Below are 544,592 nucleotides of genomic sequence, written 5' to 3'. Positions count from 1 at the left end.
TGCATGATGCCGCATACTCCTTCATGTTGTTTCTAATTTGGGCCATCCCACCGCGGCGGAATCGTCCTATTCAAGCTAATTCACCCACCACTCGCTGTGGTGTACCTTGCGATCGAGGCTCTTAGTGTAGTCCTCTTGTCACCGCTTCAAGATGGCTACCAGACTATACGGAGTAGGCGATCAACGATTTTCTGCCCTCTTTCGCCAGATAGAGCGGCGCGGTGCCTACACGCGGAAATCTTCTCAACTCATTTTGTTTTTTCATTACTCCGTGACCCTGAAAGAAAGAAGCCACTGCTTACAATATCCTGATATCATCTATCAAATACCCTCCCCAGGATACATGCGCTTCGCCTCTGCGCCGATCGCTGCCAGCCTGCCTTGCCAGTACACGTAAAGGTCCGCCCATAGTGATTAAATGCACAACATCATAACTCTCGAAATAGAATCAACAACTTAGGCTCGGACTGCACCCGCTCGTCTCGTCGCCTGGCTTCCGGCGCCAGCCCTCCTTTGGGAACCCGGCTTGTTCAATGTGTACTTGGCGAAGGCGCGTGCCAATGCCTTCTTGCAGCTGACCTTCTGGCTTCCAACGAAACTTTCGACAGTTACGGCAATGGCTCTGTCAATATCTTCCGCTTTACAGTACTCCGACAGTCTCATCTTTGCGAAGGCCTCGCTGATACGGATAATGGCTTCGAGATGACGCACCTGCAATGACATTAGTTGACTTGTTGTTGTTTCGGGTCATCATTTGGAAAGAACTTACCGTGATAGGATACGCGCCAGTTGCCAGGGATTCTCTTCTCATATCGGCGAACAGACGCGCGACCTTGTCTTCGTCCATGTTGTACAGCTTGGGACTCACGCGATCGCGCGCATATAGAATGTACTTGCGGAGAAGTTCCTGAGGGATCTCACTCTCCTTCTTCTGTGATTCTGCTTGCGTTTCCTGGTTCTCTGACTCGTGCTCAACATCCATCGAATCCTCACCGGGCTGTGATGTCGACGGATGACTGCGGCTGTGAGAGCCAACGATGAACCGCGCAAGACGCTCATCCTCTTCAGGCTCAACGGTATCCCGGACGACGCAAAGAATGTCGAAACGAGACAAGATGGGCTCCGTAAGTTCCACGTTGGCGGAGAAGGGAATCGTTGAGTTGTACCGCCCACCAATAGGGTTGGCTGCAGCAATGATACCGCAGCGCGCCTGAAGAGTCGTGACGATACCGGCCTTGGAGATGGAAATCGTCTGTTGCTCCATGGCTTCGTGGATGGACGTCCTGTCCTGGTCGTTCATCTTGTCGAATTCGTCAATCAGGCAGGTGCCCTTGTCGGCAAGCACCAAAGCGCCACCTTCGAGAGTCCACTCGCTCGTCAAAGGATCTCTCCGAACACTGGCTGTCAAACCGACTGCACTAGCTCCCTGTCCCGTTGCGAAAACGGCTCGATGGGCCGTCTTTTCCACATACTTGAGAACTTGGGACTTCGCCGTACCGGGATCACCCAGCAACAGAACGTTAATGTCTCCACGGACCTGGTGAGAGCCTCGTCCTACTTTAGCAACGCCTCCAAATAAGGACAGCGCCACAGCAGTCTTGATATCATTATGGCCATAGATGCTCGGCGCCATGGAGTTGATGATCTTCTCGATAATGCCGGGTTCGCGAGACAATTTGCGAATCTCGTTCTCATCTTCCTCCGTCATGCGGAAGCCTGCCAGCTGGTCGTGGGACTTGACAACATTGTTTGCTTCAAGGATAGTGGCGAAAACAGGGAATCCGTTCCTGTTGTTCAACTGAGCGTCGTAGTTGTTTCTGTATACGCCGGTCACTTCGATCTCTTCACCAGGCTTGGCCTTGTCGATGAGATCCCAGAGAAGGATGACATCTCGGTGGCGAGGCAAACGACCAGCGGGGACAGTGCCGGGCGACTCCTGAAGGGTAAGCTTCTGGTAGTTGCGGTAGACCGTCTTCTCGGAGTTCAGGGTAAACGGGCCTCGGGACTGGCAGGCTTGGCAGTACGAGACTTTGACCTCGGTGTTGGCTTCTTGCTGGAATGGGCCGAGTGTGACCCCGCACTTGGTGCAGTCAAATTTGACATACTTGAGCTGAGGGAAGACGCCAGTTCTCTTGGTGACGACTCCACTGACACGCACCAAACAGTTCAGGTGAGACTGACGAAGCTGTCTCAGGGTATAGTGAACGGGAAGGTCGAAAATGCGGACGTGGATCTCGGAGTGAATACGCTCGTAGTCGGGGTAGTGAAGGAGCACAACGTCCATGGCAACCTCATCAAAGAGCTTAAGCATCTCGGAGGGTGCGTTGGCCAAGAAGTAGGCAAGAATTGCTTTGGATGTTGAGAGTTCTTCGTAAGAGACTTCGAGAGACTCGGCGTTGATCTCACCAAGGGTACGAATGCGGTTTCCGTAAACAGAGGAGCCGTGGTCGTCGGTGTACTCCGTCAAGAAAGCTTTGAACTCTCTCTTTATGGTGCGTTGCACAAAAGGTTGGGACACCCATTCCGTCAGACTAGCTGCCTTGACATCCTGTAGGGCCTCGAGGGAAAGCTCTTCGTCCATGATGTCCGCATCCATGTCTTCATCAGGGTCCTCATCGTAGCGATGGCGCCTACGTCGAGGTTGGGCCGAGAGGTCAATATCGCCTTCGTCGTCTTCCCCAGGCAGGAAAGCAGCAGGCACTCGTTGGCGTCGAGCGACTTCTCGGTCTCTGCGGTTGAGCGTGGCCTCGAGCCGTCGTCTGGCAGCTAGGTCCATGTCTCCATATTCGCCTTCGTCGTCGATGTCGATACCTTCATATCCATCATCGTCCCTAGCTCTGTAGTCTACTTCGAACCCCTCTCGGAAAAGATCAACTTCATCTTCGGCCATTTCATCAAGCTCGTCCAAGTCATCCTGAATTTCCGCCTCGTCCTCGATGTCCTCGTCGTCGTCCCCACCATGCGCCATGAAAGGAGCAGGAGGCGATGATGGCATAGGACTCGAAGCTGGGCCGATCGATGATCCATCGTCGCCATTTGTGCGACCACGCTTGCGACTCGATTGTGTGGCCAGTCCTCTGTTGGCAGAGCTGGGGTTGCTTCGGAGGGGAGAACTGTACGGGCGGTTAGCGATTAAGTCTTTTTCTAGTGCACCACAGTGGAGCAACTCGTGCCTGAGCCGACTGGGACGATATCGCGAGCCTTACCTCATGATGGCGATGTGTCAAGAAGGCTTTGTGAATTGGATCGACTATCCTTCTAGACTGCGAAAGCTTGCGACAGAATCGACAGAAGCGGTTGTGAAGAAGAGGGGGGAATGCAGAAACGGGGAGAACTGGGAGTGGGATGAAATTACTAGAGGGCCCCATCCACGTCGCCAGGGGGAATCGCGTCAGGGGTCAGCGCGTAAAGTGGCACTTTGCCTAAAACAGACGACGCGTAAATGGGCAATTGTGGACAGCTGAGAGGAAAGTGCAGGGTACGTATCTGACGTACCAGCTTCCCCAAACGCGACTTCTCGATGGTACTGGACCCAGAACACTTACCTCAATGTTCAGGTCTGCTTTCATACTTATCTTACACTGCCTCAATCAATCACTCTATCGCATTCGACGCCCATTTCCTCTACCATTCTTCAACGATCACCTCAAACCCCTCGAATCAATTCAATCATCTGAAATTGGAATTGCGCACCTTTAACAATGTCAATGGACCCCCCTCCGCCACCAGCTTCGGCCGGCGACACCGATGCCCCAGTTGTCGCGCCGAAGACTACACGCAGCGAAAGTTTCTCGTCACAGAAATCCACCGACTCTCAAACTGCTGCTGAGTGAACTATCCCTTAGTATTCGCCAGTGTTGAGCTTGGACTGACCGCTGTCTTTCGCACAGATTCATAAGGGACCAGATGCAATTGGAAGCCGACGCGCGCGAGGCTCTTCCCTATGTTCGTCTTCTCGCATCTCCCTCCTATCTACAAGATCAGCTATCCTGACTTTTCACAGAGCATCGAAAGCTGCACCAATATTCTCGGATCCCTTCGCCAGAGTGTCTTCGCCTGCCTGACCTGCAATCCTCCCCCCGCCGAACCCAAGGACCCATATGATGGTGCAGGAGTCTGCTATGCTTGCTCTATCCAGTGCCACGGCGAACACACTCTTGTCGAGATATTCACCAAGAGAAACTTCACATGCGACTGCGGTACTAAGAGATATCCGCCTACCACTCCCTGCAGTCTGCGCCTCAACTCTACTACTAATACCAAGGGCGGCGTGCATTCGGAGGAGCCGGACGCGAACAACAAGTACAACCAGAATTTTAGAAATAGATTCTGTGCGTGCGAGTGTGATTATGACCCCTTCCAGCAGAAAGGCACCATGTTTCAGTGTTTGGGACTGGGTACGTCCGAGACAGGCGGCTGCGGCGAAGACTGGTACCACCCTGGCTGCTTGGTTGGAATGGGGCCCAACTGGTTTGAGAGCATGAAGAAGGAGAAGCCCGCAACTGTTAAGGAACCCACAGAGGCCACAGCTATGCCCACAATCTCGGAAGATTCGGAAGCGCGCCCTGGGGACGAAGCAACGGCCGCCAAGAAACAGGACGGTGATGAGGATGTGGAGGATGAGGACGAAGACCCACCGATGCCACCCGGCTTTCCAGGCGAGGACGACTTTGAAGCATTCCTATGCTACAAGTGCGTTAATGCCAACCCGTGGATCAAAAAGTATGCGGGCGCCAAGGGATTCCTACCAGCAGTCTTCTCGACTCAGAAGAACGCAGAGGTAATAGGCACGGAGGAGGTGGCCAAGAAACGAAAGGCAGAAGACGACGCCGACGTATCAGAGGCTAAGCGACTGAAAGGTACATCTGGGCCAGCCGAGGGTCAACCCACCAGCAGTGCTCCTGCTGTTAAGCAGGAGACTCAGGAGGCTTCGTCCGTTACATGTCGGTGGGCTTTACTTCCATCTCCACCGGCCGGAGAGTTCTCGCTCTTTATGACAGAAGACTTCCGCAACAACATATGTCGATGTTCGTCATGCTACCCTAATCTAGACCCGCACCCACAGCTTCTGGAAGAGGAAGAAACGTACGAGCCGCCAATGTCTGATGGCGGGAACTCGGAGCACGGAGGCTCCACAAATGGCAGCGGCAGCCTCCTGGAGCGCGGAGAGAGTGCCTTGCGCAATGTAGACCGTGTTCGTGCCATCGAAGGTGTCATGGCGTACAACCATCTGAAAGACCAGTTGAAGCCGTTCTTCCAGCAATTTGCAGAGAGCGGCAAAGCAATTGGCGCAGAGGACATCAAGTCTTATTTTGCCAAGCTCAGAGGCGACGACCAGGCCATCAAGGACGCGGGAGGTTCAGCCAATGGGTCAAAGGACGATAAGGACGATTCGCGTCGGGAGCAAAGTGGCTACTGATCTACTTGAGTATTATGGTTTCTCTTCTACTTAAGGTTCTGCTTGTATGATAGCGTGTATGCCGGTTTCGATTGGATGTCGACCAGCAAGTGGTTTGCCACAAGGATATGGCTCATGAGGATATATGGCCTTCTTCAAACGATGTTGCCTGGTTTGAGCCCACAACTCCGAATAGTAACTACATTTCTCCGGCAGAGAGCGTGCCGTGTGAGGCTCATCTCGCGCCTCCTTGAGGAGTAAGTGATATTTGAACCTCATCTGGCGAGTTCAATGCTTCTGTATCCCCGGCCAAGGACAAGAATGGGTGGTAGTGATGTACCTTGGACATAAGACGTGCCCAATGCGGTACCAGCCCTCCAGGTTGCGAGGCTACGAGTAAGACGCCAGCAACCACTCATGTTCTGTGGCGCAACGATCGTATGCGGACAAGCTTCAGGCCTAACTAAATGTCAAAATCACACAGCTGCACGTAAGAAAGCATGTTCCCGTCACGGGACAACGAGCATGAGGGCTTGTTCGAGACAAGCCCCCGTACTATACATCGTGACTAGTCAGAGCAAATGTGTAACAGCCATGATGGCATGTAAGGCTGGTCTGAGTTTCACATCGGGGAACACAATGTTGACGTGATTCTTCTTCCAAATAGCATCGTCGATGTTTCTTCTGAAAAATCAGGGGAACTTAAGATGGATTGATCCCGTTGATGAAGCCGAAACTTATGGATCAATTTCAAAACTTCTGTGCTTGCTCCCCGAGAAGTGACAACTCACGAAATACTACTGCGCATATTTGACTTTCTGGACCACAAACCATTCCTGACTCACTTCTCGGCTTCACCTGGTGGGGTTCCGTAAATCATTGCCATGCTACATGCGTGGCGCCAGAATCATTGCCGGCCAGGCTGGCGTGAGGACCTTGGTCGACACATCTCGATATGGAGCTGACCTAGCGACTCGGGGCTCTTAGGACTGCGAAGAGAATTGTCTTTTGGCGCTCTTCTGGTCTTATGCTCGAGGCATTTCGTTGTTGACGAACGAGTGCTTCCCCCGTAATGGTTGAATGTGTGATATTTAGTAGAGAATAAGAAGATAGCTGGCAGAGATGAGCACAATGTCTGCAGACCGCGAGACAGCCCCGGCCAGGAGCAACTGCCACTCGCGTGGCCGTAGAGGCCCGGAACGCCCTTTCCAAACCTTGTGAAGGCTCGACCGTCCGGGATCTCTGCCCTCTCTTATCTTTACATGAGCCGTTCAAAGTCATGTGCCGTGGTATTGTCGTCCCGCCCCTGCTCACTTCCATCGGGATGCCCGCCCTTCGAAGCTGCTACGTTTCCTTTATATAGACCGAGTTCCGTTCTCTGCTTCCATCACGGCTTCCATCATGCCGTCACCTCTTTCCCCCACATTCGCTCCCTAATCTTGCCATCTTCATCCTCATTCTTTATATCTATCTCCCTTGCAAATTTTCCATGATGGCTCCTAACAAAGAGGCAACGATGTTGAAGATGAGGGCCACGAGGTCACCAAGCGACCAAGGCATGTCCGATCCCATCGACGCCGCCGAAGGCGCTAAGCTCGAGCGAAACATCTCCATACGGCATATGGTATTCATGGCTTTGGGTGGCTCCATTGGTGCCGGCCTCTTCGTCGGTTCTGGTGCTGCTCTCGGCTCTGGCGGACCCCTATCTCTCGTCCTCAACTTCGCTCTCGTCGGCTTCGGCGTAACATGTACCATGGGCTGCCTGGGTGAACTGGCCGGTAAGTGTTCTTCCGCATCTCTGTCCCGAACTCCCCCCTTGTATCGATATGTCAGACCGCAATAGCAGTGCCCAACTAATATATTATTGCAGCCGCGTATCCTGTAGCAGGCGCCTTTTACGAGTATTCGAGACGCATGATATCAGAACCCTGGGGATTCGCAATGGGCTGGAACTTCGTGTTTAACTGGCTCATTGTCTTTCCTTTCGAGCTCACGGTGATCGCAGCTCAAATCAAGTACTGGGCCCCAGACTTACAGCCGGCCTTTGTGATAACGCCAATACTGATCGTTCTGACCGCGACCTCGTTCCTCGGCTCCAAGTGGTTCGGCGAAATTGAACATGCCCTCGGCATCGGCAAGGCCCTCGCTATCACCGTCTTCATCTTTGTTGCGATCTTCATTATCACTGGCGCCGTTCCATCAGATCCACGGTACTTATCTTCTGCTTGAATCGCACTTTGTCATAAAGCAATCTAACCGTTCGTTAGACACGGAACAGGAGCTAAGTTCTGGCATGACCCCGGTGCGGTGAAGAATGGCATATCGGGCTTTTTTCTCGTATTCCGAACCGCCGGCATGTCCTACGGTGGCACGGAGCTCCTGGGCCTGACGGCGGCTGAGTGCAAGAATCCCCAGAAAGCCCTACCTTTGGCGACCAAGATCGTATTTGGCCGCATCTTCTTCTTCTATATCATATCGCTCCTCTTGCTCGGTTTCGTCGTCCCGTCCGATGACCCTGGCTTGGCCTCAACCGGCCACGGTGCCAAGTATAGCCCCTTCACACTCGCAGCACAACTCGCCAACATCCAGCATCTCCCGAGCTTCTTCAACGCCCTTATCGTTTTGGCAATCATTTCAATGGCCAACACCAGCATCTTCGCTGCCAGCCGAGCCTTCCAAGCTATCTGCGAAAGGGGCATGGGCCCTCGGTGGGGAGCCACCGTGAAATGGGGCGTGCCTGTATATGCCTTCGCCATCACGTCCGTTTTTGGCCTCCTTGCCTTTATCAACCTGGCGCCCGGCGGCGGCGCCATCTTTGACTGGCTATTGAGCCTTTCGGGAGCTAGCAACTACTACACGTGGGCGTCCATCTGCGTCAGTCATATTCGTTTCCGCAAGGCATGGGCTGCGCAGGGAAATGATACCAGTCAGCTTCTCTGGAGGAGCCCCTTTGGCGTCTGGGGAGGCTGGGTTGGACTCGCCATTTGCTTTATAGGGCTCGCTGCAAATGTCCTGACGGCAATTTGGCCCATCGGTGGTCATGATGCGCAGGCCGTCATCCGCGACAACATTGGAACGATTATCCCGATTGTGTTGTATATCGGCTATCGGGTTTGGCAGTCGATAATCATGAAGGTGAAGCAGCCTATGCTCGTCCCATTGGATGACATGGATGTGCAGACGGGTATCCGTCTGCTTGAGGATGTTCCCATCTCGGACGACGGGGGAGTCACTTTAGTCCGTGGTGAAAAGTGATTTATGCCGTTGATGTACAGCGATACCGCTGAGTTGACTAACTGTGGCGGTCAGGGCTTTGTGCGGCGAGAACCAGTCGGAGTTGGGTGTCTTTTGCTTTCCTTAGTAATTGAATAGCAACAGTAACAGTAGTAACAGTACACAACGAACAGTCTCAGTAGGAGTTTCGTTTCATTTCAACAAACCATTCATTAATGTATTCGTGAAAAGAGACCAAGGCTAAGGTGCTTGGCCAGTATCACAAGAGGTATAATGCGATCGCCCATTTGCTTTGCAAGCGATTCTCCTTTCCAGCAACCCCCAACGCCAGCAAGCTTTTTTACCCAGAATGCTCCTTACGCCACCACAATCCCGATGGCATGCTTCATAAAACAGGTACTAAATGCATTGTGTACTGCCTTCACTGGCCAGAGGAGCCAGTGCTCGAATTCGCACTCGAGGGTCTTGGTGGCGGAACGGGCATACCCATGGGGATTCCTAGATCTCTCTGCATCGGGACGCCACCCATCATGCTGGATTCCGGCGACTGCGGACGCGAGTACTCGTCTCCCATTTGCTGGCTCCCAGAAAGCTGTTCTTGAGCGGCTCTCTTCTCCAGCTCCTTCAACCGCTCCTTCTCCGCCGGGTCGATGAGGTCGTCGTCGTCGCTCCAGCAAGGGTCCTCGTCGCTGACCTCGGGCATGGCCATGCGCTTCCAGAACCGAAGTTCCTGGCGCGCGGCCACGTCCTCCACGCGCCGATCCCACCGCGTCTCGTCCTCGTCGTACTTGCGGCGGAAGTTGCGGAGCACCTCGTTCGCCTTACCCGCGCGTTCCTGCATTTCCCAAATCTGTTCTCGGAGTCTGCTATTCTCGGCGCGGGCTTCGGCGAGCTGGGATCGGTACGAGCGGTGCCATGCGGCGACATCGGTGACGTGCTTTGCCTTGTATTCGTGGAATTGCTTCAGCATTGCGGCGAAGACTGTCGCGTACTGGCTAAGGAGTGTCGCGTTGGCGTCGCGGCTGTATTTGGCTTTTTCAAGGGACTCGGAGAGGATGGAGATGAGGGTGTCGAGATTCTGTTCTTGAGCTGAAGAGAAGGTGCCATGTGTCAGTGACTACGGTAAAAAGCAATTGGGACATGTGCGCGTGGGCGGGTGTGCGAGCAGCAAGGGCGTACCAAGAATGTCGTCTGCAGCGTTGTGGATGAGGTCGTCATTGCCCATTCCCTGCGTCCTCGCGCGACTGCGCACCCTTCCAAGACCAGAGACAATATCCTCGGTGACGCGACGGTTTTCCGTAAGCTGCCTACTCAGCTCCTCGACCATGCCATAGATGTAGTTGAGCTCGGCCTGCTGACCGGCAGGGGTGGGCACGCCGCCCATGCCGTTGGGCACATTGCCGCCGTTCATTCCGTTCATGAGGACGAACTGCTGGTACTGCGCGTGGGCAAGGGCTTGCTGGGCGGCCGAGAGGGATTGCGCGTTGGCGGACGGCGCAGGCGAAGGAAGTTGCGGCGGCGGGAGGGAATGTTGTAGCTGTAGCTGTTGTTGTTGCTGCTGGTGGAGCTGCTGCTGCCGCTGCTGTTGAGTCTGATGCTGTTGTTGCTGTTGCTGCAGCTGGAGCTGGCGGGAAGAGAATTGGACCTGTTGCTGCTGGGACTGCTGTTGCGACTGGTTGTTGGAGCTGAGGATGGGGTTGAAGGCGAAGTCGTTGGAGGTTGAGGCAGGAAAGTTCATGGCCCTTGGTGTTTCTGCCCGCTTTCGAGTGGGAGGGGTGTGGGTTGGGTTGCACAACTGGCGGGCAGCTGTCGTGAGTGAGATGGTTGCTCTGCTCTCGTGCTCGCTTCGCTTCTCTGTTTTACCCGGAGGTGAACCGGGGGGACGGGGTGACAGCGCCGGCACCGCTGCTGCCACAAAAGAAGAAAAAGGCAACCTTGATTGACAAGACGCTTCTGAGGGGTGGAGCTTATCTGGCGCGCGTGTGTCTAGGTGCGGGTGCGACGGGTCTCCTTCGTGGGATGTATCTGCTCTCCGTACCGTTTTGGGTTTGGAGTGGTAGGAGAGGGTGGAAGGGGCAGAAGGGGGTGTGAATGCTGCGAGACGCCCATGGTGGATGAGATATTGACTTAAGCGGATCAAGTTTGCAAGTGAACTGAGGATTGAGCTGCTAACGTAAGCGATACTATCTTGGGTGGGTTATGCACAAAACGGCTATCAGCCAACTAACGGCCAACGACGGGCCCTCGGTCTTTCCTCCTATCCAGTTCTTCCTTCCTTCTCTGGATAGAACCTTAAGGAACACGATGCCCAAGTGGAAATTAAAACAAGAGCAATCCGAATGAGACCAATTGAGACCACTTTTCCTCTCAGACCATTCGGTACCCAGACTAATCCTCGTCAATGTCCATGTGGCTGTTGAGGATAGAGGCCTTGGGCGTGAGCTCGTCACCCTCGCCATCCTCACTGACCGCATCGTCAGCCTTCTCGCCGTTTGCAAGAGCGTAATTGGCCATGATCTCTTTCATGTTCGCAGTGTCTTGTCCAGCGAGTGTAAGAGTCTTCTCATAGTGATCGCGGCTTCGCTTACGATGGGCCTTGGTCGGGGTGGTTGGGACACCAGCGTTAATGGGCTCGTAGTACGCAGGCTCGAGGCCAAGGGGTCGAGGGCCAGCGGGCTGGATCGAGGGACGCTCAAGCGAGGCAGACTTCGAGGCCGACGCGATACGGACGCGGTTCTTCTGACGACGAGTGGACGGCGAGTTATCCTCAACGTCGGTGTCGGCGAACATGACTGTGGGAGCTGTCTTGACGCTGCGAGGGCGACTAGGAGGCGGGCGGCCGTGGCCCTCCTCGTCGTAGCGGAAGCCAGGAGGCGGGGTAGAGGGGCCGCACTCGACGTCGTGCTTGCCGATGGCCGTAGCAGAGTCGGCCTCGGGGCTAGCATCACCTTTCATCTTCTTGCCGAGACCAAGGTAGTGCTTGGGGCTGGGATCGAAATCAAGGGCCTTGGCAATACCGGGGCCGGACTTCTTCACACCAGTGCCCTTTCCATCATGGGCTCCGTCAGAGATACGGGGAGCCTTGGCCGTACGCGGAGTCTTCACAGCATGATGGGCCGGCTTGGTCGGGGTCGCAGCCGGGTCATGAGAGCTGTCCGAGGGCTCCATGTCGTAAGCGCCATCCAAACCTTGGACTGACTTCATGATGGGCTTGTCATCAGTGCCCTGGGCAACCTTCTTGCTGGCACGATAACGGTCGTGCTCGCGAGCCAAGCGGGCAGGCAGAGGCTCCTGGTACTCGCGAATGGGTTGGACTTCAGCGTCGTCCTCAGGATAGTCAGACAGGTCCACTTCGGTATCCTCAGGCGACTCGGTGAGTTCGCCTTCGTCATCGGCGCTCTCTGGGTGGCCAAAGAGGTCCTCTTCAGTGTCTTTGGGCAACTCATCAAGCTCGTCCGACGGAGATCCAAAGCCAAAGAGGTCCTCCTCTTCTTCATCACTGGGCAACTCGCCGAGCTCAGAGTCAGAATCAGGGTCACCGAAGGGATCCTGGGGCATAGGATCAGTCGCAGGTGAATGAGTGCGGCGGACATCGCCAAGGCCCTCGTTCTCATCAGTGCCACGAGATGCCATTTTGCTCTGTATTCTTTGGGGAACCCGTAGTCAAATTTGACTTTGAGGATGGGCTCTAGCTAAATAACTGTTAGCTGAAGGTAAATGGGTAAGTCGAACTGAAACTTACCGGCTAGAGTGTCGGCTTGATCGATCTTCAGAGTCGGGAAGCTCGGTAAGTCGATGGTGGACACAGACGAGGGAGGGCTAGAAGAAGATCCTTCGATGAAAGCGAAGCAACTTGATGGGACTTCGGTCGAGAGAGAAAAAAAAAGCTCAATCCTCAAGCAAAGCGTTGCTGAGAATCGCGTTCGACACCAGGATAGAGAGGCAAGGAAGGGGGAAAAGAAAGATAACTGCTGGTAGGTAATGATACCTAGCTAGACGCGAAAGAAGCCGTTCGCTCGGGGTAAATAAAGGTCTGATGAGCTCGCGTACTGGCACAAATAGTCGAAAAGACTCGAGCAATCGCCAGTAGAAGTTCTGCTGCTCGGGAATGTATCGTCAGAATGGCAAAGACTTGTTGATGGAGATAGATGTATCTCAAACTTACTCGAAGGATGGATTTCCCTTGACGACAGAGGTTGATGATGTTTTGACCCAGCTTCTTTGAGGTGAGGAAGAAGGGAAAGAGAGGTTTGGGTATGCTTGAGCAAGATTTGTTGTTGTTTACCTTTGTGGAAGCTGGTGCCCTCGTCGTGGGGCCTAGTCAGATATGCCCCGGGGGAACTTCATTCTGTTTATCTTTATGGAGACGGGTGCTCCTTTCGTAGGGTCCATTTGAAGGGGATTGGACTTGCTGCGGGAGCATCTGTTATTGTTCATTTTGATAGAGGCGGGGTGCCTTCATCTTTGAGCCTGGTTGTGTATTCTCCGGGAAGAGTTATTACAGTCTGTCATCATGGAGGCGGGTGCTCTCGCCATGAAGCTCAGCGTGAGATACTTAGGCTTGCCCCGGGGGAATTCAGCGTCGTTTATGATTGTGGAAGCTGGTCGTCTCTTTATGGAGCTTAATTGCAATGGGAATTCAGGAGGCATATATCGATTCAAGTTCCTTTGCTGCCTTGGAGGACCATATCACCAGAGTACTTGAACACCAAGATAGCATCGGGGCGTCAAGACTGGCTCTCGAACAGTTGCCTGTCGTGATTCGGGACCACACGGCATGAGTATAGTGGTCTGTAGACCACCTCAGCCACCATGTATGAGATGATCTTGAGAATCTGTAATACTGATGATATGTCATGTCCGACGAAGTCGAAGAATTCTATCCAAGCATGTGGCCGAAGGAAACCCGAGTCCCTCGCAGGTTATTACATCACTAGGATATTTCATGCCTTCTCAAAGGCACATAGAAGCACTGCCAGTCTTGGGGGGAGGTAGCTTTAGAAGAAAGTGATGGTGGCTTTATTGGGAAGAGATAGGAGAAGCTTTGGTACTGCGTATGGCATCTCAAGCTGGTTTTCACATCAAACAGAAGATTCTTTGAGAGGTTCAATGAATGATTATTAGCGAGATGCCAAGTAAGCGTACAGATCAATGGTGCAATATGAAACCATCGTCTACCAAGACTGACAAAAAGCTAGAGGTTACAGTTTCCGGTTCACTGTTATGGACAGGCAGAAGAGGGTACTTTACGGGACTCTTGAGACTACAGGGCGGCCCAAACACCTTTTAAGGGCGTGGTACTACTTACTTTTGTAACATGAAAAAGGTATTAATGAAGAACCAGGTTCCCCAGCAAGCGTTAATTTCTACGACTCGCGACTTCTTTTGACCAGTCTCATCAGGCAGCTGGCGATCCTTAGTTTCTCATACTACATTATAGAAATTCTCATTTCAAGGCATCCAGGGATGTTTCTGGCAGAAGTAGTCAGAGAAAGATGAGGGAGCCAACTGCCTCCGATAGAGCATGACGAAGTTATCCAATGTTGAGACTAGAGAAAAGTAGTTGAAATTCGCGATGAACATGGATTCTATTCTACCTTGGGTTGCTTCTTCGTCCTAACCCATGGGAGTTACATCCGCTTGGCACATCAGATCCTCCCGACAATATGGCCGAGGCCATGCTCATCTCGGCCGATTGCAATTTTGAGTGCTGCCAACTCCAAGCCTTGGACCTGGAGAGAAGCAAGGTCGAAGCGAGCAGTTGAGGCAACGCCAGACACTACAGGCGGAGAAGAACGGGGAAGAAGTCAAGAAAGAGAGACATCAGATGGTGAGCTTGCGGAGACTCCGCCGCCGGACCAAGTTTACCGGGGGCTACCGATTATTTAGCGGGTGCGGGGTGATGCGGGGCCTCCAGCTTCCCCGCCATCCGGTCAAGCCACCCATTCGGGCCGTTGGGCACCCCATCCCGCCGGGCTTGTCCTATCCCATGCTAAAAAGCCGGAGGCCACTGCAAGGTAAGGTATCCGTACGGAGTACTGTATGTAGAAACAAACGAAACATGAACAGAAAAGATTGGACCAGTTCTCTCGCTTTCATAGTGTCGTTTCAACACTCCTTCATCCCTACCTCAGACACCACCAATGACAGCTCATCCATGCAGACAGCTACCCTTGCACCGGGCAAGCAGCAAGCTTTAGTACACTAGCGCCGCTCTAGCATGATGCGTTTTCTCCATCTCGCTCTTGTCCCCCCGCTGCAGTTGGCGCAGATGCACATCATCATCCCCCCCCCAAAGTCCCGTAGCTCCCAACTGTAAAGCCGGTAGACTGCGGGGAAGTCGATTCCAAGAACGAGGAATGAACAGCGTGACCTTCCCATACCGCATATTTCCTGCATTGTTCTTTTTTGTTCTGCTGTTCATCTAGGTAGACACGGCCTTACCTCGCTCCATTACTCGCTCGCGCCATTCAATTAAATAGACTTCTAGCCGCAAATGAGCGGTCCCGAACCTTGGCGAGCTACGCGCCAGGAGAATACGACATGGACCAGGCATCCCCAGGGACCTCCGGACACTGCAGATGAAAGACTGGATGACGTTCATGCTCTGGCCCTGCACCTATCACGGGCCGTCCGCAAAAGTCGCCTAAAAACATTTTGCGTGAAAGCCCAATTAGGTAACGGGGACCCAGGAGCTTTCGGGATGAACGGTTGGAGAGCAGGAGACGTCCGTTGCCGCCTTCTAGCGGGGTCGCGTATTCCAACTTACACTCTCAGCCAATGTAACGATGCATAACCAGGTCCTTTGATCTGCAAAGCGACACCAGGTATAAAGTCCGCCACTGGGCCATGTCGTGGACTGTTGTCCAAGCTTCTCTTGCCCTGTTTGCCCATACTCTGCCAAGCTTGTCAACATGGCGAGAAAGCTTTCTGTCCTCGGACTACTCAGCGCAGTAGCTTCAGCTGCTGTGATCCGCAGAGACTATCCTAGCGACGACGCGCTTTCAAAATGCCCGGGCTACAAGGCTTCCAACGTCCAGCTGTCCTCGACTGGATTGACAGCAGACTTGTCGCTGGCCGGTGAAGCATGCAATGCGTACGGAACCGATCTGACAGACTTGACTCTGACTGTCGAATATCAAACTGGTGAGTTCCTCGATTTCTTCATAGCCATCCCGTGTCATTTCTGTGCCTTGTGAACCAATACTCAGACATACTGCAGATACCCGTCTCCACGTCAAGATCCAGGATGCCGCGAACCAGGTGTACCAGATCCCCAACTCTGTGTTTCCCCGCCCCGAGGCCACCAGCTTGACCATCGCAGAATCCAAGCTGCAATTCAACTACACCGAGAACCCCTTTTCCTTCAGCGTGAGCCGTTCCGACACAGGCGAGGTTCTCTTCGACACTTCCGGAGCCAACATCGTCTTTGAAAGCCAGTACCTCCGCCTCCGGACCAAGCTGCCCGAGAACCCCAACCTGTACGGTCTGGGCGAGCATTCGGATCCCTTCCGTCTGAACACGACTGACTACATCCGCACGTTGTGGTCCCAGGATTCGTACGGCATTCCCTCTGGTGCCAATTTGTATGGTAACCACCCCGTCTACTACGAGCACCGCAAGAATGGCACCCACGGAGTCTTCTTCTTGAACTCCAACGGCATGGACGTCTTCATCAACAAGACGGAGGAGTCTGGGCAATATCTTCAGTACAACACCCTCGGCGGAGTCCTCGACTTCTACTTTGTTTCCGGTCCTTCTCCCATCGAGGTGGCCCAGCAATACGCTCAGATTACCGGCCTGCCAGCCATGATGCCATACTGGGGTCTAGGTTTCCACCAATGCCGTTACGGATACCGCGATGTCTTTGACGTTGCTGAGGTTGTCTACAACTACAGCATCGCCGAGATCCCCCTCGAGACTATGTGGACCGACATTGATTACATGGACAGGCGAAGGTAAGCGATAATTAACATGCTATGTACTCCTTCAACTAGACTAACAACCCGCAGAGTATTCTCTCTCGACCCTGAGCGTTACCCCCTGGCCAAGGTCCGCCAGCTTGTCGACAAGCTTCACGAAAATGATCAGCACTATATCGTCATGGTAGACCCTGCAGTGGCCTACGTCGAATCACCCACCCTGCAACGCGGCATTGACGACAACATCTGGCTTCTCCGTAGCAACGGTTCCGTCTGGATCGGCGTCGTCTGGCCTGGTGTTACTGTGTTCCCTGATTTCTTCGCAGAGAACATCACTTCCTTCTGGAACAACGAGTTTGCTCAATTCTTCTCGGCCGATAAGGGAGTCGACATTGATGCCCTTTGGATCGACATGAACGAGCCGTCAAACTTCCCCTGCTACTTCCCCTGCGACGATCCTTACGGTTCCGCTGTTGGGTTCCCTCCCGAGCCACCAGCCGTCCGCGAGAACCCCAGACCTCTCCCCGGCTGGCCTTGCGATTTCCAACCTCCTGGAACCGACTGCGGTAACAACCAGACCAAGCGATCTGATGTCCTCGTTCGAAAGCAGATGTCGCCTAGAATGGTGCCCGCCGGACAGACGTTTGACAATTTGGTGCTCGCCGAGAGACAATCATCCGGTGATCAGAAGGGTCTGCCAGACCGCGATCTTCTCTTCCCCAAGTACGCCATCCACAACAAGGCCGCTTGGGACACTGAGTCGAACGCAGCCCGTGGTGGGATTTCTAACAAGACCGTGAACACGGACGTGATCCACCAAAACGGCCTGGCCATGTACGATACCCATAATCTTTACGGCTCCATGATGTCCTCAGCCTCCCGAGTTGCCATGGAAGCCCGCCGTCCGGGTCTTCGCCCCCTCATCATCACCCGCTCCACATTCGCCGGCGTCGGAAAGCATGTAGGCCACTGGCTCGGCGACAACCTTTCCAACTGGCAACAGTACCGCGTCTCCATCTCCCAGCTGATGCAGTTTGCTGCTGTGTATCAGGTGCCTATGGTCGGCTCCGATGCTTGCGGTTTCGGCGACAACACCAACGAACAGCTCTGCGCGCGCTGGGCCGCCCTCGCCGCCTTCTCCTCATTCTACCGTAACCATAACTCCATCGACAGTATTTCGCAGGAGTTTTATCGCTGGGACACGGTGGCTGACAGCGCTCGCAAGGCCATCGCCATCCGCTACCGCCTGCTTGACTACATCTACACTGCCCTGTACCAGCAGACCAAGGACGGCACTCCGCTCATCAACCCGCTCTTCTACCTCTACCCCGAGGACGAGAAGACGTTCGGTCTGGACCTTCAGTACTTCTACGGTGACGCCATTCTCGTCGCGCCCGTGACGGAAGAGAACTCAACTTCAGTTGATGTCTACCTCCCTGACGACGTCTTCTATGACTGGTACACCCATGAGGCTATCCAGGGCACCGGTGCCACAATTTCCCTGACAGACAAGGACTACACCACGATCCCGCTCTTCATCCGCGGCGGCACCGTGCTGCCTCTGCGCGCGAACAGCACCATGACGACGAAGCAGCTGCGCGAGGAGAACTTTGAGCTCTTGATCGCGGCTGGCAGGGATGGCACTGCAAAGGGCCAGCTATATCTCGACGATGGTGTCAGTGAGGAACAGGCAGGTATCACGCTCGTCACCTTTGATTACAAGGACGGCAAGGTTTCCGTGGATGGCGAGTTCAAGTACTCGACGCCGCTCAAGGTCTCCAAGGTTACGCTTCTCAGTGGAGGTACTCCTGCGAAGAGACAGGAGACCATCAAGACGGTTGCTGTCGAGTACGCCTTGACTGGACCTTTCGTGATCGAGCTCAACTGAGATGGATGATGGGTCACCTGGATGTAGCGGGGTGTCTTTACTTTTCTTCATGTATATATTTATTGTGTGAATATCACTAACTTCACTTGCCTATACCATCCTCATGATGTCTTCCACAACCTCTTCAACTTTTCGTGACACTCTACCCCTAATTGACCGGCACGAAAATGCGGTCAATGTCAGCAACCCATGACGAATCCGAGCTGGCAATCTTGATAGTGTTTGCAGACCCAGCAGTAAGGCTACAGAACACGGAGCTGCTCCCGGGCGTGTTCCCATCAGAAGTCGGCAGGAAGCCAACAGTCTGCGAGACGCCGTTGCACGTCACCGTGCCCCACCGCTGGCTCGTGTCGCCATTCAAATGCTTCACGCGCACCGTCGTCTTGCCGGAAGCCTGCACGCTCACCCCGGAGAACGTCACGCTCCCGCCGGCTGACCCTCCGACGTAGCCCGCCGCCGCGGACCTGCTGCACCCCGTGCACGCGACGCTCTTGGCGCCGCCCGCGAGCGTCGCGGACTCGCCCTCGTACGACGTCTCGCTGGGCCCCGCGGCCCAGGTGCCGGCGGCGGCGTTGGGCGTCCAGTTGACGCGGTCGGCGAGGGTGATTGTGGTGCCCGAGATGGCGAGGGGTAGCCAGACGTAGGTGCTCCGCATGAGGTTCGTGCTGACCCAGCGGTCGCCCATGTAGATTGCCGTGTCGCCCAGCGGGAGGATGTAGGTCGTCTGGCTGGTGTACGTCTTTGAGCCGACGGTGGCGAAGGTTGCCCAGGAAGACCAGGGGCCTGCGAGGGAGGTTGCGTAGGAGTAGACCTTGAAGGAGAGTATGTCAGTCTTTGTTTGGAAGTGGGGAGCGAAGGGAGAACGTTACGTTGTCGTTCGGGTCCCAGCCGGTAAGCTTGCTTCCAAACATGAAGTAGTATCCGTTCTTCTTCCAGATGGCGGGGGCCTCGATGTGATCGGGCCAGAGGTAGACGTTGCGCGTGACGTTGAGATAATCCGAGCTCAGGGCATTGATTCGGAGACCATTGGGTCGCTGTTGGGTTTAACTCTGTCAGTCTCCAGCTTATCTTTCACATTCATCCCCCGTCGTCAAGACAGCAAGTTAAAGGGGATCCAATAGGTAATCTCAGAACTCACATCCTCAGTCAACAAATACGCAGACCCATCATCATCCTGAAACAACCCAATATCACGACTTTGAAACCCCAAAGGCTGCCAACTACTAAGATACGTGTACTTGCCGCACACCGTATCGCTCGTCGCGACTCCGATTTTGGCCTCGCCGTAGTTGCTGCTGTCAATGTGCATGTACATGACGTACTTCTTCGTCGCGCTGTTGTAAATCACCTTGGGACGCTCGACGACCCGGGAGGGCCCCAGGTCGCCCGCCGCCGTGGTGCGCGAGAGTAAGGCACCGACATAGGTCCACTCGACGAGGTTGGTCGAGGAGTAGCAGTTGATGTTCTGGAAAGCCGACCCTTCGGTCTTGTCTTCACCTATGAGGTAGTACGTCGAGCCTACTTTTGTCACGCCGGCGCCGTGGGCTTGGATGTGGCGGCCTGTGTTGGTCTGGATTGTATCATGACAGAAATTAACTGGGTGATCGCCTCTCTATGGAACTGGATTTGAAGGAAGAAGGATGCTGGAGGGGGAGAGGGGGAGTGTCTGTTTCTTACCGCTGACCATGTCCCGCCGGAAACGACTTGAAGCGTGGCTTGCGCGAGGCCCGCGCCCGCGAGCAGGGAGGCGAGGCCGTTGAACAGACGCATCGTGAAGTCACTCAATGCTCTTGTCAAGCCAAAGTGCGTGTAAGTGTGGGTGAACCAATTCAATGGCTTGAAGATTCGCCAACAGACACAAGGAGCCAAGAAACAGAAACGCCCTGAGATCATGGTCCTCCCCCGGTCTTCATATACTTTGCCCTCTTCCTCCATATCGTCCGTTCGTCCCGGAACACATCAATCGCCAGCCCCATCCGTGAACCATCGCAACGCCGTTGTCCATTCCCAAATTATCCATAGTATCGAATACAACCCACCCAATCTCGTTCCCACCCCCGCCGGCTCCGGGATCCCCATGTCAATCAAATACCGTGTATTCAAGCGCATCTCAGAGGAGCCCTGTCAGTTAAGCTTTCCTAAGCTTTCACAAGCTTTCCTCCAGCCTACTCCGGCCTAGTTTCTCCTCGTGTCCCGGTCCCCGTTTTCTCCACGCCGCCGGGGGGCAGGCGCCGTCACGATCAAGTGAACGATACTAGAAGCGGCTAACTCGGCCGGACAATTAAGAAATCCTTCCAATCGTCCCTCAGCGCTTCCAAAATTCCAAGCCCCAGTTCAGACCGAGAGAGGGAAGAGAAGAGGGGGAGGGGAGGGGGGCGAAAGAAGTGGTTCATGTCACTAATCAATATCGTTGTCATGTGCACAACCATCAGCGTCTCCATCGGGAAGCCATACCCTTTCAACAAGCCTCCGTGCCCGACGTCGACGGTGCCTGGTGTATAATTACGTAGGGGCACCGGTAAGCAAGACGATTCAAGGCCAGGGGCAAAGCTAGTTTCCCCGCATTTTGACTGCGACGCCAAACCAGGCGCGCTGATGCGCATCGGGCATCGGCGGATCTACAGGAATCGGGTTCAGGTGAAGCACCGAGGGCTTCGAACTACCGGGCAAGTACCGGGCCCGCTCCGGGTGGCTCTCAAAAGCTTGGTTTGGTGATTTGCAACACCACCACGCGGACTAGTCATCATTGATTAGCAGAACTCTCTTCCCCGGACTCCTCTCGGCTGGCCCGCTCTACAAAGCCGGGCTGAAGAAGATCAGACGAACTGCATAGGATTGATACGGTTGAAGAGAAAACGGGGACCGGGGGATCGTACAGGCACGGTGCATTGATCTTCAAGATGGTTTCTTTTCTCTTGGCTAATGTCTTTTCTGCCATTTTGTTCTCTTGATTCCTTATTCTTTTCCCACACTTGGTGCTAGCAACACGAACTCAACGAGACTGGCTACTCCATCATCGCTAAGCAGGCGAGCTATGAGCCAGTGAGAGGCAAAGTATGGTCAAAGAGAATGAAAGTCGTTCATGTGTCTCATGTCAGTCGTATCCGATTAAACTCCTTCCAATCGTTGATGACGCCGTAGCATATAAGGTCGAAGAAAAGAATCCGCAACGCCCACGTCAGTTTCCGTTTTCACACGCTAGCCGTCCACTTCCATCTTGTCCTCGGCAGTGTCCTTGGTCTCAGTTGTTTCTTCAACATCCAATTTCGGTTCAGGGTATGCCACCGATATCGAGTCTTTCGAGTCTCCACCGATAGGGCCACCACCGTTGCCAGGGCCATTTCCGGCACAAAGACGATACTCGCCGTCGTCTTTCCGCTCGATGATACCTTCTTCAAAAGCCCACTTTGCCAGCAGCCGATCAACACCGAGTCGCTGGCCCTCACCCTTCTCCATATGTCTGCCAACATGTTCTGTCCATTCGTCCCAAGAACCAGGCCCTTCAAAGACGACTTGGCAATCTGACTTGGGACATGCCGACCTCTGAGGTGGCGACCGGCGTGTGACGAGGCAAGTTGTCTGCATCTCCTTGACGTGACCTTCCCACTCAACTTGCAATTTACTGTCTCCTTTGGCAATGGCTTTCTTGATCGCGAAAGGTGCATGCATGCGACGAAGATGTTGGGTGAAGAGATCTTTCCGGTTGAACTCGTTGCCCTTGCCCTCGACTGTGCTCTGTGGACAGGACGAGCACCGATAGTATTGCAAACAGAGATGTTGGGAAGCAATGTGACGCTTCCACTCATTCTTGGAGCCAAAGGTGCTCGTACAGCCTGCGAACGAGAAGGCACAAGGGAACGGCCTTGTATGCGCGGCCGCAATATGTTTGCGCAGTGACGAAGAATCCTTAAAGGGAGCATGAGTACATAACGTGCACCTCGTCTCTTGCTTCGGTGTCGCTTTCTGCAAGGATCGTCGATGCTTGGCCTTCGCATTGGGTGTACTCATGTCAATCGAATGCAACGTGTCGTCTGCACCAGACTCATTCGCATCGTGGGATGAACCGGTATCCTCGTGGTTTGCAGGCATCGCCCCATCTGGCAGAGTCGTACGTTGCCGCTCCACGGCTGGCGGTGCCTCATCGCTCAAGTGGCGAACATGGCTGAGAGCTTTCAGCTGCTCTGCCGCTTCCTGCATCTCGGCCGAATCCTCAACATCGTCCTTGCCATCAACAACTGCGGCAGCAGCGGCAGCCGCTGCAAACGGCACGCTGGCCGGCGTGGTTTCGACGCGGTTCGCCGTTTCGTGGAAAGATGCGTCTTTGCTGTCTAATGAGCGCTGGTGCATAGATGGTGTACTTGCCGCCAGCTCTCGCGCTTCCAACAAGATGCGTCCGTCCTCGACTTCCTTTGCTGTAACTTTAGGGATCCCGGCAGAGCCTTTGAGCTTCTGGTACAGGTGAATCATGTTATGTGATGTGATGTATCCCAGGAAACAGCAGACCTTATCGTGCTGTACGACGTTCCATATTGAATGGGGCATTGATATTAGAAGCATGGTGGGCGGACCGAGAAACATTCCCTCAACCTCGATCTTGGCAGCCAAGGGTGGCGTGTTGTGAAGCCAGCCATTGAAGAAAGACATGTCTGGACTGGCATCTCCCACGAATGTGGTGCACACAAGCACTCGTGGCTCATCGAAACGTAAATCAGCAACAGATTCAGGGTCAATGAGCTGGTCTTCGCGCACATCCCTCGACAGTGATTCCCCATCAGACCCATTGCGCGGCGATTGCTGTTGACCCGCCCGAGCAGGCAAGGGAGCTAAGCTCAGACTTTGACCTTTTCCAGGTGTAAGGGTGAAGCAAATGGGAAGTTGCGGTGATGGTGGCGGAGTTTTGGTGGCACCGTTTGTGAGTTTAGCTGCTTGTGCGGTTTCCTGCTGCCTCAACTGGACAATCTCCTCGTGTAGCCTCGGTACACTGAATGGTCTGCCCGCGATGCTCAGCTTGTGCAAAGCTTCAATCAAGTGATATGTGAAAGATTTGCCCGCAGCCTCTCTGGGATTCTGCTCAGGACCGCCAGCTGCAATGGCTTGCTTGATGCCATGGCTTCCAGACACGGGTATATCACGAACGGAGCAGGCGTCGAGCAACAACAGAATATCGGACTGAGCATCTTCAAACAGGCAGCGTACACCATCCCACTTGAGCTTTGCGGCATCTTCTCGGATATTGCTATGGAAGGGCGGTCAGAACGGTGCGGAGACGTGTTTTGCAGCAGATTCTCGACTCACCAAGCCCAGTAGAGCTGGTTATCTGATCCAACATATGCATAACCGGCGTAGTAGATGATCAGCAAGTGATTTGGTCGGGCATGTTCGAGAAAAGAAGCCATCTGAACCCCAAGCTTGATGCTGGGGTTGGGTACGGTCGGGATGGCCCATCGATTCGTCTGGTAGTTGTATCGGTCTCGTAGTATGTTTTCCAAAGCCGTCAAATCAGCCTCGACCGAGGTATCCTCCTCCCAGCGCAGTAGAAGCACAGAAACGCTATCGTAGGGTGCGCGCTCGGTTTGGCGCTGGATCAGCATGGCAGCATCTTGAAGATGCCTCGCGAAGGATTCGAAGTCATGGCGTTCGGCTGGAGGGGCCTCCTGGGTTGGGTGCTGCTGAGGCTGAATGGGTTCAAGAGACGGTTAATTCCAGCAGCTCAAATCAAGCTACGGGAGCGCAGAACAGAATCCTCACCGATTCATGGGGGAAAGGAGCCGGTTGTGTGGTGTGATTTGACGGCGACTCCTTTGGCATAAGCCGCCGCTTCTTGGATGGCTGGGGTTGTTCCATCTACAGTTGTCAATGGGAAGACAATTTGTACAAACGCGGTTTGGAATTGAGTTGCGTTATGATCATGGAGGCGCTCAATGGAGGGGGAAAGTTTTGGAAGGCAAGCACTGGAGGAATTGGGCGATGGCTGAATTGTCGTGGGCAGTGATAATTGGGGGGGTCAGAAGAGGTACCGAGGAAGTCTACATACAGCCTCGTTGCGGGAGAAAGGCAGGAAAGAGGTGGAAAGGCTCTGGGCCGATCCTGCCTCTTCTGCGACGGGCCAATCAAGGCTCACCAGGTACTCGCTGGTGGTCCGTGCAGCAAGGCGGGCAGAAGTGAGAGTGGAGCACACTGGAGCTTCCTTCCTTCACCTCGCGCTGGCGGTGACTTCTCTCCGACATTGAGATGCACCTCGCTCAACCAGTCACTCACTCCCCATCGTGTCATGAAGCGCTGTTCTTTCTCCCTGCTTACAGAGGCTTCATCATCTGTTCCTGGCTGAATCATTTTCTGTCTTGTCCAATCTCGGCTCACTCCAATCTGGTAATTCCGCCAAGCTCAAAACCATGGCGGCCACTTTTCTCACCTTGCGCAGACATCAAACATCCCCGTCACTCGTCCTCCATGTATGTTCTTGGGCAACCTGTAAGGTATTAGGTATACAACTCATGCAGATTGACTGGGCTGAGTATACCACCTCGCGTGTGTGAGGTGTGAGTGTGTGTGGTGTCTGCCCGGTGAGTGTAGTGTACTAAGGTATGTAATGTGTGTGTGCCCCTCATTCCGCCGCCGCCGCTGCCTCGACTGCCCCTCCCTCCTCACGCCTTTGCCGTGCTGCTAGGCGTCCAAAAAGACCTGATAACTGGTCTCTCTCATGCACCCTGCCTGAATCACTGCCATTTACTGGTGCCACCTGTACAACCTTGTGCTGCAAGGCAGCTCCGTTGGGCATGCCTCGGACGTCACGTCCAAGGCCACGCCAGTCCGCTCCCTCACATCTCACTCCCACCACTCACCTACTCACTCACGCCCATCTCCCGCAGTTCCTCAAGGTCATTCTGAGCTTTGGTTGTGTGCTCTCAAGGTCATGAAGCCCAGTAAGAAAATGATGGCGTTTAGCACGGATACAGCTTCGACACAATTGACTTTTAACGTCGGGTGTGTTTATGGACCTGAGCTGGCCTGGTCACGGTCCCTGCCACCTGTCATCCGTTACACATCTCATCCCCCATCATCATTGGATTCATGCCCATCCAAATCTGTCTGTCTGTGTCTTGTCGACCACTGCAGCACGATACCAATCGGTGCTACCGCCGCCACACACGAGGCGTGGCAGCCCAGTCAGGTCGGCTAATGTAGTCTGACGGTCGACTGGCGAATAGCGCCGCAGCGCCGCGAGGTCCGCCAGAGAGAATATGTCAAGTCCAGGCTTGGGTTGACCGACAGACTGGGCAGCGTGGCAGCATGGCAGCATAACAATGGCGAAAGAGGGAACACCTTCTGCTTGGCTGATTCCCAAGTTACACTTTCTACCCGCGTCGGAAGGCATGGCTGCAGGCCTCTAGTCCCACCACATCAGACCCTTTTCACCTTCCTCACTCCATCCCCCTTTGCTGCTGGCCAATTGAGCTTGCACGATCGAGTCTCAGCAGCTTCCATTGCATCCGCCTCCTATCGGCTGTTTTGCTCCGTCAGCTACACTTTCCAGCCCACGCGTTGCGCTATTGGGCCTCGTCGTCCGCCTCCGCGTTGTGGAGGACATCCACACCGTGTAACACATTGCCCCGCGTCCAAAAGCCCAGGCAGGCTACCTACCTTATATATACGGATGCTCTACTATCTATGAACTTCAATACTCCATCGCGCTCTAAGGACTGCGTCTAGGTACTGCAGCACATACACCAAAAAAGCCCCAGCAGCTTCGCCTTGTGCCATCAAGTGCATCTCAGGCCTCGGTAATTGATGATCTGAAGGGAGGACCCTCCCTGGTAGCAAGGAATACAGCTGTCGGGGGCTGGGAGCTTATACATGCGCGGGATCATGCAATATTGACATTCGCTTGTAGCGAAGTCCAGGCCGTGAAGCAATGCCAGTAGCGTGAAGAAGTCGCAAAGGGCATGGTGGAAATAGGATTTATCTCGTCATCCGCGCCTGAGACCATCGCAATTGCGGCGGCAAGGCTGAGACGAATTGTCGCAAATCTAAATTGCCTTCTTACGCATGCTATCTTAACTTTTAGGGCCCGTTACCTAGTCAGGTACTATATGGACGTATTTGTTCCAGGCATGAGGAATGGTTTCCCAAGACGAAGCAGGCCGGGCATGGACTTGGCTACAGACTCGATAGAGGGGATCTTTACAACTTGATGACCTGTTGAAGGTTCAATAATTCTCCAGTATGACTCTGTCTGTTCTCTTTGCTACCGACCTGGGTCCATTGAAAACATTGCTGAGGTCAGCAGTTATGGGAGCTCCGGGCGCGGCTTGCCCCGGGCCGATAAGTGGACCCCGAGCAAGGAGGCACCCGGTGTTTGTTGATCCGTTCTCTCCGGGTTCTCCCAGCCTCTTGTTCATTGCTGGTCGAGAACGCCGAATGTGATGAACAGCACGCCGGCCCCGAGGACCTCATGGGATGATGGGATCTTCTGCTCCACCATGATTTGGCCGCTGGCATGCCTAGGTTGCAGTAAATAACCGGTTGACGACATTGCCCCAAGGAAGGAGCTTGGAGACACGGAAGACGCCCGCAGTCGAAGTAGTCAGTCGCCATGGGCCCGCATCCTCCGTTGCCAAGTCGGATGAAAAGTACCATGTTCTCAACACGATGACCGAAGCAAGAGTCTGCGTCTGAGACGATACACGTTGGCGGACACAAGTGACGAGAGGAGAAAGCGAACCCTTGATACGGGACGGAGGGCCCGGTCAAGGATCACGGCATTCGGTGTGCGGGCCGCCTGGAGTGGACTTTACCAGTCCACAAATCCTAGAGACTCTAGGAGTCGGGCATGAATGGGCCTCCGAAGAGGCGTTGACCAACTTTTCATCGAGCTGGTGAAGCCTTTTCTCTCGTGCCTCTGAAATAAACCCAGCAAATGAGCGGGTTGGGATTCTATTGCCAAGAAGCACTATCAAAAACCGTCCCAGGAATCGACAACCAGGAGAATCGTGTTTTGTCACGCGAGCGCTTCCAAGTGGCGACAAAGGCTCTGAACACTGAAGTCCGAAAGCTCCAAAAGCAAGACTGACGAGTGAGAGAGTTGGGAACTCGCCCAAGCCTTGCACAGCCACGCGGGAATGAGGCTTCGAGCTTCTAGTTCGGCAAGAAGAACACACCATAACCAATCAACATCTTGGGTCGGTGGGCTACCTCAACGCTCGAGATGGGAGCTAGCGCAGCCAGGCGGCACATGCAAAGCTGAAAGCTGATGGCACTGCTGACGTATGGGTGTGGTCATCCGAAGGGGTCCCCTGTCCGCATCAGTAGTAGCGAGTGTGGGAATACCTACTGTACGGAGTGCGCAGTAGTCACTAGGATACCTACTGCTGGCAAGTTCTCGTGCGTGGTGACAGGCTGACAGCTGCTTCGCTGCAAGTGAGAAACGCATGTTATCGTTTGTTTTGCAGCCAAGTCAAATGGTAAAAATCCAAAAGACAATTTCCATCGACAAAGGGGCTTCGAATGAACATACACCGGACATGGCGAATAAGCAGTTGCTTAGACGCGGGGAAGACTGGGCTGCTGCTCTTCTGTGGTCAGAAACAAGCCAAGGCCGTGGCAGCACGAGCATGTCATCGGGGCCCAAAGTAGCCGAAGATCTGGTGGGGCACTTCCGCACCTCGAACCATGGGTAATGGTAATATGTAGAAGATTGTTGAGTGTTTCTCGGCCTCGGTCTCCGCTCGGAACCTGTGACTTTGAGGTCTTTTGGTTCTTTTGAAGGGACCATCTCGAGAGAGCGGGGCGTCTGTCAGGGCAGACGGTAGTGCGGCAGAGGTAGAGGCACTATCCGCACCCGTGAACTGCTGCGGCGCTGTTGCGTGGGTACTCGCAGTGTAGGTTTGACGGCCTCGATTGGAGTTGTCGCGAAAAGAGAGGTTCGAGAATGGTTCTGGCTCTAGTGCAGGTTCCCGGGATCCTCCAGCAAGGAACATGGCCTCAAAGCCTAATGGAAGGCCCCCAAAGTTGCACGTCCCGGGAGAGTCGTGGGTGGACGGTCGGTTTCAAAGGCCGAGATTGGGCGGGGTTCGCAAGTATACGGGATTGCGTGGAGTGGGAAACATTCTGCGTCCCTGCGGTTTTGTTTCGGCTACGGTATAGACAGGCAAGGTACTGGCTGCGAGACTGCTGTGCTGCTGTAACTTGCTAGCCTATTGAGCCGTGTATCTGCCTCGCGACCTGCCTCGGGGTATCTGTCGCGTTTGCAGGAGTCTTGATTTGTCTGGTTCGTCCTGGGATGTCATCTTTGGAATGTACCGGGAGGCCTGGGCCGACTGACTATCCGTGAAGACTTGGATAGGATACTCGTAAGTTGCGATAGGCGAGAAATAGGAACAATAGGCGATGTCATCTTTTGTATACTTGGGCTTACCTTACTAACCTTACCCTCGAGGTACAGCAGTTACGCTTGCGTTTGTGGTCAGAACATGAGTTTGGCTGTTCGCTCTCTCTGATAAATGAGAAAGAATGATGCAGAAATGGTAGAGGGAAGAAGGACCAAACTTCCATCCGACCATCCCATCCCGCCGTCCCGAGGCAGGTACACTACCTTAGAGGGGTATCTTGGACCTTCCATCCCACCACCCAGTCTCTCTTTCCATCTCCCACTTTTATTATTTGCCTCTCACCACATTCTCTTGCCGGTGCTCCCGATTCCCTTTTTCACTTCGCGTCGGCGCCCTCACAAACTCGAACAGATATTGAGAGCAAGAAAGATATCACCTTCCCATTATCTCGCCTTCGCCGTGTTGCGAAAACGCACCCACGTCGGAGCTCTACGGTCCAGGCACCCCTCAGTGCCTCGTCAAAGAGAAGATCCTAACCTAGTTGGATCTCACTCCCGCCTCCCACTCGCTGACACCACAAGGGGAGGGAGCCAGGACAATGGGCCTAGGAGCAACGGCGGCCTTCCATTCGTGCCCATCCTTAAGTCGCTAAAATACCCTGGGCGATTTCTAAATTAGCTACTGTGGCGTCACACCCAGTCGCGGACTCTGAGGTCGAATACAGGTTCCCGCTGGGGTGTTTTGCTCCCCGTAGCCATCGCCATCCCAATCGCTACCAGCCGACCATCTTCAGACTTTCGCCCATCTTCCGGCCCAAGCTGCGAATGCGACTACATTCTGCTAATCATCGGTAGAGTGACCACAAGTGGTGAGTCCATCCTCCACAAAGTGGGCAAGTGACAGGGTTGGCCAAGACCCCATCCGAGTGGATGGTGCAGGGCGCAAGCCGTTTCTTTGCGTCACCCTCCCACTCGTGATCAGGCCTTGTACTTGTATTCGTGGGTGGGCGGTGGATTATTACCATCTGCACTTTGCCTTACCCGCCTTGCCTTGCTTTGCCTAAACTAATTACCTACTTACACACTTGCACCTACAGTACTAGTCCATCTTCTCCGAAATTCCTAATTTTCGCATCTCGCAGAAAACAACAAACCCTCTGCGAAAAACCAACCACTTTGCGACCGCCAATAGACATTTCTCAACGACAACCGATACCCCACACCAATATCAAGAAGCCCGGTGGATCGCGACCAAGCCAGCTTACCCACGAGAGCTTGCCCAAATCATGGACTCCAATGGGGTCAGGAGGAGGGACACCACAAAGGGCCCTCCCCTACGCATTCTGTCTCTAGGTAAGCAAAGTGAAGCAGACCGGCCACTTTCGCGACACCCAAATCGCGCGCAAAACCCGCGAAACTGGCCCGGAAGCGCTCATGCTAACATGTCTATGACAGATGGCGGAGGAGTCCGTGGTTACTCCATGTTTATCATTCTCCAAGAACTCATGCACCGTACCTTTGTCGAGATCGAGGGGAAAGCCCCGCGGCGAAACGAAATCCCTCGGCCTTGCGATCATTTCGACCTCATCGTAGGAACCGGTACCGGCGGTCTTATAGCCCTGATGCTCGGTCGACTGCGCCTTGATCTAGAGCAGTGCAAGGAACTTTACGTTAGGTTGACGCGCATGGTCTTCGAAACCGACAAAACTATCGCCGGCATTCCCTACCGCTCGACCCTCTTCAAGGCCTCCAAGCTTGAAGAGGCTATCAAGGAGGCTGTGAGGGAGCACACAGTGTATCAAAAAGAGGGCAATGACGGCACCGAGAACGATGTTCTCAGCCCTCTCAGCGGCTACAACACCTCAAATCCCCGGAGGCATGCAAGCAACGCCAGCACTGTCAGCTTCAGCGCACGTAGCCCCCAGGCTCAGATGGCACGCCCTGCCTTCAACTCGCGGTACGGTGACCCAAACGCGAGACTTTACGACGCAAGGGAGAACAGGACTAAAACGTACGTCTTTACCTACTGACTGCCGGTACTCTGCCAGGCACGTAGCAACGCGCTTTGAACTGACATTTCCCTTCAGCGCCGTCTTGGCAATGTACAAAGGTTCCCGCAAGGGCAACCCCGCCGCCGTACTACGATCCTACGATTCGAGAAGAGAGCCTCCGCCAGAGTTCGACTGCAAGATCTGGCAGGCTGGACGAGCGACATGTGCGATCGGCCTAGCTTTCAAGCCCATTCAAATCGGGCAGTCCGTTTTTCACGATGACGGTGGCGGCACCTTCAACCCTTCTCCCGAGGCTCTTGACGAAGCCGTAGTCAACGAATGGCCGGGTCGCGAAGTCGGCGTGTTTCTCAGCGTTGGTACCGGCAGACGGCCCAAAGGAAGTGATGCAAACTCCCAGATGTGGTACGAAGGTTTCCTGGGAGAGTTTGCGGAAGCTCGCCGGAAGCTTATCTCCAAGATTGAGGGATGTGAGGCTATCCACGAGCAAATGAGGAAAGAGCACTTATTGAAGCGGAACGTCAACGTCGAAAACTACTACCGTCTTAATGTGGAGGTTGGCGTCGGCGAGTTTGGTATGAACGAATGGCATCGCCTGGCCGAAATCAGCACGAGCACACGGCAATACCTGAGGCGGGAGGTCGAGCAGAAAATGATTCAAGGTGCTTCTGCGAAGATGGCCAAGATTCACAAAGCGAACATCAGGTTCTCACGCCTACCAGAAGTCCCTGAACTGGTCAAGTCAAATTCGGAGACGACTGAGCCAATGTCGTTTGCGGTAGAATTGCCAGCCGAGATTCCTACATCGTGGCCGCCACACAACACACCGCCCAGCCGTCAGTCTTACGAATCTGGCTCTGAGCACTTGCACATTCCCTCACCAATGAGTCCTTCACCAAGAAGTTCCGGCGAACGGCTGCAACCATCGTCGTCACCACGGCCCGAGCAACGGCCCGTACCCCCGGCGAAGGACGATGAGATTGATAGACTTGTTGTCACTGCGCCCACCCCAGCGCAGTATCGCTACGCAGCAGGCGCTGATAAGATTGCTATCATGAGCCCGGATGAACATCCACGATGGCAGAACCAGCCTTACAGTAATGGTCCGGTCCAGCAGTCACAACAGCCACAGCGTATTCCACCACCGCTGCCTCCCAAGACACCACTCCCGGAACATCAGGCAGCCGGAGGCCGTCGTCCTGTTGGCTCGTCGCCCCTACCCTATCCAGTGGATGACGAGCCTCCACCAGTGAATATGGCTAGAAAACCGGATTACCGCGGGAGGTAAAGGAAGGAAAGATCGATTGGATACCCCATTTCTCCACATGAGAGCACTCGGAGCGCAGTCATACCATCAGGGAAGTGGATATCATGCTGGTTTGTGAGGCTCTGTTTCTTCAAGAGCACACAGCAAAAGGGAGTTCTCTTCGGAAAACGAATCAGGTTTTGGGGGGTTTTAGGTCAGATACCATTCCAACGCATGCGATTCTACTGGCCATGTGCAGTGGTGGAATAGCACGCGGCCATTTTAATGAAATAATGACATTTCCTCGCGCTTAGACATCTCACTCAAAGTGCCTACTAATTTCTCAGTGCAGCAAAGGAGCGACTACTTCCAAGCCCGGGACCTTCCCGCTTTCCGGGCGGTGGCGAGAACCCGAGAACTCGGTCGGCTAGTGGGTCACTACGTCACGGCGGAGTAGGCCCTGCTGATCGCGAACCGGCCTTAAGCTTAAAAGGCACGTTCCCCTGAGCTTGCCAAAACGTCCTTACTCCCATTGTATTTCCGCCTGATTTAGTCACCTCGATTCGTTTTTGGTATATTGGAACTTCAATTCTGTTGGAAATTTCGCTGCGGACTCTGACAGACCAAAAGCTCAATATTTGGGCTCGAGAATGAAGCTACAGCCGTCGACACAGCTTCGAATCTACTACCTACCTTATTCCACCTCATCTAAGTATAATGGCGTACGCACCACATTCAGCTAGCCAACGAGGCTTTTTCCAGGCTCGCCGCCCGTGGCGCCGTACCGACATTGTCAAAGCAAATGTGAACAGCCACGAGGGGCATGCCAATGTCTCATTGATGTTCGTCTCGTTCCTCCCTGCCCCCCTAACCCACGGTTCGCATTACAGACCAAAGTAAGAACCGACACGAGATGGAGTTTTTCGAAGCATTGGGAAGCCTTCAGGAATGCTACCTCAACTAGCCCAACCGAGACATTTGGGGGCCGGCAGCGGGCTTCTATAGGCACGTTTTACGAAGCCATGTCTCTATGAACACGTTTTACAGAAAATCATCCCTCACTTCTTGCTTTTTCGGTGCGCCACGGACAGGGCTGACGAATTCCACAGGGCACCTCGCTGAATAACGGAGGTTCCCAAGGGCGCTAGCTCTGCCTTAGTGGGAAGCCTGGCCTAGCCCTTCTTGGCTCCTGCTGTAGCTGAGCAGTTCGTTCCTTTGGCGACGTCGATTAAGTTTGAGGTCTCTCAATCCATGAGATTGGGCAGAAGCTACGCATCGTGGGCTCACTTCAGCTGTCCGAATTAGGACACACATGTTTTGTGCTAGCGCACTTGCTTGATTGCGGCTGCATCGTTTCGTCACAATGTGGGCGTCACATTCCCCAGCATGGAGAAGGCTTCCGCGTGTGTTTGTCAAAAAGTCCGGCACGTCGAACTTACTCAACCGTTTTTCGCACACTGGCGAACCATCGGCTGCTCTTTGGGTCCGCATTCTCGAACATGAGAGTCCAACTCGGGCTTCGCCGAAAGCGGGCCGTTGGAAAGACTGTCTGAGCCTATCGCTCTGTTTCGCCGGCTAATTCCATCCTCGATCTTGACGTCACAATGCCGCATCGACTCCATCTCCCAAGTGGTATGGTATTACAGGGACAAGTGTCCAGCCTCTTTTTGACAAGGCTCGAGCACGACAAGCCGCCAGCGATGGGGCTTGTGCTTCATGATTTACGCCGTTTCTGAAGTCAGCGTATGGCTGATAGGATAACTGCTGCCCTGTGGTTTGATTATCCGGTAGCATCTATCGCAATCATTGAACGCGGTCAAGAGATATTCGCGGCAGCGATGGGAAGTGTTGAGCGGGGCATATCTTTTTGCACAACAACTACTCACAGTCTCCATGTGTCCAGACCGGATCTCACCAGGCTCGATCCGATGTGTCGACATCGATACATCAGCTGTCTCCCACGGAAATTCCATGGAACCGACTGGCCCATGTACGCCCCCCCCTTCCCTCTCTCTCTCTCTCTCCAGCGAGCACAACCTCGAACCATCAAGATACCGCTTCCTGGGTTTGGGCTCTCGCACTAGCGAGGAAGCTAGTGCACATCAACCAAACCCCAAGAAAGAAACAGAGGGCTGGTTTGTGGCTTTTCCTCAGCCCAGCTCGATCCACGGAAGCTATCCTCATGACGCTAGACCAAATGTGTCAAAACCCGACGAGCTGCAGCTCAGACAAAGCCTCCTTTCTCACTTGATCTGGCTTCGACAATGTCCTATTGCTCTTTTCTCCGATTTGTTTATAAGTCAGCCTTACCAGAAACATTTCAACCAGATTCTCGGGTCCAAAGTCACGTCATGTTCGATACCGCGTCACCGCCGCCGATCTGCAGGAAAGGTGGAACAAAAAAATAGGTATCTCAGAAACGGATGCTCTGCGGAAGACGAAAGGGGGGAGCAGTAGCAGCAGAAGCAGCCGCCGCCTCCGCCGCCTTCGTGCCATTTTCAGACGATGTCCGAAGGCTCGCAGCAGCAGCGGGCGTCACGGAACGCAGCACGCGCCGAGAGGACGACAACGTCCTGCGGGGAGTGCAGACGGAGGAAGCAGAAGGCACGTACACCTACTACTTCAGCCTTCTTTCCTTTCGCTGTGTACACTGAATGTCGGTATCAAGTGTTGGCTGATCGCTCACGAGATATGCAAAGAAGCGTCTTTGCTTCGTCTCGGGCCCTCATATCCAAGGACCCTAAGACTAATTCTGATACAGTGTGACCAAGGTCAGCCATGTAGCAATTGCCTCCGTCGTTTTCCTCAACCAATATGCGAGTACCGCGTGGGCAAGTAAGTCTGAAGTTCCGCCCTCGTCCCCGTTCCCTCCTGCCAGATTTACGGCTGCTATCACAATCTTGTACATGATCTAATCCCACAGCAGTCGCATACCGGGAACTTCTACCTTCTTGACACCAGCAAGGGCGGGAGGTCGTGGTCCCCTTCTTTCAACACTACCAGGAGTAAGCTCTCCCCTGATACAAGCGTCTCAGTCAACAAGACCGCTCGGGAGTCCTTCTATCGCTGGTTGGGCTGTACCAGGTATTTCGACGTCACATCCAAGCCCAGGCTCAGAACCGGCAACATACCAATCTACGCTTAGAGTACAACGATCAGAGGCAGAGCTCCTCAACAGCGATACAGAATGTCTTCCACCGTCAGTCTCGTGGCTTCCATTAGCCAACCCCGATCGTAGTATACTAGATGTCGATATCTTCCAAGCATCGCAGCAAGTCTTGTCACATCGACTAGCAGTCCCAAAGTTGATTTTCGACAACTTTGAAACAGCCCATAACGACGACGACACTCCGCAGCATGGACAGAGTCCTGGATCTTGGTCACATCCAGCAGAGTCTAGGGTACAATTCCCGGAGCGACCAGCCAGCGGTATAGACGAGCAAATAGCACTTTTACCTGTGGACCAGAGCCCCTTGAACACGAAGTTACTTAGACTGTGTAAGTGGACACAGCCCCTGATCTGCCAAAGACATGATACTGATATGCGAGTACAGACATCGCAGTTCTCTCCCGTTTCAAAGCCTCTATCAACGGCGACCCGAGCCCCAACAATCCTTTTATACGTCATTACTCCCCCTTCTGCCTTCAAGATCCCCTAGTGATGCGGATCATTCTCTATACCTCAGCCTGCTTCCTCCACGAGACTGGGGATGTACGGACAGATGTCCTGCGGACTTACAAAGGCCAAGCCATCGCTATGCTCAACGAAAACCTGACCACGGACAGCAGTAAGAGCATGGTGCCAAACACCACCGCGCTGACCGCAACAGACGCAAACAGTTTAACCACACCGGTAATTCAAAAGCCCGGAGATGCGGCCATCGCCGGCGTCATTCAGCTCACCGTGGCTGAATGGTACTGGGGCGAATCGGAACAGGACCTAAGGTACCACCTCATGGGCTTGCGAGATATGATCAGAGTGCGCGGCGGCTTCAATCAGCTCGGCATGGACGGCCTCTTGGCGAAAAATGCTATCGTGTGCGTAAACCTTTTCTGTTGTTCTGATTTCTACATGTTCTCTGGATTGACCTTGTTGAGTCTTTTGATTATACCTTTGACGGTTGATATCTGCCTTTGTCGTGTACTCATGATTGCTACTCATTTATTCGCGTGTCTGGACGTTTTGTATATTTTACTTCCCGCATTGTTATTGCGTCCTTTATTTTGCTTTTCCGACATTTTTCTCGTACGCAGTATCTTCCGCCTTATTTACCATGTTTCCATTTGTCCGTCCGACCCTCTCTGGTCTTATTTTCGCTCTAGGCCTTGACTCTTGACTCGTTTGACTCGCGAACGGATCCTCTTCCAACAAACGATATGCACGCCTGGCTCGTCTTTACCTTCCCGATGAACTGACTCATATGCACAGTCACGATGTCTCCATATCCCTCGCCCACGAAAACAGCCCACTGCTACTGACTCTGTCGCCTTCGGACGACGACCGTAAAGGCGGAGGAAGCGGATGCAAAGGGTCGACGGGTCCAGCGACATCAGGAGGAGCGGCAAATTCAGCACGTCGGGTCTTGGCGAAGCCGTACGCCTTCGTCGACCCTATAAAGGACGTCCCCCTCCGCATGGCGAATCTATCGCCCATGGTGACACATCTACCGTGCAGCGGATCACTCCCGTCTTTCTCCGATTGCGCCACGAGTCTGCGCATCCACCCGGCGACGGCCTCGATACTCGACAATGTGAAGTACCTTCTAAGCGTCGTCGACGCGATATATGATGAATCGACGACATCAGCAACGACAAACCCAGCCTCGCTGAAGGCCCGAGCGATGGGGAAGTACATGTATGAACATATCAGCAGTCTTCACTCAACCATACCTGGACATCGCCAAAGTCTGTCCTCAGATCCCCCGACTCGAACGAATTCGCCACCAACAAGCAATTATTCCGCCGCGTTCGATAGAGAATCCATACGGAGTGAGAGTATGCCCAGCACAGGTACGGCCGCCGGACCTGGCTCCGATGGGCCGGGCCGATCACCTTCGGGCCCGAATTCCGACTCCACGACATCCGAATGGTCGTCAACCAAGTCACATACCCGAGACGCTAGCGATTCTCCGACGAGTCCTCGATCCGCATACCACCACCAGCAGAGTCCGGACTTCATGTACCAGGTTATCCGAATGACAGCGTTACTCTACACGCGGGCCGTCATGACCCGGACGCCGCTGAGCGGGACATGCACGGAATCAGAATTTCTGCAGATCTGGACGACGACATGGCGTGTACCCCTGTCGACATGGAACGACACGGTGGGCATATTTCACTGGATAATGCTGGCTATCGCGCCGGCATGCCACCGGACGCCGCATGCGCGCTTTGTGAAAAATATGTTGACGATTAGCACCCTCACGCTCGGAGTGGAAAACTGGGCAATGGCTATGGGTGCCGCGTCGACCGGCATGCGGCTGCAGCATTGGCTCGAGGGCCAAGACATGGGAGAGCAGGAGGAGAGGGAGGAGAGGGAGGAGAGGGAGGAGGAGAGGAGGAGAGGGATGGAGCGGCATCCAGCAAGAGGAGGACGGCGCTCCGGGCGCGAAGAGCGGTGAGTGGGTGTGTGGCCAAGAAACACTCGACGATTGCTGAAGAGACTCCTCCTCTGTAGTGGAGAGTCCCCGTTCCCGCAAAGTCATGGATATTGCTGGACACGTCGGTCCACGGCCGCATATTGCAGGTCACGAAACCCGACAACGAGGGAAAATATTTTCCTCCATCATGGATCCATCATGGAGGTGTGAAGGACGGGGCCACTGGCAAAAGCAGATTACTGCGTTCTGCGTCGAGAATGACGTCCCTTGAGCGTAACGTCTGCGACAACAACAACAACAACAGCAAGCCTGCAATTCTCGGGCCATCCATTTCTGGGATTTGCAAGACTTCAACTTGCCACGAGGTGATGAAGAAGGCGACGCTGCCGGCGGCAACACCGTAGCGCAGCGGTCTCTTCTCAGGGGTCAGCTTGCTGCTGGGAGCTACTGCATCACTGCATAAAGGTAGCATTGGGAGAGGAAAAAAGAATAGACAGGGGGGGAAAAGGCTTATGGACAGGGCAACTGCCCGGGGGTGGCCTTGATATATGGCAGGGTACATGGGAGGTGATTTTTGGCATCACGACAATTGTGCAAGAAACAGCAACTTCGTCCCCGGGCCATAACGTCGTCATTTCCAAATGCCCATCAATAATCCCTACGATCCGACTTCCGAAATTACTCCTGGGGAAAGCGCTTGCACCTTCCGCTGGCAGAGTTCGACGAAAGACCAGGATTAAGACGCGCGAGCATCGAGAGGGTGGGAACGAGGGAGGGTACTGGGGGAGAGGCTGGCCTGCTGTAATGCTGCGGCCTCGAACTCTAAAGAGTGGGTGACGATGCAAAGTCCCCTCCTCCTGCTGCTCCTCTCCCCCATAGCAGGGTGTGTATTGTGTTCCAGTTTGCGGAACCGTCCCAGCAGCGGGCGCCCAGCAGACTATTTCTTTCCTGACACTCTTGTGGTTGATACAACGCTGCCCACGTTTTTGACGGCAACATGTAACTCGCCACGGCCGGGATGGCCAGCGTTCGAGGCCCCCATGAAACGGGCGACCATGCTGAAAGAGAGAAGTCACAGAGAAGTGCGATGCCGGGCGGTTGTCCGTTCACTTTGCCGGAAGCCACGTGGACGTGCCAGAAGCTGCACTGAAGAACCCTAAACCGTTTGTACGCCCTATTTCCCGTTCGACCGCTTCCCCGGGAAACGATATGCTCGTACGGATACGCTATCTGTCGAAGCGAGGTTGCCTACCTGCGTCTGAAGTGGTATCGGTACTGCAAAGGGCCGGTTCTGGCTGACCGACAAACGGTAGAACGGAAGAATGGATGGCAAACTCCAGTTCAACCACGGATATCACAAGCCCCGTATGCGGAAGTGAGACACGCATCCTCCGTCTGACTGGCGGATTCGGGACGGTGGTTGGCAAGTGGAGAGGAAGCACTCCCGAACCCGTCCATACGTAGCATCCGCACCTTGTGCCGGGGCAGCGGCTGGGCTGGGCTGGGTCCTTCTGACGGTTGGATGCTGAAGTGTAACCGTTCTAGCGGAATTACCGCACCCGCAGTTCTGTTTCCTCTTCCGTCGTCCGGAGGTGACGTCAAAACTCTGAAGCCGAAAAAGAGTTCAGGAGATATCCGCAGGAGACAGCCTAGAGGCATTGGCGGTGTCGATCCCGAACGTCCGCCAAAATGATTCTCTGCCAGGAGAGCCCGAGTTCGATTTGACGCATATGGGAGCTTCAACAACGGGAAAACAGCAAGAGGAGGTGAGGAGGAGGGTGTATGATGGGATATACTATGCAGATCGTAGGAACAGCGAAGGGTAAATATCAAGGATGCAAAGGCAAAAAGAGCGAAAGAGAGCGAGAAAAACATGTGGTGTGGAACTCTGGAAGCAATCGTGCCATGTAGCTGTACTGCGTCAGGTGGTGTATGCAATGCGATGTCCCACGAGCAAGGAAGAGCAAAGTGAAGGAAGTGGTTCCTCATGGATATGGTGCGTAGGGGTGACTATACGACGTCTGCTCACCAAGGTGGTGCGGGAGAGACTGAGAAAGAAGAGTTGTCGCAATGTATCCGTACACTGGAGAACACAGGTACAGACATTGCATCCGGTACCTTGCAATGTCCAACGTTGGTCGAAGGGGAACAGGCCGTGTTCACTTTGTTCGAAGCCCAGTCCCGGACGTAGGCAGCAGTAGAAGGGGGGCGGGCGAAAGGGTTCCCCGACGAAAGGTTTAGAGTTTAGAGCCACGTTCCACGGCGTGTTTCGAACGAATTCCTTTCCCAATCAAAGAATGGATGAAGGTACTCGAAGAAGGCTGCCACGTCCTGTGTCAGATCAGACTCCGTTTTTCTTTGGCGTGCTGAACTTCTGATCTGTACCTTGCGGCCACCGCGGTGGCAGGGAATCTTCCTCGTGTGATTGCCGTCCAAGATGCGATGAGAAAATGGCACCCTCTCAATGTCGCTCAGTGGGCGGGCGGGCTGACTTGACGGGCTTCGCGCGCGCTGACCGGGCAGGGGACGGGGTTCGTATATTTAGACTTTAACTTTGGCCCTGCAGAATGCGTTGGTTCTCACCCGTAACCATGAGATCTTTATGACGCCGTTATGCGTTCTGTGAAAAGAGGACTCGACCTTGCACCAAGTAAGGCATTCGAATGTATCCCGTACGAAGTATCCGGCCTGTCCATCGCTGAACCTGAGTCCGTTGCCGCATTCGCCATTTGCTCGACTCAATTAATGCAGTAGTGACGATATGAAATCAGGTTGGCTCAAATCTAAAGTTGAAGTCAACTCAAGTCGCCTCGTGTTGCATGAGATTAAGCCGTTGTTCCTGGCCAGTTCGACTCATGAAAAGCACATGGCATCGAGTCCCGTTAGTCGTGCGCGTGCCGTCCATTGGCCGCAACCGTCGTTACAGCTATGCTGGATAGCTTCTATTTCAGTAGCTAAGACTATTCCGGCTGTTTTCAAGAAGGTTCCGTGTCTAAAGCTTGATCGTCGTTGATACTCTGTGCGAGAATGTCAATGTTAGTCCAAGATGGTGGCGCCCATCAATCCTTGACCATTGACCCTGGTGCTCTCGTGCCTTTACCCAAGTTTGTCGAACTCGCCTGGCGGTTGACCATTGCGCTTTGATATTCTGAAGATGGTCTCGATTTTTCCCTCTTTTGGACCAAGGTTCTTCTAGAGTGTCTTCTGGGGCTGCTCCATTTGTTCCATGTCCACTCTCGTATTGTACCAATGCAAGTTGAAGATTTGTTTTCCCCCTTACTCCTCTCATGCCCACAGTCTCGTCGGTCATGAGGTCGGCCGCCGGTCTTTCGCTGCGGCGAAGATATTGAGATGGGCGTGAATTGAGATGGCTCCAATGGGTACTTGCACGCTCTGACCTCGACAAGTCCTCCAGCACAGCAAAGTGCCTAGGGAACCAGTCAGTGCTGGCGTGAAGCGATGATATCCCGTACGACATACTCGTGGATTGGAAGCAATGCGACTTGCCGATAAGACAACGCCCCCCCCCCCCCCTCTTCCCGTCAGCCCTTTTTTATCATTCTTTTTTTTTTTCATCTGCCCCCCCTACCTCCACTCGGCCGGCAAAGCTGGACCCGATACCGGTGTCGGCCGTTTCCCGCTACATGTTCACCGAAGCCTTTGCCAACCTTGCCCGTCGTTGCCAGGGCCGGTGCCGGTACCAGACTGCCAAACTAACTACCAGTGCCTTAAGCCATTGTTCCTTAGGTAAGCCGTTGCTGTCCTCGGTCCACGGATAAGATGCGAGATAAGAGAATCTGCATTGGTTGAGCTTCGGCTCCTCTTCTTGGCTTAGCGCGCTGAAGAATGCAGTGTATGCACGATTCGCATTTCTGGCAGATTGGGCTACCGAATCTCTTGGTATCTCATCAAGGTGGCCGCCGCGTTCCCAGACAATAAGTAGGGCAGAGTCGCAGCAACTGCGCACCATGTAAGCCGCTTGCTCCTTCGAGAAATCCGACCTCATCCATTGCGTCAGTTCGGATGGGCCAGTTGCCGTGCGATAATCGATGCAGCCACTCAGAGTCAACGGTCCGCTGTCTAACGTCCTTCTCGCCCACGTAGACCCTCGCAAGCGTGGAAAGAAATTCATGTCGGCCGAAATGCAGACTAATCGCTGTCCAATCTTTGCCCATCGATTGAGGGGTTCTCCCCGCGCGATGAGAACCAGGCATGCCTCGCGAGAGGTGAGCAAAGTCAATTGTCCGTCGTTGGAGTTACAAACTTGGCCCAATTGCGCGTGGCAAATAGCTCTTGTCAGCTATCTTGTGTCTGAACTTTCGATACCAGCGTGGGATGGGGAGGGGTCGCAAGATGGAGTTTTGAAAAATGCCGTATACAATGCTGAGCCGTTTCCCGCTGTCCTTTTCGTTTTATTGTTTGACATCTGATCGTCTGAACCTTCGCTCCCTCCCTTAAATTTTTCGAAATTCGCCAGCAAACACGTTGGTGCATGGGTGCACAACTAGCCTCGGATTGTCTCATCTGCTTCGTCCCTTGACTCGCGTTTGCAGTCACTCCTATCGACATCCGGAAATCGGTTTGGACAGTCGGGTGGACTTTCCACAACCACCGCTTCCGGAGTGACATCGAGCTTGATAGAAAGCGGTCGCAATCCGAGTAAGAACCACAATGTCGGACACGTCCTCGGCCGACACACTGGGCCCGCCCTCCATGTCTTCCCGGTCCGAGACTACGGCATTGCTACCGAAGCCCCCGGCGGTCAAGTCGGAAGAACCCCACGCAGTCCGGCTATGGCTGGCCGAAATACTCTTGCTGGCCAAAGCCGCTGTCCCGGTTATCCTGGCGTACACGCTGCAGAACAGCCTGCAAACCATCAGCGTTCTTATTGTTGGCAGACTGAGCCCGGAAGCACTCGCCACCGCAGCCTTCAGCTACATGTTCGCCATGGCGACAGCTTGGCTCATTGCCCTCGGTGGTACGACAGCGCTCGACACTCTTGCGTCGAGTAGCTTCACGGGATCTTCGAACAAGCACGACTTGGGCATCCTTTTGCAGAGAGGCATCCTTGTCTTGTCGGCATTTTATGCTGTGGTGGCAGTGCTCTGGTGGTTTTCCGAACCGGTGTTCCGGGCGCTGGGCCAAGAAGAGTTCATCTGCGTGCAAAGCTCGGCGTTTTTGCGATGCCTGATCCCGGGCGGGTTGGGATACGTGTGGTTCGAGGCCATGAAGAAGTATTTGCAGGCCCAAGGTAAGTCAGGGCCCCTCAGTGTCACCTCGAGAAAGTCAAGGACGGAGGGAAATAGACGACGGCACTGACGTAAATGTGACAGCGATTTACCGCCCAGGCACGTATGTGCTGTTAATTACATCTCCGATGAACGCCGGGCTCAACTATTTGTTCATCCACACTTTCGGCCTCGGCTTGTACGGTGCTCCCTTGGCCACAGGCATCTCGTACTGGGTATCGTTTCTCCTTCTAGTTGCCTATGCAGTCTTCGTCCGCGGCAAGGAATGCTGGGGTGGTCTGGAGCTTCGGAGAGCCATCAGAAATATTGGGCCCTTTTCCAAGCTTGCACTTCTTGGAGTCGTTCATGTTGGCACTGAGTGGTGGGCCTTCGAGATTGTGGCCCTGGCTGCCGGGAGACTTGGCACTATTCCGTTGGCGGCCCAGTCTGTCATCATGACGGCGGACCAAATTATCAACACCATTCCCTTCGGTCTTGGGGTAGCAGCATCGGCAAGACTAGGAAATTTGCTGGGAGCGCAGCGGCCTCGGGACGCGGCGATAGCAGCACACTCGGCAGCAATCTTGTCCGTGATACTCGGAAGTGTGGTTCTTACTATGCTTATGGCGACGAAGGATGTGTTTGGCAAGATCTTTAATGACGACGAGCGGGTGGTGCAGCTCGTTGGCGAAGTGATGCCGTACGTCGCACTCTTCCAGATAGCAGACGGCCTGAACGGATCGTGTGGTGGTGCCCTTCGAGGCATGGGCCGTCAGTGGGTCGGGGCTGTGGTGAACCTCGTCAGCTACTACGGTGGAGCTCTCCCCGCCGGCATCTACCTCGCCTTTCATGGCTGGGGTCTCGCCGGCTTGTGGATCGGACAATGTGTTGCATTGTATCTGGTCGGGGCGTTGGAATGGGTCATTGTTGGATTGAGTAAGTGGGAGAAGGAGTGCCAACGAGCCATCGACCGACTGGACGACAGTAGCAGCGACGACGAGGCTGAATCAGAAAGCACCGCCTCCGGTACGGTATGAAAAGAACGGTAGTTAAGCGGAGCCGAAAACCGGGGATGCAGATCCGGAATGCGGCAGGAAGGAAGCAAATCAGGAGATGAGTTATATGAGCAAACATGCGTAGCCAAGTTGTATGAGATGATTTATGTATCTATGATCACGAGCAGTTCTTTGAGTACCTAGCCAGTAGACTCTTTCCTCGCAAAAATCACACCTACCGCACATGATACTTGGAAACACCCAAACTGTAGCATCATCTGTATTGGGTGCCTGCCTTCCATTGGATTCATCCGACCTCATCAAAAGATCATTCCCGTCTGTACCTTCCGGTGCAGGGCGTTTGGCAGGAACTCAGGTCCCCAACTACTCAACTGCTATACTTTCCCAAAAGAGTAAGGCTCTTACTCCCGAGCGGGGTGTTGTGATTAATATGCTAACAGAACCGGCTGTGTTCTCCTCGAGCCTTAGATAGTGTCTCATCATCTCCATCAATTTGCTGAGAGACGGTTGTGCCACAGGGCTCTCCGACCCCGCCAACAAAACCCCACTACCATCACGAAGCTCCCCAGGTATTGGAGGAGAAAGCTGATGATGGCATTGCTTGCGTGCCTGGCTACTGCACAACACGCCTTCATGGACAAATAACGAATTGTCTGGAAGACCGTCCAACTCAATTGGAACAAATAAATCATTTGGATCCTTATCCCTCTCTCTCTCTCTCTCTCTCTCTATACCTCTTCCCTTCACCTCAGTTCGGAAAGTTATCTTGTACTTTTCTATTTATATACACCTTGCCTTACAGTTGCTTGACTCAGGCCTTCCGCACGGCTCGCATCCAATCTTGAACGATATATCTGAGAAACCATGGCCCCCATCGGAGTAGCCATTGTTGGAGGAGGCATCTTTGCCAAGGAAGAGCATTTGGTAAGGCGACTACCTAGCTGATATTGCCCGTCCGCGGAAGCCGCGGGTCTCGTGGTCACTGACTGTCCAAACAGCCTGCTGTGGAAGCAAACGACAACCTCACCCTGAAGGCCATCTTCTCTCGCTCTCTCAAGTCCGCCCAGGACACGGCTAAGCTCGTCACCAAGTCAGCTTCACCTGACCTGTACTCTGACGACGCGGGCGAGGGCAAGTCCTTCAAAGATCTCTTGGCCCGTGATGATATCCAGGCTCTCATCTTAGCCCTGCCCATCCTGAACCAGCCCGATTACATTAAGCAAGCTCTCGCTGCAGGAAAGCACGTCTTAGCCGAGAAGCCTATCGCCGCAGACATTGCCCGTGCGCAGGAGCTGATTAAGTACTATGAAAAGGTGTCCGCTGAAAAGGGCGTGACCTTCGCCGTGGCCGAGAACTACCGCTTCCAGCCCCGGTACACTACGGCAAGAGACGAGGTGCGGAAGCTGGGCAAAGTTATCGGCTTCAACGTGAGGGTCTTCTTCTTCGTGAAACTGGGCGGCAAATACATTGAGACTGCGTGGCGCAAGAAGCCCGACTACCAGGGTGGATTCCTCCTCGACGGCGGCGTCCACTTCGCCGCCGCCCTTCGCCTTCTGCTCGGCAAGGACGCGGCGCCGGCCTCGGTTGCCGCCTTCTCGGACTTGACCCGGGAGCACCTGCCGCCCATTGACACCATTAATGCCGTCGTCAAGACCAAGCAGGGCGCCACTGGTTCCTTCGCCGTCAGTGTTGGCTCAACCCTGAGTGCCTTCGACTTCCACGTGGCGGGCGAGAACGGCAGTGTGACCTTGTCGAGTCACGATCTCACCGTCAGGCCCTTTGACGGCGAGGCAACAACAACTCATTTTGAACAGACGAGTGGTGTAAAGGAGGAGGTCAAGGCCTGGGCTGAAGGTTTGGCTGCTGGGACACCCAACCCCCTGCAATCAGCTGAGGAGGCGCTGGCGGACTTGGAGTTCCTCGAGAAGATCTTCACGAGTGGTGAGCAGGATGGCGCAATCCAAAAGCTGAGCTTGCAGCTGTAAACTGGTAGAGGAATTTGTTAGGAGATAAGCTCCACGGTACAAGTGGGTGGGTGATAGAGTTCAATTTAGAGCTTGTTTCCCCTACCATCCACCATCAGAAGTCGCTGTAGACCCCTCCGCATTTCGTCCTCCATTCCGGATGCGGTTGGACGACCGGTAGATCTCTCGACAAAGACGTGGGTAAACTCCCCGACTGCTCTCACCTCGTCCACTCCCTTTTCAAACAAGGCAATTTCGTAGGTGACGCTTGACTTCCCCAACTTGTTCACTCGCAGCGCTAATTGAGCGACTGCGGGGTACGCAATCGAAGCAAAGTAGTCGCTGTGTGAGTGTACGACAAGGCCGTACTGATCAGAACGTAAGGGAGATAGGCCGCAGTGCTCGATCAGGTAGGCGTTGACCACGGAGTCGTATCTGCAGTTTCTTAGCTGGACGCCGCGCGGACATTAGCTTGATCGACAGAAGCATACAGGAAGTTGTAGACGCTATTGTTCATGTGCTGATACATATCATTATCGGCCCTAAGAAACCTTGTCAATCTCTGCCCAAGCAGCAAAAGCGCAGACGAATGAAAGCGAAGTGTGAGGGGATGATAATGATGAGAAGATGGACGGCTGCTGATACGCTGCGAAGAGCGCCCTCGCCTTTGCACCATAGGCGTGAGAGGTTGGCGAAAGAAAGGATAGGAGGGAGGGCGTCCGCTTGCAGCACGGACAAGCCCCCCCTTGAAGCTTTGCGAGGAATGGGCTCGGTCCCTCCGTTTTGAGGTATAGCAGGGAGGATGAAAGGCACCGAGGAGTAGGTAGAAAGGGAAGCCGCAATGACAGCTTGTGATAACCATGGCGGGATGGAGGTAAACTCACCATCGTGTCCGGTAGTCTAGGATGTACCCGTAGTCCCCCCTTCGACGCTGCTTTAACTGCTTGTTGCTGGCCATGGCGGTGCTTTGTGAGATGATGGAGAGAGATCGGATATTTGGAGCACGTTGTAGGCGGTGATGCCGAAGGTACTGGCCCTTGCTGGGGTAGTATTGGCTCAGAAACACAAGGGAGGGACAAGAGATGGAGGATGCTCAGTCAGACGTCACTGGTAAACGCGCATTGCCTTATCGGCACTTTTCTCGATTGAGTTGTGGTTCAGCTCGTGACTTTAAACCTTTCGATGAAGAAGCCTTCGTAGCTTCCCACTAAGAGTTGTGGAGAAATTGTTGAGACTTTTGATTGCCGCAGTTGACTTGCAGCACAGTAGAGTTCCTAGCTGAGCCGAGGCAGAATGTCATGTTGCCGCCAACTTAACAGGAGCCAATCACCAATGTCGGCAGACCTATCTGGTTCAGAGCCGGAATACCTGCCCAGGGGTGCTGATTACCTGAGCCGGAAAATGGTAGGCTCTAGCTGAGATTATGTAACTACACAAGGTCTTTCCAGTGACCAATCACGCTTCTGCTGATCCACCTTTCCCGATCTCGCCCGCCAAAATCCAACTCCAGCAAAGTTCTGCCATGCCTGACCGCCAAGAATTTGTGACTCTTTCGAGATACCTTTCACTACACATGCAAAGTTTGTTAGCAGTAGTTGATATCCAGGCTCCTCGAGGCAAGTAGCAAGCGACTTTCTCAAACACTACTTACTTACGACTAGTCGAAGTTTCGCACAGTTCCACAATACGCCACTTATTGTTACACCATCGCACACCACGCCTCACAACTTGACTACCTGATCAATCCTGGCTACCCTCTTGCGTTCAGTTTGGTCCTTGGCAAGGCTGCCATTCCGACGGGAATCTCTTATGCCTGCCATGGCTTCTGATCAAATGGCACCGACGTCGGCTGCGGCCCCGCCGTCGGCTGCTGCTCCCGCTGCTGAACCAGCCAAGCTACCGGATGCCCAACCGTCTGAAGCTTCCAATGAGCTGCCTGAAGTCTTGACAACGCCTACCGGCGACATGTGGCCTCGGCCTTACTTCTTCGAGGACGGTCTCCGTAGAGTTGCTCCTTATCACTTTACCTACCACACCTGGGCCAAGCAACGCTGGCGCGGTCGGAAGCTGATCGACATTTTTGAGGATGAATTCAGGGACCGCACCCTAGAGTACTACCGGTATGCCATGGAAACCGGAGCCATCGTTGTCAACGGAAAGGCAGTCGGCCCGGATCATCTGGTCAAGAATGGAGACCTTGTGAATCACACAATTCATCGCCATGAGCCCCCTGTCACAGGCGAGCCGATTCGTGTCATTCATGAAGATGACGAGATGATCGTTGTCAATAAGCCATCCGGCGTACCGGTACACCCTGCTGGTAGATACAAGTACAACACACTTATCGAGATCATGAAGTCTGAGCGAGGCGAGCATTTCCTGCCCTACCCGTGCCATCGCCTGGACCGCCTCACCAGTGGAATTCTTTTCGTCGCCAAGACACCACAGGCAGCAGTGAAGCTCACTGCTCAAATTAGAGCTCATACGGTCCGCAAAGAATATTTGGCGCGCGTTGCTGGAAAGTTTCCTGATGGCGAAATTGTCTGCGATCAGCCTATCCTCCAAATATCCCCGCGACTAGGCCTCAACCGCGTGCGAGCCAACGGAAAGTCGGCCCGTACCGTCTTCAAACGTCTGGCCTACTACCCGCCGGACACTCTGAATGACTCGGAGGCAGCTGAGCCAAAGAGTGCGGAACGACTTGCGGACGAGGAACGCCGGCCTTGGATCAAGAAAGAGGGCTACTCAATCGTTCGCTGCCTGCCCTTGACTGGCAGAACACATCAGATCCGCGTGCATCTGCAATTTGTTGGGCATCCCATTGAGAACGACCCCTTGTATGCGAACCAAAGAGTTTGGGGAATTAACTTGGGATGCAACGACTCGGATGCAGTCGAGAACACGGACGAAGACATCATGTCACGCCTAGAAAGGATGGGCAAACAAGATATCGCCGACGCTGTGGCCTATCACGACGAACTGGTGGACCTGTACCAGAAGAGAAGGGCTGAAAAGCTGTCAGGAGAGCTTTGCGACGTTTGCGATACGCCGCTCTACACAGACCCCGGCGAGCACGAGCTTTCGCTCTGGCTTCACAGCCTCCGTTACGAAGATGCCGGAGGGGCTTGGAGCTACACCAGTCCGATGCCCGCGTGGGCCCTTCCTCCGGACGGCATTAACGGACCAACGGAGGTCGGAGGACTCGAAGAGCTGGTGGGGGCAGTACCAGACGCAGACCCAGCGGCAGAGGCAGACCCTGAAAGTGTCGCCTGAGAATATGTACGGCGAGAACAAACATAACAGCATTTACCACGGTCCCGGACGGGCCGATTGATTGACTCCACTGATCGAGTTCTCTGTTGGATTTGGGACGATTCGATACCCCGGGTCGAGGCATTTACGACCAGTTTTTTCTTTCTTTCGCAACAACCGATACAGCTACGAATAGAGAGCTCTGCTTGAGCATACGTGCACTCCTACTGCATTGTACAGGAACGTCGCCAAACATGGCTCAATATCAATTTTCTTTCGTCAGAGACATACAAGGTTCTAGATGCGCGATGATGTACATGATGTCCATTGCTGGGAGTTGTACGGAAATTCTGTACGGAAATTCCGTACGCGACGGAATGACCGCTGACAGTCCCAGTCTGAAGGATTCGCACTTGTCCAGGGTCTCTGGAGTCTCACTGTCTCTCCCGCAGCCGACACCACACTCAGACCATAAGCCCGGAAATGCCAAGTCACTGGCCCTGGCACTTGTACTGTGGTGCACTACGGAGCGAGATCCGCAAAGCACCGGTTGAGCCAGTGATTCGTTGATTCGGAAGAAAAAGCGGTCGTCATTAGGCTGCTAGCGCATGTATCGCCTGGATTTGGGTCAAGGAGGCGCTGGAGTACTGGACCTGGTCGAGGTACCTCAGCAGTTCCGGTACCTCGTTCTCAGAATCCGGAGAGATTTCCGCCGTTTCCCACCGCCTGACCGCTCTCCCCCTCCCCTTCCCCCCCCTCCTCCTCACTCTCACTCCTCCCCCCCCATTGCTCTCAGCTGGCCCGCCCTGCCCTAACACCCCGACACCCTAACCAGCTGGAGCTTCGAGGCTTTCGAGGATGAGGGAAGGGTGCCCGGCGCATGCCAGGCACAGCGCCGGGTCTTACAAGCAGGGTCTGCTGCAGGCCCTGTTTTTTCTTCTTCTGGGGATTCCGGCCTCATTGGTCTATTAGGTATCCTCCCGAAGGAACTCACAGAGGAAACGAAACATACAACGGCTGGCTTTCTGAGTCAGAATTGACATAACAGAGGTCCGAACTGGATATTGCGCCGACGAGACGGCATTCATCAGGGGTTCATCACCCCCGGGCCGGCATTGCTAAGCCCACCCCGAAATAACTCATAAAATCGCTGATTCCGGATACCCTCTTTGCTTTGTTGACGTTCTCGACGCCTTTCGCCGTGTCCGAACCCCCTCATCAACCAACAACCGAACGCCTATGACATAACTCGCAAGCAACCACATCTCATGAACAAAAATGCGAACAGCTTCGGGAGGCCGGCACGAGACGCCTTGTACGACCAAACTGCTGGAATTCACGACGCCGGACGATCAGGCTGGGGAAGAATGAGAAGCAAATGTGGCAGGGCCACCTCAGGGAGAAGAAGGAACAACGAGGGAGGGCCGCCAGAGCCAGACGGGTCTTTTGCCCCGCGATTGGGGGAACACAAGAACTAATTGACAGCTGGAAACATCTACAAAGTACTCATCACTGAACCCAGTAGGCAGGTAGAGTGAGACTTTTTGGGCGCGGGGAGATGAGAACCAACAGATCAACCTCAGACACATCAGCAGACTTCCCATTCTCGAAAAAGGGGAAGGAGCCCCCCCCCCCCCCCCCCCCCCCCCCCCCCCCCCCCCCCCCCCCCCCCCCCCCCCCCCCCCCCACCCCCCCCCCCACCCCCCCACCCCCCCCCCCCCCCCCCCCCCCCCCCCCCCCCCCCCCCCCCACCCAAAAAAGGGGGGGCCCCCCCCCCCCCCCCCCCCCCCCGAAACGCCACAATCCCGCCAGCCTGGAAACCCTGTGAATCGCAATCCAGCTCGGCGACAGCCCATGCTTCGTTTTCCCTTCTCGCCTCTTCGACGATGCGCCAGACTCATCGCGATGGTGGTGTCCTCGGACATGACCCTGGAACGACGAGAGGCTAGAAAAAAAATGCGAACGCCCGATGCAATGCAGAACCCAGACAGAAGAGTTCCATGGACCTTCGAGAAGCCCGCCACGCATGTCAGAGAGAATGCCGGCGCATTGCCCTTCAGTACCTGTGCGCATCTCAAGTTCTCACACCGCAACCCGAGAGTTCTCCTACACACCGAAGCAGGAGGAGGCGCACCACGGAATAAGAAAAGACCAGGGGAAAAAAGCAAAGAAGAAACAATGGACGAGAAGCAACATAGACACGCATACACACACACACACACACACACACACACACACACACACACACACACACACACACACACACACCTACGCAAACTTGCAGACACCTGCGAAATCCGGTACAGGACGCGTTGACAGCGGCGATCTCGGGTTCGCTGGGCAGGCAGCCAAGGACAGGCATTCGGTCGATTGTGCATACCGTACCTATCTGGCGGAGGTCAACACGCCGCACCGAGAGAGCGAATGTTTCTGCGAATAAGACGCTGACCGCGCTGAATCAAAGTTGGCTCGGTCAGAAGGGCGTGCCGCGAAGCTGAAAAAGTGAGACAGGATGCCGACATAAGACTCGGCAACCAGGGAGAAGACAAACACCCCCAAATTTTTGGCCTTGTACGGTCGGTCGGCCGGCCGTGGTGCTGTTGCTGGGCTCACATCTACTAACGTTCAATGGCAAGAGACTGCGACTTGTAGACAAATTGTGACCAGGGGTGCCGTATGCGCCAACCTTCATGAGCCTGCATTCCGAAAGGCGGAATATAGCAATCGGGGAAAAAGATTGACAACGGCAGTTCAGTAGCGGCATCCTGTGGGATTGGGCGACCGGAACCAGGTCCGATGATTGGAACGACCATGATGGACGCCGCCATTCAGTCGCAACATGGAGGTGTATGTACCCGCGTGTGTGCGTGTGTGTGCGCGCGCCGTCGCCGCTCTCTTTCTCATGCCCAATTCCATCTCTCCAAGCCAGCCAATTCGAAAGCGGTGAAAAGACAAGAATATCTCAATTTCGCGTGGCCTACCCACGACGGAATCCGAGGAAGCCGTTCGATAGTGGGCATGTGTCCAACGGAACCGATCGGGGCTCAAATGGGAGGCCCTGGGGACCTTTGGGCGACAAGGCTGGAGAGCCGTCGTGAAATCTAGGCCAGGTACAGTTTGGATCCGATCTTCGGACGTGCTAGCTGCAAAGACCGTCTTGGCCGTTGGATGAATTGTCATCGCGGCGTGGCTCACCGAAAGCTAGAAATGTCGCCAGACAAGACGGACGACGAATGTGAAGCGGGTGAGCCGATAAGTTCCTGACAATGGATCCGGCACTGATGGCACAGGGCGGTTGGTATTCAATGTTTCTGGTCGGCGAGCTAGAATGTCTCTGTCTCTCTTGCTCGTTAGGCCCGAACACGCCATTCGAAACCGCCGCCGCCGCCGTCAGGTCGCAATTCTCGTCTTAGGTATGGATTCCAATGGCTATGCAATGGAGGTGCTAGAAGGCCTCAGAAGATAGACCCAAGGCTCCCTCTTTTTGGGGTTTTCCTCTCCAAATGGGCGACGCAATGCACTAGCGATCGATACGCCAGTGGCTCCAACCTCTCTACTGTGTAGGTAGTGTGTACTGCGTACGTCTGGACGGAGGATGTTGTGCCAGTGGAGGTGGACTAGGTGAGATTAGGTAGGGTTTCCGCACCGGAATACTCCATTTGGCAAACGGTTTCTGCTACAGTTACTGGGTAGGAGACCCCTCGAGGTTCTATGACACCACTTTGTATCGCGCCCTTTGAGTGAGAAGGGCCGACGGCGGCGGGTATTTGTGTTTTTTCTTTACTCTGGAGCCTCTTGTCCACATGGTGCCAAATCTTGCGAACTGCCCAAATTGGCTATTGCTGCTCGTCGCTTCGAATGCGAAAATAGAGAGATGGCTAGTTACTCCGTAGAGTTTCTCGGTTCTTTTCGCAAGCTAAGTGCGGTCTGCCTATCGGTACGGATACGCCAATCTTACTGCCCGCACACCACGCAGCTCTTCCCCCCATCCCCCCCAAAGTCGGCCGACGACACAAGCCATGGCCTATGGCCCCATGGCAGGCCGCAAGAAGACCCTCTCTTAAAAGAGACAAGCGTGTTACGGTTGGATGTAGTGGAGGGGACAAGGTACCGGTCGGGCTGGCCGCCGCCGGAGCAGCGAAGTGGGAGCAGGTTTCCGTGCAACTTGCATGGTGCTTGGCCCAGGCATTGTAAGGTAAGGTAGGTAGAGATGGTTCATGGTAGCCGGGTACGTACCGACGACGAAGTTTCCCCAGTACCATGATTTGGAGCACGAGATGAAAGCAGCAGCAGCAGCAGCAGCCTGCTGGTCGCAGTCTCTCACAGAGTGCCAGAAACAGAGCAAGAGGAAGAGGAAGAGAGAGAAAGAGGGGCCTCAAGTTCGAGGGTGAGGTGCTGTTCAGCGCTGTTCAGTGCTCTTGCTCTCCCCGGTCGATAATGGTGTACCTTAGGACTTAGGTATCCAGTAACAGACCACTTTTCTACGCTGTCTCTCCCTCGATGCTGACCTTCTAACTGGGCTGTTGCGGTCGCTGCTGGGCCGCGTATCGGCGCCCACCAAGCTACGACAGATCTGGCTTTAGCGTAAAGTTTATTTCTCGCGTAGTGGATACGTACCACCCCCTTCACCTATCGTAAGGTATCTCTCCACCTTTTCCCACAGTTTACCTCTGGGCCCCGACTGACCTCACCGGCGGCGGGCCCCTGATCCTCACACACTCACCTCACACTTCACCTCTCGTTCCTCACTCACTTCCCGGTTAACTCATAATGGAACTTGACATGCCTCTCCTCATCTATTGCGCGCGCGCGTGTTTGTGTGTGTGTGTCTATATGAGCGAGAGTGAGTATAGTAGGTAGCATACGAATGTTCGACCAGCGTGTGTGTGTGCCCACAATCAATTCGATACCCAGAGAGAGCGAGTCCATCCTCCTCCATTCCCTTCTCGGATACACACACTTCTTCGTACCTACTTCATCGACCACTCACACCCTCACATCACATATGGGCAGTGTATGCGATTGTGTTTTGCTAAACCATCCCTGAGCGCGCACTTCCCGCCCACGGCCGCACCTCTGCGCTCTGCTGCCCATTGGTGCTTTCCGGGTCCGAGAGATACAGAAGTACTCTCGCTCTCTCTGTCTCTCTCTTTCCCTGTACGGATCGGATACGCCTTGGCCCTTGAGTGCTTCCTAGCATCCGTATGTAGGTGATAACCCTTACGGAGAAGTCCAAGATGACAAGGCCTGTCGGCGCGGCAAGAGAGGATAAAAAAACATCATTTCGTCATTATATCGCAAACCCCCCGGTCATCGGAGGCTGGCCGAAGGTTTCCATGGGCTGCTGGGCATGCGTTAGCAAATGCAGCGGTGCAGCAGTGCTGAGCCTCGAGCAGAATTGAGGCTTATGCCGTGTGGCCCTACTGGCTCAGCCTGGCCTGGCACTGGCACGCCTGGCTGGCTCTTCGTCTTCTTCAACCTAAGCCTTTCGTAGAATGGGACGACATTGCGCGCGGATGGTGGTGTTCGGGCTGGGATTGAGGTCAACCACAGGTCAAACCAAACACGCATCATGATCACCCCAAACTCCAGCCTCTGAGGATCTGGACATGTCTTTTTCCGCCCCTCAATTCTACGAATGCACACGGAGTACACAATACGGATTTGAACGAGATAGGTATTGGAGATTAACTCACCTTTCTTGGTCTGGGCGTTCCATGGGCTGGCCACACACAGGCCATGCCGCCATGGACATGCCATGGGTGTGGCTATTCCGAGCATCAGCCGGACGGGACTGTTGCTTTTCAGAGTTCCTCGTTCGTCCTCGTAGATGCTGGTATTCAACAGGACTCGTCACCCGCTTTGCAAGGCCCCCCCGTTCCGAGCCGTCAGGTCAACGCAATATGTAAGCCCAGACGGGATTATCTCGTCTTTCTTCAGCGAGCCCACCTCCTCATACGCATTTATGGATAAGGCGGACAGGACAGGGCCATGGCCCATGGGAGGGTATAGCAGCGTTTATGGGCCATGGCAGGGCAAGGCAATCCGCAAGACCATACAAGGTCAAGTGCGGGAGGAGGAGTCGGAGTTTGATTTGGTTGTCAACTTCAACGGATCCGACAAGGCACCTGGGTACCTTTTCCTTTCCCGTAACCCTGGCTTTGCCTTGCCTTGCTTTGCCCATTCCTTGCCGGCTTTGCCCTTCGTCACCTCACCCAGCCCAGCAGCTAACCTTTTCCCAACTCTATGCTTGCCTTACTTACCTTTGACCCCGTTTACGTTTCCCTACCTGCGGTACGGATAAGCAACCCCACCGGGAACCCGTTCGCTGAGATCGAGAGTCGGACTCGAGCCAGCAAGAGCCACAATCACGGGGCAGGAGGTTGCCCACCCACATCGACTGCTACTGCTTGAGGATCTCCCCCTGCAGATACAGTATCCGTGAGAGAGAGCACTTCCTTCCCGTTACCCTGCCCCAACTCTCGCTCGCTCTCACACCTACTCTCTCTCTCTCTCTCCAGTCTCCAGACAGACACAACGAGGACCAGAGGAAAGACAAACCCAAAACCTAACCGAACGAATGTTCTTTGGTTTGGGGGAAGAATGCTGCCCAGCCTGGATACCGGCACAGCGGCGGAATCTGGCTCGCAGCAATTCCTCGCTCGATTTCCGCGGCGACTAGTTACACCTTCAAAGTAACTTGAAGAAGCTTGTTGCCTCCGCGTCAAAACACGTAGTTTCCCACTATGAGGCACACGCAGCAAAAAAAAAAAAAAAAAAAAAAAAAAAAAAAAAAAAAAAAAAAAAAAAAAAAAAAAAAAAAAACAACAAAAAAAAAAAAAAAAAAAAAAAAAAAATCAAAAAGAAAAAAAAAAAAAAAAAAAAAAAAAAAAAAAAAAAAAAAAAAAAAAAAAAGGCACCCGTATCCCAGGCATGCGAATGTGGTGGCCCATCCATCACATTACCTAAGGTAAAGAGGCATCTCACAGTTCTCACTTCTGTTGTTCTCCTAGATTCACCTCACACAAGGTTGTCCCTCACGCCTCCCCTGGTTTCATCTCACGCCCCCTCTTACCATCACGCACCCCCTCTTCTCCCACACCCCCTCCTTCTTCACACCCCTGCCCCGTCGAGGCCGATGGGTAACTGGCAGTCGGAAGGTACATGTCTACATCGCTGCAGTCGAGTGAATCTGTGCAACTTCCACCCCCCCCCGGTCCCGTCCTGCTCGCTGCCTTGCCTCACCCGCTTCTCTCGTCCTCTTCTTCGCCTTCTCCCATGTTCCCTGCCGCTGTCTTGTCCCTCTCCTCTGATCAGACCCCTGCCACTCCCCTCTATCCCCCAGCCCATCCTTGGGAGATCTGTAAGTTGTTCTCAAGTGAGTTAGTAATTTGCGCCATGTCTGTGCCCAACATCGACTGTCATGTGCCAAGTTACGTCTCTTCACCGATACTCTCAACCCTTCCTCTGTCTTCGAAGCACTCAGGGCCCGTTGTACCTACGGCTCCTTGGATACTTTCTACGCGGCGTGATCTCTCTGCTCTGCCATCCTTTCCATTCTCACCCTACACCTACGAATACACTCCCCTACCTACCACCTCACTTACGGTACAGTCCCACGTCCTTGCCCTCGAGACTGGGCTGCTTTAGCCCGGATGCTTGCATCTCCATCGAACCCCTGCTCCAGACTTCCCTACCTTATGTGCTGCTACTTCTAGTGCCCTTCATGGACCTAGGAGGTAGCGGTACGGTACAGTACGTACCTTTTCCTCTTCTTGCTTGTCTTGTCTCTCTTCATCCTCAACCTTTACCAAAAGTCACTGGCCCTGTCTCCTTCTCTAACCCCTAGATCCATGCTCATCCAGTACGTACCTTCGTACTGAGGTACTCGTCTCTCCTAGCTGCCCTGAAACTACTTTGCCGCCGGCATTCGAAGGGCCTGTTCTTGTGTCTGCTCCTGTCGTCAATAGATCTTATAACTCCAAGATGCGCTCCTCTCGATCTTCTTGATTTGATCCCTGCCTTGACAACTCGAACAACAAACAACTTCACCTCGTCGCCAGACCCGTCTCTCTCTTCCTACATTCAGTCTTCTGCCTTAGAGCATGGCCCATACTGCCGTTGCCAACACTCGATCCAGACCTGTTACCATTACCGTTGTTGCACACCACGACGAGAAGTACGCCGCCGACAACATGACACGATCAGCTTCTGCAGAGCCTACGAAGCCCACCAAGCGCAAGGGTACGCATCACCAGCACCCCTCATGAGATGTCGACGACGGCGGCGGCGGTTATGCGATTCTACCCTTCTGCCGTCTTCGCCTCGATCATCCCCCACCTCCCTCCTTAGCTCCTACTCTACCACCATCGTCCCCTTCCACGTTCTCATGTACGAATGATATATTGACTTGGACGCCTTCCTCAACAGGCACCAGAAGCGTCTCAACCCTGACGCCCTCCCAGCTTGCGCGTAAGCGTGCCAATGACAGAGAAGCACAGCGCGCCATCAGAGCTAGAACGAAAGAGCACATTGAGCGTCTTGAGCGCGAGCTTGAGGAGCTCAAGAGCGAGCGCGGCCGCGATCAGAGCCAGACCGTCCAGGAGCTTTTGCGCAAGAACAAGGCACTTGAAGAGGAATTGTTCAAGCTCAGAGAGAGCATGGGCGTTCCCAACGGGCAGTCCTACCCAAACTCAGGTACGGCTGCTTCCATTGCCTCGTCTTCTGCCTGGCTGCCTCTGGTTCGTGCTGACTCGGCTCCAGTGTACGACGACAATCTGAGCTCTATTAGCGGCGCAGTCCCCAGTCCTCGATCCTCGCCATTTCCATCAAACGGTGACTACAACGTCATGCAAGAACTCGGTCCCTCTTACGTGCCCATGCCGGATGCGTCAGAGTCATGGGGCCCAGGCATTCCCGTCTCCGTTCCTTCGACCGTTTCAAGCCCGTCATCATCCGCCAACACCGATGAGTACGGCGCAGGCTACATCCCCACGAGCGTCCCCGCGCCGATGATGGATGCCCGAAGCATTCCGGCAAAGATGAGTGAATATGATGATGTCGACTCTGGTAAGTTGTCTTCCCTATGTCCGGTGGTTGGGTTGCAACGCAATTCTGAGACGCTAACCACTCAGCTTCTAGACGCTGGATACCCTCACAGTCACCACTCAATGCCTCATCAGTCGCAGGTTCCCATCTCTCATCATCATCAGCCGTATCTTCATCACCAGCAGTCGTGGAATTCGTATCCAACTCCGGTGTACTACCAACAACCGTCAGCTCATTGATTCGCCAGCCTGGCACCACCCTTTGGGAGATTCCGACCCTCATCGTCCCGCCGACTTGTCGAATCGACCAGTTGATTGTCGGCTTCATACAGGACTGCCGCCGACTGTCACAACTGAAGTCTCTCGACAACCTCCTCCGACCTGCTAGGGTCAATGTGAAGAATTTCCTCGAGTATCATCCGGCTTCGCCTACAACAGAACCTCCACGATGCCAGCTAGCCGACCTTGATCGAGCTGCTTCCACAACAGTCACGGGTCCCGGCGTCAAGCACCCCATGGCTGAGCTCATCACCGCTCTCGTCAACAAGGCAGGTGTCACCAACGTCATTGAACGCTTAGCGGTCTTCGCCGTCATCCAACGAGCCATCGCCTGGCTGGTGCACCCAACGCGTGAGGCCTACCAGGCCATTGTGCCTGAACTCACACCGAAACCGTGCCAGACTAGAATCCCGCATCCTCAGTGGGTTGATCTCATCCTGTGGGCACCTCTGCGCATTGCCATTATCGAACGCCAGGAGTTGTACGCGAACGAAGAATTTCAAGGCGTATACTCGTCTAGCTTGAGACTGATCAATTGGCCATGCCGGCCAATTGACGCCTTGGTGGTCGACCCGCAATCTGGAGAGATGTGGCTTAGCGACACGTTTACTACACACGCAATGCGCCTCGAAAACTGGCGCCTCAATGAGAACTTTGTTCGCCGTTACCCCGAACTTCGTGGCTGTGTTGCAGTCGAAGGTTCCTGAGACGCATACGATACTTGGCGCCAAATTCTTCACCTATCTACTTGTCCATACTTCACAACTCGGAGCTATTAGTTTCCAATTTTCTTTCACGTCCTCCTTCCTCCTTTGTTATGAGAATGGAGTTTCATTCTAGCTGGAATGGGATGGGACCTCTCAAGGGGGAAACACATCAAACACACACACACGCGCGCGCACACACACACTTTGCCTGATTGGGTCTGTTGTAGTAGATAAAAACAAAAACGGGTTGGCTTCGTCATGGCATTCGAATGCGGGCCAGGAGAGCATGGTGGCTGGGATTGCTTCTATTCTTTTCACTCACGACTTTTTTTCCTTCTTCTTTTTACCCGCGATACCGGTACATCAGAAATAGGGTGGAGGACTTCTGCGACCAACCCCAAATTATCACTGCTTTTTTATTGTTGTTCAAACTGCCGAGAGACTTGGAGAAAGGAAGGCGCTTTACAGGATTTTTGGAGGTTTTCTTATTTCCTCGTCTTTTGTTTATCATCATTTTGGGTACCAAACCATTGGGCGGTTTTAGACTTTCTTGGGGAAACGGGGGATGATACACACACATTCTGGGATGGAATTAAAAGAATGTGAATATGGACTTTTTGATGTTTAACCATAGTTAAGCGGGCTGGAGAGGATAAATCTCATCCAGACCTCGCCAGAAACAAACCACAAAATTTGATGAACAGATTTTACACAAACACATGCTTTGGAGAGAGAAAGTGGTCCTATCGACTCGTGATCTTTAACTCCAAGGACTTGGTTGCAACATCATGTGCCCACGATGCTTTCATGAGTTCAGTCGAGCGCGCGCGGGAGACGTGTGGGCAGGAGGGAAAGGGCATGAGATTCGACAGAGATGGGGTCGCTAGTTGATTTTGGGTAGTTTCGGGATGGAACTCTGTCGTCTAGAAAGGCAGATGATGACAACATAGGGACCGCCGATCATCAACTCCCTCGAGTCGCGTTTTGCCTGTCACACAACACTACGGGAGTATAGACTATAGTACACCCCCGGCTACCACAATGCCGCAACGAGATGCCGCAGTGAGAAAAGGGACAGAGACTCCGACGAGAGACAGAGAGAGAGAGAGAGAGACTTCGAACCGAGAGAGAGGGTCAACTTCGGTTGCGTGTTTGGGAGTCTGGACTAATCCGAGGAACCGAACCAGAATACCTAATAGTAATACCAAGTATACCAAGACCAAATCTTGGAAAGAACGGCAACAGTCGAAAACTCTATGTTGGCTACCCCTGCTCCTCGCCTGCGGGAGCGTTTTCTGCATGGCTGGGCTGTAGACGAAAGGAGAGAGAGAGAGAGGGAGAGATGGGAGATGGGATAGATACCTCAGACAAACCACCCACCACCCATCCATCCAGTGACCACCCCCATTACCCCATTACGCATCATGGCATGGTCATACTACGGAAACTCCGTCCTGCAGCTCCTTCACACAAGTGATGAGACTTGATCCAACCGAAAGGGGGGGGGGGGTCAAGGTCTATCTCTTTTTGGCTCATTGAGATGGAGAGAGAGAGAGGGTCTCCAACCTGCAAAGTCCAAGACTTTTCTTTTGCTCCTCGCTATGCAGTATGCAAATGAGCTGTAAAAGACCTTGCAAGAGCTGTCGACGGAAAGTGCCTTTTTTTGTGTCTGTCTCCTCAGATGAGCATGGTCCAATCAAGGAAAGCCGTCTTAACCGTTTTACACTTTCTCTGCTTCTGCCTGTCCCTCTCTCTGTCTCTCGCTTTGGTCATTAGGTTGGCTTAATGCTGTCCGATAGGATGCGTTCCATCTCCTCTGACCATACTGAGCCGAGCCGGGCCGGGCGCTGGCTGCTGCTGTGTTGTCTTTCGCCCTGCTGACATCACAAGGACCCATGTTCCCATTGAACTGTTGACAGGGCTTAGCTAGGGGACCGGTAACCGCACCACCAAAGACTCGACCAGGTCAGCTCTCTCTCGGCCGGAGACAAGAAGGAGATCGAGACAGGATGACAAGGTAAAGAAAAAGTCTATGTCCGGATCGCCGCGCCCATCAGACAAGAAAGAGCCCACATTTGCCATAGTAGATGGTGGTACCAACGAGTTGCAATTGGCAATAAGAGACAGAGGGGCAGGGAACCGTAGACGGTTAACATGGGGGGTCCCTCAGACAAGGGGAGGCGCCCTTGCCGAATGGATAGACGCACAAACCGCGCGAGTGCCCGCTCTGCCCGTCCTCCTTCTGCAACGCCCTGCTGTAGTGGTGGTTTGTAAATGAAATTCAATCTATCGCTCGAACGCTTCCCACCTCATATTTCTGCCTTCAATCTCTCTGTTGCAAAGAGGCCAATCTCTCTCGTCTCCTGATGTGAGCAGAAAAAGATCCATAGATTCAGAGTAAGGTAGAATCGAGCTGGGCGTATCCACTCACACTCCTACACCGGTGAACTCTGTGTTCAATTTTCCTCGATCCGAGCGGAAACGAGCAAGGCCAAGCCTGAATGGGCGCATCGAAAACCCTGGGAAGAGAAGGTCGCAGTATCGTCAACGTTGCTTGGACCCTCTCCCTCTTCTCTTCATCCGGTATGGTTAGCAGTTCGTGTCTATCGGGGTGACAAGCAACTCGGCCAGTCCCATGCAACACCTTGAAAAGATGATGAGCAGAGACCCCCAATGGACCTGTGAAGACTCGCCAAAAAAAGACAAGAAAAACAAACAGAAACATCAGAAAGCGGTCGACCTGACGGTCGGTCAATCATTACAGCCCGTCATCCACAAATGCAATCAATACATGATTACTTAGTTCCACCGGGTTCCCGAAGTGAACAGCCGGCCCTGGTCCTTGATCGCTGTTCGTGGCATGTATCAAAAATGATAGAAGCCCAGAGCCTCACAGCTCAACTGTCTCGTCGAGGAAGGGATCTTCTAAGCGCATGCTGCTATCTTAAGCGATGTGATAAATTAGCCGATGGGAGAGGGAAGCGACAGGAATCCCCCCGACTTGGCAAAACCATCACAACGGCCAACCAAACGCACATGCTGTTGATCTGAAAGGTGCGATGGGGACGGACGGGGGTGAAGGGTATCGGCCTGGTCGGCGGGTGTCTGCTACACTAGCAGTATTCTTATTCTAATTTGAGAGCAACATGGGACCATCTAATGATCCAAGGACGGCAGCAGGCCGTGTGTACAATACCAGAGACCTGGGAAGCAGCGATATTGCGCCAGCCGTGTCGTGCCTCGTAGACGCCGATCTGGATATGGACCATCCCACTGACGCCCCATTATCCTCCCTTGCCCCTCTCGACATGTCTTCCTTTCCCCATTCCCGGTGGGGGTGCAAGAAGATGAGAATGAGTGTGTTTTGGGCTCGGGTGTTGAGGGGAGGAATGGCATGGATATGCTGTGACGTGGAGTGGGTTCTCCTGCAAGATGTCACCTCCACTTGGGAGTCTTGGACGAGTTAAGCCTCGCTCTCTCTCTTTCCTGTGCCGCACCCGGGCCCCTCCATATCTCTGGGCGTGCTCCAGTGCTCCTGTGCTCCATTTCGTTGAATACTACGTATGTTGCAACTTGTACAATGTGGGTTGTCCAAGGAGATGGTCGACACGATGCGGAGCCCGAGATAATCAATTCATTCAAGGTGGTACTGGCGACAAATTGACCGCCCTTCCTAGACTTGCTTCGGTCTGAGCCCTGTCAAGAAATGCTCTACGCCTTACCTATCTTCCGAGAGGCTGCTGTGTATGAGCCACAACCACTGCCACCATCTTTGTCTAGCCAGCAATGCATACGACGAACGCGCGTGCGCTCAGGGTCAGCCGCTAGAGCCAGACGCGCATGAATGTTCGTGGGCGACCGGCGGAGGTACGGAGTAATCAACATAGGCACGCCGGAGGAGGGGCGATGGTAGGTAGCGAACGTGGCGGGCCCATAGAGAGAGGAGCCAGACCCAAGTACCAGTTCGTCGGAGGTCTTGAGTCTTGGTTCTGGGTTTCGTAGTGTCCGCTATGCAGAGGTCCGGACTCCGAGAATCAAGACAGAATTGATCGAGGGAGATATTGGCGATGTCTGCGGACTGCAGTCTGCCTCCACAACTTGTTCTGCCTTGGAACGATCGTGTTGCCGTCGCCGTCTTGGCCGATCTTGTCTCACAGCGGGCGCTGACAGATGCAGAATAGCGTCACTTGTAAAGTCGAGATCTGGTGTTCAAGAGGTCTTACATCTCAACTCAACTGGACCTCGTCAACGGGCTAGGCGCATACCACGAACGCTCCAGTAGCTTTCGCTTCGCGCAAGCCGACATGATATTATGGGTCGACGTGTAATACATCTGCCCCCTCTCTCTATCGCGTATGCAAGTTGCTGTCTCCGCAAGTGTCGAGATGCATCAGACGATCGAAAACCTGACGACAGGAAGCGCTTTAGAGTTTGGCGCCTTCCAAGGCAAACTCCTGAGAATACGTAAGTGATGTAGACCACCGCGCTAGCGATAGATTAAAAGGCAGTGAACTATCAGCGATCAGAGGAGTCGCGGAGTCGCGGAGTCACTGTGACTGAATGGCAGGGGATGGGCTGGGAGAGATGGGATACGTACCCAGTCCCAGCCAGGGGCCATCATCCTGAATCGAGGCTTGGCTTGCGGGTTTCGTCCGCTCTGCAGGGTGGTGTCTGGCATTTCGTCGACGAAGACGACCAACTCCAAGTCAGACTGCTCTCAGAAATGGCAAGAAACCAAGTTCTGGGTAAACACTTTGGCGCCAAGCAACTTTGGATGAAAGGCAGTGCGAGCGTGTGTATTCGTACCCTACGTATCCGCAAGCAGACAGTATTGACGCATGCAAAAGCACTCTATCAAGGGCAGTAATGACCCGGCCGGGCCAGGTCCGACAGTACCAGGTTGGCCATGTTCGAACCGGGGATGCACCGATACATCAGAATTCAACGGCATCAGAACGCCCCGTGGGCTCGGGACGAGTGGGCGGCGCTGATGCGGGCGGACCATTCGCCCGCTTGCCAGGTGCTGTGTACATACAAGCAGGACTAGGTTCATTTGGCCGTCTCGTTTGGTTTTTTATTTGACAGCTGGCTGACTTGGGTTATTTTTCTCCTCATCCCGTTCCAGGGCCCCTGAAGGTGACGGGGAAGAGGATATGAGGATATTGCCGGAGGGTTGGTGCGTCGCCCACTCCGTCCCGCAACAGGATATGGATGAAAATGCGACGCTGAAAACCGGGGGAAAGGTTGAGCTGACCCGTCAATAATTGTCCAAGGTTGTCATGGGTCTTACAATGAACCCTTTTGGTGATGGTCGATGCGGCAGGGTGGATTATGGAGTTTCTGTATCTGTATCCGTATTCGTAGTGTAGGCCAGAACGGGGACTAAAGCAAGGTATCCGTAACGGTCAGGTAGGCTGGAAATTCGCAGGGCAGATTGTGTGAGGTGGGTGAAGAAGTAAAGGCGGCCGCACATCTCCAGGTAAGCTTTTCCACTTTGGACCGAAGCTCTGGTGGTCTTTGAATTCTCCCCTGCCTTAGAACCTGCAACCCCCCGACTTGAGGTGAATTCTCGCGGAAACACCTGCCTTAGCTGAGCTTCGACATAAGGTAGTAGCAGTCATCTGTTTGGTCAAAATTTTGACCCTTTGAGGCGTAGCGCTTTCCAGCTATGAACCTAGGGAGAGATGAGCGCCCGAGCGTTAATCAAGGCCATGGGCAACCGCATTACATAGATAGCGAGGGCATCAGAGTTGATGCTATCGTGTCTGCGCCTTACGCCTGCGCCTTCTGGTGTGCTGTGCCCTTCACTTTGGTGGACGATATCTGGGTCGAGGGTTGTCAGGTGGTGACGCGAGGTTAAACCAGCGAGGAATTCATCCAATCCAATCGAGTCCCAGCGCAGCGTTCTTGCTACCCCGCCGGCCGGGGCTGGGGTTCGAGCTGGAGCTGGTGCTGGTGGTAGACACAGCTGTGAGCTGGGAGCTGGGTCGTGAGGGGTTTCCACTAGCCAGTAACTGTGCCCGCTCTCGAGTGTTGCCAGGTCCAGGACTAGGGTTTCGAGAGTCTTGGACGGGGGTTGAAGCACCACCGGAGCCTTTCAGCATCCGGCGTTTTGGCGATGATGTAAAAATCGCCGGATTTCACTGCCCCGAAAAGCAGGGAGCCGAATCCTGGACCGGAAAGTGCCGAGCAACTACCAGTGGTCGAGGATCAGTGTTCCACACACACCGCTCAGCTTTGGGGGGCCCTAGGGGATTGGGTTGAGGGTTCCTCTGTCCTGGTTCTGGTTCGGGTCGGTCTGGGTCTGGCTCATTGTCTGCCCACTCGACCTAGTCGTAAAACCTAACCTACCGGCCGGTTAACTCTCCTTACCCGTACCTTACCGTGCCAAGCACCATCTTTCCGCTTATGGTATAAAATGGCCTTGTCGAGGTTTTTGGAATTGGCATTGAGTTTACCAGGGGCCTCGAGCAGACAGCAGGGTTTCGTGCGCGCTCACAGGCGTCTGTAACGGATTTCGATCCCCCTTGAACGAGGGTAGCGGCCTTGTAAGGCAAAGTACTCTGCAGAGGGCTCCTTTTTGGACGCTAAGCTGCTGTGTATAGCATCTCTAAGACGCCTTGCCCTGGTTCATCGTCGGTCAAGTGCGAAGTTAAGCCGAGCTGGATCGGAGAGGACTGGGGCGGGGGTAATGAAAGATGCTTGCTTGCTGGAGCTAGGAGAGGGCGGTTCAAGAGTATGTGTATTCCGCACCCACACGTCGGGTATCCCGCACCCATACTAGGCTCGATTTAATAGAAACTAGGCCAGCACAGCCCTAATATTTACTTTACTAGTAACACTACTACAGAAATTACTACGTTAATAATTACGAGTTTATAATAGCTTAATATATAATTATCTACCGAATTAACTATTATAATATTAGAATTCCTACTCCCGCTTACCTAGGCTCGGGCTTAGCTAATTTAGCTAGTTACCCCCCTATTATTTATTATATTACTAGCTTAATTACGGCTATAGCTATAGTAAAAGTATCGATAAGCTTACGAAGTAATAGTATTATTATTAATTTAATAAAAAAAATACGCCGTAAGGGTAATAAGATTACTAAATATAATACTATAGTAGTAGTTAAGGGTACTATAATCTCCTTATTTTAGTAATTAACTTACTAAGCCGTACGTTAAATTAAGTATTAATAATAAATATAATAATATTTCGTAACGTACTAACTAACTACTTATTAATAACCTTAGTAGTAGTTTTTTACTTTTTTCTTAGCTTTATAAGTACTAATATAAAAATAGGGGTAATACTTTACTATAGTAATAAGTCGTATTTAAAAATAAAAAGCTCTTATAAAATAGAATTATTATATAAGCTAAGGGCAATATTCTAGCCCTAAAAAAGTATAATTAGCCTATTATAGAGGGTATTATTATTAATAATAATCGGGGTAGCTTATTAATAGTTAATACGTAACCTAATTATATCTAAGTTAAGCTTACGAGTTACTTTTTATAGAGTAATAATTTTAAACTAAAATAAGATAAAAAACGTTAGTTAAGGTTTTTTTAATAAAAATTCTAATACTAACGTACTAAATCATAATCTAATTACTAATAATAATTAATATCGTCTCTCGTAAGTAACTAAGCTAAGTTACTTAACTTAAAATAGTTAAAGAGGTCGTAATAATAAAATAGGCCCTATTAGCTTAAAAAAGTACTACTATAGGGTAATAGCCGCTTCGTATAAAACTAGTTATAAAAGACCTCGTTAATAATATAAAATTACTCCTAGATTTTATTAAATACCTAAAAAGAGATTATTAATAAAAGCTTTTATATTATTAATATATAAAAATAGATAGCCTTAATATAATACTTTTATTTACCCACTTCTTTTTTAAATTATAATTACTTTATATAAACTATTTTAATTATAATAAATTAAAAACCGTAAAAACTAGCGAGCTAATTACGTAAGTACGACTTTAACTCGTAATAAATAGACTCTATATATAACATAACTTTAATACTATAATTCTATATATAATTAACGTAATAAGTATAAAATTGCCTATAAAAAGGTACGTAAACCTCCTTAAAATAAAAAACGATTTATAATTACGTAAAGTTAAAAATTTTATAAAATATAGCTTAGCGGTAATTAAAATCCTTTTCGGTCCTAACGTAAACGTACGTATACTAAGCCTCGAGAATTTTATTAAGTATTTACTTATATAAATTTAATAATAAAATTAATATAATTAAAAGCTGTGGAAATAGTAAAATTAATAAATTAATTAAGGGTATTAAATTGTTATTAACGGGTTATATTAATTAAAATAATTCGTAAGTTAAAAATTAACCTAGCGGGCTAGCTATAAGATCCTTACTTTCTATAATTCTTACTTAGTTAATTTATTCCTAAAGATTTACTAAAACTACGCTAGTAAAATTAAGCTAACTAGAGCCCTTTATTTATTCTAGTAACCCACTTTTAGTACTAAGTAAGAGATTTTCTAGCTCTATTAAGCGAGGCTCGGAAGTAGCCTCGTAAAGATTTTAAATAGTTACGGATCCTTTCTTATATACCCTATCCTACTTCTACTTAATATTTAATATTACATTTTTAAAAATATACTATAAGTAGATTTATTATAGTATATTTAAAAATACTGCCCTTACTACCTTTTTTAGTACATTATTAAAGTCTATAATAATTACTCTTAGTTATAGAATTTCTCTTTCTTTATATACTAATTTTAACTAACTTAGTACTTATTTAAAAGTTTTCGTATCTTTACTTAATATAAAGCAAAAAGCCGCATTAAATATAATATAAATAGAAGTTATATTATTAACTTAAAAAAGCGGTATATTAAAGTAGTTAATTTATATAATTAGTAAGTTTTAATAACTTCTAACTATATAATTACTTACCTTATAAATATTATCTATTATAAATAATTTAGGATTCCTTTTCTATATTTTAACGTACTATACGTACGACTAAAACACACTATTAATCTTACCTATTACGGGGCTATAATAAATTATTAAAAATACTATATTATTATTCGTATTAAGCTCTTATAAAAAGATCTACGTAAAAGAAAGTAGGCCGTACTTTTCTTACTAAAGCTTTTTTTAAATATTTATAACGTCCTATTGTTAAATAAGTATACTTATATTATTACGTATTTAAATAGTAATATAAGTAAAAGTAAGTCTTTTAGTTAATAATAATAACTCTACCCTTATACTAACCGCCTCTTTACTAAAGTCTTACTAGCTAAGCTCGTAAAAGACCCGGCTTAATAAATATAATTTTACTACTAATAATTCGTAATTATACTTATTATATATTATACTTATTTTATACTTATTAAATAAGTTAGGGTATTAGTATATATAAGCCCTCTAGGGGTAGCCCGTTTTTAACGTTATTATTTACCGCTACTTTGTTACTAATAGTTAAGGCTTACCGCTACGCTTATATATAAAATCTAAGTATAATAAAGAGCCGTCTTATCGCTTCCTTAACTTTAGCTTATTTACCCTATACTTAAGGTTTTTTTAATATAGCTATACTTTTATAAAAAGGCTATTAATTAAATTATTTATTAAATTTATTAAAAAGAGCTTAAGGGAAATATAAAAAAATAAAAATTAAGTAGCTAAATCTATATAAAAGCATAGATATATAGTTAATAAAAAAGTAATATAATAATTATATAATCGCATTACCTAGGCTAATATTAAGTCTACCTAATTAATAGAGTTAGCTAGAGCTACTTAGTATAGCGGCTACCCACTTCTTCTACTAATTCCTCGAACGAGCCTAGTATAAGTACGGGATACCCGACGTGTGGGTGCGGAACACACATACTCCGGTTCAAGGCTGACGGAGTGGGCGAGGATGAGGAGAAGAGGAAGAAGAAGAAGAAGCACGGACTGTAGGCTGTCCCTTGACGCGCCTTATCCGTCTGCTCGATCCTGGTGTTGTGTGTTGGGCTGTGTGAAGCACGGATATGTCCTCCGTGTGGTGCCATGGTGCTCCTTTCTTAGAATGGAGGGAATCGAGTGAAGTGAAGCGGAAAGGCGGAGAATTGCTGCTCACCCTCGCCTTGCACTCAGTTCTATGCATATCGACGGCGAAGAGCAAGATGGAAGATGGCGTATGGATGGTGTATCAAGACGGTATGAAACCAACATTTCTCGAACCTAAGATGCAGTTGAAAGACGCCAGTCATGTGGAATGCCGTACTGAGGAGGTAGGTGTTTCTGTTGTACGTAGTAGTGTAGGTCTCCGTCCCTACTAAGCTATTCTGCGCTCCGTAGCGTAGATGATTTGTGGCGCAGAAATACTTTGACCAAAGTACCTTACGCTAGGTACGTTGGAAACTTAGCAGAAAGCAAGGAAGGCTGTAGCGTGACGGCGGGCTGTTTAGACGCTGCAGAAGCGGTGCAGGACCGATGCAGGAGATTTGTTCTAGCGCCGAAGATGGAATTTTCCAAGAGGTGAGGCGATCCCTCCCGTCCGGTGTTGGTGCTGCCATAGGTGGCAGGCGGGAATGGCAGTGTGTCGGGAGGATGAGGGGGTAAGACCGTACGGTCCCGTGAGAGACAGGGTACGTACTCCATATCATGTCCTCGTTCCCATGCTTTACCGACACCTGATATCCAAGGCACTCAACAGCCTCTAACCTCGACCCCAGGTGAAGTAGGAGCGTGTGTGCACCTCAGTTGCCTTAGGTAAGGAAAACCACGGACCTCAAGTCCGGCCCCCGGTGCCCCCCGATGACGGGCGGAAAGCACTGGCATTGGCAGGGTGCTTTGACACTTTCCCGCTCGCACCCACCAAGAGACCGAGGGGGACCGCAGAGACCGAGCCTCGAGGGGAGTGGGGGGTCCAGCCAATTCCCGGCGCTGTATCCCATTTCCAGTACGATTGCCCCGAAGAGCCCCAGCCAACCCCGAACATATCTTTAATAACCTGGTCGTCGCTCTTCTCTTTGATCGCGGACTGGGAGCACATCACTGGCCCCTCCGGCGGTAGTTCAAAACAAAAGAAATACAAGCTCAGGGGATGGACAAAACAAAGATAAGCTACATACTGACCTTACCTATCCGCACCACCCAATGTTAGTATGTATGTATCCGTACGTCCTCCGTACGTCCACCTTCAGGGAGGGAAAAGACCCGGCACCTTGCTGGGCCCTCTGCAAATCCCGCCTTCCGTCATCCACACAGATACCTTTCCTCTGGTTCCATCCGCCCACACCTGCTCAACTTCTCCCCTCCCTTGACCGCTCCGATGCCGATCCGGGCCAACATGCCTGTTCCCGGCTTTCACTTCTTCAATGGAAGCCATGAACGGGTCATCCATAGATAAACCTTTAATTGTCAGTAGTCTACGGTATGGCCTAGGCACGGTCCAAAAGAGTCCTACACGGGACATTGGCAAGACGCCAAGTTACATGCTGTCTGGATGACCAGCCTCACAATTGGTTACATGGAGACGAAACGAACCAAGCTATTTGCTATCCACCTGATGTAATCCAGGGACTGGAGAGTATTCGGTCTGGCGTTACGGATACTTGGCAATCGTAACAAAAGCAAAAAAGACTGGCAAAACGACGCCGTCTAAACAAGCAGTGGTGGGGCTCGGGGGGATTCTGCAACGTGCAACGTCCAACCTCCTCCCACACACAGTCCACCTTCAAATTCTTGTTCTATGGGATGCTCCGGGCCCGTGTCATTGGTTCTCACTTTGCTACCGGTTCAGTCTTGCCTCGTCTAACCCGGACTTATCTGAACCGGAATGTGGCTTCAAGTCTCATTTCTCATACTTCTCAGAGAACAGCAGAGTTGACGATCTCGCCTGAACTATCCATACCGAGTCTCGGTCAGGCCGTCGTCCAACGATAGCGTTCATTCAAGTTTTTGTTCGGTAGATGGGCTTAGTTTGTGGCAAGACAACACGAAGTGGAGGGCGGGCTTCTTTGGAAGCTTCGAAAGCCCTTGATGGAAGCTTGTCAAAGTTGAGGCTGGAGAGTGTTTGACAAAAGGTGTCAGACCATGGCAATCACATGATATGCAGGTTGCTGACAGGAAGGGGGGGCTGAAAGAGAGCTCACTCGTTCGTCGCTTGGGACAGGATGGCTTCATAACCATGGACGGAAAGGGTCCGAGTCACGACCCAAGTCAATGAAGGACAGACCATTCCAGATGACTTGAGTTTATGGTTTCCCACGCTTTTTGGTCTAGATATGTATGGTTGGTTTACGTATGGGTGACGGGTCTGGTGCGATTATTGCATGTCAATGTTTGGATACCTCAGGTTTTGAAGATGAAAATTGAAGGGTCGACGGCGACTGGCTAGGTTGATTCAAAGTGACGTTCCCTGTCCTTGTAGGTCGTTGGCTCGGCGTGTCAGCGAGCCGTTGTCATCCAAACACTCTGCACACTCGGAAACGACCCATTTTGGGCATAGTTGGGAAAGCTGGGAGACACGTGTGACTTCGGGATGCCGAAAGGAAGAGTAGAGTAGAGGGGAGTGAAGAGGGGCCGAAAAGATCGCCATGAGCTACGCAATACTAAGGTGACGTCCGCATGCATAGATAGTCAACGCGGAGCTTCAAGCTGAGCTTCCGGTGTGTACATACTTCATGTAGAAATACTTGGGTATGGCGAAGTACATTGGATGTGATGAGTTTCTTCCAAAGATTGTAGTATTTTTTGGGCATTGTGAGGGCGAGAGTGAATGCAATAGTGGGCAAAACCGGGCTCGAGGTGCCCGGGTGTTTTTTTTTTTTTTTAACCCTCTTGAAACAAGGCAGAAAGAAGTTGCCTTACACCAGAGACACCCGTCGAAGCTTTTGTTGCCAGCGGGATGATACTCACTGACAACAATGTATGGTATGCCTGTCGGAGGCCAATTCATCGCTGTTTCCCTCTCTCGTTCCCCCTCTCTTGTCCTTGCCTCTTCTCTGCCTTTCTCCTCTTCTGTACTTCCTTCCATTTCCCGTTACCCCGTATTAACGCACGGAATCACGGATCACGGATCACAGACTTTGAGGAGAAATGGGAGGATACCTTGGAGTATGAGAAGGTGGGAGCATGAACGGGCGCATTGGGCTCAATCCAATCGCCAGGCGCGCATGGCCAAAACGGGGGGGTACGATGTAGTGTAGGCAGTGGGAGGGAAGGAGGAGGGGGGATTGCAGTCTGGTGCAGATGGGAACGCGGAGGGGGGAGGGGCACACGAGCGGGCAAACCGACAGGGGTCTAGGGAAAGACATTGGAAAGTGGAAACCCCATCTTGTGGGTATCCTGCCGTTTTCTGGGAGAGCTTCGAAAAGGGAAAGAAGAGGGATCTCCCCTGTCCCGTAGTCCCTGCACGGTCGATCACCACATGCTGACAGGGATCAGGCAAGGCAGGGTCTTGGCTGACGGTTTCTATCAGCCCGTCCAGTTGACACGCCAGTCCTCATTTGGCTGCATCGAGCAGATGGGTGTGTTTCTAGTGGCTTCGGTGGGACTAAGTACCTTTTTTCGAGGAGTACAAACCTCTAAGCAAGTACTCTGCAGCTCGAGGGTACTTCAGTCGAAAGTGGGGTCATAGAGAGCTGATTGCTGGTGCCAGGCGAAAGCCGGAGTGACCCACCCAACCGCGCTCTATGATCCATGGCAATGAGGTAAGGTACCTCTCTCACTTCACGCTAAGGAAAAGAGGAGGGTTGAGGATTGAGGATTTGAGGGTTTGATGGACTTTGCCTTTTCACGAGACACGCTCGGTTCTGAGCCATTTGCTAGCAACCTAAACATCCAGTCAGCCCTCTCAGCCGTGCCAAAAAAAAAAAAAAAACATAGACAGAAATGCACAATGCGTCTGCAGACACTCATGCAGCCATGGATTCGTTGAACATTGTACGAAGTGCCGTGGCCAGGCCTGGACTGTCTATCCAAGCTGAACGACTGACTGATTGACTTCTTGACTGACTTCACCCCGCAGCGCAGCGCAGCATCACATCGTACCTAGATGAGTAAGTAGCCAAGTACTTTCCAGATACTCAACCACGGTATAATCTACAGCCTGTATCTGTATTACTTGCGGGAAATGACATTGCTGATGCAAATGCAAGTGCATTCCGTCTTGATTGGGCTTCCTTGGCATGGCATGGCATACAAAGTGGATTGCGCCATTACTCTCATTGGAGAGCCTCTTTCTGAAATAGCAGATACCTATGGAGTGCAGGGAAGTGGCATCAAACCCAACCTTCAATTCAGTCACGGATACCTGTACTGCAGAGGTCCTTGACTTTTAAGGTACAGCTTGCTGCTCATGTGTACAAAGTAGTGCGCTTTCGTAATCTGGAACCGTGCCCATTGCTGTTACTGCTGTTCGATACGTTTTCAACGCTTTACCCCGGTCTCAAAAACATCCAGAGTGCGGTATTTTTTTTTTCGTTGCGACTTTTCAAGTCTATCAGACAGCGATGCGATGCGAGGGCCTGTTTGGCACGCCCTCTTTTTGCTTTGAAAATACCGCCATCTCGCCTCAGGTTTCGACACGCAGCATACTTCTTCAACATCGATTCGTCAAACTGACCCCGGTACGAGGCGCCACTCTTTCAAAGTAGCTCATCTCTCATTACCAAACATGAGATTCCCAGAAAAGTAAATGCCCACCATCTCACCTCCCACCGTCGTGCAGGTGGGGAGAAGAATCTCCCTTATCCATCCCATATGCCCTTGCCGCAATATGGATACCTTCTTTACAATTTGTCTGTGTGTCAAAGAGGAGAAGCCATGCCATCATCTCATTCTCGCAAAGCAAACAAACTGGGGGTCCCGGGTGTACGTATGCAGCACATGTTACCTGCCCAACCATGGTCATTCACCGGATCGCTCCTGCTAATATGCTGCTCATCTCATCGCCGTGATCCAGACCAGGGAGGAGGTAATTTGTAGATACACTGCAGAGACGCACATTGATAGGTGCTTGCTTCTCTCCCATGAATACTGGAGGCTTCCACTCTCTATCCATAATACTACTACGAATACTTGGCAAGCATGGGAAGGTCCAACTCTAGCCCACATGTTCCGCTTGAACCCGGCTCTCCCCAGTTTCCCATCTGAACGGAGCTGGGAAGAGTCCGGCTCCAGCTTCCCCTTGCTCTTTTCTTCTCTGTCTGCCCGGTCACCTTCCGGTCGCCAAACTGCAGTGTCTTTCATACTAACGCAACGCAGTATCCTCAATGGTCAGATTTGGTATTCACTTCGCACTCTCAAAGGTGCTCTTTACATGTTAAATGATTACTAGGTGCTATCCCACGCGGTCTGGTTTGAGGTTGTATCGGATAAGAAGACGGATGTTGCTGCCATGCTCGCCCGCAAATGCGCTACGCCCTGCCCTACGGATTTCCATCCACGGTCATGCCTGTCCTGCATTGCCATTCTTCAATACCCCCGCCTTGCCTCTTTACGGTTTACCGGCACTGCCTTGCTCCCGATCCTTTGCCTGCCCGTAACCCTGGGACAAGTCTTCATTTCTCCGCCTTCTTCAGCAATCTTCCGGCCTGGATACTCCCTGCGCGAGAGCTCCCAAATCAGCTCACATTACCTCATGTCAACTCACTTTTGTGCAATCACTTGGCCAGTCAGCTCAAGGCAGAGCCTCCGCTGCGACTCCCGAGTTTCCAGGGACGGAAGCTTCGCCTTCCACCGGATGCGAACCCGGGTCATTCCTCGCTGCGATTCTCCCGCCTTTCCCGTCCCGTGTTGTGCACCAAGTACTCCGGTTACGCCCCAGTCCAGCCCACACGGGGAGAGAGGTTGACTTGTCTTGGCATCCGTCCCAATTACACCATCACTACATCTCTGCTCAAAGTTTAAATAAAGAAAAGAAGAAGAAAAGGGGAACAAACGTCAAAGCATCAACCTTTCCATGAGTCTATGCCAGGGCAACTCAGGTAGTCCCTTGAATACTACGTCGTTGAGCACTATACCCATCACTTAGTAGCGGACCCCAGGGGCTCAAGGGTTAAAGGACATACTCGTACGTGATATGCCAAGGCCAATCGCAACTTCCCATCGGTCGTGCTCGGGATCTGTTTTCCCTCCGACCCTGGCTGGGGTCACGGCCACGGCCACGGCTACGGTCACTCTGCGGTCACGGTCACGGTGCTAACACTGCTGCGGCCGTGTTATCGGACGGGCGGCGTGGGCGTTCAGCGGTGGAGACTGAGGTGCGTATGGGCGTGAACGGGGAACGTTTCGTCGGAGCGCCTCATCCTATCACCGTTTGATCTCTTGCCGGCCGCCTCGCCGGATCCCTACCCAGCCACCGTCAACACGTGCTACAGCCTACCAACGCCTAATTGTTCGTAACTTCGTGCTCTTTCTTCTGCCGGGTCTTGCCTGCCTTAGCTACTAGGCAGGCACGATACCCTAAGGTGCGGATACATCGTAGTTGCGTTACCTTACAAGTACGCAGTCAGAGTACGAAGTAAGGTACCTTACCTCGCTCGACCAGCTTTACCTAATACGGACCGTTTTAGCGTTAACTATCCAGGTCCCCACTCATTGCCCGACCCCTCCATCGCTTCCCATCCTTCCCTCCGTGCCTTCCCATCGTCGCGCTCCCAGGGGACCGCGCCTGAGCTATTCGTATGAATGCTCCATGCCCGTAGTACGTACGGAGTACATCTCCTACTACGTAGGCATGTAGAGAAGTGAGGTGCTCACCTTGCCGCGCTTCCCCTTGCCCTGCCCCGCTCCTTCACCTCACCTCTCCTCACCTTGAGGTATTCCGTTCCGCACCCAACGCTCACCTTCCTTTCACTCCAAACCGTTCGCCCGACTTCTTCCCTCCATTCTAGCGCCATCTCCGGCTCTGTTCTACGGTTCTGCTACGGAAGCAGCCAGCCAGCCAACCATTCGTTCACCGTGCTCAACAAATCCGCCCCTTACCACTACTAGCACCACTACTAGCACCACTACTAGCACCACCACCATCACCACAGACACTCACCCCAAGAAGGAAAAGAATCGCAAAGAGATGCCGTCTACAGTCAAGAAAGCCCCCGAAACTTGCCCGTCCCAGCCGCACGGTCCTCGACCCCGAATCGAATTGGACCCTTTCTGGAAGCTTAACCAAAGCGCCATCTGCCAATCGAAATCATCAACGACGACCGCAGCGGTCATGCTTCATACTTAATCTCGCAAGCAGCCCGTGAGACGCCATGCTCCTCTCCCCCCTTGGTCGTTTCTCCGGTGCTTCACAAGACCATTCTGCTCTGTACTCCCGCTGGTCAGAGCGCAATGGCAGTCTACAGAAGTCCCCTCGCGACCATCCATCCGTCCCAACACGGGTCCATGGCTGAGGCCTGAAATGGTCAACCCATGGTCATCTTCATGCGGTTTGGAGCCTTCGCTGCAGTCCACGTGCTGGCTTGGCAATAGACAAGGTGTGATGGCTGTGTTGCAGCACTACTTGATGCCCGACAACACTTGCTATACAGTAGTACGTGCCAGCATCGTCAATGCAGCATCACGATACAACGACGGAACCGTAGGCACTGGTATCCGTCCGTACTCCGACCAGATTCCTTCTAACCGCCGCTCTCATTTTCTACAAGCCCAAGATATCACCGAGAAATCTTGGATGGCATCGGTGTGTGCGCCCGTATTCGATTGCTTGGTTCATGCGCGCAACACCACTCCCACATGTTATGGTGTGTACACAAACACACACATATGCATACGGATATACACACACGCTCACCCACTCACACATAGCGAAGCAGGAAAGGCACAAGAGAGGTCGAATGTCCCCTCCCTGCGAGTCAGCCCCGTGCAGAATCTGATGCATGGAAACATCTGAGACAGGCGGCTCGGGTTCGTGTGATGGCATCAAATGTATAGCTTTTTTTTTTCTTGACAGATAGCGCTGCCCGTGACACGTGGCTGCAATGCACGTCTCATGTCATGGGGAAAAGGCTATCTGGAGCCCTACCACGCTGCCACGCGTTATGATCTCGACCCTTCGCACGCCTCGCCTGCTTTCGTGCAGAAGGCTAATACTGGCAAAATGAACAAGGAGGGTATCTAACGAGCCGTTATAGCCCCCTTACCCCCCCCCCCCCCCCCCCCCCCCCCCCCCCCGCCGTGCTACCCTCCCCCCCCCCCCCCCCCCCGCTGATTTGTGGCAGAAGGGTAAAACTCGAAAAAAAAACAAGGGGGGGATCTAACCGGCCGTTATAGCCCCCCTCCCCCCCCCCCCCCCCCCTTTCCGCGGCCATGCTAAGTTGCTTGAGTTTGGTTCGTGTTTTGGCGGCTCGTTTCTTCGGGCAGGCAACGTTGATCGCCTCGAGGGCTTTCGTCGTGGCCGTGGTCAGTGCTACCTCATGCACATGGCAAGCCGCAAGCCGCACGATGCACGTTGTACACCGCTTCCAAAGTTCAGCAACAGAGTTGTTCTGGAAAGGCGAGACGAAGCAGGTCTCTGCTTGATTCATGAACCAGCGCAAGTTAATGTCACGCTGCAAGTACTAAAAGTGTAGGTACAGTCGGCTACAGCCACTCAGCTGCTATGTTCAGCCAACACCCATCCCGCCGCCGCCGCCATCCAACGCCATCACCACGTACCATTATCGTCATCAAAGTTACCTTTCGCCATGGCATCTTTGCCATGTGCTTGTGCAGCACAACCCATCCGACGCCACGGAGATGGTGTGCAGAGATGGGAGGGAAACGTGGCAACCCTAAGGCTTCCCCTCCGCTCCGTGGCGCTTGGAACTGCTGTTGCGGGCATTCGATGCGACGTGGCGTCGTGTTTCCATTCTTGTGCATCCGAAGAAGAGAGGAAAATGAGACTGTGAGACTGTAGGTGTGATGTGGGTGGCTGTGGAAGCACCTATGGAAGCATTTTGGAAGCTTCGAAGAAGGCGAAGAAGGAATTTACACTTTTACGCCGTTGCTCCAAGTTCGAGGTCTGTTCGTCTTTCGCGAACCAAAACTCACGAAAGTTCTCACCCCCACCGGGAATTCAGAGACAAGTCCCAGCCCAGCCCGGCCTAAGGCAAGGCAAGACCCGTGTGTCACGACATAGGGGAAAAGGAATGATGTGCCTTGGTGTGCTTGGCTACCGGTACCTGCGATGTGTGATACACCGCTCTCTCCTGGACGCCCGCGGACCCTTCTTGTTTCCCGATGGCGGACACGAGCAAGATGGATGGGGGGAACCTAAGGGTACTGGTATGCCACGCCCATATGGATTCCAAACCACCCTAAAGTACGGATAGTCTACCTACTCTGCTACTCACAAGCTTGCATCCCGTCTCAACGCCCGGCCGTCGCCCGCGTCCCCGATGGCGATGGCGATGTGTCCGTACGGGGAGTGGATATACGGCAGCGGCTAGTGCTGCGCCGGTCCCCTTGTCTGCTGCTACGCAATCCTGCGGCCCCCCATTAGAAGAACCACAGCACTCGGCCGGGTGGATTGTTGGATCGAGATGGCGTCCTGTAAGCTGTAGGACGGGCCTAACTCTGTCTGGCTTAGTCTAGCTTCTACACACCCTTCTAGAAGGACTTTCAGAAAAAGAAGGGACAAAGAAAAAGTTTAAAAAAATCAAAAAATAAAATAAAATCGGAAAGCCGTGCGAAGGTATCGGTACATTGCCAGGCTCTCTAAATTTTGCCCATGATGCCCTGCGTGTGGCATATTGCGCATATGCGTATGCGTACGGAAAGTGTGGGAGACTAGCCTTGAGACTTGGAAGAAGCGGAAAACAGAAAAACAACGCCATATGCAATCGCTTCCAACTAATTGGCCAATTGGCAACTTAGGTACCGTCTCTCTTCTACGTATCACTTCTAAAACTTTCCCGGCTTGCGGTTCCGCACTCTCATCCCCCCCTGCCTCCCAATCCCATCCATGATCTGGTAGGTATGCCATCCTTTCCATCCCATCCCATCTCCTCCCCCCTCCCTCCTATGATGAGAGCGTACGTAGTTACTCCGTAGTGTAAGCGGGCTTGCAGTTGCAGACACCGGGGGATTCAAGTCACCGCCGCTCTTGCCGCACCGTACTTTTCGGCGGTCGGGAAACGACGCCCACCCACAAAGCCCCCAACACGAACAGGCTTACAAGTTACAGCCCACACCGCTCGGCATTCTCCCCTTCCGGTTCGTAGCTGCGTTCACTTCGGGCATCTGCCCGGGCCAGCATTTACCCACTCGCAACATCAACGAAAGGTCCCGTCTCCCCGCCCCCTGGGCCATCCTTTGAACGTATTGGCGCCATCTTCGTAGCATACATCGTTGGTCATGGAAAAAGAAGGAGTGGAAATCCGATACTAGCTAAAACGGCTCTATGCCGAATGGGCATGTTGTGGCCGGAATAGTTAGCACAGCAATGGCATGGCGTCTTGTTCGCGTTGAAGATGAATGGGGCCGCCGTTGCTGTTTTCTCGTTCCGCCGGGCGTGATAGTAGTACAGCGGAATAGAAAGACACACGCCCCTTGTCGGAGCGTCCGATTTCCTTTCTTTTCCCTTGATGAACTAGGTCCGCATCGGACTTGTGCTCCGATCCTCCCCCAACGGTGCCCCGCGCGGCGATGGGAAGGGGGATGATGGCATCGTTTCCCGGGGGTCCTGGGGAGGGGCTGGGCGGAGTGCGATGGGCTTGAAACCTGTTTTTTTCGTATCCTTGGGCTAGTGATGATGTTCAACAAAGAACAAAATCGTATGATCAGGCTACGGGGTTGTTGTCTGCAATCTGTAGATATCCCCTACCCTGACAGACCAGGGCTGCGAAAATCGCGATCGAGTGCAGCCTCATCGTGATGTAGAGCCTGGTTGTCGACCATGATGCGTTCCTAATTCGCGGTATTTTGTGCCTTGATGTAGAAAGGGGAGGAAACGACATGAAAGGGCAGACTGCAAGAGAGTGCTTCTGTTTGACTGTTTGCGCCATCAAAGGTCCATACATCATTCTCCATGGAGCATCGTCAATGAGCCTCTCCATATGTACAGTCTTACGATAAACTGAGTCTACCCTGTCCAAGAAAGCAGACGGGAATCGTTGCGCGTCGGACAATCCTACTTCTTGTGATACTTCTCACTGCCTTGGCTGACACAATGTATATGAACCTCCTTTCATGAACTGTCGTCAAATGATATTCAAGACTACATGAATGTGTTTCCGAGAACTTGTGGCCTGCAGAGTATGCAGTCATCTCGTTGGTGGCGCACTGCGTCCAGGCAATACGATGCTAATTGAGCATGGGGTTGGTTGACTGTACCCCCTTTCAACCCCCCCCCCCCCCCTGTGGTGTATCGTGACCTCCCCAGAGACGAAGATCAAGCTAATCAGCCAGCCTCTCCGACGCAGCTAGGGGGAGAGAGGTCGGTATAGGATTCAGCTGACTGCCTCTGATCCCCTGAAGGAGCTTCACAAGAGGTGGTTTGTGGCTGGTAGAGCATGCCCGCCGTCAGCAAGGCAATCTCCCCTCATGCGAGTGTTGCCCAGGGGTAGCTAGGAGCTTCGAGATGCTTAACTTTGGTGCTTGGGGGTGTGATTCTACTTCTAGGGGTGAATTGTCTAGTACTGTCTCGAGAGAATCATCGCGTGGACCAATCTGGCAGTGCCCGTGATGTCGGCTGTCAAGGTAATCGACTCTCTGTAGTGACCGTAAGACGGTCGTACTGTGTTCGCGATAGTGATCTATCTGGATGGTCTCTTGAAACTCGTAACATAGCCTGAACATTGTCTTTCCCTTTGGGTTGAACTAAGTCCTCTCTCTGAGAAACGTATCGTAGATGGGGTTTGACTCTCTGTAGGCATTAAGATACATGCACACTTGGCATTGATAAACTGGTTCTTCGTCCTCCCGAGCGACAGGAACCCCCCATATCCAATGGCTCGTCATCTCTTCACTTCTGAAGCTTGAGACCTCGGTCACGATCTTAGGTCGGATCGTGAGGGGGGCCAGGGCAGTTGCTATGCAGCGAGTTTGGCATACATTCGGGAAAGAGCTCACGCCATGAGATACTTCATATCACCAACAAGGAGACAGACAGACGGGATCTTCTGGATGATTGCTGTCAACGGGCAAAGGTATCGACATAGACCAGCCAACCGCAGTTCTGGCCCACTTGCTTGGTAGAGGTAGAATTTGTACAATGTGAGATGGAGACCACTTTCGGGAACCCAGGCTGACGTCCGTACTATCGGTACCGTCCATGTCTCTCCAATGTCTCGCGAGCTACAGGCAGGAACCGCAGATGGTTGTCGCATGCCTAAAGTATGTGTGTAGTAGATGAACATGCATGGATCGCCCTCACATGTATGTCCCGACGATGCGGGTGGTATGCCTCGAAACCAATAGTGATCATCAGGAACCATCACGAAAGCAGGGAGAGATCGATGGAGCATGTGAGTTGTGGTGGTTGTCTCAAGTATCGGGACATTCTTTTTACGCAACGTGGTGGTCTGGCCTATATCCGTAAACCCGTCACACCATACAGCGGCAGAGGAGATCTCCATCCCTCCCCGCCTTACGGGTACAAACGAGTCGATCATTCACCAGGGGGAGTGAATCTGGGAATAGTATCCGTACACTCCTTGCCCTGGGTCTCGACAAATGAGCAACCGACAAGATGTCACGGCTGCCGAGAAGACCCCATCTCGCGAGCATGTGGTCCGTTCCCACACTCCCGCCTTCAGTGGTGGATCTTGATGAGGAAACATGATTGTGGACATAGATATTTCCAAAAGGAACGAATCAGCCACCGTGGTGGATTGTCTTACGCGAGTTTGTGGTGTATTCGGACCACCCCGCCTCGGGAACCAAGCCGGATGAGCGGGTGACTGCATGGCCTCGCGCTGCTGTCTCGGCAAGAGAGAGACCCCTACATGGGTGCCAACACAGTCCCTATCCTTCTCAGAGTCTTGTTAGTGTGACTTAGCTATACCATGTAGAGGACGAACTGAAAGAGGTGGCTGAAAAGAGTAGTGATAGCGAAAGTGGGAGAAATAGTGACAAAGGTAGCGGTAGAAACAGAAACTCAGGATGTGCTGAGCGGCAGATCATTGTCGCCCACTTGGCAGACTCGGGAAAGAGGCGAATGGTCATTGGATCCTTGTTTTTGGCTACTTATTTCAAGTTATGCCCAGTTTACAGCCGCTCACCGAGATGGAGATGATGGATACTCGGGAAAGATTCGGCATTGTGGTATGGAGATATAGCGGAGCTTGCCGATGAAGATAGACATCTGGGGAAGCTGGGGGAAATGATCACCCGCTTGATGATCATCAGGGCAGGGCCGTAGCGCCAGTGCAGCTTGATCGGATGTGGTGGCTCGGCCCGTTGATATGACCTCTGAACCACGGCATGACTCCGTGGACCGGCTCTCCGGGGTATATCAGTAATGGAGTCCCATCCCGACGATGCAGCACAGACGTCCGGGCCGTATTCTCATCGGATTCAGGCAAATGCGGGGCATGCTGTCGACTCAGCAATCCCGTGGTTCCCCTGGCTCGGCTGTCACGCGCGGGAACACGGCAGCTCGGAGGCGAGAAAGAAAGAGATGACAAATGTGATTTCTTTTGCAGGTACGTGCAGCTCCAGGGAGTCATTCAGGTCTAGTAAGGGTAGAGACAGCCCGAATATTCTGTCTCCATTGCTGAGAAGACGGCATACACCATCCTCCTACTGTGCCCTGAGTCCCACGATCATCAGCCTCCATCTCACAAGCAGTTACCCAGTTACCCGATGACGAGACTGTGGCACTAATATGAAACCTACAGATGAGGCCTTGCGAGCTTGCGTTCACCTAAATGCGGCATATCTGCGGCTCGGGGAGTATCGGCATCGTGTCATGGCTGGTTGGGTCCGCTTCCCTTAGCCGGGTCCGATTCGATGCATCGTTTTCACAGGAGAAGTTGTCACTGTCTGTAATACGAAGTTTGCACTGTTCAGCGACACGGCAGAAGCCCGCGATAATATCGCCAAAAGGCCGGGTAGTCTCCGGCAAAACTGAGACACCCGCACGCCGTCTCCGCGCCAAAGTTGTCTGACGGGATTTCGGGACGATGTTCAGCTTCGCCTCCAATGCCAATGAGCCAATCCAGAGCTTTTGGGTGGGCACACAACTGGAGAAATGACGCTAAAAGGGGGAAGCCACCCGAGCTTCTCCCGGTGAATGAGGGGCAACAAGCTCCCACAACGTGATAACGTGGGGTAGAAATGCGCTACCGACCAGACGGGCGGTCGCCATTGACGCACCTGACCGCGTCTTTCAAGGTCTTGGGGTTTCTAACATCTCTGGGCATCCGTTCCTTCATTCTGTGTATTGGTAATTGGGAGGAACAGCTCTCCACCTTTCTTTCTCCCCGGCTGAACTGCATGGAGGGGCGCATAGCAGCATGACGGGAGAGACAGAGAAACAGCCGCTGCTAACCTGGTTGCTAACGGATACTGCATGCAAACATGGCCTTCTGATTGCTTGCTTGCTTGCCGTTCCCCCCGCCGCCTTCCCGGCATCGGTGTATCTTCCTCCATCTACCTAGCTCGTCACCCAGAAACACGCGGGACCTCAAAGTGGGTTGCTGGTCTCTCTTCCCGAGCTAAGGTATCTTTAAGCCAAGTAAGAAGAGGGAATCCTGTCCCGCATCGTCCGGAGTTGTTCCGTTGTCCACAAGCTCGTCAATCTTCTATTTAACAGCGCGATCCTGCTGCGAAGATGTTCCGGTCCTCCCTCTCGATCTTGCTTCCCGGCGCTTTCTATCACCAACTTTTCTTGTCTGTTCCTCTTTACCCCCTTTACTACCTCTCCAAGTTTGAAACCGGCCAGTCGTAGAATTGTAGTTGTTCCAAAGATACCCCTATCCATTCTTACAGTCCAACGTTTGACGAGCCCACAATGGCCGACTTTGACGTCGAAGACGTGCTCAAGAAGCTCACCGTCTCTGAGAAGGTCGACCTTCTCGCCGGTAAGACTGCTCCCGTCTCTTTTGGGGGGTCACTTTTCACCCCAATTGCGGACTCTTCATTACAGCCCTCGACGAGACCTAATGACAAGCTAACATTCGATTCTCCCCAGGTATCGACTTCTGGCACACCAAGGCTCTGCCCAAGCACAACATTCCCTCCATCAGACTCTCCGACGGACCCAATGGCGTGCGCGGCACCAAATTCTTCAATGGCATCAAGGCAGCTTGCTTTCCCTGCGGAACGGCTCTCGGTGCCACCTTCAACCTCGAGCTCCTCGAGGAGGCCGGCAGGAAGATGGGAGAGGAGGCCAAGCTCAAGGGGGCTCACTGCATTCTAGGCCCTACCATCAACATGCAGCGGTCCCCTCTCGGTGGCCGAGGATTCGAGTCTATCGGCGAAGACCCTGTGTTGGCTGGTCTCGGCTCCGCCGCCATTGTGAGAGGTATCGAGAGCACTGGTATCCAGGCGACGCCCAAGCACTTTGTGTGTAACGACCAGGAGCACAGGCGCAACGCCGTCCAGAGCATCGTGACGGAGCGCGCCCTTCGCGAGATCTACGCGCTTCCTTTCCAGCTTACCTTCCGTGACGCCTCACCGGGTGCGCTCATGACTGCCTACAATGGAGTCAACGGCACATTCTGCAGTGAGAACCACGATCTGCTAGAGAAGCTAGTCCGCAAGGAGTGGGGCTGGGACGGCATGATCATGAGCGATTGGTACGGAACCTACAGCACCACGGAAGCGGCTAATGCCGGTCTCGATCTCGAGATGCCTGGACCTCCTCGCTTCCGTGGAGAGCCTCTTAAGTTCAATGTGTCGACGGATAAGGTCCGCCAGCACATTCTCGACGAGAGAGCTCGCGCCATGCTCAAGTTCATCAAGAAGGCTGTGGCGACCGGCATTCCCGAGGGTGCCCCTGAGAAGACGGGCGACACCCCAGAGACCGCCGAGTTGTTGAGGCGCATCGGTGGCGAGAGTATCGTCCTGCTCAAGAACGATGACAACGTGCTGCCCCTGAAGAAGGACAAGAAGGTGAGCATGTTCTCCGAGTATACACGTCTTTCACGAAAGTACACACACTTACTTTGAGACTCACAGACAGTTGTCATTGGCCCTAACGCCAAGATCGCCACCTATCACGGAGGTGGTTCCGCCTCTTTGGCTGCCTACTACTCCGTCACCCCCTTCGACGGCATCAGCAAGAAGCTCACCTCACCCCCGGAGTACACAGAGGGCGCCTACTCCCACAAGCTCCTGCCCCTCCTCGGCAATGTCTGTACGTCAGTTGACGGCAAGCCCGGCATGACCATGCGCGCCTACAACGAACCCCCCACGGACCACAGCCGCGAGGCCATCGACGAGCTTGTCCTCACCAAGACGGAGCTTCTCCTTGTCGACTACTACAACCCCAAGCTCAAGGGCGACCTCTGGTACGCCGACTTTGAGGGCTCCTTCGTCGCTGAGGAGGATTGCACCTATGAGCTCGGCCTCATCGTTTGCGGCACGGCCAACCTCTTTGTCAATGACAAGCTCGTCATTGACAACTCCACCAAGCAGCGCCAGGGCGATGCCTTCTTCGGCGCCGCCACCGTTGAGGAAAAGGGGCGTGTCGAGCTCAAGAAGGGCCAAAAGTACACCTTTAAGGTCGAGTTTGGCTCGGCCCCGTCGTCCAAGTTGCAGGGCGACAACGTTGTCTTTGGCAGCGGCGCCCTCCGCATGGGAGGATGCAAGGTCATTGATGACAAGGCCGAGATCGAAAAGGCCGCCGCCCTCGCCAAGGACGCCGACCAGGTCATCATCTGCTCCGGTCTCAACGCTGACTGGGAGACGGAGGGCAACGATCGTGCCGACATGGACCTTCCGGGCTACCTCAACAAGCTCATCTCCGCCGTTGCCCAGGCGAACCCCAACACGGTCGTCGTCAACCAGTCCGGCACCCCGGTGCGCATGCCGTGGGTCAAGGACGTCAAGGCCCTTGTCCAAGCGTGGTACGGCGGCAACGAGACGGGCAACGCCATCGCCGACGTGCTCTTTGGCGACGTCAACCCCTCGGCCAAGCTCTCGCTCAGCTTCCCCGAGCGCGTCCAGGATAACCCGGCCTACCTCAACTACCGTGCCGAGGCCAGTCGCACGTTGTACGGCGAGGATGTCTACATTGGCTACCGCTACTACGAGTTCCTCGACCGCCCCGTGCTCTTCCCCTTTGGCCACGGCCTGTCGTACACGACCTTTGGCTTCGGGGACCTCCAGGTCCGCGAGGCTGACGGCAAGCTCGTCGTGGACGTGACGGTCAAAAACACGGGCAAGGTGGCCGGCGCTGACGTCGTCCAGGTGTACGTTGCACCCAAGCAAAAGGCAAAGATTAACCGCCCGCTCAAGGAGCTCAAGGGCTTCGCCAAGGTGTCGCTTGCGCCTGGCGAGAGCAAGCAGGTTACGGTCAACATTGAGACCAAGTACGCCGCCAGTTACTTTGACGAGGAGCGGCACCAGTGGTGCGCCGAGGAGGGCGAGTACGAGGTAATTGTCAGTGACAGCAGTGTCATCACAGACAAGGCCCTCAAGGGCAGCTTCAAGGTCAGCGAGACCTTCTGGTGGTCTGGTCTGTAGAGACGTCTATGCGTCACGATGTAAAAAGCAGGGAGCACCGGTTGGGAGAAAATGTTCAGGATACACAAGATTGAATGAATGAATGATTGATATTTATGCATGATAATTTGCTTCGTAGTCCAGCCAGAAACGTCCCTTTGATAAAGATATTAATGTTTAGATGTATCCGTCGCAATGTCATGCTGCGTCATATCTTTCGTGTATTCGTAATCGTCACACGCCAATTTCAGGCGATATGTCCGAGAAACTTTGGAATCACAAACAAACTCCCTGCCGATGATCAAATGCAAACCTCATACTGCGACCTACGCCGCGCTTTCGCTCTTCCGCCTTACATCCTCATCCGAGCTCGGTCTTATACTAGACTCGCTTGGTTGTGAATCAGTTGGGGGTAGCCAAGGCTCGGCGTCACCCAGTCTTTGAACAGTCATGCCTGCGTTCCCGGCATTCTTCATCCCGGATTCGAGCTGACGCTGATAAGAGATGCGACGAAGGCGCTCAGCTTCTGCGGGTGTCAAATGAAGCTGTTTTATCTCGTTAGTCTTCATCCCTTGCAGACTTCAGAATAGCGACACGCAAACCACCAGAAAGTGAGGAACCATGAAACGAGGGAAGAGAGGAGTGGGGGGGGGGGGGGGGGGGGGGAAAAAAAAAAAATTAAAAAAAGGAGGGGGGGGACCACAAGGGGCGCCAAACACCCAAAAAAAGGAGGGGGGGGAGGAGGGGGGGGGGGGGGGGGGGGGGGGGGGGGGGGGGGGGGGGGGGGGGGGGGAGACATACGTAAATTTCAACAAGGATAGCGTGGATCACCAAGGCGAGCCATGATCCCGAATCAAAGACGGCTGTGAACCCGGCTGAAATCTCGGCAGGCTGGTGAGCGGTGATGCTGGCGTGGACAAGGACGCTGAGGCCGGGGTTCTCCCCCGAGTAGTAGCCGTCGCAGCCAGGATAGAAGCCGAGGACTTTGTTCTGGTCGTGACGGAAGATAAAGTCCACCATAGCGCACTGCTTTACTTGATAGTAGTTCGACTCAGCCGTGATCATGGCAGCGAGGTACCCAATGATGCGCATCGTGATGATGAAACCGGCCTGTGGGAAAGAACAGCTTCGTTAGCCCACGTGCAGCGGAAGAGTACGTGTCTTTCTTTCTGTTGGAACAAGTGATATCTTACGTATACCCAGGCTCTGAGCATCCATGCCCGGTGCTGCTCGATCTGGAGTTTCTTGATGTTGTAGATGGCAAGGGCAAGGGCTCCGAGGAACATGAGGCTGGCGGTGCCAGAAACAGTCTGCATGCTCACGCCACCGCCAAACGTCCGCCGTGCAATGAGAAAGACACCAATGATTCCCACTATACTTAGGAGAACGATGAGATACCCATTAAGGCGATGAAACAGGATAGCCTTGCGACGTATGACAGGGACGAATTGTAGACAGGCAAGAAAGCCTGCCGGTATGACACCCGCGAGGTGCATGATGATTCCGATCCGTGCCGTGCCCTTTTGAAAATAGTAGCACTCTCCCGGGAGCGCCCTCGAGTCGTGCGCCGGATTACAGAAGACGCCGTTGAAGTTGAAGTACATCATGCGGGCGAGTGTGAACCCCATCATACCCCCCGCGGTGATGACAAAGAGGGTGAAGTTGTACCCCTTCTTGAACCCGATGGGATTATAGACCTTGCGCGCCAGGGCAACGAAGCCGTTGGCTGGAGGTTTTGAGCATGGAGAAGAAGCTGTCGACATGATGGGAGGTGATTCTCGTGAGATCACGCGAGATCGGGGTGAGCTGAAGTGAGACAGCGCCGCCACTTTTCTCGCTTCCTTCTGTCTGTTGAAGAACGGGGGAAATGAGCTGCTCAGTCACAGATGAGCCTGAGCTAGGTTTAGGAGAGGGGATGGCCCTCATCATATATGCTCAAAAGGAAAGTTCTGGCCCTGAACAGTTGCCGGGGTCTTGAGCCAAGAACCCAAAGGATGAGAGGCGTTGCCTTTCTTTGTCAAAAGCAGGGGTTAAGGGCAAACAGCAAGTAAGAGCGGGCGAATGGCTGTACGCGATTGTCCACAACGCAGCAAACAAGGCAGGGTATGGCAGCATCAACCACCGGTTCTCCCGTAAAAGACGCATCATGGGGGCTGAGAACGTAGGATTGGTCGTCTTGACAGCACACCGAAGCCATGTCTCACGTGTTGCATGGCACCATGAAATGCTGGACAGGCTTAGCTTGGAGAGTGCTTCCACCGGAGGACGTTGCAACTTTGCCCGACGTATTTCCCTCGGCCGAGTAGGTGGGAACAAATGGCCCTTCCGAGGACTGGAGCATACTTCTAGACATGCGAAGGGGGCTGCTCCAGCCTCCTCGGTGTCGGGCGGCTAGATGTCAGAAGCTCGAAGCATGGGGCCCCCCTAGAAGCAGGTTACAGGTGGCGTCCGGGAAGGCATTACGGGACCTGAACTAAGAAGCCTACCGGTACAGCCCAAGCAGCCAGCGGCAAAGAGGATCAATGGCGGCAAGGGGACGGACTAGGCTCGACCTCGCGAAGCCTCTCGCAGTCGTAAGCAGTGCTCGGCCATCTTTGATTGCCTTTTGACGGGTGGGAAAAGGCCTGACGTGCATGTTGGTGTGTGTTGTACGGCATGCGGCCGTACGGACGAGATCGAATGCAAGCGGGCCGCATTAGTGCCGATACGGAGGGCGGGGCCGGGTCAGGAAGAGGCGAGATGGTTTAATGCGCCCCGTAGCGGTGTGCATGTGCCTCATCGAGGTTCGTCACATTTATGATCCATCGTAGGACCGTATAGGCGGAATCCGGGCCTTCGAAACGTTGCAGGATGGTCTGCGAGCAACGAACCGCGCTGCAGACGGCTGTTCGCCTCGCATTTCGCCGCTGCCGGATGCGTGCCCCCAACTGCGATGCGACTGCCGCAGTCTTCCCGCGCAGATTAGACATATACGATTAGGTAGCTAGGCGACGAATAGTGAGCGACTTGGTAAACCGTTGGTAGGAAACATGCCCCGGTTGACCAAACTACATACCTCGTCTTTCAATATCCTTGAGAGCCGGGGATACAATGAATAAATTGTCCCAAATCTCAAAGAAGCGAGATTCACCTTCCACTGGTCTGCTGGGCCACATTGGCCTAGCAGCTAGGCAGTCAGACGGCGGTTTGAAGTTGGCAAACAGGCAAGCAAGGGGTCTCTATTCGGTCATTTGCCCACTTGTTTTGGGTGGACGGTGACCGACCTAGACCGTTGATGGGCGTTGAGAATTGGAGCTTTGACGTGGAGTGAGGAGGTTAGCAAGCATGGCGAGGAGGGGAAACCGATTTTTGGGCAGAAAAAGGAAGCATAAAGTGGCCCATCGCCGAGGCTTCTTCTCCTTCTCCTTTTCATCGCGCCATCGAATTTTTCCACACTAGTGTCTGGTTGACTGAGGTAGGAGGTAGGAGTCCGTATAGGCAGCTGCGCAGGCGTGATCGAATATGGAAGATATCCGTACTTATGCAACTGAAATCAACGTGAAAGACAGGAATAGGTAGAGGGAGAAGAAGACGGGGGATAGACGCCGGAGAGAGGCACAGAGGTTAGAAGGTGCTAAGGTACGTACCCATTCGAGTGTCCACCACCTCACCTTCCATCCTGGTTCGCTAATATGGAAGGTGAGGTGGGTCGTTCGGTATCCACTCCCTCCGCCAACTCTCGACTCACGCGTTGCCGTCCTGCCGCATCCGCACCCGCGCCCCGGCCGCGCCTCCGTCCTCAATCGGCCCACGTCTCATCTCATCTCACCTGAGATCCAAGCATCCAAGTAAGCTCCTGCCAAACACGCATTCCACGCAACACTCACACAATTCAAGACAAGTTGTCAACCTGTCAATCTCTTTCTTTCGCCGAGTTTATTGTTTTTCTTTCCATCTCTCCCCTGCTTGCCTCTCAAGATGGCCCAAGCCCCCCTTCCACCCACCGTCATCGCCCAAAAACAATCTTTCCTCGCTACCCAGGCTCGTCTGCTCTCCCGACCCCTGCAACCCTCTCGTGCATGGCTCGCCGCCAACGAGGCCGCCGAGTCCTCCATCCCGGACCCCGTCGTCGAGCACGTCGCCGCCCGCCTCAACACGACCTTGCTGCAGCACTCGCGACGCGCCTACTCTCACCAAGCGAGCCGTCACGTCGCCGAGCAGATTGACGCGTTGTACCTATCTCAACTGTCGGCCGCGCGAAGTGACTCCTCCGAGGGTCTATCCCTTTCTTTGGACCTGTGTATGTTCTGTGTATTCCGCTCCGTGTAGCGCCAAAGACTAATGGGAAAAACCACCAAAGCCGAAGAGACTGCCGTAAGGTCGCTTCCCTTGGCATGGCCAGCCGGGCGTGATGCAACTAGCTTTCCTATGGAAGCCAAAAGGTACACTGAAGTCGCTGGCCGCTTGAAAGAACTCGCCGAGAAGAGGCAGCACACCAGAGCTCGTGTTGAACGGCTACGGCGCATGAAGGCACTACTTGATCCCTTCCGCACCGGAGATGCCGGCGCGGGTGTGCAAGAGAATCTCGTCACCCGCGATGGCGAGATTGAAAAGGAGATGGAAAAGATGCGTGCCCTGCTGGCTCGTGTAGGTGGTCGTGTAGGACTTCTACCCAAGTCCACCGAGTCTGCAGACCTGCTCAAAGAGGGCAACTCCTTGATTGTAGAGCCTGTAGCTACAGGAGAGAAGCGCAAACTTGACGACCTTCTCGGCAGCTTCTGACTGGCCACACAAAGAGGCCCAAATTGAATTTCAAAGAGCACCTGTGGGAAAGCAACGGTAGGGTAGCTCAGGCAAAAGGATTTTGTGTTCAAGTTGTATAGTGGCGTTAGGTTCTAGGCTTAAAGGATACCCCCGGATTTATGAAAACTACTTTTTTTCCCTGTAATCCCGGCACGTTCATTCTGGGACGTATATCAAGCTTGAAAGTCGAACGTGTACCCCAGGGAATCAACGCCAGGAGTCGCTCTTCGTTTCTTGCTAGCATCAGAGCGAGACAGCTTTGAAGCATCGCTGAGGTCCTCACTGGTAGGCCGGATGCTCTTCTTTCTCTGTTTGATTTCTCCTTCCAGCGTGGCATCTTTGGCACTGTCATCCACGTCCAGACCTTTTGACTTCTTGTCACCTGGCTCTGCGGTTTTTGGAACTGCCTCCTCTTGGGGATATAAGCTTGGCCGCACAACCCGAAGGTTGCTAATAACCTCTTCTTGATCTTCATCCGTTACCTTGGAGTACACTCGAAGTCCCACTACAGCCACAGCATTCCATGGATCTCTCTCAAACTCGTCTTGTTCCTCGGCAGGCGCACCAGGGGGTGGCTGCGGGGGCAGACGGTCTGTACTGGGCTCCCGCTTTTCAACAGCGTCAATTTCAAGCTCCAGTTCCCGCTCAGAAAGTTCCGACATGGATGATACACTTGCAATGCCATCGTCGTCTGACTCGCATGGGTAAGGTGCGGAATACTCCGATGGGGGTGCTTCTTCACTCATCACCTCTTCGACATCTTGAAGGGTAGCCTCCTGCACCTCACTTCTGACTTTGACTACCTCGCGCCTATCGCCTCTGGAACGCTTGTTTGTAGGTTTCGGAGGTGTCAAAGATCCCGGGCTTCTCTCGGTGATTTGTTCCAGCATTTCAGCCGACTTAAAGACTTGAGGTATCGCTCTGTCTTTGTGGCGGGGGGAAATCGGCACGTCCTCACCTGCCATGGTACCTGAATTGGTTTGGCTGCCCGCTCCTCGCGAATCGTTTGACAAAGACAAGTTTTTGGTTGCAATCTCAAGAGTTTCATGTTCGGCTTCCTGGATTGTGACTTTGGCCACAGGGCTTGGTGGGTTTGGAATCGGCTCAGATTGCTTCGGCGGAAGGGGATTAGCTAGCCTTATATGTGCACGTAGCTTCTCTTTCGCTGCCTGGTGTTGTGCGATGCGTTTCGCCTGCTGTTTCTGAGCCTTTCTCTTGGCTTTGATCCTGAGGTAATGCTCCTGTTCTCTCTCTTCGAGGATCTTGCGCTTGATCTCGGCACGTCGCTTTTCCCGATGTCTCTTCTCATGTGCCTCTTTAGCCGCCTTTTCCGCGGCCGACTCGACAAGTTTTCCCTTGCTATGAGCAAGGTCATAGGCCAACCCTATCCGGATCAGCTTCTCTCGGCGGTTTTTGGCATTGTTGCGAATCACTTGGTCGATGGGAAGTACGCCATCGTTCCGCACCGCATCTAATTTGACAAGAACCTCGTAGCTACCAGCTTGAAGGTCGAGTTCAACATTCACAGATCGGTTCATGCGGTAGGATGCTTGACTCCGAACGACATAGTCCTCTTGGCCGGCTTTGTGCAGACGGAATTGCAAATCAAACCGGTATTGACCTTCCAAACCACGGAAGTATCGATCGTCTAGTTGCGCTAGTACGATCACAACCGGGCCCGACTTGGAGATTGTAAACGCGAAATACGTTTCGTGGTAGTCCAGGGTCCATGGCACTGATAGTGTTGTCCAAATGGATGTAACCTTCCACTCGGGACCGAATAACCGGGTAACATCAAATATGTTGTATTTTTTGAGGAGATCGTGGTACGAAATCCAGAAGGCGCCGTCGTCGCCAAACGTATGTTTGAGTTTCTGCAACCACTCAGGGGTCCATTCTTTGGAGCCATCGCCTGCTAATGGTCAGCGCGAGAACGGTAAGACATTATATCTCGAAGACGGAACTCACTCCAAGCTCCTTTCCATTCACCCTTTCCCCAGGGATTCTTCAGTAGAACCAGCCTTTGGCCATCCATTTCGACAGCCTTCATGACGCTGTAGGCGTGCATCTCGATAATGCCTTTACGTTCCCCTAGACCCCTTGATGCAAACCCAGTGGAGCACCCCAGAAGCCAGTCTTCGTTGACCTTTAGGAGTTTCTCTTTCCAGAAGTACTCCTTGTCAAGGATGTCTGTTGTGTAGACCTCTGAGGTTACGCCACCCGTAAGGTCCTCGATGGCCTCGCCCGTGAAACCACCTTCGATGGAGGCATAGTCTCCGTGCGCCTTTGCGTACGCCTTTTCGAGAAGCGGCAGCCATGTCTCGTTGGGATTCTCACACTGAGCAAAGTAAAGCGCGCCACTGTTTGACTGATAAATACGCCTATAGGCTTCTTCTGAATTGATGCGCTCGCGATCTTCCCAGAGAATTCGCTCCAAGTAGGGCTCGTCATAGTCGGGCTTGGTAAGGTACAGCTATGTAGCCGGTTAGAAAGGGCCTCAAGACTTTGTGGGGTCTTCTCGGACTTCTCGTCCAAGGTTTCCCCAACTAGACTGTCAGAGGGGCAATGGAGCATACCTTGTCATCGATGATCTCGCTGAACCACTCTCCATCGCGATGGAAGACAAAACCATACACGCCGACTTCAAGATTATGTGCAACGCAGACTTTCTCGATCAGGCCAGGCTTGTTACTCAGATTGCACAGCGCAGCCATGAGCCAACAGTCTCCATCTCGACCTTGGCGCACATCGTCCGCCGTAGGCCCGTCAATGTAGAATTGCGGGTTGTCGAAGATATCGACCACTCGCTTGACGGCTTTGGGCTGGAAAGCGGACTGCGGAGGTTTCGCGTCCTTGGTATTCCATAAGGTTTCGAGGCAGTCTCTGCGCCCAAACTTGAGATCAAACTCGATATCATAGTGAGGATCTCTGTAACGTTGATTGACTCGGCGACACTCGTGAACAATCTTGTCGACCTTGGCTTTGCAGACAGTCGCAGCCTCATCGTACGACGTCTGAGTGAAGATCCCAGTGGCTTTGGAAGAACGCTTCGCGACCCTCTCAGCGTATGCATTCTGAGGAATGACGGTGGTAGCTATTGGCATCAAACACAATCAAGTCAGTCTCACGTTGATGTCCAAGGCGATTCTCCATATCAAGGATGCGACCGACCTTTTCCTGGAGTCTTGGTCGTAAACTTTGTCCAGAATTCGTCAATGATCTCCTGAGGAGGCTGTTGCTTCGTCTTTCGGGGTTTCGTGACGGTTACAGGCATGGTGGCTAAGTATGCTCGGCGGCGCGGGTGGGGGATCACAGACGACGGTACAATCTCGTCGGAGCTCGAGCTGGAGCTCGATAATACAGTGGATGCCATTACGTCTTCGGGGTCGATCTCTTTGGCAGTTGCCTTGGAGTCAAAGTAGATGATTGCAACGTTTTTGCGCTTGCCGACACTTGTTCAGCTGGTCAGAGGTAGCAGTCTCAGCTGAGGTGCTCGGCTTATGCTTTCCTGTAAAGTGCGGCTTCAACTCACGGAAGTTTCGAACGTGAGCAAGTTTACCTGCCCAGCTCCAATGGGGTTGAGGTAGGAGAGAAACAACCCACGAAGACCGTCTACGTGGGTCAAGGTCAGGCCGAGGGTGGCGGAGAGGAACAGCATACGGTGGCTAACTTTCAGCAGCAGGCCCATGCCGCGAGCGGTGACTTATTTATCCAGCTTAGGCTGTTCCCGACGTTTAGCTTGTGGAATGAGGCTCTGCAGCCTGCTGCATCGACGTTGGGAGAAGTTCTGAGTTGGGCGATGTTGACCATCGGATGACCCAGCCGTACGGAAAGCATCTATAGTCTTACAACATGTTTGTGTGCGACCCTCGTGACATAGTCCCCCAGGCAGAATGAGGCGGATGGAAGATGGACAGGCCAAGATAGGTAGACGTGGATACCTATCAGGCTGCAACTCGAGCATGACGGCAGTTTTCTTACTTGAGATGGCGTGGTAATGCAGACTGCAGCATGCAAGTCCACCCCTCTCATACGTTGGCTGCATTGCAAAAGTCAGCGCTTGGGAGGCAGGCTGGGGCTAGCCGTTATTCTACCCCGCTTGGACACCACGGCCGTGCCCTGGTATTCAGCATCGTACTTATTGATGACATTAAGGCTGGCCGACTTTCGACACCGGCATCCGCAGTGTGCACAATTAAGCGTAGCCTGTTGCGGTACAGGTGATCCGGTAGCCTCACTCAGTCAGACACATGGATGGTGGAATACGCACGTCTACGCGTAGAATAGCCTGCCGACTCTACCGGCATGACGAAGAAGACGAGACGAACACCGACGTCCGGTTACACTTTCCTCGAAAGGATTCCGGGACCGATGGCCATAGCTTTCGGCGTGCCGTTCGTACCCACTCAACTCCGTGTGCACTGGTGCCTACTCATGACCTCACGCAGTCGCATTACGGTGTATCATCACCTCATCCATCACATGGTCAAGCCTGACTGCATGTGATTAGGTGCTCTGCGAAACGCTGACTTGCCTGGTGTTCTTCAGCTGGACCACAGCTCCGCATCTTCTCATACAGGTGCCGTCTATGCCAGGCCTAATCCTTGGCCTTGGAGTATCCCCAGAGTCGTTCTACGATTCTGCTGTATCTACTGAAAGCCGAGTATTTGTAAACTCCGCAATAAAATCATTCGTCGTTAGTCGTAGCAGAGCTGGCGTATCCTGTTCCTGTAGTCCTGGAGCCTCAAAGTCGTTCCTGTAGGCAGCCCAATGCCCACTGTCCTACAGAATCCCCTGTATAGCATCACCCGGTTCAGATCACCCATCACAACTGCGGCACGCCCTACCCCAGAAGAGACTCGGACAACTCAGACAACAACAGCTTCTTTTTTTTGTGCGTCACGCCACAACAGCTTTGCCGGGGTGCTCACCATTCCTCCCTTCAAAGGGATCTTCTACTCAACAACCACTTCCACCGCCCCAAAACTCTTCTTCTTCATAAGATACTTGGATATCTCTCATCCCCTTCCCCGAGCCCCATCTTCCATCCTACGGATCTTCCCGACCCCGGTATGCTGGGTCAACAGTGCAGCCCATGGCCAGCTTTAGCTGTCCACTTATGCCCACTGCCGAGCACAGGGGTAGTGAAGATTCTGGGCCGCGAACGACCCTGAAACCGTCGTTCTGTAGAATGCTCCCCTTGCTGCCGTATGCCTGAGTCCAGTTGCGAGTTAAGGAACAGACACCGGAAACAGAGTCGCCTCGTTGTTGGAATATTGAACCAGAAGCAGCATTGTCGAGCCAAGATCCTCCATAAGATGGCTATATGGGTCGTGAACTTTTGTTTCCAACTGCGCTGGATAAGATGCATTCAAACGTGCTTGAGACCATCCGTCGTGAGAGTCGTTTGCTATGAAGAAAGGAAGCCTTTCCCGTTTTGTTCCAGAAAATGAATCGTGTTGATGAAGGGGAATCCGTGTAGACGCCATGTAAAAGCAAAGTATGCCATTTGGCGGCATGCCCATTTTATGCATAGATTGAAATAATAACCAGAATGAAAGGTGGAAGTTGTAGTTGCGGTGATGTTCAAAAGGCGTAATGATTGGTCGTATTGCAGATAAATGAAAGCGACATCGCTGAAGGAATGCCACAAAGGTTTTTTTGAGGGAAGCTGCATCAAGGCAAGCCTGCCTCTATCCTCAGGCCTAGCCCAAGAAGTCGCAACGTCCTCAAGAGAACATGTCCAGAGATCGCCGTCTAAGCAACGGGGGCAATGGGCGCAACAGCGGGCTGAGGGATGCCAGGGGCAGCCGACAGATCAACGTCGTTGGGGATTTCGCCGTTGGTGTTCTTCTGGGGGCAATCGCGGGAGATGTGACCGGCCTCGCCGCACTGGTAGCAAGTCTTGCCAGCAGTGTTGAGGGGACCACCGTTGGGAGCGGTGCAGTCACGAGAGATGTGGCCAAGCTTGCCGCAAGCATAGCACTTCATGGCCTGAGCCTGGCAGTCTCTCGCAAAGTGGTTGGGACCACCGCACTTGTAGCAGGTAGCAGGACGAGGACCACCGGTGAAGGCACCACGGCCGTAGCCGCCGTATCCGCCACGGGGAACCGGGGGGCCACCTCGGCCCATGTTGACGCCGGCGGGGTTGGGGCACGCGCGCTGCTCAAACATTAATAACCTGGGCATTGGTCTCTAAAAGCTGGAGTTTCTTACCGCAAGATGACCGGGCTGTCCGCAGTTGTAGCAGCGGCCACTGGTGCCAGCGCCGCTCAGACGCAGGGTTGGGCAGTCAGCCTGAACATGGCCGAGTCCCTGGCAGTGATAGCACTGCTTAGCCTCGGTGGTGCGGGGCAAAGGGCAACCGTTGGACTCGTGGCCGGGTTGCTTGCCTACAACCTGGCGTTAATGATATGCCTAGCAAAAAATTGAGGAGTAAGTGACTCACAGTTGTAGCAGAGGCGCTCGGCGGAAGAGCAAACCTCGGCATAGTGGCCAACATTGCCACACTTATAGCAGGCACGACGAGAGAGGGAAGACATTTTTGATATTGTGTGACTGAGACTTAGTGTTAGCAACAGTCTATAGGTCAGTGCTTCGCAATGTTCATCGGAGCCTCTCTGACGCAGCACAGCAGAAGCTCCAATGCTCCAAGTCGCAATCCAAAAAAAAATAATATCGCAAGCAGCAGCAGCAAGCAGCAGCTTTCAGATCGCAGTGTAGTCCGAATTATCGCCTGTCCAATTTGCGAGGATCAGACGCGTCCAAGGCGGAGGTGCAAGCGCCGTGCTCCAGCTCAACACCGGCGCGGAACTTTGTGCGCATATTGCAATTTTTGATGATCTTCTCCTCGGCAGAAAGATATTTCAGGAGCCGCCAAGTATCGGATCCATCTATTAGCGTGGTGGCGAGTAGCTGAAGTTGAGTTGAGGGATTATCCAAGCCGATCCACCGAGGGCTTTCTGGGAGAGCAGCGCATCGACTCGAGCGCAAGCGCGGGGCCGGGGTAGCGGGGATGATAGCAAGCGAGACGGCGCAATTGTGCGACTCCGGATTCAACACTGACGGAGAGCCGAGAATCGATTACCGGGTCGATGTGGCATGCGGCAGGCCGACGCGGCTGCGGTTGGATTTGGGAATGGTGGGCTAAATTGGATCGCTGCATTGTGTTCGCGGTAGGGCACACGACTGCGACGCGCGAAACTCGGCGCATATGTGCGGAATTGCGACCAGGCCAACAATAGGCGGGGTTGGCGCATCATCGAAGCCGGTCGCGTTGCGCAAACGAGTCCGACTACAGAGCAATGACGATCTGGATTCCATATCTGAATCGAAGTAGATGGGAAGCCGGATGTTGTAGTTTGCGCTCGCCGAATTAATTGTGTTGCGTTGCGATGCGATGCGATGCAAGTCGAGAAGTGTGGGCCGAATGCTGATGCCGATGCCGACGCTGATACTGGTGCTGATACTGATGCAAATATTGATGCTGACGGTGCGGATAGACTAGAGAAACGGCGGCCGCCGTCGCTGCTGCTGCTTGCTACTTGTTCCTCTTACTCGCTACCGTGATGGGCTGGGCTTTCGGGTGCGTCGTCGCATGCACTTGATGCGACGGCAAGGCGAAGAAACGTCACGGCACCACCACATGGCAGCAGGGAGCAGAGGACGAGGGGGGAGGGCCGGGTAGAAGGACAGAGGGGTAAAGGTAAGGTAAGGTATGGTAAAGTACCGGTAGGCGGGCGAGAGCGAATGGGAATTGTGCGGACAAGACGCAAAATGCAGGAACGAAGGGTCGAGGGCGAAACTCACCTTTTCGCGAAAAATTGCCTTTGAGAAAATCGGGGACGTCGAGTTTGTTTCGAAGAGAAAATGCGGTTGACTATGCGGGAAGGGGGGAAATAATAATTTGTGAAGGAGGAGGAGGGGTCTAGTAGTTGGGAGGAAGAGGTAAGCGCAAGTGGCCAGGTGAGAATGGAGTGAGGTAAGGCACTCGCGGTAAGGTACGGAGTAGGAGTAGGAGGAGTATTAGCGGGGATGGGTTCAGGTTGAATGGAACCGGGGACTGGGACCTGACTGAGGTGGGACTGGGACTGGAACGAATAGGTTGGATGGACCTGGAACTTGGAAGTGAGGTAAGGTAAGGTGGGAAACGGAGGACGGAGGCGAGGAAACGTGCTTCCGAATTATATTTCTCTTGCAACCGCTTAGGTTCTACTTGGTAGGGTACAGATACTAAGTTAGGTAGGTACGGATACAGATACGGTATTACTTCCTTCCTCCCCATGATGGTACCTTCCATCACCCTTCAACACCTTACCTTCCCTCAGGTAAGGTACCTACATAAGGTAGAATCGAATGGAATGTCCTTAAGCAAGGCAGGTGGCACCTCAGTTGACGACCTGCCTTACCTGAAGGTAGACTTTGGCTCACAAGATCATCGGACTTGACGCTGGCGAAAAATTTTCAAAACACCACACAGAATGAGGGCGAGTCGGAACAAGGTTCTTTTGGTGCCAGTGCGTGAGAAATGGCATCTACACAAGACCGGGAGGCTACCTTAGAAGGAAGGGGGTACATGACAAGGAAACAAGACATCCAAAAGAGGATGGCCACATCCATCACACCTTGTTTGGTGAAGTCTACCTACTTCCTCCGCCTTCTCCGCCTCTTTCCCTGCTTCTCGCCCACGGCCTCTTCCTGCTACTTCAACTGCTCTCCAACTGCCCTCGGTACCTGGCACTTTCTTCTCCTTCTTCTTTTTCTTTCCGAGGGACTTGACGCCAACAGTCAGTGACTGCTTTTCTAACCCCTTCCCCTCATGGGAAGGTTAGGTAGCGTTGAGAGGGGGAACCTCCATGTACACCACAACCAAGCAAACCCCTTCCTGAACTTGACGAGAAAGGAAAGGACGGGACTGGGCTGGCTGGATTGAGGTGCTCTGAGCGTGATGGGCTGGGTTTGACTGGGTTGGAGAAGCGCGTGTGGCAGGAGACAAGGAAAGGTGCGTGTGGGACGTCTACCTCGAATCGGCGTAGCGCGTTTGCACCAATCCAACCAAATCACTCAGCTCTGTCTCCTGGCTCTTGTTGGAGGCCATGACATTCTCAACGTGGGCTGGGACTCTGAGAGCCATCACGACTTCCCTTTGCCCACTACCTTCCCGCTGGCCGATAGCCACAGAGCGCACACCTGAAAAGTGGAACTCGATCTGAGATGGTATCAACTGGTCAATTGGACTTCCGAGTCCGGTTCTCTCGTTGCGGACATTTGGAAACCTTGTACCTCACGATGCCATACCTACCTACCTAGCCCATGGAACTTGGAAGAGTTGCACTTGCGCTTGATACGCACCCGCTTAAAACTGCATCCCTTGCATTTGCGGCTTGCCCTGCACCTGCAGATTCAGTCACCCGCTGCTCCTCCCACATCCCACATCCGCCAATGACGGATGCTTTCCTGTCCATGATTCGATACCTACATTCCCTTCCCAAGAACCAAAAGCAAAGAAGGCCCAAACCCCTTTTTGATACTCACCCCAAGCTTTCAAGCTCATGTGGGTGGAAGTTCTTCCATGGGTATCAACTCACATTTGAGAGCAGGAGACAAGAGAAACATGTACACAAACGACGGAATTGATGAAAGAGTTCGAAGCCCATACGATCAGGATTCTGTCAGTCTGCCTCACATTCGGCACAGACCTTGAGAGGACGGGCGCGGACCACGAGGGCAGTTGCTTATCACCATGTCTAGACTCAACACTCAAGTGTCAAGACTACCTATGTAAAGCCATCGACCAAGAATCGTCAAAAGTGGAGGGCGGGGACAAACAAGTTCCCCTCGCCGCTCGGGCCAGGTATCACAACGATGCCCCGACAAGTCACTCTTTAGCCAAGGCCCCTACTCCTGGTAAGTAGTCATCTGTTGGCGAGACTCTCTTGACGCGAGTCTCGACTCTTCACCCCGTCCAAGCTCCAACTCACCTCGTTCTCACTCTACCGAGCGACGGATTCTCCTCATCCTCACTGTCCATCGTTCACCAGGGTCAACTTGATACGCCACATCCAGTCCAATAAAGACAGCCTGTATTATCAAACAAAGTTCAAACTTGTCCTACTCAGCTCGTCTTCCGCTGCGCCAGACCTTGCCAAAATTGGAAGCGCGAGGTAAGTTTCATGTTGTCCTTCTCACAAACCTTGCCCTCACCCTGAACAACCTCACCACGTGCTCACCCAACTCTGCGTTACATCTCTCGTCTAGCGACGAAGTTGACCAGCCAGTCTCACGTAACCACTCGGTAGTTACGGAGTGCGGACACTCGACTCCTGACGAACTAGAGGTCCATGTTCGCAACCTCTGGATCAAAGCACAGAACAAACACGAGCGCACAAACATCCTCTTCTACAGTATCCGTACAACAGCGCCTATCTCACTATCAACTTCACCATGTAGGAGGACCTTAGCCACCTCTCCACGTGCTAGTCCTCTTCTGTTGGCACTTGCCTCTCAGTCCAGGCCTCGTAAATCCGCGCGCTAAGAGAAGACACTTGAGCAAACTTGGAACAGTCATCCGGCCAACGGGGTCAAAAGCCCTCACAGTGCATGCCCACCTGAATGTGCCGCCCAAGCAAAGAGAACCAGACTGAAAAAGATATGTATCAACCCCAGTCCTCATGGCGTCCATGTGGCGGTTCCTGACCCGGTCATTGTCCGTGTGTCGTGACACTTGGACATGTCTCAACATCAATTCCCCGCCCTAATCCCCCTGGCCACAGGTCCGAGGCTCACTTGCAAGTGGCTTGCAGGGTCGAAAGGCAGGAATTTGCAATGGGAATAGCTCTGTGGACACCTGCATTCTCGAGATTCTGAGCTTGCGCAACGCAGCCCGGTAGGTGACCACGGACAGCTATTTCCGCTTGCTCACAGACAGGTTTTCAGGTATCTGATTCTTCCGCCTGGGAAGCCAGAAGCTGCGATGAGCATGCAGCACATAGGTAGAATGCAGCTTTACGTATGGGCTACCGCGACGAATTTGCTACTGCCTCGTTGATTCTGCAGGACGGGATGCAGAACTTGGTCTGACACAGTTCGTGCAGCCGCAGAATACCACCCGTACTAAGCGCACTGCTGTATTTCCGCACCGAAAGGCCGTAATACCCTTTTCCCGCTTGGGAGTTGAGATCAATCATCTTCTGCAGAGCCGCCAGGCCAGATCGTCCGGGGTAAACGTAAGCCCAGCCATGCTGTGGAACCACTCTCGCAGAACACCCCGCAGCTACCAGTCGTCATGCTGAACAACATGCAAGAAAGTGTACTGTGCAGTCATCAGTCTTTTTATACCCTTCTCGTAGATGTATTCTACGTGGTTCTCCATCCGAAATCGCTCGTGTCATGTCTTTTCTCTTATATTACACTTTCGTACTTACCTCTTGAATTGCCAAACATGATATTGTGGCCCCCAGTACGAACATCACCATACCGCGGCAATTCCAAAGTACCGCACGTCATGGCTTCTGCTTCTGCTTGTGCTGCCTTCTGTGCCAGATCCTCAAGTTGGAAAATAGTACTTCGACTTCTCAATGCTCTCACAAATACCGCCAGCGCCTACGCCGCCAAAATCATATAATATAATAAACAAGCCCCTTCTCTGTGCTCAAGGAGTGCGAGCCCTTTTCTTTTCCTTTCTTCTCTCTTGTCATGACCGTGGCAGGTCGATCCCCGTTTACATGTTTACCATGCACTCCTGTGTTCACCCATTCGCCCCCGTTCGGAAGGATGTGTAGGTAGTGGGGTAAGTACGTCAGTCATTGCTGCCGGGGCCATGGATCGGGGTCGAGCTTCCACGACATAGCTCACCCCGTCCTCTGATGCGTATGATGGGGGCCGAGGGCCAGTGCTGCTTTCTCCGCGACTGGATGTTCCCTCGTTCGGCGCGGCGTTCGGGTTGCGCTGCCAGTAGATGCGGTTGGGGTCAACTCTCTGAATGCAACTTGTCAGTCCAAAAAACTTCCTCACGTGTAGTACCACACTTATAAGTATTACATACCACACTCTCTCGCCAGAGGCCGTAGGCTGGGGGCTTGGCCAGGACCGCCTCGCTGACCTCTCCTTGCTCCTCTTCATCGCGCGCCAGCACAACTCGGATTGGTTCTCGTGGTACAGCGTAGCCACCGGGTGCCAAAAGTTGCGGCATTGGCGGCCTGGTCTCATCGTCGACCCGCGGTCGGATGACAAGCATGCATAACCGGATCAAGCCGTGACAGAAGAATATCGTGACGAACAAAATAATGAGAATCAACAACACAGTGAACTCGCTACTGCGAATATTTTGTGTGAGGGAGAGTGCTAAATCTATTCAAGTGGTTAGTCTCTGATAATATTACGCCAAACAATTCCCATAAGCTGGGCTTGGGCACCACTTACAGACGGCGAGAAGGAGCGTCAGGAACCCGCCTGAAATGAAGCAGCGGAGGATCTGAGATCGCATACGCCGTGATTTTGGCCATGGAATACAGAGAAGAAATCGTTTAGGATGGCCCTCGTTGTTGCTGTCCTGTTGCTGTCGACGATGTGCCCGTCGTCTGCGCCGCCGACCTTCTTGTGCCATGTTCGCCAAATGCATCTCTGCAGGATCTGGCCCTGTGAACCTCCTCGTCCCGCTGGAGGTTTCGGTTTCGGGGCGCCGTGCGACAGGCGCTGGCATTGTCACGCGAGTCGTAGCTGATGGTTGTCCGACTCTGCTTGTCGTGGGCGGTTCGGGGGAAGAAGACTCGTCGACTCGGTTTAGGGGTTGTTGCGATGTCGAATTGGGCCACGAATCGGCGCCATTGGAATCGCTGGTCCATGTTCTTGCGAGGTGTGGCAGGTTCAGACGGGTTCCTGGCAGTGTCGGGAGGCCAATGTTAAACCGTGGTGTTTTCGGGCTGTCGGATTCCTCATCTCCTAGCCTTTGCATCCCGTTGCCGGGACGCCTCCGTGAAGAGAGGGAAGGCCTTGTGCCAGGCAAGCGCCGCGACCGAGGCCGTGAGCCCTCTTCCATTTCTGGTTGTGTAGATGGCCCTGCCAGAGCCTGCTGCTCGATATCCTCCCCCTGCGAGGAACGTCCTCGCCTAAGAAAATCCATGGCGAGTAAGTTGAGTTGTATGCCAGACGCTTTGCCGTTGAGAGTTGGCAGATGAGCTGGAGTTATCACCGTTCAAGTTCCTCGCATTCTTCGGTGTATATGTTGGCTTAGTCAAGGTGAGCAGTCGTCGAGTGTTTCGTCGTCGTCCAGCGGCAGTCGTCAATGGCGTTGGAGGCGCAGAACGCAACGGCGAGGTTCCCCTGTTGGCCAGTTGCACAAAGGAATCGAGTCAGCCGCGACAGGAAGAACAAAGGCTATCTTGTCTCCTAGTGCGGCAGTGGCGAGCTGAAAGTAACGGGTGGAAAACGGCCGCAAAACACCAATGATGGTAGTCGATGAGTTAACGGCGCCTTGTTGATAAAAGAAGTCCCAAGGGATGAAAAGGGGCGCCTTGCGTGGTCGACGGAAGGCTGATACTCGCGTTCGCAGGAGCACAGTTTGGGGAAGAGGGTATCAAGAAGGGTAACGTTGGCTAGGTAATGTAGCTCCCGGAGCTAAGAGAACAAGCGACGGTCTACAGACAGCGTGACTTAAGGAGGAGGAAGAATAAGGAGAATGAACTAATCTGACAATGAGGGCGAAGACGCCAGGCGGGCTAGCAAGAAGCAGAAGATGAGGACAATGCCAAAAAGGCAGCTGGCGCCAACATGACGCTGGGCGCGATGTGGTATGGTGAAGAAAGAGGAACAGATCACAGAGGGACTGATAAAAGAAGGGAGCAAGTTACGATGGGCCAACAGGAACCAAGGTACAGGGTGGCAGGCGTTGTTTCCGAGCGTCCTCTTCGTGGTCCGCCGGCGACCTCAGCCAGCAGTTCGGTCCAAGGCAGGGCTAGGCAATGCGAGGGATGGTGTATGCAATGTCAAGCCAAATATGAGAGGTAAGGAGGCGTCGATGGGCTAACGAGTCTGGCGTCTGCAACATGCGGTTGGTCTAGATGTGTGTCGTTTGGGGATCAGTGTACGGCGGCATTGGACAGGACAAGAAAAGAAAGCGGCGAAGTTGGTCAAGCAGACGCCACGCCAGTCTCATCCCAGCATACGAGGGATTCTGCGACTTGCGACTCTGGAGAACCTGGAAGGGGGAGCAAGCGGACGGGATAGGGGTGTTTGAGAGGGCAGGACGAGAGTAGGATCTGACGAGGGAGAGGGGGGATTGGGGGAGGAAACGCGCAGGATCTGCAGCATCGAGGATGTGAACAGGTCGTAACGCCTACACAATATCTGCATTTAGACCCTTGCATCCTACCTACATACGACAGCCGCAAGGTAGTCTTGGCTTGGCCCAGACTTTGTTGTGGGCGATTCATTAGTGAGTGTACTTGGTACCTCCATACACACGGAGTATGGATACAGAGAGATGAGATGGGATGGATGAGAGTGTACTCGTAAGGTGAGGAAAGGAAGGCACTTCGTATGCAATGAAACTGAATCGAGGACGGCAAGGATAATGCAGGAAAACCTCTCTCCGTCTTCCTCTCTCTCCAGACACTCGCAGACCTACGGATGCTCGCAGTCTGAGCTCTTGAAGACTCGGCGCAGATGTAGCAGTGCTGGACGGGTCGGGTTCACCCATCGATTATTGACTTCTCTGACAATTGGAGTGTTGCACAGCAGTCGAGGGGGTTGCTTCTGGAAACTTGGGAACCAATCGTATGAGGCGAAAGAGTTGACCTCCTCGGACACCGTCACAACTTCACAACCCTCCGCACAGCGCGTGGGACCTGCCCTGGGCACTCCGTAGAGTACGTACCGAATCAGGAAGGGCTCAGGGGGCCCGGCTGGAGATAGAAACGTGTTTCGGATTCTTGTGTCGACGCGCGCCAACCCTTAATTGGACTAGGCCCATCAGGGCGCGCGGAAAGGGGTTCTCTCATTGGAGTCTCTGCTTGTCTTGAAGAAGGGGACGCCAACCCAGGCCCCCCCATGGTTTGGGCCGGCGTTTGGCGTTTGGCGGTTGGCGTTTTGAGTCTCCCCCCAACTTCACTTCACGTCTGCCATTTTGTCTTTCCAACTGCTTTGCCTCCAAAGATCCGTACCTCCGTGTGCACGAATATCTGTGAATGGCAACTGTAGGTGACATTGGCGGCAAGAATAGCAGTCTTTCGCGCCTCAGCTTAGCGTCCTTTGCGGATCATTCGTCTCGTTTGGATTTAGATGGTTCCCGTGGTCAAACTCCTGTGATGAACCCTGGTATCTACGTAGCACGGAGTACTCCTACGCAGTAATGAAAACCCATGCCTCTTGCGCTAATGTGGGGGTTATATCGCCTCGAACCTCCACTTGTAATCAGATATCTTCTAATAGAAAACATCCATGGTTCAAATGGGAGAGCAGCAGCCTTCCATTTGATTGTGTACGGTTACTACGCGGACATAGGTCTTGACAACAAGATTGCATCCATCACACATTGTCACGGTGAGCCGTTGTTGGCGTCTTTCTCGTGTGCCATTACCTCAGCGTACGGTTTTGCCTCTATGGATATTAGCTGCCGTGAGTACACGTGTGACAGCTAGAGAAGGTTTCGCGGTGTGCCGCCCAATTGAATCGAGACACACAAGCTGGGACACTTGACCATTCGGAGCCGACGCCCCTCCGCGTCACCGTCCAAAGTCACTGCATTCAACAGCTGTACTCTTTCTCTTTTCTACTGCTTGATTCGCACTCGGTCCGTCAGATTGCGCAATGTTCCGACCTCCGAGCTGCGTTTCTAATCTCTCTAGAAGCCGATAGAGTTCAACGTCCCAGAAACTTCCGCATCACGGCCGCGCACCACACGATCCAAGGAGGAAACACGGGGCCCATGGCCCTTGCTGGACATATGGCTGTGGGCAGCCTAGCTAGCTGGACATGCCCGTGACATCATCTCATTACAAGAGTCATTCAATTGGGGACCATGCCTCTGCAAGCCGAATTACTCCTTATTGAAGCTACGGTGCTAACTTGGTATTTCCTGTGAATCGAACCACGCGATCTTGTCTCAAGGTTGCCCTTATGAGACAAAACGAAGACACATCGGATGAGCATTTCTAGGCCGTGTTACTCGCGAACAAACACGCCTCGCCCAAACTCCCTGCGTAAGCCATATGCAGCTGGCAGCCGCCGGTATCGGCATTTTCCTACAATTCCAACCGGCAGTTCCCGAATATGTCTGCCCGCGTTTGCGTTATCTGATCTAATCCAGTGTTCACGAGATTCTGCCATGATCAACACCGGAAACTCATGCTCGTGTCCCGTTTATGCCCCCCTGCTGCCATACTGGGATGATGTGCCTTCGCAGATGGCACTTACCAGGGCTTGGTATGAGTTGCTAGGACCAAACGTTCCTGGCTTGCTTGTGATGCGATAATACATGGATTGTATATCCGTAGAGCGTCTCTGCGCCGCATATGCACCGCACAGTCCGCACCGAGAGCATGCAGGCAGAATATTGAGTTGGTGCAACATCAGAAGACGCGGACTAGGCGTTGACGATGTGGCTAGCATGGAGAAAGCCCACTGGTGGTGGTTTATTTCACCGCAGCTCCCCCAGTAGCATATTCCGATCAGACGACGCGGAAAGTACTATCACAATTTGTTAGCCCAACGTCAATTGTATCGCGAAAAGAGATAATGCTCACCGATGGGCTCCGTTCCGGGCGCGAACTCGACACAGTTGACGGTTCCCTTATGACCCGGAAGCTTGTACAGGAGCTTTCCAGTCTCACTAGACCAGATAGTCGCAGTACCGTCTCCGGACCCGACAGCCACCTTCTTGCCTTCGGAATCCCAGCTAGCCTTGATGAGGTTCTTCTCCAGGCCCATGGACGCGCCGTCGAACGTTCTGATGGCTCTATCGGTCGGGGCAAATGGCCGAATGTCCCATGTCCTCACTGTGGAGTCCATGGCATATGAAAGCAAAGATTGCGAGTCCGGAGAGACTCTGAGGGAGGTGATCGTATCTTGGTGTCCCAGCATCGAGTACACGACCGATTTTTTGCGCAAGTCCCAGACTTTGATGTCATTGTCGATGCCTCCCGTGTAGACCTCGTTTCCAGCCTCTGACATGGCAATGGCCGTAATGGGAAATTCCGTCTGGATGTAGTCTGCTGCGTTCTTTGATCTCGGATCCCACAAGCCGATAGAGCCGTCGTCACTTCCACTAACTAGCATATCCTCGCCTCGTTTGCTGAGGTCCACTGTATTGACGATCTCTTCGTGGCCGATGTATCTTCGTATTCTTGTTCCGTTCTCGAGGTCCCAACTTGCCAGGTGCATGTCTGCCGAAGCCGAGAAGACTATTTTGGAGTCTCTCGACCATTGGAGATCTAGAATTGCGCCTCGATGGCCGTTAAGAATGCCGTAGTTTTCGCAGTCCCCATACGTTCGCCACAACACTACTCGCGAATTAGTTTCACCTCGCCAGCGATAAGAAGATATTTAAACTGACAAATGCTTCTGTCCATAGATCCTGAGGCAATGAAATTGCCCGTTGGGTCGAATTTCGCAGCAAAGATCTCGCCCGAGTGACCAGATAGTTCCATGACCGGTGCCTGCAGGTTACTTGTGCGCGGTGTCTGTCGGCCAGGCCGTCAGTAAATTTCCAATTGGCAATGAAGAGTAGTCGCATACCGCCTGCACTAACGCACTGCTCTTTCCCGAGGCGTTCAGCCTTGCTAAAGCTCCTGTTGAAGATCCCACATTCTGACGCTTGACGATCATCTGGCTTGCGCCGAGCTCGTCATCCGCCGGTCTCTTCTCAGCAGACATGGCTGCAGTCGTCGAACGTGTTTCTCGAGGCTCGTGGGTGTTCTACTCGAAGCAGGATCGTCGTATGGCGTGGATCGTGCTGATTCGCGTCGATTTGAATGTCAATTGAATCGGGCAAGCGGTTGTTGACTAGAGAAAATGTGTTGGCTGAGGTCATTGGCCCATGCGAGGTTGGGATGTGGACGGAGCTTGCTTCTGCCGATCCCCGAGCTAAAGGTGGGACCTCGATTCAGAGGACCCGGAGAGTCCACCTCGGTGCATCTCCATACCTTGCTTCGAGGTACACTACCATACCTAGCAGTGCGTAAATTACCTCTTGGGTAGGTATCCGTGCCCAGCTTTCATTGCACTTCCCACAAGCTTATCTTATCTTCAACCTCATCGATGTCCACCAACACCAGCTGGCACCTCACGGTTCATTCGAGCCTCTCGTCCAACTCCGATCAGTGCGACAACCGACGACGGCAATAGCCCTTGCGACCGCCGTATCCACCGATATCGAAGACTTGCGACTGCACTTCACTGTACGACGTGAACGGCTCCAGACAACCCACGTGAACGACGCAACGTGCTTGCGATCCGAGGCGGCAGCCACTTCCGCGACACAGCCCGGTACCAGGCGTCCGACGCCAGCGATACTTCCCTCCCTTACTATTTGGCAGGCGTCTGCGAGGAATCATGGCCGCAAGCAAGGCAACCCGCTTGGGAGAGGAGTGCGTTTTCTAGCCAGACCCGGGCGTGGGTAGACAGAAGCTAACAATGCAGCAGAATCTGGAAGTACGTTGCGTGGCACCTGAATGCCCAAGAACGAACAAGTCTGACGTGCTTGATTGTAGAACCCGCATAGACAAAGTCAACGCCGAGCTCGTCACCCTCACCTACGGAACAATTGTTGCGCAGTTGTGCAAAGATTACGATAGCGACTATGTCGAGGTCAACAAGCAGCTGGACAAGATGGGATACAACATCGGCCTTCGTCTCATTGAGGATTATTTGGCAAAGTCGAATACAATGAAGAGATGCGCAAACTTTCGCGAGACCGCAGACGTCATTGCAAGAGTACAGTTTCCCTGACTCATAAAGTATTGAGCCTGCATGCTGACCATTGCGCACTAGGTCGGCTTCAAGATATTTCTAAACATCACGCCACAGGTGACCAACTGGACGACGGACAACAAACAGTTCTCGCTTGTGTTTGACGAAAACCCTCTCGCAGACTTTGTCGAGCTGCCCGATGACGAGCGAGCGCAGGATGAGCTCTGGTACTCCAATATCTTTTGTGGAGTCTTGCGGGGAGCTCTTGAGATGGTGCAGATGCAGGTCGAAGCGCACTTCATCAGTGACGTTCTGCGAGGCCATGACACGACCGAGATGAGGGTGTCATTAGTGCGGTACATTGACGACGAGCTTCCCCCCGAAGATGACTAGATGTGATTGCATCTTGCCACGCAACATTGTTCTTTACCATAACCAGACGTGCTACAATGGGTTGCCCCGCATCGACACAAATTTACTATCTGTCGATGGAAGTCTGGAAAATAGCGCGCAGCCTCAATTCCCTGTTCGCTGGTGGAGATGGAGGGCGAGGCCAGCTTCATCGCTCATGATGATGCGCCAAATGCACCTCCATGGAATCATGAAGTAGGTGAATAACGCGGCCAGGCGTATATCACATATAACAAGATGGAGACAACTGGTGAAGCACCTAAGCCGCAGACATGACCTACACGATATCAAAGAGACTTGTTCATACGAAAGCCACCACTGCCAACGTGAAATCCCGAAGTTGAAGGCGATTGTTGATATGATATTGCTATAATTGGGTACAAGGGTGTGTCAGACTAGTTAGGGAGAAGATCATCTACTGAACTGGGCGTCTTCAAGCACATGATTATACGTAGATGTGGTTCTTTTCAAAGTTCCTTCGGGCAAGCTGTGTTTGCGGCGATTCAGCCTCTATTCCCGCATGCCTTGAAATGAGTTTCGAGACAAGTTGACTTTCATGGAATTGCCCAATAGACCGACGGTAAGCATTGAACTTCATTCAGTGAGCGCTTAAGAAAAAGAGATTTCACCACCGGTGTGGCTACGTCTCTTGGTGCTCATGCTTGGAGTCGAACTCGAGTACTCGTAGCCTGTCGCCGAGTAGGCTGTGGGCGAATTGATTGTTGACCTTGAACAATCCCACCATCCAGCCGGTTTTTCCTGAACCACCGACCTAGAGGGCGGCCTGCTGTTTCTGGTGACAGCAACTGACTTGAGGGAATATATGAGGGCTTCTTGTAGCATGTGCGGAAGGTAAGGAAGGTATGATCAACACCTGCCTTCAGGACGGCCGGTCGATCTTCGGGAAATGTGGGGCATTACGGGACCCGTCATGGGGCACTTAGGACGGCAATGGAAAGTGCCCGGATCCTTCTGACAAAATGGTTACAGTACGGAGAAGCCGTGTGCAGCAGCAGCAAAGCCGGGCAGTTCGCAAAAAGAGTATAAGCAGCAAATTTACACACATGGCAACCAAGTATGCAATCTAAGCAGGATTGCCAGGCGACACCAATTTGCGAGTCTTTAATGTTCATTTGCTCTTGCTTCAGTTTATTGGATCAAATGTTTTCAAGTTTACTCCTGTCGAGATGATTATACGGAACCTTAAGCTTGCTCGAGAGGTCCGTGCCACGGCCCATGGCTTGCCTTTCATTTCCCGACTGAAGCTGTTAGTTAATTATGGATACTTAGGCTCAGAGAACCTGCGAATGATCACAATTACTCTTTGGCTCAATGCCGGATGGAGAGAACAAGCCCCTTTCGATTCCCAGGCCTCAATGCGTCATATCGGTGTTGCAGAAGCCAACGTGCAACGGACTTGCCGGTACATAGGTAGACATCTGAGCGTGAGGGAGCATGGAACGAACCACCTCGGTTCTCTATTCACAAGCAGGTGAGCGCATTGATTGGAACAAGGCTATATAGGAAATACAACAATCGCATCCCAGGCGACGTTGGAGTCATTGGTCGTACTCGTGTCGCGCGGCGTGTTCAAGATGCGTTTGACATTGTGCCTCACGTAACAGACAGGTCAAAGAAGCTTATACACCTGAGGCGATGCTTCTAGATGTGCATGGAGCCTCCAGTCAGCTTCAGAGCAAGAAACCGGTAAAAGGGAGCGGGAGGCGGGATGTCGGATACCAAGTGCCTTGGGCGGATCGTGAATGGTAGTCTCTGTCAGAGCTCTCCACCTCACGCCACGAGAAGCTGGAGGGCAGACGCGTTTATGCCGGACAGGATCTCATTTTGACTGAGACGTTTGATGGAGCGCGTTTTTTGGTGCGGCCCATTCAAGATGCGACGTCAGCAGAAGTGTGAAGATTGGGTATGCTGGTGGAAGCGGCGCGCAGCTAACACCCGGTACCGGGTCATAAGCTCGACGTGCCACAACGCGACTTCCAGCATGGCACCCCGGGCTCCCATGCCGATGAGATAAGGTACTTAAGATCACTACCTTAGCTCCAGGGAAGGTAAAGGACCTTAACGTGGGTTGGTGGGAGCCCAAGGTTAGATAGCTAAGGTAGTCCAGAGCCCTCTGAAGCTTCAAGCCCAAGCACGTACCTTAACGGGTACCTACCGCCCTAAAGCTTGAGGGCTCCTTCGGAGTCTTTCAGTTCGCCTAGGTATGATAGTAGTACCCGGAGAGCTGGAAAGCAAGCACGCAAGTTGGAGGTGATTGTCGATTTTTTGCCTTTGACGATTTGGCATGTGGCCTCAGGCAACAAGCGGTCTCAGATATTCGCAGCTCATTCTGAGATATGCGACATGCCCGGCGCGGGTGCGCGCCTCACCTCGTGCCGGGCACCTCACCTTTCTTACAGGACTGGCTACCTTCTGGCACCCATAGCGGCCTACGGGCGTACTTCGTTCAGTGCTCGTGAGGTCTCTAGAATCTGAAGTTTGAGGTGAATAGGTAGAGATGCCGCCTCCTGCCCAAGCGTCGCATGCCCCGAAAATTGGGAAAATCCCAACCCCATCCTTTCCACTCTCCTACTCCCGCCCGTCCTGGTCTTCCCGTCCTCCTTTCCACCCCGACTGTGTTTTTCTGCATTCAAGCATTGTCGACTAACACTTAAACACCCTAAGGTACGGAGTAGGTGCTTTGCCCTCTAACCCAAGGCGCCCCTCTCTTTTCTCCCTCGTCCTCTCGCTTCCTCCGATCTCTACTTCCGCCTTTCCCTTTCCTCCTCAAATCACCTATCCACTTCCACCCCTTGGACATTGGATGGCCTCGCATGCCGATCACATCTTCAATGCCAACGTGGTCTCGATAACGTGTTTGTTACTCTAACGAGTCCTGATTCATGGTCACTGCCCTCGCGCCCCGCGAGACACTCGTCCATCTTCAAACCGACCTTGCCTGATCGGCCTAGCGACCGCGGCTTTAGGGACCGGTCAGTCGACCCTCGCTACGGAATAACATCCCGCCATTCCCCACAGCTGGTAACACCGACGAAGCCAGACCTTACAGACCGACCATCTCACTCACCTCACCCATTATTAGCAGTAACACCACCGCCCAGAACCACGGTGGTCCACATCCACCTTCACTTCGACGCTGCTTCCCCCCCGGAGAGCGAGGAACCCTCCTTCCCCCTCCCCCCCCCCCCCAAAAGCCAAACCCAAATCCAAATCAAATACCTAGCCACCCAGAAGGGGCCACACTGCCATACCCTGAGCCACAGCAAGAGCCAGAGCAAGAGCCAGAAACACCAGGTCTTCCTACCCCCGACCCCCGAGTCGCGCTGCTTTCCCTCCTCCTGTCTTTCATCTTTCCACTCTTCCCATTTCCTTTCAAAGTCCCACTCCCTCACCTGCAACTGCCTTTGGTGGCCCATCCCGTCGCCCTTCCGCCTTCTTCAACATCTCGCCCTCGCATCAATCCTCCTACCCCCTCCAACCCAAATCCGCCACAGCTTCTGTCGCTGCCACGTCTTTCGACTCTTTTTTTTCTTCCTCTGTACCAAACCATATCTCACCACCGCCATCGTCACTGGTCGCGCATCCCGCCATCTGTCGCGCGCCTCTGTCTGCACTCCCCAGCCTTTCTCTTATCCGTCCAACTGAAGGCTCCTTGTACCCTTGCGCCCGACCGCTGAATCCGACACGACTTTGCCGCCAGCCGGCTTTTTAGCGCACCGCGTAACCACGTACACGCTCTGCGACACTCCCACCTCCAACCACAAGGTGGCTGACCGACAAACTTTTGACGACATCGACACTCTTTCTTCGCTTCCGAACAACCACCATCCTTCAATCAGCTTCTCCTTTATCCATCGCATCGACCTCACCCCATCTCGTCGGGCAGACGCTTGTCTGCAGCCCGGCTCACAATCATGAACGCCAACGTCAACCCCAACCTGGCCAACATGAACGTCATGGGCGGTGGCCCTGTCGGCGCGCCCGTGCCTATGATGAATAATGGCGCAGTCGCTCCCCAAGTCGCCGGTGGTCCACGACAGATGACCATGCCCACCGAGAGCCAGCGCACTCTGCTCAACACCTACATCTATGAGTACTTCCTCCGCCATCAAATGTTTGATTGCGCTAGATCCCTCCTTAATGGAGACCACCAAGTGAATGTCATGAAGGACGGTGCCAATCGCCGAAGGGACGAGAACGGTAATCTCATCGGCAATGGTCTCGGTGACGACCCCATGGATACCGACTCCAAAGACGACATTGACGCGAAGCTCCCTGATGACCTTCCGGCCCCCAAGCTGCCCATGCCTGCCTCAGAATCATCCTTCTTGTACGAATGGTTCTGCCTCTTCTGGGACATCTTCCACGCGCAACGGACAAAGGGTGGCAACGGTCCCGTCAATCAATATGTCAGCCATACTCAGGTATGTCGTTATTCGTCGGCGATTCTCTGTCTATGTCTGGATCATCACTAACCGAGCTGAATAGCAGCAATCTCGCATGCGACAGAACCAACAGCAAGAACTTCTCCGCCAGATGCGCCCAGACGGCATGGCCGCCCAGCAGCAATATCACTCCCAGATGATGCGCAACATGCAAAATGGCGGTATGGCCATGAACATGCAAAAGGGCAACTTGGCACGGGCCGCCATGGCGAATAATCAGAACAAGTGAGGCTTTACAGATTCGTGCCTCCCTTCATCATGTGTATGGTTTGCTAACCCAAATTCCCCCTACAGCCCCCAGGCCATGCAAATGCTTCAGCAGCATGCGAAGCAAACCCAGATGCAGCGAGACCCTTCGGACATGGATGGCAACCGCCAACGCCCCTCGTCGCCTGGCTCTGGTGAAAACGCCCCTTCCCCCTCCAAGAGACCACGCCTGGACGGTGCGCCCAACTTCCCGAACCAGCCTGGAATGATGCCGAACGGAAGACCTCAGCAGGGCATGCCGGGCCAGCAGGTGGGGACCACCCCGAACGTAGCTCAAGCCCAGCAGATGCTCATCACCAACGGAATCAACCCGGCGTCGCTGACCCAGCAGCAGTTTACGACATTCTCAAACCAACCACCTGCTGTCCAAGCTAAGTCCATTGCTACATATGCGGCAAACCTCCAACAGCATCAGGCTAGCCAGATGCCTAACAAAACCATGCCTAACGCGCCCGGCCCCCAGGGCCAGGGCTCACCCATGATGGCTCAAGGCCAAGAAGGTGCCGGGCTAGCTGCGTACTACAACGCTGGAGAAATGGGTCCAGGAGGAATTCGGCCTGGCCCTGGCGGTGCCCAAGCCGGTGGTGGAAGTAACCACGCTCTGCAGGACTATCAAATGCAGCTAATGCTTCTGGAGCAGCAGAATAAGAAAAGGCTCATGATGGCCCGCCAGGAACAAGATAACATGGGCGGAGGTGCCATGCCCAGAGACGGTCCCGCCGGGCCTGGCGGCCCTGGCGCACCTCCTGGTCCCAATGGCCAGCCTTTCCCGGAGACATCTCCCCAAGGCGCCAGAACCGGAGCTTCACCAAACCCAACGGAGCAGATGAAGAGAGGCACCCCGCAGATGAACAACGCTGGCATTCCTTCGCCGCTGCCCGAGGGCGCTCAATCTCGTGGCTCTCCCAACCCTATGAACTTCATGGGCAACCAAATGGACCCGAACATGGCGCCACACTTCTTCAAGGGCATGGGCAATCAAATGGATGGGAACATGGCCGGCAATCCTCAGATGAATGGCGGCATGCGCCCACCCAGCTCGCACCCTGGTCAGCAGTTCAACGGTCAGATGAACCCGCAGCAGATGATGGTCGCCCGGCAACAGCAGCAACAGGCGCAACAGGCGCAGCAAGCCCAGCAGCAACAGCAGCAGCAGCAGCAGCCACCTCAGCAGCAGGGACAGCCTCAGCAGGCCGGCCAAGGTGGTCAGCCGGTGCAGTGGCAGCAAGGCGGGCCGAATGGTCAGATGGTGCCTCAGGGTCCTCAGGGATCTGTTCAGGGTACACCGCAGCAACGGTCGATGCCCCCGCCATCTGCACCAGCTGGCGCCAACTCCAACCGGACGAGCACTTCCTCGCCTCAACAGGCCGCAGCGGCTCCCCCGACTCCGTCACAATCAAACAAGGCGGCGCCAAAGAAGAAGGATACCAAGAACACAAAGGCAAAGGTAAGCACATGGCAAGACACGTATTGCCCAAACAAAACTAACACATGCGCAGGCTGCGGCGGGAAAGAAGTCAGGCAACAACAACCTGAACAGTGGCACTACACCAGCCGCCGACGGTGCAGATGCGGAGGCTGCAACACCTGCAACTCCCATCACTCCTGTCACCACTGCCAACTTCACCAAGAACGGACAAAATGCCGCCGTGCCAGCCGTGCCCAACGGCCAGGCTGCTGCTCCAGCACCTGCCCCTCAGCCTCAGGTAGCCCCCCAGGCACAACACGATGCCAACCAGAACGGAGGGTTTATGGACAACACGAACCCAATGGTGGACTTCGGTGCTATGGCATTCGCCGACCCGTTGGTCTCGGACAATGTTCTTAACGACTTCGACTTTGACTCATTTCTACACGAAGACGGCGACAATCAGGCCTTTGATTTCAACACGGGTTCATTTGGCATGGAAGGCGCCAACGAAATTGGCGCAGACTAGACGGTTCCCAAGCCTGACTTTTAGGTGTACGATTCCCTCTCGTCTGTGTCATGCCTCAGTTGTGCGTTAGGCGTTGTGTCGATTCCCCAGCCTGATTTCTCCATGCCTCGCCGTTGTACGGTCGAGCGGCATGGTATTTGCGAAGCATGGCTATCTCCATTTGATTTATGGATGCGCTCAGAATACCAAAAAAAAAGTGGTTTTTACAGTCTAGAATACATCAAATCGGACTGAGCCCACATCGATTTGTTGGCATGTTGCCAACTGTAACTTTCAGGAGGATTTGCTCGACAATTGCAGTCAAGATAAAGCAGTCGGGCTTAACTCTCGCCGCCTCATCGAGCCTGTCACTTTCCTATTTCATATGCTTTGATTTACCAATCGCCTTTGGACGACGTTTATGTGTGGCAAACACTTGACGGATTGCCCCATTGGCGGCATATTCCAATGAGTCGTTTCGCTGTTCAGCACAGCCTCGTTTTCGACGGCGATTTAATTCCCTTGCGTGCATGTGCCTGGGGTAACACGCATACAAACTTCACGTTACTTTTCTCCTTGTCGGTCGTTGGTGGACGGACCGCTTGCGAGAATTCTTGATCATTGGTTCTGGAGTTCTACTGGCAGGGTTCGCAAAGTTTCGTCGGGTGCCTTTCCTATCGAACCAGTGGGCGTAATCATTGATTGTACGTGGCATACGATGTGCGAATGCAGAGCCCGGTTTCGTTTGGTGGACCCATCAGTGTTGATTTGCAAAAGAGGTGACAAGAGAGATCAAAAGGGGGCAGTTGTACCGGTTGTGGATTGAGTTGAGAGCATTGTATTTACTAGAAGGGCGGGGACACGTTCGATCACCAGCGTCGTCCTGCTATCGTCGTTTACCCTGGGTCCTGTCAGATTATACTGTGGCGCGGTGCGATATTGGTTTGCGAGGATCAATCCATCTTTTTTCATATCCTGGATGCCATCAAATATTAAAGTTCTCTCTGGCATCCCTGTCAATTATTCGTAAAAACATCACCAGCACTACTGCATTGATCATGGCGATCACGATCATGTCTTCTTCTCAGAATGTTTCCGAAGCATGATCGAAGGAGGGAAGGCAAGCCTCAATGTGCAGAAACCCTTCCATCTTTGGGGGCGTTTGATACCGCCCACAATAATCGGAGCCTTCTGACTGTGAACGCCAACGTATCTGTGGTCGTGGGGCTTTCACATGTGGTCGCACGGCTCAGAGAGGCCGGTCCAACATCTTCTGGTCTACCCTGAGCTCTAAGTTCCTCACTGGGCAAGGGAGATCCCCGCACCGCACCGGGCCCGGGTCGAGCACCGAGGCCGCAGGCGTGGCCGTGATCTACATACAAGTCGGACATTTTGCCAATGGTAATCTCGGGGAATTAGACGCGGGGCGGGGGCCTTTTTGTTTTTCATTAATAATCATAGTAGTAATACGTGCCGGTGGCCGGATGCGGCGGCGGACGCAACGGTTGTCGATCTGCAATCTGGGGTCGGCCATGCGACGGGTCATCAGCGGGGACATCCAGAGGCTAGCACCGAGCTTCTTGTTCCTCTTGAACTCTGATCGAGGGTCTAAGATCTAAGATCTAAGATCTAGAATCTAAGATCCAAGATCCAAGATCCAAGGGTGTGTTCTCGGCAGTATGGATGCGCAGCAGCCTTGTGGAAGAGGTGGATTGCTGGCTGTGCCATCGTATATTTGCTGCTTTGATGAGATGGTGTATAATATTCTCGATCTTAAGAAGACGTTGATTAGTATCTGCGTTGGCTACGTATATCTATAATCTACACAACAAACCGGCTGTGTAGGAAATGTTGCAGAATTCGAGTCTACCTAGGCACGTCACAGTGAGTTATACGAGCAAATGGTCTGCATCCGCTCTCATAATTGTCATCAAATGTAGCGATACTTGTGTTCTGGAGGTTTAGATAACGGGGAAGGATTCCCGTGTTGGATTTCAACATTGACTACTATATAGGCGGTAAAACCTAAGAAGTCGCTCCTCCTCTACGCCTGTTCAGGTCCGCAGGCTTGAAAAACAGACGCAGATGGGGGAGCAGAACGTATGAGTGTAAAGACAGCCGCTATATATCGCTTTCCAAAAAGGGGTATATACCAAAGGGGCAAGAATTATCCTGTCTTGAGAAAAGGAGGAGTGTGCCAAAGGAGCCATGTGCGACTCGAATGTACGAGATCGGACGTTGGGGCACTATGTGATGGCCGGAGTTCATGATATGACGGAGATATGTGAGGGCGGTGTCTGCGAGGCCAAGCTCATTACGAATACAGCCATTAGAGGCAGCTGCACTCAAGGCGACTGGTATACCGTGAGGTATCCGATCTCCATCATGCTTCCATAGCCATCCTGAGTAGCGTCGGTAGGAGAACCCGGCAACGTGCCGCCTGAAACTGGTTAGCATTCTCATGTACGGCAAACGGTCAACCGAGGCGAAAGGAGCGAGAAACATACCAACTGCTACATTCATAAGCACATAGTAAGGCATGTGACAAAGGGTCGCCCAGATGCCTTCGTCACCAATATCGCTGCCCTTGAGCTGGTTGAAGACAACACCGTCACGGTACCATGTGATGGTCTCGGTGACCCAGTTGTTCGACGTGCGGTCCCACTCCAGTGCCCAAGTGTGCCAACCGTTGTCGGGCATCGAAGTAGCCACGCCACGGCCGCTGGGCTCGTTGCAGATGCCGCCGGATTCTTGTTGGCAGTGAACGGTACCCGTGGCGGTGGCCTGGCCGTTGATCTGTTCAAAGATGTCGAGCTCGCCGCAGAGGGGCCACTGAACCCCGTTGCGAACGGCATCGCCCAGCATCCAAAAGGCAGGCCACATGCCCTGCTTATTTGCGTTGTCGCCCATCCTGAACATTGACTGAACCCGCATCTTCCCTCCCGGCTGAGGTGTCCACGCTGCCTTTGTCTCGATACGCGCAGATGTCCATACGCCGCTTGCCGACTTTCGGGGAATGAGCTGGATGGTTTCACCACCCGATATTTGGACGTTCCAGGACGATTCGGTGTAAGTCTGGACCTCGTTGTTCGTGTCGATGGCCAAGGCGACGTTCCATGTGTCACTTCGAGGGGGTGCGCCGGCGTTTCCTTGGAAGGTCTCGGACCAGATGATTCTCATGCCATCTTGTGCTGGGGGCACAAGAGCACCGACGAACGGCGTGAGAGAAAAGAGAAGTTGGGCGTATGTGGAAAGCATTTTTGTCCCGTGTATTTGCTGTTACTGACTGACTCTTTTCTCTGTTCGTATAGTATACTGAATGAATGGATTGGTATTGAAGTCCGTGGGTTCAATCTCGTCTATTTGCGAGCGTTCAGGGGATGAAAGTGAATGGACGATGAGATTCAAATGAATGTGATCACCAAGAAAAGAATGTAACGGCACTGGGCCTAGTAAGTGAAAGTGGGTGCGGTAGAGAACGAGAGAGGCGGCAAAAGCACATAGTTGCCAACGGGCAGCGAGGCTGGGTCGCCTCTATATATATACGGCCAGGAGAAGTTCCTACATGGGAATGGTCCAGACAACGCACATTGGGAGGAACAACCTTGCATTGGGACAACTTGACTAGGGAGCAGGACGACAAGGATGCTATGCCGGGAGCAGGCGATGAGTGACAACGGGTAAGGAGGAGCTTGTGCCATGCCCTTGCTATAGCAAATGGTTGGATTAGGGTAGTTGTCCAGAGGCGGCAAGGCAGAGAAAGAGATTGACGTGGGGAGTCAGGATGAAACGCCCAGAAGCGGCCAGGAATACCCAGTGTGGCGGTGACGATGGCCTGCCTACTTCGCAACTCGGCGCAGTCTTCTTGGTCGACTCTGGCTCAGCCGCTCGGGTTACAGTACGCAGTATCCGCACAGCAGGAGAGCCAAAAATGGGCGAGCAAGGGCATAAACTGCGGTTTGCCAGATAGATCGCGGACGGTAGTGATTGGTACATTAGGGCACTGAGGTGAATATGGATACATGGCAGGGAAAGCAGGGGTTATTTCCAGCATACAAAGTGAAGGTAACTGCAGAGAGGAGTTCCTCACGGGTAGTGGGCGTGGCCAGCAGGCAAGGCCAGGGAGTCCTGATCTGCGTCGGACAAGACGACAGAGAGATAGGGGCCGGCCCAAGATCGAGACCAAGATGTGGACAAAGAAGTTGACGGTGGCCATGGATAAGCCAGCAGGTACTCCGTACTTGGTTTGTGTAGTGAACCGTGAGAGCGAGCCAGAGCAGGAAGAGCTAACTAGGGAATGGAGCAGGAGGGTTGGCTCTTAGAGAATTGACTCGTCAACGATCTCCATCGGTCCATCCATATCCGTACATACACATGGAATGCTGTGGAGACAAGAAAAGAGGCTGAGGTGCGATCACGGACTCATATGCAGACGTGATATTGGTACTCCGTAGGCATGGTGGTATGGGAGAGAACGGGGCTTTGAGAGCAGTCACAAAAAAGAAAAAAAAAAAAGGGACGGGGCCCGTTGGCGGCGCATCCGAGCCAAGGATCGACGACGGATACCGCCTGCACTGGCCAACGGGTGTCATTGGCGGTTCATCTGTACTCGGTACTGCGAGCGTCAATTGCATAACCTTCAATTTGGGCACCGCGGCACTACTTGGTAGATCCACACTGCGGCCAGAAAGAAGAAGAAAACGCAGTCAATTGTCCAGTCGGGAAGGACCAAAACTTTGAAAAGGAGGTGGACTCGGGGCATTTGTCTAGAGCCTAGAGGTGTCAGGGTCAATCAGAAAAGAGCCTCGAAAGGGGAGGACAGTACGAAGTACTCCGTACACTAGGACTACCTAGGGGTTTCGGACGTGGGGGTAACAGGAGCCGTGATTTCCGTCCATTGGGTGGGCTCAACTCTCACCTTACAGTAGACTTAGTCTTAGACTTAGTCTTGGTATTTTGCTGTGCACACTCAATGTGTACAGAGCATCCGTCGATATCTGGTGTGAGGAAGGCGATATGTATTCGTACGAATCTGAACAAGAAGGCTGCTGGCAAAAAGCTTTGCTTCCTGCAATTCTTCAAGCTATCACCAATGGCCATGGCTGCCCCCCTTCCTTCTTTTCAATTTCCTATCAAGTTGTGCAACTGCGTGTGGCTGCACTCAATGGTGTGGCAAGCGGGCCATTCTCGCCAAGATGGGATCGTCAAGTGCCCCTGAATATTCAAAAGCTGTACATACATGAAGAGTGCAGGCACCAGGATGGCACAGGCAGCGCTGCCCAGGTGCTGAACCGGCAATGCATGCCCTGAGACAACAAATGGCAGGGTATCTTAACAGGGAGACGTCGGCCCAAATCCACAAATGGGTCCAGCGCCGCTTGGAAGTTGGACCACGTCCACCTGGGACAACGGAGATTTCTCCCCCCTCAGGAGTCCCGGCTCGATTGAGTTGGCACTTCAACAGAACTCTACGCAGTACGGGGTATTCTGTAGGAGGCCTCGAGATGGGCCCTTGACTACCTTGGCCGCTCACAGACGAATACTGTGTACGGAGTACCTAGGTATGCGTATCCGTACTCATGGATAAGAGATGCAGCTCTAGTGTACGATAAGCGAATGCCTTCCATCGCACGCTCGCCTCGTCGCCCAAAAAGAATTTCCACAATGCTTCAGCGCCGTTGAGTGCCACCTCCGCCACTGCAACTTTTGTGCCCCCATTCATGAAACTGAAGACTCCCGCAATGGAAACGAACTGCGTTATCGTTCTCGGATGAACCACTACAGCTATCACGTGTTTCAAGCACGGGGGTTGATTGTGGCTGTCATTGTCCAGTCATCGCATCACCCCATTACGCATAGCCATGCCTTATGTCAGAATGCGTGACTGTATCATTCATGTGCTACCTTCTTCCATGAAACTGTTGTCGACCTCTCTCCCGAAGTAAAAATGAGACGTTTTGTTACGGTGCAGCGAACCCACGCCGTGTAAACCAACAGAGCATCAATCGCAGTACTATTTATCCTGCAATGCTGTCATGTGCTTGAAAAACTGGCAAACCATGGTTGCTGGTACTTCAACGCGATAATTTCATCTGCTTGTGAGTCGCATTGCCGGGTCCTGGCAGGACCAGCTCCATGAACTGTTCCGTGGCGTAGTGGGCTAGATTCCTCGCTGACCAAAATCAGGCAGCCCGCAATATGCAGTTTCTGGGTAGAAGGTATCTATGTTCTTACTGCGGCCTGCTCGCCGTAGTTGGATAGATTTGTAAGTCGAGGCCCGCGTAAGGACTTGCTGGGCCGTGTAGGCCGTATTCAACCTGCAGAGCAGATGGTATTACCGCTCGCGCCCGGAACCGCGGGTCCAAATACATCTCCCAGCTTCTCACCTAGCCGCACGATGGTGTGCTCATAGACTCGCGCTGCGTCCATGTAGAGACTGTCCTCGTCTTCGCTCCACGTCGTGTCCGTCGCATCTTCCAGTTCAGTGTCGCTATTCATGGAATTTGCTTCTGTCTCGTCACCTTTTGTGCCGTCGTCTCCGTCGGACTCCTTGCTAAGGACCTCCACAATGACCAGTCTTGTCTGCTCCACAGAGCTACGGCATCGCACCATATCTGTCGTAGACATGCCAGCTCTCATGCCGTTCTCAAAGCCAGGCAAGGTGTCTTTGGTCTCGATATCGCGGCCGATTAAGAGGCTTGCGAAGCAATGGTCCAGCTTTTTCAAGACGGAGAAGGTAGCTCTCGGGGAAGGAGTAAAGGCGTCAATCCATTGCGTGAAGTCGCTGGCAATATTCAAGAGGAAGGGAATCTGTATGCTCGCTACAAGACAGAGTCAGCAATAGTACCGGCGTTTAACTCAAAGCAACGCCGATTTTCGAGGGAGACGGGCTAGTTCCTCACGTGTTCCGGACAGCCATAGGACGTCGATGACGTTATGTAGGTCCTTGCAAAGCTCCGTAAAGCTCTTGTAGCCTATGACATCGTCGCCGGGCTCGGCACTGCCATGCTTCTTGACATAACGACGATTGACAATGGCGAGACGTTCCTCAATGTACCGGCGTACCGTCTCTTCCTTGTTGGAACCTGGTCGGAGCGATCTGGCGCGGGGATGCGGCAAAGCCGCACTTGAGCGCGCGGAGGCACTGCTAGGAGCAGGTGAAGGGAGAGATTGCAATGGAAAGAAGCCGCCAGGACCCACAGGCTGCGGAGTGTCAGTCATTATGTCTAAGTACTGTCGCCGGTTACTCCAGAGTCGATGCTGCTTTGCGCATTGCCCACGCAGAAATGCCCTGAGTCTTAAACAGAGTCCAGCCCCTTCAAGGTTCTCGCGACGTGGGGTAGTGATGTATAAGTTGTTGAGCAGACTGGCAAGGCGATTGGGACGTCTGTACGTAGTACGGATACGTAGAAACATTACCTAAGCCGAGTGAAAGGGTAGTGGAGATCAAGGTAGGTAGAGGTACTAATTACCTTAGGTACTCTATCAAGCGCTTTATCTGATCTCCGATAAGAGCTATCATCTCCACCTCAGCCACAACAAGGCCTTGCCATATGTGGCTTGCGCGTAGTTGACGACGCCCAGTCAAAAAATTTCGGCCCTGTACGCTTTCCGCGTGAAGTCGAGCCGACCGATCGCGTTTACGACCTCACATCCCGCCCCTTGCTACCATCACATCACCGTACACCACATCTCCGAGCTCAACTCGTAAATCGTTCTTCCTTTGCGTCTTCAAATCCAATTATTCGTCATGCCTGCCAAGAGAATCGTCGTCCAGAGAGACAACCAGCGCTCTCGTCAGCCCAAGGGTTACTTCAGATCAACATACGATGCGTTGACTTCCTCTGAGAATGCACCCATCGTGCGCAGCGTCGCCATCTTCGGCGTAAGTCACCATGCGCTTCCAGACCCCTGATCTGTGAGCCCTGCTAACGTCCGGTGCAGGCAGCTGTGACTTTCCTCTCCAGCTCCTGGGGCGAGTTCCTTCTTCCTCCGTAAGTTGCTCATCACCTTGAGCCCCAATTCAAGGTCGCTGACGCTTCGATTTCGCAGTCAATAAAGATCTTTCTACAATCGAATGACGGCTCATGTATAATTACGTCCTTTTTGCCGCAATAGAAGCTGGCTGTACAATACTCGAAGAAAGGTAGCCTCGAGGCTATGGGGAATGGCATCTGAGGTCTGGTGTTGACCTCAACGCCACGGCCTGCACCGGCTGGCTTTAATGAATCTCTCTCTGACGCAATAATCGTTTATTTGGATGCACTTGTGCCGTGAATATGTTCAACCAACAGGGAGTCTGTACGGCGGTTGCTCCAACAGTGTCGCAAGTCTACCTCGTGTGCCTAGCTCGCCCTCTATCGATTAGGACACCAGCAGTTTAAGCAAGCAGTGCGATGATGGCAATCAATTAGGCGGTACGCAACCGTGTTAACTAAATCTGTTGTACGCGATAAAACTTCCTCGGCTCTACCGATTATCTTTGATCACATCAACTCCGCGTTCGTGCAAGTCCCGTTGCACTTCTGATAGAGAGACATCGCAGCCCAGCCGCCGCACATCTCCGTCTTGCTACCCCCACAGGGCATATCGCAAGCTCCCCAGAGCCCCTTTTTGGGCTTCCGATCATCAGCTACCGAGTTCCCGCACCAGCATTCTTTCGCATATTCAAGGCCGGCATACTGAAAGCCCTTTCCGTCACAGTACTTGATACATGTATCAACCGTCATGCTATCGCCGGACGTCTTGGCGCCCTGGAGCGTCCTAGTCTGTCCAGCCGGATCACGGCCACAGCCCAGATATTTGTACTTGAGAGTACTTGTCACGTCCTTGTAACCCCACTTGGGTGCCGAGATCTGGGTCGCTGCACCGCAGCCTGATTCTGCCACAGCGTTGCCTGGGCCTCGTTGAACGCTGTTGCAACCAGGCAACTTATCAAACTGGCCCTGAACTTGCTCGTCAACCTTGACGGGGACTTGGCAGTTCCTTCGGGTCTCGTCGTCAAAAAACTGGAAAACAGGGCATTTCTCGATGCTACCACCGTTGTCGGTGCATTGTGTGATAGCCGATTGGAGTACATTGACGTCCCATCCATTGATGAAATCGCCGTGCAAGCCATATCCAGTCGGATCACTAGGTAGTGTAAGCAGATTTTTTTTTGTACGAAAGTGAAGGTGAGATGCTGACCCATTAGACAACACAAACGGTTGCTTATCTCCGTACCATTTGTCCTTGAAATCATTGACGCTAAATATCACTTCGTAGAATAGACTGGCAGACAAATCAGCACCTTGTGGTCATGAGTTCCCTGGTGTAATCTCACGTAACGAATCTCTTGGGGTGAGTTGTAGGACATTTTCCGTTATCAAGGCGATCCGGGTACGCCATGTGGCTTTTGTGGTCAGGTGAATCGAGGTTGACACCGTCCCAGCATGCAGGGAATATTATTTGAAGACGGAGGCCATTCGGACAGTTACGATTGGGAAGCTCGCTCGTTGCAGGGCCGCTGTTGCCCAAGCACACGTAGGAGATGGCCCGCTGCTCGAGGGTATTGTTGTAGCTTCGAAGCTTTGGGTCGCCCGCTAGCATTCGAAAGCCCTTGGGATAAGCGATGAGCCCTTTGCTGTATTCCGGATCCTTGGCGTCCTGGCGGAACCTGGAATAATGGTCAGTTCTCTGGCTTCTCTCGTTGTGCTACATCGTTACTCACAAATAGTAGGCAAGCATGCCTCCGGACTGGGAAACACTAGTGAATTTGCCGTCTTGGCCTTGATAGTAGAGGGTTGGAGTCCAGTAGTTGCTTAAATCGGCAGTCACCTTGCACGTTGAGCAAGTGGCAGCACGAGCCTGCTCATAAGTCATACTGAAGTCGAAGCCATTACCACCCATGATGGTATGAACATGCCCTGAGAGAGCTCCCGGGTTGACAATGGGATCGGCGCGCTCAATAACCACTGGTTTTGAACAGGGCATGATGAAGAAAGCAGCCGCTTTGCCGCCTGCCCAGAGCCCAACGAGAAGTTGCTTGCTTACTTTCATGATGGGCAATGATAGGAGTTGTGGCGAAAACGATAAACCGGCGTGTAAAAAAATGAGATTTCAAATAGAATTAAAAGAGGGAGCGATACTGGTTACCCAAAATTTGATAAAACCGGCTAATGATGTCGTGGAATTCTGGTCAAAAATCAAAGTTCACCCAGCGAAAGCTGGAGTGGGGGCTAGGAAATAGGCCGAAAGCTAATAGCTCTAAAGGAAGAGCAGAAAAGCCAGGTATGCAGGCGTACATGAGAAGAAGTAATGACGGCAAGTCTAGGAGAAGAGGGCAAGGTGAAGCAGGCTATGGCGATCTTTTATCATTCACTCTGAATGCCTACTGTCAAAACCCCACCCATATCATAGGATCTAGTTAAGGATCTAGACCGGGAGGCGCAGGAGGCTTTCCGTCAATGCGGCCGTGACAATAGACACAGACAAGCCATTATCTAGACCTTGAGCTACAGAGGGAACAAGGAGGGTGCCCATGAGTGGAGGAACATGACGAGTTGGCTGAGCCTAATCTAGATGCGTGCTTGATTTCGCCAAAGAGCTGTAATGGCGTCGACAATTGGCGAAGCTCTGCTCAGCTCTTTGGCGTTGATCGGAGATGGCTCCGCGCTTTAGTCAGAATGGAGAGGTGGTCGCAAGTAACGCTTGCCGGTGAAGGTTGTGGTCCAGAAAAGAAGGGTATTTCGCTCAATCGTTCAACTCGAGCTTAGCCTACATGTCAGACGTTGCGGCAGTTGTCTCTGATTCACCCATTGAGCTGGTTGAGCCAAGAGGCAAGATTTCAAAGACAAGGCGTCGCGAATCTGACGCAGGTCGAGATCTTACACGGACGAGGTCGCTGCTTTAGTCGTGATGAATGGGAAAACCCCGAGAGGAGGCATCAAGGAGACAAGGTCGAAGCTTTGGGGTGGATTGTCTTAGACACGTGGAATTCGGTCATGACAGGGTCCATCTCGTCAGAAAAATGCCCCTCACTGGCTATGCAAGCATCCGCCGTCTGGCGAGCTTTCGGGCGGAAGGCGGATCGTGTGTGCAAGCCACTGCATCGTGAGCTACCGGATTGGTCTTAGAACCGGCTTTTCAAGACTCAAACGGAGCGCGGACGAAATGCGGTTACAGAAAAGGCGGATTAGTGTCGGCTAATAGGGAATTGGAAAGTAAGGGATGTTGGACGGCCGAGTGCCAAGCTGGAAAGACGCTAAAACGTCAACGAGAGACATTAAGAGGGCTAGGCTCTCACAATCTTCGCATTGAGAGATTGGTCATACGGGCCTCAATATGTTGTCTTCTTGTCTCAGTCCAGACCAGGTTGACCCGCTCCGCCTGTCAGGTTGTCACCTGTTCCCGGAATGACAGACGGCTGAGGAATGTTTTCGGATTTATCGTTTCCTATTTCATGGCGTGAAGTCCTGACGAGGACCAACCACCCGACCAAGTTGGAAATTCCTGAGACAGCAATGTGCCAAAATAACGATCGTGCATTTACCCTGGTGAGCACAGTCTCTGATCTCATTATGCTGCCCGATAACCCGACGATTGGGTAGAGACCCGTTGCGTCGGGGTGCAGAAGCTATGTCCCCGCACCGGAAGTGGGGAATCGGGGCCAGCGGCCGGGTCGGATGTGTGAGTGGGTCTCACGGGACGGAGGCAGACGTCAAGTGCGTCAGGCGTTTGACGACTCTCAACTGCCTTGCGACATCCGGGCAACTATTTTGACTCATGGACCTGACGGTGAGGCTTGAGCTTCAGGATTCTTGCCTCCCCCTTACGCCTCATCCGTCAACATCGCACCATCCTACCCGACTAGCCAAAGTATAGCCTCTGGTGAACGGCAAACGCTTAAGTAGACTACATGACTGCATAGACCTCGTGGCTCTTCAAGCCTAATAACTAGGAGAACCCATTGCGGCTTTGGGTATTTTCACCTGTTCGTTTGCTGTAAGTGAAACAGTATGTTCAAGCCAATCTGCGAGCTTGGTCAGAGGCAGGAGTGCCAGCCTGCTGAGCCGCCACAGGGTTGGTGAGGGGGGGGGGGGGGGGGTGCGCTCACCAATTGCGTCAGCAGCGGCTGATAATGTCAGGTCGATCTCCTGGTTCCAGCCCCCACCAAGAAATTATGATGGAAGGCAGATTGACTCTGGCATACAGCTGCTTTGAGACTGCCACACCTGCTCTGGCCAGACGTCAAGCCAACAACCAAGTTACGGTCAACACGGACGCGCCCATTTCTGATTTGGATGGGAGGTACATGGGAGCATTATACGTCGCTCTGTCGATCCCATGGGCAGTCCCTTCTACCCGAATAGTGAACAACAGCCCGGGCCGGCCATGTCTCGCGGTCTAGCTGGTTTGTCTAGCCAGGACACGGGCCGTCAGAGTTCGAATGGACAGAATAAGTGAGCCAAGCTAAGTTGGGCTGCCACAAGCTAGGCATGTGGCTCTTAGCTGCTGTATTATGGCCCGACTTATTTTCTAATCTGACTATCTCAGGCATTGTGACATGTGACATGCGACAGAGCAATGTATCTGGCGTCATTTGCAATAACAATTGATCCCTGGCAGTGCAGTCTGACCGATTTTTTAACGAGACCATATGCCGTTGTCTTGAACCATCTGACCTGTGAACAGTGTATTCAACACCTTGCTGCCATACGGTTTGTTTGTGACTATCTTACTTGCATCTTTCGTCTTACGCCCTCGGTACTTTACGGCTAAGGTCTTCCAATAGAGCTGCTTTATCATCAATTTCAGCCTACTCACTTACTATACGTGAGATCACAGGTTGAGAATTGCATGTAGCAATGTGAGCAAATACTCGTATTTACAAGAATACCGAATCTCATTGCAGGAGCGAGAGTAACGCGCAAGGAAGTCTTGCTTCACTTTCAGTAATATTGCCATCAGTCCTGAAAGAGCCGACTATTAACTTTCTTGAATGGCACTGCAGGTATGCCTGATATCAACTTCTTGGTCAAATTCTCGTACTGGAGACATTTTTGATACGGACAAGAATAATATACGTCTGGTCAAGAACCGAGACATTCTCCCAATGAGGTAATGACCAAATGTGATGGAAGTATCAACCATTACACAGGGATTCTGATGATCATATCCGGTGTGTGGACTCGCGCGACACTTTATGCTCGGAGTCATGTTGATTTTATTCGATTCCCTTATAGTCATCGTTGCTTTCTTGAAATTGAGGCTCCTAGCTAGGCCTCGAGTCGGGCTCATCAACCTATACGTTGGTCGTCGTCTTTCTACCTCCAGGCAGCCTGTTAGCTTTCTTCTCGCGCCTCGATCAGTACCTCGCGAGGAGAGTCGCAGCCGGTTTTCTGTGCGGCATGTTAGTTGCTCCTCCTTAGACACCTCTAACCACTGGGGCACGACCTCGAATATACAGGAATGGGGGCGGTGCCGTTATATGGCCGTTATCTGGCACATGAAGTCCAGCCATCACCGCCAACACTATCAGACTAGCGGCAGTGACTTGATCGACGTCGAGTGGCAACGAATCGAAGGTGACAATCTCGAGAAGGGATCCGTCAGAAAGAATCGAGAGGCGAGATTTTATGAAGAGCGAGTCTCAGCCAATCGTTGATTTCATGTGTTGTCTGCCTTGGCCAGAACAGACGCAGATGATCGTGTACTGAAATTCGTGAGCTTGCCTCACCACGGCTATTCATGGTCATGTTTCGCTACCTAAATGATTAATCCACAGTTGCTTCATTCACTTGTGGAATAGCAAATTCATCGATAGTTGCTTCATCGCAGAGATTCAAGTCATTCCCAGCTATATGATAGGCATGTTCTTGTGCTTCCCTACCTTGGCCCCAAAAGACGTAATCTGAAATTAACAGAGTGTCTTCGACTTATGAAATTGCTTGTATGTCACTTCTGTATTGTGATATAGGTTTATTTCAAGCGTCGAATCGGTTGTTTCTGTCTGCGTCATGTATGACTGAAACCTCGAGGACCAATGACAATCTTCGAGTAGGTACCTTCCGATCTGATCCGCACTACCCGAGTTGAACGGAAAGCGCGGCTCCATCAACCAAGGACGAAAGTAGAGGCTGTAGGACATATCCAAGGGTCTCCTGCCTCGTACTAGACTTGGTTACCGTGTATGAAGAAGAAGGAGTCTACCAATGCGTATGGCTGGAGAGCTTTTGCTCGGCCAGGGCAAGTGCATGGTCTAATGACGCTACCTGGCGACCGAACACTGTCACTCCAGCATTCATTTTCATCACGACCTGATTCGTACGTCAATACATAACTTGTTGGTCCTTATACGGTGAGAATTCTATTGCCTTGTTGTTCCTTGCCACACGACTTGCCAGTACTCTCTTCCAAAACGCGTTCCCATGGAGAGCCACCTGCCGGGATCACCTACACAGGCAAGATGCTCGTCGCCAAAGGACTTTGTACGGGGAGACATGAAGCCCGCACCTCTTCGACTCTCTCCCAAGAGCAAAGAAACAGACGAAGCATCAGGTGTTTCACAACAACAACCAGGTGCAAGCTTCATCGAGAACGCAACATCTACCGATGAGTTCACTACGACTGAACAATTCAACGACAAATTGCCTAGACATCCAACACAGCTGAAAACCCCGCCCTTGGCTGCTGTCGTATCAAAGTTCGAGATACTTGACATAATGACTGATCTCGAGACACAAGCTACTGCCAGCCATGGTGCGTCGAGCGTAGAAGTGCCTCGTTCGCCAGCCGAGAACCGCGCTGTCCGTAAGGAGATAGGTTTCTCGGTCAAATCTGGTCCTGCAAAGGAACCTCCACCTGGGCCAGGCTATGAAGAAGTGGTGGAGTTACAGTCAATCCCAAGCCCGAGCCAGATCTCACCTCGTCGGAGTCCGTCATGCGAGCCCCAGAACAGCCTACAGACTGGAATTCGAGCAGCTGTAGAACAAACAACCTACACTTTTGATCCATTTACTGGAGAGAGGCGGCCTAACAAAGCTGGAAGGTCAGCTGATGGAAGACAGAGAAGTCTTGTAGCTGAAAGACGACAACTTTTTGAAGCTCCGATGGGTAAGTATGACACCCTAAGTAATGCTGGTCTGCACGGAATGCTGATGGTCTGCGTAGGCGGCGTCAGGACAAACCTACCGCTGCCAACTTTCAGCAACTACGGTATCACGCCACAGACACAGACACCTTGCTGTACACTTCCCCGGACTAAGACTTGGAAACTGAGGTCGAACGATATCGAAGCTCCTGAAGATAGCCCTCAAGGTAGAGCAGAGCCACCTTTGGACCCAAGGCTTGTCAATGCCGGTGACCAAACAAAAACGGCAGTGGAAGGAAGTTGGACCCGTAGCATTTCGAAGAGCCTTGGGTATAGCTTTGGCCAGAGAAGTCGTCCGACTCGCGAAAAAACGCAAACGGAGCAGATCACCGTTTTTAGAGGACACAGAGACAGAGGGAAGCTCTTCGGGCTTTGGCCCCGAGCCATGGATGCCCTCCATTCACGGGATGCTTCGACCTCAAATCTGGAGCATGGAATTGCCCAAGCACCAGACCGGCCAACGGATCAGGTGGATCTTGAGATCTCCCAGTCCATAAGCAGGGATAGTACAAGGTCATCGGTCCCGCAATCAGAATACTACGAATCCAAAGAGAAGCTACAAACAGAACACGCAACTTCCATGACGGGGTTACTGGAGTCTTCCGGAAATGCAGCTATCGTAACAGCGCAAAGCAAAGTGGCGAGTCTGAGGACGCTGTTTGATGAAAGCGCCAACGATACTGGTCCAAACAGCGGCTCGCGACTGAGGCGCAGTCACACTGGGCCAGCAAATAGGTGGTCTGCTAACGGCAACTCACAGATGGCCTTTCAGCCTGGCCACGGACAACAGTTGCAATATGAAGCATCCACGAATGGTGCTATACGTTGTTCCTTCCAATCAACGGTGGGCGCCCGTATATCTAAAGGATCAACTTCTTCTTCTTTGAAGGATCGAATTAATACTCTGGAAGCCATCTGCCGGATGGATGCGGAGACGAGGCCCTCAGCCAATAAAACGATCTTGGTGCCAACATCGAGAATCGCTGGGCCTGGGCGCGAGGCAGACGGTTTGAAAACCCACTCCGAGAATCGATTCGAAAGCCTGGGGTTCAAGCGTGGTCGCGAAGTCTGGCGGAAGATTTCCGCATCATGGGAGAAAGGCAGGCTAGAAAAGGGCAAGAGAGATGAAAATGACCACACAAAGCGCAATGTGACCAAGTCACCAGAGCCCCCTACCTGGCAAGGGTCCTACCTCACTATCGCTCGATCAGATGACAAACAGCTGGCCAACTGTTCGCCAGAGAAGCCCAAAACCCGACACCCAGCTGCGTCTGCGTCTGCATCGTCGAGAGACAGGCCCTCCCGAAAGAGCACGTCGGCCATTCCCCGGGAGTGTCTGAGCACCGGTCATAGTCTTGACGGCTGTTTATCAGAACAAAAGAGAGTCCTGCCGCTCAGTACCACTGGTCCAGTCGTCACTTCTACTTGGTGGCAACTTGGATCATCATCCTCGTACGCACCTTGGAGGACGAGGTGGGACGCTCTGTCAGGAGATGCTCATGGGACTAGCTGGGCTCGATGGCGCGCACCACGAGACAGAAGAATCGTGGCGGCCGGTGCCGAATGTCGAATGTACCATTCTCGGCCAATGTCTACTGTACAGCTGAGTAAAATGCGCAAAGCTGCCAATCGGCAAAGTGAAACAAGCATCAGTAATGGTAACTGATTCAATGTCGGACGGGCTAGCTAGCAGTGTTCTTCAGTGATGCCTTAGCATAGAGCAGGATATCATTTGTAGTGTACCGGCGTAAGAGACCTGGAGGGTGAAGGCTGCAAGGCTATGAAGCATAGTACTGGGAAATGGCCAGCAAAGGAACTGCCGGGCACAAAGAGAATAGTCTCAATGGAATCTTGGTCTGCCAAAGTACTCAGCGTACTGAAATGTCATGATATTGGAGCGCAACGTCACTGCTCGACTAGGCTGTCAGCCCCATCCCCTTTCCTATTTTGCGAACTAAAGCTTTCTTCAGATACCACTCCCTAGCAAGGGATCGTGTCGTCTTAGCAAATACCGCTGGTGATACCCTTCCGCGTTCCACGGCGCGGCCTAAGACAAAAATAGTATCCCCGATAGCTTTCTCTTCGGCGACCAATGCGTATAACTGGTTAGCTACGACTGTGGGCGCAACCAGAAGCTCGTCGATATCAGGCGCAGTTTGACGTTTTGATCCCTCGATAACAGAATCGGCTTTTCGCAGCGCGTCGATCAGGATATTAGCGTTGGACTGAAGTAGCCCCGATGTTTGATTTAAGGTCCCCATCTCCGACTGAAGTGTCGAGAAGGCAGACATCATAGCTGTGCGTTGCGCCTGCAAGCCTGCCATGCTGGAGTCGTTCTGCTGTCTGCTACGTTGCCGAAGGGAGTGAAGTGTTTGCGCTAGTTGGTGGAGCAATGCGTCCTTTTCCGGGTTCGGCGGAATCGGTGGCGCGGGAACCGACGACGGCGAAGGTATGCTCAGGGTGAGGGGCGCGTCGAGCAAATCTGGCGGTGGCGGTGGTTTTGCAATCTGCTGTTGTGGCGGCGGATGCTGCTGCAGTTGCTGCGGCAGCGGTGGTGCCTGATACTGCCCGTCCGGTTGCCAGCCTGGAGGTGGTCCTCTGTAATGCTGAGACGTTTGCTGGTAAGACATAGGGACGGCTGAGTGACGAGGGGCAACGGATTGAGCAGGATGTCCAGAACGGAATTGCGGTTGCTGTGCAGTGTCTTCAGTTTGATGCGGAGATGAGACGACTGGCGGCGGCGGTGGGTGAGACGACGGTACTGGTGGTAGTGGCGGTGCTGAGTCGTACCGAGAATGCGCTTGACTCTGTGGACGACTTGACTCTTGGAGATTGAGGCCTCCATGGATGCCTTGACGAGTGGCACCAGGGGGTAGAGGTGGGAGAGGAGGGCCGTATCTAGCATCTAGAGGAGGTGGTGGGCTTCTGTACGGTTCAGTACTTGTCGTTTTGGGCGGCGGAGGCGGAGGCCGCGATCCGTCTGTAGGGGTTTGAGGAGGCGGGCGACTCGACGGACGAGCTGCCAACTCATGTGGAGGAGGCGAAAAAGGGGGAGGCGTTTGGGTGTGTGATTGCGGTGGACGCGATGCCACGGGCGGCAGTGGTTGCTGTGGGCCTTGTGGTCGGGCAATGACTGGTGGCTCTTTGGCGAAGATATCTCTCAAGATGGCCAGGAAGTCAAGAATCGTGGATTTCTAACACGCTAGCCGTCAGAATGGGAGAACAACCCTCAAAGCCCAGGGTTGGGAAGATAAGCATGAAGACATACATCCCAGAAGGCGGCCCAGCCTACGAGATATGGGTGATAGACTTGGCCTTGAGGATCTACATGCTGGCCGGGGCGTACCATCATGGACTCTGTTGGAGTGACGTAAACCAATGGAGCCTCTCGTGGGTAGGCATGAGGCACCCAGACAGATATGGGAAAGCGATATGTGGTGCCTCTAAATATAACGGGTATGGTACCAGAGAGGCGGAGAAGTAGGGCTGACGAGCCATTATCGTAAGCTATGGACGGTATCAGCACGCATTCATCAAGGATTTGTGGTCGCGATCGATGGCCGTACTGTGAACGTCGGTGCGCGGCGATAGAGATGGGTGGTGGGATAGCGCTTGGGCTACATCGTTGTAGGTGCGATTCACATCGTGGTATTCCTGGGGACAGGGCCACGCATTAGTCGAGGACAACGGAGCCAAGAGTTGAAGACACAACATACACTTGTCAAAACACTGTAAAGCCAGTTCAGGACATGTTGCGGCACGGGCATCGCAGAGACGCAGCGAGAGCTCCGGTACGGGGGAGCCGATACGGAGCTCGGTCAGGAGGCGAGTAGAGGTGAAGGCGGATGCGCGAGTAACGGAGAGCGAGCGGCGAGAGGGGGAAGGTGAGATGCGGATTCAACTCATAGGTGCATGCCAGGGGCCCTAGGACTAGAGCCGGTTTGTGATGCTGCAGCGGTGTCTAACACTAAGGTCTGCTATGAGAATCGGCACAATCGGGTGGGTGTTCGGTAACGGGAGACGTCGGACAGCGGAATGGGACGGCGCCGGTGATAGATTTCTCAGAGAGCTTGCGACGGTGGAAGCGTTCCATGTACCCAGTGGAGGGAGGTAGGTAAGTAGCTAAGGTAGTTCGGACATCGGTGATTGGGTGCCGGTGGTGGATGGCAGTTCGCACTGCGGATGACGCACCTCAGCTTGGGCGGGAAAAGGTGGGGCCGCCGTGAAGGTCTCCCCGCGTCACAGTCAAATTCCGTTACCTTAAACCACCTGTGACCTGAGGCGGGCTCCATCGACTTTGAAGAGGCCCTTCATACTGGTGTTCGATCCTAAATTAGACGTAAGAAATGTAGGTTAAGGTTGGACGGAAATCGCCATTCATCTATCAGCACCGATAGTTAAAGCAAAACACTCATGGTACATCATCCTCATCACTTTGCACCATTTACATCGCAGCCATGCAGTTTGAAATGCTTCCCATGGGATATTGGCCATCCTGCATGTTTGCTTCCTTTGTGATGGGTTAGAAAATAGGTATATAACTGCACCAAGCGCGCCTCGAAATGCAAGCGCATGGTATCAGAGCTTGCGCAAGAGATCTGCTCAGGATAGCAAATTAGGTTGATGATTGCAACAAGCAATCAAGTGGATTTAGGTAGATACTGTTTTTCCACGTTGCAGCGTAACCCAATGATCGATGATGGCCGGCATCGGACCCACACGGCCGCTGAGATTCTCAATTGATCTCATGGTGTGAAGTTGGCTGGATGAAAGGCCGAGCACGGAGCGGGCCCATTCTAATCCAATGCTGGCAGCTTGCTTGCCTGGCATGTTTCGGGTTGGTCAGGTCCAGCTCCAGTTCCTTTTTTGCAGTTGCTTTGACACGCTTTGTAATCTTGCATTGTTCTCCGTCTTGCTTACATTTTCAGCACTTTGCAAGCCATGTATTCTAGGTACATAACCGTAGACCTTGGTAGCTACTACGCATACTTTGCACGCCTTCTGGTACGGGGCATAATCGTGTTGTTACGGTAAATCCCGAGAGTTGTCTTCGCTCTGCAAGATGCTTTACTTCATCGATACATTGGCTTGGTGGTACCACAATCATTCTGAAGGTATCGAATCATTGGATGTCATGTTCACTCATATGGTTCCACCCGCTCGAGGTACGTGCCCCGCTAGTCCATTATATGTACCGTCCATGTTTCGAATTGGGCGCTTTAACCGCTCCAAGGAGGCGGCACAAACACTCGACTCTACTGCCTACCTTACCTAGCAGAGTTACCTAGTAGCCTAGTCACCTAGTCTGGCATCCGTACTCTCCGCCATTACATTTCTTCACCTGCAAAGAAGAAAAATGGTTTCGGGGGAGACCCTGGAACACATTGCGCCTGTCCAATCCCACATAGCCGACGGGGACCGCTGCGCGCATTATTAAATAAAACATCCGGCACACGCACACCCCTTCCGCTGCAGTTACCTACAACTCTTGTTTCTTTTCACGGTCGACATTGGTTTTTCCTGGAAACTAACAACATTTTGGAACTGTTTCCGCTCAGCTCTCACATTACGTTGAATGCTTGCTGTTCCAAGGATCTTTCGCACGGCTGAGGAGTATTCCAGCAAATTCTGGATACTCCTTGCGTCAGGACCTTTTTGAACACTGTCTACTACCTCACTGAACCGCATTCACAACCAACTTCCGTAATCGCAATCATCCATTGGAGCGTTGATAATCTCTCGGCACTTCTAAAGTCTCAACCACTCGATCGACTACACTCGGAAACTCGTTCTGCTCGCAACAGAGGCAAAACCAAGATATTGACAACACTCAACTATGCTACCCCCCATCCCCGAACTCTCCGACTATGGAATCTCTGCAACCCATGGATTCCTACCGGACGTTCTCCCGTTGACGCGGCTGCCGGACCCCTACTATAACAAGTGGGAGGCTATTGTCGCCAACTTACAGGCTCTCGTTCTCAGCCGCCGCCTTCGTCCGGTTGTCGACCGCTTGCCTGTTCTCTCCACCATCGGTCTGGAACACGACGCAGAATGGCGGAGAGCCTACTCTTTGTTATCCTTCATGGCTCATGCCTACATCTGGGGTGGCGATGAGCCTTGCGATCAACTTCCGCCCTCCATCACCGTTCCCTTCTTGAAGGTCTCGAATCATCTTGAGCTGCCTCCGGTTGCTACCTACGCCGCATTGTGCCTTTGGAACTTCAAGCCTCTTTTTGTCGACGAGGACATTGACAATCTCGAGAACCTAGCCACCCTCAACACCTTCACTGGTTCTCTCGACGAGTCGTGGTTCTACCTCGTCTCTGTCGCTATTGAGGCCCGTGGCGGTCCCATCATCCCCCTCATGCTGGGTGCCGTGGAAGCTGCTCGCCGAGGAGATGTCTCGACCGTCACCCGGAGCTTGCGCACCTTTGCCGAGCGGCTGACCGACCTGACCATCATCTTGCAACGCATGCACGAGAGTTGCGATCCCAACATATTTTACAATCGCATCCGCACCTTTCTTGCTGGGAGCAAGAACATGGCCGAAGCCGGTCTTCCTGACGGCGTCAATTATGACGATGGCTCTGGAAAGGAGGACTACCGTCAGTACAGCGGTGGTAGCAATGCTCAGAGCAGTCTGATACAATTCTTCGATGTCATCCTTGGCATTGATCATCGCCCAACGGGCGAAAAGCGGGATCCCTCAACCGAGTCGGAACGCGAGTCTAGGGCTCCGGTTCCAAAGCACAACTTTATTATGGAGATGCGCCGGTACATGCCCGGGCCCCATGCTCGCTTCCTCAAGGATGTCTCTGGCATTGCCAACATCCGCGAGTTTGTCGAGAACCACAAGCACGAACGCGACTTGTGTCTCGCCTATGATGCATGTCTCGCCATGCTCAGTGCATTCCGCGACAAGCATATAGCCATCGTCACCCGCTACATCATCCTTCCTTCACGCGAGGTGCGGGCTCGCAGCAGGTCGAGAAGTCCTGAGGCGACGCGCTTGCGTGTTAACCTAGCCACGGCCTCACGCCAACGTCAGTCGAACGCCCAGGGTAATAACTTGCCGGCTGCCGACGGCAAGAAGAACCTCAAGGGTACAGGAGGTACTGCTCTCATCCCGTTCTTGAAACAGGCGCGCGATGAGACCGGTGAGCCGGCGATCGAAGAGTGGACCCGTCGCTTCATGCGTAGAACTGTTAAGTCTGAGGGCAGCGGCGATTTTTTCTTGGGTAAACCAGACCAGCCTAGCCACAGCAGCATCGAAGCCGGGGTCGGAGGCTTAGCAGGGACGTGGACCATCGATGATGACTTTGGTGGCATCTGCCATTACTGATGCAGACATCAGTGCTGCTGGATAGACGTAGATGTATGCGCTACTGGCGTGAAACCCAACGCGCAATACATTGCTCGAAGCGTGTCTAGAAACGTTTGGGAAATCAGTTCATAATTACTAGTTGAACAGAGTTGACTCCTTCCGTTGAGACTTTGGCTCACGTGCTTGACGGCCTGTTGGCCCATACGTACAGGAAGGTTGGTTTTATGTTTGCTATTTGGTTGCTTCACTGCCAATGGGCCGCTAGCGGATAAGTATACGTTAGCTTTCACCAAGACGACCCTACCACGATTGTCAATTGGAGGTATTCTGTGGTATAAGGCGAAGCTCGTTACCACTCGGTACGGCTGAGACATCCTATACGTTACAGTGAGTAAAGTATCCAGGAAAACAAATATGACTTCTTCAAAACAGCCGTCACGTACGCCTGTTGCATACCAAACGAGATTTCTGCGAAAAGTGAACTGGAATCGCAGTCTGAATCAGATGCGGGATAGTGGGAAGAGCTGGAAAACCCCCGTCGTTCATCAAAGTCGGGGGAACGTTGAGTGACAACCTGATGGATGTTGAACTAGCTGTTTTTTGGCCTTAGATCATCTACAAGAATGGACAGGTATTGGCCACCATGCTGAACGATGGCAATGAGGTTTGTGGACTCGCTCCTTCCATATTAGGTACCTTAAGGTAGTTGAAGATGTGTCTCATCTGGTGCCTCCAAGTTCCGTGGGAGGGAAACAACCTCTGCCACGTGATCCGCCCAGAAGGAGCTGTTGTGGGGCTCCTACCTGAGGTGGTAAACCGTACGTTAAGGTAGGTAGGTACCTACGAATACAAATAAGTAGCGACGGATGGATACCTTAAGGCACAAGCATGCAAATATGCACTATTTCAAAAAGGGTTAGCCTGTCTCCCCTTGCCGCGCTCTGGCTTGAGCCTCTCAAACCCGTCTCTCGCGCCTCCTGCCTCTGGGACTGTATTTTCGAGAGAGGAAAAAACCACCACCTACCCTAGGTAACGAGGCTGGTCATCTGCATCGGGCGTACACCATTGCATTACCCGTCCGTTACAAATCGAACCGGCATCGCTTTGCGCAGTCGGTCTTCCAATCTCGCGCCTGGCCTTGTTTCTCTTTTCATGCCCCAACCGAGCTGAAGAGGCAAACTCGCCTGTGCCCTGCGTCGTGATTGTTAATCATCATCATTGTGGGAACCCGACTCCTACCGCGACTCGCCGCTTCTTGCCCGTCGAACACTGCCTCGGAACTCGATCGCTCGCAGACTTGAGTACCAGACGCACCACTGCAGATAACCACAAGGCCGACTGCTGCTCACTCAACCTGTTTCTTGTCTGGCATCCGTCATCGCACACGCAGGTGCCAACGTCTCCGAGATGGCCGACTACGATGACTACGACTACGACGGGTACGTCGAAGAAGACGATACCAGCATCACGCCCGAAGACTGCTGGACCGTCATCTCTTCCTTCTTCGAGTCGAAGGGTTTGGTTTCTCAGCAAGTCGACTCCTTCGACGAATTCACCTCTTCAACCGTCCAAGAGCTCATCGACGAGTACTCCCAAATCACCCTAGACCAGCCGAATCCTATGTCAGACAGCGACAAGGTCATCGCCCTCCGTCGGTACGAAGTCAAATTTGGCACTGTCATGGTATCTCGTCCATCCATCACCGAAGCTGATGGTAAAGTTACGACATTACTTCCCTACGAATGCCGCGACCGCAACCTCACTTACGCCAGTCCCCTCTATGTTAAGATCACCAAGAAGGTCTCGATTGCGGTAGAGAAACCGGTTCCGCTGAATGAGCTCGATGAGGAACAGCAGGACGAACTTGCAAATACTGGCGAGCACCCTACCAAGTTGGAGTGGGAAGAGGAGGAGAGCGGCGAGGATTATGGCGCCGACAAAAACAAGTCAGACGACATGAAGGACATGATTTTCATCGGTCGCATGCCCATTATGGTCAAGTCTAAGATTTGCCACTTGAGTAGCGAGCAGGAGGATGACTTGTTCATGCTAAACGAGTGTCCTTACGATCAGGGAGGCTACTTCATCATCAACGGTAGTGAAAAGGTCCTCATTGCTCAAGAGCGATCGGCCGCCAACATTGTCCAAGTCTTCAAGAAGGCCCAGCCGAGTCCATACTCTTACACAGCTGAAATCCGCAGCGCTCTCGAGAAGGGCTCTCGACTCATTTCATCTATGATGCTGAAGCTGTACAGCAAGGGCGACGCGGCAAAGGGCGGGTACGGTCAGACTATCCACTGCAGTCTGCCCTATGTCAAGGCTGATCTGCCAATCGCCATCGTTTTCCGAGCTCTGGGTGTGGTATCCGACGAGGATATCCTCAATCATATTTGCTATGATCGAAATGATAGCCAGATGCTCGAGATGTTGCGGCCATGCATCGAGGAAGCTTTCTGTATCCAGGACAGAGAGGTTGCCCTTGACTTTATCGGCAAGCGTGGCAGCAACCACAACATTCCCAGAGAGAAGCGTGTGAGAACTGCTAAAGACATTCTTCAAAAAGAAACTCTGCCGCATATCTCCCAGAGCGAAGGCAGTGAGACAAGAAAGGCGTTCTTTTTGGGATACATGGTTCACAAGCTGCTCCAATGCGCCTTAGGTCGGCGCGATACCGACGATCGTGATCACTTTGGCAAAAAGCGCCTTGATCTCGCCGGCCCCCTTCTCGCCAAGCTGTTCCGCAACATCGTCCGCCGCATGAACCAGGAGTTATCTGGCCATCTCAAGCGCTGTGTCGAGTCTAACAGGCAATTCAGTCTCACTCTCGGTGTGAAGCCGCAGACTCTTTCAAATGGATTGAAGTACTCGTTGGCGACTGGCAATTGGGGAGATCAGAAGAAGGCCGCGAGCTCGACGGCTGGCGTGTCTCAGGTATTGAACCGCTATACTTTTGCGTCTACGCTATCCCATCTTCGTCGCACAAATACGCCCATTGGTCGTGACGGCAAGCTGGCAAAGCCCCGGCAACTTCACAACACGCACTGGGGTTTGGTTTGCCCGGCTGAGACGCCGGAAGGCCAAGCATGTGGTCTCGTCAAGAACTTGTCTCTCATGTGTTATGTCAGTGTCGGTACACCCGCCGAACCCATTATCGACTACATGATCCAGCGAGGCATGGAGGTTCTTGAGGAGTACGAGCCACTGAGGTATCCCAACGCCACCAAGGTCTTCCTGAATGGTGTCTGGGTTGGCGTGCACCAAGACCCAAGAATTTTGGTTCCTGATGTTCAGGGCACTCGTCGGCGAAACGTTATTTCCCACGAAGTGTCGCTCGTCCGTGATATCCGAGACCGCGAGTTCAAGATCTTTTCCGACGCCGGCAGAGTCATGAGACCTGTTTTCGTTGTAGAGCAAGGTACCAACGGCATAGTAGCTCAGGGATCCCTCGTGCTGCAAAAGGCAACGGTCAACGAAATGCGCGAGCAACAGGAGAACCCTCCAGATAACCCGGCTGACAAGATTACTTGGGAGTCCCTTGCCCACAGCGGTGTTATAGAATATCTCGATGCTGAGGAAGAAGAGACAGCCATGATTTGCATGACGCCCGAGGATCTGGAAATCTACAGATTGCAGAAGCAAGGTCAAGTGGTTGAGGACAATACCGATGGCCCCAATAGCCGTCTGAAGACCAAGATTAATCCCACAACACACATGTACACTCACTGCGAAATCCACCCCAGCATGCTGTTAGGAATTTGCGCCAGCATCATTCCCTTCCCCGATCACAACCAGGTATGCCATTCCCCGTTTTCGTTTGACAAGCAAGCACTGATTGAATGCCTTTCATAGTCACCTCGTAATACCTACCAGTCCGCCATGGGCAAGCAAGCCATGGGCTTCTTCTTGACAAACTACTCACGCAGAATGGACACGATGGCCAATATTCTCTACTACCCTCAAAAACCGCTTGCCACCACGCGGTCCATGGAATTCCTCAAGTTCAGAGAGCTTCCAGCCGGACAGAACGCCGTCGTCGCTATTGCCTGTTACTCTGGTTACAATCAGGAAGATTCCGTGATCATGAATCAGAGCAGCATCGATCGTGGCCTGTTCAGGAGTCTATTCTTCAGGTCGTACACTGACTGCGAGAAGCGCGTGGGTATCAATCTTGTTGAGCAGTTTGAGAAACCGTTCAGAAGCGATACCTTACGTTTGAAGCATGGCACCTACGACAAGCTCGATGATGATGGCATCGTAGCACCGGGAGTTCGTGTCTCGGGTGAAGATATCATTATCGGAAAGACGTCGCCTATAAGCCCGGACAACGCTGAGATGGGCCAGCGAACGGTGCAGCATGTCAAGCGCGACGCCTCCACCCCACTCAGAAGTACGGAAAACGGTATTGTAGACCAGGTCATCGTGACGACCAACCAAGACGGCCTCCGTTACGTCAAGGTCCGCGTCAGAACAACCAAGATTCCACAGATTGGTGATAAATTTGCCTCACGTCACGGCCAGAAGGGTACCATTGGTGTCACTTATCGGCAAGAAGATATGCCCTTTACGGGCGAGGGCATCACACCAGACATCATCATCAATCCTCACGCAATTCCGTCTCGTATGACCATTGCCCACTTGATCGAGTGTTTACTCAGCAAAGTCTCGACGTTAAAGGGAATGGAGGGCGACGCCACCCCTTTCACAGATGTGACAGTCGACTCAGTCTCGCAGCTCCTCCGAGATCAAGGATATCAATCGAGAGGATTCGAGATCATGTACAATGGCCACACTGGCAGGAAGCTGCGAGCCCAGGTCTTCTTTGGACCGACTTACTACCAGCGTCTGCGCCACATGGTGGACGACAAGATTCACGCTCGTGCGCGTGGACCTGTTCAGATCATGACCAGGCAACCTGTGGAGGGTCGTGCTCGTGATGGAGGTCTTCGTTTCGGAGAGATGGAGCGTGATTGCATGATTGCTCATGGCGCCGCATCTTTCCTCAAGGAGAGACTTTTCGAGGTCTCGGATGCTTTCCGAGTTCATGTTTGCGAAATTTGTGGCCTGATGACGCCTATCGCGTAAGTTTCTCCTAGTCTACTATTTCACGCGGAGCAGTACTAACTTGATACCAGAAACCTCTCGAAGCAATCGTTCGAGTGTCGGCCGTGCAAAAACAAGACGAAGATTGCACAAATCCACATTCCTTACGCAGCTAAGCTTCTGTTCCAGGAGCTGCAGTCAATGAACATCGCCGCCCGCATGTTTACCAACAGGTCCGGAGTCTCCATCCGATAAAGAGACTAGCTGCGGAATGGGATGTTTGGAAAATAGGTTGCTGAGCCTTGGGTCATGGAGGTGGCCTGCAAGATGAGAACGGCTGAGCAGGCAGGCAGGCAGGCAGGGAGTATTGGGAGGTGATTGGTTGTATTTGGCGTCTTCGAGGCTGGGGAACTATATTCTGGCCACCCTATCCACTCGCATCTTGGGGCGAGCCATAGAAAAATTGGCAGATGTTGCCTCCATGTGTCTTGTATCAATGACATGTACCATTAAATCAATGATTAAGAAACAAGCCCAAAGCCTTGGGCGTTGTGCAGTAATGTTTCCTCCGTCTCAGTTCGGGTAGACTATTCGGCTTCGTACCCAAGTGAAGGTGAGGTAGCATCTGCTTCTTCTGCCCCTTCCTTCCTTCCTGGGTATTATTCACGCGAATCTTGCTAATATGTATGCGCGAGCGATGCCGCAGTAGTAGCCTTTCCTACGTGACATTGCAACATTTTGGCGATTACTTTCCCTTAATCGCGATGCAATGCCCCTGTTTAGTGTCATGCCATCTCTTCAGCTGTTTCTATCCTCGACAGTGAGAGGAACCCGCGCGTACTATTCATCGTTTCCCACGCCCTCCTCTCATCCTCATATTATACAAATGCACCGTGATTTCTTATTTCCGTCGATCCGGCCCTGTCTTCATGTTGCCTAGTTGCTGGGTACAGACGAGACAGACCATTGGCTACAGATTATGTTTGTATGCCACTTGCGCTGGGTTGTGAGGGCGCCGTTGCATCTCTGACGGTCTGCTCACGCTTGTAGTCCTCCTCGAGGGCGCGCTGCATGTCGAAGTCGAGTTGGCGTTCTCGTTTGATACGCTGCTGTTCGATGTCGCGTACCACTCCCTGATGCATGGCCTAGGCACTCTCATTTAGATACAGATTCCTATGGGAGCATCGGTAATCCAAGGTGGTACATGCCTCTTTTTCAAACTTTTGTTGGAAATGGACAATGATAATGGTGCTGGCGGCGAACAGCGATGTCGCGGCCAGCGTAAGCTTCGATGCCCTGGACATGGTTGGAAGACGATGTTTGAACGTGCGGGTGACGTGTGGAAGCGAACGCTTGAACAGAGGGTTATCAAAACTCCGGTGATGTTGGTGGTTCGATTTCGGTGTTTGAATCTCTCCCCGTGAGCGACAGCATCCGCCGCGTTGGTGTCGGTTAACTCGGTTCTCGATTCGACAGCGGGTATCCTTTAAATAGGGGCCAATAAACGTCGTTGCGTACCTGCTAGTCTCAATATATCTACCGCAAGTTAGGTTCACGCAATTGTCGTCTTCAACAACTGTATTGCAGAGCACCCTCAACGCCTCAAGTCCCAGGAGCAGATGTCTAGTTACACTTTACGTAGCATCTTAAGGTAGTGCATATATGCCTGATGTGGGTGCCTCACCTATGTCTGTCAGCGCCCCGCTAGCTCCTTTACCCCACTAAGGTACCTTACCAGGTAGAGAGACATGGGAGCTTGAGTTGGAGGGTTGAGGTTGGAGGTACAGTGCTAGAGACGGCGCGGTTGTGCACTGTGACCTTCCTTGGCACCTACCTGGGTAGGTACCTCGCCTTACGTTCGCTCCGTAACCAGCGCACCCCAGCTTTCCTCGTCGCCTCCTGTTACTTGTGATTGTTGACAACTACCTTACTTACGGCTATCAACACATCTCCTGCATTCGCTCCTTGTGATATCAATCGGCCAGCAGTCTCAAATCGCGCAATCACCCTACGTTGCTTTCCCCGCTAGCTACACCTGCAACAATACTACACAATGGTGAGGACGTGCGACGCGGACAGCAACGTCATCCATCAACTTGCAGCAAGCTGATTTGGCATTCTACAGTCGGCTCAGAACTCAGCTGGTATCCAGACGCTCCTGGACGTATGTGCCCTCCGTCGCGACACTCCTTGTCAAATTGTCACTCACCTAAGCGATGCAGGCAGAGAGGGAAGCTTCCAAGATTGTCCAAAAAGGTATGCCCAGGGGTACATGTTGAAGTAACTGGTTGACTAATGAATGAACCCTACCTAGCCCGCGAGTGTAGGTTTCGAGGCCGATCAATACTGCTGCGACTATGACATACTCACGCAATACCGAAATAGTCCGTACGAAGCGGGTGAAGGAAGCCCGAGACGAGGCCAAGAAGGAAATCGAGGCGTACCGCAACTCTAAGGAGGACGAGTTCAAGAAGTTCGAATCTGAGGTATATCTGTCGTGGATTCCGACACCGCTCCGACACCATCTCGGTGCTGACAATCCTCTAGCACTCCCAAGGAAATAAAGCAGCCGAGGATGAGGCGAACAAGGAGGCAGAAGGAAAGATCAAGGAGATCCAGGGGGCCGGAAAGAAGAGCCAGGACAAGGTCGTAGCTGATCTCCTGAAGGCCGTGTTCGAGGTGAAGCCTGTCGCGCCGACTGCCGCATGAGCCATTATCAGCATTCTTCATAGCATCAAAGCACACTGGTAACGAGTGCATCGGACACGCTATGCGCAGCATACGAATAGAAATGAAGCCAGCACTTTTGTCCCGGGTGAGAAGAGGATGACGAGGACGCCTTCACAAATTGCCGATGATGCGCGAAGCCAGGACAACAGACTGAAGCGCGAGTTGTTTGCGCGGTATGACCGGAACTTTGGAGAATCGCACCTACATAGATCGGGTAGCTGTGGTAAAATTGTACTTTGCTAGCCAGTCCTCCCCTTCTACTTCTCCCTCTCCTCCTCCTTCTTCTTCTTCTTCTTCTTCTTTGTCTTCTTATGTCTAAACTAAAAAGTCCATGAGAGTGGTGAGCATATCGGAGAGATCTTTGTGCTCGGGCTTTTCCAGGGTGAGGTCAGATCGGTATTCTTCCAACGTCGCTTTGATGGCTGATAGACCCTTCCCATCAGCGGCCAGGAGCTTCTGCGCCTTCCTCCTAGCCCCAGAATCTTCAGCTATGAGCCAGGCCAAGACAACATCGATATTCCAGAAGCTGTGGAGACCTTCCTCAATCCTCTTCATGAACCACTCGCCTTCCGAGAGCTCAATCTCCTCAGCGCTCATGCCAATTTGCTCTTGACGAATCTTTTCCTGTTGCGCATCCAACATGGAACTATACCTCTTCCGACACTCGTAGAGCCGACCCAGCTTTTCGTAGTCCTTCTCCACGAATTTGGCCAATGTCCTGATTCGCTCGGCAGAGTCAGCAGGCAAGAATCGTAGCAAGGACCTGAATACATCAAATAGGCTTTCTGTCATCTGCCTCTGAGTTTTGCTCGTCTTCTTGAAAATGGAGAAGAGCACTTTCAGCCCGCCAGCGTCTACTAATTTTCGGCATAGCTGCCCGCTCATATCCTCGTCAACGCTGTGTACAAGTAGACGCATTGCCGGCTGCTTGCTCATCTTGGCCTCCTTGAGCATGATCAGGCATAATTCGACGCCCTCGGCTTCGAGGAACTTGGCCTTGCCTTCTGGCTCATCCACAATGCAGATGAGAGCGTTGAAGAGGTTCTCCATATACTCTTCCTCCTCGCCCCCCTTCTCAGGGTCACGTTTGCGATACGCAGAGACCAGCTGGAGTAAAACCTCGACCGCATCCATCTCGGCGAGTGTCCGTCTTGTTGCTGGCGATGCGTTCGCAATAATGTCGAGAATTTCCGTAGCATATTGCTTGTTTTGGGACACGGGTGTTTCTTGGCGCTGTGCCCTGTCAAGTAGCCATTTGACCAGCGTTGTGTTCTGTCCCACCTTTTCAGCATTCGCCGTTTTGGAGAGCAGGCTTTCAACGACTCCAAGAGCATGATATATACCACCACGGTCAGACTCGTCCTCTTCGTTCAGACGCGAGAAGTTGGACACTAGCAAGCCAATGAGGTCTGCAGTCAATAAGCCATCCACTAGAGTATCCCAATCCTGATCCGCTGCATTGACGTCTTCGTCAATAAGCTCGCCAATAATTTCCACCGCATCAATCGCAATATCTGTGTTGTCATGGGCCAACAAGCCGACGAGGCTCTCGACGCATCCCAACTTTGCGAATTGGGGATATAACTCGGGGTGCTCGGACAGGATCGAGAGGTCTTTGATGGCAGCGTCGAGATCGGCCTCGCTCTCAATAAACTTGTGTGGCTCGTCGGCAAACCTTGCGCGCAGCTCAGCATTTCGCGTGATGCGCTTCTCAAAGTTTAGTGCCGTTTTTCGTACCCAGCCAGCATCGATCTTTTCAGGGGCGGATGATTCCTCGCCATGGCCGTCTACGAAGTCGAGGATCTCAGACTCCTGCTTTGTAATACCTCCGCCAAAGAATCGACCCTCGTCGTCATCGTCTGGCGGCATTTCTGGGCCACAGTCTTCGTCTTCGCCATCTTCAGGTGGGTTTTGCGGACCGGCAGTGAAATCGCTATCGTCTCCTTCCGCGTCTACTGTGCTGGCATGTCGACTGATGGCGTCAGCTGCGCTCAGTTTGGCTGACTTGTATATTTCATCTGTATATCTATTACTTCGCGTTCGCTGTTGGGCAGCAATGGAGGCAGATACTAACTGGGATCTCGCACAACATCAAGCTTCCTTTTCGCAGTACTGCCGGACTTTAGAGTGCCTAGTAAGTAAGGCTGTGATCGGGAGACTTATGGTGCGACTCACCTTGAACAACTCGTTCACATCCGCCATTTCCTTTGAGTGATTCCGGAAAGACTCTGGGTGACTAGTAGGTAAGTTGCGTTGTGCCGTAGGTGAATTTGCAGCAACGGTAAAAGGCTTGTGCTTGGGATGGTCAAGGAGCTTTTAGACGCGATGCTGCCCGGTATCGTCGCGCCAGGCCCAGCGTGCTAAGGTACCTAGCTTAATCCGAGGTACCTTCAAAGTACGTATGTCCATCAAGGTACGTATGTAAGTAAGTTGGCACGTTGGGTGGCACGGGGTGGATTGAGCCAAGGCCACTTGGGGGGAAGTACCTACCTTACCTATGTATGTACACTGTAGCTGTAGCCCGATAGGTATCCGTAAGCTAGCTCAAAGCACCTATGCAAATATGCACACATAGAAGCTCAAGTGAAGCGTGCCTACCCTGTGTGTCACGGCGGCTGATTTGCTGTTTCCAGTATTGTCGCTACGCTTAGACTTGCCTACTCCGGTCATAGAGTTGGTTGCTTTTGTTACTGTGAATCAGTCATTTGCGTCGACTGTCCAGCATAGAGCTTCTAGAATCTAGGGAACACAATTGCGCATCTGCAGCAAACCTTCCAAATATCGCCATGCCGCCGACACTCGTGCTCATCCGCCATGCCCAGGCGCTGCACAATGTTGATGATGAGTCTTCCAGCCAACTTCATAGTCGCGAGTCAATCTAACACCATACTACAGGACTGGAACATTCATGACCCTGATCTATCTTCTCTTGGCTTGAGCCAATGTCAGGAACTAAAGGAAAATCTCTCCGAGCGTTTCGCCGACGAGACTGAGGCAATCATTATCGTCAGCCCCATGAGACGCACAATCCAGACAGCCCTTCTCTCCTTAGATTGGCTGATTAAGAAAGGGGTGCCAATTCAAGCCGACGCTCGATGGCAAGGTAATAAGCCGTACCACCTCCTGCAATTCGGGGTGACCCTCCGAGACTTTCTGAGGCCATATCACTGACTTTAGTGTAGAAAACTCTGCGAAGCCATGCGACACGGGCAGCACTATCGCAGATTTGAAGGTCGAATTTCCAGGTGTTGACTTTTCCACTGTAGATCCCATCTACCCCAACAAAACACCCCCTGCTGGTGCCCAGTATGCTTTCAACAGAGAAGCCATACTCGGCCGAGGTCAATCAGGCCTGCAGAGCATTTTTGAGCGCAAAGAGAAGCTTGTCTTTGTTGTCTCCCACTCTGGGTTCCTTCGCGCCGGCGTGACGGGTTATTGGTTCTTCAACGCCGACTATAGAATTTTCGAGTTTGAAAGGAGCGGAGCGCCAGGCAAGCCTTTCCAACTTCAACAAGCTGATTCAACCCTAAGTGGCGGTCTCGGCAAGTCGAGGACGGAACCCGTAGTCATCGGCTCGGAATTGGCGCCAGCCTCGGAGACCACCCCATAAGCCTAGCATTTGAAGCACGAGAAGTCAAATGGCGATTATGGCATCTGCCAAAAGATCCGAGTAAAGGGAGCACTCCAGGTATGCATTGCAGCGGTCTCAATCACACGACATGAATAGGAGAACTGGGGCTCTTCGCGGGTTGACACCGTCATGGATCAGAGCGGACACTGTTCATGCCTGAGGTGACCATAGGGGCTGGGATATGGCAATAGTCTCGACATCTTCTCCCAGTGGCCTAGCTTTTCTAGATCAAAGGGTCCAATTAAGCTTGGATATGGTTGTTATTATGCCAAGTTTCCCTGTCTTCATACACATACACGGGCCCCGTGGGGTCCTTTTTTTCTCTTCAACTTTTGTACAAACATATGCCATATTCGACAAGCCGGCCGAGCCCAACTCAACCTATTAATGGCGCGCTCACCTGGAGAGGAAGCTCTGGAAAGCAGACTGATCAATGACAACGTTGCCGACGGCGCGAAGTCGCTTACGGCCGGCCTTTTGCTTCTCCAACAATTTCTTCCGGCGCGTAATATCGGAAGCATGAAGCTTTGCGAGCACATCTTTTCGGAACGGCTTAATAGTCTCGCGTGCAACAATCTTCCTGCCCGCCACCGCTTGGATAACGACCTCTGCAAAGCGTCATGTCAGAAGATGCTGCCGTAATGCCTGTGCGTCATATAGAGAACTCACCAAACATCTGCCGATCAACGTGGTTCTTGAATTTAGTGACCCACTGCCTGCCGAGGCGCTCTGCCTGTGAGTTATGGATGACACGACAAATGGCATCCACAGGCTGTTTATTGACAAGGAGCTGCAGCTTCGTGAGCTGGCTCGCTCGCCAGCCAGAGTCTTCATAATCAAGTGTTGCGTATCCCTTTCTGCTCTGACCGTTAGAACAAAAGTCCAAAACGATGGAAGGAAGACAAACCTACGTTGCTCCTTTAAGTTTACCAAACAGATCATCGACGAGTTGAGCTGCAGGGATATCGTATTTGAGGATAACCTGCGTGGCATGAAAGAATTCAAAGCTCTTTTGCTCGCCACGTACGCTCTCGCAGAGCTCGATGACACGGCCGAGGTACTCCTCTGGAAGAGTCATAGTAGCAGTAACGAATCTAACAAAGGTAAGGTTAGTCGCAGGGCAGACAGAAATCAGACAAGACTTCAGCTTACGGTTCTAAGACAGTTGCACCACGCATCCGGTGCTCCTCCTGGCTGGGGAAGTCAGCCGGGTTCTGATAGATCGTCTCGGTCCCATCAGCCCATTCCACTTTAGTCGGCACAGTCGGGTCCGTGATGATGATGCTGGCGCCATGTTCCTGTTTCAACCTATCCTGGAATACAGAGCAGTGTAAGCTGCCTAGAAAGCCTAGTCGCCAGCCTGCCCCTAATGCCTCGGAATAGTCCTTCTGCAGGGTCACGCTCCTGTCATTCAGAACAAGCTGGCTAATGCTGTCTGCCAGGCGTGTATAGTCGCCCTGATCGGTGGGAAAGGCCGCGACGAAGACCATTGGCTTTGGTTCCTCAAAACCCGGGTATGCCTGGACAATGTCCTCCGATCCGACGGTGGTGAAGGTGTCACCGAGTTTGGCGTCCTGAATGCGCTTCATACCAGGATTGAAGTAGATGTAGCCTACCTGTCCAGCACGAAGGACACTTTGTGGGACAGCATTGGGGTACTGTATCCCGACCTCGCCGACGGTGTATTTGTGGCCAGTGGCGAATGAGATGAGATTGTCGCCAGCCTTGACCTGGCCATCAAAGACGCGTACAAGCAGGATCACGCCCCTGAAATTATCGTACCACGAATCTACCAACAGGATGCGCAGAGGTTTCGAAACATCGCCGACAGGATGCGGGATCTTCTCTACAACGGCGGGAAGGATGTTGGCCACATGCTTGCCAGTCTTGGCTGATACAAGGACAGCCGTGGAAGGCTCCAACTCGAAAGACGTATGCATCTGCTCGAGGACCCTCGGTACATCGGCGGAGGGCATATCGATTTTATTGACAACAGGAATCAGAGCAAGGTCCTGGGCGAATGCAAGATGAAAATTCGAGACAGTTTGGGCCTGAATGCCCTGACTAGCATCGACTAGCAGCAGAGCACCACCGCAACTGGCGTACGATCGCGTAACTTCGGCTCGAAAGTCGACATGACCAGGAGTGTCAACGAGATGCAGTAGGTAGTCGTCGCCTTTGTAATTGTATATCATGGTGCAAGTTTGTGCCTTGACAGTAATGCCCCGTTCACGTTCGACATCTAATTTATCCTGCGAAATGACAGGAAGCCATTAGCTTTACACCCTCCTCAATGTGCAGCTATACGGTCAGACACGAACTCACGAGAATCTGCTTATTGGCGTCACTGGCAGATATCGTACCGGTGATCTCCAGAAGGCGGTCGCTGAGCGTACTCTTGCCGTGGTCGATATGGGCCACGATACAAAAGTTACGGTATCGTTCAATCGGAATCGAAAGTATTCGCTCCTCGAGTGCAGAGCGTGACGGAGCCGCAGGCTTAGCAAAGGTCGATGTCCCGCAGTGAAAGAATCTCCTATGATCGAAGCCACTCCATCTCATCGTCTTCCACTGCCATGACCGTTGCGCAGGAATGTTGCCTTGCAAGGAGATACGCGCCGTCTTGCTTGACGGGGGAAATCGTGGCAATCGGCGTGGAATACCGACCAATTGGTCCCGCGTACAGCGCACGCTCGTCGCTAAGGGGCCGCGCATCAAGGTGTGTTCCTCTGCATCGAGCAGATCCAAGCTCGGGGTTCGAATGTTCCAAGGGCGAGGGTGTGATGGATGTCTTCAGTAGTTGGCTTGGGGCGTTCAACACACTGAACTATGGCTACCTTATTTTCTCACCAGGTACCAGGACAGCTGACAGGGACTACCTAAGCAAGACAAGCCTAAGCACGCTAGGCACACGGTCTTTGGAGCACTCGTGGATACCTAGGGAACCTTACGGTGCCCCAGTACGTTAACTTCCGTCTATCACCAGGTCTGATGTATTTCGTAGGTACCTAGGAATCAGCCGCTGGGACTCTCTTAGCGGCCTGTGAACCTCAGGTAGGTAGGTATCTTAAAATTAGCTCGTGCGGGTCTATACGGGCATGACAGACACCACAGGCAGCCCTTGGTTTGGGTATGGTATACCGTAATGCTGAACCGGCAAATCGGTACTTAGTTGGTTCCTGACGAGCGGTGGCTCGGCCGCCCGCCTCTGGTACCACACCCGTAGGCGACGGAGCCAGCTCCCGGAGCCGGCTAACATTATCATGCCCATGCCTGACGATAACTGAAATTAGAAGCTCACCTTGCGACGACAACAAAATTTCACGTGAAAGTCGAGTACATCCCGTTAATGTTGAAAACATTGAGGTATCTCTTGGAATCTGGAAACTTCGATCCCAGCACCAGCAAGCAGGCTCCGCAAAGGCAATCATTCGCTAGCCCATCCCGCTTCAGCTTCTATCATAATATCAGACCTTCTTAACCCAGTTGTCGCTCTTGATTGAAAACGAATCCCTTGGCAGCCCGTTCAGCTGCCCTTTAGTACTCTAGCATCATGCCTCCGTAGCTTTCTTGCCATTCCACACGAACACTTCGTACCTCTTGGCTCATGCTTCGTTACCTCACTTAGTTGAGAACCCACTCGCTTCCCCTCTTGATGAATTTATCCAAGAGGAGGCTCAGGTCAGACAACACAAAACGACAGATGAAGAAGCCAAAAAATTCTGCCGCATGTCTTGTGCACAGCTCTAGGCCAACCTGTGTCTTGTCGGCATGCCGAAGGCCTGGATCTTCAACCTGGCGCGCGATTTGGTCTGCATCAGAATGTCAGTCAGAGGGAACACCTGGCAACAGCTATTGGTCACTTTACCAATCGTTTGAGCAGCGTCAAACAATCGAGCCAGCGACCCCATATAGTTCGCATTCGGCCCTGAAAATTGTGCGTTGCTCGGATCCCTTCTAGAGGGGCGACTTGTTGGGTGTTCCGTCATGGGCAACGTTTCTAGGCCTGGAGATTCCTTGCCGCTCTCTACCCCATTTCCCTTGGCGTTAAAAGAGTTGTTTAAACCCGCTGCCGAATTCTTGGACCGCAGTCTCCGCCATGAGAAGGATGAGGACTTTCCCGACACACTGGCTGAACGTGGCACGCTAATTGCGGCTTCAAGCTCTGCTGAGTTCGAAGCATCTCGAAACAACATGCTGGAGTTCTGCACACCCACATCTGTGCCCAATTTCCGTGTCAGCCCGACTTGCACTTGTTCGAGAATGCCCTCCAAAGCCTGCATCTCTTCGAGAACGGCATCCGCATCACATGTGTCGACTCGCGCAAGCTTTAATAGCGCAGCTGTCAGGTAGTCGCATGTTGCCACTTTATCCTCCAGGTTTCGAATTTTGACGCCTTTCACCTTCCATACGTCGCGTGGAACAAACAACTTATTGCTGAGATATCCTCCGCGAGGGTGTGCAAGCGTCTGATAAAGACAGCGCATTAACCAAAATGGCCTCAACATGTAGTCTGTTGGGCACGGCTCTAGGGGAATTGGGGCATCTGGCTGAAGTGTGTTTGGAGACCCCGGGCTCTGTGGTGAATGTAGGCTATCGTCAAACAAGTAAAGACCCCCAACAGAGCTTGGTGTGAATTTCTCTTTGAAAGCAGCAGCCAACGGTGTCGGTAAGGTCGGCATCGCCGGATGCCTGCCGTTAATGCCAAAAGCAGTACTTAATGGGGTGCCAGGAGACATGTCAGACGTATCGTCCAGGTTCGATAGAGACATGTTCCGGTTCTTCATGCTTCTTAAGCTTGAGGAAGAGAAGTTCTTTCTTAACGTAGGTCGGAATGAAGGCGACCCAGAGTGGCTGCCCGTAAAGTCTTCACTGTCCCGACTTCTTGAGTGGCCAAGGGGAGGTGTAGGAGGCACTGGTTGGGTCGGACTGATGCCTTCAGGCGGCGAATATGGCCGAGCCATTGAGCCATCCGCATCGGTATCAGGAGGCCCGTTGATATCAAGGTGTTCGAAATCTACCCCCTGTATTTCACTTGACGCTTGGGCAACACTGTATCGTCGACCAGCATCGGTATACTTTGCAAGCTTCGTAGTTTCAATCTTCAGTTGCTTGGGATTTTGTCCTGACATCCGCCTGCTTCGTACACTTTGCCCAGGGCCTGGCGATGGCGTTGCCCCTGATAAAGGCTTTTTACCAGGCAATTCTGGCAAAGCTTGTGCTGGTGGCGGAACTGCAGGGCCTCCGACACTTGGAAAGTTATTTGTGGTGATGGGCTCGATAAGAGAGGAGAAAACATCACCACCTACGGCATCGGTTGGAGTAACGGATGCCTGCCAGGACGACTGGACCAAATCACTTGAGCCCGAAGTCCTAGCTGCAGCCTGATGAGAGGCTAAGTTAAAGGCGAAGTCGTCAACCGAGTAGTCTCGAGTGATCTCGTCGAGAATGCGCTCCTCTTCGTCTGATGATCCGTCATCGAAAAAGCCTTCACGGACGACATCTTCGTCGGACTGCTGGTCCATTTGACTTCGCGCAAGCCGCTCTCTCTCATTGGCTTGTGCAATAGCTTCTCTCTCCGTTTGGCGGACCCGCTCTTTGGCCAGCTCAACCTTTCTCAAGGCTTTCGCTACAATCGGATCATCCGATCCTTGAGTTTCTAGATCAGAAAAGCCCATCGGCTCATACCCATCGTCGTAGGCTGCTTCGACTGCAGCGTCTAACGCCGCGTCAAACTCTGCTTCCGTAGCGCCACTCGGAGCCCGTATGTGCTTGCGCCTTATAACTGCAGATGACGACCTGGAATGAACAGAGGACGCTGTGGAGCCTCCAGACTCATCAATGGGGTCCAACCATGAATTGGACTCTCTGCTTGAGTCCCTGACATGTCGAGAACTCTGGCTAGTCCGTCTTGCTGATAGGGAGAAATCGGATCTGATGGGTCCATCGGGACTACCTTGGCCGTCAGGCTTGGGTGACGGGATGCGTCTAGGTGAGAGTGGCGGTGGCATGTAGGCGTCGTCTGTGGGTATTTGGAAGATGAGTTGATCGTCTGATGCACGATCCCGAAGCGGAGATCGTGAGAAGGAGGACTGTAAGGGATACTGCTCCGGCAACCTTGCAGAAGTACTCCTTTGTCGATCCCCCAGACCATGCATTCGTGAAATGGCCAGACTAGAACCACTGTAGCTGGCTGCTTGTTGATTTCCCTCCCTCAATATCCTGGCCAGTGTCGCAGTCTCTAACCCATCCGTATCCTCCAAATCTTCATCGTCGTCGTCGAACTGTAAGGTAGGATTCAAGCGCAGGCCGAGGCTTTCAGGTCTAGCCGGCAGTGCTTTGCCTTCCGTAACTTGCCGCACCGGAACCATCTGATCCAATTCTTCAATGCGACTGGTGTATGTTCGACGCTTGATCTGGTTAGCTTTGGTTTCGGCCGGTTAGAACATGACACCGTGAAACTCACGATCGCCTCCAACTTTCGTCTGTCCTCCTCGGTGGATGTCCTAGCAAGCACTTGGTGTAGCAGCTCACATGCCTCCGCATATGAATGCCTCGCACCCTCAAAGTTCTGCGCGTTGTCTAGCTGAACTGCCGTATTCGCCTTTTGTAAAGCTCGTGAGAGCATGGCCTTTTGCGATGGCGGCCGATTTCCCCTTTCCTTGCCCCGCGAGGACCCAGTGGTGTCGGTACTCCCCTTGGCGGCCTGCGACCAATTCCGGGAGTGACCCTTCGTCTCGTAGGCCTCCCCATTGCGTTCGGATGGCATTGCTGCGCGAGAAGACTGCTGTCGACGCTGTTCAATTGATCCTCTCCGCCCCGGGCCGGAGAATGCATCCCAGGTTCGGTTTTGGTCGGTAAGGAGGTCAGTCTCGAGCGCACGGGAGGCTCCCGTTGGCGCTCGCAAGCCGTTTCCTTGTGTTGCAAGCTTGTTGGTTGCGGACGAGTTGTGGTTATGGGATGTGAATAGGGCGAAATGACCTTCGTTGTGCGTCAATCCAGATGGTGAATAGGCGCGCAACTTGCTTCCACCGTTACTTTCCCAAAGGCCGTCGCTAGAGTTGGATCGTCGTCGGTGTCTCGGGAGCCTTTGACTTGGCTGACTAGGCGCCGATATGCTGTTAGTTGCGGATAGTGCAGACGCATCAATGCTCACGCGGCGTGCATGAGAGTTGACGGCGCGATTGTCCTGGGTCGACGCTTGGCTTGATGTTGTCGAGGCAGACCAGCGATTGAGGTTTCTCGCACCGTCACTCGAAAGGCCTGCGCTGCTCGCACGCGAGTGGGCGGTGGAGGGCCGGAGATGCGAAGACACTTCGTAGTGCAACGGCGAGTTTGAGTCAGAATCTTCAGGGATCACGGCATCAGGCTTTCTTGACGGACAGTGAGTTGTAGGCTGTTGCGGGGGCGGTAGAAGAGACGATGTTCGTGGAAGTGGTGACGGCGTTTTGCGCGAAAAGGTCGTGCTTGTGTCAAGACGAGAACCAAGCGAAGATGAGACTGGAGCCTGCGGTCGGTCGGAGCGTGTGCCGATCGGGTAGCGGGGGGCAGCCAGGTGATTTGAAGACGGCGACGAGGGGAAGGACCTGGAGAGTCTGTGCTGCTTCTGATAAGACGGCTGTTGTTGTTGTCGATGGTGGTCTTGCTGGTATTGCGGTGAATCCGATTGATGTAATTGATGGGTCTGGAGGGTCTGCTCGCGGTGGTATAGCGATGCTGACAGCGACTGCGACAATCCTGAGTTCGAAAAGGTAGCCGAGCTGATGGTTTTGGGTGAGGGCATCCTGTGCACCTGCAGGTGTGTGTAGTGAGGACCTACTCGATACGCTTGGAGTCTGGTAAGAGGACTTCGAGTTGGTCGACCGGAGCGCGCCCTCTACCGCACCCACGGCATTGAATGTGTTACGGCTACACGTAGTACCGCTTCATTCCAGGAGGGTGGGTGCTCGGTCGTTTGTCGTCGCCGACAGCCTGGTTGAGCATGGGTATCTCCAGTGGAAGGTATGAGAGAATGGGGTAAATGCCTCGAGGAGAGAATGATTGGTACGGACTACCTCACAAAAAGCACGGATATCCGTACCAAGGGACAAGGTTCCAGGAAAAGGGGTAAGTGATGGTCACTCGCTCCATGTAATGCACGCTTCTTGGCTTATCTCTCACTGGTACTAGATTAGTGGCTTCGCCTATATTGCAGGGTAGCCCTTTCAGGGAGTGATTAGTGCGGCGCCACTGCCAAAACGGGCGCGCCAGCTATTAATTATTATTTATTCTAATTACTCGGCCTTTACTAGCTACTCGGGCAATTTTCAATCTCTTTTAAATAATATTAGTATTTATTTTTATATTCTACTTTTACTAATTACTTAGGTACTTCTTAATTTGTTTTTTATTTCTACTTTTACTAGCTACTCGGGCAATTCTTAATATTAACTATATAGTATTAATATATAGTATTAGTAAATATTCCTATTATCTCGTTAGACTATTTTTTTAAAAAAATTTTACTTTTTTAAACTTTCCTTTTTATAAAGTTTATAATTATAGATTAACGGCGATATTAGGCACTTTATTATATATATATATTTATTTTAGTATTTTACTTTTATTAGCTATTCGGGTAATTCTTAATATTAGTTATTTATTTTAGTATTCTGCCTTTACTAGCTGCTTAGGCGATTCTCGATGTCGTTTATATAGTATTAATATACGGTATTAGTAAATACTCATACTATCTTACTAAACTATTTTTTTAGATTTTTTTAACTTTTTAACTTTTTTTTTTATAAAGTTTATAATTATAAATTATAAATAATAATAAGTACTTAATATTATTATTTTATAAGCCCGCGTACTTAGTTAAGTTAGCTACTTTTTTAAGTATAATAGTTTATAATAGTAGTATTAAAGATACCCTCGTTACTATTATTAAATAATATTAACCTTACGATATCTGCCCTAGTACTTTTAACTTTACTTATATATATATATATATATATATTTATTACCTCGTTTTTTTTATTAAAGTCGAAAAACGCTTCCCTTACTGTCTATTGCTATTGCGCTATTACTATCTTATATATATATATATATATATATATTCGTTACCTCGTTTCTTTTATTAAAATCGAAAATACTTCTTCTCTTATTATTTATCATTATTATATTATTATTATTATTATTACGCTATTATTATTATTATTATTATTATTATTATTATTATTATTATTATTATTATTATTATTATTATTATTATTATTATTATTATTATTATTATTATTATTATTATTATTATTAAATATTTATTTTAAATATATATTATTAAAATACTAAGACGCTAACTTATTAATTTATAAGGATATTTTAAAAGCTAAAAGTTTAATTTTATAATTATTATACTCCCCCTGACAGAGTAATCCGCCGGGGCCGTACTATATATTACGTATTAAAAAAAAGCTAAGTATAATATACTCTATACCTAATTACGAACTAAAATAGTAATTAATTAACTCGACTATTATCTCCTTTTTATTAACTCCTAACCTTTTATTACTCGCTTATAAAATAAGCTTTATTTATTTTAAAATATATAAAACTTCTTAATACTAGCCTATATAAGTAGCTAGGTTTAATATAATTTATTTTTTTATATAAGTATTATTATTACCTAGGGGGTCTTATAAGAGCTATTTAAAGTACTAGCTTATTATTTTAATTTTATATACCTCTAGCCTATTTATTATAATTATTATAACTAAGTTAATATTAATATATTAAATCTTAATATTTATATTAGCCTAGCTATTTATAATATTTATATTATTACTTAGCTAAATTCTATATTATTAAAAAGTACTTTACTAATTTTTAGGTATACTTATATTAGTTATAATAATTATAACGTCGAGCTAGCTAAGGGCGCTTAGCTTAAGAGGAGTAGACTTATTAACGAGTATTTTTGAAATAGGTTCTCGTTAAAGTAGTATTTTAACTAACTAACTTCTTAACTAGTTATTTAACTAGCTATTTAAATAGTAGTTTATATATTAATAAGTTTATTTAGTAGATTTATTAAATAATTCATTTAGTAAATTTATTTAGTAAATTTATTTAGTAAATTTATTTAGTAAATTTATTTAGTAAATTTATTTAGTTTAAATAGAATAGCTTTAGGTAATATTAAAAGCGATGAGGATAGAAAAAATCTTTATAAGCTCTAGTATAATAAAAAAGTAATAAATATTAGCCTATTTAGCCTTTTTTTAAAAAACCTCTACATTATTATTAAAGTTTAGAACCTTTATAATTAAGGGCCGCTTTTAATTATTATAACTAACTATTATAACTAATTATTATAGCTAACTTTTATTATTAACCTTTTTAATTAGCGCCACTACGTAAAAAATAGCTTACTTATTTTAAATTAAATAGCGGTTTTTATATTAAAATTATTATATTACGTTAAGTACGTACTTAGGATATATTATGCGTATTATATAGTTAAAAAGTATATTATATTATATAATTTCTTTTAAAAGCGTAATCTTATTAAGGTTGATCTTTTATATTTATAAAGCCGGAAAAAAGCTACTATATAAGTATTATACTATTTAGCCCTTTTTTTTAAAAACCTCTACGTTATTATTAAAGTTTAGAACCTCTATAGTTAAGGGCCGCCTTTAACTATTACGGCTAACTATTATAACTAATTATTACGGCCGACTTTTATTATTAACTTTTTTAGCTAGCGCTACTACGTAAGTATATTACTTAGTTTATTATTAATAAGTAGTAAGGTAGTTTATTTATACTAAATTAAATAGTAGTTTTTATATTAAAATTAGTATATTACGTTAAGCGCGTACTTAAGATATATTATATATATTATATAATTAAAAAGTATATTCTATTATATAATCTTTTTTAAAAACGTCATCCTATTAAGGTCGATCTTTTATACTTATAAAGCCGGAAAAAAAACTATTATATAAGTATTATACTAAAGAACCCCGAACTATAGTACGATTATTTTAAAGAATATAAATTAAATATTATTAATTTAAAAATCGGAAATATTAATATAGCTATTACTATAATTAGTATCTAGCTAATATAATATAATAGCCTTTAAATACTTAATTAATTCCTAAGTATTATTAATACTTTAAAATCGCTACGTAAGAGTAAATTAAAAAGGATTAAGAAAAAGAATTTAGTACTATTAAAAACGGCAAAAAGTAGGGGGTAGTTTTTAGCTATTTAAAAAATAATTAATATATTATAGCGGGGTTATTTTACTTAGTAACGGCTATAGCTAGTCATAATTAGTTATAAAGTTTTATTAAAATATATAATAAAGATATTTAATACTAACCCTAATCATCCCGATAGAGCAATCCGCCGAGGCCGTATTATATACTACGTATTAAAGAAAACTAAGTATAATACGCTCTATACCTAATTATTAACTAAAATAGCTCCCGACCTTCCCTTATATAATTCTAACTATTTAAAAAGCGAGCTATATTTATTTTAATATATATAAAACCTCTTAATACTAGCCTATATAAGTAAACAAATCTTATATTATATACTCCTTTTTATTAAAAGTTAAAGAGCCCCCTTATATATTCCCTTATATTTATAATATAGCTTATATTAAAAAGATTTTTAGTTTTATAAAATATAATTCCTAAACTAACGTTAATATACTAAATCTTAATATTTATATTAGCCTAGTTATTTATAATATTTATATTATTATTTAGTTAGATTTTATATTATTAAAAAGTACTTTATTACTTTTTAAGTATATTTATGTTAGTTATAATAGCTATAGTATTAAGCTAGTAAAAGAGGGTACTTAGCCCGAGAGGAGTAGACTTATTAATAGGCATTTTTAGCTTATTAATTACTAATTATATACTAAGAGGTTCTTATTAGAAAAGTAATAGTTTATATATTAATAAGTTTATTTAGTAAATTTATTTAGTAGATTTATTTAGTTTAAATAGAGAATAGCTTTAAGTAATATTAAAAGCAATAAGGATAAAAAGAATTTTTATAAGCTTTAAAAAGTAGTAAATATTAGCTAATTTAGCCTTTTTTTTGAAGAATATCTACGTTATTATTAAAGTTTAGAACTTTTATAATTAAAAAAGACCGCTTCTAACTATTATAGCTAACTATTATAGCTAATTATTATAACTAACCTCTATTATTAACTTTTTTAATTAGCACTACTACGTAATAAAAAGGGTAGCTTACTTATTCTAAATTATATAGCGGCTTTTATATTAAAATTACTATATTACATTAAGCACGTACTTAGGGTATATTACGTATATTATATAATTAAAAAATATACTATACTATATAATTTCTTTTAAAAATATAATCCCGTTACCCTTTAGGGTCCGGTCCGCCTTATTAAGGGCTATCTTCGCCTTTATAAGTAAGCTAGTTTATTAAGGTTAATATCGAGTGTTTTTATTACGTAATAAAACTTTATAACTAACTATAGCCGGCCATAGCTATTATTAAATCTTAATAATCCCGCCGTAATATATTAATTACTCTCTAAATAATCAAAACCTACTTCTTATTTTTAATTTATTTAATAACTTTAAAATATCCTTTTTAATTTCTCTAAACCTCTTATTTTATTATTATAATACTAAAATACTAATTATACTTTATAATTAATTAAGTATTTTATTAAGGCTATATTATATTAGTTAAGTATTAATAAAAGTAATACTTATATTAATATATATATTTCGGATCTTTAAGTTAATAATATCTAATCCGTATTCCTTAAAACGACCTTATTATAGTTCGGGGGTTTTTAATATAATATTAATAAAATCGAATTACTAAGTATATTCCTTAAGGTATTTTTATAAGTTAACGAGTTATTAGCGTCTTAGTATTTTAATAATATATATTTAAAAATAAGTAGACGATTTAATAATAATAGTAATAATAATAGTAATAGTAATAGTATAATAATAATAAATAGTAAGGGAAGTAGCGTTTTTCGATTTTAATAAAGGAAACGAAGTAACGAATATATATATATATACGAGTAAAGTTAAAATAGGGTAGATATACTTATAAAGGTCGGCCCTAGCTATTTTTAATAATATTAATAATAGTATTTTTAATACTACTATTATAAGCTATTATTACCTAAAGGGCTATGGACTTAGCTAAGTAGATAGCTTATAAAGTAATAATATCGCGCTTAATATTATTATTAATTTATATAGTGGTTTTTTTTTTTAATTCTATAAGCGTAAAAGATCGACCTTAACGGGATTACGTATTTAAAAAAAATTATATAATACGGTATATTTTTTAATTATATAATACGCATAATATACCCTAAATACGCACTTAACGTAATATAATAATTTTAATATAAAAACTACTATATAATTTAAAATAAATAAGCTACCCTATAATAGCGCTAGCTAGAAAGGTTAATAATAAAGGTCGGCCGTAATAATTAACTATAATAATTAGTTATAATAATTAAAAGCGGCCCTTAACTATAGAGGTTCTAAACTTTAATAGTAACGTAGAGGTTTTTTAAAAAAGGGCTAAATAGGCTAATATTTATTACTTAGAGCTCGTAAAGATTTTTTTTATCCTTATCGCTTCTAATATCGCCTAATATTATTAATCTATAATTATAAACTTTATAAGGGGGAAAGTTTAAAAAAGTAAAAAATCTAAAAAGAATAGTTTAATAAGATAGTAGGAGTATTTACTAATACTATATATTAATACTATATAGCTAATATTAAGAATCGCCCGAGTAGCTAGTAAAGGTAAAAATAAAAAACAAATAAAATAGGCTATATATCTAATAAGTACTAAAAAGAATTAATTAAAAAGTAGGGGTAATAATAAACTAACGTACCCCTAATTGAAACTAATATTAATAACTATTTAATAAGTTATTACTAAGCTAAGAATTATAAAAGTCGACTCGTTAAAAATTAAATAAGTATAAGTAATATACTCCCTTTAGGGTCCGGTCCGCCTTATTAAGGGCCATCTTTACCTTTATAAGTAAGCTAGTTTATTAGAGTTAATATCGAGTTTTTATTACGTACTTTAATAAGACTTTATAACTAACTATAGCCGGCCGTAGCTATTACTAAGTAAATATTAATAACCCCGCTACTATAGTATATTAATCGCCTTTTTAATAGCTAAATACTACCCCTTACTTTCTCTTTTTATCTTATTTAATAATAACCTCTTTTTATTAATATTCTTATTTAATATACTTATTTATACTCTTTTTAAGCTCTTAATTTTATTATTAAGTCTAAGCTTATTTATATTACTTTTTTATATTAAAAAGGCGCTAATAAGGGCGACGCTTATTATAATATATTTATTTATTTTTTATAAGTTAATATTATAAATATAGTATTTATTAAAGCGGTCTCTTTATAACTCGGGGTTATATAGTATAATACTTATAAAATCGAACTTTTAGTTATTAAAGAAGCCCTAGGGGTTAATAAGTTAGCGTCTTAGTATTTTAATAAAGTATACTTAAAGTAAATAGTTAAATAGTAATAATAATAATAATAATAAGGTAAGTAGCGTCTTCGACTTTAATAAAAAAAAACGAGGTAATAAATATATATATATATATACGAATTAAAGTTAAAAATACTAAGGAAGATATCGTAAGGTTAATATTATTAGATAATAGTAATAAAAGTATCTCCGATTCTATACTATTATAAGCTACTATTATTTAAAAAAGTAGCTAACTTAGCTAAGTACGTAGGCTTATAAAGTAGTAGCGTTAAGCGCTTAATATTATTATTAATAATCTATAGTTATAAACTTAATAAAAGGGAAAGTTAAAAAGTTAGAAAATCTAAAAAAATAGTCTATTAAAATAGTAGGAGTATTTATTAATACTATATATTAATACTATATAATTAATATTAAGAATCGCCCGAGTAGCTAGTAAAAGTAGAAATAAAAAATAAATAAGTAATATATTTAATATGCTTATACTAAGTATTAAGAAGGTATTAATAAGAATAATTATAAAAAGTAGGGTAATAGTTTTATAAAAAGACGCTAAAAAGCTAATAAAAGTTAATATAAATATATACTCCGAAATAAATATTATTAATATTAAGCTCGTAACTTACTTAAGGTTAACCCTAGCTACTACTATAGCTCCCTTATTAAAGAACTTTTAAAATAAAACTATAAACTAAAAAACGGCTTATTAATTAACGCCCTTCCTTATTAACTATTATAAATAGCTAAAGAAGATTTAGTAATTATTTATTATAATTAATAGAAATAAAAAAATAGTAAACCTCTTATTATTATAATTATTAATAAGCTAAAAAGATATTTATATTAATATTATAATAAATATATAGTTATACGAGCCTATCTTTATTACTAAGCTATAAATAATAGCTTATAATATTATTAAGAATAATAAGAGGGCTTATATATTATATATTATTATTATAAAAAGTATTATAGGGATAATTAAAACTAAACTATAAGGGGGTTTATTATTAAAACTTTAATTAAAAATAGAGATATTTAATAAGTAATTAGTAAAAAGACCGTAGTTATATAACGGGGTAAAATATTTAATTAACCTAGTTCTAAATACTAAACCGCTATATAGCCCTATTTATTTATTAAATAAAAAATAACTTAATAAGCTTCGTATGTATATTACTAAGAACCTAGTAAATAGTCGTATTATACTTTTAGTTAATAAGGCTAGGGTACCGATCTTTTTTATATTAAAAAAAGATAGTATATTATATTTTTATATAAACTATTATAAGCTAAATAAAGTAATTATAAAAGATTAATACTTATCACTACTTATTAACGAGCTCCTAAATAAGCTTTATAAAATAAAATAGATTTTAAAAATAAATATTAAAAATACTTATTACTATATTTAAATTAAAAAAAAACTAATTAAAAATAACGTTTTAAAGCTAATATAATTACTTTAAGTATCTTATTATACTTTTTAAGTTAATGAACGTATTTATAACGTTCTAAGTATATATTTACTAAGCGCTCGCTAACTTATTAAATACTTACTATATAGTATATATAAACGATTTAATAATCTATTTAATAATAAAGGAGTAATATATAGAGGATATTAAAAAAGTTCTTTAATATTTATAGTTATATAGGCTTTTTATTAAACTATTAAAATATTTATTCTATTAAAAAAGGGTCGAATTCCTAAGTTATATTAATGTATTACCCCCCGACAGAGCAATCTACCGGGGCCGTACTATATATTACGTATTAAAGAAAATCAGGTATATTGCGCTCTATACTTAATTATTAATTAAAATAGTAGTTAACTAACTCGACCGTTATCTTCTTTTTATTAATAGCTCCCGACCTTCCCTTATAATTTTCTAAGTTCTAATTATTTAGAGGGCGAGCTATACTTATTTTAATATATATAAAACCTCTTAGTTAATAATCCGTGGTTGTGAACTTTGCAGGAGGGAAAGATAAAAAGGAGGAAGGAAATTTAAAAAAAACAATAGTCTACCGAGACAGTGTGAGTATCCACTAATACCGTGTATTAATACCGTATAAAGGATATTAAGAATCGCCCGAGTAGCTAGTAAAGGCAGAATACTAAAACAAATAAAATAAGATAATAAACGTTAAGTTCGTAATAAAAAGTTATTAAAAATAAATTAATTAATAATACTTTATAAAACCCTTTTTATCTAGCCTAGCGTAATTTTTTAAAAAAATATATAGTATTATAACCCTTAGTAATACGTTACTAAAAAATCGCTAAGATCTAATTATATAAAGAGAGTAACTTACGTAATATAAATAATAATAGTAATAGCTTTAATATATACTTTTAAAGCGTAATAATTAATAATAATATTCTATTTAATAAGTAAGAAACGGGGAGACTTTATATATAGACTTAGCTAATTATTTAGAATAAAGCCGTTAACTTTATTAATATTATAATAAATAAAAAAGAGGTAGTTAAAGTCGTATAGAGTATTATATATATTAATAATAATAGTTTATAAAGTATTCGCTACTTAATTATTACTAAAGGCTATGATAAAAAATATAATAAGAGCTATAATAAGAAGTAAAATAAGAAATAAAATAAGGAATATAACGCTATTATTATTAATAATAAGTTAAAAATAGGGGACGTTATTTAAAATAATACTATTATAATCCTAGTTAATAATCCGTAGTTATGAACTTTATAAGAGGGAAAGTTAAAAAGTTAGAAAATCTAAAAAAAATAGTCTAGCGAGACAGTGTGAGTATCTACTAATACGGTGTATTAATACTATATAATCGATATTGAGAATTGCCCGAGTAGCTAGCAAAGGCAGAATATTAAAATAAATAATCCTAGTTAAGCTAAGGGACCTTAGTAACGTTAATATTTATAAAGAACTTATTAATATTAAATTACTTATTATAACTTATAGCTTTAGCCTTAGTCTAAGTAATAGCTTTATTAAACTATTATAAAGCTTTTAGTTAAAGTAAAAAGAGCGTAATACTAGCCTTATTAAGATCTAAAATAATATAACTAAGGGCTAAGGAACCTTCGTTTATATTAAAAAAAGCTCGCCGTTAATCCGTAATTATAAACTTTATAAAAGGGAAAGTTTAAAAAGGTAGAAAATCTAAAGAAAATAGTCTAACGAGATAATAAGAGTATTTATTAATATTATATATTAATACTATATAGCTAATATCGAGAATCGCCCGAGTAGCTAGTAAAGGTAGAAATAAAAAACAAATATTAAAAAAAGCGGTATAAGTAGGGGTTAGTAAGTTATTAATATTAAAATAATAGCGCTTATTATAATACTAAGAAAAATAATTCTCTAGATCGCTATTAAACTCCTTAAATTTAATATCCTCGTACTAAGACTTATTAAATTTAAACTTAAAATCGTCCTACTTATTTTTATTATTAAAAATATAATTATAATAAAAGCACGCTTTTTAATAAAAGTCTAAGTATCGGGACCGTAGGAAATAGGGGTAGCGCTATATATAATAATAATATAAATAAGTACTTTATTTACTAAGTACTTAATAACACGCTTATTTGTTTTTTTATTTTTACCTTTACTAGCTACTTAGGGGATTTTCGATATTGGTTATATAGTATTAATACATAGTATTAGTAGATACTCCTACTATCTCGTTAGACTATTCATAACACGCATATAAAAAATAAAAAAATTAAGAAACTCCTAATTATATATAATAATAACGCTCTAGGGGGTGTCTTTATAGTACTAAGCTAGAATATTAAAATTACTTCGTAAAGCGGTTATATAGCTATTATTATAAAAATAAGCTAATTAAAAATAACTAAGGCGGGAAATAATATTAGCCTTATTATTAATATTAAGGATACTAGCTTAAAACAAAATCTAAGTTAATTTAAAAAAGATTTACTAAACAATCGCTAATAACTTATTATAATCGAGATTAATAAGTTTAAATACTCGTAATTAATAATAAGCTCTTAAAGAGTAGCCTATTTAAAAGAGACCTTCTTTTTCTTATTACTTATTAATAAGTTAGTAATATATAGTGGTTTTTTTCCGGCTTTATAGGCGCAAAAGATCGACCTTAACGGGATTACGCTTTTAAAAGAAATTATATAATATAGTACCCTTTTTAACTATATAATATACGTAATATACCCTAAGTACGTACTTAATGAAATATAATAATTTTAATCCCTTTGGGGTCCGGTCCGCCTCATTAGGGGCTATCTTCGCCTTTATAGGTAAGCTAGTTTATTAAGGTTAATATCGAATATTTTTATATTACGTAATAAACTTTATAATTAATAATAGCTAGCCGTAGTTATTACTAAATACTAACGATCCTAGCGTAATATATTAATCGCTCTTTAAATAATTAAAAACTACCCCCTACTTTCTACTTTATTTAATAACTTTAAAATATCCCTTTTAGTTTTTTTTAACCTACTCCTATACTACGTTTTTAAAATATTAATAATACTTTAAAATTAGTTAAGTATTTTAAAATTACTATATTATATAAACTAAGTACTTATTAAAATAATAATTATATTAATATATATTTTTCCGATTTTTAAATTAATAATATTTAATTTATATTCTTTAAAATAGCTGTATTATAGTTCGGGGTCCTTTAGTATAATATTTATAAAATTAAACTTCTAGTTATTAAGGAAGCCCTAGGGATCGATAATAACTACGTATCTTAGTATTTTAATAGTATATATTTAAAATAGATAATTTAATAGTAATAGTAATAGTAATAATAATAGGGCGATAATAATAGGGCGATAGTAATAGGGTAATAATAATAGGGTAATAGTAATAAGGTAATAGTAATAAATAGTAAGGGAAGCGTTTTTCGATTTTAATAAAAAAAACGAGGTAATAAATATATATATATATATACGAGTCGAAGTTAAAAGCGTATATTAATAAGGTCGGTATTATTCTTAACGATAGTAACGAGGGTATTTCTAATACTATACTATTATAAGCTACTATTATTTAGAAAGTAATAAACTTAGCTAAGTAAGTATAGGTTTATAAAGTAGTAGCGTCGGGTACCTAATATTGCCGTTAATAATCCGTAATTATAAACTTTATAAAAAGGAAAGTTAAAAAGTTAAAAAATCTAAAACAAATAGTCTATCGAAATAGTAGGAGTATTTATTAATACTATATATTAATATTATATAATCGATATTAAGAACCGCCCGAGTAACTAGTAAAGGTAGAATAAAAAAAACAAATAATGATTTTAATATAGAAACCACTATATAATTCGGGATAAGTAAGCTACTTTATAATAGCACTAATTAAAAAGGTTAATAATAGAAGTTAATTATAATAATTAGCTATAATAATCGGCTATAATAATTAAAAGCGGTCCTTAACTATAGAGGTTCTAAACTTTAATAATAATATAGAGGTTTTTAAAAAAAGGGCTAAATAAGCTAATATTTACTACTTAAAGCTCGTAAAGATTCTTTTTATCTTTATTATTTTTAATATTACCTAAAGCTCTATTTAAACTAAATAAATTTACTAAATAAATTTACTAAATAAATTTACTAAATAAACTTATTAATATATAAACTACTACTTTAATAAGAACTTCTTAATATATAATAAGTAATTAGTAAGTTAAAAATACTTATTAATAAGTTTACTCCTCTCGCACTAGGCGTCCTCTTTAGCTAATTTAATATTATAACTATTATAACTAATATAAGTATGCCCGAGGATTAGTAAAGTACTCTTTAATTATATAAAATTTGGCTAAGTAATAATATAAATACTATAAATAACTAGGCTAATATGGATATTAAGATTTAATATATTAATATTAGCTTAGAAATTATACTTTATAAAGTTAGAAATCTTTTTAATATAAATTATATTATAAATATAAGGGAACATATAAGGGGCCCCTTAACTTTTAATAAAAAAGAGTATATAATATAAAATATAGCTACTTATACGGGCTAGTATTAAGAGGTCTTATATATATTAAAATAAGTATAGCTCGCCCTCTAAATAGTTAGAACTTAGAGGACTTTACGCGGGGGAAGGTTAGGAGTTATTAATAAAAAAAAAGATAATAGTTAAGTTAGTTAATTATTATTTTAATTAGTAGTTAAGTATAGAGCGTAATATACCTAGTTTTTCTTAATACGTAATATATAGTACGGCCCTAGCGGATTGCTCCGTCGGGGGGATAAGTTAGTAATATAAATAGTAACTTTCTCTTATATATTAATAATATAATTAAAAATATTAAAAACGCGGCCATATTTATAAAAGTTAAAACTACTCTACTCCTTCGTATTATAGAACTCTATAAAAGTATTTTTAATAAACTAAGCGGCGCTATATAGCTCTTTAGATACTTAAAAAATATCGTTAGCCTAATACTTTAGTAATAAATTAGCAAGGACTTAATAACTTATAATAAAATACTTCTTCTTATTAACTTAATAAATAATATACTTAGTAATAGTATAATAAAAAAATCGTAATTAAGAGACGATATAAAATTAAAATATTATAGAAAGAAAAGGTATAGTTATATAAAAAAGAATTTATAAAACGGTTACTAAATAAAAAGGAGAAAGAAAAAATAAATACATAATTAATAATAAAAAAATCTTTTATTTTAATCAATAGCTTAGTAATAATAATAACTACGAGGTTAAGTAGGCTCTTATATATTATAATAATAATTAAAATACTTTATTATAAATATATATTACTAACTTAGTAACCGGTCGGCGCGCTATTACTAAATAATAATAATAAAATATCCATTAAATAATAAAATAAAAATAATACCTTATTCCTAAGTAAAAAAGGATATTATTAACGCCTTAAGGAATCTATTATAAATAATAACGTTAATAACTTTATTATTAATATTAAAAAAAGATATTATATAATAACTTTAGGGACTAAAGTTATATAAAAGGGGAGTAATTATAATAAATTTAGAATATAATTAATAATAAAATATTAATAATTTAGTAATTAGTATACGGATCGTATTATAAAAGAACTTTTTAAGAAGTAAAACTTATATAAAGAACTTTATAAGCTTTAGGCTTATAATATACTTATATTTATATTATAGCCTTATTACTTAAGTACTTATAGCCTAATCTCTTATAAGTTTCTAAGTAGTTAAATTATAAGTATAATATAGTAAGTTATAGTACTAGGTTAATTGAAAAGGGTATAATAAAGACCCTATATAATATAATATAGAGAGCTTTTATAATATACTAGTAGCCCTATAAGCGTTTTATAAGTAATACTTAATAGCTACGGGACTATTAAAGAACCTTTTATTATAAATAAAAATAATGATTTATAATAGCCTAGCCTTTTTATAAACTAATAAGAATATAATAGTTACCCTTAGTATAGGCTTATAAAAGGTAATTATAAAAGATTTAAATAGGGAATTAAGTACTATAAATAGCCCTTTTAATAGGTACCTAACGGACCCCTTAGGAGTTACGTAACTACTAGACCGCTAGGCCTAAAGGCTTAGCGCCCTAGATTCTACTTATTAGTTTACTTTTTTCTTTCTTATATTAAGTTACGTTTATTAACTTAATATAGTAGCGTTCTAACCTACCTCGAGTTCCCTTATATAATAAAAGGAAACGAAGTAATAAATATATATATATATATATATATATAAGTAAAGTTAAAAGTATAGTAAATATTAATAAGGTCGGTATTATTTTTAATAACGGTAACGAGGGTATTTTTAATACTATACGATTATAAACTATTCTTATTTAGAAAGTAATAAACTTAGCTAAGTAAGCGGCTTATAAAATAGTAATATTAAGTACCTAATATTATTATTAATAATCTATAGTTATTTATTTTTATATTCTGCCTTTACTAGCTACTCGGGCGGTTCTTAATATTAATTATATAGTATTAATATATAGTATTAATAAATACTCCTACTATCTTAATAGACTATTTTTTATAAATTTTTTTCCCTTTCTAACTTTCCTTTTAATAAAGTTTATAACTACGGATTATTAATAATAATATTAAGTACCCGACGCTATTATTTTATAAGCCTATTACGTACTTAACTAAGTTAGCTACTCTTCTAAATAATAATAGCTTATAATAATAATATTAAAGATGCCCTCGTTACCGTCGTTAAGAATAATACTAACCTTATAATATTTACCCTAATATTTTTAACTTTAACTCGTATATATATATATATTTATTACCTTATTTCCTTTATTAAAGTTAAAAACGCTTCCCTCGCCGTTATTATTACTATTACTATCTAACTATTTACCTATTCTTAAGTATACTTTATTAAGATACTAAGATACTAATAGCTTATTAACCCTTTAGGCTTCCTTAATAACTAAAAGTTCGATTTTATAAGTATTATATTAAACGACCCCGAGCTATAAAAAGACCGCCTTAATAAATACTATATTAATAATATTAACTTATATAGAATAAATAAATATATTATTATAAACGTTACCTTTATTAACGTCTTTTTAATATAATAAAGTATAAATAAGCCTAGACTTAATAATATAATTAAGAACTTATCTATGATTATAAACTTTGCAGGAGGGAATGTTTAAAAAGGTAGAAGAATATCTAAATAAAGATAGTTTAACGAGCTAGTAGGAGTATTCACTGATACTGTGTGTTAATACTGTGTAACCGATATCGAAAATCGCCCGAGTAGCTAGCAGAAGTAGAAATAAAAAACAAATAATTAAGAACTTAGAAAAAGCGTATCTAAGTATATTAAATAGGAATATTAAAGAGAGGTTATTATTAAATAAGATAAAGGGAGAAAGTAAGGGGTAGTATTTAGCTATTTAGAGAGCGATTAATATATTACGGCGGGATCGTTAGTATCTTAAGTTTAGTTAGTATTAATAGTTAATAGCGGCTATGCTAGCTATAGCTAGCTATTATTAGCTATAAAGTCTTATTGGAGTACGTAATAGAAACTCGATATTAACCCTAATAAACTAGCTTATTTATAAAGGCGAAGATAGCCCCTAATAAGGCGGACCGGCCCCTAAAGGTATAATCTATAATTATAAACTTTATAAAAAAGAAAGTTAAAAAAATAGGAAATATAAAAAGAAATAGTCTATTAAGATAGTAGGAGTATTTATTAATATTATATATTAATACTATATGATCCGTGGTTATAAACTTTATAAAAGGGAAAGTTAAAAAGGTAGAAAATCTAAAAAAAAATAGTCTACTGAGGTAGTATGAGTATTTACTAATACCGTATATTAATACTATATAAACGATATCGAGAATCGCCCGAGCAACTAGTAAAGGCAGAATATAAAAATAAATATTAATACTATATAATTAATATTAAGAACTGCCCGAGTAGTTAGTAAAGGTAGAAAAAAGAGTTAATATTTAGAACTACCTAAGTAGTTAGTAAAGGTAGAATATAAGAATAAATATATATATATATATATATATTAATTTATTTCTCTTATTAAAGTTGAAAAACGCTTCTTTATTATCTATTATTATTACCTTATTATTATTATTATTAAATCGTCTACTTACTTATTAAAATACCGAGATACGTAGTTATTATCGACCCCTAGGGCTTCCTTAATAAGTTCTGCTAGGGGGGCTATGTTAGTTAGCTAGGCAGGCTATGTCCTACTATTCCTAAACTAATCCGACTGATAAGAGGCTAGGGATTATTCTGACTAATTTCTACTACTACTAATTACCCACTTCTACATTAACTTACTTACTTTAACCTCGCTATTACTACTTATAAAAAATAAAGTTATTACGACTTTTTAATAGAAGTATTACTAATTAACCTAATTACCCCTACGCAATTAGAGGAGTACGATATACCTAATCCGCTATATCTTATACTAATTATAACGATTAAAGAGCTTTAGTAATACCTCTAGCTTTAACGGCTTTCTAACCCTTAATAAAAAGGAGTATATAATATAGGATCTAGTTACTTATATAAGCTAGTACTAAGAGGTTTTATATATATTAAAATAAGTATAGCTCGCCCTTTAAATAATTAAAATTATATAGCAGAAGGTCGGGAGCTATTTTAATTAGTAGTTAGGTATAGAGCGCAATATACTTAGTTTTCCCCAATGCGTAATATATAGTACGGCCACGGCGGATTACTCCGTTAGGGGGCTATTATTATTTTATATTTAAAAGCTTTTATAATTAATAAATAATAAGTTATTATTCTTTATCAAATTATTATAACAAGATTATTATAATAATTTTAATTAAAGCGTCGGTTTTTATTTATATAATACGTTATAGGTTTTAATATATAAATATAATTACCCCCCTAATAAAGCAATCCGCTAGGGCCGTACTATATATTACGTATTAAAGAAAACTAGGTATATTACGCTCTATACTTAACTATTAATTAAAATAGCTCCTAACCTTCTACTACTTATTTAAAAAGTAAGCTATACTTATTTTAATATATATAAAACCTCCTAGTACTAGCTTATATAAGTAACTAAATCTTATATTATATACTCCTTTTTTTAAAAAATTAAAGGACCTTTTATATATTCCGTTATATTTATAATATAGCCTATATTAAGAAATTTTCTAGCTCTATAAAAGAAAGTTTTTAAATTAATATTAATATAATAAATCTTAACGTCCGTATTAACATAGTTATTTATAGTATTTATATTATTATTTAGCTAGATTTCGTATTACTAAAAGGTATTATATTACTTTTTAAATATATTTATATTAGTTATAATAACTAGGGTATCGAGGGGGCCTAAGAATTTATTAAGCCCTAGAGGGGGGGACTTATTAAGGGGCATTTTTAGAGTAAGTTCTTAATAAGTAGTAGTTTATATATATATATATATAAGTTTATTTAATAAGTTTATTTAGTAAATTTATTTAGTTTAAATAGAGCTTTAGGTAATATTAAAAGTAATAAGGATAAAAAAAGTCTTTATGAGCTCTAGTATAAGTAGCTAAATATTAGCCTTTTTAGCCCTTTTTTAAAAATCCTCTATATTACTATTAAAGTTTAAAACCTTTATAGTTAAGGGCCGCCTCTAACTTTTATAACTAACCTCTATTATTAAACTTTTTAACTAGCGCTACTATATAAATATATTACTTAGCCTATTATTAATAAATAATAAGGTAGCTTACTTATCCTAAATTATATAGCGGTTTTTATATTAAAATTACTATATTATATTAAGCGTATACTTAGGGTATATTATATATATTATATAGTTAAAAAGTATACTATATTATATAATTTATTTAAAAAACGTAATCCCGTTAAGGTCGATCTTTTATACTTATAAAGCCGGAAAAAAACCACTATTTGTTTTTTTATTTCTACCTTTGCTAGCTGCTCGGGCGATTCTCAATATCGATTACACGGTATTAATACACAGTATCAATAAATACTCCCACTGTCTCGATAGACTATATAAAGTATTATATATATCAATAACCGTATAATTAATATCGAGAACCGCCCGAGCAGTAAGCAAAGGCAGAATACAAAAATAAATATATATTAATAATAGTAGTTTATAAAGAGTTCGCTACTTAATTACTATTAAAAACCGTAATAAGAGCTATAATAAGAGCTATAACGAGAGCTATAATAATAACTATAATAAAAACTATAATAAGAAATAAAATAAGAAATAAAATAAGGAGTAGAACGTTATTATTATTATTAATAGGTCGGGGATTAGGAACGTCCTCTAAAATAATATTATTCTAATTTTAATTAAGCTAAGGGGCCTTAGTAATGTTAATTCGATTTTATATTCTACCTTTACTAGTTACTCGGGCGGTTCTTAATATTAATTATATAGTATTATTATATAATATTAGTATATACTCTTACTATTTCAATAGACTATTTTTTTAGATTTTCTACTTTTTTAACTTTCCTTTTTATAAAGTTAAAAATTATTAATAATAATACTAAGCGCCCGACGCTACTACTTTATAAGCTTACGACGTACTTAGCTAAGTTTACTATCCCTTTACGTAATAGTAGCTTATAATAGTATAGTATTAGAGATACCCTCGTTACTATTACTAAAAATAATACCGATTTTCTTATTACTAATATCTATACTAACGCTTTTAACTTCGACTCGTATATATATATATATATTCGTTACTTCGTTTCTTTTATTAAAGTTAAAAAACGCTTATTTTACTATTTATTATTATTACCCTATTACTATTACTTTATTACTATTACTCTATTACTATTACTATTAAATCGTTTACTTATTTTTAAATATATATTATTAAAATACTAAGACGTTAACTTATTAATCTATAAAGATACTTTAAAGGCTAGAAGTTTAATTTTATAAGTATTATACTAGAAGACCCCGAACTATAATACGATTATCTTAAGGAATACGGATTAGATATTATTAACTTAAAAATTAAAAATATTAATATAATTATTATTATAATTAGTACTTAGCTTATATAATATAATAGCCTCGAAATACCTAACCGACTCTTAAGTATTATTAATACTTTAGAATTATGACGTAGGAATAAATTAAAAAGGATTAAAAAGAAAATCTAGCGTTATTAAAAAAAGCAAAAAGTAGGGGGTAGTTTTTAGCTATTAAAAGGGTGATTAATATATTATAATAGGGTTATTAATATCTTAAGTTCGGTTAGTATTAATAGTTAGTAACGGCTATAGCTAGCTATAGTTAGTTATGAAGTCTTATTAAAGTACGTAATAAAGATATTTAATATTAACCCTAATAGACTAGCTTGCCTATAAAGGCGAAGATGGCCCCCAATAAGGCAGGCCGGACCCCAAGGGGTTAGTAATATTAATATTTATAATAAACTTATTAATATCGGACTACTTATTATAACTTATAGCTTTAGTCTTAGTTTAAATAATAGTTTTATTAAGTTATTATAAAGCTTTTATTTAAAGCGGGAGAAGTATAATATTAGCTTTATTAAGATCTTAAATAATCTAACTAAGGGCTAAAAAAAGCTTATTTGTATTAAAAAAAAATAGTATAAATAAGGGTTAGCGAGTTATTAATATTAAAATAGTAATATTTATTATAAAGTTACTTAAGAAAATTCTCTAAATTATTCCTAAACTTTTTAAAATTAATATTTTTATTTTAAGACTTATTAAACTTAAACTTAAAATCGTTCCTCTTATTTTTATTATTAAAACTATAGTTAATAATAAAAGTACGCTTTTTAATAAAAGTTTAAGTCTTAGGACCGTAAAAAATAGAGTAAGTATTATAAATAGTAATAGTATAAGTGAATATATCGTTTACTAAGTACTTAGTAACGCGCTTATAAAAAAAGAGAAAACTAAAAAACTCCTAAATATAGATAATAATAACGCCCTAAAAAGTCTTTTTATAATACTAAGCTAAAGTATTAAAATTACTTTATAAAGTAATTATTTAGCTATTATTATAAAGATAAGCTAGCTAAAAATAACTAAAATAAGAAATAATTTTAACTTTATTATTAATATTAAAATTACTAACTTAAGAAGAGAAATCTAAGTTAGTAAAAACATTTCACTAAACGATCGCTAATAACTTACTATAATTAAGATTAATAAGTTTAAATACTCGTAATTAGTAACGAGCTCTTGAAAAGTAGCTTACTTAAAATAAACCTTCTTTTTATTACTTATTAATAAGTAAATAATATAAGTAATAACCTTTTTTATATATTAATAATATAACTTAAAGCATAGAGAACGTAGCTATGCTTATAATAGTTAAGGTTACCCTATTCCTTAATATTATAGAACTTTATAAAAGTATTTTAAATAAATTAAGTAATACTATATAGCTCCTCCTTAAGAACTTAAAACGATATTATTAGCTTAATATTTTAATAACGGATTAATAAGGATTCGATAACTTATAATAAAACACTTTTTCTTATTAACTTAATAAATAATATACTTAATAACGTAAGCGCTAGTAATATAAATAAGCTCGTTAATATTGTAATATATATTAAATAAGTAACGTATATGAGGAGTACTATTATAAAGACTATAAAAGCCCTTCTTAATATTAAATATATTTTAAATATATAAAATAGTAAATCCCCCCGACGGAGCAATCTGCCGGGGCCGTACTATATATTACGTATTAAAAAGAACTAGGTATATTACGCTCTATACTTAATTACTAATTAAAACTCCCGACCTTTTATTACGTAAAGTCCTCTAAGTTCTAGCTATTTAGAGAGTAAGCTATACTTACTTTAATATATATAAAACCTCTTAGTACTAGCCTATATAAATAGCTAGATCTTATATTATATATTCTTTTTTATTAAAAATTAAAAAACCCTTTATATATTCTTTTATATCCCCCCGACGGAGCAATCCGCCGGGGCCGTATTATATATTACGTATTAGGATCTAGGAAAACTAGGTATATTACGCTCTATACTTAACTACTAATTAAAACAGCTCCCAACCTTCTGCTACGTAACCGTCTAGAGGGCGAGCTATACCTACTTTAATATATATAAAACCTCTTAGTACTAGCCTACGTAAGTAGCTAAATCCTATATTATATACTCCTTTTTATTAAGAGTTAAAAGACCCCTTATATATTCCTTTATATTTATAATATAGCTAGTATTAAAAAGATTTTTAGTTTTATAAAATATAATTTCTAAACTAGTGTTAATATACTAAATTTTAATATCTATACTAGCCTAACTATTTATAACGTTTATATTATTACTTAGCTAGATTTTATATTATTAAAAAGTACTATACTACTCTTTAAGTATACTTATATTAGTTATAATAGCTAGGGCGTCGAGGGGGCTTAATTTATTAAGCCCTAGAGGGGGGGACCTATCGAGGGGCATCTTTAGGTTCTTAATAAGGTAGTAGTTTATATATTAATAGGTTTATTTAATAGATTTATTTAGTAAATTTATTTAATTTAAATAGAGAGTAGGTTTAAGTAATATTAAAAGCGATAAGGATAAAAAGAATCTTTATAAGCTCTATAAATATTAGCCTATTTAGCCCTTTCTTTAGAAACCTCTACGTCGCTATTAAAGTTTAGAACTTCTATAATTAAAAAAGGCCGCCTTTAACTATTACGGCCAATTATTATAACTAACTATTATAGCTAACCTCTATTATTAACCTTTTTAGCTAGCGCTGTTATTAAAAAAGGTAACTTACTTATCCTAAATTATATAGCGGTTTTCGTATTAAAATTATTATATTATATTAAGCGCATACTTAGGGTATATTATATATATTATATAATTAAAAAGTATATTATATTATATAATTTTCTTTAAAAGCATAATCCCGTTAAGGTCGATTTTTTACGCTTATAAAGCCGGAAAAAAACCACTATATATTCTTTTATATTTATAATATAGCCTATATAAAACGGATTTTTAACTTTATAAAATATAATTCTTAAGTTATTATTAATATATTAAATCTTAACGTTTATATTAGCCTAGCTATTTATAATATTTATATTATTATTTAGTTAGATTTTATATTTTTAAAAAGTATTATACTACTCTTTAAGTATATTTATATTAGTTATAATAGCTAGGGCGTTAAGTAAGCTTAAGAGTTTATTAAGCCTTAGAGGGGGGGACTTATTAAGGGGTATTTTTAAAGAGTACTAGCTTATTAATTACTAACTATATACTAAGACGTTCTTACTAAGTAATAGTTTATATAGTAGTTTTTTTTTAACTTTATAAGCGCAAAAGATCGACCTTAACGGGATTACGCTTTTAAAAGAAATTATATAATATAATATACTTTTTAACTATATAATATACACAATATACCCTAAGTACGCGCTTAATATAATATAATAATTTTAATACGAAAACCGCTATATAATTTAAGATAAGTAAGCTACTTTTTATATAATAGTACTAGTTAAAAAGGTTAATAATAAAAGTTAGCTGTAATAATTAGCTATAGTAATTAGTTATAATAATTAGAGGCGGCCCTTAACCGTAGAAGTTCTAAACTTTAATAATAATATAAAGGTTTTTAAAAAAAGGGCTAAATAAATTAATATTTATTACTTTTTAAAGCTCGTAAAGATTCTTTTTATCTTTATTACTTTTAATATTACTTAAAGCTACTCTCTATTTAATATAAATAAATTTATGAAATAAATTTATTAAATAAACTTATTAATATATAAACTATTACTTAAATAGCTAGTTAAATAACTAGTTAAGAAGTTAGTTAGTTAAAATACTATTTTAATAAGAACCTAAAAATACTTATTAATAAGTCTATCCCTCTTAAGCTAAGTACCCTCTTTAGTTAGCTCGACGCTATAGTTATTATAACTAATATAAGTATATTTAAAAATTAATAAAGTACTTTTTAATAATACGGAATTTAGTTAAGTAATAATATAAACGCTATAAATAACTAGGCTAATACGGACGTTAAGATTTAATATATTAATATTAGTTAAAAAATTATATTTTATAAAATTAGAAATCCTTTTAATACGAGCTATATTATAAATATAAGGGAATATATAAGGGGCCCCCTAACTCTTAATAAGAAGGAGTATATAATACGGGATCTAGCTACTTACGTAGGCTAGTACTAAGAGGTTATAATAGATTTAGGATACGGCTAGTAATAAGATACTAATAACTTAGTAACTAATATACGGATCGTATTATAAAAGAACTTTTTAAGAAGTAGAGCCCTTATAAAGGACTTTATAAGCTTTAGTTTTATAATATATTTATACTTATATTATAACCTTATTAATTAAGTATTTATAACCTAATTTTTTATAATTTTAAAGCTTTTATTTTTATAAAATAATTAGTATAAGTAATAATAAATTATAGAAATAAACGGAACGTTAATAAAACGATACTTAGTTATTAATAAAAAGTTATTAATATTAATAAGCTATAGCTATTTAAAGTTAACTATTTAACTCTATTCTATATAAGGGAACGAGCTTATTATAAGGTAAGTCTTATTTAAATATTAGCGTTTATAAAGAGCTAAATAAAGAAAATAATTAAAGTAAATTACTATTATAAATTAGTTACTTTATTAATACCCCGAGGACCCTATTTATTATAAATAGGGCGTTTATTAATAACTAATTACTAAATATACGAGGTTAAAGTACGTATAAAGGTATAAATAGTACTAAAATAGCTAGTTTAATAAACCCTATTTGTTTTTTATTTCTACCTTTGCTGGCTGCTCGGGCGATTCTCGATGTCGTTTACACGGTATTAATACACGGTATCAGTGGATACTCACACTGTCTCGCTAGACTAATTTTTATTATTATAAATATAATAATATAATTATAAAAAAAGCCTCTAGGATCCCCTTTTTTAAAGTAACTTCTTAGCGTTCGTTTATTAATAATATATAGACCCCGAGACTTAAAAATAAGAATATTATAAATAACTAAGGATAAAAAAGCTAAAAAAGGGCTAGACCCTTACTTAGTTCTTTACTAAGTAGTTAGTAATTTATTATAACTTAAATATAAAAAATATAGAGAATTTAAAAATAGAAGTATATTAGTTCTTTTTTAGACTACTATTTTAATTATAGGACGATTTAATTTCTTATAAGGTTTTAATTAAAAAAGTACGTAATATAGCTTATAAAGTTAATAAACTATAGTTATTAAATTAATAAAAGAGTAATAACTAGTTATAAAAAAATAATAAAGAGAGGTTATATTTATTATTAAAATAACCGCGTTAAATATCCCCTTTTTATAAAAAAAGAGTAAGGAGAGCTTTAAGGGGCTAGGCTCTAGGTATTTATTAAAAATAATATTATAAAAGCTATATAATAAGAGTACTTATACCGAGCTATTATAAAAGCGTTATAATAATAATATTAAGTACTTTATATATAATAAAATAGGCTATATATTTAATAAGTACTAAAAAATAAGTTAGGAAATAGGGGTAATAATAAATTAACGTACTCCTAATTAAAGCTAACGTTAATAACTATTTAATAAATTATTACTAAGCTAAGAGTTATAAAAATTAACTTATTATAAAATAAGTAAGTATAAGTAATATACTTAATATATTTATATTAAGTATTAAAAGGGTATTAATAAGAATAATTACGAAAGATAAGGTAATAGTTCTATAAGGGATTACTAAAAAGCTAGTAAAAGTTAATATAAATATATATTTTAGAATAGATATTATTAATACTAAGTTTATAACTTATTTAAAGTTAACCCTAATTATTATTATAGCTCTCTTATTAAGGGATTTTTAAAATAAAGCCGTAAACTAAGGAAAAGCTTATTAATTAATACTCTTTTTATTAATTATTATAAGTAGTTAAAGAAGATTTAGTAACTATTTATTATAGTTAATATAAATAAAAGAATAATAAACCTCTTATTATTATAATTATTAATAAAATAAGAGGGTATTTATATTAATATAATAATAAATATATAGTTATATAAGCCTATTTTAGTTACTAAACTAAAAATAATAGCTTATAATATTATTAAGAATTACGAGAGGGCTTATATATTATATCTTATTACTATAAGAAGTATTATAAGAGTAATAGAGATTAAACTATAAGGGGGTTTATTATTAGAACTTTAATTAAAAATAAAAACGTTTAATAAGTAATTAGTAAAAGGACCGTAGTTATATAATAAGGTAGAATATTTAATTAACTTAGTTCTAAGTACTAAACTATTATATAATCCTATTTATTTATTAAATAAGAAATAATTTAATAAGCTTTATATATATATATTATTAAGAACTTAGTAAATAGTTATTTGTTTTTATTTCTACCTTTGCTAGCTACTCGGGCAATTCTCGATATTAGCTACACAGTATTAACACACAGTATCAGTAGATACTCCCACTATCTCGTTAGACTATTTTTTTTTAGATTTTCCACTTTTTTTTTTTTAAACTTTCCCTCCTTAGTAAATAGTTATATTATATTTTTAGTTAATAAGGCTAGGGTACTAATCCTTTTTATATTAAAAAAGGATAGTACGCTATACCTTTATATAAACTACTATAAGCTAAATAAAATAATTATAAAAAATCGATACTTATTACTACTTATTAATAAGCTCTTAAATAAGCTTTATAAAATAAAATAGATTTTAAAAATAGATATTAAGAATACTTATTACTATATCTAAATGAAAAAAGAAGATTAATAAAAAATAGCGTTCCGGAGCTAATATGATTATTTTAAATATATTATTATACTTTTTAAACTAATAAACGTACTTATAACGTTCTAAGCGTATATTTACTAAGCGCTTATTAACTTATTAAATACTTATTATATAATATATATAAACGATTTAATAATCTATTTAATGATTAAGGAGTAGTATATAGAGGATATTAAGAAGGTCCTTTAATATTTATAGTTATATAGGCTTTTTATTAAACTATTAAAGTACTTATTTTATTAAAAAAGGTTCGAGTTCTTAGGTTATATTATTATATTAAAAAAAATTAAGATTACTTTATTATAAATACGAATAATTATTAATTAAAAAGTACTAAAGTTTATTAAGGATATTTAAGTATTCTTAAGGTTTTATAACTTTTATTAGAAGTTTATTATTAAATACTCGGGTATTATTATATTAATAATAATATTATTAAAAATAGAAAAGGGGTAAATAAAGGATTTTTAGTAGATTAAGGAAGTAAACGAGGCATTTAATTAGCTAAAAGTTATTTTTATTTTAATAACCGTATTTATATATTAGAACTTATAACGTATTATATAGGTAAAAACCGACGCTTTAATTCAAATTATTAGAATATTTTTATTATAATAGGTTAATAAAGAATAGTAACTTATTATTTATTAGTTATAAAAGTTTTTAAATATAAAGTAGTAATAAGCTATAGGTTAATAAGAACTACTTATTATAATAAAAGGGTTAGAGTACTAAGCTTATTATTTCTAGGGCTTTTTATAAAAATTTATAGTTTTAATAAATTACTAAGTATTTAAAAAAGTAATTAGTATATTAGTACGGGACCTTTAGAGAAGGCTTACGAAGTAGGTATATAAACTATTAATATTTAACTTTAACTTAAAATACTAACTAAGAAAAACGAACCTAGCGGACGGTTTATTTAAGAAGCTAAATTATATAAAACAGGAAGTATTTTATAAAAACGTCCTCTTTATACTAGCTTAGAAACTATATTTTATTAATAAACTATTACTTAACGTTTAGTAAAGAATAATTAATTTAAAAAGAGAAAATAATATTATTAAGGTATATATTTAAGTAATTAAGGCTTTTTTTTATAATCCTAGCTAGATATTAGTTAGCTCTAAGGATAAAAAATCCTCTTTTTTATATTAATAGCGTATTATAGGGTATATTAATAAAATAATAATAATTACTATTATAACGACTTAAGGTAAGAAAATAAAGGAGTTATTAATAAACGCTTATTAATAGTTTAATAAGAATAAAGAGGAGTTAAATAGAGCTAGGGTTATTATATTAAAATAATATATCTTATATTTTATTATAAAAAAGTTTATAAAAAATAAAACGGTATTTACTTCTTATTTTTTATTAAAAACTAAGGAGCTTATTAAAAAATTATAAACTAAAGACGAGTTTTATATATTATAATTAATAAGAGTTCGTACTATAATTAATAAGCTAAGAGTATATTTATTTAATAAATAGGGTATACTATTTTTTTAAAAAAAACTCGTTATTCCTTAAATAAAGTCTTTTTAAATAAAGATCTTTTATTAATATTATAATAATTATAGAGTAAGTTATATAAGAACTACGAAAACTCTCGAGTTAATTTAAAAAAAGTTTTATTAAAAAATATTTAATAAGATATTTAAGAATATATAAAGAATTATAAGTATTATTTAGGAGTTATAACCCTAAGATATAAGCTATACGGGTAGCTATAGTTATTATTATTACTCTTATATTTATTTTAAAAAATATCTATAGATTTTATTACGGGGCTATTACTAAGTATTCGTAGTAATAGTATAGAATATAATAATATTTTAGTTATTATTTATTATATAATAAAGTTTCCGAAGTTTTTATTTATTATTAAGATATTTAATATAATATATATAATAAGAATCCTATATTAAGAGGTTAAATATAAGTTTAGTATATTAAAAAGTATTATTATAAATAAAAATAAGCTTTTTATAAGCGTATTTTAAAAAGAGTTTACTAAGGAACGGGTAATATATTATTAATTATTTATTATATATTATTTATAAACAGATAGCTAAATAGAGCGGACTTATTAAATATTAAAAAAGTATTTAAGGATCTATACCGAGGGCTTATTAAATAAGTAAGTAGTATAACTAAAAGAGGCTAAGTTTATATATAATAATAACTAATACTTTATTATAAAAGTATCTTTATATATAATACTATATAGTTATTATTCTAAGTACGTTAAATATATACTTAATTATAAAGCTATAGTTTAGGGGGTTTAAAAAAGGGTTTATAAAATTAAAAAAATTAGGGCCTAAGCTATGTAAGTATAAATATAAGCTTTTAAGAGCTAAATAGCTTATTATAATAAAAAATATACCCTAAAAGAGTTTAATTATAAAAAGGTCGTCGGCTTATTAATAAAGAATATATAATTTAAAAATAATAAATTAATATTAAAATATATTAAAATAATAATAGCTAAAAGGGTAAGGAAATAGGCTTATTAAGTATATTTACTAAAATAGTATTAGAAAATATATAATATTTTCTTAGTTTCTTAGCTTAAGTTATAAGGAAATTACTAAATAATTAATAACTAAATAGTAAATCTCCTAGAGTTAGAGGATAAATAAGATATTTAAGAAGTTAAAGAAATTATTATAAAATAAAATAAGGGAGAAAACTTATAATATTTTATTAAATAAACTAAGTAGTTTATTAAGTATAATACGTAAAAGTTTATTAAGTATTTTAAAGGGGTAGTAAAAATAATTAAAAAATTCAAACGCTATAAATAAAGGGTATATATAAAATAAAATAATAAACGTTAAGTTCGTAATAAAAAGTTATTAAAAATAAGTTAATTAATAATACTTTTTAAAACCCTTTTTATTTAACTTAATATAATTTTTAAAAAAATATATAATATTATAACCCTTAGTAATATTTGTTTTTTATTTCTACCTTTACTGGCTGCTCGGGCGATTCTCGATGTCGTTTACACGGTATTAATACACGGTATCAGTAGATACTCACACTATCTCGCTAGACTAACCCTTAGTAATATATTATTAAGAAATTACTAAAATTTAGTTATATAGGGGGAGTAACTTATATAATATTAATAATAATAATAGTAGCTCTAGTATATATTTTTAAAATATAATAGTTAATAATAATAATTTATTTATTAAATAAGAAGCGGGGAGGCTTTATATACGTACTTAGCTAATTATTTAGAATAAAGTTATTAATTTTATTAATATTATAATAAGTAAAAAAGAGGTAATTAAAGTTATATAAAGTATTATATATATTAATAATAATAGTTTATAAAACGTTCGTTACTTAGTTATTATTAAAGGCTATAATAAAAAGTATAATAAGAGCTATAATAAGAAGTATAACGGGAGCTATAATAAGAGGTATAATAAGAACTATAATAAGAAATAGAGTAAGAAGTAAAGTAGGGGGCGTAATGTTATTATTATTAATAATAAGTTAAAAATAAGGGACGTTATTTAAGGTAATATTATCGTAGTCCTAGTTAAGCTAAGGGACCTTAGTAATATTAATATTTATAAAGAACTTATTAATATTAAATTACTAATTATAACCTATAGCTTTAATTTTAATATAAATAATAGCTTTATTAAGCTATTATAAAGCCTTTATTTAGAGCGGGAGGAGCGTAATACTACTTTTATTAAAATTTAGAATAATATAACTAAGGGCTAAGAAACCCTTATTTATATTAAAAAGAGTATTATTAATAGGGGTTAGTAAGTTATTAATATTAAAATAATAGTACTTATTATAATATTAAAAAAGAGAATTTTATAAGTTATTATTAAGTTTTTTAAATTTAATATCCTTATATTAAGACTTATTAAACTTAAACTTAAAATTATCCTACTTATTATTATTATTAAGAATATAATTAGTAATAAAAGTACGTTTTTTAATAAGAGTCCGAGTCTTAGGACCGTAAGAAATAAGGGTAGCGTTATATATAATAATAATATAAGTAGGTACTTTATTTATTAAGAACTTAGTAATATATTTATAAAAAGTAAGGAAAATAAGAAACTCTTAAATATATATAATAATAATACCTTAAAAAGTCTTTTTATAATACTAAGTTAGAGTATTAAAGTTATTTTATTAAGCGGTTATATAGTTATTATTATAAAAATAAGCCGGCTAAAAGTAACTAAGGTAAAAAATAATCTTAGCCTTATTATTAATATTAAAGATATTAATTTAAAAAAAGAAATCTAAGTTAACAAAAAAACTTTACTAAACAATTACTAACGACTTATTATAATTAAGATTAATAAGTTTAAATATTCGTAATTAATAATGAGTTCTTAAAAAGTAGCCTATTTAAAATAGACCTTTTTTTTATTACTTATTAACGGGTTAATAATATAAATAGCGACCTTTTTTTATATATTAATAATATAATTAAAAATATAGAGAATCTAGCTACGCTTATAAAAATTAAGGCTACCTTACTCCTTAATATTATAGAACTTTATAAGGGTATTTTAAATAAACTAAGTAGTACTATATAGCTCCTTAAAAACTTAAGAAATATTATTAACTTAATATTTTAATAATAAATTAATAAGGACTTAATAACTTATAATAAAATACTTCTTTTTATTAATTTAATAAATAATATACTTAGCGACGTAAGCGCTAGTAATATAAACGAGCTTATTAATATTATAATATATACTAGCTAAGTAGTATATATAAAGAGTACTACTACGGAGACTATAAAAGCCCTTTTTAGGATTATACTTTATATTAAATATATCTTAAATATATAAAATAATAAATATTTTAATAAATACTTAGTAATAGTATAATAAGAGAGTTATAATTAAGAAACGATATAGAATTAGAATATTATAAAAAAAAAGTATAGTTATATAAGACAGAATTCGTAAAATACTTACTAAATAAAAGGGGAAAAAAAAAAGTAAATATATAACTAGTAACAGGAGAAAATCTTTTATTATATTTAATAGCTTAATAATAATAATAACCGCGAGGTTAAGCGGGCTCTTATATATTATAACGATTAGAATACTTTATTATAAATACGTATTACTAACTTAGTAACTAGTTAGTACGCTATTACTAAATAATAATAATAAGGTATTTATTAAATTAAAAAATAAGAGTAATACTTTATTCTTAAATAAGAAAGGATATTATTAACGCTTTAAAAAAGTTATTATGAATAATAACGTTAATAGTTTTATTATTAATACTAAGAAGAATATTATTTGTTTTAGTATTCTGCCTTTGCTAGCTGCTCGGGCGATTCTCGATGTCGTTTACACGGTATTAATATACGGTATTAGTAGATACTCATACTGTCTCGCTAGACTATTTCTTTTAGATTTTCTAACTTTTTAACTTTCCCTCCTGCAAAGTTTATAATCACGATATATATATATATAAGTCGAAGTTAAAAGCGTAGTAAATATTAATAATAAAAAGGTCGGCGCTAGTTATTCTTAATAATAGTAACGATAGTATTTTTAATATTACTATTATAAGTTATTATTACCTAGAGGGCCGTAAACTTAGCTAAGTAAACGGCTCATAAGGTAATAATATTGCGCCTAATATTATTATTAATCCGTAATTATAAACTTTATAAAAGAGAAAGTTTAAAAAAGTAAAAGAATATTTAAAAAAAAATAGTTTAACGAGATAGTAAGAGTATTTACTAATACTATATATTAATACTATATAATCGATATTAAGAATCGCCCGAGCAGCTAGTAAAGGTAGAAATAAAAAATAAATAATTATTTTTATTAGGACTTTTTTAATACTTAATATAAGTATATTAAGTATATTTCTTATACTTATTTATTTCTTAACGAGTTAACTTTTATAACTTTTAGTTTAATAATAACTTATTAAATAGTTACTAACGTTAGCTTTAATTAGGAGTAGGTTGGCTTATTATTATTTCGGTTTTTTAACCTATGTTTATAGTACTTACTAAATATATAACCCGTTTTATTATATATAAAGTACTTAATATTATTATTATACCACTTGTATAATAGCTCGTTATAAGTATTTTTATTATATAGCTTTTATAATATTATTTTAATAAGGTTTTAAAACCTAGCCCTTAAGAGCTCTCTTTACTTTTTTTTTATATAGTAGTTTTTTTCCGGCTTTATAGGCGCAAAAGATCCACCTTAACGGGATTACGCTTTTAAAAGAATTATATAATACGGTATACTTTTTAATTATATAATATATATAATATACCCTAAGTACGCGCTTAACGTAATATAATAATTTTAATATAAAAACCGCTATATAATTTAGGATAGGTAAGCTACTCTTAATAATAGGCTAAGTAATATACTTACGTAATAATACTAGCTAAAAAGGTTAACGGTAGAGGTCGGTTATCAAAGTTAAAAGCGGCCCTGAACTACAGAGGTTTAAACTTTAATAATAATATAGAAGTTTTTTAAAAAAGGGCCAAAAGGGCTAATATTTAGCTATTCTTTATATTAAAGCTTATAAAGATTTTTTTTATCCTTAATATTTCTAATATTACTTAAAGCTCTATTTAAACTATATAAACTTACTAAATAAACTTATTAAATAAACTTATTAATATATAAATTACTACTTAAAAAACTAGTTAGATAACTAGTTAAGAAATTAGCTAGTTAAAATACTACCTCGTTAAGAACCTCTTAGTATATAATTAATAACTAGCGGGCTAAGACTTTTTAAAAATGCCTTTTAATAGGTCCCCCCCTCTAGGGCTTAATAATATCTTAGGCCCCCTCGACGCCCTAGCTATCGTAATTAATATAAATATACTTAAAGAGTAATATAATACTTTTTAATAATACGGGATTTAGCTAAGTAATAGTATAAATATTATAAATAACTAGGCTAATATAGACGTTAAGATTTAATATATTAATATTAGTTTAAAAATTATACTTTATAAAGCTAGAAATCCCTTTAATATAAACTATATTATAAATATGAAAGAATATATAGCGCCTAATATCGCCGTTAATAATCCGTAGTTATAAACTTTATAGGAGGGAAAGTTAAAAAGTTAGAAAATCTAAAAAAACAGTCTATTGAGATAGTAAAAGTATTTATTAATACTATATATTAATACCTTATAAACGATATAAAGAACCGCCCGAGTAGCTAGTAAAAGTAGAATATTAAAATAAATAAATAAAAGAATATACAAGGGGTCCTTTAACCTTTAATAAAAAGGAGTATATAATATAAGATCTAGTTATTTATATAAGTTAGTACTAAGACGTCTTATATATATTAAAATAAGTATAGCTCGCCCTCTAGATAGTTAGAACTTAGAGGACTATAGTAAAGAGTCGGGAGTTTTAATTAGTAGTTAGGTATAGAGCGTAATATACTTAGTTTTCCTTAATACGTAATATATAGTACGGCCCCGGCGGATTGCTCCGTTGGGGGGATAAAACTAATATATATAGCGGTTTAATAACGCTTAAAATACTTAGAAAATAAACTACGCGCTCGTTAGTATACTATTACCCCCTTTAATAAAACCTAACCCCGCGTAGACCTCTAATTAGTATAAGGGAGCTAATACTACCCTTAATATTACTTTTATTAGCCCCCCGACGGAGCAATCCGCCGGGGCCGTACTATGTATTACGTATTAGGGAAAACTAGGTATAATGCGCTCTATACCTAATTACTAACTAAAACTCCTAACTTTTTACTATATAAAGTCCTCCTAAGTTCTAGCTACTTATAGGGTAAGCTTTACTTATTTTAATATATAAAAAACCTCTTAGTACTAACTTACGTAAGTAACTAGGTTTAGTATAATCTCTTTTTTTATATAAGTATTATCGTCGCCCGGGGGGTCTTATAAGAGCTATTTAAAGTACTAGCTTATTACCCTAACCTTATATACCTCTAGCCCGTTTATTATTTATTATTTATTTCTACCTTTACTAGCTACTCGGGCGATTCTTAATATCGATTATACGGTATTAATATATAGTATTAATAAATACTCCCACTATCTTAATAAACTATTTTTTTTAAATTTTTTACCTTTTTAACTTTCCCTCTTATAAAGTTTATAACTACGCTAATTATTAACTATATATTAAGAGTAGAGTAAGTTCTTATCGAGGTAGTGGTTTATATATTAATAAGTTTATTTAATAGATTTATTTAGTAAATTTATTTAATAAATTTATTTAGTTTAATTAGAGAGTAGCTTTAAGTAATATTAAAAATAATAAGGATAAAAAGAATCTTTACGAGCTCTAGTATATAGATATTACCCTATTTAGCCCTTTTTTAAAAAACCTCTATATTATTATTAAAGTTTAGAACCTTTATAGTTAAAGAAGGCCGCTTTTAATTATTATAGCTAACTATTATAACTAACTATTATAGCTAACCTTTATTATTAACCTTTTTAACCGGCGCTACTATGTAAAGGGTAGCTTACTTATCCCGAATTAAATAGCGGTTTTCGTATCGAAATTATTATATTATATTAAGTATATACTTAGGATATATTATATATATTATATAGTTAAAAAGTATACTATATTATATAATTTTTTTTAAAAGTATAATCCCGTTAAGGTCGATTCTTTATACTTATAAAGCCGGAAAAAAACCACTATATTACTTTTATTAGTACCTTAGTATTTAAAACTAACCTAAAGTATAAGGACGTCGAGCTAGGCTCTATATTACTATATAAGCTAAATTATATAATTAAAAATAAGTAAGTAGGATAGGAGGACCCCTTTAAAAGTAATAATTAAGAGACCTGAGACCTTATTATTATAAAGCTTTTAAAAGTACTAAAACCTTAGACTAACGTTTTTAATAAAAATAGTAAGTAATATACTAGCGCTATATTATAATTATAATTATAAAATAGAGCTTATAAAGGGAAGCTGAGAGAAGCTTATCTATTACCCCCTCTATAAATAATTAATACCTAAGCTAGAAATAACTAGAGCTTACTCTTTAAAGTATTTTTATAAAAGATTTATCGAGCTTAGTAATACACCCTTTATATTATTTATATAATTTATTAAAAAATATAATAATAACTTATAATTTTATATTAACTTTTAAAAACTAAATAAGATTATAAAAACGCATTAGTACCCTCTATTTTTAATTAATAAAATATTAATATAGCTAAGCTAAGTAAAAATATTTACTAAACTCAATATTAAATAAGCTTTTTATTATATTTACCTCGACCATATTTTAAAAAACTTTATAACTTTTTATACTTATTATAGAGTATATAAATATAAAGTACTACCCTTTGGCTTTTATAATAAACGAGCTACGTATTAATAATAAGCTTTGCTATCTAGGTAGTACTATTTAGCTATTTAGGTAGTAATCTACTTTTATATAGTTTATATAACTAACCAGAGCCTAGTAATTTTTAATATACCTTTTACAACTTACCTCCGCACTTTTTATATAAGCCCGAGCTCGTAATTCTTACTTTTTAAATACGTACTTCTACCTATTACTAATTAACTACTTCTACTTTAACCTACCTACTTTAACCTACTTATTTTAACTACTACGTTATTACCGTCGCGTAGTTACTTAGTAATAGATTTATTATAACTTTTAAAATTAAAAGTTAATTTAATAAAATCTCGCAATAATATTACTATTTTTCTATATATTAAAAACCCTCTTATAAATAGCGCGCCTACTAACTTAATTAAAACCTTTATAGCTACCCTATAAGTATTTACCTATAACTATAGCTTTATAATTGTTTATTATAATAGTTCTAACTATATTAATAGCTAGGCTACGTATTATACTCTATAATATAACTAAGACTTAGTCCGTTAAACTAAAGGTATTAGTCTTTATTAATTAAGAATATAAAAAATCGGCTACCCTTAGTAAAATATAATTACTAGTTGCGCTTAAAATAAAAAGAAGTAGACGTTTAGAATTAAAATAAGAGCTTATAATTAGGGCCTATCCCTCTACTTATTTATATACCCTACTTATTACTAGCTTTTTTTTAATTAAACTGCCCTTATTAATAACTTATTTAAGTATAATATTATTAAGCCTTGCGAAATCTTTATAATAATCCGTAATTATATATTTAATATAATATTATACTTTAAATAAAAAGACGTTTATAATAAGTAGTAACCCTTTAGGGTCCGGTCTGCCTTATTAGGGGCTATCTTCGCTTTTATAGGCGAGCTAGTTTATTAAGGTTAATACTAAGTATCTTTATAGCGTAACAAAACTTTATAACTAACTATAGCTAGCCGTAGCCGTTACTAAGTAGTATATTAATTACCTTCTTAATAACTAAATACTACCCCTTACTTTCTCCTTTTATCTTATTTAATAATGTAATAGATTCGGGATACGGCCGGTAACAAAATACTAATAACTTAGCGACCGGTACATAGTTCGTATTACGAAAGAACTTTTTAAGAAGTAGAGCCCTTACGAAGGACTTTATAAGCTTTAGTTTTATAATATACCTATACTTATATTATAGCCTCGCTAATTAAGTACTTATAGCCTAATCTTTTATAATTTTAAAGCTTCTATTTTTATAGAGTAACTAATATAAATAATAATAAATTATAAAAATAAATAAAACGTTAATAAAACGACGCTTAGTTATTAATAAAAAGCCGTTAGTATTAATAAGCTATAGCTATTTAAAATTAACTACTTAACCCTATTTTATTTAAAAAAACGAGCTTATTATAGGGTAAGTCCTACTTAAATACTAGCGTTTATAAAAGAGCTAAATAAAAAAAATAATTGGGATAGATTACTCTTATAAATTAGTTACCTCGTTAATACCCTAAGGACCCTATTTATTATAAATAGGGCATTTATTAATAACTAATTGCTAAACGTACGAGGTTAAGGTACGTATAAAGGCATAAATAGTACTAAGATAGCTAGTTTAATAAACCCTATAAGCTTAATAATAACTTATTTTTATAAAATAATAAAAATAATAATTAAAAATCGAAACTAAGAACGGTATTAATACGAGGAGCTTGTTTAATAGCTTATTAAATAGCTAATAATATATCTAAATTAACGAGAATATAAAAAGCCTCTTTTTTATAATTATAAACCGATTGGAGAAGAGTTTATAAGTACCTAAATAATAAACTAGATTATTATTATAAAAATAAATAATAAGCTTTATATAAAAAGTACTATAAAATAGTATATTAAATAAGCCCTATTTAAAATATTCTTATTATTATAAACGTAATAATATAATTATAAAAAGAGCCTTTAGGATCCCCTCTCTTAGGGTAACTTCTTAGTATTTATTTATTAATAGTATATAGACCCCGAGATTTAAAAATAAGAATATTATAAAAAGCTAAGGATAAAAAAGCTAAAAAAAGGCTAGACCCCTACTTAGTTCCTCGCTAAGTAATTAGCGATCTATTATAACCTAAGTATAAAAAATATAAAGAATTCAAAAATAAAAGTATATTAGTTCTTTTTTAAACTACTATCTTAACTATAAAACGATCTAATTTATTATAGGGTTTTAATTAAAAGAGTACGTAATATAGCTTATAAAGCTAATAAATTATAATTATTAAATTAATAAAAGGGTAGTAACTAGTTATAAAAGGATAGTAAAAAGAGGCTATATCTGTTATTAGAATAATTATGTTAAATATCCCCCTTTTATAAAAAAAAGAGTAAAAAGAGCTTTAAGGGGCTAGGCTCTAGGAATTTACTAAGAGTAATATTATAAAAGCTATATAATAAAAGTACTTATACTAAGCTATTATAAAAGCGTTATAGTAATAATATTAAGTATTTTATATATAATAAGATAGGCTATATATTTAGTAAGTACTAAAAAAATAAATTAGGAAGTAGGGGTAATAATAAGCCGATATACCCTTAATTAAAGCTAACGTTAATAACTATTTAACGGGTTATTACTAAGCCGAGAGTTATAGAGGTCGACTCGTTAAAAAACGAGTAAGCGTAAGTAATATACCCTATATACTTATACTAAATATTAAGAGGGTATTAATAAAAATAATTACGAAGGGTAAGGTAATAGTTCTACGAAGTATTACTAAAAAACTAATAGAAATTAATATAGATATATACTCCGAGATAGATATTATTAATACTAAGCTCGTAACTTACTTAGGGTTAACCCCGGCTACTACTATAGCTCCCTTATTAAAAAACTTTTAAAATAAAGCTATAAACTAAAAAAAAGCTTATTAATTAACGCTCTTTTTTATTAACTACTATAAATAACTAAAGAAAATTCGGTAACTATTCGCTATAATTAATAAAAATAAAAAAATAATAAACCTCTTATTATTATAACTATTAATAAACTAAGAAGGTATTCGTATTAATATAGTAACGAATATATAGTTATATAAGCCTATTTTAGTTATTAAATTAGAAGCGATAGCTCGTAATATTATTAAAAATCGTAAAAGGGCGTACGTATTATATATCGCTATTATAAAAAATATTACGGAGGTAATAAAGACTAAACTATAAGAGGGTCTACTGCTAGAACTTTAATTAAAAATAAAGACGTTTAATAAGTAGTTAATAAAAGGACTATAGCTATATAGTAGAGTAAAATACTTAATTAACCTAGTTCTAAGTACTAAACTACTATATAATCCTATCTATCCGTTAAATAAAAAATAACTTAATAAGTTTTGCGCGTATATTATTAAGAACTTAGCGAACGGTTATATTATACTTTTAGTTAATAAGGTGGGGGTATTAATCTTTTTTATATTAAAAAAGGACGGTACGCTACGCTTCTATATAAACTACTACGGGCTAAATAAAGTAATTATAAAGAATCGATACTTATTATTACTTATTAATAAGCTCTTAAATAGGCTTCGTAAAGTAAAATAGATCTTAAAAATAGATATTAAAAATACCTATTACCGTATCTAAATTAAAAAAAAAGACTAATAGAAAATAACATTCTAAAGCTAATACGGTTACTTTAAGTATATTATTATACCTTTCGGACTAACGAACGTACCCGTAACATTCTAGGTATATATTTACTAAGCGCTCGCTAATCTACTAAATACTTATTATATAATATATATAAACGATTTAATAATCTACTTAATAATAAAAGAGTAGTATACGGAAGATATTAAAAAGGTCCTCTAATATTTATAATTATATAGGCTTTTTATTAAACTATCGAAGTACTCGTTTTATTAAAAAAGGGTCGAGTTCTTAAATTATATTATTATATTAAAAAGAATTAAAATTAACTTATTACGAATATAAACAATCGCTAATTAAAAAGCGCTAAAGTTTATTAGGGATATCTAAGTATTCCTAGGGTTCTATAACTTCTATTAGAAGTTTATTACTAAATACTCGGGTATTATTATATTAATAATAGTATTATTAAAAATAAAAAAGGGGTAAATAAAGGATTTTTAATAAACTAAGGAAGTAAACGAGGTATTTAATTAGCTAAAAGTTACTTTTATTTTAATAACCGTACTTACGTATTAAAACTTATAACGTATTATATAAATAAAAACCGACGCTTTAGTTAAAGTTATTACGGTAATCTTATTATAATAAGCTAATAAAAAATAATAACCTATTGCTTATTAATTATAAAAGCTCTTAAATACGGAGTAGTAATAGGCTATAGGTTAATAAGAACTACTTATTATAATAAAAGAGCTAGAGTACTAAGCTTATTATTTCTAGAGCTTTTTATAAAAGTTTATAGTTTTAATAAACTACTAGGTACTTAAAAGAGTAATCGGTATACTAATACGGGACCTTTAAAAAAAGCTTATAAAATAAGTATATAAACTATTAATATTTAATTTTAACTTAGAATACTAGCTAAAAAAAACGAACCTAGCGGACGGTCTATTTAAAAAGCTAAACTATATAAAAGGGGAAGTATTTTATAAAAACGTCCTCCCTATACTAATTTAAAAACTATATTTTATTAACGAACTACTACCCGACGTTTAATAAAAGATAATTAGTCTAAAAAAATAAAATAATACTATTAAAATATACGTTTAAATAATTAAGGCCTCCTTTTATAATCCTAGCTAAATATTAACTAATTTTAAAAATAAAGAACCCTTTCCCTTATATTAATAGCGTACTATAGGGCGTACTAATAAAATAATAATAATTATTATTATAATAACTCGAAATAAGAAAGTAAAAGAGTTATTAACGAACGCTCGTTAACGGTCTTATAAAAATAAAAAGGAGTTAGATAGAGCTAGGGTTATTATATTAAAATAGTATATCCTACGTCCCGTTATAAAAGAGTTTATAAAGGGTAAAACGGTATTCGTTTTTTATTTTTTATTAAAAACTAAAGAGCTCGTTAAAAAACTATAAGCTAAAAACGAGTTCTATATATTATAATTAGTAAGAGTTTGCGCTATAGTTAATAAGCTAAGAATATATTTATTTAATAAATAAAATATACTATTTTTTAAAAAAAGACTCGTTATTCCTTAAGTAAAGTCTCTTTAAATAGAGATCTTTTACTAATACTATAACGATTATAAAATAAGTTATATAAGAGCTATAAAAACTCTTAAACTAATTTAAAAAAAGTTTTATTAAGAAGATATTTAATAAAATATCTAAAAATACGTTAAGAACTATAAATATTATTTAGGAGTTATAACCCTAAAATATAAGCCGTACGGGTAGCTATAGTTATTACTACTACCCTTATATTTATTTTAAAAAATATTTATAGACTTTATTATAAGGCTATTACTAAGTACTCGTAATAATAACGTAGAGTATAATAATATCTTAGTTATTATCTATTATATAATAAAGTTCGTAAAGTTCTTACTTATTATTAAGATACTTAACGTAATATAAATAATAAATATCCTATATTAAAAAGTTAAATATAAGTTCGGTATACTAAAAAATATTATTATAAATAGAGATAAGCTCTTTATAAGCGCATTTTAAAAAGAGTTTACTAAAAAACGGGCGATACGTTACTAATTATTTACTACGTATTATTTATAAATAAACGGCTAAATAGAGCGGACTTATTAAATATTAAAAAAGTATTTAAAGATTTATACTAAGAGCTCGCTAAATAAGTAAGTAGCGTAACTAAAAAAGGCTAAGTTTATATATAATAATAACTAATACTTTATTATAAAAGTATCCTCGTATATAGTACTATATAGTTACTATTCTAAGTACGTTAAATATATACTTAATTATAAGGCTATAGTTTAGGGGGTTCGGAAAAAGGTTTAGAAAATTAAGGAGATTAGGGCCTAGGCTACGCGAGCGTAAGTATAAACTTTTAAAAGCTAAGTAGCTTATTATAATAAAAGATATACCCTAAAGGAGTTTAATTATAAAAAAGTTATCGGCCTATTAATAAAAAATATATAATTTAAAAATAATAAACTAATACCGAGATATATTAAAATAATAATAGTTAAAAGGATAAGAAAATAGGCTTATTAAGTATATTTATTAAAATAGTATTAAAAAATATATAATATTTTCTTAGTTTCCTAGCTTAAGCTATAAAGAAATTACTAAATAGTTAGTAACTAAATAGCGAATCTCCTAGAGTTAGAGAATAAATAAGATATTTAGGAAGTTAAAAAAATCGTTATAATATAAAACGAGGGGGAAAACTTATAATATCTTGTTAAATAGGCTAGGTAGCTTACTAAATATAATATATAAGAGCTTATTAAATATTTTAAAGGGGTAGTGGAAATAATTAAAAAATTTAAATACTATAAAAAAAGGGTATATATAAAATAGGATAATAAACGTTAAGTTCGTAACAAAAGGTCGCTAAAAATAAGTTAATTAATAATATTTTATAAAACCCTTTTTATTTAGCCTAGCGCAATTTTTTAAAAAAAAATATAGTATTATAACCCTTAATAATACGTTATTAAGAGATCGCTAAAATTTAGCTATATAAGGGGAGTAACTTACGTAATATTAATAATAATAGTAATAGCTCTAATATATATTTCTAAAGCTTAATAATTAGTAATAGTAATCCGCTTAGTAAGTAAAAAGTAAAAAAGCTTCGTACGCGTACTTAGTTAATTACTTAGAGTAAGGCTATTAACTTTATTAATATTATAATAAGTAAAAGGGAGGTAGTCGAAGTTATATAGAGTATTATATATATTAGTAATAGCGGTTTATAAAGCGTTCGCTACCTAGTTACTATTAGAGGCTATAATAAGAGGTATAATAAGAGCTATAATAAGAGGTATAATAAGAGCTATAATAAAAAGTATAATAAGAGCTATAATAAGAGGTATAATAGGAGTTATAATAAGAAGTATAACGGGAATAAAAAGTAAAATAAGGGGCGTAACGCTATTATTATTAGTAACGAGTTAGGGAAGGGGGACGTTATTTAAGGTAACGCTCTTATAGTCCTAATCGAGCTAAGGGGCCTTAATAATATTAATATTCGTAAAGAATATATTAACGTTAAATTACTTATTATAACCCGCGGCTTTAACCTTAGTATAAGTAATAGCCTCGTTAAGCTATTATAAAGCTTTTATTTAGAGCAAGAGGAGTATAATACTAGCCTTATTAAAATCTAAAATAATATAACTAAGGACTAGGGTACCCTTATTTATATTAAAAAGAGCGTCGTAAATAGGTATTAGTAAGTTATTAATATTAAAATAGTAGTACTTATTATAATATTAAAAAAAAGAATTTTTTAAGTTATTACCGAGCTCTTTAAACTTAATATCCTCGTATTAAGGCTTATTAAATTTAAACCTAAAGTCGTCCTACTCGTTATTATTATTAAGAATATAGTTAGTAATAAGAGTACGCTTCTTAATAAAAATCCGAGTCTTAGGACCGTGGGAAATAAGAATAGCGCTATATATAATAATAATATAAATAGGTACCTTATTTATTAAGAACTTAGTAACGCGTTTATAAAAAGTAAGGAAAGTAAGAAACTCCTAAATATATATAATAATAACGCCCTTAAAAATCTCTTTATAATACTAAGCTAGAGTATTAAAGTTACTTCGTAAAATAATCGTACGGCTATTATTACGAAAATAAGCTAGCTAGAAGTAATTAAAATAGGAAATAATCTTAGTCTTATTATTAGTATTAAAGATACTAACTTAAAAAAAGAAATCTAAGTTAATAAAAAGAAAATTCGCTAAACGATTATTAATAACTTACTATAATTAAAATTAATAGGTTTAAATACTCGTAATTAGTAGCGAGCTCTTAGAGAGTAGCCTATTTAAAATAGACCTTTTTTATTTTATTACTTATTAACGGGTTAGTAATATAAGTAATAACCTTTTCTTATATATTAATAATATAACTAAAAGTATAAAGAACGCGGCTATGCTTATAGGAATTAAAACTACCCTATTTTTTAATATTATAAAACTTTATAAGGGTATTCTAAATAAACTAAGTAGCGCTATATAGCTCCTCGGGAACTTAAGAAATATCGTTAGCTAATATTTTAGTAACGAATTAGTAAGGACTTAATAACTTATAATAAAATACTTCTTCTTATTAATTTAATAAATAATATACTTAGCGATATAAGTACTAATAATATAGATAAGCTTGTTAATATTATAATATATACTAACTAAGTAGCGTATATAGAGAGTACTACTACGGAGACTATAGAAGCTTTTTTTAAAATTATACTCTATATTAAGTATATCTTAAATACGTAAAATAGTAAATATTTTAGCAAATACTTAGTAATAATATAGTAAGAGAGTCGTAATTAGGAAACGATACGGAATTAAAATATTATAAAAAAAAAAGTATAGTTATATAAAAAAAAATTTATAGAACGGTTATTAAATAAAAGGGGGGAAGAAAAAGTAAATACGTAATTAGTAATAGGAGAAAAATCTTTTATTATATTTAATAGCTTAGTAATAATAATAACCGCGAGGTTAAGCAGGCTCTTATATATTATAACGGTTAGAATACTTTATTATAAATATATATTACTAACTTAGTAACTAGTTAGCGCGCTATTATTAAATAATAATAATAAGGTATTTATTAAATAAAAAAATAGGAGTAATACTTTATTCTTAAATAAAAAAGGATATTATTAACGCCTTATGGAATTTATTACGAATAACGACGTTAATAGCTTTATTATTAATATTAAAAAAAGATATTACGTAATAACTTTAGGGACTAAAGTTACGTAAGGGGGGAGTAATTATAATAAATTCGGGATACGGCTAGTAATAGAACGCTAATAACTTAGTAATTAGTATATAGTTCGTATTATAAAAGAACTTTTTAAGAAGTAAAGCCCTTATAAAGGACTTTATAAGCTTTAGTCTTATAATATACTTATACTTATATTATAACCTTACTAGTTAAGTGCTCATAGCCTAATCTCTTATAAATAATAACTTCTTTTTAATATTCTTATTTAATATACTTAACTACGCTCTTTAAAAGCTCTTAATTATATTATTAAGTTTAAGTTTATTTATATTATTTTATTATATTAAAAGGGTATTAATAAAAATAATACTTATTATAATATATTTATCTATTTTTTAGAAGTTAAAATTATTAATATAGTTTTTATTAAAGTAGTCTCTTTATAGCTCGAGGTTATTTAGTATAATACTTATAAGATCGAACTTCTAGTTATTAAAAAAGCCCTAAGGGTTAACGAGTTAACGTCTTAGTATTTTAATAAAGTATACTTAAGGTAAATAGTTAAATAGTAATAATAATAGTAATAGGGTAATAGTAATAAATAATAAGGAAAGCGTCTTTAACTTTAATAAAAAAAACGAAGTAACGAATATATATATATATATATATATATAATTTAAAATTAAAAATATTAAGGTAAATATTAACTTAGTATTATTCTTAACGACGGTAACGAGGGTATTTCTAATACTATTATTATAAACTACTATTACCTAGCGGGCTATAAACTTAGCTTAGTAAGTAGCTTATGAAGTAGTAATATTAAGTACTTAATATTATTATTAATAATCTATAGTTATAAATTTTATAAAAGGAAAAGTTAAAAAAGTAAGAAATCTAAAAAGAATAGTCTATTAAAATAGTAGGAGTATTTATTAATACTATATATTAATACTATATAATCGATATTAAGAATTACCTAAGTAGTTAGTAAAGGCAGAATATAAAAATAAATATAGTATAAAAATCGTTTATATACTTTATTAATACGTCGTTTATATATTATTAAGAGTTTTACTATCCGGGTAGTATTATTTAGCTATCTAAGTAGTAATTTACTTTTTAGACTAATCGTAGCGTCTAGATTGTTTAAGTTTTTTTTTAGCCCGCGCGTTTCGTATTAGTTATATAGTAGTTTTTTTCTAACTTTATAAGTATAAAAGATCGACCTTAACGGGATTACGCTTTTAAAAGAAATTATAAAATACGGTATATTTTTTAATTATAAAATATATATAATATACCCTAAGTACGCGCTTAACGTAATATAATAATTTTAATATATAGTGGTTTTTTTCCGGCTTTATAGGCGCAAAAGATCGACCTTAACGGGATTATACTTTTAAAAGAAATTATATAATATAGTATACTTTTTAACTATATAATATATATAATATACCCTAAGTATGCGCTTAATATAATATAGTAATTTTAATATAAAAACCGCTATATAATTTAGGATAAGTAAGCTACTTTACGGCGGCGCTAATTAAAAAGGTCGATAGTAGAAGTTAGTTATAAAAGTCGGAGGCGGCCCTTAATTATAGAGGTTCTAAACTTTAATAATAATATAGAAGTTTTTAAAAAAAGGTTAAAAAGGCTAATATTTAGTTACTCTTTATACTAAAGCTTATAAAGATTTTTTTTATCCTTATTACTTCTAATATTACCTAAAGCTACTCTCTATTTAAACTAAATAAATTTATTAAATAACTTATTAAACGAACTTATTAAACGAACTTATTAATATATAAACTATTACCTCGTTAAGAACCTACTCTCTTAATATATAGTTAGTAACTAGCGGGCTAGGACTTTAAAAATACCCCTTAATAGGTCCCCCCCTTTAGGACTTAATAAATTAGGCCCCCTCGATACCCTAGTTATCGTAACTAATATAAGTATACTTAAGGAGTAGTATAATACTTTTTAATAATATAGAATTTAGTTAAGTAATAGTACGAATACTATAAATAGCTAGGTTAATATAAATATTAAGATTTAATATATTAATATTAGTTTAAAAATTATACTTTATAAAGCTAAAAATCCTTTTAATACGGGCTATATTATAAATATAAAAAAATATATAAGGGGCCCCTTAATTTTTAATAAAAAGGAGTATATAATATAAAATCTAGCTACTTACGTAAACTAGTACTAAGAGGTTTTATATATATTAAAGTAAGTATAGCTCGCCCTTTAGATAGGTAGGGGAAGGTCGGGAGTTATTTTAATTAGTAATTAGGTATAGAGCGTAATATACTTAGTTTTCCTTAATACGTAATATATAGTACGGCCCCGGCGGATTGCTCCGTTAGGGGGCTCGTATTAGTTATAATTAATATAATTACCCTATATTTTACTTAAGTAGTTAGACTACTTTTAACTACTTATATAAAGGAATATAACCCCCCGACAGAGCAATCTACCGGGGCCGTACCGTGTATTATGTATTAGGGAAAACTGGGTATATTGCGCTCTATACCTAACTACTAATTAAAACTCCCGACCTTCCCCCGTAGTCCTCTAAGTTCTAACTATCTAAAGAGCGAGCTATACTTATTCTAATATATATAAAACCTCTTAGTACTAGTCCGCGTAAGTAGCTAGATCCCGTATTATATACTCCTTTTTATTAAGGGTTAAGGGGCCCCTTATATATTCCTTTATATTTATAATATAGCCCGTATTAAAAGGATTTTTAGCTTTATAAAGTATAATTTCTAAGTTAGTATTAATATACTAAATCTTAACGTCCGTACTAACCTAACTATTTATAGCATTTATACTATTACCTAGCTAGATTCTGTATTATTAAAAAGTACTTTATTACTTTTTAAGTATACTTACGTTAGTTACGATAGTTATAGCGTCGAGCTAGCTAAAGAGGGCGCCTAGCCCGAGAGGGGTAGACTTATCGACGGGTATCTTTAGCCTACTAATTACTAACTATATACTAAGAGTAGAATAGTAGTTTATATATTAATAAGTTTATTTAGTAGATTTGTTTAGTTTAAATAGAAAGTAGCTTTAAGTAATATTAGAAGCGATAAGGATAAAAAAAATCTTTACGAGCTTTAGTATAAAGAGTAGTAAATATTAGCCTATTTAGCCCTTTCTTTAAAAACCTCTACGTTATTATTAAAGTTCAGAACCTCTGCGGTTAAGGGCCGCCTCTAACTATTATAACTAACTATTATAGCTAATTATTACGGCTAACCTCTATTATTAACCTTTTTAACTGGCGCTACTATTAAAAAGGGTAGCTTACTTATCCCGAATTATATAGCGGTTTTCGTATCGAAATTATTATATTATATTAAGCGCGTACTTAGGGTATATTATATATATTATATAGTTAAAAAGTATACCGTATTATATAATTTCTTTTAAAAGCGTAATCCTATTAAGGTCGATCTTTTGTGCTTATAAAGCCGGAAAAAAACCACTATATAAAGGAATATAATTTAAAAATTATTTTAGTTTTTATTATACTAATTAAGAGATCTTATTAAATCTTAATTTTATTAAAATTATTTAGACTATTTTTAATTATAACCTCTTATTAATTAATTAACCGGATTAGAGATTCCTTAGTACTATTTTTTTTTTTTTTTTTTTTGTATTCTGCCTTTGCTGGCTGCTCGGGCGATTCTCGATGTCGATTACACGGTATTAATACACAGTATCAATGGATACTCCCACTGTCTCGATAGACTATTCCTTAGTACTATAAACGTTAATAACTACTTAGTATAACGTTTACTATCCCTTTAGGGTCCGGTCCGCCTTATTAGGGGCTATCTTCGCCTCTATAGGTAAGCTAGTTTATTAGGGTTAATATTAAGTATCTTTATTACGTATTTTAATAAAACTTTATAACTAACTATAGCCGGCCGTAGCTATTAATACTAACTAAACTTAAGATATTAATAATCTTATTATAATATATTAATCACCCTCTAAATAGCCAAATACTACCCCTTACTTTCTCCTTTTATCTTATTTAATAATAACCTCTCCCTAATATTCTTATTTAATATACTTAATTACGCTCGTTTTAAGCTCCTAATTATATTATTAAGTTAAGGCTTATTTATACTACTCCGTTATATTAAAAAGGTATTACTAAAAGTAACGCTTATTATAATATATTTATCCGTTTTTTATAAGTTAATATTAAAAATATAATATTTATTAAAATAGTTTTTTTTATAGCTCGGGGTTATTTAGTATAATATTCGTAGGATCGAACTTCTAATTATTAAAAAAGCCCTAAGGGTTAACGAGTTATTAATAACGTCTTATTATTTTAATAAAGCGTATATAAAATAAATAGTTAAATAGTAATAATAATAACATGATAGTAATAAATAGTAAGGGAAGTAGCGTTTTTAATTTAAATAAAAGAAACGAGGTAACGAATATATATATATATATATAAGTAAAGTTAAAATAGGGTAAATATCGTAAGGTCGATATTATTTAATAATAATAATGAGGGCATCTCTAATATTACTATTATAAGCTACTATAACCTAGCGGGCTATAAACTTAGCTAAGTAAGTAGCTTATAAAGTAGTAATATTAAGTACTTAATATTATTATTAATAATCCGTAGTTATAAACTTTATAAGAGGGAAAATTAAAAGGGTAGAAAATTTTTAAAAAAAATAGTTTATTAAAATAGTAAGAGTATTTATTAATATTATATATTAATATTATATAAACGATATTAAGAACCGCCTGAGTAGCTAGTGAAAGTAGAAATAAAAAAATAAATATATATAAATACTTAAAGTAAATAGTTAAATAGTAATAATAATAATAATAATAATAACGGTAAAAAAAGTAGCGTTTTCGATTTTGATAAAAGAAACGAAGTAACGTATATATATATATATATTTACTTTTATTTAATTTTATATTCTACTTTTACTAAATACTCGGGCGGTTCTTAATATCGTTTTTATAGTATTAATATATAGTATTAATAAATACACCTACTATCTTAGTAAACTATTTCTTTAGATTTTCCTTAACGTTCCCTCTTATAAAGTTTATAACTACGGATTATTAATAGCGATATTAGGTACTTAACGCTACTACTTTATAAGCTCGTATACTTAGCTAAGTTAGCTACCCTTTTAAATAATAATAGTTTATAATAGTATAGTACTAGAGATGCCCTCGTTACTATTATTAAGAATAATACTAACCTTATAATATTTACTTTTTAACTTAACTCGTATATATATATATATTTATTACTTTATTTTCTTTATTAAAGTTAAAAAACGCTATTTCCCTTATTATTTATTATTATTATACTATTATTATTACTATCACTATCTAACTATTTATTTTAGGTATATTTTATTAAAATACTAAGACGTTATTAATAACTTATTAACCCTTAGGGCTTCTTTAATAATTAAAAGTTATTTAATCCTATAAGTATTATACTAAATAACCCCGAGTTATAAAAAAACTACTTTAATAACTTTTTTATTTTTTTTTTATTTTTATATTCTACCTTTACTGGCTGCTTGGGCGATTCTTAGTATCGTTTATATAGTATTAATATATAGTATGAGTACATACTCTTACTATCTTAAAAGACTATTTCTTTTAAATTTCCTACCTTTCTAACTTTCCCTCTTATAAAGTTTAAGATTATTAACGGCGATACTAAGCGCCCGACGACTTTAATAAATATTATATTAATTATATTAACTTATAGAAAATAAATAATTATCTTATACTAAGCGTCGCTCTTATTAATACCTATTTAATATAATAAAATATTAATAAGCTTAATTTTAATAATATAATTAAGAATTTAAAAAGAGTATAAGCGAGTATATTAAATAAGAATATTAGGAAGAGGTTATTATTAAATAAGATAAAAGGAAAAAGTAAGAGGTAGTGTTTAGTTATTAAAAGGGCGATTAATATATTTGTTCTTATATTCTACCTTTACTAGCTGCTCGGGCGGTTCTCGATATCGATTATACGGTATTAATATATAGTATTAATAAGTACTCTTACTATCTTAATAGACTATATATATATATATAATAAATATTACTAAAGTTAGTATTATCCCTAATAGTAATAACGAGGGTATATCTAATACTATAGTATTTATTTTTTTATTTCTACCTTTACTAACTACTCGGGCAATTCTTAATATTAGCTATATAGTATTAATATATAGTATTAGTAAATACTCTTACTATCTTATTAAACTATTTCTTTTTAAATTTTCTACCTTTTTAAACTTTCTCTCTTATAAAGTTTATAATTACGAATTAATAATAATATTAATCGTAATACTACTACTTTATAAGCCTATATTTACTTAGCTAAGTTTATAACCCTCTAGGTAATAGTAGTTTATAATAATAATATTAGAGATACTATCGTTGTTATTATTAAAAATAGCTAGCGCCGACCTTATATTTACCCTAATACTTTTAACTTTACTTATATATATATATATATATTCGTTACTTTATTTCCTTTATTAAAATCAAAAAACGCTACTTCCCTCGCTATTTATTATTATCGCGCTATTATTATTATTATTATTATTATTATCGAATCGTCTACTTATTTTTATATATATACTATTAAAATACTAAAACATTAATAACTTATCGACCTATAAGAATACCTTAGGGGATATACCTAATAATTCGATCCCTCTAATATTATATTAAAAGACCCTAAACTATAATAAGGTCGTCTTAAAGAATACGGATTAGATACTATTAATTTAAAAATCTAGAATATGTATATTAATATAAATATTACCCTTATTAATACTTAACTAATATAATATAACCTTAACGAAATACTTAATTAATTATAAAATATAATTAATATTTTAGTATTATAATAATAAAATAAGAAGTTTAAAAAGATTAAAAAAGATATTTTAAAGTTATTAAATAAGTTAGAAAATAGGAAGTAGGCTTTAGCTATTTAGAGGGCGATTAATATATTATAATAAGATCGTTAGTATTTAATAATAACTACGGCTAGTTATAGTTAGTTCTAAAGTCTTATTAAAGTACGTAATAAAAACTCGATATTAATTTTAATAAACTAACTTATTTATAAAGGCGAAAATAGCCCCTAATAAGGCAGACCGGACCCTAAAGGGAATACTATAGTGTTATAAGCTATTATTATTTAAAAAAGTAACTAACTTATTTAAGTATATAATAAGCTTAAAAAATAGTAGCGTCGGGCACTTCATATTGCTATTAATAATCCGTAATTATAAACTTTATAAAAGGAAAAGTTAAAAAAGTAGAAATTCTAAAAAAAAAGATTATTTATTAAAATAGTAGGAGTATTTATTAATAATATATATTAATATTATATAAACGATATTAATCCTTTAGGGTCCGGTCTGCCTTATTAGGGGCTATTTTTGCCTTTATGGGTAAGCTAATTTATTAAGATTAATCCTAAGCTTTTATTACGTACTTAATAAGACTTTATAATTAACTATAACTAGCCGTAGCTATTACTAACTATTAATACTAACTAAACTTAAAATATTATTAATAACCCTACTACTATCATATATTAATTACTCTTTAAATAGCTTAAAACTACCCCTTATTTTTTATTTTCTTTAATAGCTTTATATTTTTCTTTTTAATCTCTCCGAACTTTTTATTCTATTATAATAATACTAAAATATTAATAATACTTAGAAATTAATTGAGTATTTTAAAGTTATTATATTATATAAGCTAAGCGTTAATAATAGTAATAATTATAAAAATATATATATATTTCTTAATTTCTTAAATTAATAATAGCTAGTTTATATTCTTTTAAACTTCTTTAGGGTCCGGTCCGCCTTATTAGGGGCTATTTCCGCCTTTATAAGTAAGCTAGTCTATTAGGGTTAATATTAAGTATTTTTATTATATACTTTAATATAACTTTATAACTAATTATAGCCGGCCATAGCTAGTATTAACTATTAATACTAACTAAACTTAGGATATTAACAACCCCGCTATCGTAGTATATTAATTACCCTCTAAATAGCTAAAAACTAGCCCCTATTTTTTATTTTTTGTAATAATACTAGATTTTTTTTTAATCCTTTTTAATTTATTCTTATATAGTAATTCTAAAGTATTAATAATACTTAGGAGTTAGTTAGGTATTTCGAAGCTATTATATTATATTTATTAAGTATTAATAAGGGTAATACTTATATTAATATACGTATTTTAGATTCTTAAGTTAATAGTATTTATTTTTATTTTTACTTTTATTAGTTACTCGGGCAATTCTCAATATTAGCTATATAGTATTAATATATAGTATTAGTAAATACTCCTATTATCTTATTAAACTTTTTTTTTTTTTTTTTAGATTTTCTTTTTAAAACTTTTTTTTTTATTTTTTTTATTTTTATATTTTGCCTTTACTCGTTACTCGGGCGATTCTTAATATCCTTTATATAATATTAATATATAGTATTAGTAGATATTTATACTATCTCGCTAGACTATTGTTTTAGATTTTCCTTAACTTTCCCTTTTATAAAGTTTATAACTACGGATTATTAACGGTAATAATAGGCGCTATTATTTTATAAGCCTACGTACCTAGCTAAGTTAGCTACCCTTCTAAGTATAGTAATTTATAATAATAGTATTAGAGATGCCCTCGTTACCGTTATTAAATAATATTAACCTTATAATATTTACTCTAATACTTTTAACTTTAACTTATATATATATATATATATTTATTACTTTATTTCTTTTATTAAAGTTAAAAAAACGCTACTTCCCTTATTATTTATTATTATTACGCTATTACGCTATTATTATTACTATTTAACTATTTATTTTAAGTATATTTTATTAAAATACTAAGATATTAATAGCTCGTCGACCCTTAGGGCTTTTTTAATAACTAAAAGTTTAATTTTATAAGTATTATACTACCCCCCGACGGAGCAATCTGCCGGGGCCGTATTGTATATTACGTATTAGGGAAAACTAAGTATATTGCGCTCTATACCTAATTACTAATTAAAACTCTTAACCTTCTGCCGCTTCTAGCTACTTATAGGGCGAGCTTTACCCACTTTAATACGCATAGGACTTCTTAGTACTAGCCTATATAAGTAGCTAGGTCTAGTATAATCTATTCTTTTATATAAGTATTATTATTACCCAGGGGGTCCTATAAAAGCTATTTAAAGTACTAGTTTATTATTTTAATTTTATATACCTCTAGCCCGTTTATTATAGCTATTATAACTAGGCTAGTGTTAATATATTAAATCTTAATATCCGTATTAGCCCGGCTATTTATAGTATTTATAATATTACTTAGCTAAATTCTATATTATTAAAAGATACTTTACTACTTTTTAAGCGTACTTACGTTAACTATAATAGCTATAGCGTCGAGCTAGCTAAGGGCGCCTAGCCTAAGAGGGGTAGACTTATTAACGAGCATCTTTAGGTTCTTATCGAGGTAGTATTTTAACTAGCTAACCTCTTAACTAGTTATCTAACTAGCTATTTAGGTAATAGTTTATATATTAATAAGTTTATTTAGTAAATTTATTTAATAGATTTATTTAGTTTAAATAGAAAGTAGCTTTAGGTAATATTAAAAATAATAAAGATAAAAAAAATCTTTACGAGCTTTAGTACGTAAATATTAGCCTATTTAGCCCTTTTTTTAAAAACCTCTACGTTGCTATTAAAGTTTAAAACCTCTATAGTTAAAAAAGGCCACTTTTAACTATTGAAGCTAACTATAGTAGCCGACTATTATAATTAACTATTACGGCCGACCTCTATTATTAACCTTTCTAATTAGCGCTACCGCAGGGCAGCTTATTTATCCTAAATTAAATAGTAGTTTTCGTATTAAAATTACTATATTACGTTAAATATATACTTAGGATATATTAAATATATTATATAATTAAAAAGTATACTATATTATATAATTTCCTTTAAAAGCGTAATCCCGTTAAGGTCGATTTTTTATACTTATAAAGCTAGAAAAAAAACCACTATATAAGTATTATACTAAACAACCCCGAGCTATAGAGAGACTATTTTAATAAATATTATATTAATAATATTAATTTATAAAAAACGGATAAATATATTATAATAAGTATTACTTTTATTAATACCTTTTTAATATAATAGAATATAAATAAGCTTAAACTGAATAATATAATTAAGAACTTAAAAAGAGCGTAGGTAAGCGTATTAAATAAGAATATTAAAGAGAGGTTATTATTAAATAAGATAAAGGGAGAAAGGAAGGGGTAGTATTTAGTTATTAAAAGGGCGATTAATATATTACGGCAGTAAGGTCGTTTTAGTAACGGCTATAGCCGGCTATAGTTAGTTATAAAGTCTTATTAAAATACGTAATAAAAACTTAATATTAACCCTAATAGACTAGCTTGTTTATAAAGGCGAAGATGGCCCCTAATGAGGCGGACCGGACCCTAAAGGGACTTTCTTTTTTATAAAGTTTATAATTACGGATTAACGGTAATATTAAGTACCTAACGCTACTATTTTATAAGCCTGCGTACTTAGCTAAGTTCCCTACTTTTTTAAGTAACTATAGCTTATAATAGTAGTATTAGAAATACCCTCGTCGCCGTTATTAAAAATTATATTAACTTTATAATATTTACCCTAGTACTCTTAACTTAACTTATATATATATATATATATTTATTACCTCGTTTTTTTTATTAAAGTTAAAAAACGCTACTTCCCTCGCTATTTATTACTATTACTTTATTATTATTATTATTAAATCGTTTATTTTAAATATTTATTTTAATATTTTACCTTTACTAACTACTCGGGCAGTTCTCGATATCCTTTATATAGTATTAATATACGGTATTAGTAAATACTTATACTATCTCGGTAGACTATTTTTTTTTTAAAAATTTCCTTCTTCCTTTTTATCTTTCCCTCTTATAAAGTTTATAACTACGGATCCTTAACGGCGATATTAGGTACTTAATACTACTACTTTATAAGCCTACTATATACTTAGCTAAGTTAACTACTTTTCTAAATAATAATAGCTTATAATAGTATAGTATTAAAAATACCCTCGTTATTACCGTTAAGAATAATACTAACTTTATAATATTTACTTTAATACTTTTAATTTTAACTCGTATATATATATATATTTATTACTTCGTTTCCTTTATTAAAGTTAAAAACGCTATTTCCCTTACTATTACTATTAATATTACTATTATTATTTAACCGTTTACTTTAAATATATTTTATTAAAATACCAAGATACTAACTCGTTAACCCTTAGGGCTTTTTTAATAGCTAGAAGTTATTTAATCTTATAAATATTATACTAAATAACCCCAAGCTATAAAAAGACCGCTTTAATAAATACTATATTTATAATATTAACTTATAAAAAACGAATAAATATATTATAATAAGTATTACCCTTATTAATACCTTTTTAATATAATAAAATAATATAAATAAGCTTAGACTTAATAATATAATTAAAAGCTTAAAAAGAGTATAAATAAGCGTATTAAATAGGAATAGTAGTAGGGAGAGGTTATTATTAAATAAGATAAAAGGAGAAAGTAAGGGGTAATATTCGGCTATTAGAAGGGTAATTAATATATTATAATAGGATCGTTAATATCTACTTAATAACGGCTGCGGCTAGTTATAGTTAGTTATAGAGTCTTATTAAAATACGTAATAAAAACTTAATATTAACCTTAATAAACTAGCTTATTTATAAAGGCGAAGATAGCCCCTAATGAGGTGGACCGGACCCTAAAGGGTTATTTTAAATATATACTATTAAAATACTAAGATACCTAGTTATCGTCGACCCCTAGGACTTCTTTAATAACTAGAAGTTTAATCTTATAAATATTATATTAGAAGACCCCGAACTATAATATAATTATTTAAAAAAATACGGATTAAATATTATTAATTTAAAAATTAAAAAGAGGTATATTAATATAATTATTATTTTAATTAGTACTTAGCTTATATAATATAATAACCTTAAAATACTTAATTAATTTTAAAGTATTATTAATATTTTATAAACGTAGTATAGGAGTAGAGTAAGAAGGACTAAAAGGAATATTTTAGAATTATTAAATAGGGTAAAAAGTAAGGGGTAGTTTTCGGCTATTTAGAGGGTAATTAATATACTATAGTAGCGGGGTTATTAATATTTTAAGTTTAGTTAGTATTAATAATCGATAATAGCTATACTAACTATACTAGCTATAGCTAACTATAGCTAGCTATTATTAGTTAATATAAAGTCTTATTAAAGTACGTAATAAAAACTCGATATTGACCCTAATAGACTAGCTTGCCCGTAAAGGCGAAGATGGCCCCTAATAAGGCGGGCCGGACCCTAAAGGGTAAGTTAATAGTATTTAATCCGTATTCCTTAAGACAACTTTATTATAATTCGGGGTCCTTTGCTATAATATTTATAAGATTAAACTTCTAGGCCTTAAGATATTTTTATAAATTAATAAGTTAGTATCTTAGTATTTTAATAGTATATATTTAAAAATAAGTAAATAATTCGATAGTAATAATAATAGTAATAATAATAATAAAAGCGCGATAATAATAAATAGCGAGAGAAGCGTTTTTTAATTTTAATAAAAGAAACGAAGTAATAAATATATATATATATACAAGTCGAAGTTAAAAGCATAGTAAATATTAGTAATAAGAAAGTTAGTATTATATTTAATAATAATAACGAGGGTATTTCGAATACTATATAATTATAAGCTATTATTATTTAGAGGGTAATAAATTTAGCTAAGTAAGCGGCTTATAAAGTAGTAGCGTTAAGTACTTAATATTGCCGTTAATTTATAATTATAAACTTTATAAAAAGAAAAGTTTAAGAAGGTAGAAAATTTTAAAAAATAGTTTAACAAGATAGTATAAGTATTTACTAATACTATATATTAATACTATATAACTAATATTAAGAATTACTTAAGTAGCTAATAAAGGTAAAAATAAAAAATAAATACTTTTTTAAACGTTTTTTTTATAAATTAGGATTATTAAGTATAATATTAATAAGATCGAACTACTAGCCCTTAAAGTACTTTTATAGATTAACAAGTTAGCGTTTTAGTATTCTAAATATTTCGAAAATAAACGGTTTAATAATAATAATAATAAATAGCGAGGGAAGTAGCGTTTTTTAATTTTAATTAAAACCCGAAATAATAAATATATATATATATATATATATAGTAGTTTTTTTCCGACTTTATAAGCGTAAAAAATCGACCTTAACGGGATTACGCTTTTAAAAAAAATTATATAATATAATATACTTTTTAACTATATAATACGTATAATATACCCTAAGTACGCGCTTAATATAATATAATAATTTTAATACTAAAACTACTATATAATTCGGGATAGGTAAGCTACTTTTTATATAATAGCGCTAGTTAGAAAGGTTAATAATAAAGGTTAGCTATAATAATTAGCTATAATAATCGGCTATAATAGTTAAAAGCGGCCTTTTTTAATTATAAAGGTTCTAAACTTTAATAATAACGTAGAGGTTTCTAGAGAAAGGGCTAAATAGGCTAATATTTATATACTAGAGCTTATAAAGATTCTTTCCCTTTGGGGTCCGGTCCGCCTTATTAGGGGCCATCTTCGCCTTTATAAGTAAACTAGTTTATTAGGGTTAATCTTAAGTATCTTTATTATATAATAAACTTTATAATTAATAATAGCCGGCCGTAACTATTACTAAGTAAATACTAACGATCCTATTATAATATATTAATCACCTTCTAAATAACTAAAAACTACCCCCTATTTTCTACCTTATTAAATAACTCTAAAAGATCCTTTTTAATCTTTTTTAACTTACTTTTATACTACGTTTCTAAAATATTAATAATATTCTAAAATTAATTAAGTATTTTAAAGCTATTATATTATATAAACTAAGTACTTATTAAAGTAATAACTATATTAATATATATTTTTTTAATTTTAAATTGATAATATCTAATTTATATTTTTTAAAACGGCCGTATTATAATTTAAGGTCTTTTAATATAATATTTATAAAATCGAACTTCTAGCTATTAAAGAAGCCCTAGGGGTCGATAATAACTACGTATCTTAGTATTTTAATAATATATATTTAAAATAAATAATTCGATAGTAATAATAATAGTAATAGTAATAGGGTAATAATAATAGGGCGATAGTAATAGGGTAATAGTAATAGGGTAATAGTAATAGGGTAATAGTAATAAATAGCGAGGGAAGTAACGTTTTTTAATTTTAATAAAAGAAACGAGGTAACGAATATATATATATATATATATATATATATATATATACGAGTTAAAGTTAAAAGCGTATATTAATAATAGGATTTATAAAGGTTAGTATTATTCTTAACGACGGTAACGAGGGCATTTCTAATATTATATTATTATAAGCTATTATTACCTAGAGGGCAGTAAACTTAGCTAAGTAGGCGGCTCATAAGGTAGTAGTATTAAGTACTTAATATTATTATTAATAATCCGTAGTTATAAACTTTATAAGAGGGAAAGTTAAAAAATTAGAAAATTTTAAAAAAATAGTTTATTAAAATAGTAAGAATATCTATTAATACTATGTATTAATACTATATAATCAATATTAAGAATCGCCCGAGTAACTAATAAAGGCAGAATAAAATAAAAAAAAAGGTTTTTTTATTTTTATCGGTTTTAATATTACCTAAAGCTGCTCTTTATTTAAACTAAACAAATTTACTAAATAAATCTATTAAATAAACCTATTAATATATAAACTACTACTTAAATAGCTAGTTAAATAACTAATTAAGAAGTTAACTAGTTAAAATACTACCTTAACGAGAACCTATTTTACTAAAGATATTTATTAAAAAGTCTACCTCTCTTAGGCTAGGCACCCTCTTTAGCTAGTTCGACGCTATAACTATTATAACTAATATAAGTACGCCCGAAGATTAGTAAACTATTTTTTAATAATATTTAATTTAGCTAAGTAATAATATAAATATTATACATAGCCGGGCTAATATAAATATTAAGATCTAATATATTAATATTAGCTTAGGAATTATATTTTATAAAATTAGAAATCTTTTTAATATAGGTTATATTATAAATATAAAGGAATATATAAAGGGCTCTGTCTATTGAGATAGTAGGAGTATCTATTAATACTATATATTAATACTATATAATCGATATTGAGAACCGCCCGAGCAACTAGTAAAGGCAAAATAAAAAAAAACAAATATAAAGGGCTCCCTAATTTTTAATAAAAAAGAGTATATAATATAAGATCTAGCCGCTTATATAGGCTAATATTAAGAGGTTTTATATATATTAGAGTCCCTTTGGGGTCCGGTCCGCCTTATTAGGGGCCATTTTCACCTTTACAGGTAAGCTAGTTTATTAGGGTTAATATTAAGTATCTTTATTACGTAATAAACTTTATAACTAATAATAGCCGGCTATAGCTATTACTAAATACTAATAATCCTATTATAATATATTAATTACCCTCTAAATAGCTAAAAACTACCCCCTACTTTCTACCTTATTTAATAACTCTAAAATATCCCTTTTAGTCTTTCCTAACCTACTCTTATACTACGTTTTTAAAATATTAATAATACTTTAGAATTAGTTAGGTATTTCGAGGCTATTATATTATATAAACTAGGTACTTATTAAAGTAATAGCTATATTAATATATATCTTTTCGATCTTTAAGTTAATAATATCTAATTCGTATTTTTTAAAACGGCCGTATTATAATCCGGGGTCCTTTAGTATAATACTTATAAAATCGAACTTCTAGTTATTAAAGAAGCCCTAGGGGTTAATAATAACTACGTATTTTAGTATTTTAATAGTATATATTTAAAATAAATAATTCGATAATAATAGTAATAACAATAGTAATAGGGTAATAGTAATAGGGTAATAATAATAGGGTAATAGTGATAAACGGCGAGGGAAGCGTTTTTTAACTTTAATAAAGGAAATAAAATAACGAAAATATATATATACGAGTAAAATTAAAAGTACTAGGGCAGATATTATAAGGTCGGTATTATTCTTAATAACAATAATAAGGGTATCTTTAATACTACCGTTATAAGCTACTATTACTTAGAAAGGTAGCTAACTTAGCTAAGTACGTAATAAGCTTATAAAATAATAGCACCTATTATTACTATTAATAATCCATAGTTATAAACTTTATAAGAGGGAAAGTTAAAAAGTTAAAAAATTTAAAAAAATAGTTTAGCGAGATAGTATAAGTATTTACTAATACTATATATTAATACTATATAAACGATATTAAGAATCGCCCGAGTAGCTAATAAAAGTAGAAATAAAAAATAAAAAAATAAATATATATTAAAGTAAGTATAGCTCGCTTTTTAAATAGTTAGAACTTAGAGGACTATAGGAGAAGGTCAGGAGCTATTTTAATTAATAGTTAGGTATAGAGCGTAATATACCTAGTTTTCTTTAATACGTAATATATAATACGGCCCCGGCGGATTGCTCTATCGGGGGGATTGCGCTCTATACTTAATTACTAATTAAAATAGCTCCCGACCTTCTACTACCCGTCTAGAGGGCGAGCTATACTTATTTTAATATATATAAAACCTCTTAGTACTAGTTTATATAAATAGCTAGATCCCGTATTATATATTTTTTTATATTAAGGGTTAAAAAACTCCTTATATATTCCTTTATATTTATAATATAGCCTATATTAAAAAGATTTTTAGTTTTATAAAATATAATTTTTAAATTAATATTAATATACCGGATTTTAATATCCGTATTAGCTTAGTTATTTATAGTATTTATATTATTACTTAATTAAATTCCGTATTATTAGAAGGTATTATATTATTTTTTAAGTATACTTATATTAGTTACGATAATTAGGGTATTAAGGGGGCCTAAGAATTTATTAAGCCCTAGAAGGGGGGACTTATTAAGGGGTATTTTTAAAGAGTCCTAGCTTATTAATTACTAACTATATACTAAAAATAGGGTAGTAGTTTATATATTAATAAGTTCGTTTAATAAGTTTATTTAAGAAATTTATTTAGTTTAAATAGAGAGTAGTTTTAGGTAATATTAAAAATAATAAAAATAAAAAGAAGTTTTATAAGCTCTAGTATAAAGAGTAGCTAAATATTAGCCCTTTTTTAAAAAACCTCTATATTATTATTAAAGTTTAGAACCTCTATAGTTAAGGAAGGCCGCTTTTAACTTTTATAGCCGACTTTTATTATTAACCTTTCTAGCCGGCGCTACTATATAAGTATATTACTTAGCTTATTATTAATAAATAGCGTACCCCTCCCTTATTTTCTTAAGAATAGAGATATAGAGCTAATACGAGTTTAGGTAAAAAGGGTAGCTTACTTATCCCGAATTATATAGTAGTTTTCGTATTAAAATTACTATATTACGTTAAGTACGTACTTAGGGTATATTATACGTATTATATAGTTAAAAAGTATACTATATTATATAATTTTTTTTAAAAGTATAATCCCGTTAAGGTCGATCTTTTGCGCTTATAAAGTTAGAAAAAAACTACTATATACTATATATTAATACTATTTATTTTGTTTTTATATTTTAACTTTATTAGCTACTCGGGCAGTTCTTAATATTAATTATACGGTATTAATATACGGTATTAATAAATACTTATACTATTTTAGTAAATTATTTTCTTTTTTTTATTTCCTTTCTCTTTTTGATCTTTCTCTCTTATAAAGTTTATAACTATAAATTATTAATAATAATATTAAGCACCCAATACTATTACTTTATAAGCCTACGTCTACTTAACTAAGTTTATAGCTTGCTAAGTAATAATAAGTTATAATAATAGTATTAGAAATACCCTCGTTACTATTATTAAATAATACCGACCTTTATAAATACTAATATCTACTATATATATATATATATATATATATATATATATTCGTTATCTTATTTTTTTTTATTAAAGTTTAAGACGCTTCCCTTACTATTTATTATTATTATACTATTATTATTATCGTCTAACGAGACAGTGGGAGTATACACTAATACTGTATATTAATACTATGTAGCTAATATCGAGAATCGCCCGAGCAGCCAGTAAAAGTAGAAATAAAAAAAACAAATACTATTACTATTACTATTACTATTTAACTATCTACCTTAAGTATATTTTATTAAAATACTAAAATATTATCAATAACTCGTCGACCCTTAGGGCTTTTTTAGTAACTAGAAGTTATTTAATTTTATAAATATTATACTAAACGACCCCGAGCTATAAAAACCTATTTTAATAAATACTATATTAATAATATTATTTTATAAAAAAAACGGATAAATATATTATTATAAACGTCGCCCTTATTAGCGCTTTTTTAATATAATAAAATATAAATAAGCTTAGATTTAATAATATAATTAAGAACTTAAAAAGAATATAACTAAGTATGTGAAATAAAAATAATAAGGAAAGGTTATTATTAAATATAATAAAAAGAGAAAGTAAGAGATAATATTTAGTTATTTAGAGAGTAATTAATATATTATAATAGGATCGTTAGTATTTTATAATAGCTATAGCTAGCTATAATTAATTATAAAGTCTTATTAAAATACGTAATAAAAACTTAATATTAACTTTAATAAACTAGCTTATTATTATAGCTAGCTAGTCGTAGTAAGTATATTAGTAAAAGTTAAGGCTACGAGTACTAAGTAAATAGTATCGTAGTTATAAATAGCTTTTCTAAAGCTATATTTATAAATTATAAAAAGAATAAGGCTTTAGTAATTAATTATAATCTTATTAAAAGGGGTTCTTAGTAAAAATAGTTAAAAATAATTATAAGATCTAATATTAAGTTAATTATTAAAGAAGTTATGAGAAGTTTATCCTTAAGCTTAGTTTAAATTTATATTATATATAAATCTTATTTTTAAATATATCCTTTATAATATTATTATTTATTATTATTTAATTATTTATTAAATAGTTATTTATTTTATTTATTTATAACTATCTATTCCTTATTTTATTATATAATTATAATTACGTAACTTATTTATAGTTTTTTTATCCTAAGAGGAGTTACCCTAAGTCCGTACTTTTAGATATATAATATAATAGCTACTATAGGTCCTATAAGGCAAGGCCTTAGCCTTATTATACGTATTAAGTTATAATATTAGCCTCTCTTTTTAAAAGTCTAGTCCTCTAGGCCTATAAATAGGTCGTTTATTCCTAGGTTAGGGAATTATTAAGTATTTTCTTAAAATATACTAATGCGATATTAAGTTAAATTAAAAAATCAAAATCTTTGATAGCTACGTCTTGTTATAAATTATTATATATTATTTACTTTTTTAATAAAGGTATAAAAATAATACTTTATTTAAATTATCGCTCGCGAGGGGTCCGTTATTTAGTTCTTTTTAATTCCGAGGTTTATAAAATATATTATATAGTGGTTTTTTTCTAGCTTTATAAGTATAAAAGATCGACTTTAATAAGATCACGGTTTTAAAAGAAATTATATAATACGGTATACTTTTTAACTATATAATACGTATAATATACCCTAAGTACGCGCTTAACGTAATATAATAATTTTAATATAAAAACCGCTATATAATTTAGGATAAGTAAGCTACCTTATTATTTATTAATAATAGGCTAAGTAATATACTTACGTAGTAGCGCTGGTTAAAAAGGTCGATAGTAAAAGTTAGTTATAATAATTAGCTATAATAATTAGCTATAATAGTTAGAAGTGGCCTTTTTTAATTATAGAGGTTCTAAACTTTAATAGCGACGTAGAGGTTTTTAAAGAAAGGGCTAAATAAGTTAATATTTATTACTCTTTATATTAGAGCTTATAAAGATTTTTTTTATCCTCGCTTTTAATATTACCTAAAGCTACTCTCTATTTAAATTAAATAAATCTATTAAATAAATCTACTAAATAAATTTACTAAATAAACTTATTAATATATAAACTACTACTCTCTTAGTATATAGTTAGTAATTAGTAAGCTAAAGATACTCATTAATAAGTCTACCCCTCTTAAACTAAGCGCCCTCTTTAACTAGCTCGATACTATAGCTATTATAATTAATATAAATACGTCTAAGGATTAATAAAATATTTTTTAATAATATAAAATTTAACTAAGTAATAGTACGAACGCTATAAATAGCTAAGTTAATATAAATATTAAAATTTAGTATATTAATATTAATTTAGAAATTATACTTTATAAAGCTAGAAATCTTTTTAATACGGGCTATATTATAAATATAAAAGAATATATAAAGGGCCCTTTAACCCTTAATAAAAAGGAGTATATAATACGGGATCTAGCTACCTATGCGGGCTAGTATTAAGAGGTCTTATATATATTAAAATAAGTATAGCTCGCCCTCTAGATAGGTAGTAAAAGGTCGGGAGCTATTAATAAAAAGAAAATAACGGTCGAGTTAGTTAATTATTTTAATTAGTAATTAGGTATAGAGCGTAATATACCTAGTTTTCTTTAATACGTAATATATAGTACGGCCCCGGCGGATTGCTCTGTTAGGGAGATAAAATATATTATTACTTAAGTATTTTATATAACGCATTTATTAATACTATTTATATTTATAAGTATTACGTTTTTATTTATAAGTTTTAGCTAACTAAGTATAGTTAATTAGTTAGTAATAAAGTTTAATCGTTTTAATTATAAAAAAGAAATAAAAGAGTCGTAGTTTTAAAAGAGGGCTATAGAGTTATAAAAAAAGGCTAAGGCTTATTAATAAGCTTAGGCTAAGTTAAATAAGTCGTTATTTAAGTTAGAGCGTCTTCGTTCTTAAAAATAAATAGTATTTAAAAAGAGTTATATTATATTAAAAAAGTTTTTTAAAAATTTCGAAAATACTTTTTTAGCGGCCCGTAAAGTATAAGCTAATAATACTTTTAAGATTATTAATTAGGATACTATAATAATTAAGAATTTTAAATTTAATTTTAATTTTAATACTCCTTAAGAAGTTATTAAGAGTTCTAAAAGTTTATAATAAGTTCTTATATATTTTTTTATATTTATAGTTTTTCTATTTAATAAGGAATTCTTATGTTTTATTTTTAATTTTATAGTTAATAATTTATTTAACTTTATATTTTAATTAGTTTAGTTTAATAATAATATAATTTTTTATATAGTGGTTTTTTTCGGGCTTTATAAGTATAAAAAATCGACCTTAATAGGATTACGCTTTTAAAAGAAATTATATAATACGGTATACTTTTTAACTATATAATACGTATAATATACCTTAAGTACGCGCTTAATAAAATATAGTAATTTCGATATAAAAACTACTATATAATTCGGGATAAGTAAGCTACCCTATAGTAGCGCTAATTAGAAAAGTTAATAATAGAAGTTAGCCGTAATAATTAGCTATAATAATTAACTATAATAGTTAGAGGCGGCCCTTAATTATAGAGGTTTTAAATTTTAATAATAATATAGAGGTTTTTAAAAAAAGGGCTAAATAGGCTAATATCTATTACTCTTCGTATTAGAGCTTATAAAAATTCTTTTTATCCTTATTATTTTTAATATTACTTAAAACTACTCTTTATTTAAACTAAATAAATTTACTAAATAAATTTACTAAATAAACTTATTAATATATAAACTATTACTTGTTAAGAACTTACTCTACTCTTAGTATATAGTTAATAACTAGCGGACTAGGACTCTCTAAAAATACCCCTTAATAAGTCCCCCCCTCTAGGGCTTAATAAATTAGGCCCCCTCGATACCCTAGCTATTATAACTAATATAAATATACTTAAAAAGTAGCGTAGTATTTTTTAATAATATAAAATCTAGCTAAATAATAATATAAATATTATAAATAGCTAAGCTAATATGGATATTAAGATTTAGTATATTAATATTAACTTAAAAATTATATTTTATAAAGCTAGAAATCTTTTTAATATAAGCTATATTATAAATATAAAAGAATATATAAAGGGTCCCTTAATTTTTAATAAAAAGGAGTATATAATATAGGATCTAGCTACTTATATAAGTTAGTACTAAGAGGTCTTATATACGTTAAAGTAAGTATAGCTCGCCCTTTAAACGGCTAGAACTTAGAGGATTATAATAAAAAGTCGGGAGTTTTAATTAGTAATTAGGTATAGAGCGTAATATACCTAGTTTTCCTTAATACGTAGTATATAATACGGCCCCGGCGGATTACTCCGTTAGGGGGATATAATTTTCTTTATATAAGCTTTTTAATATAAGTTTAAATAATAAAAAATAAAAAACGGGATAGTATCGTATTATATTTAGTAATCTTAATTCGTAATTAATTAATGAGATTTTTTTAATAATTTTAAAAGGTCTAAGTTTTTATACTTTAGTTTATTATTTAGTCGTTTTATTTTAATATTATAATAAAAAAAATAAGTACTATTCCCCTTTTTTAAAAATAGTCCTCTAATCCTTAATCTATCCGCATTTTTTTTTATATATTATTATATAAACTTAAAGTTTAAAAAAGCTTATTTATAGATTTTTTTAAGTTTACTTATATTTATTATAGTTTTTACGGCTTATAGTCCTTATTATACCTCTTTATATACTATTAATTAGAATCCGTAATTAAAATAAAACGGAGATTCTTTTATACTTTTATTAATTATATTATTATATACGAACTAAGTTATTAATAAAAGTACTACTTAATTATCCTAGTTATAATTTATATAATAATAAAAGTATATTTTAAAGATTTAGTTAATCCTTTTTATTCATTTATTTATTTATAAATAAATAAATATTAATAGTTTATAATTTATATTAAGTTACGAAATTAGAGATTTTTAAAACTTTAAAATAAATAGCTTATTTTTATCTAAGATAATTTCTTTTAGTAAACCGTAGTTTAAAAATATAATCTTAGTAAATATATATACTAGGTTTTTTATAATACTTAATTCTTTATAAAAAATAAAGTATACGAACTTAGTAAGTCGATCGATTATAACTAAAATACTATTATACTATATTTTAATAAATAGTTCTTTAGATTTTAGTAATTAAATAATAAAGTCCTATATAATTAATTACTATGTTTTTATTAGTAATTATAATAGTTATAGCTCGCTATAAGGCTTATATAAGCTATTCTTATTTTTTTTATAAATTATATAGTTTTTAATTATTTTTATAATTTTAGTATATATAGCGGATTTATCGTAGTACTAATAAATCCGTTTTTAAGTTTTAATAACTTTTTAGTAACTATATACTAATATATTATAAATTTTTATAATAAGTTTAGGGGTTATTTTTTTAATTAAACTAGTATTAATCTTTTTAATTATTATAAAGAGCTTCGTAATTAATATAAAACTACCGTCCTTTTCTTACTTAAGAATTACTTATATTCTTTTAAAAACTACGACTTTATAATCAGGTTTTTTATTAAGAGCGTTTACTCTACTATTCTCTAAACTTTTTTAATAAATAATTTAGAAATTATATTTAGATAAGAATTTGCTCTATTTAACTTATTATTTATTAAAGCTTTTATTTATTATAAAGTTTATAAAGTTCTTATAATTTATATAAACTATAACTTCGTATTTAGTTCTAAATAACTATAGTTTCTATTCTTAAAATACTTTAATAATTATTATTAGTTCTTTATTATAGATTTATTAATTTAATTTTATTTTATAAAATACTTTAGAATAGAAGTAATATAAATAAAGCTTCTCATTCTTAACGACGGCAACGAGGGCATCTCCGATGCCACCGTTATGAGCTACTATTACCTAGAAGGGTAGCTAACTTAGCTAGGTACGCGGGCTTATAAAGTAGTAGCGCCTATTATCGCCGTTAATAATCCGTAGTTATAAACTTTATAAGAGAGAAAGTTAAAAAGTTAGAAAATCTAAAAAAATAGTCTAGCGAAATAGTATAAATATATACTAATACCGTATATTAATACCGTATAAACGACATTGAGAATTGCCCGAGTAGCTAGTAAAAGTAAAAATAAAAAACAAATATATTCGTTACTTCGTTTTTTTTATTAAAGTTAAAAACGCTTCCCTCGCCGTTATTATTACTATTATTATTACTATTTAATTATTTACTTACTTAAATATATTTTATTAAAATACTAAGATACTAATAGCTTATTAACTCTTAGGCCTTCTTTAGAAGAGTTTTGCTATCCGGGCAGTACTGTTTGGCTATCCGGGCAGTAATCCACTTTTTGTACCAATAAGGGCTTACAGCTGCAGAGCTCGGGCCACAACCCCACACCCGTACCCGCTGCACCTGCCCACGGGCCACCCGGCGCAGTTACGTAAGGCAGCCGCAGGCACGTTCGGTCGCAATTGCCCACGGTCGCAATTACCCACGGTTACAATTGCCTATTGAAATAGGTCATTAAGTAAGTAATTAAGCAGGCAATTGCTACTGTAGGTAATTGCGACCGTAGGCAATTCCGACTATACGTACTTCCGGCTACCTTACGTAATTGCGGCGCATATACGCTAGGTAGCCCGTGGGCAGGTACAGCGGGATAAAATATTTAGAGATTAGACGGCGGGCTCTGATTGGTCCAAAAAGTGGATTCCTGCCCGGATAGCCAAACAGTACTGCCCGGATAGCAAAACTCCTTTAAAAACTAGAAGTTCGATCTTATAAATATTATATTAAATAACCCCGGGCTATAGAGAGACTACTTTAATAAATACTATATTAATAATATTAACTTATAAAAAATAAATAGATATATTATAATAAATATTACTCTTATTAACGCCTTTTTAATATAATAAAATAATATAAATAAGCTTAGATTTAATAATATAATTAGGAGCTTAAAAAGAGTATAAGCGAGCGTATTAAATAGGAATATTAATAAAAAGAGGTTATTATTAAATAAAATAAAGGGAGAAAGTAAGGGGTAGTATTTAGTTATTAAAAAGGTAATTAATATATTATAATAGCGGGGTTATTAATATCTTAAGTTTAGTTAGTATTAATAGTTATAGTAGGCTATTATTAATTATAAAGCTTATTACGTAATGAAAACTTAATATTAACTTTAATAAACTAGTTTACTTATAAAGGCGAAGATGGCCCCTAATAAGGCGGACCGGACCCTAAAGGGGAATATATATATATATATAAGTTAAAATTAAAAGTATTAGGGTAAATATCGTAAGGTTAGTATTATTCTTAATAACGGTAATAAGGGTATTTTTAATACTATTATTATAAGCTATTATACTTAGAAAGGTAACTAACTTAGCTAAGTACGTAGTAGGCTTATAAAGTAGTAGCGTCGGGTACTTAATATCGCCGTTAATAATCCGTAGTTATAAACTTTATAAGAGGGAAAGTTAAAGAAAATTAAAAAAAATAGTTTATTAAGATAGTAGGAGTATATATTAATACTATATATTAATACTATATAATTAATATCGAGAATCGCCCGAGTAGCTAGTAAAGGTAGAATATTAAAATAAATAAATTATACTTTTGTAATTACGAAATTCCTAAGATAATGTTAATATTTTTAATCTTTATAATATTATATTATAGTTATTTTTATTAATTATTAATATATATTAAAAGATATACGGTTTTTTAATTAACGTATTTATAATTATAATTAACTCGTTCTTCTTTTATTATTTATAATTAATATAAGTTATCTTTTTATACTTATAATAAATTAAGTTTATTTACTATTTTTAATAAATATAAGTTTTTTATACGCTACTATTAATAATAGCGTTTAGTCCTCGTCCGTAAATATTAAAATTAATTCGTAAGTATATATCGTTATATTATTTAGTTATATATAAGAACTTTTTTTTTATTTTTACTTTTTGTCGTTCTTTTATAATTAGCTTTTTTAGTTTTTTATTATTTATCTTTTTAAATAGTTCTTTTATTTATATCTCTCTTAATATTTCTTCTATACCTTAGTTTTTTTAATATAATAAATTTAGTATTAGTTATATCTATAGTTTTTTTAATTTATATATTCGCTATTAAGGTATTTTATAAGGAAGTTAGGGTCTAGGTTAAATGTTATTTTATTACTATTATCAAAGCTTAGTAATATCTAACTAGGTAATTAGTTTTTTATATAAATATCCCTAATAAGTTTACTATTACGTTTTTATAAATAAAAACGACTATTTTATTTATATACGAGGTACTAAAGATATTTATTATCTAAATATTTTATTTAAAATGATTCCTTATAAAAAGGGTCTTCGGGGTTAAGTAGAGAGTAATTCTTATTTATATAGGGGGTTATTATAACCTTTTTATGTTTTTTTAATTTTATAGAACTAAATAGTTTAGTTATTTTTAAATAAATAAATATATTTATACTATAGTTTATTATTATTCTCTTTAAAGTTAGTATCGTTAATACTAAGTAGTACTTTATAATTAATCTCTATTTAAATACGTCGTTAAGTAACGTTACGAAGTTTATTTAAATTATAAAGTAATTTTATTTTATTAAAATAGAAGGAGCTAGTTTTTATTTTAATATTTTTTTTTTAAAGTTAAAGTTAAATTTTTTTTTATAATTCTAAAGTTAAGAGTTAATTTTTTAATTATTTTAATTTTATCTTTATTTATTTTAGTATTCTACCTTTGCTAGCTACTTAGGCAATTCTTAATGTCGTTTATATAATATTAATATATAGTATTAGTAAATACTTATACTATTTTAATAAATTATTGTTTTTTTTAAATTTCCTTCCTCCTTTTTATCTTTTCCTCTTATAAAGTTCATAACTACGGATTATTAATAATAATATTAAGTACCCGACGCTACTACTTTATAAGCCCGCGTACTTAGCTAAGTTAGTTACCTTTTTAAGTATAGTAACTTATAATAGTAGTATTAGAAATGCCCTCGTTATTATTATTAAATAATATTAACTTTATAATATCTACCTTAATACTTTTAACTTTAACTTATATATATATATATATTCGTTATTTCGTTTTTTTTATTAAAATTAAAAACGCTACTTCCCTTATTATTTATTATTATTATACTATTACTATTACTATTACTATCTAACCGTTTACCTTAAGTATATTTTATTAAAATACCGAAATACTATTAATAACTCGTTAATCCTTAGGGCTTCTTTAATAACTAGAAGTTCGATCCTATAAGTATTATACTAAACGACCCCGAGCTATAAAAAGACCGCTTTAATAAATACTATATTAGTAATATTAATTTATAAAAGATAGATAAATATATTATAATAAGCGTTACTCTTATTAACGCCCTTTTAATATAATAAAATAATATAAATAAGCTTAGACTTAATAATATAATTAATAATTTAAAAAGAGTATAAGCTAGCGTATTAAATAAGAATATTAAAGAAAGGTTATTATTAAATAAGATAAAAAGAGAAAGTAAGGGGTAGTATTTAGTTATTAAGAAGGTAATTAATATATTATAGCGGGGTCGTTAGTATTTTAAGTTTAGTTAATATTAATAGCTATAGCCGGTTATTATTAGTTATAGAGTTTATTATATAATAAAAACTCGATATTAACCCTAATAGACTAGCTTGCCCATAAGGGCAAAGATAGCCCCTAATAAGGCGGACCGGACCCTAAAGGGAATTTTATTTTTATATAAGAGATCTTTAAGCTACTCCTTAATTTTATAAATAAATTTTTTATTACCGTCTATTTTTCGTATTATATAAATAGACTTAGCTACCGAGATAGTGTAAGTATCCACTAATACCGTATATTAATACCGTATAAAAGATATCGAGAATCGCCCGAGCAACTAGTAAAGGCAGAATACTAAAACAAATAAATAGACTTAGTTAGGATTTTTTTAAATTAAATCCTTTTTTAAACTTAGTAAATTATTTTTAATTTATATAATTTTATTATATTATATAAACGAGGCTATTTATAATTTCTTTAGTATTAGGTCCTCTTTTTTTAAATTTAAAGAGCTACTCTTTTATATTAACTAAGTATCTTTATTTAATTCGTTTTTTAAAAAAATAAAATATGTTTTTTATAACGGGGTCTATCTTAGCTTTTTTTTTATATTCTTATAAATTTAAGAGAGCGTAATAATATATTTAATATTTTTTTTTTAAAAAAATATAGGGTTAGTTAGTAAATATTTTTTCTTTTTTTATTATTACTACTAGGGTCCTAACGGATAGTATAATATTATATCCGGATCGTCCCTTATCCTTAGATTATTTTAGGTATTATCTTATTTATTTTTTACTATTTTAGTAACTAAGATAATTATTATTATAATAAGCTATTTATAAGAGTTATTTATAGGGGACTTCTTTATTTGTAATATTAGCCCGTTTTTTAAAAATAAGTTAGTATTAAATATACTTAAGTTATTAATAATTTTTAGTTATATATCTTAGTTTATTATAGTTATAGTATTTAAAATCCTTTTTTTAATAAGGTTATTCTCTTTTAATAATACTAAAATCTATAGGTCCGTTATAGTACCTAGTTATAGTAATTATTAGTTTATACTTACGTTTATTATTAAGTTTAGATCGGTTATTCTAAGCGTTTTATCCTTTTTATTTAAGGCGTCGTTTATAAAGTCGATTATTAATTTTAATAATTATATTAATATAATTATAAAGTTTATTAGGCCGGTCTTATTAAAAAAGGTTATCTTTAACTTTTTTTTAAATTATAATAAAAAGCCGCTATAAGTACTTTATTACCTTAATCGAGCTTAGAAATAATTTATTTAAATTTAAATATATACTTATTAACTAATCCCTTTTATATAAGAGTTATAAGCCTTTATTTAATAATTCGTTTTTTATTAAGGTTCTTAAAAATTTCTTTAAGTCTTTTTTTAAACTTATTATATAGTGGTTTTTTTCCGGCTTTATAAGTATAAAAAATCGACCTTAACGGGATTACGTTTTTAAAAAAAATTATATAATACGGTATATTTTTTAATTATATAATACGTATAATATACCCTAAGTACGCGCTTAACGTAATATAATAATTTTAATACGAAAACCGCTATATAATTTAGGATAAATAAGCTATCTTATAGTAGCGCTAGCTAGAAAGGTTAATAGTAGAGGTTAGCTATAATAATTAGCTATAATAGTTAGCTATAATAGTTAGAAATAGCCCTTAATTATAAAGGTTCTAAACTTTAATAATAATATAGAGGTTTTTAAAAAAAGGGCTAAATAAGCTAATATTTATTATTCTTCGTACTAAAGCTCGTAAAAATTCTTTCTATCTTTATCGCTTTTAATATTACCTAAAGCTACTCTCTATTTAAACTAAATAAATTTATTAAATAAATTTACTAAATAAACTTATTAATATATAAACTACTACCTCGTTAAGAACCTACTCTATTAAAAATACCCCTTAATAAGTCCCCCCCTCTAGGGCTTAATAAATTCTTAAGCCCCCTTAACGCCCTAGTTATTATAGTTAATATAAATATACTTAAAAAGTAGCGTAATACTTTTTAATAATATAGAATCTAACTAAATAATAGTACGAATATTATAAATAACTAGGTTAATATAAACGTTAAGATTTAATATATTAATACTAACTTAGAAATTATATTTTATAAAACTAGAAATCCTTTTAATATAAGCTATTTATTTTTGTATTCTGCCTTTGCTGGCTGCTCGGGCGATTCTCGATGTCGTTTACACGGTATTAATACACAGTATCAGTGTATACTCACACTGTCTCGCTAGACTATTTTTTTAGATTTTCCAACTTTTTAACTTTCCCTCCTGCAAAGTTCACAACCACGGATCATTTAATATAAGCTATATTATAAATATAAGGGAATATATAAGGGGTCCTTTAACTTTTAATAAAAAAGAGTATATAATATAAGATCTAGTTACTTATACGGGCTAGTATTAAGAGGTCTTATATATATTAAAATAAGTATAGTTCGCCCTTTAAATGGGTAATAAAAAGTTAAGAACTATTAATAAAAAGAAAATAACGGTCGAGTTAGTTAACTATTATTTTAATTAGTAATTAAGTATAGAGCGTAATATACCTAGTTTTCTTTAATACGTAATATATAATACGGCCCTAGCGGATTACTCCGTTAAGGGGATTTAAACTTATTATAGTTATTAAAGATTTTTTTAGTATTTTTGTCTTAGATATTATATTCGTTTTTAAAATAGTTTTTTATAAAGGGTTTAAACTAAATAAGAGTATTTTTTTTTTAAAAAATAAAGCTACGTGGTAAACTTTATTAGCTTTAATAATAAAAAAGGTCTTATAATAATATAAATAAGCCCTAGTTTAAGTAAAAAATCTTTAGAAAGTATTTAAGGACTTATTATAAAGTTTTAGTTTAGAGTACTTAGCTCTAAATATTAAGAGAGGTCGGGGTACTATAAGCTAAGTATAAAACTACTTATTTTTATTTTTAAGTTTAAATATTATATTATATAGTTATTAAATAATAAGTATAGTTATTTTAATAGGCTATGCTATACTATTATTATTAATAATTAATATATTTATATTATTTAGTTAGTTTTTTATAAGATAAACTTACTAAATAGGAGTAATTAAAGTATTATAACTAGCTAGTTATAGTAAGTATATTAATAAAAATTAAGGCTATAAATACTAAGTAAATAGTATTATAATTATAAATAGCTTTTTTAAAGTTATATTTATAAATCGTAAAAAAAGTAAAGCTTTAGTAATTAATTATAGTTTTATTAAAAAGGGTTTTTAATAAAAATAGTTAAAAATAATTATAAAATTTAATATTAAGTTAATTATTAAAAAAGTTATAAAAAGTTTATTTTTAAACTTAGCTTAAATTTATATTATATATAAGTCTCGTTTTTAAATATATTTTTTATAATATTCTTATTTATTATTATTTAATTATTTATTAAACGGTTATTTATTTTACTTATTTATAATTATTCGTTCTATTTATTTATAAATATCCGTTCCTTATTTTATTATATAATCGTAGTTATGTAACTTATTTATAGTTCTTTTATTTTAAGAGGAGTTATTTTAAGTTTATATTTTTATATATATAGTATAGTAGCTACTATAGGTCCTATAGGGCGAGGCCCTAGCCTTATTATATATATTAAGTTATAATACTTATTTATAAAAGTAAAAATAGCCCTTAATAAGGCGGACCGGACCCTAAAGGGATATTAATATTATATAATCGATATTAAGAACTGCCTAAGTAACTAATAAAAATAGAATATAAAATTAAATAAATAATATCAAGAACCGCCTAAGTAGCTAATAAAAATAAAATATTAAAATAAATACCTTATTAAAATATATTACTTAGTTTTAAAATATAAAAATTAATATATTTAATTTAATAAGACTCTTAATTTTTTAAATTACATAAGCTCTATACTCGCTAGGTATAGATTAGTATACTATAATGCTTCGCTATACCTCTATAGCCGTCCTGGCTATATACCCTTGCGGTGCACCTCTTTATACGTAGCCGCAGCCCCGCGCTAGAGATCAATGGATCTAGTACTAGTAGGTCACTGGCAGGTACCTTGGTAGCCCCACTACAGCTTGTTCCTGCCACATTGCCTCCGCCGGTAGGCCACAGCTCAAAGCCGCCGTTGTTTGTTAACTGTGCCGTGGCCATACCAAGCTACCTTCTCCGTCCTATCCTCTATTTAACGCAGCAACCCTCGCGGCACTCGCAAACCATCTGCTGGCAATCTAAGTATGAACTGAATGTACCGCTATTCCTGGTCAAATATCCGCCACTGACCACATTTTACAGGATTCACGCCGAAGCCGCACCACCTGAATATCGACCGTAGCAGAGCATTTGAACAACGATGGACTACGAAGCTCTTAAGGAGCAATGGAGCGAGGTCGAGGACCGTGATGGAGTTCGCCTGAGTTGGAACGTGTTTCCTAGCTCTCGTATGGTCAGTTGTTCTTGGAAAAGTGTCTTTCTACGTCTTCTGACCTGTGCTCATACAGGAAGCATCGCGCTTGGTCGTGCCGATTGGGGCCAACTACACTCCTCTCAAAGAAAAGCCCGACACACCACTCCTCCAATTCGAACCGGTGACTTGCAAGCAACCTTGTCGCTCCGTCCTCAATCCTTTCTGGTGAGTTAAGCGATTTGAGTCATTGGAATCTTCAAGCCTGACCTGGGCTAGCTCTGTGGACGTAAGAGCCCGTCTTTGGATTTGTCCGTTCTGCCTATCGCGGAACCCTCTTCCGCCCCATTACAAAGATATCACCGCCAATGCCATCCCCCCCGAACTTCATCCCTCCAACACTACGATCGAGTATCGGCTCTCGCGGCCGGCGCCAAGCCCTCCCATCTTCCTCTATGTTGTCGACACCTGCCAAGAGGATGATAGCCTGGCTGCGCTCAAGGAGTCATTGGTCATGAGCCTGAGCCTGCTGCCCGAAAATGCACTCGTTGGCTTAATCACATATGGCACGATGGTAGGTGGCGTATTCATTGGGAACCCCATGACCCTCCTTGCTGACCACTTCTCAAGGCACAAGTTCACGAAATCGGCTACACTGAATGCGCGAAATCCTATGTGTTCCGCGGGAGCAAAGACTACTCCGCGAAGCAGGTGCAGGAGATGCTCGGCTTGCTCTCCCCAGCAATGCGACCCGGCATGCCCCAGCAGCAGCCTGGAAGGCCTATGCCCGCAGGCCCTGCGTCGAGATTTCTGCTACCCGTTCAGCAGGCCGAGTTTCAGCTGACGAAAGCTTTGGAGCAGCTTCAGAAAGACCCATGGCCCGTAGCCAACGACCGCAGGAGTCTGCGCTGCTCCGGCGTTGCTCTCAGTGTCGCAGTAGGACTCCTTGAGTCTTCATTCCAACACGCCGGTGGCCGCATCATGCTCTTCGCTGGTGGACCGGCGACAGAGGGACCCGGCATGGTAGTTGGCCCGGAACTGAGAGAGCCCATCCGATCGCACCACGACATTGACCGTGACAACATCAAGTACTACAAGAAGGCACTCAAGGTCGGTACTTAGATGAGGTTTCCTCTGTATAGGAAAAGCTGACGCTAGCCCCTAGTTCTATGACATCCTGGCCAAGAGGACCGCTCATAATGGCCACATCATTGACATATTCGCGGGTTGTCTTGATCAAGTCGGTCTCTTAGAGATGAAGGGCCTCTGCAATTCCACCGGTGGCCACATGATTTTGACCGACAGTTTTACTTCCTCTATGTTCAGGCAGTCGTTCATTCGCGTGTTCGAAAAGGATGGTGACGACAACTTGCTCATGGGCTTCAATGCTACGCTCGAAGTACTCACCACTAAAGAGTTAAAGGTTACTGGACTGATAGGCCACGCCATTTCTCTTAACAAGAAATCGACATCAGTTGGAGAGACGGAATGTGGCATAGGCAACACATGCTCATGGAAGATGTGCGGCATCGACCCCAACGCAAGTTACGGCGTATACTTTGAGATTGCAAGTCAGGGAGGCCCTACGCAGCATCAGCAAACGCCACAGAAGGGCATGATCCAATTCCTCACCTACTACCAACACTCGTCCGGTCAATTCCATCTGAGGGTTACGACAATTGCCAGAAACCTCAGTGGACCAGCTGGCGATCCGGCTATTGCACAATCGTTCGACCAGGAAGCTGCTGCTGTCCTGATGTCTCGCATTGCAGTGTTCAAGGCCGAAGTTGATGACGGTCCGGATGTCTTGCGCTGGGTTGACAGGATGCTTATCAGACTCTGCTCCCGCTTTGCAGACTACCGGAAAGATGATCCATCTTCCTTCCGGCTCGAGAAGAACTTTACATTGTACCCGCAGTTCATGTTCCATCTCCGGAGGAGTCAATTCCTACAGGTCTTCAACAACTCCCCCGACGAGACGGCCTTCTATCGCCATGTCCTTAACCACGAGGACGTAAGCAACTCGCTCATCATGATACAGCCCACGTTAGACTCGTACACGTTTGATCAGGAGGGTGGCCAACCTGTGTTGCTGGACTCGACTTCTATTCAACCCACCCATATCCTTCTTCTCGATACCTTCTTCCACATTCTCATTTTCCACGGGGAGACGGTCGCCGAGTGGCGCAAGGCGGGATATCAGGACCAAGAGGGCTATGAAAACTTTGCATCTCTGCTCGAGCAGCCCAAGGAAGACGCAAGAGTAAGCTCTCTCCCTCCGTCAGGCTCCCAGTATGTCAGCTAACATTATGTAGGATCTCATCACCGATAGATTCCCACTTCCTCGATTCATTGTTTGTGATGCTGGAGGTTCTCAAGCCAGATTCCTTCTGTCGAAGCTCAACCCGTCGACCACCCACACTACCGGAGCTTATGGCGGTGTGGGTGCGCAAAACGCCCAGACTATCTTCACTGATGATGTGTCTCTGCAAACCTTCATGGACCATCTCATGAAGTAAGGAATTACTCAATATTTATCCTATCCTATTGGACTTGCTAACTCTGGGTATTAGGCTGGCCGTAAGTGGCACAAACTAAATCAGTTGCGTATCGTCATGGGCTGAAGGAGGATATCGGTGCCAGCAAAGACGGGGTGGTCGTCTTCGTCGTACCAAGAGACGACAAATCCACAAGATGGGGGATGTAGAGCACAATCGCAACTCGGAGTCTGAAGGTCTCTAGCATATAAGGCTTCAGACTTTGCCGTAGTTATGAAGACAAATGCCAATGAACACTGAAGAATTCCGTGTAAGATTTCACTTACGCGGCCAATGCGGCCAATGCACCTTGCGGTCCGTGAAATTTATCACATTGAATCATGAGAGCAAGGCAAATGAGACAATAAGTTGAACGATGTTGAGACTCTACCCGAGCCAAGGTATTTCAGGAGACCTATGTACCCGACTCAACTTTGTTTGACCTGGTACATGTGAATCGTGACAGAGTGGGGATGTATGGTAGCTGAAGAACCCCGCCCCCACCAAGACGATTGATTCCCTACTAAGGTAGGTACGGAGTGGGAGCGTACCTAGGTAGGGAGGCAAGGTAATCCACGGAGTACATCAGGTGGGCACCTGTACCCGTACCCAAATACTTCTAGGGCAGTACCGCAATCGCTGAGGCGCACTCCGCATGGACTTCGCCAAAGTTGCGTTTCCGACGTGTGGCTAGAGTTGAGGTAGTCGTGGGCAGGTAGCGAATGTGGCTTAGTCTATCCGTAGCGAGAGCTGATAAGAAGATCAGATAGGTACCTAGGCAGGTAATATTATCAATCAAGGGCACTTTGGGTAGGTGCGAACAAACCACGTGATAGTTGCGGCTTTCTTTGGCGAAAAGACCCTCCGTGGATAGTGGAGTGCGAAAAAGGTTATTGGCCAGGCTTTTGTGCACCGATTTTCTCCGCTCAGCCACATGAATTGTGGCGTAGTATCTTAGTCTTTTTTGCCTAGGGCTGCGAGAAGGCGCACAGAACTAATCAACATTTTCCCCCGTCCAACTCGACCTCAACTCCATCTTTCGACACCAACTTTCCCATCAGACCCAGATCCGAGAGCAGACACGATGCGTAAGTGACCCTCTCGACTGCCATGAGGCCGAACAAGCGACGACAAGAAAACTAACAGTATACCACAGCTCCCAAATTCGATCCCAACGAAGTCAAGGTCATGTACGTCGCGCCTTCCCTATAACTAAGAATATTTGCGGCGACGAGGAAGGAGGTTTTTTTTATGTTTTTCTAACACAATTCGCGAATACAGCCACCTCCTGGCCACCGGAGGTGAGGTTGGTGCCTCCTCTGCCTTGGCCCCCAAGATCGGTCCTCTCGGTCTGTCTCCCAAGAAAGTTGGTGAAGATATCGCGAAGGCCACTGGCGACTGGGTATGACAATTCCTCCACCCTTAACTTTTAACACCCCCGCAAGCGAGCTAGAACAGGACTGACATGATTGGAATTATAGAAGGGCCTCCGCGTGACGGTTAAGCTCACCATCCAGAACCGTCAAGCCGCTGTCTCCGTTGTCCCTACTGCCTCTTCCCTCATTATCCGCGCCCTCAAGGAGCCCCCTCGCGACCGCAAGAAGGAGAAGAACATCAAGCACAACAAGTCTGTTCCCCTGGAGGAGATCATTGAGATTGCGAGAACCATGCGCCACAAGTCTTTCTCCAAGACATTGGAGGGAGGTGTTAAGGAGATTCTTGGAACGGCAAACAGTGTTGGATGCCAGGTTGACGGCAAGAGCCCCAAGGCCATCACCGATGCCATCGACGCTGGTGAGATTGACAGTAAGTACCAAACATCCGACCATTTACGTTCCAAACTTGGAGAATGATCACAGTCATATGTTGGAGTAGCTGGCTAACAAGATGAACAGTCCCCGAGGAATAAAGGAGGTCAATAGCTGGACGGACACTCTCGCATGACTTCTGGAGTTTAGGAATGGTTCTGCATTAAGGGAACTACCCAAAAGGGAGAACCTTGGGCAAAGAAAAAAAGAATTGCCAAATGACCAAATGACAAAGTTTCCAAAGATGGTTGTCGCTATTTTGCTCGCCGCGAATTACCTCATTGCGCTGTGATGTCAGGGTCTGCGAATTGGTGTGGGCATTTCTGCTCAGAGTTCCGGATGTGCCATGGCATATCTAGTTTCTGGTCTCAAGACAGGTTGGAGCCTCTCAGCAGCAGGGTCATGTCCATAACAATGTATTGCACTCCGCACGCCGACTGGCATGGTTAACAATGATGTAATTGCAGCATTTGGCAATGGTTCGGGAGAGTACGCGACCTCGAAGAACCGGTCACATGTGTGGTCTGACACCTGTAAGGTAGATACAAATGACGTTCGGTGGCTTGCAGGCTTCGGTGGTGGACCTGAATGTCTGTGTGCTTAGTTGTGTCCTGTGACTATATCCTAAATACGTGACCTGATGCTTAAATGATTCAGACTGTGCAATTAGGTCATGGTATCACGGACGAGGGGACCTTTGGTTCTTGCGCAAGATGCGTAGAGGAAGTTGAGTGAGGAAGGAGGATTATTTTATCCGGTATTGTGAATTTGTTACGTATGGTTGGTAAAATTAGCATTGTCTTGGGCAGTGCGGCGAAACCAACGTGTTTGGCACTAATGCATGGATCCAGGCTTGTCACCTCACCGGCCGGCGTTTAAGATTGATAAAAGGTCGGGTTGCTTCCGTTGTTGGATTTACTAGGTGTTGTTGCCCGCCGTTTCTCATTACTTTACGTCTAATAGATAATGAGCGCGGCTGACGGCACCCGTATGAGAAGGCATATCTTGCTCATTTGTTCGAGGAATTTCACTCCCACCGCGCCCTCGGCCAAGAGCATTTTCAAGTCGGGGGAGGGCCTGGTGTCACCTTGTGAACTTCTCTGCTTAAGCAACCCTCCCCAAGCGGCCGCGCGCTTTACTGCCAAGTTTTGTTACGGCATTCCCGTTTTGTGCTTTAACAGGTAATTGCGAAACATACTTTTGTATCCGCACCTGTACCGTGAGGTGTATAATCGCCTTTCTCGACTACGGCTGGGGATTACAATACCGCCGTCCCCCGAGACATTTACCATCCCCTCCATCTTTGCATCCCGTTGTTCCAAATCCCTATGAGATGCTGCCAGCCGCTGCCTGCTGTCTTGTATCCGTAGCTCCTTCGTTGCTCACCTCGTCTGACCGCTTTTGAGAAGTACGGAGCACGCCCCAGTTGTGACCCCCCACCCCGCCCGCCCCGTCACCTATCATGCGTCAAGCCTCAAGGTACCTTTCCTCACCTCATCACACCCACCCCAGTCACGACATCCGACTTTGAGCAGCCAAACCCCCAATACTAGGCACCCCATGCCCATGGTCTGCGCATACACAATACTTTGCAGATTAGTGTCTAGTACTCGTACGGGATAGTGCGCTGACCTTTCCCTGACGCTGTAAGGTATGCTCTGCTCTCGGATACGTACCTCCGCGTCAGGCTGGAGGCCATAAGCTGGGAGGGATACTGGAGACTTCTTGACAGATCCTCGAGACGAATCGATTAAATCTAGGCCACAGGGCAGCCTCCAGCTTAACTCGCTATATCGGGCTGATACCCATTCCAATAGTCTGGCCTCCAACTTCTGACTTCTTATCACACTGCTGTGACTGCTGTGACTGCCTGAGTGGTCCGCCTGGATGATCGCCATACCTATTTGACCTGCGCTTCTTTCTTCTCCCAACGGCTGCCGTGCTACGGCTACCACTACCACCACCACCACCACCACCACCACCACCACCACCCAACTGGGGCTAAACCGGGCTGAATCGCATTGCATCTTCCGACCACAACCAAACCTGTAGCCACGGCCACGGCTGCAAGCTATAGCTGTCATTCCTGCTCCCGTCGCGGCTACCGCCACAGTTATCGTTACTGCTACTACTATTACTGCCGCTGCAGACCTCGCAATAGTCGCATTGTATCTCGCTCCACGTTGCTTTCGTATTCTTCTCGCCAATAGAGGATCCCTCGATCGACCGCTTCAACCCCTCCTCCTGCGATCTTTGTCGCTGAACTTGCCGGTCAGGCCGAACGTCTCTAACGTTACCATTCCTCTATTAGGCCCCCCAGCCTCGCATTGCCCCGACCGACGAACCCGGCGCTAACTTTACGACGTAACGACGAACCTCTGTCGGAGGGGGAAAGACGATACTTTCTCGACATTGCCCTCCGTCGCGCTTCATCGAACTTGAACCACAAGAGAGCCAGGTCCCTAGGCTTGGAAAGGCCGCAGGGCAGGTGGCATTGCTATCGGGCATTGGCACAGCCGTTCGCTCGAGGCGTCCCGGAGGCCATGCCCGTCAGCCGGCCTGTCAGCCATGCTTTAGCCAGCAGGCAATGACAACTGGTTCCCGGATCGATATATCCAGCCTGGAACTCGCAGCACTCTCCTTCGTGCTGAGCTCGCTCGTTCCGTGCTCCGCTCCATGATACCCAGAAGCGCCTCGTCGTCTTCATCACATAACCCATGTTGCCTCTAGTTCAGATGCACCATACGGTGCCACAGGCGCCAAACTTCGATCCCCTCCCGCCCTTCCAGCAGCCACAACAACAGCAGCACCACCTCCAGCACCGCCAGCCAGAAGACTACCCACCGCAACAACATAACTACCATCTGCTTCCTCACTTCAGCACGTATACGTTCAATCAGAACTTACGCTGCCCGCCAGCCGGCTCGGCGAATGCTCTTTTCCCTGACGGCAAGACGCCACGATCCTTTCCAATTCGGACTTCTTCACACCCAAATCAACCGATACAGCGCCGCACGACGGCCGCAGGCCAGTCGCATTTTCTTGACGGACCGGAACATCAGTTGCGACGTAAAACGCCGAATGGCACTATTGAAGCTGGCTACGATGGTTCTCAATACGCCTCGAGGCCTCCGCCCCTGAAGCAGATGGCGCTCCCGGCGGTTCAAATGGCGTATAATACGAACCGCCCTCATCAGACCACCGACCAGATCCGCAATTCTTTACCTGTCCGTGATCAGGCAGGCGGTAGTTTGAACATAACGCCTCCATCATATCAACTATGGCCACTTGCACAGGACTTGACCCACCAGTCGATGCACTCTACCGTCTCTCTGGCCTCTTCGCAATACGGGTTCAACACTCCGGACACGGCTGCGCTGTTTGGCTCTACTCCTCAGCTTCATTCGCGGCCTTCGCTGTTCAATACCAACTCATACTTCCCCGGGACCCTCCCTTCTGGGAACACCGGAGCCAGTATCCCGGGACTACTACATGTAGCCAACTCGTGGTTTCCGACGCATCAGCAAGAGCAGAGTTATGTCGGCCCGCCGATGCACCATACCCCGTCTCCGTCACCATCGATTTACGACCATCGTTACTCCAAGGTGCAGAATCAGATTATAGGACCGTCTGCCCACTTCACTCCACAGGATCCTTACGCTCACCTCTCAGCATACGGGTCTGGCTTTTTGCAACCTGCGCAAACTCATTTAGAGGCTCTTACGCTAGAACCGCACCAAGCTATCAGCACTGTTGATTCTATGAACAAGACACATTCTTCCGCATTCAGAGAAAAGGCGCTGGCTCAAGCGCACCGAAGTTATGTCGACTTACTCGCACTCTTGCATCACGGGCGCAAAACTCAGCAGTTGAGGCCTGGCTCAGCTCTGAGCACTACCTCGAGAATGGTGGTATATCCCAAGCCACCTAAACAGCCCATCGTCACCTTGGCCCCGGACCTCTTTTTCCCGGGAGATGCCGCTATGATGGCCAACGCAAGCCACAGAAACAACCAAGACAGCATGCTATTCGGTCCCTTGGGAGTCAAATCGCCACTCACAACGCAGCATGCTGGCTGGGACGGGGTTACGGATTTCCGGCATGGCAATTTCCCGGTCACGAACTCCAGCGGATCTTCGTATCCGAATCAGATCTCGAGAGGCTCACCTCTTGCGAATGCCAAAAGTTCCCTAGAGCTTCTCACCCGTCTATGTGAGCATTCCGAGTGGAAATGGATCGATGGTGTTCTACTGGGAGGCTGCTTGCACTACGGCCTGGAACACTTCGAGGAAGCCTTAGAATGGTTTACCCGAATCACTTCACTAGAGCCGAAGTAAGTCTTCATCCCACCATCTTTGTCTTGCGTCTGGCTTTCATTGTTATGGGATTACGAACTTACCCTTACTAACTCTTCATATAGTCATGTTGAAGCAGTGTCGAATCAGGCGGCGACTTTGTACTGCCTGAACAGACAAGATGAGGCGGAGAAATGCTGGTTGAAGGCGATCAAAACTCGACCGCAATACCTTGAAGCCGTAGAACATTTGGTCGGTCTGCTGTATAAAAAGAAAAGCGTCGCCGCGGTTGATGTCATCGATTTTGTTCAAAAGTCTCTCAGGCTACCAAAGGGATCAACAGGAGAGACTGGCTATGACACTACCGCCGCCCAAAGAGATGCCGCTTCCAGCTTGGCGGCTAGCCTTTTCGACGAAAGCCGAACCCAGCCTGGCTTTGGTTCGAGCGGTTATGCTATTCCAGGTACCGAAAATGGCCGCATCCTCGCATTAGTCCATGCCAAAGGGACAATGCTGTACAGTCTGAAGGATATCGCAGGGGCGTCTGAAGCCTTTGAGGAAGCTGTCTTGATCAGCGCAGGAAGAAGAACATCATCTGTTCAGACGTTGGTCCGACAGATCCAGCAGGTTCTGGCACCAAACGGCAGCAATCACCACGTCATCGACAAGGCGACGCCGTCTCGCCCCTTGTTACTGCCACCTGAACAGGCGAGGCGCACGGCAAAGCTGGTATTTTCTAACAACGGCGATCTCCCTGGACTACGTTTCGTGCCTGAAGGCGGCCCAAGGCGAGCGGCAATTCAAACTACTAGCAACTCGCTACTTTCTCTCGCCAAGATATTCCAGGATGCCATGTCCTCTAGCTCGCAGGCTGCGGGACTAGTGAGGAAGTCAGCCGGGGTTGGTGACATTCTGTCTCTTTACTATCTTTCATTGTCACTTCAAGAGAGCCCATCAACTGCAAACAATGTAGGCATTCTACTTGCCAGTGTACAGCAGCCTATGGCGGCGACGTCGAGTCGGACTTTGTCATCATTGCCCAGTATTCCTGGCATTACCCCTGGCAGTGGACTCGCTTTGGCTCTTGCGTACTACAACTACGGGCTTACACTGGATCCAAAGCACGTTCACCTGCACACCAATCTCGGCAGCCTTCTCAAGGACATTGGTCAGCTGGATCTTGCGATCCAGATGTATGAGCAGGCTGTCCAGTGCGATGGAAATTTTGATATCGCCCTAACAAATCTTGCAAATGCCGTCAAGGATCGAGGGCGTATCAGTGATGCGATAACATACTACAAAAGGGCTGTTCATTCCAATCCAGAATTTGCAGAAGCAGTATGCGGGTTGTCTACAGCCTTGAACTCGGTTTGCGACTGGAGAGGCAGGGGCGGCGCACTCCTACAGGGGGGCACGTATGATCGCTGGCATGTCGACAACGATGGCATGTTTTTCGATGCCAGGAAGGAAGACCAAGGATCCGGCCTCACGAAGAAGGTTATCGACATCGTGTCTCGCCAACTCGCTGACGCGTCAACCTGGGGCGTTGGCGTTCTACAGAATACCGATATTGCAGCATTGATTGCACAGCTTTATTCGGCCGACGGGGAGTCGAATGACGCCCACACCGACTTCTCGACAAAGCTACTTAGCTGGTCCAAGAGCCCGTGGGAGGGATCGCGTCTGCTGAGGCTCGTTGAGCGTGGAGCACGGGCAGCGATGCGGCGATGGTATTGCGACAAGTTTGTTCAGGGTTCAATGAAGTCGACCTCGGAGTACATGCGCCCTCAACTGCCGTCTACCCTCGCTGTACCGTCCGCTCCAACAGTCCTCCCATTCCATACCTTCACCTGTCCCTTGACTGCGAAGGACATTCGCATGATATCACAACGCAACGCGTTCAGGATCTCCTGTTCTACACTTCGCTCCCCTTGGCTTCCAAAGACCGTCTACCCCCCGCCTGCGCCTCCATCGCCTCATCTGAATGTCGGCTATGTTTCTTCAGACTTCAATAATCATCCCTTGGCTCACCTGTAGGACGGCACGATTTGATTCAATACTACCTTGCCGCAGTTTATACTGACATCTTAATAGTATGCAATCCGTTTTCGGTTTTCACGATCCCACCCGCGTAAAAGCATTCTGCTATGCCACGACAGCAAGTGATAAATCTGTTCATCGGCTGCAGATTGAACGTGAAGCGCCTGTGTTCCGAGATGCCAGCACATGGACTTCGGACAAGCTAGTTGAGCAAATCGTTCAAGACAATATTCACATCCTTGTCAACCTGAATGGCTATACTAGAGGCGCCCGCAACGAAATTTATGCGGCGAGACCTGTTCCGATCCAAATGTCCTTCATGGGCTTCGCCGGCAGCTTGGGTGCCGAGTGGTGTGACTATCTGCTTGCAGACGCCACAGCAATTCCGCCGGAGACACTACGCCCTTGGCGTGGTAACCTCTCTGTCACAGACATTTTTGAGGACAAAACTGAAGAAGGCGAGGGAGACTGGATCTACTCGGAGAACATCGTGTTCTGCAGAGACACTTTCTTTTGCTGTGACCATGCGCAGTCGAGCGACCCCGATGAACATAAGGTTTCATGGGAAGATGAGCAGCGCCGACGGTGGAGCATGCGGAAAGAGTTGTTTCCCAACCTGCCCGATGATACCGTTATCATGGGAAACTTCAATCAACTATACAAGGTTCGTCATATTCCGCGTATTCATGCATCAATACCGAGACCAGTAGCTAACTCCTTTTCAAGATCGACCCTACAACATTTCGGACGTGGCTACGCATCCTAGCACAGGCTCCCAAGGCCATCCTATGGCTCTTGCGATTCCCCGAACTGGGAGAAACAAATCTTAGGAGGACGGCGAAGGATTGGGCCGGGGAAGAAGTTGCTAGCCGAATCATCTTCACGGACGTGGCACCGAAGAACCAGCATATATCCCGAGCTCGCGTCTGCGATTTGTTCCTCGACACTCCCGAGTGTAACGCGCACACCACGGCCGCAGATGTATTGTGGTCTAGTACACCTCTTCTCACACTACCACGATACCCCTACAAGATGTGTTCGCGTATGGCGGCATCAATTTTGAAGGGCGCGCTGCCTAGAGGTCCCGTGGGTGTTGAGGCAGCAAAAGACCTCATCGCCGGCAGTGAAGAAGACTACGAGCTCTTTGCCATCAGACTAGCTAATGGCCTGTCCTATCGAGTCGGTCGTGGTGGCTATGGTGAAGGCAGGGGTCGGTTGGCAACCTTGCGCAAAACACTGTGGGACAGCAAATGGACCTGTGCGCTTTTCGATACCAGACGATGGGTAGTTGATCTAGAGAAGGCCTACGACGAGGCGTGGCGACGATGGGTGGCAGGAGAGGATGGAGACATCTACTTGTAGAGGCTCCAGCATTTCTTTCAGGGGCATGGCAACTTTGATTACGCATTCATGTGCTGGGACGAAGAGCTCGCGCCCAGTACTTATACTTGCCGAAATCATGTTCGTTTTGGGGCAATCTTCTTTGACTTTTATTCTGGATGCACCACTAGGGACTTGCAGGCTGGCCAAGGTGCTGGCCAGGTTTAGACATCAGGGGCGGGAGTTTCAGGCGGAGGATATGCTATTGATTTGCATAGACACCAGTCCAGAGCAATACTGCTCGATGAACTGAGCATATCTTTCACTGCTTTGACGTTACTGAGGCAAGCTCAGTGTTGGTTGCGGGATGGAGCCGGCGTTTGGAGGAGGGTTTACCTCGGAGCAGGCTATGATGTACATAATAATACCCTGGGCCTCTTTCCTCGTCCACGTGAGATGTGAGGCCCCCGCGATCCATGTTTTGATTGGAATTCATTGCTTTTACATTACAAGCTCCAGCCGGCCATCAGACCATCCGAATCAAGGTCAAAACTTTGATGCTATTTTATCACCGACATCCTTATACCTACCTCCACGGGCTGCGTCTGCAGGGACTTAAAGCAACGTCCAATAGAGACGGCGACATGGGAGGGCCAGGCTGGTTTGGAATAACGGAGGTCAAGACTGGGATTCAGCATAGAGTCAGCGCCACTTATTCTTTCTCGGATCGGATATCAAGAGAATGTGGAAACTTTCACCAAGCAGGTGTAGCCAACGCACCCATTGTGGACTTGTGGTAACATTTGTGCCATGGGAACACCGGTGGACAGGGAAGCTAAGTAGGCGGCAAGAACACCGTTGACTCGCTTCGTCAACCATGAGAATGCCCAGCGTTCCGTAAAGCAACCAATGGCAAGCCGAGGACGACAATGTTTCTCTCTCCATATACGAAATATGAGAGGCTTTAGAATGGAGATGGGGCGTCAGCATGGAACCAGTAATGACTCTCGACCTAGGCTTAACTGAAGTAGCTTCCCCATGAGCTGGGTGTGTGCGTGTCCGGAGACAATTGTCGCACCGCTATCGAACCATGCCCATTCCTACTTAGGGGCACCGGGGAGGAGGACGAACGCCACAAACGTGGAAACTAGGATTGCAGCAAGGGACCTGTGGTTTTGGAGCCAGATCTTTTCCCCCAACAACATGGCGATAAGGATCATAGCCTGATAGCCATCCAGTCGACAACATTTGAGGCGAGGAGAGAAAGGGACAGCCGTATTGAGAAAAAGGTCATACTCCTTGTAGAAACAGTGAGCGTGGGGAAGTGGTCCAAAGACTCGATGAATAAAACCATGTGCGTTTTCATCTCCCATCAGCCAAGACCATGAGGTGTCGGTAATTCGAGCAAGCAAGATTAGTCTGAAATAATGTGCGAGAAAAGATCTACATCCTTCCATCAGCCCACTGGCCCTCCCATTTGATTACCCCGTCTTATCCCTGAAGATAGTGACGCGTGAATTCTCACGACATATTCGGCCAATGAATTCCCATCTAATGGAGAACAAAACCGTTAAGTGGTTCTGGACGATGGTGCCAATCGACGAGTAGGATGGGCTTGTGCGAGACAGGAGTCATGGGCCTGGAGGATATACACGACCGCTCGAACCCACCTAGCTAGATCTACGTGGTACGCCGTGACATCTCGAAGCCGCTACGGTACCAAGAGCCACGTTCGACTGACGTTGATGTGATCCCTGTCTGTGTGAACATGGTCGAAAATTCTATATCTTCCTTCCTCAGGTACTCTTGGCCTTCGGACATCACGACGGCACTCTTTGATAATAATCACCATAACAACGAAATCAACAGCAGAAGCAGCAGAAACAGTAACAAGCGCAACAGAAAGCATCATTTCCGGAGGAAAGTTGGCACATGGGATTCACCGTGGTCGAGGTAAACTAGCACAGGGTACCAGCGAGTCCTTCCCGTCCACGATTCGCAGTTGTCGACCGTCTTCAATGTCTCATCAAAACGGAAGACGGCATGAGAGCAAGTCAATCAAGCATGATGGTAGATCACCTAGAAGTCTGCATTCCAGTTCCACGAAAGAGCTAGGATATGGGACCACTGGTTCACATCTTGTGGCTGGCTTGAGGCCAGGGCAAAGGGGGCATGAGGCGTTGGACAAATTATGGCCACGTTATTCGCGACGGTAACAAATTCAGTGGCACGCCGGTTACCCGTCGCTTGTCAATAGTCCGACGCAGGTTGCTGGCCAAAGGGCGGCCTAGGTATCCGTGGATTTGGCTAGAATTGCCATCGTTGGTCAAGCCATTACGACAGAGATGTGGCTGGCTGGCTAATCCTCCAGACGTAACGGACCGTTGCCAGGAACCGTTGTGCTGGTACCGCTGCCGTGGAACTAAATAACAAGACCTCGCTCGGACATTCGTCTGTTAACACTTGCACCGAGTAGCAGTGCTACTGGCGCCGGACCCATGAAAGCTTGGTCCTGATCACGCCAACAACATTGAAGCCATGGTGAAGATGCATTTTTGGTTCATCTAGTGGGCCGTCGCCGAGTCAGAGAGGTGGGATGTGTCAAGGACCTCAGGAAAATGGTCAGTGATATAGTGATTATCTTGTGCAGTAGAAGTTCGTGCGAGAGGGTATACTGAGGTAGATACGGAGATGATGGGCCATTTCGACTTTTCGAATCCTTACTATAGCTCTCGTGGTTGTCCATGGGGAGTCAATCGAACAGTGAAAACCTCGATGTGGTCTTTCGCCAAAGGGCTGCTCACCACGGAGAGAATCGCTCTCATGCTATACGAGGTAGTAGATGTTGGCCCGCCGTGTAAACAACACCGCACGGATGATTCTGCTATGGCCATGAGCTGTAGCCGGAATCTGCTCTGCACAAGGTCACTCCGACGACTGAGACTCCTCTATGAGAGCTTACCTCGCGACGGGGAAGATGGCTGACTGTGCAGTCCGCATAGGTAGTCGGAAGAAGTAGGCTGTCAGGCATTGTCTTCACCTGAGCGGAAAGAGCTCCAGCCCCTGCCATTGGCTACCCAAATCCCTGCTGGAGTGGAATGACGAGCGGACTGTGAGTAAACGTAAGTATACGATTTGATGCTCGAGCTTCAATATCGTTGCGTGGGGTGGAAAGGGGGGATGGATGCATGTTAAGCACTAAACATTCTCGCTCTGAAAATGCAACAAGGGCTGGGAACACTGATTGGATGGCTGGATAAATGGCACTGGGCAGAAGCTGGAGTTTGGGAGATGGGGTTAGAAGCGCAGATACGGGGACGGGGATCAAGGAAACAAGTGAGAAGCTGAGGCGAGGACGAGAAGGACAATGGACAGGCGGCAGGGAGCCGGTCGGGACGCGAGTGACGGTGACATGGTCAGGGTACGGGGAGAGCGATGAGGAATCAAATGCACAAGTTCAGACAGAGCTGATGGGAAACCGGCCGGAGCTTCTTTACATGTCGGCGCTGATATGCCCTGCATGACAATGGTGAGTTCCATTGTTGTATTCTTGCGGATACCTTACCTACCTTAGACTGAGGTGTATCCGTACGGTCGGCCTGTGGCCTCTCACCCTGCGATGGTCAAGAATCGACGACGAGCCGGGGTCAGCTGGGAATAGATGCAGGTGAGGTGCAGCTGGAGGTGGGGATGCTTGTTTCATGAAACCGACGGGTCGGTTAAGAGCCAATGATTCTTTCCTGCTTTTGCTGTGAGATTACCGTGTCTACGGAGTAGCTATGTACTCGGCATGTCCTGGCTGGAGATCATTGAGAGGCCCCAGGGATGGGGGGGGGGGGAGAGGGCCAGGGATGAAATTGTAGAGGTGGGTCTGCTGTGAAGGGGGAATTTGGAGGAAAAAAGAAAAAGGATAGGGATACCTACAGCAGAAGGGAAGGGGTAGCATATGAGGAAAATGCCAAATCGCCAAAAATTCGCTTGTGATGTCCATTTGTGGCCTAGTCTGGCTAGCATGGGGGGTTGCTAGCCTGTATCCGTACGGAGTTTTTGTTTTCTTTCCTCACCAAGCACACCTCACCAATTACACGATCCATACCAAAGGCCCCCGGGAGAGGAGAAGGAGAGGGAACCTAGTTGTTGGAGAGGATGTGGAGCTACCAAATGTACACCATTGCAGGGCATGCTAGTATCATCCCAGAACAGCGAGTTGACTACAACTATTGAATCGACGACACCATGCTACCGCCGTATGCATGGCATATGTATGAGACGATGGTCTCTACAGCTGAATGCTGAATGTTGGAGCTGGAGTTAAAGCTGCCGAGTCCGAGAAGGCCAGAGAGTAGGGGGCTGATAGTTCTGCGAGAGAGAGGAATACGAATGCCTGACGTGGATCAGCATGCGTCTCCTCCATGCCTTGCGGATACCCTCACTCGTCAAAGGCTTCTTCTATCCATCGTCCCAAAGCCGCGTTTGCCAAATTCTTGCCTTCTTCGTCCGTGCCAGAACATGCCATCCTGAAATGTCGTGGCGGTTAGCGTCGTGGATGGGTTGGCGGAGGTGCTGACGGCCAAAGGGATATGGGCAAATTATCCCGCATGCGTGACAAACGACAGCCAACCGTTGGCATCATCTTCAACACCTGCAGCATGCGTATCCGGGCAGAGAACGCACTTGCTGTTCATTTGTATGCCACTTGCGCCTCCGGTCCCGTAGTGTCGGTCCGTCCGCTCGCCAGTCCATTGCCGTCAGCACGCTACAGCACACCTAACGTCGAGAACCGTACAGCTGGAAAGGATGCCAACGGTCTTTGCTTGCAGGTTTCAACGTAGCCTACTCCTTGGTGCAGCGGCTGCCACCGCCCCAGGACACCTAGTCGCCGGTGTCCCAAGCCCTCGGGCGCAGCTAACACGGACGAGGTACGCAAGCCACAATCAGCGCCTACGGCATAGGGCTTGTCAAAGAATATGCTGCTGGCTCCGGCCGGGCCCAGCGCCGCCGATTATGGCGTCGGACGAGATACCACTTTGGGCACAATTGTCCCGGAGCACCCTCCAGCATCGGCGGGGGCAGAGTTGTTCATCCTTCCAATGCAGCGAGCCAGTCGGCAGTTGAAGCGATCTGGCTAATCCGTCCCGATGCTTCGTTTTGCCGTGGCCATGGGCGTGAAAGCTGCCATCCCATGCTAGGTAACTCAGACATCCGATATCCCAAGGGCTCGTTCTGTTGTAAATCTCGCCGACACGTATCCTGCATGATCGGGCTATCAACCTCGCAAGTGCAATAGTTTCTCATCATCTGACCCCTCCTCACGCAGCAGTGTCAGTCATTCGACAGAAGAACGGTATTCGATCCGTCAATTTGCCAATATGCGACAGATACGATGCGGCTGGATAATCGCAGGAGCCAGAAGCCAGGGATTATATCCAAGCAAAGTTGATAGGATCCGACAATATTGATATGATGGGAGGAGGTGGTGGATGACGGCTCCATCATCCCTTCGCCGTTGAACACCCCTCGAACTAAACAGACCTAGGTCCCAGAGGAATGGGAACGAGGAGTTGGGCAGACAGCCACGGCGTCCAGCCCAAGCATGCCGGCAAGCAACTTCACTACCTGTACCAGAGTTAGCGGCGACCCAGTAGCGGGGTCACACCGTCGGGTACCATGGTATGACAATTTCTCGTGGAATGGGGGTGTGCTGTTTGTCGCCAGTGTGGGTCTGGATTCATAGTTACGGACGCAAGCCATGCCACCCCCTAGCATCCCGTTGCGGAGACCAGACCTGTCGACGGACGTAACCGCGAGTGCGGTGAGGTAGCCATAGGTCCGTCGCAATGCCATAGGGGTGCACCCATAAATGCGGACAAACAAGCTATGTATCGCTCGTTTGTCAAGCACTACCTTGTAATGGTTTCCATTTCTTTTTGTCTGCCGCGATTTACGATTTGACGCTTGTATTTCCTTCTTCTTCTCTGTCATCTGCGATCGGGTTCCCTCGTCAGTTGGTCTGGTTCACACCGGCCCTGGTTCAGAAGGAAGACACAAAGAGTACTCAAGTACGAGACGCCATTCATGCACGTCTCACCCAAGGTGCCTAAAGTGGGCTCTCTCTGGCGATGGCGTGTATTCGCGTCAATATCCGTCTTCGTAGAGACCGTGCAAAGAATGCGAATAGCTGCATGCTATGTGAATCATGGACCATCCCGCGGCCCCAAGACCCATGCCAGCCGTGGTCCCAATCCTTTGGTTAGGATTGAACTGGGGCTTGAATGATTTGGACTGGGGTCTGGCTACCCTACAGCCGCCTTGCGGTAGGACTAGGCGTTGTGGCAGAGGAGGAGCTCGGTGCCTCGTGGTCTGGAGAATCCTTTGTAGGCCGTTGCTGGGGGCCGGCTAGACCGCGCCGGGCGAAGTCCCAAGTGTTGATATTCGTCGGGGTGTCCCCAGTGCTTCCGCATGCGTCGAGGTCTCAATGATGTGGATGACTGTCTACAGTACGCCTGGCAGTTACCAACAACGGGCGCAGACCAGAAGGGGGGACCATGGCAGCGTTTCGAAGGCTTGGAGATGTTGTGTCCGGATGCGGCAGCTTTCCTAGCAGTCTAGTAGTGGCCCGACAAGATGGGAGGAGCCGTAACCAGACGCGTCGTGAAGTACGCCCGTAGGGTGACGGGCTGTCGTCTTTGGGATCTTTCTCATCGGCAGCAAGCAGTGATCCTCGGGTCCAGGCTGGGCTTGGATATTTGGTCTCGGCCGGGCCTAGTAAAGTCGTTGACGAGGACAATGAAAAGTAAAAAAGTAAAGGTAGAGACATAACCTAGTGTGGGCATCTTGACCCCACAGCATCGACGATGAGGGTAAGGTGGTGAATGGGCGAGTGACGCTATCTCCGGATGGCATATTGCCGCGCCAGGAAAGAAACATTGACGGAATGGGATTTCGTATCTCGTCGGCACCCCTGCTCCTCTATATCTGGTACCACCGCCCTTGGGCACGTGACACTATCGAGGAAGCTGCATGCTCAGTGAGGCGTCCAGAGGTGGCATGGGTGGAACCGACGATCCATACTTGGGCGAAATAATGGCAGGCTCGATTACCATGTATAGACGTGATGTTACTTCCTCATCCTTGGCCCTTGATCGGGAAGATGGCGAAGGGAACGGGTGACGAGTGAAGTGGTATCAGAAAGCTGGATAAGCACTGTAGAGTGCCTCATTACTCGTTGTTTGTGACGCGATACGTTTATGGTGGTGCAGTCCCCAAATTCTGGTTCAACGCTCCGGACGGCGCTGTCCTGCAGATGCTGTATTACCTCACTAGGCAGATATGCGTACATTACCGTATGGCCCCTGCCCCAGGTTACCTCACTACTTTGGATAAGCCGAGAGAGTTCACGAGGTAAGGTATGCCTGGTGCCAGTGATTATACCTGCCTTACGTTAGGTAAGATAAGGTGAGGTAAGGTAGGCACTCCGAACTGTACGTATATTTGTACCTTACGTACCTACCTAGGTAAGGTACCTAGTATGCTCAGGAAGGCAATGATGGCACCTTACCTAATGTGCCCTGGGCGCCTGAATTGGCGGGGGAAGAAGCCGCCGTTGGTTCTTTCCGGGCGGTCCCAGCAGGATGGCTCTGACTTTTGGTTGGTCCCAACAGGAAGGAAGGTGTGTAAGCCTCCCGGCGATCCGCACAAGGACCTTCTTGTCTTTCTTTCCTTGGACGCCAACCAAAACGCTCGAGGCACCATGGCACCTGCCACCCACACGCCAACCCCTGGTCAATAAGATCAGAGGTGCTATGAGGAAGGAATGACCGTTGCTGCACTACTCTACTATGTACGCAGTACGGAGCGAGGTACTTACTTTTGCATCGGCAACTCAGAAACAGTGTCTTTTCTTCACCAACTTCTGGTGTTGGCACCTTGAGCCCGACACGGCGAGTTCGCATTTGTACCCGGACCGAGTAAGAGGGGACGAAATGAAGTGACGGAGAGTTCCGGTGCTTACTGACGCCCAAACTCTGCCAGGTACTCGTCAATACCTTGGTTACTTTGGGAGTGCCCGAAGCATCGTCCCTGTTCCGTAGACTCTACGGACAGTCACCCAACTAAGGTAGAATGGAGAAATAAGATTCTGCAGACCATGTACAGAGAGTACTAGTATCATCTGCCTCCGTTTCCGCATCCGCGTCCGCACCCGCTCTACCGTATCCTGGCCTGAGCGGAGAGCCGCAAGATCAAGGATAGATAGGTAGGTAGGTCTTGAATTTGGCAGTGTTCTTCTGCAAGGCACCTGTGATAAACCCGGCAGAGGAGGAAATAGGACGGACCCAGCCCAGGACCCAGGGCTGCAGACCCCGGTGCCGACCTCCTTTCGTTGCGAAGGCCAGCCGTCTTGCTCTGTATCTAATCCCTGCTCCGCCTGTGGAGAGAATGGAAGGCAAAGAAAGGCAAGGGATCCCCCGGTTGCTTAGGTACCAAGTATCTCACCTTGGCTGTTGCGGCGTGCCGTTGATGTTGGCGCACGTTCCCAAGGCAGGGTACCTGACCATATGTCTACTTGTCGCCTGGGTAGCCAATCAGACCCTTGGGTCTCTCCAGATCTCGCATTGCCGGCCACATTCGGCAGGTGGTTCTTGCAGCTGGATGGGGTCGGGGGATACGTACTCGCCCACCTTACACTACCTTGCCTTACCTAGGTACCTAGCAAACTCATCCTCCACTGCCTTCGTGACTTTCTACTTACCCACCCAACATCACCAGGCTTGTTGACAACCGTCACCTCAGCACTGACGTGTGTATTTTTACTTAGCATCCACCATGCCGAAACGACGCCAAAGATTCTCAGATGTCGGTCGGCGATGGAAAAAGAAAGCTGCTCCTTTCAATCCCACTCGTTGCTGCCTTACTTTTGGTCCAGATTGGGCCCATGAACATGCGTACGGATACCTACTGCATGCACTGCCATACGAGTATCCATACAGGCAGAGTGCAGCTTGGAGGTTGGGCTCTAGCACTCTGCGCAGTACTCCGTACGCAGTATACCTTACTCCGTAATTACCCCGGTTTGATTTCGTCAACAAGACAAGATGCTACTCTCGCCAAGTATGGACAGAATAGGAAAACGCAACGATCACGGCTGCAAGACACTCACTCGTCCCCTCCCTGGCACTCTCACGTGCCTCACAGGCTAACCCTTACCCCGTTCTGTTCTGACTTTGCCTTGCAGATGATCCCACAGTCCGTACGAACACACCTTGTATACTGAAAACGAGAATTCAGAACGAGGCAGGGCGCGGTGTAGGAGAAACATGCAGTCCTTGGCTTTCTTGGCTACCTTCTCCCACTTTGGCTTGCTGGATACCTATCCCACTGCTTTGCGCTATCAGACGTTGCGCAAATAAGACAACAAGCTACCTAACCTTGCCTTACCTTACCTTACCTTACGCAACGGAGCATGAACGGTCATACAGGTACCGGTAGACTCTGCAGCGCCGTACCTTATGCCGGGTAATGTCCGTGTCTGCAATTGCAGTTGCGCCTTGCATATGTACCTCGATTTCAAATCCTATTTGCATTCTTCATTTCCTTTTCTTCGTCTCTCGTTGCTTTTCTTGCTTCTTGTGTTTGCATTCGATTTCCTCTTGAGCCTCGGCAGCTTGGGGCACAGCCTGGGCTGCCAGCAATGAGCATCCCATCTCCGCATCGTCCGTAACTCTTCGGCCCTATCGCTCCCTGGACCCCGGAAACGCAGCAGAGCTTTAGGGTTTGCTGATACCTCAAGCTCAGCGTATCTTGCCATGGAAAACGGGCGTGTGCATTCTTGTATGGGCAGGTATGCATTTGCTTGTGCTGCTTTTCGCTCCATCCAAACCATCATGTGGGCGTTGTGAGTCCGTGACGTTTTGTGGTAGAAGCGCCAGGGCGGCTATTGGAAGCTTGCGGCGAATGCGAATGCGCGCCCCAGCACCGTCCATCGGTGAGGCACTGTCATCTGTGTAATCGGCCGTCGTGCCTAAGGCCAAATGTATCTCTCCACCCGTTTCTGCTGGCAATGAACATCCCTGTCTGATTCCAGGTTTCACGACCTGGACCTCAGGTCAGGGCTAAGGAGCCAAACAGACGGCAGACGCGTCCATTTCTTCCCTCTTTTACGGTTTACCCCTCGTCTCGACCCCTCCGGAAGCTTGTCATGATTTGACATGGCTCATCCCATCATCAACGGAACATCACCGTTGCTACATGCCTTGGCGTTATACCTCGCATGTGGATGAAGCACGACCGATGGCCTGAGCCTCAGCCTTGTTCTCTGGAATGAAGCCAACAGCAACACATGGGCGCAAAATGACAGATACAGCCATCCTACCCATTTCAGAACCAAGTCAAAGGTGACTGACTGGTTGCCTGTGCCTAATAGTCCGTTCACACTCTGACCAGTGACGCGGACAATACGCTCCGCCCCTGACAGCCGCTGGTCCCCTTGCCTAGGCAAAGCTTGGCTTAAAGGACAAGGGTCTGGTGTTTGGTTCGAAGCCTATGTGCTACGGTCGATGGCTAGCACACGTTGTGAGGATCTCCCGTATATCTCGTCTCTTGTTCGTTCTATTGACCTGGTCGAGCCCTCGCGGCCCATTCACTTTGAATAAGGGCTGGATATCTGCCGTAGCAAGCGTGGCTGAGAGTGAGCGGGGTCCTCTCGCGCGCTGAAGCCGGGGCATTGAAGCTACTATTCCCGGAGACAGAGCAATGAACTGTGCGTAGTCATCGCCTTCGCCGTCTGGAGTCTAGTACACAAGGTACTTCATGATGCAGGCAACATCGGTCCACGGGCAATGCGGGTGGGGTCAGAAACTGTCCTTTCCACTTTCAACCTTGGTTCTCTCAGCGTCTTTCTGATGGGAGTTCCTAAGCTAAGGCATTACCTACCTACTCCACGGTCTAGGTGCGACCTGCGGATAGGGATACTTTAGCTTAGTAACCGTCTTGCCCCAAGACGTTTACCTACCTCAGGTTACTGCCACCACCACTTTGCAGTTCTGGGCCGTCTTTGAGTGCCGGTTTGCGTTGGTCTGGCTGTCCAGTAGATCGTGTCCCGTGCCTTTGTTGACCACAAGTAGTAGTCATGACACAGAGGTGCAAAGCCTGCTGCAGAAGCAGAGACTGGAGATGGTCGAGATCCCATGATCCGTATATCAAATCCTGCCGTGCCACCGTGTCTGATCATGGAGACGATTCATCGACTGCTGTGCTGTGGCTCTGCTCTGGGAACAGCGATACGCAGCTGGGCCATGAGGTCAATCTCCGACAAGACGACGCGATGATGCATCCGTGACCGCCGCCTGAAAACAGCGTTGCAATTGCCGTGCACACTAAGTGCCATCTCGATGCTCCGAGGGACTCTGATGGACACAATATTCGACGATGCTCTTTCCGGCGCGATAGGCAAACAAGGCAAATCCAGTCCGGCGCACTATTACTAGCGCTGAATCCGTACGGATACGCCCGTTTTGAAGAGATATGTAGCGCAGTGTTCGAAACAGGGGTACGTGCCCATCTCGACTCGGGACAAGTTGAACACTGGCGGATGCGGGGGAAGGAAGGGTTCTGGGGTCCTGGGTCTTGACTCCCGACTCTCGACTCCCGACTCTCGAGGCGGGCACAAAGTGAGTCGCAACGTACATTTCACAACCTATGGGAAGGTAGGTAAAGTACCTATCTCCTGATACCCTAAGGTCGGTACGAGTCGAAACGTAATGTACCTTAAGGTAGGTGCACAATTCCTGTGCGGACACGGATACGTATCGTACATTTACACATCATTATGAGCTTACTTACCTAAGCCGCGGCATCAGAGGTCAGGTCAGGACAGGCCAGGCACGCAGGCCTAGGGACGGACGGGAGACCAAGACGTAATTCAAAGAGTCTCAGAGCTAGAGACCGATACCTGCCCTATCCGCTCTCCTTGACAAGTACCTACCTCGTAGGTTCGTAGCACAAACCGTGAAGCTTGGCTCACTTGGCGACCCTGAAGTGCCTGGCCGGTTGATGTTGACGTTGACGTCTGGCCGAACGCTTTGGTGTCCCTTTGGTCGGACCGTTTTCCTCAACCTAGGTATCTCTGTTTCTGTCTCTATGTCTCTCTGTGTCTCTTACACACACTCACATACGCACACCCTCACCCTCACCCTCACCCCTATCAATAACTCGTGCTCTACCACCCGGAAAGGCTCCCCTGCGGTGTCGTCCGAGAAGAGCAGAGAATCATTTGCAATTGTGCAACGGCGCCATGCCCATTGTAGCGGCACGCCATCCCTATTCGCGCTCCTGACAAAAACTACCAGGCCAATAAGGTGCCGGATGAGACCTGCCAGCCCGCGACAGACCAAAACCCGCCCCGACGTCTGATTCATGCACTCCCGTCACTCCTCTCCATCCACGCACGACTGGCCCAGACATGGAACTCAACCACGACTTTTCGTACCCGTAGTTTACTTTACGTACGGATACCTACCTACCGGTATACGACGCCGATAACCCACCTGGACGTCAACCTTTGCAACAGTACCTGGCCCGCTTTCGCCTCTTTTTGGGGCCCATCTTCGGGGCATACAGCGGCACCGCCCCCCGATTTTTCTATCTTGTTCTTCTGATACTGTATTTGCGGTATTATTTTCGCTACGGTGCCTGTCCACAGACTTCAAGTAGGTAAATAGATGCCAAAGTTGACGCTTGATGGGCAGAGCATGGCAGCAACCCTTACAGGGCACCAGAGAGCTATTAGAGATCGGATTGTTTCGATCAACCACCCAGCCCCACCAAAACCGGTCTTTCGTCCCGAGGTATCCATTCCATCCCTCCACCGACGTTCCTCGTCACGGTCAGACCCGTCCTTTGGCCTCCCTGAATTGCAAATCTGCTTACGCTTGATTCTAGAAAGTTGTTGATGCATTCAAACGCACACTGGCCAGCGTACGGCACGCCAGTCAACGGCCATGATGCAGACCGAGAGACAGATTGACGACGTGAATATCGGGTGTGTCCTACCATACCTCTTCTCCTTAGGCTTACGCATCCCCCACCAATAGGGTTGGCCCCTCATCGTTGCCACCTCTTACACCATACCCGGCCTGATCGCCGGTCCGCCCACCAACTGGTCGCATTCCACAGATTACCCATCCCGGCCAGCTGAACACAGGCAAGACGGGCCTCCCGAGACGATGAATGGGCAGACGATGAGTGTATTAATGGCATGGCTGTTGTTTCCGTCAAAATTTACACTCATGAGTACGATCTTGTGTGGGCAGCGTAATGCAGCCGTTTCCAGCGAGGCCGGGCCTGATACACTCCGATCTCATCTCGGCCAGTCCATCCGTCTATCGTTCCTTGGTAAGACCGAAGGCGGACTGGGTCAGGAACGTGAACGGGAGCGGCAAAAGTCCATAGGGGTACCGAGCAGGGTTCGCCGAAGAACGTCTGCGGCGTCGGCGTGGGACAGGTATGCTTCATACTGCGCAGAGTACCGTGTCGACTCGCATCCGCATCGCACAACGCAAGCAAGCTGGGTACAGACATTGCAACTCCAGAAAGCTCACAGATTCTGCACCAGTGCGCGCCGCCGCAACCTTGACCAACCGTACATGCAGAGTCTGTGCATCGTGCGACTCGCACTCGGTCGGCTTGTTGAGCTGGATCATTGTGAGATATGCAGCTCGACAACCAAGTCAATCGAATCCATCAGTTGAAAGCAAGTCGAGTCCGACGATTCCACAATTTGAGAAAATTAAGACTGAGGGGAAAAAAAGAGAGGACACTCTTGCAGGGAAAAGTCTAATCATGAATCAAAGGATCAGTTCAAGATGAACAGATGTCAGCCTCCTGGACGTATCGCTCGTGCTTCCGTCGTCTGTGCCCACCTCAAGAGCAGTGTCAAGGTGCGTTGACCTTCGTCTCTCCAACGAAGGCAAGTGAACAGTGTCAGACACATACGTGACATTCCGTCAGATGAATGAAGCAGGACCACCGAGCCGACGACGATCCCTGAGCAGTTGAGGTTATCCGAATGCGCCTGGCAAAGTTCGTCGGACACCAATCTCTCAACTCGGACCCGCCCAGATTGCCCCTCAATGGTCAGTCTTAGTCCAAGCACATACAGGCGAGATGGTGTAAGGTAAGGTGAGGGCAGGTGAGGGCAGGTGAGGGCAGATGAGGACCTCTGAGATTACGGTATGAGCAACCATGATTATCCGTTGACCAGATGCCACCAATGCTAGAGCTAGAAGCCAGGAACGAGTCGGGGAGACGAATCAGCTGTGCCTAGCCCGCTCCGAATGCGCCTGCATGTGCCGTTTCTTGGGTACCTCTTGGATAGGCAAGAAACAGTTGGACCTCCACGATCGGGAACCCTCGTCGTTCTTACTATGCCTCATCCGTCCATTCAGCAGCGGCCGGTTCCAACAGCGGGCCACAGCCTGGTCATATCCTAGCATCATCCTGGCATCAGATCACAGAGCATCCTGTCCCGCTGGGTCCATGGCGTTGGCTTAGTTCTGGACTGTGGCTTGAGCCGGGGCCGCTTCGAGAGCCAGGGACAGGCCCCAATCCCACAAGAAGAACAAGGGTTATCACCAGCAGCGAAGCTGGAGCCGGGATAGGGATGGTCGACAGGGACTAGGGCGGTACGACAAGCAGTACAAGGGCTAAGGGCGTGTGTCTCGAAAGGAGATAGCCGCAAGTCAGGCTTGTCAATTGAAAGAAGTCTTTCCCGTCGCCTGGGTCTGGTCGTGGCACCAGCTTCGGCCGTGGTTCATAGGTTCCCTCCCGCGGTCACACTCTGTCATCCATGTGCAGTAAACAGATAGTGTCGAGTGACCCTTGGACCAATAATAGGTCAAGTTCATACCACGATTGTGAAGTGATGCGGAATGATAGCTTGGGCTCGAGAAGACACCACTTGAAGTTATCTCGAGCCGGGGAGGAAAGTAAACAGAAAGAAAGGCAAGAGGGAAAGAGGAGGAAACGGGCAGTTGAGGCTCGTTGGTGATACCTACCTTCCTAGTGATGGTGGTGGTGGTGTGAGGTACCTCCGAATCCTACCTATACTGAGTGCGTAGGTAAGGTATGTCGAGGACGGATGGCTCACCCTGTTGGATGAGTACGAAGCAAGTGACAAGCGGCCCCGTTCCGTACCGCGATTTGAGGTGATCTCCCACGCTACCAGTTTTTCTTCCCACTCACCTCACTGGCTGGAGAGAGCGACTCGGGCCTGGATCTAGGCCTTTCTCCTACCAAGGCTTCCACACTCCGTACCAGACCTCGAGGTACCGCAAGAAATGTACTTGTCTCTTCCATTGCTCAAAGGCGACGACAGCGACAACGATAACTACACTACGACGACGGATACAGCTAATGTCGACCTGAGCATTGGCACTGGCTCTGGCACTCTCCGTCTCTTTCCTTCTTCTCCTTCTCTTTCTCTTCGTTCTCACATCTCTTGCGGTTGCCAGCCCACGCCCACGCCCACGCCCACGCCCACGCCCATGCCCTCACCCATCCCCGCACCTCCAGTTCCCGATCTTAGAGGAAGATGTACTTTGCACGAGAACCTCGCATGCCTTTTCTAGCTTTGTAGCTCCCTTTTGTTAGGTTCACCCCAAAAGTCCGTCCTCTGACTCCCAAGCTTAGACAGGGAAGGCGGCTCGCCCTTTCCCAGCTTCTTCTGGTCGTGCTCTTCTACATTCTGGACCTCTGCCTCCCGGAGCTGTCCCATGGGCCACCGAGTACCGCTTGCTGCCGCTACCGCTGCCGCTGCCGCTGCCGCTGCCGGTGATGTTGGCACTTGCCCATGGTACGAAGTACCTTCTCTCGCGGACATGGGCTGGCTTCCAATCCGGACTAGGTGGGCGTGGGCTAAGTAAGGTAGGCGTGGGTGTAGGCGTGGGCGTGCAATGAGTGTGAGCGTGGGACATGGGGCGTGTGCCGGGGGATTTTCACGAACCGTCGCTCCACTTACCATCATCACCCATCACCCGTCTCTTCTGCTTCTGCGTCTGCGTCTGCTCTGATCCTGATCCTGATTTTGATCTACTCGTCTGGACTGGGGCAAGTTCCTTTCATCTACGACACCCCCGTTCTTATTCTCCCACCCTCTAACCAGGTTCGACCCAAACCTTATCCTTTCTTATTCTTTCGTCGTCGTCCCCCAGGCCCTCCAATTTTATTCTTGTAGTCGGTCACATACGCAGTATTCGTGCCTACCTACCTACACACCTCCTTCTGAACGCACAGCCTTTCCAACCTGAACGCTTCTGCTTTTGGCTCGGTTTCTCCACCACGCTGCTTCCACCTGCTCAACAACATATATACGCAGACATCCCACGCTCATCCAAGACCTCATTCAGCCTCTTCACTTCCAGCATCAACTTGCCATTAGCCTTCAACTACCACTTTACAACTGTACTTCTTCTCCTCCCATATCCATACACATACACACACACGCACACTGATACATTATCGTCGGACTCCCTTGTGCTCTGTTGATACCGATACTCACAAATCAACACTTCAGCCACTACCTCGCAAACTTTCCCACAGCCAAAAATGTCTCTCGCTTCTCAAAGGAGAGGGCCTTGGTCCCAACAGGAAGACGCCTATCTCATGCAACTTGTCAACGACCAGGGCCCATTGAACTGGGTGCGCATTGCTCAAGCCCTGGGAACAAGGACACCGAAGCAATGCAGAGAACGATTCCATCAAAACCTGAAGCCCACCTTGAATCACGAGCCCATCACTCCCGAGGAGGGTGCCCAAATCGAGGTTCTCGTCAACGAGATCGGCAAGAGGTGGGCAGAGATTGCAAGACGGCTCCACGGCCGCAGTGACAATGCCGTCAAGAACTGGTGGAATGGAAGCCAGAACCGCAGAAAGCGTCACGATCGTCGCAGGGCCAACCAAGGCAGCACCTCCGGCTACGACGACCGCAGATATGGTCACTCTGGGTTCCGACCCACTCTCACCATTAATTCTCATGCCGCCTCCTACCCTCACACGAGACACGGCATGTCGTCGCCTGTCTCTCCCGCCTTTTACACCCACAGCCACCCTTACTACCAATTCGAGTCGCCGCTTCCGTCGCCCAACTCTACCTCTTCGCCTGGCACAGACGGCCTTGACGGAGAGACGTCCACCATGTCCGATGCTGCCTCAAGCTACACCACTTCCCCCCAATGCCTCTCGCGGGGTACATCGCCATCTGTCCAACTGGCTCCGCTCCGCATGGACGAGAACTCGGCCCCTCGCTCGCTGCCTTCCTTTGGTAGCCTCATCAATGCTCCAACTGATAGAAAAGAAGCTGGCCACATGCGCCTGCCTTCTCTCCCATCCCACCTCCTCACAGCACCCAACTCGCCTGTGAGGAGTACGGTTCAGCAAGCCCTGCCGCCGCCATCTCCTTCATCTGCGGACAAGGACTCCAGAATGGATGTTTCCGCGCTTCTGGGCTGAGGAAACAACGAATTCGACTGTTTTTTTGTACCCCAAGGGATACAATCCTCATGTATGCCATAATGTATCACTAAAGAGTACATGGGTTCTGGAATCGCGAACCACGTCTAATGGGCGGTACGTCTGGGAATGGGACGTAAAACTTGTGCCCTGGTTTTTTGGTTTTTTTTTTATAGCTTTGATACCTGATATTCAAACCCTAGCGAGGGGATGGCGCAATTGGGAGACCTGAGAAATCAAAAAGGTCTGGCATGGGACGGCGGAAGGACGGTAGAGATTCAGGAATAGAATCTCACGCCCATTGAATTTAGCTATACTGTCGTAAAAGGTGTATACATCACCAATAATCAAAAAGTCACGAAAACACATCTACAGCTACAAAATGCATCGTGACATGAGGGAATAGCAACATGGTTACAACTTTCAATTTTTGTCTAGCCCAGGTACACCAACTGGGTATGGATACCTACCGAAGCACTCAAGCGGTCCTGATCAAGTCGGCAGTGCCTGGGCGAAACGAGAGGGGTCTCCCACGTTGGTTGGCAGCCACGTCAGCGACGATGAGTGGGAACCTCAAACGTCCAGGGCCAGACTTTCCATCGGTTTTTTTTAAACAATTATTCCCCGCCACCGCTCGTTCGGCTGATATGGGCCCTTGATCAAAGTTTGTGCAACGTGGGTGCATATACATATATGGCTCAATCATAGTGACTGTATGGCGCGAGGCGCAAGGAAAACCGCAGGACCCAGGCACACAGGGTAAACATACCAAGGTAGACAGGCTTACGGGTTAATGAAAGAGTTGGTGGGTGATTAGTGAGCGTGCAAACTCACATCTGGGTTCAGCAGACATCGGATGGCTGAGATGCTCCAATTGCGGACAGGTAAGGATGGCAGAGGCTCAGGTAGCTATCAAGGGCGCTAGACAGGGACAAGAGGTACAGGTGAGGCGGAGGACAGAGCGTTCGGTCAGGGTCAACGCTCGCAGCCAAACACGAGATCGGGGATGTTCTGCTGCAGATGAGCGGGTGGGCTTTACCAGTGTCGATCATGACGAGGATTATGGCAGCAGAACGGGGCAGATGGGAAGAGCGATGAGCGGCGGGGACAAAGAAAAGCGAGGGAGAAGGCGGAAGACGGACGGCGCGACATGGTGCGCCCGTCGTACATTGCATCGCATGGTGGATAAGGAATCTTTCGTGTACCTTCATGCATTCACACAAATAAGTCTCGAGTGTCGAATGAGTTGAGAAAGTATTGTCTACTTAACAGACAGGTACACGTCCGTTGCATATTCGTGGGCAGATGGGCGTTTGTGCTCCAATCTCATGATGGCTTCGTTCCTCAGCAAAACCTTGTATGGAGTAGACGCACGCGTTTATCTACCGCAGTAGGTACGGAGTTTGTAGGACATTTTCGGGCAACGGAACATGTGCCAAGACAGGATGATTCGGTCAATCAATCTGATGCAATACCAGATGCGGAATCGACGTGAAGATTTAGCCGCATGTAATTGGAGGGTAAGCCAGTGGGGGGTAGAGGGGGATACCTACATAGTAAGAACACGGCCGAGAACCCTCCCTCATTCTCAATCCCTTGCTCACTGAAAAGTCAAATAAACATGTCGGCCAATCTCACCACAGTTCCCCAAGTATTCGTCCAGAAGAGGAGGAGAAAAGTCCAAGACGTAACGAAAACATGAGCTCGGTATCCCCTGTTTGCAAGTTAGAGTATGAAAATATACGAATCTTGAAACTTTGTTCCCGTCATCGGTCCATACGTAAGGTAGGCAGCCAAGACCCATGGACAATGCGAATTCGTACGGAGTGCCTTGCTCACAAATGTTTCCCCGAGATGCCCTGCACCTACCTTCCTACCTACCTGATGTATCTATCTTGGCTGTACAGGGAAGGCGAGACTCGACGAAGACGGCGTTAGGAAGGCAGGAGAGAAAAAGAGAAGGAGACGGAGACGGAGAGTAGACGGGAGGAATGGAAAGTAACAAAGTGACCTCGGCCAATGTATCTTTCCCATCTTTCCCTTCCATTTCCGTCTAGCCCCCACCACCGCCTCTCTTCCTCGAGGCCGATCCCTAAATCCGGACACCAGACGACGTCAAAGACACAGACTCGACTCGAGATGGTTAACTCAACCCGACCCAACTTACCATTGCTCTTGTGGCTTTGCCATGACAATTCTTCAAACGACGCAAGGACGAGGTGAAGAGACCCCTCTTCCCGCTTCCCGCGACCATATCCCGTACATCATCTTGAGGAATGACGAATTGTAACCGAAAATATCCAGAGGAGAAGGAGCACAGACGTGGCCAAGGCAGCGCGACAGCGACGTCTATCAAATCAATCAAAAAGCACTCTGACAGATAGTTCGCACATCTTCACATCTGCTGCCGAGGCCCAAGGAGTATTTTCGTCTAATGTCTATTGCCTTCTGCATCGCCACCGGTCGTCGTTATCATTGTCGTCGTCTACCCACGCATTCGCATCGCACGCACGCACCCGCGCGCGCTCCCACCAACTGTTGAGGAATTGGCGAGGCATTCGGTTGTCCATCAATAGGGGCGAGCGACAAGCACAGGAGAAGAGGGGAGGGCGGAAAACGAGGTGCCACGGTGCACCGTGATCTTCGCTGGACCCTGGTCGCCCGCCCTCGGAATGTTTGTGTCCCGTTGGCGATCCCTGGTACGGAGTACCACCAGCGGATGGCAGCAACCTGGCAGCGAATTGGCACCAAGGCCGTGCTGATGGGATCAAATAGGATCTGCGGCTCTTTTGACCCAGAAAAGTTCAACATAGCGGGGACAGCCACCCAGCCAGCCTCGCACACTCGCCCTATTCAACCCTGGGGCCTGTCACTTTATTGCGTCTCTTAAGATCTACGTAATATGTATCAGAATCTCAGCTCGCCTCGCGACCAAGCGAATCATGGCCATGTGTACGGACTGCGTGGTAAAAAAAAAAAAAAAAAAAAAAAAAAAAAAAAGGAAGAGAACCTGAAGCCAAAAGAAGGAAGCCGGCCGGTACACGACGGACCAGTCGTCTTCAAACCTGGTTGATCAAGGCACCAGCAGGCGCGTACCAGATCTACGGATACCTAGGGCGAACGATCGAAGCAAACTTGGCCAACAACAACAAGCAGGGAAAACCAGCCAGTCGTTCTCCAAGCGCAGTATCCGAAAGTATTCCGGTGTCTTGCCTCAGTGACACCCACTTCGTGATTAACCACACGGGGTGTGTGAGCACGCATGGACGATGCCGAGTCCTCCATCTCAGCTCGACCAATCGTGAGCCTAGGGAAGGTGAGAGGCGTTGTCGTCCGAAGCGCCGGCGCAGCTACCAAGTCACCGTTGACCGTTTCAGACTACCGCCCAGAGAGAACCACGACGGTCACCAGTAGGGTGAGGGCCTGGTCCGCGGCGACCCATATCCAGAACGTACCAGGAAGACTAGACCCAGCCATACGGGCCGTTTGCAACCACAAGAAAAAGACGTTGGATCGTTCGGCTAAGTCGACACCCGTAGCCCGACACAGCGTGCATTTGAATGGAACAAAAAAAAATGGCGGCCGTTCCTCTTCGTTCTACGACTGCAGATCTCGCATCGCTTCTCCTCCTTGACGTTGTCGTCATTGATTACATTCTCGGCATGCATCATCACCAGTGTCATCAAAAGTGCAGCCCGGTCTGTTTACTTCATTTGAACCACAGCGATATGATTAAGAAAGATTTGGTCAAGGGGAGATGTTTTCAGGGCCTTGACCAAGAGAAAATAAAATGAGAAGATTGAAAGTACGTGCGTATCATACGGGCGAAAGAGACCGTTGCTGTCTCCACATGACGAGAGGAAAAAATGATTGTGTTCATACACTACGGACGGATGTTGGAAACCAAGCATACTAACCCCAGGGACATGGCAATTCTTCGCTCTCCCGAGTCCCCTGCAGGTTATGAACATTTGCGGTCCAGGGGTTCAGCAGCTGAGAGACTTCCTTGGCGAAATGATTCCACATCACATCGGAAGCCCGGCGATCATCTGCGTTACTAGGATCCAATCTAAACATGACTTCAGTGGAGGGTGTACTGGGGGGAGGGGCAGCGGGGGGGACCTAGGCGGTTCTTGGGTGCCACTGCGACGCTGTGGGAATACGGCTGCCGTTGTAGTTGGTGATCATGCCCGGAGGGGTTAGACAGGTTTTGGTCGTCCATGAGGAAACGGCCACGAAAGAGAAAGGGGGGAGGTGTGAGATCAAGTGGAACTGGTCTGGCGTATACTGTGCAGTAGAGTACAGAAAAAAAAAAAAAAGAGACATGGGGGGGGGGGGGCACGCCTAATTTCTTGGGAAGCCTCTGGGCCAGCAGCTGGAAAAACGATGTGAGGTTGAATCTGAGATGCGATTGCATCTGGGCTGAGTTGTGGTTCTCAATGGAATAGTCCCTACGGAGTGCTCAGTATCCGTAGGAGTTGGGTTGGATCCGAACGGATACAAATGATATAGAGTAGTATTCGTAAGATAGACGACTCTGGGTCGGGACGGCTATGGAACATGTTCACCCCATGCTCTGCGCGCCGGGCCAATGGGCTCCCGTCGATCAACGGTCGGCCAGCGGCATAAGCGCAGGCGAACGGGGACAAGGGGACACAGGAGACTGGGAGCTGGGAGGTGACAAGGATGGAGCCAGCTCTCATAGCGGGAAGCCTCGCGAGCAGGGGTGAGCGAGGCCGTCGCCATTTAGAGAGCGTAAGCAGAATGCATGCGGTATATGGGGATGTGCCCCGCTCTCCAGTGCGGGTACGTAAGTACGGATATTCGTAGTGTATGTACGAAGATTCGATCCCCGGACAATCGAAGTCGACAAGAGACGGAGAGTGGGATTTGCAGAAGCTCTCTGTAGCATTCCCGGGTCCCCACCAACGTAGCTATCAAATATTCGCACACACTGGACACGGGAACAGACTAGGTAATAGTGAAGACCACGCGACAGGGGAGGAGGCGTGGGAGGAAGCAAGCAAGCAAGCATGGGCAAGCTTCAATTCCAATCTCAGCCCGACAACAGGGGAGGGGGGAGGACAGACAGGGTGGATGGGAAACAAAACCTGGCCTGTTCATCATCCATGATGCACCAACCAGGCCGTTACCAACGTACAGGCCACGAATATCTACGGAGTACGGATACCTTACACTATAGACTACTCGGTACGTACCCACCGCCTCTTTGGGTACCTACATTGCACACCTGGCACACAGGCACTCTCTCTCTCCCGGTCGGTGCTCCGCATGCGCAGCATCATATCGAGATTGCAACGTGCCAGCCCACCGGCCAGCCATTCAGCCCTTCAGCCGTTATACGGGTGCCTGCTGTCTCTCGCCCCTGGACTGGGTCTCTTGTGTGTCTGAGACAAGAGGCTAGACCAGGGCCAGGCGGGTAAGGTATTTGCAATTGAGTACCCGTACGTAAGGTAAGGTGCGGTGCGCGGGTAAGGCCCTGTGAGAGTGAGCGAGTCCTGAGTCCTGACACGTCAAGCGAGATTCCCGTTGGCGTAGCTGCTGTGCGCGTTGTTTCCGTCTTGACACAACAGGACAAGCCAACCGAACACAGTCTGTCTCTTTCTCTCTCTCTCTCTCTCTCTCTCTCTCACCCACTCTCCCGCCACTCTCTCACATCAGACTCGTCATATCTGACGGACTCTTGACTGTGGAGTGTGTGGACAGCTTTTGCTCCCCGTTGCAGGGCCTCTCGCCTGTACTGGACACGACAGGGGGATTACTGTAGAATCCATCATGCCCACAATGCCCCATCCATTGTCCGCACGTCATATCCGCTCTTGACTTGCTTTACCTAACTAGACCTTTCCTTCCTTGGATAGCTGTGCGAACAGACGGGTCTCCCGATCTTGCAGCTGCCGTCTGCCGCCTGTCTGTCTGCCTGCCCGTTGGTGCTCTGCGAGGTAACCGCACGTCCGGTGCGGACGTGCATACTGCCATACCATACTCCGTACCTTCCTTCCAATGGTGTTCGTACTCCATACTCCATACTTAACACTAACACTGAACGATATGTTCGCCAGAGAAGACCGTTATTTCCTTCTTTTTTTTTAAAGCCCCTGCCGAACAATGTTGATGACTGGCGATACGTCCTTGCGCCCACGCATCGTTTCATACCTTTCAACTTTTCGTAGGGCAGCAACAGATCACCCGTTCACGCTGTTGTCTCTCCTCAAGCACGTATGCCGGACATGCGTCCAACCTAAATGCGAGTACATCCTAAGGACATTGAGGCTGCGAGGGCGGGATGTCAATGATTGGCAAAACATACCCCCCTGCCCTTCCCTGGCTTAGACACACGATACCCAGCCTGTATGTTTGTTTGTTTGTTGTGCAAAGACTGAGATGGACAAACAGGCCGGCCCCCATCCCCATCTCATCTCATCTCATGGTAAAGGAAACACGATTCCCCATCGAACCCCAAGTTCCAGATCAAATGCCAATGGGAATGGGAATGCAACCTCAACTGCATCGGTAAACCAACGCCCCCCCCCCCCCCCCCCCCCCCCCCCCCCCCTCCCCCCCCCCCCACCCCCCCCCAAAAAAAAAAAACCAAATCTCCCCCCTCCCCCCCATACTACAACAAAAACCCAAACGAGAGGGGGAGACCCCCCCCCCCGCCCGGAAAACACCCCCCCCCCCCCCCCCCCCCCCGACCCGATGGTTTCACAACAGGGATGACAAAAACAGTCTCTTCAAAATTTGGTCCCTCACCGGTTCCCAGACCTGCAGAACGGATATCACTACTCATATCCGCGGCTGTGGTTCACCCCGATTCGATCTCGGCGTGCAACAGACAACAGGAAAAAGGAACAACAATCGTCACAGCCAAATAATCTCAGCCAAATTCTTCCTCAATCAGGACGGGGAGCCCCGCAGCCCAGACATTATGGAGATCCATCCACGATCCACCTCCCACTCTCCTATCCCACCCCGCTCGCTCGCTCTACGGAGTACTCGCCGCCCTCCCCTCATGCCGCACGACGTTTACGAACACTTTATCGGCGGATGAGGCACCTTGCCATGCCCTGGCACTTGCTTATGGTTCTCTGTTCTGTGCATGCGGTATACTCCGTACGGATTCCCATGTTTCGAAGAAGCCTCACAGCCTCAGCCTCACTTCCCAGCTTCTTCCCTGGTTCTCTCTCTTCCCTACCAAATTCCTGGATGTATGCTAGTCCTTTACCTGATAGTGCGTCCGTGATGTGACGTCTTGCTCAAACCCGTATACGAACAGAAATCTCAGCTAGAATAGCCCCTGATCATCGCCGGACGTAATGCATCTCGATAATTAGATGCCGCCAGATTTCCTCACGAATACAATCTCCCAAGACCCTTGCCAGCTAAGTAGAACAGCGTCAAGACGTAGTTTGTCCCTGTTTTACTACAGCTGGTTAAAGCCACACGCCTCTAGTAACGCCACATTTCACGGAGCTTGGCTCCGGTGCAAGATTGAAGAGAGACCCTAGCCACTAGTCCTGTATTGACGTGCGAATGCTGTGTAGTCATTGCGGGTAGAAAAGCCGGTAGAGTGAACAGAGCGAGACATGCTTGGTGGTGAACCTATCTTGGGCGCAAATTTCCATCATGACAAATATCGCCCCACCCTGGTCCCTCCAGTCTTTAATCTTTAGGCCCGTCGCGCGGCGTGCCTGTGTGTTGACTCTCGAGTCAAACAGTCAGTGCCAAGAGTGCCCCTTCCGGGTGAGCTAAAATCACCTACTGCCGCCTGCACATTCGCAGTACGTACCTTTTCTGTAGGGCAAAATGACAGAAAGTCGATGGTCAGTGCCCCAACACCGACGACAGCATCACATCTCATTTTGACACTGCCATCGACGCAACACTCTCTCACACGTACACAGCCAGCCACATCGTCAATGCAGGTCCATACTGCGAAGACCACCATCAGTCCACTCTCCTGCCGCCGCCTACCTACTTGCATTCAAGCTGAACCTCGTGCTATCGAAAAACATGGCAAACTATCACCTTGAGCTGACGATGAGATAGAGAGACAGAGGTAGGTAGGGAGTGAAGAAAGGAGAAAAGTGGCTGCATAACGACGCAATTACAGTGAAACTACACGATGCCACCAGACGATGGTACGCGTCGGCCGCAGCTCGTGTCTAGGCCATTAGTGCGCCAACACCTCACAAGCGTCGCACTCTTTACTTCGCGGTATCGTTCGTCGCCAAAGACGCTAGAGGACTTTTAGCATGACTTCATGCCGTGTGCACAGATATAACAAAATACCATTGGTACCTCACCCCTCTCAACATTGCGGTACAAAGTCCTAGTCACGTCTCCTTGTTATGCGACGAGACAGAATTGAAGTAAACTGAACTATGCGTCTGAAGGGAACGGGGCAAAATATCAGGGAGCCGGTTCAAGCTACCATTTGGTCCGATTCATAATAGTGGCGCTCGGTCAGCCGCACAATACATGACAGCATTTGTTTGACTTTTGTCTGGTTTATCAGATTTTCTAACATTTGTCATCTTTGGGTTTTTATTTCATTTTTTTTTACTTTCCAACGTCGGGAGGCGAAGATGTTTTTTTATGGGTTACAGGTCCAACGAACCGTTGGGGCTTGAGCTATCCAACAGACGCGTGTCTTACCTTTTCACATGGACTTCAACTGCATTGACATTCAGGGTTTGTACGACCCGGGTTCCGATGGCACAGACTGGAAAACAGACGGCATCGAATGTTGAGGATGATGAGGACGAGGATAACCTCCTTCAGAAGAGGGATCTTGGACTCACAAAATGGGTTACAGAGATCCGATGCCATACACGGCAACACGCAATAGACGTCTAGGTTACGTCAACCAAAATAGGTAGGTAGACAATGCCATTGTTCTCGGTGCGGTGACTCGCGGCTTGGCAACTTGAATCAGCTAACTAACTACCTTGTGTAGCAAATCCGTCCATGTTCACGGCCGCCCTTAACGCCTCCATTAGCACCCATCAGTCCACAGGGTCCTCTAGCCGCAGACTATCAGCAGCCGTTCCACGCGGCCGTCACAACGCTTCTGAAACCTTTTCTGCTGGAAAATATTCCTCTTGTATCGGACCCTGAGGTGCCACGGTGCCGCGGGAGAACGTTATACTTCACCCGCCGCGCGAGGTTCTTGTCTTCACTTGGCCCGCTCGCATATTCAGAGGACGCAAACGGTGTCCCTCTGATTGTGCCATACACGGCGGCTGTATGGCAGCCAATGCGCGAGAAGCAAAGAAGAATGGCTTGAAGTCTACAACAGTTATGACTCCCTGCTTCAGATTTTTGGGTTGGACAGAGAACGCTTTCCACGGCGACCATGCCATCCTGGTTCGCGTCGTGATGTCTCTGCTCTCTTCTTCCCTGGTCCTCATTAAGTGATGATGATGCGGCTGATGATGATGAAGATCTCGGGATGTAGTTGCAATCCGTGGTTGACATCAGCTCTCGCTATGAACAAGCATCATTTCCCAAGACACCATTCAGTCATCAAAGACGATAGCTCTGTGGAGTCACTTCAACAGTCAAGTCGAGGCGGGGAAAGGAGTGGAAGCTTTTCTCCCTCTCCCCTAGTCGTTCATCCGATACCCTTCTTCCCAGATGTCAGAAGCTTTCCGCACATGACAATGTTGAAGAGGCCCTTCACAGTGATGTCTCAGCCAGACGCTATTCGAGGCCACTCTGGCGATGTGTTCAAGAGTCTCGTTGCGCGAATAAAATGGCGATTCACGACCCCTGGACGCGGTCATCCCCGGGCCCGTCAAGCCGCCGCGCAATACAATATGCACCTAGAAGGATGCGGACGCCGGAGGCTTGGAACCGCAACGGTCGAGTCGTCGAATGACACGACACTATTGCCATCATAGTCCTACCCGTACTTCAAAGTAGTCATGGCTCAAAGTCAGATTCGTGGGGAGGGGGGGACTGTGGACGGCCTAGGATTGGACTAGGATTGTACTAGGAAAACCCAACAGAATGACCCAGGAATCTGGTAACGAAACGCCTTCGCTAATCAACCGCCGGCGTTCAAGGTTACAAGACCGTTTTCGTTTTCCCTTCTTGCCTTCATCCGTCACACACCCTCTTTATTACCCTTCCCGCGTCCGGCCGTATCCGTGTCCGACCATCTCCGTGGTGCGCGCAGAATGGCTTCAGCTTGGAAAGGCGGGCCTCCGGAGCAAGTGACCGCATCGGTGCAAGTTTGTTTGCAGCATCTCCCTCGCTCTCTCTCTCTCTGCCACTCGGTCTTCCGCTAATAGAATTGCATTCCTCCTCCGTCCGGCCCCCAACAAACGGGGCCTAGACGCCGGTCCCCCCCTCCAAAGTCTAGAAGTCTAGACTCTTTGGGATTTTTTTCTATACATAATGTTGAGCCTGACCTGGCAAAGCCTGGGCACTAGCGGGAGCTTTTTTGGTAGTAGCGTTCCGCTGGCTTTTCTCCGTCCGCCGAGGGGGGCGTGAAGAAGCCCCCGCTCTCCCGACTGTTTATGGCTTCGTTGGGTTCTGACGCCTTTCACTAGTCTGTTGCTTGGTAGTGGCTTTTCTTCCCATACCCAATTCTGTGTCACTGGCCGTGCCGGATATTGCTACTGATCTGGGTTGGCGAGAAGTTTGTCTCGATGCCTACTCATCTACCCAGTGTTTTCATCACTTCCAACTCTGATATATTTGGAATCGACACTATCGATCACAAGACTTCAAGTATTGTATCGTGTGACTACCAGGCTGTTAGTCGTTATTCTGGTCACATATGAAATCTGATCAAGTGTGTTCAGGGCGGAGGATGTTGTGAATATATGATATATGGTAAGTGACACAAGATACCACCTCGTACTCGAGCCGTGAGCTTGTACACATCCATCCGCGTTCGGCCCGTTGCACACGGCCCGCAGTCGTATCCTCTCTCTTCCACGGCCTCGCCTGATGATCTGTTCCAGGGGTTGGTTTAATTCTCCCCTTTCGCTTCGCGAGCTTCTCTCCGGAACCCTGGTGGTTGTTCAGGCTAGGGTCATGGGCCTCTCGGAGGACAGGAGAAAAGGAAAAAAGTAGTCTCCGGCGGGGGGCCCAGGAGCTCACGTGGCATATCCATTTTCCCTTTTCCCAAGCCAAGTTTGGAGCTTTTGCGGAACTTAGTCTCCTATTTTGGCATGGCACATACATACGCCAGCTCACCGACAGAAACGGCTTCATGCAAGCGCGAGTAAGGATCGAGGAGTCCGATGATGGGGGGCGTAAGCTCACCAAGCATCCGATGGAACACGTCATGTCCACACGATGGCTCGATCTGGACTGTATTTTATGGGCTTTGGACGCGGTTGACACACATGGAGTGACGATGTTCCAGCCAGGCGACGCAAGGAGGGAGGAAAGGAGAGAGAGATATGTTGACATGACCCTGAAACCGCAGCAAGCGTAGTCTACCGTAACTCCTGGAGCAAGTACATTCTGCTAGAAACCCCGCTCCTTCGGAGCAAAATACCGCAACCATCACAACCACGCGATACCTGCTTCTAGCCTCTGGACCAACCTGGGACCGGCCTTGATCCTGTTCCTCGTTGCCCAACCGCTTCAAGGCCTCCCTTGCTGCCATGTGTGCTTGGTTTGCGTGTGTGGTACTTCCGTCCGTTAGGATAGCCATGCTGCGTCCTCAGGCTTCATCGCTGAAGGCTCTCTAGCCGTTGCCTAAGGACTCGCACGACGACTTGTGTGAGCGGGAGCTTCGCCGTCTATCCAGGAGACTAGGTCTCGTGGCCTGTCTGCCACCTTCTGCGCCGATTTGCTCAACCCCAGAGCGTGTTTCGAGTGTATTGCCTTCGTCTTTGTCCAGCGACTCCTGTGCATGACTGTGAAGTGTTTGGTCCTGCTGGTTGGAAGGTCCTGCAGTAAATGATGCCATTGGAGCTACTTTATCTGACGAACGGGGGCGCTGAGGAGGGAAAGCCGCTGGCCGGCCCACGGAAACATCGTTTCCGTAAGGAATACCAGCTTTTCCAGACAGGGCCTGCAGCTGAACGCTATCTTCTACGGCGTCGAAGGAGAAGTCTCTCATATGGCGGCGGGTCCCTGAGGTTCTTCGGCCAGTCGTAGCCGTCATGACATCCGGGTCGGTACCTGGCGGCCGCTCCTGCTTCGGCATGCCCGTTGCGGCCGATCCGTTTTCGGCCAATTCTACGCCGGTATGTGGTGCGTCGTCAGGCCGGTAATGTGTATCGGCATGCTCACAGGTTCCAGGAACGGCGGTTTTCTTTGCGGACGATTCTGGAGTGGCGATCTGCGCGGATGGTGCCGCTCGTCGTAATGGTTGAGGCTTCATAGACTCCAAGCCAGGTAACCTGGTTGTCTTCTGAATCGATGTTGATTTATTTGCTTCTTCTTCCGATGAGCTATCCCATGCTATGTTGAACGACGGAAAGAGGGCCTCCTTCTTCCTTCGTCTCGAGGCCCGCTGTTGTCGTCGTTCGGCCTTTCTCAGACCCTTGCTCAGTTCAACATCGGCATTGTCATCTACTTTAGGTTTCATGGACACTGGTCTGTTAGTATGTACACGGTACAAATGAGAAGGCAGGCGTTTCTAGGTACTTACAGAAGGTTCGATGGTTCAGGAGGGGAGTCCCAGAGCCCATAGAGATCCGTGGGTTATCTAGGCTGTCGACTTTGCTGGTGCTGTCATCACCTACGCGCATCCGGTCAGCAAACGGGATAGGAGTGCTTCCCACTATTGAAGGAATAAGTACCTTTCTGGGGACTTTCTTTAGCCTTCTCGACCCTGGCCTTGAAAAGTCTCGAGGATTTTGCGCTTCTGTCGACGAGACTGCCAGACCTCGCCAGAACCACTGCACCAACACCTGCAGGAGTTACATCGACAAGAACTAGTTCCATACGTTTGATCTCAGCGCGGAAGTCGGCCTCTTTCGACTCCCATTCCTCAGACATCTTGGTGAACTCTTCAAGGCTCTTCAACTTTGTCTCCTTCTCCTCTGCGAGCTCCTGCTCTGTCTTTCTCAGCCGCTCCTGGAGATCCCAGTAACCCTCTAATAAGTGCAAGATGTAGGAGTTGTACTCTCTGGGAACCGGATCGAGGACATTCTTGGTCATCATCGTGTAGTGTAACGCATTAATCATCTGCTCCAGTGAGAGAGCACGTTCCGTCTCGTCTCGCTCTTGGTACCAGGCTGTATCGGCTGGCTCAGTTGGCTCTGCCGGGGATGGCGACAGCCGATGACAGGATGACTGCGAGCCGTCTGATTTAATGCTTGGGCTGTTGCTTGTGCCCAATCTAGCTGCACTCAGAACATCGAGACTCGCAATGCGGGGAATGGGCTTCCACTGGCGCGATCGAACAGAGGGAACGCCGAGGTGCGCAACAGATTCTTCTTCATCCGGAGGTGGATTGCTCAGCGTGAGCTCTGATCTTCTTCGTCGGGGAGGCAACGGTTTTGTCCATGAGAAGTCCGCCATGTTGGCTGGCTGATGGCAGATATCCGTTGGCAACTGGATTGTGCTAGTGAAGAGTGTGTCAACCAAACCGGCATCGAGTACTTTGGTATAAGATTAACGAACGCGGTGAAGTCTTGTGAGTCTTCCAGTGGTGAATTTTGAGATTGATCGTAAGAGACGTAGAAAAGGTGATGTTTTTCAACGGCCTTTTGACGCGTACCTCGACTGTTAGTGACGGCCCAAATTTGACTTATTCGGAAGGCGAATGGCACATTGATATGAAAGAGCAGGAGAGAGGTCGGATTCTGTGCGGGAATCACCGTGGGTGATTGATTGAGGTAAAGGGCGAGTCGGACATGAAGGTGAAGCTTGAATGAGATATCGCCATGTACGCGGATAGGAGGAAGAAACGAGCAAGGGCAGGCGAGGGATCGAAGTCAGGCGCGTTCGACCGATTGGAAGTGGCGAGTACATCAGACTAGGCGTGCCTTCCTCAGCCGCTACATGATACGGGTACTTCGAGCAAGACCAGCAGCTGCTTCCGCCCCGGTATTCTGTTCTCCGGGATGAATGAATGCACAAGAGTGGCTGTCCAACGAGACCTCAGTGGCCTGGAAGTTTACCGACACAGCTCTTGCCTCCCTACCCAGCCGTAAGAGTATTCTAGTTGGATGGTTATCCCAGAATCCTTTCAACTCCCTCTGGAAACTACGAAGAATGTGACGAAGGACGATATACGCGGCTATAGAGCAATCATTCAACACACAATGCCCAGCCTGGACACATCGGTTGCTATAAAGAAGTTCGCCGTCTATCGCGCTAGCCATGGCGAAAGTTCAGGTTTCTATGGCATTGAAATGAACAGCGTGCGCTGTCGGCTGTGTTCCCAAACTCGTCGTAAAGATAGTCTCCTTCATCTTGCCAACTACCAAGATGATTGCATACGCGCTCCAGGTATCGACGCGCTAAGAAAACAGGTCCTCTGCTTTCTGCCGCCGACGGCCACGGCCCTCTAACTTGTCAGCGAATAGCTCTTTTCCCGTATTGCCACCACCTCCAAAGCGGCTCGGGAACAGCTCCTTGACGTTCGCGGCCGCCGCGCCCTTGATGGAGAATCCAGCACTTGAACCTGCATTATCGACTCTGTCCCGATCGAATAGGTCCTTCCTGCCGTGGCGGTCGTTGCTCACGCTCATCTTTTGCTGCATGATTCGCGTGGCTTCGTCCGCGCCGTCCATGACCCTGTCCATATGCGTCTTGCCCATCGATGAGCCCTTTATGGGAAACAGTTCCTTGGATTTGTTGTCTTCAGCTAGACGATCCCTGATGCCCGATGCCCTTTCTCTATTGTTTCGGTTGCTGGCCCTCGGCGCGCGTGCTGCCTCAACGTCCATGGCTGCGTCACCATCCAGATCCCGCATAGGTGAAGCGGAACGATTTCGTTGCCGGTTTCCTGCTCGTGATGACCGCCCAGGGAACAGCTCCTTTTCCTGATTGCGAGACGCATAGGATCGCTCGTCACGCGGCGTCGAATCTCTTGAGCGAGATCTCGGGTGACGTGCGGGTCTTCGGTCTGCCAGTGTGTCCTCATCGTCATCATACATGCTCGCATGGAACACCTCAGGGCTCGAGTCTCGGTCGCGTTGATTTCTTCCACGGCCATTGCGGTGACGATCATCTCCGTCCCGATTGCGATATCTGTTTCTGTTTCCCTCACGTCGTCTTCTCTCCTCCGGGTCAAATTCGGGGTGGAGAAGGTAGAACCGGCTTCGCTCAGCAGCACCTCGTATCTTCTTGTCGGAAATAACGGCAAATCGAATTTGAAGATTGACGTCTGGGTGGGATGCGACGGCCTTGGCTGGAATCGTCTCCTTAGGAGGCAACTGAGTTACGTCGGCAATTTCAATGGCGCTCAATGCTGCCAGAGCCTCTTGTGCCGTACTTTCCGACCCAAAAAGCAGGTTTGCGGATTCGTCATCGATCCACTCAACTCTCTCTGGAGTACCAAAATGACTCTTCACGTAGATTTTGATGTCGTCCGTGGTCAATGTGTCCAGACCTCGGATGTGTACCTTGTTACGTACTATGGTAGAATCTTCGAGGTCGCGTTCATTCGAGGGAGACGGCGCTGTGGCGGGTTGTGCGATGTTCTGTTGACGTTAAAGGTTAGCAAGCAAGCAAGTAGAAGTCGCACCACCAGGTGCGCTACGTACTGTGCCGTCGCCAATCGTCGCTGTCGGAGGTGCAAAGCCGTCGGCTACATCGTCCATGTTAATGTCGTAGTCCATGGCGCTTCCGTTCTGAACTTGATCTGCGACGGCGTGCGCTCGTATGGTGGAGGGGTGAGGATGAGGAAGCAGATCGCGCGAGATGCTGGACGCGCTCCCGCGAATTCAAGCTTGTTTGATTTGTAGTAATTGAGTACTCCGAAGGAAGGCTGAGCTGCGCGGCGACGTTCCCCGGATTTTAAAGGTGGCGGGTTTGTAGAGGGAAGGGTTGGCCAAGATTGTAGAGAAAGAGAGAGAGAAACTACGTGATAAAAGGGCCATTGATCAACCCGACGTCTACTAGTCGGAGCTTACAGGCCGAAAGAGCTTCGGCCGCTTAGCGTCGTGGAGAATGAGGCTGACTGTGCTCAGCGGCACCATTTCCACTTTTGGTTTAGTGGATACGGAGAACCTACGCCAGGTGGGAGGCACTGTGTTCCGGCACCTGCCGGGTCTCACCGGCTCCGAGTCCTGTTCTCCCCGCTAATTTTACTTCCGTCTAGTCCAAAGGTCCTCCGATTCGGGCTCTACCGGCATGCCAACTTGATTTCACAGGCGGGAGCCATCGACGTGGAGAAAAATAACAAGTCTGCCACGCCGAAAATTTGCAGTCCCATTACACCTCGAATTAGGCACAGCATTGTGACAGGTGACTTTTTGTTCAAAAGACCAAGACTACCTTATCCTACCTTAGACTATCACTAAACTATCTCAAGGACTTTTTGTCTCTTTCCGAAGCTCCAATTCCGCTGTACATGTGTAGGAAAGTGACCAAGACAGTGCTTCTTTGTGCCCTTGGGCGTGAATAAATGAAATGGGTATAAATGTCCTCTATCAGGTGGATCAACCTTCTATCGTCTCGGAAGACCTCATTCGTGAAACATTCGCCACTGCTGCTTCAAATCAACGGGTCCTGGACGCCAACCACGCGTCTAAAATGCAGTCAAAACAGATCCTACAGGCCAAAGCTAGACGGGGAAAATAACGGAAAAGGAAAGAGACCACGTGTCTCACACAGTCTCTACACGCCTCCGCGATTCAACTAGACTTGGCAGGCAAGAGGTCCGGGGTGTCTTGGTTCGAGAGCCGTCAGAATCGCTGCCTGTCGCGGCAGCTGTTAAGCCAGCTGTTCGCGACATCTCGGATGCTGCTCGTTTCAGGTTTGGAAGACTCGGGACAATGTCTCCGGCGGAGGGTCGATCATGCTCTTCCATGCGATCATCTTCAACTGGGTCGTTTGGATCTAAGAAGTGATCGTAAATCCAGCAATTCTCGAGACCCTCTATAAATATCGGAGAGTTACGTAGAAAGTGCCATGAAAACTTGTCCTGGCGCATGGCTATATATAGAGAATCGATCTTGCCGTTGGCCTCGCAGACGCCGCAAAATTTCTTGAGAAAGTTGAGATCATAGTCGCTGTCAACAAGTCTGGAGTCCAGTGGCCTGAGCATGGGAAGCCCTTGGAGCCTTTCTGCGTCGCAAAGCTTGGCCTGTAGAGGCATCCAGGATCTTCCTCTGAGTAGGCTACCGAAGGATTTTGTAACAGCCTCAACAAAAGAGTCACTATCTGGACCGCCAACTACTACAGTCCGGTGGAGCCCTCGGGACAAGCAGCGCTTGTAGGCGTTGGTGTCCCTTTCGAATGGGAAAGGCTGAGAGGCTGTCGGAAGAAGCGAAATATGAACTGTCCAAGCTCCACAGTTGCTTGAACTTGTGTTGGAATCGGCGGTGCTGAGGGTTGGTGAGGTACGGATGGTTTCTCCTGGAATGACCTCGGCCTCGGGCTGTGAATACAGAGTGACACCCAGCGACTGTTGCCGGTTGGAGGCCGTCACAGCGTCTGGCCGGGACAAGATTGCTTCCTCTGTCATGTTCGGGACCTGGCCACCTCGACTGGCCAAAGAATCATGGTCCGACTCTAGCTGATCCAGTCTCTCTTCGATGCTTTCGTCGGCGTCGAAAAGCTCCAATTGTCGATTGCTGACGCTCTCCAACTCCCCGTTGACACGTTCCATGTGTTCTGACTGGGAGCGTAGGGCTTCCCGAAGGTGGGAGGTTTGACGCTCAAGCTGCTCTACAGACTGCCATACTCTGTTGATGTTGCGATAAGAGCCCTTGATCTCCTGGCCTATCTCTTCACGACTTTTGTCGACAAGGTCTTCCAGTTCGCTCACTCTGGCAACGACGGTTCCAAGGCCGCCTTGTCTCTGCTGGTCAAGTTGTTCTTCGAGGGCTTGAAGTCGCTGCTTCAGAAGTTCGACCTCCTCTCTGGTCGATGACGGCTCTGGGGTCTTGACATGATAGCAGGCCATGTGCCCACAGTCGCAACTAGCGCCGGGCGTAGATCGATTGAGAGAAAAGTGAACACAAGCGCATCGTTGGCCTTTGATGCCAGGTACGAGCAATATGTAGCGGCACTGACCCTGGGGTAGAGATTTCTCATCGACACGGCCAGTCGGGCCTTGCAACGGCGAGGGAGATGAAGTCGTCGACATGAAGGGTGAGTTGGTGTTGATGTTCTTCGTGATGAGCTTTCTTCAAATGAGACCAGCGGCTGCTAAAACAGCATAGGTTGAGTAAAGTGTGACTACAGTCGATAGTGCTAGTCACCGTCGGGGCGATTGCCAGTGCTTCAGAGAGGGCGCGCAGGAGACACTGAATACGATGCAGCGAGGATGAATGGTTGAGCCATGGAATGGATGTCGAAGATTGACGGTTAAAGGTCAGTGGTGGTGGTCGGAAATGCAGAAGGCCAACCAAGAAGCACGGGCTTGATCAGGTAGCAAAGGGCGAGTAAACAGAAGGGAAAGTCAGATGTTGTGAGGGTTGGCGGGGACGGCTCTTTAGATAGCAGGCCAACAACCGGGAGGTGGACCGGGACCGGGAAGATCAAGGCGTGGGTCTGGGCGAGGTGCCTAGATTCGGGGTTCGATGTCTGGGGTAAGGTAGAATACCAGGAACCGAGCTGGGAGTTGCGATACGCGACGAGATGGGTATCTCGTCGTACAGCAGAAGAAGCACGGGATGATGATGGGGCCAGCGGGGCGGAGGAGTGAGAATGAGATACGGTACGGTGATAGCGGTGGCAGGACTTGTGCGGGCAACGTGTGTCGTAGACGCGGATGTGGACGTGGCTGTTTGTTGGTGCTAGAAGACAATGACTGTACTGCACACTCCGTATGCGTACTCGGTCAGGTACTCAGTTTGAGCGGCGAGCAGGATGGATGGGAATGACTGGGGTTGCGATTAGGGAGAATAAGGTCGGGAGAGTCATGGTATCGTAAGGTAGACAAGGCGATTGTAATACATGAGATGCGGCGATTCAGGTTGGGAAAAGGAAGGGCGAGGGTGAAGGTAGTGGGCCTCGAGAGACGGACGGGCAAAAGTTGCAGACGTGGGCGGAGCGGAAAGGAAGTGGCATTGGATGGAGATAAAAAGGCGTGTCGTGTCGAAGGGGCAAGGGGGAAGGGGGGGGGGGGGGTGGGCAGGCCGCAGGGTGACAGGGGGGAGTCTAGGGGAGAGAAGCCGAGAAGGGGAGCGGTTTGTCAAGTTTTGCAGCGCAGCACCTACGGATATTCCTCTGAATGTCCAACCGTTCACTCCCACAGCACACACTACGCAGTATGGATCGGGGGGGTGTAGAATATCCCGACGTGCAGAGGAGGCTTTGGGCAGAGAGTAAATACAAAAGACGTGACGAAAAAAGAGAAACAATCAGGGTCGCTTACGTGGTGAGGATGGCGAGGTGAGGTCTAATTCCATCGAAAGGGCTGTGAGCGATGCAGCGCGCATTGCAGTGCAGACGGGGGCCATGGTAGATGTCTGTCAATGATTCGAGGGCCAGATTCGTCAGGGCCGGGAAGAATGAGGGAATTGGAGTTCGTCGCAAAGTGCGAAAGGGCGAGGCTGGCCTGATTAAGGTACCTTAGCTAGGTTCCGGCTGCCCGTACGGCCTACCTGAGATGGATGGCTGCTGCGAAGGTAACTATTTACCTTGGCCAACAAGGCACTGGTAACACTAGGTTCGTAAAGTAGTTCCCGTCTTCTCACAAGTTTCTCTCTTGTTGTCCCTTCCTCTCCTTCTCTTTTGACGGTCATTGCCCATCCGCCTACCTCAGTATGAGACTATGGTGTGCGGATGAATACGCTACACTACTCCATCATACGGGGAAGCGGGAAGCGGCAGGCGGGACAGTGGATTATTCGCGCGACATTGGGGGTGAGGGGGACCACTGGGGGGGACGGGGGGGAAGGGGGAGGGGCCGAGGGTATGATTTCATTCGTAGGGGAAACATGAAGGTTGGGGGCTTCCTTACCTAACCTACCTAGGTCTACGGGTACCTTTATTCCAATCGCACTGGCCGTTCCCCTGGAAAGCCAAATAGGGATACCTAGCATTTGGCTGCCACACACTCCAAACTCCATGTATTTCCTACCAGGAGAGGTACTTACGGAAGCTAGGTCAGATAATAGGCAGGAATCCCACACTAGCCGGGGCATGCCCGCCGCGCCGTTTTTCGACATGACAGTTCAGGTTATCAATCAGCTCAACCAAATGGAACCCCCAAACACCTCACGGCCAAACCATCAACACCAGCAACACGGTGGCGCTTTGTTGCGCACATCTTGGAATACCGTACCAACATGCTTGTCTAGGGGAGTAACTAGTTTGGAGGAAAACTAACAGGAAAAAAGCAGGCAAGCAAGATATCGAGGTTGGCCTTGACCTCACCCGACGCCCGCAGCCCGCACGCAATTCGCCGCCACGGTGCCGACATCTTCACTCGCGCCAGACGGTTGCCATGTGGTGCAAGACGGTTATTCCTGGTTTCGTCAAGGTACCAAAGGCAAGCATCCAAGGAGAAGCAAGAGCCCTCCCACGCTCTCCCGTCGGCGCCCACCCATGTGCGCCCGTCAGATGCTCGAGAGACAGCCTCTGAGTGGTCCATGTGGGGGACCAACCAGATAAGACGCACTGCAACCATCAAAGTCTTACCAACCCAATGGAAGACGCAGATATCCTCCATGTGTGCGGCGTGCCTGCTCGCTAGTCTATACCTCACCTCACATTCTCTGCCCATGAGTTGCTGCTGCCGTTGGGTACGGACCGTACGGAGTACAGTACCGGTATCCGTGGGTATCAATCATTCACATGTGCAATCATGTCTAGTGCCTCCCGTGAGAGCATGGAACGAACGGCTGCGGGCGCTGTTGAGCAGGGGTCCGATTGCAGTCGGCCGGTTCGGACGTGGAATTTTTGCACTCGACACCTGATGGATCAGAACTTCTCAGTACATACCTACTAGCTACCACGCACCTCATGACGCTGCATGGCGGGTGCTTGTTAGGTAATTGTTTGGATCAGGAACCCGCGCACGAGATGCCTTTGGTGAGAGAAAAAAAAAAAAAAAAGAGCCGCGTGGGTCGCGCTTGCCAACTGCCAGATCCCAGTGCCCGCACTCGTCAAGATGGTATTGCCGCCGACTTTCGGCCATGCAGGTTTACGCCACCTCAGATAGAGATCCTACAATACTTTGTTACCTAGATCGCAGCCTCACATGCGCAGATTGAGATGACTCTTTCCCTTGGTACGGAGTACGGATACCCATGTCTCTGCTGCTTTCGAAATATCTTTCCCTTCGTCTGGGCTCACTAACAACATTCCCACCTATGGCTACCTAGGCCATTGGACAATGAGACATCAGTATTGCGACGATGCATCGCCCCGCCATCCGTGCTGTGCACTTATACTTCCGTACATACATAGCAAGGCGATTGGCGGCATCTGTGCAGCTAAATCAGGGTGCACAGCAGACCGGAACATGAATGTGTACATCGGTGAGGTAGGCCGCTATCTGCATCTCTACCTTACAAGTAGTATCGTGCAGATCAACGAGACCGACCGCCTCGAGCTGCCGACGTCACCTCCTGCCACACCTGCTTGCTGCTTTCACAAAGTCAAAGAACGATGAATCTAAACCCGACTTGACCTTGTTCGTCAACGTACAATGTGTTTCGCCGAACCTTGTACACAATCGCGACACTCGGTGAGATCTCCCGAGCATGCCATTGGCCTGCCGTCTACTATGGCGACTGGCTTCCTTGCGGAAACGCCATCCGATCCCGACCTTTATTCGAACCCAAAGTGCCAACTCCCTTATCCTTATGGCCATTCTCTCCCAGACTGACCCTTGTCGGCTCTGGCAACCCTGGATTTGGAAAGCCCTGCTTTGGTCCCTGACCCCATGTGCCTTATCAACGATCCAACGCCTCTACCGGCGGATAACGGATGACAACCCGATATGCTCGATTAACTCACCGCCGCGACGCTGAGCGAGGCCGCCCATCCATTTCGTCGAGGCAAGGATGCCGAGCGTGGCACGCGTGGCAAGCTCTAATCACATGCATCTGACATATGCCAACTCGAAGCAGACGTTTGACAATTTGCGAACGAGCTGGCTTTCTACGATAACAAGTAGCTCGAGGTCTCGAGCAGAGCACGCTATGCCTCCTTCCCCGGCAACTAAGACCTGCGGCAGGCTGCTGAATTCCACCATACACACACCTCAAAATGGGTCGACGCCATCTCCTTTACAGGTCAATATGCTCGTTGAACCTGTTGCCGTTCAATAGTTGTGTTCTTTACGAAACTCCGAGCTGAGGTTCTGTCATGGAATCGACAGGGCTGGCTGCATATTGCCGTCCACGATGGGCTACTCCTCATAGTATTCATCTTTGACAGAGAGGCATTTCCCCTCTCTTTCTCTATCAAACTCTCTCTCTCACACACATCACAGGTTCCCGTCAACTGCAGTGACTTGTGTGCCTACAGGCAGCTGGGAACCTTGTGCATGTCAGCAATATCGTGATGATAGTGTCGGTGGGATCCAAGCCCGTGGCATTCTTTGGTCTCCTTCTATTATCTCCACTCTTGGAACCACATGAATTCTCTCCCATGTGCCGTCAACGCTTTACCATAGTTGAGAAAAGGAATGTGAGTATTCCTCCAGGCAATCCCTCAGCATTACCGGCCAATCAGCCGATGATGTATCAGGATTGCTTGGTACAGCGGTTACAGGACCAACCAAAATGCTTCGTTTTCCGTGGCTCCGAACAGCGCGCCCTCCACCAATAGTCCAGCCTCGTTCGTTGACACAAATGCCTGCACTCCCCTCGTCAACATCCTGAGGAGATGAATTTGATGTAGAAACATCCGACATGCAGCGCTCATCCTCGTCTGCAGATTGAACACTGAATAAGACCGACTTGGTCAAAAATCGCGAGCTCAAAATGGCCGGCTTTGGCGACACCATCGCCTCACTTCTGGAAACATATTCCAAGTGTCTGTGTCTCCTGAAGGGCCTAAAGGGGGCTCGTGGGAACAAGCAGCCTCGACAACTTCGAAGAAGCATTCGCTCCGACAGGTCCAGGGTTCGAAGTGTATACTCTTCAAAGCTGTCCGTGGCCGGGACTCATCTTGAAAAGGGCGACGGTGCGTGTTTCTGCGTGCAGCGGCTTTTTAAGCTCATGTACTAATGTATCACAACAGCCGTGGCTCGATCTTCTGTGCGAAGAGTGATTAAGCGTCTTACATCGGCCACGACCAACTTGCTTCATCTCATGACCAGAGGCCAGAACCCGGTCATTGACTACCAGTCACTCAAGACTCTGTCCAACTCATCGCGTGTCGACGCTGTCAAAGCGATCAATGACCTGTCACGGAGACTTAGCACTCCGTCCTTGAAGTCTAGCTCGTCCGGGTCAAGTAAGAAGCAGAAGCATCCGAAGAGGATGCTTGCGGCAGACAGCAAGTCCAAGTCGAAGGACAGGGAAGCCTCGGAGCGCAAACTTCTCAAGTCTGCGGCGGAGGCGAACGAAACAGAGACCAAACCTGGAAACCCTACCTATACACAGCACCTCAAAGCCGAGAAACGTATGTCCATGGCAACGATGTCATCAGGCAGCACCAAGCTTGGCGAGATTGCCCCCAACAAGTTGCGACGAAGGCCATCGGAAAAGCCGGCATCGACAGATCAGTTCAGCGTGGCGCCAACATACCCGTTGAGACCTTACCATCAACCGGAGGTCAAACGCAAGAGGCTGTGGGGGCTTTTCGGGTGACGATGAACTCACATCTTGATGAAGGGCGTTTACTCTGCCTATTGATACTGGAAGCCACAGAAAGCAGTCTGCACAACGCATAGGAACATATGATGAAGGAACGCATAATCCAACCCAAATAGCTATAGCGGGGAATAATTGGATGGGATATGATTCACGAGAACAACGATATACGCAAACTACGACGCTGATATAGGCGGATAGGAAGGCCAGATATGAGTATCTATAATAACACACAGGTTTTTAGGCGAGGAGCTCTGCATTGCGATGCAACCGCGGGGTAAAAGCAACAATTTACAGATTGATGATGAAGGAAGCCCTCGATCGAAGCCGCACAAACTCGGGGTATCATAGATAGATACACGAATCAGAGACGGCAAGCTTGTGTGACCTTAATCCTGCAATACCTTATTGATTGTTTAACCTCACCAAGACTCATATCGCTGTCGGGAGTGGTTCATACTCCCCACGCTGTTGGGGGGAAAAACCACCATTGGAAAAATAAAACGCAAATAAAGTAAAGAAAGCCGGCTGCCTTGAGGGCACTCCAAACCCAGAAGTAGTCTCGAGTACCACTGCACGCAATCTGTGTGGAGGACTACAAGTGGGACACCTGAGCTGACAGCGCTGGACGTCACTGGCTCTGCCCCACCATCCACATCGACGTCGATTCCCTATCCACCTCGAATGGGCCCAAGCGTGTCTTCAACTCGATATCGCCTTTCGCAACGTGCTCACACGACGACGACGACGACGCCTAGATCGACGGCCGACCAACCTCAACTCAATCGCTGACTGTCGCCTCGAGTCTACCACCATTGGACTGTCGATAGAAGCTACAGAGGAGCGGCAGAACATGCAGCACCGCCCCTACTGAATCATCACGACTCATTCTTCGCTGCCGACGCCGCCCCTCACCTCACGATGCCTTCAGATCCCGCCGCAAACCTTAGCGCCCTGCTGCGCGCAGCTTCTATCGAAGACCATGAAGAGGTCCTAAAGGCTGCCAATGCTTCTCTGAAAGCCTCCAAGACTGACATCGTTGCCCAACGCACCCGCGTTGTCGCCCTTCTCAAGCTCGACCGCTTCGACGACGCCCTCCGTGCGATTGCTGACGGCGGCGACAAGCTCGAGGTCGCTAGCCTTTTGGAAAAGGCCTATGCGCTTTACAAGACGGGGAAGCTACAAGAGGCCCGCGAGGTTGCCAATTCCAAGCCCCAGCGAAGCTTTCGCCACCTGGTTGCTCAGGTGGCCTATCGAGCCGAAGACTTCAAGGACGCGCTCGACGTCTACAGCAGCCTGTTGGAGGATGAGCAAGGAGAGGAGAGCGATCTAAAGATCAACCAGCTGGCGTCCGCCGCCCAGCTGGAATGGAAGGTTTCCAACAGCCTTGACGGAGAAGACACCCTGATTCCCGCCGCCGAAGATGCCGACACCTTCGAGCTTGCCTACAACATTGCCTGTGGTATGATTGCCCGCGGAGAGCTCTCCGAAGCTACGAAGCTGCTCCAGAGAGCACTGCGCCTCTGTGACGACTCTGAAGAGCTCTCGGAAGACGACAAGAAGGCTGAGATGACCCCCATCATGGTTCAGCAGGTGTATGTCTATACTAGGTTAGGCAAGACCGAGGAAGCTCTCGCGATCCAGAAGCAACTATCCATTTCAGAGTAGGTTGGCCCAAAATTCTTTCTAAAGGAGGTTTTTGCTTACCTCTGTTACTCAGGGACTCTGACGCCGAGTCTCGACTGATTGCGCTGAACAACACCTCAGCTCTTGCGACCGAGGTCGACAACCCATATTTGGCCCAGCGCAAGTTCGACACCGCAGCAGCCCTCAGCAAACAGGCGAAGCTCTTCAAGTATCAAGAAAGCCAGCTGGAGCAGAATAAGTACATTCTTGGCCTGCAAGCTCAAAAGTTTGATGGCGTGTATGAAAAGTCGTCAAAGGCACTCGCAAAGGCTTCGCCAACAGTGTCCGTCGACACAAACGGTCTTTCGGCCATCAATGCCACAGCCTTTGCTTTGCGTCGCTCCAAGGTGGTTGAAGTGAAAGAGGTTCTCCCTTTGATTGAGAAGCGCCCCACAGATGTCGGTCTGCTCCTCACCATAATACAGCTCTACCTCACAGCAAACAACCCCGGTGCTGCGTTGTCCGTCCTTGAGCGCTTCCTGCAGAACCTGGAGAAGCAAGGCCCATCAGAAGTGCGCTTCTCTCCCGGCCTGGTTGCCTTGACTGTCTCTCTTTATAGACAGCAGGGCCGCCATAGCAACATACGATCAGAGCTAGCGAAGGCATCGTCCTTCTGGGAGAAGCACGATGGTCGCCACGTCGACTCTCTCCTCCGTGGCGCCGGTTCGGAGCTCCTCAAGTCATCTGAGCCCACGGATCTTGCAGCTGCTGGCGCTGCGTTTGAGAAGCTTTGCCAGAAGCCCGTTGCGGACCCCGTTGCCGCCGCTGGCCTTGTGGCATCCTTCGCCACATCAGACAGAGCAAAGGTGACGCCTCACCTCGCTGGCCTGCCTCCCATTGACGACCTCCTCCGGGGGGTCAACGTCGACGAGCTCGTCAGCAATGGCGTCGTCACCACTGCGCCGGCAGCCAGCCAGGCCAAGAAACGCCGCCTCGATCAGCCCACTGACGCAGGCAACAAAAAGAAGAGAAGAAGAAAGCTGCCAAAGGACTATGTTGAGGGCAAGAAGATGGATCCTGAGCGCTGGCTGCCCCTCCGCGACCGATCCTCGTACCGCCCCAAGGGTAAGAAGGGCAAGAAGAAGGCCCAGGAAGCGACGCAAGGTGGCTTCGTCAAGGAGGAGGAGACATTGGAGTTGGCCGGTGGCGCAGGATCTGTCAAAGTCGAAAAGGCGCCGACGACGTCGTCGAACAAGAAGAAGAAGAAGGGCAAGAAATGAGGAAAGGTGCTGTAGGACTTACTAGCCCCTCTGTCAAGAACATGCTGAAGGTCATGCTTGTCCTACCATGGCTGCATTACCAAAAGAAAAAAGTTCATTACTGTTTCTCCCATGACCGCGAATCCATGAACATGAGCTGAGTTTGGGAGACTAGTAACAATATGTCGTGAAAGAGGTATTGTTTGATTGAGTACGCGCTCTATCTACTCTTGCCATGTACCTCTCTTTCCGAGTCTGGCCCCCTAATCGACCGTCATAACGTTGGCCTCAAAGTCCAGACTCCTTTCACCCATCAGCCATCCACCCACAGTACACACCTATTGTTCTGGATCGACTACACTTTGCCATTTCACCGGATCATGGTTGTTGACGGTAGAAAGAAGTAATTTTGAATCACAGCCAAGGAGCGCTGTCCGGCCCTACCTGCGCATCCTTTAATGATGCTGCTGTCTGTCAAATGGCCCCTTCCCGCTCATCCCTCTCTATCAAATCACTAGCTACCCTTTTTCTCGCTCGCTGGTATCTTCCGTTTTCTCCTGACTCATCCCCAGATCCGCATCATCCGATATCAACTAGTTCTACAATGTCGGCATGGTTTTTTACAAGATGAATAATCGCCACGAAAAGTTTCGCCTCTCCATTTGTGTTATGAGACCTAGCTAGGCCTTGACTGCTTGCACAGGGGGGCTAGGCAGCCTTTGCATCTCAGCACCCCTCTCGTCTTCCTCCTTCTCCTCCATCTGGGTTTCCAAGGGCGTCGAAGGCTCAGACGCGGTTGCCAGTGGAGTTGCCAGAGCAGAAGAGATGGGTTGTGGACTTATGATCAGCTGAGGGCTGGGTATAGGCCGTGGGCTGACGATTTGCGGACTGCTCACAGCTGCCTCGCTCTCTTCTTCATCTCCAGACTCATTCTCGATTGGAGGAAGCGGTGTCCTTCTTCCCTCAGAGAAACTAACTGCTGCCTCGCTCTCGCCATCGGATGGCACCAAGAGGTGCCCGCCAAAGGCGGGTGCTTTGGACGCATGTGCTGAAGAATACTTGCGATGGAGTTCACGGAAGCTCCTGGCCGTGGCAGTGCTGGCGCTGGCAGCTGATTCTCTTCTTTCTGTGGGTTCCAGCGAATCATTCAAAGCGTCGTGGTAGTCTTCTGCGACACTGACTGGGGATGCAGGCTCGTCTTGCTTACGCTGCTTCATGCGCTCCTCCGGAGTAAGTTGCTGTAACTCGGAGCCGAAATTGATAACGGACGCCTTCTTTCCATGTACCACAAAACTGCCGGAACCCCTGGTGAGCACGTCCTCACGGCTAGTGTCATCTGCGCCGCTGCCGGAGATGATTTCCTTGCCCTTTCTGCTGCGGTGGTGTGAAAGATGGCCAGCACTTTCTCTGAGTGTGCGTTGGAGGCTTCGCCGGATCTTGGTCTTGTCTTGTTTGTCGATTGAGCCAGGCGTATCTCGCGACTCCGAGGCATCTCCTGGTTCAGAGAACGACCCCGTTCGCTTCCGTTCCGGGGGAATTCGCCCGCGAGAGCCCGACTCTAGCAGGCCGGCTTGCTGTAGTAGCGCCCGTTCATTTGCATCAACGTCTTCATGTCGGTCATTGTCTGTGGACTGTTCGCCCCTCTTCTGCGTCGAATGCTGTTGCGGGCTGTAGAAAGTCGGCTCGCCAGATGACTGGCTGGAGCTGGAACCAGGTCTCTGAGGCTGAACACGCTCTGCCGACTTGGAAACTTTCGAGTCCCATGAGTTTTGATGCTTGTGTGGGCTGAAAGTAGCACTGGTAGGCGGGGTTTGATAAGCTTCAGTGACGGGAGAGTCGGGCTCTGTTTGCGGAGTTTTCGAAGGCTGGATTGTTGAGACAGCGGCAGATGATCGCCTGCGCCTGCGTGCCACACTATTTGCCGATACGGCGTCGAGAATAGAAGGCCTTTCTTTGGCAGAGGGTGATGTCTCACGAGGCTCTCGGCCGTTTTGAGTTGTAGTAGGAGTAAGACCCCGAAGACTCTGCTCCTCAGCTAGATCCTTCAGTAGAACATCCCGATGACACATTGATTTCCACATGTCCATGCGAGTCCACTTGATCTTGACATCCATGTGAGCTGCAGCTGACAAGATCTGATCTCTGGTTTTGCCTTGAATAGGCGATAGGATTTGAAGGTGCCGGGCGTTCCTCAAGTGTCCTTCTAATTCTTGCTCCTTCAGAGCAATTTCTTCATCAGCTTTGGCGACTGCGTCCATCATAGTCTGCCGTCGTTGTGCCTGGATGGACTCGGCCTCTTTGTGGTCAATCTTGCCTCTAACAATGCTAACATCGCCTGTTGGAGTCTGGATGACCTGAGCAGAGGCCGAACTGCCGAGTCTCCTAATGCCGCGCCGGCTTTGGCCCTCGTAATTACCTCCCACGACGCCTCTCATGCGAACGCCTGACGTCGTAAAAGCCGCTGCATAGTTCAGCTTGGCTAGCCAATCATTCATCTCTTCCTCGTTATCGGCCAGGAGAACTTCCTCCACATAACCGCTGGGCTGAGAATATTTGAAGGCGTTCTTATGCTTCTTATAGGTGGAATCGACGAGCGCAACAGCTTCCTTAGTTGGCAGATACCCGTCTGGTTTGAATTCCGGAAGAGGCGGCTTGAAGGTTATTGGCTCGCCATCGAAACCCTGCTTAACATGCGACTCGTACTGGTGCATTAGGTTTTTTATCCAAGTGGTGTTGCGGAAAAAGTAGAGTTGAGCGCCTGTGAGAATGGCTCCCCATTCCTGCCACGGTGACCTCGTCTTCTTCTTCTTGACATCTTTGCGCCACAGAAGCCCGACCTTGGTGATCTTGATGTCAACAACGCCCTGTGCCGCCTCGGCCGGGTTGCTGGAGCCCTTGTCATCGCGGAAAGCATCAGGCCGGGATCTGGCCGACACGATCTGCAACACTCCGGTTCTGAAGAAAGTTCTTTGAAGCTCCTTTACGTTGAGATCTTTTGCCGTCCCTAAGTAGTTGTAATGGTCTTCGAGTTCCATTACGTCTTTGAGACTCGGTCGCAAGATATCCAGCTTGCCGTCTATTATAAGTGTGTAAGGATCAAGAGGCTCCCGGTTTGAACGCTTGGCCGTAGTTTCCGGTGTGCCTCCTGGGAAAATCGTCTTCCGCTTGGCCCTGTTTGCCAAAAGTCGATCGCTGTTGAGGTCTAGGTCATCCTCGACATGAATGAAAGGAGTATACGTAATGTTGTCGTAAAAACAGCTCAAGACTGAGTCCGAAACACCCTCCCCTTTGGTGTTCTTCAAGTAATCGGGCTGCTGCATCTTGTGCTTGTTGTTCTTATTGAAGACATCAGTGTGTAAAATAAGTAGTGAGAATGCGACGAAGTACGCCTGATCTGGAGAGGCGTAAATGCCAGGGTTGCATTCGTGGTAACGGTTCGCAAAAGCCTGTAGACACCTGTCTATCTGCTGCGTCTCCTTCGGTAGTTCGGCCTCCATGAGCAGCTTTCGGATAGCCATATCCATTGGGTACTCAAAGAAGCTGAAGCGGCGCATATAGCTCCGTAAGACTGCTATTGAGAACGGATCACTCCCCTTGGACAACGCACTGGCAATTACTCCGCGACTCAATATTTCCTCTATTCGAGCGAGGTACTTGACGGGAGTCTCGTCCTCAAGCCTCTCGGGTAGAGGAATGGCTTCGCGGGCAATCTGCAACGAGTTGTTCTTTGAAGTGTTGGATCCAGGCGTTGCTGGTGTCAGGCTGCCTTGTCGACCCTGGCCAAGATCGGAGTTTTGGCGTAGTCGATTCAGCCCGAGTAGGTCACCGAAGCTTTTGCGCCCAACTGACGTCGATGCTCGACCATTTCCAGGGTCAAGATGACCATCCGTGGAATCCCTTCCTAGAGAACTCATAGTTGACGATCTGCCACGGCGCTGTAAGCGGGCACGCGTAGGGGAGGACTGTCCCGAGTTTGTTGATCCTGGTCTGAACAGAGCAGTAGCAGGTGAAGCATTGGGCTTCGCAGACTGCTCATGCGCAGAGGACGCCACAGAGTTGGCCCTTGTGCTGTGACTGGAATGAGGTCGCGAGCCTTGCTGAGGACGAGGGGTTCCCTCTCTAGAAGTAGAAGCAGCGGCTGGCTGGGGACCGCCGAGAGATGAAGATGACGTGGCGGGGTTGTCAATCGAAGGCTTGCCCTTCTGTGGTAAATGAGACAAGTCAAACATTGGCGCTGCAGTCTTGGGTTTCCTTCGGGGTAGGCGAAAAAAGCTGGAGCTTGACGGTACCGGAGGCGAGTTGCCTAGGGTGTTTGTAGCAAATAAGTGTTCTCCTGAGCTGGCGTCGGAGCGCGACGATTCTGATGCTCGATTATTGGGAAGAGATAGGTTGGGAACGTCATGATGCTCTCCGTTCGTCGGCGATCTCGAAGATGCTGGGCGGCCAGGCTCCTCAAAAGTCACGAGGGTTGGCCGGTTTCTCGATGCCATGTCTTCCAACCCCGTCTTTCTTCTCGTTGACTTCCACGTCATGGCCCTTCCGCCTCCATCCTCGCTATGTCTTGGCAATTCGCCTGAGCGTCGAAAGCGATCCGCGAGTCGCATGCGCGACTGCTTCTTCTGGGGAACCTGGAGGTCGGCGGTGGGAGCTGTCGTGATAATCTCAGGGGCTAATGTAGCTGGTCAGCAAAGTGATCTTAGGAAGACTCGGTTCTTGCCTTGGCGAGAGCCGTTTGGGGGGAGAGTGGTTAGCAGAAACATACGGCGAGGTACAGGAGGGGGCTTTTCAGCCTGTTGTTTAGCCCTGACCGACAATTGCGAGTCGGATGCGTTGCGAAACCTCAATATGGAGAAACGACGGTGCTTTGGTGTCTCTTCCTGGATAGGAGGGGTATCCGGTCGCGCATCAGGGTCATTGGGATTCGGTGGATTGAGAGCGCCATCATCGTCGTCGGATGGCCTAGGCAAGGCCAGAGACGTAGACAGAGGTTCTTGTACCGAAATGGACACAGAAGGTCGCGGTTGACCCCCTTGAGTTTCCTGTTCCTGCTTCTGTTCCTGTTCCGGATGCGAGGTGGGCGGCGGTGGCGGCGGCGATGATGGCAGTTTGAGCTCGGGTATCGGATTTGAGTGGTCGCTGAGTTGTTGCTTCTTGTGCTGTTGTGATTGGGGTCGAGAGAGAGACTGCAGCGGCGGCGGGGGCGGCAGCTGGTCGGGCTGTTGGTGGTGGGATTGAGGTCGCTGGGGAGGGAAATGTTGAGGGAGCGGCGGTAGCTGAGGCGCAGTCTCGGACTCAAGAATGGTATGGCGCCTCATATCGGTCTCGCTGACCATGTTGCCGCGACGGCGTAGGAAAGGCATGACGGCGATGGGTCATGGTTTGCCAGGGATATATCGTCGGAAGTGGGAGGATGACGACCGCGGCCGAGGTCACGTCTGGGTGGTGCGGTGGGATGCCGTATGATCCGGACGTTAAGCCATCAGCACAAGGTGGAATTGTTGAGTACGGAGGCGGGAGACATTGGCGAGTCTATCAGATGAGGGATGCGCGGTGGAAGTTGAACACAAAGGAGGAGAATTGGACGGTAGGGAGGCCGAGTAAGCAGTGTCAAGGTGAGGTCAGGTTTGGTAAGGCCAGGCGAGACGGGGCGAGGTGAGTTAAGGTGAAGTGAGGCAAGGGTGTTGTTTATGTTAGGCTAAGCGCATTGCAACGCAAGAGACAGGACGACCGGGTTTGGGGGTAGGGGTCCTTAGGTTGGTTGCTGGATACGGTAGGTGTAGGTAATTATCCGTAGGCTGGTCCTCTGCTGGCGTTGGCGTACCTGGCCGCGCAAGGTGAGGCAAGGTACCTCTTCGTACCTTTAGGGGAAGGAGGACGAAGGGAGGGAGACCGAGTAATATTGTGGACAGCTGAATGTGGGGGGAGGAGAGCGAGAAAAGGCGTGGAGAAGTGTTTTCGAGACGTGAGCCCGAGGCGAGGGAATCTAAGTGAAGCACCAGAAGTCGAAAGTAAGGCAAAGAAAGAAAACGTCCTGTAGGTACAGTTGAGGCTGGATGCGAAAGAAAAAAGAGATCAACAGGGAAAAAGCACACATACGACCCAATTGGCATCAGGTTGGCGTTTGCGTGCGCTGTCGTGGGCAGGCACGCAGCGGCGTCCCAGTCTCATAGGTAAGGTAAGGTACGGAGTAGGCACCGGGGGAAAGGGGGGGGGGGGGGGGCGGAAGGGGAAAAGAAGACTTTTAGAAGCCATAATGCGACAGACCACAAACGGCAGATACGTTGAATAACGGAAACAGTGCACATTGTTAGGTACTCATCACTTCAGTTTTTCATACGGAACAGGACACGACTTTGATGCAAGGTCATGCCATATAACGGGCATTCGACGGACAGCGGCGAGAGTTAGGAAGCTACGGATAGAGAGGGAGAATCGCTGGGCTGGACTATTCAGAATACGCTACTTTACCTTAGCTGCGAGTTTACGACTAATAACATCCTTGGACTGACGCAGCAAACTGGAGTGGGCCGGTTCCAGGCTGCCCGAGGTGCCACGCATTTTTGCACACGTACCCAGCAGCCGGGGGGCTGGGCTGAGGTTCCTAGCCTCCAGGTCAGCAACGTGGTAGAGAACCTAGCACGGGGCTTAGGTAACTTGGGCAAGATGTTATTAGTAGGTAGTCATGTGTATCTATCCCCATCTACTAATACCTCAGGTAATGTGCTAGGTCGACATACAGGTACGTTGGCTTGAGTGTCTTGCACCGAACTGAGGTTACCATGGGCAGGAATACACGCACTGGATATGGGACGACAAATGACGAGTCCGTAGACAGCCATGGAGGAATGAGAAACCGACGAAGATACGGAGTATAAGGTAGGGAAAGGAGGACAAGCAGGGTCAAGCCTGGCGATCCTCAGACTGCCAATTTGGTGAGCAAAGGGCAATGTTGAGATGAAGCGCCAGGGCAGACACGACCAGTCTGAAATGAAGAATACGCTGGCCGGGCTGCGGTCCGGGCACCATATGAAGCCCACCTCGCTACTCAGTGCTCAGTGGAGGACTCTCGTCAGGACTCAAGTGCAACTTGCTAGGGGTTCAAAGATTGACCTCCTAAGGTAAGCTAGGTAAAGAGGATCAGGGATAGTCCAATCTCTGAACTTTGGCACAATTGATTGACCCGACGGGAGTGCCGGTCCAGCCAAGGGGCACCTCCCATTACTTAAGAGACCATGCCTCATGCGTACCTTTACCCATATCAGGTGCCTTAGCTAAGCATGCAATGTCTCCAAAAAAGGTACAAGCACCAATTGCGCTGTTCTGGTGCCTCGATTGTTGCCTCCCGCTTTCCAGCGTTCCTCACATACCTCAAATAATGGAAGACATGGGGCCGCGATGACATCTTTACACATTCGCTGCGATAGTCGCATCTACAATGCCAAAAGACATCATATGTTGGCTACCAAATACCAGCATTGCTTCCTCGTCCCTTGGAGTCAATGACATGTGCAGTGATCCCGTCACCGACAAGGATCGTGTTGCGACGGCCAAACCCAGTCACCCAACCTACAAGTAAGCGGCTGCCTGAGCCTGCTCCCTGCCAACTCCGAGGTGAGGCAAGGCCAGCCGTGCTGTTGCATTCCTTATCGCTCGCTCACCTGCATTTTCCTCAACTTCGCTCCAAGTCTCCATCCTCCGGGTCCCCGAGAGTGTGTCGCGATTCTATCGCTACAACAACCCCCATCATCGCAATTGACCCTCGGTCGCATCGCCCGCATCCATCACTCCCTGACGCCGGGCTGAATTGACGTCAGTAATCTTCCACACCCGACTATCACAATAGGCTTTGCTCGTCGCCATGCGGCCTCACGTCGTCTTGTCTTCGCTGGCCAGCGTCGCCATTCTTGTCCCCGCCGCCTCCGCTGCACGTTTCGACGCATACCCCGAATATCGCCACGACGCCTCCGCTACTGCCGTGAGAGCCAAGTCTGACCTCTTTCCCTTCCTGAAAAGACTTCGGAATGGCGTCGTTGAATTCGTCTTCGGACCCCATCCTGCCAAAGCTAGCCACCTGACATCTCACGTCCGAACAAGCCTGCGAGACGATCACATCAATGAGGTCGTCTTGCGCTTCAATCTCACCACCGCGGAAGAAGAGTCTGCCTTTGCCGCCGCCGCCGCCCGTACCTTTCTAGACATTTGGGCCTTCAACCATGAATTCGTCGATGTTCGAATTCGCCAAGACAATGTTCGATCGCTGCTTGGGCTTCTGCCCGACTCTCTGAAATCAGCTTACTCGACGTTGATATCGGATGTAGCAGCCGCTGTGTACGACACATATCCTGCCGTCGATGTCCCGGCTCAGACTTACCGCATCCCCGATGGTCGCGCAAACCTCAAGAATGCGCAAAACGGGAATGAGAACTATTTTTTCCAGGATTACCAGAGGCTTGATGTTTGTGACCTCACGCCCGTGCAAGCACTGCGGAGCTCAAGCTAATACGTTCTAGACAATCGTCCAATGGATGCGCTTAACCGAAGCTATGTTCCCAGCCATCACCGAAGTTATAACCATTGGGCAATCCTCTGAACAACGAGATATTCTCGGTCTCAAGGTTGGCATGAAGACCCAGGCGCCAGGCAGCGAAAAGCGGAAGACAGTCGTTGTTGCGGGAGGGATGCATGCAAGAGAGTGGATTTCCACGACAACTACCAACTATGTCGCTTGGTCATTCATTACGGCCTTCGGCAGGGAGCCCATGATCACCAAGCTGCTGGAGCACTTCGATTTCATCTTCATCCCGGCTGTCAACCCCGACGGTATCGAGTACACCTGGACTACAGATCGACTGTGGCGCAAGTCCCGGCAGGAGACGGGTATGTCTTGGTGCCACGGTTTCGACCTCGACCACGCCTTTGGCTATGAATGGGGCGACTACTCCGAAAACGACCCTTGCTCTGAGAGCTATGGCGGTAAACAGCCATGGCAGGCTGCCGAAGCCAGAGCTGTAGCACTCTGGGCGAGGAATGCATCCTTGGAGGATACCGAGTTTATTGGTCTCATTGACCTGCACTCCTATTCTCAACAGGTGCTATTTCCCTTCGCATACTCCTGCGACGTCGACCCGCCCAATGTCGAGAACCTCGAAGAGCTCGCTGCTGGGCTTGCCAAGGCCATCCGTCTGTCCAACGGAGAGCTGTACTCGGTCACATCGGCGTGCGAAGGAGCTGTCGCAGGACGAGGCTCTGCTCCAGGTGCTAAGCGTCTTGAGACAGGCGGTGGATCGGCCATTGACTGGTTCTATCATGAACTGCACGCGCATTATAGTTACCAGATCAAGTTGAGGGATACCGGCAGCTACGGCTTCCTTCTTCCCAGGGAAAACATCATTCCCGTCGGCGAAGAAATATTCAGCGCGATGAAGTACTTTGGAGACTATCTCCTTGGCAACAACGGAATCGAGAAGTCCGTAGGAGCCTTGACACCAACATCCGACGAACCGGATCGTAGTCTGGAGCTTCGACGACTCAGAAAGCGCAAATAGTTAAGCAGTCAAAAGGATGGGCTTTGAATCTTTATTTTCAAGCTTCATCTACTCCGTGGCTCTTTCTGGGGGAAACAAGCCAGAAAGCAGCAGGAGAGCAAGAGAAGTCAGTGGTGGGACACAGCAACCAGGGTGTACGACATGGAGTTATGGCGATGGTGGGAATTTGGTCAGGTATTATAGTCACGGTTGTACGCAGCGGTTATTAAAGCAATGGGTCGGTTCACTGGGACATTACTGTGGGATACCATAGTCGTCTATTCCCAATATTCTTTGTATGATTTTACAGCGGCTAGTAAAGCAAGAGATTGGATCGTATTCCATAGACAGCGTACCAAGGTGCAAAGTCTCCTTTACCAATTCATAATCATGGCGAGAGCGGTGTAGGTGGACGTGAACTTGAGTGCGGTGTCGAAGAGGAAAGAACCAATGGAGCCACTGCGCATTCACATGGGAGTTAGCAAAGAGTTTCTCTGGGCTGGAGAGACCAATTTCAAGAAGGCGGAGAGGAGAGAGGTCTTGGGGGCAAAAACGCACCGAGTCCGGCCCTTGGGGCCAGCGCCGCTTGTGTAGCCAAAGGCGTAAAGGATACGGGACAGGGTCCAGCCGGCGCCGAGGACGGCGCTGGCGACGGGGAAGCGGAGGCCGGAGATGAGAAGGGCGCCGAGGAAAGAGGGCTGGTTCTCGGTGAAGTTTGCGTGGGCGCGTTGTGCTGTGATTATGCGTTACCGTTAGTGATTCCGGCTTCTCTATTCCTTCCCTGTCTGCTTCAATGGGAAGGGAACAGAGGGGCAGAAGAGGCAGGAGGAAAACCGTACCGCAGTTGAACTGGTATGCCTTGGGGTCCTTGTCGGCCTGCTCGTTGGAGGCGTAGGGGGCCGGGTAGACGAGGCCGCTGGCCTTGCGGTACTTGCTTGTCAAGAGAACGTGGGTGGTGTTGATGAAGAAGGTTGAGGCGGCGACGAGGAGGACGTAGCTGTTGGATGGGATTTGGTTAGCTACCCTGAGCTTCAAAGGTATCTGCTTCTGTCTGTGGAGAGGGAAGACAGGGAAAAAGAGAGGTAGAGAGAGTCCGCAATACGTACCCGTACTCGTCGGGGACCTGGAGAGTGAGAGGCATGATGGCAATAGGGTGATTGAATGGAGAGGTGGTTAGAATGAGCTTGCTGGATTACTGATCTGGGTGTTCATGCAATTGATCAAAGTAAGTTTTGGCGGGATGCGACTTGGTTGTGTGTACAGGATTGACAGGCAAACGGCTACGCAATGACCATAGTCTTTATATTTACTAGTATGCGACCTTAAAGCTACGTCAGGAACGTGTCCTTGCCTGGGGGGTCGTGTCCGTTTAGCTCGAGACGCCAGACGTTTTGGTCCGGGCTTTCTTTCTCCATGGGACCATGTTCAGGTCCAAAAGAATTGAGGTGGTCCTCCGCTCCGCTCTCTATCCCGGGCTACCTAATCGTACCCTGAGCCCCCTTGTGTTCTAGGCTGGGCAGACTGTCGTGCCGTGGCACCGAGCCTGCCATGTTTTCCGTGTAGGCGGATACAAATGCGTGTACCTCGTGGTTGGGCGTAGCCCTTGGAAGATGAAAGAATAGGATTGTCGGGGCATCTCAGGGGTGGAGGACGGCCACATTTTGAGCCCGATTGCCGATGATGGCTGCGATTGACCAATCACTGTCTGTCCGGCGAGCTGTGAGCGGGGCTGTTTTGACGTCCCGTTGTGCGGACTTTGATGCGGACTTTGGACTCACCTTAGTAATTGCTTGCTTGAGGAAGAAAGTGCATGAGATTCTTCCGCAGCGTACGGAATCATTGTGCTGCCTTGGAGATTCCAACGACAAATGTGTGAAAAGGAAAGTGAAGTTATTCCCATAATGACACTACCTTACATTGAACCCTGCGCTGTTGCCCAGACGTACGTTTCTTATAAGTGATTAAGGTTGGTAGCGTTTCGGGACTTTTGCCCGTTTGGCAGCTCTTCTCTCCCAATAAGATGCTGACGGGGAGTTAGCACGCAATTTTAGTACCGGCTTCGCCTTGTGATCGGCCCCTAGGATCTCTGGGGTCGACGATATCTATCCGTACCCAGGACTATTACCACGAGCTTGACAAGGACTCGGGAGGCAGATAATCTGCAGCCACTTCCGAAGGCGCCGGTGACGGTAGGCGAGGTTCCAGAGTGTCGGGTCAACCGGTGCTAGGTCCATTCAATGTTTCTCAGGCTCTGTAACGATTCAGCCGGTGCACCTGTCCTCGGGAGGAACCCAATCGAGGCCCAGACCCTGGAAAACCCTTCTCTCGGCTGTCAACATGTCCGGGGCCGGCCCGAGATCGCTGGTCTCTAGGTCGACCCAACTACCGTCGAGCCGGCTTCGAATTCCACTGCTGTCAAACTTGTAGCTCTTCCGCTGCTTGCAATACCGGCGCAGGTCTCGTTGAAAAGTCGTCTCTCCGCTCCAGCCCAGGACAGCGCATCCAACCGTCTTCCAAGGACTGATGATGATGTCTACCCGCCGGTGCGGCCTCTCTTGCGGCCCTTTTCCACTCGTACCCGGTTCCTGCCAAACTACGAGTGCTTTGTCGAGTGAATCGAAGCCGCTTCCCCTAAACTCGTTCCCCTTCCAGCTGACGGGCTGCTGACCCCTCTCGCTATTATGTTTACTCAACACGAGGGTGTGCGTTATATGCCCAGTCTTTTCCAGGCTCATGACCAATTTGTCGACAAAGTTAAAAGTGACAGACTCATCCGGGTGACTTATCACCACGTCGACGTCCCCACTACCTTGCTTGCCACGCCGGTAGCCGCCAACAATGACAAGCTGAAAGTCCGGGTGAAAACTGCGGGCGTGAGCCAGGATCGTGTCAGTGATGGACTCGACTTCAGTTCGAGGTATCTTAAGCTTGAACTCGTCGTAGTACTTGACGCCAATTTGCTGCACGCGACTTAGACTTGCCCAGCCATGTTCGACAACGTCGTCCAAGTCTCGCCATCCTGTAAATGCTGGTCAGCAGCATGTTCTGGCTCAAGGAGGCAGCAACACAAACCTCTGCTGTAGAAATCACGAGCCGTAGCATCACCGACCCCCCAAATATCGTAGAATACCTGTATAACGGCAAACTTGGGGTTCGCCTGGGCTTCATCCGCCTCGGGAAGCCTACCAGTTTCTTTCCACTCATGCCACAGCTCGGCGATCTTAGCGCCGCAGCCGGGTAGCCTCGCAACTTCTATATGGAACATTAAAATATGCCAGGCATTGATCGAAGTTCCTCTCAGCAATTGTGTGCTCACCTTGCGAACTGGCTATCTTGTGAGGATATGCCGATATTGTAGCTATCGAGGTTGAGTACGCCCTCACTCCTATTTGGTCGCCTCCTAGTTTCCGTATGGTTCTGATTGTCTTGAGTCCATCAATGAATGCTGCATTTGGAGGATCAACGGGCGTAGATCTTTGGCAAGCATACGTCGTTCTGAGATACTGGGGAACAGGTGGCAACTTCAGTGTTGAGGCGTTCTCCGAAGTTGTCTGTCTGATCAACGAAGGCACTGACCGGTGCATCCCGGTAGGAGATTGCGCCTTCTTCTTCTGCGGTAAAAGACCGCCCTGTGTTTGAGACGCACTGTCGGCGGCAGCGCGGGACAATATGTCACTTCCCATAATAGTGAGAGGCGCGCGGTCTTCCTCCTTCTTAATGCCCATATAGAGAACATAGTCATGAAGCGGGAGTACCTTGTTCTGCGCAAACGAATCTTGGAGCCAGGCCAGCTTCACGACTGTGACAGTGTTCGTATTGCCGGCGGCCTCCTCAGGAGCTGACGATGTTCCGACGAACTGCGATGTGCCGCATCCAAACCTCTGTCCATCTTCCGTGTACACGGTAGAGTCGCTGTCACTTTTAGAAGATGCCCTCTTGCGCTTCCTAGGCGTGACGAGATGCGCATCTGCGACAGCCGCTGCATCCACCGGATCTGTCAGTACCTTCTTTCGCCTGAGTTCAAAAAGTGCCCTCTTTCGTTTGAAGATGTTGCCGACAATGATCTCGGCCTCGCTAATGTCGTATGTCAGACTCGGGATTCTTCCTTCGAGCTCATGTAGCTGATCCGCCTCTAGGTGAGTGGGAAGGAGATAGATCGAGGGAAAATCGAGATCTGTCATAGCCCCTAGCCAGAGTTGGCGCGTGAGTTGCTGCAAAGAACGACTATGGTAATGCGAGAAGGCCGGCCTTTTGTTCGGTCATGAGTGATATGAATGCATTGTAAGTCGTTCAGTGGCTGTCGTTCAGTGGCTGTCATTCGTGCGATGTGGATGTCGTTGGCAGAGTGTGAATGAGAGTACTTCCCCACTGCCCTTGACTGGTTCTCCTGCTGAAACGGCTGGAGGGTTTGCTCTGCACTTGCAATGCGACTGAAGCTTGTCGCGGGGTTGATGTGGAGGGAAGAGCAAATGATTTTTCGGACGCTGCGCGCTGTCGGCGATTCGTTCAAGTCAAGGCGCTGACATCATCGTCCCTGTACCATATGATTTAGCACGCATCACGTACTTCTGCCATCAAATCTCTCCTCAGATATGTTTCTGAATTAGCCTTTCTGGTCCAAGGAAGAATTTCTCATTCGTGCTCCATTTGCCAGGCACTCTACGTATTTCCCGTTTGTGTATCCCATTCTTACAACAACGAGATGCTTCCGCGAGCCTGAGAGAAGAAAACTTGAGATGCAAAGGGCGGCGGGCAATACCACCAACCTTCATCAAACCCTCGGCCACTCCTCCGTCGTCGTGCGGAGTCTCTTCAGGCCATTTCTTCGTCAAGGCACTTTGATGCTTCAATGTCTTCCTCGTAACTCTAGACATCCTCAAACTCCATGTCTTCGTCACTCTCGCCGTCATCCCCATCCGCTGGTGCTTCCACCTTGACCTTCTTGACTGCTCTTCCTTCAGACTCTGGCGAGGGCTCAGCTTTGATAGCCGGCGCCGGAGTTGCGATGCTCGGTGTGACATCTTCAAAGGCGTCTTCATCCTCATCATCGTCGTCATCTTCCTCCTCCTCCATTGCTCGTGCTGCCTCAGCCTCTTGCTCGGCTTTGAGGCGGGCGAAGTAGTCATCCAGCTCTGCATGTTCCGGATTATCTGCTGACTTTGACAAAGCCCCCTTGTCATCCACCTCCTCAACCTTGGTGGCGGGCATTGGATTGGCCTCGGCAGAGAAGGACTCGCCCGTGACCGTACTGTTAGACATCCACGAAGGAAGTGCATTTTGCTGTGCGACCTTCTCCTTGCGGGCCTTCTCCGCTGCCTTCTCAGCCTCTGAGGGTCCGTCCGCCGTTGAGATGCTGACTGACATAGACTTGGGCCCAACATTATCGAGACCCTTGACTGATGTTGGCTGCAAGGATGAAACAGGGATGGTGGTTACGCTCTGGTAACTGGCGTCGCGGACAACTGGTAAGGCTTTACTGATTGCGATATCGAAGGTATTATCTGGGACAATCATCTCGTCTATGCGCGGCAACAGTTCGGTGATGAACTTGAACTGGTTATTTAGTCGTGTCGACTGCTCGTGGCCTGTGGAGTTGCGCTCGAGATCGTGCGTAAGCGGACCATTGCACCGGTGACAGACAAAGCCAGTAGGGCCAACGTTGTCTAGCACCTCCATTTGCGTCCATTCTGATTTACACCGTCCGCAGAAGTATTCCTTGCGTTCGCTGGCCGGCACCGTGGTGCCTTGGATTTGCTTGTCGACTGTGTATACACGCCATTTGATGGCGTCAATCGTTTGGCGGTAGTCAATGTAGTAGTAGGTTCGATTGACAGGACGTGGCTTCGCCTCGGGATTCTTGGGATCTTCTCGATATTCTAGTCTCGTGTACCTAAGTAGTCGCCGTTGTCAGTCTCTGGAATCGCAGGAGAGAACTCAGGCGCAAGGCTTACACAGCTAGAAATCGGTCTTCTCTAAGCTTTCCACACGCCTTGTGGAGATCCTTTGTGTTCGTTGCCATCAGATACGCCAAGTCATCGTCTCGGAGGCTGTCGCAAGTTAGCAAATGTCGTGCTGGAAAGCAAGAGCGGCAGACGCACGCAGAGTGAATGATCAAAGCATCAATGATCAAAATGAAGCGCGTTTCGTAGAAGGCGCGCATAACAGACTTGACGAGAGTTTTTGCGAGATCCAAAGGCTGCGCCATATTGTTGAATGATTGTCCAATTTCGCAGGGAAATATTGAGTGATGATGCTTTCTTTGAGGTGTGGTGAGGCCGAGAGAACGTTTGCTTGGCGAGCTTAGGAAGTGAAGTCCATGGCAGGTGGGCTTTCAGCAGCAGCGGCTTGCACTTGCGCATGCGCTTGCCACCGGCAGAAGGAGGCCTGTCTTTACTTCGATTCGGTCGAAGGCAGAAGTCTCGAAGTGGTCAGCCTAAGGACATTGTCTTGCGGAAAGCAGAGGTGGGATTGCGCCGTCTTTCACAACTGCGTAGTCGAATTGCACTTTGTCTTTGGAGAAAAGATCTAGGCGACACGCTGATACTCTGGGGCGGGCCTAAGGTAGCCGCAGGTTGTAAGGCAAGGTACCTAGCTCTTGTCTACCCAGCTTCTTCTAGGTATCGGTAGCGTACGGGGTATTCGTAAGTACCTTACCCCGTACCTTGCAGGTCTTACAGGCATCCACTTTGAGCACAGCGCACTTTCGCGGAACAGTACCGCAGTGCCTCACAGAGTTAGTTACGGAGTACGAAATACGCAACAGCACTGCAAACGTAATATCTCGAGTCTGAAGTAGGACCTTCGTAGATTTGCCTCAAACAACGATTCGCTCTCATACGATAGGCGTGCCGGACCAGTTGACAATAAGGATGCCGTCTATCATTCACTCAGAAAGGCAGGCCATGGAGAAGAGATCACTCGGAACACGGCAATGCAGACCCTTTGATTTCCAGCCAAATCAGCAGGAAGAATAGACGCTAGAATAAGAGAAACCATCCATTGACATGAAGTTCAACGTTCCACCGGCCGTGTGACAGTCCAAACTCCATTTACGGCCCTGCCGGTTCTGAGCGTGGCCGCGAAGCTACCCTTGAACCGCCTGAGCAAGCTGGGATTCAGGATATGAGGCAGCTGTAGAGAGCTGACTTACACTCTCCTCCTCCAAATCAAAATTACCGAAAAGCCCCAAGAACGCAGAGCTGGTATCGTAACTCGTTCCTCTACTTCCCGCGCCGGGAGCCCCAGAGAACCCACACTGCATCGCCCAAATGTACTAGGTTCATCCTCTCCTTTGTATATGCCTCAAAAAATCTCGCCGTCTCCTGTCTTACGCATACTTTCGAAGCTGTTTGATAGTCAGTGATGGACTCGCAATTGGTTGTGGTGGAGGACTTACATCAAGAGTCAGCGCTCTAGAACTGTTGACTTCTTGATCGCGATAAACACCGACCAAGCTCTCACTGTCTTGGAACAAACCGGTCTTGAGACTGATGACAATGAACTGCATGCCGGGTCCAGCATGCTCGCGGATGTACTTCTTGATCTTGTCGACATTGGCGTTGTCTAGCGCAGCGTCGACCTCATCTAATACGAAGAACGGACTTGGCTGGTAGCTGTGGATCGCAAACAACAGAGCGAGAGCAGCCATTGTCTTTTCACCTCCGGAGAGATGCTCCATGTCTCTGAACCGCTTCAGCGGCGGCATGGCGTGATACTTGATACCTGAAAGGTAGGGCGTGTCTGTGTCTTCCTCAATATCGAGGTACGCTTGGCCACCGAGAGGGTACGCCTCTGATCGAGTCAGGTCCTTGTAAACGTGCGATATTTGTTCTTGGATGTGCGTAAAGGCCTTGTTGAACAGCTCATAGCGCTGAGCCTTGACGTGATTGAACGCATCGCGGGCCGCCTTAAGCGCCGCTCTGGAGTCTTCGAATTCCTTCTCCGTGTTCTTCAGCCTCGACTCGACGCTCTCGAGCCTCTCAATCGCCCTCATGTTGGGGTTGAGCTTCTCAAGTTCTGAGGCCAGAGATGCAATCTTATCCTGCAACTTCTCCTCGACACTGGCATCATCAGACTGCATTGAGTGTCAGCAAATATTCACTAGGCTTCGTTAGAAAGGATTTGCTTACCGTCTTCATCTCCTCGTCTAGGGCATCGTAGTCGATCTCGATGCCATGGTTCTCGAGAGCAGCCGTCATCATGTCTTCGTCGTCCACCTCCTCATCGACGTCCATGGCATCGGCATCTTGCCGCAGCATATTGTCCTCATTTGGCAAGTTGTCAAGCGAGCCCTCGAGTAAAGGCACCTGGATCTGGTCAAGTTTGCATCGCCTGAGCAAAGCAAACTTGCCCGCGCTGTTCTTCTGCACCACAGTCTCGAGAGCATTGATTTCTTTTTGCCTGGCGTCGATTTCCTTGCTTCGCTTGTGTACTTCAGCCTTGGCTTGGGAGACCTTTTGGCTCTTCTCTTCCAATTTGCCACGGTACTCCTCGAGCGTTTCGCTAAGCGCATCGAGCTCGTCAGAAATTTCGTGACTGGAATCCTCAATGTCTGACTTCTCCCGTTGATAACTCTGTAGGTCGCGCTCAGCCCCCTTAAGAGTCTCTTGCAGCTTCCTAAGACGTTTTTCCAGGTTGCTATGCATGTCACGTGCCAAAGTGAGTTGACTTTGGAACCTAGACTTTTGCACCTCGAACTTGGTCCGCTCTTCGTCGGCTTCCCGTTGCATATCGCGGTGTTCTGTCTCGTAAGCCCGGATGTCGCTGAAACCGAGCCTCCTACAGAAGTCCGAGAAAACCTCATCCTCCACTTGTGCAATGGCATCCGAGAATTCTTTGACCGTTCGTTTTGTGGCTTCGAGTTCCGCCTTCTTCTCCTCGTACTTGGGGTCGAGCTCGTCAAGCTGCCTCTCCTCGTTGTCCCTCTCTCTCTTCTTCGAGTTGTAGTTCTTTTCCAAGTGCGCCAGCTCAGCCTTGGCAGCGGCCAGACGGGGTTCGAGGCCGTGGATCTCAATCTGGAGAGACTCCTCGGCAGCGCTACGCCGACCAGACTTGGGAAGTTTCTCGATTTCCTCCTTGTATTTGGCTGCCATCTTCTTCAGAGGCTCCAAGTCAGTGTTCTCGAAACGCCTCTTTCCACCCTTGTCCTGAGGACCACGACCACCAGTCATCATACCCGTCTTGTGGATGACCAAGCCGTCCAGAGTGACCGTTTTGACAGGGATACGCTTCTCGTACGAGATGACCTTTGCGATCTTCTCATTATCACACACCACAGAGCTGCCACAGGCGTATGCCATGGCACGTTCGTAGGCAGCATCAAAGTCGATGGTGTCAATGGTCAACCGGGCTCCCGAGATGCCCTTAATGGCCGAGTTCACCGCGTTGACCTTGATGTTGTCGAGAGGAATGAAGGTCATGGGCGGGAAGCGCTGGTCCTTCAGGTACTGAACACACTCGTGGCCAGTCTTCTCCGTGTCGACAATGACTGAATCGAAGTCGCGGCCCAGTGCAATACCAACAGCCTCATCGAATTTCTTCTGTTTGGGCTTGCAGAGATCACCGATCCTTCCCTTGACGCCAGGATAGAGTCGCTTCAGGTTGTTGACCATTTCTTTCATCCTGGCTTCCCTGTCATTCTGTCTGCGCCCATCATCGGCCTCCCGCAGTTGCTTGGCCACAGTTTCAAGCTTTTCCTCTAATTCTGTGCGTCTTTGGCTGGTTCTAACACGCTCAGACTGGATTTGATGGTACTGCTTCTTTTTCGTGTCGATTTCCTGAGACAGTGCCTTGATGTTCCCCTCGGTTGATGACTTGCGCTCACCGAGAGTCTCCAATTCACCCTCGTATTTCTCTAGGGCGGCCGAAAGGGTGTCAACCTTGCCCTTGAGGGTATTAACGGTGACCTCATCAGTCTTTTGTTGGCGGATCAGATTGTCAAGTTTGCCTTGGTTGCCAGCGACCTTTTGGACAACCTGTGAGCGAAGTGAGTTGTACTCTTTGCGGTCGTCGTCACTGAGCTCCTTGCCCAGCTTCTTCATTCGTTCTTTGAGTTGCTTCTCGAAATGTTGCTGGGCTTTCTCGGTTGTCTTGAGTCGGGCCTCGTCTTCCTTGATGACCTCGGCCTGCTTGTCGCGCTCTTTACGCACCGGCTCCATTCGCGAGCGACCCTGTTCAATGTTGCGGGTCTTTTCCTCAATCTTTGCGTCAATGGGGATGAGCCGGTGCTCCAATTCGTCGAACTCGCGCTTCTTGGCGTTGATGGCTTTTTCCACTCCATTGACATCCTTTGCCGCCGCTTGCTGCTCTTTCTGGGCGACTTCGAGTTTCCGTCTGAAGGATTCGACGTTGCGCTGAAACTCCTGCAAGTTCTGTTGGTGGTCGTGAATTTGCTCAGTAGACTCATCCATGCCACGTTGAAAGTGATAGAGCTTCCACAGAGCATGTTTGACGATGGCTTCGTCTCTCTCGTCCGTCTTCTTCTGGAAGTTGTCTGCCTCCTTCTTCTGTTCCTGATATTGCTTGATCTCGGAGTTGATGCCGCGTCTTCGGTGAAGCTGAAAGCTTTGGTTCTCAGCAGCTTGCTCAGCTTCAGTCTGCAATCGTTCGTATTCAGCCTTATACTCGAGACTTCCGGAGATTTGTTCGATCAGTCTCGTGAGGTCTTGCGGTGATTGCGCGGCAATAGCCTCAACATCTCCTTGGAAGACAAGGAAATTTCTAGCCTTAATCAGGATGTTCTCGGATTCGAGCGCTTCGTTGTACTGCTGGGCTGTGACAACACGATCGTTGATGCGGTACTCGCTAGATCCCTGGTTCGTGATGGAGCGCTTCCACTTTTGCTCGTCACCGGCATCGTCTTCGTATACAGCCATGACCCATGCAGTCTTTGGATCGGTCCTGGAGGCTTTTTGCGACAACTCGTCTCCGTCGCCGTTCGAGTGACCATTACTGCCATTCGCTTCAGCAGAGCCGTCGTCGTTTATTTTCGAGGTTTTCAGCACGCGGCCACGGTAGACCAGGTCCTTCAAATGGGCTGATCGAAGATGCGACGACTTGATACCAAGCACGAAGGATATCGCGTCCATGCTGTCGAAATATGCACATTAATTGCAAGTCAAGGCAGCGTATGCGATGGGGAGGACTCACGAGTTTGACTTGCCGGATCCATTAGGCCCAATGATGGAAGTGAAGTAGGAATCACCGAACAAGAGGATATGATGGCCCTTGTAGGACTTGAAGTCTATGGGGTGACATGGTCAACGCGAGAAAGACATGGAAAACGATGCTGGACTTGGACATACTGAAAAGCTCTAGGCGGATGAGCTTTCCCATCTTGTCGACGGGTTGTCGCTAGGCACGCGACGAGGATTGATACTGGGTGTACGGTTGTGGTGGGCTTGGGTCGCGGCTCGTCGCAAACGCAATGCGGCGCGCAAGACGAGGGGGGAAAAGGTCGAGGCGGATGGCCAAGGCCTGGAAAGCGGTACTAGATTGGTCGAGGTGTAGGCAGGGACTACGTTATACAGCAGTAGTCAAGTCGAGTGTTGAGGGCCTCGAGCTGGCCTGGCGCATCGCGAAGAAGCACTCGGAAGGGATGGTATCTTGTCTGTCGACAGTGAGGTCGCGGTGGTTGAGTCTACTTGGATTTCCCCACGCGCGTCTGAGTGCTGCTGCACCTTGACGCGACAGGCAAATAATTACGGGCCACACACTTGAGGCTGCTACGCGCTGGTGGGAGCGCAAGCCACTCTTAGCAGCAGATAGTGGCTCGACATCTCACGTGACCCAGCGGAGACTGCAACTAAGTGCTACCTTAGCTACCTACCTTACCTTAGGTATTCGTGGGTACCTCTCTTGGTACCCTACTAGCCGGAAGTGTACGGATGCCAGGTATCTAGGTAGATAGCAGTACCCAATACCCAGGAGATGTCAGCTGCAGCCACTGGGAGTTTTTTTTTGTTCTAACCAACCAGAGAAGCAGCCAGCAACACCTGCACATTTCATGGGCAGCCCAGCCACTGAAGTACGGAGTAGGTATGGAGTGCAGACTTCACAAGACTTTACTACGTAGCAAAAGCCTGGTAAGGAAGGTACTTTGAAGTCGCGTCCACCTGTCTGTCTTTCCCGTCTCCACTTGTCCTCGAATCCAAGTGCCGTTGTGTTCAGTGCATACCTGGTCAAAGACACATATGGAGTACACTGGATAGGTACCTATAGCTTTGCCTCCCTTCAGCAGTGTAACCTGACTTCTCGAGTTTTAGTTACGGCCATGAAAGCAACAGGAAAGCTAACGTAAAGATAGAAGTCAGGGACAGATCCAGCTTCAACGCGTGAAACTGCCTGGTGCTAGACCGTCCCGTTCTTGACACTGGAGAGCGCGATGCGGATCACCCGATAAGCTTTAGATGGCGGAGCTCTTATGCCCTGTGACGTATCACGGAGCGACCCCTGTTGGAAATGTTGGTCCAGCTCCCCGTCGCCAGGCAAGAAATACATCTGCAGCTGCAGCCAGTCAAAGTCTTGCGACATCAACAGTGGCGGTCAATCAGTCAACACGTGTAATTCATCGCCAGCATCCTCAACGTGTTCCAGACCTACCTTACTCTTTTCCACCCTCCTCAACCCCCCTACTTCTTGTCATTTGTGCCCACCCCGCCCTCCCATCTCCGAGTCACGCTGCCAAACTACCGTGCAGCTTGTCACCATCGACAACCTAGTACCTACTAGTCGAAGCCTGCGCTACCTTATCCCGTGCCCTTGCTGCTTTCGACACCTTTCTTCTACAAGACATCTTCCGTCAGCACCAAACTCGTTCCTGCATTTGCCTCATCCAAGCTGTGTCTATCAGGCGCATTGTCGAAAACCTACTCCCAGCCTCGGGGATCTTGAAATTCATGGCCTGGCCTTGGTGAACTTCTCAAATAGGTGAGCTCTCCCTTCAACTCCTGTATCCCTCACGTTTCGTTTCTGCAAATGCGTATATCTCCATCATGGACCGACGAATTCACCCACAAAGACTAACATGTGGCTCAACGTTACCTTAGACGACCGACAGAGAACTAAGACAATCAAACCGAGACTTCATCCGGACCGTCTCAGGTCCTGTCAAAGATGGAAGAATCAAAACCAGTGGATGTACCTGGCGCCAAAGGCGAGGATGCCCAAACGGACAGCGAGGCTGCTTTCACTCCCGACCACACCGAGACACAATCCGCCCTCAGCGGTTCTCCTCCCGACCACGATGGTCTCCATACCCCGACCCTTGGTCCTGTGAACTCGGGGAGCCCCAAGCTTTCGAGACACGGGTCCTTCTCCGGCAGCAGTTCCTACCAGGAGGACTGGGACGTTTTCCCGCCCCTCGACCGCATCTCTGTACTCGATCTTCTCGACAACTTTGCTCTCCCACAGCAGCTGGAGAAGTTGCAAAAAGGCTTCTCTGCCCAGACGCAAAAGGTCCGCAAGTCCAGGGATGCATTTAAGAACAAGAGCCAGCACGCGCGTGAGCGCATGGTCGACGAGTGGCGGAGACGCGTCCCTACCGCCGACGAGCAGTTAGAAAGATACAGGAAGCGGATGCGCACCAGCGTCGACAAGCTGGGAAAGCAATGGAACGACACCAGGGTGGTCACGATGCGTGAGAAGGTCTCATTCATCTTTGGCGTCATGAATATCTTCGTCAGTGGTCTTCTCATGGGCGGATGGCCCGAGTACTTTCACTTGTGGTACACCGTCCAAGTGCTGTACTTCATGCCTATTCGATACTTCACCTACCATCGCCGGGGATACCACTACTTCCTCGCCGATCTTTGCTACTTCGTCAACCTGCTCCTCGTTCTCAGCATTTGGATCTTCCCTGGCTCGAGACGACTTTTCCTAGCCACCTACTGTCTCGCATTCGGCAATAACGCTGTAGCGATCATCATGTGGAGGAATTCGCTCGTCTTCCACAGTTTCGACAAGGTCACTTCATTATTTATACATATCATGCCTTGCGCAACGCTCCACTGCATAGTCCACCTGTGGCCAGCAGATCTCCAGGCCAGTCGTCTACCTGCCATCTGGGCTCTGAAACACTCCCCTGCTGGCTCAAGTGGAGGCTACGGAAATATCGTCTCTATGCTTGCCTGGAGCTCTGTTCCCTACGCTATCTGGCAGCTTTCCTACTACTTCTTCATTACTGTTCGTCGGCGTGACAAGATTGCTGCCGGTCGGCCGACATCCTTCACTTGGCTGCGCAAGTCATACTCCAAGACTTGGATCGGGAAAGTCGTTCTCTCTTTGCCAGACGCCCTGCAAGAATCTGCCTTCATGCTGATCCAGTACTCGTACGCGGTACTCACCATGCTTCCCTGCCCCCTGTGGTTTATGAGCAGGTATGCCTCGGCGGCATTCCTCTCCATCGTCTTCACCTGGAGCGTGTACAATGGAGCAACCTACTACATCGACGTCTTTGGTACACGTTTTCAAAAGGAGCTCGAAGCACTGAGGGCCGAGGTCAAACAGTGGCAGAACACACCCGAAATGGGCGGCCAGTCGCCCCTGATGACGCCGAATCCCGAAGGGTCCGCGCCGAGCGAGCTGCACCTCACAAACAGCCAAGACGGAGCAAGTGGCAACCTCAACTCGGCTTACAAGCACGAGAACACGGTCATGGAAGAAAGCATAAAGGCCGGTGCGCAGTCCGATCGGATTCCGCTGCTGAGCGAAGAGCTCTCGGCCCAGGGGGTAGCCAGTGGGATTGATGGGGGTGCTAGAGACGTGGCCAAGGAGAGAAAGGCAGCAGGGGCATCTTGAGCTGTCACGTTGTGGAGGAAGCCTTCCTAAGAGCTGGGTGCTACTACCTGTTATGACCCCCTTGAATTATGGTTTAAGCGCGAAGCGATCATCATGTCACTACGAGGAGTACATGGTCTGCCTGTTTTGTCTCATCAAAACGATATCATTGAATATCCGTAAACTCTTTCTCGTCAAGTACTTCTCGCCATGCTACTTGGTTTGACCCCGAAACAGCGGGGCCGAGCTATGGTCTCTCCGTCTGTGTATGAACAAACCTCCCCCAACCTTTTAGCCGGGATCGTGATATTACATTCTGGTGGGCCTTGCACCTCGGAGCTTATCGCCATATCGAGAACATGAGGTGAGCAAGATTTGTCTTGTCCATTTACGCTTGGCCGAGGAGGGGTTGCCCATATCACCCACCCCTCGACCAATACTGTGTGATAGATGCTATTTGAGCGCTTGAGCCTATGGATGGATAAAGATGACTTCGGCACCTCCTCTTCGTTGAGCAAAACCCCAACCTTCCACGTGTCCCATGCTCTCAAGCCGTTTGGGCTGAGCTGTGTTGTTCGTTTGGCCGTTTCCTCTCATAAACCACCCGCTGTAAAGCCAGATGATAAAAAGGCTTTGTTAAATCATATTCCCCCCAAAAACATGAAAACCCGAGAAACAACAATGTCCTGTAAGCCCCAACCCCCAATCTGAATGACGCCCATTCCATGCACATGATGCAACCGGTAACTGGGTATTTACGTTTCCTCTTGCCCATCAACATTTCCCAAGAAACAGAATTCGAGTGCTCGCTCCATATTCCCGCCTGCCACTAGTCCTGTCCGAAGCCGTTATTAACCTCCCCTCGAGCCAAATGGAAAGGGAGATGTTGGTATAATGTCGTATGCGGAGCCTGCTGCTCCAATCTTCTACCGGATGACGCCCCAGTCAGATAGTCGCCCTCCATCACTATCCTCTCTCGCCCCAGGTCGTCGTCCAAATGCGTTCCAGAATCGTAATGTCTCATCTCCGGCGCCGGTCACAACGGTTCTGCCGTCCGGGCTCATAGCCAGGTAAAGCACACGATACGTGTGTCCAGTGAGACTGACCACCTGCGTCATGGAAGGGTATTTCCATACCACAATCTGGTTTTGACTATAACCGTGCGTCGAGACAATCTCATTGGAGTTCTTGGACCAGGCGATATTGCAGACCTGGCTGCCAGTATCGATCTCGTTGATGACAGATCCGCGGACTGTGTCGTGGAAGATGATGCGTCGATCAGCCGTACCTCCACCCGAAGCCAACAGTCCCCGTTGATGCGGTGACCATGCAATGGCCTTGACAGCTGCCGTGTGATCTGAAAACTTCCACAGCGGTGTCTCGGAAAGCTTATCCCACACCATGAGCTTGTTGTCATTGCCACCGCTGGCAAGCTGGCCGTCTTCGCAGTTCCACTTAAGACCGCAAACCTCCTGCTTATGGCCGACGAGCTTTCGGAGCCACTGGTCGGGGGCCCGCACGTCGCGGTGGTAGATCAGGCGATCGCGAGAGCCAGATGTCAGTATGTGAGTGTTCCAAGCCAGGGAGCCCACTCGTGCCGTGTGGCCTGTCATTGTTCGCAGTCGCCTTGTCTTTTCAGCGTCCCAGATTTGGACGAGGCCCTTGCCGGTCCCGATAGCGATATGGGTTCCTTTCTGAATCCATGACACGCTCGTTACTGTATCGTCCTCGAGCGTACACAGCTTGTTGACGCGACTTGTCTGAGCATTCCACATGTAAACACTGGACCCGAGCCCGACCCCAAGCACATTGGCACTGCCCCAATCTACCAAGTTGAGGTAGAAATCATCTGCCAAATCAGGCGCGTCGAGAACTTTGTAAGGCACTTTACTGACCGCCCTCGGTTGCCTCCGCGGGCTAAGCAGCATCTGTTGACTGTTGAAGCGAACTGGCGAAAGGCTATAGATCTCGGAGCGAGTGTCGAGATTGGGACCATGCCGGCTCTGCGGTGTCCTTGACGGCGTTAGATGACCCGCATTGCCCAGGTTCCGCGGAGACATGTAGGAGAACAGATTCTTGTGGGGAGTCGATGGCGTTAGAGAGGATGGAAGAGAGTTGGTAGAAGCGTTGTTTGGCGGGGTGCGAGACCTCGTTGAATCTCGAAGATTGGCAGAGTGCGATGCAGTGGATAAAGTATGCTCAGGAGACATAGTGGGCGGTGTTGCCTGTGGTATTGAGCCTTCAAAGAGCTCTGCGCGGAGCAACGTCGAGAATGTCCGGTTTGCTTCCTCAGCTAAGAACGGTCAGATTTGTCTCCTTCGGGTGAAGGGGCGTAGATGGCTCACTCTTCTGAAAGTGTAGCTCTCCGTGAGGAGTACGCTTCTTTTGTTTGGACGGTGTCGCTGGAGAGCCATCTTCGTGTAGCAAGTTGAAGCTGGCTTGGAGGTCCTGGCCAGTTCGTGTCGGAATAAATCTGGCAGAAAAGACTTAGTAAATAGTGGTTGAAGTTGATCACGGTGATGTAAACCTACCTGTCGCCATTGATTCTCTGGCGCTTCCGATGTGGGCTTGCACCAGGTGTGCTTTCCCTCTGTGATCGGTGGTGCATCTCACGTAGCAAAGCACTGTCGACGGCGTCGGGGTCGAAGGCACTGGATCGAGCTGATTCACTAGGTCTTCTGCTGTGTTGAATCTTGCGCTGGTTTGTATTTTCCAAATATTGGCGGTTCTCGACGAGACCTCTGTCGGAAGGAGGGGGTGTTGCGAAGCGAGTGGGTGTCGCGGTTGCTGAATTGCTTGCATCAGCTACTGGTCTTTTGATGGAACCAGAAGCGCTGAGGGCAGCCGAAGAATCGGTTGGGAGAGTCATCTTGACTTTTTTGCAACAAGCAACGGAGATCGTCCGTGAGAGTTGCGCGAAGAGGCTGAAGTCTAGCGAAGGCGGCTGGGACGAGCGTCGTCGGGGGATGTGGCGGGGAATGATAAAGCACACCAAGCACCGACACCAGTGCGGGCCTCAGAGAGCGGTGGTCGTGTCGTCGCAGTTGAGAAACTGGGGCGACAAAAGCTATTCAAATGATGCGCTCGCAGTGTTCGGAGAACGAAGTCGTTGCTCGAATTATCGGCGAGTCGTCTTGGCCGGTCGGCGCGGCATACGAATCACCACCTTATCCCTGACGGCGGTATTCAAATCGTTGTCATTCGCATGCTTTTCCCTCAGGCGGTCGCAAGAACTCGGGCGCCGGCGACAAGCTTCTGGGATTAATGGCGCAAAACGGGTCGAAAAAAATAATTAGTCGAGAGAGAGAGAAGAAAGAGAAGACAGCAATATGGGCGTCGACGGGTGGTGAAAGGCTGTCGAACGTTGGATTGAGTGCAGATTCGAGATGTCTGAGGCCACGGGGTGCAGGCTGGAGTCGCAGGAAGCGGCAAGAGCCAGCGGCGGAGGAAGGCACGATGATGAGTGGTTGGGCGGGTAGGAAGGTGCAAGGTAATGGAGGTACCATGTGAGGTAGGTAGGTGCGGCAAGGTCAGTATGTACCTCAAGGCGACAAGCACCGCGGTGGTGAGGTGCAGCGGTTCTAATCGTGACGGGAAGGGGTCCAACAGCCAGTAAGGTGTAACCCGTCCAATACTGGTCACAGTCTAGTATCACCCAACCTCACTCGGGCAAGCATGCCAGGGCAGAACGGGCTGTTGTCGGGGCGGGGGGAGGGGACTCCCACTTAGAGGATGGAAACCACGAAACTCAAGGGCGTCGAGGAGGTTGAACTGGGGGAGTCGCGGCAAAGGGAGAGACGCTATTCTTGTTATGGCTTTAGCGTAGACGGCAGAGCAACAAGAACAACAGCAGCGGTCCCTTCGGCCGCTGTCTGGGTAAGGTACGCGGGCACGCATCACGCACTTCCATTCAGGTACTTTGACTACTATGCACCTTAGGGACTGTTTGGTGGTTTCCAGAGGTACCTTGGTGGTGCACGTTGGCCTTTGGACGCGACTGGCGAGGGAAGAGAAAGGGCGTCTGGCGTGACTGGCGTCAGTAGGTCCCGCACGGCAGGGTGGGGAGGGAGGGGGACAATAACATTGACCGACAACCCAAGGGGGAGGGAACCGGGACGGGGAGACGAGACTGGGGATGGCGAACAACAACAACAAACATCCTGTTCCGTCGCCTGTCGTTCAAGGGTCAGCGCGATCGAATGTTAGAACTGAGCACAGAGTTGATGTTTCTTTTCTCTCCTCTTGCAAAGCCCGTGCAAGCAACATGAGGTAGAACAAACAATCGAGAAAACATATAGAGTAGGTACCTGGACTTTGGCTGTTGACTTTTAATTTTAAGTACTTCGTCCAGGAAACTATATCAATAGTTGCTCCTGCCCTGGCTTGCTTGCACATTATAGTTCTATTACGTGTAGATCTCATAACAACACTTCGCCATCACAATATTATGTTGTTTCGACTCGTGCGTGTTTCTTGCCTCTCACTTGTCAAAGGCACCCCTCACTATCAGCCAAGGACTACCTCCTTGTTGAGGGAAAGCCACAATAAGTTTGACAGTAGTGTCAAGCTTGTCAACTATGAGAGATTGAAGCAATTGCTCTGAAAGTATGCACGCAATCTACGTTTTCGAACTCCCTACGGTATTAATCATCATCCGATGCGGTTTCAACTACGCTAGCCACGCTACGTTATCGAGACCTAAGTAGGCTTTGGCATGAGTGTTAATGAGATTGGGAAACGTCCTCGCACCCACCCACAGTCAGAGACAAGAGAAGCTATGCACAGATGGGACGGTACGGGACGAGACAAGACCAAAAATGGGATGGCAGTCGCGATGAAACGCACCTTGTTATCCACGTAAACGTGAGTTGGCGTCAGTTTTGGATGTTTGTGTGTATGGACAAAAGTATGTCTTCACGCTTTCCCCTCTTCCATCGCGCTTCCATGGTACTTGGGATTCGGGAAGAACATTGTCGCGTCGCCAGTCTCGTCAAAAGAAAAATAAAGGCCGTGTTGCATTCCAGCTAATACGATTCCCGCCTCCCTTGCGCAAAGAGGGGGCTGGGAGAATTGTTTTTGTTTGTGTTTTTTTTTTCTTTCTGGTCAACCTAAGCTAAGTTTCAATGGTCCAAATTCGGGCCATTGGGCACCTGCCGCACCTTGCCATTTAGCACCCTCGGGAACTCACAGCCAGTCGACACGTGCTGGGCGCTCTTGTTTTGGCCCCTTGAGTGGGGACCTACGGATACACCAGGCCAAAAACTAAAAGAAAACCAGCCTCCGCGGTGTCGCAGAAGCCAACCGATGGAATCTCGTAAACAATAGCGGTAGCCGTCAACTATTCATCCTCCAAAAGCCCACAGCAGGATTATCGTCGGCCGTGTCTTGCTAACATGATGAGGAATTGAGCGCAGGATTCAGGAGACTCATCCTCGATGCTGGTTGATTTTAGTTCCGGGTATGGAGCCCGAACGCTCGAGCAAAGGTCCCTTGCCTTACGTCATTGAACGCTGAACAAACGGACGAAGATAAACAATGGTGGCCAGCTATAGCTACGCGATGCGACGCGTTTCTTCGCGTAAAGCACTCTCGCGCTTCCAAAAAGGGGTTACACGACCTGTTGCTGGACAGTTTCGATATGCGAATGCGCACTGTCACTTCCCACTGTAAGATAGGTATGTATTAGATAAGCAAGCACGTGCTGCTCTGGACTAGTCTCAAATGCTTACATAAGGTCGAAGCTGCACTGGAGCTTTCGTAGACTGACAGGCAGTGACGCTCCAAATCCCGACCTAAATGCAGGAACCTTGAGCTGATCTATGGATACGGATAGCTGGCTAGGTTATCATGTCGTCTAAACCCTTCCAGCGTTCCTTCATGCACAACACTCAATAGCCCAGCACCCAAACCTTTCGCTACTTGACGATCCATACGCCGCAGCACGCACGGCGCACTCTCAACCCCCACTCCCCTGCAGAAGAGCTGATCAGGAAATAGCCTGATATTATCCTCAGACTGTTACACAGGATACATGGCCTTTTCGGGACAGAGGCTCCTCGAGTGCCTGCCGCCAATCTTCCCAAATTGACATGCGGCTTTTGACTCGTTGGCCACATGCAATGATCCAATCCTAACAAGCAGATCCCTCTCAATCCCCGGTTCCTACGGGGTAACCTGACATACCTGCTCGACCGAACTCTCGGAACCCCGCCAGCCGTTCACAGCTTGTGTGAAGCTACCTGCTATTTGCTCCATCGAACAAGGCAGCTCCCCGGCGGAAATCATCTCTCCCCGCTTACACGAGCTGTCAGGGCCAAAAGCGAGACGACAAGTACAGACGACGGCATACAGAGTACGGATACAGATAGAGTTTGCTTGAGGCTCTTGGATCAACGGCTCTCGCCTTGTTTACAAAGCTATTCCCGGGATACTTACACTGACGGAAGGGGTCCAAAGGAACGTGGGAAACTAAGCAATCTCCGGGTCCTGTCTTTTTTCGCATCCTTGTCCGAGAAACTAACAGCGCTTTAGCCATGACTTCCGGGAACCCTTGAGCCCCTTCGTCAGGAGGCAATGATACGTATTGCTGGCTGTATCCATCCACAACCAGAGAGGGCGTGTAACCTTCGCCCACCATGCGCTAGAACAGACTCGGCTCTCATTTTGGCTGTGGCTTTGCGCTGACAGTGACAGACAGCGTCATCCCTGATTGCAATGATGACTAGGTACACCCGCCACTCAACACTAATCCGTACTGCAGTAGGTAATATTTCGTGCCGTCCACAATACTGGTACTCCTCCTTCCGAGGTTCGCAAGGCCACGAGTCGGCAACGCTTGGTTCCGGACGCATTTTGGTGGGACGTTGACGATGACATACTGGCACTGCTGAGAAAATGCCTTTCCGTCACGGTTTTATCTCCTCCAGGCTCCATTACTCATTCAGCCCAGTCTCCGAAGCTCCGGGAGCTGATCTGCTCTTCTGCCATGCCGCTGGCAACATGAGCTTTGTTCCGCTTTGCCGCGTGGGTGTCTTACTTCGGGACCTTGGCGATCTATCTCGCCGCGTGCTCTTTCTATGCAATTCAATTGAGCTATCCGCAGATCGTCGACGAAATATGACCTGTTGTGTTGGAAGTCGATTGCTCGATGCGAGAAGTGATAGCCCTACGGATGCCGAGGAGTCAACCCTCGTGATACCGAAACCCCACGTCCCCCAGCAGCTCAGTGGCGGGACCTCAGAGGCTCGAACAGCATTGATTGACAGAGACGCGGACAAACTCGCGGTACAATATCAGGGAGCCCATCCATCTGTTCCCGATCAGCAAGAGATCGTAATACCGGCAATACATATTCACGACTCAGGTAACGCATTCTGGTTGTTCTCGACCGTTTGTAATTACTCTGTGGTAGCGAATTAATCGTATAGGGAATTCGAAATCATCTCCAGGCCATCTTCGAAAATGATATAGTCCGACCGCCGATTCAGGCTTCAGATCGCAGCTCCGAGGATCGAGGGGATCGAAGAAAGCACGGGCATCGAAGAAATACAGTCTGGCTCCTTTCCGACGGTAAGCTCTGCCATGCTCCATGGTATCGGTCCCAAACATTGGAGCGAGCGATATGACGCGAAGGTTGATTAGGAGATAGTCCCATTTGCTAGCTCGACTGTCAAATGGCACTCGCCAGGCCGTGAGCGCCGCCCTTTTGCCCGATTAGGACACTGGTTGAGGTCCGGGTCCTGGGCCGCAGTGGGGCCGGAGCCGAATTGGTCCAAGTCTCGAAGCGTGGGATTCATGGGGGTCCTGAACTCCTGGACGTTTCTCGGCAAATCCTTGCTGGAGCAGCCTCGAGACTGGAGAAAGCCAAGAGAGTCCGAGTCTGCAACTACCCACGGTTCGCTGAAGAAATCTCGATTCTCAACCCCCAGCATCCCCGTCTTTGCCAATTGAGGTAGCACAGACAGTATTGCTCTCTCCCATCTTCACGCCCAATCCTACATTACCTGGCTATGTACTGTGGCATGGTGCCAGGTGGTCAACAAGACTGCCATAGTCAACCTGCAGTGTATCCGTACACGGCAACCTGAATTCTACAGAGGACCCCAGGCAACTCTCTTGCCGAAGTTTCGTCTTGCCCTTTTCTCGACCATTGCTGTTGCGGCGGGCATGGTGAAATCCCACCACTGGGAGGTCACAACTTGCAGCAAGAGGTACACATACCTTAGCATCTTTCACGGCCAGTGCCTGAGTCAAGATGGCAGCAGAAGATGCAAGCGTAGCAGGGGAGTAAACGGACACGGAGACAGAGAATGGTGTGTACTGGTACATTGTCGAAAGAAGGTAACTATATTGCATATGCACTCTGGTCACTCTACCACCTCCCGAAACTAACCTAATGCTAGGAAGCTGCTCGTGCTTCCCCGTCAAAGCCCGTCTATGATCTATCTCCTGGCTTGACATCGCCGTCTGTTATTTTCTTATTTAGCATGGCTAACACCAGGCCTGACGTCTTGATTGGTAACACTGCAGAGCGCGCGAAACAGTTTTGCAAGTGCCGATTTGGGTCGGAGCATTCATGTCGCCCCCCTTTAGCCTTTTCTTGACATATCAGGATGGCCCTGGCATCGCCGAACCGTTGACAAGAACATTATGGATGACGACGGCTTGGTTCACCCGAACCAAAAAGCCCCCAAAGGCCGTGCAGTGTCCGTGGCTCAGATGAGCAATGGGGCTAACCCCAACCCGTCAGCAAGTGTCTAGGTTCTGCCAGAAAACCGAACAAAGACTGCCCGGCGTCCAGGTTCTGGCCTCTTCAGCCTTCAGAAATCTCTTTTGCAAGGTCAGGAGCTATACTCAGCTCTGCTAGTGGGCGATCATTCTCCGCTCGGCCGTCGAATGGCATTCTTCCATAACCACACATCGTGGGAACCTCCTTCTCGCGCAGACTACTGCAACGCAACGCTGTGGGTTTTCGCCCATTCTTGTTTGATTGCCGCCCATGTTGGCGCCTTGCTGGGGACCCAGCCTTGAAAGAGGGCAGGGGACGGGTTCACGGGTACCTGACGAAAAGTATGTTGGCTCTATCCATATGTAGGCAAATGTGCCTGACATGCCCGCTTGCGCTTCTTCCGCCTCGCCCGTCAATAGTTTAGTATCGGCGTCCGTCGATCTTTGGTCTCGCACACCCTCCTAGCTTGCTATCTGCTTCGTCTCTGCAGAGCCCCTCTCCTTTGATCGCCTCCCCGCTGTTCTATACGGCGCCGTCCTGCTCTCTGGCTGGATGACGTTGTGGGATGCCCATGGCTGGTGCGCCCCACGGCTATCTTCCTTTGACATTTGATGCTCATCCTCTTCTCCTACGATCAGCCTTCGTCCAAACCCAATATAAATCCTTCTTCATTCCCCCAACGCCCGTGATAATGCCCCAATCAACAGATACATCTGCGGCCCGTGATCATTCTGGACCACGTTCTGTATTAGCACTATTCCGGCGAAAGAAGCACATGGCTCAGGTCGCTGCCGCTCACAGCACAAACCACCGCCGACACAGGCACGGTGAACTCACCCAACCTCAAATGAACGGCTACAGCTCTCTCAGTGTCACGTCTCTGCAAAGCCAGAAGCAGCAACAAGTAGACTTTGACGAAGGCGGCGCCGATATTCCTGACATTCCACTGAAGCGTCCAGTCACCAAGATGCATCAGGACCGCCCCTTGAACCCGTCGAGGTTCCAAGAGGCTTGGGAGGATGACGAGGATAGGAACTGGACCGCACATCATGGACATGGGCCCATCAATCCCAATACCATAGCCCCTCGGCCAGATAGAAGGTAAGAGGAGAGATGTATCTATTGTATAAGTCGAGAGCAATGTCGGCTAACACCTCACCAAAGTGCTGTTCGTTCTCCTGACATTCCCCCAAGAGAAAGAGGCAGAGTAAAGTCTCCCGAACCTCTCCACGCTCAGCAGCGGCAAATGTCCTCAAGCCCACCAAGGAGCCCTAGAACACGTTCTTCAAGGTCCAGGGCCAACTCGACATCGTCCTCATATCAAACAAACAATACATCACTCCCAGCTCTGCAGACGAAAGGCGCTGGCGATGACGAGATTCTCGAGCCCTTGGCCGAAGAGGAAGTTGAGCCTGGCTCGTTTGACCTAGTAGTCCCATCTCATGGCGACAACGGACAGTACTCGCTGGAAACCCGCTCCGAGCTTCTCTTCTCAAAAGACCATTTGCAGGCCATTTTTGATGATCACTTACTCCTCCAACGTTTTACCGACTTCCTTCACCATGCCCGACCCGAATCGCTCCCCCTACTGACCTACTTCTTGGACTGCTTAAAAGCACTCCGGGCCATTGCGTATGCCAACGCGATCGCGGGTGGCCTCGACACTCTGCCCGGACACGAATTCTCAATGGCAAACACCGATAGCACAATCAACAGCTCCTTGAGAAAGAAGGCCGAAGCTGCTTTCGACGTGCTTGTTCAGCAAGACCTTCCCGCCTACATAACCCATACTTGGATCCAGACCGTCAGCGTGTCAATCAAGAGGCGTATCACAGGCACTCTTCCGGTTCAGCTCAGAGAAATGTCCGAGGGTTTGGCAGAAGTGTTCTGCTTGACGGATCCTTCGAGAAACGACAACCCCATTGTCTTTGCTTCCGAGGGTATGTATATACATCCTTCTCCTTATCCAGGTTCCACAGCAGCTGACTGTCATTTACAGAATTCCACCGCACGACTCAATACGGCATGAACTATGTCATTGGCCGCAACTGCCGTTTCCTACAAGGTCCAAAGACCAACCCCTTTAGTGTACGACGTATCCGCGACAAGATCCTGGCTGGAAAGGAGCACTACGAAACCTTCCTCAACTACCGCAGAGACGGCTCCCCGTTCATGAACCTCCTCATGGTGGCGCCGCTATACGATAGTCGCGGCACAGTCCGCTATTTCATCGGCGCTCAAGTCGACGTCTCCGGTCTCGCGAAAGAAAGCTCGGGTCTGGATGCTCTGCAGAACCTAGTCGTCGAGAAGGAGGCCGTCGGCACCATCAACGGCCAAAACCAGCAGCAGCGACACGACAACGAGGAAGAAAAGGACGAGTTTGAGGAGCTCAGCGAAATGTTCAACATGAACGAACTCGAAACCGTACGCAGACGCGGCGGAAACATGCACCGCGTCCCGCAAGATGAAGGCCAGGCCGCATCCTCGACAAACTGGCAAAAGCCACGCATCCTAATCCAGGACGAGTCCTCCTCCGTCCATCAGTCCAACCCAGCTGTGCCTCTGACGAGCGGCAAGCTTTCCGGCGTCTATGAGCACTACCTCCTCGTCCGGCCCTACCCCAGCCTCCGCATCCTTTTCGCCTCCCCCTCCCTCCGCCTCCCGGGCATCCTTCAGTCCAACTTCATGGACAGGATAGGCGGCTCCAACCGTGTCCGCGACGGCCTCTCCCAAGCCTTCGCCGACGGCCACGGCGTCACCGCCAAAGTCCGCTGGCTCACCAAGTCCAACAGCGAAGGCCGCGTCCGCTGGATCCACTGCACGCCCCTGCTGGGCAGCAACTGCGCCGTAGGTGTCTGGATGGTCGTCCTCGTCGACGACGAGTCCGAGGCCGGCATGAAGCGAGGTAATCAAGCCCCGCCCGTAGACGGCCGGCTCCGGAGAGCCCCCGGCATCGCGCAGCAGTTCCAGCAGCAGCAGCAAGCCGGGTCGCAACACCGTCCCTCCGTCGACGACAAAATGTCCCTCTCGAGCTTCGCCGCCATGAACCGCGCCCGCGACGAGGTCCAGGTCGACGCCCCCGCCGACTTTGACGTTGACGTCCCCTCCGACCGCCCTGGCAGCCGCGCCAGCCGCGCGAGCAAGTCGAGTCGGCTCAGCCGGGGTCCCGTCAGTGCGCAGCGTCGACCTCTAATCCCGGGCGGTTTCGATGACCCCGACGGAGGGCCATCCCGGCCTGCGTATACTGTAAGGCTGGAGGAGGATTAGTCAGTCATAAGCCTTGTGCTCAATCTTTCTGTTTGTTCCTTGCAAAGTTCTTTGCTTTTCCCTGGAGGGGCGGTGTTTCGGAGGTGCCGTTGGTGTTGATCTACTTGATACCATTACAATTCTGTGCATTAATTTTAGCCTTGTTAAATTGGAAATCCTCGCTACAGCGCTGATATAAATCTCCTATATACCTGACGGAATTGGAGGAAAAGAGAGAGCAGAATGATAATAAATTAATCTTACGTCACAAAGGAGCAGCCGCTGAACTGCATTTCTGACTCAAACTAGGTGTGATCAAGCTGTAAAGCGAAACTTCTCGTTTTTGACAGCAACCAGCTGATTATATGTAAGCAAAAAGTAGCCACATTCGCCATGTAAGCAACCCTAGACTGGACATTGCGCCCTTTTCGATCATCTGTTTACCCGCCCCGGCCCTGCGTAATAATGCGACGTGACCTAGCTTTCCGTAGGGGTTTCTGAAGTTCTTGCAGTATCACGTAGCATGATTTTCAACCGTCTTGACTTTGAATCTTGTGTCCTGCCATCTGGTCATTGACTTTGCGTCGCAACAGAGTAGAGGCTGAATAGAGTGAAAGTTCTGTCTTCAAAATAAGAACTCTACTGTCTGCTCTTAGCATTTCCTTCCCTTCGTAGGTGCAATGATACCTGCTCAGCCATGGCTCTTCGTGTTTCATCGACTCGTAAAATTCATGTAGTCTAACAAGTTTGCGAGCGCTGGGAATTCCGCCAAAGATCCCGGATCTACCCAAAAGCACGCCGTTGATTTCTATCGCCCGCCTGACCAAGACCTCAAAATCCAGTATTAGCCAAACTCTGGGAACGTGAGAAATCCGCCTCTCGAACCCGCAATGGCAGTAACCACAGTCACCCCTATCAGACCTTCCATCCCGTAGGGCACGTATAAGCGTACTCAAGCCTGTGCAGCGCCGGCTTGCTCCAGCAGGCGTGCCCGCCAGCTGTTGCACACTTCCTCGAACCCTCCGACGACATCTCCGCATACGCCCGCGCACTCGCGATTGGCCAACCTCTCGCTCCAGTTACCTCGGTTGATCCACCTCTCACCCTCCTCCCGGAGCTCTTCTTCCCTCTTGATCTCGGCCACCAGCTCTTTGGCGCTCTTCAACCGACGCGTGGCCGTTGTGGTCGTTTGCCTGGACATGTGAAGTGTGTCTGAGAGGTAGTTGAGGCTCTGGACGAGGTCCGAGGTGAGGGTGTGGAGGGCTGTGAGGGAGTCGTAGGCTTTCGTTGTTGGTCGCGGCATCGATTCGGATAGCTCAATCAAAAGGGGTAGCAGCTCATCGATGGTCTCCGAGTCCGGCGGTGGCACGAGTGGAGAAAGGAGCGGGAAGGTCAAGTTGTGTAGTTGCCGGGTCTGATGAGTTAAGTGGGTAGTAAGGGCCGAATGAGCGGTGATAAGTCTACTTTGGTTAGTCAATGGCCGCAACTGCGGGTGAACCGTCTTGAACTTGCCTTGTCGCACTGCCCTCGACGCCGGCTTGCGAGCCCAAGTCTCTCAAGCCCTCCGTTACCCGGCTGAAGACACCATCCGTAGGTCCTCCATTACTCTCAGTACCCCTCCTCGCCAAAGACTCGACGGCATCCATCTTGGCAACGAGACTGGGCAGCATGCCGGGGGAGTCAAGGTCAGACTCGGATCCATATTCGCTTCCGTCATATTCACTCCCGCTCCGTCGATGACCGCGTTGAGCGGCTGGTGGTGGCCCCAGATTGAAGTTCTTTCCCTTGCCGCCGGCTTCGCCGAGACTTGCAACGTCGACCCCGCTGTCCCTTATTCCTTCAAAGGTGGCTTCTTCAACATTAATGTTTGGTGTCCCACTTCCGTTGTTCTCGTCGTTGTTTGTCTCTTCCTCGTAGTACTCTCCTTCGTCTCCAGAGTCGGAGAAGGCGTCGGCCAGTTCATCTGCAAGATTGCCTAGCCCGTTGCCTCCGTCCATGCCTCCGCTCGCATATGAGATATCCAGGGCGTCTTGGTTGTTGAAGCTGCTGCGCAAGGGCGTTGCGGGATCGGCGGAGGACCTGGATGTTCGTCTATTCTGAGGGGAGGAGTTGACGCTGTTGTACTGGTACGAGCCGTCAACGCCCGAATGGTTGCGCGAGTGTCCCGGAGTTTGAGGCATCTTGACGGTGTGACGAGGGAAAGTTGCGATCGGTCGGTCGGCGAGAACAGCGGCGGACGTGTTCGGTGAAGCCGTCCAAGCAGCACTTTATGATGGGAAAAGACCGAGTCGATGACGCTCCGCAACGTACGTGTGCTGGCAGCCCAAATAGTCGAGTATGAATGCAATGTTGTTGCTTGTCTGTCCCGGGGTTGCTGGTGCAGTGATAAACAACAGGGGTTGTCGCATCAAATACACGGCAAGGAAGATCCAGGTGGAGATGGGTGCGGGAAGCGTGTAGAGACGGCCTGGCACCAGGAAAACAGCAGTCGTGCAAAAAATGGGCTACCTAAACAACAGTCTAGGCGGAGCAGAAATCAGTGTTGGCGGCCCATCCCATGCACACAAGTCAGGGAGTGCTGTGTATTGGCCTGGTGGCCGTGGGCGAGGTTGAGATTATCACTGGTTTTATTAATTTCAGAGGCGGGCTGGCATCGATTCGGCGCCAGCGGTCCAATTACTGCAATCCGGCGGGCTCTGCTTTGTTGTTTGGTTTATCGGAAGAGGGATGGATAGAGACTATGTTGTAATGAGAGAGAGCCCTTGCGCCTGTGCGTTACTCACTGGGCCTTTGGCTTCTGGTGGTAGAAGTGGGCTCAAAGAAAACTCCGGGAAAAATGTTGTCGAAGAAATGAAGATCATACTCGTCTTCCTGTGGCGCCTCGAGGCTCCTCAGGTAATACTGCCGACGGACCCCTACCTAGTGCTGTGTCTCAGAACTTTGACCGCTGACACTGAATCTGAATCTATCCGGAAGGGGGAAGTTGTCACTCCTGCTGATACAGGCAGTGGCAGACGTGGTCCCTGCATCTGGCCGATGTATCTTTCACCTGCTTCAACTGGGAAAATATACTTGGCAGAGATGCACGCGCCGGAGCCTCAGTCGGCACAAGAAAATTAAAAACACGCTCCCGTCTTTCGTGCTTCCCCTCCATTCGCTTCCAGCCAGACATGGAATGTGGTGGAGTCAGGCCCTTTATCGTCCCTTATCTGGTGCCACCGAACACAACCTGGACGCCGCAAGACGGCTCCGAAAAGCTCCTTCCCCGTTCCACGGCAGCTATTGATGAGGCAGTAACAACGATTTCGACTCCACTTCCTGCCTTGAAGCTTTGTTTGAGTACGTTGTTCTCTTGAACCGTCTTACACTCTTTGCCGCTTGGTGTAGCTCCTTTACGATTGCCATCTCCCGACATCAACCCCTCCCTTGCCGCCTGGAGCCCCCCTCCATTCTTGAACTGATCGCCGGCCGCGCATTCACTTCGGCGGCCATGGCAACCTTTCGCCGCTTCCGTCCTGACGATGTCAACAAGTTCTCTAAATGCAACCTCGATCCTTTGACCGAGACGTATGAGCTGGCCTTTTACCTCCAGTACCATGCCAAATGGCCAGCCATGTTCCAGGTGTGCGAGGACATGAACGGCAATATCATCGGCTACAGTATGTTTGAGAACACAGCTACGCTTTGCTCGACTTGTCTGACTTGATGCTTTAGTCATGGGCAAGCTGGAGTCATCGCCCGACGTCTACAAATATTCCGAACACTACCTTCCCTGGCATGCCCACATCACCGCTCTGACCGTTGCGCCAGAAGCGCGAAGACTGGGTATCGGCAAGATTCTCTCCGAACAGCTAGAAGCCGCAGCCGACGCCAACGATGCCTGGTTCGTTGACCTCTTTGTTCGCACGAGCAATCACAAGGCAATTACATTCTACAAGAGCATGGGCTACAGCGTCTTCCGCGTGGTGAAAGATTACTATGGCGACCATGCTACAGACCCTACCCGAGACGGCGAGGATGCTTATGACATGAGGAAGCCAATGAAGAGGGACGTCAAGCTCGAGCATATTAGAGACGATGGGGAGAAGCACGAGGTTGACCCATCTGATGTCTGGTGAAGAGCAAACAGCCCCAATCCTAGCAAAAAACCCCGACTATCATTTCCTCGCAAGCCTCGCCGAGCCGTCTGTGGCTCATAACCACGCTCCATCGACTTGATAGACGCTCCCGCTCACGAACGAGCTCTCTGGGCCGAGCAGGAAAGCAATGACGTTTCCGCACTCGTCAGCAGTGCCCTGACGTTGAAAAGACGTTGGCTCGTCAAAGGCGGCGTCGGCTGCGCGATCATGAAATTTCCAAGCCTTCTCCATCAATGGTGTGTAGATGGCGCCGGGAGCAACAGCGTTGACTCGAACCTCTCGGGCACCGTTCTCGTTGGCTGCCGCTCGAGTGAGCCCTATCACGCCGTGCTTACTAGCATCATATGCGCCGTGTTTGGCGAAACCTATCAAGAGCTAGTCAGACGAGGGAAGCTTCACGAGTTTGAGCAGTAGGAAGATGCAGCGTACCCTTGATGCCATGAATCGAGGCCACGTTGACAATGGAACCGCCGTCCGCTATGTTTCTGAGTTCCGCCCTGAGACAGTACATGCAGCCTGTCAAGTTGACAGCAATGATCTTATGCCACTCGTCGTCTTCAAGATCCGCGACGGCTCGAATGCCGTGGTGTTTGCCAATGACGCCGGCCACGTTTGCAGCGCCGTCCAACCGCCCAAACTGCTTGAGTATGCCATCTATCCAGGTCTCCACCTCGTTCTTCACGGACACATCGACTTTTGTCACCGAAAAAGGCGTCTGTTGCTCCGTGAAGTAGGCATTGGCTTGTTCAAGAGCTTCGGGGTCGATGTCTGCAAGGCACACAGTGGCACCCCGCTTTGCGATGATCTTAGCCGTTGCAAGGCCAATACCGCTGGCCCCCCCAGTGAAGGCGTATACTTTTCCGTCAAGCGATGCCATTTTATCAGCAGTACGGTGTCGTATCAGAAAGATAGTGTAGGCGAAGACTGTCTGCGAAGTTTGAGGAAGTTCACGAGCGCATGTCGAGAAATGGCTCTTGGTTGTAGAACAATGCAAGATGTCCCGCGTTTTCTACGCAGATCCGCGCCCAATCATGTCTTGTCAACCTAACTAGATCATCTGTGTTCGCATGAAGTTGACCCGGCCCGACGCGGGTGAGATTTTTGGGCAACTCCCCATAACAAGATGAATGATGGCCAGCAGGAGATGGCCAAGTCTTTGAGGAGTCCAGCAACTAATACCACATTTGTTCTAGAGAGGTAGAATATGCAAGGCGCGCTATTGCAATGGAATCACACTTGCTATTTTGGCTCGATTTCATGCGGATGCCATCCCTGTAGTTGGTAGCGTAGTGTGTGTACATTGTAGGGAGATTGTCGTTTAATCTCATCAACTTTTGCTGAGGCTTCCATCCAAACTTCGCCTAAATTGGAAAACGTGCAAACATAAGATGGCGTTGGGGGCTCCCTTAACTTGTGCTTCCAGAAAGTTTACAAGAAACAGGTGACAGATCTAGAAAGGAAGGTGCTACACTACATGACTACCTATATGTCTACCCAGAAGTGGTGATAGTTGGTAGCTAACAATGGACACAGGTGCCTTCCTTCATAAGTTGAGAGCTCTCAACCCCGCACAAAGCAACCCCGCCGTCTCCGCAAAACAGGGGGCTCGTGGCGCGGCACTTGACGTTTGATTGGAGCCGGTCGAGTCGCAACTGCTGCGTTCATTGGCCATACCTAACCTGGGCGGATCACGATGGGGCCCAAATAACCTGTGTACGATGCGGCGATGCAGCCTTGCAAGCACCTGACCCGCTCTCCTGACGTACATCCGGCCCTCTCCTGCAACCGCACTGCTGATCCGGTGCTTTACCTGTGACCCCCAGGCGTTACCTTCAGCTACGACCCCAGATTTCTCCAACTGTTCCCGTGTCGGCTTGGAGCTCCTAGACGTAGCCCAAGTCCAGGTACCTCTCGTGGTTGGTTGTGTGCCACAGCTGTCAGCCGGTGCTTGGAGCTACTTGTAAAACAAAGCCGAGGAAGAAGAAGACGAAGCCGTTTCTTGCTTGAGTCGTTCTCTCCTGACCTCTCCTCAACTTCTTCACCTGCTCCCCCTGTGTGTCAAATACTGTCGCCATCCTCCCTCTTTGCGAAGTTCACAGCCTGCATCGCAAGGAGGCGCAACCTTTCCTGCCTACTTCACTTTGGTACTCTCGCTGCCTTCCTTGACCGCATCCTCCTCTACTGCTTGACCCCGCCAAGAATCCGTTTGTTCTCGGAGCTGGTTCTCGGGAAGCTCATTCCATCATGCGTTTATCCTCGTTACTAGTGGTCGCCGCGACGGCCAGCGCTTCCACATTGACTCCTCCTGTACTTCCTCTAATTGTTCGCAACCCGTACCTGAGTACCTGGCTCGGCAATGCTCGCGATGCGCCGTGGGAACATTGGCCCTACTTCTGGACCGGCTCTAGCGTAAGCTCTCTTGACTTGCCGTCCACTCCAGGCGCGTGGTCTGGCTAACTGGGGATAATCCCATCAGGTCGGGTTCTCGGTAATGGCCTCGGTGCCCGACTCCAATACCATTTACCCATTGCTGGGACGGCCCCAGGATTCATTGCCCCCATCTTCCAAGTGGGTTTGGCTGCTACCTATCTTCGTGATTGTAAATTGACATGCCTTCAGATACTACAACGTATCTGTCCCGTCCTACCTAGGCGCAACCTTTGACGCCTCGACGACGAACTTGACCTACTCGATCCCCCCTCCACCCGGATCTGCCGCGCCGGTCAAGGTTGTGCTCTCCTTTCTCTCGCCCATTACGCCCACCTCGACCTTCCGACAATCGATCCCTGCTGCGTATCTGACTGTCCACGCCGAAGGGTCTTTCGACATCAACATCTACACCGATGTCAATGGCGAGTGGGTCAGCGGCAACAGGGACAACAGCATAGTCTGGGAACTGAGCAAGGCAAAGGCCTCGAACAAGCAGAGCGCTGCTGCTCTAAAGACCTGGCAAGTTGGTAGACAGTATCCGCAACTGCTCACCGAGTTCGCCGACCACGCGGAATGGGGTACTCTGCACTTTACCGGCCCCGCCGACGTCTACCACCAAGCCGGCACGTCCGCGAAGCTTCGCCAACAGTTTGCGACGAAGGGCTCTCTGACGAACGAGATCGATACCTCGTACAGGAAGATCATGGACGAGGAACCCGTCTTTGCTTTCTCCAAGACCTTTCACCTGAGTGGCAAGACGGGCATCGAGTCGACGTCTGATGATAGTGTACTATTCACGTTTGCTCTTGTCCAAGACCCCGTGGTCCAGTTCGCCGCTGCAAGAGGACTGACGCAGATGCGCCCGTTGTGGTCCTTTTACTTTGCCACCCCGGCCGAGCTGATCCAGTACCACTACGATGATTTTTCGGCGGCTAGCCTACTGGCTGGGAACTACTCGAATCAGCTTGCCATTGATGCGTTTGCTTCTGGGTCATCAGATTACCAGGACATTGCCGCCCTGTCAGCTCGCCAGGTCCTCGGCGCAACACAATTCTCTGGAACCCCCGATGACCCGATCCTCTTCCTCAAGGAGATCTCTTCCAACGGAAACTTCCAGACCGTCGATGTGATCTTCCCTGCGTTCCCGTTCTTCCTGTACACGAACCCTCGTTGGCTGGCATACCTGTTGGAGCCTCTGCTTGAACATCAGCTTAGCGGACAGTATCCGAATGATTACAGCATGCATGACCTGGGTGCTCATTTCCCGAATGCGACTGGACACCCTGACGGGAATGATGAGTACATGCCTGTTGAGGAGTGCGGAAACATGCTCATCATGGCACTGGCACTTGTCAACGCCTTCAAGTACGACACGCAGCCAGCGTTCCTGCAAACTATCAACGAACATGCGCACTCCCATGTCTCTCTCGAGGCAGAGACCAGCAGTGCTCGCCCATGGGGACTTTCCATGGACTCCTTTGGCATCGACCGTCGCTCGGAGGTCGCTGCTATGAGGGGCACAAAGGAGGCCGAGAAATGGGCGTCCAGATCCTACGAGTTGTGGACGAAGTGGACGGGTTATCTCGTTCGCGAATCACTGATCCCGGCCAACCAACTCTGCACGGACGACTTTGCTGGATGGCTATCGAACCAGACGAACCTGGCCCTCAAGGGTATCATTGGAATCAAGGCGATGGCCGAGATCTCCAATATTCTTGGCAAGACGGACGATTCAAAGTACTACGCGGACATTGCAGCCGACTATATTGACCAGTGGCAAGGCTTTGGCATCTCCAGAGACGGCACCCATGCCAAGCTGGCGTACACCTGGTACGGTTCTTGGACGACCATCTATAATCTCTTTGCGGACTCGCTGCTCTGCTTCCACTTGCCCGAGGAGAAGAAGTCGACCCTCGGAGGACGAGTGACGCAGTGGATCCAAAAGGCCATTGGCGTCGAGAAGCAGGCGACGTTTGTTCCGGATAAGGTGTACAGTATGCAGAGCAACTGGTACCATGCCGTATTGCAGCACTACGGGCTCCCGCTCGACAGTCGCCACCTCTACACGAAGAGTGACTGGCAGTTCTTCGCCGCTGCGGTGTCGAGCAAGAAGACCCGGATGGAGATTCTCCAGAGCGTCGCGACATGGGTCAATGAGACCACAACAGGTAAGTCGGAGACTTGAACCTGTCACTTTTTCCTACCTTGGACGACATGTTGTTTGCTGACCATGATGTGACAAAAGACCGACCCTTCACCGATCTCTACGAAACAGAAGGAACTGGTGGCTGGCCCGGCCCTCACTTCATGGCTAGACCGGTCGTTGGAGGCCATTTCGCCTTTCTGGCACTGGAGAGAGCTTGCGGGGGCAAGGCTGTCGAGGGACTGAGCTTCTTGGACGAGCCTGCATCGTTTGCGGAGGTGAATGTCGGAAAGGCGCTGGAGGCTGAGATGGTGAGCGGAGGTGTTCTGGGCGCAGAGCAGCAGGTAGTCATGGAGGATCTGTAAGACGTGAGCCTTTTGGCATGAATGCTCTAGATGCCGTTCTCCATATTTCAACATGGCATTTGATCAAGACTATCGATCAAGACTATCTAGCAAGGTGGTCGTACCATCATAGTCGTAGTATACTGTATACTGACGACTAAACGCATCTACCCAAGTCTCGATTATTCGATATGCTGCAACATGCTCCGTCATTGCAGTCGAGATGAAAAACATTTTCGAATAGACGACAGACACTACATTGCGCCGGTCAGGGGATCGTCTTGTCTTTGTTCTTTGATTCAGAATGTTTGAGAGTCTCTGGACCTCCCTCTCATGTTGTGGCCATGGCAAAATGCCCCTTTGTGGATTCAAGATATTGTTCATTGGCACCTATCCCCATATTGAGACTTTTGGACCTCAGCTAGGCGAGGGACCTGCAGTGTAGCGAGGTAGTTTGGTAAACAGCACGGCAGTCAAGTATTAACTTTCTTGGCCAAATATAGCTTCTCGATGGGTGGATGAAAGAAAATACCAGACCATGGGCCCGGAAAATCTGAATGTGATAAAGTAACATGCATGTCAATATCCAATTCAAGAAATGCCCATTGTGCATGGGGTCGGTATGGTCATCGCTCGCGCGGGAAGTCTCATTGGATTGAAAATTCAGAAAAGGTCCGCGCTTTGGCCAACTGGCGACAGGGAGATGTAACCGTACCTATTGCAGTCAACTGGCTGTGTTTTTTTCCTTGCTGCTGGTGCTCACCCACGGTCCAGGAAGTGCCTGTCACCGAACATCCACAATTCCTGCCCCAGCACAGGCACTGGCAGGCAGGTAGTCAATCAATCAATCAACTCATGGAATCGATTCACGGATGGTAAAGGTGCGTGCCTTGTTTGTAGGTAGGTATCCCACCACCCATCACCACCCACCATCCTGGTGTCCAGCAGTAGGCATTGGGTGCGGTTTCCTTCTGGCCCATTCCTTCGTTCGCCCTGCCTTCTCACCGACAGCGAAGAGATGGTCGAGCCATTGAGAGTACCATACATAGGTTGCATAACGTTGGTAGCCTGCTGCAAAAGCTGCATTTTGTCCGCCTTGCTCATGTTCCAGTCTTGAATTCGCCCAGAAAGCTGACCATTCAGGTGCTGGCTGCACCAACCCTGCGCCTTCCACTTCCGTCACAAGCTAGGTAAGGTAGGTACATTCACCGGTCCTGGGGTGTACCTGCCGCTGCTGCTGTGAAAAGTGGTATCACGGTCTTAAGGTAAGTACCTTTAGGTAAGACAGGCGATGCTTAGTGCTTTGACTACCTAGCTGCAAAGACAGGCAAGGCAGGCGCGCCCATACACCCGACACACGCACACCTCACCCATTGACCCCGTGGACCATCTTTCTCTCCCTCTCTACCTCTCTCTGCGCCTCGACCACAAACGTCCCTTCCTTCACCTCGCTTTCTTCACCTTTCCCTCCCTCCCACAATCGGCATCTCAAGGCCTCGTCGCTTCCTCAATTGATGTCTTTCGTCGTATAATTACTACATCGACGATTGTACCAAAAAAATTCCTATCTTCGTCCAGTCTCTTTTTTCTCTCTCCCACGTACGCATCCCCTTCCTTACTTCCCCAAGGTTCCCCTTCTTGTTGGGTCCGATCCGCTTCGCATCCTCCCTTCTGACCAATCGCCGCAACAGAAGAGTCTGCGTCACCGGCTTTCGCGTCGTTGGCCAATTCTACCCACAACCAACATCAAACACTGTCAACGAACAACAACTCGTTTGTTCACTAGATCATTATGGCTTCCACCGCTATGGATTACGAGGCCGCCAACGGCGACCGCTACGATGGTTCGTTCTTTCTCGATACAGACCGCCCCCCAAAGCACGACGAGGCGCTGACAGACAAACGCGACACAGACGAGGCTCCTCGTTACGAGCGCGACAACCGCAGCGCCTCCCCTCGCCCTGCGCGTGATGACGGAGACTCTGGACGTCGTCGCTCTGCTTCGCCCTCTGGCAACGGTGACCGCGACCGCGACCGGTAAGCAAACACAAAATTTCGATGAATCCGCTTTTGTCCAAACAATGTTCGATTGCTGACACGTACTGTTTTCCTTTCCAGTGGCGCCAAGGATGAGACTGGCTCCCGCGGTGGCGACCGTGACGATGACGGCGCTATCAACCCTGGCTCCAACCTCTTCGTCACTGGCATCCACCCCCGTTTGACCGAGCAGGAGGTCACTCGCATGTTCGAGAAGTACGGTGATGTTGAGAAGTGCCAGATCATGCGCGACCCCCACACCAAGGAGTCTCGTGGATTTGGCTTCGTCAAGATGGTCACTTCTGACCAGGCCGACGCCGCTAAGGAGGGTCTGCAGGGAGAGCAGATTGAGGGACGCACCTTGAGCATCGAGAAGGCTCGTCGTGCTCGCCCTCGCACTCCCACCCCTGGCAAATACTTCGGCCCCCCCAAGCGTGGTAAGCATCTGCTCTGTCAACACGATCACTTTAGGATGAGTCACTAATGCGACGTTCAACAGAGGGCGGTGGCGGCGGAGGTGGCCGTGGAGGCCGATTCAACGACCGTTACGACGACCGTCGTCGCGGAGGTTACGGCGGTGGCGGCTATGGAGGTGGTGGCTACGGAGGTGGCCGTGATGACCCCTACCGCTACCGCGGATACGAGCGCCGTGGAGGCTACGAAGACCGCGGCGGTGGCGGTGGCTACGACCGTGGCTACCGTGAGGACCGTGGCTACGACCGCAGCTACCGTGAGGATCGGGGCGGCGCTGGTGGCTCCGGCGGCTACGAGAGACGCGAGCGTGGTGGTGACGATACTTACAGCAGCAGTGGCCGTGTCGATCGCTACGGCGGCGGCGGTGGCGGACGTGAGGACCGTGGCGACCGCTATGCTCGTGGTGGCGATGACCGCCGCGGCGGTGGTGCTGCCGGCTACGAGAGACGCGAGCGCGGTGGTGATGATACCTACAGCAGCAGCCGTGACCGTCCTCCTCGCGATGCTCCCGCCGGAGGTGCGGCTTACGCTGACGCCCCTGCCCGCTCCGAGGGTCGTGAGGCCTATGGAGGTTGGAAATCCCAACCCCAGTGAATTCGCTGTGGTCTCAACGCTAACGTGTCTAGGCTCTCGCTAATTTCTTAACGCTCTCTTCCGGAGTCGTCAATACGCCCGGTTTGATGGCGACTGACGGATCATCCCTTTCCTCTTTCCTAGTTCGATCGATTACGGCGGATATCCCAAAATTTGCGTCTCATGAAGTTCTTGTGCACTACAACTAGTATGGGATGGATCACAAAATGGGGATTTTTCGGCCTGCGTGGTTCACGGCTTCTTAACCTCGGTTTCTCGGTAACAATGACTGTAGGCGAGAACCAGCTGCCTTTTATTTGGGTGCTGTTTCTTAACTCGGTCTCTGCAGTCGACGAATGTTTGGCGGTCTCTATGGTAGCTATGGCAAACAATCAACACGGCAAAAAAACGGCAGGCATCGACAGGCTTTGGCCAGAGTGACAGTCACTTCCCCCTCGTGGACCAGCACTTTCGTTACACCACATCGTGGGCCTGCGGCGGTCCACGATTGTTTCTACGCAGCACTTTCCACCTTGTACCATTATCTATCGCGTCCCACATCGGGGTTCAGTCGAGTTTGAGACGGCTTCGCAAATCCGACATGGCTCTTTCGATGCAATTTTCAGCATGATAAGATGTTGACCAGCAATGCAACATGAATGACAACCACGTCCCTTAATTCAACTAAAACGTAACTGTGCCGCCTGAACGCCACTATTCAAATTCAACCCTCATATCGTAAATGAAACGCCTCTTTTCCCGCCATCCACACCCTCTATTGTTCATTTCATCGTCATGTCAGCACAAATCAGTGGTACGGGATTCAACGAAGTCGTGGCCCTTGCTTCGCCGCGTTATTCTGATCACCCACCTCCAGCGCTTCTTGGCCGTGTTTAGAGCGTCACATGGCATATGTGATAACAAAGCACAAAACTTGTTTCAAAGGTATCTCCCCCCAAATGCACTGAACTAAACTGACGCTTTAGCAAACACATCGCTTTCACAGTGAAAATTCGTTCCGCTTGGAATGTGGATGCCTGACATAGCCTTGGCGTCCATCTCCCACGTTTGCTTCGCCACTTACTCTACTTCCTTTTTCCGCCAGCTTTTCCGATTTTTCGCGGGCGACCAGCCTAAGTCCCAACGCGCGGTGCAGCCCAACTTTTAGGCCTACCCCATCTAGTTGTCTGCTGTCTCAGTCACGGCGCGGGGTTTGCCTTTCGCGTGTTGGTTTGGAAATATTTTCTCCATTTCCCACACGGCTTCTGACAGGGCTTTCCCTACTGCCGCAAAGAAGTTGCTCAAACGCATCGTGGCTCAACCTTTGATGAGGTCTGCTGTATCTGACAGCCTGCGGCGAACAGAGATCCGAGGCCTTCGTCATCTGCGTCAAAATAGCGTTCAACGTCGAACGTAAGAGGCACGAGCATAATTTACTTGGACCAGGCAAATCGTTGAGAGTCTCTCACCTCTCTATTAATATGGAACTCCCAAGGGGTTGCCCGGTCTTTCACGTCATCCCGCTGGGAAGAATAATTGCTACACAACTTGCACCCGAATGGTAATTAACAGCACAAACCAGATAGGCAATATCATAGCTTGGTACATAATATAACACAAAGTCATCAAAAGGAACTGTACAGTCCATGGCGCTCCACCAGTCGTCCAGAAGTTTGGGGAATCATTCATCATTTAGTCGTGACTACTGCTGCGAACACATGATCTTCAACTCGGGTACTCAGCCTCAGTCGTTTCTTGGTGCCTGTGACTGGTTGGGCGCAGGCGCAGGCGCACCAATAAGCCAGCCAACGCCTGACGTTAACGTGCCCATGGCCGCCTCGCGTAACTGATCGCGCTTCCTCGCCCTGGGGTGGTCATCATGCCCATCCCATTCGCCGTCAGGCGCCGAGCCTGATGAACCCGGCGCAGGAGCCGCAGCGGCGGCAGCAGCGGCGCCACCACCGGCAGATTGCTGTAGAGTCGAGAGCGCAGTGAAGTTGCGAGTCGCCGCGCGGGCCGTTGCACGCGAGAGGTCGAACAGCGACATGGGGGCGTCATCTCCGGCCTTGCTCGCAACCGCGGCTGATGGGTGGGCCTGCCGTTCGCCTGACGACCGGTGAGATCGCACCGCCGCGGGGGCTGCGTCGAAGCCGCCGGGCATGACAGAGTGCTCGGCAGTGCCCAGGTCCTCTTCGCGAGCAGCGTCTTCCTTGATGGCTGAGTCAAGCTGCTCCTCGCAGCGGCGGAAGGTTTTGAGGATCTCCTGTAGCTGCGAGGGAGGCGCAATCCTCAGGGCCGTGGCGAGGCAGTCGATGCGCTGTTCTAGGTGCCTGATGTCGGGATTCCCGCTGGCGTTGCCCAGGTGTGTCGGGCGTACTGTTCGGGCACTCCTGATGTACTGCCCGGCCTGCAGAGCAGCCCTCCAGGACCAGTCGTCGTCGACTTTTACCGTGGAACCCATTGATGCGTCCACTCCGCCGCTGAGCCGGTTGACGATATATGAGTACGCCGTCTCAAAGTCGTCTTCTTTCAAGGCTGCTTCGATACACATGGCTGTGATGCGTTGTGTCGCAGCATCGATTTGCTGCCCATTCTCTTCGGCTTGAGCTGTAGCTGCGGCGACCTTGTTATTGCGGTCCACGAGTCCGGCGCGAACCATGTTGGTGCCCACGTCCAAGAGGTCATGAATGCGAGTGTAGCTCTTCGGGTTCTGCTCTAGAACCTTACCAATGATGGAAACGGGATCTGAGTGAACACGCAACACGATGGGACTGAAGGGTTCGCCTTGCCTCAGGACCAGCCGGTATTCGCTGAGGGCATGCGTTGCTTTCAGCAAGGAGTCGATACGGCGCCGCTCAGGGACGGACTTGTGAATCGTTTGAGGGAAGGCATTGATACTGTGAAATTATTAGCGGGAGTCCGTCGTGATATGGGTTTTCCTACTCACATCTCGTCACATTTCTTGAGGCCGCCCCTCGCGCGGCTTGGGTTCGACGCATTGTCGTACGCGTTGAGCGCAGCAGCTACGACGGTCTCCTGCACTATTTGCGGCGACAGCGGCTTGTCGGTGGCGTCCTCGTATAGGGACCTTGCGAGCGAATATCCTGGCCATGGTTAGTAAAGTAGAGTCATGGATTGTGTATGGTACACATACGTGTACTGGACAGGAGTGCTCTCAAGATCTCAGTCTCGATAACTTCCGGCTTGACCTTGGCGAATATTCCCATCACCTTGCCCTCTGGCGTGGGGGCAATGCCCCAGTCTCGGAGCCAGAGAACTTCCTTTCGTCTCTTGACCCAATATGTTTCGTCGTTCTTAGGAGCGTTCTCTGCTAATGTATGTATCAGCTGAATCACCTCGGCCTTCTGGTCTCTTTCATCTTGGATGAACGCCAAGTCTCCAGCTCTCTTAATAGTGCAAGGTAGTCCACATTGCGTCAGTATGAATGCGCTGAGGATCAGGCCATGGAGAAGGTGTGTTGACTTTCGAGACGGCTTGGTGAGAGGGTTCGAATCCTTGAGCAGGTCGTCTCGCATAAAGGCAGTGTTCTTGTGGTTCAGGATCCCATCACCTTCCAGATACGCAACAGCAGATAACGTATCTGTACCCTCGCGAAGTGACATCATATCATCCTGACCTAGCAGGTCCATGACCTTCCTCAACATTTGGTGTGCTCCTTCGAGCGCTTCTACGCTGGCCTCTGGTACCAGATAAGCGCACGCCATGATTCCTCGTGCATAGCGGCGATCGAGATGCTGCTGTTGCTGCTCACTGAGCCACACAACATCATGCTCTCCCAGATCTACGTCTACAGCACCTCCCCATTGCTCAACGGCAGCAACAGCCACTCTCCAGGAGCTCGAGCTCTTGGAAAGAAGCCATTCGAGGAAACGTTCCCATCCCGCACTGTAAATGCCCTCCTCTGTCGATTCAGTCTTGTCTAAGGGTTTCCACCGCGCGTCGTCATGCAACCAGGGCACAAGCATGCCTCTGAGATCTCTCCCGATCAAATTATAATCCTTTGGCTGCGCGCCCGTCTGGGACAAAAGAGCATCAACGGCGGCGCCATCTGGGAGACTCTGAAACTCGGCCAACGTATAGGGCACGCTTTCCGTCGGGTAGTATTCGTAATTCCTCCTTAGCAGTGGCAACAAGGTTGAGACCATCCAGACCCGGATACCTGGAGCATATTGTATAAAAGGGCCAAGTAATTCGGGAAGCTGGTTGAGCAGGCCGGCCTCTTCGTCGACACGGTGTGCTCGGTGGAGGAGGAATAAAGTCAATGGATCGTCGTCGGTTTCGACCGTGATATCCTTCCTAGCTAACGGTAGCAAGTGGAGTTTGCGAACCTTTCTCGCAGCGTCTTCGTCCGACAAGTTCTCGACGATAGAGTGGTCGATGTTCTCAGCTTCGCGGTCGATGAATTCGCCAGTCGAAAGCTCCTCCAAAAAGGAAAGGTAATCGCTAGAACTAACTGTCTCGGGCAGATAGGTCAAGAGGACGCGCAGAACGAGGTCCTTGCGTAGGACAGTAGCATGTCGAGAGGCAAGAAAGGCCAGGCTTTCAATATCGGCGTGGATGGCTAAGTGGACAGCCAAAAGCACAAGCTTCGGCGGGGACAGGACGAGGCTCATTCTGCAAGGGTCCGAGGCATATCCAGTCTAGTGTGTTGTCGGGAACTTTTACTGCGAGCTGACCATGAAGCGCTGGACTCAGCTGGTCAGAGGAGCTATCGCGAACCGATGTCGGTATATCGGAGCGCTGGACAAGTCGACAGGTGCAAGCACAAGTGCAAGTGGGCACAGGCACGGGCATCAAGGTCCAACTCCCCGAAGCGTGTTCAGTTGGGGACTTGGGGTGCATGCACTTAGCTTTCGTCATCAGATACCAAAGAAGGTACCTTGCCTGAGGTGCTGAGTGGATTGAGTGCCAGGTGCTCTGATTGGCAAGCAAGCGGGTCAATCCAGGGAGGAATAGACGCGCGCTAGCCCCGAGAACTCACAGTCCCGGCGGAAGTGCTATTGGAATCAAGTACCTTCTGATAGGACAATATTTGCCAGACAGCCGCGGACTCTTCCATTGGCACAACCACCTTCCAGACTTTCGACTTCGCGATTGCGTCTCCACGACAGTACCCGACGACTTGAAGCTTCACCAACCCACCAATCGGCGCTTGTATATCCACAATGGCCTCTGGATACGGACTTCACGGAGGTAATTGCCCATTCCCGTCGCCATTGATGCCGTACTGATTCTGTGACGCCGGCTAGGCCCATCGCGGTGCTTCCCCTACTGGCAGGAGCTTCTTGGCTGCTATGTCGTCAACACCAACGGCGAGGATCACTCAGAGAAGAAGAAGTGCGGATTGGCTCTGGAGGACTACTACGAGTGCCTGCACCACAAGAAGGAGGTCTGTCAGACCCCTCGATCCCTCAATCCCTCGAACCCTCAACCCCGGCATACCTATCACCAGAGGACCGATCACTAACCAGTGACACGAACACATATAGGCTGCGAGAACGAGAGCGCTCCAGGCTGCCTACCGAAAGGCTGAGTCTGCCAGTGCACGAGACAACGCACCGAGCGCGGGGCAAATACGCAACCTAGGGCTACTCGGCAAGGAGGACGACACGAAGGTCGTAACGGGGTCGAGTTGAACGAGATAAAGTTAGAGCCGGGCTCGAGAGGGGCGAGACAAACATGTACATGGCGCGAACCGAATAGGTAGCTTTTGCAAGCACCAAATGATCAACACTAGTTTTCTTTTCAGTGCATGGAGGTGGATCGCTTGCGTGCTGTTCGGGGATCTAAAGAGGTGCCAGTCTCACCTGAGACGAGACACATCTCCTGCATTAGAAGATTTGAATGCGTTGAGGAGTCACCGAACATATGTATGGTTGTGGTGGTTGTGGCGGTGTTATGTTGTTACTAACCTCAAAGCGGTGGGCTTCCCATACGCCATCTGAGAAGTCTGCGTATGTAGGTAAACGAAAGGGAAGCAATCGCCAACGTACCTAAGTATGGAGCTTAACCTTATCGGCAAAATTTGCGAAGAACGGCGGCAGGAGCAGGCGGCCAGAGCAAGGTAGCTTGTATACGTACTGAGGGAAGGTGCAGACTACAATTCACCAGGAGCCGCACCTGCCCTGAAGAAAAACCGACGCAGTCGACGATTCGCACTCAGTCCAAACTTTCAATACGCTTCACTCCTACCTCACCTACCAGTTTCCAGGCGTATATTCCCAAAATACCAACCCGATCAAACTACTGCTTCCACGTCCCCTCGACTACCCTCATAGCTACCACTAATCACCATTCCCTTCCTTTCCCTCAAGTGTTGTTCTGCAAACTTGGCTAGTTCCATGGGAGACCTCGTCGAACTCGTTCGCCCAAGCATAACCAATCGTCAGCAACACAGACACAATGCCTAGCTTCAGGGGCATCGACGTCTCGATCGTGCCCGGTCCCAACATGGAGGGGTTGCCCGAGCTCCCTCACCCCGAGTCCTCCTCTGTCCGACTTCGGGGTCATCATGCAGCAAGCCCGATGTCGACCACGGCTTCCAGCTTCACGTCAACGCCAGAGAAGTGCAGACCGACGACATCCGTCTACATTCCCTCGTCGCCAGGTCTGTCACCACTTTAGCTTGCTTCCTCAGCGCATTACACCAATTGGCCAGAATTGACGTAGGTTATACAGGATCCCAGTTCCACTTGAGATACTCAATCAACAAACCTCACACGGATAGCAAATTCCTGTACTTCAGAATGACCATGAACGGTCGTCAAGTAGTTTCTTGGGGTATCAAGTCGCAAGCCACCCAGAGCCAGATCGTTAGTCATGCTCTGTACGAGCCCGATACCAAGTGGCATTATCGAGAGTGCGGCGTCACTTATAAGCGTGAAGGCATTGAGAAACGTTTCTTTCACTTCACACCGCGCTCCGAGACCTCCGCTGCCATGGATGGCGGCCTCATCGACCTTCAGATTTTCCGATCCTACGGACGAAGGAGGAGGGCGCCTCAACTTGATGACTTTCGCAGTCAAGATCAATACGGGATCACGTAAGATTTCCTTTTCATAATCCACTCCAACACTTCGACTAAATTGATCCATGACATAGATCACCAACCGGCGGCCTCGTGGAGTTACCTCAAGATCTCACATTCTACGACTGGGCCCTTATCGACCCTGTTGACTCTCCATTCGCCGCTTTCCGCTTCTTCTACCGCACTTGGGGAAACTTGAAGGCGCTGAACTTGGTCTCAGAAGCGCATTATGAGGAACTGATGGCCTCGGATGCACAGAGTGGACATTTGCCTGACAGACCAAAGACGCCAAACCACAATGAGACTGGAAGCTATATTCGAACCCACCCGAGACCATTTGGCCTCGAATCCCTTGACGGTCTAGTCTTTGAGGACAGTAACAAAGGTCGGAACAAGATTAGAGAGAGGCAGAATTCGCCTGCCGAGAGAGACTTCTACCTTGAAACACCACCCAAGCTCGCTCCTCCGGCCCTGAAAACGACCAGGATGCCTCAACCCAGCAAGCTAGCGCGAGAGATTCGGAAGGTGTCAGACCCTCTTCGACCTCTGCCAATGCTTCCTGACTTTGAACCATCGATCAGCAGGCAGTCACTAGAATCGACGAGGGCACCTTCAGTCACACCATCGCTCTTACCGTACATTGACGAGTCGAGTGGTTGTGACGAGATTGAGCTTGGAGTTGCCAGACAGGTGACGCTGCCCTCTCTATCTCAAGAGCTCCCTAAGATACATCCTCGCCGTCCTCTCCCATCTCCGCCCCTAGGACTTCCAGCGTCTTCATCCGACTATGACATGAGCCCTCCTTCTACGGGTGGCTTGGAGGTATTTAACAGGGTTGGGAGGCAAGATTATATTGCAGCAGCGCGTGCGAGCGCCATGAGGCTGCGAGGTTCGTCTATCGGCAGTCTGAGTTTCTCAGACTATTCCATTCGAGATCCCAGGCGCCTCGGTTCTAACCCCGGCATGGCGTCAACTGTCGATAACTTTGACAACGTGAGCGTCTCGGAAGGAGAATGGCTCAAGCGGAGTCCATCGCCTTTGCGTCGCAGGCATGGCAGATTGAATCTCAACAAGTGAAGTGTTCGAGGGAGGAATGAAGACCAATGAGACTTCCGGGTTCAAGAAGACAAATTCGGGTTATCTGTAGGACTATTTTGATCATAGGCACGAGTTTGCTGAAAGGAACGGAGCACTTCAGTGGCCAATTCACTGATCATATTCAGAAGAGGCCTGTATGTTTCTAAGACATGTTGGAAGCTCCTAGCCATGAAAACTGAGAGGCTCACATCACTATGTTCAGTAGACGGAAATTCACAGCTTTGCTGAACAAGGAACCGAAACGGAAGTGAACCGTTATTGGTGCATTGGAAAATGCGATAACTCACCGGAAAACAAGCTCTAAGGATCGATGTAATGGTGATATTATTTTGTTCTATATAGTTTAGGGGCTTCTTGATGCTGACTTGATGAGACAGATATACATAGACATTGAATAGTCTTATCCTAGCTACTATGCGTCTGTCACAAGGTAAACATTATTGAATACGTTGCCACTAACGCAGAAGTGTTTAAACAGGATTATTGCGTTATAAATCTTCAATTGAGGTAGAATGCTGCTTCTGATTTTAATAGATGTCGACGAGCCTGGCCGGAGGAAAGACCATGCGACCTTATCAGTGGCGTTGACGAAGACGGAAACCAGCGACTTCCTTCGTGAAATCTAAACACGCTCAAATCAAACACTGCAGAAAGTCGTTGTCACTTTCCCCTCTGCTTATCAGTTACTCCAAGGTCCTCTATGAGCAGTGTATTTGCACTGGTTTGCCCAAAACATTTGCACAAGAATTCCGATTTCACACATCACAAGTAGAACCTGTACACTCCTCAGAGCTATACCTTATCATTTAGGCCTGAGGAGGAACAAACCAATCTCGTAAGGTGTCGACAACTCTCGAAGGCTCTACATCACCACCACTTCTCACACAGAACCCGTTCAGGTCTGAGATTCAACCCGCTCTTCGATGTGAGGCTCTCGACCAACTCATCAGTCATGGACGGGATCCCGCAGACGTACACCAATGCATCACCGCGTTCCGCTTCGGGCCCCAAGGCTTCCGCCACGTCTTCGAGGCCCATACGGCGCCTCTTGAACGGGACGTCCATCTCGTTGCAATGTAGAACGGGCTCACCGGATGCGATCCCGGGACCGAGGCCGGTGAGGAACAACCTCATCTGGCCACGGACTTTTTCCCGGCCGAAAATAGCCGCCAGCCGCTCCATGAAGAGGATCTTTTCGGAATCGAGGAGGTTGTCCTCGCCAGACTCTTCTGGCGGCGACGCCGACGACGGCACCTTTGTCGAGTACATGAACTGGACATCGTACGGGCAGCCGCCCTTCCCTTCAACCCCTTCAGCCAGGTGACTCACGATACTCATCAGCGGATTCACACCGACGCCGCCTGCAATGAAGACGATTCGCCGCAGGGAGGCCAAGTCAGCAATTCCCGGGGGCGGCCAGACAAAGGACCCGCCGACGCGGACCTGAATCTCTGGTTTCTTCTCTACCTGGGAGAGGTCTTCATTCTCGTCGTCGACAGGTTGTTCCCAGAGCCAAGCGGCGGCCGGGTTCGTCGGCGACTTTTGCACCGCGAGCTCGAGGTACGCGGATCTTGGTAGGACGGCCTTGGACGGCGGACTGGTGAGGGTGAAGCCCCCTGCCTTGGGCACGCCGGGGACGTAGGTGTCCAGCCATTGGCCTGGGAGGAACTGTTTTCCCGCAATGAGTAAGTCACATCGGATCAAGAGCCTGGCCAAGTGAGAGGTAAACCGGGAGCCACGGCCAGAGGCGGGGACATTTCCGCGCAATGTAAGTCGCGTATGTAAACCTCATCCTTTGAAGGCGGCAGGAAATTGTGGATGCCGAACGTACCTCAATCCTCGATCCCTCCTTTACCCCAAGCCGGAAGAGACGGATTTCTTCGTTTACGGCATTGACTCTGACAAGTGTAACGCTGTGCAATGTCTGTCTTTCTTCATGAGCACATAAGTACTGCTGACAGCATGACAGCTTGGAGGTGGGCGGCTTCCTACAGAATCCCGGGGTTGAGCCGCCGTGCGCTCGGTATGCGACGTCGACGTTTCCCCCACCTCCTTGCCCATATTTTGAAAAGTGTAGGTATATGCACGAGCTTGAGGAGGGCGAATGAGGAAACGACTATGTTTGATGGCGAGGAAGCTTGTACGCGGTTGATACATCTGATTTCTGGAATTGATGTTGGCCCCGCTATCAGAGGTAGGTGGGATGGATGGATGGATGGGTGGATGCCTGCACCGAGGTCGGTGAGCTTGGTGAAGTGTGTACATTCCATTGTCCCGCACTTGGCCAAGCACTACAACACAACGACAACGACGCATAGGTAGAAATTGCTACGTCAACACCAGAGCTATATATGTTATGTCATCACGGGTCAAATTCAGTAAGAAGCAGGTGGTTTCAACGACGGTGTGCTTTTAATTGCCCCCAATCTTTCATCCTCGCAGATCTTTCTATTTTTCAATACGCTTGCCTTGTCATCGTAAGCATACAAGTCCACGCCACCGCCCGAAGAGAACATGCGCCAAATCAGGACGGCTCGGTCCAGTTCACCTGGTCCATCACTTCTCCGGCAGACGAATGCCCGTACCCAATCCTCAGACGCAGTCGCAGCGGCTGCGAGAAAGTTAGCAATCTGATAAAAAAGTACAAAAGCAAAGAGGGGGAAGAAACATACTCCCTTGGCTCCAGACACAATCATTCTCTGGGTGGCTTCGGCGCCAGGACCAACATCCGTGCTCGAAATGGCCATGAGCTGCAGCTTCTGCGTCTTGGGAACAGCTGCTTGTAATCCCACGTTCGACAAAGGACCGGGGCCTGAGTTTCTGAAGCGACCGATAACCTGAACAAGACCCTCGGCATTGCGCTGGATCTGGAAGCTAACGTTGAGACCATTGTTGTCGTAGACAGGAAGGCCTGCGGGTGCCTGCGGGGCGGCCTGCGCCTGGGGCGGAGGGGTTGCCACGGCGGACATGGAAGACATCAGGTCCATGTTCGAGCCACCCATAACTGGTACAGGAGAGCCCACGGGCTGGGCAGGACCTTGGGAGAAGAGGTCCATGATAGAGGCTGCCTGGGATTGTTGCGGGCCAGGAGATGTCGATGTAGGGGGCGATGAGGTACCGCCCAGAATGTCGGCGAGAAGGTCGGTGTTAGAGGCGCCACCGGCGGCAGGAGTAGTTGTTGGAGGGGTGTCCATAAGGTCGAATAGGAGATCCTGCTCGGTTGGCTTGACGACCCTCGATTTCCTGTTGGCGGCCTTGGCCTTCTTTGTGGTGGTCGCCGCGCCCAGTACGCGGGATTCCTCCTTGATTTGAGGAGGCGGCATCTTCTCAAGAACGCCAGAGCGGATTTGGTCGTACGAGAACAAGTTGGTGTACTCAACAGCTCTTTGCTGAACCTCAACATCCAAACTTGTCTGGTGGACTTCAAGCAGCCGGCGGATGCGATCCAGTTGCGCAGGATCCGACAATCTCGTCGTGAGCTTAACGAGCGCCGTCACGATGTACTCGGTCGAAACTTGGGTTGCGTGGTTGCTGTTGAGGATAGTCGTGAACAAGTCGATGAGTTCGTGCTGCTTAACCTCACGAACCAGTTCTTCCTCTTCATATTGCCCACCTCTCAATAGGGCATCGCCGTACTCGCCGATACACCACGCTCCAGCTTGTGTAAGACTCTCCTGCGTAATATCCTTCTTCAAGTTGATATAAAGCTTCTGAACGGCGTAGGTCTGCAGTTCAGGGGTAGTGGCCACCAGTCGGATAAATGATGACATGATAGGCTCCTTAACATAATTGCCGGCGAGCGTCAACACTCGCAACATTGTGTCGACGTGCCAGCGCTTGTTCGGTGCAAATTTGTCGGCAGCAATGCCTATTTGACTGGTCATGGTAGGCTTGAACTCATTGTCGGCGACCTCCAAGAATGCAAGCAACTCCCGAATGAGGACCCGCACGTTGCTCTCGTTGATGAGCGTAAAGCTGAGTTCGAGCGCTCGCCTCCTGATGCTGATATCCGGGTCTCTCAAGCACTCCAAAATGGTGTTGCGATGTCTCTGGACAGCGTTTGGCTCGATGGCGACCACCTTGATAAGAGTGTTGAGCGCAACGTAACGGATGTTGTTATCACGGTTGGACAGGAACTTGCCCAGAATATTGACACCGAGTACGCGAAGACCAGAATCCGCCTCGATATCGAGGATCGTGAGGACGGCCTCATACAAGATGGAGTTTCCGACGTTCTTGGAGGAGTCCGTATTTGTCGCAACCTGTGCCAGAATATCGTTGATCTGCTCACTGACATGTGCGTCGCCCGTAGCCAAGGCCCTCAAGAAGCGGAGGATCTTGACTTGCACAAACGGATCGCTGATACCTGTGACGTCATGCTCGGGAGCATATCCAGAGGTTGCGAGAGCCTTCAGTGTCTTGACCAGGTTCGGTACAAAGATTTTGAACTTCTCGACAATGTCCTCATCACCATCCGCATCTTCTTCTTCGTCGGCCTCGCAGAAGCTGGTTGCCAGGGTCAAGCCACACAGCTGGACGCCGTGGTTTCGGTCGGCCAGCAGGTTGCTGACCTTGTCGACGAAGTGCTCTTTCAAGTCTGGGACCTTGCGACATATCCGCATGGCACAGAGCGCCGTCTTCCTTCGAATATACGGGTTCGATGTGTTGACGCAGGCTTCGACTTGCTGGAACAGGTCTCGCGACATCTCAATGGAGGCGATGTTACCCAGGGTGCAAAGGGCCAGACCGACGACATACTGATTCGAGTGGGCGAGATCACTATTCCATATCAGCTATGGTGTCAATGGCCAAGATGTGTTGCCGGGCCTTACTTCTGTAGTGAGTTTGTCACAAGCGTCAAGACCTCCTGGTTTTCGTCAAGCAGCAAGCTGGTAGCGAGATGTCCCAGTCGCTTGTCGGCAAATCGTGGAGAGGCCAGCAGCTTCAGACATTCGATCTGACCAAAATGTGTTCTCTCACCGAGGGTAAAAAGGTATAGGAGCTTGGCGACATTGTTCCGCCTAGTGATTAAACGTCAGCCCCGATCCGTGGTGGGTTTTCTTTCGGGGTCATAATCCATTGCGCACCTCACGCTGTGGTCGCCGCTCTCTTCTCTGAAGCTTGCTCGGATGGAGGCGCTCTCTTTCTGAATAACGGCTCGTTCGTCGGCGATGGTCTTGGCGGCGCGAACGTTGCGGATGAACTGCTTCACTGGAGTGTCACCTAGGTCAGCTCCAGGCCACCGTCACAGGTACAGAGGGGCTTCATCATACAAGAACTCATGTTGGGCGACCGGGGGAATGGGCCCGCGGAGGGCCTTGGACAGGTAGTTGGGTCCTGGAGGAGAGAAATGCACGGAGGGGGTTGCAAGCTCGTCGAGAGCTCTCGAAAGGGCGAGTCGCGATTATCGAGGAGGTCTTTGAGGGTCGTGTTCCGGTAGACTTGCTAAGGACCGACGAATAGACCAGATAGACGGGGCCAAGGATGTCAGGCCCGGCGGGTTGAGCGACATGCATCCGTGGCCTGGCATTGGAGGTGCACCGTGCAGCGCCGTCACAGGTGTGGGGCCGACGTGTGGACTTGGCCCTACATTTCAGGCGCAAACGAATTATGTGGTACTTCAAAGGCCATTGACCTTTGATAGGGGGCTTTAGGGGTCCTTCAGCGTGTCGTGTAGTACCTTACCTTACGGATACTGTACCTTAAGGTGCTTAGCTGGCATCCGTGTTTCTAAGCTAATGGGATCTTGGCTTGTGTGCCTGGGCTTCACCACCAAGATAACACCTCATGTTCCCGAGTCTTGTAAGACCTGAAGAGCTTCCAACCCGGTCTTTCCCTTGCTACATCCGGTTCACATTTTATTCAGTCCATAGTCCCAACTTAGACTCTGAATATCAATTCCCTAGAAGCAGCATTGACGATGCGTCGTGCAGCTTGTTGTCAACCTCACGTGCACTATACCAAGATAGTCCAGACCATCTAAGCAGCAGATAGTCACGACAACGGATGGCAGTTCAAGGTTTGCTTCACTATACGATACGCACACTTGGAACATCTAGAGGGGCGGATCGGGGCGGTGCCTGCAGCCCTGCCAAGCTAGATTGCTCTGCCGGCCTAGCTCTCTGGCTCAGCATGTACCAGGTCATGGATAATACGTGTGGCACAACGTGATCGTCTATCCATCTTCATGACTCCGTCCTTTGATGAACAAGCTTACACAGTGCCTCTGTTGCCCGCTGTCATTATCAGCCTGGGTGCAACAGACTACTTTGCCCACCCAGCGAGTGCTCAACGCGGTCATTGGCGTCATATTTCAGCATGTGATGCTCGCCGCGGAGAAGCCATGGCAGCATTCACGCGCCTGGTACCAAATCATAAGCATCGTCAAGCTTCGCAATTGCACTTGATGAAATCGCCGGGTTGATTGACTTTTGCATTCGCCGCCCTGGAGGAGACCCCCTTCTAAGCGTAACTCCCGTGTCATTCAGAATGTGTCTTGTGTCTGTGTCGGTGTAGGTGTAGGAGAGTGTGTTCGTTAAATAAGCATCGTGATAGAACGGGAATGAAACAGGCAAGCGTGCTGGCAGCGAGACGAATGCATAGAGCCCCCCTCAACCGTCCGAATATCAAACTCGTCCTTTCGCTGGTTATTCTCGTATGCCAACTCCCACGGTCTAAAAGAATACCTTCTGACCAGCCTGGCCCTTTGAAGACCGTTCGTGTCGTTTCTCGCAAGGAACAAATGCTGCGCGGCCAATGTCACCGTGAATAGGTTCGACCTACAGCCGCTCGACCAACTTGACGCCTTACTTCTGCATCATGAGTTGGACGAACTCGTTGTCTGGGAACGTGTGTTAGCAACGTGAGCAATGAGCAGCGTGAACACGGATGTCGCGTTCTTACAGTCAATGCGTCCATCGCCGTCCTGGTCAGCCTCGCGAATCATCTCATCAACCTCATCGTCGGTGAGCTTCTCGCCGATTGAAGTCATGACGTGGCGAAGCTCGGCGGCGGATATGAAGCCGTTGTTATCGCGGTCAAAGACCTTTCTCTTGTCAGCGTTGTCTACGTGCGGGTTGCACTAGCTCGTCTCACCTTGAAGGCTTCACGAATCTCCTCCTCGGAGTCGGTGTCCTTCATCTTGCGGGCCATCATGGTGAGGAACTCTGCCAGATTATTCGTCAGCGAGTCGCTTTCGTGTGCGTGATTGCCAGTGGTTATTGTGTAGACCTACCAGGGAAGTCGATCGTTCCGTTGTTGTCGGCGTCAACCTCGTTGATCATGTCCTGAAGCTCAGACTCGGAGGGGTTCTGTCCCAGGGAGCGCATGACGGTGCCGAGCTCCTTGGTTGTAATTTGTCCTGTCCGTATTCTTTAGCTCCGTGCCCTGAAATCCACATGATCAAATCTCGACAATGTCCCAATGCTGATCTCGTATCGAAGCGGTCGCGGGAGTCGAAATTGTACTGGCGCGGGGTCGAGAGAAAGGGAAAGGGGGGGACCAGGTACTGACCATCGCCGTCCTTGTCCTGTATGAATGGGTCAGCTCACATCCGAAAATACCTTTTGAGGAAAAGGAACTTCGTCCGGGACGAACTCGGAGTGACTTACAAAGAGGGAGAAGGCCTCCTTGAACTCGGAAACTTGCTCTTCGGTGAGGGAGTCAGCCTAGATTGAGGGTAGCCGTGTCAGTTCAGCTCGCCGAAAATAGCGTCGGTAGCCCCTCAGTCGCGGGGTCACCTCACGAGAGGTAGCATAAAGGCGGCATAGAGGACGGAGCTCGGAGTTTGGACAACTGACCATGGCGAATGTTGACGATGGTTTGTTGTGAGAATACGGGACTGGTTCTGGAAGCGGTCTACGTCGAATGGGGCCGTATGTTATGGAGTTGGAAGATGTTCACGAAAGTATTCGGAAGCCTTGGCCAGATTAGATGCTACTGGATGCCTTTGGGGGGTCGAGCTTTTCTGTAGTGTGCAGCTCGTGGGGAGAGATGGGGCAGACCGGGGGAGAACGTCGGGCGATAGGGGGGCCGCGGGCGTCGAAGGGTCGAAGCTGACGGGCCGCCTGCTCAGTCTGTGGCTGACCGGGACAGCCATAGGTTGCCTCGACCATTGGGCAGCGGGCGTCTTTCCAGGACGGTAGCTTCATCTCTCAGCGTGTCAAGTCACCGCGTCTCCCAGCCTGATGGGCCAATCTATGGTGCCAGGGGTCGCTGTGCACTTGGCGGTGTCACCGAACCTAAGCTACGGAGTACCTACCTACATAGTAGAGAAAGGCCCCTGAATGAAAGGATGACGGTTTGGACGGACGGTCTGGAAGGTGCCAGGTGTCCAGGCGTCCCATTACGCCCACTGTCTGGCCCACTTGTACTCCGTACCTACCTATTGCTCATCCATTGCATTCCATCTTCACCTAAATTGAGTACAGAGTGGTAGAAAAAGCTGACATAAGACACCCTGAAGCGGCGGATGCATAAAGAACAGCACACCAATTGACGTCGAGCAGTGCCGCGTCGCCAACCTAAGGTAGGTAAGGTACCTAAGGCAAGGTACCTAGCTGGGTAGGTACCTGAAGGTTCCTTACAGAGTCCCTCTTAGAGGCAGGTTGCCTCGACGGTACGGAGCCATTGGGATTTGGCCCGGCCCACACGCGGCTCAATCCGCAGACAACTGAATAAGACCCGTGGACCTGACGCAATCCGTCCCCATTGCCAAAGGCTCCCATCCTGGCATGCGATACCTGTCCATTTCATCAGCGAGTTAATGCAAGCTAGTCGGCGCATCTCTACACAGGGTGGCATAATCAACCAACACCACCACTACCACCACATACTTCAACTCACTTTACCTTTTCATCCTATCACCTTGACTTGTGATCCAAGAGCTTCCCTACGTATCCGTGCTTGTCTTTTGTTGAGGGCTTGACTTGGCTATCTTCCAAATTAACCACAAATCAATCGCTTTCTGCTAATTAATAATTGCGACCCGAAGCTGAAAGCCGGCCAGACCTGGGATCTTTACCGGTATTAGAGAGCTGAACCAATTCCGCCCTTGGCACAACTAAATCATCTAATCTAACGTACATTTCCCAAAAGACTCCCTCGACCACACAACATCCACGTCGCCGCAACCTTGTGCTCGACCAACGCCAATGGTGTCCTGTTCCGTAATTGCGACCTCTCGTTCATGACGGCGACCCTGAGCGGCCCGCGCAGCGAGCGACAAAGGACACCAGGCTGAGCAGCGCCATTGCGGCCTACTCTGGCGTCCGCTATGTGGCGAGACCGCACGAATCTGTACGTTTAGTCGCCCTTGTTCGCTCTCACAATGCCCGCATCGTCTTCACCTGGGCTACTCTGCCTTCAGTTTGCTGGACGGGAACCAAGATCGATTACTGATTTGCTAACAACGCATTCCGACCTCCAGCTACATTTCCTATCGGCAGTCGTACGCGCACCACCCGACAAAACGGACAAAGTACAGCGGTAGCGCGGCCGGTGGGAATGGCTTCGGCGATAGCTTCCCGGGGAACACCAGCTATGCCAGCGGCAACGACGACACGCGCGGCCTTCTCTCGGCCGGCGCCTTCGAAGATGATGGCGACGCCGTCATAGAGATGGACCTCCTACCCCCACGCTGGGCCGACATATCCGACGAGATCACCGACCTCCTCGCCGATATTGCTACCAGGAGCCAGGCCCTCGAGCGCCTGCACCAGAAACACGTACTGCCGGGGTTCAACGATGAGGATGCGAAAAAGGCCGAGGAGCGGGAAATTGAGAGGCTCACGCAGCAGATCACAAAGGGGTTTCACGACTGCCATGGTTGCATTCAACGGGTTGAGCAGATGGTGAGGGACTCGAAGCATTCTGGAACGATTACCAGCGCGGAGGAGACCATGGCAAAGAACATCCAGATATCCCTGGCTTCGCGGGTGCAGGAAGCCAGCGCGCTCTTCAGAAAGAAGCAAAGCGCATACTTGAAAAGTCAGTACCGCGGGATATAAAAGGAGAAAATGGTACGCTAACAATATGCGTAGAACTACGCGGGATGAGCGGTCTCAGCACAGGCGGCGTAGGCGTGCCAGGCGAAAGGGGATCAACACCTCAGCCCTTCAACTCGTACCTCGACCCGTCCATGGTCGAGTCGGACGCCGACAGGTCCTTCTCACAATCGACGCTCCAAGCAACGCAGCAAAAGCTCCTGCAGTCCAACGACGCGGCCATCATCCAACGCGAGCGCGAAATCGAGGACATTGCACAGGGCATTATCGAGCTCGCCGACATATTCCGCGACCTGCAGAACATGGTCATTGACCAGGGCACCATGCTGGACAGGATAGACTACAACGTGGAACGGATGACTACCGACGTAAAGGGGGCCGAGAAGGAGCTCGTCATCGCCGACACGTACCAGAAGAAGACGACCAAGCGCAAGATTATCCTGCTTCTCCTCCTCATTATCGCGGGTATGATCATCCTGTTGGTCATCAAACCCAAGAAACGCGGAGGCGGTGACGACGAGTGAAGAAATCCAAATGGGCACTTCAATGAAGAGACGAAGAAGTTGGTGTAAGCTAAATGTATGAATTTTCTTATTTTAGAACAAATGTCTAGCGATTATGGAATCCATCATCGACCTGCAATGATAATTAAGATCATCCAGCGTCGCTGTGTCTTGGGCATGGGTGTTATTTATTACATGGTGTTACAACAGGCGAACTGCTCTCGCGGCAGCAGTCAGTGTCCTCTCCTTTGCTTCCCCCGTGCATCCATCATAAGGTCTTGTAATTCTGCAACGTCTGGCAAAAGCCTACGTCCAGCCGCCTTGTTAAAAAGCTCCCGAATGCTGTTCAACGGGGGCAATCGCGCCTGCACCCTGGGCGCGCCGTTGGCTTGGGCTAGGTACGTCCGAGCCAGGCACTTGACGACCTCCTCCTGGACAACAGACGTTCGGAACGGAATGCCTCGATCATTCAGTGCCGCGAGCAATCGCACGCCCCGAGCGAGGGAGAACCCACCGCCTGGTACCTCCTTATTCGCGGGGAAATCCCCCGCAGGATCGAGGCATCGCAACCCGCCGGCCTTGAATCCCCAACGGGCAATGGCGGCGTGTAGAGCAGGGTTATCAAAGATTCGGCGCATCGGGTGCTGCTCATGGGATATGGGCAAGTCTGTCGGGACAAAAACGTTTCTAGTCGAGCTCTCTACACACAGAGGCGGTGCATCCAGCGGATGGACCGGAAGCAGTCCGGCATTAGAGATGCAAAGATGCCGGTGCGTGTCCAATATGCCAAGGCTGATGTCCTCCAACACATCGAAGCGACCAAATTTGCCGAGTCCGAAGAGTACCTTCTGCCAGTAGCGCGAATGTAGAGGCTTTTGCAACAGCGTCAGGCGTGTAAGGAAGGCGATGGCCGTGGAAAACGCCTCCTGGTTGGATGTCGTCGTTTTTGGATTCCACGGCAAGGGATCGAGAAGACTCGCGCAGATGTGTTGTATCGTTGATGCGTGGACCCCGATGTCCATCGTTCGCATTTCATCCAGCAAAGCCAAAGCTTGTTTGAACCTCCCTTCGTCGACGAGATGGTGCAACAAGACGTTCGACGTGGAGTCGACCGAATCTTCCACCATTGCGGGCTGGACGGACAGCAAGAGCCGGTGTGTCTTCCAGTCTCCCTCATCAAAGGCCTTGTCACGGATGCTGGCAAGCATCGCAGGGTCGTCGAAGACGTCTGGGTGTATGTCGGTATGCAGCAATTCCGCGAGCAGCTCGTCCTCGTTATTCTCGGCGAATCGTTTCAGCACCCACGCGTAAGCTGAGTGTCCAATGCCAATATTCACTGCTCGTAGCTGTTCGATCCGGGCCAAGACCCCTTTGGCTGTCGGTTCGCGCAAGGCAATCGACTGGAGTGACAGAGGGCCGATGTGGTGCACCCCGAGGGCATGAACAGCATGAATTGCAAAGTCAAGAGGCACCCAAGAACTTGCAAACCACCGCGCTCCAAGTTTATCACTGTGCTGTCTTCCCGGAGGCCCACTCTCATCGCCATGTGTGTCATGAATGGCATCCCACAATGAGTCGTCCTGGGCGTCCCAGTAGGCCTTGGAGTTCAAGCCAATGACGACCTGTTCCTCTAGTTCAAGGGTGATGGTTGGGTAGTAACGGGCAAGAAACCTCAAATACGGCTGTGACTCGATATTCGGTGGGGGTAGATCGTCGTGGTGTATGAACGCATGACGCCATCCGGCGCATTGTTGAGAAAGGCCGCGTTCGTAGAGGAGGGGGATGATCTCATTGTATAACCCGCGGTGTATGGCTGTCAGATACAGAGCTTGTAATACCTGTTGCATGTCGGGGTCGCTGGTAGCCGCGAATTCTCGTAATAAGGCACCGAAGGCTTCCTGTCCGGGGTCAAAGTTCGGCATCAGACGCATGTGCCACTGCAGTGCTCGCCGGTACTGGCCCTTCCGAAGACAGTACGAGACTGTGGTCAGGTATAACGACGGCCATTGGGCAGAGTTATCATGAAGGAGACGCTCTGCGAATAACGCAACGTCCTTGAGCCTGTCCTCGTCGTGGAGGACGTTTTCCAGAATGATGCCCCATAATGATTTTGCTTCTTCGCTCGTCACGTCCCTCCATGACCTGCGCCGTTTCACAGCCTCCCAAACAGCAAGGACGCCGCCTCTCCCCTGTTTTTGCTTTGCGGCAACAAGTACGCTGAGCCAGAGCGAAGGATCATCTTCGTTCTCCGGTATTCCGCCGAGTTCAATATCGGATTTATCGGAAAGCCAGATGCCTCCTTCTGGGTCGATGTTGGTGCCGGAATCGGGTTCTCGTTGTATGAGACGACCTCGAGTGGTTCGAGGTTGAAGAATGCCTGGTCTCGATCCCAAACGCAGACTATCTGAAGGTTTCGGCGGACTGTCCGTTTTGGTGGTCGTGCTGCTCAAGTCGCGGGCATTGACGACTGGGTGCAGTGAAGTTGGGCTACATCTTGGAAGACTAGATGCGCGCGGGTCAAGGTTGGGAGCGCGTAACGAGTGTTTCGAGGTAGCGAAGCTTCTGCGTGAATTTCTCAGTAACGCTGGGACTGTTTGTCGAATCGCGCCGAGTCCTTGATGTGATTGCCGCCGGCCGAGGCATGCTGCTCTATTCAAGTGACAGAGGCATTGCGAGGCCAATTGCATTGCCCCGCGTGAAGAACCAGCAAAGCACAATTGCGTCGAGACGGGGCATTAAGCATAGCAGCTGGCACATTGAACGAAAGCTAAGGTTCGGTGGCGGGCTGCATCGCGAGGCTGAATCTGCAGGAGGGATCTAACAATTGCAAGCTTGGAGGAAATTCAGATCTGGGCCAAAAAGTTCCCAAGCAATATCCATCCGTCAACCGAATTGAGCTCCGCGCCATTCGTCGGTGTGTACCTAGAAAGCGGGCCCTGCTGAGTCAGTCGGGAGCCTTTCGGCCCACGCAAGGCATGAGCCCATCTTCCTGATTGCTCCGTCCGTCCTTCAAAGCCGACATACGAGAAAGCCTTCGAAGCTGTAAACCACCACAAATCCGAAGTCAATCGCAATTGAATCGATCAAAATGGGGTACGTGCCTTTTAAGTAGACGAGAGACCGACCGGCGGTCGACGGAACGCTGTCGCCGTCAATCGCCGTCCATGTCGAAGTCGAGAACAATTATCATACGAGGGCATTTCTGACGTCCACACAGTATCGTCGACGCGAAGAACAAGGTCCCCGACCTCCAGAAGTTCTACCAGGCCGCCTACAAGGACCACACCCGTGTCTGGAAGATTGTATGTCGAATTGACTCTGGATATGCGCAATTGGCGCCTGCACCGACGGACGGACGCTGACTCGATAACCGCAGAACCCTCGCTCCCGCTGGTACATGATCCCCTACGTTACCCTTCTGTGGGGATCTCTTGGTGGTATGTTTGTTACTTGCTCGAAAACTCATAAGGACGAATACTCACATCCAGCAGTCTCCTTCTACGGCATGGGCCGCAAGGTCCTCGGCTACAATACTTACTTCGGCAAGGAATAGACGCTGCTCGCGATGGATACCACCCCGTAGCGAGAGGCTCGGGAAAGGACTGTATGATTCGTAGGGCGACCAATAGACCAAATGGGCTTCACTAGGCCATTCTTCCTTAGTGACATGTTGACAAAAACCGAGAAACGTAATGACGTCGATCGTGGGAGTTCTCCTTTTTGACTATGCCTGTCAAAATAATCAAATGGCCAACCTTTTCCCGCTCCGTTCATTAGGCAGAAAAGGTCATCTAGAATACACATGCGCATCGGCACCGTAAGTAACGTCAAAATCTAGTGCTTGAGCGTCACCCAACCCTCTTGGACAGCTACAGCCGCTCCTCTCATTCATCTTTCATTCGCAGCATCTAGTAGCCGCTGGCTCCAGGTGCCTTCTCGTCCTTCTTCAGACTGATGAGGAGCTCGCGGAAGCGCTCCTTGCCGGAGCCGGAGGCGCCACCCTTAGAGCCCTTTCCGCTGACATCGACCAGCTTCGCGATTCTCTCCCAGCTCGTGCCGCCAGAGACAGTATCCTCACGGCTGGCGAGGAACTTCTCAGCATCCTTTTGCGTCTGGGCAATGCCCTTCTCCTTCTTGGCGTTGTAGTTGTTATAGAAATCGTCAATGTTCTCTCTGGCTTCCTTAATCGTCTCCTCACGCTGCTGGGCGAATTGCTGTGCCCGCTTCTCGTTCTGCGCATCTCTCTTCTCGCGCCACTCACGGATGACCGCGGGCTCCTCTTCCTCCTCGACGAAGGCATTGTAGCCAGAGTTGTAGTTTACGCTAGGAGCAGCGGTGATGCCAGCGCCGGGAATCTCGCCAGTGATGGCCTATATATTCATCTGTTAGATGGTTCGTGGGGCGAAACTGTGGAATGACGAACCTCGTTCTGGGCAAGGTCTGGGAATTGCGACTCGAATGTCGACTCCTCGCTGATGACGTTTCCGCTACCTCCACCTCCAAGGAGATCATCGTCACCCGCTCCAAAGGCGATGGCATCATCACCGGTAGCAAACTGATCGGCATCGTCACCAAGAAGCGCCTTCTCGCGGGCAAGGAAGTCGTCGGTAGATGGTTCGGCGCCGGTATCCTTGATGTCGGTTTGGGCTGAATGCAATCTGTCAGCCTGAGGAAGCACATTTGCGCTAAGACTACCTACCACCCGAATCGAAATCCTCTAGCGAAGGGAATCTGTCGGCCATTTTGATGTCTGGATTGTGGGTTGTTGAAGAATAGGAAAGATGGGCAGGTTGTCGACGTGGCTGCTGGGGATCAGATGCCAAGGAGCCGATTGGGATAGAATTCCACCCAGAAATAAAGCTGTACAGCCTGGTTGTCAATAACGGAGTTTTCTTCCTGGAGACACTTGAATGCAATCGCGGCTGTAGGCTTGCAGAAATAAGTTGAGGTGAAGTATGGAATGTAAGGTACCTTTGATATGTGATAGGGACAACGGGAGGTTACCTTGAATGGGATGTCTCGTGGTGCTTGCCGTGTGCAGTGTGTAGTAACAGGTATCCACTTTGAAGCTGTTCCCATCGGTTAGTTGAATGCGCCTCTTCTGAAGTGTCACCCATGTGGTCCGAGCAGCCCCCTATGGCTAGGGATTCCAGGGTGAGGGAAATCTGTGGATATATGCATATACTGGATACTGCGAGGCGAATCTCTACTTAATGCATTACTATAGAGAGAGCAGGAGCGACCACGTCTGAGCCATCAGCGTTGTTTTGATTCTGGTTGACCTCCGTTAACTGACTTCCATATCGCCATCTCTCTCGTCACCAGCAAAGTCCACCATTTCATCTCACTGACCAGAAGTGTCGTGATTCTGGGTCTCCAATCCATCTGTCTTACTGGTTGGCCATCGGTGCAGGAGGGCTGCTAGATGCATTGATCTGGACGCTTTGCGGAAGCAGCTTTGGGAGGTCAGGTGTTTGCTACTAGGATTTCAAGCCTAGAGATTCCATTGACTGACTGATTGAATACCTTCCATCCTTCTTTCCCTCACTCTGTCCCACTCATTCTTTCACTGCCTTGCTTCCTTTCGCTCTCTCGCCTACCTAGCCTACCTCACCACCTCGCTGGTCTAATATCGTTTGAAACTTTTTCAAGCACTACATTTCGGAGAGGGTTCTTTTTTTCAACTTCGACAGAAGTTCTTTAAGCCATCTTCACATCAACCTTAGCTACCCAAAATTCAATTTCGGCTCGGGTTTGCTTTTTTTATCAAAGGAAAGGGCAAGAAAACACATCCGTCCTCAGATCGTGTTTACTTCAAGTAAAGCAATTGGGTGCCTTCCCACTACCGACACCGTCGCAGAGACCACTTCCTACATATCTACAGCACCCATACTAAAATGGCGTACAACGACGATGCTGTGCTGGCAAAGCTATCGGCCCTCAATGAGAGCCATGACAGCATTGCGACTGCTGCGCAATGGATCATGTTCCATAAGTAAGCTAAGCCGATGAGTCCCGATACTCATACCGTTCTCACTTCAGTGCAAACTGACTTTGGCCTCTTCACAGGAGACATGCAGATCGCACAGTTGCCCTATGGATGCAGCGTCTTCGAGACTCATCAAGCACCAAGAGACTAAGCTTGGTCTATCTTGCAAATGGTAAGAGCCTTCAAGCATTGCAAAACCCCTGTCTTCCTGATGAGGACTCATGTATATATAAAAAGAATGATTCTTACACATTCACAGAGGTCACCCAGCAATCAAAGGCTCGGCACAAGGACGACTTCCTTGTTGCCTTTTCTCCAGTCATCGCTGAGGCGACAGCTTTGGCCTACAAGGGAGCGCCGGCTGAGATCCAGAACAAGCTCAGAAGGGTCATCGACGTCTGGAAAGACCGCTTCATTTTCGAGCCACCGGTTCAACAGGCCATCGAACGTGGCATTGATGGTAGACGTTTTCCCCAAATACGACAGCAACATATACTGATGATGCTTTAGAACTCGATAAGGCTCGCGGAACTGCCAAGGCAAACTTCGCTAGTCCCGGAATTGGCGGTGGTGGTCCTTCCGTTCCCGCAGAGCTTACTCCGCTCGTCACCTCCTATACCAATGTCTCGAAGCTCAACCTGCCCACTAAGACGGCTGTGAGCACCGCCAACCAGGATTTTGAAAAGGTTACCGACCCCTCGACACCTGTCCCATCGGCTCCCGTCTACGCGGCAAGACTTAATGGTCTCTTGAAGAGTTTGGCGAGTGCTGAGGGCGCTGTGGCAGAGTGCGTTAAGGCCCGAAAGGGCCTCATTGGCGAGTTGGAGAAGATGCTCAGCGCAAGTCAGGAGGCACTCGCGAACGACGAGAGGCAGCATGCCGACCTGATGTCACGTAAGGCAGAGACGGAGGAGAAGAGACGTGAGATTGAGCAAGCCATTATGCGGGGACTGCCGACTCACGAGGCTTCGCAATCCCCTGGCAACGGAGCATCCAAGACCCCTGAACCTGAGAGACCAGAAGTCGAGGCGCTTACACCTCCCCCCGTGGAGGCCTTCACACCGCCGTCTGTAGAGGCGCTCACCCCTCCCCCTGTCCATGATGAGCCGCCTGTTCCTCACCATGCAGAAGAGGATCGTGCCCGCTCAGCATCGAGCCAGGGTTTCCAGCCTCCAGCAGCTTCGGGCATTGAGATGCTGTCAGCCCTTGCCTCGCAATACCAATCTATCCCTGTCTCAGCAAACGGCGCGAAGAAGAGACGCCGAATCGACGGAGACGAGTTCCCTGACCTCGGAGGTGACGATGGAATTGATGCCGATGTAGCAGAAATGCTGCGTAAGGAAAGCAATGGCAGCGCGTGAATAACCAGTGTGTTAGAGACTGCGCCGCTCCGACTACTCGTTATGCCACAGATACGGCATTGAGAGGTTTTGGGCAGACATGGGCAGACATGGGCATGTAGTATTATACTAGAGAGCACACAGCAGGCGTCATTAGTTTTCGCGACCAGCTACGAAGATTAGTCGAACACCCGAGGGATCTCTGTGAGACGGAACCTCGACAGTTGTACTCTGAGTCCTAATTCGAAGCAGGAAACAACCTTCTAGGAACTGGCCATCCTTGGGGACATGGTTTGAGGTGGAAATCAGAAGAGTTGAAGCCAATCGCCGGCTCATGTTTTTATAGTATGTAAGAAACCAAGAAGCTAGGAATCACAACAAAACAGGACAAGCAATTAGTTGAGCCGATTCGGTTTCTTGATGATGGAGAAGCAATGCAAGGATTTGCATCTGGACCAGAAGGAATGGCGAACCGCATCTAAATCACTTTTTTGCCGCAAGTAGCTTATTTGCTTATTAGTGCTGTTCCTTTAGATCCTCGGCTGCTGCGGAGTGACGGCAGCATCCAGGTCGGCGAAAAGACATGCCCGGGCCGACTATCACCGAGGGGCCCTGCTCAGGTCAGGTAAGTAGCGGGCAGCAGCGACCCGTCAGCTGTCAGCATTCCTCCGGGTAAGGTACGGGCCATGCATCGAGCGCTGTAAATTTCGAGTGCGAACCGATGACGGAATCTCTCCGGTCCTTTCGTTAAACTACCTAGGTCGTGGCTGTATTCATGCGCAACCCGTCGTCGAGCTTCTTCGTATAATGGTGCACCCTCCTTCATCGCTTTCTGACTATGCGCCTCCCATGAGATAAATTCTTCTTCGATTCCACCATGGCTATGGGAGTAGTGCGATCCGCGGTGTTGCTCCCGCACCGCGCCGGGAGCTGCCCGACGACATTGGCATCGCTGATGACAACCCTCCCCAGCCTGCGCAATACCTCGACACCGCCAGTACTACAACATCCTCTCCTCTCACAGATTAGAAGCTTCAGCTCGAAGCCCGTTCAATCGTTACCTGCAGTGCGCTCTGCTGCCATCCACCGATCTTCGCTACAGCGACCCGTTCCCCTCTCCCAAAAGCCTCAACTGCCCGGTCCGATCACGATCTTGCGCTATTTCTCGAATGGATTTTCCAAGCAACGAGACTCCCAGGCTACAACGCAAACACCGGCTACGCGAGACGGTGGCAGGGACGCGAACCAGACCGAACCCACGTCACAAGATCCCGAACAACCTGATGACTTCCAAAAGAGCGAGCGGGCTGCTAAGGCTGCTCAGGTCAACCTCAGTGCCAAGTTGTCAAAGGAGGGCAAGTCGCAAGGCGGCAAGGCCGGATTTTCCGAGATTTGGCGATTGATCAAGATTGCGCGGCCGGAGCTGCGGTGGCTGGGAATCGCCATGATCTTCCTCGTCATCTCATCCGGAGTCACCATGTCCATCCCATTTTCCGTCGGCAGAATCCTCGACATGGCTACCAAAGACCCTGCTGAGGACGCGCGCCTGTTTGGCCTGACCATGCCGCAGTTTTTCACAGCCTTGGGTGTCATCTTGACCGTCGGAGCCATGGCCAACTTTGGACGCGTAATTCTCCTGCGTATCGTTGGCGAACGGGTCGTCGCCCGTCTGCGATCGTCCCTCTATCGGCGAACGTATGTACAGGATGCCGAGTTTTTCGATGCAAACCGAGTTGGAGACCTCATTTCGCGACTCAGTTCCGATACCGTCATTGTCGGCAAGTCAATCACCCAGAACATCAGCGATGGTCTGCGGGCTCTCTTCAGCGGAGGAGCCGGTTTCTGTGTCATGGTCTGGCTTAGTCCCAAGTTGACTGGACTTCTCCTAATCATGTTGCCGCCCGTCGCAGTCGGAGCCTTCTTCTACGGACGCGCAATCAGAAACGTGAGCAAGGGAATCCAGAAGAATCTCGGTACCTTGACGAAGATCGCTGAAGAACGCCTCGGCAACGTGAAAACGAGCCAGGCATTTGTTGGAGAGGTCCAAGAAGTTGGCCGCTACAACCGCCAGGTCAAGAAGATCTTTGCCTTGGGCAAGAAGGAATCTACAATCGCTGCCACTTTCTTCGCCTCGACGGGCTGGGCTGGTAACATGACCATCCTTGCCATGCTCGTTGTTGGCGGTAACTTTGTCCGCGACGGCGCCATGACGCTGGGAGATCTGACATCTTTCATGATGTACACGGCTTTTGCAGGATCTAGTCTGTTTGGCCTTTCGTCTTTCTATTCAGAGCTGATGAAAGGAGTGGGTGCTGCCAGCCGCCTCTTCGAGCTGCAAGACCGAAAGCCGGGCATCTCGCAGACAGTCGGGCTCAAGGTGAAGTCGGCACAGGGCCCGATTCGGTTCTCAAACGTTTCATTTGCCTACCCTACACGACCTGCCGTCAATATTTTCAACGATCTCAACTTTGAAATTCCTTCGGGCAGCAATGTCTGTGTTGTGGGGCCTTCCGGTGGTGGTAAATCGACCGTTGCCGGCCTGCTGCTGCGATTCTACAATCCTATCTCTGGCTCTATTACTATCAATGGCGTTGACATTTCCAAGATGAATGTTAAGTCACTGCGACGCCGCATTGGCATGGTTGCGCAGGAACCTGTCTTGTTCTCTGGCTCGATTGCCGACAACATCTCCTATGGCAAGCCCAACGCCACCCGAGCTGAAATTATCGCAGCTGCGCGGAAGGCGAACTGCAACTTTATCAGCGATCTTCCCTCTGGATTGGACACGCAGGTGGGAGCCAGAGGCTCACAATTGTCGGGAGGTCAGAAGCAGCGCATCGCCATTGCGCGAGCGTTGATCAAGGACCCCGATATTCTTATCCTCGACGAGGCTACCTCTGCCTTGGACGCCGAGTCTGAAACGCTTGTCAACGCCGCCCTTACCTCGCTTCTCAGAGGCAGAAACACGACCATTTCTATTGCTCACCGACTGTCAACTATTAAGCGGTCTGACCTGATCATTGTCCTTTCCAACAACGGCGGAGTTGCCGAAATTGGCAAGTACACGGAGCTTTCTGCCGACAAGGACAGCGCCTTTAGCAAGCTCATGGAGTGGCAGATGAGCGGCGGCGACGTTCCCGACCCTCGCTCTAGTGATAGAGCTCATATTACAGAAGAGGAAGAAATCGAATCCGACCTAGAGCGGGAGGAGGGTGAAGAGGAGGTTGAGGAGCAGTTGCAGGAGCAGACGAGGGAGAAGGAGGCACGGCGCTGAAAAAAGCATATTCCACTTGATCTCTGGACAAGAGTAGGATTGCTTTGAAGGGGGTAAATGTGTGGTTTTCTTGTGTTTCATATCAAAAAACGGCTGCTCAAATATAAAGCAGCCGTTCGGCAGCAACGGCGAATCACTTCCTACTATGGCGCAGCTCACACCGTGCTGCCGTCTTGTGTACTACAAACTATTCATCGGTTACACAGCATCATAGAATAACTCCGCTCGATCTTGATGGAGTGCTCCAAATTCAATACTTTGAATGCGTTTGATCGCTTGTTGTCAGAATATGAATATGATGTGTGAGGTACTCTTGGGGTTGCGAGGATTAAGGTATGAGATCCTCTAGTTGTCTATCTTGGAGTAGCATGGCTCCTGACACCTTGCCAACTAGGAAAGTCTAGTTCAGAATTCTTCATTGTTCAACCTGACGCCGTTCCAAACGGCAGGTCGGCGTGCGAGTACCTGTGTCGCTGAGCCAGAAACGGACGGTGATCGGAAGGTTTCATTGGAGAAGTTGGAGTTTGCAGTAAGCTCCAAGCTCCCCATGTCTGCAAGCGGAGCTCAGCTCTTTGAGTGCCATGGCCCATGGCCACAGCGCCACCACCACTACACCTTGGATGTCTTGAATCCGAACCCCAACAATAACACGTGAATTTCATCTCACCTCATCACTTCTAATAACCCGTGGTTCATCGTGATAATTCCGCTATATACTTATATCTGCAATCATAGAGTCTTGCGTGCAACCCGTCAACCAATCTCACAGCATCATCGTCGTCATTATGGCCACGCAGACTGAGGGCACCTTTGAGGTGGACGGCCACAAGCTTCACAGCACAACTTGGACGGTAAGTGTAGACTCATTCACCCACTCACTCGATCCCTGGGGTTATCCCATGATGAACAAACACCCGGGCATAGCTGACGCTGCACCATCAGCCCGAGGGCCCCATCAAGGCCAAGCTCGTCTTCGTACACGGCTTCAGCGACCACGTGGGACGGTACGATGAGCTCTTCCCCAACCTCGCCGGCCGCGGCATCCAGGTCTTTAGCTGGGACCAACGCGGATGGGGCCGCAGCGCTGCGTCCAAGTCCGATCGGGGCCTCACGGGCCCGACGTCGCGCGTCCTCGCCGACGTGGCCGCCTTTATCAAATCCAAGATCCCGTCGCCCCCTACGGACGCGCCGCTCTTTGTCATGGGCCACTCCATGGGCGGCGGTCAGGTCCTCGCGCTGGCCAGCGACCCGCAGTATCACGACCTCGTCGGTCAGGTGCGCGGCTGGCTCCTCGAGAGCCCCTTTATCGCCTTCACGCCCGGCGAGGAGCCGAGCTTCCTCAAGGTCTTCTTCGGCAAGCTCGCGAGTAAGGTTCTACCTAAGCAGCAGCTCGTCAACGAGATCCCCGCCGAACACCTCACGCGCGATAAAGCGGCGCAGCAGAGCATCCGCGACGACGACCTCATGCACAACACGGGCACGCTCGAGGGGCTGGCGGGCATGCTGGAGCGGACGGACCAGCTGGCGCAGAACAAGCTGACGCTGAGCGGCAACGTCAAGAGTCTCTGGCTGGGCCACGGCACCGAGGACAAGACGACATGCTTCAACGCCAGCAAGAAGTGGTTCGGTGCGCAGACGACGATTGAGGACGGGCACCACAAGCCATACGAGGGGGCGTATCACCAGCTGCACGCGGACCTGTGCAAGGACGAGTTCTTCAAAGATGTTGGGGATTGGATCCTCGAGAGGGCTGGAGAGCCTGCGGCAGCGAAGCCTGAGTCGAAGTTGTAGGAGACTGGACGGGCCCGCGGGATCTCTGCCTCTGCCTCTCATCCATGGAACCGGTATTTGTGTCTTGACATGTGGATTGTGATACATGGCTGTGCTTGGAAAGGTGCAGGTTATACCGGCTCCCACGCCAGTCTCTATGAAGTACCAGAGCTGAGAGGATACCGTTGGCATGCACGTTGCCGCTATTTCGCAGGATCAATATATGAGTTCCTTTTGAGCAGTATATCAATATGATCCAAGTTATTTGATTTTTCTACTCTCATTCAGCAGCATCTCCCACCCATGGGCCGAATACATATCAAATCATCCTTTTGGTGTTCTTCTTTACAAGCCTATTGAGATAAGGTGTACTCGTGTACATCGATGCCAAGGTTGCCGAGCGGGTGGGATGTGACCCGGTTCCGGTTGTGCCCGAAGCACATGAGAAACGGGGGACCCGAATCCAATGGCGCCCCAGTCCCGGCAGGTCTCGGTCCCCGGGGGAGCCTTCCAGGTAACGGCTTGTTTCGAAACATAAAATCGACCCGCATCCCCGGGATTTTCAACTTCATCTCATTCATTTCTGTACCCTATTCAGCTGCGGATCGTGGATGGGGTTGTTTGGGCTCCTGCTTCCGGAGTGTGTGAGACAATGCTGCATTTCTCCACCTCTCTACTGAGTGCTGACCGTCAAAGTCCGCTCTCACTTTCTATCTCTAGCGATTGGAAGAACCAGAAAGCAAGTTGCTTCTACTATCTGCTTTCAAATCTCTTCATTTGTCTCACAAGTCGGCTCGAAAGCCTCAGAAAGGGGACGAGTCTGATCGATGAAGTCATCGAGATCGCCAGCCCACGTACAGAACACAGGCATTGGACTGTCTGGCGTGGCATCCAACACTAGATTATGTACCACATTTCCCAGCGCTCAAACAGTGCCCTGTCTAGATGGGCGTCACATACGGAGTACTCTGTCTCCTATGCTTTCCCTTCAACATTGGTCACTAACAACGTTAGGACGAAGCGAAGGCAGTTCCCCACCTATGTCGAGGGAAAGTTCGCCGACCTTTTCTTTCGTTATGCAATATCATTCTTACCATTTCGAGCCTACAATATGCTGATGCAACTAAGTCTAGACCTGTCCGCCATCTCAATTGTGTCGCTCGAGGCGATAGTCTTCCTCCTCCCCGTGGGCAAATGATTGGCCCACAATCATTTTCCCTCATGAACATGTTCTCTCTTTCCCTATCTAACCTCCACCTCCCCGGCACTTTTGGCCAGCTAATCAACGACACGGCAGAATAAGCAAGAGACGCCAGCGCCAGCGGGGAAGAAGCGCGCCTCACACGGCAGCAGCTCGACGACAACGCATCCCGTTGCACCCGCTATCCCCGCACATCCTGCAGCGATCCTGCCCCAGGAGCTTGCAATTCTCCGTACCAAACAAGATGCCTTTCCCATAAGCCCGCTTTGAGAGGGGCGAGAAGGTGTAGGCTTTGTTTGTCGGGTAACAACACAGGTTTCGAAGCTCTTTGAAATACCATAGGCGACATGGCCCAGACACCGAACCTCCATTTTGCATCACCCTCCACACGTCTCCTTCGCCACCCTTCTTCTTATCTCACAGCCCGTTAGCCTGGCTTATATCGATTCACTGGAAACAAGGCATTTGGCAAACGTCGTATTATCAACTTGTATCCTTTACTGCGCATAACTTACGGTTCATAAATCTGACGCCTGCCGCCACCATGGAGCCCGATCTCTCCATGAGCATCACCATGCATCCGCACCCCTTCCGGCTGCACACGCCATCCCATCTAGCAAACACCTCCCGCAGAGGCTCGATGCAACTCTCCAGCGAGGATGCCGCAGCCAACGCCTCTAGTACGGCCATAGAGGCCGCAACTCATCATCCCGCTTCGCGCGATGAGAAACACGAGCCCATCGCCCGACACTCTTCTGCCGCTACCGATGTCGAAGGTCAGCCCCATTTGCGATCCGATTCGGATCCTTACGGTCTCTCCGCGGCCTTCAAGACGCCGGAGGACCTCGCCCAGATCAGAGCCAACACCTCGCGCAAACGGGACCGTCAACCCGCCACCGACAAACCCAGCGGTAGAACTTCGCCAAACGGCTCCTGGCGCCAGGGCCACAAGGTCCAAAAGTTCTACGAAACGCAGAACGCTGCTATCGAGCGCATGCTGAAGTCCGTCGACGAGCATGTTGCTGAGGCTCGCCAGGAAGCCGGCGACGACCAGCTGCAGTTCCGGATCGCCGTCTGGGGCTCCTTCGCCGCAAACATCCTCCTCACAGCTCTACAGCTGTACGCGGCCATCAGCACTGGCTCTCTGTCGCTCATCACCACAATGGCCGACGCCATCTTTGACCCCATGAGCAATCTGACCCTTATCCTGGCCGGCCGCGCCATCAAAAGGGTGAACCCGCGCCGCTTCCCCGCTGGCAAGGCCCGCCTTGAGACTGTCGGAAACATCGTCTTCTGCTTCCTCATGATCTCAGTTTCGCTCATCATCATCGCCTTCGCTGCGCGCGAGCTAGCTACCGAGAGGGAGTCGGCCAACGAGACGAAGGCTTTCCGCATTGAGCCAATCGTTGCCGTCTGTTGCGCCTTTGCAACCAAGTTTGTACTCTTCCTGTACTGCTTTTCCCTGCGAAACCGATATTCCCAGGTTCGCATCCTCTGGTCCGACCACCGCAACGACTTGCTGGTGAACGGCTTCGGTATCCTCACATCTGTTGGCGGTTCAAAACTTAAGTGGTATATCGACCCAACTGGCGCCATAATATTGTCACTGATCGTATCCGGCATCTGGTTGCGAACCGCCATCGCCGAGTTTTTGCTACTCGTTGGTGTAACCGCCTCGATCGAGACCCAGCAGCTCATCACCTACGTCTGCTTGACGCACTCCCCTGCCATTCAGGGCATCGACACGGTGCGTGTCTATCACTCGGGCCCACGGCTCATCGCCGAGGTGGACATCGTCATGGACCCCGCCAATACACTAGCCCAGACGCACGATGTGGCAGAGGCGCTGCAAGTCAAGTTGGAGAGTCTACCGGATGTGGAGCGGGCCTACGTACATATCGACTATGAGACTACACACAAGCCGGAGCATGCGTTCAAGAAGGACCTGTAAAGATGTGTAATAGTATACGCCAAATAGTTGATAGCAAAGCTTTCACAAGAAACATTGAAGAGCATTATTATGACAGTTACACCGCAACAGAACACTGATGGCTCCCAATGTTCCTTCTGGGGCCGACTCGAGTGACAAGAGCTTTTCATGATCATATAACAACCCCTTTTCGGCTCATTAAGGTTTTGACACCAGTATGATGTGAGGGCCAGCCTCTGTGGACATACTCTGTACGGTTTATATGAACATCCGCTCCCCAGTAGTGGTATGGCAAAAGGCACAGACTCTGCTCTTGCCCACAACATCTGGATTCACTTGACGTTAGCATCCCAAGGTTGTCCTAAGCAAATGGGGGATACGCACTCTGCCACAGGGCTGTCTCGATGTCCCAAAATACTTGCTGGTGATCTCTCTGCTCAATGAGCTGCATACGGCTTATCATGCTTGCGACATTCTGGCCGCTACCAAGAGACTTGAGCCACTGATCACAACAACAGCCCGGCCGAAATGTGACTGAGCGGAGCTGAAGCAGTGTCGATGAACGCAGATATTGGATAAAGGGGTCCATCCGGTGGCTCTGCGTCGCCCGTAGCCTCAATCCGACAACGAAGTCATTGCGGCCATAGAGTATCGGGGTGGCTTCTTGTTCGATCTGCCTGCATGTCCGTAGGACCTCGACGTGAGGTTTCCTATGGGTCAGCGATACGACGCGAGGTCTCGGGCGGGGAGCCCGTAGGTAGGCGACTTGGTGCTCCGGCGGCTCAACTTTGACGTGGAGCTGGCGGCGGCTGCTCGACACGATAATGGGCTCCGGGTTGAGGAGTAGGAGTTCGTAGATGTCTAGGCGGAGCTCGTAAGGGAGACTGAAAAAGTCTAGGCGGCGCGGGCGAGGCTCCACGGTGATTGGCTGTAATGGCTATAAGAAGTGAGTGTGCTTAAACATTATAATTGAGATTGGTTCCACCAAGGATCGCTTCAACGAGAAGACGGACAGGGCTTTGAACATGCAAAATGCTGTGAGGTCCTATTGTGGTAGGCAGGTAAATAGGGAACAGGCTCTGAGTCTGTACACAGTAAGACGACCGGTCCAGTGACTGCAGGATTGAAAGTGCCGTGCCGGGTAGACCCTTGATGCAGATCATCAGCTTGAGCTGCGAGAGCTGTTGGATCCCCGCACCGAGATGCGGAGGTGGTCCACAGGGTCCTTCTTGCTTTGCCCACCTCAATGCATCCCTCAGCTCATGTGACGTTTGTGTAAAGTGTTGGGGCGAGTGAGTAGGCATGGGTAGTGCCATGCTACTCCATAGTGTAGAGGATGGATATCTCCAGATGGTCCACACTCGTGTCCAACGTCTTCCGGCATCCTGCCGCAACCATGGTGGAATCCAGATACGGAACTCGGTGATGGACAGAAGATCAGATGCAGACTCACAATGACGGCTTGCGTCTGTAGTTCTGGCTCCGACATTGACCAACCAGGACTGGGCGGGTAGGTGACCTCGTCAATAGCGTATTGGTGGTGGTCATGAGCACCGGGACCTTCCATTGCGGATGACGAGTATGATGCAGCAGTCTGTCTGCAGCATACCTAGAACTGACGGGGAATTAGGCGAGCTGGGGAGGGACGTCAGGCATGCAGTGGTATGCAGTAGTAAGGCGGGGCAAAGATTGAGAGGAAAAGGTGCCGGTGGACGGATGAGGTGAGAGAGGGCCCGACGAGAGGTGATGGAGAGTTTGTGTAAATTAATCCGGCGCATGGCTCGGTTCGCCTTTCCAAGGGTCCTTTGTCTTTTTCCTGATGGGAAGCATCTTTCTCCGATCGAGGAAGCCCCCATGTCCCGGATCACTAGATTGGACAGCACGATAGGTCCAGGAGCCGTGGGCAAGACATGCGGGAGGGGAGGTGTAATGAGCTTCCCGAGTTCACCTCACGTCATTTCCTTCTCCTGGTAATCCTTTTTTTTCCAACCTCGCAGCTTCCCAACGGCAGGCGATGCGAGTCTGGGTCTCGGAGGGGGGTAAAGGAAGGCAGCCGGTAGATGCGGGGAAGCTGCGTTCATATCATGAAACTACCCGCCCTCCATTCAACAACTACCTTAGACCACTACCTATGAGATGGAGGAACTACGGACATGGTACGCAGACTTTCCCAGCTTCAGGCTGACAGCTTCGATAGCTTGAAGGGTGGGGAAGGAGGGGTTGGTGACCTCTGCCCACGGGCAGTTTTCCGCCTCCGAAAACCTTTGTACACTACCTGAGCGTGCTGGGTGGGATCGCCGTCATGAGATGGTCAAAGTGTAATGCCCATTATCGGAGCAAGAAAAGGATTGAGTGATGAACCAGGATGACTGTGGCGGCTAGCAATGGTTATGCACGTAAGAACCTAGATCATCTCACGAGGGGCTCCATGGTAAGGATGTCCGAGGAAATACATCAGACGGTTTGATACTTGGCCTCTGTGAGCATGAGGATGAAATTGCTCAACTGAAATGCCCATTGAAGGCCCAGTAATGGAGGGAAATTGCTGTTGAGACGAGCAAGAAGTTGAGAGGCATATCCCTTGAGAAATAGCAAGAAGCTCCGAGACGTCTAGAAAATGCGTCACGAAAGCTGAAGAGAAATATCGAGTGATTTGGGGGCTTGAAGGCACCAGAAATGGACAGGGAGGTCCAAAGTCTGGGAGAAGAAAGGGGTCTGCGTGCCAGCCTTGCCAATCTTTTTCTTCTACGGAGTACTCTGCCCATGTTTCAATTTCAAGGAGTTTCACTCTCTAGTAATTTTCAACAGCTCTCAGTCCTCTTACCTACTCTGATAGTCTTCTGCTTTGCCTCATTGTTACCCTCAAGTAAGCTTCTTCATCATAGGAGCTGGACTGTTTTTTTCTTCCTTGAGAAACCTTGTGCCGGGCTAGCAGAAGCTGCAGCAATGTCTCGTGCCTCCAGTTCCGCTACCGTGCTGCAAGTTGTGGGACCCAAGGGCGAGTGACATATTTATATGGGACGTTCCTGAAGAACCTACGCAGTAATAAGACAAGGTTGAAGGAACGAGTGTCGAGCCTCGGCAAGAATGGCCTGAAATATCTGAGTCGCGTGTGGCCGTTGAGCCTTCATTTCTACCTCTGGAATTCTCATATAGTAGGGGAATGGATTGAGGAACACGAACAAACACAGGAAAGAAGGCCTTTGTGATGAGGAAAATTTCACGCCCGCGACAAGTGAGGTGAGGTATGACCAGGCCGGGGCACAGTCCGAAGAGGTGCACAAGCTCTGACCTTCCTTGGCAGCCGTTCGAGTCCATTGCTTTTCAGCGCGCGAACCTTCAGGGTGGGTTGCTCCCAAACACGCCGGGACTAGGTAAAGGTACCTCAGCATGCAAAGACCCGCTGGAACGGCGCAGTTCAAGTGTTCAAGTACCTCAGAAGCTTGCGCATTAAGGTATCTTCACAGACGTCAGATGCTCCTTACGTTACCTAGGTACCTACGGTAGGTACCTCAGGTACGTAGATACTTTGGGTATCTTAGGTACCTAGTCGAAGCTCCTGCTTCCGCTTCCTTCTTTTCAATGTGCCCATCCTGCCATCTGCCAAAAAGAATACACGCGTGCCTACTCCGTACCTTGGAATATTTTGCTTCGAACAGCTTACCTGGAACAAAAAGGTTCTTTCTTCCTTTGGCCCTCGTTTATTCGCAGCTAGAATGGCAGTTACCTTATAATATCCTAGCTGTATTTGCTCAGTTGCAATTTCCGTAGCTGCAACGGCCTTGCTTGTGCAGCTTCCCAACGACCCACGCCGCCCTTTCTGTCCTGTCCTAGGCCGCGAAGCTCTACCTGGGTCCCCAGTCACGCATCATCGACCTCGCTACGGAGTACGATACCAATACTCCGTAGCTCTGCTCTTTCCACTCAGGTAGAGGTAGAGATACCTGAAGCGTTGAACTAAAGCTGCTGCTAGCCCGTCTTCGTTTCTTACCGGTACGTCCCCATCAGGTTGTGCGACTCCAGCTTTGCTGCACAATGACCCGAAGCTCTTGGTCTTCGTACAGGACGGAAAATGACAGGCATCGCGACTAACAACGATTTCCCGCTAATGACATGATTACGAGCCACAGACCAACCGCTTGGCTGTCTAGACCCTCTACGTCCCATTTTGCGCATGCCTCTTCGCGACAGGCGTTGACATTGATTCACTCTCCTCACTCTGATAAACCAGTGCCGGTGACGTCCCTTTCCGGGTTTGCTCTCCTTCCTCCCGTTTTCCCACCTTTCGTCTACCTCTTCTCTCCCGCAACGTCGTCTCCCAGGTAGGTCCGGATACATGGCGGAATACGAAGGAGAACCACATCATATTGTCAGGCTCCTCCGCGGATACTTACTTACTTCTCGCATAGTCAAGGTACCCTGGCCGACATCTGCAGCGAACCCACTTCAGAGCTGCCCTCCACCTCCACGCCTCCCTCTCTCTCCGCACCAGCTTGCACCTGGACTGAACCTGGACCGGGCCTCGACTTGAACGTGGACGCACGGCTCCTCATCCCCGCCACACCCATCCGCTGTCCGTCACTTCGCAAACAACTTTTGTCGTGCCACTCAACACTTCCAACCTCCTACGAGAACACCTGTAATATACTGTTCATGGCCACTCGCTGAAAAACAGATCCTGTGTCGTTGTATCGTTGATCCTGCTCTTTAGTTTTGTGTCTCGCAACGCCATACACACACAATGGCGCCGCTTCGTGGAGGAGAACAGGTCTATGCGACGGTTCGTATCCCCAACCGCCATCGCAAAGCCCAGCGAGCACAGGAAAAAAAAAGTAAACAAAGAGCTAACAGCCACTTTCGCATAGCTTCTGTTGAACGACACATACCTTCCAGGTTAGTTTCTGGCCCTCGATCTACTTTTCAAAGCTTTGCTGACCAAATTGTAACCAGGCGCATTGGTTCTTGCTCATTCTCTCCGCGATGCCGGCACTTCGAAACAGCTGGTCGTGCTCGTCACGCTCGATACCGTATCTGCCGAGGTTATCACAGAACTCAAGGTGAGCTCGCGACAACCTTGGCGCCAATTGATCTCTCCGTACAATGTACTGATGCCTCCGCGGTGCAGGCTGTCTACGATCATGTCATCCCCGTGCCGCGCATTCGGAATGCTCGACCAGCGAACTTGTACCTCATGAACCGGCCTGATCTCCACTCAGCCTTCACCAAAGTCAACCTCTGGCGCCAGACTCAATTTTCCAAAATTGTCTACATCGATGCCGATGTCGTCGCCTATCGAGCTCCTGACGAACTATTCGACATTGCCGCGCCCTTCTCTGCCGCACCCGATATCGGATGGCCGGATCTTTTCAATACTGGTGTAATGGTTCTGAGCCCCAACATGGGAGACTACTATGCTCTCATGGCGATGGCGGAGAGGGGCATTTCTTTCGATGGTGCCGACCAAGGTCTCCTCAACATGCACTTCAAGAATACGTACAATCGCATCAGCTTCACCTACAATGTCACACCCTCGGCACATTACCAGTACGTGCCTGCGTACCGACACTTCCAGTCCAGCATCAACATGGTGCATTTTATTGGCCCCGACAAGCCGTGGTTCCAAGGTCGACAAGCGAGCAAAGGAGATTCACCATTCGAAGACATGATTGGAAGATGGTGGGCCGTTTACGACCGGCATTACAGAGTTGCCGTATGTCTCCCAACGTCGTTTTCTTTCGGGCAGAACAAGAGCTTACGTCTCCATAGGAAACAGCATCTGCTCCGCCACAAGAGCAGCAGCCACAGGTTCAGGAGGAGCATACTCCTGTCCAGCAGCAGCAGACACATCAGGAACAGCAGGTTCCTGAGATTGTACAGTATTTTACTAAAGGAGAATTCCAGCCGCAAGCTGCGCAAGCAGCATCAACGGGTGAGCATTTCCACGGGGCGGAAACGCCCCGTAGCCACGGTGGCACACACTACCAGACGGTGCCCTCTTCCTCGGGTCATCCGGCTCATGGCCCTTCCCACCATGATGCTCACGATGCTGGCTCTTCCCAGTCATGTGTTCATCACGAACAGCCCCATCATGGTCAAGGATCCCAGCCTGAGATCGCGTATCAGGCTGGCCATTCGTTACCCCCTTTGAGCGATTCATTTGGTGCTTTTGCTGGAACGCAAGCTGAGGCTCGATCAGAGCAGATTTCAGCACATGAGGGGCGGGGTGAATCAGTACCAGTGGAGCAACCAAGAGAGCCAACTCCTCCGCCAGCATGGGACGCTCAGAGGTTCGTCAATGATATGGCCCACTAGCTCTTTCTTCTGATACTAACTTTATACCAGACAACCCCCACCGGCAGATTCAAGACCAGAGGCACTCAACTTCCCTTCACAGACGTATGAGATGTCTCAGGACCCCGCTCCATTTGTGCCCCCCCAACGATACCCGAGTCCCCCAAGAAACATGTGGTATGAGGTTCCGAAGGACAAGCCAACGCAGAAGCCTCGTCACCTCTTCCCATGGGAGATCAACCAACCCAAGCCGACCAGAGTCTTCACTGCGGATTTGGCCGAGCCGGAAGCCGAAGAATCTTCGAGCACGCCGACTGGTGAGCACGCGGCGTCTTTCACGGCGTCTTCCACATCCCAGGCTCCCGCTGAGCCGTCTCTTTTAGGATCATCGACGACTGGTCAAAAGAGCGAGCCCAGCACCCCAGCCACTCCAACTATCAAAGTCAGCCCGTCGGACCCTTGGACCGCTTTTACACGTACGAATGCCTGGGACGAAGTACCCGAAATCGAACGTTACGTCGAGGGTCTCCAGAAGCATCGTCGTGGGAAGAGCCAGGGCTCGGTGGGAACCTCTGATGGAAAGACAGCAAAGGAGCATGGGCTCAAGCTCACAGACTTCCCTAGCGTAGTCGACAGACCTAGTCTTCCAGTCACTCCTGCACCTATCCGTCGGCCAAAGTTCTGGGGCGGTGGCCCCAAACCTGGCGACGGAGAGGATGATGAGGAACTGCCGGTCGCCCAGGGCGTGCCGCCGCAGACTGACTGGGTATGTGTGCATGGAATTCGGTGGACTCCCGCAGACTGTCTTTGCGAATATACTAACCTGCCCTTGCGCCCCAAGGACCCTTCTGCACAGCTTCAGGAATTGGCTAAGCAGCAGTCAGAGGCTTTGTTGAAGAAGCTCGGTGGTGGTGAAGGTGGACCTGAGGGTGTGAGTCGAGAGATCCCGAAACGTTCCTTGCCGTTCGGCTCGGAGAGAGTGTTTCCACCTACTTATGTTGCGCAGTCGTCTAAAGGAGTGGTACTCAGTCCGCAGCCGGTGAAAGGCAGCGCGACTACGAGTGTTTTGCGCAATCTGGGTGGTGAGCAGGCACAGATCCAAGAGCCGGCGTATCAAGGTCCGGGTACCGCCTGGGAGAGGGGAGAGGGTGCCCCGTTGTGGGAGACGCCTGCACTTCCTATGGAGGAGCAGCGCGATGTGCTCGACACATAATGGGTAATGAAGTATGGGACTCGTGTCTAATAATTACATCATACAGCAGCAATATTTTAGGCTCACGAAGGATGGAATTGGTGGCATATGGCAAGGAAATGGGGAGCTTCATTGTATCATATTGGTGGCGATGTTTCCGAGGTGCCGTCCAGTGCGGATGGGGGGCGTGAAGGTCATAATGCGGGACGAAGAATGGCGAGTCGGATTCAATGAATTGGTATATATACATATCTTGTCAATAACCCTGCTTGTGTAGGCAATATGGTTTATCATCTCACCAATTCAAGGATTGCATCTAGACATGTTGTTTCCCCCATGTCCATTATTTCGGTCTTCGAGGGAAAAGCTTCGGGAAATTCTATCAGATTCCAAACATCAATCATGTAGTGGTCTCATGTCGATTCGTGGTCGTCAGGTGTACGCATTACCTTGGACAAATGGGCATCTTCATTATCAAGTTGTTTGAAGCCAGCACACGCGTGACATACTCAGTCATTATGCCTGATACGATGGATAGAAGACGGTTCCTTGAAGAGCGCTTATCTCGCGTACTTAATATTCGCTAGTAATCCTACAGAAAATTGGTATGATTTTTACACTTCAACCAAAAGAATACCGCCCCAAACGCCACGTAATGCCTGCTCCTTGGCCGTATTTATTCGTCGTCGTCAACGGCTTCCTCGACCGTGACGGCCTTGGCCTTGGCTTTGCCCTTGCTACTACTACCGCCTTCCTCCTCGGCACTTCCCTCGGCCACCGCGGGGGCCGTGGCGGACGTCTTCTCTGGCGAACTTCTAGGCGCGTCCTCATCGTATCTCGGGGGTTCATCGATAGACGTCTCCGATGGGGCGTTGTTGCCCAATCCCGGCAAACCACGTCCGTTGCCGAAAAGCTGGTTCGCACCGCCCCAGTTAGGTAGCACCGGGTTCGGGGCAAGGACCGGCGGCGGGTCCGTCTGATTCGTGGAGACATCATGACCAGAGCCAACGGGCTCCTGTCTTTGCTCGTGGACGGTAGAGCGCGTTGAGAAGTCATTCGTAGCAGGGTGAGTTGAGTCGGCATCCTGGGTCACGCCAACGACTGGAGCTTGCGGGACAGGTGCCTCCGAAGGCTGAGCTGTCTCGCCCGACGCCGACAACGGCCTTTCGGGGAAGGGCTGAGATCCGGGGGCGCCTTCTATCCGCTGAAGAGGAAGAAGTGACCATCCAGGTGGGATCACTACGCCTTCTGGGAGCTCAGAGCTGCCGGCCGGAATTGCGTTGGAGTGGTTTGCGGCTCCATGCCGTGTCACTACTGGGCCGTTCACACGCAGGGTATGATGGATGGGCACTTGCGATAACGACATTGCCGGAAGTGGCATCTGCTGTGGCTGGCCCAGGTTGAACACCGGCGGGGTCGGTCCAGGATTCTGGGGTACATTTTGGGCCTGTTCTGTAAGCTGCTGCAGCTGGCGAATACGGCTCAGCTCTGCTGTAAGAAGATGTAGTGTCTGCAGTTCCTGGTGCATGCTCTGGAGGGTTGACACCTCACGCTGTATCATCTGCTCGAGCTGTTGAATCTGCTGCCGGATAGCTGGCATGTTGTTACCGCCTGGCGTTTGTGCAGCGGGCGTAAAAGGGCCAGCGGGACCGCCCTGAGCGAAGGGTGCAGGGATGGCCTCCTGGGGAACACCCATTTGCTGTGCCAACTGCTGCATGTTCTCGCCCTGGGCGAAACCGAGGCGGAGAGGGCCAAGCTGGAAGACTCGCGCTGCACCGTTTCGGGGCGGTTGCTGAGCTGGCTGGCCGCCGGGAGCGGCGCCTGGTGCATGGTTCGCAGGCGGTTGCTGGCCAGGTGGGACAGCAGGCGCAGCTCCGAGCCCGCCGAGACCAATTCTAGCGAACATTGCGTCCCGATTCTGCGGTACGGCGCCATTATTGTTGTTGTTCGTAATGACAACAGGGCTTCGGCAGGTAGGACAGACTTGTTGACGCTCAAGCCAACTCTTGAGGCATCCAAAGTGTAGAATATGTCCACACGGAAGCTTTTTAGGTCGCACACGTTCGACGGCCCCGTTGGTTGGGTCCCAGGGACGCATCTCCTCTCGGCAGATGATACATGTATCCTCTCGTCCCAAATCCTCCTCGGTAGCGTCAGGATACTTGTTCATGTCTTCGACAGCCTTGCGGTAGCGCCACAGTGCTGAACCCCTCTTAATGACAGATCTGGCTGTCATGAAAAGGTCACGCATGATGTGAATCGGCAAGCCGTAGAATGTGAGCAAGATGCCGAAGAACACCAGGTAGATGGCCAGTTTCACACAATCTGGATATTGTCAAAGCATGGCCACGGCCGCAGAGTTTCGGTGTAACTTACCAGCGAAAAGGTCCAGGATCAGTATCCACTGACCCTTTGCCTCCCATCCAGGAACCTCAATGTCCATTTCATCAATGTCCTCCTCACGAGGCAATTCGGGCTGATCATCACCCGCACCGTTTTGTTCGCGCTGTCGGATGAGTTCCTCGCGCTCCTCGCGAACTTGTCTTCGTCGCTCCTCCAGGCGCAATCTCGTTTGCGTCTTGACAATGTTCTGCTCCATCACTGACACCAAGTACCGAATTCCGGTTCGTGCTGAGCATGTTGCCAAAACAGCGAATTCGAAGAGGAACATGACCATCATGTTAGGACGTGCTTGTTGGATAACTGTAGAGACAGTGTATCGAAGGAGCCAAGTGTCGTACACCAAGCTTAAGAGGAGTGACAAGCTGAGCCTAGTGTGGAAGAGACCCGGGTTCGCAGGAGGCTGTTGCTCGAGAACCTCAACGCGGCCATCGCCAATCCAGCCCCAGACCTTGCCTGTCACCAGTGCGGTAAACATGACGAGGAACCACGCGCCAATCTCCTCCCGGAATATCGTCATCGCGAGGCATGTTTCGGTAATAGCGAACCAGGCTTTTTCGGAAAGTTGCTCGACTTCAACTTGTCGCAGCGGGCCATACAGGAGTCGTTGCAGGCCGTATATCAGGGTACCGTAGATGAGGTAAATGAAGTTGACCAGGACCTGGAAGCACTAATCAGCTTCGGTTGCAACGGAACCACGAGGAAGGCCAGATAACGCACCAATAAGCAGAAGTTGCTCTGCGCGAGGTAGACCATGGCCGAGTAAAAGTTGGCTCGTTGGTGGAAGGCTGATACGACGACCGAGGCCGCCAGGGCCGTGGAAACCTATGTCTCTGGGTCAGCAAGTTACAGCTCCGAGATGGCCAGGCGTGTCTGGCGGAGACGGAGCTATGCGAACGGAGCTTGTTCGATAGCTCCAACAGCGTCACTTACCCCTGCGTACCACGCGAGCCTCATCTTGACTTTTGATGGGCTGTTAGCACGGGAATTGGTGATGTGGAGTGAGGGAAGCCCTCAGGTGCCCATGTTGTTGATGCAGGCCAAAGAAAGTCCGGATGCGCGGTGTTGGCGTGGTAGTACGTCTCTTTCGGAGGCCGTAGTTGATGCCACGTTAATGACAAGCATCCACTTGCTGCGGTGGATTACCTGAGCAGAGCAGTGACGCCACAGTATCCAACTACCTCAACGCGGTAGCGCGGGAAGGTTGGAGGTGGAGCACGTGATGGTTCGTTACACAAGGTGACTAAATCGGGGCTACATTAAGCCGACTCCGGCCACGATTCAAACGACAGGCCGGCCCTGCCGTTCCTTATCTTGGTCACCGAGCCCCCGATAAGGATGACAGCGTTCGTCTTCCGCGATGAGTTGGACGGCGCTCTTCTCATGTCCGCTTGAGAACGGATAGCTTTTGCCAAAGGAGACGCCGTAGTCGTTTCCCATCTCCCTGCTGAGGAAGTTGAAGTGGTATTTTGGAAAGTCATCTGTCTGCCTCGGTAAATGCGACAATGATAACTTGGTCGTAAAACCTCACTTTTCTACCTCCCTCGTGCTTCATCCATGGCCACGATGACAGCTGGATTGATGCCCATTGCTACTCCAGCGCTCCTCACATCGCTGAAGAATCAACCACATGTTCCCAAGCATGCTTGGTATTTCATTGCTGCCACGACTTTGACCATACTGAATCGGCCAGATGAGATACCGCAAGTCTACAATCATGTCATGAAACACGGCCTCGGTCCTGATGATGTGAAGCCGGGCCCGGAGGAACACCTCACAATCTTGAGGAAGCTACGTGAAGCACTCGTCAAGGCTTCTGCAGTTGGAGGCCTGCCCAAGGTACCAGTTTCATACTGTACTTCTCTACTTGGAAACAGTCACTGACATGAAGTAGACCATCAATTCTCTCATGGAGTTGAAGAAAGTGACACCGGAGCACCTACTAGATGAGCCGCAAGGTGCGAATGATACGCTTTCTTCATCGCCGACTGCACGGCATGTGGACATACACCACACTCCCTCTTCCAAGATCTTGCAGCGCGGCCAGGGCTTCTGGGATAACATCTACGGCAAGATATCGAGACGGGTAATGAGTCAGATGGACCGCTCGGGCACGGAAGACCTCGGTTTAACCGCCCGGCTGATGTATGGGTACATACTCAGCAATACCAACGTTCTGTCTCCAGTAGAGACATCCTACGTTCTCATTGCGGGGTTGATACCGCAGGATGTGAATCCTCAGCTGAAGGGTCATCTCAAAGGCGCTCTCAACGGTGGCGCATCTGCCGAGGAGGTGAGGGCTGTGAGAGGCATCGTCATGGACATATGCAAAGCTTCAGGCATGAACCAACTCGGTGACGGTGTACCTGGTGGATGGGGCTGGCGAAGCGAGGTTGCAACTGTATGATGGCTATGTATGCTACAGGGCGAGATAGACGGGGCGACGGTATGGTAGTGAAGACTATCTCGATATGGAGACTTTGGAGTGGCTAAGTCGCATCAAGTGACAGCGTGTGACGGTAAGAAAGCCCTCACGAGGCTTCTCAGCACCGAGGAAAGCCTCGTGGTAGGCAGAATGATATGCTTCCTGCAATACAGCACACATCACGATACTGGGGATGAGGCTCGGCGGGCAATCCAGAGGTTCCGCCGCGGTCACAATTCCGCAATAGACGAGGCCGGAAGCGATACACTTAGCGACGAGAGCACGGCGAAGGTTGACTGGCCCACAAACGCTGGCACCCAAGTGTCCGAGTTGAGTTATGATATTTGTGTTCCCGTGATATGATAGACCGTGGTACGAACGGAGCCAGCTGCCGCGCTGCAGGGCATGGGGGTAAGTCGTGGACGGTGGCCCTGCCCGCATTACATACGTACATCACCCATATGTACATACTCACATACGGCCGTAGGCAAGCTTCTTGGGTACGGACTGGGGGGGTTCTCATGGATATTGAAACCCGTTGTATAGAGCCTTGTCCCTCCTCAAGCGAACCAGCTGTCAGCATGGGGAAGAGATACCTGTCTGCTACGGGCTCCCTATGTCGTGCAACCCTCCCCCATCCCCAAAGATTGGCGCTGGGTTTCCGGGCCACACAATGGGTTCGCGCCGTGGAGATCAGTACATCGCGTACAGCAGCATACTCTGTAGGGAAGGTCGTAGCTTGACCAGGATGGTGGGCAGTCAAGCTAACTCTACCCATGAACACCAACCACACGCATAGTGTACACACACCCATGAGAGGAGTTGAGGGCATCACCAGCAGCTCCGACGCCGAAGTCCGAGGAGTGCGATTGATACACACACCAAGATTCGCGCCCCAAGCCGGATACGGCCACTGGATGCAACAGCACCATCATCCCAGGCATTTTCCCTCTTGAGAATGGCACCCCTAGAGCCCCTGCATTTCTGTCTGTCCGTGGCTTCTGCTTGGCTACCACTCGGGTGGAGAGTTGCGAGGAAGGCAGGGCTACTCAGGCAAGCCAAAGGCGACGGGGGGGACCTGGTTCTCTTGAGTCTGCATTTGCGGCTTGCCAGGCACCGTGGCACTGGCACCCCCCCGCGGTTAAGGGAAGAAGAAACAATGACAGAATTGGCGTGTCGATCTTTTCAGTCTTTTCCCTGCCCAGGGAACACCCCTCCGCGCGAGGTTCAAGGATCGACATTGTATCCGTACGAATACCAACTTACCGACCTCTCTTTCTCTAGGTATTTCCCATTTCCCTGCTGTCACGCCTCTGTCAGTTATTTCAACCACACCTTTGGAGTCTCGACGACAAAGGGGGCAGCGATTCGCTCGGGAAAAGATGTGCAAGAGTGGTCGGCGACCATCTTCCACCTCACCTTGCAGCGACTAATCTCGGATGGCTTTTCGTCCGAGAACGTGAACATCATCTCCATGCCTGCTCCCCTGTCACCCATGCCCTTGTCTGTCTTGGACTCCGACTCCGATTCCGATCTTTAGCTACCAAGTCTCTCAACGACAACAAGTCATCTGTAGCGCCGGATTTAATGCGATTTTGATCATTCAAGGGAGCCGCGAAATGATGCTCATCGCCGGTGAAACGTGACAATGTCAAAATACTTGGCCGCCCCGGTTCGCCGCCGGCTGCTCGCTGGTAATCTACCCGCCACCTACTCATTCATGATGCTGTTCTTCGGCAGTGGAGCGCGAAGGATTGAGACTATCGATTTGGTCTGGTCACGACTGCCCAGGACTCCAGGTTTCCTCCTCCATCTACCGGCCATGTCAACCCGTCACACTTCCAACCCAAGTTCCCACCTCTCACGTGCCTCTCCGCTTCCGCCTCCGACCCCGACTCCTGCATAATCGCCCGTACCAGCCTCGGCCTGCCTCGCCTCGCCGTCGGTGTAGTCTTTGCAGAACATCCCACGCCGCACCTTTCCCATCCCCGCAGCAGCGAGGGTATCGCGAGCGAAGGAGGGTCCGGGGGACGGACAGACTCGTCTAGATTCACAACTGATTCAATGACCACGCCGGGCTTTCCTCTCAGAGCTAACAAGCTAGACCCGAATACTCTACGCGAAGCCCGCCATCGTGTGCTCCAAGCTTCTTCCCGTGCTCGCCTACAAAGGCGACCCCTGCGCAATCATCCACACGTGGTTTTGGACGAGCCTAGGGCCTTTGAGGCAACTTTGATCCGTCTCGTGTGGCATTTCGTCGTCTAGCCTCGCGGCCACGGCAGCAGACCCCCTTCGGAGAGTGAAAAAAAGCCTTATCCCGCCCGCAAGTTGCAACCCTTCGAAATCGTCGGGAGGCGGGCGTGGCGCCGGTCAGAACCCGTTGCTTCGGGTCCTACACACTTGGGGGGTTGTGAGACTCGTTTGCGAATTTTGCGTTGATTGGTTTTCCAACGCCCGTTCATTGCCTCTTCACACTGCGGCTTCTTTGTTTTTGATCTCTGCACAGAGGGGCGGGCAGAATAAACCCAGCCCCATCTCCCAAGGTTCCAACTCAATCTCTCCTGGCGTTTTTTGCCTCAAGTGTCTAGAATCTAGATGCCGTATAGCCACGATGCGTTCCTTTTCTTCATCTAAACTCTACTGGCCCCCTCTAGCCCACAGACTAGCCTAGCACAGGCACAGATGGCAAAGGGAAAGCAAGGGGACGGGGGAGGCAGAAGAAGACTTCGACGTTTTGCTCATTGTCACTGTGCTGACCCGACCTCTCGGGCGTGTGTGCGTCCAAGGACTAGTCAAAGCCCGCGTCTCCCCTCGGATCTAGACCTATTTCCCTCCACCCCTTTCAACGGTATCGTGCCTAAGCCCATTGTTCGAGGGATTAGTGAGAGGGAGAGGAGAGGCGACTCGCGTTTGGGGGGACTACCCTTACGCTGGCTTAGTGGCCTTTTTTCGTCCCCTTAGCAGAAGCCGGCGTGACGCCTCTTTTTGCTGGGATGCATGTGTTAGTCCCGAGAGTCTGGGTGCTTCCGGACCCAAGACTGCGGTAATGGCAGATGGATACCATCACGGGTAGCTTTGCCTTATTTCGCCTTCGCTCAAACGCTGGGGGCGGACAAGACCTCCCGGCACTGTTGCTGTTTGTGGTCACTTTTCATCTCGCACGTACGATCTACTGCGTAGTCCCCGAAGTTACACGCGGCGAGCAAGGACGGCAGTCTCATCTGAAGCCAGGGTCCACCCGTGCTCTCGGTCGACGGTCGAGTAATCCTGTATTCTCTAGAAGTGCCGAGAGATACTTTGATGTTTTCTTCGGTTTTTCCCGCCGTTGCTATGCATCGCAGAGAAGAGGGGGTGGTGCGATATGGGACGACGCCACGAGGAACCACCTCATAAAGAAGCAAAGTCCGACAACGCCGGTATCTCAAAGGCGTTTGTTGGACACTAGTAAAAACTCCTCGTTTGTTACCCTGTCACAAGCCATTGTGCTTCGTCCCTACTGCAAGGAGAGATCCCCGATGTTACCATCAAGGCGCCCACTTGCCAGTCTATCCCATCACACTTCACCAAACCGCTATCATATTCTGCAACGTTTAGCACGGCGCCAAAAACAACCCAGCCAAGTGGCCGGCCACTCTTTCTTTGGTTCAAGGACCGCGGAAAAGTTGGGGCGGTATAGAGCGCTCGAGCGGAGTGAGACACCTGCAAGGCCGGGGCGTTTGCAAAGTTGACGGCAGAGACCACGCGCCACGTCGTGTAGAGAAACCTGGCCGGTCAAAGACCTCAACTTCCAATCCCTCGTGGCAAGGCATTGATGGTCTGGAATACTGGTGCGGTTTTATCACAAGGTGGAAAGGCCAGGCCAGACTTTGTTTTTGGCATGTAAACAGTGTTGTACCAAACGACTGTTCCGCTACCCCTCTCTCACTCCGAGATAAGCTGTCCTTCGTGTGACGCTGTCGTCAAGCGTGAAGATTCTTTTTCTGAAGCTCAAGCCCAGTGGGCTACCAAAAAAGAAAGAGCACATTTTCAAGCCGGTCTTATATCTCGATAGTCTCATACCATCTTATGCCAGTCTTCGGACTCTCCCTCATGGCCGAAGACGGAAAGAATAGCAATACCTAGCCGTGCAAGACCGCAACTCCGGGCTGGACCAATTGTGGCACCCAGGAAGAAAAGAAGATGGTTGTCTCTAAAGACTTAGGCTCATCGTCCATCTTTCCTCCCCGGCCCGTTGGAGGGGAACCAAGGCACGGCAGGATCTGGTGGTGGTGTGTGTGTGCGCGTGTGAGTGCGAGCCTTTTGGTGTCGTCGATGGTGGTTTACTTTGTTAGTGATTTCTCGCCTTGTTAAGCTAGGATGGTTGGGCTGCGTTGGTTCCGACCAGCAAGGATTTTCCTCTCGCGGGAAGCGCCTCTCGAACCGGACTGTTGGGAAAACTTCAGTCGTTGAGTGTGAGACTCAACGTACGGCAGCAACATCACCATGAAGGGGGCTTTTTCGCGTGTTCCTGTTTCTGTGATAAGGGTATTACGGCAGATATGGATTACAGTCCGATATTGTGTAACAGCGGACTCTATATGCAGACAAAAACAAACACAACCAATAACCCAAGATATCACTATGGTCACCGCGAGGTCCCGGCTACCTGCCCGCGGCGCCTCCATCTCACTCTTGCAGGCGCTACGGAGATATTATTCCCTTCCTCATCTGCGAAAACCGGAGAGAGGAAAGAAACTCCCCGAAATAGGGGTCCGGGCGGGTTGATCCATCACCAACACTCGCCCGCTGCCGGCAGACAGTAGACGCAGGTATCACGGCGTCTGGGCTGGCCTGGACTGGGCTGGGACTGGGCTTGCTTCCCGCCTTACACACACACACATCTCATTTTCGTGGCACGGGGACGGCGTCTGGACGGCCTGGGAGGGGAGAGTGAGTGTGTATATGATGTGGTGACCCTTGGACGCCCCCTCCCATCCTCCCATCGGGGAATAACGCATATACGTACATACATTAAACTCAAGGGACGAACGATAGTAGGCGCGATATCATGGAGGAGTAGGTAGGGGGAGGGGGTGTCCACGCTTGAGAATCTGGAGCGCCTCTATGGGAGAGAGTATTGGACGGAAAACCAGCTCAACAGGGACAAGAACTACGTAGCCACGGTAGTCAAAGATTGGGCTGCCTCCCGAGGGAAACTCTTTCCCACAAAAAAAAGACTCGCATCACGACTACTTGGTGGTTGTCGAAAAGGCTTCAGTCATTCTGCGGCCCCCGGCTCATCGTGAAGCATGGAACCCCCGGCCCGCGGACAAGACCGAACAGAAAAAGATTCTGCCTCCAGCCAGACAAGCCTCCATGTGGTTGCGGTAGTGTACTGTGTAATACGGATACCACTGGAGAATCAAACCTTCTTTCTCGTCTCCGATGTAACGGTGAAAAAAAAAACACCTGGGCCCAGCTGCTGCTGGTGCTGGTGGACCCAGAGTGCCTGAGCACGACTTCGCATTCAAGCGGCGGTCTGGGAAACGAAGAAAAGAAAGAATAAGGAGAGCAGCCCTGGGGTTCCTGGGACTGGCGCAGGATCTACGCTGCAGGGAGACCCGGAGAGCGAAGGAAGAACGAATGCGCGAGAATCCAAGAGAGAGGAACCTTGGAAAATAGAGTAAGAGTAGCGAATACAGAAAGGTGAGGCTTGTGTCATTGCGTAATTCCGTCTGTCCTGGCAGATCGTGACATCGTTTCGTTCCCGTCGAGAGACCTATGTAGTTGCCTACGGATTACCTACGGAGTTACCAGGTATCATTGCCTATCCCTTCTGCATTTTCTCAGTGAGATCATGGCACGCATGGATGATGGAAGCACTGGATCTCGTGGATCACTCTCTGTCATCTATCTTCCGGACCCCCCAAGCCCCTCCCCTTCCCCCCTCGCAGGCACGCAGACTGAGAGAAGAGACCGGGATTTGGCACATCATGTTTGATATGTCGATCATTATTGACCTCCCAGAGAAGTCCCACGGGTGACGGCTCACCTTTGACGTAGCATCGGATCTACAAGACGGGTAGCCATAATTCCTCATCAGTGGATAGGACAGGGGGAAACCTGCCGCAGACCGCAGGCCGCCGACCGTACGTACGGACGTGACGGAGTACGGAGTAGACGATGGCGACGGGGATTGGGGAGGGGATTCAGTATCCGTACTGCGAAAAATTCGGTATAATACTTCCAGGGCCAGGGGAGTGACTGATGAGCCCATGGGCCTGTCTTGTCCCCCCGTCCTCAGCTCTCCACACGTCGATACGCCAAACCCATTTTGGAAAGCCTGCATACTGGTACTAGGACAATCTCCCGCCGGCCAACCTATCACGATGAGCAAAAAAAAAGGGCAGACGAAAGTCGGGAGTCGGAAAGGGTTGTTTTTGCAAACGGGGGTAGCGCCGATTGGTAAGAGATGCGAATTTCTTCCCCTTTGGTTTCTTTCCACATCTCCCATCCCTTACCTGATACTGCTGGCTCTCCGAGATAGTGGTCCGAAAGAGGAGCAGCGGACGACTGAATGCAGTTCCCTTTGCGCGATTGTGATGCGCTCTCCATTCATCCTGAGTGATGGGACGATAACGAATCGTCTAATGTCGAGTAAGTAGGTACATGTTTGGATGAATTTGCGGGGGGTGCTTGCGAGCGTGGACGTTTTGGCCGAACGTATCCCAATTACATGCTTTTTCACAACGGGTGAGACCTGATGGAGGAGCCAATCGCAGGTAGCGCGTAATTGTCTTCAACGACACTCCATCATCTTTTTGCTTCCCCTGTCTGTCAGGGCATAAAATCGTCAGGTAGCCATTTGACGTCCATTCGACGGTCCAGGCCAGGCCCTCTCCCCGCTGTGTCCCCCCCCGCCCCAAGAGATTGAGGTCACAGAAGCCGTGGGCACCGATCTTATTTCTTTTCTTTTTCCTCCACGGAGACTGGAGTATCCGTACTGTATGTGCATGCTCGCGCGCCCACTTTCGTCAAGCTATGCATGCCCATGATCTCGTACTCCAAGTACTGCGGAATAATGAAGATGGGCGAGACTTTGCAATGGCCAAGGCACGCTTGGCAGGGAACTGGGGGCATTCCGCGGAAGGTTTGGAACGGGGTTGAAGCCTGTACGACAGTGCCGTAGGTTCGTCCATTTGGGAGTGTAGTCGTAGTAAGGCCGAGGGGAAGGAGAAAAAAGGGATCCGCTCTCCATGTGAACGAAGCCCAAGCCAAGAGGTTCAGTGAATTTCAGGCCAAACCGGATTCGGTATACGACGGTTAGTGGGAGGGGTCCTTTACTGCGTAGATGCCGCACCTGGTAGTGGAGTGTGAAGGGCCAAGGGACTGACAACCTTACCTTGGTTTTCAGAACTCTGGGCGGGCAAGGCATAGGCATGCATGGTCTGTCCGGGTCTCGTTAGCAAGCGGCTCCAAGTGCCATAGCGCCTAGGGGTATATCCAGATCCATTGTATGTAGAGGACAACCTGGCTTGCCTGGATCACCACTGTCCGCTGTCGTAGTGTAGTGTGGTACTGTGATGGAGGTCGGTCAAGATGCAATGTATGTGGTGCAGTAGGCGAGGCTTTCTCTGGGAGAGCATGAAGCAGCGGGGGAATGTGTGCCTTGCGGTCCCCGCTCTTTTCTTGCGTAGTGAACTGTGTAAGGCATCTGTGGACGGCAGGGAAGACGCTTGTGCTGCGTGTGTTCGGAGTTTATCTCATTTGGGGTTAAAGATAGAAACCTTGATTTGACGCGTGGTGGGGACGTTTCTTTCATTCTTTCTTGCTGCCTCATCCAAGTCAGTACGTACCGAGTCACAATCTCGCAGTCTTGTTCCATCTCCACTTGCCCGCGAAGCAGTACGTACCGCTGTCTCTCACGTGTTCCGCACCGCTTCTTCGTCTTCCACACCCCCCCCTTTCTCTCTCCCCGCCCCGACCATGATCCACAACTTGCACTCTCACAAGCCCCACTCCTTTCATTTCTATGTCTTTTCTCCTCTTGCTCTTGTTAGTGGCACCGAACAAGTGGGCACTAGATTGTTAACTTGTTATGGAAGGGAGTATGGGCAGAGATGCCGTGCCTGTCTTACCAAATACTGCTAATTACTCCTCTCCATCTCTCTGCAAGGGCCATGAAACATCAAGGACATGATCGGTCTGGGAACGGCTTCGGTCCTGAGCTAGACGTCTATGGCTTGATATCCTGGCAGTTCTTCATAGATTAGCCAGACACATTCATAACAGGGTCTCCCAGCTCTCCCCTCATATCCATGGCCTTGGGCCCTCTAGCGAAGCTTTGAGGCGAAAGCCTCCGCGTGTGGTCTGGTCCTGGCCCCCAAATGGAAGAAACAACGGCCAACTCACAGCGAGTTGGTGGTGGCAAGCGCATCGTGCTTCAAAGGAATGCCTACAGGACACGGCTCTGCACGCAGGTACTGTTGTCTGTAGTCTGTCAACAACCGACTCTCACACCCCAGAGTTGAATCGTCGTCCCAGGAGTCTGGTCCATCACGCTACAGGCTATGCCAACCTGGTGCCCGTCTACTCTGGCAGGCCTGGCAAACCGTAAGCCTGGAGGCAGATGCCGCCAGTCCGCCACAAGCCATTGCGGCACGGGCAAAACCGTTGATTTTGCCATACACTAGCAAACCCCCCAGACCATCACGCAGTATCGCGCCGTCGTCGCCCTAGCCCAGTATAGGCCCAGACTAGACTTGGCCGACGTCGCAACCTGCTCAGGCGTGGTGATGGTCTGTGTAACAGTCTTGGGCCCTTGGGGGCAGAAGACAAGGCCCACGGGTCGATGCTTGGCTCGAGTCTTCAAATCGCTAGCATCCTCCCGCCCCGCCGTGCCCGCTTCCCTTCCCACACTTCCCCGACGCACCAAGACAGCCCGCCCCAAGCCGTTTTGGGCCTGGGCTCCCTTGTCATTCTCGTTTACTATTACTGTATTCGTCGCAAGCGTCCTCAGCATCGATTTGGTAAGGCCAAACCCTGCAATATGAGATCTGCGGAATCCAGAGAAACGGGTCCTGCAAACACACGGCTCGATTTGCTGCCCAAAGCCCTGGTGTTCATCTTCCCCCCTCTTGTCTCGCACGTCTGGCTGGGTGCAGCGTGTGTGGAAAAGAAAACAGGGGTAAAAATGATCCCCAGGGCAGGCAACTTGGGCCCCTGGCTAGCGTAATTTTGCTGTACAAAGCCTGCATCTCGTCTATTCGACACAGAAAAGCAACCACGGTCGAAATGCTGCTGCCTTGAGAGACATCAAGGCCGGCTCTGGGCCCTGGCAGCTCGTGACCCCGCCCGCGTTTATGACATCCGCATGACCCGTGTGGATCATGACAGTGACAAGAGACTGAAAGTCGACGAGGAGTCGAGAATCGAGACATGCCTGCAATCGTCTTTTCTTCAGTCATGAGGTGCCGCGACGGCAGTTCATAGTTCGTATACGGATAGACAGGCATGAGGGATGCGTCCAACCCTGCGGTAGGTATCAGTATGGAGTATGGAGTACGGAGTTACTTTTGTTTGATTTTGTCGGGAAACGAGACACCCAACCTTTCTTTGTCTGCCAATGCTTCTGCTCGAAGAATGCGAACCCGCCAATCCGAGTCGATATCCCATCGGATGCGAGCCATTGGCCGGCAGCGGCCAGGTATGCAGTGTTGCCCCGGGCCGTGGACAATGTTGGAGCTTCTGACTTGGGTGTAACGACTCGACGTGACGACGACAACGACAACTGACTCAATAGAAACGCCTCAGTTCCTAGAAAAGGTCGGGTTTAGCAAGTGAAAGATGGGTATTTGAAACGTTGGCATGGATATCTGAAATGGCAACCAACGACCGAATCTCTGCGGGCCCAAGTCTCAGCCATCCGATGAGGCAGTCGCCAGTCTAGCCAACGTCGTCGACATTCGAGAACCACACAAGCTTCAACGGTTGTCGGTGGCATCGTGGATCGTGGAGTTCCACCCTATGACCCTAGGAGAGCACTGTTGGGCTAGGTACTTCATAGTGTATGGTGACTGATTATTGACTGAGCAGTGAACAGGTTGAGGCTTGAGGATGAGGAATGTGACTCCGTAGGACACGGAATGACGGTGGATGGGTCTCTCGTTCCGCGGTATTGAGGAAACGGAACTACATTGGCGTCTTCTGATTCGTTCGTCTCCATTCATAATGGAGACAGACAGTACGTATCCGAGATATTTCCCTGTGTGAGGTCTGTGAGAGGTCTATGAGGTATAGGCCCCACCTGCTGCTATTCTGTTCGGCGACGCCGATCCCAGGAACCTTAATCATCGATCGTCGCTTCATCAACCAATGAAAACTGTCCATTGCAAGGTCCAATAAAAAACGCTGTTCTCTTCCCGCGTTCCGCCGTCACCGCCAGGTGAGTGACGCTGCAATGGAAATCACGACAGGGAATCCACCGTACTGCCGCCCCGCAGAATGCGAGATGTAACCCAGAACCATTGAAGAATGCTGGCAACAATGACGATGCTTCTGAGAAGGTCTTGGAGTCTTGTGTGAGGGCCATGGAGCACTTCTTCCGTCTGCGTAGACTCGGTACTCAGGTGTGCGCAAATTCTCACAGTCGACCGACGTTTAGGGTCTTGTGTCTTTTGGCATAAGACAACCTACCTTACCTTGGGCCGGGGAAGGGGTTCAGTCTGATAATCGAAAGGTTGGGGCTCAGGCCGTCCTAACTTCTGAGCAGGTATCAAACTGACTGAACCCGCATTCCCGTCATGTTTGGTCTCGACTCCCATGGGCCATGGGTGTTCAGTCAATTTCCAACTACTATGTCCACGGCAGACTGGAGAGACTCTGGTAATTGCGTACGGAGTTCTGTGTTGCATGGCAAAGTAAAGCCCGTACGGACGGAGTAAGGTAGCATTGTGGACATCACCAGTCGGATCTCCAATCTGTACACCTCAGTTCATGGTGAAGTTGTCCGTACCTGCCGTACCTACGGCCTGCCAGTCAGTGGAGGAAAGTCGAGGGTGAGGCTATCGCACAGCTTGCCGAATTAGGAAATGCTCTGGTCCGTGCGAAGCACCCCTCCCTTCCAATGTCTCCACCGTGGTACCGACGACCCTTGCGCTGTTCGTCCCTGCACCTGCCTGCCTGTCGTCCCGTCCGTCTCGTCCCAAGCATTCGGATGATGGGTGTCGGTGTCTCGAGCATATGCATGCTGTGGCCCAACCCTGTGCTTCCGTTTGTGCCTCACCTCCGCATCTTGGCTAGTCGGCCCGTGATTCGAGCAAACAACTGCAACGACATGGAAGATGATGCAGGATCGCCCCGTGTCCACATCTGACGCTCGCGACACTTGTCTCTACCATAGACTGCGCAGTGGCAGTAAAATCTACCACCCCCCGTGCTCCGGCAGGACAAGCGGTTTCGTGGAGAAGCCAATCGCGACGAGAGCAGGAGCTAATTACGGATACTCCTCCCCTCTTCGCTGAGTGGTTGAGAACTTCCATGTCCAAGTAGACATTCGTATGCGTTTAAATACCAGGTATGACAATATCTGAGGCGAGGAAAGAAAGACACACGCCAGATACCGGGACCTTCCCGCGATGATCACAAATGGAAGGCAAGGTATCTAGGTAGGTACGTTCCGTGCCTAAGGTACCTAGGTACTCCGCAGTTCCTTCCATTACCTCAGCAATTGCACAACGGAAGGCATTGACTGCGGAGGGAGTACGGTACCTTGGGAACGACGCAGACGGCGCCTTCCCCCTGATCTCATCCTCCCTGCAATTGCAACCCGACCGTAACTGCAACTGCAACTGCAACTGCGACTGCGACTGCCTGCTGCACTTGAGAGTTTGCCAGCCCGGCGGTGGCTGGCAGACTCAGCCCTATGGATGCTCCCACCTCGCACCTCCCAAGTCCATCCCGATACCCAGTCTTGCGGCTTGCCAGTCTCCCAGATTCCCTAGTGTCATCAGCCACACATGTGCATTCATCAATGCTACTGTGTTACATTGTAGCCTGCTCCTGGGGAGGCCACAACGACAAAATCAGAAAAACGAAGCATCCCAAGAGTCGCAATGGCGCTGGCGTACACGGCAAGGGACCCGGCGGTTCGGATACACAAAAGCATCCATAGTTGGGCTTCAACGCCGACATGGGCATGGCACTACGAGGCCATCTTCATGGTCGTGATCCATCATCCATAATCCAAATCCTACTGCCGATGCAACATTCTGGGGTCAGCCAGAAACATACGACAAAAGATGCGATGCCATGCCGCCCTTGACGCCAATCTCCCATGTGCTCTGCCCCTTCGCGGCTCGCCTTCGTCTACCTTTGCCAGAAGAAGAATGAAACTTCATTTTACAATCCACTGTTCGTTCATGGCCTCGAACCCACCGCCAACATGATGGATTTTCGGCACCATGTACCCTGTCCCAGACAAGCATTGTCCCGGCTCGCCTGAATCGCCATCTGCGCGTACCAAACTTCGACTCGGATGCAGCCCAATCTCTTGGGTCAGTGGACCATCGTCGTCGTCTTGTGTGGGATCGCTCACTTTACGGACTGGTCTAGACTCTAGAGTTTATCGCCAGCCATTGCCAAAGTCGTATTATCGATCCCGCCGACAGTCGCTTTGCTCCAAAGTACCATACCACGGCACCTGCCATTGCATTGTACGTCTGGTCAAAGTCACTATGATCGTCTCATCCCTTCGGCCCATTCCACCCTGCAGCATTTCTTGCACCCTCGCCAAGCTTGCCGTCTTGCCTTGCCTTGCACGTTGTCGGTCAGTCATGAGATCACTTCTGAACCTGATTTTCAATAGAATACGACCCCCCGCATAGCCATGGTTATGCACCGACCAGGCGGCACAGTCGGATGTGGCCAATGCCATTGCAGACGAGGCCACGATTCCGCACACCTACATGCGCAAATCTCACCCACTGATTTCGACGTCTCTCTCTGGTTGCCGCAATCGTCACTATCCCGACCCATGCTTCACTGCTGCGCATCCCTCGGGAGCCCACGCCTATGCCTCCCATTCGCTCTTTCCTCACCCCTTGGTCCTAGCTTACCCGGTCAGCACGATCCAAGCGACGGTCCTCGTTGTCTTCGCACGTACTCCACATCACCAACGACCAGTTGAGCAAGAGACCCCTATTTACTACAGATTCAGATTCTACCTTAGACACAACCAATGATATGACCGGCCCGCGGCGGCATGGATGGCCGCAATCATCCAACATTGAGCCAGTGCAACGGACGCTAAAGTCTCCGGCGAGGGGACACATCGAGTCGGTTGAACCAATGAAAGCACCAAGTTGGTGCCCGGCGCCATCACCCTCTAACGTGCCATCTCCCTGCGTTCGACTGCAAATTTAAGCGTCTACGTAAAGATTTTGCGACAAACTTTCCGCACGATGAATGCATAACAGCCCCCTGACTACGAGCAGGAGGAGCGTAAACGGAGACTTTGCGAGTTGCAATGATCATTGGGACATCCGACGAAGCCTTGATCGATGTTTTGTTTTTCTTCTTCTTTAGGGCGTGCTGTTGATTCGGTAAGGCTGACCGTCGTCGACTTCTCTAGGCGCAGGCTCGGTTTCCTTGACAAGATGCATGGCGGCGTCGAAAGAACCCGACGCGCGGATTACAGGAAAGGACTGGGCGGCACAGGAGCGGCTTGCGTGCTGCATGCCTCTTTACCCAACGCCGGCCGGCTGGTTATACCTCGAAATGGCGGGATCGCTCCCGTCCGCTGGCTCCACACGAAGACCCTTGAGCTTCAGCAAGCCACCAAACGAAAGCATGCAATGTGTGCGCTCGTAGAACAAGGGGCTTGGGGACTTCTCTGCCCCGTGCTATTAACCACCTTGGTCGAGTCTCACTTACGGACTGCTTCATTTGAAGCAATGGCACGCGGGTCCAAAGACGAGATGACGCTTGCAACCCGCATCAGCACAGGTGCGCCAAGGAGAAGGAGAGCATGGCAGATTCCGTTTGGCTGGTTCTTGGAGCATTGCAAGTCCCGGCCGGCATACAAGCCCTTCTGACCAAACGTTTTTCGAAATCAGAGACACCAGGCTAACACCATAAGCTCCGGCGAGAATCTTCGAGTCTCGGCGAGCACCACATCCAAGTCGACACGACATCCCTACCTGCGTTGCTCGGAACGAACCTACGCATCCTCGGTGACCAAGAGAGCCGACCGTCAAAGTCAGAATTCCGTAGATACATTTGATCAACCGATAGCGTTGTACGGGTCGCAAGGAGCACACATGACGTCGCCATAAACACGAGATGACGGAAGGAATACGCCGTGCAAAGGATGCCACCTACAGCCTACAGATATTCGTACATGCATCATCCTCTGTCCCGCGAGCCAGGCAATATTAGATGCCAATTATCGACATGCTTCCACGTTTGATGACTGCAGGGTTTCTGAGGGACAACAAATCCGGGTCGGTAAGGCGCATCCATGTTCCCAGGAAAACGGGATGGAATCAAGCCGGCCAGTGCAAGGTACCACTACGTGCCACGAGCATGAAACATTGGTGGATGCTCAAGTCACTGAACACTGCCCACACCCGTCCTAGCATCTGGGTGGCAGCCCTTGGCAAGGTTGGGGTTCATCGGGGCTGGTGAACGACGGCAAGGTTGCACCGCCTCCTGGATTTCTTTTTAAAGATTTTGACTATCTACACGGCAAGGATAGCGGGAGCCGTAAAAGCGCCAATCAGAGGCTTCCAACCAGGGTCTCGGGCAGATGAGCCACCGCTACACCTAATCGGGCGACATGTCTCGATGGACGATGTTATCCCACGTTGGCTCTCTACCACAGTACGGTTTTTTTCGCAGTGCGGAGACAATTCGAGTTCCCCATGGCTTCCATGGGTGCCTCGTGTGAGCTGCCCCGGCCGGCGACCCATGATGCGGAATGCTTTGGTCAGTAGCGCATCGAATCTCGCCAAGCGAAACCACCCTATGCGTGTACGTCTGAATGCGACTGCTATTGCGAACTATGCTTTGGTCAATGTTACTCTCCAGGGCATTAGCGACAACTCAAGAAGCAACATCGTCAAGATTTAGCGAACTCTACGGATACAAGATTGGGAGAGCGTGAGATTGCCCTTGCTCAGCCCGTGCGGCAACGGCCGTAATCCCACGCAGACTAGCGAATTACTTCAATTTCCATCACACTCCTGCGCGCTAGCAAGAAGGCATTGTTTGGTACGCCGGCGGACGATGATGTTCCAATGGTCCGGCTTCACGTCTCGAATTCACCAACCCGATGCGACGCACATAGTTATCCAGGAGCTCGACGTGTCGTACTCTGTGCAGAGGCTTGAGACCGCCGTGGCAAGTCGTCGCGAGGCAACGCCAAAGCAACGAAGCGTGAAAGGCTATCTAGGAACACTGGCTTGCCTGCCACAATGGAGACGAGGCGTTGAATGGCAACAACGTGAATCTTTCCAGAGGTCGGCACTAGTCTTTTGTCTCATCGTGGCCCGGTGCTTGGTGGCATGAGGACTGAGGACGAAAAGAGGCATCTAACCACCAGAACTTTGGTCTCCACCTGCCGCACATACATTTCCCAAGGGGCCGGTTGCACCAAGATCAAGTCTCGGGCTGGGCCATTTCGAACTCTGGCCATCGACTGGATGGAATACGCCTCTAGAGAGCGGTGCCGCGACGTGGTGCCTCTAGCGTGCGATGACTATGACCGAACGGCTCTGGAACCCTTCCAACGTCTGAACCCTTGGACCAGCCAACAAACCCGCCAGCCCGGATTGGCATGGCATCACAGACAAGAGACTCAGTCACGCCGCTTGGGTCGTGGAACTCTATTTGGGCCGTCCCGATTCTTCGAAACTCGATGTTTTTGCCGCGTGTCGTGGCCGGTGGTCGGACGGCTGTTCTCAACGAAGACTTTGAACCACCAGCCCACCTTGTTGTCTCTGCCAGTCGAACATGTACGATGCAAGCTGTCCCGCACACTGGAACTTGGAGGCTTGACAAGATTGAGCTGCCCCGATGCCGTTTTGGGACACGATGCCGCGAACAAGATGCTGACACGCATCGTCGTCCCAAGGAAGGGCGGGAGGAATAGCAACATTAGTGGCCGTCACGAAGACATGGATCGGTACAGATTCTCTCTCCGGCCCGTACATGATCCCATTACCTTTGAGGAGGCACAGGCGCCGTCGTATGGTTCGAGGTCGCTATATCCAGTCAACAGTGCTACCCACACTCCAGGCACCGCCTGGAACAGCGCGATATGGGGTGACTGCAGGACATCCAATGTCATGTCCAACCTCTAAAGGTTTCGACTAATAACTTAGAGGGACGGATAAGGCCGGGCTGTGCACACCAACAAGTCGAAGGCGGGCCCGGCTTGCACACCAAAGTGCTGCCACGGGCTGCAAGCGTGGAGAGAGGCGCGACGCCGTTCATTGGGCCAACTCCCACACTCATGTACAAAATCGCAATGAGAGAGATCCCTGGGCCTGGGATGAAGGAGGCTTGTTCAGCACAGCACGAGCACCCGCAGTGTGCAGTGAGTAAAAATATCCCGCCCCTCAACCACGTCGACACCTTACCTACAGTAAGCAACGCAACACCATATGTGTACCGGCGCGACCTACAGACACAGAGCACAAATACAGACAGACACGTAGAGTGTGGGAGAAAGTACACCGCAGCAGCACCTCCCGCCAGTGCCTCCACAATAACCCGCTCCCCCCTCACTGACGATGAAGCCCGTTTTGGAGTCAAGTTATGCCATTTTGAGGCCAACATGCGGAGTGCCCAAGCTGTTACTGACGCATCTGACGCACACTGGCGAGTTGTTGTCGCCTCAAGATACAACTTTGGCTATTGCTATCCACATTTGGCTCTGAGGTTGGCGAAAGGGGGCTGTGGCTGTTGGACGTGCTTCATGCACACTATTTCCAAGTCAACTTTCTTTTTTTCGAACCCTCACGTTGCTTTACGTCCGTCAGCATATGCAGGACCTTGCATATACCGCTTGCTGTTTCCAGGTCCTTGAATTTACAGCACGGTCGAAAGTTGCGACGCCATTTTCGATGTGAGAGTTGATGGGAGAGTGGTACAGGAAGAAGAAAGTTTTGCATAGACCCAGAGACCTACGAATACTTTTGTCATTGTGCAGACCGGGCTCGCGACATGAGCTGCATGTACACTGGCGATCCAATATATCTCCTTGTTCATGGAGGACGAACCAAGGGACGCTGGACGCATGGTCGGCAGCAGAGCGGAAACGGATGATTGAGCCCTACGGAGTAGGCACTTGGTGCAGTGCTTTGCAACCCGGTTGCGGCGACGTCGACACCTCCCACAGCAGACGGGTCAATAGATCCAAATCATACCGACGGCATCCCGCGGCGGCGGAGAGCGACGCCCCCAGCACCACACCTGACTGGCGGGGGAACGGCTCTGCTTTTTCGTACGCTGCCAACAGGCTACCAGACTACGAAGTGAGATACTTACAGCTGCAGACGGAGACTCCCAACTAGGCTCTTGGGCCTGACAAGTTACTATCTGGGAATGCTTCGTACAGCTTCTGCACCTTCGCTGCCTGTCTCATTTGGGGCCCCTGTCAGGCCCCTCGCGTCTACCTACTGGGACAGGACCCGAGAGCACTCGAACGCTCAAGGGGGGTTTGGCCAGATACCAGGGTCTGCACCAGTGGACACAACTTGACCGACTGTACATGCGAGAAGTATTGTCTACCGTACTTCTCGATGCCAGGGATGTACCAAGGCCCAAGCTGTTGAGAGTCTGGCGGCCCTGGTCAGCACTGGCCCAAGGGGGTGCTGGCTGCCATTCTGTAGCGCGGCAGTGGGTGTGAGGTCTGGTTGTCGGAGGCCACCAGCTTAGCCAGCAAAGTACTGAATACCAGAGCTATCAAGTACCCATTGCGACTACCTACGCAGTATGGCTGGCCGTCACCATCTCGTTCCCAGATACCCGTCTCCATCAACACATACGGCGTACAGAAGTTGTCGAGGTGTGTTGTAGACGACGATAGATGGTTCCTTTTCGCTCCAAAGCTAATGAATGTCTGTCTCTGTGGCACACCACCGCGGCAGACGGCTCAGAGAGCACAACGGATGGAAATGAGAGACCATTTCAGAGACAGATCTTGGCATCCCGCATCGGTGGGCAGAGACAACGAAGAAGGACTCACACCCCCCTCTCTCTGAGTCTCTTGAAAGTGTCGAGAAGGCTCGCAGTCGAAGGTCGAAAAACCGAGTCTGGAATGGGCGCTGTTTCGTGGCTCTACTACCCGGCGCCCTCAGGCCGAGCCCCTCCAGCCAGGTCAAGCAAGGCTAGTTCGTTTGGGTGCGTATCTTGCGCTAAATGAGGTATCCACGGAAGCAGAGGGGACAAGAGGGGATGGTGCAGACAGGCGAGGAGGAGGAGGAGGAGGAGCAACAAGAACGAGGGAAGAAGAAGAAGCCGCCTCTCGTCTGGTCTATGCACGCACACCACCCACACACCCCATGAACAAGGCTCACGCCCACCACACACCCAAGTCGAGGTCTCCAGCAACCACCCTCCTCCCCACCACGCCCCCTTTCCGCTCGACGCACCCCTGACCCCTGCCGCAAGGTCGGCGTACGGTACGGTACCGCCTCTCACTCTGGCGTTGCTGCTGCCGCTGCCGCTTGCTCGCTCTCGTCGCTTTTGCTTGTTGCTCTGCCCTACGACCTCCGCCCCCTGGGCGTTTGGTCCCCTGTCATCTTTGGGGGTTCACCATCTGGAGGAGACTGATCCGCGTCGTCCACCGGGTCCCCAAGTGCCAACAGCAAGCAAGCCACGGCCGCCGAACCCATGTGCCCCCGGTCTGCAAGATGTGGTGGTCTCTTGTCTCTGCGTCTGTCTCTCTCTCTCTCTCTCTCTCGACAAGAGCGTAGCTCGCAGCCGGTCTATATCAGTCGTGAAGCCCCCAAGGCTCTTGGTGATTTGTTTCTCGCCCCCATCAGTCTCTACATCTATCTATCAGACCCAGATCTCCGGATACCCACGACACCAAGACGACGGTCCATCACCTAGTAGTCTTTCACACGTTTTCAAGAAAGACATCCTCCACCCACCGTCTCTTACTTCACTCTCGCCAGCAACAACTCTCTTCTTACTACACTTGGTTCCTTGACGCGGCAAATATTCAGGAACCATATCCTCAGAGGCATACTACCGCGCGCAAAGTAAAGCTCAGAGAAAGACGGAGAGAGAGAAAGCATTCGCCAATCATTTAACGGCCCGGTACCTCACAACGCGGAAACGCCGCGGGCATGAACATCGCTGCAGGTGCGCTTCACCAGCCCCACATCCAAAGCAGGCGCAGCACAGCGCAGCAGCTTTTAGCAGGTCAAATAGTACAGACGACTGACAGCAGTGGGAAGAATAGCAGTGACGGCATAATACAAGGCAACTGTGTGGCTTTGCTTCGGACTGAGCGACAGCTACAGCAAACCAACCAACCAACCATATAACATCAACTCTGCGACTTCGCAACTCGGATTTGACCGAGAGGCCTTCCACAGATCATCACCCTTTACCTCTCTCTTCACCACATTACCATAAACATACACACACACACGTCTATCTCCTACAAAATGGCTTCGATAGACCAGTCATATACCATGCTCCCCAGGCACTTGAGCCCCCAGCACCACGACGACTACATTCTTTACCCTGAGCCACCACAGGGAGTCTTCAGCACAGCACCCATGGAGATGAGCATCCCTGCCGACGCCTCTTACTTGTTCCCAACCTCCATGGCAATGGATCACCAGCCTGCCCTCTACGACAACAACTTTATGTACCAAGGACGCACATCACCTGGCCTCTACGAGGACGCCGAGTTCCAACTGCCTTCTTCCAACCTTTCTACCGCATCAGCACCATCGGCGGCCTCCTCCAACGTAGGCTCGCCCCAATCACACAACGACCAGCCGGCGCCAATCCTCGACTGGGCGCACCCCGGCATCGCTGTGACCCCGGGCATCGTGCCCCACGACTACTACAACACCGCCGGTACAGAGTACTCGACCTACGCCGGCCCAGGTATGGAAGACTTTGCAACGTTCGAATTTGCAAACACCAAGCCCCCGGGTTTCGTGGGTGAGTTGCCAAACGCTTCTAGAACCACTCTTGCGCCCTCATCTCGCGCGCTTTCTTCTTTTCCTTCTCCTTCACACGAGTCAATTGGCTCTCATTCTTCCAACACCGCTATAGCTTCAGCTGTGCGCGTGCGCGACTCGGGCCCGGTGCTGGATACTCACTCGTCCTCCTCATCCCCTGTCACGCCCGCATCGCGCAAGTCAAGCTTGTCCTTTGTCTCTCCTAGCTCTACTTCCTTCTCTTCTCCTCCGGCGCCCGTCTGGGGCCACTCGCCAAAGACTCCTCGAGTCTCTACTTTCTTTTCTCAGAGCAGCGGCCATTTCGTCGCTCCTCTTGGTTCTTCTTGTTGGTTTTCCTCTGTCGAGCAGCAGCATCATCCTCCTTATCGCACATTGCCCGCTGACCACCTCTCCGCTCCAGACCCTTCTTTGATCCACCCCGACATCAGCCGCCCCATGATGGCCAACTTCCAGAACCCCAACCAGTATCCCACCTCGCCTGCCCTCTCGCCCTCATCACAGTCAATGTCAATGGTTCGTAACGGCAGTCAATCGCCCTTCCTCCACAGCGGTTTCCAACAGCAGCAGCAGCAATTCAGCCCTTACGCTACTCCCGGTGACGCCCGCCGCCCCAGCCTTCACTCATTCCCCTCAACCTACTCTGATGGCAACAACTACAGCGGCGATGAGGGCAAGGAGAAGCAGAGATGCCCCCATCCCGAATGCGGCAAGGTCTTCAAAGACCTCAAGGCCCACATGCTCACTCACCAGACTGAGCGGCCGGAAAAGTGCCCGATTGTGACTTGCGACTACCACGTCAAGGGATTCGCTCGCAAGTACGACAAGAACCGCCACACCCTGACGCACTACAAGGGAACCATGGTGTGCGGTTTCTGCCCCGGCTCCGGTTCAGCGGCTGAGAAGTCGTTCAACCGCGCCGATGTCTTCAAGCGTCACTTGACAGCCGTCCACGGCGTCGAGCAGACACCACCCAACAGTCGCAAGAAGAGCAGCAGCGCCAACAGCGGCAAGAAGCTCGCGGGATACCCTCCCGATGCCACTGGCAAGTGTTCCACTTGCTCGCAGACCTTCTCCAACGCTCAGGACTTTTACGAGCACTTGGACGACTGTGTGCTGCGCATTGTGCAGCAGGAGGATCCTTCTGAGGCCATCAACGCTCAGCGCCTGGCCGAGGTTGAGAACGACAAGGAGGTGCACCAGACATTGGAGAAGAACCATCTGCCCACGCAGACGCAGATGCCCTCGAACGAGGAGGAGGACGACGAGGAGATGATGGAGGACGATGACGAGGAAGACAGCAAGCAGCGCGTCAGCGCGTCGCCCAAGAGGAAGGGCAACCCGGTCAACGGTGTTCAAAAGTCGCGCGGCCTCACGCACTCCCGTGGAGGCGGCCCTATGCCTGTCAAGGCCAAGGGTCGCAAGAACAGACGCGACTACCCTTCTTCCTGGGGCTTCGACAAGGGCCAGATGACGATGAAGAAGCGGGTGATGGCAGTGTTTGATGGTCCTCGGCGACTGGCCAAGGACGACATGATGCTGTCGACGGATCACGAGGTGCGCATCAAGCTCACGGACGGCAACAGCTACGTGACAGACCTGGACGTGCAGACGCTGAAGCGTGCCGAGGGCTTCCTTGGTGCGACGGATGAGGAGAAGGGACCCTGGATCTCTGACGATCCGACTGAGGAGCAGCTGCGGGAGATGCAGGCGATGCTTGAGAGCTGCCAGGCGGCTCAGTAATGGAAGGCGGCGGAGGACAATATCATCGGGATGCTTCATTCGTTTCTTTTTCATTCTTTTTTTTTTTTTTTTTTTTTTGGGCGGGAGCGATTTTGACGAGCGGAAAAAAAATCTCTACACTACATTTTGGTGTTGCATGGTTTGGCGCAGACTTGTACGGGACTACAACGACTGGCTTACGAGGACGGGATGGACATGAGGTTCATGATTGGACGGAATAAGTTCCATGTTGTTTGCCCCTTGAAGAAAAAGGAGCATTTGATTGATACCCTATACTATATGATAGCCTAAGGCTCGATGGTATAAAACAAGAGACACTTGTCAACTCTCACTTTCACTGTCACTATTCCCGCTCTTCTCACTCGCCGTGATGAGTTACAACCGTGATGCCTCGGGTATAGATGGGGAATGATGCGATTTGGATAACGAATCCCGATCTGATTACTCGTCGGAAACAAGGGATGACGGAACAGGAACAGGACTGACGGTTTTGACAGCGCGACAGGGTCAGCGATTGGCAGCAAAGATCGGCAGCAATAGTGTCAAGCAAGGGAGTGTGGACGGGCTGTAGTTGTATGGGATGGATAGTCGTGCCGAAGACTCGCAGCGGTATTACCGGATCGGGGATGGTGATGGGGGGGGGGGGGTTTGTTCTTTGGCCCTAAGATCCCCTATCAAGCGTGTCAGACTGCCAGATTTATCACGAATCACGATGGGGGTGGGTGCCTTGGTTCTTGTGCGACCTCATCAGCTAGTCTAACTAGCTGCTTTTTTTTTCCCCAAGCCCCTAAGATCCTAGAGTGCCAGGCAGCAAGAATAAACGGTTACTGGTGAGTGGTTGGTGGTTCCGAGTTCCGCGCTCTGCCGCGAGCGACGGAGGATGAGCCGATGGAGGATGAGGATACTGGTGGCCGGTGGCCGGTGGTCGGCCTGTTTGGGTAGCCCGTACCCGTACCTGTGGCTGGCCAGAGAAGGGGGGGGGGGCATGCTGACGGGATTCGGGATCGAGGGTGGTGGATGGACGGATGGTTGATGACGATGGGACGAAAATGTAAGGTACGGATTACGTTTGTTCGTGTTTGGGTACCTACGTAAGTAAGCATGATATGCTGTGGTGGGGAGGTATGATGAAGGAGGATGAGGATGACCCGAGGGAGGATCAAAATAGCCATGCATGAGTGGCATGCGCATGTTGTGGCCGCAGTCTACCTACCTATTGTCGGTGTGTGTGTGTGTGTGTGTGTGTGGTTGTACTACTAATTACAAGCATTTTGCACATTGGAGAGAGTAACTTTGGAAAACTCAATGGACGAAAGAGAGTGTGTGTGTATGGTTGGATCTGGGGCAGAGAAGGGATCTGGTTTGCGGATGCGGGTGCGAGTGGACGGCACAGGGCGGCACAGCCACTGCACTGCACTACCTCTATCTTTTTTTTTTTTGGTCTCCTCTGTTAGTGGGAGGTTCCCTGGCGGTAGTGGTGGTGGTGGTCATGACGGAGAGGGAGAGGGAGCCCAGAGGAGGGGTGGAGCGGAAACCTGTTGTCGGGATGCGGGTTCCTGCGAGCCCACTAGCAGTGCTAAGCTTCGGCTACGGGGGGGGGGGGGGGGGGGGGGGGGGTGGGGGGGGGGGGGGGGGGGGGGGGGGGGGGGGGGGGGGGGGGGGGGGGGGGGGGGGGGGGGGGGGGGGGGGGGGGGGGGGGGGGGGGGGGGGGGGGGGGGGGGGGGGGGGGGGGGGGACCACTCCGCAGTCTGCAGCGATTTGTTTGCACAGCCACCTGCGCTTAGGTTCCCTCCACTGATAACCTACGGTCCGCTGGAAGAAAGGACGGAGACGCAGAAAAAGGGACCCCGCTGACGACGATTTTCTCCGGCACTGTGGTCCCTGAAGAGGCCCCCGACGCACCGACCGAGGGACAGCCCAGGCGGGAAAGCTACCACAGTACATGGAGGAAAAAACATCGTGGCCAGTGTGGCTGTGTCGCGGCAGCATCCGCGCCGTGGTAATTGTTTTCCTCTGCCCCGGGGGCCAAGTCCCCGGGGATTCCAGGCTCCAAGCTCCAGGTTCGTACCTTGCAGAGCATCCCAGAGATGAGGTTTGAAGTAAAGTAGCGTACCATGCCACGTACACGCTTACTGCGTAAGGATACCACTATACGGGTACGGAGTAGTAGTGTATAGGTGCACTATTATCACCGACCTGGATGATCCTGATGGTTCTCTCCAGGGAAGCTCCCACTCTCACGATCAACCCTGCCATCCGACTATTAACACATTTACCTTACCTTACAAACTTACATAAGAAACCACCTCATGGGCAGGTTATGTCAACTCCTAATGGGCAGCGGTGCCCCTGTGCCGTGGTGCGCGTCCACGTCCTCTACGCCTCCCCCCGTCCCATCTCTTGCAGTATTTCATGCCGTGGCGTCGTGAGGCTCAACATCTTTTTTTTTTTTTCATCCCACATCACTGATATCAGACGCGGACGCGGACGCGGACGCAGACGCGAGTGCGGTTCCTTGCGGCTCTGATGGCTGTGCGTCCTGTGTAGTGTATGCGTACCCCTTCTTCTTCTTCTTCCTCCTCCTGTCGGTGCCACCGCGAGGACATCTTTTCGGCATTGACAGACGCCACATCTCTTTCGTCCCATCTTTCGAAAATCGACGTGTTCCCTGTTTCATGGCGGTGTCGTTCCCGGTCTTTTTTTGTTTTTTCTGTCGTTGGGGTTGTTCGCTGATTCGGACTCGCTGTGCACGATGCCGCCTGACCAGTGACTGAGGGAAGGTGTACGTTGTTAGGTAGGTGTCCGTAGCGCAACTCGGTGGATGGCGGGGCAATTCGACTACCCCGCCATGCGCCGTTTGACCTCCTCCTGACCTTGCGCGCGCGCACACACCGAAAAAGACGACAATTTTTCCCCGTTTACCCAAGTCTTTTTTTTTTGCATTACGCATACCCTAACGCCACTGCGCTTCGACGACAGCACTCTACTCGCGGCAGGTACCTCGTTGTCAAACTCGTCCTCGTCGTCGTCGTCGTACTCGCTTTCGTTCGCTTCGGTGTCTCGCCGTCCTTGGATCCCCGGCATCTCGACTGCCCACCCTCCTCCTCCTCCTCCTCCTTCGACATCCCGGCCCCCCGGCGCTCTTTCTCCGTTCCTATCCGTCAATAATGGCGCTCACATCCCGCATCTCCCTGACTGGCCCGCCCGCCGAGTCCCCCGAGGACTACCTCATGTCCTCCCTCGGCGTAATCTTCCCCGACGACGTCACAAACCAACACGGCGACGCCGTAAACGGCATCGAATACACCTCCCCGCACCTCCGCCGTCCCCTGACCTTTGAGCTCGCCGAGCCCGACGCCGCCGACGACCGCAAGCTCTTCAGCCACTACCTCTGGAACTCGAGCCTCCAGCTCGGCGAGTTCGTCGAGGCCGGCACCCTGGGTATCGACACCGCCGTGCCCCTCCGTCTCGGGCCCCCACTATCGCACTTTGACGTCCGCGGCAAGACAACCCTCGAGTTGGGCGCCGGCACCGCCCTGCCGAGCATCATGTCCGCCCTCCTCGGCGCGGAACGCACCGTGCTGACGGATTACCCCGCCCCGGCCGTCATGAAGTCCCTCCGCCTCAACGCCACGCGCAACATCGTCCCCGCCGTCTCCCCCACGGGCGCCCTCACGGCCCGCGAGGTCCTGGTCGAGGGACACTCGTGGGGCGAGCTCGACGATCCGTTCTCCATCGCCAACAAGCACGCCTTCGATCGGCTGTTCGTCGCAGACTGCCTCTGGATGCCCTGGCAGCACGCCAACTTGCAAAAGTCCATTGCCTGGTTCATGCGAGAAGGCTCCGAGTCCCGGTGCTGGGTCGTGGCCGGATTTCACACGGGACGGCCCAAGATGCGCGGCTTCTTCGAGGAGGCGGGCCTGGCGGACGCCGGGCTCGAGGTCGAGTCCATTTGGGAGCGGGACTGCGACGGCGAGGAGCGGGAGTGGGCTTGGGACCGCGGTATCGAGGACGTGACGATCCGAAAGAGGTGGTTGACTATTGCGGTGCTTAAACGCAAGGCTGCCGCGTGAGAGGAAAGAAGAACAAAAAGAATAAAATATACATACTATGGTGGCCACAGACAAGCGGTCACGGTCAGTGGACAACAAGAACCACGACATGGGTGGGGTTTTGACTTATAAGGACCATTGGTGCGGACCTTGACACTCCGCTCCGTCTCTCTCGATGCTGAGACATTCAACGACATCATTTCTCGATTCAGCTCTAGGCTCTTGGGCTCTAGGCTCTAGGCCCCATCCGAGGTCCCGCTCCATTCTCCGGGGGAACTTTTGCCTTTTTGCTTTCCCTCGACAGCTCACTTGAGTACTCTCATCTCCCCTGGGAAAGGTGGCGGAAGGGGGTAAAGTTAGCGTCCGGGAGGAAGATGATGGCGATGAATCTGTTTCGCCCGCAATCAGCTGTTTACGTGCCCATGGCATGAACAACAGAGGAGCAGGAGCAGGAGCAGAAAGCAGGGAAACAGGAGGAAGAAGAAGAAGAAGAGGAGTACCTTTGCTATGCCCGGGTACCAGGCCCGGTGCGGCTGAAAACTCAAGCCCTCGAAGCTCAGAGGTGCGCCTACGGCCCCTACGGGTACGGGTTCTCTCCTATTCCAGCTGAGCTGAGCCTGATCTACGACTCTTGATTGGTTCGATCTTAGACATTGTGGCTGGGCCCTAGATCTTTGCTGGGGGGGGAACTTTTGGTTTCGAGGCACGGCGCTTTGGAATCATTGAAACCGTCGTCGTCGTCGCCGTTCTCCTGCTGAGTTTTCCTTCCCTAGACAGCCAGACTTCTGTTGATGGGGTAAACTCCTTCGGGCGTTGGCCGACCTGGCCAGATGCAGTATTTGAGTTTGCTGTCCACAGTCAATGGCCGGGAGAAGGGTTATGAGTGGGAGAATCGTAGGACGAGGACCCGGAGGGGAATCCTGCTAGAACTAGAACCAGAGCTAGGGACGGAGTTTGGTCCGAAAGGGGGGGCCCGGCCTGTCAATAGAACTTGAGCCCCCTTTGAAGCTATCCACGCGCCGGCATCGAATCTACCTACATCAATTATTGAATTCTTGTCCCATCATTTTGTCCTACGGAGCATCCGTACTTCCTCACCTATTCGCAGCATCGTAATCAACTCTTCCACCACAACCAGCTTTCCCTTTCCAAGACCCAGCCCGTCGAAGCGTCCGTCCATTGTGCGTTCTTCTCTCCCGCCCTTCACATCAACCCCCCGTCTTTTACCTAGGTCTAGCTGAGTATGTTTCCGTGTTTTCTCATTCCCAAGGCTTTTTCATATGAGACAAAAACACCCAGGTTTTGATCGGCAATCTTTTATTCGACACCACGTGCAGTCATCGGTTACGATCATCTGTTCATATTGGTTTTTGTCCATGGGAAAGAATGAAAACTCAGCTGGGTGGCTGGATAGAGATACCTCACATGCCTCCGACCAGACGCATTCGCATTCGGATTCGCGAGAGCCACCCCCCAGGAGCTGAGGAGCTGAGTGAGCAGGCTGAGGTAGATACGTAAGTGGCAGGCAGGCAGGCGGGTAGGTACCACTCCAACAGCAACAGCAGCGAAATCTCCCGTCTCTTTGCGTCAATCTTGGCACTTTCCGTAATTCCAACCGGCCGTAAGGAGTGGTAAACGACGGGTGAGATCCTGCTTCCCGTGACCGGATGCAGCGGCTTCGTGATAGGAAAAGGAAACAAGAGCTGCTCTCCGTTTCCTATTCGTCGACACCTCCACTTACTCGAACCTTGTTCCCCCCCGTCTGCGATGGCTGGGGACGCTGAATGGCTTTTCTTGAAATGCACAGGCAGCCAGCGGCTTATTCAGGGAGACTTGATGGTTTGTGAGGCACGTCCCGGTTTACGACAGCAATGGTTGATCGTCAGAGTGTTACAATCCCTAGTGCCTATATTGTCAAGAAATCCAGCAGCTCCTCTCACCTCACCTGCATTGGTACCACGTACCACCGGATATAAGGAACAAAGTCTATGAGGGCATCATCATCATCGTGCTTTCTCCCGCCTTGCTATGTTTGTCCTCTACGGACCAAATCTACTCTACATCAAAACATGACCCTTCCTCCAATCTCCAAGACACCAATCACGGCTACACAGCCGACTAATTAGGCGCCTCAATCGACGGTCCCTTCTCATCCACCTTGAGAATCAAGTCGTGGTTCACTCTCAAATTCTCCGCCGAGCTGAGAGCCTTGGTGACCGTCGTCTCGTGCCTCTCCTGCGTGATACGCCGCAGCGCCGTCATCAAGAACCCAGCCACGACCTCGACGGACCACTGGTCGGGAATCAGCGCCAGCACATCCTCGACGTCGAACCAGCCCCCGAAACGCTCCAGCAGCGCGCCCGTCTGCTCAATCTGGTCGCTGACGTCCTGTATGGCGAGGAACTCGCCGAGGACAGCCCGGAACAGCCGCGCTTGCATGTCGTGCGTCGGCGTGCTCTCCCGCCTGCCGTCCGGGCGCGTGTAGATGCTCGAACCGCCGCGCAGGCAGTACGAGACAGCCGTGTCGTAGTCGCCCAGCTTGTGTACGAGAAGCCGGATGGCATCCTCGTGACGTCTTTCGCGGCCGTCGAGGATGATGGTCTCGGGGACGAGAAGCTCGTCCGGCAGCGAGGATATGCGCTCCCTGATGGCGGCGGCGTCGTACTGGTGTGCACCACCCAGCAACTGCAATAGCCGCAGCCGGCTCTGCCAGACCTCGTCATCTTCGGGAGCGTTATCCGTGAGGAACTGTCGATATGTCGGTTTCGGAGCCTGTAATGCTCTGTATGATGTGTATGTGCCGGCAAACGCGTCTCGGCTCTCTTGCGACGTCTCTAGATCGCTGAGAACAACGTCCAAGTAGTAGGCGATGAGGTCGTTGACATAACCAGTGTGCCCCTTGCCAAAAACAAGATGCTCCAGGTAGTACTTGACTGCGTCGGGAGCCTCTTCACGAAGGATGGCCACAACTTCCGCTGGCTCGAAGCCGGGCGCCTTGCCCTTATCTTCTGCAAAGATTTGTACGCCGAGCTTCGGATTGCGACTCGCGAGCCAGACACCATATTCCCTCACGAGGGCCTGGCTGCTAATCTTCGTGAGATACTCACGGACGCGCTGCTCTCCATCCTGCAGCTCGCCTCCATAGTCGGCCTCACCCTCGACGATACGCCGCCAGGTCGCAAGAACGTCGCCCGCCATCTTGCGGCTTTGGTATAGTCGACTGAGTACGAAGAGGCGGTGGTATGACTCCAAAAGGGAGGCAGCTCGATCGAAGCAATCTACGCCCTTGTCGACAACGTCATATAACTCTGATCGGACCGACGAGCTCTTCCTCGCCAGGCCTGCGGGCGAAGTCTGGTCGAGCTCGAGGAGGACCAGCAACAACGCGGCATCGACAGTCCGGAACACCTCGCTCTCGTCTGCAACGCTGCCGAATCCCTTCTTCTTTCTCCACGCGGCTAGGAACCGCCGCAGAAACTGCACGACTTTGCCGTCGAGGTCCCCTATTGAGTGACTGTCTTTATGAAAATGCTCGCTTTCCAAGTAGTTCTCTGTTGTTCTCTTGACGCCGCCAAAGATCCAGATGCCTCTTCGGCTCTCCACAATCTCATTCCGTAGGCCGGGTATCAAAGACAAAACAACGCGAGGATCCAGACTACTCTCCACCAAAACTTCCTCCAAGGCTTTCAACTCAGCATCTGTGAAAGGCGTCTCTGTCGCATGTAATAAGTTGGTAAGAAGAAGGACACCAGCACGCTGGCGCAGGTAACTGAATGTCACAAACTCCAGCTCTGATTTGGCATCCTGCCCTCTAAACGAGTTGAGTACCGTGAAAATTGCACGTCGGTTGAGTTTGGATGGGTCTGAGGTCCCGTCTTGCTCGCATGCAGCTTCTAGTCGGGCTTCCAGCCGCAGCAACGCCGGGTTCCGAATTGCCCACCAAATATGATCCTTTGCCCATACTGCTATCCTGGAGTTGGCATTTGCCAGTCGCCTTGCAAACTCACTCTCTTCAGCGTTTCTGTTTTCTTCCCACCCTTCGGGTAATGCGTCTTCTTCCTGGGAGTCTACATCACGCTCGAACAGTTCTCGCTCTTTCGTCATCTGCTCTAGAGATGATGCGGTGCGAGAGTCTGCGCTTCTCGGTGAGAATATCGGGTTTTCGGCAAGGCCTCCAGGAAACGGGGAAAACTTCCTCTGACAAAGTCTTTCGACAATCTCTTCGAAATGGGTCTCGTCGGTACCCATTAGCGAGCGAATCCCCAAAGGTGTCGTTTCATCTCCTCCTGATGTTTCCGTCTCCAACCACCATTTAGAAGTTTCTGGGTCCGTCCCGTCCGAATCCCATCTTTGAATCTCCAGTCCGTGACGCAGCCCTGCTTCCGAGTCCTTCGTCATGGATGCAATGACGTATCCCTCCTCATCCTGCTCCAGTGCCATCCTGGACGATGCCTGGTTAGAGGCCCCACCGTCAACCACCACTTCCCGCGGGTATCTGTCAAACTCGACAGTCGGTCTCGTTGGGTCTCCGTCAAGGTTCACAAACATCCCGATGCCCGGGTCCAAGGGTCCAGTGCCAGTGACAAGTAGGAATTCTTCAGCTGTTGGCGAAACAATGTGGGGTTTGAGGAAGACGGGAGCCGACTTTGTTGGAGACGTCTCCGCGCGAGCAGTTGCAGGCGCCGCTGGCAAGGGCTTGTCTGTTAATGGCGGCGGCAAGGGGCCTTCGCCCGAAGGTCTTGGACTGGCAGATGGAGTCGGTGGTGAAGATCCTTGCCGTGCGCTTTCGTCGGCTCCTCGAGGGCTGAGGTCCCTCCGTCCACCGCTGAGCAGACCGCCCAGGCTCGTGCTTCTAGCATGGCCGTGAGGGTCACCAGCGGAGAGGAGCGGTCGGTTATGGGCGGCCGATGCACTTCTCAAGATACCTCCATCTACACTGCCTGCGATATCTTGAGCCTGACCTATTTCACCCGCAGGTTGTGAGTCGTCCAAGGAGGATATGGTCATGAGCGGAATTCTAAGCTGCCTGCCAACATCGAGCAAGGAGTAACTTCGTGAATCAGCAACACACGCAATGGAGTCGCGACGAATCGATATTGTAGTCCCGGGTACGTCAATATTCTAAACAGCCGTTAGTAATTCATTGCTTATAGGACGAGGCATTGCGTACCTTGACTGCTCTTGCAACCTCCCCGATCCTCACAACCTGAATCCTTCGCATCAGCGATAGGAGGATGAATACCCCTGCAGCGGATTCGTCAACATCATCTTGGGGATCGTTCAAGTCCACTCCGCCAACCCAGTTGCAGTTCTTCACCTGCGTGGTTCCGAATACGGGGCTGAATTCAGGCAGAGAGTAGAAGGTGACGGTCTGGTTGCAAAGCACACAAGCCTTTCCGACCTTGGGCAGAAGGAGAATCTGTTGAATGCCTGGGAGGGCGTTGCTGTTCTCGGCAAAGGCCGGCCGCAGACGGGAGGCAAGTATAAAAGATGGTCGTCCGGCCGGGTCGGCGGGGTCGGCTGGGATCTGGACAAAATGAAGCAATTCGGATGCGCTCGTGCCGATGTATAGGTTGTGGTCTGGTGGGAAGATGATCAGCACCGTGATGAGCCATCGGAGAGGTCACATCTACCTACCTAGGTATTCAACACAATTGATCTTGGTCCCCTCGTCAGCGCCATCTGCCGACAACGGCACATCCTCCAACAATGTGCGCAGGATAAAGGGCCCGTCATTGCGGGCGATCGCATTGGAGCTCCCGGACGCAGAGGAGGTCTGGTCGTCTGGATCCTCGGATGCCATGTTAAATCAGTCGTACTATCATGAGTGCCGTAATGCCATTGTCGAGCTCATGCGACGGTCGTCTCGAGGCGTGAAAGGGTCGTTCTGCTGGGAATATGATGCAGCTGGGAAGCTCCGAAGCTGGGCTGGTAATCTGATGACATGGTCCAGAGGTAGTGTAGGTACATCCATCACCTTGGTACCTACAGCTAACCTAACCGTAGGCGGATTACGTAGCCCACCTGTCCTGGATAACCGGGTCGCTGTGCTAAAGGTACTGGCGCAGGCATGTGCCTGGGGCGGCCCCGTAGGGACGGAAACGACGAGCTGTTGCTGCCTCTGAACCCCTGCATGCCGTGCGCAGCCAATCAACTTGCTGCCCGGAAAGGGAACACGTTCCCCGAACCAGCGAGCTCAGTCGAAACACTTTCGATCTGTACCGAACGACAACAGCTACAACGGACACCGGCGGATTGAAACAACTCTTCAACCCCGCCGTCAACCTCGACTTCTTGGAGTTCCATGGTCTCCCGGTGATGAAGTGATCATTATTCAAATTGCGACCGAGAAAACCGACTCAACATGGCAGACGTAGAATCCGTCCTGGCGGCCAATGCCAACGCGCCGCAGCCAGAGGCACCTTCGGACACTCCCAACCTGCCCGAGGGCGGCAACAAATTCCAGCATGCCATCTCGGCCTGGAGAAGTGAGGGAACCCCTTGGCTATAACTTTGAAAACATAGTCTGACCGAGCTAGCTATCGACTACACGAACCTCGTCGCAAACCTCGACAACACTGCCTCCGAGATCGTCACATACCAGCGAGACTCGACCGTCCAGAGAAAGGAACTAGCCCAAAAAACAAAGGACTTCAGGAAGCTCGATGATGCAACGAAGCTGGGCGAGATCAAAGGCCTGTTGAAAGGTATGGCGTCTTCATTGCCGAAGTGTTGCTCTTACTAAACGAAAAGCGTACCAAACCTTCATCGATCTCCTTACGAACCATTCAAAGTCAATCAACTCGGCCTTCCTCCAGACTTACACATCCTTATCCGATGCGCCTGATCCATACCCGCTTCTTGAAGCGTCGGTCGACTCCATGCTCGTGTCTGAAGACACTCTTCCGAAGCTGACTGAGGAAAATCAGCACCTGCAAAAGTCCGTCGCTAAGCTGACGACCCAGCTGGAGGATACCGAGAGCAAGCTGCAGACAGAATCTGCCGCGAAGAGGGAGCTCGAAAACAATCTGGATAGCAAGGTAAAGGAGGTGGAGGCTTCGTGGGTGGCAGTGCTCGACGAAAAGAAGGACAACTGGGCCGCGAAGGAGAAGACGTTGGAAGAAAAGGTTGAGAACCAGGAGCGTCTGCTCACCGAGATCAAGGCGAGCTACGAAGTCAACCAGCGCCTCGGAAAGACAGACGATGGGGATGCGGAAGGCCAGGCAGGCCACGTCACCAGTGCCGAAATCGAGATGCTTCACTCAGACCTTGACCGGACCAGTCAGCGGCTGGCCGAGATCGAGGCCCGGAACGAGCAACTGCGACTGGAACTGGCACAGGCAAAGTCATCCGCCACCACTCAGACGCCCACATCCTTGGAAGACGACCCTGCTTACATGCGCATGCGGTCGGAAAACTCATCACTCATCCGGAAACTCGATGCTAGCAGGGTTGAGAAGGAGGGGCTGAAGCGTGATCTGGATTCCAGGCTGCGCAGCTTGGAGAGAGAGGTTGGCCTGCTAAAGGAAGAAAGGGACAACCTCAAGTCCAAGGTGCAGAAGTGGAGTGACTACGACGATGTGAAGCAGGAGCTTGAGGTACTCAAGAGCATCGAGTTTTCCACAGGCGACGATGATGATTTGAAGGATGTGGTCGAAAGTGCCACAGAGTCCAAGGGCCAAAGTGACACTTTGGAGAAGCTCCTCTTGGCACGGAACAAGAAGCTCGGTGACGAGCTGACGATCCTGCGCGTTTCCCACCAAGACTTACAGACTAAGCTCTCTGACCTCCAGGAAGAAATGTCGCGAACGAATATGGACCTCGAAAAGTCGCAGAAACTAAACGAGCGACTCGAGAACGACCTCGCGACGCTGCAGTCAGAGTCGTCCAACGCGTTCCCTTCCGGCGCGTCGGTGGCAGGAACATTCAACCGCTACGCCCCATCAATTGCACCGGGACGAAGGGGAGGAGGAGGTGGTGGTGGAAGAGTTTCGCCAACATCGTCCATCATCAGCGGAATTGACCCACGTATGGGTGGTGGAGGAGAGCCCATGGGCGGCGGCTCTGGCATTCTGCCAATGATCACAGCCCAACGTGACCGTTTCAAAAAGCGAATTGCCGAACTGGAAAGCGAGTTGTCGGACACGCATCGCACCGTCTCCCAGCTGAGACAAGAAGTATCAGCTCTTCAAAAGGACAATCTCAGTCTTTACGAGAAGACGAGGTACGTCTCGACATACAATCGGGCCGGACCTTCAGCAACGTCGTCTTCAGCGGCATTCTCATCTAACCCGAACCCTTCCACGGTCTCCATTGGAGGCAGCGGCAACCCGGGCATTACAATGGACAGATACAAAAAGGCATACGAATCGAATATTTCGCCATTTGCCGCTTTCCGAGGGCGGGAGTCTGCTAGGGCCTACAAGCGAATGAGCTTCCCCGAACGAGTGGTATACTCAGTGACGCGGATGGTGCTGGCCTCTCGGACTAGTAGAAATCTATTTGCGGCATACTGTGTCGCGTTGCATTTACTCGTCTTCTGCTCGCTATACTGGCTCGGCACGGTGGACGTGGAGCAGCACGCCAGCAACCTTGGCAAGTCGGTAGCAGGAGCCGCCGCCGCGGGCGCCGGGGGCCTCAAGGGAGGGGCCGGAAACGGCCACGGCGACTGGCAAGAGGAGGGGTTCAGTGGGCACTAGACGGTAGTCAGTAAGGTGTCTACTTAAAGTGACGCCGAGAGGGAGGGAAACGTGATGGATGTCGATTAAGCCAGCGACGAACGACTCTATGTGGGCGAAAACTGTATGCATAAAACTTGTTTTCACCGACAACTGTACGATTGGGCGTTAGGACATGTGGTATGAACCGCGGCAGTACTTTATCTTGGCTTAGTGAGGAATCTTGTCAGAACACAGATTCCAGATCACTTTGAATATTAGCTACCGGGGATGAACGGGAACTTTGTTGCATTATCCGAGATCATGTGGTCGAGATCATACCTTACCTTAGATGGCGTCAAGCAGCGTGGGAAAGCGTGGCTCCCCACCGGTCCACCACGATGTTCTATTCTAGGTTTTCCTTCCCGCTTCAACCTAAGGTAGGGTGGAAGGCTTTCTCATATCCCGAGCTGCCACCCAAATGTCCCAAAAGACCAGCAACGATTCCCATTCGACGAGAGATTCCCGTTTGACGCTGGCCCGTCTGCGCGGCCCGGGTGGGGACATGGACTTTGCAACCAATGAGAGGTCGTCGCGACCCTGGTTGGGAGCGCGGCAAAAGAAAGCAAACCTGGCCTTGGGAAATGTACAAGAGCGGGTACATGCAACGTGGGCGCGTCGCCGGGCCAGAGACGGGTACAACTTTTTTTGTTTTTGGCAAGGTGCACGAAGGTGGTACCGTCCCTGGGTAATCTCAGGTGGTTTGGCCTATCAGATGTGAGGGTTGACGCGATCTCTCTTGTTGCTATTTCAGGTTTCTAGCCGCTGTGGTTCGTTATTTCGAAGGACACCCACATGGGTATGCACACAGAGAGAGATACATACTCGGTCAAAGTCCAGATGAGGCAGGCCTCGTCTTTCATCGATACTCACCATTCTGATGCAAATGAACAGACGGATCAAGAAGGACAAAGGCGGACTGAAAGGTGCTATGTAATACCTAGGTAGGGTATACAGCGGCCAGAAGATGACACGTCAAGTCGTCTTCACTAAGGTACCTTTACTCGCATAGATAGTCCTCTTGTCCAAAACGATATCGCCGTAGTATCTCAAATACCTTAGGTAAGTAACCCAATCTCAACTCGAGTCCATAGAAACAGACAGAACTACACGGCCGCGACCTCGAATCCTCGAGTCCTGAGCAGCGAGCAGCACGACACCACCTTCAAAAACGTGGAGCGCGTCGCTACTTGTCACCACACAACGAGGCCGTTTGAAGCGGGCCGGGCGCTTGCACCTCCCCTGACCCCGGCGAAGATCGCCTGGCATCCACACACCCCGCTGGTATTACTTGCATCTCTGCCATTCCACTCATTCGTCCTCGCTCCCATCCTCGTCCCTCATGCCCTCTTCCCGCCCGTCGTACGGTTGCATGGCATGGCGGCTGCCAGTCTTGAACCATGGCAGCCGCTGCGAATACCGAGCCGTTGCCTCGCACACCACGGCGGCAGACTCTTCCCCCCCCCCCCGCCATCTTTTTTTGTAACCCTCCATTGATACCATGCCATTCTGGGCAGGTCAGGAACCTAGGGCCCTAATGAGATGCATTGGTGGCCGTTTCTTTGCCGCCGGGGTGGGAGGAGGTAAGCGATTTGAGGATGTCGTGGTATATTAGAAACGGCTGCCCGCTTGCACAACGGAACTTGTGTAGCCCACCCCTTCCATCTACCACGGTTCATCTCATATATCGAGCGACGAATCTGCTTCGGTTTTTCTTGAGTTTTTTCATTATTTCCTAGTCTCGTATTTCATTGGTTTCGTTTGGGTTTTTACTTGCTTGAAATTCTGGTTCGATATTTCCACTCTTCTGGGGAACGAAGCATAATCACCAACACCAACAACCAACAACCGAACATCATCGAATACCTTGACATCCGCCCTATTCTACTCCACACTATCACCCCCACTCAATTCACGCAATCACATATAACCAATATGCGTTGCTCAACACTGTTGGTGCCGGCTCTGGCATCCCTTGCCCTTGCTGCGCCAACCTACCCCACGCTTAACCTCCAGGCCGCGTTGCCGGGTAGCATCGAGCAAATCTCCGAGTACTTCAACATGCTGGCGACCAAGGTTCAGGCCACCAAGTATCTGTCAACCGCACCGGTCTGCGACCTCTCCACGGCTAAGCTACCTGAAGGTGAGTTGAGAGATCCCGCGGCCTGGTAAGAACCAGAAAGATCTGCATACACTAACACCACATGCCCAGCCGCAACCCAGACTCTCGGCAAGCCTAGAGACGGCCTCACTCTCATGCACATCGCCATCGGCCGTGGCACCCAGAACTACACCTGCGACACCAGCAACTCGACAGCCGTCCCCGTCGCCACCGGCGCCGTCGCGACCCTCTTCAACGCCAGCTGCGTCGGCTCCCTGTACCCGGACCTGCTCGACAAGCTGCCCGTCGTAGCCATGGACTTCAACCTCACCGAGGAGGAGACGAACCGCCGCCTGGGGCCGAGCAACCTCGCCATTTCGGGCCACCACCTCTTCACCGGAAAGGGCGTCCCGCTCTTCATGCTCGAGAACGACGGCGCGTCTGTCGGCGACTCGTACTGCGCCAAAAACGCGTCCATGCCCGCGCCCCTCACGGCTCAGTCCGGCCAGCACGGCGAGGCGGCGGTTCCCTGGCTCCGGCTGCGTACCGTCGAGCCCAGCACCGGAGACGTCCAGGAGGTGTACAGGATACACACCGTCGGCGGCAGCGCGCCGGCTTCGTGCCAGGGCCAGGCTGCTAATATTGAGGTCCAGTACGCTACACAGTATGTCGAAATCATCCCTGGTCGAGATTGTATGGATCAATTTGACTTACAAGAAATTTTAGATATTGGTTCTTTTCTGGGCCCGCCCAATGAGACCGTACCCGCTTGATTAGCACCAGTTCTACGACAGAGAAACAATTGTTCTGATTCGAAAGGCGTTGGGGGTGTTTTTTGGGTTCCGCAGAAATATGTCATAGTTTGTTCTTATTCGATATACCATCATGTATTCCCACGGCAATTATATGGGTCATCATCCTATTGATGAACTGTTGTGCTGTGGCTGGGAATTAGGTCGGCCAGTAGACTGAAGCCGCTAGATAACACTCGTAATGGAATGGTCGTCTGTTGAGTCTTGTGGAGCCCATCGAGTGGTTTGTGTTAATGCAGGAGTGAGTGTTTGTTCTGATGTTCACAGGCAGGGAGACCAACAGGGTGAAGATGTTCGAATCCGTAAACGGCGTGAACTCAACAAGCCTCCCTTTCGTCATACTTTGTCAATTTAGAGGCCAAACTCATGAGAAGTGCCTGCCGCATTCGTAGGATAAGCAAACTGCAATGTAACGAATCAGTCAAGGCCCCCAAGGGAATGAAAACAATCGATCAATGAGGTGGATGAGATAAGTAGAAGGAAGAATCAGTGTCACTCGGAGCAAGTCTAGACTCAGCCTCAGGTAGACCCTGACTGGGTCCACCACCTCGGTAGCCCCGCCCCGGTCCTTGCCAGAAGCACCCCGCCAAAAGCACAGCGGATCGCGACTGCCAAACAATCCCATGTTGAACACCTGAAAGGGCTGAGGTAAGGTACTCGCTGATCCCTAGGAAAGCGTCCCACCTTAGGGCCACATGCTGATCCGAACAGCCAATGATTTAGCTTCTTTTGTCTGAGGTGACGCTAAAAAGTGGTCTCACAAACCTCCGACCTGGGCACCTGCCACCAGTGACTTCACTTTTCTCGGCTCCTGCTGGCTGCGCTTTGCAAAGAACTTTCGTGGACTGTCACCTCTCCACTGTGATTTTTTTGTCCAATTCATTGCTTCAACATCCCGCTTCAACCAAATATCTCTTTGAGCCGATTGCTCACATTATTTGTTGCGCATCGTCAATAGCCAGGTACGCAAACAGCAAATGAATCTTTCATCATAATGCATTATTGCTAACTTCCTAGCCAAGACGATTGTGAACCTTTTGACAATTGCTCGATCGCCCGCAACTCGTTCTTTGATCGATTTTTGCATCCGACCAAGCGCTCCTGCAGCCACGAAGCACAATTATCTAGCGAACCACTCATTGGTATTAATAGCCAATATTCCCTCGACTTTGGGATAGGCCACTGTCAAGCATAATATTCTTACAGTCTCCCCTTCCCATTGTCCGAATCGTCCGACCCGACAGCCCACTGCCGAGCGACCGATGAATACCGAGCTCCTCCGACTCCCTCACTAAGCCTCGACAACCGACCCCGAGTCCAGCCAGCCAAGCTCACCCATGCTTGGTTAATTCATGGTCGAAATGAACAGAAGGGCACCTGCTTCTTCGGAAATGCCCCGCAAACGCCGGCGGATACGAGGACAGAGTGCCATGGCTTCAGACCCTCCCCAGCTCACCTGGCCCATTGGCCGGGTCCCAGTTGAGATCTTTGACGAAATCACCACCTACCTTTCGCGACCGGATGTTAAGAACCTCCGCTTGGTCAACCACGAGTTTGACAAGATGATTTCATCAAAGTACTTCCGCAACGTTGTGGTTCCTTTCCGATCCGAGATGTACAAGGCGAGAAAGCAGAAGTACCTGGACGATGGAGGTCAAGGCCAGCCTCAACTTGGAAAGGACACCCTCTTCTCCAGTGGCATGCGCATTTTCCAGTCTTTCGGCGAACATATTCTTCGATTTGCCTTGTCGCTTGAGCTGGATGAGGAGAGCCTCGCCTACCCTCCCATCAAGCCGACCCAGCAAGCCGTTACCTCGTACTGGGGTATCTACCGCTGGCCTCATGAGTCGTATAACCGATATGCGGAGCTTGAGGGGCTTGAGCAGACTGCCGATGAGACAGCGTCCATGACAGAGGCCTTGAAGTGCCTGGTTCAGGTTCAGGAGCTTGGGCTGTGTTGCGATGCCGGGCTGGGCTACCTTCTCGGACCCGACCAACAGTTGGAGAGCCCTCCTCTGCCTCACCCGGTCTTTGGCCTTCGCAATCTGCGATACCGAAACCTGCAGCGACGCCTAGCGCGAGCCGACTCGGACTCTATGAACGCCCGAAAGCTCGCCTTCGAGAGTCCTCGAGATTTCAAGTACACGGTGCTGGAGGCCATGGTCACGAATGCCGGGTACACGCAGGCGCAGGCTAAGGACGCGATTGCTATACTCTTGCACACCGAGAACGTGTCACTCACTAACATTGACTTTGACGAACGTACCGCCGCTGCTGCTGCCGCCGCTGCCCATGCGGCCGCCCAAGCAGCCCAGACCACCGCAGATGCTCGCGCCAACGTAGCTGCTCACGCCAACCAGCACAACCTTGCCAACATTGCCCAACTCATCGCCCAGGGTCAACCTGCTCCGTTCTTCAATGCGGCTGATTTCGATCCTCCCGACCATGATGATGAGATTGCCGAGGCAAACGCTGAGGCGAGAGCGGCGGCCACTGTGCTTAATGAGCTCACGGCCGGCCATCCACTGCAGCCCAGGAATCTGACTAGAGCTCAGAAGGAGATGCTGCTGGAGCTGGAATGGGCCCACAGGGCTCTCATTCAATCTTATGTCCTCGCCCTCATCGACAACGCCCGAATGAATAGCTTTAATGCTTTGACGACCCTCACGATCGCCAAGATTCCAAGTAGCCACGTCTACATGTTCCAGAGGTCGGATTTCTGGCAGAGTCTGCTCAACCTAACCAACGTTGCCCTTGCTGTTGTAGCCGATTGGCGCCAGGTTTCTAAAGTCGCCCCTGGTTGCGTCGAGGACGACTTCGTCTCGCCTGTCAAGGCGGTGACCAAAGTCCACCGTTTGATTCAAGACCACATCGCAGCACAGTTCAACATCAAATTCCTCCATTTTGAGTGGATTTGCGGTGGCGAGTTCGCACCCGGCATCACCCAGCGGAATCAATACGTGCTTCCCGCTCCGTTCTGCGACCCGATGCAGATGGTTCATCCTGAAGGTGCCAAGTCGCCAGACGCCTTGCTCACTCTACCGCACATCAGACACCTGTCGCTCAAGAACTGCTACTCGGCGCCTCACGTCTTTCTACAGGTTCTACGAACAATGGGATCGCAGTCTCTGGAGAAGTTGGAACTCGAAAGTGTCTCTCTCACGGGCGCGCCTACGAGAAATCCTGGTGCCGAGAATGCCTTTGGACCTGCACTCGTTATTGGCCCGGCACATGGTCCAGGCATTGTACTTCACGGACATGGCCAGGCTCAAGGTGCGCAAGCCGCGGGTCAGAATCAGGCGCCTCCGTTGCCGCCGGCACCTCTTCAACCGCAAGCCAACCCGGGCTTCGGGGGTGCGCCAGGGGTTCCGGCCGGAGTGGTGATCCCTCAGGGCCCGCTGCATGCTCCTGGCATCTTGCCGGCGCATCTGGCTGGCATGATGATGCAGCAACCTCTTCCGCAAATCGCCAATGTGGCGAACAACGCGGTGCCGCCTCCGCCTCCACCTGATCCAATGGCCGGCTGGGGTAGGATGCGACTAAGACAGCCTCGACTGCTGTCTTGGGCTGGCATCATTGAACGTCTCGCACCGACTCCACCGATTCAAGAGATCATGGTCGGCCAAGGTTTCCAGGATGACGAAGAGGATTGGGTGGACGATTTTGTACGGAAAGATGACGGATTCTCGCTCTTGCCGCGGCCGCACAGTCTCGTCAGGGAGAAGGAGCTGCTCAGTATCCACCACATCTCGCTCAAGTCCTGCGGCTACGTGGTCCTGGACATCCCGATGGTTGACAATCATAGCATCATGCCAACCACCTCCCCGTGGCAAGAGCCTGCGGAAGTGACTGCGCGTCGGCGGGAGCTCATGCCCTTCATGCAGTCTTGCGGCGACAGGCTAGCGGCTAAGATCACCAATTACATCAGCAACCAGGAGCACTTCAACCTCTCGACCGCCTTTGGTATGGACACGGAGTGGACCGGTGTGTACGACGAGGAGGTTATTGAAGCTGCAAAGAGGGATGGCATCGTTCACCCTGGAAGAGGACGAATCACGGGCATGATTACCAAGATGGCTGAGCAGGTTTGAGCTGCACCGCTTGATTACGATGAAAACTGTATAATGATTGGGATTTGGGTGGGCTGCGGGAGTCTTTTGATTTTTCGGCGTTTTTGGCAAAAGATACCACGGGCTCAAAATTGGGACGGAAAGGCGGGCGGGATAATGACTGGATGAGGGACCCATAACTCCGTAGTCACCTTACCTTATAGTAGGAAGACATCAAAAGTTGATAACACAATCATCGTCAACATTACCTGTAAGCCGGGCTGAAATGCGTCTCTTACGTTGCATTCAGACAACATGACTGTTCTTCAGGCCGACCATAGTAGGGATTACAACCCCAAGACTCGAAGAGTTGGGCAGCGTAATACTCCATACTGATCACAGAGGGCACGACATTGTAGTAATTTGATGCAGAAGCAAGCCAAAATTGAATGCATTTCCTCGTAACCGTTTGACGCCGATGCCGATGCCGATCATGGTAAACTAGGGACCGCCATGGGGGAATCATTGTTGCATGTTTGTTTATTGGTGGCCCATGCAGACCGTTGCGCGTGTGAATTCGCATGCCAATCCCTAAATGCCATGAGACCATGGCCTTCCTGTACACCAGCATATGAAAAGCCGCAAAGTTCTTTTTTGTATTTGAATCCACGCATCCATCCACGACCCAAAGACCAAATCCATCCCAGGGGGGTTGTTGTGGTGTACCGCGCTTGTCCACACTTCGCGCCGACCCTTTTTGCTCACGTCATGAACCGCACACACGCCACAAAAATCGAAGATCCGTTTCTTAAAAGATTAAAGAGTTGGAAAGTTCGTTTATGCGGCGGTGATGGCCTGGCGGGTGCGGGCACCGCGCTGGCGGGAGTTGAGGCGGACGTCCTCGCGACCGGCGACAGCCTCGGACTTCTGGACGACCTCCTCGCCCTCGGTGAGGATGAGCTCGATGTGGCAGGGGTTGGACATGTAGGGGTTAATCTGTGGCATGGGTTAGTTCGTCCACTTTCTGCTGCTGGTCTCTATCTTTCTCCTTCTCAGAGGATAGACTCGGGTGGTAAAACGTACGCGACCGTGGGCACGGTATGTGCGTCTCCGTTGCTTGGGGGCCTGGTTGACCTGGATGTGCTTGACGACGAGGTTGCCGGTGTCGAGGCCCTTGGCGTCGGCGTTGGACTCGGCGTTCTTGAGGAGGCCGAGGAGGAACTCGGCGGACTTGACGGGCCAGCGGGCCTTGGTGACGCCGAAGGCCTTGCCCTGGGCGGTGCGGCCGATGGAGCCGGCGTAGCGGCGGAAGGGGACGGCCTCCTTCTTCTCGGAGACGTTCTCGAGGAAGGTAACGGCGCGCTGGAGCTTCCAGCCGTTGATGGCCTGGGCGGTCTCACGGGTGTTCTTGAAGGACACACGGAGGTAGGCACCGCGCGCGCGAGCCGACTTCGCGGGGGCGATCTCTTGAGCGGCGTAGCGAACCTGAATTTGTGACGATAAGGGTCAGTCTTTTGGGTTCTGGGATATAACGAGCATTGTATGTCGCCATGTGTTCCGCATGTTCCTCATTCCTCCTCTTGGTCGACCATCATGAGTGACATAATTGAGTCACAAGTCCAGTTTTTTCTCTTCCTTTGACATCGTGAAATTTCGACCCTCTTTCGACGAGGGGCAAGGGAATCGTCTCGGCGGCTGCAAACAGGGTCGAAATTTCGTCGATTGCACAGATTTCCTCCTCTTCCTCGTCGACGCGGAACACAGGCAAAGCGAGCGGCGGTGCGACTTACCATCTTAATCGTTGGGTGTGGTGATGGTTTCGGTGGTCGGTCGGTGGTCGGTCGTGGGCTGGCTGTCAGAGTGAGGTTAGAAGAAATTCACAACTTTCGTTGACCCTAGCCCTCCTGCGCCGGGTTGGCTCGCTTGCGGATCGGGAAACGGCAGGGGGGTCGGCCTTAGGGTTCCGCAACCCTATGGGGTAAATGGGCGATTTCTTCCAGCTTTGGCCGGGGAAAAAATCGCAATGGGAAATCTGATGAGACTCACGATTATTCCGATGAACTGATGAACAGTCTGGTGTTTCGTTTGGTTTTTCTGGAATGAGATTGCGGCTTGGGGAGTTGGGACAAATGGAAAGGATGATATTTTGAGGTGTTCTTCAATTCCGTTGCAAGCCAGGTACTGGACACCACCACCTGGTTTCTGACGCTCCTGCCTCTCCCCGAATCTGAGACCCCACTTTGCAGGTGGACCCTGTGTCCCTCCTTATCTAATCGTAAAAAAAAAAACTTGCCGGAAGGCGGCTCCTCTGAAATTCCGCATTGTCCAATCACCTTGATGACCCCACAATCTTTCTGTCAGTTTGGCCCGTGCGTACTCTTGAAGCTCTCAGAAAAAAAGTCCGACGAAAAATTTCAAACACCCAGCCCAGTATCCAGTTGTCCCAACCCGCCACCAAGAGGATTAGCATTATCTGCGCCTCTCACCCCCAATTCGACTCTTCTTTCGCAACTTGGGATCTGCCAGTCTTGTGCTCTTTCTTTTTGCAACAACTAGTCTTTTCCGACTACCCGACACACATTTAAAAGACAATGGCTCCCTTCACTCCTCGTGGCGGCGGTCGTGGTGGTTTCGGCGGTGGACGTGGTGGTGGTGACCGCGGTGGCTTCGGCGGCCGTGGTGGTGGCCGTGGAGGCTTCGGTGGTGACCGTGGCCGCGGCGGTTTCGGTGGACGCGGCGGTGGTCGTGGTAAGTCTTGAGAGAATCTGCTTTTCGCGATGTTGAGTGCGAAAGAATGAGTATGCTAACATGATCCTGCAGGCGGTGGTCGCGGTGGTCCTGGCGGTGGCCGTGGCCGTGGAGGTGTCTCCAAGGGCGGCAGAGGCGGCCGTGGTGGTGCTGCTGGCGGTCAGAAGGGAGGTCAGAAGGTCATCGTGGTATGTCACAACTCAAGGGTTTTCTTCTCGTGGTAAGGATTTGTCCATTAACAAAAGATCGCAGGAGCCCCACCGTCACGAGGGTGTCTTCGTTGTCCGTGGCAAGGAGGACGCCATCGCAACCCGCAACATTGTCCCCGGCGAGTCTGTCTATGGCGAGAAGCGCGTCTCTGTCGACAACCAAACCCAGAACGAGGACGGCACCACCACAACCACCAAGATCGAGTACCGCGTGTGGAACCCCTTCCGCTCCAAGTTGGCCGCCGCCGTCATTGGTGGTCTCGAGAAGCTCTACTTCGGCCCCGGCTCCAAGGTTCTCTACCTCGGTGGTGCCTCCGGTACCTCAGTCTCCCACGTCGCCGATATTGTCGGTCCTACCGGCTTCGTCTACGCTGTCGAGTTCTCCCCCCGTTCCGGCCGTGATCTGATCGGCATGGCCGCCAAGCGCACCAACGTCGTCCCCATTGTCGAGGACGCCCGTCAACCCCTCAAGTACCGCATGCTCATGCCCATGGTCGACTGCATCTTCGCCGATGTTGCCCAGCCCGACCAGGCCCGTATCGTCGCCATGAACGCCCACCAGTTCCTCAAGGTCGGCGGTGGTATCCTCATCTCTATCAAGGCCAACTGTATCGACAGTACCGCCCCCGCTCACAAGGTCTTCGCCATGGAGGTCGAGAAGCTGAGAGGAGAGCGCATCACTCCCAAGGAGCAGCTTACGCTAGGTTCGTAACCCCCTTTTTCCTCTCTGGAAGTGGAAACCCTCCCATGACTAACACACTATCACAGAGCCCTTCGAGCGTGATCACTGCCTCGTCGCTGCCGAGTACTCGCGCTACGCGAAATAAATGTGAAAAAGAAATGGGAGAAAAAAGTATTGTATGCGTTGCGTAAAGAAGAGTGGTGGGTGAGCGGTTGAATCTGTACATTTGCGAGATTCCCACGAGATTTGACTTTTGCTTCAATGGGTACGGTCGGTCGGACTTCATCTGGACAGGCGTTAGGAATTTAGGACTGGTCTAGTTCAAAACTTGCATGTTAACCCATATAGGTATTCAAAAAGTCCCTCGCGGTGAAAATGACATGTTTAATGGGCTTATAGACTTGAATAGGAGTAGTAGTTCGTTGCGCTTTTTGCTGCCTCATATTGTTCCCCCTCGTGGTGACTGGCTCTCGCAGTGACTAGCATCCATCCTGATATGCGATCATTCACACTCCGTCTGGCTCCGATTACCTTCATTATCGAATGTCAGTAGAAGCTCAGGAACCCCTATCCCCATCATGTACGTCTAGACTTCATGCAGCCCAACCCCCGCTTCACTCAATCACATCCACAAGACTTAAGCCAAGTACCGGCGCCCCACACATGTCCGACCCATCCTCTACCTGATCGGCCCACGACACTAATTCCGACGAGAGCTGGGCCGTCGGCCTGCCCTCCAGCTGCTGCCGCGGTTGCTCCTCCTGCCCACCCCCGATTCTCCACCGGTCCTCGTAGCACCCGTACTCCACGAGGTCGCGGGCAATGTACACGACCCGCTCCTGCTCCGGCTGCCAGTCCATCGGCTCAGCCGGGCCTCCCGCGCCGACGCTGCGGGCCCACGACTCGACCGATGAGCGTTGCTCGTCCAGGAGGGACAGGATGCGAGTACGGAAGCGGTAGTTGTCGACGACGAGGTCGCTGCACTGTTGCTGCTCATGTATCTCGCGTCCGGTATCGTCTATGATGCTGCGGCGACGTTTCGAGGCTCTGTGGATCACCGGCTCGAGATTCAGCTCGAGGCCGGGCTTATGCTTAGGTTTTCGGCGGCGTCTCACGATGTCCAGGTAGCTGTCGTCGTCGTTCTTTCGGTTGTCTTTCTTATGGCCCGGTGTTCTTGATGTCCTGAGAACGAGGGCTGTCGAGGGCGAATCTGGTGGCATGGGGATCATCTTCAGATCGCCATCTGTGTTCGACTTGGCTTCGATGTGGTGATTGTGTCGGTGGCGTTTGGGGGAACGAGGGGGAGGATGGTGTTCATACAACGACCGGTGTCTTCCTGTTACGTGATATTCGACGTCTTTTCGCGGGGGGTATCGACGGGCCTTGATGATGGGGATCCCTTCTGTGAGACTCAAGTCCGGTTCTGGGCTTGCGTGTCTGCGTTTGGACGCGCGTTTCGACATTCTGTGGCCTCGTGGCATTGTGCCGTTCCTCGTGGAGAGTTCAGATATTATCTGGGAGGGGTGTGACGAGGATACTAAGATGCGTGATTATCCGCCATTTGACAGGATTCAAGATCAAGATTGCTCATGCTCTGAATACTTGGAAATCATGGGTTTCATTTGAGGCTGTCTGTTGATGAAGTCTTCTTATTTTCAACTTGGTTGTACCTACAAAGCTTGCTCGCGCATCTTCTGGCCCTCCACATACGTGAAGTTTCAACAAAGCTGGAATGGCCCAGATCTTATTCTCCATCGATGGAAGGGTAGGTTTCTAGAAGCCAACAAGCAAAGACTCCCTGGTGCGACGAACAAGCAACTAGAAGGTGTCCATGGAAGCCGCCCTCGTTCAACCTCGAAACCGAACAATGAGACGATGCCGAATCCCACAAAGACTCAACAGCGATGAAGCAGGCTCCTCTGCCGTTGTGACTTCTCGAGATGACATGTCGTTTCTGTCCTCTTCCAGGAGAATGCTCCAAAGAAGCGGTACCTGCCGCTTCGATGGCCTTGGATGAGACATGGGACAAAGCCTACTTCAGTATTTCGAATCGCGAAAGCCACAAGTTTAGCCAAAACCTTGAACAGCTATTGCTTTCTAATGAACTCTGGCAGGCATAAGTCGACCTTGGATTCCAGATGAGGGCTAAAGACTGACGATGTCAGTCAAAAGGATGATCGGCAATACTATCCATCTCGTACCTCAATTGTGAGCTTGAAAATGTTCGATCCCAACTTACCTTACTTTACTGCATGATACGGAAAATCAATAGATCATTTTGCTTCTGGCAAGCCATCTCCCGTTCGACTTTCCTTCGATAGAAAGACTGACCTCAAGATTGAACAACGATCGCAATACTACGACTAAGGCATAATCCGACTATCGCGACGCCACTGCTTCGACCATACTGAACCTGGCTTAGATTCGCCGAAAGAGAGACCGACCTTCACCGAGCGCTAGAATTCACTTAGAAGTTGGCTTGCGGCTGGTCCAGACTCCAGGAGACCCAGATAGTGCTAGGGTAGAGTGTAGATCAACGGTCAACCGACCGACGACGAGTATGTCTCGAGTGGAAAGTCAGACTGCTTGCTTGGCCTCGGCGATTGACATCTTTACAAATCGACTGGAGTAGTCCGCCTCGTCCTCCTGCCCAGAACAGTTTAAACAACCCAGCCGTGCCTCTCTACCTTGACCACAGATCAGTGGTTTCTGTTCGAACGCCAAGTTGCGTTCCCCTGGCAGCTGGGCATGACGGGACGACAAGCCGAAGAGACTTACAGAAAAACAGGCCTGGATACAAGAGTATGTTGGAAGCTTCGGACTCGCCATGGCCAAATACACCTAGGAAGTAGATGTCCTTCGCCGCAATGTGAAATGTGACGACAGCTCTGCCCACCCGGGCTTCTCTCGGCTTCCTTTGGATCCCTTCAAGCAAGCCCATGCTACCTCTAGCCTCCTTCAGTAACTAACTATGGTCTTCCTGTCTACCCCGCGTGGCTGGACCAGACAGAGGGGAACATTGAATTGCAACCCCCAGAGAATATCACCGATTCAGCTTACATCCGTCAAAGCGTCCTCGGAAGAAATGCTCAAATTTCGCGAATGTCGCCGTGGTGGCGTACGCACCCCTGATAGGAGCCATCGCCCTCCTTTCCCGAAAAGAACCGTTCGGGTCTATGTATTACCCCAGACGCTAGCGCTGTCAAGAAAGCGGCACGTTGATTAGACAAGCCACCCAATGAGGCAGTTGGCTCGTATGTGTCCCATCTTCTCGTGGTGGCTGAATTACAAGACAAGAGACTGCATAGATGAAAGTTGAGCGAGGGGGGTTCTCCGTTGCCTATATCTGTTTCCTGCCACCAAAGTGGCTCTGGTCACTCTCAAACTTGGACGAGGCTTTTCTTGGCCTAGAAACCAGGATACGGAGCGATGACTTCTCCTTCTCGCTCTTCATCAACCTTTGTCTGGGTCTGTAGTGATTTGTGGACAAGGACGTGAAGGCGGCTGCGACGAGCGGAAGCTACCTAGGTAGGTGCGCCCCTATGGGTCATGATCTTGAGCATTTACCATCCAGGCCTCGCTCAGCCGTTCCTTCCCACCTCTACGTCCCTCTTTCCTCAATCTACGTTACCAAGTGGGGCCAGGAGTATATACCCCCCCTCAATCCCATTCCCGTCACCAGCACAGCAGCGCCCGTCTAGGTCGGCGAGGTCAGGTCAAGCTGTGTGCGAGGTGGTCGAATGGTCAAATAAACAAATACTCCCATGAAGTCAGAGTTCGGGTTGACTGAGGGGCGCGCTGTTCGAGTCCGGACAGGGGCGTGAATTACAAGGTCAGTATTCCCCTCCTTCCTTTCGTTCATATTTTTTGTATGATGCCCAGGCCGCCAGTCGACGAGACCACCAGAGCAGGCAAAGCCAGCCACAAGGAGGTCGGACAAAGTCGTCACCACCCAGCTGGCCAGCAGAGAGGACTATATCAGAGTGCGTAAGGTATCTGCTCGAATTTTATGGCTGAAAAGGGCATCGACACCACCGCCCTGGCCGAGTCGACAGGGGAAAGTTCTCCTCCGCGGCGTTGTGGCGGCTCATGTTAATTCTGACAGGAACGCACGGACGAGAACCCCGAATGGACGGCCAGGTTCAGCTCCTTCGATCACGCATATTGCGCATCAAGGGCAGACCCTTGAAGCAGGCAAGTCTGGGGTAAGAGAGCAGGTGTGGTTGACTGTCGACATTTTGTGACTAGTGTGTTCTGAAACTGCTGTAGTTGTCTGTATCCGTAGACTATATGGAAAAGTGAGGGGTTTTGATAAAGGCATTAGTGAAAAAAGTTGGGATAGGACTCTCTCCATGTCACCAATTCGCTAGGCCTCTTTGTGTTTCTCCGCAATCTGCCCACCTTTACTTTGTTGAGTCATCCAGATCCATAGATCCGTCGCTTTGTGGCGGAGGGTCGTATACCAACAATATGTTAGAGTTCGACCGTATAGTACCTGCCCACGAGAAGCCAAGACGAGAGACCTGGTCGAGGAACCTCTGGGTATTTAGGGGGAAGAGCCACTCCCGAGGCCATGGTCAGCCGGGAAAACGCCCTCAAGTCCGTCCAAGGTAGCAGTCTGGGAGCGCTGCGATCGATGAAACATAATTTGACCCCCTTCAGAGGCAATGGACCGCCGGCACCAAGACCTCGGATCTGTTGGAGGCAAAGGTAACATGATTCGATGCCGTCAGTGGCAACCAGCCTCGGAGGCAACCCTCTTGTCCGGATTCCATACCAAGCTTCTTCACCGCTGGAATATGATAACAGAATGATCGAGGTTATGATCCGCCGCGACACAAAGAAGAAAAAAAGAAAAAAAAAAAAGGTCAGCACCGAGGATCGAGGCTGGCCAACGACAACGAAGAGCTCAAAGAAAGGTGAAGTAGGCAGCCAGAGTCGCGGAGGCACGGCATAAGCCGGTAAATTAAGCTGGTGAATGAAGACAAACAGTCCATCCGTTTTCCAGCTTGGGCTAGGCCCTATGGATGGGACCCGCGTGTTGGCTTTGCCATGGTTGAACTCTTGGAAGGCCGGCGTGTTTGACTCGAAAAGCTTGGTGGTTGCCGATTCCCAGAAGAGATACGGATATCTGTGCGGTACGTACCGATGCTCGGAAGAGAGCCCCACTTCCCCCGCTTGGGATAGGCAGGAACAGGCACCTGGGTCCTGGGGAATGAGTGGTGCAGTTTTGGGGTAAATGTGGGTAAATTCTCCATTTCCAATGTCACCCTTCGTGCCTTCGTTGTCACCACCAGAAACCTCCCGCCCTGTGGCCTCCTTTTCTTTAGGTCCCGACCTCCTATTCGTAGGCTCCTGGCACCTGCTGCTTCGCTCCGGTCGACCGCACCCAACCAAGTTCATCTCGGAGCATGCACCGCAGCACTGCAGATTCACGAGTCTCCTCCCCCAGACTATGCCTTCATAATGCATTTTAACCCTTCTAGGCTTCTACACCTCCCATCCTCCGGGCTTTGGCAGGCCTGGTAGCTAATCAGCGTTCATCCAGATCCTCCAACAGACACCTCGGTACGGCCGTACTATCCCGTCTGGGTCTTCAAACGACGGCACAGCTTGTGCCTAATTGTAAGGTGGCTGTCTAAAACTGGGGTCGGTCAAAATCGATCTGAGCTTCGTCGCCGAGGTTTAGCTAGGTCTCTCATCACCGCGTGATCTCGTCCAGTCCAACAATTCATTCCAACAGCCATCTTCCATAGATTCGTCTCTGGCGTGTGGCTTGGCACCGAGCAGTCGGAACCACGAATTTCGCAGACGGCGCGGCGCTGGAAAGTATCGCCCCGTCCCATCTCAAACCCATAGGAGACCACACTCCAGACGACATCACGCCGCCGTCGACTTCGTCTCAGTTTTGATTCCATCCTACGAGCACCCGTTCACCACCAGCTCGGAGACATCGTCGATCGTGGCGCTCTCCACGTGGGCGAAGCTACCACCGTGCCGTCAGCCGGTCTGAGAGATGTTGGGACAAAGCAGCAGCTAGCCAGCAAAATCGACGGCATTTCGAGTCATTGTGGCTGGCCGTCAAGCTAGGTACCTATTTCCATCTCAATGACGAATTCTTCGTAAGGCCCTGCGCGAACCAACGACTGCACACTGACCGTTGCGTCCCCAAACGGAAAGGCTCCCTATCTTGAGAGGTCAGAGATCAGTCTTTGTTCATACCTGATTCACCATGGCTTTGTCACCAGCACACCGGATGATACGGTGAAAGCAATGCGGACGTCAGTCTTCGCTAGCTGCCGCCTTCTACAGCGTGGCAATGCCCTATTAGATTGGATGGTGCTGTACGGAACTTTGCAGCAGAACGTCAGCGCCCACGGCCCGTTTCCAACAGCACCATCAGAGGGTTGCAGAATGAGACCCTTCTATGGCTTAAGCATTTCGTTGAAAGCAAGGCCAACTAGCCCTACAGTCTATGGAAAACTCCCAATTTCCTCGAGTCGTGATCCCGATCTTTTTTATCGCAACTACCCTGCTAGTCTTCTTCATGGGGTCAGCAAACACGAGCTCCCTTTGGTCCAACAACGACACATCCAAATTACAGCCCTCGATCCCTGGTTTGCGGTGGCTTGACAAGGGTTTCACTAGGAGGATGGAAGTCGAGAAAGGCATCGGCCAGGAGGCGCCTGAGTGCCAGACAGTTTGGGGTTTGGAACCGTGGTACCCTTCCGCTGACCATCCCGCCGCCTTGACCAAGGTTTGCACGTCCAAGCTCCGCGAGAAAACATGATATTTCCGCCTGAAGTAAGTACAGGGTTGGCTTGGGTAGGATGACAAGCTCCCATCATAATGCCAGCTCAGGGGTATCCGATCACCATGAGGAGGCCACGCGGTGGGGGAGGATGGCGACGGCCATCACTCAGGAAGTTCAGAAACTGAAGGCAATTTTGTTCAACGAATACGGGCACTGCAGAATACCTACGGATATGCAGCTCGACAGCTCACCCACCTAACGAAGAACTTTGGCCCAGGGCCAGGGGGGCCTTGTAACGGTGCTGCTGGAGGGAATCAACCAGGGGTCCCTGGCGTCCCCAGGTTCGTCCGACCCCGCGCCAAGCTGGTTCCAGTGGGTCCGGATGCGGCGAGCTAAGTCCTTCACTTGGCCTGTTCCAGCTTCCACAACATCCATCCTCTAACTCCCTAGTGCCCTCACACTTCTCTTCACGCGGACATGGCGACCACACCAAATCTCCAGCAATTGCCAGGTATCTGTAGTGTCTTCTCTCCCGTGGTTCTCTGCCCAAGAGGGTGTCCAGGAGGGTACTCACGTACTTACTTACACGCCCCGTCCCAACATGGAACATGGTCTCGACAGCATCCTGGCCAATCCGGCCCTACACAGCCCCTGCTACACGCCATGCGAAGGCCCAGGGCCTGCGGCGCCTCGATGAGTTGATGACTGGCTCCTTTCCTCTTTTCTTACATTTTACCGTCGTTGCCATCATCTTTGATCCCGTCTTCTACGCCTTTTCCGGACCATGTTGGTTCTCGTTTCTCGACAATTCGGTTCCTGGATTCTGGCTCAGCACATCCGCTTGTGCTCTCCTGCAGACCATCCTGGTCAGGAGTTCGCATAGAATCTTGATAGGAAGTTGACATATTGGACTGCCCCTATTGGGTTGGGCAACACCTTTACAACCCGTTGCTCGTCGGAGTCGTCGCTACTTTCGTTGGCTGGGACCTTTCAGTGAGGGAGGTCAGCGTACTTGAACGGTTGGCCATCCACCATTTCACGAAACCGATTTACAACATTTCGAGCAAGGCCCACGACCAAAGCCGTCGACAATCACTACCACTTGTTCAAAACATCACTGGTTGCCGTCAACGCAGACACCAGTCTGACGCTGTTTCGTACCGTGTAAATCGACCCGGCCACACAAAAGGGCCTTTGCCGGTTCCGTATACTACCATCGACAAAATGGACACACCCCAAGAGAAGGCCAACTTGGACAAAGGAGACCTCGACCTTCTCAGTATCATAGAACGAACCTGCTCGGTCTTCTCGCTGCTGGGATGTGTATTCATCATTGTCACATTTTGCTCGTCTAGAGCGTTCCACAAACCCATCAACCGGCTTGTATTCTTCGCTTCCTTTGGAAATATGATGACGAACGTTGGAACGCTCATGGCAAGGTCCTACATTGGTTCTCCGGACTCGCCAGGCTGCCAGCTTCAGGCGTTCCTGGTTCAAATGTTGGTATATCGGCCCCGCTACTGGTTCGCGACTAACACACTGCAGGTTCATGCCGGCTGATGCATTTTGGACGCTTACTATGGCTATCAACGTCTACTTGACATTCTACTACAAGTTCGACGCCGAAAGACTACGGAGAATGGAGATACCGTATCTCGTTTGCTGTTATGGAATTCCCTTTATCCCAGCCCTGGTCTATGTCTTTGTCAGGAACGGCGATGGATTGAGGGTCTATGGCAACGCGACATTATGGTGCTGGATTCGACCTGAGTGGGAGATCTGGCGCATTCTCACATTCTACGGACCCGTTTGGTAGGTTTATTTGTCGCTTCAATTGGGCTTTGCTAATTGTTCCAGGATTGCAATTTTGATCACTTTCTTCATCTACATCCGCGCGGGCCGAGAAATCTACCAAAAGCGAAAGCAGCTTCACAATTTTAGCTCCTCGGACCACGACCAAATGAACTCGTTCCACGACGTTCTAACCTCGATGAAGACGACCGAAGTCTACGTCACCTCGGAAGCGATGGATCAGCCTCAGGGTTCTATTGGTCTTGCCACAGTGGGAAGACGTGGCTCGGAAGCCGGGCCAGTCCCACGACTACCCAACGCTGCTTACTCTGTCAGCATTTCTGCCAATCGCTATAGCCGCAATGAATCACAAGCCGAAGCGGCTATCCCGCCTACCGAAAGTAACACGGCGGATACTTCCGCCCAGCGGCCGATGAACTCTGCTCGTCGACGCAACTACGAGCTCAACAACGCGGCTTGGTCTTACACCAAGTGTTCGATCCTATTCTTTACAGTCATTTTGATCACTTGGGTCCCGTCGAGCGCCAACCGCGTCTACTCGGTCATACACACCAAGGAGTCTTCGACGCCGCTAGAGTTTATGAGTGCCTTTGTTCTCCCGCTTCAGGGCTTCTGGAATGCGCTCATCTATGTGGTGACTTCATGGAAAGCCTGCAAGACGCTATGGACCGATATTAAATATTCGTCTCGACGGCCAGATGTGACGGAAATTGTGGGTAGTTTCAGGCACAGCGACCAGTTCAAGATCCCGAGCCAGAACCGCAGGACAAAAAACTACGAGAGTGAAAGCATAACGGAGCTTACGAATAGTCGACCGGCTTCGAATGAGCAGCCATCGCGGTCGTAGTGTGTGAAGGAGATGTGCCCTTGTCACGATAGCGAAACAATTTCTTGTGGATGATACCCCGAAGCCATGTTGTTGTTTTGGGAGGCCCTGCCGCGGAAGCAGGTTTCAGTTTTTTGCTTTTGGGGGGCATTCGTTGCGTTGGCATGCCCCAGCTGGATATTTATAACGATCTTGTCTGTAAAATCTGTTGGTTGTAGAAAACACATCATTTATTATTCATTTGTCACTCTGCAGAACTTCAACATTTCCGCCTTGTGAAGTCTCCTTGATGTAACGTCTCTTGACGAACTCGTTGTCTCTAGTAAATGTATTTTGCCCACAACGCCACGAAAAAGACGCCGTTGAGACTGGCGCTCACGACCAGACGGACTAACTTGAGAAGAGAGAAAGCGCATTCAGCTTCCACGTGCCGTCGGTCCCGAAGACTAAGATGGATTCCTGCATTTTTCCAACGGCGCGCTCCTCCTCCTCGGGTAGTCTAAGTCTGGACTTGGGTTTTTCGTCTCGTCTTGGTGTCGTCTGGTCTCGTCTCAGGGCACTACGCGCGCGCAGGAGCCGTGCCGTATAAGCAGAGCACGTAAGTATGTATGTTGCGGGTAGTGCTTGGACTCTTTTTTCTCTCTTTCTAATTGCAGAGAACGTAATGGATCGACACTCCCAACGGTCCGTGAGCTCAGAAATTGTTCCAAACGCACGTTTCTCGGGGCGGTGCGTGTTCTGCGAAGACAGCTGCACGAGCAAAGCTGAGCAAACGAACTCGTGGTCCCTTTCCAGGGTGCCAAGCTGCCGGCACCTCGCGTTTGTCTTTTGGTTATGCAGACGGCTGCTGGGACGCGGGGGTTGTCTGTGTCATTTTTTCCCCTCTTCCTGCCTTGCTTCGCTGCCCTCCATTCCTTTCGTCTCTTGAGTGTCGGGCTTCGTGTTACAGCCTCCCGTCTTGACTTGCTGTCGGTGTTTCTGCGGCTGGCTGATCTCTTCTCAGGGGACACTCGTCTCAGTCCTAGCTGGGAGCCATGTCACTGAGCAGGTACGCAGTGTACTAGGAAAGAAGTCTTTAGTCAGGACTGACGAAAATTTGTGCAGACCAAATTTTTTAAGTTTTACATTGCTTGACGCTGATGAAGATTTTAGTCAATCTTTACTCGAGAGAAAGAGAGAGAGAAAGAATTACGGATACACCGCCCCTCTATCCTCTGGGACGAGGTCTGCGCTGGACTTGGGGGTTGCAGAGAAGATGGAGCAAATTGCCCGAGTACCATTCCATTCCCTATTCCCACGCAAACCCACTTTCCCAGCCCAGTGGGTTTCTGGAGAAAAAAGATCCCACGCAATCCCACAAAGCCAAGTTGGAGGGGAACCTTGGCGGCGCGCATGCAGGGGCATACAGGGGTGTTCATTACCGCATGTACTTTTGAAAGTCGACCTGATTGACAATCGCGCACCTCGTCCTCAGAGAATGGCTGCGGAAATAACAGAGAACGATGGAAGAGCGCGGGGGAAGTTGGTAACCTGGCGATGCCTTCTCGGGCGGATTTGCTTCCCCGAATCTTGGCTTCGATGCAAGGGATCACCTCGAGCTCGCCGTGCTCTTCCGTTGCATCTGCCCTGGTTTGTTTGCCTGCGTTGGCTAGAATGATGCTGTATTAATCACCATGGTCTCGAAGCTAGAGGTGATGTTGGTTTTGGAGTGTTGAACTGGGCGGGTTGCTTCATCTCGCCGATTCGCAATATTCCCGCCAACATAGTTTAGAAGTGACTGCTCTTGCTATTGGAACCCCTCCTTCACCTGCTCTTCTCTGCTCTGCTCTGACGGTTTGACAAGCATTTCAATCCTTGTCGCCCTATACCCCCAACATGACACTATTACTCTATACGTACATGATAGACACCGCGGGCTCAGGGCGGTTCCTGGCCCGTGGAGGAACCATCAAGACAAATGGCAGCTTCAACCAATGTAGTGTACCAAACGACAAGAAATGCCGCGGTCGAAGATCTGATCCTCATCGAGAAACGGGACTATTGATATCCATTCTCTAGTGTAAGAAGTCGCATGCAAGACGATGCAGGCATGCAGACAGTAGCACTGTAGCAGTCAAAATTCCCCGAGTCCCGACGAAGCAACATTTGACGATACCACGGTACCACGGCACTTGCTCTCTCGAATGGTAAACCGCTCCCGACGATCCCGTTTCATCTGCCGTCACGGTTGCTTTCTGGGGGGTCTGGATTACACGATTTCCGAAATGCATGTCTAAGCTACGGTGGGGCGGGCGCAGCTTTGGAGATTTTCGTTTTTACGTGGCTGATTTTTCTTCCCGCGCGCTGGTGGAGGCCGAGGATCCGGACGTGAAGTGAACCCCCGCGCGCTCTCATTCATCGTGATAACTTGTGTGGGCGCGCAGGATGATGGTGCCCTTGCATCTCCTGTGGCCGTCATATGGCCGTACCTCATTTGACATCCGTCGTTTCTTCTTTTTCGTCGATGACGATGTGACTCGAGCGTTCAACGAGTTGACGAGCCACCAGACCCGAGACACAAACTCAGATAAAGCAATGACGGTTCCCTGGTGGCCCGATGCAATATGTATGGATATGTTCGCCCTGCAGCGTACCTGCAGCAAAAGCATCGCGCGGGCCGCGGATCACTACATAATAATAATTACAATCACAAGATCAACATCCCCCCAACTTCAGAGATAACGAAGTAGTGGCGGGATGAATACCGTCTGCCCGAGTCCCGAGGCAAAAAAAACAACAACAACAATGCCAGATACACCCACATGCCAATGAATGCCGATACGGTCGAGTCCAAGTCAGCCCCACCCCTGCCCGCCGACTTTTTCTCAGTCTCTCTCAACGGTGATGAAGATCTAGGGCGTTCTTCAACGGCAGTGGCTGCTCCTAGCAAGCCCTGTTTTTTGGGGACTTTCTTACCAGAGGGACGTCAAAGCGCAAGAAGTACCGCAGTTTTGGGGACGCAACACGTGTATGTGCCTTACAAATCGTATGACTGCTCTTTTTTTTTTCATTTTTTTTTTTTCATTTTTTTTTTTTCATTTTTTCTTTTCATCTCTCTGTGGCTATCCGTAATCACTGTATTGACCTGGTGCGGTTTGGCTATACAACGGAAGAATCGGGCTGTACACTCGCCCTTCTCGTAGGTAGATACGTTTGCTAATGTCCTTTGAGGAGATGGCACGAGTGCGACGGAGCGAGGTCGGATTTGAGAAGATGCTGATGTCCTGCAAACCGATATTCTTGCCCAAGGCCGACTCTAGTACTACATTTCGCTCTAATGCTCATCTTCCCTCTGTCGGAGTGAGGTGTAGATAGCTTAGCTTCATATCTTCCATCCAGACTTCCACGCGATGTAGTCTTCATAGAAGCATTATAAGTCGAGGAACTCGATAGCCTTGTTCAATGTGAATATCATCGTGGAAAACTATATCGTCAACTCCGTTTTCGAAACCTTTGCATGTGTATTAATGGGTAATATCTGCCCCTAAATGACACCATGTGCCGCGAATAGTAACTCAAGGTTGGCAAACCGCTTCAGCCCGCAAAGGTTGAGCAGCTGTCGCTGTTCACGATGGGGTATGGTTATTACAGACAGAAACCTTGAGGAGATGCAAACTTTTCCTTCCATATCTTTGATATACTCGTGACAAGAAGAGAAACCACCAAACCCGACACATACACATCACATTTACAAAATATCAGACAGCATCGACTTCCTCTTCCAATATCAACTACGACAGACATCATCCCACCAGCTTTCATTCCACCCCAACTTCGAATACACCAACCCTCTTCAAAAGTATACCTCCACAACTTCCCTCCATGATGCCGCTCTTCGCAACTTTCCTAGCCGTCTCCCTAGTCAGCCTCTACACAGCGGGTTTCGCCACAATAATCATCTGCGATAACAACGATATGCAAACCTCCAAACAGGAGGAGAAAATGGAGGAACTGCTCGAGAAGAGAGAAGATGAGAACGAGGTACTTGACGAGAAGAGAAGAGAAGATTTCAGCCCTGAGGTACTACGAACCCCCGACCCCTTTCTTGTGTTACTCAAGCTTGATAAGAGCCCTTTGCGCTAACATCAAAGAGAAAAGACTACGACCATGAGACGGGATGAATACTATTCTGAGGATACCTACGAGTATAGAGATTATCAACACTCACTTTCGGAAGGAGAGTAGAGATATTGAGCGGGCAGGAAATGACGAGAAGAAATGCGTTGAATCCGAAATAAGTCGGCCAGCAATAAGCATGTTGTTCATCATTAAACCTCTTCGCGTCAGTCAATATCTCTCATCTTTTCGTTGATAAGAAAGCAGGGTGGGATGGATAGAAGACGAGCAGATCACGGTGCCTTCAGAACTAGGCAAACTTACGTTCATTTCTTTCGTGTTTCAAGTGTGTCGACTGTCCTTCCTCCGGCCCCATGAGCCACTACCACCTACGCGCACCTCCAAATTCTCATCTTGGCATCATTCAGCCGGCAGAGTACGGCCTCCGACGCCTAGCATGAGACACCAACTCTGTGGTCCCGGCCCTACACTATATGCCAGAATCAAACTCTCCAAAAGTTTCCCGCGATGTAAGAAACGAAGTGGATAATGCGGGGAAGACGGGGCCAGGATGAGCCCTCAAGCGATAGTTCGTCTTAACACCAGGGTCCCATCATCGTGGAGCCCTCTAAAGATGAAGGTCGGTTCCTGAACTTGATGTGCGGGGGGGATGCTGGGAAACTCTCTGCCCGGTAAATCCGAACTCATCTGGGGTTGCCTTCATAGCCGAAATGAAAACCAAACAAATCTGCCTGCTGCTCTTCTTTTTCGACCTGTCAAATTCAGACACATCATTAAATATTCGAGTCATACGGTCAAATGTCAAGCACAAGCTTCGGGAACCTCGCCGGATACGTTTCACACTCAAAGGTTGGCAAGTCTGTTCCACGAGCGACATCCACCGACTGACATAGACTTCACCGCAACGATACGTGATTCAAGTCTGTATAATTCTGCTGCCGACATTGGGTACTCTTGCAAAGTAATAAATACAGCTGATTCCAACGTATAGTGGCAGCGCCTTCTTCCGTAATGCTGCGGGCCCACCCGGCCTCTCAGAAGTTCCCAAGAAGCCTGATAAATGAGAGCACAGTGGCATACATAGAAAATCACACCGTGTCCCGTTGGATCCGTTTCCCAAGCCGATATGTAAAGCAAGTGGCTCTGTCGGCCATCCAGGGGGGGTATTGTGAAAGAAATCTGGCCTCCAACGCCGTACCGAGGGAAACACCTCTGCTCCCTCAAAGTGACAAAAACATTCCATCCGTTCGTTTTTGGTTCGCGAGAGAACCAACCAGTTTGAGACAGAGCGACTATCATCACGCTTCTTTGACCGCCTCGATGATGCTGTACTCCCACGCTGTTTTGAGCTGCTCACACTCTTCCACAATTCTGGGGTTCTCCCACCACCACTGATCTGCAGTAATGTACTGTCCCCATACTTCCCTCCACAGCATGCGGCCGACGATACTGCGGAGCTCCTGCTTGACAGCCTTATCTGCAAGCACCTCGGCATCGGTCGTGGCCGTGTCTGGTCTGTCTGTTGGTGGTATGGCGGAAAACCTCACAGTGGTGATGGTACTGCCTTCAGCACGGAGGGAAGCATCTGCTAACCACAGAGGGAAGAGTTTGCTTGGATTCATGCAGCGGAAGTTCTTCTCTAGGTTGAAGATGAGGTTTTCCTCAATCCACGAACGCATCAGAGGACCCAACGTACTCGTGACGGGAAGGGGGTCGATCAACGTAAGGTGAAAGGCACCACCGGCAGCGAGGCACCGGTGAACATTTTTGAGAAGACTGGGAACTTCAGGCGATGGCAGAAGCGCCGGTAGTGCCAACGAGTAGACTATGCCGAACAGAGACGGGGCCACTGGGAAGGCCGATGGCGAAATGGCAGGTACATTAACCGGGTGGATATTTGGAAAGAGTGTGTGAGACAGCGGCGATGAAGCCAGATGGTACACTTGCTTATTGAAGTGGATGGCGGCCAGGTATGAGGTTGTTGCTGTGCAAGTTAGTCAGAGTGACGAAAAGTTGAGTTTTGCCTCTACTTACCCTGAGTCTCGTAAAGCGCGAGGACCTTCTTCGCCTTGGCAGGAGTAATTTTGTTGGGATGAGCCTTCGCTTGGTCCACCTCCACTGGCTTGTCCATGTTGTGCAAAGAAGAAAGCATCCATCTCTTCTTTTCCATCTCAAGCTCCTTGTAGAGGCTAGCATCGGTGGTCTCGCCCCAAACCTCTTTCAACCGCAAGAGGCGAATGCTATGGCTTGCAGCGGCCATTCGCCTGATCTCACGCTGCATCCCATTAAGATCCATGGACATGGCACATGCGGCATCGAGCTCTGGTGTCTCTTCAATGACCGCCTCAATCATTGGCGTTCGCACTTCCGGAGGTGGACCACAGTCCCAGGCATCTGGTGGTCTCCAGGAGTCTGGGTTGTTGGGCTTGAAGGCCATGGACCATGAAGGAACTCGCCGCAATGAACGCTGCGGACTAGAATGTCCAGGAAAAAGGTTGACAGGCGAGTCGAGCATGGCCGGTGATATCATGGCTGTTACCGCCGGCCTATATCTTGTCAGTGACGATGCTGTAAGGGGATTGCGAGGCACTTACTGCGCCGCTGGAGAACGTGGAGGTGTTGGGGGCTCCTCCTTGACTGGCTCAGCTGTGATGGTTATATGAGAGATCATGCCTGAGATATCGTTTTCTATCGTACGAGGCAGGATGGTGACCTCTGTGCTTTTGGTGATAAATGAGGTTGGGCCGAGGGTCTGCACGTAATGTTCCCTCTTTGCCGACGTCGACTCGGCGACCGATGTATTGCATGGGGATGTCGGACCGCCCATAGAGGTGTCTGTCCACTTAGAGAAAACAGAGTCTAGGAATCCTGAATATCAGTGAGCTGTGGCAAGCTTGTGGAATTGGGCTTGTCTACCTCTGTTGGATGAGATTGGTGAGCTCTGCTGTGACTCGACAGAATGCTGCTCTAGCGGCATGTAAGTGCGGTCGACCGTGGTGACGGGGCTACATGGGAGCTCCGTGGGTAGTGGCGGTGGCTCCGAGACAGCTGACAATAGCGAGCCTCTGAATGTGCTATCGATGCTCGGGGCTTTGAGAGCGTGTGTGGTGGATGTTTTGGTGCTCGATGGTGTCAGTGTCCTCTTAAGACTCCTAGATCCGAAGAAGCTGAACGGTTTGTTGTCGGACGATGAAGAGCTGCGAGTGGACATGGAACTCCTAGATACTCTGGTCTTATCCTTGTGCTCCCGCTCAACTGCTTTCCTCTCGCGGTGCTCCTTCCTAGACTCCCTGTCGGGGTCCGTCCACACGACTTCCCACATTGCGAGTCGTTTCTCGTCGGTCCAAACGAGAGACGTGTGTTGCAATAACGATCCGAGTGGCCAGGTGAGGTGTTAGGGATGCTGTGAATACACGGCCAGGCGGCTTTGATGCTGATTGAGACGCAAAATTGTGAGCTTGAACCGGCCAATCAATCGCATGCCCGAAGTTCGGAAAACGGCGTGTTGCTGAACGTTTGGGCCCTGTGGAGGCTGAGGTCGTAATCCGTCCGATGATTCGCGTCGTAGAAGTGAGTGAGGATGAAGTTAAGATACACTTGCGGTCGGCAGTAGGAAGTCGCAGGGGTGAAAGGTTGAAAAGCTGCGATGACCGACAGCCTGGACCATGGAGGAGAGCCGGCGAAGGTTGAATAGGGGGGAGATGCAAGAAATCGGATTGACGAGAGTGCCGTCTCGAAGGGAGGGAAGATTCGACAAAGTGAAAATGGGAAGCCGACGTCGGCAGGTGGTGTACGGAGGAAGTTGAATGTGTTGGTTGGCCAATTCCGAGAAAAGATGGCAGGAGAAGAAAGGGCAGTCACGATGTGGCAGAGGCAGGTGCAGTTCTGATTGAGAAGGGCGCTAGTGTATCAGGAGGACCACGCGAAACCTGTATCAATCGGGAAGGCAGGAGACGTCAGGTATAGAATGGAAGCCGGGGGAAGGAAGGACCGAGGGAAGACGAGGATGAGGGCGAGGACGCGGACGCGGACGCGGATGCAAAGATGCGGTATGCGAAACTGCAGATAGATGGCAGTTGACAGTTGACGTGCACGAGCGTCGCTTCCGGTTGTCGTCGTGCTTGTGCGGCAGCTGCAGGAGATTCGACACGCGCCGCAGATGCGAAATGCAACGTGAGGGATGATAACTCCAGGTCGAGATCCGGTGCGGCCGACGACAACAACCTGTGGAATCGGGAGTATGAAGTGCGCAACCTACAAACGGGCCAGCCTCTCGGTACTTGATGAAGAATAGAAACAAATGACACAAGAGCGGGAAGAGTGCGTCAGAAGAGAGTGAGTGGCCCGTTCCGAGAGATTTGTATTTGTACAAATAGGTAATTACTTTCTCTCTTCCAACAGGAACCAGGTTCGACAGTGTGTGATCGTACGTGTCCGTCTGATTATGTACCGTGCTATGGATAGGACCAGGACACCAGTTGATACTGTTGGGCAAGCAGGTTGGTTCGCAAGCCGAGTCGGCGGTCGATCAAGCTCCAGTATGAATTTGTGCTCCCCGGCTTGTCCATATATCGAATTGGGACTAACACAACCGGCTTTCCTTGAACCCCCTTGGTCTTGGCTCCCCTCTCAATCTCGCCGATAGCCCATGCAGTCATCTGAGATTTTGTGGCGTCCTGCCGGTCATGGCCCTTGGGCCCCCCATCCATCTGGTCGTGCTGGTTTAGAATCATTGGACATTGATCGGCAAGTGTTTTTCATTGTCTCAATCCGTCCTCCTCCCGCGTTGCTTATTCCACCACCACCAGACAAGGGCGTCCCAGCCGGCATCGTCAACTTTGCCCTCGCTCACAGACAAGAAGTGACTGTACGCCCGAACTGCCAGTTGCACCAGGCACAACAGCGGCGACTTGTGGCAGCCAACGTCAACGGGACGCATCGCGCCGTGCCACATTGGTTGAGGAAATATTGAGATGAATGCTCTTCTTCACGAACCGTTCCGAACCGTCAACGGGTTTCGCATTGTCAAACAGCAGAATTCCATTGCCCGGCCTCCCTTGACTCCAGGCACGTTGCGACCCTCATTCTTGGCCAGAATGGAACGCAAAAGGGCAGGCAAACCAGGACATGCTCATTGTGTCCTGCTTTACTGCCCCTGCCCCGAACACTCCAAGACGGCGCCCATGGAAGCTTTCAGCGAAAGGGACGGTGCGAAGCTTACGTTGCCGACCACATGGCAAAACCCATTGCTATCTTTGGGGGCTGTGGACTATCGACAAGTTCGCGCGTCGAGCTGCGTCTTTGTGGAAACTAGCCGCATCTTTGGAATCCAAATTGCCTGGTGCACACCATTCGTGCTGGACGAAAGTGAGCTAGACATGCGATGGGGAAGCATCGGGGCCGTGTTTGCTTCCGTTTTTGCAAAGTGCCCTCGCACCATTGAAGACAGCTGCAAGCTGCCTTCTCGACTCAAGGCGGTGCTCCTCTCGATCCGCAGCGAAGCGGCAAGACCGGCGGGGAAGCCGTCGTACAGAATCTCTCCATGAGTCCATGACAGACGCGGTCGTGTCGTCTTCAGCTGTCAACTCTGCAGTCTGGTGGCTCTGTAGGTCCCGGCAGACCGTCTTGCGGAAGGCATCCGGTCAAGTCGTCCGGGGATGTCCATGACCCCGGCGAGAAAGTGACGATCCGGGCGATATGGTGGCATTGCAGCCTACACAGTACCCGCTCGAAGCGGATTCCAGAGACTCGGACCGGCAGACCGCTTGTTGGGAGCAGAGAGCAGACGATGAGACGTCGTGGATGTGTTTGTGAAGGGGTCCAGGGGGCCACTGGTCTGGGCAAACGTCAACACTTGAGCAGGGGCTGATAAGTGGCTAGCTGCGAAGCCACGGCGGTGGCATCGTAGTCCGATGTTTGGTGTTGGCGTTGGAAGACTCGCAAGACTCAACCCAAAGGCTAAGGTAAGAGTGAGATGGAGTGCAAGGCAGGGAAAGAGGGCCACTGGGATGTCGTCTGCAAGGTGGAAGAGTCGGGATCACAGATTGGATTCAGGGCGCGGGTGGATCTGCAGGGAGACGGCAATCCGGGGCAGGGCCACCCCTGAGGTCTGCCAGATCTAAACCGTCTTGGGGGACAAGGTGGTTCGTGAGTGGTCAGGTTCCAGCTTCCCACTGCAGCGGCGCCGCTAGGGGGCCCGTGTCAGGGGACTTTGCAGTCTGCGGGGCACGTCCTGGCGGCCGTAACTGCTGGCAAGCCTACTCTAAAGCACCTTAGTGGCCCAGGGACCACTCACGACTCAGCGATGGCATCGTCCGGCCAAGCCCAACACGCCCAGGTGCGCCGCGGAGCGATCCATGCCACCCTCCACTATCCTTTTGGCGGCTCACTTGGCCACTTTAAGCGAGTTTGCCAACCAACGACAATGGAGAGCACACTGTTTAACTCCATCGTTTTGCATTACTAGAGGATTGCCGCAGTACATATAGACGCTACCCTGCCCTCGAATTCCGCACTATTCAACCTCAACCCTTTTCTCACCCATCCTTTCCTCCATTCCACCCTCTCCCTCGTTAAGGGATTGCTAGAATCGCAGTTTCGATAGCTTATTAATAAGCTAGTATTACTATTTAGAAGTAAGTAACCTACTCTTATATATAAGCGCCGGGAGTCTTACTATTATAGAAATAGTAATAAATATACCGGAGTACTTAAAAGAGCTTTTTAATAAACTTCTAATACTATTTAAAGCGATTATCCTCGAGCTATAAGAAGAAGCCGAGGCGCTATATTAATACGGCCCTATCCGTCTCGTTAGTACTAATAATACTCTTTTTAATATAGGATATATTAATAATACTTTACGGCCGCGTTATTATACTTTATAAATTATACTTAACGTCGGTAAGGATTTTAACGTTATTTACTAAGTATTTTATTAAGGTCGTTATTATAAGGTTAGTTTAGTTATTAATATCTTAGTAAGCATTTTAACTTAACTCAGAGGCTCTTATAGCTCTTAATAAGAGGCTTTTAAGGGACTTATAATTAGATTTTTTGCTTATTACGAATAAAATTATTATAGTTAAAGCTATAGCGATTAAAGCTATAGCGCTACTTACGGACCTCGATAATAAGTAATTAGTAATATAGTTATCTTTCTCTTATAGCAAGCTTAAAAAAGTATCTTAATTTAAGTACTAGGTAGGTACTATACTATTTTATTAAAACTATATTCTTATACTTATAACTTAGAAAGAATTAACTTTCTTCGATAACAAGGTACTCAGACAATGGAGAGCAAACATTCTTTCCCTTTGCTTATTCCAACAAAGACCCAATCCAACGAGGTCTCAAGCAAGTCCCAGCTCAATTCCAGCCAGAGTCAGAGGGCCTTTGTGGTCTTTCCACTTCCCGTTCGTGCCATCCAGAAGAGTGTCTTGACTCTTGAGCCCTTTCTAGATGCGGCATACCTTACCCCCAAAGGGCCCAGTTTGCCAACCATCACCTGCGACCAACTCGAAATTGCCAACGGGCCTGGCCACAAACATGTTCCAACATCTCCTAACGGCCTACCGCTGAATACCGGAGGAAGATCGGATCACGATAGCTCCATCCCAACAAGCACGGAGCACCTCTCCCTTTGACATTTTGGCCACGACGCATCGGGCGTGGTCTAGGACCGACGTTAAACTCTCCGTAGTGCTGGACGATAAAGAAGCGAGCGAGCAAGGAAAATAGCGGCCTTTTGTAGCAGTGCATAATGCGTAGGCAAGGTACGACGTGCGTATGTCTGAGTCCTCCGGAGAACTGGCCAGTGAGGAGGGCTTCAAGTCAGACTGATGACGGCTGTAGCACACGCAAGGTCAGCCGCAAAAGAGCAAACAGGTGATAGCTAGGCAATGGTCAGCAGGGGCTGATGCGAGAGCAGAACATTGTCACAAGCTCAATCTCGGTACAAGGACGAATTTCCCGCATATGATGCAAAGCACCGGTCACCGACCTTGGTGGTCCTATCAAGGAGCTTCGAGACATGTCTCGCTTGCCAAGGTATACACTGCAGCGGCCGCCTGCAGGCAAGAAATTGCCTCATGGCTGGATTTCCCGTTGTAATTGGTTTATCATCTGGAAAGACGGCAAAGCTGAGCGGCCAGATGAAGAAAGGGATAGTCAAGTAGGCCATTGGCTGCGGCTTGATCGATTATAGGGGACAGAGTCACGATGGCGAACGTTTTTGGATAGGCCTGGGCGATGGAGGGCTTGAGTTCAAGGCCGATTGGGCGGTCTCCGATGTTGAAGCTATCGCGACGGGGTCCGACATCGACGATAAGGCCAGAAAGCAGGCGACTCCAATGCCTCGTTCGGACAATGGCGTAGTTCTTCGGCAATCCGAGCGGTTGAAGAGCAAGACTAAGACGCGCCTAACCTGACAGCTGGGTCGTAGGTTCGTGAGGCGTTGCGCACAGATGGAGTTCGTTTCTTGGGATATTCGAGCTAACGTGATGGATGGTATCGTTGCTCTCCCGAAAGTCTATCAGCTCGTACGAGAGCGTGGACTCGATATCAGTCGTGGCTTGAAAGTCTGGTGCGTAGGCATTGATGATGAGGGCCGGCTCGAAGCCCGTCGGCGAGGCCTTGTGGTGAATCAATGGATATGGCGTTTATCGTTGAAAAAAAAAAAAAGGCGTCGTCGTCCGGCTTTGGGGGCTCAAGCTTTTTGAACATTCGTGGCGTCGAGAAATGGCCGGTTTAGGAGGAGCTCTCTCGCAATGTCCTTTGATGGCAGATTAGCACGAGCACCTCCACGTCCCGGTTGGCGAGTGTAGATCTCCCATGAGGCTAGCGCCTCGCGTCAACGTGGGAAGAGACAAGCCGCGGCTGATAGTGGCGGCCTGGAACTTCTCTCCTCCTCAGGCCTGGAGGCTAAACCCGCGATGTGGACTTCCCGCAAGACGTTCCCCACCTCCACGCGGCATTGGCGCAGTATAGGTTTTGCTGAGGAAAAGAAAGACTGGTACACCCTCTTTCACTGGCGTACCTCAGAAAGTGGCAGACTAAAGCAGGGTCAACTCGGCGAGGAAAGGTATCCTTCTCGGAAGAGGGGGGAAGAAGAGACATTGGATGTCGCCCAGGAGATGCAGGAGATGCATGTACAAGCTTGAGGTAGGTAGGCAAGTCTGGTAAGGTATCGGTATGTAGGTACCTACGATGGGGTCGTTTGCAGGTGTGCAGGTGTGCAGTAGACATGGGCAGGAGCGAGCAAGGATATAATTCATCCTGCCACTTTCGCCCCTTCCACTTCCAGGTTCTTCCCTTCTCTAGGCATTCCATTGACCATTAACGCACCTTCACTTTCTTCTCCAACGGTGCATCTGCCTTCCCTTTCTTCTCCTTTTCCAAGACAGCTCTTTTATCGATCCTTCCCGCAGGATTCGGTCTCGTTGCCAGGCCGTTCTGGGTACCACCTCTTCCAAGTTCCGAATATTGGACTTGCCTCAGGTTCTCGTCACCTCACTGTACATTCCTTTCTTCCACTCAATCCTTCCCATCTCGGTTCCAACACCCGCCGGACCTCACTTCCAGGTTCTCCTGCGGCTTTCCTCATTCTTTTCCCTCCTGCCTCCTCGCCGATTGTGTGCCAACCACCTCCCGCCTCGCCTCGTACAGGACTCTGAGACATCTCAACCTTCTTCCTTTGTACTGAGTCCTGTACCACAACCTCCTCACCACTCGGGCCTCCCTACCACTCACTACCACCTACCTCTCCGAGTCGCCTGGACGCTCGTCCACCGACTCTCCTTCCTCCATCGCTCGCTATGAGCAACATGTCGACTCACTCCAACATGGAGCGTTTGGAGCCCGTCGAGTCGCCCGTTCGTCGATCCGCCATCGGCCACAGATTCCATGCTATGTGGAAAGCTGTCGATCGCTGCGACAAGCGAATCTCCACGTCCACCTTTGGACGAATCTTCAGACTCGAGGGAAGCGGCCATGTATGTTTTCTCCCCCTGCCTCTGTTGCCAAATTCTCTAACCCCGGACAGCCTAAGGAGATTCCCGATACATCATTCTTTAGGGAGATTCGCGCGGGAGTGACCACCTTTGCGACCATGGCGTACATCATCGCTGTCAATGTGAGTGTATATCCTTGACTGACTGTGAGGGTTATGTGCTGATCAGCCTAGGCAATCATTCTCTCGCAGACAGGCGGAACTTGTGAGTGCGACTTGGTAAACAGAGCCGACTGCGACAACATCGACAGCTACAAGGCTTGCAAAGAGAGTTAGTCGGCCGAGATCACGCAATGAGCCCGGCTAACCTTGCTAGATGTTCGTCTTGACCTGATCACTGCGACTGCTGCCATCGCCGGCCTCGCTAGCTTCATCTTTGGTTTCTTCACCAATCTGCCAGTGGCCCTTGCGTAAGTGTTTGTCTCGTATCCAAATCTGGCATTCACTGACAGACAGAACAGTCCAGGCATGGGCCTCAACGCATACTTCGCTTTCCAGGTCGTCGGCCCCAACGGCTCAGGCAACATTCCCTACCGTGTCGCCTTGACAGCAGTCTTCGTGGAGGGGCTCATCTTCATCGTCCTTGCTCTTACCGGAATGCGCCAGTGGCTTGTCAAGCTCATCCCCGCCACTATCAAGACGGCAACCGGCGTCGGTATCGGCTTCTTCTTGACGGAGATTGGACTTTCTTATTCGGCCGGAATCGGTGCCATTACTGGAGGCTGGAAGTCTACCCCGCTCGCCATCGCCGGATGCCCTGTTGAGATGATCGACCCGGACACCCAGATGTGTGCTGGAGGTATCATGTCGAGCCCCAAGATGTGGACGGCAATCTTCGCTGGCGGGCTTGTCACGGCCTATCTGATGTCATTCCGGGTCAAGTATGCTCTCATCATGGGTATTGCCCTGGTGTCCATCTTATCCTGGCCGTAAGTCATCCGCACTCCATGACGCGAATATCGCTGACTGTTTCAGACGCAACACATCCATCACCTACTTCCCTTATAACGAGGAAGGCGAGAATCGCTTCAACTTCTTCAAAAACGTCGTCACGTTCCATCCAATCCAGCACACCCTCAACGCCCTGGACTGGGATGTCACAAAGAATGGATCGCAATTCGCCCTGGCTCTCTTCACCTTCCTCTACGTCGACATCATTGACGCCACAGCCACGCTGTACTCCATGGTCCGTTTCTGTGGCGTTGTCGACCCCAAGGACGGCGATTTCCCTCGTTCTACCATTGCCTATTGCTGCGACGCGGCATGCATCTCCATCGGCTCACTGTTCGGTTGTTCTCCAGTCACGGCCTTCATCGAGAGCGGTGCGGGTATTGCAGAAGGTGGCCGCACCGGACTGACATCCATGACCACCGGCCTTTGCTTCCTCGTCTCCATCTTCTTTGCTCCCATCTTTGCGTCTATCCCGCCTTGGGCAACTGGTTGCACGCTCGTTCTGGTAAGTTCCAAAAGGCCCCAAAGGTCTCGAGAGGTGTTCCGGTCTAACTGTCGCAGGTCGGCTGCATGATGATTCGTCAAATTACCCAGATCAACTGGCGCTATATTGGCGATGTTCTTCCATCCTTTGTCGTAATGACTTTCATTCCCTTCTCGTACAGCGTCGCTTACGGCCTTATCGCGTAAGTTGTTCTCATGACATCTCTCTAACCATGGCTGACCATCCTAGGGGCGTTTTCGTGTACACTGTTCTTAACGGTCTGATCGCCTTGACTGTCTGGCTGTCTGGGGGTAGAATCGAGCCCCGCGAGTACGATGCGAAGGAATACTGGTCCTGGAGAGGCTCTGGCAAGAAGCCTTGGTTTGTGCGTGCTGTCCGCAACAGCTGCTTCAGCAACGGCGACAACGACAGCAAGCGCCAGTTTAACATGCAGGACGACCACGATAGCTCCTACGCTCCAGGTTCGCGCATGGGTTCATCGGACCAAAAGGAGGACGGTGTTCACATGGTGACGATCCCACAGCGGGCGGTCACGCCGCGTTCCGTGCACTAAAGAAAAGTACTTGGTCTAGGGTTAGATTCTTCATTTTCTGTTACCGGGGAGGCGATTTTCTTGCGAGAATATAGTGCCAGGTCTACTGGCTATATCACTTGAATCAGCTGTCAATGATTGTAGATAGCAACAATGAGACACCAGCTTTGAATTAATTCCTCTGCCGTAATGGTGACATTGGTGGTCTGCGAGTAAAGTAAGCCTTGAGGGGCATTGAGCTTGGAGAGTTGGGTGCCCCGGCGAATCTTTGACCCTGGTCCCGTTCCACCGCGCCCCACCACAGCTCCGACCTTGCGTCAACGGTCAGCGCTCCGTCCGCAAACATGAAAGCTTCAATCTCCAGCTTACCAATTCCAGTCCGATTGCGAAATCCGATTTGACTGCGACGCGAACCACTTAGCAATTACGACGTCTTGCAGAACACTCAAAAAGCTCAGCGACCAACCTCCACCAAGTCCACCAGTAATTACCCCTCCTCCGCCTCCAAGATGAGTGGTGGATGGAATACCAGTATGCGGCTCCCGAAAGAAGCTCCAGCCTATTGTGCTTGCTAACCGTTGCAGTCGAGTCCGATGCAGTACGTCACTTTAACGAATTGAAATAGCACCAGACTAACCGTCCAGGGCGTTTTCACCTACCTGCTCGAGAACCTCGGTGTCAAGGGCGTTCAGTTTGAAGAGCTGCTCACGCTCTCTCCTGATGAGCTAGCGCCGCTGCAGCCAATCTACGGCATTATCTTCCTCTTCCGCTACCCTTCCGAAGGCCTGCCCGCGCGGCCAGCAGACTCCTACGACCGCGATGCCGCCGAGAGCCTCTTCTTCGCCCAGCAGACGATCCAGAATGCCTGCGGCACGCAAGCGCTGCTGAGCGTCGTTCTTAACAAGACCAACGAGGTGGAGATTGGCGAGAAGCTTGGCGAATTCCGTGAATTCACCATGGTTCTGCCTCCCGAGTTCCGCGGGGAGGCACTCAGCAACTCTGAGCTGATCCGCGATGTACACAACAGCTTCGCCAAGAGCAGTCCCTTCGTCGACGAGACGCAAAAGACGGGCGAGGCCGAGGATGCCTTCCACTTTATCGCCTACACGCCCATCAATGGCAAGCTGTACGAGCTGGATGGACTGCAGCCTGCGCCTATCTCGCACGGCGCCTGCACGACCGAAGAGTTTCCAACCAAGGTGACGCAGGTCCTCCAGGACCGCATGCTTACGTACGCCAGCTCCGAGATTCGGTTCAATGTGCTGGCCATGATACGTGACCTGAGGATCGCCGCCAAGGAGATTGGTGATTCCGAGACCTTGGAGCGAGAAAACGAGAAGCGCCGCAACTGGAGATTCGAGAACGCTCTGCGTCGACACAACTTTGTTGGCTTCGCTGGCGAGGTCCTGAAAGGTGTTGTCGCGCAGAAGGTTGAGGGTGGCGATGCGGCATACGATGCCTGGGTCAAGGAGGGCCTCGAGCGGAGGAAGAGAGATGAGGATGCCGTGAGATTGAGGCGGAAGATGGGTGGCGGCGGTGACGACGACGAAGAGATGATCGGTTAAACGTGTCAATGATACCATGAATAGAAGCGGGATTACGTTTGGGTTCATTTCGGAAAGATACCTATGGACCGTGATAGGAAATGAAGCCATCGAACACAACTTGAGCCTGGCCTGGAAGCCGACTTGACCATTTCTTTGGTTCGGTTCGTTTGGTTTGGTTTGCTTTGTGTCCCATCCCCAGATTATTCCGCGAAAATAAGTTTGTACTGATAAAGCTGGCTGACTGACGGCAGACATTTGGTGGGCACCATCGCCTTTGTTAACAAATGTTCAATTCGCCCCGGATCAGTATCATCCTCTCGAGGTTGGTTGAGGCTCTGTCTGCCACCCTCCGCGCCCACGCCTGTTCCCCGGCCCTATCTAGTGCTACATGGCAAGTCACTATCGCAGCCTTGTTGATCATAGACAGGCTGTCGATCTATCGTCTATCCGAGTCCTTTTGGCCTCGACATTGGTGAGCGGCCCGGAAAGCGAGAGCTGCTATTTTCACCCTTCATCCAGGGTCGGCTCGACAACCCTATTGTTTTCACCCTACTTCCCCGTAATGGAACACATATTAAGCCCTCTTTCACCACCAGATGGGCTATTTGATCTAGCTCTTTCCAGGTCAACTCACCTTTCACTTCCACCACTCAACACCGCCATACTTACCTGCCCATCCACACTCTGCAACGATGGGTAGAGTCAAATCAGAGCAGCCCACCGGCAAAAAGGCTCAAGCCAACGGCCGAGACCAGCGCGATCGCGGTGGCCATGGAAATGGACGTGTCCAGCAGGATCGAACGCATCGCATTCCCGCCCCGTGGTCCGCTCGCGATGATTTCGCCATGAGACGTGTTCGCTCCCCCGTCCCCGACCCCGCCCCCGAGCCTTGGGTCTCTGTGGGAGACCTCGACAGAAACCTCCAGAGGTGGATGAGAGAGGGACAGCGGGACGAGGTGCTGTCCAGATGGGGCCTGGGACCCGGCGAGTACGATATTCTCGAGGACCGCGTCCTCGCTGACATTGTGGCCAAGTGGCCCGACGCGACTGTCGCCCTGCTCTACGACAAGGCGCAGGAGGCCAAGGAGCACGTCTACCGCCACTTTGCGGGCCAGGGCAAAGTCCGCATCAGTCTCGAGGCGAGCGACTGGCTCAAGCTTGAGGGCTTGTGGAAGCTTATGGGTAGGTCTACCTATTATTGTTTTTGGAAGGGAGGTCTAGTCGTTGAAGTAGGGAGGAAAAACCGTTGCTGATATTCGAACTGCTTCGCAGACAAGGCTCACAGTCACGAGGAGCGCAAGTACCCTTTTGACTACACGTACGGCCAGATCCGCTTCTTCGACCGCGGTTTGATGGATAAGCAGTACGCCTTCTACTTCAAGAAGTACGAGCACGAGCGCGCCCGCGCCCAGGACGTCGCTCCGGCTGCCATCGCTCCGGCTGCCGCCGCCGCCGCCACCCCGATCGCTGCCCGCCCGATGTCGGTTCCTCCTGCCGCCGCTGGTACCTACCTCATCCGAGAGCAGGCGCACATGCCGACCGCCTGCATGGCGGCGCCTGGAGGTCCTCCTCCCGCTGCCCAGGGTGGTGGTGGTTGCTGTACTGGCAACCACGGTCCTGGAACCTTCGTCCCGATGGCTTCGCAGAGAGCCTGTATGATGGGAGGAGGAGGAGGAATGGGCCAGGCGGTCGTCCATGGAGGTACCGCGGGCACCTTCTACCCTGCGCCTCAGCACCATCACCATCATCATGGAGCGCAGCCGGGACCTGGCATGGGCTACTACTAAGTCGATCACGATGTTGGAGAAAGAGAGCAGGCTAGCAATCAACACTGGATGGGATTGATGTGGTGGTTTTGGTTTGCTCTGGATTCTACGTTGAAATGGATGGGTATGACTGATGGCACGCAGAAGGAAGGAGGATGGAAGGATCGCCTTTGTTCATAATCTGGTCGCGGCCATGGTGGATGAACGCAGTGGTATCTTGTCTAAGGGTAGTGACCGAATGAGAATATCCCCATGAATCGCAGCTGAAACTGTGCAAACTTGATCATGTGCGTCTACCACTATAGGGGAGACTGTGGGCGGTGCCTGCCTTCCACTACCCCTACCCCCCAGCTCCTTGTTACTCGATATGGTTTACGCCCCCGTGAGTGATTCCATTGCAAGTGTTCCCATCGTAAGTGTTTCCATCGTAAGTGCTTCCATCGTAAGTATTTCCATCGTCGCACCATTATTCATCTATGTTTCGGTGGAGGAGACTGTGCAATGATGGCATTGCTATCCATAGCCGGCCTTCGTACGATCTCGAATCATCTCAAGTGTAAGACACCAGACGAAAGGTCCTCGTCATCGTCCAGATAACGAGTCTCCGCGGTCACGTCCTTCTTCATATCACACCACCAATCACCAGAAACTATCATGGACGAAGTGAAATCGATCGAAGACTGGCCACTTCCACACATGTGTAATTGGATCGCAGGGGTATGGGCTGTTGACGCACGTCGCAAATTCTTTTTCTACAAAAGGGATGAAATCATTACACTCCGCTTCGCAAAATGACATTCCAAGGCTTTTCTCATCTTGCTGAAAACACAAATGTGTAAGGGAAGGCTGACGACAAGCTACCAGGCCGTCAAATCGGAGACCGGGTATGTGGTTGCGACTTGTTAGCACAACACGTCGAAAGTAAGGCTGACTGCTCGTTGAACTTCGAAAATGGCGGTCGAGAGTACGATCAGTGTTCACGAAAGTAATTCTATCAACAGTAACAACAAGGGCAACACTAGATAACTAAGCCCTCTTAGTGACAGATTATTCAAGTGGAAACTTTGAAGATGACCCGAACAACACAAACACAACTCGTAGTCTGCAATCGTTTTCCAAGTTTGACACCGAACGAACCGCAGAACGAAGACCAGACCTAAAGTTGACGTCTATAGCCAATTGACTCAAGCCTCAAAGGCAGCCATCGCCCGAATCGCCAGAACCTTATAGTCAGAGCAGCACTTCGGAGTCTATTCCGACAGAGCTGGGGAGTCCTCGTCGAAGCGTCTCTACCATTGGACCTCTTCCGAGGTCTCGAACATGCCGCTCGATGGACTCGAAGCCTTCTTCTGGATCCCGTATCGCGTGTCGGGAACATCGGAAAACGGCAACCTGTTTTCGAACCAATCGGTCTCCGTGTACAAGTTGGGAGACGCCGGATATTGCTCCGCGATGTACATCTTGATGAACTTCCGCACCTTTCTCCAATTCAAGTCGCCGTGCGCCTTGGCTACGTTTTCCACGTAGCTGGTCAACTTCGACGGGGGCTGTCTACCCGGAATCTTCGTCGAGAAGTCGACGAAAGCTGAGATGCCCGGATACTCGGTCCATCGTGAGTTCTCGCGAGTCTCAAAGTCGAGAATACGGTCAATGTCGACCCAGTCCATGACGGCGAAGACGGCCGAGGTCTCGTAGGGACACTTGATGATGGGACCGACTGATTTGCGGCCGTTGAAGAGTTGTCTCCATGTCTGACTCTCCATCGTCCGGCGCTTGTTCTCGATCTCCTTCGAGTATGGGGCGTAACGCGTGACGGTGCAGTCCTTGGCCATGCATTTCCACTTCAGACCCGCTGCTTTATGCCGTCCGTCAATGCGGATGAGGGACTCAATCTCATGGCGGCCGTATTTGACTGCGTCCAGGGCAGGGTTCATCAGATCTGAAAGAGGCCAGTAGACGGACTCGGCACAGAGGTGATGAAGTCTCTCAGCGCGGGTTCGCGTTGCCGGGCTCATGAACTGTCCCGACTCATTCTCTGAGAGAATGTGGGCCAGCCAGTCTGTCGCTTCCGCAGCCCTGGGAGACGGAAAGTCTCCCGACGGCTGCGGGGTGTATGCCAGGGCATTTTGGAGGCTGCCCATTCTGAAGTCGACGCAGGCGTTGTGTTGTGTGGCCATTGTAATGGATTAGAGTGGTGGATGGCGTCGTAGATGTATTGACCGGTTAAGACAAGAAAAGAGAATGGAATGATTGAGTGAAGATGAAAAAAGGGGTTAGATGAGAAGTAAGAGAATCGGAGCGCTACAGGGATAAAACCTGACTATATAAAAGATAGGAGGACTTTATCTCCATCAGGCATCTTGGATTTGGCCGAAGGGGTCGAATTGCCACATGAGAAAAGGGAGTATGTACATCTAAAAGGTGAACGAGCTACCGTCCCTGGCATCTCCGATTGCATTGCGAACACCTCGATGTTAGTGTTTGGCCCATGATTTGGTTCATGTCTTCAACTTCAATTCTGGGCACTGGCGATAGACAATACCATACATCTGACTCCCTGTGCTGGGTATGACAGCGCTCATCTTCACATAGCCAGTGGGACCAAAGAAGGGGATGTTGCACTCCCGAGGCTGAGATATTTGGACCGTTGTCAACGCCTGCCCGGCTTCTGTGAAGATGCAGAGCTAGAATGTGTAGATTTAGTACCGTCCAGACCGAGATTCTGATAGAAAAAGCGGGAGAGGGAGGAATTGGGACATAAGACGCTGCAAACGCTGAGATGGAACGTGAAGGAACTCTACCACGGGGATCCGGACCTTGGGTCAGACGTTGATAACGAACGTGAATGTCGTGACGGTTAGATCTTATATTCTCTCTATATATGGGAAAGGCAGTGATTTGGAGTTCCAAAATGGCATGCATTTCCAGAACCAGTGGCCACGGTGAAGTAAGACCAAGGCGATGGATAATTTGGGTGCTATCTGGAGGTTGAGTGAGGTCGAATTAAGATACGGCTACATAGATATCTGCCCCACTCTATGCGACAAGAAAATCATATTCATCAATGCAAATTTGATACAGGAGTTTCCCAAAACCCCTGCAAGCTCGTTCCGACAATAAGAAGATCGCGGAAAGCATCTTCATCACCATGCTATCGAGACGCATGCCATTGAGTCTTTTCAGGCGAACCAAACCGTCGTTGTGCCGCGCCTACAGCTCCAGCCACGCTATCAGAGGTGCGCCTCCTTCCAAACCCCATCTTCACTCCATCCTGGGTACATCAACTAACCCCCTGCGTAGAGCACGATGTAGTAATCCTACGCCAACGAGGGACCAAAGAGCCCAAATTCCATCTCTCGCCTCCTCTCCGAACGAACGCGGCGATCAAGCTTTCCTACGGTAGCAAAGTCAACGCCTCCGACATCATTGGCAAGTCCTATCTCGACTCGATCAAGGACAGCGGCGGCCGCAATGTGCGACTCCTCGAGGCGTCGCTCGGGCAATACGTCGCCAACTCCCCGCGCGTGGCGACTCCGGTATGAAACGACTTCTTCCCAGGACCTGAAATATTGAGGAACAAGCAAATTGGCCGACAAAGACTGAAACGCGCCATGCGGCAACCCTTGGGTTAGATCTACCCCCAGGACGCCAACCTCATTGTGTCCTTCCTCGACCTGAATCTTCCCGTGCCTGGTGAAGACCCGGACTTTGACGCCGGCCCGCCGGTCGAGATCTTCGAGGCCGGCACGGGCATGGGCGCGCTGACGCTGCATCTCGCGCGCGCGATACACGGTGCCAACCCGCCCTTGCCGCCACGCCTCCGTGACGCACTTTGTACAGCACCGTACGCGAGAAACACGCTCCGGAAGGAGGTCGCGTCAGATGAGGTAGCGGAGGAGGAGGGGGAGAAGGAGGTACACAAGGCAGTACCGCACGCCCTCGATATCGAAGACCCGGAACTCGCGGCGCTGTACAAGGAGCACCTGTCGAGTCGCAGGGCGATCCTCCACACCTTGGACGTCAACCCGACATCGAGCCGGATGGCGCACGGTCTCGTTCGGCACTTCAAGAGGGGCCTGTACCTCTCCGACGTCGACTTCCACGTCTGCACGATCCGATCGTACCTCGCCTCGCGCCTCGCTCAGAACGGAGGCGAGGCGTTCCTCTCGCACGTGATCCTCGACCTCCCGGCCTCGCAGGACTACGCCGAGTTGGCCGTCAAGGCCCTCCAGCCCGACGGGAAGGTCGTCATCTTCTTCCCGTCCATCACGCAGATCCTCGACTTTGTCGTCTGGGCCAAGGACACGGAGCAACCGCTGGTGCAGGACCGCGTCGTAGAGCTGCAGACGTCGACGTCGGGCGATGACATGTTCCAGGACGGCACGGGCGGTCGGAACTGGGACGTCAAGGTTGTGAATATTCGCAAGGCGATTGAGAGGGGCGAGACGGGTGCGGCGGCGAGGGGGATCGTTTGTCGGCCCAAGGTCGGATCGCGAGTGGTCGGGGGCGGCTTTGTTGCGGTCTTTACAAAGCTGCCTCCGACAGCTGCCAAGCTAGAGGAGAGCGTGGATGAGGGTGTAGCTATTTCTGAGACTACATCTGTCCCCGAGACTGAGGTATTGCTTGAAAAGGAAACGCCAACAAGCTCATAAGGGAAGAGTTATCAATGGTGAAGCAATGGAGGGGAAAAGGCGAGCTTCCCAGGTGTTCAGATCGCCTTTTCCCGTTCCTCCTGTAGGATACTTGTATTATAGCTGTGTACGTTAAGGCGCCTTCATAAACCCCATAGAGAAGATTCACATAGAGACTGCAAACATGTATACCTGAGAAAAAAAGAGGCCACCCCACTAAGATCCGGACGTCTAGCGGAAATAAGCTGATCCCTTATGTTCTCACCTCCGTCTTCAATAGCAGAAGGAGGTCCAGAACAAAACAAAAACATACAACACCAGGTATTCGCTGGTCGTCACCGACCCAACTACTAATCCGGCCCTCATTGGCTTATCTATGGGAGAGCGGACGGGATCCCGAGTTTTCCAATGGGTATGGTCGTATGTGACAGTTAGGTGATGCCAAGTTGATTATATCGCGATCAGAGTACTTGCGACCTCTCAGTGTATCGTGGGCCTGATCTAATACATAATAACCAGAGATCTCATATCTTATCTACTCCCCCATGAACGACGAATACCTCATAATGAGGTATTTGAAACGAGGTTCCCAACGCATTTAGGAACACAATATGGCGTTGCAAAGTAAACATCCCGAATATCCACGGTTTTACATGATGGTGTTGGAGATCACAGTATTAAACACAGTGCGCATGCGCTTTTCGGCACCAATCCCTCTACTCCACACTCCATGGCGTTTACATCTCCAACCTCACTCGATGAACTTTAAGCAACATTTCTCACCCAGCTGAATCCAACCTCACTAAAAGCTTGCAAAATGGCTTTTACGGGCACCGTCACGCAGCTCTCGATTCCGCTGCCCCACTCCCTCGACACCCGCATCCACATTCACCTCAGCACCAAGGCCAAGGTAGCAACCCTCTTTCTGACCTCAGTGACGCAAGACGAACAGTCGGGGCCAGCGGCACTTGGCTCGTTCGTATACGCACTACCAAACGTATGTTCCCTCCCACATGCCACCAAAGCAAATGGCAAATCTACCAATACAAGCTTTTTTTTCCACTGACACACAAACAAAGAGACTTGAGCCGGCTCAGCCCATCTCAACTGCCATTTACTCTGTGGAGTCGACGCTGGAGTTCACAACGAGGATGGCCAAGCTGCTAGCCAAGAGGGCCAACATGCCCGTTTACGTAGGCTGCTCCATCAACCTGGGCGGCGCGGCTATGAGCCTCTCGGTGGAGGAGGAGATGGAGGCGTTCCGGGCCATCGTCGACGTCGTCACGGCAAAACTCAAGGGAGAGCCCTTGGTCAACGGTGCTTGAACACACACGCACCCAACTCTCAGTAGCGATATTCTGTCGTAAGGTGGGTTCTGGTCTAGAGACTTGCGTCACACAGTTCCAATTCTCCCGCCCTTGTTTACCGCATTTTATCGGCCGCCACTTGCGATCTCTGGAGGGAGCGGTAGCGGGAGCGAACAGGGGCGAGGTACTCGCTGCTCGCGACTTCCTGAAGCGGATTGGGTGACAGTCACACAAGGGCTTGGGGATGTTGGACATGCGGCGTGCCGGGCTCACGAGGGGGGCCCGGGGTCTGGACGCAGCGGACCGAGGGGTGATGTCCCACATGTGGCTTCGGGCCGTTCGGCTTCGCATACGGGGTTGCCGGGCTGATTGTGCGAGAGGCGAGGGAGGGAGAAGCGCATCATCACGAACCGGTGAGAAGTTTGTACGGCGCGACGAATGTTAAGGGGACGACAGCGATGGACCCAACGTCATAGACAACAAGGACCGCCATCTCTAGTTCTTTAAAGAGGCTGCGCTCGAGGCCGCTATGACAGTGTGTGCAAATAATGCAAGTGATCTAGATGGAGTTTGGTGTGCGACGTAGGAGACTATGGCGTTCTGGAACCTACGAATGTTCTGAAAACTGATCTCACAATTACTGCTTCTCGTGGTTCGACGTTTTGACTTTCTTCTGGAATCTCTGGAAGGTGGTCGCTCTCCGAGTCTAGAACGTGGCTAAGACGTGCCCGAGCAATCTGAGCTTGTAGTCGTCCGTTGATTTCGGCCACATGGTTCCCATTTAAGATTGTTTTGTCCTGTTTCGTGGTAGAAGTTCGGCTCATGAAATTTTTTGTTTAGCCTCTTCCCTCCTTCTTTGTCTTTCTCTTACAGAAGAACACTCCCGTAGAGTTGAGGTACGGGAAGCGCTCTGACGGGGGTCACAGGATCTGCACGTAATACCTTGAACTGGGGGGCCTCGAGTGATAAAGCAACCACCTTCGCTGAGCCGGCGACTTAACGGTGATGACTCGCGAAGGCAAGAAGTCTGGGAACGTGTGCGGCTCAGAATTTTGGGTTGATGAATCCCGCCCTGCCAGACGCAGAGAGAGAGTTGTCATTGTAAAGTCCACCTTCCAAAGAAAGGGGGGCGGGTAGGGGGCGGAATACCCCTTGCGACTTCAGGTTGAACCCTCGGGGTTTGATCCTCGCCTCCTTTTCCCCATCTAAGGATTCAACAGATCTAGAGTTGTCGAGGGAATAGGAAGTGTCTACAGTATACGAATGGCTATGGGAGGATATTGTCACTTGCGGTGTGCACGAATTAATGTTTTCTGAGGCCTGTGCGACGTTTGTGGGGTCCCACCGCATTTCTGGCAACGTCAAAAAGAGAGAAAAGATGCAAGCAAGTGCTCGTTCTCAAGGGGTTAGTTGACAGTTGCAGGGGTCGGTCAAGGTCTCTTCTTTCGCGTGTTCCAAGTCAGTTGTCCCAGATTCTACCCTGAGAAGATCATCCACTAGTTCAAGACTTTCAACTCGACCCCAATGCTGGACTGGAGTTGGCGTGCTTACGAGGCGGCAAATCGAAGATGTTGGAAACTTTCTTTCGAATTCCAGCGCTGAGGCACAACGGCAAGAGCAAGCGTGACCCACGTGCTGTCTGAGATAAAAGTGAACCCTGGCAGGAACGACAGACTTTATCGACATGGCGTGGTGGGGGAGAGCCTGCGGTGCCTGCCCCATCTGGTCGACGCAGGAGGAACGAGGGGTAGGAAAGAGCACGGGCCATAAAGTAAAGGTACTACAGTCTGCGAGAGGAAGACGGAACTCCATTCGTCCACAGTTCCATGAGCTCAAGATTTTTTCTCCTCATGGTGGGCAGCAGTGCAGCTTGTGGAAGGACCACAAGTACCTGGACTGGACGGAGCGTGAGACCGACACACATCATACATCGGCGGAAGGGCCGACCAGCAGGACGGACCACCCTCCATTTTACACATTCACTTTGCCGTTTGCAACCGTCTTGAGTTCCCATCCCTTACCGTATCGTTTTCCCGGTTTTCTAACTGCCTGCCATTTTAGACGTTTCCCACCTATTCATCCCATCGGACTCCTCCTATGGCTTCTGCCCCAAAACCCCAACCCCATTCACATGCCCACTGAACAAGTTGTGAACTTAAATCTCACAGCCTGCTTTCCCATTATCGAGTGGTGAACAGGTACCCGTACATACAGTGACATATATATATCTGCCTGAATGTTGGAGACAACGAGGAAAGAGGCTCGTGGTTAGAGAGGAGAGGGCAGGCAATCGATACACACATGTTCTTTTACACGACACTGATACACAGATGACAGCTCAGCACATTAAACTTTTGTATATTCATCGCCACGACTGTTGGGATGGACAGACCTCAGAGAGGGAAGACGACACGGCACGGCTAAAATTAGTACTTGCTGTACTTCTCACTCGCACATGTGCATCTGCCCTCCTGACCACCTTCCTTGCCTGCCTCACCTGCTCAGGTCATTCGAACGGAAAACAGACGCCTCAAACCCGTCATCTCGCCCACAGAAAGCAGGCCATTTGGGGGCCAACGCACCTACCTTACTGTATAGATACCTTAGCTGTCTTTGCTCAAAGGTAACATGATACTGAGATGAAAGCTGCAGTGCGGCGTGCCCTCGCTACGACTACCTGACCTTATTACGGCGTACCGTCCACGGTACGGGCCCAGATGCGCTACGACGGACCACTAGCGCTGCGACTCTGTGCTTCCTGGACCGGGGACCTTCACTGATCCCACCTCTGCCCAAGGTACCTTCTCCTGAGTCGCATTGGCCCTTCTCCGTCCGCTCAAAATACCATATCCAAGGTACCGTTAGGAGGCGGTCTCGTGCAGAGGTACCTTACCTATTACCCGCTACTCCGCCGCACCATAGTTATCGCGAAAAAAAGCTGACAGGCCGACCCCACCATTTCGCCAGTCAGTGTGTTGCCAGTCGCCAATGTCAACGCCCACTGCCCTCACTACCGACCGTGGCCCTGGCCGAACAACTTCAACGACTGCCCCTCTCTACCCTCCCGCCGTGCTCGACAACCACCCGACCGATCGACCTCACACCATCGCTCCGTCGCTCGAATCCTCCCCCGATTCTCGACCACCTCACAAGTCGCCAGCTTTGGTCTAACATCTCTTTTTCCAAACTACCCCCAGAAAGGCGCCAGTCATGGCCTGGCAGCCGACCCCAGAGTCCTTGAGCCAGCTGGCTGCTTGCCTCAAGGACTCGCTCAGCGGATTCGACAAGAATGCGCAGAAGCAGGCAGAGATCGTGAGTTGCCCACCATTCGTTCCCTTCGCCCATTGCGACCCTTGCTAACCGCCATTGATGCGCAGATGCTCACGCAGGCCAAGGCCTCTCCCGACTTCAACAACTACCTCGCCTACCTCTTCTCCAGAGCTGATCCTCCCCAGGGTGTACAATGCTCAGCCCAAGACTTCCACCTCGTGCGCTCTGCCGCCGCCATCATGCTGAAGAACAACGTGCGCACCAGTTACAAGCAGATCCCCGAGAACAGCTTGGCCCTCATCAAGATGGCCGTTCCCCTCGGTATCCAAGACAAGAACTCCCAAGTCCGCAACTACGCCGGCAACATCGCGACCGAGATCATCAGGAGAGGTGGTATCTTGAGCTGGCCTGAATTGCTTCCCCAGCTGCTCAGCCTCATTTCCAACGAGAACGGTCAGGTTTCCAACGAAGGCCAGGAGGGCGCCATGTCCGCTATGGCCAAGATTTGCGAGGACAACGTCAAGGTTTTGGAGCGCGAGCACAATGGTCAACGCCCTCTGAACTTTTTGCTTCCCAAGTTTATCGAGGCTACTAAGAGCGAGCTGCCCAAGGTCCGCGCAAAGGCCCTGACTGCCATCAACGTCTTCACCCCGCGCAAGTCTCAGGCCATGCTCAACAACATCGACAGCCTCCTCAACCACCTCTTCATCCTGGCTGGCGACCAGCACCCCGATGTGCGCCGCCAGGTGTGCCACGCCTTCGTCCAGCTGGTCGAGACCCGTCCCGACAAGCTGCAGCCCCACATTGCCGGCCTCGTCGACTACATCATCACCCAACAGAAGAGTGATGACGAAGATCTGGCGTGCGAAGCCGCCGAATTCTGGCTGGCTGTTGGCGAGCATGAGGACCTGTGGCGCTCCCTGACGCCCTACCTCGACAAGATCATCCCCGTGTTGCTGGAGTGCATGGTCTACAGTGGGGAGGATATTGCCCTTCTCGGTGGTGCATCAGACGACGAGGAAGAAGAAGACCGTGAGGAGGACATCAAGCCTCAATTCGCCAAGAAGTCGGCGGCCAGGGGTAAGGGTGGCGAGGCCTCAGCCGATACCGCCCAGAACGGAAATGCCTACGAGAAGCTGGCTAGCATGGACGATGATCTGGAAGAGGGCGAGATTGACGACCTTGACGATGGCGACGAGAACCCCGACGAACGCTGGACTATCCGCAAGTGCTCCGCCGCTGCTCTCGACGTCTTTGCGCGTGACTTTTCCGATCCCGTCTTCACTGCGATTCTCCCGTACCTGACGAGCAACCTCAAGCACGAAGAGTGGCAATACAGAGAGGCTGCTGTCCTCGCTCTTGGCGCAGTCGCTGAGGGAACCATCAACGCCGTTACTCCCCACCTGCCGGAGCTTGTCCCCTACCTCCTCTCACTTCTCGGAGACGACGAGCCCATTGTCAGGCAGATTACCTGCTGGACGCTCGGCCGCTACTCACAGTGGGCCGCGAACCTCGACCAGAACCAAAAGGTCACCTACTTTGAGCCCATGATGGAAGGCATCCTACGCAAGATGCTCGACAAGAACAAGAAGGTCCAAGAAGCTGCGGCATCCGCTTTTGCCAACCTTGAAGAGAAGTCCGGAAAGGTTCTCGAGCCCTACTGCATCCCTATTCTGCAGCAGTTCGTCCAGTGTTTTGCCCGGTACAAGGACAGAAACATGTACATCCTGTACGACTGCGTTCAGACCTTGGCGGAGAACATTGGTCCCGTTATTGCTCAGCCGGACGCTATGAGCCTACTGATGCCGGCCTTGATCGAACGCTACCAAAAGGTCAGCGACGATTCGCGGGAGCTCTTCCCCCTGCTAGAGTGTCTCTCCTACGTTGCCATGGCGCTGGGCTCTGCCTTCACCCCTTATGCGCAGCCTATTTTCGTACGATGCGTCAACATTATCCACACGAACCTCGAGCAAAGTCTGCAGGCCACCAACAACCCAACACTCGACTCCCCAGACAAGGACTTTCTCGTCACCAGTCTCGACCTGTTGAGTGCTATTATCCAGTCTCTAGAGGAGGACAAGAAGCAGGAGCTAGTCAGGGGCTCAGAGGGAACATATTTCGAGCTTCTCGGTTTCTGTCTCGAGGATCCCCAGGACGATGTCCGGCAATCAGCTTACGCTCTGCTGGGAGATTGCGCGAAATACGTCTTTCCCCAGCTTGAGAAGCACCTGAACTCAATTTTCCCCATCTTGCTGAAGCAGCTGGATCTCGACAACATTCTCGACGAGGAGATTGACAGTGGCTTCAGCGTTGTTAACAATGCATGCTGGTCTGCTGGCGAGATCGTCATGGTCAACAGCAGTGCAATCTCACCTTTTGTCCCCGAACTCCTGCAGCGTTTGGTCGAGATCGTCTCGAACCCTGGTGTTCAGAACGCCGTCAGCGAGAACGCAGCCATTGCTCTCGGTCGCCTCGGCATTCACAATTCTGAAGTCTTAGCCCCTCAACTGCCAACTTTTGCCGAAGACTTCCTCTCGGCTATAGAGCACGTCGAGTTCCTGGAAGAGAAGGCCACTGCCTTCAAGGGCTTTACCCTGGTCGTTGGACAGAACCCCCAGGCCATGGAGAAGGCGCTTCCCCAGCTCTTCGTTGCCATTGCAAGGTACAAGGACATTGCTTTGAGGAACCCAATCAAGGCCGAACTGCACCAGCACTTCCAGAAGGTCAGCATCTCTAACCCCCCTCCCACACGTAGCGATATTTACTGACGTATCCTAGGTTATTACCATGTACCGGGAAATGATTCCTCAGTTCAACGACTTTGTGAACCAAATGCGGCCTGAGGATCAGACAGAACTCCGCAAGTACTACTCTACATGACGAGAGCATGTGGACGCAGTTTGAGCGTTTGCGTATGAAGACGACGTTGAACACGAAGAAAAAGGGCCCAATATTGAGCGATCTTTCATGATATGACTTGGGGAGGAAAATACCACCGAGGCGTCCTTTACAAATGAGTAATGACGATGCTTTTTTGGAAGAAAGAGAGCAGAACAGAGAGGCAGAGGAAGAAACATATCAAGAGAGCAAAACAGGCTTGTAGTTGGGTCGCAAGAGAAGATCAAGTCGAAAGAAAGAATGCGACGGAGTTACGAAGTGATACAAACACACCTGGCAATCAACTTTTCTCCTACGACACAAGTGATCAGGGGCAGCAGCCGAGACGGATCGTTTATTTTTCATCCTCTTTTTTCCACGCAGCATACCGACGGGGCCAGCATCATGTGACGGGGTGTTTATGGGCAGAGCAACTTGGAGACGAGAGACGCTCTTCTTTTCTTTGGTACACGAGCTATCTTGTTTGTGGCTCGTGGTGGAAGGGTCAAGGTAGTTGGGAACATTCGGTAACTGGGCGCAGCGCCTGGGGAACTGGACAAGCTCTCAAAGCTTGCTGGAAGGAGCTCATTATGTGTTTTCACAAAAGCAACATTTGGAAGTGAACCAACACTCGGGGAGAGGGGTTGGAGGTTGAACGCACAAAGACAACACCAACACGTGCGCAAGGAAAAGCACACAGCTCTGCCAGTATTGGAAATGGGAAGCGAAGGCGTCATGATGCATGCAAAACACACACCAAAATGGGGCTTTAACCGTCGTAGATAGGTAGATAGGGTAGATAGATAGCTTTAGCATAGGGGGTTTTTATAACCCCCGACTGGCCCCATGGGGCACCGCGCCGCGCGGAATTCAAGTTTTTGGTATCTTCAGTCTTGATGGGAGTTTGATTGTGGTGACTTGGGATGTCAGTTCCCTTGTTGGAAAGGTAGTGTGTGATCGGTCTCGGCCACTGAAGGCAGCTGCGTCGGTGACTAGGAGCGCTGTCTATGAATTGCTGTATTCGTTCGGTCTTGTGTGTTGCGCGAAGAGGTCGACCTTTAACGGATGGGTACTCGGCATTGACGAGAGCTTGAGTACTGCTGGTTCGAGGATAGGACCCCTATCGCAGGCTCTGCGCATAGCTTTAGTGTTGCAGGCGGGAGGGCAGAACGGCGTATATAAAGACAGGCTGCGATCGTTGGGATTTTGTTCGGCGCCGGACACAGATGACATGATGCGCCATTAGTCTCTCCTAGTAGTATGCCGCGTTGGTGTAACTCTTTCCGGGATGTTTCAAGACTTTGACGCGATTTATCGATCATAGAGCCAAAGACGGTTTGCGCCTTCTTTGTTCGATGTTGGCTTCTTGGGTATACGGTCTTGAATACCCCCCAGACGGGCGATTGGCACTGGAAGGGTGAGTTTCGATTATACTCATCGATATGAAGCTCAATGAAGGGGGTGTTGTCTACGTCCCCGCCGGCTAGACAAGAGTACTTCGGCCTTCGTGACTCCCTCTTCGATGCCGAATCAGGCAGTGAGCGATCCCGGAGCTGTCTGGAGGACGAGATGGAAGTCTTAAAGGCCAGGCATGAAGAAAATTTCTTCGATTCCTCAAGCTACGGGTAATTTATATTGAACTTAGAAAGTCGCCAATGATAAAAAAAAGCAGCCTTTCCTGAGTCGTAAGAGGGCGCGCCCCGGGATGGACTACGGCATCAACCAACGGTTGTAGACAATTCCAAAGTCGTGTCTGCGAAGGCTCAAAGCCGTATTCACCCCAACTCTTGCAATTCTTGTAATTCTTGTCTCGTTTTGCTCCAATCTTCTCCGACCCCAGTCGCCACAAGCAATTCGAGTTTCATCCATGGGGTCACCCCCCCCCCCCCCCCCCAAAGTCGTCAAACTGAAGTTCGTTTCGTGCCCAATGTAGGCCTAGTGCCTTGAATATACAGCTCCCGTCACATAGAGATGTGAGATATGGTGGTAGAGCGTGTCACCTGGTTCGTCCTCCGCCGAGATTTGCCTTCAGGCGTGAGATCTCGTCCATCTTCTCTTCGGCCATCTCAGCATAGGTCATTTAGGGCTGCGAAATGTCTTCACCATACTCTCAAGAGCATTTACTAAGGTAAATCAGACTTCGGTGTCTATAAACACTACCGGACTGGAGTGTATCGGAAGCGAATACATCGGCAACCGTCAAGATACAGCGCCAGGCGCTGTATCTTTTGTCATATCGAAGGTTCGACATGTCTTCGAATGCCGCAGATTATGAAGGATGAGGAAGCTCGATCGTCGGTATCAATCGTCCTAGACTTCCCAGCATCAACAAGTCATCCCGCGTCGGGGCTTACGCATAAGTTGAGCGATAAGCTCGAGGATTTTGTTTGTATTCAATATGTAGGTAGAGACAGGTACCATCATATCAACTTACCATGCCGGGTAGGGTGTTCATTCAAGAGAGACTGTAATCAACTGCAAGGTCGCAGCGTAGCGTTCTCGACACAGCTGTCACTTCTTCTATCCACAGCCTCCAGAAAACCCATGATACACCAAGAGAGACAGAGCATCTTGCCTCGTGGCCGGTTACAGTGGTGAGCTCAAGAGCTTTGAGGGATGGAAGGGCGAGAGTCTGTTTGCAGGCACACTCACAAGTGGTGAATCAGTGATGCTATCAACTTCCATACATATGAACTCGACTCGAATGAAGTGGTCACCTCAGCTAGTACTTGACTGTCAAACGACTTGCTGTTCACCATCGAGGTGATCTGGAGTGACCCGTTCGCTCGTTACTCTATGCTGAATAGCGCCGGATGAGAGAAGCGCCATGCTCTGAGCCATGGAAGTCACGGTTTTCGTTGCAATACTACGCGAAGTCGAACATCATTTTGACTCCTTGGCAGTAACGCAATCCGTGTGTAGTCTATCCCGCTCGCCAACCCAGTTGATGGAATGAGCATGGATACGTGAAAGTTCTGGCTAGTCAGCAACCCCCTGAAGCGATTCCTTTCTTCTCATCCGCCAGTTAGCAGAGCCCCTATCTCGAGGAGGGATCGCCAAGAGCTAAGTAACGATAGAATCCATCTCGATTGATTCGCTTATCAAATTCTCTGAGCTGTCTCGAACATCCGTGGCGTGTAGAAGTTGGAATCTCCTCCGTCCCGAAAGTATGTCCAGCCAGGACCAAGTCTCTAGTCCGACGTAGACAGCTCAAAGAGACCGAAGACAAGGGCAACGATGAGGTCGTCGCCTAGTGAGGTACGTCCTCTACAACTCGAACCTGCCACCCAAATCTCGCGAGCACTGGCGCCTGGAGAAAATCTGCCTAGGCCAGCCAACCAATCTGCCCATGAACCTCTCCCTAGAACAGGGACCGGACTCTATGGATTTGGAAAGTAGCTACCCACGAGCTCAACGGTATAGTAGACCAGCAATCTCAGAAAGACGAGATGCTTCCAAGACCCAAGCCTTTCCATAGCCGAGACTGACCAGCCTCCCATCGGTGATGCTATCTGCTACCTGGCAGGCATGGTTCTCACGCCTAGTCAAATCACCACATCCCTCTTTATACGGCCGTTCCATGTCTTGCATCGACATCACCACCGTTATCGTCCTACCGCAATCTCCAGCCTCGTATACCACTCATTCACTCACCTCCCCTTCACTCCATGATCCACATCCACCAGCAACCCATCCCCGTGCCGTCGTGCCGTCAAATCCCGACTGACCCTGTTTCAATACCCGCCGCTATCTATCCCATCTAGTCCCCCTTCAGCTGGGCCTCGCCTCGCCTCGCTTCGCCTTACTTCGTCAGGTCACTTCTTGGCCGATCATATGCAGTTCTCCGCCGCCGCCTTCTCCCACCAGCCAACCAGCCATCCGGCGGACTAACAACCCAGTCATCTGGACAGGTAGCCAGCTAGCCCATTCACATCCGCACATAATTACAAAGTAGGATAGTACATCAGACCCCGGACGCCCAACCTTGTCCCCCAACCATCCTCAAACCCGTCCCCCCCCCCCATCAAGACAAAGCAAGAAGGGAAAAGCAACGAGATACTCAAGCGTTGGCAAGGAAAAAGAGCTACGGATACAGAGACACTACCACGACGGAGTACAGAAAGAGAAACACCACACGAGCATGGGAATCTATAACCCTGACGACGATCCCCCTCTACCACCCAAAGAAGCTCACATTCTGGTCGTGGTCACCCCATTCAGCCCGCCGGACTGCAGGGGAAAGGGAGCACCCCATCCGGATCGAACCAAAAACCCTCACCCCTCCCCGAAAAGAAGCATGCATGGCCAAGCGGAAGACAACGTCCCCCATTCGACTTTCCTAAATCAGACAAAGGAAAAAGTACGGGATAGGGAGATATGCAGAGCGAGACAAATTTACAGAAGATGTTCGGTTCCGACGGCCCTAGCCTGTATGAAAATAGAAAAAAAAAATCAAGAAAAGAAAGCACACCAGCTGCAGCAAGCACGCAAGGTGAACACACGCTGCCACACTACACCGCATGTAAACTTTTTACGCCAACGATGGGAAAAACGCTAGACTCGTCAACACGAAAAGCAAATATCCCTATCCTATCCCCCCCCCTCCCCCGGTCACTTCGCACCATTCGCCTCCTACGCTACTCCTCCTGCTCCTCCTGCTCCTCCCCCCAAGCCCAACCACGCCAAACCACACACACCCCCGCGTCGTCGGCCGTAACATGTCATAATTTTAAACCAAAGATCGATCCGGTACTCTCATTCCACACTCATCACGCTCATCACATTTGAACTCACTACACACCCCCCCTACGGAGTACTTCGTACATGCCTACGGATACATACTCCTACCGGGCTTTTTTTTCTCGCCTTGCTTCGTGAAGAAGGGAAAAGAAAACGTAGCTAAACAAAAAACCACTCAATTTCCCGGTTACCTGGATCTTACCTCGATCCAGTTAGTGACATGTCATAAATGAAATGAAATCGGAGGATGGTTTACGGGCCAAGGAGGGGAAGAGAGGCAGAAGGGCGGAAAGAGAGAGTGTGTGCGTGTCACAGTGCAAGGAGAAGCCCAAAAGTGTAATGCGCGTCGTCAAACTGGTTTGTATATTGCTTCCACGCACCGAAAAAAGGCCCTATCATCCCCTGCTCAGTAGCAGAACGAGATGGCGGCAGCAAAGACCCCGAAGCCAAGTCTGCAAAGCTCAAGCTGAAGCTAAACCCACATGGAAAAACTCATTACAAAAAAATCCCCGACGCTCAAGAAGCATCCCCTGTTTTCTCTCCGATGGAGGAAGCAGTAACGAAACTCATTAAATCCAAAACTCTTTTTGTCCTCGGTACAGTTTAAAAAATTCTGGCGGCGAGAGGCAAGCCTTCTCTATCCGCGGCAACGGCCAATGTAAAAAGTTAGTAAAAAAAAAAAGCAAAACTTGTGACTCCGCCCAATGCAGTTTGGAGGTTTCGAGCCATCCATCCAAGTGTTTCCCTTGTGCTGTGGTGTGTTGTAAACTCCTTTGTAACGCCGAGTGTGGGTTGTGTGTGTGTTTTGCATCAAACACGAAAACAGATCGCTATGCAAGTTTGGATTGTAGGTGCCGATGTGATCCATAAGGAGTGTGTGTGAGTGTATCTTTCTTTCTTCCCCCGTCTCTCTATAATTCGAGATGCCTTTTCTTCCGTCGTCAAGTCATAAAAAGGAGTGTGATGCACTGGGTATCATCCGATGCCGGTGAGAGTAGGGAACGTCTATGGTTTTGTGGTGGATCGGGGGTATCATCTTCGATAATTAAGGGAGTGTCGTCGTAGATTAATGTGAGGCAGCGTCGCCGTTGAGGTCGTATATAGTTGGTGGTTGAAAAGGATAGTCGTGGCGATGCGGCGGCGTCTGGCGCCCCGGATCAACCGGTTGATCTCTCTCGAAAGGAGTGTAGTGTACATTGGCGTATTGTGTCGATGCAGCAGGTATTATTAAAGATGTTTCGAAATCAAAGGGGGTCCCAAACGATGGTAATGGAAAAGAACTTGAGGGTGGGGTGGGAATTTGGAAGCAGGGAGCGAGGGAAGAGACTCATGTCTCGCGCTCCTTGCCCTTCTCGCTGTTGAACTGGAAGGTCGGTGTCGATGGCACTCGCTGTTGGTTGCGAGGTGGGAAGGGTGCGCTGACCGACATGGGAGAGTCGCCCGTGACGGAGACGGAGGAGGATGGTGTGTGCCGGTGACGTGGGAGAGGCATGCCGCGAGGAACTGGTGACTCGGGGAGGGGTAGCATGCCGAAGAGTTCGGGATGGAGGAACGGGGATGGGGGCAACGTGTTGAGCGAAGATGATGCTAGGACGTTGGAATCCTCCGGTGGCGGGTAGGTAGGGGTGGTGGGCATCCTGAGCGGCGGTCAATCCGGCATTCTTTCCAAGCGACAATTGTACTGAGCCGTAGTGGTTATCGAGGGTGCCATGGAAGAGGGGCAGGGCCTTTCTAGATCCACAGGGGCTGCTGGGTGGTGGTGGGAGAGACGAACCCGACGCCAAAGTTGTGGGAACCGCCGACGATGGGGGTAGGCACGCCGCTCATGTCATAGCTCTCGTACGAGCCGTACTCCTCGTTGTCACTATAGGCAACGGAGCCCTCAAATGTCGAAGATGCCGGGCTGTAGCCGCCGTAGTTGGGGCTGGGGATGTTGAGGTACTGCGAGTTGACGTACGGGGACGACAGCACCAAGGGGGAGACGTTGCTGGGCGGCGCCGACTCGGCATTGAGCATCTGCAGGGACTCGGCACTGTAGCTGAAGGCAGGGTTGTGACCATACGGCAGATACGAGTCGCTGACGGGAGGCAGGGGAACTGGCTCGTTCATGTAGAAGTTGGGAGGGTTGAATTGCGGGAACGAGGGCGTTCTCGCGGGCTGGATCCAACCCATCCTCGAGCGGAACTCGTTGACCGTGTCGATGGGGAACTCCATGAGCGTCAGGGGGGTCTGCAGGTCGCCGTCGTGGTTGGCCGAGATATTGATAGACAGGAGGCGGCGGGCGATTTCCTCTACGGGGCCAATGGACAGACTGCCAAAGTAGGCGGCACCAATCTCAGTGAACAGACGCTCCATGATCAGGGCCACCGTGTAGTAGTAGGCAATGATGGTGAGTGCGCTGGGCGAGCCGCCCGTCTGCTTGAGGTACATGACTGGCAGCCAGAAGAGCCACGTCCGCAGGGGACGAAGGCGCTCAAACTGCTGGGAGACGGACAGCGTGGGGCTGACCTTGCGGGCGCCCTTGAGGAAGCTGATCAACTGCTGGATTGACTTGGTGTCCTCCTTGTTGTGCTTGAGATGGGCCTCGACCTTTTGGAGCTGGCTCAGGGTGCGGTTAAAGGCGTCAATATCCTCCTTGCGTGGCTGGCTCGGCTTGTGATCCGGACTGGGAGAGGCAGGAGCGGTTGGGAATGTGCAGCTCTCGGCGATGAAGTCGCCAAATTGAGACTCGTGCTTCCAGGAGTCCATGGCCTCGATGACCTGAAAGAGTGCGAGTCAGTATCGTCTCTCAAACCCTGGCGGCTTCCTGTGTGTGTACGACATACCGACGAGGTTCCTTGCATGAGCTGGGTCCAGCTTCGCCTGCAATTTGTGCGTTAGTGCGGTACTGCATAACGGATGGCTGCTGCCAGTTGCCTACCAATCTGTGGCTTGCCACGACAGGACAAGAGAGGCTGCCAAGACGGCATCCGACGTCTCGCGGTCGAACATGCCAATAGCCTCCTGCAGACCCTTGAGGGCAACGCCGCGGTGCTCGTACGCCATGTTGCCCACCAGGGGGCAGTCGGTTAGGAAGGCAATGTGCGTGGCCGAGAAAGCCAAAAGCGCATGCATGACATACGGGTTCGTCGCTCCGATCTTGATGATACTACTTTGAATCAGTACAGTTTGACGTAGAAAAGGCGAATTCCTACTTACGTGGGGATCTGGCGTGTCCAGAGGGTGAAGCCGTTGGCATCAAAAGTAGCCAACTCGTTGCAGATGGATGCTACGTGATAGATCAATCTGAGATCCTCTACAGACAAGTACTGAGGGTTCGGTGCCGGGTAGATGCCGAGGTTGGGGAACGGGAACATTCCCGTCTGTTGCCACTGCGAGATCTCTGCTTCGACCTCAGGAGTCCACATGAGGTCGGGCTTGTCGGGCGTTGTTGACCTGTCCTCGGGCATTGGCATGTCGTTGTAGGGGCAGCGAATCTTGTGCTTGGTGCAGTTGCGGCTGGGTTGTATTAGTTGCCGGTTCAGGAACAGAGCAGGAAGCACTTACCATTGGGGAAAGTTCTCATCGCATCTGATGTGGCGGCGTTTGCAAGTCTCACAGCCCTTGCGGGACTTGGTGTGACTGCGGCGGGGAGGACCACCACCAGGACCGGCCATTGTGAGCGCGGGGATGAACTAAACGAAAGAACTATGCGTGTCAGTGTGAATCGGGAAACGATGGGCAGGCGCAACACGCACATGGGAGTATACACGGACAGACGACCGTGTATGGATAGCGAGTGGAGGATCGTTACTGGGAAAGTAACGTAAGGCTTAGTCTCAAGACTTAGACTTTAATACTGCGCGAGAGTGTCGATGGACCGGGGCAAGCGATGCAAAGGAGCAAATGCGTCCACGGATGTGTAAGCGACTGGCAGCAGGTTGGTCAGGCGCTCGGTGTGAGGCAAATGACAGGAAAAATGGTAAAGAAGGCCGCTTTGCTCGATAATCGATTTGGCGGGTTCCTCTTACGTCTCTTTCTGTCCTTGATCCCTTTCTTTTCCCTTCTCCTGTTCCCAGTTCCTGATACTGATAGCGATCGTGGGTGGGCGGGTTCTGAGTTTCCCGAATTTCCGTTGTATATCTCAAGTCCTCTGTTTCCGAAAAAGCGAGTGTGGTTGATCAGAAGACCGATGTTCAGTGATGGAGCATTTGCTGGTTGCAAGCCGAGTTGTGGGAGAGGCGGGGTTGTAAGCTAGCGAGTCCCAGGAGTTGTTGAGGCTGGAGACCAGGGTATTTGGCGATGAATGCTTCGAGGCTGAGGCTGAGGCTGCTGGGGTAGACTGAGCGCGGGTTGGAGAGTTAGGTTTTTCCTTTCCTTTTTGTGTTCGGTTTTGTTTCTCTTCCGAGGATCTTGTTGGGAGAGAAATAATTGAAACAAGAGGGCGGGAGGTGGTTGGTTTGGAGGAGGGCGGTTTTGAGATTTTGGCGGAAGAAGAAAAACACAAGAACGCGAAAGCGAATGACAGGAGTCAACGAGGACTTCCTAAGAGTAGAGTTAGGAAAAAGCGAATGTGGTTGAGGACAGCGCGAGCAGCTCAACGAGGCTGATGGGATTTGATGTTTGATGTAGGCTGAGAGGAGGGGAGACAGGAAAGGCGGTGGTAGATGGGCCGGGGACAGATACAGTTAAATAATGGCACCTCACCCTCACGTCCCCCAAGAGGAGGAGAGACAGTGGCCGCAGCAGGCACAGCACAACCCTCACACACATGGATGCACACCACTCACACACAGGCTCCGTCCAGTCTGGCTTTTTGGCTCAGGAAGAGGGCAGCACACACGGTTGAGAAGTGCCACACCAGGTCCCGGCCTAATCGGGGCAAGGCATGACCACCGGGTGGGAATAACGGGGCATGACCTGTGAGCAAGGGCAGAGGAAAAGAAAGCAAAGAGAAAAACAGCTGTGCTGTGCAGGTTGCTGCAGCTGATGCTCCTCCATCTGGGCGAGGGTGGGTGTGTGTGTGAGTGCGAGTGTGTGTGGATGTGAATGAGATGTCCAGGTGCGCAGACCCCAGGCTCAGGTGCGGGTGCAAGGTGCAGGGCTACGAGAGGAGACAGAGAATGGATGGGACAGGGACATGTGTGGACTGTGGAGGGGAGGGGCCGTCCGTGCTGGGATCGTTGCTGGGACTAGGCAGTGTGAAATCCGTACGTACCGGGTCATTAACTTTCTCTCTCTCTCTCTCTCTCTCTCAGCGATGTGCGAGATGTATCTATGTATTTGTGTGTGTATGTATGCGGGTGTCGCGGGTGTCGGGTGTGTGAGAGTATACGCAGCGTATTTGTACACTATTGTCCTTGCTCTCTCTCCAACTGCGTATGCTTTTTCCAAAGGTGACAGAGACCGAGTGAGTGGCCTCAGTAATGACAGATCCAACAGGTTCTGGATCCGAGAAACAGGGTTTTCGCGGATTCTGACACAGTCGTCCGCGGCTGGGGTTAAGCCTGTTGGACAGAGAGGCTTGGAGTGTGTCGGTGAAGACTGGTGCGTCGCGGAGCTTATTCTTCTTCTTCCTTCTCTCCGTATCGTTGTCGTCCGTAAGGGGGGCGGGAGTGAATCGCGATGCCCTGTTAAGATAGGTACAGTATGAAGGGATGGGATGGATTGGGGTGAGATGGGACTCTGAGATGGGAAGGGGAATAAGAGCAGGGATCCCGGCTATGGTCAGCCAAAGAATCGAGGCGAGGGAGATGGTAAGGATTGGCTGTGTGTGTGACCGTACACAAGGTAACGCAGGCGTGTGCATGTACTTTAATGCATGGAGAGACTGGGGGGAGCAGACGAATGAACGAGAATGAGAATGAGAGATGTACGGAGTAAAGAAGAGTTATTTCTCATCGAGGATGGGACGACTACAAAAAGAATCCGGCAGGGCGGAAGAAGATGAGTACGTACTCGCCAAACGGGGGTGAAGAAGAATGAGAGGAGTACAGGAATACAGGAGATAATGGGTCGAAGTCGCCGCCGGCATGGATGGATAGGTGCTAACTAAAAGATTCCTTGTCATGTCTGATGAGCTTGATGTCAACGGCCATCATCATGTCTTGATGTTCCGGCGTGTATTGACACGGGACCCGAGCAGCTTGCCCCAGCATTCGGTAGTCGTTCGTAGTCAAAGGTAGTGGTAACCAGCCGTAAGGTAAGGTAGGTAGTCTGGGATTTCCTTAGACGACGAGCAGACCCTCGGCGCTATTCCGCGTCTACCGTGTCTATCAACGTCGGTATCTGTCAAAGACGGCCGTAGTAGGATCCTAGTGTCGAGTGTAAATACAGGACTACGCCCGAAATGTTAGTTTTGTGCTGTACTGGGCAATGTGCTGTTTGTCCATCGCACCGCCAATCTCCCCGTTCACCCGCCAAAGGTCGACCCAAAAACGAGCCAAAATTAAAAATAACCTTGGGCCCCTCCTCCCGTGGGTGAGCCGGCTTCTTGGGCCCCAACCAAAGGCGGCGGCGATTCTCACTTGCAAAAGAACTAACGCAGAGGGAGGGAGAGGCCGGGGGCCGGGGCGAAAGGGCCACTCACTGGTGACTGGGGTCCACCAGTGGGAGGGACCGAGAAGTGAAAACAAGCGGTGGGGTCGAGTCCATCCAAGAGAAGACAGATGATTGACCGACCAAGCCGAGGGGTGGGTGAGTAAGTGAGCGAGAGAGAGAGAGAAACTGAGAGTGAGGGGGGTAAAGGTAAGAGAAACTGCGAGAGAGACAGAGAGGAAATGTGTGTGTTGGTGAGCGAGTGACTGACTGACTGACTTTGGCCTCTCACCTCACCCTCTCGAGACTTTCTCTCCTCCCCACGCTGCGTGCTGATGATTCTAGTCCGCAATGGGGCTGAACAACTGTGGGAATCATGGTTTCGCAACACGCTCGCATCGTGTCCATGCCGAATTCCCACCTCCTTTCGCACCTCTCTCTCCAAGCAACACACACTCCCCCTCCATATCGAACCGACCACTGGGAGACGGCCCTTGGGTTTGCTGCGCCTCAAGCTGCTGCTTCTGCTTTGCTTCGCTTTTTGCTTTCACGTCCCAAAGTTCGCCGACGGAAACATGCTCTCCAGCACTAGTTGACAAGCCGCACCATCTCCATGTTCCATCTGGAGACTTTCTAGCGCGTTCCTCTGCCATGCCCTTCCCAGTTAGCCGTCCGCTGAATGTGTGGCTGGTTTCTCCTCGGGCGCGCTGGCACAGGGCCCCGTTGCCTCTGTTACCTTCGCCTCTCTGGCGCCGTCGCTGTTGCTGTTGTGGGCGATTCTGCCGCTGGTCTCACTCTCGCGGCTGCTTTCGCTGCTTGTCTCCTTCGGGAATGGCTTCGTTACCTTTGCTGCCCCCTGCTACCGGCCCATCATCGCATCACTGCGTCGCGCCGCTGATGCCATGCCATGCTGTTCCATTATCGCTCCGTATAGCCTCTCTATTTTCGATGCTCGCTTGACTGGACCTCACTACCACCGGCCGGGAAGCTGTATGAGTCTTAGAGGTCAAAGGTCAGAGAATAGGGGCAGGGGCTAATCTTGTCCCGATCCAGTCCAATGACACGCTGCGGGCGAGGTGTCGCCAGGGAGCTAGTCAACACGATGGAGGCGAAGCAATCGCCAGTCAGCGAGTACTGTATCGTTGCCTGTCTGTGCCAGCGTCTGTGCCGGTGACTCTTTGCGACGCTGCCGAACCAGTCATGGACGACGTCCCCAGCCCAACTCAACTCAACTCAATCCATCCCATCTCATCCCATCTTTCGGTCTCTCGCCCTCTTTTGCGCTCATGCTCATGCAAACATGCTCGTGCAACGCGCCCACTCAGCCGATGACAGAGAGCACCGCTCACCGTCCAGTCCCAGACAACCACTTGGCTCAGCTTCATGCGAGCTTAGCTCTGCGCCCTTGATTCTTCGTGATACCGTTCAGCAGGAAATCTAGGCAATGTGAATGCTCGGGCAAAAGCCAAAAGGGGCCCGCCAGACCGGAGCTCGGGCGGCAAGCAGTATTCGCTGCTTTTTTCATCCATCCCAACTATGGACTTGGAGAGGAAGACGAAAAGAGATGAATCAAGGGGTAGACAGACTCCGCGATCCAGGACAACATCCCCATGGCCGCCAAAAGCCCTCATGGTTGGGGCTCGCGGCTGGAAACGTCTTCACTCTTTGCAGGCCACTCTATACTGGGCCTCTCTGTCAAGCTGTGATCAAAGTCATCTCCTGGCTCGGCAGACCACCGTCACCCAGTTGGCAGAATCAGGTGACTTAGGTAATAGCGTCGACAATTGAGTTGCGGGGCCTATAGCATGAGAATAGCAGGCGGCGACCGTGGACAAGTTGAGTTGAGCACCGCCCAGAGTAACAATCCATTGCCCTCGGCATTCGCCATTTGGACTTGCATGGTATGCATCCGACTAGTCTTCTCCGGGGCTGAGAGCCTGAGAGGGTGCTCTTCATGATGTATTCGGTCAGAACCCGACTAGGCGGCCAACATCGTCATGTGGACTCAACTTGCTTGCCTTTCTATGGCTCCGGGTGTGGTGACATGCAGTACCGTCCGTCGCCAGAACCCTACACAAAGGTCCCGTCACCTTGGCCTGTGCCAGCAGTGGAAGCGGTTCTCTCCGTGTGTACGTCCACAGCGAGTGGCTCTCTCTCCATTCCCAACGACACCCATTGCCCATTTGTTGTAACTTGTATGGAGTACCTACCGCCTGCCCTATGACCCCAATCGGGCGGCCCTAGCACTGGGTCCAACAAATAGCCTCCGCGGGCATGGGTATAGGTAGGTATTGCTTGCGGCGCGCCTGTGTCTGCGACTCTGCATACCAAATTTCGTACAGCTTTTCTCGCCTCGCTGTTGCGTGGTTGATCGAGTCCTTGAGGGCAAGAGCCTCTGCGTTCTGAAGTTGCACACGCAATCGTCCCAAGTCAGATGACGAGTGCGTCTCTGCCACCATCGTCTCGACATCTCTGGAAGCTGACATTGCCGCGGCGAGAACTGTCCAAAAAGCAAGAGAGTTCGACTCCCGTCATGCCACAACCTTGAAGGATAAGGAGCTCGAACTCTCAGCTAGAGCCCCGCCCCGGTCCTGGTCTATCGAGGAAGAGTGTCCTTGCATCGTTTCCCATTCCGACCGGAAGAGGAAGGACCCTGTTCCCATCTCTAGCCCACTAGAACGACTGACGAACGTTATGCGGTCATGGATCATGGGCATCCGTGCATACTTCCCCCTTGGGCTCCCCGTCACCCATGCGGACCTTGCCCCGTGGTATGCTATGCCGAAAGAAGCGCCAGCGCGATGCGGCGGCGACGAAAATGAAGGCGCCCGGCTGGTGGACACTGTCCTGAAGAGAACAGCCAAGGACTATCAGGCGAGTTGAAAGCTCTCCTAGGCTAAGCTACAACTCTCCGCGACGCCAGATACGGCCTAGGACCTACCAGGTAACATCAGCCAGAGAAACCTGACGGTCATTCAAGACATGGTTTCAAGCCTGTGCCGTCGAGTCCGAGCTTTCGAACCACAGCACTCACACAAGTTCCCCTACCAGGACCTGGGTCGATGCCGTGGCAGGGGGTTGATGGGCAAACACCAACTATACCCACTGTCCACTATGGTATGGATCTGCTGCTGCCGCTGCCAAAACAAACCATCAAAAGTGCTTGGTGGTTTGTGCTTCTCTGGTGAAGCAACGACACAGCGTCCAACCGTCTCGGTGCGACGTTTGGGGGCCTGTGTTCTGCCTTGTGTTATTTCTCCGACTCGCGTGTCCATCGATCCCTTGAGGTTATCCCCTGTCTGTAGCCAAAGTCCCTGCCGAGTCTGAGAAACAGTCCATGATCCCATTCTCGTCTCCGGAGGCTGACAATGTGCCCCTCGGCTGTGTCCCGATACACTTCAGACGACTGCCGGAGCCAACCGAATGTCAAATCATGAAGGCGAATCGGGCAGATCTTGGGACTAAGGTTTGAGGTCGTTGCTATTATGTCACATCTGCTGGGCATCTCCGCCCGGAGCACTGTGGCCAAGGGCTTGGAGATGAGCGTGAAAGAGTTTTAGAGATGAAGGTCCGAGAAGGGAAGAGAAAAAAAAAAAGTGCCACGATCGTTTCCCCGCTCTACTTCGGCGTCCAGCTTCACCTCGGTGGGTTCGCTAGCGTAGCTTGCCTTTTTGCTTGGTATCCGTAGTGTAGGCGGGTGCATCGAGTAGCAGCGAGTCAGAGTGAGAGGTCGGTGGAGAAGACTAATTCAAAGACAAAAAAACGTTAATTCGATCCCCCTTCCCCAGCAAGAACAAGACGTGATGCTTTGGAGCGCCGTCTCAAGTAGAATGAATCTCCTTGGGGGATCTCTGTCTCCCGTGGTCTCGTCGCATTTCCTCCGAAGCCTTCTCAGAATGCCCCCCCCCCCCCCCCTCAAATGTCTGCTCCGCCGCGCTGGGGTTGAGCGCGGGTCGCTTCTACCCAGGGCTTCCATCTCTTGCTCTTGTCTCTTGTCGTTGTTTGAACATGCCTCTGCCAATCTGCAAGGGGCCAGGAGATCGGAGTTGCAGGGCGTCTTTCTGGTTCTGGTTGGCTGAAACAGCAGTTTCTCGTGTCCATTTTTGGCGTGCGCTGCTAGGGTATCTGACCCATGCTCTGCTTTTCCAGCCCTGGAATGAGAAACATGAACGGGGGGCTCGTCATAAGCAACTTTCCCGAATTGTCAACGAGATCTCAGATAGCCATCACAAACCACGAGGCACCTGGTGTCACCGCTTAGCGCAACCAGCAACATACCGTCAACCTGTCTGTGCCGGCTCTCGGGGACGTGACGCTTACTGCGTATGTCGTGGCGGTGGCTGTTCTCAACGCCGTCCAGCAAGTCAGCTTCCACACAGGCCGATGGGTGCGCGCGCGTGTCAAGGGTCGCCCGTCTCTGGCCGGGCCCGTGTGAGGTCCGCTTCTTTGTGCCTGACCGCCCCGTATGGCTCTCCTGTCAACCCTGTCAGACTGTCAGGGATGTCCTTTCATGACACAGAACACACCAGGACCAGCACACCAAACATTGATATGGAGTCAGTCATTTGTTGGCCAGCAGCGGTGTGAAGCAGCAGCGAGATAATCTTCCGAAGAGACATCACGAGTGGGTTTGGCCTTGCTGGGCGGGATGTTGGAATCTTGGAGATGTGGGCGCTCTCTCTTAGGGTCCAAGGAACCGAGGTAAATGGAAGGCAGCTTGCCAGCTTCCAGTCGTTGAAGGCAGGTCGGAGAGCGGCCGCCGGACGTGACCTACCGACCGTCCGAAGTTACGATGCAGGAGATGCAGGAACAAGAAGCGTACAAAGCCTCAGAGGTCGGCGGTGCAGGAGAGTCGAAAGAAACCTGCATCATCTTGACATCAACATACACTTCTCGGCCCGTCTGCGTAATCCGGTCCATACGGTGATGTGAGCGTCAGCGAGCCTCTGGCAACAAAAGCACCTCATCATGGCACATTTTTTCCCCCTCCCCATCTCCGACCGAAGTTACTGTGTGTCTCAGTCGATTGGCTGGCGAAGAGTGACCAGTAGCCTGAGGCTCTGATATGGTGTCCTCCTCCCAATATCCATGCAGAAGCATGGTTGAGGGCATCTGGTGCTTGCCGTATTCGGCAAGGCGGGTTTCTATTCTTAAATAACCTTCTTTCACGTTGTCTGCGAGATTTCGGCCAAATTCACACCGCGTGCTTTGGCTTTCGAGTGCATTGGAGAGACTTCTCGGGTACCGGGGCATTTCAGCTCTCAGGGTCCTCTGGGAGACGGCATTTGCTGATCTGGAGCCACATAATTATTTTTTCTCTCCTCTGTCTTTTCCATATTCGGCAACATCAGCAATGTCATGCGTATGATGCGTCGGATGGGGCTGAGAGACGCAACGTTCCATAGTACGCTAGCTGTCTGCCGATGATGCATAGCATTGGGACAGGCGGCACCTCACTCGTTAAGTCGCCGACAGGCAGCGATTTAGGGCACGCCGTTCGCTCCGTCTCCGGTAGACTTGTTGGTGATCGACATCCGCCGCCGTGCTTGATTTGGGCGCAAAGACGATCCCGCGCTCGAGACGTGTCAAGGTCTCAACTAGAGAGTCCTCCAATGAGCCATGTTGGGTTCGGAATCGGCCCTGCAGATGGCGGACTTGACATGCCCCCACTGCCGCCGTCACGTCGAGATGGTGGGAAATTTCAGACAGCGCGCGGGCACAGCGCGGGCTGATCGCAGTATGATGGTGGAAACATTGCGGCCGCCAGCTACCATTGGCTCTTTGACCGACAGGGCAAAGGGAAACCCTGTGCGCATCACCGACCCGCATATGTGAGTTGGACGTTGTGCGAGCCGCGACGGCCGAGCGCGGTGAGTCGACGCATGGGGTGTCCCGGAAGCCTCGAGGCTAGGGAAAGAGATCTGCCTCCCCAACACACTGTTCGTGCCACGGCGCCCACAGAAAGTGGTGTTTTTGTAATCCCGTCCTCCCACACACTGCTGCCCGCTGTATTTCTGTAGCTTCTGAAAATCCACAAGCCCGGCAGCCCGGTGAGACCGTGAGCCTCCCTCAATATCTGTGGATAGCCAGTCCAGCTGCGAAGTCGCCACGGAACTAGCGGAGTCTCGGGGCTAGCTTTCCTCCCATCCCGATCCGCCATGTTTGTCAAGCGCTACCTTGGCAGAAGCCACACAGGGGAATCAGGATGCGTGCTGGTAGCAGAAGACGCTGCAAGCCAAGCGAGGCAGGCCAACCATGTTTTCGATGGATAGGAGGCGGTGAAAAGGGCAAAATGTCGAGCTAGTACCACACTGCAGAGTGCAGTTGCCGTCCGATCAGTGGGTTGGTCGGTGGACGCACACTGATCAGCCACAGACGCAGAGCCAGAGGTACCTAGAGAGATGCAGCGATGCAGAGATGCAGAGACTCAAGAGTTGGACGCATGCAAGCGATGCCAATCAGCAGAGTGGATGGCGGTGATTTGTTGATATGGCGCATGACCTCAATTATCCTGGGCCTTCATTCGACAATGGGCTTGGCCAGGGTCTCCAAGCTTTGCTCCGCGTCGAGAACTCTTCGGTGCGGAGAAGATGCGACTCTGCCATGGACTTTTGCTGATGAAGGTAGTTTATCCGCTGCGAGTCCGAGCCGGGGACAGGGCATGGGCGGCTGGGTGAGCATAACAGCCCTAGGCTCGGGGGTTCAAACGGGCAGCTATGCTGCCAGATGTCAATCTATGGCATATCGTCGGCCGAGTGACTAGCAGATTTTCCTTTGCCAATGCTTCTCCTTGCCGGCCGGGTCCTAGGTCTCCAAGGGGGCCGTTGCTGTCCACCAGGGGAGGGGGCTTGGAGTCGAGGGTAATGATGACTGATCAGAGCGTGGGACGTCGATTCGATGGGGGGTTGGACTCTTGGAGAATTTGCAAGCCCAACTTCCAAGACCATGGTGTATCCGGTCTCCGTCCGTACTCTGTAGACGAAAGCGTACGGACAGATGGTACGTACTCTTCATCGGCGGCGAGGCGAGGGGTATCATATCATATGGATATGGGTAATTCGCTCATACTGATCCGCCCGTCTCCGTCGTGGGTTCACCGTTCGTGGGCGGCAGCGGTCATTCTCGTTTATTATCGTTAATTGCTGTAAAATTGTTGGCATTTCTACTGGGCTTCTGGAAAATGCGCAGGGCCGTCCTTCCCCACCATGCCTCGAGCGGCACACCGGGCACAATCGGCAGGGGAAGCGTCGGAGTTCCACCGCTTAGCGGAGCAGAAAGGAACGTCGAAGGGAGGCCAAAGACTGGGGGGGCGTAGCAGCACCATGAATGGCCGACTCTCATACCAGATGGGGTTTAGCAAGGTGGGAAGGGTGTGGGCGAAGAAGCTTGGTGATTATGATGGATTCATGGCCAGACGTGGTTGGCTGGCTGTCGACAGAGCTGGGAATACTGTCTCGACTGTCAGTGACGGGAGGTACAGTACGAAGACAAAGTAGTACTCTACTATGTATCCATATGTCTGTAGTCTGTATCCGCGGGGATACAGCGAAACAATGAGCCTAACCGACAGCAGACCTTGTCTTGAAGGCGGATGATGTGCATGTTGACAGGATCATGTCCGTCTGCGCGGTGTCAGTCTCCAGACGGGCCACTTTGGTGCGGTCTTGTGGATTTTACCGCCTCAACATTTGTGATTTCCCTGGAGAAGTGAAGTGAAGCGAGAGGTTGTCGTCTCATGTCATCGATCCAGCCGCTAGCGTGGGCTCGATTAGAGTAAAGTGAAGCCGAGAAATGCAAAAGTTCATGACCCGAGGCATCCAGGATGGTGAAGGGAGAGTCCCTACCCCTACGCATTAGACAGAAAGAGAACGTCGAGTGGTGAGAGGGCCAAACCACGTTCAGAGTAGGTTAGGTAAGAATTGCTTGGAACATGGCCCCATGATGACGTCTTTGCTCTTTCCTCTGGGCTGAAGTTTCTTAAATCGACAAGCACTTTTGAGTCTTGGACTTTGGAGGACCGAGGAACCAGTGGAGGGCTCCTGTTGCCGGTGGACGCTAGCAGCTACCTAAGCCATCGGGGGAAGACACAGCTGTATTGTCTCGATTGATCGTTGCGCCGAAGTCTTGGCATTACCCGTCGCGCGGCGTGGCTTCCCGACTTTGTGAGGGGAATTTCAAGGTAACGTATCTCGGCTAGCACGCTGTACCAAAAGGTTCAATTGTTCCCTCTCGCCTTCCAAACCAAAGTAGCTGAACTCCATAGCAAGTACCGAGGTAGTGAGGAATTAGGAAGGTGGAAGGCACTCCCGCTTCTGCTGTTGCTTCCTCCTTCCATACATACGGTAAACAATGCTAAGGTACTCCGTAAGCGCGGCCAGATCGAACTCCAGACAGAAGGTACAAGCCACCTCATGGAAGGTACGGAGAACGGAGTACTTTTCGAGGTACTTTTACGGATACTGATACTGATGAAAGGCAAGGGCAGTGGAAGCGATGGGTCAGACACTGCAAGGTACCTTCTATGACTGAACAAGGTTAGTTCCGCCGTTCCCCAGCGCAAGGAGCCGATTTGCCGAGCCCATCTTGCCCCGGTGGCTACCTTTTTATTTTATTTTATTTCCATCGCTCTTCTTTGAATTAAAGCTGTGGAAACCTCACAGACTTTTTTGTGGTACCGCTGGTGGTCAAGGAGAGGGGTCTTGAGGAAGGAATCTTCCATGCTTGCATTCTTAGAAGCGAGGAAGGGAAGAGGATGAGGACCAAGAAAGATTGGGAAAAAAAAAAAAAAAAAAAAAAAGGCAGGAAGCGGATGGCAGGTGCCAGATGATTGGCCTTTCCCCCGATACCCCCGGTCAGATGGTTGCCTTGCATCTGGCTATATTTAGAAATACCCAGGTTGCCTGATCGGGAAACACTAGCCAGTAGTAGCCGGTCGGTAATGGAGCCGGGGGCAGGAACAGGTGAGTGTTGTGTGCACCCACCTAGCACCTACCTCTACAGTCTACTGCATAGTACATCGAGTCTCACCACAGGCCTTGCGGCCCTTGCCTACCTCGGGTTGGTGTCAAACGAAATCTGCGCTTTGCCTTGTTAATCTAGCGCCCTTCAGTTCTTTTTTGACCTCCACTGTCCACCGCAGCAACTGGTCACTCGACTGCAAGTCTCCAACAATACCTACCTACCTACCTCACCTTACCTAGGTATGTACGGATCCCGATACAGCAACAACAACCCTTGAACTGCAGCAAGACCAACCGTACCCTCGTCTGGGACAGGGCAGGAAGAAGCGAGCAACAATGGCCCTAATGCTTCCTTCATCTGCCTCTTCCCTGAAAGTTGGCATGAACCGATACACTAGGTAGTAATCTGCTACACACATACGGTTACCTCACGGACAGTTTGTCCATCCATCTCTACCCGACTCCTGGGCCCGTCCCTCGCAGGCAGGCTCGCACTCAAGAGTTCCCACACTTACCAACGGATACCCTACCTACCTTATACTGTACACACCGAGCGAGCATCACCGCCATGGGCCTAACCTGACCTGACCATGTTCACACTGCGGATACCAGCCCAAAGCTGCTTGCTACACCATGCAGAGAAGCAGCACTACCTCACCGGCCATGGCCCGTCGTCTACGCAGTATGGGCCCTGGAAGTTGGACCCGACGTCCGACTTTTCTCGTGCCGTGCCCACCCCTCAACTCTCTCCACCATCCTAACAGACGCCATATCCATGAGCCAACGAAACCACCTCTTCGCTCTACAAGTAGTGTACTCTGGAGCCCAAGTTCCAACCCCCGGCCGCCGTTGCCAAGCCCCGGCCTTGTGACAACCTCTGGCCCTCATCCTAGCAAGCTCTTCGGAGGTCATCGCCGTCTCAACCCACGCATTCGACCTTGGCTCCGCTCTCCGCGAGCCCGGTGTCTCTTGCTCGACTCTCACCGTGGGCCGCTAGTCCTTCCCGAGGCACAGTCATGCAATCCTGATTCTTATGCCTGTTCCCCAGCCATATCTCATACTTGAAAACCTTCCGTTGCTTGGGTGAACACTGGATACTTGCATGCCACTTGAATGCTGCAAGACCAAGGCTAAGAAAGCCACTCCAAGACGATTCGTAGAGGATTTCCACCACTGACCTGTGACCAGGGCTCTGACAGTTCACAGCATGACAAGCGCTGCGAGCTAAGAAGGACCGGTCGCTGGCCTCGTGGAACGAATCATGGCCGCCGGGACGGCTTGACCATCCTCTTGGCTCCTAATTCGCCTTGGCTTTTGTTTCCCAAAGCCAAACGTCTGGCGCTTCCGCGGTCGACAATGATACGGTCGAACCTGATTGACGCTGTGTCTCTCTGACTCGGCCTATGCTCATTATCGACACTTTACTCGGCGCAGCTAGCTCAACACGCCAACTTTTTTCGCTATCCACCGGCTCCAGGCACATGGATTTCCGCAAAACAAGCGCACCCCGCGGCCGTCGAACGCCATTTCTTTGCCTCGGTCTGTGGCTGAACGCAACTTAGTCCCCAACGGGTCTGAGTTGGATCCGCCCTGCCAGCCGTCAGTCACCTTGTTGCCTCCACGTGCTCGATAACACGGACGCCTCACCCGATCTCTCGACGGCTTCTTGCACCCAAGACCATAGATCATCAAGCAACGTTGTACGGCCTCTGCTGTGCTGCGAAAGCCACAGCACGGCCGGTCCAATACCGGCCAGCGCCTTCTTCAGCACATGCGCAGCTTCTGAGCGCAAGACGTCCACCGCTCCGTTAGTCTACCACCTTGCGGTGTACCAACTCTACACACTAGCATCCACAACTGCAACTTCTGCATGCCCCAAGCCCGAGATTGGCGAGATCATCGCTCGCCATGATGACGCTGCGTGGGTTTCCGCTTTCTGGCAGGAAATGAAGTAAAGTGTGAGACGTTCATGCCCCGATCCTTGGGATGCAGTTCTGTGTCTCCGATAGAGTGCGGATCATCCCATCACCTCCCCTCTCTGGATAGGAAGCCGTGTGCTTCGGTGACATGTCGTTGATCAACAACGAGATCGCGATCTCTCAGCTTTCTACAACATGCTGCGACATGTGAGAGTACCTTGACCAGTTTGATTAAGACTATGTCGGACGATGGAACCCCGTCGATAATGTCTAGCAACTGTCCTGCCGTGTTAGTCCCTCCGAGGGCATTGTACAAAGATTCCCAATGAACCATCTTCTCGGACAGTTGCCAATGATAGTCAAGCCCTACGCCCTGGCCCGAGAAATCTCTCAAGACCCTCATCAAGGGCTTGATGCAGTTAAACTTCCGTCACCAGGGTCCAACCATTTGCCACCTTGGGGCTTCTGCCGTTCTCCAACCCGCAAGCTAGTGTTTGATAGGCATACGGATCACCCGGTGAGAATCCGGAGTGGCGTGGAAGTCTCTTTCATTCGATCCCGTTGTCGTTCAGGAGAAGTGCAGTGTGAGAGAGGGAGACGGCAAATCAACTCCAGATGATGATGCATTAGAGTGATATGCAGACATGACTTCCTAGCGTCGGGAAATGGCCCTTGGACAGTTGGCCCGGGTTGATGGCAACCTTGTTAGTAGCCTCGCGGAAGTGCCCCCCTTCTAAAAGTGACCAATCTGTTTTCGAAATGGAGGTTAGTTGGTTGGCTGGTTGGGTGCTGGTGGTGGATTGCCTAGGTTGCCATTGCGGGATGGCATGACTTGGTCGTCATATCAAGAGCGTTTGGCGCACCAAGAGAACGCAACTAACGGATTCCTTTGAGGGTTGCTGCCCCAAAACGTTTGACGCTGGGCTACGGTGTGGCGCGTTACTAACGCCCTCCTCTTGTCATCCGCACCACTCACGTTGGCTGACACGCGCCACAAGGTTTCTGGAAAGTCTGAAAGTCTGCCAGACTATCGGACATGATAAACTTTGTTTTCTGAGACGGGTGTGCGCGGCGTGCGTCTCTCTACACTACAGTAGGTCATCTCTTCGTTCCGTCCCTCGCCAAATCGTCCCAATTGTGGCTAACGTGATGTGCTAGACCAGCGAATGTCGTTGCGGTCGTCAACCAGACGCGGGGCGCATTTACACTTCGTCCGCGAGTCAGGTTCCCTTATCCGGAGTTCATTCCATGGAAGCTTTTGAGGCACTTTTTGGTTCCTTTTCTTCTTGGTTTTAGCTTGACAGCTTTGTGTGGTACCGAACACCACGCTCGCAGCTAGTCTAGGCAACCGGGAATCTGGTATCCGCGATGAGCCGGCATTACCCAGACACGTCAAACTTTCGGAATATTTGAATGTTGATGGATCATGGAGTGGGTGTGTGTGAGGCTTGGCCTGGATCCCGATTCCCGAAACCGGCGCATCCCGTGCCTACCTACACCACTGCCATGGACTCAGGGGAGGGGAGGCGGCAACGGCGATCAACCTAGCTGGGGGCGGATGTTGAAGGCATCACGGACACGGAGGAGTACGGTGGTGGTCGTCTGGTGCACCGTACGCCCAAACAGCGCCCCCTTTTTCCCCAACTTTTCTCGATGAGACGAGACATCGGATCAAGCTGAAAAGGACAGTTTCGGCGGCGGCCTCCTCCTACCGCGGATCTAGGCATCTACTTCGGCACTTACGGCACCGAAAAGGAGACCGTTGAATCTGATGAATGATTTAGCGCAGACATAGCCTCTCACTGTGAAAAAGGACGCATGGCGGCGGTGCGGCGTCACACACACACACACACGCACACACATACTTCACACTCACACGCCTGCGCGCTCACTCACTTACTCACTCACGCTACATCTTCACCATAGGTCCCCCATTCCCGAAACTGAATCGACGTCAAACTCTATAAAATTAGTCCTGCCCTCGCCAAGTGGTAACCTTTGGATGGGTGGCGGGAGGCGGTAAAATGAGACAACAAAGGAAGCGAGTTAGGCGCGAGGCGCTGACAAGCTTCGGCCGACAAGCGTCTCTCTGGTGACTGGCGTGTGGACGGACGGAATTCCGCAGACCACCTGATATGCTAGCTAGGCCTCATGGATCACTCACTCATCTCGTTAAGGGATGGGGAAATCGAACCATGATGGCGATTTTGGGATGTACCGGGTATTACGGTAATTCTGAACCTCTTTGACGTCGGGGGGGGGGGCAAGATGATTGCACGGGGAAAGCGTCAAAGTCTAAAGAGAAGGCCAGCTTCCTCACGTTCAGTCAAGTCGGGAAAACGAAAAGCTCAGACCGTCTTCGAGGAATATTGGTCCCTACTCAGCGCCCGCTCTCCCGCTTCTTGGCAACGCGCGAAGGACGCAGAGGAGGGAACCAAATCTTAACGGTTTCGCGGACGCGCGCCTTGTTTCGATGGGACGACGTAGGTATGAAGTCGAAAAAGGCCCCTGGCCTGGAGGTGGGAGCCGACGCGGCGAGCCTCAAGGCCCCAAAAGCGCCCCCCTTCCGGGGGCGGGATCATGGATGGCCGATGGATGACCCGACAGGATGTGTGTGTATGTGTGATTCACGGGTTGTTTCTGCGCCAGTCATTTTGGCATCTCCGCTAGACGCCGCCTTGTGGCCTTCCTGGCTGGCAGCGCTAGGCTTTTGGTGGCTTTTCGTTGGCGGGATTAGCAGCGCATTGAGGAAGAAAGACTTTTGAGAGAGGGAGAGAGAGATAGAGAACGAGCAGGAAAAAAAAAAGAGGGCTGAGAAAGCCTCGTCGAAATTGGGATCTGCGTGTGCGACGTTGAGCAGGCAATATGAATCGCATTTTCTCTGCTATCTATCTCTCTATTCTCGCGTTTTCTTTGTTCGTGTTCTAATGGTTTCTCTCCCCGCGGCATGGGGTACGGAATGCCTACCTAGCAGGTAAGGTAACTAGCACGTATCCATAGGGTAGGTATTATTCTTAGAAGTCGGGGCTTATTTGGCGTGGGGAAAGAAAACAACCACCACCCTAGGGACAAAAGAGTCGAGAGAGTCGGACTCGCGCCGTTCGGTTCGTTTTTCTTTTCGCTTGTTTCCGGCGACCAGCTTACCCCCGTTTTGCGGGTTCGCTTTCGGATAGGTTCCGAGAAGGTTACCTCTGTCGCCGCTGTCGCCCACCCTACCTTGGCCTGGCTTCTGCATTGATTAACGCATAATTGTCGGAGACTTGCAGCAGAAAATAAGCTCAAATCCCCGATGGCACAATTGGCTAGCGCGTCAGACTGTTAATCTGGAGGTTGGTGGTTCGAGCCCACCTCGGGGAGTTACAGCGGTTAAATTCCGCCTTCGCGTTGAGCGTTTCCTTTTTAGAATTTTGGGTATGGGGCTTGATACCATCACCTTCTTGCCCGGTCGTTCATGGTGAATGAATGAAGAAATGAAATCGCCTCTGTCTTTGTCAAAGTCGATAGTAGTGGTTAGGCTGTAGTGTTTGCCGCAGCAACATTGCAACGAGACTCAGCGATTCGGGTATGTTGTCCTTGGGGTCAGGACAATACCCTCATTGTCCGTGGACTCAGCTTCGAAAATAAACCGTTCTCTTGAATTCGAGCGCTCCATCCATATGGCTGCTATTCTTGTTCTATCTTTCACGCCATAGAGTTGAATGAGCGGTGAAGCTGGCCACTCATAGTAGATGGAAGCCGCACCACGATTAGTGGCTGTTGCGGAAGATATTGAGCTGCAACTACCTCATACCTTTCTCCTTTCGCGGAGTCAGGCACGCGTATTCGTAAATGTAAACTTCAAAGTTGTCTCTGACTGGTCGCTTTTTTCATGTCTTGAGAAGAATCTCATATTTCATAGCCGCGTTTTAACAGGCTGCCTTTTCCAAATTGACTCAATGACATGACGAAACTTTTATATTCGTAACAGCCCATTGTAAAAAACTATTGGCCTTGCGCGACACGTATCAGCATGCGATATATGTTAAGAGACAAGTTACACCTGTAGCTTCACAAGCACCTTTGAACTGTAACAGATAGCCTCGTTCTCACTTCTGAGGGCTATGTGTTAAGTGATGAGGTACAGCAACCTTGGTGATGAAGCCCAGTTCACTGAATCGAATGAGTCGAATGAGCCTACGAGAACCCTCTTCATGACGAAAATAAGATCTTGATGCGGCAGATCAAATACTGCCATTGGCGGACTAATGCTCGAAAAGTAGAACTAAAAGGCCATGGCCCGTATCATCCTGTCTACTACCAACTACCCGAACCAATGATGGTGCCCAGCTCGTTCTCATCTACACATATAAAGAGGGTCCCAGTGACTGAGGTATCGCCAGTCGTCGCCCTGAGTTCGTCCTCCAGTAGAGTATCTAGAGACTGATGACAACACAAGCGGACTACTCTTGCTCAAATTTCTGCGTCATCAGCCTTCAGAGGCTTCCTTCCGTAAATAGACCAGCTATCAAACATCAGCACGAAAGCTTCCAAGGCAAGGTGATTGGGCTTCACTCACACGTTGAAGTAAGCGTGGATCGTTCTATCCGACAGATCCCTCCGCGCCTCCATGATATGCACGAGGGCCTCCTCCCTCGTCCAGTTGTGCGCTCGCGTCAGGGGCGCCATCAGGAATCCCTCCCAGGCGAGCGAGACGTGCTCGTAACTCCACGCGCCGAGGTCCTTGTAGTGAGGGTCCTTGGGCCAGGTGTTTGTGGGCCACTTGTACTTGAGAATGTGAACGTCCTCGAAGCCTACTTCTTCCATGAAGTCCTTGAGGCGTCTCGTGTCCTCGAATGGACGGCCAAAGATCTCGGCGGCCGATTCCCAGAGGCGTACACTCTTCATGAGCGCCGAGTCGTCTTTGAGGGTTCCGTCGTCCGACAAGGGGACGATGTTACCCTCGTTTGCCTCTAGATATCCTCCGGGGTTCAAGTTGCTGTTTTGAAAACGAATGCGTCAGGGTAGACACTCTATTAGATGTGGTATGGGGACTCACTCATAACACTGCTTGAAGAGCTTCTTCCAGTTGGAAATACTCCACGTCATCATTCGACTATGGATGTAATCGAAACGATCCGAAAAGATCCAAGGTTCTTCGACATCGTCGATTTCGAAGCGGACGTTGGGCGGAACACTTTCCCCTGCAGTCAGCCTGTGATATTTCTCTTGATCAACTCGGCGCTTCTTGAAGGGGGGCAAACACACAAATCTGGCTGCGCGGCAGAAAGGTCGACACCGAGAATCTACGCCGTAATCAGTGAGGAGTCAACGCCATGGCCGTCCTATGCCTTGTTGTCCTTACCTCAGCTTCGGGATGCTCCTCGCCAAAGTCGATGGCCCAGATGCCGCTGCCCGTCCCAATGTCTAGGACCCGTCCGACCTTGGCTCCCGGATCGGTGGGTGGAGCGTTTCCCAGCCGACCTCGGAAAGTACGGACGAATAAGTTGTGTTGAACATCTGGCCAGCGGCCTTGTCAGTATCATGAGTTCCTGAAGAAAGAGGTTGGAGAGTACATACCAAGCCGCTCATTTTCTCTTTCGTCATTCGGGATCCAGTATTCTAGGCTGGTTAGATTGCGCTGCATGCTATCGTTATTGGCTGAGATATGGACTTACTGCCGTCCTTGTATTTGTGATACGTCCTTCCATTCTCGGTTCTATAATCGAGGATGGAGCTGCTCAGACTCGTTGTCGAGGAAGCTATACTCTTTTCTCATGGTGAGCTCTCCAAACTAATGACCCAAAATTGGGGACATGGCAACAATTACTCACCTGGTGGACGGAAGAGTTGTCGTCTGTGAACTAGAACAACAGTTGTGTCAGAGCGTGATGGCTATCATGTTTTGGTCGCATTACCTCCTCGGCCGCAATGACAACCCCGTGTTCGGTCTCAGTCTCGGGCTGAGGCTGAGCGGCGGGCTCGGGAGTCGGCACGCTGGCTGGCGTTTGGTTCGTGGCACTCATCGTATGATACCTTTTGCGGTTGATTTGCTCGCGCAAGATGGTATTGTAGTATGAAAATTAACACTACGATATGACTGAAGCATTTCAGTTCGACAAGTTCCGCCATTTCTATCGCTTTAGAATGTGCCATGTCCGTCTTGTTACCCCTCTCCTTGGCTGGAGACAATTATGCAGGTTTGCAACCAACAGACCACTTTCACGACAAGGGTCCGGCCGCGCGTGGAGACGTTACGTGCAGATGGGGAACAATCTGCGTGTTGGAAGGGGATATGAGTCCCGCGAGAGGCTTTCCAACGTTGGTAATATGACCGCGTCGTGACTGTTGGTTACTGGCAACCAACTGCTCTGTCGAAATACTAGTCCTCACTAGGAAGGAGCTTTGTTTGTGACGCGGCATGGTGATGCATCTTTTGCATTCAATAATATAACTTCTTTGAGCTTGAATCCCGTTCCATATCAATTTGTTTCTTTGGGTCGCATGTTGCGAATTGATGCCCCCTCCAGGGCCCAACGTGTTTTGTTCTTGGCTCATCCAACACCTTCCATTAACCCGGATACGGGATGCTGGCAACAGGATGTTATAGACCTTGTCTCTCGTGCGATTGCTGCACTTCTGTTCAGCGATACACTGTTCATACATTTAATACGACGAGGTATCGGCATCCGTACCTATAAAGCGATCGAACTCTCAGTCTAGTACTGGGGCTCCGAGGTACGGTAGTGTTGTTGTGTGCCATGGGGAGAAATATTATGTCATGTACCTGTAAGGAAGTTCGGTAGTTTCTACTGTGATTCTTTACGAGTGGCGACCTGCTAGTATCGTAGCTTGCTTGGTGAGATATGTCGAAGCCTTTTGTAGCCTGACGTTATTCAGACCATACCTCCCCTGTGTAGAAGCTAAGCTCTAAGGCTGAAGTATCAGAAAGCCAACGTGCCTTCGGGAATTGGCCATATTTAAACGGTTTCTTCGTCTCCAAGTCGGCTCCTTCGACTGGGTCGTCGATGTAAACACTCGCAGGGGCTAGGCTTTCCATAACTTCATATCTTGTCTCTAGATTAACACAGACTTCCGCAGCTTCCAGGGTTTTGTTACTAGGCCAGGTCTAGAGCAAGAGCAACTACTTTGCAGGAGATCGCCAAGCTTATGATTTGCAAGGAATACCAAGTTGAAGATCGCTAATTGGTTACTTTGGCGTTGACGAGCCGCTTAAGGTTACTTAAGTCCTTTCGAAAGTAGATTTGACTCACACCACGTCACCACTGGAACTAGAACGCTGAAAGCTTGCCTGAAGACACACTGCATTGATTAGTCCGTCTGATAGATCTTGTCGCTGATTACTTTCTGCAATATCTGCAGTACGGTTTCTGCACGATGGCGGATGATGTTATGGTACTAAATCTATGATAAAAGCTCCCTCTTCTTCTCAACATTAGGTCCATTATGATCGGGTACTACGCGTACCGGATGGGGCTCACCAACTCCCCCATTACCGATCCAGCAGCTACTAAGTAAACTTCGGAGCGATGTCCACAAAGCCGAAGCCCTTCTCCTGGCCGAAAAGACTTCCCTCCGCCTCCACGATTCCGCTGTAGAATCTAGCCGCGCCTGAGCCCTTCTCCTGATCCTGACGAATGCTTCTGATGGCAAGAAAGTCCCCGTTATCGAAGTACAACTTCCAGTCCTGGGCGTACGTCGTGTTCGTGACTGGGGACGTCCATGTAGTTGCGTTTCCGGGAGTCATCTTAAACCGAACAAGGTGAAGCCCGTCACCTGCCCGGATGGTGGCGAAGCGCAGTTGCTGACTCGGCTCTGCAGTATCCGAGTACCATATACTGGCTCGGATGCCACCTGAAAAGTTGAGCCCGAACCAGGTGAAGTTGTTGGGGCCGCCGACGCCGTGCTGGCGGTCATACCAGGTCAAGGACCGTGTGGGGTCGACCTCGAGCGTGGTTCCGTTGATGGTGAAGGAGCCCTGGGTCCTGCAGCTCGGCAGCGACCATTGCGTGGTGGTCCCGGTTCCCCAACGGTAGCGACCGACGCCGCCGTTGAGTATGACGGGCGAGGAGGCGTCAAAAGTGAGGTTGAATGCGTATGTGTCGTACTTACCCCACGTGTTCAATGACGAAAAGCTGTCATTAGAAGTGCTCTTGAAGGCAGATCCATCGACTTCAATGTCGAGCAGGCCATTCTTGATCGTCAGGTTTCCCTGCAGCGGCGCGAGGCCACCCGTGAGCCAGTAGTTGCTGGTGTGTTCGAGATCCAGGATTGAAGATTGGAAGACACTCTGACCGGTACCGGTTGGCACTTGCTGTGACATAATTGCATACTGGTGGTCATTGGAAGCTGTGACGAAAGATGCGGCCCAGTAGGAGTTTGTTTGTTCAGAGGCCAATTGAGACTCCTGGAAAGAGTAGAGAGTTGGCAAGTTCGACTAGATGGACTGTGTCTTAGCACTCATTTCTTTATTTCTTGTTGCATTAGATGTATCTCTGGGCATCATAAAAGGACGGCTCTTACCCCGAGACTGTCTATGCCCGTGGTATCGGGTACGATGTCGAACCTCACGGCGGAGGTGGCTCCGAGCAATAGTGCCCAGTAGCCGCTGCTAAGACGTCCCATTTTGCAACCGTTCTGAGGTCAAGGAGAAAGAGTGTGAGAGCCTCAGATGAAGGCGGTGAAGCTACCTGAAATTTGTTGGGTAGTGGGGAGTGGTAAAGTGAAGGACAGCATTGAGAAAGAAGAGACTTTTATACCAAGTGAGGTAAGAGTAAATACCTTGGACTTCTCAACTCTGAGTCTGGAAAGTGAATTGAGAGTCGAAAGTGCCAAGTAGTTTGATAAACTCTGGTTAAGTTCTCTGACGGGGCTACAGAGATTCATGACCTACAACCTCTATCCACAATCCAACATGGGCTTGTCGTCTTTCCATTGACAACAGGGTCATATGGACCAGTTTGTTACGGAGGCCGGATTTCAAACTCGATCCAACTCCCTTGATACGGCGATTTTAAAGCATGCTTGATGTCTGTCGTGAAGTAAACCCCGACATGCGAGTGCGATCAACGTAAAAATACGAGAGACGGACCTTTCCACTGGGGACGGAAACCCGGCGGACTACATCCCGTTTACCCCATCGACAGAAGCCGGAATCCTGAATCGGGCCCCCAAATGTACCGACCGCCGAGCTCGATGCCGTGTCTCTCCTACTGCTAGTGGCAATAGGCCATGAAGACGGAGTCGGCACTTGTGTATGAACCGTGAAGGGAATTGCGTGCCAATCTACCATGTACATAGCCACCCAAGCCACCCTCGTTTACAAACATCAGCCCGATGTTACTTAGACGCGTAAACTTCTAATAATTCCCGCTATATTGTTTGATTATGTATATTATATTACAGTAGTTGATGGACTGCTCTGTGTCGTCAGAGCTGCACCTAACCATAAGGCAAGACAGAACAGTTCACTGAGCCACGGTGTAGTCGAAGAATCTCATGCACAGCGTCCCAAGTTCGCCATGTTCCTCCAGTCCGAACTGCAGTCTTGATGGCCGAGCTACATGCTATAGCCCGAGCTCTGATCAAGTTTTGGACGAAGTTCATCCGTAGAAGTAAAGCATTGTTCGACAAGTTTCGGTGGCAACCAGTGGGAAAGACTTCCCAAAACGGACTTGGTTTCCCGAAGGTTGTGGGGCTTCCCGTCGATCTGAGAAGCGCTCCTGGAACTTTGACCTGGAACACCCCTTTAGAAGCCCCTATCAAAATGAGAACTCAATGACTAGTTACCCCGGATTATTCCAGCTGGGACGAATGCCATCCTTGGACGTGATTTCCCGTGAACACGTTGATGAAGGCCTCCCAGGGCCCCGAATCCCGCTCAGACATTTTGATGGCACTTGTTCCTGTGAGGCGCGTCAATCGGAAAATCCCTAGAACCCAGCGGACATTTCCAACAGCTGGGCAGAGTCCAGAATCTCTGCGGACTTTAGGGCCCAAGGAGTTCGCGACGACGCCGACATTGTACGTGACGTTGCAAGTGGTGGAACTTGCTCCATCGAAATGTCCAAAAACGGTAATTCGGTATCGAGCCACTTACATCGGGACTGTGTTGAAATACCAACGATGATGCGAGTGAGGTTTCCCATATCTGAGCATTCAGAGATCACAGACATTCTAGCACAGCTCTTTTGATACATTTTATTTGAAAGCACTTCACTTTAACCACCATGACTGATCAACCCTTTAAAGTCATCGTCGTTGGCGGCGGACCGAGTGGCATCACGGCGGCACACGTGTTGCAGCAGGCTGGCATCGACTTTGTCGTTCTTGAGAGGAGAGACAGCATTGTCGATGATGTTGGCGCCAGCTTGGTCCTCAGTCCTGGCTCCTTGCGTGTGTTCCATCAACTTGGGATCCTCGAAAATCTAATGGAAATTGGCAACACGCTGTCATCAGGCACAGGATTCACCTCCGACGGCCACAAGTTCAAGCAAAACCTGATTGGCGACTACATGATGAAGAAGTAAGTAGTCAACTACTGCTCGTTCTCAATGCGTAGAAATCCCATGCTAACAACTGCTGCTTACAGTCACGGCGCAGGCCTCACCACATTCCACCGTGCCCACCTGATCCAGGTCCTCTACGACACCCTCCCCGAATCAGCAAGAGCGCGCTACTTCACCGGAAAGAAGCTCGCAAACATCGAGTCGACCGAGAAGGGCGTCATGGTGACCTGCGAAGACGGCTCAACGTACTCTGGAAACATGATCATCGGCGCCGACGGCGTCCACTCCGCCACCAGACGCCAAATGCGCAAGCTCGCCCTCGCCGAGGACCCCAACCGCGACTGGGATCCGATCAACCCGTACAAGATCCAGTACCAGTGCCTGTGGGCATCGTTCCCGCGACCCACCGACGCCGGTCAAGGGTGCGAGACGCAGAGCAAGGACAAGTCCATCATGTACCTCACCGGCAAGGAGAGGGGCTGGATCTTCCTCTACGAGAAGCTTACAGAGCCCATCCCCGAGAGGATCTCCTTCACGCCCGAGCAGCTCGAGGAGTACGCCGAGCGGTTCGCCGACTGGCCCGTCGCGGAGAACATCACGGTCAAGGACGTCTTCAAGGAGCGGTACAGCGCGGGCGGCGCTGGTCTCGAGGAAGGGATCTGCAAGAACTGGAGCTGGGGCGGGCGCATCGTGCTCGTCGGCGACGCCGTGCACAAGTTCACCCCCAACGCCGGCCTGGGCTTCAACAACGGCCTCCAGGACGTCGTCGCCGTGTGCAACAGGCTGCAGAAGCTCACGGCCAACGGCAACAGCCCTTCTCCCGACGACCTGCAGAAGCTCTTTAACAGCTACCGCGAGGAGAGACACGTTCTCTTAGAGAAGGACTTGGACGCGTCGGCGCGGTTGACGAGGTCGCAGGCCTGGGCGTCGACGTTTGACTGGATCATGGCGAGATACGTCATGGCGTTCTCGTTTGTGCAGAAGATCTTCTTCACGCTCAACATGTCTCCGTCCATTCAGAGGGCGAAAGTGTTGGACTTTGTACCGGCCAAGGAGGTTTTCAACGGCAGATACAAGTGGTTGACCCCTTTCCCGAGCGAGAAGTAGTTTGAGGCGTTACGTCCGTTTTCTTTTGTTATGCCGGTTATTTTGTTTCAGCTTATTAGAGCATGTTAATTTGAGCGTGAAGCCGGAGTTGGATACATAGATGGGAACGACTAGAATTTGTACGAATAGCCGCGATAGAGAATCTGATTTTCCCCCTCAAGCTCTGCATTATCATCTATGACTTATATGGACAGCGTTATCACTTTAGAGTTGCTAGCCATTGAGCCAAAGCTCGCTGAATCAAGTTTCCTTCCACCGTGCCTTGGTAGTATTTCTGCAACTATGTGGGAGGCAATGACTTACAGGACAGAGTCATGGGACTCGAGGGTAAATGCATCACACTTGCTATTCTCTTCTGACAGACGTTCATTCAAGGCCAGGACTCGGATCTATGCCTAGACTAGTGACGTACGGAAGGAAGCGAAACTCTAATTGATGGGGGTATGAAAGTCGGCAGTTGTTAGAATACCACGCCAAGAAACCGGACAAAAGTTTACCTTCTGAGGCTCTGCTATTAGTTTACATTGTAAAGAAGGGACAAGATTAGACAGAATTGCAGGTTAATTCGACATGTTGGGGGTCAGACCTGTCGCCTTTTACGGTTGGAAGCCGAAAGCTCAGGAGCGGTTCGTAAAGTTGGGCCCGAAGGCTCGATACAAGCAAGGCTGGGATCGTCGTAGTTCATCGGACAATTGCTCCGTCCACAGTGAGTAATCATCCGTGATGGAAGTCAGAGACCAAAGAAAGGACACTATTTCCCTGATCTTTCGGACGGAGTCACGGACACCGAAGCCGGGCGCGACAGTCGGCGAACCTTAGCTCCTCATCGGAGACGGCGGCCCGGCGGATACCCTGCCTCCTTTCGGTAGGAATTTCCACTCTGACATCCAGGAGCGGAATCTCTACTGTATCGCCATGCCCACCGATACGTGTAGTCTTTGAGTGACCGATTATGAGTTGCCGTCGTTTGCTCAAGTTTGATTGACCTTGATGGTTGCACACTCCTACAGGCTCTCACAGACTCACGCTACGTTTCCACTCATCTCCGTCTCTGGTTTCCAGGCGCATACTTATGCCCATCTCAACATCATGTGACCGTCCTACGGGAGCTGTCGCTGCGGCAACATCAAGATATCATTCAAAGGAGACCCCATAACTACAGTCCGTCAACACCCGACATACCACGTTCTCCGTGGGACTTGCACACCGTCGATAGACCCCGAACCCAGGCCGCCTGCCGCCTGCCGCTGCTTCGACTGCCGCCAAGTATCCGGCAGTGCCTTCGGTGTAAGTGTCTTGGTCCCAGCCGCAGCCTTCGCGTGTGACAAGGTCACGCCGACGAACTACGTCAGCACGCTTGACAGCGGCAACGAGGTCGTCAACCACTTTTGCGGGACCTGCGGCGTAACGCTCTGGGCTGACGGGACGTCTTCCCCGTTCAAATTCGTCAAGGCCGGTGTTTTGGATGATCTTGCCGCACTGGACATGTCGAAGTCCGCTGCCAAAATATATACCTGTCGACGTGCCTGGTGGTGTTCGGCTTTGAAGGTAGCGCAGCAGAAGGAGAAGATGTAGGACACGGATGGCACAGCGGGAGGGAGGAGGGGCTCTTTATCAGTGAATTTGGCTACTATACCCAGTAACTTCATTAGCTTATTTATACAGAGTATACATGAGGAACGGACTCAACGGAGGTCTCTTCCACGAGTGATCCACTTGCCGATCTGTGAGGGTCTGTCGGCCCGCGCCGATGGGATCCCGCGCGGTTGGGCAGATGCGCGGGCAAGCTAACAAACCTCGCATGCAGCCCAGGAAACTCGTTGGTCCATCGTATGCAGTCCCGACTTAAGAAAGGCATATCGCGTTCTCCTCAAGTCCTCTTACCTTCTCAGCCATGGCGTATTCCTTGCTTCGATGATGCTCTCTGGCAATGGTTTCTACGACCGGCTGAGGCAAACTTTCCCCAACCAACAGCTTGACTTCATCCTTGAAGAGCCCCGCGTCGCCCGGAGAGAGAGCATGCAACCGAGTTGATTTGAACTAGAATAGAAAGAATCAATGTGTGAGAGACCCGAAGCTGGAGTTCCCCTTATCATGGCGATCACCTCCAACTCCTCGAAACGTGGCCCTCCCACATCAATCGGCCAACCTGAGTATTACACATCATGAGGCATGGGACGCTTCCCATCGCCGTGGAGGTCGAGCAACCCCTCCCAAAGACAACGAGAATTGGTAATCATGTCTTTCGACGGCGTAACACTTATATACGATTTTACGGAATGCCAGAGCTACTGAACCACAGAGGACAAGGTATCAGATGCTCAAAGTTCTTGGAAATCAGGAACTTAGACAGCCTTACCTCGAAAGTCATTCGTAGCTTCGCTTGTGCCTTGACAAAATCCCATCGCCAACCCCGACTTCGGATCTGATCCCGTTGCCCCAATGCCTCCATTCGTCTTCACAGCCTCAAAAACAGCCCTCATCACCGGGGGCGCATCAGGCATCGGTCTGGCCGTCGCCAAGAAATGCCTCGGCCACGGCATGAAGGTCCTCATCGTCGACAACAACGAGGGCTTCCTGGCCTCGGCACAACGTAGCTTGGGAGAAGACAAGGTCTCAGCCGCCAAAGCAGACGTCAGCAGTCTCAGGGACTGGGCTCATCTCAAGAAACGTGTCGACAGCGATTTTCAGGGTAGGATATTTGCCTCGCTCGATGTGACCCTTGCGCCCTGGTACACAGACATTCTAACAAACCTCGCCAGGCCGCATCGACTTCCTCTTCCTCAATGCCGGGATCCAGCCTTCTTCCGCGTGGGACGACCCCTCGACCTTTCAAACAATCTTCAACGCAAACCTCTTTGGCGTAATTAACGGCATTTCAATCTTTAAGTCCACTGTCTCATCATCATCATCATCGCCCTCCTCCTCCACGGCCATCGTAATCACCGGCTCAAAACAAGGCATCACAACCCCCGCCCCCCCCCGGCAACCCAGCCTACAACGCCAGCAAATCCGCCGTCAAGCCCATCGCCGAACACCTCTCCTACGACCTCCGCGACTCTTCTCCCAACACCAGCGTTTTTCGTCTCGTGCCCGGATGGACGTTTACAAGTCTCGGGCGCAGCGAAGAGAAACGCACGTCGGCAGAGAAGCCTGCTGCTGCGTGGACTCCGGAGCAGGTTGCCGACTACTTGGAGGCCAAGATGGCGAAAGACGAAGTTTATGTGATTTGCCCCGATAACGAGGTGACGGAGGCGATGGACGCCAAGAGGATGCTCTGGGCTGCAGAGGATGTTGTTCAGCGGCGGCCGGCACTGAGTCGGTGGAGGAAGGAGTACAAGGAGGAATTTGAGGCGTGGGCGAGGTCTTGAGTGCGGCGAGTACGAGGGTAATTCGGGACTGTCTTCAAATTTAAGTGGTCATTGAAGAGAGAAACGACCGGGGTTTAGATCCGTCGACTGGATTCACCACAGAGACGTGTTGTATGTCTTTTCTCAAGACGCGAAATCGAGTATACACGCGCACACATCACGGTCTCTCTTGAAAGAGTAGGAGTGTCGATTTCACAACGAATCGTTTCTTCCAATAGCAATCCTCAGCTGCGCTACACTATGTCTATGTTAAGTGGGCGACAGAGACCTGCCGCGCGAGCATCCGTATAGTCTTTCCAATTTTTTTCTTCAAACCGTATCTCCTGCCCATAGAACTCGAATCGCGCATCAAAATCAGTCTCTACAAGCCTCCAACGGCGAATACGATACTCACTGACACAGTGGGCAGGCCCTAAGTACCGCGCTGTTCGAACCCGGTTGGGAGGGTAGGAAAACTCTTGGTCATTTTGCCGATCTCTGTATGTTCTCTGAGACTCGTCAAACAGTACTGCAATCTTGACTAGTAAGAATGGCAGCCCATCATGGGAAATGTCTGAAACCTCGTACACTAGCTTGGGCGAGATCGGCCGCAAGCATATCGATACCTCGACCAGATGCTCTGCGGAGAAGCCCCTCGGGAATTCCCAACCATCTGGCATGTCCGACTTTTGGACTTCAGACTCATCTATTAAGAAGTCCCGCGGCCCTGTTTCGTCGAAAGGAATCAAGATGTCGCCAAATTCCATGTCGTGAGGCGCCAAACCATACTCTTCTTCCACGCTAGTAAGATCGTCCGGACCGGCATTATTAAGAGAGTACGGTAAAGGATCCAGCACAACCAAAGCGAACTTTTGTAGGATGCTACCAATCAATGTGAGTAGCAGTCTTTGTTCCCTTCAAGGGACTCCGTATTTCAAAAGCCGGTCCTGACTGTTTTGTACAGCTTCCCCATGAGCGTGTGCAAAGGCCAACTGCTAACGTAGTGTTTGGCCTCTGACACAACGTCATTGCCCTGTAGGATAATTGCAAATGATGCCGTGACCCTTAGACAATGTCTAGGTGTCGCGCATCGGTTGAGGATCGGCTTGAGGCATAAGAGTGCATGTCTCCATAACTTCTCCCCCTCGACTAGTTCTCGCGGTAGCGTCAGAATCTGTCGGGCACTCCTCCCATACAGACCACCACGAATTGGCGACCACGTAACGCGGAGTTTCTTCTGCTTAGCAGAAAATCTCGTTGCGAGGAAAATCAGTTCTGAAGGATCTAAATCCGGATAACCACCTGGCACCTGGAATGTCTTGCTGTGCCTCTAGGACCCAGAGATTCTCTTTCTCTCTGGTACACAAGATGTCATCCGAGTGTGGTTCTGAAAAAGGACCTTCAGTTTCCAAGCCGCCCATCTTATCGGAACAGCCAATCCAAGGCTTGTCGCCGCGATCTGTTGAGTCCAGGCGACTCATATGGAGGAACTCGCCCGACGCCAATCCCAGCTGTCGAATCCCAGACCAGTTAAGGACCCAAGACGGATACTCGGCGTCGTCTAGGCTCCTTCCAGCAGCCGGGCCAAACGCGAAAAGATGTAGAATGACCCGGCTTGCCGAGAGAGCGCTTTCATTGATCAATCTCTCAGCCAGCCGGCGATACATTTCCTTCCAGCCGATCTGGTCATACTGGAGATCGATTGGTTGTTCGTTCAGGGGTAGGAAGCCGTATAAAGCTGCAAGACTATCTCGTGGGTCTGAGTACTTGGCCTTATGGAATCCCTAGAGCAGTTCTAAGAGGTCATCCGTCACATCACACCGTAGCAGATGTCGCAAATATCCCAGGTTGCCCTGAGTTAGCAGGCGACTCTCCACCAAGTACCAAGCTGCTCGGAAGCGTGCGTACTCAACACAGTGCTCTCCATAACGCAAGACGGCTCGATCTGCAAGCTTGATCTCTTGGATGACCCATCTTCGGCTGAGCCATGGCTTTTGCGTCAGCATCGTCAGGCTATTGCAAAGATCCGTCTTGTAGGACTCGGTCGCCGTCGAGAACGCCTGAACCATGCGTATGTTGGCAAATGCCACCACGACTTCATCGGCATCGACGTCGCCAAGCCAGACGTGCACCGTCTCGGCGCACTTGTAGATCTCGCCCATCTGTGGGAATCTGCACCGCCTTATCATTCTCATCCTGTTGGTCGATGCACAGGGCGCCAATCCAGAGGTACAGCGACTCGTCAGGATCGCGCAGGTATCGCAGAATGCTATCGACGGTCGGTGTGATTCTCAGCAGCGAATCCTTGTGCGTGATGATATCGTCGCCAACACTGCTTTGATGAATGACGAGGTCGACGGAGAAATCGGGCAGACCCCGGGTGCACGATACGGCAGAGTAGTTTCGGGATGTGTCTCTGCTGCGAAGCTGCTCCCGCCGACTGTATTGGATCATAGAACACTGCAGTTGAGATTCGAATGAGCCTGCGGGCTGGAGAACGAGCACGCGTGTCGAGTCTGGGTGTTTCAACGGTTCGTAGCTGTCACTTCCATGCTTTTGAGAGACTCGGACTGATGTCGCAAATGTGGAATGAATGCATAAAAGGACTACTTTAGGTATCAGGTTTATTGGTGCTCAGCCGGCTAGCTTCTCTGTACGGCACCGCAGAAACTCATACGATTCAAACTTGCGCCAGCCCGTCACGAGATTGCCAAAATGAATAGCACACCAAGGTAACAACCTACTCTACTTCAACCAACTTTATCAACCTTTCCTAAATCAATTCATCGTTTCGATACGCTGAAGCCAGCTGAGTGTCCCAGATACGCGATGTAATATCTCATCAATTTCTTAGATTTGAATAATCTAGTCTGGTATGTCTTTTGTAGTACCCATGCGGAGAACAGCTTGTGCCACTTCTTTTTGACAGCCGCGTGCCCGTGTATACGACGCGTCAAGCCTCTCTTAGTACCAAAAACTCGCTGGACTCCGCTCCTCTTTAAAATTTCAATTTTGAATAAAGGCATGTATTATCCAGAAGATGAGTAAGATAGCGGGAATATGGACTAGTTGCATTTCGGTACGATGTGAGTTTCTATGGTAGTCTCATACCCTAGGGTATATCGAAGGATAAACCACCTCCAAGCAACCTCACTGTCGGTTGCATCACATTTCACTCCCTCCACTTCGAAGAGCGTTGCCTACCACTTCAAGTCGGCGAAGACATGATAAGAAAGGTCCTCTCTTCTGTACCCACATGGTTCCAATTACAACCCCAAAAGTCCCATCTCGACCTTCCCCTTCTTCACACTGATTTGGGCTGCTCGCAAACTTGCGACCCTCAACTTCGGGACGCGTCGCCTCATCTCGAGCCTTCTGTTCGGGGCCATCCTTGAAATTCCATAGCAGGGCATTCACCATGCTGGCCTCCTACATCATTGAGGTGCGTGTTTTCCTTCCTCCCTGGAACACCTGGAGTGCAAGACCGAGCTGTCCACGATTCTGACCCAAAACACCCATCATAAACTCCCTCTCACTCTGCAAACACCACATACGACCATACCCATTGGAAAACTCGGGATCCCGTCCGCTCTCCCATAGATAAGCCAATGAGGGCCGGATTAGTAGTTGGGTCGGTGACGACCAGCGAATACCTGGTGTTGTATGTCTTTTGCTTTTCGTTTTCTCTCCCGCCTTCAATTTTTGCTCTCAAAATCCCCCGATATCCACTTCTGATGTTGGCTTTTTGGAGTGGTTGTCGCTTTCGACGAATCAAAAGTAAGCGCTAGTCTGTGTTTGGCTATTGGTCGGGGAGACCTGCGACCCATTGGATTGGATTGGATGGCCGGCCACTTTAGCCATGAGATTGCACGTGCAAGAAAGCTGACATGCGCAAGCAGGGAATAAGGTAAGAATGACTTTGCTCCCTCCCCCCCAAAAGTCTAAATTCCCGCTTGCCTTTCGGTGGACTTGCGTCATGGACGGTAGTCCCCACCACCACCACCCCAAATGACATTATGACCTTGACTCGGGGATGGGGGACCTCTTCGATCCTGTTTGGTCACTTACACAGAAATGACGATAGTACTCCGTAGTCAGAGTTTCTCTTTACATCATGTATCACAGTCATGCAGGACGCAAAATGTTGGACAGCACAAAGGTTGGTATGATTGATGCAGTATATGCCTGTGTACATGTGTATTCTCCATGACCCGTTTTTGTCGGGCAGTGGAAGACTCTCCTTGCGACTCCTACTTTTTGGGGGATGGTTGGTGGTGTTCTTCGTACAATCGGAGTGGGAACAGAAATTCGGGATGGGAGGCTAACACCACCATAACACCACAAATCTGAACCTGGTAAAAAGAGAGAGTAGATATGCGCGTCAATTCGATGCGGGTGTAATGTGTGTGTGTGGTCCAAAGGTATCATGACGCTCGCGGCCGGGACAAACCACGTAGACAAAACAAAGTAAAAAAAAGGAATCCTTCCCCTCCCATTGTCCCCTTTGGGTGAAAAACAAACCAGCATCCCGTCTATTCCAAATGCCAAACTCCAAGATTCGCCAGGTTTGGAGGGACTTCTTCTCATCCTTGACTGGTGAGGACCCCCAAACTCCACATTATGACGGCTCGCCCTTGTTCCGCCGTCCTCAACTCCGTTCGACCAGGCTTCTTCTGATGCTTCTTCGGGGGTATGGTACCGTTTTCTCCTGCCCAGCAAGATTTCAAATTTTCAAACATCATTGCGCGCTCTGAGACCTCGACCGGTTGCCGCGTCGATTGCTGGATCGCGGAGTGCTATTCCCCTCCCGCCCCGCGCCGGCTCTCACCGCATCAGTGTAGCTAGGTATCGGTGGGTGCGATGGTCCGGCCGCAGCGGCTGCCGAGGCGCCTCGACTCCGATTAAGAACGCGGATCAACGGCGTATTTTCGCTGTCTGTGCTGTTCCGACGGCTGCCGGCCTCCGAGTGGTCGGGGCTCGTGTACTCGGGTGGCGGGTTCAAGGCGTCTTGAAGCCCAAGCCCTACGACGCTTTGCCCTTCGTGCCCGCGATTGATGCTGCTGCTTGGCTCGCCGCCCTCATCGTCGGACACAAAGTGCGTCAGGGAGATGTCAGTCGGGCTTCTTACGGGACCGGGGCTCCTCGGTGGAAGTACTCTGAAGTTTCCGCTTCTCGTCCGCCCATGTTGAGGTCCCAAGCCACTTTGCGAGTAGGACTGTGTCTGAGAGTGCCCCCGCTGCTGCTGTCCGCCGCCGCCGCCGCCGGTGCCTGTGTATCCGTCCTTGCGTCCAGCTTCGAGCAGGATATCGCCCTGTTCGGAGCCATACGGTGGCGGCGGTGCCAGGCTGCCCGTCATGGGGGCAAGACCCCATTTCTTCACGTTGGCCTCGATGAAGACGAAGCCGGCCTGGCCAAAGTTGACGTGGACGATGCAGGGCCCGTTGGCACCGATGGCAGGGAAGAAATTTTGCGACTTTACACCGTGAACGGCATCTTCCAGCTTCTTACCATTGCGGGTGAAGAAAATGGTGCCCGTTCGGGGACGATAACCAACACCGATAACATCGCCCTGAACGAACTGAGGTCCGTAGGGGGTTGCGGCAAATGGCTGGTTGCAACGGCGCTGGCCTGCTGACAGGTATGCTACGGAATGTTTGTGGAAGCCTGGATGGTTAGCGTCATGCGGTTGCAGCGAGGGGCTGGAATGCCATATACCTGGTAGCCTGAACAACGGGTACGGTTTGGTGGCCATGCCGATGCTGAGGAGGGTATTCTCGGGCTTATCGTAGATCTTGGCTTCCCAGTAGTAGACCTCGTTTTGCTTGGGCACAGGCAAGTTGCTCATGACGGTGCACTCAGAGTCGAAGAACTCAATCTCGGTGCGGCCTTCGACGAAACAGTTTGCGATTTCCAGCTCGGGTTCAAATTCCCAAGCAGAAACACCCTTTTCTTGAATGGCGAGGTATTGCGATAGAGAAATGTCGGTTTGAACGGATTCGGGGGGGTTCGCTTGGATGAATGCTACAACGGGGGGTTGGTTAGTCGTGTGCGGATATCGCGGTAAGGACAATACGAAGGCTGCCTACCTTTTGCCCTGAGGTACTCGGTCTTCTGCATATCGTCCATAGACTCGAGAGCCTCGGCCTCCTCCCGGGCAAAAGCCTGCTCATCGTCGTATTCGCCTGGTCGGCCGATGCGATCGAGAAAGATGCGACCACTGGCCGTGTATCTGAAGAAGTAGATGACGAGGAAGATGAGAGCGATAAGGACGGCGGAACCAAAGGATGAAAGCAATCCAATGACAACGCCGTTCAGCGCCGATGATGGAGCTGAGGGTGCCATTGTGGGCAAGCGACGACGTTTGTCGATGGAATCCGGTCAATCGGTCGGCTGTCGTTCGTGGGGCGGTGGTGGTGGACTCGTGAGTAGAGAGGTGGTGAGGTAGGATGGATCGGTCGAGAGGAGGGACGGCTGGCGTCACCGCCGCGAAAGCAGCATTCGCGGGCGAATCGACACTCGTGAAGCAAGCGATGAGAAGGAGAAAGGCGACAGGCGAAATAAACTGGACACGGCAAAAAGAATAAAGGAAGGTCGTCGTCGACGGACGGACGGTGCGAAGAGAGAGAGAGAGGTTGGTTGGGATTGAATGAGATGCGAAAGAGTTGGTTGTTGGTTTGGGACAAGTTGGGTTGGCGCGGGCGGGCGGCGTAGGCGTGAGCGTAAGGTGAGGGTACGGTAGGCGTACGGGGTGCTGTGGGTAGGCACGCAGGTAAGGCACGGTAGCGTCGGTCGGCAAGGTCAGACGAGCGTTGTCGTCGTCTTTGGAGTGAGGTACCTGGAGGTGAGGTAGCAGCGCAAGTACTGCGTAGGTAGGTAGGCGGTTGTGCTGTGCTGCGCTGTGCACCGCTACGACGGTGGAAGAACAGTGAGCAGGGCGAATGGTTGCGTTGCCACAGTTCTCCGACTGACCCAAGTCGCAGGTCGATGGGGCATGGGCTGCTCTTGTTTGTGGCGGGTCCCCTCTCTCACTCTCACTCTCAGTCTCTCTCTCTCTCTCTCAGCTGGGCGTGGGACGCAGACACCTTGGGTAAAGGTACTTTAATATAGGTAAGCAGGTAACCTAAGGTAAGGTTATGTAGGCGGCAGCGGCGCAAAGGGAGTCGGCCGGGTTCTCTGCTGCCCGGGCTACCCAAGGGGCGATGGATGACTAGGTACCGTAACTAGGCACCTTTTACTATCGAATAGCAAGGTGCTTTAGTTAAGGCAAGGCAAGGTAGATAGATAGGCCCCGTTCACGTAGGGAGAATGGGCCGGGGGATCAAGTATCCGAACGATACCTTGGAAAGCCTAGAGGCAGCGTAAGGTAGGGAGAGATCATATGGGAGAGAGGAGTCCAGTTCAGAGTTGGGATGGAAAAAGAGGGGGATGAGGAAAAAAAAGAATAAAAATAAAAGCAAGGTGTGAGCAAAGGGCTGCACACGCAATCCGGTGGTTTGGTACCAAGTATGGGTAATGCGTACGTATCCCTCGTTGCGTGTGGTGGTGTCTCGAGGTAAGTTTCTTTCTGAAAAGCAGGTCAAGGTAGATTCAAGCTGGACCGTGGACAACCAGGTCTAAAGGGCAATAACAAATCAAGCGAGGGCTCAGACGTTGCCGATTCCCGTCAATCAATCTGTCAAGAGTTGACTTGTGTCTAACATCAAGTGAGGAGAAAAGAAGAAAAAGAGAAGGATGGAACGCCGAGATGTCTACATCTACATCTGCATCTACATCTACTGTGTACGTACCGATAGTCATTGGCCAGGACTGCCTGCTCCGGGAAGAGGTCACTCGCAACTGGCACCGCCCGGGACTGCAGGACGAGGAAGACGGGGTCACTGGAAAGTAACAGCACCAAGAAAAAAAGGTGCATCCGTACGGGAGACGACGGCACAAGGCGCAGCTGGACAGGGTACAAGCGGGTCAGGAGCCACAGTACGCGGGACATGTCCGGATCTTGTTAGAGATGCGCTACCGTTTTCATCGCTGCTTGGTGCTCGAGTGCTAACAGGTGGCGGGGGCGAGATTCGTACTGCGGAGTCGCCGTTCTCAGTCAGGTCCCTCAGAACCAAGGTACCCAGGCAGGTAGATGACGCTGACTGACGGGTCCCAGCTCCATTCCCCGTCCAGCATCTCCCATCTCCGTCTCCTCCCATCTGGAAATCTTGCCATCTTCGGTACCTGGTCGTCCTATGACCCCACCCGCCAACTGTTGTGTACCTGCGCCGCAAAAGTGGGCTAACAAGAGCCTTGGACGTCTGTCACTCACTCACTCAGTCATCCAAGGTATCCATAACCTTCTATTCCAACTTCCAAGGTTCTTCAGGAACAGATACGTATCGTTCTTCGTACGGACAACGCACGTGCTCTGAGCGGGCGGAGGTTTGGAGGATCAAAGACGCACAACACCCCCGAAGGGCCCGATGAATCTGCAGCAATCGTCCGTCCGGCAGCTCTGGAACCACCTACCGGAGGAGACTGACGGGAGCCCACCGACCATGCCCGCATCGCCTCCTCACCTCACCGTGTCCCCTTCACCGCGAATTTGCTTGGAGGAGGGAGGATGCAGCCAAGCGTGCGGAGGTTGTGGGAGGCTGGCAGAACATCAGCCAACCACTGCATAACTGGGCACCTCTACTCCATACTCCGTACGCCGTCCCCAGCAGGCCAAATACCGGCCCACGACTTGCTTTCTTCTTCCTGCTCAACAAGTCTGCGGGGGTTTGTGCAACCTTTATTGACTACTGGTGATGTTCCCGGGGGCACAACATCTACAAAGCACTACGGCCTAGACCTTGACCAACTCTCCCTTGCTTGTCTGCTCAAGCCGTCCGGGACCGTCCACCAAACACCCAAGTTCCAGCGCCGTCGGCAGCTCCCCTTCTCGAACACCGTCTCTGCCATTGTTTCCGCTATCAGCATACTTACTCGCAAGACGCGACAATGGCAATGGGGAACAACGATGGACAGAACACAGCGACAGAACAAGGCATGCATTAACCACCCGTCCGGGCGGTTAAGCCTAAGCCATGCTAGGTCAAGGAAGGACCAAACCCACCCGCCAACCCGCCAACCCTAGCCCCAAAGTTCAAGGACCAACGAGGCAGCGTGAGCCCAGGGGCCACTGGAATGGCAGGGTGGCTGGGCAGGGCCTGGCGCAGCCCGCTAGTTTCAACTCACAACAAGAGATTCGCATTGCGGTTTCATGCTCTGGCCGTCTCTTTGTACCACCAAAAAAAGACGGGAGTGGCCCCTTTCGTCTCGAAGCCGCCGGCCGTGCTCAGCCGCAATTCCTCCCTGCCCCGTACCTACAGCCTCCAAGCAGCATTGAGGTTCGGAGGCGAGCAAAGGGAATCTTGGTGTCTCATTATTTACTCGACTAGCCCACTACCGCGGGTCAAGAATGGCATTTTCTTTGTCTGCGTTCGGGAACGAAGCGATGAACAACGGCGGCCCTGACGCAAAATCCATTCTCCCAGGGGCTAGCATTTCTCCAATGGCCGCGACCGTCGTCCAGGACTTCCAGCGATACGACCCCATCCCCCCCCGTCCCGTCACTGTAACGCGCAGGCCATCATCATGCGCCGTATTTCCCCTTTTGCATCCGACTTCTTCATGCTGCTACCGATCCATCCATGCCCCTTCCCTCCTCATTCCTCTGAATTGCCCGGAGACGGTTGCCCACGCACCAGACGCCCCAAGCTTTTGGTAATCCTTCCCGCTCTTTCGTATCTCTCGGCACCCGGCATCGTCAAAATCTGAAGGTAGGGTACGTTTCCAGCGTTGCCCCCTTTCCTGTCCGTGATCGGGTCCGAGACCTCCGTGATGAGAGAGCTTCAGGGACGGCGAGGGAAGATTGCTCCTAAACCAGAAAAAGAAAGAAAATTCCTGCTCACGGCCCGCCGCCAGACTATTGTCAGTGCCCCATCGCATTCCCACCATTGACGGACACCGGATACCTGTCAAGTTCATGTCAGAAGTTCCTCCAAACGGCGCCGCACCCGAACGCCTCCTCTCCCCGTCTTCGCTGGGCTGGGCTGGGCTGGCTGGCGGCGCGCACAGTCGCTAATCGGGGGCACGGGGGTTGTCGGTGTCGGTGGGAGTGGATTGCGTGCCTGGTTTCGTGGTTTGTCCGCTACCTACGCTGCGATGCTACCTTACTCAGCACGTCAAACTTGAGAGTTTTGGGGCGCATTCCGACTTCGTACCCCCCGTGCCCCCCCGCCCGTAGGGCCGGGTGGATCCACCCTGTCCTTTTTCGACTCCACTTTGCTCCGGTGCGGGAGATCGGCCGGACGGGAGACATGGTAAACTCGTGATCCACTTTTCATCTACCTCCGAAAACCACTTTCCTCGCGCCGCACCCCGTGAAGGGTTCTTCATCGTCCGAAACCTGAACAACCACGACGGCGAATGACTGTGTTCTGCAACAACTGCAGCAATCACGTAAGGGAGGGTCGCATCGAATTTTTCACCATGACGAGGGACCTTTTTCCAATCTGTTACTGCTGCTTGTTTGTTCTGGGGTTCGACATCAAAGCCGTAGATTGTCTGGCGGTAAAGTTTTACCATCCCCCCCCCTGTTAGTACCGAGACCAACGACCACCGCGGTCCCCGTCTTGTTTGCCTCTACGTTCTGTGAATCACCCACGTTGAAGTTTCCAAACGCATTTCGCTGTTCTTGTGTACCTCATTCACCCTGTAGAGTCACTATAAAATATGAGTGTGATTGACGCGAACCATTCCAGACGGAAGATCAAACCACAATCGCCTTGACCGAAGGCCGGTTCGTGAGTCGGTGGCAGCAACTCATCTCCTGTATGTGAGACTCATCCCAAACTCACCTCCGATGTACTGCTCTGCAGTGAAGCTATTTCCGATACAAAAGTGATCCACCCCTTCCTTTCTATCCCATCTCCGATACATATTCACCACAGTAACCCACGCCGCCAGCGCCGCAAGGTCCCTGGTAGAAATACCCCCATCTCCGGTATCCCTTCTCTATACTACATTATAGCACCTCTTATCCCTTTTATTTCTTCTTCTTCTTCTCGCAAGCAGGTCAGTCAGCTCAGTCAGTCACCACTTACCTAGCCAGTCACCTAGCCAGTCAACTACCCAGTCAACTACCCAGTTACCTACCCAGTTACCTACCCAGTTACTTACCCAGTTACTTACCCAATTCCTTTCTTTACCCCCCCCCCCCCCTTTTCATACACCATCTATTCACAATGGAACACAACAACGACCGCGAGGACAACAAGTCCAAAAGTAAGAAGCCCAACCGCAGACCACGAGATAAACGATCCACCTGCCGCCACTTCCTCGAGGGCCGCTGCACCTACGGCAGAGAAAACTGCAACTTCCCCCACAGAGACGGGGAGCTGCGGCCCGAGATGGTCGCTGCCGCGGCCCAGCAGGAGGAGGAGGTCGCGCTGGCGGAGGCGAGGTACAACGCCAACGCCCACGCCCACGCCCTCTACAGCAGCACCGTCACGTACAATAGTGGGTTGTACGTCAACGGCCACTACGTCAACCACGGCCATTACACCAACAACGGCCGCGTCAACAACAGCCACCACCAGCTGCCGCCGCCTCCGCCTCCGCCTCAGTGGATGGGATATCGCATCGCTAATCCCATGCCCAACGCCCTGGGCCGGCCGACGTTCGACGGCACGCAGGAGGAGGCGACGTCGTACTTCGACTCGCCGCTGCCGCCGTACGCTGGGCCCTCGAGCCATGCTGGACCCTCTCGCCCGCCGCCGGGATACGGCCCCCCGGAATACGGTGCTCCGGTACCTTACTACGCGCCCCCGCACCACCACGGCAGACACGGCCACAGCCACGCCGGTCCCTCCTTCCCGCCGCCGAGTCTGCCCTTGCCCTTGCCCGGCCCGCCGCTCGATCCCATGGGCATGAGCTGGCGACCCACCCACCAGCCCAGACCTCTCGGCCCGCCCCCTGGCTTCGGCCCGGGCCCGTCAAACGCCCTCGCGCCCCCTCCGGGCTTCGAACCCGCACTCGGACCGGGGGCTTACCCCCCTTCCCCCTCCCCTGCCCCCCCTAACCCTCACCATGGGCTTGAGCTGGCGTCTGCCGCCGTCGCCGCCTCGCCTGCGCCTGAAGAGGCCCCCGTCCCCAACACCGCTCCTGCCGCAACGGTTGCAGGCCCGGCTCAAGACCCTAGTACCATACGATGCTGGTACGGTCTTGGCTGCAAGAGGCCAGGGTGCCATTTCCGGCACGATGGCGGCCGCGACGGGCACGTCGTCAATGGAGAGGCCAGCGGCAGCGGCAGCGCCAATGCCAACGGCGACGGCGACGAGGGCTACGAGGGCGACGGCGACGACGTGAGCATGAGCGAGTCGTCAGGCTCCGTATACGTCCCGCCCCCGCCCGCGAGCGAACAGTACGCGGCGGCCGCCCCTCAGTCTTCGCCGCGGCAGCTGCCGGATTCCGTCGCCGGCGATGCCACCCCTCCCTCCGTTGGCGGGGACGTCACCTCTTCTTCCGCTGCCGGCGATGACACCCCTCCCTCCGTTGGCGGGGACGTCACCTCTTCTTCCGCTGCCGGCGACGTCACCCCCCCTTCTCCGGAGCATACCTCGGAGGAACACTCTGCGGAGGAGGGGGAGGGGGATGCGGAACAGCCTGCCGCGGAAGAGGAGACTCCCGAGGCGGAGCACCCCGAGGAGGAGAAGAAGGAGGAGAAGAAGGAGGAGAAGAAGGAGGAAGAGGAGAAGCAGGTCCCTGCTCCTGCCGATGCTGCCCAGCAGCCTGCCGCCAGACGTCCTGGGCCCGCGGTCGTTGACGGACGGAGTGCCTGGGGCTTGGGTCTGGTCAAGGCCGACGGTACGCAGGAGGCTGCCTGAATTCCTCTTCCTTCTCGCTCACGCCGGCAAAAGCACCGTACGCGTATCGACGCGGCGGCACTCATCTCGGGGACCGTCGGAGTGGCGGTACCTGTCTGCTTGCCACCGCGCCATCGTATCAGGAGGTCGAGATCACCCCCAGCCCTCCCTTCCAGGATTGTAACGAGACATTCGTTTCTGATCGTCTGAGATGATGGTGCCTGGAGCGAGAGCCGACGAGCATTAAACATCGACCACGACCACGACAAACTTGATCAGACGCATAGGAAGCAATCGACGACGCAAGACACCAAGTAGAGGCGTCATTGCTGAGATTTTTCGAGTCCGGGAGAATGACATGGTCCGATGGAAACCTGACGTGCTCTGGAGCCTGTGCCCACATGAATACGATAGAGAGACGAAGAGAAAAGAAAAAAAAAAGAGCGAAAAAAGCCACGAGTAAGAGGAAAATAAGAGGTAAGTGAGGAAGGCGGAGGAAAAGACACACGACAAACGGCGAGGAAAGGGTCGTATTGATCTTGCCTCCGACACTACTCGACCGACCGCAAGCCTACCGAGGGACGAGGGACGGCTGTCTAGCCCATGATTAATGAGAAGATGGGTGAGACAGCCGGCCGTTATCTGGTGGTCGGTCGTGTACGGGGAAATCGTGTACGAGAAAAGAGAGGTCGCAACGAGGAGACTTCGGAAACGACTCCAAACGATGAGCCTTCCTCTATGGTGTAATTATTCGGAGAATACTATAGAGGAAGGCCGATGAAAATGACGCGAGACGAGGCTTTCATGTAGAGGGGGTAAACCACTCCTGGGCGGTGAAAACGAGGATTGGGTTATGAGGTATTGGGCAGCCTTCACCATCGTGTCGGGCCCCGTCAACAACTCAAAGTCTTAACCCAAGACGACGACTCGGATAGATTGCCCTGAGGCATTGCAGCAGATTGGGTCACGGTTGCATCCACGGCGTAAACTGGTCAAGATAGGAAAGGATAGAACATAAACTGATCTTTACGCTGGACAAACAAAAACATGCATTGATGTGAGTCCCGATGTCAACGCTCTACACCCGACTCCATGCGCAAAGGAACGTCCTTGGAGCGTCCGCTGGGTAATCTGTATTTTACAACGATCCTTCATCTTATTCGATCTTCTGGGCTCCGTCCCTCCTACAGCGCCAACAGCGGCTGCTGCTCCTCCGCTCGACGCTGGTCTCCCCCGTGCGTTTCCCTCTGAGCCTCGTTCTCACCCTCCTCCGTATCGTTGTGTCCTGAAGTCTCATTCGTCTCGTCATTATTCTGGTTTTCTGTGTTGTTCTCAGGGTTGGCCGCGGCCTCTGCCGCAGCGGCAGCAGCAGCCTCCGCTTCCTCCCTTCTCTGACGCTCGGCGCGGGCTTCGGCTTCAAGATGAGCAATATGGCGCTCCGCAACACCTGGTGCAATACTAGCCAGGAAGAGAAGACCAGCTCTCTCGAGCCGCCGCACTTGATCCATCAACCAGTTCGCATTGTCGTGTCTGCGCTGAGCTACCAGCCTGGCAGCTGCTCGTGTCGGATCAGGTTGACCATCGCGTCCAACCACGGCCTGGTCGTCTCGGGGACGGACAGGCTCATTGACATTATTCGGCGCAGCTAGGGGTAGCAGATTCTCCATGTGACGTCTGACTGGTCCCACAGCCTGGTCAAAGTAATTGTTTAGAAGTCCAGTGTTCAGAACAAAGATGCTGATCGCGATTGAAATCACAGTGATCCACCTAGACCAGCCGGCGTTAGGCGAAGTAAACCACCACACAAAGAGGGCAAGCCTAACTACCAGCCAAAAGTGCGGCCACACTTGCGCAATGAGCGGAGCGATACCCGGGTTGTTGGGGTGGGCAGGCACTGCTGCTGCGGCAGGCTGTCCCTGAGGCTGATGCATGGGCGGTTGTGCCTCAGGCTGGTGCTGCTGCTGCACCTGCGGTTGAGGTTCGGCTTGATGTGCTGGTTGCTGTTCTTCGTGATGAGGTGGTGGAGTTACAAAGGCTCCTGGCCAGGCAACATGTTGAGGGCGACCTCGCATTCTCGCGAGCGCAGAGGCGGTTTGGTGAAGGGTTGAGGTAGTGTGGGGCTGCCCTCTTGGAGTGTAGTACGAGTCCGTGGCGTTGTTGATCAATAGAGCACGAGGACCTTGAGGCGAAGACAAGATATAAACCTCAGGACCGGACGGTGCTTGCTGTTGAGCGTTTGTAGAATGTCTGCTGCCGCCGCTGACTGAGCGAGCGGTAGGATCAGGGGTAGGCCGCCTACTGCTGGCTCTGGATCCAGGGGTTGGGTAGTAAGGAGTAGTGACGCCAACAGATGAGCCTCCATTGGCAAGAGATGTGCTTGAGGCGCTCCTCTGCATCGCGTTGGTCATGGCCAATGTTGCTTGGTTGCTGTCAGCGGCCCTCAAGATGGTCTGGACGTCAGCAGTGGACAGAGGCGTCGAGGTGCCTTGACTGCCCGGCTGCTGAACATTCAATTGGCCGCCGAGGAAGGTCTCGTTGACCGTTACGCGATACGTCTGTCCGTTCGGCATGAGGCCCTCTCGCACATACGTGTGCCCTTCAGGATTGCTAAGCGGGCTCGCGCGTCCACGAGTGGGTTCCACAGGGTTGGGGACCGCCGCCGGTGTGTCGCCAACGCCATGCATACCCATAGACGCTCTCATAGCCTGATTCTGATTGATCTGCTGGTGGGCCATGGCCCTGTTCATAGCCTCACGCTGAAGTCCGTTCATCCAGGCCGTCATGCTCTGGTGCTGTTGCGCCTGCAGTTGCTGGAGCTGCTGCAGGGTCAGGTTCGCTGGTATTTGGGGTGGTGCTGGGAAGGGCATAGGGTTCGATGTCGGATGCAGAGGCGTTCGTCTGGTAAAGGCCGCAGCTGTAGGCTGACTGCCATGATGATGGACGTGTTGGGGTTGACCGGTGGTGCCAAAAGGGCCTGCAAAATGGGCAGTGGGCGGCGCCGGGCTCGACCCTCGAACAAGTGCCGGTGTCGGAGTCGTAGAGCGATGCGGTTCTGCGACGTCTCGGAGCACGAGGTGAATCGTCTGCTGGTCGGTAGTGCGGATCTGTCCCCAAGTCAGTCAGCGATGGTGTGCAATTGTCAGCAGAGCAGGGGGACTTACGACTTCCTCACCGAGGACGGTCAGGAGAGTGTCCCCATCCTGCGCCAAAGGCCGGCCCCGGTAGATCAATCGCTGCTGGGCATCGGTCGGCTTGAGAGGAAGCGCTTGTCGAATTTTCTCCTTGAGCTGCCGAACCGTCGTGGTGGCCGCGAGACCAGGGAAGACCAAGGGTCGGCTAGACGTGGCAGCGGTGGATGGCGACAAGACCTGCAGGTTTACGGACAGGTGTTCAGAAGTAGCCTCTGGCGCAGAGGGCGCGGCGGAAGACGAGGCTTCAGAGGCCATGATGAGGCCTATCGGTCATGCCACGCAGAGCGCGACGCGGCAGCTTCGTCTGATTGTCCGCGGGAAAGGAGTAGTGGTGTATGCGCAAGGAAACGATGCTCATGTCACCGTGTCGTTCGTAGACGGGGAAATTTAGGACATGTGTTGCTCTCCGACTGCAGACTCTCCAGCTCAGGTACGGACCCGCTGGCCTCACTAAAAACGTGGGTACGTAGTCTGTCCCTGGGACCCGGAAGGCCCGATCCATGCACGCTGTCCCAATCGGGCGGGTGGTGACAGCCCGATTATGTAAGCCAAAAGATGAGATGCATCTGATCCTCAGTTACATTGAGGGAAGGGAGGTATACATCACCTGGAACTTACCTATAGGTATTCGTCTTTGACAGGCTTACCTTCCTGTCACTCCGATTTCTATGTGATTTGCATGTTTTCCTATGAAGATGTGTATGTGAATATGAGCTGTGTCACTAGAGGCAATAGTGATGCATTCAAGGGGTCAGCAACGCCACGGTCACAGAGACGCAAGAGTTTCACTAAATCTCATCCCTCTGCCCAAGTGACTAACCCAGGGCAGGCAAAAATGATGAGAAATTCGGGGAGTTGAAGTTGAGTCTCTCGAGCTTCAGACACACATAGAACAATTGAGACCTGTCAAAGATGGACGACCCAAGCACTTCTCCTTCTATGAGGCTGGTAGCTTACGAGTTCGAGCCACAGTGCCGCCTTTATAAATTAATTCCGAATTTTCTTCCGAAAAGTCTCCTCAACACAACTTTGAAAAGATGAAGTGACGCTCCTCGGCTTCCAGCAGTTTTGTGTGCTCGAAGTCTATTCAAATGCATCATGGAGAGGACGTTGCTCCTGGTTGCCCAAATGAGACTAGCGCAGTCGGATGGTTCGTGCTGCGTCATCCCAAAGCTGCCGCTGCCGAGCTGCAAGATCTTATCGCAAGACGCCTGCTCATCCAAACTGTCATCGTCTGGCCCATTTGCTCGTCCCCGCAAACCCAGCCAAAAGCCCGGTGGCCCCAAACAATCGCAAACCCCCTCGATTGAGGTCCCATTCCCACCATGGCTACGCTGTACGCTCGCCAGAGCCAGCTACGGGCCACCAACCTCTTCTCTCTCCACGGCCCCTGCGCCTCGACCCGATTCTTCTCCCAGCAGCAGCAGCGCCCTCGCTTCTCCTCCCGCCTGCGGCACGCCCTCAACAACAGCAAAGTGCAGTGGTACCAGATCCCCGTCGGCCTCGGCATCGGCTTCCTGGGCCTGGTCCAGTTCTACAAGGTCTCGACGCGCGAGCGCGAGAAGCAGGAGAGGGACGACGTCCAAGATGGCGCGCCGCCTAAGAAGCGCGCAAAGATCAGGCCCGACGGACCATGGCAGGTCCAGGTCATGTCGACGCTGCCCTTGAAAGCGATTTCGAGGCTCTGGGGTCGCTTCAACGAATTGACTATCCCTTACTACCTTCGTGTTCCCGGTTTCAAGCTCTACTCATGGATCTTTGGCGTCAAGTATAGTCTATCGAAAAGTCCGAGTCTGGCATCATTCCATGCTAACCTACCTCGATAGCTTGAACGAAGTCGCCGAACCCGATTTGCGAACATATCCGAACCTCGCCTCTTTCTTCTACCGCCAACTCAAGCCCGGTTCCCGTCCCCTCCACCCAGACTCCAACGCCCTGCTCTCTCCCTCTGATGGCCGCGTCTTGCAATACGGCCAGATTGAAGGCGGAGATATCGAGCAGGTCAAGGGCATGACGTACAGCATCGACGCACTCCTCGGCAAGAACACACCCACATCAAGTATGGCGAGCGGATGGTCCACACCTCAGGAAGCTGAGGCGGACAAGGCCAACATCTCCCCCAACGAGGACCTCGTCAAGACGGATGAGGAGTTTGCACGCGTCAATGGCATCTCCTACACCGTGCCCAGCCTCCTTTCGGGCGCTGCCATGTCGGTGCGCAAGGGTTCCCTCAAAGACGAGGCCGTCGAGCCACCCTCGCCGTCTGCCGTCTCCGAGGTTCGCGCCGACCTCGCCCTCGGCGAGAAGCCCTGGTACGACCTGATCTCGCCCGACAACAAGACGTCCTTGTACTACGCCGTCATCTACTTGGCCCCCGGGGACTACCACCGCTTCCACTCGCCCGCCAACTGGGTCGTCGAACGCCGCCGTCACTTCGCCGGCGAGCTCTACAGCGTCTCCCCGTACCTCCAGCGCACGCTGCCCGGTCTCTTCACTCTCAACGAGCGCGTCGTTCTCCTCGGCCGCTGGCGCTACGGATTCTTCAGCTATGTCCCCGTCGGTGCCACCAACGTGGGATCCATCAAGATCAACTTTGATCGTGAGCTGCGCACCAACAGCTTGACCACGGACACGGCGGCCGACCGTGCTGCGGAGGAGGCTGCGGCCCGCGGTGAGCCCTACACGGGGTTCGCCGAGGCGACGTATGCCTCGGCCAGTCCCGTGCTCGGTGGTCACGCTCTGCGGAGAGGCGAGGAGATGGGTGGTTTCCAGCTCGGTAGCACCATTGTGCTGGTGTTTGAGGCGCCGACCGAGGGCAAAACGCCGGATGACAAGTCTGGCTGGAGATGGGCTGTTGAAAAGGGCCAGACGGTCAGAATGGGCCAGGCGTTGGGATTTATTGAAGAAGAGTGAAAGATGTCTTTTTGTCTAAATAGGACGAATGTCCATGTACACATATACACCAATCGACTTAGAGCGTCGCGATGAACAACAAAAACGGAGAGCTCAATTCATCTTGTTTTTCGTAGTGTCCTAGGCTCAGCGCTATGGAGTACCACCATCAATGTCAGCCCGAATTCCCAAAGTGTGATTTGAGTCCCGTTGTGCCCGTCAGCGCGTGGTGTCAGATCCTTATTTCGAATGGGCGGATTCTATTGGCTTCCGTGAGCGTGGCGCCGATCCCGTCTCACTTACATGGCACCTTTTTTTTATTATTCCGAAAGGATTTGGAGAGACGACGACGTACAAACGTTTTGGAATCATTTCAATGCATTAAATTCATTCAAAAGTCCATCGCTAAAGATTGTCTAAATAGCCAAACAGGGTGGGCCAAAAAAAAACTCCAGCAGATGCAGCTTTATATGTGTTTTCCTCCACTGACTTTCATCTCCTCTCTCGAAAACTCGCAGGTTCCAGGCGTCCCGTTCCATCGTCGTCTACGAGCTGAAGGTCTTGAAGATGTCCTCGATGGGCTTGAACTCCTTGGGGCCGGCCTCGCCCGTCCTGCCGCCAAAGACGAGCTGGGCGTTGAGCTTCCAGCTGGCGGGGACCTTCCACTCGGCGGCGACCTGCTGGTCGACGAGCGGGTTGTAGTGCTGCAGGTTGGCGCCGAGGCCCTCGGCCTCGAGGGCGGTCCAGACGGCGAACTGGAGCATGCCGTCGGACTGGTTGGCCCAGACGGGGAAGCGGTCGGCGTACAGGGCGAACTTCTCCTGCATGCCGTTGACGACGTCCTGGTCCTCGAAGAAGAGGACGGAGCCGGCGGCGCCCTTGAACATGTTGAGCTTGCCGGAGGTGGACTCCCACTGCTCGGCGGGGACGATGGCCTTGAGGACGGAGAGGGCAATGTCCCAGAACTTTTCGTGCTCTGCGCCGTGGAGGACGACGACGCGGTTGGACTGGGAGTTGAAGGAGGAGGGGACGTGGGCGAGGGCGGTCTTTACGATGTCGTCGACGCGGGCGGTCTCGATGGGGAGGGTCTTGGAGAGGGGGTAGTAGGTGCGGCGGGCCTTGACGGCGTCGAGGATGAGGTTTGCGCTGGGGGCGGACATTTTGGCGGTGGTTGAGGTGAAGGTTCTGGAGAACTGGTGTTGTTTTGTGGTGATGGTTGTGGTGGTGAGAGGACGGAGGGTGGAGAGTCTCTTTGTTGCTTGGATTGCTGTTCTGGTGATGCTGATCATGGTTCTTCTCTCTTTTAGGTATGCGAGATGGGGGGAGGGCGTCTCGATGGGTTATATACCGATGGGAGACGAGAGGAAGGGGGGGGCCATGGGAACCACAATAGCTACGGAGTGTCCGTACTGACGCTAGGTACGGATACCTTTCCCATCCCGCCTTTGGGATTTCTCCCGCAAAGGCGTCTCAGAACCCGTTGGAAACCTCTCCCTCCCTCCCTCGCACCCCTCCTCCCCCACATCGACAGCAACACCTAGCAACCACAGCAAGCAGCACTGTGGTCGCAAGCAAGCAGGTGCGCCAAACAGCTACACCACAAAGCCCAAGGTCCCCGCTTCTCTGCCCCTCCATGCCATGGATCAGGGCGTCTCCATCATCGGATGGGGACCCCCCCCCCTGACTGAAGATGCTCGAGCGCCAAAGGCGTGCTTTGGGGGGACGAGGACCCGGCCGCTGAGCAAATGGTGTGGTAATCAAGCGTGTACCGGATTACCAATGGCACCCCAATGATATCCAACTGGCGCCAGTCACCGACATAATGTATCTTTACCTAGGCCTCAGAGATTGAGACTGACATGGCTGGCAAGGAGTCGATAGCGCAGGAAAGCTCCGGCGCGATGAAGCGGAATCTTTTTTTTTCCCGCTGGTTCCACTGGCCGACGGCGAGTCACATTTCGCTGCAGAATCGCATTTCTTTGTCATTGTCACTCTACACAAAAACTAGGCCGTATTGGGGGCGTTTGGGGGGATGATTAAGCGGGCGGTACACGGATTCGGAGTACTGAATTGACATCATTCCGCTGGCGGGGTACCTTTTGCATTTTCATTCCTGCGGTTCAACCTCACAAAGACAACGCGATAGGTACATTCATACATACAACTTGTAAGGTAGTTTGTTCACGACTCGATGATAATTGGACTTCCTACTCGCCAATTTACATCAATTCGTGCTAGCTACCGGTACCCAAAGACAAGCTTTTATGAGGCGGTTCCCTAGAGTAAGGTACCTTATCTCTCGTGCAATGCCAAAGTGGAAGAAAGAGAGCATGCTATAGTTCCGGTTCCCGATATTTTCTCGGGGAATCGGGGAACGATGCAGACATCCACCGCGCGGGAACTGCAACGAGAGGGAATAGACGCCCATGCGGGCGTGCGCCACGCCCGTCGCGAAAATTCTAGAATAATGACAGACTCCAGATACATCACGCTACGAATGCACACGTCGTGCCGTCCAGCTCTACAGAGTACCTGCATCACCCACCCCCTTGCAGGCGGTGAAGAACAGACCCAGGGGAGAGACACGAGATTGGGGGCTAAAATAAGCCTCCTGGATAGCTTCATAGCTTCCCCTCCCCCCCGAGCATTTTATTTCCAATCTACGGAGGTGCGTCTTAATAGTCCTTACAGTTGCTACCAAGACTAACCCCTACTACAGACAGGGGAGTTAATAAGGGGCTGGCTAGGGTATATATAAGCAGCAAAATTCGGCTACTATAATTATCGTTCATTATTATCGATTTTATAATAAACAGCGTTAATTAAGGTTAATTAATAGCTATTTAACGGTATAATCTAGCCTATTAACCCTCTTTATATTTATTACTACCCTCTAGTATAATTATTTACTTAATATAGTAAGGTATCCTTTTTATTTATTTTTAGATTTTTTTTAGTAATAATATATATTAATATTTTTATTAATAATATATTACTTTTACTTAGGACCTAGGCGCCCCCTTTTTAATAATCTATCTTTTTATTTATAATTAGTAAAGTTCGATAAAATTAAGGTTAAGTAAATTACTTAGTTAGAAAAGCTTTATAATTTTAAAAAGGCTATATATATAATAAATAAAATAATAGTTATAAATAGGCGCCTTATCCTTTTATATAATTAAATTACTAAGTAATTTTTTAATTTAAGGGAATAATTTAAGTAATAGGATCTCTTTATAGTATTTATATTAATTAATCCCGCCCTTACTGTTCTATATTAACTTATTTAATTTTATATTTTAATTAAATTAGGGCTTATAGCTTAGTAAATTCCGTAAGCTTATTCGCTCTATACTACTCTTAAGCTCTTATTATTAACATTAAATAGGCTTAAGTTTAGTATTAAACTAAGTAATTTTTATTTTAATAGCCTTTTTTTTAGTAATAATTTTGGGAATTTAATAATAATACGGCCCTTTTTTTTATATATAAAAAAGCCCTAAAATATAAATTTAAAATAACCTTTTTACCTATTTTATATATACTATTTAGTATAGGCCTTATTTAAATAGTACTAGAGCTTATAGCTATTATAGTAGTAATTAAGGGTAACTATAGTCTTATTTAATTATATAACCTACTTTTAGTTATCGAGGGTCTAATACTAATAGTCGAGGTACTACTTAAGTCGCTCTTATTATATTTTTTTTATTAAGCTTAGTTTATAGGTTAGTTTAGTTTTATAAAAGCCGTAATAATAAAGGATTTATTAAATAGTTATTATTAATATATTAATATTATTATCTTTTATAAAGTTTTTAATAATATTAATATAATTCTTTTTATAATTATACTAGTTATAATAGACTTTATAAATAATAACGTCGTTAACCTCTTTAGTTTACTTAGTTAAGTAGCTATTTTAGGGGGTATTTTTTATAATAAATAGATTAAATTAAAAAAGTAAAAATAACTAAGTTAAATCCGTTCTTTTTTATATAAATAAAAACGTTAAAAATAGTATAAATTAGAATTCTTAGAGCTTAAGATATTTATTTAGTAATTTACTTAACTATATAACTTTATAAAACTAAAATTACTATTTTAATACTTAGATCTAGCTTTTTTTTTATTAATATTTTAAGATCTATATTAAAAAGAAAAAAAGGGTTCTAAAAATAGTAATTTAGTAAGTTTAGCGGTTTTAATATTCTTATAAGCTTTATAATAATTATAATAGTAATATATAAGTTAAAGTAGTTACTATAGGTAATACTAAGGTAAAAAGTAATTAAAATAGGTTAAAAATAATCCGTAGCCTCTAATTAGTTGAAATTAGTCGTAATTGTGGGTCTAGGTCTTAGTAGTAACTGCAAGGACTATTAAGACGTACCTCCGTACCGCGCGTGTGTCTGTTATTCCCGTCTCCCCTGATCGTCCGACTATCTCTAGTTGCCCAAGTGCTTCGCTGGGGAACAAACACGTTCAAAGACATGCATGGCGATGCGCCCTGCGCCCTGCGCCTTTCCCGCGCGTCCCAAGACTCGAGAGCTCGCGGCCGACCTGCCCCAAGAAGGTATCCACAAGCAGCGAGCACCCAGATCGGATCTCAAAAGTCGCCGCATTTCATCCGAGACCCCCTTCTCCCAAGTTCCCGCGCGGGTCGGGTAAACGACGACGACCGTCGACCGTACACTCCACCATCCGTGCCTCCAGAACCGCGGCGCGGGTGGGCATTTGCTGAATTCCAAACCAGCACACATGATTATCAATTCTCAAGACAAGAGTCAACGCGCGCCAGTATTCTGTCTTCTCTAGATGCCAGGTACGATCGCACAACTTGCACGACTCAAAGTCCCAGCGCATCGCTCAAATGAGCAAAGCTATCCGTATCCTGAACGCAGAAGCACAGGGCCCTGCCCCCCCCCCCCCCCCCCCCCCCCCCCCCCCCCCCCCCCCCCCCCCCCCCCCCCCCCCCCCCCCACACCCCCACCCACCCACCCCCCCCCCCCCCCCCCCCCCCCCCACACCCCCCCCCCCCCCCCCACCCCCCCCCCCCCCCCCCCCCCACCCCCCCACCCCCCCCCCCCCCCCCCCGCACGCCCCCCCCCCCCCCCCACCCCAACCCCCCCCCCCCCCCCGATCCATAACCGCGCGCGAGAACCCACCCCGCCAGAACTACCTTACTCCCGCCCCGTCCAGCCACCAGCCCCATCACGATGGCGCAATACTGAATGGCGTCCCGGTCGTTGCGCGCGTGATGGAGCACTCCATACGGATACCAAGTGAGGTACGGACATATTTCGCCCACATGAACCATACGCGACCGGGAGTAGCTCCACTTCGGAGCACCAAGTTGACATGTCCCCCCCTTCCTCCGGAAGAGAACCTGCCCGGCGCAAAGAGTTTCGGCTTCCGTTACGAAGCACGGCGCATGCCGTGTCCACCGTCTCTTCGCCGAGAACTTCCAAGCGTTGTGGCGCCCGGGACCTGTCAGGACCGGCGCAAGGCAGTCTTCGCCGGCGATAACCGGGCCCGTTCGGTGGGTGGCGATATTTTCAAAAAGGGCACTCCGTTCCGGAGTAGGGGACTTTGCGAAAGACGGGGGACCGGAAATACGGAATTATACTTCCCCGTTCGGGGGGGAGCACACGGATTTACACAACTGGGGATTTTCCCAGCAAAGTCCATATGTACCGACAACTACAATCTTTTGCCGACCGTTGCCCAGAAAGGAACGTTTTGCTGCCATCACGAGCACTTCGAGGGTAGTAGTATTTAAAGGGGGACGTTGGCCCGCGGAGGAGAATCTACCAGATGTTCCCTTGTTGTGGATGGTCGCGGCGCCGGCTGGTATGTCGATGGGGGCCGTCATGGTAGGTACTTGGTATGGTCCGTGCGACAAGTTCGAACGGGGGGAGGACGGATGTCATCTCTATAAACTCACCGCAGTGGAATAAGTAGTCCGTCATTCATCTTCCCTTTCACGTTCGCTCGTATTCGTCCACGAACACGTTACATCTGCTGCGTGCGGACGGGTAAAAGAGAGCAAGGTGAGATACTCGACAGGACCTTGATACCTCGTAAGGAGGAATTTCTAAGTAGAAGCTTCATGGACATGAACGTCGGTAAAAAGGAAAGCCGACCTTAGTACGAGTCTCCCGCACCGAGAGAACTTCGCATTGAGATGCTTTCTGTGCTCTCGCTACAAAGCTGTAGAGCAAGGGATATAAAGTATGAAAGAACGTAGCCAGGGAATGTCAGACGCGCACGGGTTTGCAGGCATAAGTGAGGTAAACCCCACCTACTTACTATACTTCACAGAGCAAATCGTACGCTCCCCCTCCTCAGGGTATAGGAAATTCGATAATTATTATAAAACTTTTCTTATTTGTTAAGAGTATAAATGAAACATAAAGGCGTCACTGGCATTAAAGAACCGGCTGCTTCTAAAGGCTCTTAGATGTTTTAGCAATATACTCTGATAGCTATCTATAAGGTCTTTATAGTAAATACGTAGATCGTTACCTGTGAAGTTCATCATGGATTCCTTCGGGAAGGGATGTATCTTTGTCAAAAGTCTCGTTACCATCCTTCTTTCAGGCGTTCTAGCCGATGCCTCGTGTTGTCTTCAATTATATCACCGATCTCACCTATACAGGAGCACTTACTAACATCCTTCTAACCAGCCAACTATACACCTCGATAAAGGGCCCTGGGAACGGTATAATTAGAGCCGGCTGCTCCGTCAAATATACTGACTTATCCTCAGGGGTATATCTAAATATACTAAAAGGCATAGCGAGCCTCCTTGTATCTTGCCAACCTGGCTAGACATCATCTACGGTTGCATTCTAAAGTCTGGTAGCCTCAAAGTCGTTCATAAGAGAACAACAGCCCACCTTGCTATACTCGTGAAGTAGTATATACCTCGTCACCACCGATGCTTCTTACGCATGGCCTTATGAAGTCTCACTAATCTCCTGAACTTTCGATTGTTGAACAGTTTTTGTTAATGCTACAGTGAAAGCCATCGCCTATACTACATACATGCTAGAGACTGGACGCTGCGACTGACAGCACCCAAGGTGAAAGCAATCCAATGAATGCCTTCTTTGAAAACCCATTTTGACTCCCGCCAACACCGTGATGCCGTAGTTGACAAAACAATGAAAAAGAAAAACCCTGTCTCGCAACAGCCCAATGTCTTTTTTGGTTGTCAGAAAATCATGTCCCTTGAACCCGCCCGAAAACGCCGTCTAGGTTGTTGCCCTTTTTGTTACGAGGTTGCATCCCTCGTCATTCCCCCCATGCTCTTAATATGTTTCGGGGGGTCATTGACCTTTTTTGTGTTTTTTTCGTCGCCATGCGCGGCTGTTGGCATTTAATCTCTTACGTCCGATGAGACCGAAGCCGTTTTTATGTCCGAGTTCGGTGGCACAGCAGCGCCAGGCACCGAATGATCGTCCGCGTCAGCAACAAGCCGCCCGCCCCGACCATGAAATCCCCGAGTTCGCATCCTTCTCCGGGACTTGCGGACTTTTGGGGCCTTTGGTAAGAGGGTGCTAGACTTATAAAATGGCGGGGGTCTGCCCGCCCACCAGCACCTTACCACGTCTCGGCAATGTACTGGCCGGCCTCCTTCTTGAGCTCCCAGTACTTCTTGGCCTCCTCACGCTCGAGGTTGCCCTTTTGCATGGCCACGTCGACGAGAGCCTCTTCAACGCCCTCGCCCATGCCCTTGGTGCTTCCGCACACAAAGACGCGACCGTCAACGGCGTTCGCAATGTACCATACCAGGTCGGCCTGATTGCGCACTTCCTCTTGGACGTAACGACTCTCGCCGCGACGGCTCTGAACAACACGCTTGACCTCGTCCTCGTGAACACCCCACTCGCCACTGTAGATCTCGTCGACGAGCGAGTCGCGAATGCCCTGGAGAACCCAGACCTTGTTTGCGCAGTTGGCCGTCTTCAAGCGACGCTGGACGAAGCCTCTGAACGGAGCGATGCCAACGCCAGCACCAATGAGGAGCATGGGGCCGTCGGAGACGAATTGCTTGGCGAGAGGGTTGGCCATGAGGCCCTTGAACATGGGGATGTGGATCTCTGGGGTTTCTCCGTTGCGCTTCGCCTCCAACCACTTCTGGGCCTGGCGCTCGAAGAAACCGGAGCCGATACCGGTACGGAGACCGCGACGCCAGTCAGCAGTCTCATGAACCGTGACGGCAATCTCGATCAGCCGGTGCACCTTGCCATCGCGCGTCTTGTAGGCGTCGTGCGGGTCGTTGGACAGAGAGTAGAAGCGCGGCATCAACGTCTGCAAGGAGGACAGCAGGAGGTCCATGGGCGGGTGGGAGCTCGGGAACGCGTGCAAGAGCTGGGAGAGGGAAACGTGGGGTCCGGTGCGGAAGTCGCAGAAGACGCCCTGGCCTTCGGCGGCACAAAGGTACGTCAACAACTTCTTCTCATTAGGGTCCTCGGCATACTCGGCAAGAATGCGCAGAAGCTGCTTGGTCGGGGGGTAGGACTGGATATCGGAGCACCAGGTAAGCAAGTCCCGGCGCGTGGTGACCATCTCGCGGGCCTGGTCGTCGCCCCACACGGTAGGCCAGCGGCCCTTGGTGGTCTTCATCAAGACCGGCTTGTCCCGAAGGAACCGAGGCACCATGAGGGCGTCGAAAACATCGTCGACACAATCCTTATCGTTGGGTGCCATAACACCAATGGCACCGCCGACCCTGAAGTCCATGTCCTCCTCGCCCGGGTAACTTGTGATATCGAGGTCGAAGTGGTAGGTGCGCTTCTCGGCGCCGGGCTTAGTCAACTCACGGGTCGAGTCGATGCGGGCGGCGTAGACGTGGTAAGGCGGGTGAGGCTGAACGTATCTGGGAGGCTCTCGGGCGGTATCGATGTTATCGATTGTGAAGTCCTTGAGCTGGTTCTGGACGGTGGCGAGTGCGTCTGCCGTCTTGTCCTCGCGCGCATCAGCACCCAGAGAGATTGCCGAGTCTGTGGGAGACGAGGCGACGGCAGGGGTCGCAGTGGAACGAAGTACGGGCTCGAAGAAAACGGTTTGCTCGGGCAGGTCGGCGATGTTGGTCAACTTTGTGGGAATGTCGCCAATCTTAAGGGCGAGTGACTTGTACGCGTGGTTATCGGGGAAGGGGATGCTCTCGTACTCGAGGCCCTCCTTCTTGGCGCCCAACTTCATGCAGCAGCCGCCACCGCAGCATCTCTGGATCAATTGAGCTGTCGATTCGCCCGTGATACGCTGGATGTCGGCAGGGCTCTGGGCAATGAGGCGGGTAGAAGCGCGCCGCCTCCTAGGGGCTTGGATTTCCTCATCTTGATCCTCTGACTCTTCCGAGTAGGTGAGAGAAGGTGCGACGGAAGAGACGCTGGGCTCCTCGGGAATGCAGTTGCTGGTAGCCCCGATGAGTTGGGAAGCCATGGCCGTGGTCGCCATGGTGCTGTGCATGGCGATGTTTCTGCGTATGTCGTCGAGGATGTTGTTTAGGTGGCGGAAATACAGATACCGATGACCTAGACGACTTTGGTGGGTGACCGTGGGCCAAAAGACTTTGGCGTAGAGGACGGCGTAAAGTATACGTGAGTGAAAGGATGGAGGGGCGGATAGTCAGTAGGTCCTCAGCATGCTGTGGTGAGAGCGGGACAGAAGAGGTCTTGTAGGAATCGGTGAGTGGCTGTGGGTTGTCAGATGGATGAAACCAGGTTGGGGAATTCTTGATCAGATAAGTTTGATCAGATAAGCCGAGGTGTGTGTGGTGTAAGGTAGGGAAAAGAGAAAAGGAGCGAAAAAGTATCGGGCGGAAGGGTGAGGAATGTTAAGTTTTTGGGACGTGGAGAGGTCGATGAGGTAAACGGTAAAAATGGTGGGAAAACCTGGTCCAGGCCCCGGGAAAAGAAAAGGCGTATGAAGTAGTAGGGGCGTAGGTATCCGTACTTGGTAAGGAATAGGTGAGGTTTGTCGATCTCTAGACCGAGGAAGTACGGATACTGGAGCACGGAATGTACTCTTTTTTTTCTGCACGTTTTTAAATTTCGACTGGAACCGGCCGGAAAAGACAGGCACAAGGGCTTGATGATATCCAGGCTGGCCAGTAGTGAAGGAGTACTCCGTACTCCGTATACTGCGTACTAAAGTGCGTAACAAATGCAAGGTAAAAAGCGACCAGGTGCAATCGAGTAACAGTGAGGAAAACGAAGAAGAGTGCAAAGTCTCCGTTTTTGGGTTGCGACAGGGGACCCTGGAATGCTCCTGTTGGGCCTAGCCGCCACAGCGGTGGCACCGTGGTAGTGGCCGCAGCCGGACAGTGAGTGGGTCTCTATTATCGCACTGTCCACGTGCCGGAGATGTTGGCACTGTCCACGGTACCCAGGTACGTCTTCTTTTCGGGCTTGGCTTGGCCCCCAAGCGGCGGCGACGACGGGCTGCGCGTCATGATTTGATTGCTGATTGATGACCTGAGCATGCAGAGAGCATTTGTTCATCTTGGGTAATGATGAATGGCCACCGGGTAATAATGTGCGACACTGACAGCTGCTGATGACTGTAACACCAGCACCGCCGTTGACTAAGATTCAGCCTCGATCCGGGCACATTTTGGTTGGCACGGTTGGGTAAACTGAATAGTACATACAATTTACGGGTACTGTTGCAATGGACTGTCACGACATGCCGTTACCGAGCAAAAGAAAGAAATATGTGAGAATGCGTCACGTCAATTCTAGCACATCCGAGCTCGCACTCGCGCTCGGGTGCTTTCCACATTTCCATTTGCTTTTCAGGCTGCTTTCGCCCAAGATGCCCTGCCTTATCAATCAGATTACGGAGTAGTAGCATCAGAAATGCAAGCACTTGCAGAAAAACCGAAGGAAGTCACGGTCCACGGGCACCAAACACGAGACCGCGCGCTGGGTCCTTTCTTGTGTTCCTAACAACCCTCCACTTTTGCTCTTGGCCGATGTCGCCCGCCCCGATGACGACGAGACATGTGTACGCAGTATTGGGATAGGTACCTTCTGGCATCTGCATTGTCACCATCCCGTTCATTCAATTTCCTCGGTGCTTTCTTTTCCAAATCGACACCTCGGGCTCAGCCTCTCCTGCAGCGATTGAACCTCGGGACGCGTCGACATCAACGTCAATGCCATGCCCGGCAAGGTAGGTAAGGTAGGTAATTGATTGTCACAGCCCGAGGTGCAGCGGAAGGCATTGCATCTCCTATCTTTTCTCCTTCCACATTCCGATCCGCTAACGTGGAAGGTACGAATTTAGTCACTCGCTCCTTCTTGCCTTGCTTCCACACCACTCTAGGTAGGTACTACTACTACCCTAGGTACTCTACGCGGTTCACCCCACTCCACCCGCCCCTACCCGATTCATCCTCTTTTCCCGGCTTTTCTTGCCCGGCTTTTCTCAGTCTTCTTCCGCCTGGCTCTTTCTGTCTCTTGTCACTTCCCGTCGCTCTTGGCAGAGGTGATGGGAACCGAGCCGGTTGCCGGAAACCAAAGGTAAAATGAGGTAAGCTGATCCGCTCACCCACTCTTGTTGGGCTTTCTAACCACATCATACATGTGCCACAGTAGAATATCCGTACCAAGTACACTACCGTGCGCAGCAGACTGCTCGCTTGCGCTTCGATCCTCACAGTGCCAGGGTCGCCGCCCATTTCTGCTGCACTGCGGTGGACTCTTGTCCCGCACAACTGGAAAACCTGACGATTCACCGTTCCCCGTACTTGCACATCCAACGACATCGTACATTGCTGCATCGCATATCGCCGCCACAGAACAAGAGTGTGGGGTTTCCTCGCCCGCTTGCGCACTCCAAGATCCATCTTGCTGGTCCATTATGCTGGGCCCAACTTGCTCCGGACTCGCTGGCCATTGAAAGAGCCCTCATTTCACCATACCCCCTCACGATTGCGCTCTCCCGTGATGCTATCCAGCTACCATCGTGCAGCACCGGCTACGCACAATGAGGTGGCCGCACCCCTCACTTTCACTCTGTCGCTGAGATAGCCGCACAGAGTCCCGATACTGTCCCTCCACCTTCGGAGATGGACAACACGGCAGTCTTCTGCACCTCCCACGGCACCACTTCAACACGCTCCGCGGCACCAATGCAGCAGCACCACCAACTTCTCCCGGTCTTGATCTTCAGCTCCGCCGTCCTGTCAAAGAAGCTCCGTCCACAGTGTGCAGACCTGGAAGCCCCTATTACGCTATTGCAACGTCGGAAGCACCTATCTCTGCGACTCGGGGTCCTGCCCACGACCCCAGACTTGCCCTCCAGGCCCTACGTACCACACCACGCACTCCTAAACAGTGCGTTCCAGCACGTTGGGAATCAGCCACCCCCGAGTCGTCAGAGGCATTATTGCTCGGGCATGCCTTCTACTAAGCGGTAGGGTTTGTCCCTCCACAACAATGGTCACCCCCAGGGCCCCAGACATTCTTGGGCGAGCTCAGCCCCCCGTCACGAATTGGACCCAACGTCTTACCGAAGCAATTTCTCTGCGCACCACGGTCATTCGATGAAAACAGCACCATGGCCAGGCCCAAAAATAACGACTTGCAATACAATTCACCGCTCACCGAAAACCAAAAGGAAAACACGCCAAGCACGAGTAAGACTCGGTCAAAGGCCCTGTCGAGTCAGCCCACAATGCCGAGCCATGAGCCGTTGGGTTGCCACTCCTTTGCGCCGGCTCCCTTCTAAGTTTTTTCCAAAATCGCACACTGTATACCGATTCCCCATGGCAAACCTACCCTACACAGTACACAGCAGAGTCTCCCCCCATGCTGGCCGTCACCATCTGATTGTTGCGCATCAACTGTCAAATCCCAAGAACCACCAGCATCAGCTCCGCGTGCAGACCTCCATGCTGCATAACTGACGAAAGGTGTCCCGCGGAATGCAACGCTGGTCACCCGCTCCTCTCCTAGGTGGGATTGGGCAAAATTCGCCGGATTCCGTAAACACGCGCCCCGGCTGCCGTTGCCGAACCGAGGAATTCCGGCCGTCTCCCCATCTCTAGACTCGGGCAACGACGGTCGGCTCTCAACAAGACCGCTCACGTGAGCGTATCAGAGTTCTGATCTTCTGATGCTCTCGGTCCATCTCAACATGCTCTTAGACTTTGCATTTGGGTTCGCAATGCTGTCTGCTGCATAAGATACCGTGACAAAACTTCCTCCGGGCTTGCCTTTCATGCTTCGACCGCCCATCTCCGAGGTGGTTGCACAAGACAAAACGTCACAAGCAAAGAAGATCGGCCGCGTTGAGCCAGACGACCAAACGAAATGAGGGATGCTTCATCTCGTGTTGCCCAATGGACCAACCATTTCCGCACCTTGCTTTTCCTGACGGAATGCCACACGCACTGAACCATCCGATCCCTGTCCGTAACCATTTCATCCAATCATGACGCCCAGCCAATTCAGCTGGGGCTGTTTGGCTTTTCCACCGGACCAAAGCAAGACACACCCCAATCTTATCGCACATTATCAATCTCATCAAATCAATCGCATCTAATCTGATTGTATTCAATCTCCGAGACCGGCTGCTGTCAAACCCCCGGTCGACACCCACGCTAGTAAATCCTCCCAACGCAAACGAGCAAGCACACTTGAAATCTCAAATCAAAGACCTACGCGATGTCGCGAAGCAGGCCCCGCTCGCGTCTCCCTGCGCGTCTAGTGATGTCTCATCTTCATTTCGAGCTTGTCGCGAGCGTTCTCCTGAGGCTCCGGCCTGAGCTCCCGTTGCTAGTGTAACCCTCGACTTACTCCACTAACGCCAATACCCAGCGACATGGCATGGGTTCGATCTGATAACTTTATTCGCTTCTCCTACTAATTACAGCGGCCGACTGATCAACGCCTTCGCAGTTTCGGTCTTTCAATCGCTCGCCTCTTCGGTGACCGACCTCCCTCCTCCCCTTGGCTGTTTCAACCGTTCCCAACCAATTCTCACCCTTTGGGATTTGTTTGCGCGGATCAGCCGGATTACTTCCCCGTCGACATGCCCTGTCATGTTTGGGTTGGAGTTTACATCCATCCGGATGTCGAACCTGGCTCCCGGAACGAAACTGAAATCCTGTTTTTTCCGTTTCTCTCTCTGATTTGCTAGCCTGTCGACCAGCAGTCTGCTCAACAATAAGGCATACTTCGCCAGTGTTGCTCTGCGACCAGCAGTAACTGCAACATGGGCAACAAGAGCAGCAATACCGCTGCATTTTTGTTCCGAAAATACGTACGAAGTGGTCGCTCCCAGTTGGCGAACTGAGACCCCAACAATCTGCTACCCTACTTGGTATTCTGATCCTGGCATCGTGGGGCGCTCTGGAAAGATTCTTTCAAACCAGCCTCCTTGTCCGCCCCAGCATGCTCGTGTTCGCACGTGAGCTCTTCGCCCGCTCGGCACCCACATCAGCATGGTTCGTCGATCTCTCTTCACAGTGCGACCAAGCGTACATCTCCACACTGACGGGCACTGCGCCAGTCCCTATGCGTTCCTGCGTCTCCGGGGGACTTGTACCCCTGGATGCCGGTCCATCGAAACTCTCACCTAGCTCAAGCCCGGCCCCGGGCCTTATTGCGACTGCTGTGTGGTCATCTCGGCTGGACTGCCGGCTACCGTCTGACCAGGCATGTGCCTCTACTCCGTACATGGTAGGCTAGGGAGCCACGAAACGTACCGGCAATTTGGTTGAGGCAGGCTCGTCGTCGAGCACCCTGGCCTCCTTCTTATTACGCCTGTCTTCCCCCGAGGCTTCCAGAAGGTATGGAAGCGAGATGATGGTGAACATGGCGATCTGGGCCTTTGACCTCGATCAGAGGTTGGGCTACGAGTCTCAATGACCGAGCCCGGGCCGACGATCGAAGAGACGGTCTCGGGGCGCTCGTGACTCAGGGGCTGTGGTCTGCTCCAGGTGTTCATCTCTGAAGTACGAAGTTGTAGTCGAGAGTGATGATTCTTCAGCCACCATCTCAGGGGTTCGAGAGCCACCAACTCTCCTGATTATGTGCCGCAGCCGTCAGCCACAGACAGCTCTCGTGAGGCGTCTCTGAGTGGCGATGAGAGCACCGTAAGACGGATTGCTTCGACGGGTCATTGGTGGTTCACTTTACTGAGGCTAGCTGTCACGCACCCCAAGGGCCTTTTTTATCGCTTACTGCAGCGCTTATCCATACACTGGAATCAGTACCGCACGAAGACGTTGAGCCCGAGAGCGAGCAATCCACTTTCAGCATGCTATCGCAACCCGCCACTCAGACAAGTGGTT

The 544,592-nt window shown here is 49.2% G+C and overlaps 160 protein-coding genes across 160 annotated transcripts; 81 read left to right on the top strand and 79 right to left on the bottom strand.

The window, feature by feature from the left end:
* Window positions 1-456: 456 nt before the first annotated feature.
* On the bottom strand, window positions 457-3,211 carry CABS01_01518 (MCM2/3/5 family protein; the record flags this gene model as incomplete). The annotated part of the gene is made up of 3 exons (XM_060534898.1): window positions 457-711; window positions 770-3,113; window positions 3,207-3,211. The coding sequence occupies 3 exons, from the start codon at window positions 3,209-3,211 to the stop codon at window positions 457-459; spliced, it is 2,604 nt and encodes an 867-aa protein (XP_060398087.1).
* Window positions 3,212-3,701: 490 nt separating this feature from the next.
* CABS01_01517 (uncharacterized protein) lies at window positions 3,702-5,419 on the top strand (the record flags this gene model as incomplete). Its single annotated transcript, XM_060534897.1, has 3 exons — window positions 3,702-3,829; window positions 3,891-3,945; window positions 4,004-5,419. The coding sequence occupies 3 exons, from the start codon at window positions 3,702-3,704 to the stop codon at window positions 5,417-5,419; spliced, it is 1,599 nt and encodes a 532-aa protein (XP_060398086.1).
* A 1,468-nt stretch (window positions 5,420-6,887) lies between these two features.
* Window positions 6,888-8,653, top strand: CABS01_01516 (amino acid permease; the record flags this gene model as incomplete). The annotated part of the gene is made up of 3 exons (XM_060534896.1): window positions 6,888-7,176; window positions 7,269-7,608; window positions 7,666-8,653. 3 exons carry the CDS (start codon window positions 6,888-6,890, stop codon window positions 8,651-8,653), a joined length of 1,617 nt encoding a protein of 538 aa, XP_060398085.1.
* A 400-nt stretch (window positions 8,654-9,053) lies between these two features.
* CABS01_01515 (uncharacterized protein) lies at window positions 9,054-10,370 on the bottom strand (the record flags this gene model as incomplete). Its single annotated transcript, XM_060534895.1, has 2 exons — window positions 9,054-9,721; window positions 9,812-10,370. 2 exons carry the CDS (start codon window positions 10,368-10,370, stop codon window positions 9,054-9,056), a joined length of 1,227 nt encoding a protein of 408 aa, XP_060398084.1.
* A 650-nt stretch (window positions 10,371-11,020) lies between these two features.
* On the bottom strand, window positions 11,021-12,265 carry CABS01_01514 (uncharacterized protein; the record flags this gene model as incomplete). Its single annotated transcript, XM_060534894.1, has 1 exon — window positions 11,021-12,265. One exon carries the CDS (start codon window positions 12,263-12,265, stop codon window positions 11,021-11,023), a length of 1,245 nt encoding a protein of 414 aa, XP_060398083.1.
* A 3,281-nt stretch (window positions 12,266-15,546) lies between these two features.
* On the top strand, window positions 15,547-18,442 carry CABS01_01513 (glycosyl hydrolase family 31; the record flags this gene model as incomplete). The annotated part of the gene is made up of 3 exons (XM_060534893.1): window positions 15,547-15,778; window positions 15,855-16,590; window positions 16,645-18,442. 3 exons carry the CDS (start codon window positions 15,547-15,549, stop codon window positions 18,440-18,442), a joined length of 2,766 nt encoding a protein of 921 aa, XP_060398082.1.
* A 148-nt stretch (window positions 18,443-18,590) lies between these two features.
* Window positions 18,591-20,212, bottom strand: CABS01_01512 (galactan 1,3-beta-galactosidase; the record flags this gene model as incomplete). The annotated part of the gene is made up of 4 exons (XM_060534892.1): window positions 18,591-19,253; window positions 19,312-19,476; window positions 19,581-20,012; window positions 20,120-20,212. The coding sequence occupies 4 exons, from the start codon at window positions 20,210-20,212 to the stop codon at window positions 18,591-18,593; spliced, it is 1,353 nt and encodes a 450-aa protein (XP_060398081.1).
* Window positions 20,213-21,640: 1,428 nt separating this feature from the next.
* Window positions 21,641-24,286, bottom strand: CABS01_01511 (uncharacterized protein; the record flags this gene model as incomplete). Its single annotated transcript, XM_060534891.1, has 3 exons — window positions 21,641-23,678; window positions 23,738-24,117; window positions 24,191-24,286. 3 exons carry the CDS (start codon window positions 24,284-24,286, stop codon window positions 21,641-21,643), a joined length of 2,514 nt encoding a protein of 837 aa, XP_060398080.1.
* A 1,225-nt stretch (window positions 24,287-25,511) lies between these two features.
* CABS01_01510 (uncharacterized protein) lies at window positions 25,512-25,817 on the bottom strand (the record flags this gene model as incomplete). The annotated part of the gene is made up of 1 exon (XM_060534890.1): window positions 25,512-25,817. The coding sequence occupies one exon, from the start codon at window positions 25,815-25,817 to the stop codon at window positions 25,512-25,514; it is 306 nt and encodes a 101-aa protein (XP_060398079.1).
* Window positions 25,818-26,722: 905 nt separating this feature from the next.
* Window positions 26,723-27,079, bottom strand: CABS01_01509 (uncharacterized protein; the record flags this gene model as incomplete). Its single annotated transcript, XM_060534889.1, has 1 exon — window positions 26,723-27,079. One exon carries the CDS (start codon window positions 27,077-27,079, stop codon window positions 26,723-26,725), a length of 357 nt encoding a protein of 118 aa, XP_060398078.1.
* A 2,976-nt stretch (window positions 27,080-30,055) lies between these two features.
* Window positions 30,056-32,066, top strand: CABS01_01508 (patatin-like phospholipase; the record flags this gene model as incomplete). The annotated part of the gene is made up of 3 exons (XM_060534888.1): window positions 30,056-30,122; window positions 30,225-30,780; window positions 30,857-32,066. The coding sequence occupies 3 exons, from the start codon at window positions 30,056-30,058 to the stop codon at window positions 32,064-32,066; spliced, it is 1,833 nt and encodes a 610-aa protein (XP_060398077.1).
* A 2,381-nt stretch (window positions 32,067-34,447) lies between these two features.
* On the top strand, window positions 34,448-37,645 carry CABS01_01507 (uncharacterized protein; the record flags this gene model as incomplete). Its single annotated transcript, XM_060534887.1, has 5 exons — window positions 34,448-34,632; window positions 34,786-34,863; window positions 34,948-35,522; window positions 35,579-36,062; window positions 36,454-37,645. The coding sequence occupies 5 exons, from the start codon at window positions 34,448-34,450 to the stop codon at window positions 37,643-37,645; spliced, it is 2,514 nt and encodes an 837-aa protein (XP_060398076.1).
* Window positions 37,646-38,463: 818 nt separating this feature from the next.
* CABS01_01506 (uncharacterized protein) lies at window positions 38,464-38,784 on the top strand (the record flags this gene model as incomplete). Its single annotated transcript, XM_060534886.1, has 1 exon — window positions 38,464-38,784. One exon carries the CDS (start codon window positions 38,464-38,466, stop codon window positions 38,782-38,784), a length of 321 nt encoding a protein of 106 aa, XP_060398075.1.
* A 1,815-nt stretch (window positions 38,785-40,599) lies between these two features.
* CABS01_01505 (uncharacterized protein) lies at window positions 40,600-41,102 on the bottom strand (the record flags this gene model as incomplete). The annotated part of the gene is made up of 2 exons (XM_060534885.1): window positions 40,600-40,641; window positions 40,905-41,102. The coding sequence occupies 2 exons, from the start codon at window positions 41,100-41,102 to the stop codon at window positions 40,600-40,602; spliced, it is 240 nt and encodes a 79-aa protein (XP_060398074.1).
* A 1,193-nt stretch (window positions 41,103-42,295) lies between these two features.
* Window positions 42,296-43,889, top strand: CABS01_01504 (MATE efflux family protein; the record flags this gene model as incomplete). The annotated part of the gene is made up of 2 exons (XM_060534884.1): window positions 42,296-42,875; window positions 42,958-43,889. The coding sequence occupies 2 exons, from the start codon at window positions 42,296-42,298 to the stop codon at window positions 43,887-43,889; spliced, it is 1,512 nt and encodes a 503-aa protein (XP_060398073.1).
* Window positions 43,890-44,732: 843 nt separating this feature from the next.
* On the top strand, window positions 44,733-45,853 carry CABS01_01503 (oxidoreductase; the record flags this gene model as incomplete). Its single annotated transcript, XM_060534883.1, has 2 exons — window positions 44,733-44,792; window positions 44,867-45,853. 2 exons carry the CDS (start codon window positions 44,733-44,735, stop codon window positions 45,851-45,853), a joined length of 1,047 nt encoding a protein of 348 aa, XP_060398072.1.
* Window positions 45,854-45,918: 65 nt separating this feature from the next.
* CABS01_01502 (thioesterase superfamily protein) lies at window positions 45,919-46,790 on the bottom strand (the record flags this gene model as incomplete). The annotated part of the gene is made up of 3 exons (XM_060534882.1): window positions 45,919-46,267; window positions 46,324-46,374; window positions 46,717-46,790. 3 exons carry the CDS (start codon window positions 46,788-46,790, stop codon window positions 45,919-45,921), a joined length of 474 nt encoding a protein of 157 aa, XP_060398071.1.
* Window positions 46,791-47,650: 860 nt separating this feature from the next.
* On the top strand, window positions 47,651-49,105 carry CABS01_01501 (RluA family pseudouridine synthase; the record flags this gene model as incomplete). Its single annotated transcript, XM_060534881.1, has 1 exon — window positions 47,651-49,105. One exon carries the CDS (start codon window positions 47,651-47,653, stop codon window positions 49,103-49,105), a length of 1,455 nt encoding a protein of 484 aa, XP_060398070.1.
* A 1,833-nt stretch (window positions 49,106-50,938) lies between these two features.
* On the top strand, window positions 50,939-51,582 carry CABS01_01500 (uncharacterized protein; the record flags this gene model as incomplete). Its single annotated transcript, XM_060534880.1, has 2 exons — window positions 50,939-51,288; window positions 51,333-51,582. The coding sequence occupies 2 exons, from the start codon at window positions 50,939-50,941 to the stop codon at window positions 51,580-51,582; spliced, it is 600 nt and encodes a 199-aa protein (XP_060398069.1).
* A 5,607-nt stretch (window positions 51,583-57,189) lies between these two features.
* Window positions 57,190-59,117, top strand: CABS01_01499 (uncharacterized protein; the record flags this gene model as incomplete). Its single annotated transcript, XM_060534879.1, has 3 exons — window positions 57,190-57,328; window positions 57,515-58,153; window positions 58,219-59,117. 3 exons carry the CDS (start codon window positions 57,190-57,192, stop codon window positions 59,115-59,117), a joined length of 1,677 nt encoding a protein of 558 aa, XP_060398068.1.
* Window positions 59,118-60,133: 1,016 nt separating this feature from the next.
* CABS01_01498 (uncharacterized protein) lies at window positions 60,134-60,508 on the bottom strand (the record flags this gene model as incomplete). The annotated part of the gene is made up of 1 exon (XM_060534878.1): window positions 60,134-60,508. One exon carries the CDS (start codon window positions 60,506-60,508, stop codon window positions 60,134-60,136), a length of 375 nt encoding a protein of 124 aa, XP_060398067.1.
* A 641-nt stretch (window positions 60,509-61,149) lies between these two features.
* Window positions 61,150-61,395, top strand: CABS01_01497 (uncharacterized protein; the record flags this gene model as incomplete). Its single annotated transcript, XM_060534877.1, has 1 exon — window positions 61,150-61,395. The coding sequence occupies one exon, from the start codon at window positions 61,150-61,152 to the stop codon at window positions 61,393-61,395; it is 246 nt and encodes an 81-aa protein (XP_060398066.1).
* Window positions 61,396-62,273: 878 nt separating this feature from the next.
* CABS01_01496 (uncharacterized protein) lies at window positions 62,274-62,513 on the bottom strand (the record flags this gene model as incomplete). The annotated part of the gene is made up of 1 exon (XM_060534876.1): window positions 62,274-62,513. The coding sequence occupies one exon, from the start codon at window positions 62,511-62,513 to the stop codon at window positions 62,274-62,276; it is 240 nt and encodes a 79-aa protein (XP_060398065.1).
* A 2,278-nt stretch (window positions 62,514-64,791) lies between these two features.
* Window positions 64,792-69,180, bottom strand: CABS01_01495 (uncharacterized protein; the record flags this gene model as incomplete). The annotated part of the gene is made up of 2 exons (XM_060534875.1): window positions 64,792-65,165; window positions 69,018-69,180. 2 exons carry the CDS (start codon window positions 69,178-69,180, stop codon window positions 64,792-64,794), a joined length of 537 nt encoding a protein of 178 aa, XP_060398064.1.
* Window positions 69,181-69,928: 748 nt separating this feature from the next.
* CABS01_01494 (uncharacterized protein) lies at window positions 69,929-70,120 on the top strand (the record flags this gene model as incomplete). The annotated part of the gene is made up of 1 exon (XM_060534874.1): window positions 69,929-70,120. One exon carries the CDS (start codon window positions 69,929-69,931, stop codon window positions 70,118-70,120), a length of 192 nt encoding a protein of 63 aa, XP_060398063.1.
* A 6,417-nt stretch (window positions 70,121-76,537) lies between these two features.
* Window positions 76,538-77,246, top strand: CABS01_01493 (uncharacterized protein; the record flags this gene model as incomplete). The annotated part of the gene is made up of 2 exons (XM_060534873.1): window positions 76,538-76,579; window positions 77,079-77,246. 2 exons carry the CDS (start codon window positions 76,538-76,540, stop codon window positions 77,244-77,246), a joined length of 210 nt encoding a protein of 69 aa, XP_060398062.1.
* Window positions 77,247-79,539: 2,293 nt separating this feature from the next.
* On the bottom strand, window positions 79,540-80,005 carry CABS01_01492 (uncharacterized protein; the record flags this gene model as incomplete). The annotated part of the gene is made up of 2 exons (XM_060534872.1): window positions 79,540-79,828; window positions 79,932-80,005. The coding sequence occupies 2 exons, from the start codon at window positions 80,003-80,005 to the stop codon at window positions 79,540-79,542; spliced, it is 363 nt and encodes a 120-aa protein (XP_060398061.1).
* Window positions 80,006-81,174: 1,169 nt separating this feature from the next.
* CABS01_01491 (uncharacterized protein) lies at window positions 81,175-81,573 on the bottom strand (the record flags this gene model as incomplete). Its single annotated transcript, XM_060534871.1, has 1 exon — window positions 81,175-81,573. The coding sequence occupies one exon, from the start codon at window positions 81,571-81,573 to the stop codon at window positions 81,175-81,177; it is 399 nt and encodes a 132-aa protein (XP_060398060.1).
* Window positions 81,574-84,062: 2,489 nt separating this feature from the next.
* On the top strand, window positions 84,063-86,740 carry CABS01_01490 (glycosyl hydrolase family 3 N terminal domain-containing protein; the record flags this gene model as incomplete). The annotated part of the gene is made up of 3 exons (XM_060534870.1): window positions 84,063-84,132; window positions 84,243-85,165; window positions 85,232-86,740. 3 exons carry the CDS (start codon window positions 84,063-84,065, stop codon window positions 86,738-86,740), a joined length of 2,502 nt encoding a protein of 833 aa, XP_060398059.1.
* Window positions 86,741-87,045: 305 nt separating this feature from the next.
* CABS01_01489 (uncharacterized protein) lies at window positions 87,046-88,482 on the bottom strand (the record flags this gene model as incomplete). Its single annotated transcript, XM_060534869.1, has 3 exons — window positions 87,046-87,264; window positions 87,521-87,829; window positions 87,913-88,482. The coding sequence occupies 3 exons, from the start codon at window positions 88,480-88,482 to the stop codon at window positions 87,046-87,048; spliced, it is 1,098 nt and encodes a 365-aa protein (XP_060398058.1).
* Window positions 88,483-90,676: 2,194 nt separating this feature from the next.
* Window positions 90,677-91,480, top strand: CABS01_01488 (uncharacterized protein; the record flags this gene model as incomplete). Its single annotated transcript, XM_060534868.1, has 2 exons — window positions 90,677-90,998; window positions 91,059-91,480. 2 exons carry the CDS (start codon window positions 90,677-90,679, stop codon window positions 91,478-91,480), a joined length of 744 nt encoding a protein of 247 aa, XP_060398057.1.
* Window positions 91,481-91,674: 194 nt separating this feature from the next.
* Window positions 91,675-95,189, bottom strand: CABS01_01487 (calpain family cysteine protease; the record flags this gene model as incomplete). Its single annotated transcript, XM_060534867.1, has 5 exons — window positions 91,675-93,413; window positions 93,470-93,974; window positions 94,078-94,595; window positions 94,673-94,953; window positions 95,047-95,189. The coding sequence occupies 5 exons, from the start codon at window positions 95,187-95,189 to the stop codon at window positions 91,675-91,677; spliced, it is 3,186 nt and encodes a 1,061-aa protein (XP_060398056.1).
* A 2,069-nt stretch (window positions 95,190-97,258) lies between these two features.
* CABS01_01486 (zinc knuckle) lies at window positions 97,259-98,043 on the bottom strand (the record flags this gene model as incomplete). Its single annotated transcript, XM_060534866.1, has 3 exons — window positions 97,259-97,663; window positions 97,718-97,893; window positions 97,950-98,043. The coding sequence occupies 3 exons, from the start codon at window positions 98,041-98,043 to the stop codon at window positions 97,259-97,261; spliced, it is 675 nt and encodes a 224-aa protein (XP_060398055.1).
* Window positions 98,044-99,814: 1,771 nt separating this feature from the next.
* On the bottom strand, window positions 99,815-100,733 carry CABS01_01485 (uncharacterized protein; the record flags this gene model as incomplete). The annotated part of the gene is made up of 3 exons (XM_060534865.1): window positions 99,815-99,837; window positions 100,145-100,274; window positions 100,557-100,733. Coding segments are annotated over 3 exons (330 nt in total), but the record flags the coding sequence as incomplete, so codon positions are not given.
* A 2,040-nt stretch (window positions 100,734-102,773) lies between these two features.
* Window positions 102,774-104,621, bottom strand: CABS01_01484 (uncharacterized protein; the record flags this gene model as incomplete). The annotated part of the gene is made up of 4 exons (XM_060534864.1): window positions 102,774-102,812; window positions 103,355-103,477; window positions 103,545-103,849; window positions 103,922-104,621. 4 exons carry the CDS (start codon window positions 104,619-104,621, stop codon window positions 102,774-102,776), a joined length of 1,167 nt encoding a protein of 388 aa, XP_060398053.1.
* A 3,513-nt stretch (window positions 104,622-108,134) lies between these two features.
* Window positions 108,135-109,369, bottom strand: CABS01_01483 (WD repeat domain-containing protein; the record flags this gene model as incomplete). Its single annotated transcript, XM_060534863.1, has 4 exons — window positions 108,135-108,184; window positions 108,241-108,996; window positions 109,050-109,176; window positions 109,232-109,369. 4 exons carry the CDS (start codon window positions 109,367-109,369, stop codon window positions 108,135-108,137), a joined length of 1,071 nt encoding a protein of 356 aa, XP_060398052.1.
* A 678-nt stretch (window positions 109,370-110,047) lies between these two features.
* On the top strand, window positions 110,048-110,797 carry CABS01_01482 (transporter particle component; the record flags this gene model as incomplete). The annotated part of the gene is made up of 4 exons (XM_060534862.1): window positions 110,048-110,082; window positions 110,138-110,146; window positions 110,206-110,428; window positions 110,486-110,797. 4 exons carry the CDS (start codon window positions 110,048-110,050, stop codon window positions 110,795-110,797), a joined length of 579 nt encoding a protein of 192 aa, XP_060398051.1.
* A 3,953-nt stretch (window positions 110,798-114,750) lies between these two features.
* CABS01_01481 (SOM1 protein) lies at window positions 114,751-117,485 on the top strand (the record flags this gene model as incomplete). Its single annotated transcript, XM_060534861.1, has 4 exons — window positions 114,751-115,260; window positions 115,325-115,506; window positions 115,576-116,995; window positions 117,048-117,485. The coding sequence occupies 4 exons, from the start codon at window positions 114,751-114,753 to the stop codon at window positions 117,483-117,485; spliced, it is 2,550 nt and encodes an 849-aa protein (XP_060398050.1).
* Window positions 117,486-119,809: 2,324 nt separating this feature from the next.
* CABS01_01480 (glycosyl hydrolase family 16) lies at window positions 119,810-120,722 on the bottom strand (the record flags this gene model as incomplete). The annotated part of the gene is made up of 2 exons (XM_060534860.1): window positions 119,810-119,904; window positions 119,972-120,722. 2 exons carry the CDS (start codon window positions 120,720-120,722, stop codon window positions 119,810-119,812), a joined length of 846 nt encoding a protein of 281 aa, XP_060398049.1.
* Window positions 120,723-120,913: 191 nt separating this feature from the next.
* CABS01_01479 (uncharacterized protein) lies at window positions 120,914-121,165 on the bottom strand (the record flags this gene model as incomplete). The annotated part of the gene is made up of 1 exon (XM_060534859.1): window positions 120,914-121,165. One exon carries the CDS (start codon window positions 121,163-121,165, stop codon window positions 120,914-120,916), a length of 252 nt encoding a protein of 83 aa, XP_060398048.1.
* Window positions 121,166-121,344: 179 nt separating this feature from the next.
* CABS01_01478 (uncharacterized protein) lies at window positions 121,345-121,680 on the bottom strand (the record flags this gene model as incomplete). Its single annotated transcript, XM_060534858.1, has 1 exon — window positions 121,345-121,680. The coding sequence occupies one exon, from the start codon at window positions 121,678-121,680 to the stop codon at window positions 121,345-121,347; it is 336 nt and encodes a 111-aa protein (XP_060398047.1).
* A 2,096-nt stretch (window positions 121,681-123,776) lies between these two features.
* On the bottom strand, window positions 123,777-124,685 carry CABS01_01477 (meiotic recombination protein DMC1; the record flags this gene model as incomplete). Its single annotated transcript, XM_060534857.1, has 2 exons — window positions 123,777-124,285; window positions 124,367-124,685. The coding sequence occupies 2 exons, from the start codon at window positions 124,683-124,685 to the stop codon at window positions 123,777-123,779; spliced, it is 828 nt and encodes a 275-aa protein (XP_060398046.1).
* Window positions 124,686-125,214: 529 nt separating this feature from the next.
* CABS01_01476 (uncharacterized protein) lies at window positions 125,215-125,462 on the top strand (the record flags this gene model as incomplete). Its single annotated transcript, XM_060534856.1, has 2 exons — window positions 125,215-125,349; window positions 125,409-125,462. The coding sequence occupies 2 exons, from the start codon at window positions 125,215-125,217 to the stop codon at window positions 125,460-125,462; spliced, it is 189 nt and encodes a 62-aa protein (XP_060398045.1).
* Window positions 125,463-125,950: 488 nt separating this feature from the next.
* Window positions 125,951-127,502, bottom strand: CABS01_01475 (WSC domain-containing protein; the record flags this gene model as incomplete). The annotated part of the gene is made up of 3 exons (XM_060534855.1): window positions 125,951-126,734; window positions 126,787-127,119; window positions 127,174-127,502. The coding sequence occupies 3 exons, from the start codon at window positions 127,500-127,502 to the stop codon at window positions 125,951-125,953; spliced, it is 1,446 nt and encodes a 481-aa protein (XP_060398044.1).
* Window positions 127,503-130,647: 3,145 nt separating this feature from the next.
* CABS01_01474 (uncharacterized protein) lies at window positions 130,648-131,109 on the top strand (the record flags this gene model as incomplete). The annotated part of the gene is made up of 1 exon (XM_060534854.1): window positions 130,648-131,109. One exon carries the CDS (start codon window positions 130,648-130,650, stop codon window positions 131,107-131,109), a length of 462 nt encoding a protein of 153 aa, XP_060398043.1.
* A 763-nt stretch (window positions 131,110-131,872) lies between these two features.
* Window positions 131,873-132,708, top strand: CABS01_01473 (uncharacterized protein; the record flags this gene model as incomplete). Its single annotated transcript, XM_060534853.1, has 3 exons — window positions 131,873-132,492; window positions 132,549-132,557; window positions 132,615-132,708. 3 exons carry the CDS (start codon window positions 131,873-131,875, stop codon window positions 132,706-132,708), a joined length of 723 nt encoding a protein of 240 aa, XP_060398042.1.
* A 1,802-nt stretch (window positions 132,709-134,510) lies between these two features.
* Window positions 134,511-136,361, bottom strand: CABS01_01472 (UEV domain-containing protein; the record flags this gene model as incomplete). Its single annotated transcript, XM_060534852.1, has 4 exons — window positions 134,511-135,788; window positions 135,863-136,101; window positions 136,161-136,248; window positions 136,311-136,361. 4 exons carry the CDS (start codon window positions 136,359-136,361, stop codon window positions 134,511-134,513), a joined length of 1,656 nt encoding a protein of 551 aa, XP_060398041.1.
* A 2,069-nt stretch (window positions 136,362-138,430) lies between these two features.
* Window positions 138,431-139,939, top strand: CABS01_01471 (indoleamine 2,3-dioxygenase; the record flags this gene model as incomplete). The annotated part of the gene is made up of 1 exon (XM_060534851.1): window positions 138,431-139,939. One exon carries the CDS (start codon window positions 138,431-138,433, stop codon window positions 139,937-139,939), a length of 1,509 nt encoding a protein of 502 aa, XP_060398040.1.
* Window positions 139,940-141,328: 1,389 nt separating this feature from the next.
* Window positions 141,329-145,216, top strand: CABS01_01470 (DNA-directed RNA polymerase II subunit RPB2; the record flags this gene model as incomplete). The annotated part of the gene is made up of 3 exons (XM_060534850.1): window positions 141,329-143,713; window positions 143,771-144,999; window positions 145,054-145,216. 3 exons carry the CDS (start codon window positions 141,329-141,331, stop codon window positions 145,214-145,216), a joined length of 3,777 nt encoding a protein of 1,258 aa, XP_060398039.1.
* Window positions 145,217-145,938: 722 nt separating this feature from the next.
* On the bottom strand, window positions 145,939-146,265 carry CABS01_01469 (uncharacterized protein; the record flags this gene model as incomplete). Its single annotated transcript, XM_060534849.1, has 2 exons — window positions 145,939-146,106; window positions 146,200-146,265. The coding sequence occupies 2 exons, from the start codon at window positions 146,263-146,265 to the stop codon at window positions 145,939-145,941; spliced, it is 234 nt and encodes a 77-aa protein (XP_060398038.1).
* A 912-nt stretch (window positions 146,266-147,177) lies between these two features.
* Window positions 147,178-147,670, top strand: CABS01_01468 (V-type ATPase; the record flags this gene model as incomplete). Its single annotated transcript, XM_060534848.1, has 3 exons — window positions 147,178-147,217; window positions 147,347-147,447; window positions 147,509-147,670. The coding sequence occupies 3 exons, from the start codon at window positions 147,178-147,180 to the stop codon at window positions 147,668-147,670; spliced, it is 303 nt and encodes a 100-aa protein (XP_060398037.1).
* A 336-nt stretch (window positions 147,671-148,006) lies between these two features.
* CABS01_01467 (uncharacterized protein) lies at window positions 148,007-149,893 on the bottom strand (the record flags this gene model as incomplete). The annotated part of the gene is made up of 3 exons (XM_060534847.1): window positions 148,007-149,709; window positions 149,766-149,811; window positions 149,867-149,893. 3 exons carry the CDS (start codon window positions 149,891-149,893, stop codon window positions 148,007-148,009), a joined length of 1,776 nt encoding a protein of 591 aa, XP_060398036.1.
* A 584-nt stretch (window positions 149,894-150,477) lies between these two features.
* Window positions 150,478-151,301, top strand: CABS01_01466 (phosphoglycerate mutase; the record flags this gene model as incomplete). Its single annotated transcript, XM_060534846.1, has 3 exons — window positions 150,478-150,525; window positions 150,587-150,794; window positions 150,874-151,301. 3 exons carry the CDS (start codon window positions 150,478-150,480, stop codon window positions 151,299-151,301), a joined length of 684 nt encoding a protein of 227 aa, XP_060398035.1.
* Window positions 151,302-151,718: 417 nt separating this feature from the next.
* On the bottom strand, window positions 151,719-154,037 carry CABS01_01465 (GTP-binding protein LepA; the record flags this gene model as incomplete). The annotated part of the gene is made up of 5 exons (XM_060534845.1): window positions 151,719-151,930; window positions 151,992-152,179; window positions 152,234-152,416; window positions 152,475-153,574; window positions 153,648-154,037. 5 exons carry the CDS (start codon window positions 154,035-154,037, stop codon window positions 151,719-151,721), a joined length of 2,073 nt encoding a protein of 690 aa, XP_060398034.1.
* Window positions 154,038-154,946: 909 nt separating this feature from the next.
* CABS01_01464 (MIT domain-containing protein) lies at window positions 154,947-159,105 on the bottom strand (the record flags this gene model as incomplete). The annotated part of the gene is made up of 3 exons (XM_060534844.1): window positions 154,947-155,134; window positions 155,191-157,738; window positions 157,789-159,105. 3 exons carry the CDS (start codon window positions 159,103-159,105, stop codon window positions 154,947-154,949), a joined length of 4,053 nt encoding a protein of 1,350 aa, XP_060398033.1.
* A 70,085-nt stretch (window positions 159,106-229,190) lies between these two features.
* On the bottom strand, window positions 229,191-229,409 carry CABS01_01463 (uncharacterized protein; the record flags this gene model as incomplete). Its single annotated transcript, XM_060534843.1, has 1 exon — window positions 229,191-229,409. A coding segment is annotated over one exon (219 nt), but the record flags the coding sequence as incomplete, so codon positions are not given.
* A 6,391-nt stretch (window positions 229,410-235,800) lies between these two features.
* On the top strand, window positions 235,801-238,449 carry CABS01_01462 (Sec23/Sec24 trunk domain-containing protein; the record flags this gene model as incomplete). The annotated part of the gene is made up of 7 exons (XM_060534842.1): window positions 235,801-235,893; window positions 235,949-236,079; window positions 236,131-236,425; window positions 236,482-236,961; window positions 237,017-238,114; window positions 238,167-238,366; window positions 238,425-238,449. 7 exons carry the CDS (start codon window positions 235,801-235,803, stop codon window positions 238,447-238,449), a joined length of 2,322 nt encoding a protein of 773 aa, XP_060398031.1.
* Window positions 238,450-239,472: 1,023 nt separating this feature from the next.
* CABS01_01461 (uncharacterized protein) lies at window positions 239,473-240,297 on the top strand (the record flags this gene model as incomplete). The annotated part of the gene is made up of 5 exons (XM_060534841.1): window positions 239,473-239,476; window positions 239,545-239,578; window positions 239,670-239,790; window positions 239,870-240,194; window positions 240,284-240,297. The coding sequence occupies 5 exons, from the start codon at window positions 239,473-239,475 to the stop codon at window positions 240,295-240,297; spliced, it is 498 nt and encodes a 165-aa protein (XP_060398030.1).
* A 2,616-nt stretch (window positions 240,298-242,913) lies between these two features.
* CABS01_01460 (tetratricopeptide) lies at window positions 242,914-247,893 on the top strand (the record flags this gene model as incomplete). The annotated part of the gene is made up of 4 exons (XM_060534840.1): window positions 242,914-244,529; window positions 244,617-246,524; window positions 246,586-247,195; window positions 247,258-247,893. 4 exons carry the CDS (start codon window positions 242,914-242,916, stop codon window positions 247,891-247,893), a joined length of 4,770 nt encoding a protein of 1,589 aa, XP_060398029.1.
* Window positions 247,894-250,415: 2,522 nt separating this feature from the next.
* CABS01_01459 (uncharacterized protein) lies at window positions 250,416-250,851 on the bottom strand (the record flags this gene model as incomplete). The annotated part of the gene is made up of 3 exons (XM_060534839.1): window positions 250,416-250,460; window positions 250,614-250,761; window positions 250,814-250,851. 3 exons carry the CDS (start codon window positions 250,849-250,851, stop codon window positions 250,416-250,418), a joined length of 231 nt encoding a protein of 76 aa, XP_060398028.1.
* Window positions 250,852-252,250: 1,399 nt separating this feature from the next.
* On the top strand, window positions 252,251-252,683 carry CABS01_01458 (uncharacterized protein; the record flags this gene model as incomplete). The annotated part of the gene is made up of 2 exons (XM_060534838.1): window positions 252,251-252,384; window positions 252,428-252,683. 2 exons carry the CDS (start codon window positions 252,251-252,253, stop codon window positions 252,681-252,683), a joined length of 390 nt encoding a protein of 129 aa, XP_060398027.1.
* A 4,019-nt stretch (window positions 252,684-256,702) lies between these two features.
* On the top strand, window positions 256,703-257,122 carry CABS01_01457 (uncharacterized protein; the record flags this gene model as incomplete). Its single annotated transcript, XM_060534837.1, has 1 exon — window positions 256,703-257,122. One exon carries the CDS (start codon window positions 256,703-256,705, stop codon window positions 257,120-257,122), a length of 420 nt encoding a protein of 139 aa, XP_060398026.1.
* Window positions 257,123-261,132: 4,010 nt separating this feature from the next.
* Window positions 261,133-261,548, bottom strand: CABS01_01456 (uncharacterized protein; the record flags this gene model as incomplete). Its single annotated transcript, XM_060534836.1, has 2 exons — window positions 261,133-261,354; window positions 261,447-261,548. The coding sequence occupies 2 exons, from the start codon at window positions 261,546-261,548 to the stop codon at window positions 261,133-261,135; spliced, it is 324 nt and encodes a 107-aa protein (XP_060398025.1).
* A 1,635-nt stretch (window positions 261,549-263,183) lies between these two features.
* CABS01_01455 (uncharacterized protein) lies at window positions 263,184-263,474 on the top strand (the record flags this gene model as incomplete). Its single annotated transcript, XM_060534835.1, has 1 exon — window positions 263,184-263,474. The coding sequence occupies one exon, from the start codon at window positions 263,184-263,186 to the stop codon at window positions 263,472-263,474; it is 291 nt and encodes a 96-aa protein (XP_060398024.1).
* Window positions 263,475-264,450: 976 nt separating this feature from the next.
* On the top strand, window positions 264,451-265,353 carry CABS01_01454 (myb-like DNA-binding domain-containing protein; the record flags this gene model as incomplete). Its single annotated transcript, XM_060534834.1, has 1 exon — window positions 264,451-265,353. One exon carries the CDS (start codon window positions 264,451-264,453, stop codon window positions 265,351-265,353), a length of 903 nt encoding a protein of 300 aa, XP_060398023.1.
* Window positions 265,354-266,195: 842 nt separating this feature from the next.
* Window positions 266,196-266,862, bottom strand: CABS01_01453 (uncharacterized protein; the record flags this gene model as incomplete). The annotated part of the gene is made up of 2 exons (XM_060534833.1): window positions 266,196-266,614; window positions 266,829-266,862. 2 exons carry the CDS (start codon window positions 266,860-266,862, stop codon window positions 266,196-266,198), a joined length of 453 nt encoding a protein of 150 aa, XP_060398022.1.
* A 9,312-nt stretch (window positions 266,863-276,174) lies between these two features.
* Window positions 276,175-276,804, bottom strand: CABS01_01452 (uncharacterized protein; the record flags this gene model as incomplete). Its single annotated transcript, XM_060534832.1, has 1 exon — window positions 276,175-276,804. One exon carries the CDS (start codon window positions 276,802-276,804, stop codon window positions 276,175-276,177), a length of 630 nt encoding a protein of 209 aa, XP_060398021.1.
* A 280-nt stretch (window positions 276,805-277,084) lies between these two features.
* On the bottom strand, window positions 277,085-278,871 carry CABS01_01451 (uncharacterized protein; the record flags this gene model as incomplete). The annotated part of the gene is made up of 3 exons (XM_060534831.1): window positions 277,085-277,938; window positions 277,997-278,086; window positions 278,148-278,871. The coding sequence occupies 3 exons, from the start codon at window positions 278,869-278,871 to the stop codon at window positions 277,085-277,087; spliced, it is 1,668 nt and encodes a 555-aa protein (XP_060398020.1).
* Window positions 278,872-279,815: 944 nt separating this feature from the next.
* CABS01_01450 (uncharacterized protein) lies at window positions 279,816-281,138 on the bottom strand (the record flags this gene model as incomplete). Its single annotated transcript, XM_060534830.1, has 2 exons — window positions 279,816-281,000; window positions 281,064-281,138. 2 exons carry the CDS (start codon window positions 281,136-281,138, stop codon window positions 279,816-279,818), a joined length of 1,260 nt encoding a protein of 419 aa, XP_060398019.1.
* Window positions 281,139-282,127: 989 nt separating this feature from the next.
* Window positions 282,128-283,612, bottom strand: CABS01_01449 (uncharacterized protein; the record flags this gene model as incomplete). Its single annotated transcript, XM_060534829.1, has 1 exon — window positions 282,128-283,612. The coding sequence occupies one exon, from the start codon at window positions 283,610-283,612 to the stop codon at window positions 282,128-282,130; it is 1,485 nt and encodes a 494-aa protein (XP_060398018.1).
* A 3,568-nt stretch (window positions 283,613-287,180) lies between these two features.
* Window positions 287,181-287,450, top strand: CABS01_01448 (uncharacterized protein; the record flags this gene model as incomplete). Its single annotated transcript, XM_060534828.1, has 1 exon — window positions 287,181-287,450. The coding sequence occupies one exon, from the start codon at window positions 287,181-287,183 to the stop codon at window positions 287,448-287,450; it is 270 nt and encodes an 89-aa protein (XP_060398017.1).
* A 957-nt stretch (window positions 287,451-288,407) lies between these two features.
* CABS01_01447 (uncharacterized protein) lies at window positions 288,408-289,238 on the top strand (the record flags this gene model as incomplete). Its single annotated transcript, XM_060534827.1, has 2 exons — window positions 288,408-288,609; window positions 288,667-289,238. 2 exons carry the CDS (start codon window positions 288,408-288,410, stop codon window positions 289,236-289,238), a joined length of 774 nt encoding a protein of 257 aa, XP_060398016.1.
* Window positions 289,239-290,162: 924 nt separating this feature from the next.
* Window positions 290,163-292,147, top strand: CABS01_01446 (SRP72 RNA-binding domain-containing protein; the record flags this gene model as incomplete). Its single annotated transcript, XM_060534826.1, has 2 exons — window positions 290,163-290,905; window positions 290,962-292,147. The coding sequence occupies 2 exons, from the start codon at window positions 290,163-290,165 to the stop codon at window positions 292,145-292,147; spliced, it is 1,929 nt and encodes a 642-aa protein (XP_060398015.1).
* A 659-nt stretch (window positions 292,148-292,806) lies between these two features.
* Window positions 292,807-297,486, bottom strand: CABS01_01445 (Sec7 domain-containing protein; the record flags this gene model as incomplete). The annotated part of the gene is made up of 2 exons (XM_060534825.1): window positions 292,807-296,795; window positions 296,889-297,486. 2 exons carry the CDS (start codon window positions 297,484-297,486, stop codon window positions 292,807-292,809), a joined length of 4,587 nt encoding a protein of 1,528 aa, XP_060398014.1.
* A 2,498-nt stretch (window positions 297,487-299,984) lies between these two features.
* Window positions 299,985-301,671, top strand: CABS01_01444 (zinc carboxypeptidase; the record flags this gene model as incomplete). The annotated part of the gene is made up of 2 exons (XM_060534824.1): window positions 299,985-300,581; window positions 300,637-301,671. The coding sequence occupies 2 exons, from the start codon at window positions 299,985-299,987 to the stop codon at window positions 301,669-301,671; spliced, it is 1,632 nt and encodes a 543-aa protein (XP_060398013.1).
* Window positions 301,672-302,024: 353 nt separating this feature from the next.
* Window positions 302,025-302,791, bottom strand: CABS01_01443 (MAPEG family protein; the record flags this gene model as incomplete). The annotated part of the gene is made up of 4 exons (XM_060534823.1): window positions 302,025-302,109; window positions 302,209-302,383; window positions 302,490-302,647; window positions 302,757-302,791. The coding sequence occupies 4 exons, from the start codon at window positions 302,789-302,791 to the stop codon at window positions 302,025-302,027; spliced, it is 453 nt and encodes a 150-aa protein (XP_060398012.1).
* Window positions 302,792-303,911: 1,120 nt separating this feature from the next.
* On the bottom strand, window positions 303,912-305,831 carry CABS01_01442 (uncharacterized protein; the record flags this gene model as incomplete). The annotated part of the gene is made up of 3 exons (XM_060534822.1): window positions 303,912-304,669; window positions 304,723-304,902; window positions 304,967-305,831. The coding sequence occupies 3 exons, from the start codon at window positions 305,829-305,831 to the stop codon at window positions 303,912-303,914; spliced, it is 1,803 nt and encodes a 600-aa protein (XP_060398011.1).
* A 685-nt stretch (window positions 305,832-306,516) lies between these two features.
* On the bottom strand, window positions 306,517-307,855 carry CABS01_01441 (TFIIE alpha subunit; the record flags this gene model as incomplete). Its single annotated transcript, XM_060534821.1, has 3 exons — window positions 306,517-307,540; window positions 307,602-307,697; window positions 307,749-307,855. The coding sequence occupies 3 exons, from the start codon at window positions 307,853-307,855 to the stop codon at window positions 306,517-306,519; spliced, it is 1,227 nt and encodes a 408-aa protein (XP_060398010.1).
* Window positions 307,856-308,977: 1,122 nt separating this feature from the next.
* CABS01_01440 (RecF/RecN/SMC N terminal domain-containing protein) lies at window positions 308,978-312,984 on the bottom strand (the record flags this gene model as incomplete). The annotated part of the gene is made up of 4 exons (XM_060534820.1): window positions 308,978-309,724; window positions 309,780-312,738; window positions 312,799-312,892; window positions 312,954-312,984. The coding sequence occupies 4 exons, from the start codon at window positions 312,982-312,984 to the stop codon at window positions 308,978-308,980; spliced, it is 3,831 nt and encodes a 1,276-aa protein (XP_060398009.1).
* Window positions 312,985-314,071: 1,087 nt separating this feature from the next.
* CABS01_01439 (uncharacterized protein) lies at window positions 314,072-314,581 on the top strand (the record flags this gene model as incomplete). Its single annotated transcript, XM_060534819.1, has 1 exon — window positions 314,072-314,581. The coding sequence occupies one exon, from the start codon at window positions 314,072-314,074 to the stop codon at window positions 314,579-314,581; it is 510 nt and encodes a 169-aa protein (XP_060398008.1).
* Window positions 314,582-314,763: 182 nt separating this feature from the next.
* On the top strand, window positions 314,764-316,446 carry CABS01_01438 (F-box protein; the record flags this gene model as incomplete). The annotated part of the gene is made up of 1 exon (XM_060534818.1): window positions 314,764-316,446. One exon carries the CDS (start codon window positions 314,764-314,766, stop codon window positions 316,444-316,446), a length of 1,683 nt encoding a protein of 560 aa, XP_060398007.1.
* A 905-nt stretch (window positions 316,447-317,351) lies between these two features.
* Window positions 317,352-319,294, bottom strand: CABS01_01437 (WD repeat domain-containing protein; the record flags this gene model as incomplete). The annotated part of the gene is made up of 3 exons (XM_060534817.1): window positions 317,352-318,718; window positions 318,771-318,898; window positions 318,957-319,294. 3 exons carry the CDS (start codon window positions 319,292-319,294, stop codon window positions 317,352-317,354), a joined length of 1,833 nt encoding a protein of 610 aa, XP_060398006.1.
* A 2,785-nt stretch (window positions 319,295-322,079) lies between these two features.
* CABS01_01436 (uncharacterized protein) lies at window positions 322,080-323,062 on the bottom strand (the record flags this gene model as incomplete). Its single annotated transcript, XM_060534816.1, has 4 exons — window positions 322,080-322,089; window positions 322,155-322,242; window positions 322,605-322,667; window positions 322,861-323,062. 4 exons carry the CDS (start codon window positions 323,060-323,062, stop codon window positions 322,080-322,082), a joined length of 363 nt encoding a protein of 120 aa, XP_060398005.1.
* Window positions 323,063-324,062: 1,000 nt separating this feature from the next.
* Window positions 324,063-324,753, bottom strand: CABS01_01435 (uncharacterized protein; the record flags this gene model as incomplete). Its single annotated transcript, XM_060534815.1, has 2 exons — window positions 324,063-324,362; window positions 324,646-324,753. 2 exons carry the CDS (start codon window positions 324,751-324,753, stop codon window positions 324,063-324,065), a joined length of 408 nt encoding a protein of 135 aa, XP_060398004.1.
* Window positions 324,754-325,928: 1,175 nt separating this feature from the next.
* CABS01_01434 (uncharacterized protein) lies at window positions 325,929-328,420 on the top strand (the record flags this gene model as incomplete). The annotated part of the gene is made up of 3 exons (XM_060534814.1): window positions 325,929-326,254; window positions 326,318-327,093; window positions 327,153-328,420. 3 exons carry the CDS (start codon window positions 325,929-325,931, stop codon window positions 328,418-328,420), a joined length of 2,370 nt encoding a protein of 789 aa, XP_060398003.1.
* Window positions 328,421-329,351: 931 nt separating this feature from the next.
* On the bottom strand, window positions 329,352-330,579 carry CABS01_01433 (uncharacterized protein; the record flags this gene model as incomplete). Its single annotated transcript, XM_060534813.1, has 2 exons — window positions 329,352-329,813; window positions 329,887-330,579. The coding sequence occupies 2 exons, from the start codon at window positions 330,577-330,579 to the stop codon at window positions 329,352-329,354; spliced, it is 1,155 nt and encodes a 384-aa protein (XP_060398002.1).
* A 1,310-nt stretch (window positions 330,580-331,889) lies between these two features.
* CABS01_01432 (acetyltransferase) lies at window positions 331,890-332,517 on the top strand (the record flags this gene model as incomplete). The annotated part of the gene is made up of 2 exons (XM_060534812.1): window positions 331,890-332,058; window positions 332,114-332,517. 2 exons carry the CDS (start codon window positions 331,890-331,892, stop codon window positions 332,515-332,517), a joined length of 573 nt encoding a protein of 190 aa, XP_060398001.1.
* A 75-nt stretch (window positions 332,518-332,592) lies between these two features.
* CABS01_01431 (short-chain dehydrogenase) lies at window positions 332,593-333,415 on the bottom strand (the record flags this gene model as incomplete). Its single annotated transcript, XM_060534811.1, has 2 exons — window positions 332,593-332,903; window positions 332,968-333,415. 2 exons carry the CDS (start codon window positions 333,413-333,415, stop codon window positions 332,593-332,595), a joined length of 759 nt encoding a protein of 252 aa, XP_060398000.1.
* A 1,367-nt stretch (window positions 333,416-334,782) lies between these two features.
* Window positions 334,783-337,476, top strand: CABS01_01430 (uncharacterized protein; the record flags this gene model as incomplete). The annotated part of the gene is made up of 4 exons (XM_060534810.1): window positions 334,783-334,947; window positions 335,015-335,106; window positions 335,158-337,136; window positions 337,214-337,476. The coding sequence occupies 4 exons, from the start codon at window positions 334,783-334,785 to the stop codon at window positions 337,474-337,476; spliced, it is 2,499 nt and encodes an 832-aa protein (XP_060397999.1).
* A 1,771-nt stretch (window positions 337,477-339,247) lies between these two features.
* Window positions 339,248-340,560, top strand: CABS01_01429 (RNA recognition domain-containing protein; the record flags this gene model as incomplete). The annotated part of the gene is made up of 4 exons (XM_060534809.1): window positions 339,248-339,299; window positions 339,369-339,492; window positions 339,574-339,929; window positions 339,992-340,560. The coding sequence occupies 4 exons, from the start codon at window positions 339,248-339,250 to the stop codon at window positions 340,558-340,560; spliced, it is 1,101 nt and encodes a 366-aa protein (XP_060397998.1).
* Window positions 340,561-342,283: 1,723 nt separating this feature from the next.
* Window positions 342,284-345,173, bottom strand: CABS01_01428 (secretory pathway protein Sec39; the record flags this gene model as incomplete). Its single annotated transcript, XM_060534808.1, has 3 exons — window positions 342,284-343,436; window positions 343,487-343,643; window positions 343,694-345,173. 3 exons carry the CDS (start codon window positions 345,171-345,173, stop codon window positions 342,284-342,286), a joined length of 2,790 nt encoding a protein of 929 aa, XP_060397997.1.
* Window positions 345,174-345,725: 552 nt separating this feature from the next.
* Window positions 345,726-346,196, top strand: CABS01_01427 (NADH:ubiquinone oxidoreductase 11.5kD subunit; the record flags this gene model as incomplete). The annotated part of the gene is made up of 3 exons (XM_060534807.1): window positions 345,726-345,753; window positions 345,810-345,949; window positions 346,050-346,196. The coding sequence occupies 3 exons, from the start codon at window positions 345,726-345,728 to the stop codon at window positions 346,194-346,196; spliced, it is 315 nt and encodes a 104-aa protein (XP_060397996.1).
* A 766-nt stretch (window positions 346,197-346,962) lies between these two features.
* On the top strand, window positions 346,963-348,664 carry CABS01_01426 (uncharacterized protein; the record flags this gene model as incomplete). The annotated part of the gene is made up of 3 exons (XM_060534806.1): window positions 346,963-347,167; window positions 347,239-347,602; window positions 347,662-348,664. 3 exons carry the CDS (start codon window positions 346,963-346,965, stop codon window positions 348,662-348,664), a joined length of 1,572 nt encoding a protein of 523 aa, XP_060397995.1.
* Window positions 348,665-349,552: 888 nt separating this feature from the next.
* CABS01_01425 (uncharacterized protein) lies at window positions 349,553-353,906 on the bottom strand (the record flags this gene model as incomplete). The annotated part of the gene is made up of 6 exons (XM_060534805.1): window positions 349,553-350,353; window positions 350,517-350,673; window positions 351,086-351,315; window positions 351,358-353,464; window positions 353,518-353,706; window positions 353,773-353,906. Coding segments are annotated over 6 exons (3,618 nt in total), but the record flags the coding sequence as incomplete, so codon positions are not given.
* A 1,585-nt stretch (window positions 353,907-355,491) lies between these two features.
* Window positions 355,492-356,487, bottom strand: CABS01_01424 (calmodulin; the record flags this gene model as incomplete). Its single annotated transcript, XM_060534804.1, has 7 exons — window positions 355,492-355,526; window positions 355,589-355,730; window positions 355,781-355,851; window positions 355,920-356,045; window positions 356,198-356,213; window positions 356,296-356,352; window positions 356,425-356,487. 7 exons carry the CDS (start codon window positions 356,485-356,487, stop codon window positions 355,492-355,494), a joined length of 510 nt encoding a protein of 169 aa, XP_060397993.1.
* Window positions 356,488-357,959: 1,472 nt separating this feature from the next.
* On the top strand, window positions 357,960-359,213 carry CABS01_01423 (SNARE domain-containing protein; the record flags this gene model as incomplete). Its single annotated transcript, XM_060534803.1, has 3 exons — window positions 357,960-357,982; window positions 358,113-358,672; window positions 358,726-359,213. 3 exons carry the CDS (start codon window positions 357,960-357,962, stop codon window positions 359,211-359,213), a joined length of 1,071 nt encoding a protein of 356 aa, XP_060397992.1.
* A 212-nt stretch (window positions 359,214-359,425) lies between these two features.
* On the bottom strand, window positions 359,426-361,879 carry CABS01_01422 (pentatricopeptide repeat domain-containing protein; the record flags this gene model as incomplete). The annotated part of the gene is made up of 1 exon (XM_060534802.1): window positions 359,426-361,879. One exon carries the CDS (start codon window positions 361,877-361,879, stop codon window positions 359,426-359,428), a length of 2,454 nt encoding a protein of 817 aa, XP_060397991.1.
* A 401-nt stretch (window positions 361,880-362,280) lies between these two features.
* On the top strand, window positions 362,281-362,745 carry CABS01_01421 (uncharacterized protein; the record flags this gene model as incomplete). Its single annotated transcript, XM_060534801.1, has 4 exons — window positions 362,281-362,285; window positions 362,410-362,494; window positions 362,569-362,629; window positions 362,684-362,745. The coding sequence occupies 4 exons, from the start codon at window positions 362,281-362,283 to the stop codon at window positions 362,743-362,745; spliced, it is 213 nt and encodes a 70-aa protein (XP_060397990.1).
* A 355-nt stretch (window positions 362,746-363,100) lies between these two features.
* On the bottom strand, window positions 363,101-363,934 carry CABS01_01420 (clathrin light chain; the record flags this gene model as incomplete). Its single annotated transcript, XM_060534800.1, has 3 exons — window positions 363,101-363,562; window positions 363,616-363,839; window positions 363,892-363,934. 3 exons carry the CDS (start codon window positions 363,932-363,934, stop codon window positions 363,101-363,103), a joined length of 729 nt encoding a protein of 242 aa, XP_060397989.1.
* A 1,155-nt stretch (window positions 363,935-365,089) lies between these two features.
* Window positions 365,090-366,542, top strand: CABS01_01419 (uncharacterized protein; the record flags this gene model as incomplete). Its single annotated transcript, XM_060534799.1, has 4 exons — window positions 365,090-365,187; window positions 365,262-365,353; window positions 365,441-365,641; window positions 365,692-366,542. The coding sequence occupies 4 exons, from the start codon at window positions 365,090-365,092 to the stop codon at window positions 366,540-366,542; spliced, it is 1,242 nt and encodes a 413-aa protein (XP_060397988.1).
* Window positions 366,543-367,398: 856 nt separating this feature from the next.
* CABS01_01418 (ABC transporter) lies at window positions 367,399-369,795 on the top strand (the record flags this gene model as incomplete). Its single annotated transcript, XM_060534798.1, has 1 exon — window positions 367,399-369,795. The coding sequence occupies one exon, from the start codon at window positions 367,399-367,401 to the stop codon at window positions 369,793-369,795; it is 2,397 nt and encodes a 798-aa protein (XP_060397987.1).
* Window positions 369,796-370,580: 785 nt separating this feature from the next.
* On the top strand, window positions 370,581-371,586 carry CABS01_01417 (hydrolase; the record flags this gene model as incomplete). The annotated part of the gene is made up of 2 exons (XM_060534797.1): window positions 370,581-370,646; window positions 370,738-371,586. 2 exons carry the CDS (start codon window positions 370,581-370,583, stop codon window positions 371,584-371,586), a joined length of 915 nt encoding a protein of 304 aa, XP_060397986.1.
* Window positions 371,587-373,310: 1,724 nt separating this feature from the next.
* CABS01_01416 (cation efflux family protein) lies at window positions 373,311-374,717 on the top strand (the record flags this gene model as incomplete). The annotated part of the gene is made up of 1 exon (XM_060534796.1): window positions 373,311-374,717. One exon carries the CDS (start codon window positions 373,311-373,313, stop codon window positions 374,715-374,717), a length of 1,407 nt encoding a protein of 468 aa, XP_060397985.1.
* A 237-nt stretch (window positions 374,718-374,954) lies between these two features.
* On the bottom strand, window positions 374,955-376,263 carry CABS01_01415 (uncharacterized protein; the record flags this gene model as incomplete). Its single annotated transcript, XM_060534795.1, has 3 exons — window positions 374,955-375,022; window positions 375,081-375,633; window positions 376,150-376,263. The coding sequence occupies 3 exons, from the start codon at window positions 376,261-376,263 to the stop codon at window positions 374,955-374,957; spliced, it is 735 nt and encodes a 244-aa protein (XP_060397984.1).
* Window positions 376,264-379,437: 3,174 nt separating this feature from the next.
* On the top strand, window positions 379,438-382,200 carry CABS01_01414 (glycosyl transferase family 8; the record flags this gene model as incomplete). The annotated part of the gene is made up of 7 exons (XM_060534794.1): window positions 379,438-379,476; window positions 379,562-379,589; window positions 379,647-379,753; window positions 379,822-380,406; window positions 380,463-380,983; window positions 381,039-381,753; window positions 381,829-382,200. The coding sequence occupies 7 exons, from the start codon at window positions 379,438-379,440 to the stop codon at window positions 382,198-382,200; spliced, it is 2,367 nt and encodes a 788-aa protein (XP_060397983.1).
* A 655-nt stretch (window positions 382,201-382,855) lies between these two features.
* On the bottom strand, window positions 382,856-385,536 carry CABS01_01413 (uncharacterized protein; the record flags this gene model as incomplete). The annotated part of the gene is made up of 4 exons (XM_060534793.1): window positions 382,856-384,504; window positions 384,556-385,240; window positions 385,300-385,404; window positions 385,513-385,536. 4 exons carry the CDS (start codon window positions 385,534-385,536, stop codon window positions 382,856-382,858), a joined length of 2,463 nt encoding a protein of 820 aa, XP_060397982.1.
* Window positions 385,537-386,145: 609 nt separating this feature from the next.
* On the top strand, window positions 386,146-386,986 carry CABS01_01412 (carboxymuconolactone decarboxylase; the record flags this gene model as incomplete). The annotated part of the gene is made up of 2 exons (XM_060534792.1): window positions 386,146-386,418; window positions 386,474-386,986. The coding sequence occupies 2 exons, from the start codon at window positions 386,146-386,148 to the stop codon at window positions 386,984-386,986; spliced, it is 786 nt and encodes a 261-aa protein (XP_060397981.1).
* Window positions 386,987-387,962: 976 nt separating this feature from the next.
* CABS01_01411 (uncharacterized protein) lies at window positions 387,963-388,544 on the top strand (the record flags this gene model as incomplete). Its single annotated transcript, XM_060534791.1, has 1 exon — window positions 387,963-388,544. The coding sequence occupies one exon, from the start codon at window positions 387,963-387,965 to the stop codon at window positions 388,542-388,544; it is 582 nt and encodes a 193-aa protein (XP_060397980.1).
* Window positions 388,545-390,057: 1,513 nt separating this feature from the next.
* On the top strand, window positions 390,058-390,732 carry CABS01_01410 (uncharacterized protein; the record flags this gene model as incomplete). The annotated part of the gene is made up of 1 exon (XM_060534790.1): window positions 390,058-390,732. The coding sequence occupies one exon, from the start codon at window positions 390,058-390,060 to the stop codon at window positions 390,730-390,732; it is 675 nt and encodes a 224-aa protein (XP_060397979.1).
* Window positions 390,733-395,851: 5,119 nt separating this feature from the next.
* CABS01_01409 (uncharacterized protein) lies at window positions 395,852-395,962 on the bottom strand (the record flags this gene model as incomplete). The annotated part of the gene is made up of 1 exon (XM_060534789.1): window positions 395,852-395,962. The coding sequence occupies one exon, from the start codon at window positions 395,960-395,962 to the stop codon at window positions 395,852-395,854; it is 111 nt and encodes a 36-aa protein (XP_060397978.1).
* A 663-nt stretch (window positions 395,963-396,625) lies between these two features.
* On the top strand, window positions 396,626-396,745 carry CABS01_01408 (uncharacterized protein; the record flags this gene model as incomplete). Its single annotated transcript, XM_060534788.1, has 1 exon — window positions 396,626-396,745. The coding sequence occupies one exon, from the start codon at window positions 396,626-396,628 to the stop codon at window positions 396,743-396,745; it is 120 nt and encodes a 39-aa protein (XP_060397977.1).
* A 4,674-nt stretch (window positions 396,746-401,419) lies between these two features.
* CABS01_01407 (uncharacterized protein) lies at window positions 401,420-403,344 on the top strand (the record flags this gene model as incomplete). The annotated part of the gene is made up of 4 exons (XM_060534787.1): window positions 401,420-401,664; window positions 401,865-401,968; window positions 402,330-402,386; window positions 402,500-403,344. The coding sequence occupies 4 exons, from the start codon at window positions 401,420-401,422 to the stop codon at window positions 403,342-403,344; spliced, it is 1,251 nt and encodes a 416-aa protein (XP_060397976.1).
* A 1,493-nt stretch (window positions 403,345-404,837) lies between these two features.
* CABS01_01406 (uncharacterized protein) lies at window positions 404,838-405,023 on the bottom strand (the record flags this gene model as incomplete). The annotated part of the gene is made up of 1 exon (XM_060534786.1): window positions 404,838-405,023. The coding sequence occupies one exon, from the start codon at window positions 405,021-405,023 to the stop codon at window positions 404,838-404,840; it is 186 nt and encodes a 61-aa protein (XP_060397975.1).
* Window positions 405,024-405,549: 526 nt separating this feature from the next.
* Window positions 405,550-405,645, top strand: CABS01_01405 (uncharacterized protein; the record flags this gene model as incomplete). Its single annotated transcript, XM_060534785.1, has 1 exon — window positions 405,550-405,645. The coding sequence occupies one exon, from the start codon at window positions 405,550-405,552 to the stop codon at window positions 405,643-405,645; it is 96 nt and encodes a 31-aa protein (XP_060397974.1).
* Window positions 405,646-406,665: 1,020 nt separating this feature from the next.
* CABS01_01404 (uncharacterized protein) lies at window positions 406,666-408,933 on the top strand (the record flags this gene model as incomplete). Its single annotated transcript, XM_060534784.1, has 1 exon — window positions 406,666-408,933. One exon carries the CDS (start codon window positions 406,666-406,668, stop codon window positions 408,931-408,933), a length of 2,268 nt encoding a protein of 755 aa, XP_060397973.1.
* Window positions 408,934-411,404: 2,471 nt separating this feature from the next.
* CABS01_01403 (uncharacterized protein) lies at window positions 411,405-412,017 on the bottom strand (the record flags this gene model as incomplete). Its single annotated transcript, XM_060534783.1, has 2 exons — window positions 411,405-411,601; window positions 411,921-412,017. The coding sequence occupies 2 exons, from the start codon at window positions 412,015-412,017 to the stop codon at window positions 411,405-411,407; spliced, it is 294 nt and encodes a 97-aa protein (XP_060397972.1).
* Window positions 412,018-412,100: 83 nt separating this feature from the next.
* Window positions 412,101-413,006, top strand: CABS01_01402 (nicotinamide N-methyltransferase; the record flags this gene model as incomplete). The annotated part of the gene is made up of 1 exon (XM_060534782.1): window positions 412,101-413,006. One exon carries the CDS (start codon window positions 412,101-412,103, stop codon window positions 413,004-413,006), a length of 906 nt encoding a protein of 301 aa, XP_060397971.1.
* A 2,097-nt stretch (window positions 413,007-415,103) lies between these two features.
* CABS01_01401 (uncharacterized protein) lies at window positions 415,104-418,788 on the bottom strand (the record flags this gene model as incomplete). The annotated part of the gene is made up of 3 exons (XM_060534781.1): window positions 415,104-418,106; window positions 418,156-418,565; window positions 418,623-418,788. The coding sequence occupies 3 exons, from the start codon at window positions 418,786-418,788 to the stop codon at window positions 415,104-415,106; spliced, it is 3,579 nt and encodes a 1,192-aa protein (XP_060397970.1).
* Window positions 418,789-419,349: 561 nt separating this feature from the next.
* Window positions 419,350-421,684, top strand: CABS01_01400 (uncharacterized protein; the record flags this gene model as incomplete). Its single annotated transcript, XM_060534780.1, has 3 exons — window positions 419,350-419,473; window positions 419,525-419,692; window positions 419,739-421,684. The coding sequence occupies 3 exons, from the start codon at window positions 419,350-419,352 to the stop codon at window positions 421,682-421,684; spliced, it is 2,238 nt and encodes a 745-aa protein (XP_060397969.1).
* Window positions 421,685-423,637: 1,953 nt separating this feature from the next.
* CABS01_01399 (malate dehydrogenase) lies at window positions 423,638-424,560 on the top strand (the record flags this gene model as incomplete). The annotated part of the gene is made up of 3 exons (XM_060534779.1): window positions 423,638-423,845; window positions 423,915-424,467; window positions 424,530-424,560. The coding sequence occupies 3 exons, from the start codon at window positions 423,638-423,640 to the stop codon at window positions 424,558-424,560; spliced, it is 792 nt and encodes a 263-aa protein (XP_060397968.1).
* Window positions 424,561-426,006: 1,446 nt separating this feature from the next.
* CABS01_01398 (F-box domain-containing protein) lies at window positions 426,007-428,706 on the top strand (the record flags this gene model as incomplete). Its single annotated transcript, XM_060534778.1, has 1 exon — window positions 426,007-428,706. One exon carries the CDS (start codon window positions 426,007-426,009, stop codon window positions 428,704-428,706), a length of 2,700 nt encoding a protein of 899 aa, XP_060397967.1.
* Window positions 428,707-429,501: 795 nt separating this feature from the next.
* Window positions 429,502-430,457, bottom strand: CABS01_01397 (ribosomal protein L22; the record flags this gene model as incomplete). The annotated part of the gene is made up of 3 exons (XM_060534777.1): window positions 429,502-429,660; window positions 429,748-430,149; window positions 430,455-430,457. The coding sequence occupies 3 exons, from the start codon at window positions 430,455-430,457 to the stop codon at window positions 429,502-429,504; spliced, it is 564 nt and encodes a 187-aa protein (XP_060397966.1).
* A 178-nt stretch (window positions 430,458-430,635) lies between these two features.
* On the bottom strand, window positions 430,636-430,854 carry CABS01_01396 (uncharacterized protein; the record flags this gene model as incomplete). Its single annotated transcript, XM_060534776.1, has 1 exon — window positions 430,636-430,854. A coding segment is annotated over one exon (219 nt), but the record flags the coding sequence as incomplete, so codon positions are not given.
* Window positions 430,855-431,255: 401 nt separating this feature from the next.
* CABS01_01395 (fibrillarin) lies at window positions 431,256-432,448 on the top strand (the record flags this gene model as incomplete). The annotated part of the gene is made up of 4 exons (XM_060534775.1): window positions 431,256-431,412; window positions 431,485-431,600; window positions 431,665-432,325; window positions 432,390-432,448. The coding sequence occupies 4 exons, from the start codon at window positions 431,256-431,258 to the stop codon at window positions 432,446-432,448; spliced, it is 993 nt and encodes a 330-aa protein (XP_060397964.1).
* Window positions 432,449-432,917: 469 nt separating this feature from the next.
* Window positions 432,918-433,766, bottom strand: CABS01_01394 (uncharacterized protein; the record flags this gene model as incomplete). Its single annotated transcript, XM_060534774.1, has 1 exon — window positions 432,918-433,766. The coding sequence occupies one exon, from the start codon at window positions 433,764-433,766 to the stop codon at window positions 432,918-432,920; it is 849 nt and encodes a 282-aa protein (XP_060397963.1).
* Window positions 433,767-439,697: 5,931 nt separating this feature from the next.
* Window positions 439,698-439,962, bottom strand: CABS01_01393 (uncharacterized protein; the record flags this gene model as incomplete). The annotated part of the gene is made up of 2 exons (XM_060534773.1): window positions 439,698-439,737; window positions 439,787-439,962. The coding sequence occupies 2 exons, from the start codon at window positions 439,960-439,962 to the stop codon at window positions 439,698-439,700; spliced, it is 216 nt and encodes a 71-aa protein (XP_060397962.1).
* Window positions 439,963-440,281: 319 nt separating this feature from the next.
* CABS01_01392 (G-protein coupled receptor) lies at window positions 440,282-441,716 on the top strand (the record flags this gene model as incomplete). The annotated part of the gene is made up of 3 exons (XM_060534772.1): window positions 440,282-440,556; window positions 440,603-440,869; window positions 440,915-441,716. The coding sequence occupies 3 exons, from the start codon at window positions 440,282-440,284 to the stop codon at window positions 441,714-441,716; spliced, it is 1,344 nt and encodes a 447-aa protein (XP_060397961.1).
* Window positions 441,717-445,559: 3,843 nt separating this feature from the next.
* On the top strand, window positions 445,560-445,855 carry CABS01_01391 (uncharacterized protein; the record flags this gene model as incomplete). The annotated part of the gene is made up of 2 exons (XM_060534771.1): window positions 445,560-445,754; window positions 445,802-445,855. The coding sequence occupies 2 exons, from the start codon at window positions 445,560-445,562 to the stop codon at window positions 445,853-445,855; spliced, it is 249 nt and encodes an 82-aa protein (XP_060397960.1).
* A 1,254-nt stretch (window positions 445,856-447,109) lies between these two features.
* CABS01_01390 (uncharacterized protein) lies at window positions 447,110-449,133 on the bottom strand (the record flags this gene model as incomplete). The annotated part of the gene is made up of 4 exons (XM_060534770.1): window positions 447,110-447,795; window positions 447,846-448,357; window positions 448,406-448,670; window positions 448,728-449,133. The coding sequence occupies 4 exons, from the start codon at window positions 449,131-449,133 to the stop codon at window positions 447,110-447,112; spliced, it is 1,869 nt and encodes a 622-aa protein (XP_060397959.1).
* Window positions 449,134-449,767: 634 nt separating this feature from the next.
* On the bottom strand, window positions 449,768-450,544 carry CABS01_01389 (uncharacterized protein; the record flags this gene model as incomplete). The annotated part of the gene is made up of 2 exons (XM_060534769.1): window positions 449,768-450,035; window positions 450,399-450,544. 2 exons carry the CDS (start codon window positions 450,542-450,544, stop codon window positions 449,768-449,770), a joined length of 414 nt encoding a protein of 137 aa, XP_060397958.1.
* A 240-nt stretch (window positions 450,545-450,784) lies between these two features.
* Window positions 450,785-451,357, top strand: CABS01_01388 (uncharacterized protein; the record flags this gene model as incomplete). Its single annotated transcript, XM_060534768.1, has 1 exon — window positions 450,785-451,357. The coding sequence occupies one exon, from the start codon at window positions 450,785-450,787 to the stop codon at window positions 451,355-451,357; it is 573 nt and encodes a 190-aa protein (XP_060397957.1).
* A 4,269-nt stretch (window positions 451,358-455,626) lies between these two features.
* On the top strand, window positions 455,627-459,373 carry CABS01_01387 (permease; the record flags this gene model as incomplete). Its single annotated transcript, XM_060534767.1, has 9 exons — window positions 455,627-455,803; window positions 455,854-455,943; window positions 455,995-456,091; window positions 456,137-456,230; window positions 456,282-456,749; window positions 456,796-457,276; window positions 457,333-457,457; window positions 457,505-457,805; window positions 458,453-459,373. 9 exons carry the CDS (start codon window positions 455,627-455,629, stop codon window positions 459,371-459,373), a joined length of 2,754 nt encoding a protein of 917 aa, XP_060397956.1.
* A 674-nt stretch (window positions 459,374-460,047) lies between these two features.
* Window positions 460,048-461,142, top strand: CABS01_01386 (uncharacterized protein; the record flags this gene model as incomplete). Its single annotated transcript, XM_060534766.1, has 2 exons — window positions 460,048-460,537; window positions 460,628-461,142. 2 exons carry the CDS (start codon window positions 460,048-460,050, stop codon window positions 461,140-461,142), a joined length of 1,005 nt encoding a protein of 334 aa, XP_060397955.1.
* A 1,268-nt stretch (window positions 461,143-462,410) lies between these two features.
* On the bottom strand, window positions 462,411-463,298 carry CABS01_01385 (uncharacterized protein; the record flags this gene model as incomplete). The annotated part of the gene is made up of 1 exon (XM_060534765.1): window positions 462,411-463,298. One exon carries the CDS (start codon window positions 463,296-463,298, stop codon window positions 462,411-462,413), a length of 888 nt encoding a protein of 295 aa, XP_060397954.1.
* Window positions 463,299-464,269: 971 nt separating this feature from the next.
* Window positions 464,270-465,773, top strand: CABS01_01384 (tRNA (Adenine-N(1)-)-methyltransferase; the record flags this gene model as incomplete). The annotated part of the gene is made up of 3 exons (XM_060534764.1): window positions 464,270-464,357; window positions 464,422-464,657; window positions 464,754-465,773. 3 exons carry the CDS (start codon window positions 464,270-464,272, stop codon window positions 465,771-465,773), a joined length of 1,344 nt encoding a protein of 447 aa, XP_060397953.1.
* A 796-nt stretch (window positions 465,774-466,569) lies between these two features.
* On the top strand, window positions 466,570-467,077 carry CABS01_01383 (uncharacterized protein; the record flags this gene model as incomplete). The annotated part of the gene is made up of 2 exons (XM_060534763.1): window positions 466,570-466,749; window positions 466,832-467,077. 2 exons carry the CDS (start codon window positions 466,570-466,572, stop codon window positions 467,075-467,077), a joined length of 426 nt encoding a protein of 141 aa, XP_060397952.1.
* A 1,492-nt stretch (window positions 467,078-468,569) lies between these two features.
* CABS01_01382 (uncharacterized protein) lies at window positions 468,570-468,827 on the bottom strand (the record flags this gene model as incomplete). The annotated part of the gene is made up of 1 exon (XM_060534762.1): window positions 468,570-468,827. The coding sequence occupies one exon, from the start codon at window positions 468,825-468,827 to the stop codon at window positions 468,570-468,572; it is 258 nt and encodes an 85-aa protein (XP_060397951.1).
* A 1,442-nt stretch (window positions 468,828-470,269) lies between these two features.
* CABS01_01381 (uncharacterized protein) lies at window positions 470,270-473,209 on the top strand (the record flags this gene model as incomplete). The annotated part of the gene is made up of 3 exons (XM_060534761.1): window positions 470,270-470,371; window positions 470,437-473,052; window positions 473,108-473,209. 3 exons carry the CDS (start codon window positions 470,270-470,272, stop codon window positions 473,207-473,209), a joined length of 2,820 nt encoding a protein of 939 aa, XP_060397950.1.
* Window positions 473,210-479,273: 6,064 nt separating this feature from the next.
* Window positions 479,274-481,602, bottom strand: CABS01_01380 (uncharacterized protein; the record flags this gene model as incomplete). The annotated part of the gene is made up of 6 exons (XM_060534760.1): window positions 479,274-479,583; window positions 479,688-480,706; window positions 480,772-480,808; window positions 480,867-481,094; window positions 481,145-481,444; window positions 481,493-481,602. 6 exons carry the CDS (start codon window positions 481,600-481,602, stop codon window positions 479,274-479,276), a joined length of 2,004 nt encoding a protein of 667 aa, XP_060397949.1.
* A 990-nt stretch (window positions 481,603-482,592) lies between these two features.
* Window positions 482,593-482,817, top strand: CABS01_01379 (uncharacterized protein; the record flags this gene model as incomplete). Its single annotated transcript, XM_060534759.1, has 1 exon — window positions 482,593-482,817. One exon carries the CDS (start codon window positions 482,593-482,595, stop codon window positions 482,815-482,817), a length of 225 nt encoding a protein of 74 aa, XP_060397948.1.
* A 383-nt stretch (window positions 482,818-483,200) lies between these two features.
* Window positions 483,201-483,734, bottom strand: CABS01_01378 (uncharacterized protein; the record flags this gene model as incomplete). Its single annotated transcript, XM_060534758.1, has 1 exon — window positions 483,201-483,734. One exon carries the CDS (start codon window positions 483,732-483,734, stop codon window positions 483,201-483,203), a length of 534 nt encoding a protein of 177 aa, XP_060397947.1.
* A 2,682-nt stretch (window positions 483,735-486,416) lies between these two features.
* On the top strand, window positions 486,417-487,345 carry CABS01_01377 (uncharacterized protein; the record flags this gene model as incomplete). Its single annotated transcript, XM_060534757.1, has 2 exons — window positions 486,417-486,591; window positions 486,897-487,345. The coding sequence occupies 2 exons, from the start codon at window positions 486,417-486,419 to the stop codon at window positions 487,343-487,345; spliced, it is 624 nt and encodes a 207-aa protein (XP_060397946.1).
* Window positions 487,346-487,543: 198 nt separating this feature from the next.
* Window positions 487,544-487,789, top strand: CABS01_01376 (uncharacterized protein; the record flags this gene model as incomplete). Its single annotated transcript, XM_060534756.1, has 1 exon — window positions 487,544-487,789. One exon carries the CDS (start codon window positions 487,544-487,546, stop codon window positions 487,787-487,789), a length of 246 nt encoding a protein of 81 aa, XP_060397945.1.
* A 789-nt stretch (window positions 487,790-488,578) lies between these two features.
* CABS01_01375 (uncharacterized protein) lies at window positions 488,579-489,382 on the bottom strand (the record flags this gene model as incomplete). Its single annotated transcript, XM_060534755.1, has 4 exons — window positions 488,579-488,613; window positions 488,741-488,936; window positions 488,989-489,232; window positions 489,285-489,382. The coding sequence occupies 4 exons, from the start codon at window positions 489,380-489,382 to the stop codon at window positions 488,579-488,581; spliced, it is 573 nt and encodes a 190-aa protein (XP_060397944.1).
* A 768-nt stretch (window positions 489,383-490,150) lies between these two features.
* Window positions 490,151-495,377, top strand: CABS01_01374 (uncharacterized protein; the record flags this gene model as incomplete). The annotated part of the gene is made up of 2 exons (XM_060534754.1): window positions 490,151-490,293; window positions 495,155-495,377. 2 exons carry the CDS (start codon window positions 490,151-490,153, stop codon window positions 495,375-495,377), a joined length of 366 nt encoding a protein of 121 aa, XP_060397943.1.
* A 4,413-nt stretch (window positions 495,378-499,790) lies between these two features.
* Window positions 499,791-501,343, bottom strand: CABS01_01373 (uncharacterized protein; the record flags this gene model as incomplete). The annotated part of the gene is made up of 9 exons (XM_060534753.1): window positions 499,791-499,842; window positions 499,897-500,316; window positions 500,377-500,514; window positions 500,586-500,623; window positions 500,683-500,837; window positions 500,898-500,939; window positions 500,996-501,086; window positions 501,152-501,181; window positions 501,236-501,343. 9 exons carry the CDS (start codon window positions 501,341-501,343, stop codon window positions 499,791-499,793), a joined length of 1,074 nt encoding a protein of 357 aa, XP_060397942.1.
* A 1,505-nt stretch (window positions 501,344-502,848) lies between these two features.
* On the bottom strand, window positions 502,849-503,963 carry CABS01_01372 (uncharacterized protein; the record flags this gene model as incomplete). Its single annotated transcript, XM_060534752.1, has 2 exons — window positions 502,849-503,775; window positions 503,862-503,963. The coding sequence occupies 2 exons, from the start codon at window positions 503,961-503,963 to the stop codon at window positions 502,849-502,851; spliced, it is 1,029 nt and encodes a 342-aa protein (XP_060397941.1).
* A 1,604-nt stretch (window positions 503,964-505,567) lies between these two features.
* Window positions 505,568-506,953, top strand: CABS01_01371 (FAD binding domain-containing protein; the record flags this gene model as incomplete). The annotated part of the gene is made up of 2 exons (XM_060534751.1): window positions 505,568-505,863; window positions 505,930-506,953. The coding sequence occupies 2 exons, from the start codon at window positions 505,568-505,570 to the stop codon at window positions 506,951-506,953; spliced, it is 1,320 nt and encodes a 439-aa protein (XP_060397940.1).
* Window positions 506,954-507,523: 570 nt separating this feature from the next.
* CABS01_01370 (uncharacterized protein) lies at window positions 507,524-508,528 on the top strand (the record flags this gene model as incomplete). Its single annotated transcript, XM_060534750.1, has 2 exons — window positions 507,524-507,659; window positions 508,116-508,528. The coding sequence occupies 2 exons, from the start codon at window positions 507,524-507,526 to the stop codon at window positions 508,526-508,528; spliced, it is 549 nt and encodes a 182-aa protein (XP_060397939.1).
* An 867-nt stretch (window positions 508,529-509,395) lies between these two features.
* Window positions 509,396-510,324, top strand: CABS01_01369 (short-chain dehydrogenase/reductase; the record flags this gene model as incomplete). Its single annotated transcript, XM_060534749.1, has 3 exons — window positions 509,396-509,645; window positions 509,716-509,816; window positions 509,914-510,324. The coding sequence occupies 3 exons, from the start codon at window positions 509,396-509,398 to the stop codon at window positions 510,322-510,324; spliced, it is 762 nt and encodes a 253-aa protein (XP_060397938.1).
* Window positions 510,325-512,087: 1,763 nt separating this feature from the next.
* CABS01_01368 (uncharacterized protein) lies at window positions 512,088-512,757 on the bottom strand (the record flags this gene model as incomplete). The annotated part of the gene is made up of 2 exons (XM_060534748.1): window positions 512,088-512,465; window positions 512,581-512,757. The coding sequence occupies 2 exons, from the start codon at window positions 512,755-512,757 to the stop codon at window positions 512,088-512,090; spliced, it is 555 nt and encodes a 184-aa protein (XP_060397937.1).
* Window positions 512,758-514,428: 1,671 nt separating this feature from the next.
* Window positions 514,429-514,731, bottom strand: CABS01_01367 (uncharacterized protein; the record flags this gene model as incomplete). Its single annotated transcript, XM_060534747.1, has 1 exon — window positions 514,429-514,731. The coding sequence occupies one exon, from the start codon at window positions 514,729-514,731 to the stop codon at window positions 514,429-514,431; it is 303 nt and encodes a 100-aa protein (XP_060397936.1).
* A 310-nt stretch (window positions 514,732-515,041) lies between these two features.
* Window positions 515,042-516,645, bottom strand: CABS01_01366 (ssh-4; the record flags this gene model as incomplete). Its single annotated transcript, XM_060534746.1, has 2 exons — window positions 515,042-516,324; window positions 516,390-516,645. 2 exons carry the CDS (start codon window positions 516,643-516,645, stop codon window positions 515,042-515,044), a joined length of 1,539 nt encoding a protein of 512 aa, XP_060397935.1.
* A 4,928-nt stretch (window positions 516,646-521,573) lies between these two features.
* Window positions 521,574-523,214, top strand: CABS01_01365 (uncharacterized protein; the record flags this gene model as incomplete). Its single annotated transcript, XM_060534745.1, has 1 exon — window positions 521,574-523,214. One exon carries the CDS (start codon window positions 521,574-521,576, stop codon window positions 523,212-523,214), a length of 1,641 nt encoding a protein of 546 aa, XP_060397934.1.
* A 118-nt stretch (window positions 523,215-523,332) lies between these two features.
* CABS01_01364 (uncharacterized protein) lies at window positions 523,333-523,596 on the bottom strand (the record flags this gene model as incomplete). The annotated part of the gene is made up of 1 exon (XM_060534744.1): window positions 523,333-523,596. One exon carries the CDS (start codon window positions 523,594-523,596, stop codon window positions 523,333-523,335), a length of 264 nt encoding a protein of 87 aa, XP_060397933.1.
* A 781-nt stretch (window positions 523,597-524,377) lies between these two features.
* CABS01_01363 (ubiquitin family protein) lies at window positions 524,378-526,639 on the bottom strand (the record flags this gene model as incomplete). Its single annotated transcript, XM_060534743.1, has 2 exons — window positions 524,378-526,297; window positions 526,355-526,639. The coding sequence occupies 2 exons, from the start codon at window positions 526,637-526,639 to the stop codon at window positions 524,378-524,380; spliced, it is 2,205 nt and encodes a 734-aa protein (XP_060397932.1).
* Window positions 526,640-527,709: 1,070 nt separating this feature from the next.
* CABS01_01362 (phosphatidylserine decarboxylase) lies at window positions 527,710-529,297 on the top strand (the record flags this gene model as incomplete). Its single annotated transcript, XM_060534742.1, has 2 exons — window positions 527,710-528,152; window positions 528,211-529,297. 2 exons carry the CDS (start codon window positions 527,710-527,712, stop codon window positions 529,295-529,297), a joined length of 1,530 nt encoding a protein of 509 aa, XP_060397931.1.
* Window positions 529,298-529,821: 524 nt separating this feature from the next.
* On the bottom strand, window positions 529,822-530,565 carry CABS01_01361 (nitroreductase; the record flags this gene model as incomplete). Its single annotated transcript, XM_060534741.1, has 1 exon — window positions 529,822-530,565. One exon carries the CDS (start codon window positions 530,563-530,565, stop codon window positions 529,822-529,824), a length of 744 nt encoding a protein of 247 aa, XP_060397930.1.
* Window positions 530,566-536,884: 6,319 nt separating this feature from the next.
* On the bottom strand, window positions 536,885-538,756 carry CABS01_01360 (FAD binding domain-containing protein; the record flags this gene model as incomplete). Its single annotated transcript, XM_060534740.1, has 1 exon — window positions 536,885-538,756. The coding sequence occupies one exon, from the start codon at window positions 538,754-538,756 to the stop codon at window positions 536,885-536,887; it is 1,872 nt and encodes a 623-aa protein (XP_060397929.1).
* A 4,769-nt stretch (window positions 538,757-543,525) lies between these two features.
* CABS01_01359 (uncharacterized protein) lies at window positions 543,526-543,987 on the top strand (the record flags this gene model as incomplete). The annotated part of the gene is made up of 1 exon (XM_060534739.1): window positions 543,526-543,987. A coding segment is annotated over one exon (462 nt), but the record flags the coding sequence as incomplete, so codon positions are not given.
* Between the last annotated feature and the right edge of the window lie 605 nt (window positions 543,988-544,592).

The sequence above is a fragment of the Colletotrichum abscissum genome (genome assembly GCF_030869225.1).
Source record: "Colletotrichum abscissum strain IMI 504890 chromosome Unknown Scaffold_3.1, whole genome shotgun sequence".
Lineage (NCBI taxonomy): Eukaryota > Fungi > Ascomycota > Sordariomycetes > Glomerellales > Glomerellaceae > Colletotrichum > Colletotrichum abscissum.
This window is presented reverse-complemented; position numbering and strand designations above follow the sequence as displayed.